General features: G+C 43.4%; 9 protein-coding genes, 3 long non-coding RNA genes, 1 other non-coding gene and 2 pseudogenes across 29 annotated transcripts; 7 read left to right on the top strand and 8 right to left on the bottom strand.

The window, feature by feature from the left end:
• Window positions 1-42,048: 42,048 nt before the first annotated feature.
• Window positions 42,049-75,837, top strand: FBXO32 (F-box protein 32). 2 transcript variants are annotated; one of them, XM_010972612.3, is made up of 9 exons: window positions 42,049-42,702; window positions 48,505-48,617; window positions 49,480-49,529; window positions 50,631-50,723; window positions 62,220-62,313; window positions 63,154-63,338; window positions 68,616-68,798; window positions 69,944-70,087; window positions 70,478-75,837. In XM_010972612.3, exons 1-9 carry the CDS (start codon window positions 42,587-42,589, stop codon window positions 70,565-70,567), a joined length of 1,068 nt encoding a protein of 355 aa, XP_010970914.1. In that variant the 5' UTR covers window positions 42,049-42,586; the 3' UTR covers window positions 70,568-75,837. The 2 variants fall into 2 exon arrangements, with proteins under 2 accessions (XP_010970914.1, XP_074209121.1); XM_074353020.1 differs by lacking the exons at window positions 42,049-42,702; window positions 48,505-48,617 and adding an exon at window positions 48,651-48,799.
• Window positions 75,838-115,861: 40,024 nt separating this feature from the next.
• Window positions 115,862-130,996, bottom strand: NTAQ1 (N-terminal glutamine amidase 1). The gene is made up of 6 exons (XM_010972611.3): window positions 130,633-130,996; window positions 127,960-128,059; window positions 126,992-127,042; window positions 123,767-123,915; window positions 123,018-123,142; window positions 115,862-116,714 (listed from the first exon to the last, which is right to left on the bottom strand). Exons 1-6 carry the CDS (start codon window positions 130,722-130,724, stop codon window positions 116,605-116,607), a joined length of 627 nt encoding a protein of 208 aa, XP_010970913.1. The 5' UTR covers window positions 130,725-130,996; the 3' UTR covers window positions 115,862-116,604.
• A 5,466-nt stretch (window positions 130,997-136,462) lies between these two features.
• LOC141575028 (uncharacterized) lies at window positions 136,463-139,327 on the bottom strand. The gene is made up of 2 exons (XR_012502248.1): window positions 139,154-139,327; window positions 136,463-138,106 (listed from the first exon to the last, which is right to left on the bottom strand). It is a non-coding gene; the product is annotated as an uncharacterized LOC141575028 (long non-coding RNA).
• Window positions 139,328-139,360: 33 nt separating this feature from the next.
• ATAD2 (ATPase family AAA domain containing 2) lies at window positions 139,361-197,994 on the top strand. The gene is made up of 28 exons (XM_010972610.3): window positions 139,361-139,850; window positions 148,579-148,727; window positions 153,559-153,608; window positions 154,956-155,121; window positions 155,423-155,525; window positions 155,775-155,862; window positions 156,640-156,828; window positions 157,446-157,563; window positions 164,063-164,170; window positions 167,404-167,512; window positions 167,816-167,931; window positions 171,783-171,957; window positions 172,834-172,922; window positions 176,516-176,675; window positions 177,703-177,793; window positions 178,487-178,801; window positions 179,161-179,293; window positions 179,655-179,841; window positions 180,517-180,702; window positions 186,736-186,871; window positions 187,881-188,077; window positions 188,622-188,781; window positions 190,752-190,874; window positions 191,003-191,146; window positions 192,810-193,202; window positions 194,738-194,871; window positions 195,755-195,883; window positions 196,639-197,994. Exons 1-28 carry the CDS (start codon window positions 139,683-139,685, stop codon window positions 196,681-196,683), a joined length of 4,161 nt encoding a protein of 1,386 aa, XP_010970912.2. The 5' UTR covers window positions 139,361-139,682; the 3' UTR covers window positions 196,684-197,994.
• Window positions 161,853-164,038, bottom strand: LOC123613565 (histone H3.3C-like; annotated as a pseudogene).
• A 13,001-nt stretch (window positions 197,995-210,995) lies between the features above and the next one.
• ZHX1 (zinc fingers and homeoboxes 1) lies at window positions 210,996-233,272 on the top strand. Of its 4 annotated transcripts, none has more exons than XM_074353017.1 (4): window positions 210,996-211,229; window positions 217,777-217,890; window positions 226,008-228,854; window positions 231,373-233,272. In XM_074353017.1, the coding sequence occupies exon 3, from the start codon at window positions 226,233-226,235 to the stop codon at window positions 228,849-228,851; it is 2,619 nt and encodes an 872-aa protein (XP_074209118.1). In that variant the 5' UTR covers window positions 210,996-211,229; window positions 217,777-217,890; window positions 226,008-226,232; the 3' UTR covers window positions 228,852-228,854; window positions 231,373-233,272. The 4 variants fall into 4 exon arrangements, with proteins under 4 accessions (XP_074209118.1, XP_074209117.1, XP_074209120.1 ...); XM_074353016.1 differs by having other exon boundaries at window positions 211,221-211,358; XM_074353018.1 differs by lacking the exon at window positions 210,996-211,229 and adding an exon at window positions 211,314-211,461.
• An 8,095-nt stretch (window positions 233,273-241,367) lies between these two features.
• Window positions 241,368-290,803, top strand: C25H8orf76 (chromosome 25 C8orf76 homolog). 7 transcript variants are annotated; one of them, XM_045508479.2, is made up of 8 exons: window positions 241,368-241,527; window positions 244,121-244,216; window positions 245,283-245,426; window positions 249,021-249,478; window positions 253,070-253,202; window positions 283,783-283,843; window positions 288,873-288,991; window positions 289,161-290,791. In XM_045508479.2, the coding sequence occupies exons 1-8, from the start codon at window positions 241,411-241,413 to the stop codon at window positions 289,272-289,274; spliced, it is 1,242 nt and encodes a 413-aa protein (XP_045364435.2). In that variant the 5' UTR covers window positions 241,368-241,410; the 3' UTR covers window positions 289,275-290,791. The 7 variants fall into 7 exon arrangements, with proteins under 7 accessions (XP_045364435.2, XP_045364434.2, XP_045364433.2 ...); XM_045508478.2 differs by having other exon boundaries at window positions 249,072-249,478; window positions 288,873-290,803; XM_045508477.2 differs by having other exon boundaries at window positions 288,876-290,793.
• On the bottom strand, window positions 267,631-281,810 carry FAM83A (family with sequence similarity 83 member A). The gene is made up of 4 exons (XM_010972607.3): window positions 280,266-281,810; window positions 274,255-274,422; window positions 272,756-272,880; window positions 267,631-268,301 (listed from the first exon to the last, which is right to left on the bottom strand). The coding sequence occupies exons 1-4, from the start codon at window positions 280,743-280,745 to the stop codon at window positions 267,767-267,769; spliced, it is 1,308 nt and encodes a 435-aa protein (XP_010970909.2). The 5' UTR covers window positions 280,746-281,810; the 3' UTR covers window positions 267,631-267,766.
• A 5,037-nt stretch (window positions 290,804-295,840) lies between the features above and the next one.
• On the top strand, window positions 295,841-295,913 carry TRNAM-CAU (transfer RNA methionine (anticodon CAU)). Its single transcript has one exon. It is a non-coding gene; the product is annotated as a tRNA-Met (tRNA).
• A 5,673-nt stretch (window positions 295,914-301,586) lies between these two features.
• On the bottom strand, window positions 301,587-361,032 carry TBC1D31 (TBC1 domain family member 31). Of its 4 annotated transcripts, none has more exons than XM_074353011.1 (22): window positions 360,735-361,030; window positions 356,707-356,853; window positions 352,892-353,007; window positions 348,685-348,863; window positions 343,530-343,681; window positions 340,958-341,117; window positions 338,622-338,822; window positions 334,237-334,413; window positions 329,926-330,005; window positions 329,702-329,848; window positions 329,230-329,363; window positions 326,459-326,592; window positions 325,962-326,141; window positions 324,588-324,820; window positions 324,188-324,340; window positions 323,019-323,154; window positions 319,254-319,346; window positions 313,694-313,834; window positions 312,421-312,615; window positions 310,262-310,400; window positions 303,663-303,758; window positions 301,587-301,940 (listed from the first exon to the last, which is right to left on the bottom strand). In XM_074353011.1, exons 1-22 carry the CDS (start codon window positions 360,809-360,811, stop codon window positions 301,807-301,809), a joined length of 3,204 nt encoding a protein of 1,067 aa, XP_074209112.1. In that variant the 5' UTR covers window positions 360,812-361,030; the 3' UTR covers window positions 301,587-301,806. The 4 variants fall into 4 exon arrangements, with proteins under 4 accessions (XP_074209112.1, XP_045364389.2, XP_074209113.1 ...); XM_045508433.2 differs by lacking the exon at window positions 360,735-361,030 and adding an exon at window positions 354,576-354,637 and having other exon boundaries at window positions 356,707-356,836; XM_074353012.1 differs by lacking the exon at window positions 303,663-303,758 and having other exon boundaries at window positions 360,735-361,032.
• Window positions 307,648-310,255, bottom strand: LOC123613532 (dnaJ homolog subfamily C member 2 pseudogene; annotated as a pseudogene).
• A 5,221-nt stretch (window positions 361,033-366,253) lies between the features above and the next one.
• Window positions 366,254-367,466, bottom strand: LOC141575027 (uncharacterized). Its single transcript, XR_012502246.1, has 2 exons — window positions 367,327-367,466; window positions 366,254-366,376 (listed from the first exon to the last, which is right to left on the bottom strand). It is a non-coding gene; the product is annotated as an uncharacterized LOC141575027 (long non-coding RNA).
• DERL1 (derlin 1) lies at window positions 367,322-392,011 on the top strand. 2 transcript variants are annotated; one of them, XM_010972604.3, is made up of 8 exons: window positions 367,322-367,709; window positions 376,960-377,071; window positions 381,384-381,448; window positions 382,507-382,533; window positions 383,084-383,179; window positions 384,681-384,733; window positions 386,189-386,299; window positions 389,766-392,011. In XM_010972604.3, exons 1-8 carry the CDS (start codon window positions 367,557-367,559, stop codon window positions 389,902-389,904), a joined length of 756 nt encoding a protein of 251 aa, XP_010970906.1. In that variant the 5' UTR covers window positions 367,322-367,556; the 3' UTR covers window positions 389,905-392,011. The 2 variants fall into 2 exon arrangements, with proteins under 2 accessions (XP_010970906.1, XP_045364374.1); XM_045508418.2 differs by lacking the exons at window positions 367,322-367,709; window positions 376,960-377,071 and adding an exon at window positions 380,458-380,620.
• Window positions 392,012-418,888: 26,877 nt separating this feature from the next.
• ZHX2 (zinc fingers and homeoboxes 2) lies at window positions 418,889-561,485 on the bottom strand. Its single transcript, XM_074353010.1, has 4 exons — window positions 560,626-561,485; window positions 504,287-504,357; window positions 432,997-435,743; window positions 418,889-420,169 (listed from the first exon to the last, which is right to left on the bottom strand). Exon 3 carries the CDS (start codon window positions 435,515-435,517, stop codon window positions 433,001-433,003), a length of 2,517 nt encoding a protein of 838 aa, XP_074209111.1. The 5' UTR covers window positions 435,518-435,743; window positions 504,287-504,357; window positions 560,626-561,485; the 3' UTR covers window positions 418,889-420,169; window positions 432,997-433,000.
• LOC105082906 (uncharacterized) lies at window positions 457,823-461,651 on the top strand. Of its 3 annotated transcripts, none has more exons than XR_012502245.1 (4): window positions 457,823-458,099; window positions 458,238-460,583; window positions 460,953-461,026; window positions 461,155-461,651. It is a non-coding gene; the product is annotated as an uncharacterized LOC105082906 (long non-coding RNA). The 3 variants fall into 3 exon arrangements; XR_006720880.2 differs by having other exon boundaries at window positions 457,832-458,099; window positions 459,840-460,583; XR_012502244.1 differs by having other exon boundaries at window positions 457,834-460,583.
• Window positions 561,486-576,716: the final 15,231 nt, after the last annotated feature.

Below are 576,716 nucleotides of genomic sequence, written 5' to 3'. Positions count from 1 at the left end.
TACACAGAGAAGAGGCAGGGAGAGATCAGAGGCACAGTTCTGGGAAATCGTGTTCCATGTTAAGCAAAGTAAGCCGAGCACCAATTAAGTGGCACACCAGAGCGGAAAAGTAACCCAGCCCACTTCAGTTCAGAAGGTGCAATTAGGCAAAGAAAGGTCACACCAACACAAGGCCAGAAATGCATCAGGATTAAGGGTGTCTGTTTTGGAGACAGGCAACTTGGGTTTGAACCCCATTGTATTCACTGCAAATTTCTTAGCCTCTCTGCTTCAATTTTCTCATATGTGAAACGGTGATAATAGCACTGGTTCATTCAGCAAATGTTTATGAATGCCTGGTGTACATAAGCCAGGCACTCTTCTAGATGCTGGAGGTGGAGGAGGGGCAGTGCTGGGCAAAACGTTCACGGTCACTGCTCATGGAGAGTTTATATCCTAGGGAGGATCGACGAGCAATAAAGAAAAGCCCAGGATGATTTCCATAGCAGATGCGATAGAGAAAACAGTTGGTGTGACAGAAAGTGGTGGGAGAAAGGGGACAGTGAAACATTAGAAGAAACAACTGAGCTGATAGGTGAACAATGGAAACAAGCCAGCCACGTTAAAGACTCAGGTGGAACCCAGTTCGGAGGGTATTTCATAAGGACTCGATGAAATCAAGCACAGAAAATTCAGTGCAGCACCAGACACAACAAAGGGAAGTTACTCAGCAAATGGAGGCGGGCATTATGATTCAGAGGGCTTGGGAAAGTTCCCGGGGTCAGGTCATGAGGAAACTGGGCGAGGGGATGACAAGGACATCAGGGAGGAAACTGAAGCTGAAGAGTAAATGTATAGCCTCCACCACGAGGCCAGATGGAACAAAGGAGCCGTGGGAGGACTGTGAAGGAGGCCATGAGGACCTGGAGCGCGCAAGCCCCCTCTGGAAGGAGCAGCTGGAACCAAGTCCACTTCCCTCAATTACCCTGACCCCCTTGACTTGAGTTTGTCATCCTGGTCTGCACACAGCATTTCTCTCAGCTCACTCCACCCATGTACCTCCCCTCCCTATACCTGGGCTGCTTCTGCCCAGCCTGGCCTGGACTCTTGGGCAGGAGGTGGGCCAGCAAGGCAATCAGCATCTCTCTAATCTCCTTGTTTTATAGATAAGGAAACTGGGCCCCGAGAGGTGATGAGATTCTAGCAGGGAACACAACTACTCTCTCAATCTTGACTGATGATCGAGCCTCCCCTCATCAAGAAGGTTGCCTTCTTCCACCTGGGCTCCCCCACTGCCTGTCCTGCAGCTCCAGAAGTGGCCAATGCACAGAGCAGTAGGAGAGACACCTACCCAGCCAACCAACCCGGGGGATCCATGGGGGCCCTGATGCCACAGTGGAATATCCCCCCACCCCCCAGAGAAATGAAACTCCAGTGCACCTAGTTTTCACTGTAAGGAGTGTTTTCTGGCAGGTCACAGGGATAGAGAGGAGGTCATGGTATTACCGCCATCGCGGGTGCTGACTGAGGGGCCGCATACCCAGCAAGGCAGGACACTGGAGAACAACCCTAGACAACCGATCTGGTCAAATGAACACTTCAGTCATCCAAAGAGCATGTACAACCTCAAACACAGAACTGCAGAGGGACCCAAGGGACGTAGTGACGTCCCCTTCCATTCGAAAACTGCTTTCGCATTCTTTGTCCCAGACAGTTTACAAAGGGGAAAACCACAGGCCAAAGAGGTTAACTGAGATGTTGTGACTCCCTGGTGCTCTGCCCTCTTGGAAGTCAAAGCCCATGATATGTGAGTATGCCTTGCATGTGTGGGGAACATGAGGTTCCCATCCACGAAACAGTAAGAGAATAATCCCACGTGCACAGTGCTGCCCCAGGAGGACCTGCTGGTCAGTGCTCCAGACCACTGAACCACTTATCATTTCTGGATGACACCATGCTCTTTTCATCTGTAGGCTTTGTAAATACTATTTTCTTTGCCTGAAATCCTATTCCTCACGTCTTTCCCCACTATGAGCCTCATTTGCCTGGCTAAATCCTATTTACTTTGTCACAACTTAGCTATCACCTTCTCCGGGAAGACTTCTCTGACACCCAGGAGTTGGTGCCTCATCCATGTGCTTCCATGGCACCTGCTGCCTCTTAGAGCACTTACCAAGCACTGTCCTACAACAACCTGATTGTGTTCCTGTTGTACTATGTTACCCTGCATTCCAGGATGACACAGAGGCTATGTTGTATTTGCTGTTCTATCCCTTGGCCTCACAAGCACTCAATAAGTTGTCATTTACAGAATCATAAACAGGACCAGAGTCCCGCCCTCCCACAGCTCACAGTGTGGCAAGGAAGCTCACAGCCCAAGATGTTTACTCCACAGCAGACTCGCCCTGAGAGCCCCAGGCCTCTTATGGCTCTCTCTCTCCCTCTTTTGGGAATTTCTCCCCTGCCTCATTGTCAACAACTCCATGTTAGTCGGGAGAGATCTGGATAATGCCAACCCACTCTGGAGCCAGCCAGCTCCTCTCTGCAGACTGGGCACCAGTCCATCTGATTTTCTCCCTTCCACTGGCATGAGAGGTCTAAAGGCAGCCAGGAAATCAGTCTTGGGAATGTTTGGCCTTTCCAGGCCCTTGGGATTAGAGTATAAAAATGTGACCCAGGGAGACGCATTAACAGCCCTTTCCCTTATTGATTGGAGAGAACTCCTTGCGTTCACTTAGCTGCCTGGGCCCACCTGTCTCTCTCTCATTCGCGCAGTCCTTTATCACCATTTGTCAGTTAATTTTTACTTTTGATGGTGACTCTGTGTAGGCTATGATGAACACTAAACTGTCTGCCCAGTTTACATGACTCCTTCAGCATACCACTTACCACCATATTTCATACCTTGCCCCTCCCAGTGCTGACTGGACCAGGATTGGAAACCAGTTGGAACCAATCACATTCTCTCACTGAGGACCTGGGTCTAAGAGAGTCTAGTTCACTCTGAGTTGGTCTCTTAAATGGAGGTGATGTAAACTAAAGACCTGCATGGTGACCTACTAAGTAGACTGACGAGCACAGAAGGCTGGTCTGCAGAGCAAGAAGGAATCAGAGACACTGCACTAAGACATCTGGATTGGTTTTTTAAATTCCTGGTTGCAGCCCCTTTCTGAGGCCCAGTTTCATTCCTCCCCATAGGTACCTCTTCAACATTCAACAATTATCCATCGAGCACCTTCTGTGTGTGGAGCATGAGGGTCTAAGCATTTGGTCGAAGTAGTGGGAAAAAACAGACAAAATCGTTGTCCTCACAGAGTATACAATCTAATTAGCCAAATAATAAAAAACTAAATATATAGTCACAAACTAATTTAACTGCTATGAAAGAAAAGTACAGCGTTGTTAAAAATACACATATCTAGTCTGGAGAATCAAGGAAGGCTTGATTTCTCAGAAAAATGACACTTGGATGAATTCATGAAACAGAGAAGCACCCACAGGATGGTAAGATACTTCCTAAACAAAACCACTGTAGTGGAAGCAGGGTTTCAGGAACAGAAGTGAGCATGAGAATATAAAATTAACAGTCAACAGGGAGGATCCTACATGTTCCACAGACTGAGGAAGGGGAATTCAAGTCCGTCTTATCTAGATCTTAAGATCCCTGGGGTCCATCTGATTTAATTGGTCGGATTGTACTTCAGCACTGAGAGCTTTTAAACTTCTCAGGTTATTCTAATATGCAGCTACAATGGTGAACCACTGACTTTCAGACCACACTGAGAGTCAGGCTAACAGCAAAGCTGTGACTTTGGAGCAATCTCAGTCCTCGTAGTCACACAACGTCTCTTGCATCATCGACTGCCCTGCTGCAGTGCACACTCTGTGCCATAACTGATGAGGCCCCTGCCACGGGCATGCTGGGAACTTAGACCAAAAAAAGAAAAAAACAAGGTGGAGGGAGTGACCCTGACACAGTCTGAAGCACGACGACCTAGGCTCACTGACAAGGAAAGAGCTCAGATTCCAGGGAAAATAAAAGAGGTAAGGCCAAGAAAGAGAAGGGACTGGGGTAGAACTTAGAGAACTGAGAACAGTTCTCCTTAGCCACCTAGACACAGAATACCAGGAACCTGGGAGGTAGAAAGCCAAGCAGGAGCACCCCCGAGGTCTTGCGGGAGAGCCAGAGAAGGATGCGTGCCAGTGGCTGCAGCACAGCGTGCTGGCCAAGGCTTAACAACTGCTCTCAGGGGAAAGCCCTGGTTAGTAGCATTTGCCCATTTCATTGGTGTAAATACTCCCACCATGGCCGATTGCAGGTTACCAGCACGACATTCTTGAAAGCAGAGCTGGGAAGAAACACTCAGGTAGCACTCTTGAACCGGCTCCGGCACACCACTGGCCGAGCAGGTAACCTGGGTCATCCAGGAGTTCTGGGCACCTGGCATTCACATTTAATTTTTCACATATATAACAAACGGCACTCTCTGTTCATTGACATTCTACACGTGAGATGGGAAAAGGTCATTTGTACTCGACTCTGGCTGCCACCCAAGGAGCATGCGTCCCAAAGAGGATATGTCTGGATCGCTGCAGAAGCCACTAAAAGTTGTGGGAGACTATCTGGGCAAGGAGGAGAGATGAGGTTGCTAGTGTTGAGAGAGGAACTTGGGGGAAAGAACAGAGATGCTTAAAAACAGATTTTTTTTTTAAAGTTTTGCTTTATAATAAGCAATATTATCCTCCAGACTTCCCTAAGAAATCTTGAGTAAAGTCTACATTTTTTTCACCAAAACTTTTGGAGTTCAATTTGATCTGAGGAGGAATCCAGTAAGGTGCTGAGTATGGTCTCAAGGTGGGTACAGAGTGAGAGAAGGGGCTGCCTAAAGGTACACAGTCACATCCAGGTCAGATGGAAAATAATAATAACACAGCAACAACGATAACAACCCCACTGGCTGAGCATCAGCCACATGCCTGGCTCTGCTCCACTCACTTATCAACATTAACCCATTTAATCTAACAGCGTCCGTGCGGTAGGAACTATACAGATTGGCAACTGACTTGAACCCGGCCAGGCTGGTTCCAGAGCCCCGGCTTGACTGATTATGACACTATATGACTTCTCAGTGTAGTGTACAGAATAGGGAGTACCTTTAATTTTTCACTAGTTCTATTTTTTATTGAAGCATAGTTGATTTACAATATTATATTAGTTTCAGGTGTACCACACAGTGATTCAGTATTTGTATAGATTATACTCCATTCCAAGTTATTGTAAAGTATTGGTGATAGGCCATACAGTGTATCTTCTTAGATACATGGGGTACATTTCAATACAGAACATCTTAAAGCTTTGTGGTTAGGATGCTCGATCAGACATTCCCAGGAGAGCAGGAAGCCTGACGGCCCTTTTGGTAAGCATTGTTTTCAAGTGAAATGAAAACCTTACATGAATGATTCACGCACCCTTTGAGGGTTACACCGATGAGGATGACAGTCTCTAGTGCGTCTCACCCAGCTAGAAGGATGGGGCAGGGAGTAAAGTGGAAAAGCAAATACACCCTTAACTCTGAGATGAGGCGAGTGAAGTGGGTGCACAGGGAGCAAATGTCAGTGCAGCTCAGGACATGGCACAGGCATCATGAGAAACTTCATGGGTGGATAAAGTCGGGGCTCAGCTTTAAGGGGCTCCAGGAGGCACAGGTGGAGGGAGAGTGAGGGTGCTCTGGGGAGAGGGAAGAGCCCAAGCAAAAGTGCAGAGGGAGCACAGACCAGGACCGTGAGCACGAGGAGAAAGCCTCAGGCACAGAAATCAGGCTGTATTCTCAGGAGCTCACAGTCTTCTCCACATTGTTTTATAATAATGAAGCTATGAGATGAAGATACTGAAGTTATTATGAAAATCTAAAAAGTCAATGGGACTATTTTGAGAAATAAAGAGCACCTTAAAATGTAAGTAAACATAACCGTATTTCCACTAACCCTAATTCATAATAATTAATTAATAATGAACCGATTAGCTGAGCCTTAAAATGTCAAAGGCAGGGCAGAGTCACTCTGTGCAGATCTGTGATACAATAGGTTTCTTTTATGAGTAATCCCACCTCTTTCTCCTGTTTCCCCATCTCAATTTCCCCATCCTTCCCCAGTTCAGAAGCACTCAGCTAGTGTGGACTCCCTTCCATCTGGTCCTTTCAAGGCTGGACTTTCCTGATTGTGTCTTTTCTATCAAAAGAGCACGTCTTCTCTATCTTCTGTGTTCCAGGCCCTTGGAGTCTGAGAGCCCGAAGTGGAGCTCAGGTGATAGTCATTAATTACAGTCTTCAATGGGAATATACTGGCTTCAAAACCAAAAGTACAGGACATGGGAGAATTTCCAGCCAATAGGAGAGATCCGGGCAGGGTCTTCCAGTTCCCCTCAAATCACAGCCAGTAGGAGACTCCTTTTTCCACCGACAGGGCTGGCATTGGTTGGGGAAATTTCTTTAGGAAACCATAGGCCAGATTTCAGAAAGGAAAAGGCAGAACACGGCTAGAGTATCCTCTGTGCTCTCTTGTGCCCTGCTCCCTGTTTTCCTGCCTCCCGCCCAAGGAAGTGCAGAGATGTTTTGGAATGTAATTCTAGATAACTCAGTCTATCAAATTACATTTCATCTGGCGATCCAGACAGGCTGGATGAGCCAGCACAAAGAGAGACTGGAGGTGGGGGAAGGAGTAAAAAGTCACGGGGGAGAGCAGGGTAAGAGAGAAGGTGATGACAAGTGGCACTTATGGAGGCAAAGATCTGGAAATCTGGACCCAGCAGGTTCAGCTTCTGAGCCCAGTGTCCATCTGAAGGCCAAGGACACTGCCAACAGCCCTATGGGAATCTCCAGCATTTCCTAATTGCCTTGGCCAGAGTCCACCGCAACACACAGCTCTAGACATTTCACTGTTTACAGAGCCCTTCCCAGACAGAATGCCTCACAATGGCAGCCCTGGGACAAGGACAACTGCTATTAATATCCCCATTGTACAGATGAATAAACTGAGGCTAAGCAACCCAGTGATTCACCCAAGGTTGTTCAGTGAGCAAGGAAGGAAACTGAGACTTTACTCCAGGTTCAGTCGTTCAAAAGCCAGTCCTCTCCCACCTGCTTGTCCTTCTTTTCCCTCATTACCATGGTCAAATGGCTATCCAGAATTCTTTTTGTTGGTTTGTTGTGGGGGAGAGGTAATTAGGTTTGCTTGTTTGTTAGTTTATTTATTTATTTTTAAATGGAGGTACTGGGGATTGAACCCAGGACCTTGTGCAAGATAAGCATGCTCTTCACCACTGAGCTATACCCTCCCCACCAGAATTCTTTTTGATTCCATTTAGCCAATATCCTCAAATCTACTATGAACAAGTATCTGATACTAACCTTTGTCATAGGAAATAAGGAAATGGGGGGAAAATGTCCTCTTCTCTCAAGTTACTCAAAAGCTTGAGAGATTTTAAAACAATGATACAGAGCCTTCTGCCAATGTGCTTTCAAACACAACCATGAACTCCCCTCTTCTTCAGAACCTCCCCTCTGCAGTCATTCATTCAATAAATGTTGATTGAGTGCCTGCTCTGTGCCAAGCCCTGTCCTAGGTGCTGAGGTTGCAATGGGGGCGGGAGAGTTAAGGCTCTTGCTCTCAAGAAGCTTAGATTCTAATGGCAGGAGACAAGTAAGAAACCAGGAAAACAAATAAACAAGTATGTGTTGAAATGACACAGATGTAAATGGAGCTTCTCTGGGGCAAAAGCAAGCTCAGACTATATGAATGTCTGGCTGAGTGTCACAAATCAGCCTCCAATCTTCTAAATTAACACCAAGTTGGTTCTCTCTGTACTAGATCATATAAAAACAAGGCCCCTTATTACAAAACCACAGAAGACACAGCGTGAGAGCCTAGTCAAAAGTCAAGCTGGGAAGGATGACTGCAAGACCTAAGGAAAGATGTTACTGCTCAAAAAACCACAGCCCCATCTTCAAGGCGGTAATGGGCGCAGAGCCTGAGAAAAGGGCAGATTCATTCACGGTGGACTGATCTGGAAAGATGACATTATCATGATGACTTCAGGGTCGAATTGGAGACTCTTGTAATTCAAAATTAAATTATGCTTTCAGCATCAAACACAAGGATTTCAGCTTCCAGGATGTCAATCTGTGTTTGTTCACATGTGGCTTTTATATTTCAAAAGACAAAACCATCTGAAACTAGCCCAGCCCACCACACAGAGAGTGTTCTCTCTTTGCACCTGAGGCATTTGACATCCACGCTGCTTGTCTGGCAATTAACCACACACCATCGGTGAACTCAATTAACCACAGACTATCAGTGAACTCAAATTACTGTCTTGCATCGTTCCTTATCTCTTCCAGTGTTGAACTTCTCATGCAGTGATGATTCATCTAGCAACTGGTTTACAGGGATCACCTCTCACCCTTGTGCTCTTTTAACCTTGCACTATAATACAGACTTCGTTTAGTCTACAATGGGTTGAATTCTTACTATGTGCTAGGTACTGCATTAGACATCAGGGAGGAAAGACTTCTTGGAGATTTTGCTCGGTCACCAGGGAGAGACAGACATTAGCCATCACTGAAATGAGTCTATGCTTAGATATTACAGATTGAGACAAGCAAAATGAAGGAAAAGAATTCAATTCAATGAGAATAGATCACACTTAGGAAACCTGATCTAGACTGGAGAGAAGGAAGGGATTCCCTAGGAAAGTGGCACTGGAGCTGAGATGGGGAGCAGAGGAAGAAGAATGTGCACAGGCACGGGGTGGGAGGAGCAGTGGGTCAACAGGTGCACTGTGCAAAAGTTTGCACTGTTGACTGGCACTGGGGCCAGAGCAGAGAGGGCAAAGGGGGCTGGAAGGGAGTGAGGCAGGAAACTTAGGTGGATCCTCACAGAACTTTCTTTAAAAGCAATGAGAAGCCCTTGAGGGATACACAGCATAATCAGCTTTGCACATCAGAAAGGTCTCCTGCCAGCTTCCCTGCTGTGTGGAGCTTTCTGTAAACAATGGATCACACATCCTTAAGAAAAAAAGGTTTTATGTAAATTTATGTATTGTATATTTGTGTATTCATATATTCTGTACAGTTCACATACAACACATACAAACATAGAAAAAAATTTTAAAGGGAGCTAACAATAAAAGAAATCATTTTTAAAGTCTTATCTTGGCAAAATGCTGATAATGGTTGAAGCTGAGAAATAGGTTTCATGGTTATATTTTCTATTTTGTGTGTCTTTGAAAATGACCACAAAGATTTTCTTTCAATCTTGAAAATTATGATGATGACTATATATTATCATTAGTTAATATCTCAACACAAAATGTACACTTAGGGTGAGGTTTGTTACCAACAATAGTAGATGTCTGTCCATATTTCATGTGATATTTTTGATCACTCTGAATTTTGGGACCATCTTAGTGTCCAACTTGATTAGGTCATCATTTCTTTCCTCATTCTATTAGGTGTAATGACACCAACAGGTGTTGGTGAGAATGTAGAAAAAAGGAACCATGTACACCGTCTGTGGGAATGTAAACTGGTGCAGTCACTAGGAAAGGTGGAGGTTCCTCAAAAAAATTAAAAACAGAACTACCGTATGATCCAGGAATTCCACTTCTGGGTATATATCCAAATGAGATGAATTCAGAATCTCAAAGAGGTATCTGCGCTCCCATGTTCACTGCCAAAATTATTCCCAATAACCAAGATATGGAAACAACTTAAATGTCCACTGATGGATGAATAAAGAAAATGTGGTACCTATATATACAATGGAATATTATTCAGCCTTTAAAAATACTGAAATCCTGCCATTTGCAATGACATGAATGGACCTGGAGGACATTATGCTAAGTCAAATAAGCCAGATGCAGAAAGACAAACACTTCATGATCTCATTTATGTGTGAAATCTAAAACAGTCAAACTCACAGAAGCAGAGAACAGAATGGTGGTTATCAAGGGCGAGAGGATGAGGGAAATGGGGAGATGTGCATCAAGGGGTACAAAGTTTTGGTTATGCAAGTTGAATAAGTTTTAGAGATCTAATGTACAACAATGTAACTATAGTTAATATTGTATTGTATACCTGAAATTTTCTAAGAGGGTGAATTTTAAGAGTTCTCACCACTAAAAAAAAAAAAACACCCCAAATGAAGTGATGGATATGTTAATTAGCTTGACTGTTGTGAATACATCACAATATATATGTATATCAAATCATCAAATTGTGCACCTTAAATATATATAATTTGTAGTCATCAATAAAGCTGAGGGAAAAAAAACCCAAAAAGCAGAAACCATGAGGGCACACCCTGAACCCTGCCATGTTCTGGAGCTTCCAGGATACTTCTTGAACCAAACATGATATGTGACTGTCTGGCATGAGGATTGGGTGAGGAGCCAGCCAAAACCAATCCATTTGTTAAACATCACTAAAGCTTTATTTCTAAGTTTATTAAAAAATAAGTAAAAGTCAAAATTCTAAAGTATTTTGCCTCCACCCCAATGCATCATACTGTGTGCAAGGTTTTAGAGACACTGCAATAAAGACTAGACAGGAGGGACCCAGTAAGGACATCCAGGAGGCCACTCCAGTACAGAATGGAGTGATGATGGGGTGACAGTAGCCATGATGAAGGGATGTAGATGGATTCGAGAGCTATTTAGAAGTACATCGATGCCAGGTTGAATACAAAGGACAGGAGAACTCCTGAGCTTCTGTCTTGCACAGAGTTGTGCCTTATACATAAAAAAAAAAGTGTGTGTGTTCAAATGTTAAGTTGAATTAGCACAATATCATAAAACTGAAATCTGCTTGTGCTGTTTAAATGGATTGTTCATACTAACCGTGCTGATGGTGACACTTTCTCTGTTTTGGTTTCTTAATAGTTCTGCTTTAAAGAGCGTGCACCAGGATTTTTGCTGAGCTAATTTCCCTTGTGAGAAGCTTCTGATTTTGAGCCCTCAGCCCAGACAGGGAGTAGGAGGTAACAGTAACCAAGCTGCATGTTCTAGCCTCTGCAATGCATCCCACATCCCAGGCCCTTCGACTCTGGTGAGAGGTCAGTCCTCCCACTCCCACCACCAAGAACCAGCTTCCCCAACAGAGCTCGACCTGCAGACATATCCTAATTAGGATGATGGGGAGAGGGTGGTGAGCTGAGCCCTGGATATGGGCCAAGCAGATGGCCACCTCCTCTAGTTTGATTGTAGGGGCTCCAGCAAGACCAAGCCCCAACGCCAACTTCTCTCACCTATCCACCTGGCACCATTACCCGAGATTCCCCTTTGGAAATAAACCACTTTGCATTAAGTATCATCTCCCAGGCATTCTGAGAGGAGTAAAATATTACCATTGTCACCCTAATATGACTGTGTTTATCTGATCACTTTTCTCAGTGGCAGGAAAAAGCCCAAAGTTTCACAACATTATATGCCTGGCAAAGCCTGGAAATTAACATGCAGGAAACCCCCAAATACAAACATCCTTGCCACGTTCTCAGGCTGCAAGGGGCAGGCAGACAGAAGTAACCCTCCCCCAACCAGCGAGATTATGCTATTCTAGAATATAGGATGATGATGATAGCATTGCCTGATTTAAAATTTTTTAAACTCTAATTTACTAAGCAATTAGGTATGCCAGCCTCTAGGGAAAGCACTCTACAGGTAAAATCCCATTAATTCTCTACCGTAGCTCCATGAGGTAGGTAACTAGGACGGCCTGTACTTTACAGATGAGAAAAGATCAGAGAGGTTAAATACTTGCGTCATGACGAAGCATGAATGATGAAGCCAAGATTGTATCCAAGATAGAAGGGTGTTGTAGGTTATAGAAAACTGCACCAAGGATCAAGAGATTTGACTTGAGTTGAAACCCAGCTTTACCAGTCAAGAGCTCCATGACCTTACATGACCTCAGAACCTCAGTTTCCTCCTCTGTAAGATGAGGAACCACATGATCACCAGGGCCCCTCCCAGCTCTGACATCCCATGAATCTACTGAGACACAACCTGCCATCCATCAGCCCTCCCAGCCAACCACACACTTTCTCTTGAATGCAGTTTAATTAGCCACTCTCTGCCCTAGCTCAAAGGAACAGACACTGTTTTCAGAGAGCAACCAGGTGTTACAATGGTTATCTTTCTTTAATTTTTAAATTAAACTGAAAAAAAGTTACTCCCATGCTAATAGGATCAATGCCTGGGCATTCAAAGGATTAATGCCCAGTATGTTCAAAAGGGTTGGGTGGAAAAAGAAATATCAGCCTGCTGAGTGGACAGGCCCATCTGAGGCAGGCTGGCGTGTTATGTGTCCTGTGTTCCTGTAACCAGGGCTGGGGAGCCTTAGAGCTTCAGCTGTTCCATCAGCTGCAAACTGTTCACGTTCCTCAATTCTCAGAGTTGCTCTGCCTTAGGCAGAATTGCTTTCCACAAAGACATAAGACAGGTGGCCTGGGGTCCCTACCTGGTATCTAGGAAAGCCGCAGTGACCAGGCTTTGCTGCAGACAACTTTTCAGGAGAGGAAGTGCCTTCCTCTATAGCCCGGAGCAGCCTTCATTCCAGGCCTGCCTCTTGTTGATTCATCTCAAGTTGGCCTTGCTCGCCCCACATGAGCGCCATGAATAAACCACACCTGGCACTGGTCAGGGGGTCATAAATCTTGACTTTGCCATTTACTAAGAACACCTGGGCTGAAATCTCAGCTCTGCCACTTATTAAAAACATCACCTCGGTGAAGTCACCTAACACCTCCAAGCATCAGCCTCCCCACCTGAAAAATGGAGATTACAGTACTTTACAGGGTCGTTGAAAATATTAAATAAGAGCTTATTTATATGGGAATATGTCTAGCATGGGGTTCACATACATTAAGCACTCAATAAGTATTTGTTCAATCTAAATCGTAAGCTGTAAGGCTCAGAGCCATTGTAAGGGGAAAGTTAGAGATTTTATGTCACTCAGATAAAAATGATTTTGGAATTCTGAACCCCCTCCAAAAGTAATTGGAAATGGATTCCATTTGTTCTGCAAATCTTGATTGAGTGCCTACTGTATACCAGGCACTGTTCTAGGCACCAAGGATAGAGAAACAAACAAGACACAGGAGAACTTGCTCCCCTGGGATTCATTTAGTGTAAGCTATTTGAAATTTTCAAAAGTTTAAATCCATTTGAGGGCAACAGTATCATATTAAGCTATTAGGCCATTAAGGAAAACCTGGTGTCCAGCCTCTCATCTTGGCCTCACCAGAGGGCAGCCACATGCTCTTGCAACACTTTTCTTGGTGACCCCATCAGAGAGCACATTCCTGGGCTAGGAGATCTGTGACTCTGACCCAGTGTGACATTTCTAATGTCCTCGGGTGTCCTTTCTGGCCTAAGTGGACAGGCCATATAGTGTAACACAGCCTCTTTCCCCCAGTATGTTCCTCAAGGCATGACTAGAGGATCAATGAGAAAAGAGTTCCTTGTCCCCACGAGTTCAATAAAAAATGCCTTGAACTAAGTTCAACAGGTTTCTTTGCTGCAGGCCTTCTCAGAGCCTTTAGTAAGCTAAGGTATCTGTGAGTCTAAAAGAGGAATAAAGCCTACATAGAGCCTTTGACCAAAGTGCTGTTTCAACCATGGAACACTTCTTTATTCCAGAGTATATGGTAAATCTGGCCTTTCCCAGTACATAGTCTGGCCTTTCCCAGGATACATTTTCAGACATGTTGGATTCTTGGAAAGAAGTCAGGAGCCCTGAGTTCTGGTCCCTGTGTGCCACTGACTCACACTGTGATCTCAAGGCAGGTGAAGTCACCTCCCCAGGTCTTAGTTTCCTTATCCGGGAAACGTGTTTGTGTGGCCCAGGTGGGGCAGGAAGGTGACGAAGAGGAGGGAGAAGGCTGGACCACATGACCTCAGAGATCTGTTTCAGGAGAACCAGTTTATCATCTGGAAGGTCACCAAGCTCCCTGATGTACATGCAACCTCAGGACTCTGTGTGCTGGCTCATGTGTTCCAGGGGCCCCTCAACACTCAACACCCCTGGATCTGACTGTGACTCATTCTCCCTCATCCCAAAGATCATTCCTCCCTTCCCTTCAGTTCTGTTAACAGCCTCTCCATTCTCTGGTCCACTAGTTCTGGAAAGAATTGCTCAGTAGCTTGTGTTAAGCAGTCAGGTGAGGCCTTCAAGATGCCCCAAGATAAGCAAGAGTCAGCCCAATTCCATCTGAACCATTTCTAGAGGACCAGGTGAAAATTATGCAAATAGTATGAGCTAATATTTTTAACATGATCAACCATGTACAAATCAGCATCTCTCTCTTTGTCTCCCTGCCTCTCTATGTATGTGTATGTATTGAGATAGATTAGATATAGACATAGATATAGACATAGATATAGATATAGATATTTACACATACACACAGAGAGACAGAGATGGGGAGGCGGAAACATTTGTACATATTAATTTATCTCTCATCCATCAAGAAGCAGAGAGAGAGAGCCAGGAAAAAAATCCAATAAAATATTAGCAGTAGTTTTCTCTGGGTCATGGATAATGGGTGACTACTATTTTCTTATTTAAACTTTTCTATATTTTCCAAATGTTTATTAACAAGCATGTATTCATTTTAGTATATTATACAATAAAACTAACTTCTCCCCCATTTTTAAAGAGTGTCATCCAACGCAGGTCTGGGTGTGAAAGAAACCATCCAGCAGATTTTGTCCGATTGCCGCAGCAAAAGTTCCTGTCTCCTATTACCTTGGCTTGGTTCCTTGATTCCTAATCTTCCACACCAACTCCCAGCACAGTTTTTAATAGCTCCCCAGCTGAGCTCCTAGCATTTCCATGTGACCTCTGGCTCACAGCTTATGCCGGCCCCAAGGCCTCAGAGGAGCCACATATATTTGTGCAGGTTATCCACTGCACAACTCCAGGGGGTCCAGTTAACAGAGATGACAACATGAATGGCATCGCCTGAGTTGTGCAGTGCACAGTCCACGAAACCTTACATGGCATCCCTGCCTGATGCCCTGAGCCATTACTCAAATCATCCAAACATTTTGCAGAATATGGCAGTAGCTGGGTGTGGGAGGCAATATGCCTAACGCATCACAGCACGGGCTCTGAAATCCATCTGCCTTCTTTATATACTAGCACTGCCCTTTAGCAGTTGAGTGACCACAGAAAAATTATTTAACCTCTCTGGTAATACAGCTTGAGTTTCTTTACCTTTAAAGTGAGATAACACTAGTACCTACCCCGTCATGTTGTTCTGAGGATTAAATGCACATAATCAATTTTCTGTCCCACGGTAAGTGCTCAATAAATGTTAACTATTGTAACTATGATTTGCTCTAAAGTCACACATAGACACCTAGAGACAAGCTCTTCAGTGCTAACTAAAACATGCATTTTTGGGTGGGATGTTGAGGGAAGACAGCCAGGGTGGGGACGAGTTCCATGGAGCCAGATCTGAATCATGGGTGCTCACCAAGGCAGCACAAGGTTCAGAGAGCCAGAGAGTCAAGCTGAATCATGGTTGGTGAGGGTTGCTGCCTAAGAATAGACACAAGCAGCAGAAGAAAGAGACAGGATGGAGATGAGGGCTGCAAAGCCAAGACTGCAGCATCTGATGGAAAAGATGCTGGGTGGGGAGAGTCGGGGATCAGGGAAGAAGATTCTGAGTCATCGCTGAAACACCCTTGGGATGCTCCCACCTTGTAGAGCCTGGGTCTGCTGGACCTCCTGAAAGGTCAGTGCTAATGCCTCTTCTTTCTACATTCATTAGGCTTGTCTCCAGCTGTGAGTTTTGAAAACACCCCTAATAACAGTGGCTTGAACAAGTTGGAAATTTCTCTCTTACTCAAGTCAAAGTGTGGAGGTAGAAATTCAAAGGCTGGGCTGTGGCTCTGTTCCTTCCAGCTCATTCACCCCACCCCTTCTATGGGGTCTGGCCTCATCGTCGTGGTCCAGGTGGCATCCATGTCTAGGCAGCTGGATGGAAGAGAGATCAAGAAGATGAAGGGGAGGGGTGCTGCCTGCCACCCAGGATTCCCAGGGGCTGCCACCCAACAGCCCCACCTACACCCAGAACTCAGTCACAGCCGCTTGGAAACAAGGAAGGCAGAGCAATGTCCCTTCTATTCCAGGCAACGTATCAGTTTCCTATTGCTGCTGTAACAAATTACTACAAACTTAATGGTTTAAAACAACACAAATTTGTTTATCTTGTGGAGGTCTGAAATGGTTTTCATTGAGCTAAAATTGAGGTGTTGGCAGGACTGGGTTTCCTTCTGGAGGCTCTATGGAAGAATTCATGTCCTGCCTTTTCCAAGTTTTAGAGGCAACTTCATTCCTTAGGTCATGACCCTCTTCCATCTTCAAAGACAGGACTGGCCAAGCGAGTCCTTCTCCCAATACCGTCTCTCCAGTTCTGATTCTTCTGCCACCTTCTTCCCCATGTAAGGACTCTTGCAATTACATTGGGCCCACCTGGATAATCCAGGATAATCAATTTTAAAGCCATCTGATTTGCAGCCTTAATTTAATCTGTAATCTTAATTCCCCCTTTCCATATAACATAACATATTCATAAATTCTACGGATTAGGAGGTGGACATCTTTGAGGACAAAAATCCTATCGCTATGTAAGTAGGGTGCAAGGACATGCCACACTCCCCAAGAAGGCTATGATCTCAGACAGTGGGTGTCACAAAGCACCCCCTCCCCAAAGTTCCACCATGCTGAAGGCATGGGAGGTGCCCACTGAGGAATAGGTAAGTCTTCTTGTCACCCAACATCTCTGAGGGATCCCCTCCCCTATGTGCAGTCCAGGTGGCTCAGGTGGGAAAGCCCCCACCCCCTCAGCTTCAGACAGTGACAATCAGAATGCTCCTGGGTGGAACACTGCTTCAGGAGACAGGCATGTGACCCAAGCTGGGTCAGTCATGCCGTTCCTGGTACCTGGACTGGAATTTGGGGAATGACGTGCTCCCGTTTTTCTAAGAACATCAGCTCGGAGGACAATGGAGGCTGGGAGGGGCCACTGGCCATCTCTGTCACCAGGAGAAAAGCCTGCCTGGTATTGAAGTCAGCACAGAAGTGAGCAAGGGCATGTAATGAGGAGAAAGAGACAGGAGCAGAGAGGACATCCAGCCGTGCAAACAGCCCCGAAAGCCACCCCTGGGCTTTTCATGCTCCTGGGCTAATAAATTCCCTTTGCTCTTTTCTTTTTCCTTAAACTAATCTGAGTTCCTTTCACCTGCAGCCAAGTGCCCTAGCTAATATGCTCAAGATATACCTATTGGGGCAAGTCACAACTTCCCAGAGCCTCAGAGTGTCTCCTAAATCCCAGCTCCTAAATGCTCTGACTCTAAGCCGATGATCAGGACCCATGAGACCCCTCCAGCTTCTACGTGCCCTCACAGATGTTCAAACACCTGGCCTCCCTTGGCCTAGCTCAGCCCAAAGGCACATAGACTTTCACAAGTCATTTACTCTGCATGCAGAATGCCCGGGTGACCAGGAGCCCTTCCTGGCCAGTCCACCCCTCCCTTCCTTCTGCATCTGCTGGGAATACACACACAAATAGTCCAGAGGCACCTGGAGACCTGTATGGCTATCGTGGGACATCCATAGGGAAAGCCGTGCATGCAGAAGGAAGAGAGAAAGAACAGCTTTCTTTCTCTGGGCGGCAGCTGCAAGAGCCCCTTCCCAAGCACAGCTTTTCCTGGCCTGGGTGCCTCCCCGCCTTCCAGCTCTTGGCTCAGTTCCAGGGAATCCAGCCATTAAGGAAAAAAGCTGAGAAATAGCCATTCGCCAGCAATCCACTGTCCAGGCTGAGGGCTCAGAGCCATTTTGAGTGGCCAGAAGGTGCAATGGAACTGAAGAAATTTATACAGCACCTGAGGAGCGGCTTTGCTAATGTAAGTGTCTCATTTCAAAATTCCCTGCTGGTAGTACCCCTGGCCAGCTCATGGGAGCAGCTGTGTGCACCCCTCCCAGACTTAAACGTCTACCAGTCCCTTTTACCTTTTCCCAGGTGGATGGGGCAGGACTGCCTCTGAGACCCACCTGGAGTCTGGTGTCTTTAAAGAAACCAACACCCTCTTAGGTCATTTACTAAATGAGAAATTAATCCTCATCATCTTAGTATTCTGACTAAAATCAAGTGTGAAATCATAGCAATCACTGCCATTTTATGGAGTGCCTCACCTGTCCCAGACACTCCACTGTTACCTCCTCTAAACCTAACTACAACCTACCAGGAGGTTTATGATCCCCAACTTACTAGTTAGTTGCCCAAGGACTTGCTTACAACAAGAAGGTATGTGCTCAAAAATAACTTGATCCCACTGAATTAATTAACAGTAAAATTCACCTAGCGGTTAACTCAAAATGAACAGCCATCAGCTTGCAATCGGAGTGCACATCCCTGCTTCCCACGGGACAGCACACCTTTATTTATCTTCCATGTGACTTGGTTCTGGGAAAAGTCCCATGATGACATGTAGTTTGAAGGCCACTGGAGTTGGAGAAAGAGACCAGATCTTGGAGAGAGAAAAGGTCTGGGATTCAGTTCTGGCTCTGCCACTAACTAGCTATGTGACTTTGGATAAGTGAAGTCAACCACAGCAAGCTTCAGTTTTCTCGTTTGAAAAATGGAACTTGGAATACCCATCTCTCTGGGGCTTGGTAAGGATTTTAGATAATATTTGTAAAGCACCTAGCAGTGAGTACACAGTGCTCAGTGCATAGTTTTTTGAGTAGTGAGGTACTGTGGTTGGTTGATCAGGGACACAGTGATAGGTTGAGGAATGGGAGGAGGGTGAGGGAAAGAACCCACTGAAAGGCCCAGGAGAGGGGGCTGAGAGGGGACTGGATGGCAGAGGTCACCAATCAGCAAGGTACAGAGTGGACCAGGAACTGTGAGGAGAAGTGAGGGTCACGGAAGACAAGTGGTTCCAGCACCAATGTGCCAAGGACTCCATGGCCTGGACCCCAAGAGCTGGCTGAAGCCAGAACACCCATAAGACCTCTCTTCTAGAAGGACCACTTGTTCAGATGCTGAGGAACACCAAGACCCTTGAACTGACTTCATGTGTGAAGGGGCTGAGACTTGGGAAGTTTCACTTGCTCACTTGCTCACTTGCTCTTCCACCACCTGATAAACAGCACCCCCCGCCTCCCCCCTCCCCTCCCCACATCGCTTTCCAGGAGGCCGAGTGGAAACACTCCCCAGAGCCTCCTCTCCTTGCAAAGCCATGGGAAGGAGGCTCTTAAAAAGCAAATATTCAGCTTCATAAACATGTCATAAATCTATAACCAGTTCCCCACGTTCTTTGTGTTTTTATGTGATGCGTCTAATACCGTTTTATCCTTGACTTTGAACCACATTTTGGGGTCCAGGTTACTAAGAAATGGCTGTTCACAGGAGATTTTATTACTATTTATTACTTTTGTGGAGAAGGGGCAGTTGCTTCTTTTTTATTTATCTCCAAGAAAAATATATTCCCTGAAGTACCCAGACAAAATGTAATGTTAGATACAATTTTTCTTTTTCTGAAGAAGTTGCTTCTACTTCTGGTAGGATATTGTCTAACCTGGGTCTCCCAGGGGCCGCTTGCCTGAATGGCTTCCGCATGGTGGCCACTGTGAGGGAACCTACACCTATTTCCTTCCTTAAGAGTGAATGTGCTCAAGACAAGTGCCATCTGATGCCCAGCAGGCTCCTTGCAAATTCTATTCATAAATATACATAAACCACAAAACGGGAGGGGAGCCAACTCTTGATTAACCAATATTCAAACAACCAGAACTCTCAGTTAACCAAAACTTGTTACTTGCTTCAAAGGAAAAGACGAAGAAGATGCAGGAAAGAAGCTAACCCTGCAGGGTCAGCTTTAGAAGCAAATCCCTTCCAGTCGCTGCTACTGTGGCCAGTACTTACCAAGAGCTCACAGGGTGCCAGACACTAGGCTAAGCAGTGTACACACACTATATAATTCAATCCTCCAAGCAACCCTTGAAGGAAGTACTCTTATTGTCCCTATTTTACAGATCAGAAAACCTGAGGCTCAGCGCTTAAGTAACTTGCCCAGTCACACAAGACTGCCCTCTAACCCAGGACAATGACTCAAAGATCCATACACTTAATTGTTCCAGGAAATCAGTAAATTCCATTCCAATGTCTATATCTTCCACAGTGATATCAAAAACTAAGAAGAGCCTATTAAACCCACTCTTTTTGCAATCAAGGAAATGGATGCCCAAAAAAAGGAAGGGGTCAGCCTGTGGGCACCCAGCCCAGCAACTGACATAGCCAGGATTTAAAACAAGTTCATCCCTCAGGACAGTACCCAGAGGCTGCACTTTCAGAAAAATGACACAGCCAAGTTCCTCCATTTCCATGACAGCTCTCTCTACTCCTCCTGGGGCTCGCAGGACAGTAAGACCTTAGTTTTCAGATAGGTTTCCAACAACAATTTGAAGGGGAGTAGATTAGCCACTTAATTAACTGTTCAATTTATCAGTCGAGTAGCAGGACCTAATTGAAGGTTCCTTCGGGTATTAGATTTAATAAACCAACAGAATAGCCAACATTCACTGAGAATACGCAACCTGTAAATTCTATTCTGAGTAATTTACACGTTTAACTTGTAAATCTTCACACAAGCTGGGATGCGGGACTGGTGATGTTATCCCCATCTCACAGGTGATGAGACTGAAGCACAGAGAGATGGAGCTTTTGCTCACGGTCTGCTAAACTTACCTTTGTATAAAACTGTGTCCACATATATTTTCTTATTGGCTGTCATAGCAAGCTTGTGACTCATGAACGAATGTTTTATTATCTTTATCTCCTCATTTTAGAGGTGAAGTTCGCCTTGGCCCCACCACTTCTGAGCTATGCAAGCTCAAGTGAGCACTTTGCTACCTCTTCAAGCTCCAATTTCTGTAAAATAGTCACAGTGGAAGTGGATTCTCTCTAAGATCCCCTCCAGCTGGAATACTCCAGATAACAAAGAGAGATGGCCTTGTTCTCTGGAATGTCCTTCCCCTAAGTCTGGCAAACCTGAGGTTTCTTGGCTTAAATACAGGGATGCTGGCAACGTCTTAGTGGTTATAACTATGAGGCTTATTATCTATGCGCCCAAGGGCAGGGGAGAGGGGGGTGCATTTTTACGCCGATCTAATCAAAGACTGCGTCATTCAGGATGATGCCTCTCAGCTCGTACAACGCTCTGTTTCCAAGAGTACCTGATGGATGGTCTGGGGCCAGCTTCCCTTGAGGTGATGTTGAAGAAATGACATGGGGAGTTCACTCATGAAAAGTCCTAGGGACATCAACCAAGGAAAAAGCCACATGGAAGATGGACGCGGCCATCAGGCCATGCCTCTCAGGGTCTAAAGCAGCAGGGAAACTCCCCAATTACATGTGCATGGCAAGATCAGAGGCTGAAGCCCTAGGGGTTTTCTGGGTTGTTTTTTTTTTTTTTTTTTAAGGCACTCAATTCTGTTTACATTTAAAAGGGCACTGTGTTCTGGCAGGATTTGCTTTTAAAATAAAAGGTAGGGAATAGATAAGAAATTAACAGGGCTCATGAGTACATGATGACCTGTCATAGCTTTGACATCTGAAATTTGGAGAGTGGGGAGTAGGTGAAAAATACTGCAGTAAGGTTTCACTCACTCAAAATGTTCAGAGAATGGGGCATTGTGTCAGAAGCTATCAAACAACTATAATGTATTCAATTTGGAGAGACCTGGCTTTCCACCTATTACTAGAGTAAAAAGACAATTTTTTTTGTTTCTACCCAATACTAAATCTTCCTGTTCTAGAGAACCCCCATTGAGAGTGCTGGGGGAAGGCAGAGCCCACCCCTACTATAGAAACCTAAAAGGCCAGGTACTCACTTTCCCAGCTTCCCTTGCAGCTAAGTCACAGCCAATCAGCTGGACCCATGAACTTTCAATTAGAAGCTGGTGATGCAAAGAAGTAGGGCTAATGGAAAGGCATTCTGGTGAGGCCAGCAGCATAGCAGTAATGTCTGGTACCCAGGGACAGTGGTGGTGGCCATGGTCCACAGACAATGTCCCCTGCTCAGGGATTACATCAGCAGTGTCCTCACTAGGCTGCTCCTCAGGCACGATTTTGGCCTTAGTCTTGGCTGCCTTGTTGCCTGTCTTGTTTCGGCTCGTTTTCTAAGCCTGGGTCTTCCTGGTGATTCTGTGAGCTTCCCAACAGCCTTTCAATAAACTATTTTTCTTCTTAAATCAGAAGTCAGAGTTTGTTTCTGTTGTTTATAATTGGGAACACTGATGGATATACTTAGTCATGTGACTTGGGCAAGTTACTTAATCTCCTTGATCCTCCGCTTTCCTATCTGTAAAATAGGGATCACATTCCTGTGTCTTTCATTTATTCACTCAGCATATATGCAATTGCTAAACACCTGCTAGGTGCCAGGCACTGTCTAAGCTCTCTTACACTCCTAGATCTATAGTCTGATGGGAAAGATAAACATTAACAACTTATAACAGAAATAATTTATTACAGTTGTGTAAGAGTCAATGAAAAATTCATAGCAGCATAACTCATAATAGCCCCAAACAAGCCAAATGTCTATCAACTGATGAAAGGAGAAACAAAATGTGGTATATCCATGCAACAGAATATTATTCAGCCATGAAAAGAAATTAAGCACCGATATACACTGCAATATGGATAAACCTTGAAAATATTACCCTCAATGAAAGAAGGCAAGCACAAAAGGCCCCATATGGTATGATTCCATTTATATGAAATGTCCAGAATAGGCAAAACTATAGAGACAGAAAGTAGATTATTGGTTGCCAGGGGCTGAGAGGCAGGGGGGATTGGGAGTGATTGTAAAAGGTAAGTTTTGTTTTGGGGTGATGAAAGTGTTCTGGAATTGTACAGTAAATAGTGGTGATGGTTACCTAAATCTGTGACTATATTAAAAACCACTGAATTGTGCCCTTTAAAAGGGTAAGTTTTACAGGATGTGAATTATATCTGTAGAGAGGGCACTCACTCTTATTCCATTCCTCATCACTGCTTCCCTTTATGCCCTATTCTCTTTCTCTCCTAATACAGATCATTTTTCTCAATGCTGCTAAGAATGATAGCCTCTGGTACCCCTTGAGGCACATGCTTCAAGCTTAGCAGCTCCATTAGAAAGAAAGACTCTCCCTCTCTCCAGGTCTCTCTAAATCAATGCCAGAGGAGACCCTGATTGGCCCTGCTGAGATCACACACCCATCCGTAGGCTAATCACTGTGTGTGTATGGTGGGGGCATGGTCAGTAAGGACTATGGTTGGCTCAGCCTAATTAGCTGGCAACCCCTGTGGGGTGGGAGGTGGCCACTGTGATTAACAGCCCCGCCAGAACCACATGTAAAGGGGGAAATTTTTCCCCAAAGGAAAGGAGGGGCTGTTACCAAAACAGATGTGGAGGAGATGGTGTGTATGACAACCGACATCTCTCCTCTTCACGGTGGTCACTACAGAAACCGAGTCTGTTCTAGCGGGCTAGAAAAACCTCCCTAACCACAGTTAAGACTTAGAGAACAAATTAAAATGGTCATACTGCCCAAGGCAATCTATAGATTTAATGCAATCCCTATCAAATTATCCAGGACATATTTCACAGAACTAGAACAAATCATAATAAAATTTATATGAAACCACAAAAGACCTAGAATTTCCAAAACATTACTGAAGAAAAAGAAAGAGGCTGGAGGAATAACTCTCCCAGACTTCAGATAATACTATAGAGCTACAGTAATCAAGACAGCATGGTATTGGTACAAAAACAGACATATGGACCAATGGAACAGAATAGAGAGCCCAGAAATGAACCCACAAACTTTTGATCAACTAATCTTCAACAAAGGAGGCAAGAATATACAACAGAATAAAGACAGTCTCTTCAGCAAATGGTGTTGGGAAAACTGGACAGCAGCATGTAAATCAATGAAGCTAGAACACTCCCTTACACCACACACAAAAAGAAAGTCAAAATGGATCAAAGACTTAAACATAAGACAAGATACAATAAACCTCCTAGAAGAAAATATAGGCAAAATATTATCTCACATACATCTCAAAAATGTTCTCCTAGGGCAGTCTACCCAAGCAATAGAAATAAAAGCAAGAATAAACAAATGGGACTTAATTAAATTTACACGCTTCTGCACAGCAAAGGAAACCATAAGTAAAACAAAAAGACAACCTACAGAATGGGAAAAAATTTTTGCAAATGAAACCGACAAAGGCTTGATCTCCAGAATATATAAGCAACTCATACGACTTAAATAGAAAAAAACAAACAACCGAATCCAAAAACGGGCAGAAGACCTAAACAAGCAATTCTCCAAGGAAGAAATACAAATGATCAACAGGCATATCAAAAAATGCTCAATATCACTAATTATCAGAGAAATGCAAATCAAAACTACAATGAGGTTTCACCTCACACCAGTCAGAATGGCCATCATTCAAAAGTCCACAAATGACAAATGCTGGAGAGGCTATGGAGTAAAGGGAACCCTCCTACACTGCTGGTGGGAATGCAATTTGGTGCAGCCACTGTGGAAAACAGCATGGAGATTCCTCAAAAGATTAAGAATAGACTTACCATATGATCCAGGAATCCCACTCCTGGGCATATATCCAGAAGGAACCCTACTTCAAAAAGACACCTGCACCCCAATGTTCATAGCAACACTATTTACAATAGCCAAGACATGGAAACAGCCTAAATGTCCATCAACAGATGACTGGATAAAGAAGAGGTGGTATATTTATACAATGGAATACTATTCAGCCACAAAAATGACAACATAACACCATTTGCAGCAACATGGATGTCCCTGGAGAATGTCATTCTAAGTGAAGTAAGCCAGAAAGAGAAAGAAAAATACCATGTGAGATCGCTCATATGTGGAATCTAAAAAAAAGAAAAAAAGCCAAATACAAAACAGAAACAGACTCATAGACATAGAATATAAACTTGTGTTTGCCAAAGGGGAGGAGGGTGGGAAGGGATAGACTGGGAGTTCAAAATTTGTAGATACTGACAGGCATATGTAGAATAGATAAACAAGATTATACTGTATAGCACAGGGAAATATATACAAGATCTTGTGGTAGCTCACAGCGAAAATAATGTGACAATGAATATATGTATGCTCATGCATAATTGAAAAATTGTGCTCTACACTGGAATTTGACACAACATTGTAAAATGACTATAACTCAATAAAACAATGTTTAAAAAAAAAGAATTAGAGAACAAATAGAAACCAGTGAAATAAAGTCTGTACCTGAGGAAGAATGCTACAGGTGGAGTAACAACTCACAGGAGATAACACAGTTGACCCTTGAACAGCACAGGTTTGAAGTGGGCGGGCAGAACTGAGGGTAGGAAGATCAACTGAAAGTTACACTCAGATTTTCCATTGCGCAGAGTGCCAGCGCACGAACCCCCTCCTCATTCAAGGGTCAATTGCACAAGTTAAAACACATCAGCTCTAAACTGTTAAGTAATTATGTCATCACTCTAGGACCCGGGAATCCTGACTCCCAGACTGGGTCCCTTTCTACTCCGGAGAGCTGTGACTTTGAACACAGCCTGCCTTGGGGAAGCTGAGGAAGCTCCACCCTGAGATCCAGCAGTACCGGGGAGCAACAAACCTGATTCTAGAAGTATCTCTGGCTGTGTGGTGTCATAAGGAAAATAAACACCATTTCATGCCTAGTGTTCCAGCCCTCTCCCCACATAAAAGTTGCAAGCAGATGTTTTCAGAGTGCTCAGTGCCATCTTTGTAAAACTGTGCTAAGGGTCAAAAACATCAGCTCAAGCACATTGCTTGCATCCTGGAACTCTGCACAGCAGCGTTTATGTTGTTGTTTCTTTTGGGGTTTTTTTTTAATGTTAAAAAGAGAAGGGGGCTGCAAGACTGAACAGATATGACACACAGACTTTATGGGGCTGGGAGAGAACATAAAAGTCATCCACTCGCTCATCTTAAAGACAAGAAAGTCAAGGCATACTGCAGTGACTTGGTCAAAGCTGCACAGATGCTCATGTCCCCTAAACTGTCCATTTCTGTCTCAGTCAGGACCCATTTGGTTGCAAAGGACAGAAGCCAGTGAAAAGACTACAGGCAGGGCTGGAGATGAGGTATCACATGATGTCATCAGAACACACCCTACTCTGCTTGAGGTAGAGACCATCCTGGTCTGCCCAGGACTCAGGGGGTTCCCAGGATGTGGGACTTGACGTTTTAAACTCAAGTCAGTCTGGGCCGAGTTGGTCACTCTAGTCTGTATCTTCAGCTGTGCTGTCCTCTCCATCTCCTCTCTCAGAGGCAATGGCTGCACCTCTCAGCACCTCCTTGCCAGGACCAGCAGCAGGAGTCCTGCAGTTCACTCTGATTGGCCTGATGCGGGTCGCATCCCAGGATGCCTCACTGTATCCAAGAGGATGATTGGCCGGGCTTGTGCTCAGCCTCTCCTAGGCCTTTTAGAGAAGCGACTACACAAACCACACAGTGGTCATCACATCACTGCTGAAATCTGATGCCAAGGTGGGATGCCTGGAACCGTACAACAAAGTACACAGTTTATATAAGTATCTATAAGGTGTATATAAGATAAATAGATGGGTGATTGATAGATACATAGATGATAGACAGATAACTGTATAGCAAGATGTATAACCCAGCAAATGTATAACAAGATGGTGCTGGTGGCCCTGTAAGAAACGGTTCCCAGGACCTAGATGTCAGATCCAGGTGACATACCCTGACAAAGGCACTTTTTGCAATCATGTGACATGACACTCAAGGAGTCTCCACAGGATCTTACACTGGACGGCAGAATCTCACCACCACCAACCCAAATATATCTCTCCGGAGGAAATGGGCTGACCTGAAGCAGTGGTCCTCCCAGCACATCCTCCAGCCTGAAATGCCCTGGGCCACTTTGCTGAGTGTACCCTTAGTGCTTGTCACAGGAAACTGCAACATCTGTAAGATTCAGGGTTGGTTTCAGCAAGTGCCCACCCTGTCCTGTGGAGAAATGCTTCGCCTGGGCCGTGTGCCACCCTGTCACCTGTAGGTGGGGCCGCCCCACCAATGCACGTGACTTAAGCATCAAGGAGGGGTGCTGTTGCCAAAAGAAGGGGGCCAACGGATGTCAGAGTACCCAAAACAACGCACGTCACCCCACCATCTCACTCTCTTAATCCTGTCGACTTTCCATGTTACAGTAGTCCTCCCTTGTCCAGTTTCACTTTCTTCAGCTTCAGTTACCCAAGGCCAACTTCTGCCTGAAAATATTAAATGGAAAATTCCAGAAATAAACAATTAATGAGCATGGTACACTCTACGTGCTCAATAAATGTTATTTTCTGTATTGTCGATCTGCTGACCTTTCTTCCTTCCCTTTGGTTCTAGAATATGGATAAGAGTAATAAGGTAGTACTGGACATTCCTCCCCTGATGTCTACCAATCTCAGAAGCCTACAGGGCTGGCCCTTCATGTTGTAGCTTATATTTTTGCTAGGTTGCAAAAGGAAATTTATTTTGTCACACACAATCCACGCACTTTTTCTCAAAAGAACCCCGCCAAGGAGGGGTGCCATCTAAACATGGTGGGCCTGAACCAGTATTTGCAGACTTCCTACTTTGAAACAGCACTCTGGATCCATCGGTTTCCCCTTGCTTTGGGGCTCCTAATGCTGCTTCGGTCTTTAAAACTATTTAAAGCACAATAAGACAGGGTGCCCTGCCCACGAGGATGGACACATACTGGTTTCAACATGTCTCCATTGCTCCAGGGTCGAACACTATAGAAGATGCTCACCTCACCTCCAAAGGGCTCTCTGCCCTTCATACGGCAGAGGAGGGGCCTCACAACTTGCTTTCCAGCCTCATTTCCTGTCTCCTTCCACATAACCTCTGCTCCAGCAAAACTGAATGCAATGCCTTTTCCCAAACAACAAGGGCACTCTCACTCCCCCATGGCTTTGCCTTCTGCCCGAATGGTGTCCTCCCTTGTCCTTTGTCCAGTGAAGTGAGGTTGGTCCTTCAAATGTCACCTCTTTTATGGAACCCTCCATGATTTGCCCATAACAGAACACATTCCTTCCCCCATGTAGTCCTATTTTGCACACATATACCATACATGACATTTTATGGCAATGAGTCTGTCTCCCCAGTAGATGACATTATCTCACATTTACTAAGCAGCTACTATGTGCCTGCTACACCATAAACATCTCATTTAGTTCTCACAACAGCTCGGCAGTGGCTCCCTAGACTGTAAGTGTCACAGCTGCAGAGACCATCTGAATATATGTTTTGGGGTGTCTCAGTGTTTGGGGCCTTTTTTTGTTTGCTTTGGGGGGATTTTTTGTTTCACTTTGTTTTTGCTTTTGTTTTGTATGTGTTTTGGAGCGTTTTTTGTTTGTTTTCTTTTTATGCATTTTCTCCATCTTATTCTTCCTAGTACTGGCACATAGCGATAAGTAGTATTTAAACAAATAAAAGTTAGTATACTTTTACCTATAACAACACTCAAAAGCAAAGACTTGAATGAACGTACCCGCGGCTCTCTCACTGTGCTCAGCTGTGCCTGTGGGCGAGGATTACCCCTCATTCATCTTTGTTTCACCGATGGCAGGACTTTGTGTGGCACTAAGTAAGTACCCAATAAAAGCTTAGAGAAGGAATAAATGAATGTTTGGTTACTACATATCCCAGTAGATTATAACTTGATGACAGCCAATCGAAAAAAGTAGAGAAACAGCTAAATTCTACCATATGTCTGTAGAAATCAACTTTCTCATCTATGACATAGCAATTATGTAACTTATAAGTAATACTGGGAGGAAAACATGTTTGCCTAACTTTCTTAGGTAAAGGTGACTTTTAAAATAGCCCCCTTCCTCTTGTTTTGTATTATCCCTGGCATGTAAATCAAACATTTGTAGATCAAGTTGATTTCAATATCATAGAAACTTTCTTTTCAAGAAACACTACTATATATCCTTTGGGAAAATGAAGACTGCTTCAATAAAATGAATAAAATGGAAATGTTATGCTTCGATAAAATGAAATCAACTCCCAGTTTGTATCACACAGGGGCCCAGCGGGTTACAAAACTCCGCTCAAATGGTTTAACCTAAGAGATTTTCATGAAGGGATCAGTTATGGAGGTGTGATCAGAGCTAAGGGAGCCTCCAAGGGAAGAAGGCGGCAGGAAGCTGTTGCTACCGCTGGGTCTTGAAGGGCAAGGGGCGAAAAGCAATTCTGCAGAAACCAGCGAGAACTGAAGTCAGTGCAGAAGAGCTGCCTGGCAGGAACTGAAGTCATGGAAGGGTCAGGTCAACGGTGCTGAAGCGAAGAGAGAGTGAGGAAGAAATACTCTGACTTCTCTCTTCCAACCCTCTAATATTTTTGCCTGTGACTTCCATTGACCAAACCCAAGTGGAAACCAGAAGGCAAGGGATCCCAGGTGCGGTGGTCTACAGGGCTCAGCCCTAGGTCTAGAGAAGGACAGCAAATAGGTTGGAGGGAAGGGAAGCGGAGGGATGCGAGAACCCGCACGATCCACCCTTTTGCATCCACTCAGCCTCCACCTTGCCCCCCACTCAGATGAAGAAACTCTCATTCCCAGCATAACTAAGACACCACGTCCCATCAACTGCTATGTCATGGTAAGGAGATGTCAATGCAGTCACACTCTCTCTTGGGACTGAAATTGTAACACACCCTTCACGTGAGGTGGCAGAAAGGTAAGCAGAGAAGCTGTAATTGATTAGATAAGACATGCTCTCGTCTACACCTCGCTGTTGGTCAAGGGATTGAAATCCACAACCAAAGCTTCCTTCTTCCACCACTCATTCCACCTTCTCCCTAATCTCAGCCCTTCAGATGACTGGAGTTTTGTTTACCCAAATAGGATGAGTCAACATTTTATTGCCGTTGGATCAGAGCCCTTAGTGACCAGCTATTTACTGAGTTGTCATGGTTTTTCTCTAACCGTTATTACTGTATGCAAGAGTGCTAAGAAGTGACCCCGTGAGACTTCTGGACTCTGGATATGGTATTTTCTTGCCTTTGTTAGGTAGCAGTAACCTCATTTCCCTAGATAATGAGGATCATCCACTCCAGTCAACACAGTAAACTTCTGTCTGCTTGTAGGTCCAGTGGCATGAGGAGCCTCAAAAGGCCAGGGACACTTTCAGCTTCAGCTCTAATGGAACTATGTCTGTGGTCCCTGGTGGAAACCAGGACCTCCAAACCTACCAACCCAAGATTCAGGGATGGGAGGCCTAAGTGAGCTGTTAGGTGTAATAGTCTAAAAATGAGATGTGGCTACTCTCACCTCCCCCTTGGTTCCTAGACCATGTATTCTGGATATGGGGGAAACATTGCATTTACTGTATTCCATAGGACAGGACCCCAAACTTTTAGGACGTCATTTCCTGGTAGTCTTTAGAAGGTCATTCTACAGTTAAGTCAAACTTCTGAGTAATGGATTACACGGTACTGTCAGCTAATTTTGTCAGCAAGGGTCCAGCACTGTACTTATTTGCCATAATGTGAATTCCTCAGTTATTTAGAGATGAAATGGTGTGGGATACCAAGTCAGTTGAGGTCCCTCCAGAGTCCACGTGGCAGCTATGTTAAAACCAGCAATCTATGTCTCTGGTCCTGATTCTCCTTTACAAAGAAGAATTTTCTTCCTAAGGTCTAGCAGCCCACTCTCTGTTTTATTCTCCCTGTTGGCTTCATGTAAACTTCAGGGGGTAGAATGGTATCAGAGGAAGAGCTTGAGCTTTGGAGTCTAAAGTCCCCGGTTCAAATCCCAGCTCTGTAGCTTATGATCTGTGTGATTCTAACTATGCTTCTGCCTTGTAAATAAAGTAAGGTCACTGTAGCTACCTTGCAGGTTTGGAGGGGTAAACAAAATAAACCAATGTAGATAAAAAGTCAGGCATGCAACAGGCTTCAATACATGTTACTCCCTCCCTCCTGCCTTCAAGCTAAATTCCACACCTGAAGCATTGATTTTAGAAACTGTTTACAACAAAATGTGTACTAAAAGGAAATCTGTAAAAATCACTGGTTGAATTTTCTCTGGGTGCAGCCTTGTCGCCTCAATGATGCTCATGTTATGGATTCATAAGAAAAATTGACAACTCTCAGCTTTTCAATTCTTCATCTTTTACTTTCACATGTGGCCAGCTCAGTATTATTCTCTGTCTCAGTGTTTCTAAATCTGCCAGTTTTATGCAAGCCAAAATCCCCTTTCTGGGCTTCAGTCCAGTTTTCTCAGCAGATGATTTCTTTTGGTAAGCCCTAATACTTACAAATCATCCTCTGGTCTAATTCAACCCTTGGCCCAAATATACACGTAAGCACATGAGATTGCAGGGGCTTAGAGGCGTGAAGGGTGGAGGAGGGTAGTGTTGTTTGCATGTGACCCAGTCTTTGAATACCTCTCCTCCATGGGCATTCCATACTGTCAGGATTGTTGTTTGCAAGCAACAGAAATCAACATTGGCTCTCTAAAGCACAAAGATTTTACTGCAAGACTATCAGGGTCCACAGCGTCGGGAAGAGGCTGAAGAAACAGGTGAGGAAAATTGGAGGGAACTGAGAGAGCCCAAGAGGACAAGACAGCAAGGACTATGGCAAAGCTGCTTCAGCAAGGACCATCCGAGGTCAGCATCCTCTTTAATGATGCTGGCCAGGAATGCCTTCCAACAAGGAATTGCCAACTCCCATCACTGCCCCAGCTGTGTGTGTGATCAGTCAAGTCTAAATCACATGCCAGTCCCTGGCTTTACCACGGCAGGGAGTGAGAAGATCTGACCCCTTTAGGTCCTTTGGAAGTAAGCACTACCTTCCACCCAGAGAGTGAGGCACCCCCTCCCCCAAATCAGGGGGCTATCAGGAAGGTGGTACTGACTGGATGGTAAGATAGATAGATAGATAGATAGATAGATAGATAGATAGATAGATAGATAGATAACAAATTTTCAACACATATTCACTCATTTGATTTTAGGCAATTTAATTCTTGGCTTACTCATTTAAAAGGAAGTTTGTTATAACTTATTTATAGTGAAAAAATAGCACTGCATAGATTTGTAACATTTTTTAAGGCCTGTGAAAATGGAACATTTCATTTCATGGTACAGGGCTGTGTGCTATAACCACTGGCAGAGAAAAACCATCTTAAGAGGGATCAGATACGGGAGGGCGCAAAGAGAAGATCCCTTCTGAATGCTGTTCCAGAGTTCCTGCTCTCTCTGGGCAGGCCTGGGCAGTGAGGAAGAAGTTCTTCCAGCAACACAGGCAACCTCCCTCAAGGCAGAGGAAATACAGTTTGTTCTGTTCTTGGCCCTAAAACCAGTAAAAGTGAGGCCTCACTCAAACAATGAGACTCTAGTCCTCAGCCTTCCATCCAACCATTCATGTCTCCTTTCACCTAAAAGAATCTTGAAAGCCCTCCTTGGCGCTCCCCTTCTTCATCAATCACCAAGTCCTGCAGTCTTTGCCTCCTACACTCGTCTCCAATCCATCCCCCCCTCCTCGCCGCCCCAACACCACTTTCCTGGTTCTGATGCTTATCAGCTGCTGCCTGGAAACAGCAACATCCTCTTAATTTGTCTCCTACTTCCTGTCTATGTGTTTCTTCCATTCATCCCTCTGACACCCAAGAGGTAAGTGCCTACAGCACAATGGACCCATGTGATTCCCCTGCTGACAGCTCTTCTGGGGCTCCCACCACTTCAGCCCAAGCCCAGGCTTTCCAGCAATCCTCACGCAGCCCTCTGCCACCTGCCCCCTAACCCTCTTCCTCCCCAGCTCTCCTCACTCCCTGGCTCACATTCTGACCTTCACTGCAACCAATGCCATTCCCCTCCTTTCATCATTGGTCCATCTGTCTCCTCCACCTGGAAGCCCAGCCTTCTCCCATCTTTTTCTCCATGTGCTTCATTGATTCTTACTCATTCTTTCAGACTCAACTCAAGAACGACTCAGGAAGCCTTGCCTGACTGTTCCAGGTTGGCTTGGATGGTTTATCCTTGTGGGTGTCCCAACGACCCCGGTGCAAATCTCTATCACTGCACATGTCACATAGTCTTAGGAATACATATTTAAGTGTCTCTCTCTCCCTATGGCCTACACACTCCCTGAGGATAAATGTTCACCTCTGTGATCCCTAAGCTGCTTTAGATGGAAGGGTACCAGGCACATAGCAAGGCTGTGATGTATCCCTGCCGAGACAATGAGTGAATGACATTCTACAATAAAACTTAGCCTGTAAAATGTCCAAAAACAGAATGCATGATAACCACTCCTTTTGCTTTCTTGACAGAAGAGAGAAAAATCTACTTTATTTGCCATCTCTTCAATAAACACACAATTTGAAGACGTTTAGCAAAAGCTTTTATGGAATACCATTTTTAGCAAAGCAGATGTTTAAAACACTAAATTGTTTCTTAAATTACTATCAGCAGTAAATCCTGGTTGAAAATATTATGTCCCTTAAGGGACTGAATTTTCTCAGGCAGTGGTCAGAGTGGGGAAGATGAACATTCTGTACTTCTTTTTAAATTACTTTCTTCTTCCTGAACTGAATGTGCTGTTGTTTAAAAGAAATCATGGGTTTGTTTCATTTTAGTTTTTGTCGAATCATCTGAGACAAACAGTAAAATGGTTTTCAGTTCATGGACCACAGTCTCTAGGCTACAACTTAGAAATTCAGTTCCACATACACCGAGACGTCATATGTGCCAGGCATCAGGCATATATCAATGAACAGACTCCCCTTATGGGCTTCAGCTTTCTGGGGGAAATGATAGGTAAGACAGGCAGAGATATATAATTCACTCAAGAAAAAGGACAGTAGAAAATTGTTTTTCTATTTCCCAATGAAAATTTGTAATCATTGTTACTGATCACCCTTCAACCAGTGACATCATAGAATCATACAGCCCTCTCTGTAACACACATGTGTATGTAAATGTGAAACTGAACACAGAACTGGTTCAGTGACTTCTCCAGAACTTGACAAATCAGTAGCTGACTCATACGAGGAAATATATGTCACATGACTCACAAACCTCTCCTCCAATCACTAGGGTTGACAAGTCCAAACATGCAGTGATTATAATTTATCAAAATACAACGAGCTGCAGCCCTGCATTCAATCTGATGGTCAGGTAAGGACGGACAAGGCACTTGGCTTTTCAAATCTGCTATTTCTCTCAGATCCTGGTTGACTTTAAAAAATAGTTTCTTGAAGGGCTCAAATACCTGTGACTGTTTTTCCTGTACTCTTTGGACCAAACTCATTGATGAGACGTCCTGATAAAATCCAATCACTGGAATGTGTGAATCAGAGGCTTTGAATTTTACTTCGAAATTTACTTTTCTTATGGACACTGGACAGCAGAGAAAGGTTAATGGAATATTCTAACCCTATTGGTTTGGTCTCATGGTGCCCAGTTCCCAGGACTGCTACTAACTAGCTCTGTGTTCCTGAGTGAGTTTCTCTTCTCTGGGCCCTAGCCTTTTCATGGGTAAAAAGGAGGGAATTGGACTAGGTAACCTCTAAAAGTCCGTTTTGATATTTAAGCAGACTTTTGAGTAAGTGGCTAACATACCTAAGCCTCAGTCTCTCCATCTATAAAATGGGAATAAAACACCCAATTTGCAAAATTATGTAAACATTAGTGATAATAAGTAAACCACCAGGCACAATGTCTAGGTAAGTTTCAGTCCAAGCTCTCTGCATATGAGAAATCTCAGAACTAAAATCTGCTACTCAACCAGTCAAGATACCGTTTGAAGGATTATAGACAGATTCAGGCACTAATATTGCACTTAAAGCTTTACATGCATAATGAATTTACATACAAATTTAACATTCACATTTTAAAATCTGTGTTTAAAAAAAAGACACTAGAAGTCTGTGCTATTGGTGTAAATGTTGTGGTTTCATTCATTTCCCTATATTATACAAAAGTTAGTAGCTTTATCTCCATATCCTTTTTGCTATTTATTAAAAGAAAAAAAAATAATTTTCATTAAAATTAAGCAACTGAGCTATAAAAGAAGGAGGATTATAGCCAAATGTCCTTGACTCTCAGAAACAGAACAAGGCCCCCATTTGAGGAATAGCAAATGATTCTCATTAAAGTAATGAGAATATTTTCAGTGACATGTGTCTGACCGACTTTAATTCAATTGGCAGGACTCACAGCAGCCAGAGACCCAGAAATAACACACAGCTGGCAGTTCCTGCTCAAATACACCTAACAGACGTATTTCACACTGTGGCAAGGATGCCCTGCCCTAGACAGACAGGGCGCAAGGTCATACGCAAATTGCTACAGCATTAAACATACATTCCTTGTGGCAACACTGGCAGGTTGAATTTAATATACTAGCTCCTCCCTTATAAAACGTACTCTAACTTGACCGGGTGAGCCAACAGATTTGGTTGATTCCAGCCCCTGCCCAACCCAATAAGCTAAAGTTATTTTTAACTCACAACTACTTCTGATAAGTATTTTTCACCCACACAAAAATACCCTTTTAGAAACAGAAACTATGAAAAAACAAAATATCATTATAGTTCAGTGAGAAGTAGTCAGTCCCTCAGCCAAAGCCATAAACGAATGTCATTTGGAGTTAGAAGCATATTTATCATATTTATTATGTTTATCAAGTTTTTCACAGTCTTTCTACAATTTCTCTAAACAGCCTTATGAGGTAGGAGCCAGGCTAAAACTGTACCAGGTTTACCTTTGAAAATGTAGTCTGTGGAACAGAATAATGCCCACTCCCATAGTTCAAGTGCAATAATAATAATTAATAATATGTAAACTATCATTTCATTGTACAGTTTGCTCCAACAGACACATTTTCCCATATCTGGAAATAAGCTAAGTGAGCTGTGCTCCGTGACCTGAAAACTTAAAATTTGGTGGAGAAGACATATATGGACTGAAGCAAGTTTTGCATAAAGATAATAATAACAACTATCACTGGTGTTGGCACTATTATAGGTACTTTATAAGTGTTACCTCAGTAAATCCTCACAATACCCTCAGAAGTAGGTGCTACTATCATTCCCGTTTCACAAATGAGGGAAGTGTGGCACAGAGAGGTTAAGTAACTTGTCCAAGGCCACACAGCTATTTAAGTGGGGAACTATGATTTCAACCCAGTCAATCTGGCTCCAGTTGGGGTTGAAGATAGACCTGGGTACCAGCCTGAGGTCCACTACACACTAGCTGGGTGATCCTGGGCAGTCTATTTAGCTTTTCTGAGCCTCAGTTCCCTCGTCTATAAAATGGGAATAGCTAGCTCACAGGTTTTTGTGAGGAGTGTTAAACAGGATTATGTTTGCAGAGTACTGGCACACTGTCTTCAGCATTGCTAGCACCTGCCATCAAGGTAACAAGCACATTAAAACATCTTTTTCTAGGATGCCACCTTTTGGCTACCTTCATCTCTATTTGCCTCACCAAATAGTAAGGTACCACTGTTAGAGAATTCAGATGTGTAGGTCGGGATTGGGGGCTGCCAACCCTCCCACCTCCCTACTCTGCTATGTCCTTAGAAGTAGTAAGATGTCAACAGGTGAAGACATGGAGCTAACAGCATCCCACAGTATTTCAACATTTATTGAGTTACTTATCTTTATCTGTCAAAAACCAAGCACAATGTAGGGTACCGTGGTGATTAAACCACTAAGACACAGCCCTACCAACAAGGAGCTCACAGCCCCACAGGGGAAAAGCACATGTAAGTAATCAAATACTCAGCATGTGATCTGGTCAATCTGTTGCACAAGGCTGTTCAGGAGAGGCAGAGGCTCAGTACCCATGCAGTGGAACTCACAGCCATGGGACCCACATTGTGTGCACTGCTCAAACCACCAGGCCATGATGGTCCTCCGCAGTCTGTGCCTTCTGAAATTCTCCAAGTATCCTTCTGCCTCTACATCTTCAGTCCAAAGCCATTCCACTGATAACTTGCCTTTGTGGTCCTCAAATGCTCAGCCATGATAAGAATTCCAGTCACAGAGCCTTTGCAAAGTCAAGCCAACATCTGATGTGAAGGTAACTGGTCTAGTTGTGGCTTTGCACATTCTTTATCTTGAAAGGCTCAGTGTTACAAGGCTTCCTAGTTAGAAACCATGTGTTGGAAGAAGTGTCAAGTTAGCTTTTTAATGGTGTGGGAAATCTAAAGCAGCCACTCACACTTCAGTAAAGGCTGAGCTAAGATACGATAGTCGCAATTTTTTTTTTTTTTTTTTTTTTTTTGAGAAGGAGGAGAAAGCCAAAGGAAGAGAAATAAACACCAGGGCTACCTGAGATTATTTCTTAGCCAAAAAGACAACCAAAAAATTGTGATTTCCTACTTGTGCTTGAATTCTTGAAGTTAAAACTTTCACAAAACTTTCATCCAGCTGTGTCTCTCTCTCCCCCTCCTCTTTGGAGACAGCCCATACTCTGTCTATGGAGTATGTACCTACTTCTACTCTAATCTGAGTGCCCAACCCCTACACCTCGTGGCCTTTCTCTTGCCTTTTGATGTACCTCTCTAAATAAATCTACTCAAGTGTGGCTCACCCTTGAATTCTTTCCTGTGTGAAGCCAAGGACCCACACTTGATGGGGCATGTCCCAAGGGCTCAACCGAGGCCTAGGACACAGCCCTCCTCATGCCACACATCCGTTTTTCCTGCATCATCTCTCTGGCGCCCCACATGGGGCATTTACATAAAGAAATGGGGCTCAAAGGGCATGATCTTGATCTGCCTATTGGGCTATGGCTCCACTCTTTTTGGAGGGTGGGAGGGGGTTTCTCCCACGCCGTGCAGATTCAAGTAGCCTTTAGGAGGCGGCTGATGCTGCCTGCAGGATCTGGCAGATACCAGCTCTCTAGCCATGAAGGAGCCCACCGAGCCCAAGGCTTTTCTCCCTTTGATCTTTTCTTATTCTCTCCTCTATCACTGTATCTCTTTGGGCTCAAGAAGATCCAGCAAGGCAACCACCTGGACATCCAAACTAAGATCACATGGCAAGTAACTGACAACCTGAATGGGTAAGATTCCCCTCCATGGTTCCTTGAGCCCAATTTAAAAAAAAAAAAAAAAAAACAAAAAACTTTATCCACTCAACCCTTTGTAGTAGTCAGCTATTGACATAATAATGCTGTGTAATAAAAGACTACAATAATCTCAGTTGTATTCAACAATAAACATTTATTTCTTGATAACATATCTGTGGGACAACTGGGGTGTCCAGGTCACATGTCATATCCTAGGACCAAGGCTTGAGGAGCAATGGCTACCTAGACTATGCTTTTGCCATGGCATTGGCAGAAGCACAAGAGGACAAGCCCAATCAGACAAGCACACACATCGTATCCTCTGCTCACATCACATCCACTAGCATCCTATTAGCCAAAGCACATTACGTGGCCAAGGCCAATGTCAAGATTCAGGGAAGTACTGAATTTAGACTAAACTACAGAGCCACAGTAATCAAAATAGCATGGTACTGGCATAAAAAGAGACACACAGATCAATGGAACAGAATAGAGAGCTCAGAAATAAGCCCATACACCTATGGTCAATTAATCTACAGCAAAGGAGGCAAGAATATACAATGGAGAAAAGATAGTCTCTTCAATAATAAGTGATGCTGGGAAAACTGGAAAGCCACATGTAAAAGAATGAAATTAGAACATTTCCTCACACCACATAAAAAAGTAAACTCACAATTAAAGACCTAAATCTAAGACCTGAAATCATAAAATTCCTAGAAGAGAATATAGGCAGAGCACTCTTTGACATAAACCATAGTAATTTTTTTGGATCTGTCTCCTAAGGCAAAAGAAATAAAAGCAAAAACAAACAAATGGGACCTAATTAAACTTTAAAGCTTTTGCATAGCAAAGGCAACCATCAACAAAAGCAAAAGACAATGTACTGAATGAGAGAGAATATTTGCAAATGATATAATCAACAAGGAGTTAATATCCAAAATATATAATCAGCTTATACAATTCAATATCCAAAAGAAACCAACCTGATTAAAAGATGGGCAGAGGACTTGAGTAGACATTTTTCTAAAGAAGACACACAGGAATATGAGATGTTCAGTATCACTAATTATTAGAGAAATGCAAATCAAAATATATGTATCATTCACACCAGTCAGAACAGCTATCATAAAAAGTCTACAAATAACAAATGTTGGTGAGGACATAGAGAGATGGGAACCCTTGTACAATGTTGGTGAGAATGTAAATTGGTGCAGCTGCTGTGGAAAACAGTATGGAGGTTCCTCAAAAAACTAAAATAGAACTACCATATTAGCAATTCCACTCCTGGCAATATATCAAAAAAAAAAAAAAAAAAGAAAACACTAATTTGAAAAGTGCATGCACCCCAATGTTCATAGCAGCACCATTTACAATAACCAAAATATGGAAGCAACCCAAGTGTCCATTAACAGAAGAATGAATAAAGAGGATATGGTAAGTATATATATATGCACGCACACATGTGCACACACAATGGAATATTATTCTGCCATAAAAAAGAATGAAGTTCTGCCATTTGCAACAATGTGGATGGACCTAGACAGTAGAATGTTTAGTGAAATAAGTCAGACAGATATTTTATGTTATTACTTACATGAGGAATCTAAAAAATAAAAACAAATGTATATAGCACAACAGAGATAGATTCACAGAAAGAACAAACCAGTGGATACTAATGGGAAGAGGGCAAGATATGGGTAGTGAATTAAGAGATACAAACTACTATGTATAAAATAGATATGCAACAAGGATATATTGTGCAGCACAGGGAACTACAGCCTCCATTTTGCAATTACTTTAAATGGAGTATAATCTATAAAACTACTGAATCATTATGCTGTACACCTGAAACTAACATAATATAATAAATCAACTATACTTCAATTAAAAAAATAAAAAGAATCAGGGGAGTACATGTTACTAAGAGGCCATGGGCCATGTGGGTTCATAAACCTGCCAAAGAGTAGGAAAGCACTGGTACCAATAATCCCATTTAACATGCTTTCTAGACAATCCTGAAAGGTAGGCATTTATGGGCTCTATTCTTTCTTAACAGCTGAGGAAACTGAGCCTCCAGAATCGGTCATTCATCCAGGTCAGACAGACAGTATGTTGCTCTAGCAGAATTAGAATTCAAATCTTCTGCGTTCTCTAGTTTCTACAGAGATGTAGCTTACTGACATGAAACTAGCATGCGTCTTTAATAATCATGTGCCTTAATCATGCTCCCTTGTATATATCAGTTCTCTCCAACAAAGACCAGACCCAACATTGTCTCATCTGTTAGCATGATCATACTGTTTATCATCTGTTTGGGACCTTCTGCAGTGTTTTTACAAGCCATTTTTACTATTACTACACTAATAAATTATTTATGGTGAGAAAACTGAATCGGAAAACTGAATCAGAAAACTGGCTACTTGAAAACAGACTTTATTAAAAACATCTCCTTCCCCCTCCAACATGTATCCTCTCAAGGCACACACAATTTCTTTGTCTACTCTGAGCCTTCAACATTGCACTGAATCGGTGGACCAACATTGATGGCTGCGGAGGAAGGAGTATGGAAGAATCAAGTTAGAAGCTGATTCCTAAACATGGAGATTATACCCTGCTGTGACCCATTGCTCGCCAAAGGGATCAGACTGTAAAGCATTATAATTATAAGTCAGAAAGAGCAAGAAGATACCCTGATGCCAGCAGTCTCCCCCATGCATTCACCTACTCATATGGACAAATCGTTACTGAAGGCCACCTCTGGGCCTGGCAAGCTGCTGGAGCTGGGATGCCACTGAAAAAGACAGTCAGGTTCCCCGTGGAGTTTTACATTCTGCAGAGAGGGGTAGATTGTTACCAAAAAGCAAACAGGGTATTTTCAGATTGTGCTGTGGGTTGTGAAGAAATCAGCCTTGTGATCCTGGGTAAGTCCCTGGCTTAGCCCTTCTCAGGGGTCCTCAGTACCCTCATCTGGAAAACCGGACAGCTGCCACACTGGTTCCCTGCTCGTGGATAAGAGGATTCGAGGATTCGGTCAATAAACTAAGGTCTGTGAAGGCTTGGCTCCTGGGGCATCGTATCCACACTGGGTACTTTTACTGAACTTTCTTTAGTCCCGGTCAGTCGAACAGAGGGGCATTCTGGGCCCCTCTCCCTTAATGCTCACTAAAATGAAAACAAAACTCTTGACTGATATTTCCCGAGGACTCAATAGCTCAGAGGATGCCAAACTGCGCGGGAAGTGGAAAAGGGTACAGAGGTTCTTGTAACAAAAGCCCAGCACCCAGCGCCCTAGAGCGAGGTTCCGGCCGTGAAGGGTGAGGCCACCCCTAACCTGATCCCTTGCTAGCTATGCCCGGCCAGGCGCCGCGGACGCCCGCGCTGCCGGCTCAGCGTGCCCAGAGTCGGGTAGGGGATTGTCTCTGCTCTCCACCCGCCGCGCGGGGACCACATGCCGCCCGACCTCCTCCTCCTCCTCTTTCTTTTGCCATCCGCAGGGCAGGCTTGACAGCAGACTCATTAACAGTTCCGGGGCAGGGTGGAGTGGGGGTCTGTCCCTCATCCCCACCCCTGCCTCCCGGTGGGTTCCCTCCTTCGCCCAAGATCGGAGTCTAAGTAGTGAGAGAAGCCAGGAGTCTGCGCCCCCCAACCAGGGTCCGGGCCGCGCCATGCCGGTCCCCAGCTCCCGCAGGGTTCCACTGGACTGCGGAGCTCGGTTGTGACAGCTCTGGGTTGGGATGGGGGCTGTTCCTTTCTCCCACCCACGCCTCGCAGAGATCCAGACGCTGCTCGGGCCTCTTCCTCCTAGCACCAGCCCAGGCAAGAGCCACAGGAGGACGGGCGCTCGGGAAACCGAGCGCCCGGCCTCGCTCCCCGGGCCGCGGCAGCTGCGCCCTGGGGGCAGGGAGGGAGCGCAGAGAGGCCAGGGCCAGAGGGGCAGTGGGAGCCCCGGCCTCGCTGCAAGGCTTCAAGTTTCGAGCGGCGAGCGGTTGTGCAACAGCCAGAGGAGCAGGAGCCCCGGTTGCCTCGGAAAACAAGCTGAGCCCATAAACAAAGCCACGTGGCCTCCGGGTTTGGGGGGCTGGGCTAAAAGCAGGAGGCTCTTCCGGCAACAAAGAGCCGCGGCCAGCGGCCCGAGATAAATACGGCGGCCGGGACAGCAGCGCAGCACTCCAGCGAGTCCTGCGCTCCCTGCGATCCTCCCCAGCGCCCTCCGCGAGCCCAGGACCCCACTCCGCACCCCCGACCCCGCAGCCCTCCACGCCGGGTCTCTGCAGCCGGGCCCTAGCCGGCCCCAGCACCCCGAGCACCCGCCCAGGGCGGCGCGTCCCAGAGGCTGCTGGGCCGGTCCCGTCCATCAGTCCGTCGCATCCATCGGTTTGCGGTGCCATGCCATTCCTCGGGCAGGACTGGCGGTCCCCCGGGCAGAGCTGGGTGAAGACAGCCGACGGCTGGAAGCGCTTCCTGGATGAGAAGAGCGGCAGCTTCGTGAGCGATCTCAGCAGGTGAGGGGATCGCCACGGACTTCAGCTGCGCAAAACAGACCTGGGCTGGTCTTCGGGAGTGGAGCGGGGGAATGGGACGCAGGCAGGGCCGCAGGAGGGTGAGGAGGGAGCCCCTGACCAGAGGGATGGAAGTGAATTGCGCAGGTTTCTGCAGAGGTCGCCAGAGCACGGGTTTCAGGGTATTTCTCTTATCGTTCAAGGTCAGCGTCTCCAGCGTCACGACTCCTTACAGAACCCTGGGGACAAACGCGGTCTTGTCCGCAAAGGCTCAAACTTACACAATTTCAGGGGTCCCCTGCCTTAACGACACCGGAGTCGCGCTGTTTGCCTGGGGGGGGGGGGGCAGGCGAGTGGGCTGCGCGCCTTTCACTGCAGGGGTGGCGGGGCTCTGAGCACAAGTCGGGAGACAGGATTGGACACGGGTCCCGCCCGGAGCACCTCAAGGCTCTTCCCACGCACAGGCGACCACAGAGTGGGCAGGGAGTATGAGTAACCAGGAAGGGGCGGCCAGATGGTCCCTGAGCAACCAGCGCTTGCGGGCGGACTTGCGGAGCGATGGTAAAGACTCGAGACTGCGGAGGAGGGAAGGGAGGCGGGGATGAAACCCACAAGCCTTCTGCTTCTGGGAGGACCGAGTTTTTGCACCTGTTTCCCCGGTGGCCCTTCCAGTCAGTGTTCTTTGTATAGTGAATGCAGCCCATTTCAAGTGATGCCTGTCACCTGCATAAAGCCAGCCTGGCTTGGGTGAGCCTCTGGACTCAAGTCCCACCTGAGCCCCGTCAGTCTGGTGGAAAATCCGAGGTCCGCCCAGCCTGATGCTCTGCTTCCTTGATAACACAGAAGTGCCGATTAACCAGTTAGATGGTCTGGAATCTGTCAGTCCCAGATCTCCACTGTTGGCTTCCAGACGGCTGCGGTTTGGCCCATTGAGGAGAGCACTGGAAGTGGGTTCAGAGGAGATCTGTGCAGCCTGGTCATCCTTGGGTGCCTTTACCTGTGGCCTTTGGTTTAAACCACTGCCCTTCATCCCCAGCCCTTAAATTGACTTCAATAGACAGCTCTGTAACTGGGCCATCTTCCCTCTCACTGAGATTTACCAGTGGTTATTTGGCTGAGCCCTGGGTACTCAATTTTAGGAAAACTATCAAGAAAATATAGTTATTTTGACGTCCTGACCTCCAGAGCCCCCCATCTGCTTGTGATTTGTAAAGCATCACCTTTTGTCTTCCAATGAAAATTTTTAAAGCATTTAATCTCTGGCGTCTGTCAGGAGAGACAAGAGCACATTGATCTTTATGTTAAAGACACTTTGAGGAAGTCCCTGGGGAGTTTGGGGAGCACTATAAGGAAATCTTATTTATGGAAAATCAGATAATTTACATAAAAATGAAAAGACCAACTGCTGTCACTAGCCTTTTTTAGGGACTCTAGTTACCAATTATGCCTAAGTTTTTCTCCTTGGACTAAAAGCTTTTATTTTAGTAGAGTAGACGCTTCCTTCCTTCCTCCTCATTCCTAAGAAACGAGGGTCTAATATTTTGGTGCTTTATTTTTGTGTAACAGTTTGGACTTCTAAGGAGGTGCAGCCACGATATGCTGTGTGGCAGTGGCTCACCCAGATGTAACTGTAGGGTACGCCTCAGTGGGAAGCAGATCATGGGGTTCAGCAGGAGAGGTTCAGAAGGCAGAGCGTCTGGTTCATATAAACACTCATACTGTGTCTGCTCCAGGAGATAAGCTGGTGTGACTCCTATTTAGAAGAAAATAGTGGTGCCTCTCTCTCCACAGTAGGGGAGACCTGAAGGTGGTTTTACTTTACCACAAAAGTTTAACCTAGGCTGGGATCGGGTAGCTTCCCACCCCTCTCTCCCCTTCTTGAACCTCCTTTCTTTCCTCCCCTTTCATGCCTTCAGAGCTAGAGCTGTCGCACCACCATCATTGTCACAAATGGTGATCGAGATAGTGACCACCTGTGACTCTTTGATGAGTCATTTGAGGAATCTTTTGGTAGCTCCTAGCAAAGCAGCTGGCTGTTTGTTTGCAGAGTATTTTTTCTCCCGCAATTGTAAACAATCCCTCCCTTACTTAGCATGAGAAGTCTGCCAACTTCTTAAAAGCATTGGCCTTCTGAGACCTGGGTTTGTCATCTCAAATATCCCTACTGTTTTCAGCCTGGGTGATGTTTCTCTGTGATGTCAGGTTTGGGCTGAGTGCCGGCCTACACAGGTGAAGCTGAATGCCTCTCCTGTTAGGAGAAAACAAAAGGCAGGCCCTTGGAGAGGGAGAGAGGGGGAGGATGTAAAGCAGAGGCCTGCAGAGGCCTAGTGCACTCTAACTGTACCTGCCTTTCTGTGAGGGGCCTCAACAAGAGTGGGGGGTGAGGGTGCATTTGGTGTGTTCCAGCCTGGGGACACTGTTTCGGGTTTTCTGTAGCTTGTCTGCCCAGAACACCCTCTCTGGACTCTGCTGGCCATTCCCTCTGTGGTCCGGGGCCCTGACTTCCTCCAGCAGCACAATGTTAACCAACCCCATCCCAGCTAAGTGCCCTGAACTGAGATCATTAGAGGATTTCCAATAAGCTTAAAGCAGGACCCCTGGTTAAAAAGTTGAAACTACATCAGACAGAGGAGAAATGGCAAGTGTGAAATTTGGGCAGATGAAAAATTCAAAGAAAGAGTTTGGCATGAATTCGGTGATCCAAGAATGCTTCAAGGAAGTGGTGGCTGAGCCACCTCGCACACAGCCCTCCTCACACCCCACCCCGGGGATGAGTAATCCTAGCTACCTGAGCCTGGGCCACTTTGCTGCAAGCCTGCAGTCCTGCAGTTGAAAACTCCAACATTGCTTTCCAGTACTGCTAAGGCTGAACCAGGAAGCAGGAAGTTTGCCTCGGTGCCCTGGATGAGTTAGTGCATAGGCAAATAAAAATAATAGTTACGATTTTTATGAGTGCTTACTCTGTGCACTGCACTGTTCTCAGAGCTTCATACACTAGGCTGTTTGTTTCACCAGAACAATCCGGGTACTAGCCATGTGCGTCTGACAATTTAGGTTTGTATTGGAGCAAATTAGCATAGAAACCTCATTGGCCTTAATCTATAACTAAGCCCTTTGGGGCAGGCCACAGCTTTCTTAAACGGTCTGTTACTGCAAATGAAATGAGAAATAGAGCTTTTTTTTTCCCCCTTCCCTCCCTTTATCTCTGCTGCCAAATGCGCTTATTTTGAAATCTTTCCACTTTTTCTAAAGTTGTCTTTAATATCGTGGTATGTGTGTGATGACAGTATAGGGCTGGAAGAGGTCTTTTTTTCTTATTCAAGGCCTGTGCCTATAAAAATCAAGATTAGTGAGAACTGACCATAAAATAGCAACTTACTGGTTATTATTGAATTTAATGAAAAAAGCAGCCTCTTTAAATGGTTTTGCTTATTTAAAAAAAAAATTAAATGTTGTGGTTCCTAAATGGTGGTGGCTTTTCTCGTTAAAAATTTAAGTTGTAATTTTCCATTGGTTTTGCATTTCCTTGAAATGGACATAATTGAACTCTCAAAATAGCCTCTAACTGAATATATTACTGCTTAAAAGAAAACATATAAGCAGGCAACACAAATAAACCCCACGGCCCTTCCTTCCAGGCCCTACCTCTAAAGTCCAAAACCTAATAACTAAGCAAAAAGGGCCAGGTTTCTCTTTGGTTAAAGCTTTTCTACATTATAAGTGGGAGAGCATCAATTATGTCCAATTCTTCTTAAACTAGCTTTGGGAATGAGTCACTTGGGCTTAAAGCAGGTTATTGTTGTTTCTGTGAGGAAAGCGAGTGCTCCAATTCCTTTGAGGAGTGTTTTCAATTAGAAAAGAATAAGATGAAATATAAATAACATTTCTAAGGAATGGTCACCATCTATGGCCCAGACTCTGAAAATGTTCTACTAACCCTTAAATGTGTGACTGAGAATCAGCTGCATTTTCAGGTTCTCTATAGGTGGAATGCAGGCTGTAGGTTTTTGTTCATAGTGCGTGCGTGTGTTTTCTTTAAAAATAAGCCTTCGGGTGGTATTTTTACACAAAATGGCCTCACTTTGCTTTCTAAAGCTGTTCTCAGCTTTGGTACATCATGGACCAGTCAAGTGACTTTCCATCTTTCTCTCTTCTCCTCAGCTTTGACTGAACTTTCTTAAATTAGCTCTAAGGACTGGGAGTTCTGCTCTCCCTTTGTTCTGTCCCTTCTTTCCAGCTGACCTTGCAGCAGGTCAACCGGCTGTTTGGTGGTTTTGTGCCCCTATAGTTATGCAAGTAGACAAACACACACTCATCTGCAACAGAAAGCCGGGCCCGCAACATACAGCCTTAGCTCCCTCCAGAAAGTGCCTCTAGGAGTGGGCATTTCTGCAGTGATATCTCTGAAACCTAAAAATATCCTGTTCCCCTGCATGAACAGCAGAAGGCTAATGATATTAGGAAACTCAATAAATGGTATGAAGCCTGGCCTTCTGAGGGAAGATTAACAAATGACTGATGATCCATCAAGCCTATCCCTACGGGTCCAGAAACACTGGGTGTATTATTGATGTCACGTGGAAGCAAGTTAGCAAGATACTATTGTACTTATTGGAGTGCTCCTGGAGAGACCACTGTAGCAACAGGATACTGGCAACTGTTCCAACCCCTCTTTTCTCTTGTACCATTTACATAATATCCATGTGATGGAGAAATGCAGGTGTACCTCCTCTTATCCAACAGATGTTATGTCCAAAAAAGAAATCAAATCACATTTTAAATTCAGCCAAGGAACCCAGAAGATGAAAGGACTCTGGTAATATGGGTGATGTAAGAAAAAAACCCAAATTTATGTTTCAGCGGTTGGCATTATAAATCCTGCCTTGCGCATGCCCACCGCATGGGAGTTGGGGAGATTAGGGAACCTATCTTCCATTATACCTCAATATTTCTCCTGCATCCCTTCTGTGGAAACTCTTCAGAGACGTACTCTGAAGTTGCGTGACATAACAAAAGAACTCAGTCAGTCCCCCAAACGACAGCTCAGCCTACTGAAAGAAATATGCCCCTGACCCAAGTTGAACCCGCATATCCTTCAGTGACCTATGAATGTGGCCATCTGTGTTTCCAGCCCTTAGAAATGTATGAGTTGTACATTCAGCTAGATTCATTTAGGACCCGAGGTCTTCACCTCACTGCATGATGCCTGGTGTTAGTCAAGAAATTATATGAAACCCAAACAACTACTACTATAACAGTAAACATCTAGAAATGCAGGCTGTAAGTCACACTTCTGTAAATGTTTTAAACACGTAAAGGGAGCATGCTAGTTAAAAGCAGCTTAGGTACACTTTAAATAGGTGGATTGTACGATATGTGAATTGTATCTCCACAAAGTTGTTTTTTAAAAAGCAGTTTGGGGTGGATGCTTTTGCAAAATGAAGGCACTGTGTATTACAGTGATACCAGTATCATTCCTCGCCCTCTCTCATCCCCCTCCATTCATCATTTTTGCTTAAAATAATGTTGGAGTCCTCTGCATGGCTGCGTGTCAAATACAATGGCAAACACTTAGGAATTCAAAAGCAGCAGAAGCCCCCATCCCTGCCTTTTCCAGAGAAGTGACAGTATTTCCTCCCAAGAGGAACTCTGTGCCAGTAGAGGCTTCTTCTGAGTGGTTATTTTATTATTTTGCTTGAAGAGCACGTATGTTTGTGTTTTATAACTCAGTAAGCTATTTATAGAAACAGCTCATGTTAAAGTATAGCTGCAACAGCTCATCCCCTATTGTCTGGTTATTCCTAGTTACTGCAACAAGGAAGTATACAATAAGGAGAATCTTTTCAACAGCCTGAACTATGATGTTGCAGCCAAGAAGAGAAAGAAGGACATGCTGAATAGCAAAACCAAAACTCAGTGTAAGCCGTTTGTTTTGCACTTAAGAGGAAAGCTGTTTGAAGAGCATGACGATTGGTTTTTTGATGGGGGGAAGAGGGGGGATCACACCTCACGTGTTCAGCTTCTGCTTTGATGTTGACTGTGTCATTGACAGAGGTTACTGGGAACTTTGCACTCAGAAACCTGGCTGTGCATTTTATGGGTGAGATTAATGTGTTCTTTATAGTCTTGTTTATAAGTCAGTTGCAAGTTGAGGTGTTTTTTCCCTGCTTGTCACTTCTCTTTGACGTAGTTAATTTAGTTATTATACAGGCATACGGTTGGCTGAACCAGTTCCAGCAAGTGCTTTTATCTGGAACTGTGTTTTGAGGCTTTGAAAGTCATTTGTTTCTCCTTCCTTCCTTGTGTAAATACTAGTAACATTTCTAAATGCTATATGTAAATACGAACAGAGTATAAAGTTCCAATAATAAACAGGAATTACAGATCTTTAGTTTATTCCAGCTGTACTGCATGGTTTCTTCATGTTATCTGTTTTATTTTTACTTTTTATGGCCTTGTGTAAGTTGTAGGCTTGGCATTAAAAACAAATTCATACTTGGGTGTTAGATTTTTTTTTTTTAATTTGGAGCTTTGGTGTACTAAATCCGGGTATTAAAGACTTGAAGAGCTTCTAACAAAGTAAATTATAACTCCGGTATTTATATATTGCTAAAATTAGGCATTTGCATCCCCTTAAATTGTCAGTAGAGTCTTTGTATTTTGGTTCAAAACTTTTTATACTTTGGACTAAATGAAAAAGAAACAAGTTTAAAAAATCGTGGACATGTTATAAATTTTAAAGCTGTGGGGGTTTTGGGGTTTTTTTTTCTGTCTTTGTAGATTTCCACCAAGAAAAATGGATCTATGTTCACAAAGGAAGTACTAAAGAGGTGAGCACCCCTCTATTTATTAAGGAGTATGTGTAGCTTTATGCCTCCCCTGACAGGGTAGGGGTGAGACTGGGAAACATTACCTTAAATCATGCCTGTCTTCTTGGGGTGTGGGTGGTGCAGTGAGCAGCTGACTACCTAGCCAACCATCAGAGTCTGGGGCTACAGAGAGAGACGCCACAGTCGTCGGGTGGACTCCCCAGTGACTGAGCGAGATAATCCATGTAGAAGTCTGCTAGAAAGACTAATACACCCATCCCAGATGTACGATGATAAAGCTCTAGCCTTTCCCTGGGGACAGAGCCTCCCTTCTGTTCTAAGATCTCTTTTAGACTTCAACTCAGTTCAGTTTTAGCCCCGGAAGGGTTAATCGCGAAGCAGAGCATTAGTTTTAGTGCCTGCCCAGTGGAGGCAGCACACAGCTAGATGCAGAAGGGAACAAGATGCTGTAATGACTACATTTGCTCAGATAACAAGGATACAGGCAGGATGATAGAATTTCTATTGCTATCAGACACCCTGGAAAACATTTAGTTCCCTCTGTGATCGGAGACCCCAAGAGGGTCAGTGACATACGCGAGACCACCTGGGTACTGGGAGCAGAGCTGCGGCTGTGAGTCAGGGCTCTCTATGCCCAGTGCCTTGTGAATTCATAGAGAAAAGCCTGAAACGTCTTTGGCTTCTTCATGAAGCCTTAAAAACACTTGTGATGATCACGATGAGAAAAGCACTCGAGATGTGAGGCAAGGGGCAGACAGAGTTGACATAAGTGGGGCTAGTTCTCCTCCCAGGAGTATGTGACTGTGACCAGCCATCAGCATCTCACACATCATACATCCAGCTCCCAACCTCTCCTTGATAAGCAAGTACAAGTGCGTGCAGGGTACAAGTCATGACTTTAGTCACTGATGAAAGCAGCTGCTGGCTGCAGGGCCCATCTCTGTGATCATAGGGGGTGGGGGTGGTCCCAGAAAGAGCTGATCATGGCACAGGAAAGGAGCAGATGGCCACAGGTTACCTAAGACGGGCCCCAAGCCTGTCAACAGAGTCCGGGCAGATGGCTCTGGAGAATGACCCTTGCACCCCTGTCTTCACATTCAGCGCCATGGATACTGCACTCTGGGGGAAGCTTTCAACAGGCTCGACTTCTCAACTGCCATTCTGGATTCCAGAAGATTTAACTATGTCGTACGGGTAAGTCTCTGTCAATTACCCAGCCTCTCAAAGTGAACTGTCCTTTCTGGTTGTCCTGAAGTAGTTTCCCCACGTAAAAAACTTTTTAGGGCGCTGGGGATTTTGAGAAAAGCAGAAAGTGGACTCTTCGTCTCCCTCCCTTCCCCAACGCCCTTAAGGTTCTTCTGTGGATCCTGCTAGGATGTCCCTGAGATCGGCCCCGACACACAGGGACTGGCCACGACACCTCACGTGAGCCACGGTGCAGGCAGCGTTAGCAAGAGGGAATTCAGCAGTAAGCCAGCTTTAAAGCACCTTGGCTTGTTTTAAAAACTCTGCGCACCTCTGATTGTCCTCACTCTCCTCCGTCTTGTCCTGCTTTAGCTCTAGGTGACCCCAAGGCATTCTTGGATTAAGCCTCAAAACTGGATGAGTTCAAAGCACACCCAGTGACTTTCCCCCGACTCCCTTTCCCCACCACATGTGATAACAATATTCAGTCCCAGGTTCACTTCAAGCTTGAAACTACCTGTTTGGATCAGCTGCTTCCTGTCTGAAACCCAATGTTGGAAAAGATAATAATTTTTAATGAGCTTTAGCCAAATATTAATGATGAAGAAAGTAAGTCTAACCACGACCTTCAAGCCACTGATTCTTTTTAATTGGTTGATTGTTGATTTCCCTCCTTGGCTCCCTTGAGTGTATTTTGTCAGTGGTTCAACCAAGGAGGTAGCAGCTGTTTGGGTTTTAGGATCAGATGTAGGAGGGAACTTACCCCCTGTGGGTGTTAGTTGGTTGGGTTTTTATTTCTTTTTCCTGCGTTTTGTTTCTCAGTGCCGGGTCATTGAGTCAGATGATTGCAAAAGCTCAGCCAGAGCGATGACATTCAAGCCCCCTTGAGGCCTGGATGGTTCACCTGTCATCTGCGCAGATGCAGGCCGGGCAGTCCCAACTGACCCGATTAAAAAAACCCAGGCGGCTTGTAGGTTAGAAGCTCTGAGCTGAGCCCGGGGCCACATGGAGCAGATCTGTCCACTCTTCAGCTGAGCCCTTATCCCAACCCAAAAGGGATGAAAATCAGAGACCTCCCTGACGAAATGTTCGTGTCATTCAGTGTGACTCTGCTGCTTCAGGGAGGTCACTGAGGCCTGCAACCCAGTCCAGGCGGCTTGGAGGCAGGCCCAGGAAGATCTGGAAACTTGTTGCTAAGACTATGAATAGTTTCCATCCTAGGTGTTAGAGGAAGACGCCCAGATCTAATGTCCTGATTCTGAACTGATCAGCATGGGGTCAGTTTTTAGATGGTTCTCCTTCCTACCTGCTTTTCCTTTCATGAGAAATGAAATAAAGCAAGGAGACAAGGATCCTAATGGTAAAGATCTATGTCCCGCAGTTATCAGCACTATCACTTTTTATCCTTTCTTCAACTCTGTAAAGAGTAGGTATTTTTATTATCTGTTTATACAAAGAGAGGTACAGCAAGAGAAAATGACTTGTCCAACATCACAAAATGAAGAAATCCAAAACTGAAACCTGGGCAGCCTAAAGTTTACACCCTTTAGCTGCTAAAATAAGTTCTATGTAAGCAGAGGATCAAAAGTAAAACCTCATGAGAGCAGATCCCAGGTCCACTGCTTTCAGGCTGTTTCAGCCTCTCCAACACTCAGTTTCCCCCAGTGTAAGAAGGGCTTAGGGTAACCTTACCTCACCTTCTCTGTGAAACTCAGCAACATACATGAAAATACCCTGCAGACCAGAATCTCTTATTCACAGTCAGCTACTAATATTTATTATTACCCACTTACCCAAATTACTATTTATTCTCCCTGAAATGCCCTCTCAGTTTAGTTGACAAAGTGTTTTTCTACTTAAAAAAAAAAAGTACCTGAGGAATCATGCCCTTAATTAAGACTCAGCACAGAGACCTTGTGCTGATAGTATCTAATTATAAAGAATGAGCACGTTCTCTTAATCTTTGAAGAAACTACTGAATGCTTTCAGTTATTAGGCTCAGAAGTAGAGAAAAAAATATTTCTATTTTGGAAAGAATCTTTTTTTTCCCCTTCAGTGTTGAGAGTCCTCTGTAATTTGAGAAACGTTATTTTTATAAAGAGCTTAAAACAGTTTAATGATAGGCACCGTGTTTTGAGGGTTTTCTTCTAAGGAACTCAGGACACTTCTCATATTTTCTTATCCTTAAACCAACTTTGTGGCCTAATGGTTTCTTAATACTACAGTTCCTCAGTTCCAGTAAGAAACTGAATTAACTTTGAATCCATAAAATTTGTTTAATCTCTTTAAAGACAAAGTACATTTTTCAAAAATGCGTCATGTTCCTGCTGATTGTCAGTTTCAATAAGAGAGATGTGTAGAGGGAATTAGATGGCCAGCCCTCCTATCTCAAAATGTTAGATTTTTATCAGTTAGCACAAACATTCCGTAGAACTTTTGGAATCAAAGATTCTGAATACAAATTGGAGAGGTTCTTATACAGCATTTGTACCTTTTTTTAATTAGCTTCAGGCTACACTCATTGCCCCTACCCCCATCTCTACACCCCTCCCATGGCTTAAACACAATTTTAACTGTGGGTTTTAAAGATGATTTAAAATCTTTCAAAGCATTCAATTAAAAAAATAATCTTTCAAAGCAGCAACTTACCCACTTACGAAAGTCTATTTTTAAAAATGGGCTCATACCATGCCTCAAGACCTACACATTTTGGAAATTCCTCTGGGGAGCTGGTGAGGCTTCCAGGGGCCAGGTCAGTGGTGTAGAACTTGGTATAACCACGAGAAAGCAAGTGCTGACTAACCCAGGGCATAGTGAGGCCAGTGGAGAGAGTGGGTCTCCAGTTAACACATTAGAATCACCTGCGAAGCTTGTTCCTCTGAAGAAGCCTACCTCGAGAGCGTCCGCTTTAATTGGTTGAAGGTGGTGCCCAGGCATGGCTATTTAAATTTATCTACCAGGTGATCCCAATGGGTTCAAATTTGCAAGCCAGCTCAGAAACTACTTGGGAGCCCAAATGTTGAATTTTGCATAATGAGTTTTTAAATAAGACACGTGGAGATACAAATGCAGGAGAGAGCTTTCATGTTTTAATGCCAGAATGATCTCTGACCTGGTCCTCCAAGCTCTCTCTATGGGATGAGAATGTGGCCCAGTACATGGTAACTACAGATGCCATCTTCAGACCAGGAAGGTCCTAGAGAACCTTGAATACTGGTTTCCTGACCTGAATGAACTGATCCCTGTGTGCCATCAGATCAGGAAGGACACACAAAATAACCCCACTCTCTCTGTCCCTCTGCAGCAAAGAACATCACAACCTAAACCAATGCACATTTTAATTTTTTTCTGCATCACCACCCTAAGTCCATTTGAATGTTTCCAGCAAGTTACTGCATTCCTACCACCCCTAAAAATCTTTTCCAAAAACATGTTTTAGTTTAAGTTGACTGGTGGTTTGGCAAACAAAAGGCTGAAATATGGCACTATGACTCAAATTTAAACCCAATGCCTTAAATTAAGGGCGCACTGTTGCCAAACCCCTGGTGGGTTGTGATGTGCATGGGCAGCCCGGCCCCTTCTCCAGGTCCCTCTGCCGCAGTGACCTTGGATTAATTTGCCCCACAGCCTTCCTCTGATGGAATGCGGCCCCTGCCACCAGGGTCTTAAAACTGGTGGTATCCTTTCCCATTGGGACTGAGGAGCTGGGAAGGAGGCCAGCCATCCCAATGCAACAAAATCAAAAGTACAGAGCTGTGAGCCCACTTGAAAGTGACTGGCAGAAGTGGCTGGAAATTGCAAAAATCCACTGCAGGGTATTAAGAGTGAGAGCCCAGAGCCGGTCCTAAAGTGAATGCTAATTAGGTTACTAGTGATTTTACCAAGAAATGCTGCATCTCTTGGAATTCCTTGCCTTCTCATTCATACTAAGCACTTAAGCAAGCAGAGCCTGCAATTTCTGGGTGCCCAGGGAAGCGGGGGACACTCATAGACCTTGAGGGTATGACCACAGAATGGGGGGAGTACCTGCAGAAGTAGGGGGCTACTTGAAGAGGTGGGGGTGTCTACACAATGACAGAAGTGATGGAGGGCTTACAGAAGCTGGGAATACCCACAGAAGTGGGGGCACCCAAAGAAATGGAGGATGGCTGAGAGACCAGGATAGTGGTGTTTTTGACTGTGGACTCCTGACAGTACATAATTTAAGTATGTACTCTCAGTTCACGTATATACAGAAATTCATTTGTAAATCACATACCTATAAAAGGTGCTAATAATGGTGTCTACCCCATCATGCTGCTGTAGCAGTAAACTGAATTTAAACACTTGAAGTGCTTTTGAACAGTGCCTGGTCCACAGTGAGTACTCAGTGAGCATCAGTTTTTGCTGTTACTGTTACCATCCTTAGCATCCTAATACAGGCATTAGAAAACACACGAAAATAAAAATCATAGATGAAATAAAATATAGAGATTGATTTTCTAATGATTTTGCTACCTGATTTTTTTTCCCATCCCACTTCAGAGACCATAGGCTCAAAAGTGTGTCCATTTAGTATATATGTTTTTCTTGAGGACTCAGAATCTAAACATACCCCACAACAATCCCAGAAATATATTTTATACTAAAACTCTATCTAGTTTCCAGACTAAGTCAGGTGCTCTTCATACGGGGGGATATACTAAATTGAACAGGTGAGCTGAGTTTTAAGTGCCAACTCAGCAGATTTTTCCCCATCTGAGGAAGGATGTTTCTGAGAGCAAGTGACATTGCTCTAAGTTGCTCTGGTTGAGGTTTAAGTGTCCGTGAGCCTGTAGCTGAAGGCCTCTCAAGTCTACTAAAAGAGGGCTTTCCATTGGCAAGGAGTTGACAGCATCCTCTACTTGGTCCCCATACATCAATATCGCTTCAGGTGAGTGTTTTCAAATCCCTAAACAGGCATTTCTGTGTTACATCCATAGCATATACCTAGTGTTGCCATAGCCACATGAGAATCAACTAAGACCTGGCTCCTACTGGTCAGGGGCTTCTGGGCTACTTTAGTGGACAAGGTGCAAGTACTGAATTCGCAAATTGAGTTTGGTCTTATCTAGGGAAATGGAAGAAGGAGCACTGGAGACAGCTTCTTGGAAGAGGTAGATTCTCCTTCCTTGAAGGATGGCCAGGTGGAGAGGCAGGTAGAAGAATTGTAGGGACAAATGGCATAAGCAGAAACCTGGAGATGGGAATGAACAGAAGTGGAGGGGGGTGATGGTGGGCTAGGGGCCAAGGGCAATGTGACATCCAACCTTGGAGAATCATAGGGTGGAGGTAAGGAGGCTGCAGTAGACGGGGAGCCCAATTTAAGCAGGCTCATTGAGGCAAACAGAGCTGCTCAGATTGACGCAATTAGGGAATAGGGCATTATTCTGAGTTCAAAAATTTCTGGGGAGGATGGAAGACAGAGAGGCAAGTCCCTCTCGGTTGAGAATACAATTAATTTGTGTAAACTTGGCCCTCAGTTAGAGAGATGTTTCACTTGCAAATAATATTTACCCAGTCTTGACATGCCTGAAGATTATTAATGTAGCAGAAATGTTCCCTCTTCCAACCTGTCAGTGTTCAAGCTCAAAGTCAGGACAAAACTTTCCAGGTTTTAATCTGTGTTATCCATTGAATAAATAAGGGTCTTGGATGTATGCAGCACTCAGTGCAGACAGAGGCACTGCCTGATGTAACCAAAGGTTTATTGCAAAAGCCATAATCTTCCTATGTGCACCCACCCAGCTTGGGTACTGAGCATGTGAGAAATGGCAGGGGCTTCCTGAAGCCTCTTGAAGCTTTTTCCTCCCTTTGATAATCCTCTGGCATGCTTTCTAATCAGATGTGTACTTTGAATGACAGGGCCCACTGTCATAGGAGATGGAGAATTTAGGGATCAACTACGTTCTTAACAATATTCTATGCAAAATAGGGTATGCTTGGGCAGCAGCTACATGGCTGCCCGTGCTATGGTTTTGTCTCAAAGTAACAGAGTAGCTGCTGCTTCTGTTGGTACTTCTGAAGGCCCAGTTGTTTACTGTCCCTTTAAATCTCAGTTGCTTGCCTTCCTGAAAAGTGTGACATGTTTGCATTATAAGTAACTTACTCCTGTCTGGGACCAGACCCCATATGAATGCCAGCCTGATAGTCCAGGCCATCTACCATTGACCTTGATCTTGTCACTTGACCATCTTGAGCCTCCTCCTCTATAGCAGGAGGGAATTTGCATAAACTCTTTCCCAGGACTCTTGGAACTATACCATTCCTTGATTCTAAAAGACAAATGTATTTGAAAAACAAGTATTTGTTCAGTGCCTACCATGGGCCAGGTTGGGGTAGAGTGGTAAACAAAACAACCCCTTCTGCCTGGAGGTTTATATCCCCATTAGACAGTCAGCAAGCAAGGAAACATTTCAGACCTGTATACATGAACGATGAAGAAAAGTGACACCATAGTAAGACAGAGGATGGTCCAGGAAAGGTCCCTCTGAGCTGTGAGCAGGCGACATTTGAACAGAGACCTGAAGGATGGGATGGAGCCAGCATGTGAGGACGCGGCGAGTACAAAGGCTGGTAGGTGGGCGTAAGCTGAGCCTGATCAGGGAACCAAAGGCGGGCTATGTGGCCAGAGCCCATGAGCTGGGGAAGCACTGGGCAAGATGCAGCTGGACAAGGAGCAGAGACCAGATAAGGGAAGACCCCCACCAGTCATGGTAAGGAGTTTGGATTTTTTTTACGGAAGGGCAAAGGAAAGCCGTGGGAGGGTTTCCGGCAGACAAAAGACGCGAGTTGATTGACTTTTAAAAGTACGGCATCTACGATGAACCGAAGAGAAGAGACGAAACCCGCTTTTTCTGTGGGCAGAGTGAGATAAGAAGGCAATCTCTCCGCCCATTCATCTTACACACACCACTTCAAACTGTGGTTGATATCTGCCCCGAGATTTGCTGTGGGATATTGCTTGCAACTAGATTTTTCTTCGACCCAGTGTGCCCATGACCAGCATGAGCCAAAGCTGCAGGCAGGATGTGGTTTCAGCATGCGGTGACCACCATCCCTTCCTCCGGTAGCCCAGAACCGTTCCTGTTACTGCACAACTAGTCACTGCAGATCATGCCGGATACCCAGGCAGCCCCCCTCCCCGCGGTAATGATACCCTGGAATTCAGGAGGAGCCGAGAACCCTCTTCTTCCCTTTCTTACCTCCACCCCCAACCACCCCCTCCTTAAACACAGCCACAAATTACTGGCACCTGGGCTAAAATTTGCCCAGCGGAAAACAAACAGCAATTTTCAAGCAAGACATTTTCCTCTGCTTTTTCTCTTGTGGCTAGGGGCAGAGAATCCAATTGGCTAAGTCATCTTGGTAAATAAATTGCTAGATACAGCCCTGCTCCCCTAGGCACACAGCTCTCTTGACACAGAAATAAAATTAATAAATTCAGTCCTCTTTACCACTAGTTCCACTCAATGCTGGAGAGTTATGCTGATGTGGAAAGTAGACCTCAATGATTTACCCAAAGCAACTGCATCATCCAAAAATCCCAAGCGTGTTATTAACCCTTTCTGGGTATTATTTCTCCCTTAATATTAAAAGCCGATTACCCGGCACAGTGTAATATTGATACATTTCCAGACTCTGTTTCCTAGAACATCACAATACATGGTATTGCCGCTATTTTTAAAGTCTGGCCCTAGATGCAAATTTGATTAGCCTCAACAAACAGAAGTCCTTAAGCTATCAAAACAGATGTTCTCTGTTAGACATATCTGGGCTCAAGTCCTGGCTCCATCACTTGCTACTGCTGGTATGTCTTTAAGTGAGTTGCTTAACTTCTCTGAGCCACAGAATCCTCTTCTGTCTAATGGAGACCCCACTTCACTGGGTTGCTGTTGAAGACTAAACAAGATCACACATGTAAAGTGCTCAGCACAATCACTGGCCTGTAGTAAACACCCATTATTGTAGGCAAAACAAGGCTTCATGTTAGATGCAATTATGTAAGTCATAGAACCAACATTAACTTATTAACAGATAGGGAGCTATTAAATGTATCAGAAACAATAAAAATGATAGGAGTATAACCATTTGAAAGCATCTAAGCATGTGGTTGAAAAGACATAAAATTGAAATACAGGGATTCCAAAGGTCTTTAAACCGGCTGTACTTTACCCTACTAATTCACTATGCCTTCCCTGGCAATAATTTTACCTAGTAATATTCTCTGTATTATGATAAAAATGAATGATAATTTATTGAGTATATTCTTAGCATCAGGCACTGTTATAAGTGCTTTATGAACACATTTAATCTTCAGAGCAACTCTAAAGTAGGTACTATTATGTATATTTTACAGATGGGGAAACTGAGGCAGGCAGTTTGGCTCTGGAGCCCTCAGTCTTGAACTCTATGATATATACTGTATCAGAAGTTGACAAACTACGGCCTAAGGGCCAAATCTGTCCCCCTGCCTGTTTTTGTAAATAAAGTTTTATTGGAAAACAGCCATACCTCCTCACTGATACTGTCCCAGGCTGCTTTTGTGCTACAACTGCTGAGTTAAGTAGTTGCAACACAGACCTTATGTCTCACAAAGGCTAAAATATTCACCATCTGGTCCTTTCCAGAAAAAGCCTTACAGAAAAGTTAACCCTTGATAGCAACCTGAAACTTCACTAAGAGATGAGGGTTTCAAAGGGGAAATAACACTTTACGATAATCATGCCTTGTGTCTGGTACGTGCAGTGGGTTTTTACATATTTATCTCATTTATTCTCCTAACAACCCTGTGAGGTGGGCAGTCTTTTTTAAAATGTCCAATCTAGAAATGAAGAGACTGGGGTGCCGGGAGGTTAAAAGACTTACACCATAGACTAGACGGTCAGCTCCATGAGGCTAAGGATCATGTGTCTCTGTCTGCGTCACCTACCACAACACTAGGACAGAACGGGCAGGCAGAAGATACTTGCTAAATGAATGACAGCTGTAAAGGTCACCCAGCTGGAGCACCCAGGTCTCCTCCTGTTCCAGGTTCTCTCTCCTGACCCCAAGGCTGCCTGGCAGTGAAAAGAAGGACTTTGTCTCAACACAGGATGAAACAGAGGGTGGATGACATGTCATTCTACTGCCAGATGACCGACTGTTGCAGCTGAATCTTTCTCTTCCTTTGTCAAAGATCATCTTAGTCAGACCAAAAGGCTTTTTTGTTTCCCCTCAAATGCATAGTCATAGCCTTGAGAATTCTCTTGGCCTTGTGATTGGTGCCTTTTTAGACAAGACTGTAACTGATGCCCTCGTGAGATGGTAGTCACATGGAATCTGGGTTTTGGATGGATTTCAGGCAGAGCTCCGCCCACTCCCCTCCCATCCCACTGACCCACCTCCCACCTCACGATGAGTCATAGCACACAGCAGATAGCCCTTCCCAGAGCAGACTCAAGACTTGTTTTCTTTCATCTTGCTTTGTGCCGGTCATGTGAAGCTCAGGGTATTAATAGACCATTGGCTTGGCCTTCTGAATCTTGTTGTTGGTCAGGGAGATAAATGAAAGGCTTGGCCAGTCCCTTTGTGCCATTTTTCACTCCTCTCTTGACTGTCACGTGCTGGTTGGTGACAGAGCTGAGCCAGACAGGCAGAGGACATCCAGTGTGGTCACCACCATGGACGTGGCCTCTACTGATGTTCTGACTTCTTGCCTCTTTATGGGCGCTTGGTCAGCATCTCCCATCCAAACTTGGATCACCAGGACTAACCTTTGCAAACCAGCCTCAGCCTCTCCTTGCCGCCTTCCCCCAGCCTGGTGAAGGCACCTCTCCCTGCATATGTGAGAGATACATAAGCCAAGAAGGAAAAGATCTGGGCTCTTTTTTTTTTAACTTAAAGTAAAATTCTGCTCAGGAAATTAAAAGTCCATATGGTTTGACAGGCTCCTCAGGGGCTCCGTGGGGACATATTTTTCAACAAATGCCTTGGAGGCAGAGGTTCTTTGAATTGTCTGGGGCTTTGATCCAAAAGTTTCCATTCTTCTCCGCAGCCCAGTTTTTAAAATGTCACTTTGCTAGTTCCCTCAGCCTTGATTCCAGCACCCAGCACAGTATCTCACTTGGTGTTTACTGACCTGAAGTGAGGTTGAGCTGGGGCCTGGCCAGGAGATGAAACTTTTGGAAAGTTTCCTAGGAGCAGAGAGGCAAGCTTTAACATAAAGGGAGGTCATGGTTCTTGAAGTCCAGTTTACTAGCTCAAAGGCTAGTTAGTTTTACTTGGGCGCCTGGTGGGTTCTGGTACAGTTAATTCTTTTCACTTTACATCGACCTCTGTTGTTCGGTTACTCTGTGAAAGCATGTAGTGTGTTAAGAAGGATTCTGCTGACCCCTTTCACTCCTTGTAGCTTAGTTGGTCAAGTTTAGTCTCTTAAGTCTCACTGTGCTCATCTGCTAACTGGGTTGAACTCCAGGAGCTCTGACTTCCATTCCAGTCTAAAGTTTCATTTTTTCAACAATAGAATCTTTGATTTTTTTTTTAAGTCTTGCCTCATCTATAAAGAATTTTGCTTTTGAAGGGAAGAAGGATTAAACTAAGGGTGCACCAACTTAAATTATTTATTTCTTTTTGTTTGAGGATACCGTGGATGGTGGGGATGGGACATACTCCTTCGTAAACAAACCAACCTTTATTCTCTACCTAATTGCTGCCAGGCTGTGCCAAGGGCTTTGTGTACACTCCCTCGTTTAAAGGTCTCACCCGTCTTGGAGGCTCTAAGTAGTACAAGTACAGATAAAGAAAGTGGGGCACCAAGAAACTCAGGAGTTTGCCCAGAGTCACAGAACTAAGTCATCAAATAAGACTTGTACGTAAGGCTAAGAGCTACGAGGCTAGAAATACGAGTATACGCTATCCATCCCTTCATTTCTCCCTCTTCCTGTTATTGGCCTCTTTCTACAGAAGGTTACGGGCAAGGAAAGATTCTAATTAATAGACATTTTTATTAACGCTGCAAAGCAGGGGATATCTGGATGATTGCCACTTCCTTGAAAAGTGCGCACTGTTGCTGAACATGAGCGTTTCGGAGCTTTGAGAGCAGTCATAGCCAGTGGGGAGAAGTTCAAGTGGGGATAGAACTTCCACTGGGACTGGTTTCGTAGACCTCAAACCTTTGCAGGTCACAGGAGGTTTTGTTCCCTTCAGAGAACCTCAGCTTCCCTTGCTGGAGCAGGACAAGTAGAATGAATTAGCCCTGGCTGAAGCCAAACTCTTTATATTTAAAAGGGAAAAAAGCAATCAACTATTCAGCCTGATTCCTAGGCTTTGAATTACCCCCATTTGTCTTTCGCTCGGAGCATCTGCTTTTTATTGCATTGTGGCCCTGCCTGCCATTTCTCTCTCCTCGTCAGTCTGTATCTACATGTCATGTGACTCAAAAGTGAAGATTAGAGGAGAAAAATATCTATGTATTCTAAGCCTGGCGACTTCTATTTTTATCCACAGCTGTTGGAACTGATAGCAAAGTCACAGCTCACTTCCCTGAGTGGCATTGCCCAAAAGAACTTCATGAACATTTTGGAAAAAGTGGTACTGAAAGGTGAGCTCTCTCTCACTCTCTCACCCCTTTTTATAGGCCTGGGGCTGGGCAGATGGATTTTCCAATGGAGTGGACGTGTCACTAGACTTAAGCGAATGTGAGTGGATGGAAATGAATGACTCTGGACGCATTTCGGGGATGCCAGATTCCGGTTTAGAAAGGAGTGCCACTCATGCTGACGACAGAGGGTGAGACCACCACCCTCCTGTCCTTGTGCTGGGATCATCCACTTGCCCTGCTGTAAGCCTCTCAAGCTTCTCAGTGTAGGCACATGTCCCAGCCTTGGCTACCGAACCTCTGAATTTCAAATTCTTAAAAATTGAGCTGCGTACAAGGCAGAATAGATTCATAGACTCATTGAGCTAAAAGGAACTTTACATCTCTGGCTCAACTGACTCATTGTATACACGGGAAAAAGAGTGAGTTATCTGTAATCACACAGAGTCAGCCAGACTGGACTAGAATCCAAGCTCCTGACCCCCCAAACCTGTGCTGTTACCACTGATCACCTAAAAGAGACATCACAGCTGGGCAAAAAGAAACTGCTTTCAGATCAGGTGAGCCATTGGGGCTGGTGGGACAATGGAGAGAGAAAGAGTCTTTGCAGAAAACAGAGGAGAGAACAAAGAGGGACCTAGGTCATGGAAATTCTACCCAATAACCTCGAGTGCAGAAGCTTGGCCAAATGTGGAATAAACACCAGTGAGAAAGACAACCACGTCCCCAGGGGGCGTGCCCTGGTAACACAAGCAGAATAGAGAAGAAGAAAGAACCACTTGTAAAATACGGAGTGTTCTGGTATCGTAACTGTTGCTACTTTTTTTTTCTTCCCTACTCAAGTCCTTGAAGACCAGCAAAACATTAGACTAATACGGGAACTACTCCAGACCCTCTACACGTCCTTGTGTACGCTGGTCCAAAGAGTGGGCAAGTCTGTGCTGGTCGGGAACATTAACATGTGGGTGTATCGAATGGAGACGATTCTACACTGGCAGCAGCAGCTGAACAACATCCAAATTACCAGGGTAAGCAGAGCACCCACCCCAGCTTCCTCCCAGCAGGAACAGCTTCCGTCGATTCCTCTGCTGAGATGCTGGGTGGCCTCACCAGGACTTTTTTTTGTTGTTGTTAATTTTCTTCTTTTTGGTTAATGGAAGTACTGAAGGTTGAACCCAGGACCTCATGCATGCTAAACACACACTCTACCATTAAGCTATACCCCCACCCAGCGCCCCGCCAGGACTTCAAAACCATTCTGGTGATAGAAGAGTCTGGACTATTCTGATCTGATACTTTAAACTGGTGCTGAGGATGGGCTGGGGGACTTTCTAATAAAGGGAAGGTGGGAAGAAGAACTTGGCAGAGCAGGATCTGAGTATATGGAAAGATGGCAGCCAACTGAAACATGGTGGGAAAATGAGAAATTTGACCTTTGGGGCTTGACCCTGAAACCTTTAGTAGCATCTGGAGATCGTTCCCCTTTGCCCTTTTCTTCTTAAAGTACGTATTGTTTATAGCTTTAGGATGCTGCCTTGAATACAACAGCGCTATGATGGCAGTGGCTTGGAGAACTGGTATCAACCTCTTAGAACTCTAGTTCCAATTATTTATGGCTATGACAAAGGAAGCCTTTGAGTAAAGACTGTAAACATACATGTAGGAAAAGAAAAATTCTCACTTAAAGCAAACCAACCAACCACCCCCCCACCATATTACCAGCTAAACTACTATCAGTAGCTTCTTTTGGCTTTTAAAGTGTAAGTTGGCCCTCAGCTTTTGTTGTCTTAATAGTGAGCAGGAGGACTAAGGCCCCACACACACACACATACGCATACACACACACACATACACGCCAATGTGGGAAAGATGCTGGTGTAATCTCTTAAGGCTCCCTAATGGACAGATGCACTTAGGCAGCTCACATAGCACTTGGCTGACTTAATCTAATCACTGACCACGGCTGTTTTAAGTGGTTCCGGGACCCAGGCTGATAAAGTTTGGATCTGCCCCATCTCTCGAGAAAGTAACATGAAAAAATTTCTTTGACCGCTTTTAAATAATCGTTTCACTGTATGAAGCTTGCAAAGTGCAGGGTCCTTGACTTCACTGTTAATAACCTTTCTGAGCCTTAGTTTTTTGTAAACTCTGAAACCGAGGGAAAAATTAGAAGCCTCAGAGTTATGTGACTTCCTTAGAATCACTTATGCTACAGTACGTACGCATACACATACAGACACATACACACACGTACACCAGTGATAGTCAGCCAGTGATATAAATGAGCAAGTCCCACTTGTCCCAAGGGCACCTTCCCTCCAGCAACTTGGAACACCCATTTGGGTGGTCACGTGACCAGAACCTGCCTCTGTTCTCTCTGTCCACCTCACAGGAGCCCCTCTTGGCCACATCTGCCCACGTATCTTGCATTTCCACGGGCTTATTTCCCCAAAGCTCTCCTTCGTTGATCTACAAACTCTCCTAGGAGGTACCCATTGCAGTTGCCATTACCCTTCATGGGGGTGAGGGTAGAATGGGGATCAGAGAAGTTGAGTGACTTTCCCCGAGTAACACAGCAATCAGAGCTAGAGCTGAGACCAGAACCCTGGACTCCTTATTCCTAAAATGGCAAAACTTTAAACATCAGTGGTTTCCAAACTTTTTTTTTTTCAAACCAGCTCTCTTCCAACTATTTATTCAATGACCCAGCTTTTTGCAAGCCTTTTAAATCCAATGAAATCCCATGCAGGACAGATTAAATACTGAAGTTCACCTCAGATGAGTATGAAAATTTACCAACCGCAGGATCTGGGGCTATTCACCTTCTCTGTACCTCACTTTCCTGACTTGGAGAATAGAGGCAGTCATGCCTAGCACACAGCCCTGGTGTGAGATTTAATAATTTAACATAGAGAGAGAACAGTGCCTGACATGTAGTAAGTATTATAAATGCGTCAGCTGTTCTTATTTTTCAGAGCTCACTCGGTGGCAGACACTCTGCTAAGTCCTTTACTGTATGAGTTAACTCATCTAGTGAATAATTCTAAGTAGGAGTCATTATAATAGCTAATATTTACTGGGCATTATGCTCAGTACTTCTATGCACTGTCTCATCCATTCCACCAGCAACACTGTAAGATATGCTTCTCTTCATCTTATAAATGAGAAAGATCAGACCGAGTAGTTAAGAATAATCTGGCCGGGGCCTCCACACCAGTAAGAAGGGGGCTGAACCCAGGCCTGTCCTTAGAGGCTGTGCTTTAACCCAGCACACTCTCCTCCCTCATGCCCTCCTTCCCAACCCTCCTTGGCTCTGAGCTACATTATTTTGAGAGCAGTGCTGGGAACCCACAGAGACCTGAAGAGCTTTTTACACAAATTCCCAACTCTCCAGAGGAAAGAAAGATCAGAGAGAGAGAGAGAGAGAGAGACTTAATTACTTCAGTCTGGACTATATTTTAAAATATACTTACTTTTTAACAGTTTGGACCAAAGAGAAGTTAAGTTATTACATGAAAATGTTAAGGTGACATTTACATTAATTGCTTTCTATTTGCCAAAGTTCTATCAGTATCTTCCCAGCACATAATCTTGTTTGCCTTCAAAATTTCCTATCTAATTCTATGGAGCCAATTTTTACTGGCAAAATAATTAATATAATAAAGAATGAAGGGAGTTAAAAAAAAAAAAAAAACTAAGAAAGCTGGCTTAGGGGGAAAAATCGAATAGAATCACAGTGTGCCGTGAGCAAGGAAGGGTTTGGAAGCACAGGCAGTAGGGGAGGTGGGGAGTGGGGAGGCAGGCAGAGTGAATACAAAAGGATTTTAGCCAAACACTTGATAGAGGGGAGCAAGAGTGACTTCTTTTTCTTTTACATGTTTATATTCAAAGAGAAAAAAAGCACCCTAGCAGTTAACCATTTATCAGGAGGAAAGGCTCAGCATGGGGTCTGGGCAAGGATTTTGGAAAAGTTCAGGTCTGAAAACTTGAGAGTGAATTCTGCCAAGTGGACTTTATTAGGAGTTCATGTAATAATTGGCCTGGGAGTTTTAACCAAAAAAGTAGATGCTTTGAAGTGCTGGAAACAAAAAGAAAATCTCATGGCAGTTTTATTGGCTCATATGATCAGCAGCAGATGATAAATGACAAATAGGTCTAGGGCCTTCTGCAAAGTCCGGCAAAGTCCTGAGTTTTGCAAACAATTGAAAGTTCAGCCCAGCAGCCTGAACAACATAAATTGTCAAATCGTAGACGCTTCTGACGAGTCTGGAGGCTGAAGCTACTCCAAGTCTGAGATTGTTGGAGGTAGAAGGGATCTCCAGAGTCTTCGAAACCAGTTCATTCTGGACACAGGGAAATTGAGACCCAGGTTTTCCCAAGGACACCTGGGATTAAAATCTGCTGCTTGTCCACCCCGTGTCCTGCCTGTCCTGCCTCCCATCCTTCTCCATGTTCCACCTGCCCACGGCGCCTGCCACCACCCTCCTTCCCTCTGCACACCTGTCCTGCTTTGCGGGGACGCAGGAGGGGTGCTGAGACCGCGTGTCTCCTGTATTCCTGTGTGTTCTGGCTCTGCTGTGCTTCGTACAGAGTTTATTTTCCCCCGAGCTAAGGGAGGGTTTCTTCATCCTGTATTTTTTGTGTGTGTGTGACCTCCAGAGGTGATAGAACACTGAGCCAAAAATGTCAGTAGTTCAAATTCAAGAGCTCACCCAGGACTAGCATGGGAAGGACAAAGAACCAGTCTCGAGCGATTTGTGCTGACTTCTTATCCAGATGGCAGCATCCAGTTGCTGTTCAAGAAATAGCAACAAATCCTAAGGAGGACCTTCTGCACGGACTGTTCCCAGAGTTCTTTGTGCTTATCTTCTTGATGGCATTTAACCTTTGTTCTATAATTATTTGTTTACATTTCTGGGTCTCTCGCCCCTTGCAGGCCTAGGAGGCACTCAGAAGAGGGTTTTTGTGCTGGGCTTGTTGGCAAGGGATCCAAGCTGAGACCTTGCCTTCAAGGATCCTGGTCTGGGTGGGATCCCCTGAGCTCATCAAAATTTAAACAATAAAGGGCTCAAATATAAATTCAAGGATATAGTAGAAGAAGCTTCTGGAGAATCTCATCATTAATTGCCAATGTGTTCTCCATAGACCAATAGTTTTCAAAATGTTCCATGGAGCCCTTGGTTTGAACAGAGATGCCTCAATGGATAATGAAGTTTAGGCTGAAAGGTTCTTAACCAGCCATTCCCAATGCAGGCACATATGCGTGTGTACACACACACACACACACACACCCCAGTAGAGTCTTTCTGTTGTTGCTGTTTTTACCTGTTTAATTATTTGAGTTGCATCATTCCACAAGTATTTATTGAGTGCCTACTATACGTCAACATGCTTCTAGACTATTTTAGACATAGCAATGAAAAAAAACACAACATTTTCTGCCTCCATGAGCTTAAATTCTAGTAGGAATTCAAGCTTTCCTGTTCATTCAAGCTTTCTTTTGGAGATGGGTTGCATTTCATAACATAAAGGAAGTTGTTGCATCTGAGGAAGAATCACATTTGGATGGGCAGAGACGACTGACTGCAGAGAGTGAGGGCCTTGTGGGCAGTGTGTTTGGGGGCCAGGGAGAAAACCTGCTTGAAGGGATCAGTGGTCACAAGGGGGCAGGCACTGAGACTGAGGCTAGGGGTGCTCTCTCCAGGGCAAGGAGTCCTTCACAAAGGCAGCAAATATCGTAACCGACTGAAGCACAAGAATCCAGTATGTGCTATTAGGAGAATCTTTAAAGTGTAAATAGGTGAAGGGCATTAAGAGGTACACACCTCCAGTTATAAAATAAATGAGCTATGGGGATGTAATACACAGCGTAAGGGATAACAATAACAAAGTCAATAACACTGATAACTTTATATGGGGACACATGGGTACTAGAATATTGTTGATCATCTCATAATGTATGCAAATGTCACATCACTAGGTAGTACACCTGAAACATAGGATTGTAAGTCAATTATGTTTCAGTTTTTTTAAAAAGTGTACAGTTTTGTGCAATTTAGGAATATCCTTCGGGCACCATCAGCTGGAGCCACTCCAGGTTGTTCTTTGTGGGTCTCAGCCATGGGTCCTGTTTCTGCACTTAGGGCAGGGAGATTTGATGCTTTTGATCTCTGATCAATAAACCAGCTCGAGCTGTGCTCAGGACCGCACAGCTGGAGGATGAGGGAACAGCTGTCCCCTTGGAGGGTGTGAGGGTGTCGCCTGGAGAACTGCTCCTCTCTTAACTGAATCCCTCTCCCCCTCAGCCTGCCTTCAAAGGCCTCACCTTCACCGATCTGCCCCTGTGCTTACAACTAAACATCATGCAAAGGCTGAGCGATGGCCGCGACCTGGTCAGTCTGGGCCAGGTGGCCCCCGACCTGCACGTGCTCAGTGAGGACCGGCTGTTATGGAAGAAACTCTGCCAGTACCACTTCTCCGAGCGGCAGGTGGGTGGCACCCAGCAGCCATTCCTTCCTTCTCTCCCTCTCTGCCCCTACCTCAAGCTTCCTTGGCATCCTTCTCAAGCTTGAAGTAGAGGAGCCCACCATCCAGGGCTTCCTGCTTTAACTGAAAAACAATAGTCCAAGGAGTTTCTAAAGAAAACGTGTGAGATTTTTCTTGTGTTTCAATACGTGGAAAAAACGTATTCTTAACATATTCCATTTTACAGCTTGCTCTTAAAAAAAAAAATCCTAAATTAGCACCAGTCCTTCTTTTCTATAACAAAGTAACTTACACTTTTATGACATATTATAGCTAAACTACTTTTACTGATATTATTTCATATAATGACCCAGGGAAGGTTAGATATCATTGTGCTCACTTTAAGCAGATGAAAGGACTAAGGCCACAAGTGGCTAAGTGATAAATCCCAATTAGTGGAGTGCTCTCTAAGCGAGGAAACTGGCCTTGGATTTCAGTTTGGGCCTTCTGACCCCAGCTCTAGGCCTCTCTCCCCTCCTCATGCTGCCTCAGATTTTTTTTTTCCCAACTTCTTTATCCAGAAGTGTAAGTTCAACAAGTTCTGTTCAGGAAGCCACTAATATTTAGATATAAAATAGAGCCACTGTGCCAAGCAGTCACTGCCTCTCCCTGGAAATAATCACTCAAGTCTATAGCAAAGAGAAGATTGAAGCTGTTTACTGAGATCGCCTAAACCTTCCAGGGCCATCCAAATGCAATTAAGTAAAGGTTGCCCGTGAGATGTCACCAGCCACCTGTTTCTTTTAAGAGTGCTTAAAAGCTACTGTTTCCTGGGTAGAACTCAGAAGCTACTTCTTTATATCTTTGCTATTTTTCCCTGAGCTATTGCCAGGGTATAGATGAAAAAGGGGGAAGGGGAGCAGGAGCAGAACTTTTCAGAACTACTTTCCTTTGACGTTTAAAAAAATTTTTTTAATTTCTTAAAATTAAAAAAATTAATTAAAAATTTTTTAAATTTTTTGGCAGAGGTAAGGTAATTAGGTTTATTTATGTGGTTATTTTAATTTTTTTAATGGAGGTAGTAGGGATTGAACCCAGGACCTCACATATGCTAAGCACATACTCTACCACTGAGCTATACCCTCCGTCTTCTTTCTCTGATATTCAGATCCGCAAGCGATTAATTTTGTCAGACAAAGGACAACTGGATTGGAAGAAGATGTATTTTAAACTTGTGCGATGTTACCCACGCAAGGAGCAGTACGGAGACACCCTTCAGCTTTGCAGACACTGCCACATTCTCTCCTGGAAGGTACGTGTATCAGAGGTGTCTGTCACACACCCCCAGCCCAGCCCCTACGAGCCGATAGCGCCAGCATGATGTTCCTGCTCTCCACTACTGTAGCCCCCAGCTGAAGGTGAAGATAAAACTGATTCAGTTCCTAGAGAGAGGAACTTTTAAAGATCTTCATTTCCTTCACCCCCTTGTGTTTATTTTTTTCTGCAACCCACTCACCCCCAAACTCCCCCATCTCTCTGTGCACAGGTGCACATACACGCACGCACAGCCCTTCAATTTTTCCATAGTGCATGGCATTCATGACAGAGGAATGTTGTTTTGAGGTTGGACAGTGCCTTACGGTGCTACAAGCCAGTGAGACGCCGCCGAGAACTCCCACCTAACCGTGATGTTCCTTTCCAGGGCACCGATCACCCGTGCACAGCCAATAACCCCGAGAGCTGCTCCATTTCACTTTCACCCCAGGACTTTATCAACTTGTTCAAGTTCTGAATACCAACACACGACAGCACCCCAGAAGGGGTTCCCCTGCTGATTGGATGGTTGTGAATACAGAGTTTGGACACTTCGTTTGTAAATAGTGTACATTTTAAACACTGGCTCAAAACTTCTAAGATAAGTCATTGACAGGACATTGGAGGGGAGAGATGCAGTTGCTGGCTGGGAATTTCAGCATATGGACTTCTCATTAGAATTGGTATAAAAAAGCAGAAATCCTGTAAATAAACTTTTTCCCCTAATGATTTGCCAGCAAGACTATAAGGGCAGGAATTCTATTTCATCGGTGAAAATGGAATTCTCTTGCTGTTCACTGAAACTCCTTTATAGTTCCCTAGAGATGTGGAAGAAAGGGGGGCAAAACTCGAATGCAAGATAGAAGGCTCTTTGTTTACAATGTGAAAACGTGTCGGAAAGAAGAAGAACTACTATGAGAAATCCCTGGGCTTTTGGTTTTGATTTGGGGTTTGTTTTGAAAAGACAAAGGAAGTACCACTCATCTTAAACCCGCATGGGTACAGGGCCTTATCTTCTGAAGATATCACACAATAGTCTACCTCGGAAAGCTACAATGCTCGCTCTGACAAAGTGCATTGTCCAGTAGGCAGTATCTGTTTTTCTTGTTTCTTCATCATATAAAAAGTGATTCAAAGCAGGAAGAGATACCGGAGGCAATCCTCATCATATGTCAGACTTCCTTTTTAGACAAATGGGGCACTCTGGGGTTGCCTCTTTTTCTAGAACGACCCCAAAGCACACACGCCTTTTTCCTTTTCATGTTGTAGCTCATTCAGGGCAACATAAGGCCAATCAATTAAAAACAGTCCCAGAGGAAATCCTGCCACAGAAAAGATGGGATTAGTCACCCAATAGCTGTGAAGACTTTCTGATTCCTGTTTCACTTCTGGCCTTGTCTGGGTTCCTGGGGTATCTTCACGGATAAGCCTATCTCTGGGGGCTGTTTGGAGCCAGCGTGCTGATAAAGGCTTGTAAAACAGGTTTTACGTATCAGCTGCTGTTCCTCTTGCTGGGTGATGAGTTGAGGAGTTTTCTTTACACCTAACTTCAAAATTCAGTCAACCCGAGCTAGGGCTTCTTGCAAGGATGATAAAGTAAAGCCTGGAGTTCCAGCCAGATAGGGAGCAGAGGTGCCGTGAGTTCATCCTGAATTTGCTCCACGCCCCAGGGCAGCCTGCTCGGCAGACACCTGCAGGTAACTATGTGGAAGATGGAAATCTCAGGACTTAAGGAGTCAATATTCCTGGGAGGGAATGGGGGATGTTCTTGTTTTTTACTTTTTTATAGAACTCTGCTTTTCTACCACAATGTACATATTTTTTGCAGTTGTAACTGCTTTCCTTTTTTTTTTTTTCTTGTAAATATAGTGGCCACCCTGTGTGACCTTGGCAAGTAAGTGAAGCAGAAATAGGAAATTAGTTCACATGTACGTTGAAGAACAGTGTATTCTTAGGGGTTGAACTTGTGGGGTGACCTGGATCAGGAAAGATGATTAAGAACGTACAAAAACAAGCCAAGGGACCAGCTAGTGATGTAGGAGCCCCTCATGCCCTTCCCTCAAAGCACAACCCAAGTACCAGCGTTCGGAAGAAAACGCGACTGCTGGTTACTATTCCTCACGCTTTGCAAGGTCTGTGCCTCCTCCAGGGTTCCTCGGTCTTGTTTTTCATTATCACCTCCCCCCACCCCAAGAAGAAAAAAGTAAATTGAACTTCAGTTCTGAAAAAAAAAAAAAAGTAAATATTAAAGAATAAGATCTCGTTGGGTAAGGTTGAGTTTGGAGGGCCACGAACCCCTGTAACATGTAACGGGGATTTTTTTTGCCCCCTTTTCTCCCTGCACCCCATCCCCTCCCTGAGACAAGGTCATGTTGAGAATGCAGAGTCCAGACTGTGGACTAAAAAGCTCATTCTTCCATAATTCAGGCATGTTCTCTCAAAGGTCTCAACTTCTTGTAAGATGTAGGGGGAGCCGGCTTTGTCGTTGCTGTGAGAGCTCTGGTGCCTTTGACTCTAGCATTTTTAGGCCTTCATGGCCCTCCACGTCTTGCCCCCAACTCATCTGGCTCTTCGTGCTGATCAAGCCAGGGGAGTCTCCTCAGCACCTTCAGGTTTGCAGCCCCAGAAAAGTTGCCTGCTTTGACAGTCAGCATGAAACGAGCGAACCAGTGTCACACGGACTGCCCGCGGTGCTCAGGACTGCACAACCCGCCCCAGGCAGCGGGAGCATCTGTGCACCACGACCCCACCGCAACGGACAGGCTGGCGGTTTTCTGAAACGCTTACCCAGATGGTGCCTCCGGACTCTCCCCATCTCCTTTGGTGTAATTGGAGGTAGTGTGTGACAAGAGTCAAGGAGAATGTTTAAGGAAAAGAAAAGAAGAAACCATCATTTGTGGTTCCCTCTCATTAGAAGAGGAGGATAAGGAAGGAACTGGCAGGTGGAGAGGGAGCGGGGAAGGAGTAGAAGGGGCGTGTCTTTGATGCTATGGTTTGTGTGAGGTCGGTGGGTATGAGCATCTGAGTTGGTGCCATGGGGGTAGCTGTGAAGTATGGCCAAAGCCTTACATATAAGTAAAGTTAAAAAGAAAACGCTTATTTCCTGGGCACTAATGTCTATAGAATGTCTAGTGGCAAACCCTTCCAGGACAACCTGACCTAAAAACCAAAAACAAAGAATCCCTGTCTCAGAGCTGCTGGCCTAAAAGCCAGAAGGGACAGGACGCTCTGTTCTCTTTGCTGTACCTACCTACCCCCACCCCAACCCTATAAAGCAGAATTCAAAATTGATGTCAAATATGAACGTAACCTGGACTTCCAGGGAAGCAAAGAGCTTTGTCCAGGGAGCAGATCCACTGGGGTGTCATGACTTGGTTCAACTCAGAGGTTTCTGAGCAGTGATCCCACAGTTTCTTGAGAATCAGGCACAGCATTTGAGGAAAGGAGACTTTGCGAAAGCCCAGGAGGGCAGACTTTATAGCAGGATCCAGACATTTTAAACTAGATCGCGTTATTGTTACTCAGTGCAGACAGATCAGTCATGTGGGAGGATGGTGGCACAAACGACAAGGTAAAGGCATCCCTCATTTCAAAAAGGTCAGTTGGGAGAGGACCTTTGTTTAGTGATGATCAATTTTCTACTGAGGTGGCTCAGAGGAGATATTTTGGATGGGCTGGGTTGACACTGCAAAACTGTTAAAGCAAGAACCGGGCGTTCCTTGGCAATGATGAAGGAAGGTAAGGAGTGTGTGTTGCGTTATCGCCACAGTTCTCTATTTAAAAACTATTTTTCAAGAGGAGCTTGCAATTAACAGAGGCTCCTTGTTTTCCGTTGTCTCTATGTGGGAGAAGAGAAAAAGCTTGGAATTTCATTTGTCTAAGCAAGTGGTGTGATTTACAAGAAGTTCAGTCATTTCAACAGTATATCATGCTTAGCGTTCAATACAATGTTTATCATAAAATATGCACCTGAGTTTATATTTTTCTGCCAGGCTGTACGGCCATAATGTCTTGCTATGCAAACACTCTATTTTATGTGTGAATTTTTTTAACTGTAATTTAATGTGTGAATTTTTTTTAAACTAAACTCTATCATCATTTTCTATGTTGACATCTGCTGTTTTTTGTTATTGTTGTTTTTAATCTGTTTCCAATTCTCTAAGTCTGTGAACCATCCCTCTGACTGGATGCTGGCCTAAAACCTTATTAGTGTTTAAACAGACCTCAGAAACACCCTGAACCTCTAGGCAAACGCAGAGATGGGGCTTTTTGATATATCTTGGGCCCCTGAGGTCTTCAACAAACAAAATCATAATTCCTTTACACTCAGCGTTTTCTGTGGATGCTTTCTTTTGTGTTTTATTAAGAAGAGTCAACCCTCCGTGGTTTTCCAAAGGAAGGAAGCTTCTCCCCCAGACTTTAGTGCTGGAAGGGAGGCTAGAGATGCTGGAGTCTGGCACTCCTCTGCCTTTCAAGATGAGGTAGTGGGTCCAGAATATTTAGGGGACGTGCTTCAGCCCACTTGGTACTCAGCAATGGACCTAAGCGTAAACCTGGAACTTTCTGAGGCTTGACTTTGTGCCCCCTGCCCCAGCACCTTTTGTTGTGGCTGGACACCCAGGACACCTGACCTGATTCTTCTCAAGACCTTCACTGTGGGACAGCAAGTTTGTATCCACTGTTAGGTGTCTGGCCATTAACTTTTCCAAACATTTAAGTCCCTGATTCTTCCGGGAGAAGTTAAGGAGCCACTTAATGATTTTACAGAACTTTTGTGAGTACAGCATACTAGTGAGTACAATCTGCTTGCTCTAAAGTAAGCAACATATTTTGATAAATTCATTTTCCCCTGGGTACTTAGATTTTAATTATAAAGGTGGCCCCTGAGACAGGTAACGGCTGAGCAGCTGGCTTGCTTTCTAGAAACTGAGGTTCTGATGGTAACCAAGTAGGTATTTCCTCTCCTCTTAGACTAAGAGGTACATTTAATCCACCCCTCTCATCTACTGGTCCTCTGGTACCTGCAGTGAGCTCCAGTGAGCTTCCAGAAGATCACTTTCTGCTAAACCTCACCTTCACCAAGCAAAGGGGGATAATTCCACATGGCGGCAAGGAGCAAGGGACCATGATATTCATGACTTTGTCTGCTAGGCATTTTTCAAAGTGTCCTTGAACTCAGCAAACAAAGCTTCCTGAGAGATCTCTCAAAACTTAGGCCCTGCTCCATTTGGCCAAATATGGGTGGCTGCTTCAAAACTCGAAACTTCTTGAAACTCCATCTGCTACAACTTTACTTCTGGAGGTTGAACATGACTTTTTCTGTCTTTGAGTATAGAAATGTTTGTTTTGTTAACGATACACAAGTCTGTTAAACAGAAAGCTCTAAGCAGCGCTCTACACTTGAGAACTCTTGGCGCCATCTTTATTCTACCAAGTGCCAATCACCCTGGCTAAAGGGGGTGTATATTAAAGTCCAAATCCTAAGCTTAGAAGCTTTAATGTACTTTTTTTTTAAATGAAAAATACTATAGGTGGTTGGATATTGTAACTAAAAGTATAAGGTTAGACCAAGTACATGCAAAGATGTTTATTTAATATTGTGTGGGCTGAGTCCTTCTGTATAAATTATTTGCACCCTCTTCTTGCATGATGAACTGATTTTTTTATAGTTGTTTGTACCAGACAGTGGCATATTTTTGTAAAAATTTTTTTGACACTGAATTGCAATAAAATGTTTTTCCAACAACACACACTGGTGCATTTTTTGGTGTGCGTCAGTTCAAGTTGGCTTCTTATCAAACTGAGTATGTTTATCTTTTGCTGAGTGAGACTTACATTTCTTCTCCCAGAAACTTATCGTTGTTGTAAAATTTCTAGGAATACACAGAAAAATAAGCTTGCTGCTGAGTACCAACCTGAGTCAGAAATACAGCATTACGCATCCATAAATGGGATAGATATTTCCACTTACTGTTCATAAAGTAGAATGATTAGGGAATAATGAACTTTAAAGCCAATACCAATGTCCTCATCAACAGATGTTTACTGAACAGCTATTTTACACTAGACTGTGCAAGGCTCTGGGCACGGGATGGTGAACGAGACAGATGAGGTCCCTGCCTTAATGGAATCTAGATTTCTTGTGGGAAAGAAAACAAAGTAGGGGACAAGGTTAATTTGTCATAAACTCTATGAAGGGAATAAACAAGGGGCTGAGATGCAGAGCAGCAAGGCGGGGGCAGGGGACAGGGGCTCTCTGAGGAAGGGATGTTGAAGCTGAGACCTGAAGGGTGAAAAGGAGCCGCCCTTGGAAGATGAGATCATGTGCATTCCAGAAAGAGGAAACGGCTTGTGCAAGGTTCACATCACGGTCCTGCCACTTACCAGCCGTGTGACTTTTGTCACCTTACTTAACCTCTCTCTGTCTCAATGTCCTCAACTCCAAAATGTTGATAGTAAACCTATCTCTTATGGCTGTGAGGGATAAGTGAACTAGTTCAGGTGAGGTGTTTGGAGCCAGACACATCATAAGAACTCAACAAACATTAACAATTACAGTTCCTTGAGCAACAAGAGCCCAAGAATCGGGTTAGGAATTGCGCCGCGTTCCCAGTTGGGTGTGATCTGCTCGGGTGACTACCTTGTGGGTGACTGACTGACTCAACACATGCACTCTGGAACACGCCCTGGTCCTGCCACTAAGTCTCCACCAGAATGTGACATACAAGGCACCTGAGAATAATTAGAGATTTTTTTTAATTCCCAACAAGATCACAAAATCTCACCATTCCCTAAGTATCCCATGCATTCTTTGCTCAGGCTGTTCCACCCACCTAGAACGCTCTTCCCCTGCCCCTCTGCCTGGTAAGCATCTTTTGCTCCTTAGAACCACCTCCTGGCTGAAGTATCCTCCAACTGAGTAAATCTCATCTTCTGTAACACTTTTTTTGCACATGGACTTTGTTACACTGTAATCTTATTTGTACCTAGCACAGTGCCAGGGCTGAATGAATTAATAAACCCACACATATATTCATAAAATATTTTTGAAAGGCTCACTTATAACCACAGACTTACCCTGGACTAGAATAAGAATCATGTGCATAGAACTATTTATAGCTTCTTGGTTAAAAATTAATGGTAGTTGAAAAAGTAACCAATGTGGATACCTAGTGTTCATTAAAGTTTCTTTTAAGTTCAACCGAATCTTAGTAAGTCTAGTAAATATTCATACAATATAAGAGAGTCTTTTATTACTGTTTGATAAACTCAAATTGAACAGACTAAACAAGTCCCTTTCACAAACAATAAAATTCCTTTAAACATTTTAAAGCTGCAGTTATAACTCTAATGCATTTGCTTTTTTATAAGCAGTCCAAATACCTGTTCAGAGAAGCATCAACTCTAATAAGCAAAACATTCCTTAGTAAATTAATAACTTACAAATTTAGTAAATTAAACATAAATATATCTCAAAATCCCCTTTTTAAAAAAACCTCTAACATTGTTAAAGGTAGTGAAATTATTATACCTTTTCATTAAAAAGCATATCTTACACTAATAGCTTATTTTAAATGGAAATCATAAAGCTACTATGGTGGGCAGAGTAATAGTTCCCCCAAAAAACAAGGAATGAAAGCAATGACTATGTTCTGGGAAAGGCAAGGAAACAATCCTCCCTAAAGCCTGTACAAAGAAACAGCCCTGTTGATACCTTCACCTTGGCCCAGTGAGACCTCTGTCAGACTTCTGAACTTCTGATGAATCTGGGTTGTTTTAAGCCACTAAATTTGTGGTAATTTGTGACAGTCATACAGGAAACTAAGACAGTGAATCTGACAGATACTCTACCTCTGCCCCATCAGACAAATTCCCACTGACCCTTCTGGTGCATGTCCCCCATCCCACCCCGAGTGAGGGTCTGTCTGCAAATGCCTAATTCAGAAGAGTGAGTTATTCTGCTGCCCAGATATGTGGCTCTGCAGAGCCTGCCCGGGGTAGGTGTAAACTTGTCTCCCTCCCATTCTACAGAGGCTTCATTGAGGCTGACACCAATCACATCTCTGCCCAAGAAGCATCACAAAAAAATCAGCATTTCCAGTTCTCGCCAATGAGCCATGTTTATGAAGTGGCAGTGTCCTGGCCACTGGAGCAGCCATTCAGAAGTGTGAGCTCAGCCCTCGCTCTCAGAGAACTTTACCAACCTGGTCCCTAGGTGGGCACAAGAATGGATATCAACTACAACACATGATCCAAAGTTCTAAGTGCTCTAGTGAGGGACAAAGTATCAGGGGAGTTCAGAGGGGAAGAACTGAGTTTGTGCTTCTGAGAAGGAGAACAGTGTAGGATAAGACACAAGCCTACCATGTACTCTTCCTGGATCAGTATGGACAGGAGCTCCTCCTTTGAAATTGGGAAGCCAGGCACCATGGCTTAAGAGCCACAGATCAAGACTTACCACCAAGCCCATTTGGTGGTGTCAAAGGTTTCTTGAAAGTAAGAAACAAACAAAAAACCACTGAAGTTTGGGCAGATTTTCCTTTTGGAGGGAACTAAAGCTCTCTGTGTTCCCTGGGGTCCCAGTGCCTAAACCTCACTGCCAGTCTTCTAGAAAACTAACAGAAGCCCAAATGAACCCCAGATCCCTCCAAGGAGCCCTGCAGGAGTCATTTTATGTGTCAGCCTGGCAAGGCCATGGTACTCATCAGTTTGGTCAAATGTCAAACTAGATACTGCTGTGGAGGTTATTTTTTAGATGTGATTAACATTATATCAGTAACCTTAAGTAAAAAAAATGACCCTCCATGATGTGGATGGGCCTCGTCCAATCAGTTGAAGGCCTTGAGAGAAAAAGACTGAGTTCCCCCTTCCCCAAAGGAAGGAATTCTGCCTCTAGACTCAAAACTGCAGCAGTGATTCTTCTCCAGTCTCCAGTCTCCAGTCTGCTGGCCTGCCCTGAAGATTTTGGACTTGCCAGCCCCACAATTGCATAAGCCAGTTCCTTAAAACAAATAAATCTTTACAGATAGGTTTTAAAAAACAAAATGTTTTATTTTACAGAATAAAATCTATATATATATATATATATATATATATATATATCTGGGGGTTACTATATATATCTATATAGAGATGGAGAGAGAGAGAAATACATCCTATTGGTTCTGTTCCTCTGGCAAATTCTAACACATACAAGCTCCTAGAAAGAGAACAAAGGCAAGGAAAGTCTAGAGGGAGGCCTCAGAGGGCAAGTGAGAAAGGGAGAGAGCAGAATCTAGTGGCTATAAGAGGCAGTTAGCCAGCTACCACATCCTGAGAAATCATACTTGGCAGATGCCACAGAGCGCAAGGGTACAGTCACTCTTAACACACATAAGAGTATTTGAGTGGCTCCCCCTTCTTTGTACTTTTTAAACTTGCATTCAATGGTTTTAATTTGACTTCACTATTTTGTTTTGCTCTTAATTTCAAAATTATTCCAAGGAGCCCCTACTTCCTCCAGAGAGGCAGCAAGACACAGAGATCAAGAGCAAAGAATCTGCAGCCAACCTGCCCGGGTTCGAGCTGCCTCTTCCTGGGTGTACTGGGCACTGTGCCAAACCCTGACCGCCTCAGCACCCCCAATCTGTAAAATAGGGATGATGACAGCACCTGCAGCATGGAACTGCTGTGCAGAGTAACTGAGTTGGTACATTTCACATGACTGATATGTTCTGTGTACATTTCACATGACTAATACGTTCCGTGTCTGCGTCATTAGCACAGTGCTTAACACAGAATAAGCTTTAGATAAACGTTTGTTATTATTACTCACAAGCCCACTTTCCTTTTGTTTTGTTTTTTTTTCTTTGCATTATGTGCTCCAGGCAGGAAAACCATGTAGCCTTACTACCTCTAAAGAGAAACATAATGACTAAATCAATGACCCCCACAATTCAGGCCTTTGCTTATTGTTTAAGCCGGTGGTCTCCAACCATCCCATCAGTAAACATTTTTTAAGCATAAACCCAATATATGTGTATTTATTTATGATGTACTGCCAGGCAGTACTATCATTAACTAATATTTCAAAGCATAACATTTATGAGGAGAGTCATCGTTAGTAATAATGGGCGTAAATCCATATTGCAAACAGTTGTGACCATTATGAACTTCTTGGCCAATTTTTGGTCAGATCTTGTTAGCTTATCATTTAGTCTAAAGCAGCCAGTGAAGAGTGTCTCCTAAGAGCCATGTTAGTCCTGAATTTTCCTGTTCCTTTGTGTCTGCAATCATAGTATCTTCACTCTGCTGTTTCTTCACAAGAACCTAAGAAACTTCTTTTAATAAAGCATTTGTCCATTTTGTGAGACTTTGTTTTACTTAAAACCAGTTACACTGTAATCCATAAATCCATTTAGCCAGGCATACAGAAGTTACAATATGTCACAACACACTGAAAACAAATGATCGACTTTGGGTGCTGCTGGCCTCCACTCCCCATTGGGGCCAAGGTGCCTTGGGTACTGACTGACGTCTGATGGATGGATGGAAAGGACCACTGTCAATCCAGACATTAAACGTTTGCAAAGCTTTTGTGCTGATTGTTTTGTTTGTCCCCAAAGATCCATCCTCCTCATCTCTGCCCTGCTCTGTGCCCTGAGGGCTGACCACAAAGGGCTGCATCTCCCAGCTCTCTTGTCAGTTGGCATCTGGTTGGGTTTTCCCAGTGGGAGGTGCTGGCAGAAACCAGAGCCGAGAGAGAAAGAGTTCAGGGTCTTTCTTGCGTGCTCACTCCTGGCTGGCCCCTGGCCTCTGGCAAAAGCCACGTCCCTCCTCCACATAAACCCTCCTTATGGCTCCAGCCATCACAAGGCTCCTCTCCAAACCAGGAAAAAGTCATTCTCATTGTTGCTCACCTCTGAGGGCCTCGGCAGCTTTTGTGTTCCCTTAACCCTGCCCACACCTGTCCAAGTAGTCCCTGCCAAGGAACGAACAAGATTATTTCCTGCCAGAAGCCTCATTGATAATTATTTTACTTCCTACTCTTTAGCAGAGAAATCAATGGAAGTTTTCATTTTTTTCCTTCCAGCACCTCACTTTGGAGCTATTCTGATGATCAAGCCAAATCACTTTCCTGATCAGTGTGAATGGAAGCCTTAAGAATCCCATCACCTCTGCTCAAGTCAACACCCCGGTGGAAAAGAGATGGGTGCCAGAATGAACTCTGGGTAGCCAGTCAGCAGACCTGGCTTCCACACAGGGCTCTGTCACCACCGGGATGAACCCGAGGGAAGCCACTTACTCTCTGACTCAGTTTCCTCATCTGTAACAGGAAGGCAGGTTGGATTAGCTAGCCTCTAGGTCCCTTTTAGCTCAAATAGCCTTTTGTGATTTTAGGAAATCATACATTAGTTCAGATGAAACCATGTTATTTTTGTATTTTTGTTTTATTTCTTGTTTTTCTACTTCAACACTCTCCCCACCAGCTCCCCACACCCACGACAAGCATGTACACACCCTCCACCAGTTAGAAGTTTCCTTGGGTGAAAATCCTTTAAGTTCTATGAACTCCTAGGTAATAAGAAATGAGGAAGCCCAGAGGCAACATCAATAATACATTGAATCCAACTCTTTGCCAAACGTATTCAAGAACATTATTCTTTTTAACTGTCATTGCAACCCTGTAAGGTAGACACCAGTATTACCCTCACTTCACAAATGTGGAAACTGGCGAGGCTCAGAGAACTCAGGGTGCTCGGCTGTAGCCGGCTCACGGGAGCTGAGCTGAATGGGTTCATCTCTTCCCAACCTGACATTCAGTGACATTTTGGTAACTTAAAATCAGCCATAGTGGGAATATTTACACCCAGAAATCAGCAAAAGCAACAAATCAGAGCTTTTTTAGTTTTTTTCTGAGAGCTGATTTTTAAACATTTACTATCACACACTCTGGTCACACAGTTACCAAACCACAGAGGTAGGTTTTAAGCTCAAATCTGACTGGCCCTAACCCTGGTGTCCTTTTATGGCTCTGCACTGTCTTTCCCACACAGCACCTCATACAATACCTCGTGAAGAGTCCTTATGAAATACGTATTTCCTACACCAGATGCCCCAGAGCCTCTGGGACCACCCTTCATTAGCCTTGCCACCCAAACGGTCTTTCTTTTAGAGGAAGACTTGCCAACAAGCCGCTGAAAGAATTCTTGGCTTGTGCGCACAGCCCTGCCACTGGGAGGCGGGAACAGATTATACACAGCACTGCCCTGTGTCCATTCCCCTCCGTATATGAACACAACCTCCTCCCTTCTCCCAGTTAGTCTGCCCCTCTTTCTAGGCTGGGCATTTCATCACTCTGGAGTGCTTCAGCACGAGTGTGATTTTAACCTGAAACAAAACAAAGGACAGAGGGGAGAAACCTTGAATTCAGGCAACCCTAAAACCATGAACTTCATAGATTCAAAGAAATTAAACCTGACAGAGACCTCAAGAGGTGATCTGGCCCCACTTCTACCACATTCCTAATAGACCTCATTCCCTCCCCCATCTACAGATGAGACAACTAAGGATTAGAAATGGTAATGATCTGCCAAAACACTTCATAGAGGATCCTACTCTGTAATTTGCTAATAACTGTAATAGGATGTTGAGTGGGTTTTTCTTATCCCAGAACTTTGGTGTTTTTTTTTTTTCCCATTATGTCATTATGTGTTCATTTTAACTAGTTCAACTATCACAGGTCATCTCACTTCCTAGTTCTGGAAAAGTTCTTTTTCAAGGCCTTCTAACATGGGCCACATTCCTTAACTCAAAGAGTAGTTGCCTAACCTATAATGAAAAAGAATATGGAAAGGAATATATATATGTGTGTGTATATATATAACACACATATATATAACTGAAACACTATGCTCTACACCACAAAGTACATATCATTATAAACCAGCTATACCTCAATTCAAAATTTTTTTATTAAAAAATAATTTTAAAAATAATAAAAAGAATTTTAAAAGAGTAGTTGCCTAGGCATATAACTGAGAAAAAACCTCCAGTCACTTTAATTTCTCAGGATATACAGTTCACAGAGTCATGGCTACAGGTGTGAAGGGACACACATTAAAGATATACATTAAACTTTGTGGTCTGTTTCATAGAATTGCTTGTGAAATAAAGTGTGTGTCTCCTATATTATCCCTGGAAGATTTTTTTTTTTTTTAAGTTTGGAAATGCCTCTAGTTTTGTTCTGGAGTTTTTTTCCCACCTTTTTTGAGTCACAATTAATATAACATAGTGTAAGGTTAAGGTATTCAATGTGATGATTTGGTACACATGTATATTGCTAAATGATACCACAATTAGGGTAGTTAACACCTTTGTCACCTCACATAATTACCATTTTTTGGTGTATGTAGTGAAAACATTTAGAATCTACTATTAGATAATACCTTGTTAACTACGGTCACCATGCTGTACATTAGATTCCCAGAGCTTATTCTTTCTTGTAACTAGAAGTTTGTACCATTTGACCAACAGCTCGCCATTTCCTCCACCTCCTAGCCCCTGCCTGTTTCCACAAGTTCAGCATTTTTAGATTCCACATATAAGGAGATCATATAGCATTTGTCTTTCTCTGTCTACTTATTTTACTTAGCATAATGCCCTCAAGGTCCATCCATGTTGTCACCAACGGGAAGATTTCCTTCTTTTTCACGGCTGAATAATACTCCATCACACACACACACACACACACACACACACACACACACACACACACACACATCACATCACATCACATCACATCTTCTTTATCCATTCATCTGTCAACGAACACTTAGTTTCCTTCCATGTCTTGGCTATTGTGAACAACGCTGCAGTGAAGTCCCAGAACTTAGGCTAAAGCTCAGTGCAGAGGACAAATGGCACTAAGTATCCAAACATTCTAAATTCAACAGTTAGAGCCAGCCACCTCCTTAAAGGGCTTATGGAGAAGCCAGAATCAACTCCATTCCCTCCGTCCTCTGAAACGGTGAAATAGGATGAGTGAAGAGAGGGCAGGACAGTGTTCATGAAAAGAGCCTATTCCCTCCCCTAAGTCACAGCAGGGTGTCCAGGAGAATTATTCTGAAAGCCCAGGAGTTCCAGTGATTTGGAAGACGGGCATTTCATTCCCCTATGGATGGCTGTCAACTGTTAACTGGGGCAGAGGAAGAGAGACTTGGAGAGGACACTGGCCTGCAAGACGGAGGGGTAGCAAGGTACCCTGCACTGTCCCCAGTGGCATACAAGGGTGTGCAAGTTTTCCTTGGGTGGAGTGGACACCAAGAAAGTAGCTGGGCTTTAGCCACCTCTGCATCTCATTAAGAGGGTGTCCCCTAGGTCAGTGGCCCCAGCAGCCACTGAAGGCATGGGGACTGACACGGGGTCAGAGGAAGAGGTTGTATTGGGGCCAGCCCTCCACAGATAAGGCTGTAGGGAAGACTCCCAAAGGGGCCTCCAAAGGACTGGCTCACACAAAGGAGAACCAGCTTTGGGCACCTGCCCCAGAGAGAACCGGCCGCAAATTAGCTGGAGATGCAGCAACAACCAAGTAAGATCAAACCTCTGCGCACCCCTCATCCCCACCCTCCTACCCCTCACCCTCCATCTAAGCTCCAGGAGGAGAAACGGCCATGGGGAAACCAGCGGCCACAGCTGCGGGGAGGAGAGGAGAGCGGAGGAAGGAAGCGGAGAGAGATGTTATACAATGAACCGGGCTGAGGCTCAGACTGTAATGAGACTGCTAAGAACCAGCAGGAACTGAAAAGCTGCAGAATTTGGCCTGAAGGTCATAGGAAGCTGTTCCCTCCCTCGAAGCCTCAGTATAAGTCCCATATGGTTGGGAGCCAATACTGAAAAAAATTTTTTTTTTCATATTGATTCCCCGAGCTGCTACTTCCCATTAATCTAGTTCCAATTTATTCAACATTATTTACCTACTATGTGCCTGGTACTACTGAGTCAAAAAAGACAGCTAGAATCATTATATTTGAGGAGCCCACCTATTTATGGGGAAGAGCCACATAAATAAACCAACAATTTAAATATTCTACAACCAGGTATACGTGAGGTTCCGCAGAGACACAATAATATTTATCTCGAATAGACTCTTCTGTGTTTCAATTTCCTCATCTACAAAGCAATAATAATAGCACCTAGTTCACAGAACAGTTGGTTGGATTAAATAAGCTATCTTATGTAGAAAAGTGCTTGGCACAGAGTAAATTGGATACGTTTCAGTGTTCATTATTGTATATTATCATTTTTATGCTGAATAGCTAGGTACTGTTTTAAGCATGCTAAATGGTTGATTACCTCAATGATCCTATGAAATAGGTACTATTCATTATTCCCATTTTACAGACGGTAGAACTGAGGCACAGGAAGGATAAGCAGCTTGCCCAGGGACACCCAGTTGAACTGGGATTCAAAAGTAGGCTGTCTAAATCCAGAGCCTGCACTCACTGAGGAGTATAGGGGGTTAAGAGTGGCCAATTTTGCCGGGCACTTCCGGGAATGCAGAGGCGAAAGCACTTTTTCCAAAACAGCAACCGATAAAATGTAGTCCTAAAATAACTTGCAACCAAAAAGTCTGGCTCTGGACTTTTTAAAAACATTCGCATGAATTCTTCAATCCAATTTTAAATTCAAAAATTCATCATGGGGTCCTGGACAAGGAGACATGAGTTTGCTGGTTGATGTGACTGGGGCAAACTGATCCTTGAACCCTGCCTCTGGCTCTTCCTGCAGAAGGCTGTGTCCTGCCCCTCAGCCAGGTGCCCAGTGTGATTTGGGTGCCATGCCCTCCAAAGGGGAATGTAAGTCCTTCAAGTGTAGCCTGGACAAGCTACGCTTGCTCTCAGTGTTTATGTAACCATCCCAGCTCCAAAACAAGAGCTCCTGGTACTCTGTAATCACAGGCTTGCAGGCCTGTCACGGGGGAGAGAAATCATGGGTAACAGCTCCATCTGCCTGTGGAATCCAAGTTCTTTCTGGAAGCCCAAGAAAGCTCCAGGAAAAAGAATCAACAGGCCAAATCCCCTAGCACCACCATTCAAAACATCCTTTTTTATTAAATAAACCAAATTTGGCTGCCCCCAAACTGAGCATGACTGTGGCCTTGTAAATGATATCATCTCATCTGGGTAGCATTTTGTTAAATTGAGAGGCTCCTATAAAGTTCCCAGCCACATAGCCTCCGCCCCCTGCCCCCTGCAAACCTGTTCTTTAATCAGAAACAGCAAGAGAAGAGTTCAACCTGAGAAATATAAAAGACATGTTCATTAATCCATACTGTACATTAGGACTCCAGATATCAAAATCTTCCTTCTTTTTTACACACTAAATTGTGAGCTCAAGTCCAGTATTCCCATGGAGGGCTGGTGGTCCCAGCTTTCAATTCTATTGCATTCCATCAATCCTAAGATTAACATTGTTTCATTTTTTGTATATTTGAATTCAGGCTACATCTTACAGTCCATGGTGTCTTAGACTCAATGAAACACAGACTCACAACTGAAACATGTAGCCCATCAATTTTACTTTTACATCTCTCCCTGGTCAGCCCCTCCTCTCCTTCTCCACTGCCTCTCCCTGACTAGAGTCCTCAGCATCGCTTGCCTGGTAATTTACAAGAGGTGCTTAACCTGTCTCCCCATCTCCAGCCTGAACCCCTCCAACACTTCCACTCTGCTGCCCAAGAGGTCTTTCTAGAACACACTATCTAATCATATCACTTCACTGTTTATAATCATTCAATAGATAATTGTCAAATCTGGGTAACAGATAAATGAAGATTCTTTTTGCTATTTTTTTTTCTAATTTGGAGTGTTTTAGTCTCAGACTGCCACAACAAAATAACACAGATGGGGCCGAAAATAACATAATTTTCTTTTTTAACAGTTCCAGTGGATGGAAAGTCTAAGATCAAGGTCTGGCAGGGTCCAGTTTCTGGTGAAGGCTCTCTTCCAGACTTGCAAACACCTATCTTCTCTCTGTGGCCACACATGATGGATACCTGTCCTCATTTAATCTTAATTTACTCCTAAAGACCCCATCTCCAAAAACAGTCACATTAAGGGGGTTAGGGCTTCAACATGTGAATTTCACGGAGACACAATTCAGTCCACAGCAGTAGGTTTGAAAACTTACATAATAAGATTTGCGAGGATCAGTGAGGATACCCTAGACTATTAACAATGGCGGCCTCAGGGTGGAGAGGGCTGCAATTTGGATGGAACCAGAAGAGAGCAGTGAAAGGGGGTTTTCACTCTTTAACCATAAAGTTATTCTGGGTTGTTCAAAAGTTTGGCAAGAGTTACTTTTGTCATTTTTATAATAATTTTTCAAATTACTTCGAGGTTTCCCATTAACACTAATCTAACACTTAAGCTCAGTGTCATGGCAGCAAGGTTGGTGATTAAGTGAAGTCCCTGCATCCGCAAAGCCTCACCAAGAGCTATACACACCTTTCTCTCTAGCTCCTCCAAACCACGTGCAGTTCCCTGAACTAACCAGCTCATTTGTGCTCCTGTGGCACGTGCTGTTCCCACTGTCTGGAATGCCCTTCCCTGTTCTGTAAACTCCTACTGTCCCTACAAAGCTCAGCTCAAATGTTTCATCATCTGTAAAGACTTCTTCGAGCATCACCCTCCCGGCAATTCCTGAGGCACTATGTCCATGGTCTCATCGTAGCCCTGACCTCGCCATATTATAATTACTTATTTGCAGAGCTGCCCCTCCCAATAAACTAAATCTTTGAAAATCTGTATTATAATTCGTTCATTTTTGTACCTACAGTGCCTAGGTCAAGGGCTGCCACATCACAGTAGTTCATTACATACACACACTGTAACTAGTACTAAAGAAATGCATTTTCTGTTCATACCCAACTGTGTTAGGTGAATTTAATTCCAATCACAATCTAGCTGACCGGAAGTAAAACTGGGTAGCTTTTGGAGAAGGTAGCTTTAAGACTAATAAAAAGTCTGCTTTTACATAGTATATAACTTGTGAATCTACAGTCAGTTTGCCCTAAAAAAAAAAAAAAGTCTAGATCTAAGGTACCTGTGGTTCATTATAATCTCCAGGGGAACATTTTTTAAAAGAAAACAAATTTGCAGTCCTCACCCTGGCTTATTAAATGAGAATCCCCAAGGATAAAATCCCCAAATCTGTAAAATCTTAAAACATCCCTGGGAATGCGGATGTAGCTAGTCCAAGCATAGGTGTTTTGGGACCTCTATTTGGGGGGAAAATAGGAAAAACAAAAAGTTTGAGTAAATTCATTTATGATACTGCGATGTCAACCTACTTTTTGTTCTTATAGTAATTGATGGACTCACTTTAATTCACATCATTTGCTTTGGAAACATGCTGCACTGAGGAGTGAATTAAGTATTAGAAACAGGTGCATTGACATCATTTATCTGCACTAGCAAAATACGAGGCATAAACCAAAGAAGTTTGAAGGCTATGCTAGAGGGAATTCACAAAAGAGACAGCAGAGGCAGGCAAGGGGCACCACTCCAAACGTCCTACTTTACTATAAACTCCAGATTAGGAGCAAACCATTCAGCCTGCCAACCTGCACTGGGCTGGATATTTTCTACTTGCTGATCTAGATCCACTCTCCACTCTTCTCCATCCTCTTTGTCACCCGAAAGGGTGACCCATGTGAACTGCATCTGTGGATCCCTTGCCTGTGGCTTCCAGTTAGAACCAGCCAATGGAAGGAAGACAAAGAGATCTGGAGGGCGACACAGGGTGGAGGCAGATTATTTATTCGTACCTACATCTCCCTGCTATAATTAATGCCCACAAACCAAGAGGCTTAAAGCAACACAGATTTATTATTTTATAGGTCTGTAGGTCAGAAGTCTAGAATGGGAGGAATCAAGGGAGAATCCACTCCTTTGCCTTTTTCAGTTTCTAGATGCTGCCTACTTTCCTTGGCTCTTGGCCCCACATCACTCTGACCTCTGCTTCCACCATCACATCTTCTTTTCTGTCTCTGACCATCCAGCCCCCTCTTTTAAGGACTGCTTCGTCCCAGCCACCACCATTTTTTGTACAGGTAACCCCAACAGCACTCTCACCCTGTCCAGTTCATTCTCCATACAGCAGCAGATCAGATCATGTCACTCATCTATTTAGGACACTTTGGTGGGTTTCCATTTCACTTAGAATAAAACCCAATTTCTTACCTAGGGCTGGTAAGACCCTCTATGGTCTGCACCACCTATCTCTCCAGTCTCAACTCATCCCAGTCTCCTTGTTATTCTCCAGTCACACCTCATCCTCTTTCAGGCCCTTGAACTTGTCAAGTTCTTTCCCCACCTCAAAGTCTCTGTATTGATCTCTCTTCCTAGGTTCTTTCTTTTTTTACTTTTTTAAAATTAAAAAAAAAATTTTTTATTTGAAGTAGTCAGTTACAATGTGTCAATTTCTGGTGTACAGCACAATGTCCCAGTCATGCATAGACATACATATATTCTTTCTCATTAAAGGTTATTACAAGATATTGAACATAGCTCCCTGTGCTATACTAGGCTCTTTCTTAACATTAGGGCTTAAACTCCACCTACTCAAGAAAGCCTTCCTTTAACTTCCTCATGCAAAGCAGGATCTGACCTTCCCTCATCCCAGCTCCATTACTCTATATTTCAAACCTTCGATTACTTCCTTGGTGGCACCTATTACAATTTATAATGATTTTATTTGCTTGAATTTTTTTAATGTATTCTCTACTAGATTGTAAATCCATGAGCACAAGGATTATGTCTTACCTAATACTGTATACCTACTGCCTCTGAGTCCAACCAAGCAGACCCTTAATGTAATATTTGTTGTGTGTGCTACATGGCCATTTCATAGACTCTAAGGAGAAATGGTTAATAAAGCCAAAATTGCAGACTTAGTTGCTGTCTAGGCCAGTTTCCTTTACTTGTTTGCAAACTCTCTAAAGGGACCAGCTGTTGCCATCACTGTATCTCCAGCCCCATTTAATGCTGCAGGGAATGAACACATTAAATACAAATCCTCACCAGTACCATTCAATTCAATTCGGTAGCTACCTAGGAGCTGTGTATCTCACAAGGAGTGGGGTGGGGTGAGTATCATCCTCTACTTAGTAACAGAGAACAGCATTATTTCACTTATGAACATGTAAATAATAGCAGGAGTTAACTGCGATGCTTATTACTGTTGCCAGGGATTAGGTTCTTGTCTTGTCGCAGAAAGAACTCAGAGACGAGATGTAGAGGTTAAGAAAGTAAAGCGGGGATTTATTAAGGGATAGATAGTGCACTCTCACGGGGAGAGTGGGGAGGCTCAGGTGAGCGGCTGCCGTGAGCATCTTTTACAAGCTGATTACATAGAGTGTAAAAATTAATGGACAAAATATTCATTGGGGAGGGAAGGGTTTGGGGTCGTATTTCCTGATTTTCATCCCAACTCCACCTTCCCAAAGGGAGGAGGAATGCTTGTCCTTGTTTAGTCTGGATGGAAAGTTGTCATAGTGTCAGAGCATGATGGGTACTTCTAATCTGCAAGGCTAATTTTACTGAAATGAGGGCATAATGGGCAAAAGGTTACATTTGGACACTGGAGATTCCTGCCTTTTCCCACCTTTCTTTGTCAGCCTCCAGGGCACTTGTCCCCCCAAAATGTGTGCTTTCTTATCAGCCCAGAGGTTCCTGCTTTTCTTAGTCTGCCCAGGGACCCCAGGAGTTTACATGATGTATGGTTTCCTGCATTTGGCCCGTTTGCCTCCTTTTTTGCCAATTCCTGCATTTGGCTCGTTTCCCCCTTTCTCTGCTCATATCTAGCTATCTGCCTGCTCTAAAACTATGGGCCAGAAGCCATGATAAATTTGGTATATACATCATCTTACCTAATCTTCACAACAGCCCTACAACAGTATAGCATATCAAGTAAGAACATAGGGTCTAGAATCACATTGATTTGGAGTCAAATGCCGGTTCTGCTACCCTTGCAAAGTTCCTTAACATCTCTGTGCTTCCATTTCTTCATGGGTAAAATGAGGGTAACACAACTTAGGAGGGTGGTTGAGCGGATTAAATGAGATCATGTATGTGATGTGCTTAGCTCAGTGCCAGGCACACAGAAAGTATTCCATAAATGCCAGCTGTTTCTTCTTTACTTGTTCTTCTGGGCAGGGTGTGTCACTGTATGTCCTACAGCATCAAACGATGTTTCCAGCACAGAGGGAGAATGAGTTAGTCAGGCTGAGTTCCTGTCCTCTAGAAGTACACCGTCAGAGCCAGCTGCGAGCACATGCTCAGAATTCAGAAGAAGAAAGCAAACATGTTCCTCCAAATGGCTGCGTTCGTTTTATGGGCTGAGCTCAGTAAACTCATGTTCTCATTTCCTTTTCCACCAAAATAGCTATCTCTGCTCCCTGAAGAGGCCCTGGATTATTATAGTTCCTTAAATGCCCTAAAATTCTCAGGAGAGAAGGAATGTTTTTTTTTCTTTTTTTTTTAAAGCAGGCACAGCTTGGAGCTAGAAGACAAAAGGTTAAATTCTCCTAAGCTACAACAATGTAACTCATTTCCTGTTTTTCTCAACTGTCTAGACACAGATCTCATAAGCATTAGCCATGAATCCCACCATCAGGTTAAAAATAGAAGGTTTAAATATGAAATGCCCTGGTGGAGGAAAGATTGCAGGTTTCTACCTTCTTCCACAAAATGACTACTTTGAAACTGGATATTTTGTCTTTGTTGCTAGCTTTTCCGTAAGTTCTGCTGAGCTGTACTTCATTGGCCAGAGTACAGACACCTTTTTTCTAAAGAATATATTTGCCCCTCGATGAAGTAAATGTAATTTTACACCTAGGTTTTAAAAGGCATTTGAAGGCATGCCTTAGAGCAGCCCCTCTTAATAAGGAATGTGATCATAACCTACTTTTAAAATTTCAGACCAATGTAAATGTTGGTCTGAAAATTTTAAATTTTGTTCAGACCAACATTTAGACCCAAATAAATTTATACAATATAAATTGCATATGAATTTGACATGTTTACTTTTTCTTCTTCTTTTACATCTTCTGCTCCCATAAAATTGTCTGAAAAATATTTTGTTTATAATGTATAATTTTTCAGGGAAATACTTATTTTTTTAAGCTGCTTTAATAATCCCTGGACAGTATTACACAAGTGTGAAGGATCTACCATGACAAGTTTCCCGAATTTTTTGGACCATAGAGCCCTTTTATCATGATAAGCCTATTACAACCTCCCAAAACAGTATTCCATGGAAAACCAGTTTAGGAAACATGAATTGGATATTCTGATTTCAGAATTATATGAGGTCACGTCTCTTCTCTAAAACCTCAGCTATCTGAATCATAACATAAAATCGAACATAAACAAGTACTTTGACTCTGCAATATTGTAATGGACCTGTTCTCTTTATCTGGGGGAGACAAATAGAAGCCTGCCTTGCACATACATTTCCTTTAAAATGAATGTATTCACTATGGCTTTTAATATTTATACAGACTCATATTAAAATAAACATAGATGTGTGTATTAGTACACATACACATACTTTTTAGTTCTTTCCATGGAGAGGACACCCCAGTAGCAATGAGCACACCTACCACCAAGATCATGGTTTCTAAATACATTCTCCAATAAATGGAATTAGCGCTTTTTAGGGGAAAAAAAGTTTGATTCCAGGCTTCGGGGCAAGGAAAATGCAAGATACTCCTAAAAAAAGAAGGAAGTACCATAAGGTAAGAAGGCACTAAAAAATGATGGAGCATGTTGAGAGGATACAGAAGCCAACCTGATTAAGCTCCCAGTGGCCAAAGCTGGAACAACTTGAACAACAAAATAAATAATGACAGCATTAGATTATAACCCACAAAATAAAATAAATATGTATAAGCTCATTATAATATAAATAAATGGGAGAGAAGGAACAACTCTTCTTTATAGAATTCTAATTAATAAATGTAGGCATGAAGGAAATAGAAAGTCCTCAATAAGCAAACATCACATTAATCATTGTTGCTGGCAAGAATCATCCACAGATGCTAAAAACAGTATGCAAAAGTACAAGAAACTGAATATTTTCATAGTCTCAAAGTATCTCCCCAAGATATTTGTTAGCTACAAAAGGAAAAACAGTAATTACGATGGAGAAACCTGAAAGACACCATTTTAACCAAGAAGTCAAGGTTAGCAACACCAGTTACAAAGTATGTTGACATTGTGTACCTCCTGATATGGTATATGGAGAAAGATACAACACTGCTTCTCAGGTATCCTTGTCGAAATTGCATTACCTCAATTTCATCAAAGAAAACACAGACAAACCCAAATTCAAAGGACATTCCACAAAGTAACTGATGAGTTCTCTTCAAAAGTGTCAGGATCATAAAACAAAATTATAAAACTAAGTTAGAGAAGACTAAGTTAGTCTCCTTCTCATAACAAGTTCACTAGATTGCACTAGGATATTGGAAAGTTAATACGAAAACAAACAATTTCACATTAAGATCTGTAGTTTATTTAATAGTATTGTGCCAGTGTTCACTTCCTGTTTTTGATCATCATACTGTGGTTAAGATGTTAACGTTAGGGGAAGCTAGTAAAACATATATGGGAATTCTCTGTAGTATTTTTGTAACTTTAAGTCTAAAATTATTTCAAAATTTTTTAAAAGCTAAAGAGTGTTAATTGACCAAGCATTTATAATTCGGTGCCTGTGTACACCAATGACATTAATAATATTAATAGTAATAATAACATGATAAATTTTGTAAAAAGACATTCACTTCCTGACCACCTTTAATGTTACCAGGAGCTGTAGTAGGAGTTTATGTGTACTTTCCTTTGTGTGTGTGTGTGTGTGTGTGTGTATTTTCTTTCCTTTCATCTTCACAACCTAAGATCATGAGGTTAAGTAACATGACCAAGGTAATACTGCTGGTAAGGAGTAAGAGCTATGACATCTACTTTTGCTGTAACTTAGCAGTGAGGATGAAAGTAAATTACTTACTGCTTGAAAAAGGCTAAACAGTCAACTAAAATTATGGGCAATGCTGTGTATCTGTGCTGACAGTACTTCTGTTTCTTGTTCACATGTCTAAGACTTGAAGACATGTCACTAATGCAGAAATTCAAGAATATAAATTAATTAATACCCTAGATGAGTAATGTCCCCTTTACACTCTGAAAATTTATCTATAAAAATTCCTCAGGATCGCATGCATGCCTTGGAAGATTTTACCAAGCATTTTCGCACACATTGATTTATTGAGTACTCACAACCACCAAATAAGATAGGCTGCATTTTCGCCATTTTACAGACAAAAAGAATACTAAATCTGAAAGAGACTGAGAGATTTTTCCCTACGTATCTTCCCATCCCTCCACCCAACAGCTAACAATCCCAGTCATTTTTGTCCATTGAAATTAAGATCAACTAACCTCCAAGGTGTCCTTGAAGGAGAATAGAAGTAATGAAAGCACAGGGGTGGTAGCTGGCAAGGGGGCAGACAAATGGAAAGAAGGAAGATGTTCTGGCTAATTAATGGTTAAGAATATGCTTCTATACTCAGCTCGACCACTTTCTAGCTGTGATCCAGGCAAACTACTCTTTCTGCCTCTTTCTTCTTAACTGAAAAAAGAGATTTTAGTAAGTGGAGCAGGTTGACTAATCTTCCCCCCCAAATTCATGTCCACCCACAACTTCAGAGTGTCACCTCTGTTGGAAAGAGGGTCTTTGCAGATGTAAACAAGTTATGATAAGGTCACATACTATATAAGGACGGGCCCTAAATCCGATGACTGGTGTCCTTAGAAGAAGAAAAGACATAGGGAGAAACAGAGAGGCCATGTGAAAATGGAGACAGAAATTGTAGACACCCAACTGTAAGCCAAGGAACACCAAGGCTCTCCACCAGAAGCTGGAGGAGGTAGGGAAGGATTCTCCCCTTTAGCCTTCAGAGGGAGTGTGGCCTGCTGATGCCTTAATGTCAGACTTCTAGACTCTGGAGCTATGAGAGAATAAATTTCTGTTGTTTTAAGCCACCTAGTTTGTGATCCTTTGTTTTGGCAGCCCTGGGAAACTAACGGCATAAGCAATGCAGGAGGCAATATATGGAAAGTGACCAGCAGAGGGCAATTAATCATCTTTTCGTCATCTCACTGCCCTGCCAGGGGAGGGCAGGGTTGATTACACTGTTTCTTAGCTTTGGATATTTTTTAGCACATTCCCTGCCTCTCCCGCCACCCCCTTGCCTGCCCACAAATTCTCTGAGTCACTGTCCAGTTACCAGGAATTCTAAAATTCTAGAAAACAGCCTGTGCTATCCATTCAGGGATGGGAGTGGGATAAGACCCCAATCAAACAATAACACAGTAAATACAGATTTGACATGATCCTTCTATTCCATCAGCTAACAAAACTGTTCTCTAGGCATGATGGTTATGGAATTGTGGTCCCAAAAAAGATATGCTGGGTCCTAACCTCCAGTACCTTAGTACCTATTTATTAGGAAATAGAGTCACTGAAGATGCAAATAGTTAATTTAAGATGAGGTCAAAAAGACACATGTACCCCAGTGTTCACAGCAGCACTATTTACAATAGCCAAGACATGGAAACAATTTAAATGTCCATCAACAGATGACTGGATAAAGAAGATACACACACACACATACACACACACAATGGAATATTACTCAGCCATAAAAAAGAATGAAATAATGCCACTTGCAGCAACACGAATGGACTTAGAGATTATCATATTGAGTAAAGTCAGTCAGACAAAAGGCAAATATCATATGATATCAATTATATGTGGAATCTTAAAAAAAAAAAAGATACAAATTCTATTTACAAGTCAAAAACAGACTCACAGACATAGAAAAAAAACTATGGTTACCAAAGGGGAAAGGGCAGGGAGGAATAAATTAGGGGTTGGGAATTAACAGACACGTATTACTATATATAAAATAAGCAACCAGGACCTACTGTACAGCACAGGGAACTGTATTCAGTTTCCTGTAATAACATAAGACGAAAAAGAGTCTGAAAAGAAAAAATACATTATGTATGTTTATGAATAACTGAATCACTTTACACCTGAAACTAATATTGTAAGTCAACTACACTTCAATAATAAATTTAAAAAAACAAAGATGAGGTCATACTGCAGTAGGATGGGCCCTTAACCCAATGTGACTAGTGTCCTGATAAGAAGAGGAAGCAGAAGTACACAGGGAGAGGACAACAATGTGACTCTAGAGACAGTCATCTGTAAAACAGGAAGAGAGTCCTCAATAAGGCCCCAGAACTGTGAGAAATAAGTATCTGTACTTTCTTTTTAACATTTATTTTTTAGTTTTTTTACTTATTATTGTATTATTTAATTATCTTATTTGTGTGGGAGATGATTAGCTTTATTTATTTTTAGAGGAGATACTGGGAATTGAACCCAGGCCCTCATGCATGCTAAGCATGCGCTCCACCACTTGAGCTATACCCTTCCCGTAGTATCTGTTCTTTAAGCCACCCCGTCTGTGGTATTTTTTACAGAAGCTCAAGCCAAGACACTGCCCTACCTGGGTAAATAGTCCCTTCATGAAAAACTCTTCAAAATCCCACCTTAGATTTTCCTTCCAAGACCCTGACTAACAGAATGGCCAGGCTGTAAAACCAAACATATAAAACTGGTCAAGGCTGGACTCTGTCAGGGTGATTCACACCTGCAGCTGCCCCTTCTGGACGCTGGAATTTTAAAATTACTATATGAGCTGCAAGGGTGCATTCGGGTCCACCCAACCCAGAAAACTAACTTTAATAATAACTGGAGAATTGCTTTTTAACTCTGGGCTCTAGGAAGACCACAGAATAATGCATTCTAAGTGACTGGACCCAATACTCTACAAAATACATGCCCAATTCTCCTCCACACTGTCAAGGTCATGAAAAGCAAAGAAAGACTGAGAAACTCTCATAGACCAGAGGAGACTTAAGAGACCTGGCGACTAAATGCAAAGTGGTGGTATCCTAAACTGAATTATAGAACAGAAAAGGGACATTACTGGAAAAAACTAGTGAAATCCAAATAAAGTCTGAAGTTCAGTTAATGGTAACATACCAGTGTTGGTTTCTCGGTTGTGACAAAAATATCAAGATAATGTGCTAATATCAGAGGAAATTGGAACTGGGTAAAGGACATATGGGAACTCCACAACTTTTCTGTAAGTCCAAGGTATTTCAAAGTAAAATGTTTATTTTAAAAAAAAGTGATTGGACCTGCATTATGGAGTGAGAACGATATACAGGTTAAGGCACTGTTAACTTAAGCATAAATAATTTGTTTACAACAGCGACTATTACAAACTGAGTTCCTTAGATAAATTTGATACTCCTCTCTAATGATACTGAAAACCCTTCATCATACAGAGCTGAGAGAAGCTGTACCCAGAGAACAGTCAATGCAAAAGAGACTCCATTTCACACATGTGTACCCACTCCTTTTGGAAGAAATAAAACACCTGGCCAAATAACTGCAAAACACAGCTTTATGTTAACTGGTACAAAATTGCCATTGTTCATCCCCAATGAGGGCGCTATTGAATGTCTGTCTGTTAGCCTGTGGCTTGCAAAATCAGTATCTCTTTTACCCTATTTTCTGTGTTTCTTGAATGGAGGACTTAAGTAATTGAAACAACAGAACTTTTGGTTTCAACCAGAGTGGGACATGTCTGGGGAGACCCTGAGAAATAGCCCTATGCAGAGCAGCTTCAGATGGAATACAGACTCCTTCAGACATCTGGCCCTCATCCCTTTCATTCTCCAAGCTACAAGAGTCCATCACACCAGGTACCAACCCTTAGCAAAGAGCAGTGGGCATGAAGGGGATCTGGGGTCATGGTAAGAATAAGCTCACATGGTTCCCTGAGAGCATGGACGGTATCTGACAGTCTCATGCTTCTCCAAATTCCTAGCAGAGGGTGGGCAAGCACACACATTTTTATTGATGCTGCTAACAGAGAATGAGACGCCACACAGAAGCACACAGCAGGGACTTGTCTCTTACACACACCTGTATTCCCTTGGCCTGGTTCGTGCCATATAGGAGGCACTCAATAATCACTTATTTGGTAAATTAATTAGTTTGTCAATGAACTGTTGCCCCTTGGCATTGACATCTTAAGAAAACATGTTACTAGGCCCCCATCCAATGGTCTCAAAGTTTTATTCACATTTTTGTATTTTTTATTTAGAGCTCTCCACCTCATTCAAAAAGTCATTACGCATGTGCTGTAATTGTGCTGTACACATTGGACATTGGGCTGTACACCAGAAATTGAGACATTGTAACTGACTGTACTTTAACTTAAAAAAAAAAAGTCATTATATGCTCCCAAATCTGCTTTACAAAATAATTCTGTGCCCTTGTTACTACTTTTCCATCAATTTAAAAATAATAACGTGATGATTTTGACAAGGTTGCTAACATTAAAGGAGAAAGAATAGTCTCTTCAACAAATGGTGTTGAGAAAACTAGATATCCGCAGGGGAAAAAAAGAACTTAGACCTTTATCTTACACCATGCACAAAAATTAACTCAAAATGGATTAAAGACCTAAATATAAGATCTAAAACTATAAAACTCCTAGAAGAAAACAGGGGGAAAGCTTTACAACGTTGGACCTGGTAATGATTTCTTGGAAATGACACCAAAAGCACAGGCAATAAAAGCAAAAGTATTTGTCTACTATATCAAACTTTAAAAATTTTGTGCATGAAAAGATACAATCAACAGAGTGAAAAGGCAACCTATGGAATGAGAGAAAATGTTTGCAAATCATGTATCTGATAAGGAGTTAATATCCAGAATATATAAAGAACTCATACAACTCAACAACAAAAAATCAAATAACCTGATTTTAAAATGAACAAAGGACTTAAATAGACGTTTCTCCAAAGATGATATACAAGCAGCTGATACATGTACAAAAAGATGCTTAACATCACTAATCTTCAGGGAAATCCAAGTCAAAACCACGCTGAGATGTCATCTCACATTCATTAGAATAAAAAAAAAAAAACCAGAAAATAACAAGTGTTGGTGAGAACGTGGAGAAACTGGAACACTTGTGTGCTGTTGGTGGGATTGTAAAATTGTGCAACCACCATAGAAAACAGTATGGAGGGTTCTCAAAAAATTAAAAATAGAACTACTGTGTCATCCAACAACCCTTTTTTAGTAATTAACTTACTAAATCAGATACTTAGCAATATTCTATATTCAAGATATTAATGTCAAGTTTAAAGAGACTAATAAAACACCTAATGCAAAAACTTGTCCTGTTATAAAAGCACTTTAAAAATTATTCCAAGCATGAAATAGCATTTAAACTCCATTATATTAACAATCTTATGATGACTTTCCAGTACTGTACAAATGTTCATACAACATGTGGTGGGAGTGTAAATTGGTACAAACCTTTAAAAAAGCAAGTTGGCAATATGTTTTGAGAATCATAAAAATATCCACGCCCTTTGACCTATTAACCCCATTTCTAGGACTTGGCTCCAAGGAAATTACACTACAAAAGAAAAAAAAAGGTTTATGTATAGAAGATGTTTATTTCCAAGTTATTTATCCTGGTGGATATAATCAAAACACACTGTTTTTCTCCCACCATCCCTTTAAATGAATTCTTTCTTGGTAGGGAGTGGGAGGAGCAGGGAAGGGAACAGGAGGGGGAGGGAAAGGAGCTTGTCCCTCAGGGCCCTGCCTGCTCTGGTCACTTCCAAGTAATGGCAGTCTCATGGTCACATCGATTCACAAACATGGTCTTAATAGAGTAATCCACTGCATTAGTTCATTATATTAATCAACAATTCAGTTTTCATTCCACAGCTTTCCTCCCCTTCTCAGCTAGAGCCAGCAGTTCAGTGAGAGGTGGGGGGAAAAAAATCTCTCTTTCACTACCCTCTCCCATTTCCTCCCCGACTCACTAGCTGCTGTTTTGGGTTCTGTGTCAAAATGGACAGAAGGCGTAGAGGTAAATGGGTATGTCTGGAAATACTTTAATTGGCTTGTGACTGGCACTGTCGTAAGCTGACTTTGTGCTCACTGGGCTTTGAAGCTATTAAAAACTGCCTCTTGCTTATGTACTTTTCATGGGATCTCTAGACGTCCCCATCTCTGGGGACCTCTCCAGTTTTAATTCTCATCAGGGCAAGGAAGAAGCATTCCATCCCAGCTTCCCCCTCGGCCCCTGGTTCCCTTGGCAATCTTCTTTATTCAGACTTCATCATTTGATTTCCTCTCACCCTCCTAGGAAGTCCTCTGTGCAGGCCTTAAGTGACTCCCACCAGGAATGGATAAACTGTGTGTAGGTATATGATTGAATACTACTAAGATATTTTTTAAAAATGAACTACTGATACACAGAACAACATGGCTGGAACTCAAGGATATTATTTCTGCTGAGTAAAAAAAAAAACCAATCTCAAAAGCTTACATCCCGCATGATTCCACTATATAGCACCCGAAATGATGAAATTATAGAAATGGAGACTAGATCACTGCTTGCCAGGGAAGGGGTTTGCTAGCCAGTCTGACTGCAAAGGTACATGCAGCGTGAGGCAGTTTCTTGTAGTAATGGAGCAACTAAGTATCCTGATAGTGGCCCCTGCCACAAATCCACAAATCTACACATGCGATAAAATTTCATAGTAACACACACACAAGTACATGTAAAAACTGATGAAAATCAAGAGAAGTCTATAGTTCCACCCATAGCATTTTACCAACATCAATGTCAATTCCCTAGTTTTGAAAATACACTATGATTATATGAGATATTACCATTGGGAAAAGCTGGGTAAAGAGCACGTGGAACTCTGTTTTATTTTTGCAACTACTTGTGAGCCTTAAACGATTTCCAAAAAAAAGAAAGTTTTTTTTTAAAATAGCTCTAGCCTAGTTCTCCCTCTCCCAAGTGACTCACATTTGAGCCCCAGGAAACATTCTCTCATCTTTTGCCCCAACAAACCCTGGGAGGGCAGAATCAAACCCCACCCTGTGTCCCGCTGCCACAGGCTGCTCTAGTCAGTTCTCTCTGCCCCCGACTGTAGAAAATATATTTCAAGCTCAATATGTGGCCCTGCGGAAGCCCCCATCATACACTTTCAGAGAAGAAGGTAGCGTCCCGGCCTTTCCCCTGAGGAGGGAGGGAGGAGTCCCAGCATGCAATGCTCTCTCCAGTAGCATCTCTTCACACTCCTCTACTCTCCACAATGCCCACTTGGGTGTTCAGTTGGGCTGTGGAGGTCCAAGACTTGGACAACAGGTTCATGAGAATTCCCCTGGTGTAGCAGATGCCATGGTCTCTGCCCAGATCTCCCCACAGAACTGAGGCCCTCATTGCTACCCTGAGTCTCTCTGAAAATTGCTCTAAGCTAGCTACCTCACCCAAGGTCATATTTTCTTCTTAGGGGCAATCTGCATCCAATGACTGGTCCATGTAGAGGTAAAAAGCCCTAGTCTCCTTGCCCCAGTAGGGGATAACTCTGCACGACCATCTCAGCTCCAGGGCTAGTGAAGGGTCAGCTGAAGTCTTTATAGCCGCTGCATCGAAGTTCAACTACTCCCTCTGCCCAGTCCTACTGCTTTTATTCCTCCTCGGGTGTTGATAGCCAAACTCTCTCCAATAAACCTCTCGTACAAAAATCTTCACCAGAATCTTTGCCAGGGAAGCTGATCTGTGACACTGGGTGAATTGCATATATGACTGTCCCGTCTCACTCTCACTTTGGAATCTTGTATCTATTGAATTGGCGCCTGAGCCAAAATTGAGAAAGGAAAAAGTCCCACGTAACACCATGTTATTCTTATAACAGGAATAACCGAAGAGAAATTTATTAATAAATCACAGCAAAACAGCTTCATGAAATAGTATGAAGCCAATAAAAATTATGAACATTTTGCACCAAAATATTTCAGAAAATGACCATTATCTAACATTAGGAGAATACAAAATTGATTTGGATCAAAAAAAAAAGAGAGAGAGAAAAGAAAGAAAAAGAAAGGACTTCTTGGGAATATTTGGAGAAATCTGAATATAGACAATGTATTAGGTAATATGGTGTCATCAATATTAATTTCTTGGGCACAATAATACTAATATTGTGATTAAGCAGAAAAATGTCTTTGTTCTTAGGAAATCCTATTGAGAGAGAGAAACATTTTCCTGCAAAGAGCAAGCACTCACTCCCTGTAGTAATCTTATTCCCATTTCTGTGCTAAATGCTCCCCCTTGTGTACCAAGAGAGCAGAACGCATTTATCAAAATGCATTTTAAAACTCCCCTGCACAGTGGGAAAGCAAAAGTCCAAGACTTCTAGAGAAGGCGATCAAAGTGTGGCACATTGTTACGCACCCTCTCCCAACTCCCAACAAACCGTGTAGTTCCCGTCCCCCAGTTCACTCTCTATGATGTCAAAAGCTGAGTTTCAGTTCTGGTGGAGGGAGAGGATGGTTGGCTAAGGGATGGGAAGGAAGTTACCTACAGCCTTGCCTACAAAGGTCATGGGCTCCAGAGTCAAACAGCCCAGGGTCTAAACCCCACTTGTGCTACTTACTAGCTCAGTGACCTCTTTGAACATCAGCTTCCTCATCTGTGAGGTGGGGATGACAATAGTATTTATCAAATGGTAACTGGGAGGACGCAGATGATGCAGACCAAGACATAGCCTAGGGCTTGGCCCATGGTCTAATTAAAGTTCAGTAAGTATTAACCAATTATTATGATCTGTTAACCTCTCCTTGAAGAGGCTTCTAAGAGTTCCTTAGAAGTCCTACTGCCTTGCAGAGCATAGTTTGAAACATACTGCCCTGGAGTATCTGATTTGCAAAGAATTTAATCTTAGTTAAGAATCCAACCAATGTTTTTTCTACAAAGCTAAGATAACTAATCTCATATTAAAAACTAAAAACAAATAAGAAAAAACAAACTTCCCTTACACACACTGAAAAAGACTATTTCATTATGTTTATCTTTCCTCGTAAGTGATTTCGCAGTAGATGGACTTTTGAGTTCTCCACCAATTCTTCGGCTCACCATTGTGCCTCCCCTGGGTCTTCTGCTTTTGACACTCTAATCACGGTCTCCTTCAAAGCAGGTCACTCTCAGGCCCCAAGTCAAGATGCCTGAGAATCTCTCATCCATGCTCCAATATCATACCCCCAACTGCCTGCCCCTCCCCGTTCCACCTGCATCCTCCTGCTCTCTTTTTTCCTTTCAACACATCCTCACTGAGCATCCATCTCTGAAAGACAGTTCTTGTTGGTCTTGGGTACCAAATTACCAAGACCATAATTCCTGCCTTTTGAGTTTATATTAGAGTCTAATAGGCCAGACTCTGGTAGGAAAGCCAGGCATGTAAAAAGACCCAGGGAGTAGTTAGAGTAGATACAAAACATGGTCAAGGAGAGAATAACATGAGGAGAACACTGGATTTCGGAGACTTGGATTAACATCCTGGATTCACTACAGCTTGGATCTGTGAGCTCGAACAAGTGGAATAACCTCTCTGACAGTGTCTGCTGTCAGCTGCCTTATGTTGGGTTCCCCCAAAGCAGACCTGGAGATAGGGGCTGGGGTACAAATGTTTATCTGAGAAGGGCTCCTAGAAAGCACGAGCAAGGAGAGGGGGAGTGAGTTAGGAGAGGCAAGGAAGCAGGTTACTGAGAAGGTGGTAAGCAGGTATGCCGTTGCAGGCATCTGGGGCTTGACCCTGCTGGGGATTCCTGGGAGATGGGGCAGCACCTCACTCAGAGTTGCACCCTTCGAGGAGAAAGAAAGCAGAAGCATTTATCCACCAGTTCCTGCACATTCATGGCTGAAGGCTGCTGCAGGGCATGTTAACTTCTCCACTGGCCTGCCTGGGCCAGGGCCAAGTGTGTTAGGTCCAAGGAAAGCGCTTTGTGGGTGCACAAGGGCTCCACTTAGGTGAGGAAGAGTAAGGAGAGCCGAGCACTACTGGGGAGGGAGGGACTGACAACATCTGCTACACCTTCTAGAAGACCTGTTTTGGTGGACAAATGAGAGGCTCTGGAAGCCCTGAGCAGAGGACATGGCAGAAGCATTAAAGGTTCCTAAGTGGAAACATAGGATGAAGCGGTGCCTTCACCCACCCCCGGACGACAGAGCACCTTCAACACGTTCTCATCTCCTTGCTTCCTTTTCGACCTTCAGCTGGGATGGGCCCTACAAAATCCTCAAAACCAGATCTCCCAGACCCTTCCTCCCATTTCCATAGCATCCTCCCTAGTCGTGACCCCCACCTGTTCGCCTGCAGAGGCCTCTTCCCTCTGGTCTCTCCTCCACCAGCCCCAACCTGCCAATCACAGCCCAAGGACACACAACAAAATGCTAGTCTTCCCACATCCTTCCCCTCTTTAAGGCTTGCCATAATAACTCCTTTTTTCCTACAAGATTAAACCCTCAATCTCAATCTCATCTTGTGATTCAAGGCCACCCCCGTACTCCTCTAGGTTGTTACTTCGATAATCCACTCTGCTTCTCAGTCCTGAGACCAGCATGAGAAGCAATGCCTTAATGTTGCCTGTGGACTTATCCCAGTGTGACTGGATCTTCATTTTATGAAGTAGGAATTCTGGAGTCAGATCCAGGTTTAGATCATGTTCATCTGCGTGTCAACTGTGATCCTTGGGGAACACTGCCAACATCTGTTTCCTCACATGAAAAACAGGGACAATGATCATCCTGCCTTCGGAGGGTTGTTGTAAGGATTAATCTTATTCACAATCAGTAGCTTTGACCAGTGCCTGGTACAAAATGAGTGCCTGATAAATGTTAGCTATCAGTACCAGCTCCCACAAGATGTTATTTTAAGATTCTTAAAAGAAATCAAGAGATGTCTACTAGAAGGTTTTCTCTCTCTGCATGAGCTCATGAGCATCCTGAGCCTTTCTGCACCCTGACTGCAGCTCAAAGCCATATAAGGCACCCAAACACACCTCCGAGCAACGCACAAACAGCTCGTCAGCTGTTTAAAGGTCTCACCGTTACTCACAGCAGCCAAATCAAAGGTTAGAACTGCTGAGTGAAAGGTTAAGAGCAGTATAACCGAAAAACAACTGGGGGCGTTTTCCCTCGTTCCTCAGTCTCTCGTCACGTGAACAATACCTACAAGTTCGCTATGTGTACGTCACTCATCCTGGCTTTCTCTGCTTTTGGTCAGTGCAGCTTTCACTGCAGAGGGCGTCTGAGACTGCAGCTGTTAAAAGCTATGTTTGCTTAAACTTATGGTTACCCAAGGGGAAAGGGGGGTGGTGGACAGATACACACTACTACATATAAAACAGATAAGCAACAAGGGTTTACTGTACAACAACAGGGGATGATACTCAATATCTTATAATAACCTATAATGGACAATTAACTGAAAAAATTATATATATATATACATATATATAAAACTGAATCACTTTGCTGAGTACCTGAAACTAACACAATATTGTGAATCAACTATACTTCAACTAAAAAAAAAGCTATGTTTAAAAAAAAAGTCATGCAGGTAAATATATAAGTGAGGGAAGGTGTGGTTTATTTCATTTTTTTAATGTTTAATTTTATCTTTAATAAGTAATAGATCCACAGGGGTCACAACTCTTAAAAACATGAAAGGATATACAATGAAAGTCTCCCTGCCTCTTCTGACCCCAGCCACTCAGTTCTCTCTGGAGGCCACTAATATTATCAGTTTCTTCTAGATATTGAATATTCTTCTAGAGAGTCTGTACAAATACAAGCAAATAAATAATTTTTTCTCTTTTAACACACACTTTTTCACTAGCTTTTTAAGCTTTATTTTGCTAAATATTTAATACCTGCAAAAGAATATAACATAAGCCTAAGATAAAAGAATAAAAATACCACCACTCAGTGTAAGAAACATTACCTTCCTCATTTTCATAGCTACATAATATTTTCTTCTACATCTATATTATAATTAATTTCATCAGCCCCCAGTGGATGAGTCTGTAGGTGGTTTCCAATGTTTTGTTGTTACACTGAATAACCTTGTTTCTCCAACATCTTACATATGGGCAGTGTATCTGTAAGATACATTCCTGGATGGGGAATTACTAAGCCAAAGGTATGTTCATAGGTCATTTTCACAGATAAATATCTGGAATGCCTTCCACAGAGTCTAAAACAAACTGAATTTTTTATTTTTCAAAGTTTCCAAGATGCCTACAAGTTTAATAGGTGGCAGCGTCATTTCAGTGACAGAGCAAAGAGGATGGCAAAGTGAAAGGATCACTTAAAAAGGACATTTTCTAAAAAAAGACAGACTAAGTATCTTTTTTGTTTTACCCTCATATAAAACAACTCCTGGCTTCTCCTTCAATACTTGGTAAAGAGTTCAAGTACATACTTTACTCTGGTTTAATTCCTGTGAGGATTGATATCATTTAGAACTGACCAAAATAATTATTTCCTGTAATGAGGTAATTATATAATCAAGTTGAACAACACTTCTCTGTAATTTTGTTTCCTTAAAAATGCCTCCTGCCTTAGGTATTTAAGATGTGCATGTTGGGTTCCAAGTTTTGAAATAAAAATCTCCGCAATAGTTAAGTTCTCTCGACACTCAACAGCAACAGGAACAAGCAGGGTGACTATTAACTAAAGTGTTTACCTGGAAACATAACCCCTATCAGATTACGGGAAACTATGAAATGGAACGTCACTGCCTCTGGAACTTGGCATTGGAGGTTCACGTAAGTACACTGAGTTAAAGTGACTTACTCAAAGCCAACATTACTTCCGATCACAAATCTGCTTGCAGCAAAAGAAGTACATCAATGAACTGGTGCCCCCAGGATCCTCTGGTTTTACCATGCTCCCCATAACTCAGAAGGAGCTGCTCTACTGGGTAGTAGAATTCAGATGGTCTATTGACCGCTGAGGCACAGAACCAGCTGGGAAACGCCACCTGGCGACACAGTGAGCCAGGACAGTGCTGCCAGAATTCACAGGTCCAGGCACCAAGGGATGGAAGCAAAGCACCTCTGGCTGCTACACCCAATGACCGCCTCTCCAAACACCTGCTTCCCTTCTCTGTGACTCTGAATCAAATTCTTTTCCGCTTCAAGTAGCAAGAGTGACTTCTGTTATCTGCAGCTGAAGGCTGACTGGTACGCTTCCTAATCTGTGTCTCTGAGGGAGGAGTCTGAGCACGTTGCTGCTGTTGTTCTTTTTAACAAACTCTCCAATAAATCTTAAGCTCAAAAAGTTTGAAATTAGCTGATAAACGTTCTTTGCAGTAACTACAAGATAGGTTAATCTGGGTGGAGAGCTGTGAAAGACACCTCGTCCAGGCCATGGGGAAGCCCCTCTTCCCTTCCCTCCCCTCCCCCGACTCCCCCCCATCCCCAGCAACTCCTGCCCACAACAGAAAACACTTCTCGAGTGACTAGAATTTGCTTACGAGATGCGGGGGTGAACTGGCAACTGGGTAAAGTGGACAGCAGCCTGGCCCTAGAGTGGGATTATCTGAATTCAAATCTTGTCTCTGCCACTCACTAGCTACATGGCTTTGGGTAAACTACTTTATTCCCCATTTGTAACACAGGGTGAATAACAGAATCTACCTTACATTGTTGTTTAGAGGATTAAATGGGTTAATACACATACAGGGTTTAGAAGGGCTATCTAGCACATATGAGGCACAGAGTTAGCTATTCAAAACACTTTTACCTTTCAGAGTATGAAAAAGTCCCCCCCCACACACACACACACAATCTCATGTGAGCCTCAAGATAACTTTCTTAAGTGAAACAACAAAGGCCCAGAGAGGTTAAGTGACTTCCCCAAGGTCACACAGCAAGTGACTAACAAAAGCACAGCTGTAATGGAAACTAAGGACTCAAACCTGATTCTTCCTGTATTGAGTGCAGGGACTAGGTCTCCTCTGCACCTGGCCCCAAGGAGGTCACACACAGCTCTGCACCCTGTGGGCCTTCAGTGGTAAGTGACTTATCCAAATCCCATGGTTCTAGAAATGGGGTGTGCCAGAACAGTGTGACTGTATTAACATGCTGCCCCTCAATTTCTTTCCAATGTTCTTCCCAGAAATTGCTCTAAAACTCCAGGTCCCCATGGCAACCTCAGGAAAGACTGCCTATTGACTGCAAGTGAAATTCTGCTACGACTGCTCCCTTGATAACAAACAGATGGTATTAAAAGCCTGGCCCAAAGAGACACCTGCTGTAGCTCATGGCCAAAGCCACATTCTCCTTAAACTGAGAGGGTGAAAGAGATGGTTAATTCTCTGATGCCAGCCAATGTGGTCAGCTTGGAGGAAAGAAGGAAAATGTAATGTGATCGCCACCCACGTCACAATCAGACACACAGGACAAGGTGCTTTCAATATATGTTTACGACAGGAAATTAGAGTGAGGTGCCCACCAAGAGTGAGTGTGACACCAGTTAAATTAACTGGTGATAATCTGCTGTCTATGGAAGTCACTTGTAACGTGCCTTCTAGACCCAACGGTGAAATAACAAGGCCGGGAGTGGAGGCTTGAGAGGTTGCAAAAGAAAAAGGACAGTACAATCTAAACAAGAATCATATACCTTTCTAAACAGTACTGTCTGCAAAAGGACAGAATAAACTAAAAAAGGAACAGAATCCAGTGAACAGGAAGAATCCAAAGAGCCAGAATTGAGCAGCATTTTTCCAGCATTATCCAGACATCCAGTGGAGAGGGGGACCTGATCTTCCAGACCCCTACGGTGACAGGACTTGTTCCTTCATTAAATATTTGAGGAATATTTGCTGAGTGCCTCCACTGTCAGACACTGTACTGGGCAAGGCAGAGAGAGTTCACAGTCTAGGGAAGGGTGATAGAAAACAGACTTCTAGACGAGTAACTGCACATGATGATAATTTCAGTTAGTGACAACTGCTATGAAGGGAAAAGAGTGGTGAAGTAGCCTGACGCTGACTGGGGCAGTCAGCTTCCAAGGAGCAATCAGGGAAGGATTTGGTGACCTGTCAGGGTGCTGACAGCCAAGAGAAGATGGACAAAATGTGGGGGAGAGGGTCAAATCGGGGCAACTGGAATGTGGGGTCTGTCTGTGCAGGGACAGAAACTTCACAGGGGAGGCAGGACAGAGCACGGATGGTGGAGCTGGCATCACAGAGGCAGCCGACCCAGACCATACAGGGCCTCGTGGGCCAAAGTGAGAACGAGGCATTTTATCTTAAGTGCACATTGAAGCCAGTGTGTAGTGGTGCTGGTGGTGGTTGTGGTTCTAAAGCAGGAAAGTGAGATGATCTGGTTTCTGTCTTTAAAAGATTACTCTGGCTGCTCTGTGGAGAAGACACTGAAAGGTGGGAAGCGGACAAGAAAATAAGCAGAGAGTCTATTAGGGGTGGTTCCTAAGGCTTCTCCGTGACCTGGATGCAATAGACAGCCCTCTATCCATAGGTTCTGCATCTGTGGATTTCAATCTGGAGTTTTCCATCCACGATTGGTTGAGTCTGCTGATGTGGAACCCTCAGATACTGAGGGCTGATTACATTTTGCCATTTTATGTAAGGGAACTTGAGCATCCATGGAGTCTGGTGTCCACAAGGGGTCCTGGAACCAATCCCCCACGGGTACTGGGGGATGACTATCCCTCTGGGGTATACAGCTTTCTTCCCTCCATGTGGATGCTGAGGAAGGCTGTATGAACCAAGGGATGGATCTAGTCAAGAACAAGGCAGTGTTTGCTATGCGTGAGGCCAGCGGGCCTGGAGGACAGATCTTTGATGTCCCTAGAGGGCTCTTTGGAAGTCTAGAAATGGTCAACCTGCTCATCATAAAGGAAGAGCTGGATGACGGCCAAGCTCAGAGCAGTCTCCCTTGACCCACATCCCCCCTCCACCAAGCTGTCTCACTTCTCTGCTCCCTGAACCACACCACTCTGCCTCTTCCTCCTTTTCTATCCTGAACCCATTTCAAACAGGCTTTCATCCCCCTCCACTGAAATTGCCCTGAAGACCTCTGAAGACATCGCCAAAGCCAATGGTCATCTCAGTCCTCAGCTTACTCAACTGAGGAGTGACACCTGACGTGTCGGATCCCTCCCTCCCTCTTGAATCACTTCCATCCCTGAGCTTTCCTTGTTTTTCCCTCCACCCTCGCTGAGCAACCCCCTGCCCCACTTCTGGGGCCTCTTCACCTCCTGACGTCTAAACCTAAAAGCTCCCAGGGCTCGGTCTCCAATCTCTTCCCTATCTACATTCTCTCAATGATCTCACTGAGTCCTGTGCCTTTAGATACCACCTATTAACGGACATCTCCCCACCTTCTATTCCCAGCATGAACATCTCCCCTGACTCCCAGTCTCCTTTATCCAATTCCTACTTGACATCGCCTCTTAGACATCTAACTGGCATCTGAAACTTAACATATCCAAAATAAAACTCCTGATCTTTCTTCCCAAAGCTGCTCCACCTGCAATCCTTCTCAACTCAGTAAATAGCAACCATTCTTCCACACGTAGCATGTGTCCATTGTCTGCCTTCTCCACCAGGATGTGAGCTCTGTAAGTGCAGGGGCTTGTTTTCTTCATTGCTACACCACCAGGGCAGGAACAGTGCTTGGCACACAGTACAAGCTATGTGTTGAATGGATGAAACACTTCCTAAAGGAAACCTCCCAACCTCCTTTCACCAGCTAATTCCCCCATCATGTGTTCTCACAGAGCTGTCACCTCTCCTTGATAACTCTCCCAGTAACAAGTGCACAGTCACTTGTGTGATTCTGTCATGGATGTTAGTCTCCACCATCAGCCTATGAGCTATGAGGGCAGAAACTATTCTGGTGTAGGTTACCAGCATCTAACCTGGAAGCTGGCATCGAGAAGGCCCTCAACAGGCAAAAACAATAATAACATCAATAAATCTTGTTACAGGAATAAACAGGTAATACAAGCTATGGGTCCTCTCTCCAGAAAAAGGGACTTATGTACACATTCAGTGGGTGTTAACGACCTCAGGTTAGGAACTCTTTCTTAGTCTGTTCAGATGGCTATGATAAAACACCAGAGACTGGGTGGCTTATAAGCAACAGAAATGCATTGCTCACATGTCTGGAGGCGGCAAGTCCAATAAAGGTGCCGGCATGGTCAGATGAGGCTGCAGGTCAAAGGCTTCTCACTGTATCCTCACAGAAGGGGCCAGGGAGCTTTACAGGATCTCTTTTATAAAACCACCAATCCCATTTATGAGAGCTCCACCCTCATAATCCAATCATCTCCCAAAGCCCCCACTCCAACACCATCACCTTTGGAGGTTAGGATTATACCATGTGAATCTTGGGGATGGGTGAGGGGTGGGTGGATATAAATATTCAGACTTTAGCACCCTTGCTCTATGACCACGGGCTAAATTTCCTCCAGGGTTCACCAGGGAGAAATACGCTGTTCCTTCCTTCTGTGCTCCTCAGCCACACACGGGGAAGGAGATACCCTGATAAGATGTACCTGTTAGTTGGGGTACTTCTGAATACTCTTCTCAGAAACGGCATAGTACAGTAACATCTAAGGAGGGTTGGGAGGGAGCACATTGGAACGAAAAGCAAAAGAAGAGGCCAAGAGAGAAGCCCTCCCACAGAGCATTCCTGTCATTTCTCTACCAAGAGAAAAAAACGGCGATCACAGTTGTTTGTCTCACAGCCGAGTTCAACCTAACCTCCTGGCTGCGGCTGTTTTATGTGCACAATCACACACCATCTCACTGACTTCATAACTGACAGCGCTAATGGAAACACACTTAGAGAACCTCATAAATTTAGATTCATTCATTCAGCAAACGTTTACTGGGCATCTACCGTGTGTTGTCCATGGAGAGAGAATGCAGTGCCTCTGGCCCACTCCGAGCATCAGAAGCTGGCCTGTGATAGTTAGAGCACTCGGCCAGGACACCTCACGGCAGTCATTACTAGAGAGCTTCATCCACTCAGTGTTCTAGGATGGCGACAAAGGATCTTGTTTGGAGAAACTGTCACTAGCCTCCAGAGTGAGTCTAAGACTTGACTACACACTGTCCACCCACTGCCGCCACCATGCAGAAGAGGCAGCGGTGCTCACAGGAGTGTCCAGCTCCTGCTCCTGGAAGAGCCGGGGGTAACCGCTGTGCAGGGGAACTCAGAGAGTAATTCTGGGTCAGGCTGGACTTTCCGGCCCTGGGGATCCTCAAGTATTTCCACATTTTCTGGTTCTTTATCTTCTGTACGGGAGAGAACAATCACTTCTTCCCTGGAGGCCCTTCTATGTGATAACAGAGAAGTTCTTCATTTTTGCTTACGTATTTGAAGTGTAATCTTTAAGTGCCAAGTCTTTAGTAAAGATTTTTATACAACAGGCTCCTCGAAGGCTGGCCCTCTGCTTTACATGCTAATGAGAGTAATTAATGAGATAATAAAAGACACATCAATAAAGGACAGAAGTTCTGCCCCTTGAACCTGAGCACTCTGTGTATTCTTGTCTTAGGACAGTTCTGTCTTACTCATCGGGGCCTAACTCTGCAAATGTTAGGCACCTCCATTCCAAGAGGACAGGGCTTTCAAGAGAGTGAGAGAGAACGAATACATGTATGTATATGCATGACCAGGACATGGTGCTGTACACCAGAAATTGACACATCGTAACTGTCTGTACTTCAATTAAAAAAAAAGAGAGAGCGCCACCGTGAGCCCTCTAATTGCCAGGCCCCGTTGCCCCCTGGTCTGGTCCACTAGCCAGATGTCTCCTTCACTCAAGTGTTTTCTCTCAGGAACCTGTTTCCCTCCTCTAGCTCAGGCTGCTCTGAAGACCCAGGTCCATGAGACAGGCCTGCACACGTCTGAACCGTAAATGGGGACAGGGTTCATTGGTTTTCTTTCCCACAAGGCTCCTGAACCTCATGCAGAACAAGAGTTTTATGGATGGACATCTGTCTTCAGCATTCCTGAACATCCTGGGACGGGCGACAATTCCACAAACACTGTAGGACACTTAAGGGGCTGCCTGCGCAAACACACAGAGGCTCCAGTTCCACGTGGAACAGCACAAAGTCTTATTTCCAACTCAGTGGAAATACGCTATGACAAGTGCTTGAAAGGGCACTGCTTTACTCAGGGAGGGGTAAACTGCAGAATCAAGACTCACCAATAACTGTGACTTAAAAAAACACACACGCGTGTCTCTAACAGAACAGTTCCACAACACACTTTTCAGGCGGGCCTGCAGGCCTGGAAATGACACACACCCTTCCCCTTATATGCCGATGATGAGAACCTGGTCACGTGGCCACACCTGGCTCCAAAGGGCACTGGGAAATGCAGTCCCGGCCAGAGCAGCCACAGGCCGGCTTCAACTCTATGATTCTAGAACCAGCAACGACAGACTATAGACCAAGGGTGAAATCCTCGAGCCTCCAGATTTTATAAACAAAGTTTTTCTGGAGCACAGCCACCCACCTGTTCATTTACATACTGTCTATGGTTGCTTTCCTGCTACAAGGGCCGAGTTAAGACGTTTCAGCAGAGACCTTCTGGGCTGCAAAGCCTAAAATATTTACTATTTGGCCCTTTAGAGAGAACATTTGTAACCCCTTCTCTAGAAGGATGGATTCAGTCTACATTTTCAAAATTTACCCCAGAAATTATTATAAAGACACATGGCCAAAAATATTCCTTGAATCAACTTTTTTTTTTTTTTTTGTCATACTCAGACTAAAACAACTTTGGGAGTACAAAATTATGGACCGTGCATACCATAGAATACAATGTAATCTTTAAAAAGAATGAGGAAGTTTGACTCGTACTGACTGGAAAATATCCAAATACGCTAACTTTAAAAAGCAAAATGCAGAACAATAATTTCAGAATGTTACCACTTGTGGGAAGAAAAAAATAGAATTTAATACATAATATCTATATGCTTGCATGGACATAAAAAAATTGTTTCTGGGTAGGAAAATCAGAAAATTGAAGGACAGAGTGGGGGTAAGATTACTTTTCACCATATACCCTTTTATAGCTTTTGAATTTGTACAAAGTGAAGGTAGCATCTATTATTTATTTAATTAAAAATTAAATGAGAAAAACCACATATACAAAAAGGTTTGTCTTTACTTCCACTGTTAACAAACCTTTCTTTTCAAAGACACAATAGTTCATCAAAGCCACAGTAATACCTTCAATAAGGTCCAGTGAGTTCTCCCGACCTGAGGAGCCATCTTATGTCACTGTACCTGCTTCCCCATCAGATTCTCAAAAATATGCTCCTTCTCTTATTTTCAGTACAAATTCTATTTTAGTCCCCTGCTTTTCTTGAAAGTTCCTCTTTCCAGGCAGCATTTATCAGTATTTACTCAGTTCTCTCACACATGTGAGAAGCAAATCTGACCTCAAAGATAAATTAAGCACAGAGACAAAAGTAACAGTTCCTGACAAACAATTTCGAAGAAAAATCTTGCAAGGGAACCTACCTTTCAGTTAAAAGTGACAGCATTCCAACTCACACAAGCTGAGGAGATAAAGAAATCCACTGGGTTGTAGCACTGGGAAGTTGGAAAGGCGGGGCTGGCTTGAAGCACAGAAAGATCCAGGCACCCAGAGACGCCCTTGGGGCTCTGGCTCTGCTCTCAGCCATGCTAGGCTGCACTCTGCAGTCAGGCTCTTCTGTGTCAGTCAAGGAGCTCACCGGCAGCCCCGAACTCCCAGGCCCCTAGCTCAGCAGTCCTGATGGAGAGAAAATTTTTCTCCCTGAATGTCATATGGAAATTCTAGAGAACACTAGGACAGGTCATTCTTAGACTTGTCCAGGGGTGGGATCCAAGCCTGGCACAGCTTAGGCTACATGCCTCTACCTCTGGGCCACCAGAACTATATGAAATATGCAAAGAAGAGTTCCCCAAAGGGCACTGTAGGAGTCGTAGGCAGAGAAAAACAAACGTCCTCTATTGCTTCTAACAGTCATGACAACGGCCACTGGGTATTTTAACAGGCTTAAAACTATGAACCTTGCTCACCACGCTGGTTAGAAGTAGGGTGTTTTCAATTTCAAGGCAACGTGACTGGTAAGTTCCAAGTTAGACACACACATTGTCTGACTGGTCTGCACTACACGTAATTTTGAATACCAGATTGGAAACAAGATTGCAAAAAATAACCAAAAAACAAAAAAACCTCCAAAGATGCAATTTGTAAATCAGATCACAATCCTTTGGTCCCTCTGAAATTTTTTACTCAGGACAAAGTATTTCCATGGTACAACCTGCCAAAATTTATCTCCTTCATTGTAGTCACAAACTTTTTGAATGACCATCTGAAACTCAACCAAGTTATCTAAGTACAGGGTCTATACTTGACTCTAAATTATAAAATAACTTGGGTTGCATTTGTATTCCTCTTACCAAAGCTGATTCACTTTCTCCAAGAATCTTCCAGGTCAGCTGAACCAAATGGACACGTGGCATTTCCTGAGATTGACTGATCCTTGAGGAAATCACTGCAGTCGCCCCTTCAGAGCACAAGGCAGAGGATTTGAATGGAAGTTTCTTAACAAGCAGAAAGCTCATCTAAGATCAAAAGCTTGGACAGCCCTGTTACAAGAAATTTGCTCATTTTTACAACAGAGCCTCGAAGACACGAATGAGAACTCATGCAATACTCATTTAATGCCAAACATCTTTTATTTGGAATTATATGATGAAAGCCAAATTTCCGAAACACCTACAAGAAGGAAGATTGATCAGTGTATTTTAAAGCAATGGTTTCCATCTACAATTGAGACATTCTTGGGTATCCCAGAACATCAAGAGGGACACATAATCTTCAAAACAAAATTACTTTTACGTCAACTTTACTTAAAAACATATATAAATAGGCCAAATAACACTTAAGCCTGAGAGGACTGCAATCTTTTCTAAGAACATAATGGTCCCAAAAGACTAATACTTATTGCTGATTCAGCTCACAACGTCAGCCCTCTTTAAGCAGAAGCACAAATACTGGCAAACATTTTATGGGCACCTTTTATGGGCATTAAAGATTCACAGAGTAATGGGCCAAAGCCCTGTCCTCAAGGAGCTTACAGTATAGCTGGACATCCAAAACAGACACAAAGTCCACATGTCTATCATAACACAAGCAATTACTGGCATAAGTCTTCACGTGTTTTAACAAATGAGCTGTAGGAATATCTGAGCAAACATACACTACATCAAATTTCAACCTGACATATCCAAAAAAAAAACTGTCTCTATTTATTTCTTTGTTCACTTGTTTCAACTCAATTGAATTTAAAAAAAGAACATAATTCTAAGCCAAATGTACCATAACATTTGCTGTCCCAGATGAAGAGGTGGACTGTTCATGTCCTAGAACTCTCCCTGTGTCTCCATCCAGACGTAAGGTTCAGTAGTTCTGACTGCCAAACCGATGTACAAATTCAGACAGCGAGTAGACAGCTCCCCAGCCTACCTCAGGATCCATACTGATAAAATCATTCAGGTTCATTTTGGAATCTAAAAAAAATACACGAAAGAAATGTCCACTGAGAAGCACAATTCTGGTTTAACAGCAGTAAAACAGCCCAGAAGACCAAAAGTAGGGAAAAGTATTCAAATGTTTTATAAGGGGTCAGTACCACTCCTGTGGGATCCTTATCTCAAACGCACAGCCTCAACCTAATCATGACAAAACACCACACAAAACCAAACTGAGGGACACTCTACAAAGTCACAGACTAGTGACCTTCGAAAGTGTTAAAGTTGTAAAAGAAAAAAAAAAAAAGTAAGTGTCACAGGTTGAAGGAGAATAAAGAAACATGAACTAAATGTAGTATCCTGGGTTAGATTCTGGACCAGAAAAAAAGAAATTAGTAAGAAAAGTTACAAAATTTAAATAAGGTCTGTAAGTTAACAGTACTGTGCCAGTATTATTGTATCCGTTGCGTTATTTTCTTGGTTTGGATAATTATACTACAATTTTCTCAGATTCCCCAGAGATCTGAGTAAAAGGTATACAGGAACTCTGTACCAATTCTCTAGCAGTTTAAAGTTAAAGGTAAATGAAAAAAATGCATAAATAAGCAATCTACTTTTCTGGATTTAACTGCCAATTTACAGGAAATTCAGAGGAAGCAAAAGAGATACAATCAGCAAAATCTAGACCATTTCTCCCAGACTCAAGTTTCTTCAACAAATAAATGACAATGAAAAAAAAAAAGTTGGACTAGGATCTCTATATATTAAAAAAGACTCTAAAGAGACATACCAGCCAAGCATAATGTGGGGATTTTATTTGGAACTTGATTCAAATAAACAACATTTTAAAAAATCATGACTTTATGAGATAACTAAATCTGAACACTGACTAGAGAGATAGATGATGATTTTAAAGAATTATTGTTAATTTTTTTAGATGGAATAATGGTATTGTGGTCACATTTTTTAAAAGTAAATCCTATACTTCATAGAGACTCATACTGAAATATTTAGAGTTGAAAGGACATAACGTCTGGGATTTTTTTCAACATAAGAAGACGGAAAGTGGACGAGATATAAATGAATGAGTTAGCTGTGAGCTAGTAACAGTTGAAAGTCTGACATACTATTCCATTTAGTTCTGTATATGATTTAAAGTATCCACACTACAAGTTTTTTTCCAGTGTGTACAGATTTCTGCTTCTGTCCATCAAAGAACTGTTACAGAAACTGCGCTTCTACCATAACTCTCAGAAAAATGCACAAAATATATTTAGCAACTGTTTTTGGACACCAGACAATGAGCAGCCCAGGACTGGCTCCTGAGAAGGCAGAAACAAGCAAGGGAGCTGTAGAACTAGTTTCCAGGCCACAGCACAGAGAGAGGAACACAGAGAGCATCAGAGTTTCCCTGAGGTGGGAAGACCTGCATTCGGAGCGCCCAGGCAGCCAGATCTGGAGAGCAGAGTGTGGGAGAGGAAGGAACTCTGCAGAGAGTTCCAGAGATCTGCTGAGGGGACTCACTCCTCTACTTTCAAGTCTTTGGCTGAGGAATGAGCTCAGGAGGCTAGGAAAGAAGCACCAGAGAACAGTCAGTCCAACCATTCCCAGAATATCCACCGTCCCCCACCAGCCAGGGTGGAGAGAACTCGTAACATACAGACATCTGCTGGAATCTTCAGAAGGGTCACACCAGAGTAGTGGGGCTAAATTGGCACTGGGTGAAAGGCTGCTCCAAACCTGCACTAAAAAAGCCTACGAGCAAGCCTTAAAAAAACCCAGCTGACCCTCAGTGATGTAACTGCATGCCGGCATCAAATCCAACACTGAGGTTAAAAAAGTACCTCAAAGATCTAGCAATTGACAATGTGAAATTCACAGTCCGACACCCCACCAAATAATATGAATCACACAAAGAAACAGGAAAATATAACCCAAGATCAGGAGAAAAAAATCAATCAACACAAATAGACTGAAATGACAGAGATAATGGAATTTGCAGATAAGGACCAGCTATTATAAATATGTTCCCTATATTCAAAAGGCAGAGTAAAACATGAGCATGAAGAGAGAAATGGGAGATACTAAATCAGGCCCAAATGGGATTTCTAAAGATGACAAAATAAAATATGTGAAATGAAAAGAAATGCAATGTTGGGGATTAACAAACAAAGTCGCTAACGCAGAAGAAAAGATCAATGAATTTACAGACAAAAGATTTGAAAATGAAGCACATACGGGAAAAGTCTGGAAACAGTGAACTGGACATCACTGACCTGAGAGAATAATAACCAGCCATCTAACATACATGTAGCTGAAGGACAAGAATTAAAAAGGTGGGGAAGGGAGGTCAGAAAAAATATTTGAAGAAATAATGGCCAAATGTTTCCAAATTTGATGAAAACTATAAATCCACCAATCTAAGAATCTTAATAAACCTCAAGTGGAGGAATAAGCCTAAAGAAAACTACATTACAGTCCATCATAATCAAATTGCTGAAAACAAGTAATAAAGAGAAAAACCTTAAAAAGCAGCCAGAGGGGAGAAAAAAAGGTGCACTACATTCAGAGACAAATACAAGAGCAATGGCATGCTCCTTGATCAGAAACTAAGCAAGCAGAAAATCAAAGAGAGACATCTTCAAAAAACTGAAAGAAAAAAATGTAAAACTAGCATACATTGCCCAACAAATGTATCTTTCAAAAATGAAAGTGAGCACTTAAGACACAGAAAACTAAAAATAGAGTCGCTCCTATCTTTAAAATAAATAAGCTAATCAGCAAAACCAAGACTTTTGCTGAAGTCATCAAGAGAGCTACGGATGCAGGATGACTGAGTACCCGAAAAAAAGGAAGGACAGGCACCTCCCAGGAGAGACGGGGTGGAAGTTCTTGCTCACGTAGAGTGGATGCCAGACTCCATCTAAGTCAGCTGAAATTTTTAATAAATTGCTAAAGGAAACCTCAACTTCTGAAATACAATGGTATTCATTTTCTAGGACTTCTAATGTAACTAAAAACAATTACTGTCTGCAGGCATTCATTACTTGTCAATGTACAAAAAGAAAATAAAATTTTTTTTCATTTTAAAGATCAATGTATAGCAAATCAGCATTTGTCTATAATCTCTCCAACAGGTACTATAACATTTCTATTTACATAGCTGGTCTTCCATCTTGGCTCAAATTAGCCAGTGTCACCATAACACATCTGAGAGCAAGAAGATGAGATGTATATGCAGACAAGAGGCAGCAAAGGGCTCAGAAAGAGGAGGAAACATTTGGTGTGCTCTATAATTCAGCCCAAGACTTGGGAAAGGTCCTTAAAAACTGAGCCATTGGTGGCTGGGGCTGGAACTGAGCCTGCAGGGCAAGGCTGTTAAGACTGTGAATCTCCTAATTACCAGAGAAAAGAAAATCAAAACTACAATGAGGTATCATCTCACACCAGTCAGAATGGATATCATTAAAAAGTCCACAAACAATAAATGCTGGAGAGGGTACAGAGGAAAGGGAACCCTCCTACGCTGTTGGTGGGAATGTAGTTTGGTGCAGCCACTATGGAAAACAGTATGGAGATTCCTAAAAAAACTAAAAATAGACTAACCATATGATCCAGCAATCCCACCCCTGGGCATATATCTAGAAGGAACTCTAATTTGAAAAGATACATGCACCCCAAGGTTCATAGCAGCACTATTTACAATAGCCAAGACATGGAAGCAACCAAAATGTCCATCGACTGATGACTGGATAAAGAAATTGTGGTATATTTACACAATGGAATACTACTCAGCCATAAAAAATAATAAAATAATGCCACTTGGCGCAACAGGAATGGACTTAGAGATCATCATACTAAGTGAAGTAAGCCAGAAAGAGAAAGAAAAATACCATATGATACCACTTTTATGTGGAATCTAAAAAAAAAGACACAAATGAACTTACAAAACAGAAACATACTCACAGACATTAGAAAACAAACACAGTTACCAGGTGGAAAGAGGGTAGGAAGGGATAAACTGGGAGTTCGAGATTTGCAGATACTAACTACTATGTACAAAATAGATGAACAACAAGTTTATACTGTAAAGCACAGGGAACAATATTCAAAATCTTGTAGTAACCTATAATGAAAAAGAATACTAAAAGGAATAAATGTATGTACATGTATGCCTGAAACATTACGCTGTACACCAGAAATTCACACATTGTAAACACACTATACTTCAAGTTAAAAATTAATTAATTAATTAATTAATTAATTTTTTTAAAGACGACTCTCAGTTTCCTTTTTAATGCGGTAGTGGGGAGGGAGTTCCTTTATTTAAAATACCGTAAATGCTGACTCGAAAATAGTGGGCCTGCAGTCACATGGCCACCGAAATTATTCAAGGTAAAAGCTTAATCATAATGTGTAACATATCAAATGTATTAAATTTTAAGTTCTATGAGTCAATTCAATAACTAAATGCAGGAGACTGAGTATAGCTGCTATGAAAGTATCTAAAACATGAGTTAATTTAAAGCTTGACATTTTCTTGAACCATTATTTTGCTTTTTCAACTTTTTTTTTTAATAAAACACTACTAATTAGCTAAAAGTAATTCCCCCTCATCCTAACTTCAAATGCATTCCTTTGATAAATACAGGGCTTGAATTTACCATAGGAGAGAACATGTGGTTAAATTACTACATGAAAAACCAGTATGTTTACCCCACAGCTCAGTGCAAATTCCTTTGAGTTTCAAGCTCCAATTCAGGAGGGCCCTGATAAGCCAGCTACACAGGAGGCAAAAAAAGACACCACTGTCCCTGCTCCCCAGGCACAGGGTGCTAAGGGACCCTGCCACCTTCCAGTGTGCGCCTGCAGCAGAGGGCTTAACTGCGTGTACTTCAGTCCACGTGTCTACCAAGTGAGGAAAACAAAGCTTGCCTCGTTGTGGTGAAGGTTACATTAAAATGAGATATGAACAGAAAAACTACAAGGTCCTACCGTATAGCACACAGAACTATACTTAGTACCTTGTAACAGTCTATAATGAAAAGGAATATGAAAAGGAATATGTATATATATATATATATAACTGAATTACTATGCTGTACACCAGAAAATAACACATTGTAAACCGACCATACGTCAATAAAAAATAAATTAAAAGTTTAAAAATAGAAAAATAAAATGAGATGTGAAGGTGTCTGGCACAAAGCCTGGCACAAAACGGCACCTACTGTGTAGCTGTCATCAAAACCCAAAGGAGTGATTCAGGGAGGGCCAGGGCTGACAAGGTGGTGTTCACTGAATGCCTACCACGTGTCAAGCTCTGTGTTAGTGCCCATGTGTGAAAAAAAAAAAAAAAGAGAGAAACAAGCTGCAGCAGCACTGTCCATACCACACACCATGCAGCAGGGTGTATGGACTGAAAACAAGACCCATGAAGCCTCTCCTCACCTGAGCTACCCAATTCTAATGCTGAGGCTCAGAACCAGGTTGGTGGATCAAAAGCAACTCCAAGATAAATCTTGAAAATCGTGAGACGTTTTCATAGTCTCAAAAATCAGGGTTTGAATCTTCTTTCAGTGTTCACTCCCTTCAAATACACCAAACACGTTTGACTTTCTTCCCTGCTGAACTCCGAACACTGCTGTCCTATTTTTCTGGCATCCTGCACGGCTTTCAGAGCACTGTGATTCAGACAGTGTCACCCACGTGAGGAGATGATTTCACCAGTAAACAGCAACGTTGTGAATTACTTCCCATCATAAATAATGTTTCCAACTCAGGTGAATGCCAAGCAATAGTAATAGGGTGAAGAACCCTTAATCTACTTAAATCTCAAGAAATTATTAATTGGACTGACTCCTGAAAGTACATAAATGAGATGAGTGGGACAATAAAATCTGTTAGCTCTTAAGGCAGATTTTATTACAGAGCCAGTGAAATGACATTTCACCCACTGCATGGATGCACCAGGGAATGCCTTTACCATAACATGAAAGCCTACCATGGCAAGGTGCTGGCAGTTCCACTGTTAAATGACACAAACATGCTGATCTGCCGCAGTCCAGTGCGCCAGCAGCAGGTATAGCCAATACTCCAGCAAGTGTCGTGATTTGACTCCCTGACACCTTTCCTCTCCTGTAAGTTCCTGTGCCCTCCAGTCCTGCTCTCTGTGCCTCAATTTCTGAATCTGATCAATACACAGAACTAAACTCCCTCTTAACCTCCTTACCACCCTGGGAGTCTTACCCAAAGAAGAACGTGCTTCTTGTCCTTGGTTAAGGGAAAATGCACATCTAAAGAGTGATGGGAAACTCCTCTGGGAGGGCGTCCTTGGCTTACCTCCAGTCTCAATGCAGGGATATGACGGAGGAGGTTCTCTCCAGTTCCCACTGGAATCTTTCATGTGAGATCGGTCTGAAGCAAAGTTCTTCAAATAGGAGTCTGCACGGATCACTCTAAACTTCCTGCACATAAATCCACATTCATTTATGTCACAGTTGAAATTTTAACTCAATTCTCACAGACTCATGTTCTACGACACGCACAAAACTATGCAGGCATTTTTGTACTATGAGTGATACACAAATATATATGCAGCTACATGCAGTCTTACTACCTATTAGAGACACCATGAGAAATGATCAGCTGAAATCCCAAACTGTAAAGGCATGGAAATATATCCAGCTGCCTTTACTTATTCAATTGTATATTAGGGGCAAAGGGCATAGTTTTTAGGTAATGCCATCACAGCCCTCTCAATTTTGGCATCATAAGGCACCCAGCTCCCCCTCCCCACCCCACCCAAAACCAAAAGTATGAAAGGAATCCCCAAAATGACTTTTAGAAAATGTTTTTGGATCTCATCACACAGATCTATAAAAGACTGCCAACCTTTTATACAGTGGACAGCCTTTAAAACTTTAAAACATCTCGAATCTTCTGAGCAGCACATCACTCTCAAATACCAAGTCAATGGTGAAGCCAAGACAAGGGATCTTCGCAAAAACAAATGTACAAACAAAATAGCTCTGTACAGCTGTCAAGGTCTAACTTCAGAAAGTAGGTAAATCCATCTTGAATTTCCTCACCTTCTGAACTGTGGATGGATGTCCTCGTCAGACTTAAAGGCATCCTCCACGTAAGTATCAAAGGGGCAGGGAAATGGCAGGACAGTGTCGAGATCATAGATGAAGCTCTGTCCTCCACTTGAAACATGAAGCAAGACAACATGGTAATCCTAGAAGTAAAAGTTGCTGAAGTTAACCAGGTTACTTTACGATGGTATGTTCCAAGGTTATAGTAATAATACAGATACATCAACAAAAATGGATACAAGACTATTACAGCCCTCCTCATAACAGCAAAACAAAGCAAACACAAAACCCTGAAAACAGCCCAAATGTCCAGTGACAGGGAACAGTTATCTTAAATAAGTACTGGAAATGTTCCTGTACATTGAACATATACCCTTGGAAATAACAAGTTCATATGGTATAGCACAGGACACTATATTCAATATCCTGCAGTAACTTATGGTGAAAAAGGATATGAAAACGAATATATGTATGTTCATGTATGACTGAAGCATTGTGCTGTACACCAGAAACTGACACAACATTGTAAACTGACTATGCTTCAATAAAAAAAATACATATATAAATGTATACCCTCTGACTCAGCAATTTTACCCCTAGGAATCCATTCTGTAGAAAAACGGCTATCTGCATGTAAATGTATATATACAAAGAAAAATCTCTGCAGCACTGTTTATAACAGTGAAAACTCAAAAACAACTGAAAGTCCACAAAGAGGAGAATGATGAACAAACCACAATACAGCCATAGATGGGGTACTACACAGCTGCAAAAAAAAAATCAAGTAAATGTCTGTGGAAATTGGATTAAGTCCATGTAATACAGTTGGACAGAAAAAACAAACTGCAGAATATGCATTATATATTATTTTTGAAGCCATTTGTGTATAAAGACAGACGTGTGCATTCAGAAGGACACATGCATGCTCATGAGCAGAGAGGGAGACGTCAGCAAGGATCTCTTCCACACCATTAACAAAGGGGATGGCCTGAGGTGAGCCTGGAGAGGAGAAGGACTTCACTGTTTCTCAGTCAGCCGAGCCCTAATCTGCAGCCATTAAGGGAAGATACAGAGAGCTTCTCCCACACAGCTGGGTCCCTGTGTGCAGGTGAATTCTCAAGCTCACTCCCAGGTGCCGGGCACTGCGCAAGCCAGCCAAGGGCTGGAAGGGATGTCAGGGAGGTTATCAAGGGCGGTCTGGTGTTCATCATTCCTCCGGAGAAAAACGCTCTCACAAAGAACAGCATTGCAAGATAAAAAGTTCATCACATTAGCAATACCATCTTACGTTTCTAGTACTTCAGAGCTTACAAAGCAGTTCCTCATTGTTTCATTTGCCCCTGTGAGGCGGGGAAGGTGATTAATTGAGACTAGAGATATGGTACCAACAGAGCCTAAAGTGCTTCCTTTGGCTCAAATTCTGTCTTAGTAAAGCAGAAATGGCATCAGGAATGAATGCTTACTCGCTGTAGTCCCCTTAGTGCACCCGCCCCTTCAGATAAATGAACTAAGAGCTGCTCCCCTGCACCGGAGCAAGATTTCCTTCCCCCAGGGTTGTTCACGTTATTCCGCTCCACCTGCACAACCTCCTCCGCCGCTCTGCCGTCTCCCTCACTCAAGCTCCAGCTCAAATGCTTCTTCCCCAGTGAGCCCTTTTTTTTTCTCCCACTCCGGCCAAAAGAAGCCTCTGCCTTACCCAAGATCTGTTTCTCTCCTGACATCTTCTACCTTGTGTTATAGTTTTTTTAAAGTACATACTCCCTATTGTTTGTGAGAAACTGTGCTGCTGAAATACAAATACCAAGATGAGAAAGACAAGTCCTTACCCTCCAGGGGTTCCTGGAGAAGGGAGCGGGGAAGGCAAGTCCACTGTTGCAGAAGTGAGATGATGAGGTAAGATAGGTGCGGGGGGGGGGGGGGGGAATGCAGGGAAGGGCGCCTGAAGTCAGATCACCGGGTTCAACCTCAGCCCCTCCACTAACTAGCCTGTTTCCTCTTCTATAAAATAGAGATAACTGTCGTGTTTACCTCATGGTATGACTGAGCGAATTAATGAGATTATGCATGTAAATACTCGGCCTTTTTCAAAGCCAACCAGCAAGGGGGTGGGGGAAAAGGGGCCCAAGTGCCAAGTAGAGTTTCACTGAGGAAGGGCTGCCATCACGGCATCCTGCCTGAAGGGGCGGGCTCTCCAGAAACAAGACACCTTGTGGAAAGGCATAAACAAGGAATATCTTCTGGTTAGCTCAGGTCCAGATGCCTACGCACCATGTGATTGACGCGCTCTAGGGGAAGCAGTCCTCAACCCGGAATCACCCTCATGGCAGAGATGGGGAGCCAAGGACTCCCCTCCAATGGGAGGACGGGAGCCTAACCCAGGTCTGCCTGACTCCGAGCCTGCACTCCTGACCCAGCACTGCAAGATGCTGGCTTTCATGTTAGAGCAGCGGATCCCCTGCTGGCGAAGGAAGCAAGAGCATCTGCTCCGTGAGACCAGGGATTATAGTCTACTGCGCACTCAATAAATACACGTTAAATAAATGAATGAAGCCAATTCAAATGATATCTTATCTTAAATAAGTATCAGAAACTTGAGGTTTACTACATTATCACAAATAGAGTTTTTCTTTTACCTTATCTTCATGTTTATTAGCATAAGCAATTCCATTCTTCAAGGGGTCAGGTTAGGGTGACGTACAGATGTGAGCTGGAAAGGACCCAGTCCTGCCACTAACCAGCTAGATGACCCTGAGACTCACTTTGCCTTTCTGGGCTTATTTCTTTGCCTGAAAAATGAACACGTTGCAGCAGATCCATGTTTTTCACATGCCAGTCATGTTCACTCCGGAGTTTGCCAAGAACACTAATTCCTGAACCGAATCTAATTTCTGATCAACTAGATAAGAAACCTATACTTTTAACACAATCTCTGGATAATTCTGCTGTGCAGCTGGACTAGACACTGCTAAAGTCCCTTCCGGTGCTAAACAGACAAGAGTCTAGATCAGAAATATATCAGCCACATCAGCCATTTTAAATTATTCCTACAATAACTTCAAAATTAAAAGAAAACGTGCCCGTAAGTACTTCTACCTTAGGCCAAATAACATCTATTCTCAAAAGATCAAATTATTAGTAATTATCATAATCGTTCTCTTCTGCCCAATCTCTTTGGTAAAACAGAGATGCATTAGGAGCTGTCCGTGCTGACCATCTTACCCAGATCACAGGTCCATCTCCAGGTCTTGCCTGTTGTTTCCAGATAGGTATCTACAAAATACAATAAATTTCGTAAGCCACAACTTCAGTTACACCACTACTAAATTCTTCAACGCAATGAAATGACAAGAAAAAATAAAATATTTCTAAGCAACCAACAGTCAAGGTGAAAGAATGAATGGATAAGAAGAAATCCAAATCCTTCCAAGTGTCCTTAACAATGAAGGAGCAATAATTAATTATACGATGTTCTCTGGAGAGTAGCAAGAGGCCTGAACTAGGAATCAGGAGGTTCCAGTCTTGCTTTCCCATTTAATTATTCATGGGTTCTCCCTGAGTCTCTATTTCCTCATCTATAAAATGGAGACAGCTCTCTGAATTTTGTCTACTTCACAGGGTTTCCACTGGGATCAAACAAGATGATGCCTCCAAAGGTCCTTTACAAAATACAAAGAAGGACTTACTTTTAATACTTCATATAAGTTTCCTGTAGTTCCATTAAAACTCCAGAAACAAATCTTTACTTCAAACCTGAGACTATGTGCCTCTAATCTAAGCAATTTAAAAAGCTCTAATCTAATACCTAATAATAAAGAAAGGGGATTTAATTTTCATAAACATACCATCACATATTTCCTTACCTACAAGTAAGGGACTAAACTACTAACTCAACCATGTCCTGGTAAGAAAAAAATCTCATCCAAAAACAAACTTTAGTGGGAGGGTACAGCTCAGTGGTAGAGTGCATGCTTAGCATGCATGAGGTCCTGGGTTCAATCTCTAGTACCTTTTTTAAAAAAATAAAAAGTTAAAATTAAAAAGTAAAAATTTTTAAAAAGCTTTAAAATGTTGCTGCATTTTACAAAGCACACTTTAGAACAGTGCTAAACCCAAAACTCACTCTCTATTTAGCTTCTAATGTCATCCTAAATTTCTTGTTTTCTTTCTGCAATCACTCACCAACTTACCATCTTCCTCTCATTAGATATGAAAACAGCATAACACTCTTCTAAAGGATACTGGTCATGGTTTTTGATGTATTCACAGAGCTTCCAAATATTTTCTTCACTGAAATAAAATAATTGTTTAATCAATATAATTAAGCAAGAACAAACACTGTGTCTTTCAAATTTGAACAAAAGATTGACAATGACAGAAAAAGGTTGGAAGAGACCTTAAACACCATCTCATCCAACAACTAACAGCAGAATGTCCTCTAAAACATCCCCAGCAAGCTGTTACCAACCTATACTGTGTGTTTGGACCCCTCTGTAGACATACAGCTCATTACCTCCCTCAAGAGTGCTGGCACGTGGAGGCATTTTATAACTGATCAAATGAATCAATATTCTACAAGTTTTGTATAGCACAGGGAAATATATACAAGATCTTGTGGTAGCTCACAGCGAAAAAAATGTGACAATGAATATATGTATGTTCATGTATAACTGAAAAAATGTGCTCTACACTGGAATTTGACACAACATTGTAAAATGACTATAACTCAATAAAAAAAAGTTATAAAAAAAAACTAAAATGCAAAAGAAAAATTGTATAAGCTTTGAGTCCAGGGACTTGATACAGCTGGAATTCCAACTCAGCCATTTACAAAGTAAGACGTTTTAGACTCTTGACTTCTCTGTGTATCTGCTTTTGTCCTCTGTAAAATAGGCATATTCTTAGCACAAACACTGAATAAATCTTAGTTAACATTGGTTTCCTGCCTCCCTTAGGAACCAGGCAGGATGGGTGTCTGGGGTAGGAGGGCTCCTGCCTGGAAAGGATTGTGACAGTGACATGATATGTCCAGGAATTCTTTTGGACAGAGCCCCTTATGAGTGGGATTCCCTGAGCCCCTCTGGTATGAAGGGGGTCCTGACTTTTAGAAAGCTCTTTCTCAAGTGGAACTGAAATCTATCTTCCTTATAGCCCCACCCCTCTCTTCCATAGAGAGACCTTAGCTATTTGAAGCAGTGGTCAGAACTGCCCAAGTTAAAGCAATGCCCAGTGCATCAAACCAAGCCACGCTGGTAGCCACAGTCACACTCCAGCACAGGCAAGCAATCACCCCTGTAGTATTCACAGCTCACCTCTGGGTTCCTGTCTGTTTTCTAACCAGCCACACAGCACCTTTGCTCAAAATAAGCTACACCAACACTCTGATCCCACAAGTAACTCTATTTGTCAAAACGTAATTTCCAGCCATTTACAACATGCTACCTGAAAATGAGACAAGGCACAAACGTCACCAAGGGCTACCACCGTTTTGTGGAAAGACACTTTCAATTCTGTCTCGCTTTGGTCTCAACGCTGCGCACAACTAGGTTTAAAGTACCAAAGTTGAGCATCTGTATTCTTCTCCTGTGATTCTGTTTTTCCCTAAAATATCTAAGAAACCTTATGGAAGAAAATGGTAGAGGTAACAACAGGAGATTGCTACTAATTCCACAGGATGTGTAGCATGGAGGAACAAAATTATACTGCTTCAATATGACATGTAACAGGTAGTAGCTAAAATTTTTCTACTCTAGATGTTCTAAGACCAAGTTTTGAGAAGACATTTTGTCTGTCCAGCCTGTAGACGTTTTGGAGAGTTGACCATAAACAAGAGCCTATGATGTATAAAGCACTGTGCTAAGTACTTGGAGGACATCATGATAAATCACAGCTCACAGATGGTGAGAGGAGCCATACAGATCCATAAATAAGTGAGCATCATAGAAAGCCATAAAAGATGCACAGAGAAAGCACAGCCGAGGGAGTCATTAATTTTGAGGGATACAGGAAGATGGAGGAGGTATAGGTCAGTGGGTGCTCTTTATCTGTTCCCCTTCCCCCATCCCAAGGGTGGGCATAGAATTAATGTTAAAAGTTTGTGAATCCCTATGTACCACAAGAACTACTGGTAGGCTGAATACACATGTGGTTTGGACATACTTTGCCTATTATTTTTCCAATACTGTGAATGTTACACAGAGGAAAAAGCTATGTGGCCTCAGGCAAATTGCACCCTGTGTTTCAATGTGCTCACCTTTAAAATGGGGATAACAACAGTACCGCCCTCCTAGTGTAATTGTGGGGCTCAAATGAATTCGTTTACATAAACGTCTCAGAAAAATGCTTGGCATATAACAAGTGATATGTGTAAATGTTAACTGCTATTACAGTGACTACAAGGTGGTTAAGATCCTGGTTTCTGGTACAACAGGGCCTGAATTAGACTCCAGGCTACTATTAGCTGGATGACCTTGGGAATGTTACTGCAAAATCTCTGTTCCTCCCTTCTCCGCCAAAATTAAAATGACCTTCATATCAGTGTGAAACCACACAGGATGCAACAGAATAATTTCCAAAGGGTCTCTGCGCTCCAACTCCCTTTTCTGGCCCTCCAGCACTGAGATCTGCTGAGATATGTCCAGGCGAAAAGCGTCACGCATAAGTAATGCACCACTGACCCTACCACTCCTGACGAATTCTTCCTTCAACCCGTAGCCAAATGCCCACCTCAAGAAATGAGGGCTGCCGTTCCCGTTCCCTCCTCCCCCCACAGCGGAAAACCCGCCAGTCGAGGCCCAGAGCTCTCCCCGGGAGGGGCCGGGAAGAGGCGGGGAGATGCCGGGGGCTGCCCCGCGCCCCCTCACCAGTAGCAGCTGTTGTAGACACAGGCGTCCCGCGGGGGGCTGGCCGGCTGGTAGTGGGCGGTTGCGGCGGCGGCAGGGACATCCCCTTCCATGGCGGGCCTGGTCACGGGCCTGATGCCGAGAGACTGGACCTGCCCAGCGGGCGGGCGGGCTCCGGGGGAGGGGCCGGCACACCACGAGAGGCTCGGGTTCTAGAGTCGCAGCCCTAGGTGGCCGCAGGCGTTCCCAGGTGATGGGCCCTGGGACGCGGTAGGCGGAGCCTGAGCAAGCGAGCGGCGCGGCAACGCTGAGAGCGGAACTTGAGGCGCCCGTGGCCGAAGCTGGGAGGGTGGAGCCAGGGGTTCAGCGGGCTGGCGCGGACGGCTCTGGGTTGGTCGTGCACGTTCTGGTGGGCGGAGCCTGGGCGAGGCGAGCGGCGCGACGTCCCTGCGTGCAAAGCGTGGGGCGGGGTGGGCGGAGCTCGAGGCTCGCGGTGCGGGTGCCGAGAAGGTGGAGCCAGGGCTACATGGGCGGAGCCAGCTTTGTAAGAGCGGCGTGTTCACAGTGGGCGGAGCCCGGGGAGAGGAGGACTGCGTGGTTCCTGCTGGGCGGAGCCTGGGCAGGTGGGTGGGACCAGGCGGGCGGTGCAGGATGCTCGCGTTCCTAGTTGCGGGGCGGAGCCGGGCGTGCTGGAGGCTTCGCTAACAGCGGGGTTCCCGTCAGCTTGGGAAGGAAAGAGGTCAGCGGAGGGCCGCTCCGGAGAGGAGTTGGGGAAGGGTTGGAGTTGGTAAACAGTGCTTCGTGAGTCTCTCAAAGGAGTCTGAGACCCTGTAACCAATTGTGGCAAATGAGACTCGGAGGACTCCACGTGTGCAAGTAAAATAAGAAGGCCTTGTGTGTGAAAAACAAGGGTTTAGCACTTTGAGCCTGGAGGGCAGGGGAGGGGCGGAGGGCGGATGTGCCCAGAGAAGATGGTGGATGGTGGGGTGATTTTTTTCACTTTTTAGTCATGCCTTTAATACTATTATCATGTTAAGTAACTCAGCCTGTCTCTACCTCTGTCACGAGCAGCTCCGTGACATAGATCTTGTCTTGAGAGGTAGGACAAATTAATAATAGTCAAACTCTGGCTCAAATCTTCTCTCAGCTACTTACTATCCTGTACGACCTTGGACAAGTCACCAACTTTTTTGTGTGTCAATTTCTTTGTAAAATGAGAATAATGAAAGTAGAGCATGTACGTAATGGTGCTGTAGCAAGCACCAAATAAACTAATCTCTGCAGAACACTTAGCATAGTGCCTGGCGCCATAGAAGTACCCTATGTAGTAAACAACTACAGAATTTTGCAGTTATGATTATTATCCTTGTATACCTCTGTAAACAGTATAAGCACTGTGACTGGCATAAATCTTTGTTGAATTAATGGCTTTGTTTTATTAGAACACAGGTGAGTTTACTATCACACACACACACACAAAACCCGAAATGTAGTGGCTTAAATAAGATACAAAAACATTTTTTATTTAACAGCCTGAAGGTTGACATTCCAGAGCTGATAACACTGTCTCCACAGTGTCTGTTACCCAGGCTCCTAAGATTTTGCTGGAGGGCCATATCTAGAGTGTTGCTCTGGCCCACATAGTTGAAGAATGCTCACCACCATATCTACTGTGATTGCATTCTGGCCAGCAAAATCAGGGAAAAGGAGTAGTAGTGGAAGTAGTGGAAGGTTTAAGAATAAAACCCACAAGTTGTACACATCACTTCTGCTCACATTCCACTGACAAAGATAATCACAAGGTCGCACCCAGGAGTAAGGGAGATTAGGAAATGTAGGGTTTATTCTGGGCAGCCCAGCTAACCTTCGAGTGTCTCAAGCAGGAGAGAATGAATATTAAGAGAGCCAGCAGTCTCTGCCATAATGTGCTTTCTTTATGCTTCTAAACTTTGTCTTATAAGCAGAAATTATTTTTAAATAGATCATATTTTAAAAATACATAGGATTGCACGGTAAAGATTAAAAAAGGATATGGTTTCAGAGGAGTAGGAAGTACATAGAATCAGATTCTGGCATACAAACGCCAGTGATCTGGATGTGGAAGAAATAAGGAAAACACTCAGAGAAGCCAATACCCAATGAAATCAGGATGTTAAAGGGCAGGGGGTTTGGAGGAGGAACACATAACAAAGGAAAATATAAAAAAGGGCCACAGACGTGAAAGGGGAGATTCAGGAAGTCTACGGCACATGATACACTAAGGTTTAATAACAAAAGGGGCTTTTGTTTTGGGGGGGAGGGGGCATTTTAATGCGCGATATTAAGAGCTAGAAGAAAAAGCATGAGATAATCCCTTGAGACCACATGATATGATGGGATCAGACAACTGAAAGAAAACAGAAATACCTAATGTCTATTCTCTATCAAAGAAAATGATCTTCAAGCTGTAAAGAATAAAGAAAATAGCAGTAAGAGGAAATTAAAGCCAAGATAGGTGCAGTGGGAAAAAGCACCCAGTTGCCTTAAATGGGTTAAAAATCTTTAGATTACAGATGAATTATATTCCAGCATACTGAAAGAGCTTTACATTGTGACCCCAGGGGAGGGTATAGCTCAGCGGTAGAGCACGTGCTTAGCATGACGAGGTTCTGGGTTCAGTCCCCAATGTCTCCATTAAAAACAACATGGTGACCCCAAAGCCTTTCTTATGGATCTTTTAGAAAATATGTTGAGGGAGATGACATAAGACTAAATATGAATAGTTGCTGTTTTTGGTTTCATAAAAAGAAAAAAAAAAGATACATATATATTCCAGACACTATACCCTGGTGAACTTGATGTCTATTCCTAGTATGACTTGTGACCATGAAAAAAAGGTGATTATTTGGAGGCCCTTCCTGGTTTGCCAAGCCTACTTCATGCCAAGTGGACCTCATTTCATATTATTGGAAGAATTAATTGATTGTTAAAATACGGTTATAGCACAAACAATATAATTTGCTTCTAACGAAGCATGTGGTAGTCATGACTTGCTAAGTTAAAAGTCAAGGCAGAAAGGCTGTTTATGAGCCTGTCGAACAGGAAGGACACTGAAAAGGCTATCACAGTCAAAGGATGAGCTGCAGAAACCAGGGTCTCAAGGGACCAGAAGCAGAATTCACTTCCCCAGGCTTTCTTGCTCACTATCTCTGCCTGCTTCTCAGTGCTTGGCTTCATTCTGAGGTGACTTCACTTCTTGCTGTGAGAGGATGGCCACTGGCAGCCCCATATTCATATTTTCTAGGCTTGGCAACCCTAGTGGAAAGAAAACTTCTTTTTCCTCATAGCACTCACACAGAGTGACTTGTACCTTTATTTTTTACATTTCTGTACTGCTTGAATTTTTCACATGTGTTATTTTCTAAGAACAAATCTTTTCATAAAAAATTTCTAAAAAAATCAAATTAATCAACATTAATATAAAAAGCTACATGGACAGACTATTGCTCACTTAACTTTTCCCTTACTGTTGTACATTTAGTTTGTTTTTAGATCCTACTATTATAAATAAAGCTGCAATCAATATCTTTGTCCATATATCTTCATCCATACCTCTGATTATTTATGTTTGGAGGGAGTCCTAGAAGTGGAATTCCCTGGCCAAAGGTTTTAAATATTTTCCAGGTCTCTTGATACACGTTGCAATATTGCTTTTAAGAAATGGGCTGATACCTCAATATCACATTGAGTATCATTATTAAAAAACAAAAATATGCAAAAAAAAAAAAAACCTGGCATTCCTGTTGTTACTTTATTTTGCATTTATCTGATTACTACTTTTCTATGTTGAAGGGTTAATTTCAACATAAAGCAGTAAATGCTAAGGCAGCAATGTGCTATGTATGAGCTCTGGAGGGGAGCACCTCATCACTGAGGATGGGGAGTTGGGCTGGGGTGCAGTATAGTATTATTATTACTAATCTTTCTTAGAATGACGTGGGAGGGAGGCAGTAGTCCCAGGGCCCTCTGCATGGGCCAGCCCATGCCTGTGGAATTAGACTCAAGGCTGTGGACCAAACCTTACATGGGAAAATGAGAAGCTGAAGTATATTCAGGGGTGGCCGACAAAGAGGGAAAGGCTGAAAACCACATCATAAAATTATGACATGTATTCCTGGCTCACTTCCTATGCCCACATCATACCCTCTCTCCCAGCCCTCAATCATCCGAATCTGATAAGGGAGTCTGTCTCACAGTGTCCACTCTAGGAAACCACTTGTAAAATTCCTCTTTCTGACCTGAAGCCTCTACGCCAGGCAGAGTCCTTGACTGCAAACTACAGAAACCATCTCTGGCTAACTTAAACAGGAAGTCAAATTTACAGAAAGAATGGGGAGGAGAGAGGGTGGGGTGGGGACTTGGAGGGGAGGAAGCCCAGCCAGGTCATGCTGATATAATGCTCCAAGAATCCCAGAATCAGCAGGTTAGGAGGCCACCATGAAATGTCCCTGCCTCTGGAACCACTGCTGCTGCCACCATGAATAATCTCTAACTCTGCATCTTTGGGTCACTTCTTCAAGATATAATGCATTTTAGGTGGGAGCAGCCTGCTGACTGAGGTGAGGTCATGTGCCTGAGCCCTAGTTGCCAGGTTAACAGGGAAATGAAGTATCTGTCCCCATAGGATTTCCACTGAAGGTGGTGGGCCCTGCCTAACCCAAACCCACTCAAAGAGGAAATCTCTGATAGAGGTGTCTGTTTAAATTCAGAGTAGCTAAAAAATGGTAAATGTCAACAATGAACCCCCACCCCCAACCTCCATGTGATTAATGGTTTTCTCCTCTTTTGGACAAAGTCAATGAGATTAACTACCAAATTTAAGTAAGGTCAGATTTACAACATTCTTGAAAGACATCCCTGTCCTAAGTGATGTTCACTTTCTAATTTTGTTACCAAAGAACAGAAAGGGGCCCACCTATGACCTCATCTCAAATGAGGTAATGGAAGTATGATTAGCTCTTACCTCAGCCCTCTTTTTTGTCACACTTGACCCTCTTTAAGAAGTCAGGGAGTGTGGGAAAGAACCTCCATTTCTACTGCCCCTCTTTTCCTAAATCAAGTCATTCCTATCAACAATAGCTAAGACTTCGGCAAAAGAAAGAAGTATGACTTGCCAAAGACCCATTCCAGACCAACTCTAAGTTTCCTAACCCTGCTGTAACAAATTACTACAAACTAGGCGGCTTTAAACCTAGAACTGTATTTTCTCATGGTTCGGGAGGCCAGAAATGTGAAACCAAGGTGTCAGCAGGGTTGTTTCCTTCTGGAGGCTCTGAGGGGGCATTTTCCGTACTTCTCTCCCAGCTTCTGGTGTTGCTGACAATCCTTGGTGTTCCTTGGCTTGTCAGTGCCTCACTCCAATCTCTGCCTCTATCCTCACATCTCATTCTTTTCTGTGTGTCTCTGTGTGTTGAATCTTCCTCTCCTTTCTCTTATGACACCAGTCATTGGATTTAGGGGCCACCATAAATCCAGGATGATCTCATTTCAAGATCCTTAATTACATCTGCAAAGATGCTTTTTCCAAATAAGATCACATTTACAGGTGCCAGAATTTAGGACTTCGATGTATCCTTTTGGGTCACATAAATCAACCCACTACATCAAATAAAGGCTAAAGCAAGTGTGGTAATTCTTAATATTGTTGGACAGAGAATAAAGGAACAGAGAAAACTGTTTGGCTCTGCCTCTTGATGTTCTAAAATTTCTATTTCTTTGCTTATTAAAAAAAATCTAAAAACTAAAATGATAGCTATAACTTCTGTAGAGGTCAATTTGGTAATATCTAACAAAAATCACAAATGCATATGACTTTGGGGTGGCAGTTCTCTTTATAAATGTTTATTGAGGTATAAAATGCATAAAGAAAAGTGAAAATATCATAAGAGTAGATTGTTAGTTTAAATATTGTTCTTTCCACTTTCATTTATATTGGGTAAACAATCATCCTAAAGCTTTTCTTTTTCTCTATTATTAAATAATACATATTTATTTATTGAAAAAAAAACAGAAAAGTTGAGAAAAGTACAACAAAACTACACAACAACATAATATTACCATCCACAAATTAACCATTAACATTTTGTTGTAGTTTCTTTGGGACTTTTTCCAATGCATGTATATACTTTTTTTAAAAAACAAAGATGGAACTGTTTGATACTTCCTTGTACTTTCTCAACAAGTTACAATGCATTGTGCACAACTTTTCATATAATTAAATTAACACAGAATTGCATCATAATTTTTAATGACTGTGTAACCCAGTATTGTCATCACTGGTGTCCATCTGATATCTGTAATAGTGTTGGTAACTGCTTAACTGTATAATGGTTTAAAGGGTTTTTCTCATGCTCTTGCTGGCCAGGGTTGGGCTGGAGAGGAGGGACGCTTGGATGATCTGCCCAAATTCTTCGTGGTGCTGTGTGCAGGGATTATGCTCAGTGCCCTGCTGTTGTCCCCAGTGCCCTTCTCTTGACCCCTTGTGGTTTCCTTGTATCCTGTTGTTTGAGCTGCAGTCTTCAGCCTGCAGCAGGAGATCCCAGGTCTAAGTCTGCTTAAAAGGTTAAAAGCATTTATCAACCTGACCTTAAACTGCACAGGTTTTTCTCTTTTCCACAGAGCCTCTTCCTATGCATCCTTTGTTCTAGGTACAAGAATATTAGAAGAGACCCAAAGCTGGAAGTGAACTTCATACACAGCAAAGGGAAGGGACTGCACATCTACAAAAACAAGAACAACTTTGCAACAATTTGTTACCCTGAATGTAGTCTCTATGGAAACTAGCCCTGCCCCTTGAACTCTTAAACTTTTACTATAAACCTCCCTGCCTTCTCTCCCCAGCAGGCTCACGGTCTCAAAGGTATTAACCCACTGTGACCCCCTTTGCTCGGCAAAGAAATAAGGTTGCCTTTTCTACTTCATCCAAAACTCTTTCTTTGAGTCTCAATTTGGTAAGCAGGGTACAGAGGCCATGTTTTGGCAGCAGTTGTATAGCATTCTTCTTAAGGTCCCACTGAGGGACATTCAAGTTGTTTTCAGCTTTTTGACATCATAAGTAATGCTGTGGTAAATATCATGGTGCATACATTTTTCAGAACTTCTAAAAGGCCAAATTTTAAGTGTTGAATAAACAATAACTTCTGTATCTTAAATGTGCATGGAAAGGGATTCCTGATATTCCATCCAAACTTGCTTTAGCCAGAGCCTTCTCCATCTAAAGCACAACTTCATCTTGCCATTAGCTCAAGAAAAAACCAAACAAACAAACAAACAAAAAATTGGAGTTATCCTTGACTCCTCTCTTTCTCTCATGACTTAATCCAATTAATTAGCAAATTCAGGTGGCTCTTTCTTCCATATATTCCCAGAATTTAACAATTTCTCCTTACCTCTACTGCTCTCATGCTGGTCTACGTCACCGTCATCTCTTGCCTGGATAATTGTGGTGGCCTCCTAACTAGGATTGCCAGTTAGCAAATAAAAATGTAGGACACCCAGTTAAAACTGAATCTCAGACTAACAACAAATATTTTCAGCATAAATATGTCCCCAATATTGCATTCTCCATGCAGCAGTCAGAGGGATTCTTTCAAAAAGTCAGAATAAGTCATTCCTCTGTTCAATATCCTGTGATGTCTTTTCATCCCACTTATAATAAAAAGGAAAAAACAAAAACAAAAAAAACCCTTAAAGCTGAGGCCTTGGAGGGTCTGCTCCAGGCAGCTTTGTTCCTCTTTGATGTCACTGGCCTGGTGTCCTCCCCTTCCCTCTGCCTGCATGTCTCTTCTCCCAGATATACCTAACCTCCTTTAGGTCTTTGCTTATACTTCGGGAGACATTCCCTAATGATTCTGTTTAAAGTTGCAGGTTTCCCTTCACCTTCCCTACTTTACATATCTCTGTAACACTAAACTACCTTTTAACAAACGTATTTATTTAATTATTTTTCTCCTTTTACAGAACTTAAGTTCATGAGGGCATTTTTGCTTTTTGTTCACAGTGCTTAGAATACTATCTGACACTTAATAGATGCTCAGTAAACATTTAACAAATGTCGAATTAAGGAAATGTAGTTATACAAATCAACAAGTAGCTTTCGTTTTTCTTTTACTAGGATTCCTCTCACATTCTGATCATTCAGCATGTTGTTATCTATTTCAAAGGAGTCAAGTAACTGCTTTAATTTTGGAGAAGCCATTTTCTGTATTTCTGTAATAGTAGCAAATATTTATATGTGCAGACACGGTTTTAGGTATAATAATATCTTAGAACCTTAGGTATTATAATTAATTTACAGGTTAGGAAATTAAGGCCCAGAAAGGTGAATCATTTGCTCAAGATCACATATGTGGGATCGACAGCACTTGGTACGTAACTGCGTCCTTAACTGCAATACTCTGCCAGCTAGCTTTTAGTTCCCTTTCCGTTAACTTGTTCTGGTTAAACTATCAGTAAAAAGTTTTTGAGAATCAAAGTCAACATCTGTCAAAAGCCAAGTGCTTACCCGCCTGCAGTCAAGGACTGGGCATTTTGCATTTGAATCCAGCGTGGCGGGAAGCGGAGGGCAGGTGTCGGAAGGGGCGGGGAGGAGCCCCAGGCCCCACCAGCCAATCAGAGCGGGCGGGAGCCTCCCTTCCCCCGCCGGCGTCCACGCGCCAAAATTCCAAAAGGGATCTCGCGCCACTACTCACCGTCTCCCTCCGCCGAGCTCAGCGAGCCGGAACTATCTAAGTAAAAGGAGTCAGTAGTCTCCCGTCGCTTTCCGCTCGGGCCCTCGACACTGTCCGTGCGGGCTCTCCTCAAATTCGGCCCTAAGACCTTCGCTGTATAGATGGGAGGAAAGTTTCCAGCCCGCTGTCTTAGGGTGGTGGCGTGGGCGGGACTGGCGGCGGAGGGATTCCAGACGCGCGCTCTGCGGCCGTCGGCGCGGAGCTTGTGGCGCCAGAATTCGGAGCGCGGAAGAGCCTGAGCGGCTGTTGCCTGGCCTCGGGTGCGTCTCCCGCCGCGGCCGCCGGGGCGAGGAGGCAGAGAAGATGGTGGTCCTTCGCAGCAGCCTGGAGCTGCACAGCCACCCCGCCGCCTCGGCCACGGACTCCCTGGACCTGTCCAACGAGTTCCTCAGCCTGGAGCAGATCGGCCGGAGGCGGCTCCGCTCGGCCGGCGCCGCTGAGCAGTCCGCCGTCACCGCGGCCGCCGCAGGCGTGAGTACCGGCCTGGGGCGGACCCCTCGGGCCGGGCCTGGGGGACTGTCCGCGGCCCGTTGCCCGAGTGGGGCCTCGGGGGATGGGCGGGCGGTCCGGGTGACAGTTGGCGCTGAGGAGGGGGCGGGTTGGCCGGAGTGTGGTGGAGGACAAGTAAAATGGAAGGCTTCTCGAGATCGGAGCCCGAAGTGGGGTGTGGGTCGGGTGCGAGATGGGGCTGACTGGAGGAGGGCTGAGCAGTGCGTTACTGCCTACTTTTACGCGAGAGGAAACCGAAGCCCTACGCAGACGAAGTGCAGTTGGAGGCCGAACCTTGGCTTGGGGGCTGCCCCATCCCCCATCTCACACCCTTCCCTAACCAGTCGCCCAGGCTCCCGCCCTAGGTTCGCAGCGATCGAGAGCCAGAGGCATTTACTGACCGCTTACTGTGTGCGTAATAAGTGTTTTAGGGGCCGCGGGGGATAGAAAGATTTTAACAGGTTCCCTGACCTTCATTTACGATCCAGAGAGGTTCGGTAATCAGCGCAGTGACTACTACCAGGTTGCGTAATGTGAAGGGATGGAGAGCAACGTTTCACGTACATCCTCTTCACTTGGGCATCATAACGGCTCCATGGGAATGGAGAGTTATGATATTTATCTTACAGATGAAAAGCGGACTCAAGAAGGTAATCAGTAAGTGGTGGATCTAAAATTAAATTGAAACTTGGATTCTCTGCCTCCACCACCTTTCCCTTCCTTTTACGTCATGCTTCAGTTATGAAGAAGGTCTGTAGGTTTCCAAGCTGGTGGAGCAGTATAGTCTTCTTAAAAGAAGTGCTTCTCCTTCTGGGTCTGAAGTACCGTTAGGATGTTTGGCGGACTTAACGCCGAGGGAGAGTCCCTCCACCTCCCCACCCCAGCTGCTAAAAGAGAGGTGGAGGAGACAGCGTTAACAAAAGGCTGGAGAAATTGAGGAAGCAACGCTAGTGAAAGTTAAGGCAGCAGGAAGGAGCCTAGTTCTGTTGTAGGCGTGGGGGTGGGAAAATAAGACCAGAGAGAGGTTTAGGAACTGGAAGGTCACAGTGAGAGGCCAAGGAGAGGTATGTGTGGTGGGAGAGAGTGACAAAATGTAGATAGGGGAGTGGTCACTATATGAAATGAGTTGTCAGTGCTAAGGGGAATGAGAGAGCCTAGTCTCTGAAATTGTGATTCAGAATTGTAAAACAAATAATTTCCTGCCTTTCAGGATCTGTTTCTCAATCATAGGCAGAAGTTGTTAGAGCTCTGGGGAGGCTGGACACTTCTCCAGTGAACTCAGTCCCTTGAATTATTAACCTATGTTCAGAAAAGCTAATTATTTCAGTAAATATTGTTTATTATCTTCAGAATAATGTTAGATCCTGTGACTGTAATGTTGTATTGAATACTGGTTAAGTACCATAAAGAACTGTTAGCTTTGAACCTTAGGGTTCCAATAATATGCAGTTTTCTATACTTGTTGAAAGGGGTGATAACCCACCATGTGGGTAGTGAGGACTAAATGTCATCATGCATGTAAGGAGATTACCTGATCACTTGGCTTATGATTAGGACTCAGTCATTGTCAGCTATTAAGACCACAGTCAATTTTAATGGCCACTCCATTTTTTCCGTTCCTCAGGTTAAAAATGTTACAGTCACTCATGACTCCTCTCATTTCATATTAGCAAATTCTGTTGGCTTTGCTTTCAAAGCCATTATCTCTTGCCTGGATTATGAAAATAGATTCTTGACTGGCCTCCCTATTTCCCACCCTCTAATGCCCTCCTCCCCCAGAAATCAGTTCTCAGTATAGCTTAAAGAGTGATCTTTTAAAGTCGAAACAGTTGGTGACTCCTCTGCTCAAAAATCCCTAAGAGTAAAATTTAAAATTTGAGGAGCAGTCCTACATTTCCTTGCCCCCTTCCCTCATGACGACATCCTCTTCCATTCTCCCTTTTGCAAAACCCAGTCTACTTTAGCCACTCTGGCCTAGCTGCTCCTTGAATCCCAAGACGTTTGCACTTACTCTACCTTCTGTTGGGAACACTCTCCCTAAATATCTGCATGAGCCATTCCTTTACCTTTTACCTTTTTTTAAATTAAAAAAAAAAAAAAAAAACCTCAGAACTCATAGTGCTTAATGTGTTCCAAGAATTTTACAAATACTAACTCAACCCTGATAACCTTATAAGATATATGATTATCTTTGCAGGTGAGAGGACTGAGCCACAGAGACTTAAAGCTTGCTCAAATTCACCTTTATAATAATTGATAGAGCTGTGAGTCCTACCTGGGAGAACCTAGGAATCAGTCTCTTTCAAGTCTTTCCTAAAGTTCTACCTTTTTGATGATGCCTACCCTAACCACCCTATTTAAAATTACAGACCACTCATTGACAGGCCCCTTTACTCTGTTTTTTGTTCCCCAGCACTTACCTCCTTCTCAATATTCTGTAATTTCCTACTTTTTAAATGTTTTTTTTTATCTCTCCCCAAATCAGATTGTAACTCTATAGAGATTTGGATTTTGACCTTTTGTTTAGCTGTGAATTCTTGGCACCTCGAAGAGAACCTAGAGTATAGTAAGTGCGTAATGAATATTTTGTTGATTGTCTTGCCACATCAGTGGTATGTGGTGGTTGAGCAGGTGGCACTTAGCTCATTGTTGTATGGTGAAAAGGCTTTTTTCCAGGCTGGGATGTCCAGTGGGAATTACACCTTTTTGAGACATGGTACTCCTCTCTTCTATGTCTCCTCTGTAGAGGATTTTGACATGTGGCATTAAATGTTGATCCCTAGAGTTGAGTAACATGGCTTCCCTGCATTTGAGAGTACTTGTTTTGCAGTAATAATAAATAGTCTATTTTTGTTGGTTTGTATTAGGCTGGCCTTTGATTTTAGGCTTAGAATTTGCAACTTTTAGAACAAGGATCTGATAAGCTGGTGTTTAGAAGGGATTATAGTCAACAAATCAGGAGTTTGGAAGACCAGTTAAAAGATGTTAATACTAATAGCGACCATTTGTATAACACTTGTTAGGTGCCAGGCAAGGTACCTAATATTCACACATGCACTTTCTCCATAAAGTAACTATTACTATTATCATCCTTATTACAGATATGGAAACTAAAGTCTCTACCTTAAGTAACTTGAACAGTATTATACAGCTCCAAGTGACATGCCAAGAATCAATCCTAGGCAGTCTATCTTTAAGAGTTTGAGTTCTTACTGAGAACACTATTATCGCAATAGACCAAAGCAGAAAAAACTAGAGCGTAAGTTAAGGTGGTACTAAGAGGGACCGAGAAAAAGTCCAAAAGTACTGCAAGGGGTCTGAGAGTTGTTCAGATACAGGGAGGGAAGGCAGTGTTTCCTGCTAAAGAGGTAAGCTGTATACCATTGGGAATATGATGCCAGAGTTTGGTGAGAAGTTAGGACTATTTTTCTTTGGGAATCACCTATATAGACTTGATAGTTGAATTCTTGAAGGTGAATGAAAACAGGAAAACACAAAAATATTTAAGATCTGGAGAATTGGCTTTATTTTAAGGGGGAGAAGAGGATGAATTAGGTTTAAAAAGAGTATCATGTAAACAAAAGATCAAAGCAAAGAAAGGAGTGACCAACTTCATCGCAGTCAGTGAGGTAGAATTGGCGATTGGACTTAACTATTAGGAGATAGTTTTAGATCCACTGAAAGAGCTATAGAGTTAGAAACCAAATTACTGGAACTTGTGGTAGTTAATTGACCACACCAGTGCTTAAAGCTGAAGCTAAGGAGAGATATCACAGCCATTCTGTGTATAACATGTATACCATTGTGCATTAGAGTATACTGCTGTTCAAGCTTTCAAGAAGCCCTAAGTCTGGATGAATATATTTTATGTCAATATTATAACTATGGTTTTAAAAATCCTATTTAACCTCATTTGTTGAATTGATACTTGAATTGACTCAACCAGCTGACTCCCATTTATATTTTTTTGTTATGAATTTAAAGCTTGCCTGCTCTTTTGTGGAAAATTAACAGCGTTTCTATTATGCAGTTGTGTCTGCTTTGGGGAAGACCTTTTGTTACTGTTGCATGCTCCCTATACTAACTTACTGATTCTGCAAGATTATAACAGACTTTAAATTTAATGAAATGAATTTTTTCCTTTTTTAAAACCCTCACTTTTAAAGAACTATCAGTGCTCTCAATATTGAAGTATATTTTAGCCAAAGGATAAATGAGGACACTATATCTCTAGGTTTAGTTTTCAGATTAAGTATGTTTTCTTTGTTTTTCACCTGCTAGGAAAATGTTTTCTAGTAATACATGTTGCAAAAATATGAAAAATTGATAGTAGTGAAAGTCTCCATTTCAGTCATCCAGTGTTAATTACTGTTAATTGTTGGTGTTTAACTTACCTCTTGAGAATTATTTTGATTAGCTATGTTAAGATGGGACTTTTTTAATAGCTGCTGGTTCCTGCAGGAAATCAGATGTACACAAGATAGTTCATCTAGAGGTATTTATAATACATACAAAAAATGGCAGATAACCTAAATGTAATGTATTAAGCAGTTTGTTAAATAGATTCATGTAATGGCTGGAATACTGCTCATTTATTTTAAAAGATATTTGGAATAATATTTCATGACATGGGGAAATGGTTGTATTACTGGTAAAAAATTACAGAGCATAAATAGCATTATCCCAGTTTTAAAATTGTGTGAATATGTTTGCATAAGAATGGTTTATGCACCAAAATGTTAATAGTGGTTATCTGTGGGTAGCTGGAATTAAGGGTGACAGTTTCATCTCTGCATTTCTTCATTATGTGATTATAATGTACACATATTGGTTTAATTTTTGTTGCTTTTATATGAAACATTTTTGGAAGTTATTGATACTTTTAAATTCCCAAGTGTGTACTTCTATATAGGTGATTCCCCAAAAACCTGTTTTTTGTTTTTTTCTCCATGCTTTAAGAAGAGCCTTTTTAAAAACTTTTTTTTAATTAATTTTTTTTAATTGATGTATAGTCAGTTTACAATATTGTGTTAATTTCTGGTGTACAGCATAGTGATTCAGTTATACATATGTATATTCCTTTTCATATTTTTCATTATAGGCCATTCCATGGTATTGAATACAGTTCCCTATACTGTACAGTAGGACCTTATTTTTATAAGGAGAGCTTTTCTTGATGCCTAGTGCTTATTTAGGGAGAATGAACTAAGCCACTCACTATGCAAATCAAAGATATACTTATACCACTTATAAGATTAAATCTTCCAAGTTTCTCAGAGAATCTTTTTTTCCCCAGTATTTAGCACCCCCCTCTTTTCTTTTTTCCTATGGAAACAAACCTTTTTTAATTATTCCCAGGAATGTGGTGACATTTGCTTTTTTTTTAATTGTAATAAAATATAGATAACAAAGTTTATCATTTTAACCATTTTAAGTGTACAGTTTTATAACGTTAAGTACATTCACACTCTTCTATAGCTATCACCACCCTCCATCTCCAGAAATTTTCATCTTCCTAAACTGAAACTCTGTACCTATTAAACACTAACTCCCCATTTTCCCTCCATTCAACCCCTGGCAACCATCATTCTACTTCCTATATCTCTTTGAATTTGACTATTCTTGAAGCCTCATAAGAAGAAACAATTTTTGTTCTCATGTGACAGACTTACTTCACTTAGCATAATATATTCAAGGTTCATCCATGTTACTTCAATGTGTTAAAATTTCCTTTATTTTTAAGACTGGATAGTATTCTGTTGTATGTACTATGTATATGTGTGTGTGTGTATATGTGTGCATTTTATACATTCATTTGTTGATGAACAGTAAGATCGCTTCCACGTTTTGGCTGTTGTGAATAATGCTTCTGTGAATATGGGCATTCAGATATCTGTTAAGTCCCTGCTTTCACTTCTTTTGAGTATATCCCCAAAAGTAGCATTGCTGGATCCTACAGTAATTCTGTCTTTATTTTTTGAGGAATTGCCATATCATTTTCCACAGTGGCTGTACCATTTTACACACAAGGGTTCCAGTTTCTCCACATCCTTGCCATCACTTATTCTCTCTCTCTCTTTTTTTTTTTTTTTTTTTTGATAGTGGCCATCCTAATGAGTGTGAAGTGGTATCTCATTGTAGGTTTGGTTTGTATTTCCTTATGACTAGTTATGTTAAACTTCTTTTCACATATGTATTGGCCATTTGTGTGTATTCGTTGGAGAAATTTCTACTCAAAATTCTTTGCCCATTTAAAAATTTTTGTTGTTGTTGTTGTTAGAACATAGGAGTTCTTTGTATATCATAGATAGCAATTTTTGGTCACAAATATGGTTTGCAAACATGTTCTCCTATTCCCGGGTTTCTATTTCACTCTGTTGATAACGTCCTTTTGCGTAAAAGTTTAAATTTTGATGAAGTCCAGCTTACCTATTTTTCCTTTTGATATCTGTGCTTTTGGTGTCATATCTAAGAAATCATTGCCAAATCCAATGTCATGAAGGTTTTCCCCTGTTTTCTTCTGAGTTTCTAAAAATTTTTTTAGCTCTGTAATCTTTTACATTTTTAAGCTGCCATCTAAGCTCCCTCTGCCCCCATCGGTTTAAATAGTTACAAAGAAAATCATTTCTGTCATCTTTTAATGTTGACTTTTTTTTAAGTATTACATCAGACTTTAAATATCCACTGGAGTCTAGAAACCATACTTATTTGATACATGTCTTGAAACAAACAAAAAAATACATGAACAAGCTCTTTTAGCAGTCAGAAATTTTACCTTATTTCTATTTTTCCCTCTTTTAATTTGTATTTCCAGTTCACTTAACATAGCATTTTATCTTGATATGTTTTTATGCTGAAAAGTCATTTAATTATCCTTTCATACTTGTAAAACAAAATTTGAAATTTTTCCGCTTTTCTGTGATGACAACGCTCCAAGAAATCAAAATTTTCCATATTGAATTACAATTATTAATATTCAATTGAGCAAAACAAAAAAAACCTACTTTGATTTAAAATGATTAAACATAGGAAGTAATACTTTGTTAGAATTTCCTGTGGTTGAAGACCCCCATCCACACCAGTTAGTTTATGTATCTGTGGATGAATCTTACTTATTGCTGAAGACAGTGTTTTGGCATCCATTTCATTGTTTTAATAAATGTAAGCACTGAGAAACATTGTTCACATAAATAAGTAGATAGTAATGAAAGGAGTTTTGTTGCAGTGCACTCAGTTTTTCTGGCTTATATTTGGAAAATCACTTGACAAACATTTTTAATGGTCTCTTAGCTTGATTAGGTCTCCTTTCAATTTTGTTGAAAGCAAAGAATTGGAAACCACCTAACAAAGGAAAGGATTTGTTGCCTAGCTTAGCCATTCAATTTCTTAACACCTACACTAATGTTTTTCTTTGTTTGGCTTTACGAAGGTTTCTCATGACTTGAAGCAGTCCACAATAGTAAGATTCAGAATGAGTGAGAGGCTCTACTTTCTTTTCTAAAATGGGAGGTAAATGAAAGAGGATGCCTTGTATTAAGGTGCTTTCTCAGACAGATCAGTTTTAAGAAAAAGTACATATGGAAGTTGAGAAACTGAAAATAGATCCCCTTACAGTTTTCCTTGGAAAGTCTTAAGTTACACTACACCCATCTAAGATGTAGATATTCATTTTAAAAAGAATACACCTACCTAAATGTGTAGTACACTGATAAAAGTGGGAACAAATCATACATATCACTTAATATCTTATGAAGTACCTGTCTAATTCTTACACGGATCCTCGTTGTATAAATATCCTTACTTGTGGATTAATCAAATATTGTGCATGAAACAAAATTAAACAACACAATGTCCTAATAAAACTAAATGAATGACCAGATAAAGCCAGCCTAAGGGGCATAGGGGCGCACTAATATTTCATTTAAAAAAAAACAAAACAAGAACACTGCTTGCTTTTCTGAAACTGTCCATTTTTAGAGTAGTAAGGCATAGGATTATAGACTTTTCAGGCACTTGTGCTTTCTTTTTTAATGTAAAAGTATGCTCTATATGATTTCAGAGAGGCATATATGAAATTTTGAATACTTTATGACAGAACTTCTGTAGCTCATAAAAGCAACCCACTAACTTAGAGAGCCTCTAGTCTATTGAGCAAAAATAAAGTTAAATGGAGCTCTATGGTTTTTACAACAGATCAACATACCTAAACAGTTCTTAAATTCAGTTGTTGCATTATCTTGGAGAAACTGAGATAGTAGTAACTCATTTTTGTCATCCAAGCCAAAAATTACAGTTCTGATTGTTCACTCATTTTAAGGTTGCTGCCAGTGGTTGCATGACAGACAACGGTGTATCTGTGTATCTGTCTAATTTCTGTAGCTGTAAAATAAAAGAGTACTTAACTGTTATGAACTACTACAACTTTTTATCAGTGATCCAAAATTTCACTCTCCAGACTACTTTTACGAAATTGAACTATAAACCATCAATAAATCTTATACTAGCCACTTCCTAGACTTCGCTGATAATTGTTTATCATAAAATGATCATTCTAGATATTAACTATTATAGTTTCCTGAGGAGATTCAAAATGGTGTTGCACCAAAAGCAGTTGTTACAAACTTGTAATAACAGAGAAATCTTAGGAGGAGTTTAACTTGGGGATTTGACTGAAGAAAAATTTAATGGCTTTCTTAATTTTTTTTTAAAGGATGGGTCTTCAGTAAAGGAAGTTGAAACCTACCACCGGACACGTGCTTTAAGATCTTTGAGAAAAAATGCACAGAATTCTTCAGATTCTAGTTTCGACAAGAATATGGAAATAACAGAGAAACATGCTAATGGCAGGCATTTTACAAGGTAATACAGGATGGTTGAATGCTTATTCAGAATCATTTAAAGTAGTAATTTAGGATTTACATTTAATTTTTAAGTATATTCTTAACCAGTTATAAAGAGTACAGGTTGTAAAATGTAATTTATTTGAAATGAAATTGTAACAAATGAGTATTAATTTAATTAAAAATGTAATATGTATATAATCAGGTTTGTTTTTATTTTCTTGTTCAAAGATGATTCTGTGATATGTGTGAGGGCAGCTAACAAGATTGGTTGATACAGGATCAGTTCTAAGTACTTGAGTAATATAGAGACTTTGTGACTGTAACTTGCTTATGATATGTGGTATTGCTTCATAGTCTGTAAAAAGCCTTTCTAACTACTACTATTCAAAATAGTTATATATCTAATTGCTTGCTATCATCAGTTCTAAGTAATTTATGAATATCTGTGTTGGTATACTTCTAAAACTAGTCTTCACATAGGTGGAACATGATTTTTTTTTTTTTTTTTTACTTCTTTAATGGAACTAGATGCTTTATACATATTTAAATTTCTTTTCTCAAGAACCCAGAGATAGGTGGTATGAATCCCATTTTAATACTCAAGGAGTTAGTTTCAATGAATTAGTTGGTTATGTCGTTTGTGGGACTTGAGTTTGTTTGATCCAGGGTAAATTTAACTCCAGCTTTAATTACCTCAAAACATTCACTTTTTTCCCCATTTTGATGAGCTTAACATAAAGAGAGGGGAGTGCCAATTAGAATAAAATTTGTTTGATGAGATAATTGTTTTTACATTAATTCTTCTCATAAAGAATTTACTCATAATGGCTTAGAAAACTAGAATCCTCCTACTCAAATAAAATTTTGATTCTTATTTTGTGTAGCATATTTTCCAAATAAGTGAGGTGGTGCCCTTTTAAGTTTACTTTTTGGTCACTTTTTTAAAAAATTACTGAATTGGTCTCATTTATATTTAAACCTGCATTTTACTTCAGCCACTATTTATGGCATGCCTACTGCTGTATTTCATGGAATCCAAGGTAGCAACAATTGAAACACACAACATTATTTTATGAGACAGTGAAAAAGAAAAATAAACACTAAGTCAATTGTAAGATATCCCAATTTGAAAGATGTTAAAATAGGGGAGAATGTACAATTTTTAGAGTTGATGAAATATGATTTAAGCTACCCCATTATTTCTGAAAATTGAACTCTTCTTGTGTGGGGTGTGTGGGGTCCATGAGTTCTCTGAGAATGAAAAAATGTGTTTCATGATCTGAAGGAAAATAAACATTCTGAATGATCTAAATTGCTACTTTATAAAAAACTAGTCATAAAATTTCAGTTATGTTTACAGTTGGCACCAAGTAGTAGTACTTTAGTTATCTCAGGTTCATTAGATAAGATCTAGTCTAACCTTAACACATAACGATGCATCTGCTTCTAAGAGAAAGCTTGGTGGTGTGATGTCATGGCATGCTGTTCAAATGAAGGTTTGGAGCACTTCATATAAAAAGAAGTGGATGAATTGTCATCATGATACATAACAAAAATGATATATATCATGCCAAATTCAAGGGAAGCTGATAGCAATCTGAACCACATTCACACAGCAAATGGCTATTTTGTTTCAGCAAAACCTGCAATGTATTCTGTTAATACTTTTGTTGGTGGTTGGTTTTATGGTTTTATTTGTATAAAACTTAAATGAATTTATATCTAGTGTGGCTTGTACATAGTCATAAAAAAATTAATGTTGAAAGTCCTCAAAGTCTGTCTTTAGAAGGCTCTGTATGTTATTCATGTTTGTAAAACATTGACTAGACTTTATGCTCAAAAGATAGTAAAGAGCTGTATTAAAGTAAGTGCTTTTTAAATCCTGATTTAAGGATGAGTGACTTGGTAAATTAGATTCCTTCTAAAATATATTGATTTCCTGTCTTTTTATTAATTATTTAAAAATCATGACTTACTGAAATCTAATTCACATACCATAAAATTCACGATTTTAAAGTGTGTAATTCAGTGGTTTTAGAATATTCACAATATTGTGCAATCATCCCTGCTATCTAATTTCAGAACATTTTCATCACCCCAACAAGAAACCCCACGCCTGTTATTCCCCCACCCCTGGCCCCTTGGGAACCATGATCTACTTTCTATCTCTGTGGATTTGCCTATTCTGGACATTTCATATAGGTGGAATCATACACTATATGGCCTTTTGTGTCTGGCTTCTTTTACTTGGTATAATGTTTTGAAGGTTTATCTATAGTGTAGTATTTATCAACACTTCATTCTTTTTATTGCCAAATAAGATTCCATTATGTGAATATATCACATTTTGTTTATTGACTCATTTGAATTGTTTACGCTTTTGGGTTGATATGAATAATGCTGTGAACAGTGGTGTACAGATTTTTGTGTGGACATAAGCTTTAGATTCTTCTGGGTAGAAATGAATTTCTGGGCTAAATGATAACTCTGTTTTAATGTTGAGGAACTGCCAAACTTGTCCAAAGCCACTATACCATTTTACATTCCCACCAGCAGTGTATGAGGGTTCCAGTTTCTCTATATAGCTTCACCAACACTTGTCGTAGTCTGTCTTCAGTTTTAGCCATTTTAGTGGGTATGAAGTATCTCATTGTGGTTCTTATTTGCATTTCTTTGATAGCTAATAATGTTAAATATCTTTTTATGTACTTATTGGTCAGCCATTTGTATTTCTTCTATGGAGAAGAATTCCTATCTTTAAAAAAAACTCCCTGTATCCCCATTATCACAAAGACTATAATTTTATAAAGTGACAGCATCAGGACCTGTTTGTATAAGACTTACATAAAGTGGCCTGTCATATTTTTAAATTCTGCTTTATGTAGTTTTTCTTATCAGGCTGACCTTTTTTGCTTTTGCCAGTTTGCCTGACTATAGTCATCTCTTTGCTTGCTTCCTTTCTGTGTTTTTTCACTCCACCACCTCCCCCTTGTTTTCAATCTGTTTGGAGCTCAAAGACCAGGGGACCAAGACTGGTAGAATAATATAGAAAGATTTGAGTAACTATGCCTTGAGGGCAGGATATGTATTTCTTTGGCCCTAGAATTCTTAAGTAGGGTCTAGTAATCATGGTTTTCAGGGGGCACATGAAACTTCTGAAATAAAGTTTAAACTTGTATGTGTATGTGCAGTTTTCTCGGGAGAAAAGATTTGCAGGAGTTGACAAAAGTCCAGACACCTGTTTTTGTAAATAGTTTCATTGGAACATAGCCGTGCCCATTCATTCTGTCTATGGCTGTTTTCCCGCTTCAATGTTAGAGTTGTAGGAGTAGTTATGACAGACTATATGGCTAACAAGCCTAAATTTTTTATTATCTAGCTGTTTAAGAAAAGGTTTAACAAACCCTGCAAAGGGAAAAGTGCTTCCCCTGCAGGCAAAAAAAAAGGAGGGGGAACACTGCTTTAATCTTTGTGTTTTTAGCATCTAATAGGGGGCCTAGTTAATAAAAGTATAGACCTGCATGGTATGGGAGGAGGGGCTTCTCTGTGAGAAATGTCTGTGAGCCTGGGAACAAACTAGGCCTTGACCTGTAGATAGATTACTGAAAGGTTTTTTATTTTCTTCTTGGTTCTTACCTGTGTTCCAAAAGAGGTAGGGAACTAATGATGACTTACATTGTTATGAGGATGAGTTGACTTCTGGATAAGATGATTTTGTTTTATTTTAGGGTGTCACATTTGAAATTCCATGGGTACAGCCAGCCCACTTGCAAATATCTTGATACATAGGTTGATTAATAGATAGAGCCTATCCAAGTATGGAAAATTGAGTTCCTAAAAATAAGTTAATGAGACATATTGCTTTGCTTGCTCAGTGGATTTTGGGGAAAGGATGAGAGAAGGTTAGTTTTTTTAAGTGTTGGAAGATGTTCTTTCCAATTCAGCAGATTCTGTATGTCAGTTTGTAGGTGGGATATCTGATTCACAAATGTGACTGTTGCTACATGTGAATAATAATACATGTCATGTAAAGACTGTAGCCAGCAAACGTTCCTAGAAGGAAATTAACATATCACTAAATTCTTTGAGATGTTCATAGTTCTGTGTATAGTTATAAACTCCTCAAGGATATGGGGCCACTATACCCCTGTGGTATAAAACACATTGTCTCGTTTTTACTCAGTGCTTACTAGTTCAATTGTACCTAAATACTTGGGTTAAGGATTTCATTTCTTATTTTAAGTAAGATACTTTGATTTGATTAATTCTGTTTAGCTAAGAGTTAATGCATATGGTTAGCCCTCTGTATCTGTGGGTTTTGTATCCACAGATTCAACCAACCATGGATCAAAAATACCCCACCAAAAAAAATTCCAGAAAGTTCCAAAAAGCAAAACTTGAATTTACCACTAGCTGACAACTATTTATATAGCATTTACATTGCATTAGGTATTAAAAGTAACCTAGAGAGAATTTATAAGTATACCAAGGATGGGCATAGGTTATATGCAAATAAGACACCCTTTTATATGAGACTTGAGCACCTTCAGATTTTGGTATTCATGGAGTGGGGGTTCCAGGGATTCTGGAACCAGTCTCCTACTGATACTGAGGGATGACCATATATCGTTAAATTTCACAGCAGAGTTCTCAGCCTTTGTTTAGCCATCATTTATATAAGCATAGATATTCTCAAGCTAATTTTTTTCCTTTTAGGTTTTTTGGTATCTATAGGTATTTACCCTCCAAGCTCATTTAGCTTTTGTCCTAGTTTGTAGTGCTATGAGATATAGGATTTAAAATTATGTCAACTATTTTGAATTATTTAATGTATTTTTTTCATATAGGCAGTTGGCCAGACAGCAGGCTGATAAAAAAAAAGACGAGTGCAAAGAAGGTAAGTAATGTTAAGGCATTTAAACATGTAATTAATTTTTTTTACAGGTATATTGAGGTACATGTAATAAACTCTCCATATTTAAAGTGTATAGTTTGTTTGGTTTTGACATAAGTGTGTGCCGTGAAACCACAATAAGATAATGAAGATAACTGTCACCTCTCAGATTTCCTCAGGCCCCTTTATAATCCCTCCTGGCTCCCCTGGCTCCTCTCCATACTCTCCATGCCCCAAGATTCCTGAGCAGCCATCAGCAATCTACTTTTTGTCACTATAGATTAGTTTGTATTTTCTAGAATTTTGTATCAGTGGAATTACATAGTTTGCATTCTTTTTTGTCTGAGTTCTTTTACTCTACATAATTACTTTGAGTATTATCCACGTTGTTGGTTTTTATTGCTGAGTAGTAGTCCGTTATATGGATATAGGACAATTCATCTTTTTCTTCCCTCAGTCTTATTGTGATATAATTAACATGTAATATTGTGTTAATTTAAGGGGTACAACAAATGTTGATTTGATACTTATATATATGTATATATTGCAGAATGATTACTACCATAGCTTTAGCTAACACCTGCATCCTGTCACATAATTACCATTTCTTTTTTGTGCTGAGAACATTTAAGAAATCGCTTTCTTAGCAACTTTCAAGTATACAATACAGTATTATCAACTATAATTGTTACGCTGCATATTAGAGCTTTATGACTTGCTTATCATATGGCTGGAAATTTGTACTTTTTGACCAACAATCTGCCCTTTTCTCTCACCCCACCACCCAGTCTTTTGTAACCATCATTCTAGTCTCAGAATGAGTTCAATTTTGCTAGATTCCACATATAGGTAATATCGTTCAGTATTTGTCTTTCTCTGACTTGTATTTCACTTAGCATAATGCCCTCAATTTCCAGTCATCATATTGGAAATGGTAGGATGTCCTTTCTTATGGCTGAATAATATTCTATTGTGTGTATATTCCACGTTGTCTTTACCCATCATCTATTGACAGATCCTTAGGTTGTTTCCCACAATTTGTTTATTCATCTTTTGATGGACTTTTGGGTTGTTTCCATTTTGAGGCTGTCACCAACTACTTTGAACATTTGTGCGCAAGTCTTTGTATTATATATATCTTTCCTTTTCTCTTGAGAATGATATGGCTGGATTGTATGGTAGGTATATGTTGTAACTTTTTTTCCTCCCTAATATTTTTAAGGATTAAGTTTAAGATACTATAATTTTGTTATATGAAAGTGTAGCTGTTCAGTTGTTCATTTTAGAATACATTTATAAGTTCTGTTATTTCAAATCTTTCCATTTGCTTTTATATATACATCTATGAAGACAAAGTGATTCCAGTTACTCGGTCATTGAGGACTAGAAACATTGTTCAAAATACAGAACACTTGCATGAAGAGAATGGTGATGTTGAAGTTCGCCGAAGTTGTAGGATTAGAAGTCGTTATGGTAGTGTGAACCAGTCTGTGCTATTTGACAAACTTATAACAAAGTAAGTAAAAATTATTTAGATCAAGATGACTGACCTGGCAAAATTTTGTTGGGGACTAGATTTTGACTAGCATAAATATCTAACGCATTCAGCTTATGTAAATTGTAAAGGAGAGTTATCATTATGAGTATTTAAATTCTTGAAAAGAATATTTTAAAATATTTTTATAAAAGTGAAAGTACTTTTTGTAGCGATATTTAAAATCCCAGCACTCGAAGAATGCAGTGGAAGAAAAATTAAGTTTTTTAAAATGTACTACTCTTTTACAATTTTAGCTTATATTCATATCAATTTTTTTAAGCACTGCTGAAGCTGTACTTCAAAAAATGGATGATATGAAGAAAATGCGTAGACAACGAATGAGAGAACTTGAAGACTTGGGAGTGTTTAATCAAACAAAAGAAGTAAATATATTCTTCCATTAAGGGGATAATTTAATAATCTCCAGTTTACCCTTTTTTCTATAGTACCTATCCATTTTTTGGTTAAATTATTTATCATTTTCTTCAGCATTTGTTTGATCAGTCACTAGTTATTGCTGGAGTTGTAAGAGTTTATAGCTGAAACTATATTTTAAGCAAGATTGGAAGATTCGACTGGATTTTTTTAAAAAATATACTAAATGTTAATGGATTTTACTTAAACATTTTTAGGGGAATCTTAACATGTACACAAGAGGAAAACAAAAAGGTATTCAAAGAACTGATGAAGAGACAACTGACAATCAAGAAGGCAGTGTGGGTTAGTCTTTTCTTTTGTTCTGTGTTCTGGGTTTGAATTTCAGTACTTTTTATTTAGTAGATTGTAGCCTTTTTATTTAGAAGCTGTGACATTTATAGTAATTGGATAAATCAAAGGGTTGGTTATAGTTTAAGAGAAAAATGGGGCAGGTGAGATAAAAGGATAATATGTTTTGTTGGGAAAGTATTTGAAATCAACAGTTCTAAAGCAAATGAAACTGGTTTGCTTGTTTAATACACCTACAGACAACATATCTCTATTTTAGTTAAAAGGTGATTAAAGTTAAGTTTTATTATTCTGTTTAGGAATTACTGCTGTGATTTATTATATTATCATAAGTAGATTATTTGAGTTATGCTGTATGTAACTCAGTGACAGCCAGAGGGCTGGATGGAATGTCAAACTTAAGTTTAAAAGGCAAAAACTAAGTGAGGAGATACTTGGATTTCTCAACATATTACATTAATGTGGAAGCTTAAGTATATAGTCCACTATATTCATGAAGTTAGCAGAAATACCATAAACTTTAGTTTGGTACTTACTGACAGAAGCCTTTTAAAAACTTTCTTTTTTCTTTCTTCTTGTCATTTTTAATTATACAGTTTTTTACTTCATTTTTAAACATCTTCATTTAATATTGCAAAAGAATTACAGATTCTTTCTGTGAACAATCTAGAAGTAAATACATTTTAAAAGGAGGATCTCTTTCTATCCCCCATGTTAAAAATTATTAACATTTTGGGGAGTATCCTGAAAGTAAATCTTTCTTAATGGTAGAATCATCTGAAGAGGGTGAAGACCAAGAAGATGAAGATGATGGTGAAGATGAAGATGATGATGATGATGAAGATGATGACGATGAAGATGATGACGATGAAGATGAAGAGGACGGAGAAGAAGATAATCAGAAACGATATTATCTTAGACAGAGAAAAGCTACTGTTTACTACCAGGCTCCATTGGAAAGTAAGTGCTATATATTTTTTTCCCAGGGGAAGATGTAATTATATTACCTTTATCTTTATTGCCCTTCCTCTGTTATCCTTATTTTTCATGTTTTCATTGTGCAGAGTACTCATGGCTATTGTCTTTCTTAACTTATCTAAAGTGTGCAGGAAGTTATTTCTTCTAAAGAAAGTTAAATGTTAACCTTGACCAAAGCAAATAATTGGACTGTTTTTGAAATTTCATGTCTGTCTTTAGATTTCACACAGCTTTGTACTTTATTTTGTAAAATTTGTATAAATAGGACTGCTTTTGATTGCTTGAGTAAAGTCATACCTTAATACTTATGATCATGTATATGCAAGGCTGATAATCAGCTGTTATGCATCAATACAATCATAATGGTTGTTTATGGCCAGTGTATGTTTTGGTTGGTTGGTGTCTGTGCTATACATATATATTTAACAGCAACCCTGCAGACATAAATGATTTAAAACATGAACAGTAAAATATTCTGTAGTGGATATGTACTAGTATTTTCATGGAAGACAGCACCTTTGTAAGTATTTAGATGAAGAGCAGAATTATCTCTATATATATTTATATGTCATATACATGTAATTTTTTTTTTCTTTAAGAACCTCGTCATCAGAGAAAGCCCAACATATTTTATAGTGGTCCGGCTTCTCCAGCAAGACCAAGATATCGGTTATCTTCTACGGGACCAAGAAGTCCTTACTGTAAACGAATGAACAGGTTTGGTCCTGAAAGAGTGATTGATTTGTGACAACTTAATTGTGGCTATGTTAGGGTAGGATTCTAGAGTTTTAGGATTGGGTGTATAAGGATAGAATTCTAGAATTGCATATATTTGGGAGAGTTAGTGCTATGCCTTTAATCCCCACTACCACTGACAAGCTTTTGTTTTCGCTAATAGGAATTATTAGTAACTACCACGGTAAGGTAGTTTATTCCATTGTTCCACACTTTATTAATAGAGAGCTACCTTTGTTTCATTGTTGACTGTATTCCTGTCTTGGTGTTAAGCATTTTACGTACACTGTTTCATTTAATCTTCACATTAAGTTAGAGTATAGATTAATCTTGTCCTCACATACTCTCACAAACATATTTTCTTACCAAGACAAACATTCTGAGTTATGTGACTTCTAGACTTCTCATGATTCTGACCATCCTTTTTTAGATTTATTTTTCAAATTTGTTTCTCTTTTATAGTAGGAAACATTAATTTTCTTTGTTCAAATTATTTGTGGGTTTCTTTTCCTTCTGTAATTTGACACTTACTGCTTTTCGGTCATAGTTAAGTCCAAAGAGGTAATTCTTGTTTCTTCATTCTGGCTTCATTCTCTTGAGTAATAAAAGATTTTGGATGCATTAGAACTTTCTGGGTAGTAGTGGCATTATAGTAGTTCATGAATGAGGAAGCTTGTAGGGTGAAGACTAAAAAGGCAGAAAAAAAGACATCGGTTTGGGAAATGGTACTTTTTTCCTAATATTATTAATCTGCTCAGAAGTAAGACTGAAGTCCTATGAGATTTCAACTAGTCAGACAGTTCTTAGAAGCCTCCTTTTAGAAACAGATTGATATGTTTTAGCTGTGGAAGGTAACAGTTCTGTAGGTGCTGACAAATTCCTCTTTTCTTCCTAGAATATGAAATACTACCTGTGTCCCTTGGTCTCTCAATTTCATTTTCAGAGTATCAAAGTCAAGATATGTACATTGTAGATTTCTTGTTTCATCGTCCATTTTCATATGAGAGCCCAGAAGGATAGCGATCACAAAGGCAACCTGTCAGGGCTGGCCAGGATACACTGCATGTGGAAAGAGGCCATACTGTCTGTGCTTTTCACTGACCCCTTAGGATGTTGTTAGAGACCCCTATTTTGTTAGTGAAATTTAACGATCTTCAGAAAAGGAGAGTGAGGTGTCGTGCTCCCCGGAGTCCCCGTCAAACATAAGTCTAGGGCAGCTGTCTTGGTTGCCTAACTCACAAGACAGGCCTCTCTGATCTAGCAGAAGTGGGAGACTGACAGTTGCTTTGAAATTTAATTCCTTCTCTCATATATAATGTGTTTATATTTCTGGAAGTAACATGCTTGTTGATTTACTGCCTCTGTAGTCACCACCAACAAGGTATCCTGCAGCAGGTAGGATTTCTTTTTTGCCACTTTGATGCTTGAGTTCCCATATTTAGTTCACAGGATCGACCCTTTCTCTATGAATAGTGTCTCACGATACTGCATAGCTCCTAGGGTACAGGATTTTTTTCCCCTCCAATTGTTTGACAAATGTTTGAGTACGACCATGTGCCAAGCACTATAAATATAAAAATGACTAGGACATGGTGCAGGGAGGGGTGGGGGGATAAATTAGGAGTATGGGATTAACAGTTACATACTATTATATATAAAATAGATAAGCAACAGGGATTTGCTGTATAGCATGGGGAGCTATAATATTTTGTAATAATCTGTAATGGAAAATAATCTGAAAAAAAATGAATCAGTTTGCTGTATACCTGAAACTAACACAATACTGTAAATCAACTGTACTTCAATAAAAAAATAAATAAATAATGACTAAGCCAGAATTCCTGCCCTTGGATCTCATAGACAGCAGAGGATTCTGATACACTTAACATATGAACCAAGAGATTTAAGCTGTATGCTGAGTCACATTATTTGACTTAATAACCTTGGTATTGGTTTTGATAACTCCCTTTAAACTTTTCTTTTGATAAACAATTTTATTGTGTTATAATTCACATACCCTATAGTTCACCCATTTAAAGTGTACAGTTGGTGGCTTTTTATTATATTCACTGAGTGGTACAGCTATCACCTCAGTCAATTTTAGAACACTTTTCTTGCCTCCAAAAGAAACCCTGTACTCTTTAGTTATCACTCTCCAATCCCTCCAGCCTTAAGCTACTACTGATCTGCTTTATGTCTCTATGGATTTTGTTGGATATTTCATATAAGTGGAATTTTTTGTGCCTGGCTTCTTTCACTGGGTATAACATTTTCAAGGTTCATCCACATTGTAGGATGTATCAGTACTTCATTCCTTTTTATTGCCAAATAAGATTCCATTGTATAAATACACTGTATTTGTTTATCCCTCTTTTGTTTATCCCTTTATCAGTTGATGGCATTTGGGTTGCTTCTACTTTTTTGCTGTTGTGCATGCTATTTTGAACATTTGTATACAGCTTTCTGTGTGGTCAGATGTTTTCATTTCTCTTAGGTATAGACCTAGAAGTGAAATTGCTGAATCAGTTACTAACTATATTTCATGTTTTGGGGAGATGCCAGAATGTTTTCCAAAATGGCTGCTCCATTTTACATTCCCACAAGCAATGTACTAGAATCCCATTTCTTTACATTTTTACTAACACTTGTTATTACCTGACCTTTTGAATGTAGCCTTTAAAACTTTTTTTTTCTTAAGTTTTCTTGCCAAGTTGATGTGAACATCTCATTCCTTCTAAAAACTTTAATGGTAGTCATTTAGCATGGCCTTTTTAACTTTTCTTGAAGAAACCAGCTTCTGTGTATAGTTCATATTCTACTTAGGCATGGAAACAAAGCGTACATCCAAAGAATTGTCTGAACATTGTTCTTAGTGAATTTTCAGCCACAGTGCAGGATCTTCCAAGGGTCTTTTGGCATACATACATAGCAGAGCTTCAGGAATGCTGCCTTTAAGCAGGATTTTCTTTCTTCCTTATTATTTTTTTTAATTGAGGTACTGAGGATTGAACCCCAGGACCTTGTGCATGCTAAGAATGTGTTCTACCACTGAGCTTTACCCCTTTCTTCCTTACGATTGCTAACCTCTAGTCATCTAAGCTTTTTTTTTAGCTTCAGTCTGCAGTTTCTGGCATCAGCCTAGCCCCCTTTGAGCAAGCAGGTAACATAAATGGCACAGTTGCTTCACTAATATCCCAAGTACATCTTACGAGTTTTCAATTAACTAGAACTGGCAACTCTAGACACTCTGGTTAGGTCCACAGTGCTGGTCCAGTGCTTTTCCGTGCTACATTTTTTTAAAAGCTCTCGGTGAAATGAAAGAAAAGATCAGTGAGTGTGGGTATATGTGTCTAGAATCTTTTTTAAAGTGAAACACTGGCTTTTCTACAGAGTAACTGTGAAGAACTAGGACTGCCTAGGTTGTGAGCTCAGCTCAGCTACTTACTAGTGACCTTTTTGCAAGTTACTTAACCTCTCTATGCTTCAGTTTTTTGATCTGTGTAATGGAGACAATAGCACGTATCTCAAAGTACTGTGAGAATTAGATGAGTTAATACATGTTAAATATTTAAAATAGTACCTGGCACATTTTAAGTGCTATGTGTTTGATACAGTAACTATATTTTAATGTTTAAAAATAATCCCTACTTGCAGATTAAACTTGGGAAACTTTATGTCAGTCAGCAAGGTTTTATTGTTTACTTATAACTTTATTGGTTTATAAAATAAACAACTGGAAATCATCTGTATGGTAGTGTACTGAATGTGGATTTTTTTTGTTTTTTGTTTTGAAATAGACAAGAGGTTTTAATTCTGACACTATCATTGACTAATTCTGAAACTTTGAGCAAGTTATTTAAATAGTGAGCCACAGTGGCCCTGACTGTGAAATGAACCTACTAGTATGTACTTATCCAAAGTTTTAATTAAATTAAATTAAATAATATGTCTACCACCTGGTACAAGAAACATTTATTGTTAGTCCTTTTTATTGTTGAGTTGGTCTTAATTATGTGAGTATATACTGAAGTCACATACAGTTATGTATAATAAGTAACTATAGTCTCTTTGTAATATTAATGATAATACTAAATAAGTTTTTCATATAAAATTAGAGACTTGTACTAGATTTTAGTTTCAGGCTGATCACAAAAACGGTCTTGGGTGTGTCTGAGTGGGTGGATGGTGGATTATTTTCTCACTTATGTCTGTCTTTCCACAATCCCTTATCCAAAACCCTTGGGGCCATTTATGTTTCAGATTTCAGATTTTCGAGTGAGGGGTACTTATGAAGGTAACATACAACATATGCAATGTGCAACATTAACATTTGTAGGCGTGTTTGAGCCAGCACTGCATAGTCAAATGTATTAATTTTCTAGCAAAACGTATGAGTAGTCAGAGTTAAGTGTGACAAATAAAGATTATGAATTACCTTTATGACATTTCAAATCATGTTTTACTGCTAAGTGAATAATGGAAACATTTGTTTTCAGAATTTTTTAGGTATAAGATTCTAGACCTAAATTATGCAGATAATAGATTGTGGATATATTATATTTTTGGAAATATCTACTTAACCATGATTATACTCTGACTTAGGAAATGCTCTAGACCCTGAGCCAATAGAATGATTAAAGGTTTTCCCAGCCAGATTCTTTGTTTTTATCCTATGTGTCTTTTGCAATTCTGCAAAGGTGGAAGTGATTTAAAATTTTTGTGAATATCTGCAGCACTCAGCATCTTTTTTAATACTGTCAATAAGCCTAAGATTTTTTTTTTTAGTTTAATGTGTTTTAGTAGCAAACTTACAGGAGCAGCACAGAAGACAGACAACATTAAAAACATGTACCTGCATGTAGGACAACTCAGTTAGAAAAGTATAGTGAATGGATGGAATCTACTGTATGATAAAAATGCTACAAACACCATTTAGTTGCCATCAATAAGAAATTTACTGGTTTTCAAAAAATCCAAATGCTGTCATTGTCCAGAAAAATTTAACAGGTTTATTTGTTATTAAGTTGAACTGCTGAAACCTGTTCACTGAAACATTTTGACTTGCATTAATGCTTTATGTCCCCGCATTTATATTAAAAATTCACGTGCAAATTAAAATGGAAAAACTGCCAATACCCGATTTCTGTCCCCTATTTTGCCACTTGTAATCATATATTTAGGTACCTTCTGGCACCATGGGAAAAAAATATCTAACGTTCAGAACTACCAATAACAGGAAGAAGAGTTTTTGTTTTTGTTTTTGTTTTTAAGAATGAAATGTTTCCTATCATAGTGGATTCTTAAGCACGTTCTCCGCGTATGCAGCGTGCTAGCTGAATGTCTTTTTGCAAAATTGTTACACGTTTGGAATGGATAGCACACAGGTTGGTGTCTTCAAAAAGTCCAACCAGACAGGCCTCACTTGCTTCCTGCAAAGCACCGATAGCTCCACTCTGGAAGCGCAGATCTGTTTTGAAGTCCTGAGTAATTTCCCGCACCAGACGCTGGTAGGGAAGTTTGCGAATCAGAAGTTCAGTGGACTAATGACGTTTAATTTCACGGAGTACCACGGTACCAGGCCTGTAATGATGAAGTTTCTTCACCCCTCCAGTAGAGGGCGCACTCTTTGCATGTAGCTTTTGTAGCCAGTTGCTTCCTAGGTGCTTTATCACCAGTCGATTTGTGGGCAGTCGGCTTTGTATGAGCAATGGTATAGAGACCTCCTTACTTACACCCTCTTTTCCTTAGGCTGGAACTCGACAAGCTAGAGGCGGCCCTGACGTTGGAGAGGGGCGGTAGCGCAGCAGTGGCTGCGAACACAATTTGATTTTTTTTATCTTTTTATTTTTTGTGTGAGAGAAAAATTGAGACTTTATATGGATTAGGAAACTTACCCACACTTACACAACTGTCAAATAATGGTTGTGAATTTAGAGTTGAGGATATAATATAGATAAAAGGTCATCTTATTTCTCACTATTTCTTAGCATTTTTTTTTAACCCTTCTTGGTTCCCTTTGGTTTACATAAAAATTGTCCTCCTTTTAAGGCTTTTTGACATTTCAGAATAGGTGATTCCCTTCTAAATGTGAAATTATATGTAGTATAATATTGAAAATGCTTTCTAAAATTACAGTCCCAAAGATTCTAATATCTAATACCCTTTTCATCCCACCTTTCTCTTTGAGTATAACTGATTTATATTAAGAGACTTTATACTAAGTCACTCTGCCTGGTTTTGTCTTAATGAACATTTGATGGTGAGCTCAACCACAGCCGCCTATCTTTTTTTCCTTTCCTCTTAGTTATCCAAGTCTTTTATTCCCTTCAAAAGATTGAACCAACAAAGCTTACTTTATTGATTCAGCAAATATATTAATTTTATAATAAACCTTTTTGGATCATGAGGTATTTCTGATGTTTATATCTTACGCCTTTTTTCTCCTGCCTTCCTCCATCATGATTTCAGTTTTCCTCTTTAGGCGAAGGCATGCAATCCACAGTAGTGACTCAACATCATCTTCCTCTTCTGAAGATGAACAACACTTTGAGAGGCGTAGAAAAAGGAGCCGTAATAGAGCTATCAACAGGCAAGTGCATATTGATTACTTTTAAACTGTCAACTCTTTTTTTAAGTGGAAAGAAGGATGAATAATTTGGGAATAGATAAAGCTTGACTAAATTAAAAAATTACTCAACAGGTTAATATATAAACCAGAATACCATCTTGTGTGAAATATTTACAGTTCAGACTAATAACAAGTTATCATATATATGTTCTTGTAAAACCAAAATTGCTGCCTGGTAAACACTAACTTAAGGAAATGACTATTTTTATTTCAAATTAATTTTTTTCTGTTTATAATAATACACTCTTATTGTAGAGCTCTTAAGGAAAATTGAAAGTTAACTCATTTCATAACTCCTTATAGTATCAATTCACGTATACTGAATCTGCTGTTTTGATTTTCATGATAATTATGTAAAGCAGACAGGGCAAGGGTTAGTCCCATTTTACAGATGTGGGTGGGTAGATGAATAATGAAGTGCTTGGTATAAATCTATGAAGTTAGAACACTCCCTCAAACACTCCCTCATACCATACACAAAAAATAAACTCAAAATGGCTTAAAAACTTAAATATAAGACATGACATCATAAAACTCCTAGAAGAGAACATAGGCAAAACATTCTCTGGCATAAATCGTAGCATGTTTTCTTAAGTCAGTCTCCCAAGACAAAAGAAATAAAAGGAAAAATAAACAAACGGGACCTAATCAAACTTACAAGCTTTTGCACAACAAAGGAAACCATAAAACTGAAAAGACAGCCTACAGAATGGGAGAAAATACTGGCAAATGATGTAACTGACAGAGGCTTAATTTCCAAAATAGACAAACAGCTTATACAACTCAATGTCAGAAAGCAAACAACTGAATCAAAAAATAGGTAGAAGATTTGAATAGACATTTCTCCAAAGAAGACATACAGATGACCAGCAGGCACATAAAAAGATGCTCAACATTGCTAATTATTAGAGAAATGCAAATCAAAACTAGAATTAGTTACCATCTCACACCAGTCAGAATGGCCAACATCAAAAAGCCTACAAATAATAAATGCTAAAGAGGGTGTGGAAAAAAGGGTACCCTCCTACACTGTTGGTGGGGATGTAAATTGGTGCAGCCACTTTGGAGAACAGTATGGAGGCTCCTTAGAAAGCTAAAAATAGAGCTACCATATGATCCAGCAATCCCACTTCTGGGCACGTATCTGGAAAAGACAAAATCTCTAATTTGGAAAGATACATGTACCCCAGTGTTCATAGCAGTACTATTTACAACAGCTAAGACATCGAAGCAAACCTAAGTATCCATCGACAGATGAATGGATTAAGAACATGTGATATATGTATATACACAGTGGACCATTAGCCATAAAAAAGGATGAAATAATGCCATTTGCAGCAGCACGAGTGGACCTAGAGATTATCATATTAAGTGAAAGACATATCATACTTAGTGAAAGACAAATATCACATGATATCACTTACATATGGAATCTGAAAAAATGATTTAAGTGAACTTATTTACAAAGCAGAAACATATTCACAAGACATAGAAAACAAGGTTAATAAAGGGGAAAGCAAGGGGAGAGATAAATTAGGAGTCAGAGATTAATAGATACACACTACTATATATAAAACAAACAAAAACCTTCTGTAGGGCACTGGGAACTACATCTCAATATCTTGTAATAATCTATAATGGAAACAAATCTGAAAAAATATATGTGTATAAATGTATAACTGAATCACTTTGCTTTATACCTAAAACTAGCACAACATTGTAAATCAGCCATACTTCAATTTTTTAAAAAAATACAGTGCTTGGATTGTAATAATATATTCTTAGGGTAGAAAACAATGCTTGATGAAGCCATTGGAAACTAATAATTGAAGGGACATGCAAACCAATCATTCTTTGTATCCTAAGCTCTAGGCTTTTACCATGTTAGCTCTGCCCCATTCATTATGGTGGCCATTAGTCTCCTGTGGCTGTTGACACTTGAAATGTAGCTAGTATGAGTTGAGATTCACTGTCAGTTTTTGTAAAAAATACACCCTTGGATTTCAAAAACTTAGTACAAAAAAGATAATGTAAAATACCTCAATTTTTAAAACACTGATTTTGCATATTGAAATAGTATTTGGATAAATTGGGATATGTAAAATATATTAAAATTAATTTTTCTTTGTTTAGTGTGGCTAATAGAAAAATTTAAATTACATTTTGGCTTGCATTTCATTTCTATTGGACAGCAATGAGTTAGATCATTCAAAAGCTGTGTACTTAGATGACTTGGATTTTTCTTTGCCTTCATTTCATATAAATGTTCATCTAATTCTGTAGATTGTATATTATGCAGTTATTTTTCTATTAAGACTTAGTGAAGAAATACCTTTTTAAAAGCTACAATTAAAAACTTTTCTGTCTTGGATTTCGCAGTATAAATTCCTTGTGGAGTTTGAGACTAGTGAATATTGTCACTTGGGGTGAGAATGGTGCTCTTTTACTTGTGTTCAGTTGCAGCAGGCATCCTTTGCTTAGACATTCTGGAACAAGTATCTTAACCTTTAACATAGGCATTTTCATTCTTCTGTCTATAAAACAAGCAGGTTTTTGAAAGTAATTAAGAAAGTAGTGAATCATTCTTGCATGAGAGGATTGACATGGATCCAAATGCTGGTGGACTATGGATATTTTGCCAAGAGGTAGATTAGCAGAGTTGTTGCAGGTCTAAAGACATGCTGTGCTTGGGGTTGATTCCTAGATCTGCTACTTATTAGTTGTGTGACCTTGGGCATTTGAGTTAACCTTTCTGTGCCTCAATTTTCTTTTAAAATAGGGGAAATAATATCTACTTCATAAGAATATTGTGAGGATTTAATGAATTTATACATGCAAAGCACCTAAACTAAAACAGTGTTCAGCAAATGGTAAACACTCTAAGTTAGACGTGATCATTATAATATATATTGATACTGTCTGAATTCTCAACTATTTGAGTTACTTTATGGTGCTGTGGTATCTTGAAAACTGGTATTTTCATTTGATTGTATATCTTTAACAGTAAAGCTTCAAATATAAATATTCCTAATATTTAAATTCTCAACTTCTAAAGAAAATGAGGAATTTAAAATACATAATCTCATGATTGCTCCAATTGGAATTTTTTTATTCTAAAATACTTATATTCTAACATGGAATTTGGGGAAGGAAAGTGAGTTGATGAGTGTTTTTTTTTTAACCTTCTAAAATAGGTGCCTCCCACTGAATTTTCGGAAAGATGAATTAAAAGGAATTTATAAAGATCGAATAAAAATTGGAGCAAGCCTTGCTGATGTTGATCCAATGCAACTAGATTCTTCAGTGGGTACCGTCTTGGGATGTATTCTTGAACTGTAATATTGTTTTTTGTTTTAGTGAAAAATTTTAAAAGAAACCAATTTTTTAAAATCAATCTTTATCGACTTTTAAAAAAAATTATTTATTTATTTATTTTGTGTGTGTAGGGGGTGGGAGGTAATTCTTTCTTTTTTTTAATCTTCGAACTACAATTAAGATACTGTTACTCAGTTGACTGTGTGTGGCTTGGGTATATTTTGGGAATGGAGTGAGATTTTAATTTTGACTCCAAATCTAAAAATGTCAATGTTTCCCTTCCATTACCAGGTACGATTTGATAGTGTTGGTGGCTTGTCTAATCATATTGCAGCTCTAAAAGAGATGGTGGTGTTTCCATTACTTTATCCAGAAGTCTTTGAAAAATTCAAAATTCAGCCTCCTAGGTAATTTAATTATACATTTAATTTTAGCCAAAATCTGTGCTGTGCTGTGTCTAGAAAGATCATGATTCTCTGTTGAAATTTTTCAGTTCTACAGTAATTTGTTATACTTGTTATACTTGCAAGGTCCTGGATGCTTTGAATATTTTTACTTTCTTAATGTTTAATATTTTTAAAAAGGTTTCAAAATAGATTCTCCATGAAAAAAAATCATTCTCCATGGCTCTTCCTACATTTAGTAAAATTCCTCCCATACATACACCTTACTTTTTTTCTTTCCTTTTTGTAATTTAGTTTTAAGTTTGTGTCAAAGTAATATATGTTCATAATTTCAAATGTCAAATAATACTGTAAGTTTTACATAAAAAAATAGTAGTGGTCTGTTCTCTATCCTCCTCCATTTCAATTCTCATTTCCCAGAGTCAATTACTTTCAACTCCTATAGCTGCTATTTACCTGTACATGTCTCAATAATAAGTTTATACTATAATTTTTAATTTTTCTATTTTAGACATAATCTGTAGACTTAACTATGAACAGTGACTCTTTGGCTTTTTCCTCCATGTACATACATTTTTCCCCTCTTCCTCAATACTTCTAGTAGTTTATTATACATATATAAAAATTTTGGATCAATTTTCAATGTTTGCTTTATGACTATATAAATGTTTCTTACAGTTGAGCCATGTATAATATATTATGCCTACATTTCCTCTTTTATATCCCTCCTCTCCCCACCAACTTTAATATTTGCTTGGGTTTTTTGTTTGTTTGTTTTGCTTTTTGTTTGTTTTATAATTAGTTTTATATGTACTTATCACTTCATCCACAAAGTTTTTACTAGAGCTGTAAAATTCTTGGCAGTACAGTTAAACATATCAAATAATCTACTGGCTCCTCCTTACTTCTCTAGCCACATCTTCCTGGAGCCTCCTTTCTCTTGCTTCCATCTGGACTGGTTGCTTTAGTCTTGTAGCACAGCTAAGTCTTGGGACTTCCCACTACCTTCATCATGGGATTTCCTTTGTGTTTCTCTCAGTGCTGGGTTCCCAGCTCCCTAGATTCAACTAGGACATTTTTGGTTTATAGCTGTGTTTTAATAGAGTATATTGTAGGAATATCCTGAGAAAAAGGCCGCATGGGAGATTATTTTATTTATTTTGTTTTTGAGAATGTCATGTAACCAAACGCTATTGTGTCTTTTTCCCCTTCCTCCTTCATTGCACTATACCTTCCTGACCTGGAAACATGGCTCTGATTTCTAGGAAGGTTTTTTAATATTACTTCTTTTGTAGTATTTTCACTCTTCTTTTTGTCCCTCAATGCATGTCAGTTTAATATTGGACCTTCCGGATTAATCTGCCTTTCTTACCTTTTTTCTCTGATTTTGTTTGGTCTTCTTAATATGAGAGGGTTTTCTTAAGTCTCTAGTAATCTTTAGCTCTCTGTTAATATTTAAAAGTGAAGCATATTTTTTAAAGCTCACTAGTAGGGACTAACTTCTAGGCCTCACCTTAGGGTGATTGATGGGGCTGATTCTTTTACCAGAAGTTCTCAAAGTCTATATTTAAGAGTGTTTTTTCCCCAGAGATGAGTCCTCCAGTCTTCTGTATGAGCCTGGCTGCTAGCGTTTCAGCAGTGGACCTGAGCAAGGATTAGGAGTTTCCACCATTTAGTATGGAGTTTTAAACTTAATTCCTGCACCAGCTCATTTTGTCCTCTACCAGGAAGTAAACCAGCCAAGCAGGCTGCCTGCACAGGGCAGGGAGAGGGGATCAGGATGGTCTCATTGTTCTTTAATAATGTTTTACTCTGTCCTGTCTTCACCCACACCCTTCACTTCTGCCTTGAGATGAATTGCCTCTAAATTGTGAGAGAGGTTTTGCAAATTAGCTTACTTATTAGGTGCTTCTTTAGTTGAGGCTTTTAGCTTTCTCAGGTCTCTGGTGTCATCTGCATTCTAACTTGGAAAATTTTGTTGGGATATCTCAAGTATTGTCATCTTTTTGTTGTTTGCTTTATTTGCTTTGTGCACTTTAGCAGAATTAATGAGGAATGCACAGATAAAACCATGTGTTCAGTCTGTCTCATTTAACTGGAAGCCTACTCTTGAACTTTTTATATCACCGTACTTCTTTATCCTCTTCCTTTTTCTTCTAGTTTTTATACCTTATTTATCAACCCATTTTTAAACCCTAGTTCCTAATTCCCTTTTCCTTATACAGTTTTTTTTTCCCTAAATCACCCTCTTTGGAAACACTGATTTAAGTAAACTTTATAAAATTAGTAGGCTTTTTCCCCTTTTCCATTATAAAAGTTACATATCATGAATCAATTATAAACATCAGTGAATTCAAAAAAATTTTTTTAATCAAAAAGACATTAACTCTCCAGTACCTCCTTTAAAAAAAAAAATAAACCTAAGTATCCTCCCCCTAAAAGATAGTAACTAAATCACTTTGCTGTACAGCTGAAACTAACATTGTAAGCCAGCTACACTTCAATAAAAAACAAAAATTTTTAAAACATTAAGAAGACTGCTGGAAAAGATATTAATATTAAATAATAGCATTTACTGGTTACATGAAATGTTGAAAGTATCTCGTTAAAGTAATTTAGTGAATTTTAAAAGAAACAACAAACCTCCCAATTTTTCTCTTTATTTTTTCTTTCTTACATTTCTCCTTTTGCACATTTTCCCTCAAAAAAAAATTAAATGATTGTGTTAAATTGTTATTTTCCTATGGTATGTTCTCTTTCCATTTTAATGGCTGGATAATATTCCATTTCATAGATATCTCACATTTTACTTAATTGACTGCTACTGCTGGCTATTTTGTTGTCTCCTGCTTTAATTATCACAGATGTCAGTGTCATGAATATCACATCACTTCCTCTTTATGGGAGTCCTTAATTCCTCCTCTAAGATATAGTCTCATGAATAAGATTATTGGCTCAGTAAATATATTTTAAAAATCTGTTCCTGTCTTGGCTTTTGTACATTGAAATCACTATGGTTTATTTCATTTATTTGTCTGATTGTTTTCTTAACAGTTACTTCATTTTTTCTTGCTGCTTGATTATGTCTTATTATTCTTCTTTTATGGTTTAATTTTGGCTTTGAACAGATTTTATTCACCACTTGTGTTTTTGGTTTTTTTTTGGCTGTTCATATTTTGTCATTTCTGTTTTTCTGGTATCTTAAATGTTTCTTTTCAAGAGCAGTTATTTGATGATTATTTCTGCTAAGATTATGAGTATAACCTATTTTCTCAGAATTCTATCCTGAGACAGTGAATAACTGCAAATATATGGAAAAGCTGTACATTATTCCATGACAGTGTAGTGATTTCACCAAAAATTATTTTAAATTTTTACATTGTCCTTATCCCTGTCACCCAACTACCATTTTGAGTTCTCTCTTCTTTTCATCTTACATTCTCTCCTGTTCATTCCTAGCATATTTTCTTGCAAGACTTTTGGTATTGTGTTACTGACGCTAGGACCAAAGATTATAGATAAAATTAGCTATTCTTTTCCCTGATACGTTATAAGAATAAACTGTCAAAGTTTTTTTAATCATGACTTTTATGCAAGATAAGGGAATATGATGAGCATGATGAATGAATAAAAGAAAATGTGTTTCAAATAAAGGGTTTTATTTAGTTTTAATATTAATTTTGTCATATCAGTGTTAATTCCCAGCGTTTAAGTGGTGCTTTGTGGATTGAAATGATATTTCAGTTGTTTTACTTACTTTCACTAATTGAGTGCGTTCATGATATTGGTTTCTACTTTTGTTTAAATAGTCTACTTTTTAAAGTAGTACTAAAATAATACTTATTCTTTTACAGAGGTTGTTTGTTTTATGGTCCACCTGGAACTGGAAAAACTCTAGTTGCTAGAGCACTTGCCAATGAGTGCAGTCAAGGGGATAAAAGAGTAGCATTTTTCATGAGGAAAGGTGCTGATTGTCTGAGTAAATGGGTAGGAGAATCTGAACGACAGCTGCGATTGCTATTTGATCAGGTACGATATGAAAATTTACCTATATAGAGTAGAATTAGTGTAGATGTAAGAGTGTGAGAATTAGATAAAAATTGCATTTAATCACCTTTCACAGGCATAAACTCAGAAGAATTAGACCAAATATATAATCTTTCTAGATTATTTCCCTTCATATGCCATGATAATACCCACTTATGATGAACAGTTTTATAGTAAGAGAAAGAAATAATTGAATCTAAGTTCTTCGGCATCTTAGGTCTCATGTCAAGAGAGAGAGAGTGGTAGCCTAATATTTAAAGAAACAGAATAGTGAGTTATGTTTCAGTATGTGAGCTGAAGATGAGCTCTGCCCTGGAGCGGCATTCAGTTTCATATCCCAGATTGTATTGACAGCACATTGTGAGATAATACATTCTGATCTACTGAGGCATATTGCTGCAAATGCTTTTATGTCTCTGTAGAACTCAGTGAGTTTTTTTTATTTTAACTTTACTGAAATAGATTTTTTTTTTAAACTACGGCATCTTGTTAAATGTTTTCCCATCCTGACATAGACGAAGGCTATGTCACTGTCTTCTATTCTTTGTCTTGTTTTGACAGTTGGTCTTATATATTTCTTATTTCCCAATAATTACAGCTATATGAAATCTAAGGTATATAATCAGTGGAGTGTGTATTTTGAATATTTCTGGTTGAAGATGCAAATAAATTTAAACTGTATGCTGTTACAATTTAGTCTGAATCCTTAGAACATAGTTCCTAAATTTACATTTAGATTTAAAAAGTATAAATTTCTATAAGCAAGTTGGAATGAAAATGGATTAAAATGGTTTATATTCAGTCTGCATAGTTGAAGTTTTTCATAGTAACATTCAGTCACTGGACTTGCTTTTCTAGGCCTATCAGATGCGCCCATCAATTATTTTTTTTGATGAAATCGATGGTCTGGCTCCAGTACGCTCAAGCAGGCAAGATCAAATTCACAGGTAAAACTTACTTAATGGAACTTCTGCTTTTCTTCCTATATTCTGAGCCATATTGATACTGCATGAGGGATAGAATGTTAAGTGGTGAAAAAACTTTACAAACCTGTTGTTTGGTAATAGAAACCAGTGTATAGTACAAAAGGAAAAAGTGAACATGTTCTGGATGGCAGAGTGTTCTCAAGCACAGTATTGGTTACAGATTTAACTTGTGATATAAACTTAAATACCCACTGGTCAGCGAGGTAAGGCAAATAAGTGAGACACGCCAGTGATAAGAGTAGGGCTGGGAAGTGTGGCTAAGTGTCTAATCATAAGAGCATAGCCCTTTTTTTTTTTTTTAAGCTGTAGCCTGTTATTGAAGCGCAAAAGCTGACTCATACTTGGAAAATAAAATTTCTGTTTCTTTTATATTCAAATTTTTGTGTTAAAAATGTATTAAACGTTGCCAACTAATTCAGATGCTTTTAAGATGCTGCCTAGGCCAAACAAAACGTGTCTTAGGGTTTGACTACTAGTTTAAGTTTCTAATACTAGCCCAGTTTCCTCATTTTCAGAATGGAAAAGTTGCATCTCCTCTGTGATAACTGTTTACCCAAAGGAGCACTTTTTATTAGTGCCACTACCTCGGCTTGAATCTAAATTACTTTTAACCCTAGTTCATCTTCAGTTTTCAGAGCTTCTTTTCAGATGGTCTCATGAATTATCTGTAATTACTTACTTAATTTGGGATACCTGAAAGCAAATGTTTGCATGTATTCATTATGCCAGTATTGTTTTTTATTGCAGGTAACATGAAAGAGGAACAAGATATAGTATGAGTGATAGATAGGCTTTGATTTTTCTAACACCTATTTACTATATTTTGATACCCTTTTTGACTTGATGCTATCAAATTTCATTTGTTGCCCTGAGGACATTAAAATGTTAACTACTGTTATGGTTAAAATAGTTGTGTCTGCACTTACCCTACCAGTAATCATACATACTTTTTATATAGTACATATTTTATCATCAGCCATACTATATTCATTGTGTTATTAGAAAAATATTTAACAATACTACTATCACTTGGCAATCAAGTTATTGAATACTTACTGTATTTTGGAACAGTTCTAAAAAGGATTGGTGAAATTTTAGTAACAAAAATTATAGGATAATTTTAGCAAGCACATGCTATATATATATTTATGAGAAACATAGTGTACAAGTCTTGTTTTTTAGAAGTTAGCACATTGAACATGATTAAGCTGTATTTATTTTTATTGAAGTGTAGTTGATATACAATGTTAGTTTCAGGTGTACATAAGCTGTATTCTTTATCTTATTGTTAGTAATAATAATGTAGGATAATGTAAATAAGTGATTATGTTAATGCATTAGAAAATAAAATTTTTAACTGAAGAGAAAGAGGATACAAATATAAAATAAGTTAAAACTGTCAAATCTTTACTCTGAATTGGAAATAACAGTATGAACTCATGATGAATTTTATTTTAAAATAAAAAGTAATCCCTGTCTTTGGGCACTAAAGAGGCCTAGGACCCATCACAGTCCAGTGGTAATTCATACAGCACTCAGAATGTGATCTCTAAAGACTAGGATTCTTCAGGAGAGATGCTGGATATCAGAACTTAGGCAGAAAATAGCAAGACAACCCTGGAATATCTTGTAATTCCTAGAAGTGAATGACTGATGGCCTCATATCAGAATGACAGCCAATTCTGAAGGGGTTTACATTGGCTGAAGATGGGACAATCTGAACATCAAAAGTAATAATGACCCAACAGATTAAAGTGCATCAAATATGGAAAAATCATCAGTTTTTAATTGTCTCTTTAAATAACTTAATCAGTCACTTCAGAAGTTGCAGAGACAGTGACTCATTACTCTGAAAATTGATAGAGAATGAATCAAGCATTTTTTTTCCTTTCCTGTACCCATGATTCAGAGTAATTTAATAATATTGATGAAATAGCATTGTTCTCTATAGAAAAGTCACAGTAAATACAAAGGAGATTATTGAATTATAAAAATAACCCTCTTGCAACCCCTTATAAAATAGTGTATTGGGACCTTTGATTTTTAATTGGGAGTGATTTTGCCCCCCAGGGGACACATGTCTCGGTCTGTTTTTGATTGTCACCACTGGAAGGGGATGCTCTACTGGCATCTCGTGGGTGACGACCCTGGACGCTGTTAAATATTCTGTAACGCACAGAACAGCTCTCCACAACAAAGAATTATCTGGCTCAATATGTCAGTTGTGCCAAGACTGAGAAACCCTGATCTAAGCGATAATTGTTAGTGGCTGCTAAAAACAGTAAGAAAGGTGGAAAAGTTGATGGTAAGGTTTATAATCTGTGGATTAAGCTGATAGCATCTCAGCTAAACCCAATCCACTGATCTTAAATGAAAAATTGGTATTATGTGCCTCCTGAGGTATACAATAGGAAGTACATGGTATCTTCCTGTGAAGTATGCTTTCCCAATTAGTTTAATCTGCATCTATTAATAGGAAAGCTAGAGGGCAAGTTAAATGACCCTATCAGGAAGCATTGAGCCTAATGCAGAATGTGGGAAGGAAATTCTACAAGACAAATGAACCAGTTTCTTCAACAAATAATTGGTATGGGAGGAAGGAAAAAAAAAAGTGAAGGAAGTACAATGGGAACTGTTATGGATTTGAGGGATGTTTGACCAAGTGCAGTGTGTGTATCTTGGCTTGAACAAATCAAATGTAAAACGATACTATGAGACAGGGACATCAGACATAGGGTAGTATCAAGGAATTCTTGTCGTTTATGTTGGTGTCGTAGTATTGTGGAAATTTTTAAAGTCCTTATCTCAGAAATACATACATGAAGTACTTAACATGAAATATTTATGGATTGAATGATATATCTGAGATTTTTTGTTTGGTTGATTGGGGAGGGGTTAATTCACTTAAAGCTATTAAGTGAATATGTACCTGGCAGGGGAGATACTATGATCACGAAGGTGGTATTCCTAGGGTGAGGCTTATCCATTGCGCTCCAAATGTGCTGACCCCTGCACTTTCCCCTGAAAAAAAATTGAAAAATAAAGCTACTGAGTGAAGACATAAAAAAGGAATACTGATAATTGTTGAAATGGGGTGATGAAGATGTGGAGATTGTTTTACTATTCTCTCTCCAAAATAAAACATAATTAAAATTCTATATCTCTATGCTTATGTATATTCTGTTTTATTTTGGGGGTTTTTGATAATGTGTACATGGTGAAACATGTTATGATTTTTAGGTAATGTTTGTCTCCTTGATACATATTATTAGTACTTTTTTATGTTGTTTCCTTGTTTGAGAACTTATTAAAGTTCCTATGTGAAATTATACACCCATTTGTGGCTTTCTTAAGACTATGTTTTCCATTGATTTTAATGTCTACGTGCCATTTAGTATGTTATTTTAGATTTTTTTTAATCCATTGAAAGCAGTGGGATGCTTTGAGAAAATTCATTCACATGTGTAGTGCATTAAATCTTATCTTAGGAAAAAAAGAAATGATGTATTCCCCCTCCATACAATTAATCTCTTCTCTCTTATTTTTAAATTTAGTTCTATTGTTTCTACCCTGCTAGCTCTTATGGATGGATTGGACAGCAGAGGAGAAATTGTGGTCATTGGTGCTACCAACAGACTGGATTCTATTGATCCTGCTTTACGAAGGCCTGGTCGCTTTGACAGAGAATTCCTTTTTAGCCTACCTGATAAAGAGGTAAGAACTTAACATCACTCAAGTTGGTCACTTTCATCATGAACAAATCTTGGTATAGTGAAAATTTGAAGATTGAGTTTTGTATGTTCTAAAGCAATGTTGTATGATTAACATTTAAATATATGTATATATTTTTAAGGGGTCATTTAAAAAAAAGAACTCATAATTCTTTATTCTTTTATAAAAATAAAATAGTGTGTCCCTAAAAAGACTCTTAAAATTCTTTGAATTGAGCACACCCTTTGCATGTTAATCATACAACTTTATTTTGATTCAGAACATGTGACCTAAAGAACAGTCAGTCCTTAGCCAATTCATTAGCCTTGGCTTTTTCATGGATACAGCTGTTTCCTACCCAGTTTATTTTATTTTATTTTATTTTATTTTATTTTATTTTATTTTATTTATTTTATTTTATTTTATTTTATTTTATTGAGTAAAAGTAGATTTATTCAGAGACTACATACTCCATACACAGAGCGTAGGCTGTCTCAGAAGGCAACGGAGCCAGAGGCCTAACCAGTTATTTTAAAGCTGCTTAATCTTTTGAGAACAAAGTAAGAAAATATGGGTAGAAAAAATAATAAAAATTTTTTAACGTTAAAAGTAAAAAAGATGGGAGGGTATAGCTCAGTGGCAGAGCACATGATTAACATGCACAAGGTCCTGGGTTCAATCCCCAGTACTACCATTAAAAAAGGAAAAACAAAATATGGGTAGATGTGTCAGTAGTCTTAAAAACAGTTCTTAGTATGTACCAGAATAAGCAATAGTCCAGTAGTTACTTAATTTCTCTCATTCACATTTATGATGAATAGAACTTGAGCACTATAAATGCAGATCTGTTTAATATAAATTCTTTAAGCTCTTACAAATTCATCTTTTATTTTTACTGTTTCATATTTCTGCTTATATTAGGTATTGATATCTTTAAAATTTTAGATAATCAAATTATTTTAAATAGAAATTATTCTCATCTGAATAGCATTTTATTATTATAGAAAAATTAAATTTTTTTTATTTGTAGGCTCGAAAAGAAATTCTAAAGATTCACACAAAGGATTGGAATCCTAAACCACTGGACATATTTCTAGAAGAACTAGCAGAAAACTGTGTTGGTAAACATTGCCTTAAGCATTAAAGAAATTTTATATGCATTTCAAAGATGGAACAAATTGTAGTTTTGCCAAGGTTATGTTTAAAGAAATACAGGGTTATATTTCTCATCTATTACTTGTGGCATGTTTTCTTCTTACAAAGTCTTAAATATTAAATAGAGATAATTGGCATTTTGGCTGTCAGAGAATTTGAGAACAAAGTTAGACAATAATAGTAATAATAGCTATCTTTTTTTTTTTTTTTTTTTTTTGCTAACTTTATATTTTCCTAGTATCCTTTTAAGCAGTCTACATATACTATTTCAGGTAATCCACATCGTGTCCTGTGAAGTAGGTTGTGTTGTCTCCACTTTAAACATGTAGAAATGGCTGAGAGAACATAAATGACTTTGAAAGATCGTACATCTAGTAGATGACATCTGGAATTTGAACCTAGCCTGTCTGATTTCAAAACTCCTGCTCTTGACTCCTGTGCTATACCTACTGCTTGCATATTTCACTCACAAAAGTTGATTGATTTGTTAAGTATTATTACTGCCATATATACCCCAGTTCACTTGGGGAATAAGAGATATTTTAGCCTTATTACTCCTAAATATTTTTCTACTAAATTGCTAGGCTGATGTTTAATTAGCATGGTCATGCTAATAGGGTGGTAATTTACTTAAAATTTTTTTTGGTTGCCTTGGATAGGATACTGTGGTGCAGATATTAAGTCAGTATGCTCTGAGGCTGCTTTATGTGCTCTGCGTCGCCGCTACCCGCAGATCTATACCACTAGTGAGAAGCTACAGTTGGATCTCTCTTCAATTAATATCTCAGCTAAGGATTTTGAGGTAGCTATGCAAAAGATGATACCAGCCTCCCAGAGAGCTGTGACATCACCTGGGCAGGCACTGTCCACCATTGTGAAACCACTCCTGCAAAGCACCGTTCACAAGATCTTAGAAGCCCTGCAGAGAGTATTTCCACACGCAGAAATCAGAACAAATAAGGCGTTAGATTCAGGTATGAAATTTGATTGACCATTTAGTTTTCATAATCAGTAAAGCTAAATGTTTTGTACATCCCAGAAATGTGTCTTTTTATAAAAGAGCCTCTTGAGAGGAATTTGGTCATGCTTTGCCCAGATGTTTGAAGATTTACTTCGCAGATTGCCCTAGACTTAATGTACAGTAAGTTTGGAATGTATTTTTAAATTTATTTGCTATTCATATCTGCACAAATACGTATCTATACAAATATTTTTGATTCTTAAGAAGATTTCATTGAAGTTCCATTGGTTTGCTAATTGAAGCATTACATAAAAATTTGCTTTGTAATCCAGAAAAGTTACTAAATATGCACACTTTTTGTTTGTCTTATAGATATTTCTTGTCCTCTGTTAGAAAGTGACTTGGCTTACAGTGATGATGATGTTCCATCAGTATATGGAAATGGACTTTCTCAAAAATCCTTCAATAAGCTAAAAGAAAATTTTAATTTTCTTCATTTGAATAGGTATATTTCTCTTGAAAATTTATATGTACACACACACTTTTTTTTCCTGGTATGTAAATTCCCTTAAACTAAATGAAATGGTGTTTAAAAAGATAAAAGATGCCAACTAACCTCCTTTTTTAAAGTTAAAATAGAAAAATTTTTGTTGTTACATTTGTCATGATTGTAGGAACTACAACGTATAAAGTATTCTAAAAATCCATAGAGGTTGATTGTTTCTAAAAACCATGAGAACCATGATGTTATGATTGGCCAGCCATGTAGTCAAAATTTTTGACTTACGCAATTTTGTAATTGGTAATTTGGGAGGAAAATTTAAACTTTTTTCCCTAAAATATAGGTTATTACTCATTTCTTTCAGAAATGCTTGTTATCAACCTATGTCCTTTCGACCGAGGATATTGATAGTGGGAGAACCAGGATTTGGGCAAGGTTCTCATCTGGCACCAGCTGTCATCCATGCTTTGGAAAAATTTGCAGTGTACACATTAGACATTCCTGTTCTTTTTGGAGTCAGTGCTACATCTCCTGAAGAAACATGTGCCCAGGTAATTTATTTGTGCCTAGACAAATAAGCTTTAAGACAAAGCAGTCTTCCAAAGATAAAATCTGAAATTGCCTCATTGTTTTTGTGCAGTGTTTTTATGCCTTTCTGATTTCTAACTTCAGGTTTACGGAATAGAACTAGGCATAATTGCTTGCTTATTAAAGAGTATGGGTTTAAATCCCATTTCTACTACTTAATATCTATGTGTCCTTAGGAGGGTTATTAGATCTCTGCCTCATTTCACCTGTTTACATAGTGGAGATAATAATAGTACTTACCTTGTATGGCTGTTGTGAGAATTAAATGAGTGAAATATTTAAAACAGTGCTACTATGTAGAAAGTACTCAGATATTCTGCTGCTTCTGTTTTTGCTATATTGAAATTTAAATGTTTTAAATATAAAAGTGTTTTATATTTATATTTTTATATTTAATCTTGGTTACCATAACAGAAAAGTCTTCTAGATTTCTTGAGCAGTTTTCTGACTACTTGAAGCAATTACGTTTTCCTAAAAATGAGATTTTATAAAACATTTAAAAACAAGATTGTGGGATTAGGGGAAGCATTTTAAAAACTTGAAGGTTTTATGAGAAGTTAAACATTGTTCCAGATTAATAAAGCACTTTGCTAATGTGCTGACTCTAACTGAATGTAATTTTTTTCTCTCTCTACTAGATGATTCGTGAAGCTAAGAGAACAGCACCAAGTATAGTCTATGTTCCTCATATTCACTTATGGTGGGACATAGTTGGACCAACACTCAAAGCCACATTTACCACATTATTACAGAATATTCCCTCATTTGCTCCAGTTTTATTACTTGCAACTTCTGACAAACCTCATTCCGCTCTGCCAGAAGAGGTAAGTTGTTGGGGGAATCATTATACTTTAAAAAGAGATATTTATACCAAAGTAGTAAGAATTTATTGTAAAAATTCCAGGTGTTACAGAGGTGAATAAAATGATAAGGAAGTTTTCTTATTATAAGGTACTATCGTTAACTATTTGATACATGTGCTTGTTGGGCAGGATGGTGTGTGTATATGTGTATGAGTATAGTAAAGCCACATTATAAATTTTTTTCTCTAAATGGAATTATATGATGCATACTATTCTATAACTTGCTTTATATATCTTACATATTTTTAAATACATAAATCTTAAAATTCCTTTTAAGAGCAGCATGGCTTTTTGCGTTGTCCTGATGTACTATAATTATTTACCCAAATCCTTATTAATACATATTTCCAGTTGTTTTCCAGTTTTTCTCTTGAACTGCTGCAGTGAACATTCTTGGGTTTTAAGTTGTGTGAGCATCACTATCTGGATTTTTCTAACATTAACTTCAATTCCTAAAAGTGGAATAACTATCTTAGTCAAAGAGTATGCACATTTGACACTTTTGATAGTGGCTAATTTACTGTCTTTCAAATTTGTGCCAATTTAGACAACTACCAGTGACAAACAAAAGTTCATGCTGTTTTTGCGTTGAATACTCTTCTAGCTATTTGCCTGGTGTAATCCTTTATTTTTCTCAAGTGTCTGCCTAGATATCACCTCAGAGAGGTTTTCCCTGATCAGTTTCTCAGTGATAGCAATATAGCTCCTCTGCCCATCACTCTCTTCCCTTACTCTGCTTTGTTTTTTATCGCTGTCTGACATTAAATATTAATTTATTTGACTCTGTCTCTCGTAGCAGAATATAAAGTACAAGAAGTCAGGGACTTTTTTTCCACTTCTGTATCCCCAGAGTACATTAATAAGCATATTGTAGGCTTCTGTGTGTGTATGTGTGTGTTTTAATGAATGAATGAAGTTTTTCCATAGGTTTGACAGAATTGGTATATAGCTTTTAGAACATCAGTAGGAAGATAAATTCCAACACTTTATCAAAGAAACATTTATTATGTGGGTGTTCTGTGCCAGGCATGGTTCTAGATGCTAGAAATGTAGCATCAAACAATACAAATAAAAATTTGTATCCTCCTAGGGCTTACATTCTAGTTGAGGGAGAGACAAACAAAAATAAGTAGACTATATAATACTAACCTATTGCTATAGAGGAAAATTTAGCCAAGCAGGGCCAAAAGAGTGTTCTAGGGTCATAGTGTTAAATCTGCTAGGTTAGTCTCACTAAGAAGATGACATTTGAGCAAAGACCCAGAAAAGGTAAGGTAGTGACCCATTTGCGTATCTGAGGGACAAAGGTTCCTGGCAGAGGAAAGCAAGTGCTAAAGCTTTGAAGCAAAAGTGTGTTGGGAAAATATCAAATAGAGCCGAGTGAGTGTATGGCAGAGTAGAAGGAAATGAAGTCAAGGAATTTTCAAAGGACCAAATTATGTCCCTGATGGCAGTTTTAGTAGTTGTGAATTATTCAGCTAAAAATTAAATAAACTGGGAAATGAACATTAAGTTAATTACAGATTCTCGGGGTGGGAAGAGTCCTTAATGGTTTCTAGTTTAGTTTATCATCTAGTTTTTGACTCTCCTTTATAGTCTTTCTTTTGTAGAGAACACTTTTTTCACTGTTCATTTTGTTAGCTCTGACTCTTGAAAAATCAGCTTATTTTGAGAGGCATCCATCTTTTAATCTCCATTTTTTTCCCCCAGGTGTTACAGAGAACCTGTCTAATCTGTCTTCATCTTGATAACTCTTTGTATACTTGAATATGTTTTTGTGTTCATTTCTGTCTCCCCACTCTGATCCAGGTTTCTTTACACCAAATATTTCTTCTTGTATGATATGGTGTATTCCTTAGGGTTATTAAATACAATAGAAATTTATTCTTTGCTCTTAACAATACCAGGCAGATGACTAGATTGGCAGGTCTACCCTCCCCTATGTAGTCATTCCAGAAACTTGGGCTGAGAGAGCTTTCTCATTTTTATTGCATGGCTTTTCAGTTTACGTTTATTCCACCCAGCTGAAAGGGTTGGCCTATTCTTGTGCATGATCTGAGTGTGACACATATCATTTCCTTTCACATTCCATTGGCTAAAACTCATAGCAGTACCTAACTGCAAGGGAGACTAGGAAACATGATATAGTAGTTTGCCCCCAAAAAAGAAAACATGGACTGTGATGGGAGCAGGCTCTGCTACACATCACACGTATTTTTAGTTTTCAAAATTCTAGTCACTCTCCTAAATGTCTTTGTCTTTATATTCGTTCTGAAAGGCAGTACCCAGAATAAATTAAGTACTCTAACAGTGTTCTGATTAACAGAGTAATGAAGAATTGCTATTTGGTAGCCACATTATACCATTGGTTTATTGTCCTCACTGTCAATTAAAACTTTGTTAATTATTTTGAAGTTTGAAACAAAGATAAACTTATATTCTTGGTAATAAGTAAGGCAAATGAGCTGAACTTTATATGGATATAGGGAGGTTAATAAACTGTAATCAGTTTAATCTGGGGTAGCTTTATCAAGAATGTGGGAATTCTGCCCTTAAAGATCTTTTTTTTAATATAGCTTCTTTGTTTTCTTACGGTAATATTGCCTAAGTATGTAATCATATAATTGTAACCTGGCTAAAGTATCTCAGTATCACTCTGTAGAGTAGAGTGGAATGGGCATTGGACCAGAAATTGGTTGTTTTATAAAATGAATAATCTATATGGATGCAAATAAGCAAGTCCACCTTGAGCCTCATCTAGTCTATACAATCCTTAGAGATTCTGTGATACTGTCTATACAGCATTGGACTATAATACATAAGAAGTGCTGCATATACCGTTACTAGGTACATGAAAGTTTTTCCATGTCAAAACTGCGGTCAGAGTGCCTGTGTGCATGAGCACCAGTGGGCCCTAGCAACCAGCAGTACGGAAAAATGAGAAAGTCATCAGTGAATTAGAAACTTTGATGAATCCATGAAAGACAAAGCAGTGGGAATTAGATTAGATTGGTGTAGGTAACTGCATTTCAAAGCATGTGCATAAAAGGACTGCTTTGAAAGTTGAGAGTGGTTTCTAACTGCGTCAGTGCTAGGTGGGAATTGAAACAGACCTTGGACAACTTTGGGGTAGTTGGCTTTCTGTACTACAGGCCATGCCAGGCAGCAGTGAGCAGAGTTTGTCCTCAGCTAGAGCAGTAAAGGTGGGCCCAACGTCTAGTGTGGTAGAGTGGTGACTTTATCTGTAGGTAGTGATATGAGGAATGGGAAGACCCTTTGCCCAGAAGGCAAATTACAGGCACATTCTGTTCCCAGTGTAGGCTAGCTTCTTCCATAATCACTGAAAGTAGAAGCTAGAATAAGCAGAAAAAGCCTCGGACGATCAGAGATCTCAGAGGCAAAGATGAGTTTATAAATAAGCATTTGAGGAAGGACAGCTCCATGGATAATCATGGTTTACCAACAGACACTAGTGCATCACCAGCAGACATCAGTTGAAGACATTATAAAAGAAATAACCCCTCCCCAAATGAAAACCCCCACAGTACTGAAAAGGAGCAGACACAGATGAAAAATGAATTAGCTAGTTGGAAGATCATGAGATCAGGAATTCTATAGTACAAAAAGGCAGAGATTTGACAAGTGAGGAAAAAGTTAAAGAGCGTGGAAGAGATAGATTCACGTCTAACATCTATTTAATGGGATTTATAGGAGGTGAAAAGAAATGTAGAAGAGCAATATAGTAGAACATTTCATGGAATTAAAAACAAAAGTCTTCAGATTTAAAAGGTCCCCTGTATTCTAACTGATGGATGTAAAAAGGCCCACATCTAGATAAAAATTCGAAACAACAGAAGTACAAAGAAAAATCTAAAAATCTTCCAAGAGAAAAAACAGTACTAGAAAGGACTGAAAATCAAATTGCTTCTAGTTCTCATTCTATTACCCACTACTAATAAGGAGGCAACTGAATAGTATTTTTCAAAGTTTGAAGGAAAAGAATTTTGAACCTGTAATTTTCTCCCCAGTCTATTTAGCATTTGAGTGACAGAGCAAAATAAAGATGTTTTTGAATATACAATGCCTAAGAAATTATTACCTATAAACAACGACTGAAAGAATTATTAAAGGATTATTTCTCCTTGGGTTTTTTTATTTTGCAGAAGTGGCACGTTAGAAGCAGTGAGTGAAGAAAACAGTCAAACTTGTCACAGAATTGTGCTAGAAACTTTTTTTTTTTAAGAACGTGATACTAAATCTAAGTCCATCTTGGTCTGAACTCAAAATGGCAGGAAGGACAATAGTGAAGAAAAATGAGGAAGTAAAAAGCACATTCAGATTTGTATCTGATATGTAGACATTGATTAACCTTAAGTTTGGTTGAAAAAGAAGCTCAAGAGATAAGTCTATTAAAACTTGTAACAATAGAAGAATAGAAGAAATACAGCATACAACTTCCAACCACCAGAAGGGAGGAAAAGGTCAACAAAATAAATGGATTCTAAAATGTAATGGAGAAGAAAAAAGTGCTTGAGTTTCCAAGAAAATTTTGAAAAGGCAATGAGGGGGTTCTTGGCCCACCAAATATGGTAAAGCACACTACATAGTTAGTAATTAAAACTATGAATTTGGGCCAGAATGAACAAATCAATGAAGTACAGTTCATTAAGAGACTCTTGAATGCATGGTAAATCAATACATGAATTAGCTAAAGTAGAGACTTATTTAATAAAAAATGCTGGGACAAAAGGAGGAAAATGTTCATAATTTTTATAAGCTTGGAGCATGGAAGACCCTATAAAGCAGAAAATGCAAAACTATGAATGTAAGTTTCTCTCCATCAGAGGTACCCTAAACAGAGTACACAAGCATCATACAAGGAATGAACATTATTATCCTCTAATAATAATACTTGGAAAGGTGTAGAAGTTTGTTTGGGAATATCATTTTGGGATCTGTTTTGTCTTTATTCTTTTTTTGGCAGTAAACTATACATAACATAGAATTTACCATTTTAACCGTTTTTAATTCAGTGGCATCAAGTACATTACATTGTGTTCACAGGTTTGTGTAGCCATCACCATTATCCATTTCCAGAACTTTTTCATCATCCCAAACAGAAACTCTGTACCCATTAGACAATTACTTCCCATCCCCTCCTTTCCCAACCGTTGGAAATCTCTAATAACCTCCGTCTCTTTGAATTTACCTATTCTAGGTATTGTCATATAGGTAGAACATAAAGTATTTGTCCTTTTGTGACTGGCTTATTTCACTTAGCTTAAAGTTTGCAGTGTTCATCTATATTGTAGCATGTGTTAGAATTTCATTCCTTTTTAAGTTGAATATTCCATTGTATGCACATAAAACGTTTTTTTATCTGTTTATCTGGTGATGAACATTTGGATTATCTCTACCTCCTTGTACTATGAATAATCCTGCTATGATTATTGGTATACAAGTAACTATTGAGTTTTTTTTTCTTCTAGTATTTTTGCATATATACACTGGGTTATGTGATAATTCTGTGTTCAACTTTTTGAGGAGCCACCATACTGTTTTCCACAAAAACTGCACCATTTTACATTCTTACCAGCACAAGTGGTGTGATTTCTCCACATCCTTACCAGCACTTGTAATTTTTCAGACTTTATTCTTATTATTCCTAATGAACCATTGATTCTCATATTTCACTTTGGGTTGTGAAAGTGAATTAATTGATCTCAATGAAACCCTTTAAGTAAAATATCACTATATTAGTTACCATATGAATTATAGTCTGGAGTCTTGAGTTTTAAAGATCTCATGTTTTTTAGTTCCTAATGTATTGCATACATGGTTTATACATAAATCCAGCATATGTAAAATATTTAAGAGATCATTTCTTTATTATATAATTTAGATAGTTATTAAAAATACTGTTGTCTTGAATGATACATAGTATGTGTGTGTATGCATATAAAAATATATAATGCATTTGTTTTCTTTTTTAAGGTGCAAGAATTATTTATCCATGATTATGGAGAAATTTTTAATGTCCAGTTACCTAGTAGAGAAGAACGGACACAATTTTTTGAAGATTTAATTCTAAAGCAAGCGGCTAAGCCTCCTATATCAAAAAAGAAAGCAGGTTAGTTCCTGTATCAAAGTTAATATGTAATAATTTTGAGAAAGTGGGAATAAAATATCAGTTAATGGCATTGCCATCTTCCAATACCACAAGGTCAAAACCTTATTCCTGAGGTTGACACCTCTTACTGCTTAAAAATCCCTGGGCTTCCCATTAAAATAGACTAAAGTTGTTAAAGCATGCAAGGCTTTTCAGAGTGTGGCCCTAATCTATGTGGAATTTTAGCTAGAATTCATAGCATAGCCCCAGTCTGTCTTTCCAAGCCCATTTTTAGAACTTTCCTCTCCCACATCTTCTCCTTACAAAGCACTCTATCTTTAAACCATACACAACATATCCTGTCTTTCCGTAATTTTGTTCATGCTTGTTCCATGTCAGTAATGCTTCTATTCCCAACCTGTCTCTGTCTAAGGAACTGCTTGTCTTAGTGTAACTCATTTTTTCTCCCCTAACATCTGGACAAAATTAATTTACTACCTTAATGACACTCTGTACTTTTTTTATACTACTAATATGACATTAGGGTGATGTTATAATTATGTGTCTTACTTAATAGATTGCAACTTACTGGGGCAGCACTCTCATATTCACTTTTTTATCCTAAGTACTTATTAGTGCATATCTGATTAAATAAAATTAAGCCTTTGTTATATTTGAAACATACCACAATTTTTTAGTAGTTCAGAAATTAACTAATAATGAAGACTTTTTAAAATAATTAGAATATTCTTGTCCTGGAAATATGCAGTTTCAAATTTTTAATAGCCTCTTAAATGATCTTAAAATGGTGATGACTTAGAAATTAGCATTCCAAATTACACATTACCAGTTATTGCTGGAGAGGATGAAGGGGTTGGGATTACGGTAGCACTTCAGTATTTCAGATCTTCTGATTCCTGGCAGATATAAGGAGGATAACCCCTGAAAGTGTGGCTACTATGTGCATTGAATCATTTGTCACTCTTGATATGATGGGAGAGGGTAACTAAAATCTTCCATTCATGTAAAGTTCTGCAGGCTTTGGAGGTACTTCCCGTAGCACCACCACCTGAGCCAAGACCATTGACATCAGAAGAAGTAAAACGACTAGAAGAACAAGAAGAAGATACGTTTAGAGAACTGAGGATTTTCTTAAGAAATGTTACTCACCGGCTCGCCATTGACAAGCGATTCAGAATATTTACTAAACCTGTTGACCCTGATGAGGTATTAATTAACATTTGCATCAGATGTGTTCTGAGCTATAATGCTTCAAAATTAAAGAACATTTGAATAGTTTATGTGGTTCCCTCTGTACACTCTTGTTTTTTTCTATTTAGAAACATGCCAGGTAGTGTCCTAAGCACAGGGAGGCTTCAAGAACTATGTAATGCATTTTCCCTTCCTGTAGAGCATAGACAATTAACTTTGCCCAACTCAAACCTTCTAGAGGTAATTTGAGAATGTCTTAATGCTACATAATATTATTGAGAGTCACACATTTAAGAGTGAGGTCCTAAGTTGACATTGAAGGATAGGTGGCATTTGGATGAGAAAAGAGGTATAGGATGTTACTAGAGGTACAGGAGCCCAAGAATAGGAATGAGTACAAAATAAAACCAGGGTTAAATAGTCAGTTTCAAATTAATCACTTTAATATACTGTCTCTTAAGTATTTATTCTCTCTCCCCTATATTGCCTGAAAATTTTGACTCAGATTTTTTTGTGTTCAGAGTTAATTTAGTGAATTGATTATTTGCTTGAATTTCAGGTTCCTGATTATGTCACTGTAATAAAGCAACCAATGGACCTTTCATCTGTAATCAGTAAAATTGATCTCCACAAGTATCTGACTGTGAAAGACTATTTGAGTGATATTGATCTAATTTGTAGTAATGCTTTAGAATACAATCCAGATAGAGATCCTGGAGGTGAGCATTAGTGTTTTTCGGTTTTTTTCCCTAGTGGGTGGAATGGGGGTTGCTAACACTTAGTGAAGGGTGATTTGCTACTAGATGCTATATTACCAACATTTTACATTCACAATGCCATTCAGTCCTCACAGCAATACCCTCATTTGAGAGTTGAGGAAAATGGAAGTTTAGAGAGGTTAAAAAACTTATTCAAGGTCATACTACCAGGAAATGGCAGAGGCAGAACTCGAGTGCAGGTTTCTTTCACTCCAAAACAATTGCATGATACAGCCTCTAATGAACCACAGAAGTGCATAACAACTTAGCTTGTTTACTTTGTTTATCAATACTCTTTCTCAAAGTAGAAAAATTAAAACTCTCTGTAATAAGTTTGAAAGGATTTTCTTAGTTAAGGCCATTATAATTTTTATTTACAAAATTAATATGGTATAATGCTTACTAATAATAATGTTTTAAAAATTAAATTCCCCATTTCCTTTCTCCAAAGGTGGACACTGTTAAGTTTGGGGATATCTTTCCAGACCTTTTCTATGCATATACACATTCTACCTCACCTACTGAGTCTATTAATAAAATTTATAAAGTAAGGGATTTTTTAAGTGACATATTTGTTCATATATATAATGATATATTCAAATATCTACATATTTGATATAAACTTGTTCATTTCCAAAACAGTATTCTCTCAGGTACTTCTTTTTCCTAGCATCCTATTCTTGTTTTATGGATGCGTTGTTTTTAACTGTCTTGGTGGATAATTTTTTTCAATAATTCTGTTTGCTGCATTAACTCTCTCCTCCAGTACATTGGCTTTCTGTTTTTAAATTTGTAGTGGTTATAAAATTAGCATTGATTAGCATTAGACCCATTGAGAGTTTCTTCAATGATTGAAAAGCTCACTGTTATTTCCCACCCCCAGTCCTTTACCCCAGCCTTCCCTAGATTTTACCCCATAGGTCAGAGTTCTGGAGGTAAGCAGTGGGGAACATGCTATCAAACTGGCAACAGCCCCCTTAACTGCAGAAAGAAGGAAGCATTTACCCTGGAGGAAGAGAGCTTTTTTTGTCTCATTGCAATCATACTGCTGCTGCTTCTCTTTCTGTCTGTTGTGATAGTCTAAAATTACTTTAGACCCGTGGTGTTCACACTTAAGCAGGCATCAGCATCTCCTAAAGGACTTGTTAAGATGCAGCTTTCTGGGCCCCATGTTGACAATTTCTGATTCTGTAGATGTAAGGTAGAGCCTGAGAATGTGCATTCTGACAGGTTCCTGGGTGGTAGCAGTACTACCACACCTCAGGAACTTTGCCCTGCCTTTCTTCAGGCCATGTTAGAAGCCCCCAGCAACAGTCCTTCTGTTATTGTAGCTTTTGCTGTCAACTATAAACTGGGTGTGAATATTGTATCTTACCACCCTGTGAGAGGGACTGATCAAGCTGTTCAAGCAAATTTACTTAACATTCACTTATTACCTGCCTTCTACCTCAAGGCATATTCCAGTTTATAGTGTTTGGACTCAGTTTAGGATTTTTTTCAGTATTTCCTATGTAAGGTTGCTGTTTCACTGTCCTTGTTTTGTGTCTCTGTCAATGTAGTAACATCCTTTTTATCTCTTTGAAATTCTACTAGTTCACTAGTGACACTAATAACCTTCCTTGCTGTTGTCATTATGTTGTTGTGTAGTCTTGCTATTGATTGATTTCTTGTATTTCTTCTGGTATTTCAAAGGGATCTGGATAGGGCAGGGCAATGAAATTGGGTTTAGTCTGCCGTATTGAATGAGATGTCCAGAACATTAGATTAACAGCAAAGACAGAAATAACACAGTTCCAGTAACTTTTACTATTCATGGTGGAAGTAAAATAGAAATGTAGTAAGGCTATAACTTTAGCCTAACATGTTGACTTAATTTTTGTTAAATTATTAAAAGGAAAAATTTTAAATTATATTCTTTATTCATTCCTTAGACCGTCTTATTAGGCATAGAGCCTGTGCTTTAAGAGATACTGCCTATGCAATAATTAAAGAAGAACTTGATGAAGACTTTGAGCAACTTTGTGAAGAAATTCAGGAATCTAGAAAGAAGAGAGGTAGGAAAATGATTTGGCATCAGAAAAAAGATGCTTTTGATGTAGTGTATTGAGTCCTTTTAATTAATTCTTCATGTAATTTTGAAATCTGGAAATTTGATTTGCTATTCCATATGTCTATTTATAAGGTTGTAGCTCTTCCAAATATGCCCCGTCTTACTACCATGTGATGCCAAAGCAAAATTCCACTCCTGCTGGTGATAAAAGATCAGATCCAGAGCAAAATGAAAAGCTGAAGACACCCAGTGCTCCTGTGGCTTGCAGCACTCCTGGTAAGTACACTTGGGTAATTTTTACTTACGAAATTGTCATGTTTATTCTCTTCTAGCCCCATTTACTTTTTCCCTTGCTTTCCTTTATATTGATGCTATAAATTATGTTGATATTTTTAATATTAAGGCAACTTTGTATTCTTGAAATAAATCCAGGCTTATAATGAGATACAACTTGCAGTCCCAGGTCACCTTCCAGTTCACAGTCTTAATTGTGGATTGACTTGATTTGAAACTGATTTTTACTTCCTATAAATCCTAGTCTATTTCCTGTTCCTCTTTATTCTTAGGATATAACTACTGGGTGCCAACCCAAATCCTTTGGATTTCCTGAGGCTTCTCTTCCTTGGCATGCTCTTAATTCCAATTTTTGCTCTATAAGCCCCATAAATGTAAGACTGTCCTCAGCTTTTTAGCCTCTCAGCTATTCATTTGTTTTCCCAGAATTTTGTGCCGTAATTCCTTAATGCTTTGTTAGGTCTCCAGTGCTTTAAACAGATTTTTAAAAATTTTGAATGTATCTGTTTTGCTAGGGTTGGAACCCTCCCTTATTGTACTGTAGGTTTATCCATCCTGGGATAATTGATTTCAGATAGGTAGGGTAAGCCCTTATTTTGTCATAATGGAAAGAAGCAATTGGAAAAGGGAGAATAAGAAAGATGAACCAGCAAGAAACCTCCATTATCAAAATGCTCTTGGTCAAATCAACTTTAAGCAAGTGTGTGTGTGTATGTGTGTGTGTGTGTATATATATATATATACACACACACACATATATATATGTATGTATGTATGTATATGGAAATTGAGGACATGGAAAAAGACTCCCTGAAAACAGTTCATTCCTAGCCATATACCCAGCAGGACTGCATACGTTATGTTAACCAAATGACAGGTACAAGAATGTTCATAGAACCAGTATTCACAATAGCCCAACAGTGGGAGCAACCCAAATGCCAATCAACAGTAGAATGGAAAAATATGGATTATTATGTAACAATGCTTAAACTTCAAGTACATACAATAGTATGGATGAATCTCCCAAATATAAGGTTGCAGTGTGGTTACAGTGCGGCTAGTCTAGGCAGAATGTTTAACTCTGTATACCTTACTTTCTTCATCTGTAAAATGATGTTGATAACAGTAGCAAACCTGATCGAGCTTAAGTGAAATTTCAGTGAGTGAGTGCATATAAAGGGCTTAGAATTCCTGCTATATGGTAAGTACTCAGTAAGTGTAGGCTATTTTAGTCTTGCCCCTCCTCCAGTTCATTCCTCATACTACTGCCAAAGTGATCTTTGTAATTTATGCACCAAACAATTCATTTAAAATTACTCAATTATTTTCCCTTAAAATTATTCAAGATTTTAAAAAAGAATTCAAGTAAACTAACTATATGCTTCAATAAATATATATAGAAACATAAAACAGAATAATAATTCAAGATAAAATCCAAACTCCTTAGTATGATAGGTCATTGCCCACTTTCTACCTTCTTGTCACAGTACTCTCTACTTTTATTTCTATAGTCTAACCATACAAAACTATGGTGATATATCAGATTCTCCTTTTAATATCTTAGGAGGTATTTTTACCCTCACTTACTTAGACTTTATAAAATTGTTAAATGTTCTCTTGTTCTTTTTCTGTAAATTCTCTGAAGCTCAGTTGAAGAGAAAAATCCGCAAAAAGTCAAAGTGGTACATAGGCACCATAACGAAACGAAGGAGGATTTCTCAGGCAAAAGATGATAGCCAGAATGTTGCAGATGACAAAATTGAGAGTGATACAGAGGAAAATCAAGATACAAGTGTAGACCACAATGAGACCGGAAATACAGGGGAGTCTTCAATGGAAGAAAATGAGAAGCAGCAAAATGCCTCTGAAAGCAAAATAGAATTGGGAAATAATAATTCAAGTGCTTGTATTGAGAATGAACTTGAAGAATCTGAGAAGACTACAGCAAGTATAGAATTGAGAAAAGATAGGATTGCTTGCAATGGAGATGCTTCTATCTCTCAGATAATAGATATTTCTGATGAAAATGAAGCAAAAGGTAAGTCTCAAGCAACTTAATAATTTTAAAAGATGTTTCACTCAAAGTTTTTAAATGATTGATTATTATCTCAGTTTATTCCTTTTTTCCTTGTCTTTCAGAGTGCAAGTGTTTAATAGGGAAATTGGCATTATTCTATTTAATAACTATTAAGCTAGTAAATCACTGATGTTAGAAGCACGCTATGGCATCAGACAGACCTGGATTTGAGCCTCTAGTCCACTACTTAGTAGCCTGCTACCTTGGGCAAGGTTCTTAACCCATCAGCCTCAGTTTTCTCATTTGCAAAATTGGGGTGGATGGTTGCTGGGTAATAGGGTATTCTGAGAATTGAATAAAGTAATCCATCTAAAGCATGTAGTAAAGTGCTTGGCTATACAATTTTTAAAAGCTGGCAGGATAACCCTCTCATTTTTAAGCAAGATAAGCAGTTTCCTGTGATTCTTGCTGAGTGATGTAGAACAACTGTTACTCACCCCCATCATTCTTCTATCCCTGTGGTAGGTTAAGTCTACGATGATTTATATTTGTGCAAAAGATCCTGCTCCCAAAGTTTTTCGTTTAGAATTGTCTTCTATCTGGATCTTCTTGGACCTTTTGCAGTAGCTTTGTTTGGTTTTTGGAAAAGCCATACAATATTTAATCTTACAAAGTGAAAAGAAGGGTAACAGGGTTAAAAATTTATTTTGATCAAAAATAAGTATTGACTAAGTTAATGAAACTAGCTTTCTCTAGTGGCTTATAGGCTGTAGGTAAGTCTTTTTCATGGACTTCTTTGAAATGAGTTCTAGTGTGTTTGAGTAATCGTAGCAGAATGGGCTTAGGATATAGCCTTTCCAGTGTGGATATTTTAAATGTTAATTTTCTGGCTATATAATTTAGTATGTTTTGTTTAGATTCTGAGTTGTTATTTTTCCTTTATTGTTAATTTTTTTTAAAAGGACACTATTTTGTGGAACAGGTACCTGTTTACATGTCAGGAAATTTGGGTTCTTTTCTGGCTCTTAAAACAATTAGGTATGTTGACCTTAGAAAAGTCACCTTTCTTGGCCTCACTTTTCTCGCCTATAAGTGAGTAGATAGTTCTAGATAAGGAATAGTCAAACTTTTTCTGTAAAGGGCCAGATGCTCATAACTCTTCAGCCTTGTTGGAAAGCCACATAGGCACGTGTATGTAAAATGGGTGTGGTTTTATTTATAGCAGTAGACCAGATTTGGCCTATGGGTGCTAGTTTGCAACTCCTAGATTACTAAGGCCCCTTCCAGCTCTTAAATTCTATGAGTTTTATGCATAAGTAGAAGACAGTCTTACCTGTTGAGAATTCCCTGAAATACTCTGAGAAAATACTTATCAAATGTTCTTAATTTTTGAGTGTGTAAATGGCAGCATCTTAATCTTATAGCAGACTCAGTAAACCTGATTAGGGTTTGTGTCTTAGTAAATATGTCCTCCTGTTTAATCTGCCTTAATATTTATTTTAGGCGTTATAAAATGTCTGTGAACCAAATAATAGTTACTTACTTTCTCATTTTAGAAATGTATGTTCTGCGAATGACTCGAGCTAGACGTTCCCAAGTAGAGCAACAGCAGCTCATCAGTGTTGAAAAGGCTTTGGCAATTCTTTCTCAGCCTACGCCCTCACTTGTTGTGGACCATGAGCGATTAAAAGTATGTAAATTGAAATCATAATGCTTTCATTGTGCAGTTTACTAACATAACCCACCAAAAGAGGGATTGTAGTAGTACATAGTATCTATTTGGCTTGCAATAAATAATAATCTTTTATGAAAGGATAGACTTGGTATAGAATAACTTTTCATAAGGGCAGTGATTGGAGATGGCTGGTGTGTTGATATTGCAGGTTTTACAGAGTTGTCTATTCACTGATCCCATACATTGTTTTAGTGACCATAACCTTACAACCATTTTAGCTGGTTTTTATTTTTATTTATTTATTTTTTTAGCTGGTTTTTACTTAACCACATGGCATGTTTTTGTTAACTATGAGGTATAGAATATTATGGTAGAACAAGACTTGAATCACAGAAATTCAGAGAGTCCATTTCAGTCGTGAGAAAAAACACTGAGCAGATAGAAAATCCTTTTAGTAAGAAAAGAACCCTGAAATGGTGAGGTAGTTCATCATTTATGTACTCTCTTTTTGTTTCACATAACAGAATTAATTATAATATGCTTATAGTACCATAAAATACCCTGCAAAAAGTTGCCTTTTTTCCTGCTAATGTAGTTTGAAATTATTTTTTAATTTGTCTGTAGAGATTTATGGCTAGAATTGAAATTGGCAACTTCCTCAGCTATAGGTTTTAGGATGGGAGTTATCCAGGCGAGAGGCCAGGATCATAGAATGTTGATAAAGTTAACTTACAGCTAAATGTCAGAGCCACTGTCAGAGGCTGCAGTGTCTCATCATATGGCTTGGTCTGCCTTCTCTCTGGCTTATATGCTAAAATGTCCCCAGATCTTCAAAATTAAAGTATTCTTATCTTAGGGAATTTCTCTCACATGTGTAAACATTCATGTTTTCTTTTAGAATCTTTTGAAGACTGTTGTTAAAAAAAGTCAAGAATACAATATTTTTCAGCTGGAAAATTTGTATGCTGTCATCAGCCAGTGTATTTATCAGCATCGCAGGGACTATGACAAAACAACACTTATTCAGGTAAACTAATCTATATAAGAAATTAATTGATTATAAAAACTTCTAAAGGCTTTTTTTAAATACATCAGTTATGGATTATTTTTAGGTACAACTGAGTTCTGTACTTTTTTAAATCTAACAAATTAGTTTCTGTTTCTTAAATAAACAGTGGAACGCTGTAGTATCTGTAAACTGTAGAAAATCTATTTTGTGTGTGTATTAATGAAGATACGTAGCCCCTTTTTAAGATAGACTTAAGATAGACTTATTTGACTTTACTTAATCTTGCTTAATAGTGGGCCTTAGAGTACTAAGGTTTAAAAAATAGATATTGGCTGATGTTTATATAGTATAATATATATATTACTGGTATCTACTGTATACCGACTAGTATATAAAATATATAGTATTTAGTATACCTACTAAAGTGTGCCATGACACCTACACAGTATCATATATATATATACTAGTATTTACAAAATAATAAAGTATTAATATATATAAATACACCAGTGCCTTGATTATAACTATTTGAATTTAATGTAAGATGAACACATCTCAGACTCATTTCAAAGGGATTTAAATAATGAAGTCCCATCAGTGAATATTGTCTTGTGAGTGTCATGAATACTGAACAAAATTCTGTTTTCACTATCAGATGGGTGAAATAAGGTTGATTACTGCAAAAAAGAAAAAACAAATCACCAATGGGGTAGTGTTTCTTTAATTTTTTCCATATAGAAACTTATTATTTTTCTCTTCTATCTTTTATCTAGAAAATGGAGCAAGAGGTAGAAAACTTCACTTGTTCCAGATCATGATAATCATGGTATCAAATATTCTTTATATTCAGTTCCTATTTAATTCACCTTTGTCATGTTTGCATAACTGATAAAAGATGAAATCCTGCATCTTTAAGGAAAAGATTAAAATAGTAAATAAAAATATTTAAACTTTCTGGTATTTATGTACATGTGTAAGATAAATTACAGAGATAACTGATAAATATTTGAAGTTTGATTAAACAAGGCACTGTGGTAATAGTATTGCTGTGGGTATCAGTAGTTGATGTGTGGCCAACTCTTAATAAAGTTATTTTGATAACCAATGTTTATGGCACTTAAGAGTACATTGACATTGACGTTTTAAGCACTTTTAATTTTATCCTTCCTAGAAATAGTTTATCAGACTAGAGACTTACTTGACCATCGTGTCTTTGCCATCCTTTTGTTATGTTTGTTTTCTTTAGTGCCCATTTCCCACCTGCCTTTAGCTTCCTCTTGCCTGTTCACTTAAAAGCCAGTGTTCAAGTCATAATTTGCAGGGGGTTCCTTGAATAACTTCTCACTTCTGGCTGCACCACAATTCTGTACTTGAATGTCAAAATTAATGCTTTTTAGATAAACATTTTTATTATTCTAATTTGGGTTAATAAAAATGTAAAATATTTTTGATTTACTTTTATGATTATACTTAACAACCAAAATATTAGTAACTACTTGTTAAACATTTGTAATAGCACAGAGTTTTTATATTTGAAAACTGTTTATATCCTTCTAAATGTGTGTTTAGGTTGTATTCTATAGATGCCTTTTATATACAATTATATAAATATAAATATAAATTTTGTATTGATACCAAAAATACATTTCTTAAAGCAATAAAACCATTCACCACCATGCATATTCTTTCTCCCTCCCTTCCTCGCCTTTTTTTCTTCTTTTTTTAAGGAGATATTCTAGTATGAATTTGTGAAATAGCTTCTGTTGGAAACTTCTTTTGAGGGGAATAGAGGGTAGTGATTTCATATGAGATATTCTGATTCTAATACCATTTCTGAGTTGAACTGTCTTTTATTGTCGATTATCTGCATATTGTATTTAAAGCCTTCTAAAACCCCATAATTCAGATACCTTAATTAGTAGATACTGTCTTATGTAATGCATCACGCAGTGCCAGTAACTGAAAACGTTTAAGTATGTGTATATTCCTGCGTTCCCATGCACACACACACATACTCGTTTTTATTGAAGTTTATTATAACTTATTCTAGTGGCATCTCTTATAACTAGGATTTCATTTTGTATGTATGCCTTCTGTAATAAATTTTAAAGGTGAAAATTGCTTCTCAATTTTGTTTCTATGTCTTCATTTTTTTTAAATGTCCTAAAAATAATGCTATGCAAAACAAGTATAAAAATCTGCTTTATTACTGTGCATAATTTAAAATGCTATTGACCCTGGAATGTTTATATTCATTAGCTACAAAGATTAATGTGCTTCTTTTTCTTTCATTCCCTACTGTCTACAGACATGGGAAATAATTTATCTACATTCCTATGTAGACTTCTAAAACCATGCTGAAATTTGTAAGCCTAGAATGTTTCTTTCTCATTTTTTGCTTAAAAGTACAATCAGGCTAAAGTATTAGGCAAGAAAAAGAAACAGGCATCCAAATTGGAAAGGAAAAAGTAAAACTCTATTCACAGATGATCTTATATGTAGAAAATCCTAAAGAATCCACAAAATATTTGATAGAACTAGTAAATTCCACAAAGCTGTAAGATAAGTCAACATAAAAATCAGTCATATTTCTGTATAATAGCAATGAAAGATCCAAAAAAGGAAACTAAGAAAGCAATTCCATTTACAATAGCATCTAAGACAATAAAACACCTAGGAATGTTTAACCAAGGAGGTGGAAACTTGTACACTGATAACTTCAAAATCTTGCTGAAAAAATTAAATAAGACCTAAATAAACAGAAAGAGATCCTGTGTTCATGTGTTGGAAGATCTTGTCTTCATGTATTAGGAAACAATGTTAAAATGTCAGTATTCCCCAAAGCAGTCAGTAGATTCAGTGCAATACCTATTAAAATCCTAAAGGCCTTTTTTACAGAAATGGGAGCGTTAATCCTAAATTCATAATGGAACTGCAAGGGACCCTGAATAGCCAAAACAATCTTGAAAAAGAAGAGAAAGTTGGAAGACTCACACTTTTTTACTCCAAAATGTACAGAAAGTTACATTAGTAAAACAGTGTGGTACTGGCATAGGGATAGACATATAAACATCAGTGCAACAGAGTTGAGAGTTCAGAAATAAATCCACATTATCTGTGGTCAGTTGACTCTTAACAACCGTGGCTGAGACCATTCAGTGGGGAGAGAATAGTCTCTTCAACAGATGGTGCTTGGAAAGTGACATCCATATGCTAAGGAATGAGGTTGAACTTCTACCTCATACTATATACAAAAATAACAAAATGGAGCAAAGACCTAAATTTAAGAGCTGAAACTATGAAACTTTAGAAGGAAACAAGGGCAAATCTTGATGGCCTTGAATTTGGTGATGATTTCTTAAATATGGCATCAAAAAAAAAAAACCTCCACTAGCAACTAAAGGGAAATTAGATAAATGGTACATCATCAAAATTAAAAACATTTATGCCTCTACAGATAGTATCTGTTCTATAATTTTGTAATTATGTAACTTAATATCATATCTTAAAACTTAACAAGAAAAAAACAGTCCAGTAATGGATATTTCTATTAACAGTTTTGAGGAGTACTGATCAAGTATTTGGGAAGATAACGGAATTTGTTTTTTCTCATGATTGGGGCTATGGGTTTGGGGGAGGAAGATCACAGAAGCAAAGTGATCATATCAAGATTACATGCGATCAGTGTGTTATGACTGTTGATTGACCTTGATCACCTGGCAGAAGTGGTGTTTCTCAAGTTTCTCCACTGTAAAATTACTGTTTTGAGTACTGTGTTCCAGAAGAAGATCACTGTGTACAGCCCATTCTTAAGGAATGAGGAGTTATGCTCCCCCTTTGCCTTTAAAAAAAAAAATGATTCTATCAGGGATCCTTTTAAGTATGCACTGTAGAATCAACTGAAGTTATTTTAGACTCACTTAAGGACTTGGTTAGGACTTGAGTATAAGGTAACTACTTCTTGATGGGAGGTATTGTGGGGGTAAAAACTCACTTTATATTAGGATAGAGGAAAAGATTGCTAGTTTGCCTCCTACTACCCATTCTCTCATTCCTTGTAGCAAAGCCCTGAGCTGGAAAATGATGTTTTCTGGCTTCCATTGCAGCAGTATGTGGCCATGTGACTAAGTTCTAGCCAATGAGATACAAAATGAACCTGCTTCCTTTTACCTGCTGCCTGGGGGGAAAATATGTCAATATTTTTATATATATATATATTTTTTTTATACAAAGAGAGCCAAAAGTGCTCTCACCCCATACCTTCCAAAGACCTTTCCTAGAAATTGTGCCCATGTTCCTTTCTATCTCATTGGCTAGAACTTAGTCACATGGCTGCATTTTGCTGCAATGGAATAGAGAAAGAGAGAGGGAGGGAGGAAATAACTGGAACTCCAGAAGCTATCTTGGACTATAAGGTGACCTTAAAGATGGAAAGATTCAGGGACAGTAGTATTTTTAATGCTTAGGGTCTTATTCAGGACTTGTTGCTTATAGGAAGTAAAAGCTGAAAAAGTAAAAAGAGCCACTGAGTCCTTGAGCACACAAGTGGCATGGCCAAATGGACTTGAAAGCTTTCCTTGGATGGCCTAGAAAAGTGTCAGACTAGAGACAGAAGAGTCAAAAGAAAAACTTCAGAAGCATTTTTGTAAAGGAAAACTTAGTAAGACCTTGCCTAGTAATACAGTGCCTTCTAAAGATAATTCCATAGTTGTCGAAATAAGCCCCTGAGGATTGGTGGAGATATTTAGAGTAATAGAGAAAAAATTGCCAGTTTCAGGGATGAGTTGAATACAGTTGGAAACATTCTGATTTTCAAATAATACTGGGAGGCAGAAGTCTTTATAATCCATAGTTTGACTATAACTTGTGGTAGGCTAAAAAACAGCCACCCAAAAGGTATCTTCATCCTAATCCCTGGGGCCTGTGATTGTTTCCTTCTGTGGCAAAATAGAAAAAGAAAAGTTTCTTTAGATGTAATTAAATTCAGGGTATGCAATGCAGAGATTATTCTGGATTGTGTGGACCCTAAATACAGTTACGTATCCTGATGAAAGGGAGATAGAGTGAGGTTTTAGAAGAAGAGGCAATGTGACCATCAAGTCAGAGATTCAAGTCTTGTGGCCACAAGCAAGGCAATGCTGGCAGCCAGTCCACCAGGAGCTAGATGAAGCAAGGAACCAAGTTCCCCCTCGTTCCTCCAGAGGAGTGCAGCCCTGCCAACACCTTGATTCTGGCCTCTAAAGCTGGAGGAGTTGTGGCTGTCTATAAGTCAATGATGATGAGAAAGAGCAGCCATTTTAAGTCCCTCCCATTGAGGTGAGTCTTCCTCAGGAGGTGAGATGGTCATATGAGAGCAGGATGAGGAAGGAAATGAAAGAGGTTCTGAATCGATTTTATAGGAAGGGGAATTTCTCACCTTGGAGTAGGAGTGCTAAAAGTTTCAAAGCAAAAGGAAGGAGAATGGTTTTTGCTTTTTTTAAACAAATTTTGTTCAGGGTGGAAAGCATGATTGGAATTTCTTCAAACTACACTTAATGAAGGAGACCAACAACTGCCATTTCTCTGAATCAGATGTGCGCTTCTTAGTCTTTTTCATGCTCTGCCACACCAGTACGTATCTAACTCCTACTATCCTTCATTTCTCAGCATAAGTCACAAAATCAAACGTTTTTTTAGGTCAGGAACTATGTGTGTTTCATTTTATGATTATAGATCCAGCACTTATTAATAGGTCTGTATTTGACACTAAATAAATACTGCTTGACTGAATGAGCAGTGGATAAGGAGAGCAGATTAAGGAGCAGAACAGGAAGATACAAAGTTGTTAGAAAACAGGCCCGTGGGGCTGCGGTTCTGAAGGGAGGCCTGCCCTTCAGGAAAGGAGAGTGAGATGGAGCTAATAGCATCTAATTAAAAGTTACAAAGTCATGTCAATTATATTTTTAGAAGTTGCTTCTGTTAGTTTTATTCAATTTCAAGGCTACAAAAGAACAAATTTTCACTTCAGCTTGCTAATAGTTAATTGTTCAAATATTGGACATGTTTGTGAGATTGAAACCCATCTAATTAATGATTGTGTATTCTTAGCCTTGCATATTCAGTAACGTGACTAGAAAGACTGGAAGGTTTGTGGATTTTTTCATTTGGTTTTCTTAGTAGTTCTGGGAACAAACACAAAATACCAAGAAATACATATTTATACATAAATGTATATTTACATATTTAAATTATACAAAATAGGGTATAAAATACATAGTTTATATGTAATTATATAAAACAAGTTGTATATATAAAATAAATTATATTTATACGTAAATAGTGATGAGAGAGCAGCCATCAGACAGTGTTTGGTTAATAACATGGGTTTTATTGGTTAAGATTCTTTTGGTTGCAAGCAATAGAAATTTGCTCTGGCTCATTTTAACCTTTAAGGCATCTTTAGGAAGGATGTAGTTACCTCACAGATGGTCAGAACAACCAAAAGTCAATGGAGAGAACCAGGGCTGCTGCAAGCCCTTAGAGGAATTCTTAAAATAGTTGCTATTAATGTGACAAATGTCCGCGAAGACACTCAGGCTCAGTGCTTCTCCATTCGACATTACAAAATTCCCCCTAACAAAAACTGGATTGGTCTTGATGTCCTGCCTAGCTTTGGCCAGAGGCCAGGGTCACATAATTTAGACATCCCTGTAGAAAACCCCCATGGTAAGCAAATATGAACCAGAAGCCGCCCCAAGAGCTGTCTGTCATAAAGGTTAACAAAGACACAATTTACTGACATAATTTCTAATGTGCACTTAAACCAGTTCTTTGAGCTATAGAACTGGTGATCTCTCAAACTTTGTGTGTGCTTTAAACACCATATTTTATTTAATACTTACGAAGACCCTAGGAGGTGAATTCTCATGCTATTTTCATTTTACAAATAAAGAAATTGAGGCTTACGTTAGGTAATTTACCAATTTCACACATAAGTGGCAGAAGCAGGACTCCACTAGGTCTGTGTGATAGAAATCCATGTTCTTCATCACCGCCCCTGAACAGGCACTGTAGATAGCCTACTTGTAGGCTCTTGGCATTCAGTGTCCTGATGTGTGACACTGTTGGCAATCTGCAAACATCTGTAACTCCACCTGAGACTGTTCTTGTGCTCCGTGCTGGAAGTGACAGGAAGTTAACATCCCTGGGAATAGCTGCCAACCAGACAAAGGTAGGAGCCAGTGAAGAATACCTCAGTTCCCTTGTCCCTTGGGTGGGACAACTCTGAGGAGTGTTCTGTACTTTGTCTTGGTTCACCATTGGAGCTGAGCCCTAGGTCTCAGAGCAATAACCTGCTTGAAACAGACTCCATTAGCTTCCTTCCCTTCCCTTTCTCACTCCCCACTCCCCTGACGGTATTTCTTGGCGCTACCTCCCAAACGACTCACTCTCACATCTTTTTCTCTGGATCTGCTTTACAGAGAACCCAAGACCCTCACTCCCTTTATACAGTAAAAGTAGAAAAATATGAAATGCCCCAACAATAACTGAATTTTTTTGTTTTCTCAACTACTGTTGAACCTCACAAATCAACATTCTTTTCCTCAGTATTTATTGTGATAGCCTAACAATTTTATTTTCAAATTTATCCCCATTTTAAAGATTGTCTTAATTATTTTGTAGCAATGTTAAATTATGTTTTTTATTCTACTTTTAAGAGGAAAAATCTGGAAGCTTCATGTTTAGGCTATGTAATTTTAGTATGCAAAGGTTGGAATTGAAATCACTACATTTGAGCAATCAACCCTGCCAACATCCGAGCTCTGGCTGGGAGTCAGAGAATAGCACTTAACATGCAGTGAGAGGGCTCTTGGAATACTACTACCTTCAGAGCACATGCCAAATCAAAATCATTTAAACGTCCAAAAGATTTGAGACAAAACAGTTAACAAATGAAAAAGTGCCAAACATGGGTATCCTGGACATGCAGACATTGTGAGCTACAAGTATTGGTTTAAAGGACCATTGTGAAACTTCAACTGGCTTAAAGATTGACTTGGAGAGAAAAGAGTGGGGAGGCGCTCATTGCAATAGATAATGTATTCATGAAATAATTTGGAAACTGATTACGTGTGATGAATCCTAATTATAGCTATTTACTGTGGTGAATATTTAGGAAAATCAGGGTCTTAAAAAAAGGCACTAGCGTCTGCTTTAATTATTTAGGAAGAAAAATAAGTTACCCCAATCTTATGTTCTGTAATTATTTTTTACATTCAGTTTACATGTTTTATATTTAGGACCACAGCATATGTCTCTTTTCTGTTTCTTCCTAAAAATTTTCTTAAGACTCCTTTCCCACCCACCAGGGAGAAAATGTAAATTACCACCATCACTCAAATGAATTCCCTGGTTTCTTCTGAACCTTCACCTCACAGCTGTTGCATGAAATATAATCACTAAAGTACTAGCTAAATGAAAATGTCTATCCAAAATGACGGTTTTCTAATATCCTTACACCAAATAACTTTGCAGGAGAAGAAACAGAGATAATTAAACACATTTTTTTTCCATCTAAAAATAGCTAATCTGGAAATACACCAAGAGGCTAATAGTGAGTGGTAAGGAAGGGAGAACCATGAATGAATTCTTATCTCTATTTTTTTTTTAAGTTTCTGTAAAGTGATTATATTCCTTTGGCAACAAAATATTTTATAAAAATGTGAAAGTTGCTTTTTAAGCTGTAATTTGTATTTTAATTGTGAAATCTGAAATATCTAATAGGAGGCAAAAAAAGATCACAAAAAACTTGTTTATCTAAACTGAAACATCATGTATTTTTTATATTTTTATACTCTCCTGCCACTGTCTTTGGGCAACTGTTTCTCAAAACAAGTTGTTCAAAGGCTGTAGATCTTACCTGATGATCAGAAAGGAGGTATTTAACCTTTGGCTACATGCATAATATAAGCATAGCATTATATCACTTTGCGGGCTGCAAACTGCATACCTCTCAGCTAGCTATGAAACAGGAGAGAAAGAAATGTGTAAGAAGAAAGTAAATTACAAAAATACCTGAACTACAAAATAGTTGACCAATTCACAAGAGGTCCAAGCTAATTGGTTTACATTTTCAATATATAATATTCATAATTAAAAAGACAAGACAACACGAAGATATTATTTAGGGTATTTTGATTGTATCCATGAGGTCAGGGACCATGTCTGTTTTGTCCAATTAATAGCTGCTGAATTTATATATTTAGGTGTATATCCCAATGCCTATAAAGCATTAGGAGAGAAAGAAGAATGAGATATGGTCCCTGCCCCCTAAGGAAGGTGTAATACAGTAAAATTACATGTTAATGCACCTAAATTGCCTCATATCTCAGTAAAGAATTCGGGTTTGCTTTTACTTTCTTATCATCCATGGCACAGAAGGACAGACATCATGGTGCTGTGGAGAAGCAGGGCCTGTGGCATCAAACATGGGCTTCAATCTTCTTGATCATGTTCTCCCAAAAAGATGCCTTTTGTTAAGGCAAAATTGCAGAGACGTTTACCGCTCAGCAAAATGTCCTTGTGCTCCTCCACTTGTCCTGTGACTAGGGCCGATCAAACAGCTCTAAGCCAAAGTGCCATGTGTCACTTCTAAACCGAAGCCTTTAATTGCTGGTGGAAAGCTCTCTTCCCTCTGCCTCGGCAACCTAGAAGACGTGTATTCCAAATGATACAGCCAGAAAGAGGAAGCAGCCTGGATCCCCGAGTCTCCAATTAGTAGGAGTTGCCCCTGGGAGTCACTGAGAGCAACAAGAAACCTTGATGAATGAGAAGTAAATCATTATTTGTTATAGCAGCACAGCCTGGTCTGTTCTGACAAATAGAACTAATATAATAACCACCTGATGGTTGTTGAGCCCGTGATGGAAGAATCAGTATGAAGGCAAGACTATGAGATCTGCTTTATAAAAGTAGCCAAAAATTGATGTCTTTCTGTGCTATTCACTTCACAAACAATGGAAAAGACCTGACCAACATCCAGCCCTACCCAAGCCCTTGCTATGCACTCTTTAAACCTGAATAAACCTTTGTTGCCACAACTTGTGGGACTTTTGCAAAGCCATCTTCTTGGGCCTCAGTTTTCCTTGTCTGTAAAATTGGGCATGTAGTCCTAGCACTCAGGATTGTCCTGAAAGTAAATTACATAGCAAAGCACTTAGCTCAGGGCCTGGCAGGTAGAAGTGCTTCACAAGAATTGTTTCCTTCCCTATCTTTTATCTGAGGCCAGAGGTTCTCAACACCGACTGCATTTTAGAATCATTTGGGAAGCTTAAAAAAAAAGAATCAATGCCCGTATCCCATCCTAAACCAAATAATCAGAATCTGGAGATAAGGCTGGGGCATAGATGTTTTTTAAAAGCATCAGGTGATTCTGTTGTCCAGCCAGGGTTGAGAACCATTGCCCTAGGCAATGTGTAAATAAAATATTTGATTACACGTTTATTTCAAATAAAGCCTTCATAACTAAAAAAGAAAAAAAGACATAGGGTGACCACTTTTTCACAGACTTGGAGCTTTAAAAAAAGGCTTATTTATAAATGACAGGCACAAAGAGTCAATAAGCAGTTACTGGATGCTCTCAGTGACTGAAGGGCATTCCGATAAGCCCCGTGATGTTGCAATGAAAAGAACAGGCTCAGGTACCGTTGACGTTGTTTATAGTGATGACTGTTTTGTGTTGTTATGGGCTGAACTGTGTCTCTCTGAATTCAGATGTTGAAGTCCTAACCCCAGTACCTCAGAATTTGTACCTGGAGATAAAGTCTTTGCACAGGGAATTAAATTAAAGTGAGATCATTAGGGTGGACCCTAATCCTATATGATTTGTGTCCTTATAAGAGAGGAGTTTGAACACAAACATGTACAAATGGAAGACGATGTGAAGACACTGGGAGAAGACAGCCATCGATCTACACGTCAAGGAGAGAGACTCAGGGCAAATCCTTCCCTGAGGGGCCTCAGAAGGAGCCAGCCCTGCTGACACCTTGACCTCACACTTAGAGCCTCTGGAACTTTTAGAAAAATAAATTTCTGTTGTTTAAGCGACCCAGTCTGTCATGCTTTATTACAGCAGCCCCAGCAAACGAATATAGCTATCCATGCTGCAGCTAAAGCATGTGCTAGGTTTTTGGTGAGTGGGAGAAATAGCTACCCTGCCTCCGTTTTATTAAGAGATGTTCAGAGAGATGGAGTTTTATGAGGTCCTTGAACTGAGTATTTCAGCTGTTTGATAAAAAGGTAATTTAAAATATTAGAGAAGGCTGCCTGTTTATAAGGTTACTGGGAAACTGACTGGGCAGGTTAACCTCTCCAAACCTTGGCTTCCTCATGGTGTTAACTGCAAACAGCATCAACTACCTCACAGAGACACCAGGAGGGTAAAATGAGATAACACATCTAAAGTATCTGGAGATTAGTGAGCTGTGAGGTTTCCTGAAAGACGGAAGTTTGCAATGGGTCGGAAAGTTCTTGATGACTGAAGTAGAATTTCCCTTGCAGTTTTGATGTTCAACCATCTGACAGTTTTAGGAATGGATATCTCTTCTTAGAGATACTGACTTGAAAAATTTTTTATTGAAGTATAGTTTGCTTTACAATGTTGTGTTAGTTTCAGGCATACAGCAAAGTGAGTCAGTTACACATATATATATTCTTTTTCAGATTCTTTTCCACCACAGGTTATTATAAGATATTGAATATAGTTCCCTGTGCTATAAGGTTGGTCCTCATTTGTTTTATATATAGTAGTATGTATATATTAATCCCAAACTCCTAATTTATCCCTCCTTCCAAGATATTGACTTTTTATATAGCTTGTAGCCCTTGGTACTACAAGAATGTTGTAAGTTTTTCCTCAATTATAAGCATTTTTCTAGATCAGTATTTCTCGAAGTGAAGTCTACAGGTCATTCACATAAGGGTCACAAGCTGCCTGTCAAATGTAGATTCATGACCTCACCCCCCAGATTTACTGAATGGAGACTCTCCCGGGAGCAGAGTCTGAGAATTCACACTTTAAACAAAGTTCCCAGATAATTTTCATGCACATTAAAGTTCCTCTGCTAAGACTTTAAACAAAGGAAAGCCTTACGTTTTCTCACTCTAATACTGCTTTCTAGTTGGCTGTTCTCCTAGGGTTATTTGTGTCCTAAGATTTTAGGTCAAAAAACATACACTGGTACATTTTTTTCAGAAGTAGTGTCAACATAGCCACTAACTTTTTGGTGGAAAAGTACACACCAATGAGTGAACCAACCCAGGTGACACCATGAGTTTTTTAAAGTGCATCAACAACTACTCTTTGAATAAATACTGCGAAATCAGTTTTCCCCCTTTTCTTGTTTTGCATCTATAATCCTATAGTCCTTTATATATGGACTTATGCTAGACACAGAAATTGGGGAGGAGTAGAGTGCGGAGGGCACTTATCAAAATACTAAATTGTTTTTACTGTTGTTATCAATAACATTATTGTTTTCACAAAGCAAGCACTAAGAGGGATAGGAAATGACCCTAAATTGACTTTGAAAATTTGCTCAGTCTGAACTAGCTTTAAGTAGGAACGTTTTTTGTTCACCTTCTGAAGTAGCCATTAGAGAGAATTGTAGGAGTATTTCACTAGGGCTAAATTCGCAAGTTCACCTGGCTCCAGTTAAAACGTTAAAGCATCTTAGTTTGATGTCTTTTTGGCCAATCTGTTTCATGGTATAGTGTTTTTCAGAAGATTCTTTCACCAAAAGTAGAAAAAGGAAAAATAATAACAGAAGGAAACTACTTCAAAAAGTGGTGTTGAAAGTCTGTGCCTCTTCAGATGACACGAGGGCTTAGAACTTCTGATTCAAAGCTCTTCATTTCCCACAAATATATATTTTTTTCACTGTTCCAAAGGTGGAAGAGGCTCTGAATAGCAAAAGTTCTGTGCTTTTTAAAATCTACTGGACAATTTCTCATCTCTAACAGTACTGAAGTTTTGCTATGCCAGACTGTGTATGACAAATCACAAAACATATGCATAAAAAAATCAACTCTTCTAATTGTGCCAATCCATGGGTGAAAACTTACTTCTGGAGCCGCACAGCTGTTGAAATCAGTCATATTTACAATTTTTACAAATGAGTATATTTTAATAAAAACAAGTTACTTTGTAAGTATGATCTCCAAACAGATTTATGTGGGCTGGCACAATCTGCTATGCTAAACATATATTCATATTGCTTAGGTCTGCAACCAGTTTTTTTTTTTTATTTGAGTGGTGATGATAACAGTCTTGCTTTGTACAAGGATACTAAATAATTGGCAGCTATTCAGCTAAGGACACTGTTCTCAGCACTGCTATTAAAATTGTTTTCCTGGACAGAATTGCCCTCTGGGCCTGGCCCTAAATTGGGAGAATTTTGGGCTGCTGGCATTGGGCAGACAGCTTATAGAGAAAAGGAGGTGACTATAAACTGATGCTAAAGAAGGGGAGGAGAAAGAGGAGGATGGGTGGGAGGGAAAAAAGGAAGGAAAAAAGGAAGGGAGGGAGGGAGAAAGGAAGAGAGAGAGAGAGAAGTTAGGTTCATATTCATCAGTCCCTTAGAGGGGTCTCTGTATGTACCTCTCCTTGATCTAACAGCTCCTCTTGCTTGATGTCTTTATGCTCATGCTTTTGCCTGGTTACTAGACTGTAATCTTCTTGAAGACAGAAATACTGCCTGACTCAGCTTTGCATCTCCCACAGTGCCTGGCATATACTAGTGCTCAAAAACCTAGCTGTTAAGTGCATGAACAAAAGAATGAATTTCCGTTTCTGAAGTATTTCCTTTCCTTAGCGATAAATCCTAAGCAGTTCTCAGTGGGCACAGTACTGCCCCCTAGGGGGCATATTGAAATTTTGTGGGGGCAGTTTCTGTTCAGTAGTTCTCATTTTAGTGCCAGTTTTTCCATAATGAAAAACTTTTTCTTATTTTTATTGATATTTGTAAAGTATTTAGAACAAATTACTTTTGCTTGTTTCATCTTTATATTATTAGAATATTACAGTGGTTTCTTGTACATAGTTTACATTATCAATAAATGTAATTCCAGGAGAGTAAACTGGTGTTACTTTTTTTTGTATATTCAGGGTGTTGAGTATGGCAGGATTGAGTACCTACGTTTACAAGATCATAAAGCTTTGCTTGCTTCTGCTTCCACAAGTTCTAGGTTTCTAAGACGAAACATACCCCCCAAAAAGAAGCTGGTGTACACTTTCAACCAGGCTTTCACTTTAAGCAACTGCACAGAGTATCCGACTGAGGGTGGGGAATGAACATCAAGGCACCGGAGAGGTCCCACACGTCCTGGCCCGCGAATTTGTGCAGAGCAGCTTACAGGATGAGCCGTTTCTCTTCGCTTTGATTTGTATTTTTCTCCATTTTAAAAATGGGGCGGGGGAAAGGGAGGAAGGGAAGGAGAGAGGTGGGGAGGGGCGGTGACACCGTCCGGTTTTCCCCAAAGTCTAGGTCCTTAGCTGGCCGCCGCTGCGAAGCCGGTTCACTTTGAAGCAGTCTGGATTTGACCAACACAGCTCGAAAAGAAAGGTCTCCAGAAGAGTGACTCGTGAAGGGGAAAAGGGCTTTTTCAGGGAGCAGAGAGTGGCTCCGTCTCGCATGGCGGTTCTGAACTTTTGGTGTCAGCGGGTGGAGGGACAGCAGTTGACAGGAGGTGGTATTTCGGGCTAGAATCGAGAAGGGTCTCAGGAAGGCGGGGCTTCTATTGACAGTGGGCGGGGATACCGACGAAAGGGGCGGGGCTTGGATAGTACTCCCACCAAATGGGGCTTATGATGACAAGGGGCGTTTCTCACGATCCGGCGGGGCCTTTAGGAAAACGGAGCGCCCAGAGGGCGTGACCACAGCTGACAGAAGGCGGGACTACTTTCTGGATTGACACGAGTGAAGACCAGGCTTCTGCCGATAGCAGGCGGAGCTATCGTCGGCAAGGGGCGGGGCCACTCCAAGACCTGGGGAAGGCGGGGCTTCTATTGACAGTGGGCGGGGCTTAGGGAGATGGGGCGGGGCTTCTGTTGACAGAGGGGCGGGGCGGCTCCCTATCTCGAGTCTTGCGCCAATCCGGCGGGTAGAAGCCCGGGTCGAACCCCAGAGGAGCAGCAGGGTCCGGGAGTGCAGAGCCGGGCGCGGAACGGGGTGGGGGCGCGCGGAGGGCGCGCGGACGGGAGGGCCCCGCCTCGGCCGGCTCTTCCCCTCCCCCCCCGCCCCCAGTCGGCCGCCGGGGCGCGCGCCTCGCCTCGCACCCCCACCCCTGACTCTCCACGCTCCGTCGGGTCCGCGGAGCTGCAGAAGCGGTGAGCCGGTTCGCCGAGCGGTTCCGGGTGTAGGGTTCACAGGTCAGAGTTGACTCCCTGAAAAGTGCAGCCGGTTTGAAATGCAAGATGGCGGCGGCGGGGCGCTGAGAGGCGCGGCGGCCCCTGCAGGTAGCGGCGCGAGCGGGCTCCGTGACGAGCGGCCCGGGGCGTTCGGAGCTGCGGGTGGGAACCGGCAGCGCAGAGCCCGCGGCCGGCGCAGCCGGCCGGGAAGGCGAGTAGCGCGCGGGCCGCATGGAAGAGGGCGGGAGGCCCCGGGGCAGAGACCACGGGGAGCTGAGCTCGCTGGCCGCGGCTGGTGGTCGGGCGGACCGGCGCGGGGCGTCCGAAGGGGAGGGACCGGGCCTGCCTGAGCTTGGATCGCCGCCAGGGGACAGCCCCTGTGCCTCCTTTACGCTCTAGGTGTCTCTGCGACCGTGGAAGGAAACGGGAGGTGGGCTCTGTCAGGGGAAATCTCAGCACCCCCTGCCTACGAGAGGACTGAGCAACTTGGGGTTGTTGAGGGGAGCGAGAACCGGGTCTCTTTGGAAGGAGGTGGCGGACGCTACAGGGATGGAGCACCCCAGCACTGTCGAGGGTCCTAGGAGAGGTCGGGAGCCGTGCCCTGCGGGGGCGTGTGGCCTCGTGGGGACTCCGTCTCCCTGAGAGTCAGGAGAGGTTCTCTTGCCGGAGCTGAGGGCCCTGGCATTGGGGTTGGGACCCCGGGAAACCCTTCGGGGAAAGGCTGGGCACTCCTTTCCGGGCAAGACTCAAGAGTTGAGTCCTTAAGAACTGTATTATGCTTTGGGGAAGCCCTGGGACTTAGGTAGAAGTTGATCAGAGAGAACGGAAATGTGATCCATCCCTTTCAGGAGGGAGACAGGGAGGTTGACCAGGGACTGCTCCAAACCTTAGGGCCTAAAGGGAACAATCTCCTGATCTTCTCGTGGAATGAAGGGTTAGGAAGGAGCTGTGAGAGGAAGGGGGTCTCATGGCAAGAAAGAGAGCTCTGAAGGATGCCCTTTCCCTGTGTATTTCCACCAAAGTTCTAGGTAAAAGGACTTGAAATTCTTTGTTTCAGTATGGTCCCTCTCCCCCACCCCCCAGTAACAGAGAAGGAAAAAGCCAAACTCTGGAGAAGAAAAAGGTTCCGTTTGCTAGCCTTAGGTTAGTGAAGGCTTCAATGAGAGACTCGGGGTAGGAAAATTAGGAAGTGGGAAAGCAGATGGACAGAGGAGGATGAGATTGGGCAGAGTGGGAATTCCACTGTACTTTTCTGTCCTCTCACCCCAGCTCTGAAGAAAGACATGAGAAGAGGATAATCTTTGCGGGGGCGGGATGTCAGGAAAGCTAACTGACGGAGAATTTGTAATGTGATTAGGTTGGGATTCCATGTAACTTGAAAGGAAGAAGCAACTCATTTGGAGAGAGTAAAAGGCTAGCAGAAAAGGGAAAATCACCGGATTGGGAAATAGAGTGGTTCACAGGGAGGAGAAACAACTTTACCCCAGGAATAGCGAATATCTGCTGAGTTGGAGTGTATGTGTGTACATAACCTACATGAGTGCACCTTAAGATTTGTTGGTATTGGTCGTTGTTTCTCAGTCTTTGTCTGAAAGCTTTAACTTGTGTTATATGGTGCTGCAGGAATTATCCTTCTGAAAAATTATCCTGAAAAAGTCCTTTGTTTTTATGCCAATAGTGAGGATGAACGGGATTTGGTTCTAACAGGGATATTGGCCCTAGTCTATCCATAGATTTTTTTTTTTAAATTTCTTAAGTAGCAATTCTGACTCTTGATTTTAAGCAAAAGAAATATGAGTGCTGCCAAAAACAATAATGCTGTAACAGGATGTAAAATAGAAAAGGGCTTTTATGAATATTTTCTCCCCTGAATTTTTCCCTCTTTGCTCTAAGCATTTTGGGGCTAAGCAGACTAATTTTGTGCAAAATAAGATGTAAAACCTCAGGTCCTTTCAATATAGAAATGATAGCATTTCATTTATCAATGACTGTTTTTGTAGAATCTCTTCAGATGCTTTATTTAGTGATCAGGATTAAAATGAGAAAAAAAGAATTAAAATAACACTTGGGTACCTGATGACAGCTATGATTCATACAGATTTCTTGAACCATTCTATTCTTTTTTTAAAAGCACTTTAATGTCTTCAATAGAAATGCTTTAAAAAAACACATTTCAAGTATAAACTAGTTTACAGCTGCACGTTTGGAACATTATTATTCATATGTGCTGTTCTTTGGTTCCCCGAAGTGCACGTAGGTCTAGTTTTATATTCAGTTCTGAACAGATTAGGCTGAGTGAACCAGAATGGCATTGATGCCAGATGGTTTGAAAATACACTAAGGCTGAAAACATAAATGTGCCTGTGCCAGTGAACGCTCATTAGTAGATGTCTTTATAGTGAACTGATTATTTCACTAGATTGGAGGACAGTTTATGAATGATGTAGCAATTACTTCACCTTTAATGATACTTGTATTATAAGAGTTCTTTTCTTCAATAAATGTGAATAAAGTTTTACAATTATTTTATTAATGAACTTGATAGCATAGATGAGGTGGCTTATTTTTGAGATTTTCTCCCTTTTCTTATATTTCACATTGAGACTGAAAGGTGATGTTATGTACTATACATTCCCTTTCTTGTAATGTTAAATGGGCAGAAAAATGTGGTATTTGGGACTTAATTTGCTTTAAATTGTGGCTTTCTATTTACATGGAAGTATTCTTAAAATTATTAAAATGATTACAAGTGTAGTTGAGGAAATAATATTTTATGTACATTGCCACATTGTGGATTTGGGCTCAAAAGACTCTATTTATTTGAATATTAACAGTGTTGAAAGTTCAGTGCCTAAGCTGGTTTTTAATTTAATATCACATTCAATCAATTCAGGGAGGTGTCCAGAAACATCTGTTGCACTTTTTGTGGTAATAGCCAGTATAGCACATTCACTTTTACATCTGAATTTTTTCTAACTTAAAATTCTTTTAAACACCCTGTGTAATTTCAAAAGTAATTTAAATTACATTTCTTTGAAGGGAAAAAAACTATGATACTAGCCTTTGAATAATAGCCAATGTTTTCATAATATTATTGTATCCTTATTGCTTTGATGTATTTGTAGTCATGAGTAACCAGATTTGCATGACTGAAGCTGCTGATTTAGATTACATTTGAGTTTATATTTTGGAGATCTGTATTTTATATAGTTAATTTTTTAAGTAAATGTTTATGTAAATTTTTATGTGATTGCCAGGTTTGGGACTTAAAGAATACTTAATCTTTGCAGTTTATATGATCAATATCCCATAATGTATTTACAAGGTATAAAGATGGTCTTACATACTTTTAGTCTAAACAGATATGATATACTTTGAAAAAGAAGTATATATGACAGTTTAAAAATTACATTTAGGTCGGGGAGTAGCTCAGTGGTAGAGCGCATGCCTAGCGTGCACAGGGTCCTGGGTTCAATCACCAGTATCTCCATTAAAAAAAAAAAAAGACTAAATAAATCTTAAATTATTTTAAAAAAAGAATTACATTTATTCAAGGGAGTCAAATTGAACAAATCATTTTTATGCAGGATTTTTTTTCAGTTTTTAAGATTTAGGTTTTTAAAAAATATTATCAAGCTTATTTTAAAAATTAAAACGTTAAAGTGGTAGATATATCATATACATATTTATCACTTAAAATAAAATGACAACTTTGTCATTAAATTTTAGTGATTTCCTATTTCCCTTAAGATTTCTGGCTCTCTTTTTCCTCTTCCTAAAGGCCTTTTGCTTTTTTTGGTTGTTGTGAGGAATGAATGGAGATAGGAAAATTCTGTTATTTCTAAGCACTTCACTCATAATTATGTTCTTTTTCTTTACTAAGTTTATCCCCTTTTACCTTCCAGTTTCGTAAAAAAGAAGTTTGTTAAAATTTGACTGGGCTTAGACTGTACTTGGGAGTTGGGGAATGGTGAAAAGAGAACAATTTCTCTTCTTTACTATAGTAAGATTATTTATATCAGAAGTTTGTTAGTTCTATGAAACACCTATTGAAATGTGTCATATGTTAACGATTCATCTTGAAGCTAAGGTCAGAGAAAGTATGTGTATGGTTGGGGTGGGTGGCATAAATTATGACTGATTAATGTCTACCTGTTAAAGCCAGCTTGTTCTGGCATTGCTTAAGATGCTCAAAGGTATGAAATGGAAAATAAAATTTATTGTTTTACAGACTTTTAAAATATTTTATAATGCTTCAACACTTAGCAAATTTTATGTGTGTCTGTGCTGAGAACTCTTAGGACTTAGTCTCTTAACAAATTTCATATATAACAGAGATCAGTGTTAATTATATTTATCATGTTGTACATTACATCCCCAGACCTTATTTATCTTAAAACTGCAAGTTTGTACCTTTTAATTACCTTCATCCAATTCCTCCTCCCCCTGGCTGTCTACCCTGCCTCAGTAACCACAATCTGATCTCTTTTTCTGAGTTTATTTGTTTGTTTTTTGAAGTATAACTGACCCACAACACCAAGCTAGTTCTCAACATTTAGCAAATTTTAAAGACTATGTTTGTTGTATAACTTCAAGTCAATACCTTAAATAAGGGTCAGAAAAATCTAATTGTGGACTTACCATGTGCCAGGCAATATTCTAAGTATGTTACATGTGTTATTTCTTTCAATACTCACAGCAACCCTACTAAGTAGGTACTTTCATTAGCCCCATTTTATGGATGAGGGGGTCCTGGCACAGACAGGCTAAGTGGCTTGTCCAAGATCTCACAGCTAGTGAGTAACAGAGCTGGGATTTGAATCCATGCACTCTGGTTCCAAAGCCCAAATTCTTCAGCTTTATTTACAATCCATCCTCTACTGCCAAAATAACTCATCTATTTTATTATGTAATGTATATGGTTCAGATGACTTCTTTAATTTTTGAAGTTCACTCTAGTCCTATATTTTAGATAGATACTTTGAATTACAAGTGTTCTAAGTAATCCCAGTGTCAGGAGCTAAAATACCATCAGGCACGTATGCTTCCCGTCCAGAAATACTAGAGCTCATCTGTTGCTCCTCTAGTTGCCTTGTGCCTTTGTACGTCCTGGCAGCTCTTCTCAAGAGTCTCTCGTTCCGTAAAACATCTTGCAATTACTGTGTGATTTAAAAATGGATTCAAGTAGGTTACCAATTTCCTATAGTATTAATAATTCATTTTGGAAAAAACCTCCTCACTCTGGCAGCTGTTTCCTATCTTCTCTTCCAGTCCACATCCTGTAGATGGATGGCTAAGGAGTGTCTGAACAAGGAGCTACCAGGAAATGAAGTTGTAGCATCCCAGGCTTCAGAGAGAACAGGGTGCTCCACTGGGCCCACTAGGAAAATGCTCTTTTGTTTTTCATGAAAATAGTGCAATAAAGCTTTCAGCCTAAGATTTAATTACCCTCGAAGTATTTTACTAGAAGACTGGTGTATTTACATTATTTCTTGATTTTAGAGGGTTCTACACAAACTTGTATGTAATAATAGCAGGAATCAAAGGATAAGGTATTGAGGGAAATCATCTTTCTTTATTCATTCACTGTGGTTTACAGAGTTTCAGTGCTTAAAGAATAATAACAAAAATGCTTCAACCCTTCCAAAGCATTGCTGTTATTTAATAAGAGAAATAATTATAGTTTTTATTAAAATTTCCTGATTGATTTAACTACTATGAGTAATATTCCACATTTTTAGACACAAATCTGAGTCTCAAGAGAATGATTTTCAATTTTGCTTGATTGTACAATCTAATGCTTAACAATGCACTGATTGGAAAACCATTTGATAGTAGCTTTCTTGCATAAATGAAATAAACATCAATCATTCCATTAGATATACCATATGTTTAGGGGTAGAGTATAACTATTTAAGTAGTATTGGCTTGTCCCCAGCATTAATGATTTACTCTATTCCAATTAATACATAGTAAATTAGGATACAAATATCAGTAGGTTTATACATAAGCAAATAAACATACATCTCCTGGAGGGGAGGGTAATAGCTCAGCGGTAGAGTACATGCTGAGCATGCTTGAGGTCCTGGGTTCAATTCCCAGTACCTCTATTGACAAAAAAATAAAAATTAATAGACAAATAAATGAACATACACTTCCTCCCAACTCTTAGTTTAATAAGTTGTCTTTCATAGCTTTTGTATACTAATTTTTTTACAATTCCCAATGTCTTCATCTCAGCTTTCATATTATAGCCTGCATATGTTTACATTTTGGAAATTTTTATTTAAAATAGTATAATAGTGACTTGGTTATTTTATAAAATATATATATATTAAGTGTAGTTTTCAATTTTGCATTTCTTACTAATATTGAGTTTGGCGTTTAGATGATTCTTTTAAAATTTCTATGAGGAAATTAATTTTTTAATTACATTTACTTTTAAAAAGCCAAGGTATAAACGTAAAATTTCCTAATAAGACTGAGTTATATCCAGAGTGATAAAGCGATATTACTTTTTTTGTAGGAGATGGCAGATAGGTATATTGGACCTCTTGGTAATGATGGCCTGAGCTAAACACCTAATTTGAAGGGACACCCTTCCGTGTCAAAGAACAGAATGCTGAGGAAGCTGTGGCAAGTATGTGTTTCTCTTTTTTAAGAAATGTACTTTCAAACTTAAAAAACATAGGAGTATTGGCTGCTTTAATTTCAAAGGAAACAGCATCACACTTCATAAGAAATCTACGTGGTATATTTAGAATTGATTTTTCAGTAACATTTGCTGAAATCCACTGTATATCAGGCACTGTACCAGGTGCTGTAGCAACTGTGGTAGACAAGGCAAATGAAGGTCATGAGGGTAGAGAACTTTTGTGTGCGGAAACTGATCTAGAAATTTTACTGTACTTTCACTTATATCCAGAAATAAGCTTCAAGACTTACAAGAACAACTCCTGAAAATATATTTTCAATATATGGTCCTCTAATAATAATTACAGTTATAAAATATAAGATATTAATAATTAAATATTTTGATTTAAGTTAAGCATACCAATATTTAAATATTTGAATATGTTTGTGCATAATGACTTTTATATTTTATTTACCTGATGTAATTGGCTTTTATAAGAAGCATTAGATTACTTACTATACTGTTTGAAATATTTATCTTTTAGTCCAATCGTTATTGTAGATGATTCTAGAAAGTACTAGGAAAGATTCCATTACCATTATATGGTGGTTCACTATCATTTTTTTAAAAACTGATAATATTCTTACAAGTTGACATTATCAATACTAAATACTGTTATCCTTCAAAGTATTTTTAAAAATTGAATGATTATATCCTGTGTGAAATAGATAACAGTTACTTTATTTATTTTTTTATTGAAGTATTGTCGGTTTATAATGTTGTGTTAATTTCTTTTTCATTATAGGCTATTAGAAGGCATTGAATATAGTTCCCTGGGCTATACAATAGGAACTTTATTTTATAAATAGGGAAGATAATGGACAGATGAATGATCTTCAATCTTTCAATGATAATCTCACTTGGAATCAAGACTAGCATTCTTGTGCTAGACTGTGAAAGACTTAACACACTTCCTTGAGAAAATTAGAGGAAAAATGTTTCCAGCAGAAAATTACTTTTGGGTCATATTCACAACCTTTAATAATAAGGATAGGCGATTTCATTAGCAGGCTAGCTTACAGTTTACGTGTCACTCTCAACGTGTTATGTATCTACCTACGTGCCAGCAGAAGGTAGGACGCCAGGATGTTGGTGTCCTAGACACCTTTCAAAAAGGCATTTCACTCCTCAAATCTGGGGTCAAAGCTTGTCAGGAGAAATCTGTCCAGCTTAGATTTCTTCTTTAAGTCTTTATCAGTGTTAAGGTCAGCTTTCTCAGGTAGAAAAAAACAGGTAGAGAGGACTGAGTTTCTAAACCATTAGGCCTTAATTAGCATTAGCAAAGGGATCTTCTGAAATTAGATTATCTTTGGTCACAGTTTCTTAGATGCTTTTACTTTGATCATATTCACTTCTGTCTGTATTCATCTTGATACCTGAATTTTGATTATCTTGAGAACATTTTGGCACTTTTCTTGAGATTTCTCTCTTAGGTAATGATTCTAGGTTATAGTAATTTTTAAAAATGTTTGTTGTGGATACAAATTTGCATTGTAAAATTCCTCATTTAATTTTTTTAAAGAACTTGACTGTTGTTTCTAAATATTTTTATATTTTAGCTTTGAAAAATGCCTCAAGTGTGTAAAGACCAAAAAAAAATTTTTGTAATTAAAAAAAGTATCCTCTTGGACACCTTTAAAAAATAAACCATGGTAGATAACCTTTGTTTTCATTTGACCCCATTATTCTTTATTCCTACTGTTATTTCAGGCATTCTGTGATTTTTGGTGGATTCGTAACTTTCAGTTTGAATACAAACATGTAAAAATAAGTATTTTCAGCTGGCTAAACAGAACTCTGACCCAGAGGGAGAAGTGAAACTAAGGAGAATACAGAGTCCTAAGAGTTCTCAGTATATGTATGAATACAGATTTCAAAAGTTTCTCAGTTTGTATATTTTAGCTGGCTAAGAACAGTTTTGTTTAGTTGGTACTAGGTCAAAACTAACACGATACTTAAAAATTACATTATCTTCTCAATGTTCTTACCGACGCAGAATTGGTGTTAAAAAACAAAGTTCGTTTTTAGTCACATAAAATCTTACCAAAATAACATGCTTTTGTGGCTAACTAGACCAATAAACTGTTAATCATTTAATTTGAAGTAGAAGACAGCCAAAAAAATAGAGGCTTGGGAATTCAGTGTAGCTGTGGCCCTGCTTAATTATAAAATATTTTACACTTTTTTTTTTTACTACTAAGCATAGGATTTGAAACAATCCACTTTCTATAGTGTATTACATTGAGAACCTGTTTTTAAATCTCTTTAAAAATATAGAACACCATTAAAATATAGTTTTCTGTTATAGAGAAAAAAATGATTCTAAGTTCAAATTTGCACTTGCTATCTTTACAAGAACTGTGCCCTTTTCTCCTGAATTCCACTGCAGGACTAGTTCTTTGAATTTATCACTCTTGTTTCATTTTTGTGTAGTCTACAAACTCAGATATACACTATTCATATGTAGGACTGATTTGTTACAACAAAACTATAGATGTTGGTAAATATTTGTTGAATATTCTTTGCATATTTTAATAAATAGAATGTTTTATGTTTAGCATGTTTTGATATTCTATTGACTAAGGTAATTTTATCAGTATTTTACCATTGAAAGTGCTATAAAGTGAGCACAGTTGTTCTTTATAGCTCCTCTATAAATGAGTGTTTAATGAAGTAAAATGTATGTTATAACACACAATACAAATACATTTTAAAGCATTTTTCCCCAGCAAATAATTTTGTGGCCTTAATAGGCACTGTGTTGAGCCCTGAGTTTATAGTGGAGAGCTAAACAGACATTCTTTCTGACCATGTAAGAAGAACTATTAAAACTGCCCCCAATTTTTATACTGTGATGAAATAAATTTTGCTTTCATTAAATACTTTTCTGCAGAGAAACCCTAATGTAATTATTTTGACAAGTTAAGAATCATGAATTGATTAAGGAGCATTCTACCCTCAGGAGGAGAGCCAATGTGCGGATAGAACCGTGGAAACTGGTTTGGCCTAGATCTACACCCTGGAGATTATGGGTGCTCTTGAGGGCTCTTAGAACCGGTCTAACTTCTCAAACTGTGGGGCAGCTCCAAAAACTGTCTGGAATACACCTGAATACTACATATACTCAGGGACTCCTGCTCCCCCTGAAAAAACTTTTATGTAGCACATGGGTATTTTTGCCTTAAAAATATAAACTATTTCCAGCTTGAGACAAATGGCCATAGAAGAGTTTAGTCTACATGCAGCTTTAAGGCCTTGAAACTATTATTTGTTGCATTTTATAATAAAGCAATGTTATAACAATATTAAAGAAAACTTATAAATACCATACATAAAAATTTCACTCCCCCCAATTTCACACATGAAAATTTTATTTTTTTATATTCTCATCTAGTTTTGTCCACATGCATACATATTTCCCCATAGTTATTTTGTAATCAATATGCAAATTTTGTTCTGATTTTAAAAAATTTAACAGCAAATGAATAGTTTTCCTTATTTCATAATTACTTTTTGAGTATCATTTTTAATAGCAGTGTAACAATTGACTTGATCAGTTATTTATTTTATCATATTTCTCTCTTTTCAAACCTAATACAGTGCTGGATGCATTTGGAGCATAACTTTTTCTTTTCTTGGCAGACTTCACTTTTATTGTGTTTTAACTGCAAAGCCACCTAGCTACTCAGTTGTGCAACTGAACTCTAACCCTCTTTTACAGGTAAATAGTGCAAGGTTCCCCAAATTGATTTTGAGCTGTTTTGAGCTGACCTTCAAAAAGAGGATGAGATGCCTGTCAGTTTAGAGCGATTCCTGTACGGCAGTTTTCCTGCCCCAGCGCATTGCACTGCAATGATAAAAAGAGATGAATGGAAACCACAGCCTAGAAATTCTTACTCTGTATTTTTTATCCCTTCTGCTTTTTCATTCAACTTGTATGCTTTGTTATCTGATTAAGTTGTTTGAAAGATAGAAAAAGAATAATAGTAAATAAATGACATTTCTTCATTCCCAAAAGAATTTTTCAGGAGCCGGAAGATAGCATTAATTAGGCACCTACTGTGTATCAGAGTGTGTGAAGCATTTTCATTTGATCAGCCTCTGAGGTAGATACCACTCTTCCTGCTTTCTCCAAGGCAGCCTTCTCTGCTTCTTTTCTCAAAGCCTCCTGTAGTGTGCTTATATAATTCCCTATACTTCCTCTTTCATTGCACTGATCATAGTTATTCTAAGTAATTGTTTACAGCCTGTTTTCCTTGCTAGCACCTGGCAGACCAAAGACAGTCTGTCTTGGTCACTGCTGTAATCCTACTGCCCAACACAGTGCCTGGCACATGGTTGACATTCGGCAAATAGTTGTTCAATGAATTTGTTGAACTGAAGAATCTTGGTTTTATAGGTGAGAAAACTGAGGTTGACATTGAGTAACTTTTTCAGTCACCTAATTACTAAGTGCAGAGGAGACTCCAAAAGCTGTGGCTCTACCCTGTACCATGATGCTTCTGTGAATTTACTCCTCTGGGCCTGGGTTTCTTCTTCCATAAAAATTGGGGCAATTGTACTGAGGTCCCTGCTACCCCCCCCCATAAATTATGACTTTATAATAAGGACCATGAGGATGTCTTTCTTTGTGCTTTGATTTACTTTTTGATTATATACGTAATTGTCGAATTGAATCATTGGACCAAATCTTGAGGCTCTTTTAGGAGTTCTCAGTCTCCCTCTGGAAATATGTCAAATAATATACTGACTCTGATTTTGTTAGCAAACATGTGAGCAAAAAGTTTTAGGAGTAAAAAGGAAAGAATATTTCTCAGGTCTATGTAGTTGGGTATAGAAGTAACCCAAGGTTGAGGCAGTCTGTGATACCCAAGATAATCAGATTTTTAGTCTTTTGAATTATTTTCTTTTTAAAAGCCTCTCTTTTAAATAGCTTATTTAAAGTTAATTATAATTTTTAAATTATAAATTTAATTTAAATTTTTTAATTTAAATAAATGTAATTTATAATTTTAAAATCTCAATTCCTTTCAAAGACCAGTGCTTCAAAGACCAGTGCTTTTCAAAGGAAAAAAGCACAATCATGTGTATACATCATTAGACTGTAATATGAATATTTTGTAATTTTCATGACTCTAGCAAAAAATATTTAAGCTTTTAAAATTTGGTTTGTATCTGTTTCAGTCAGTCTGACCATTTCTGGTCATTTCATATCTGACCACTCTGAGCTAGTGAGCTATAAGAAAGAGAAATAAGAGTAATAATTTGGTAGCATATTCCTATTTTTATACTAGATAAGAGAAAAAGTGAGAAGTTTAACCCAAGAGCTAGAGAACCAGAGTAATAAAGGGATCCTATCTCCTCAAATTTCTCTTCTGTACCTTTTATTAGTCCTGCCTACTCTGCCCGTGGTGCCCCAGGCCTGCCTTCTATAGTGAAACAACCTGAAAGGACACACTAAATTCACTCTAGCTTTCAAATTACATGGCTCAGCAGTGGCAGGCTGAGGATTTTTGATGAAAATGATATATTGTCTTGAAAGTATTTACGTTTTTAAGGCAAAAGCTTCAGATAACATCTCGGAACCCATCAGAGGTGGGAGTAGTGGTTGTGGGATCTGTGGGGTGGGGTCTGGAAGTAGTTTAGCTTCTGTACTCCTCCATCCAGATAGCTGTGTTCTTTAATCAGTTTTGTGCCAGGGCTTCTCATAGAATATTGTTTGAAGAAAGGGCTCTCCTGCTTACGATTAAAAGTTTCAGAAAACCACCATTTTAAGGAAACATAGTTTCAAGGAAAACCCCTCTATCTTTGACTTTTAGCTATTAATATACCCCAACTAAATATAATCTAAGATTCTATGACAATAACGGTCGCAAAATAGCTTATTCTCCTACCTTTCAACAATTCTTTTCACTGTCAAAAATGTGGAGGCTGCTCATTTGTTACCCTTCCACTTACTTAAAGCTATTTGAGGAATTCCCTGTTTCTAATGACAAAAAAAATGACGAAAAATAATGATGTTCACTATTTTGTTAATTGTAGTATTGTCGGTTTTCAATTTTGTGTTAATTTCTGGTGTGTAAGCATAGTGGTTCAGTTATACATATATATATATATATTCCTTTTTATATTCTTTTTCATTATAGGCTATTATGTGTGTTCCCTATTGAACTGAATAGGAGACATGACATTATCTTGGTATATAAAACTTAGTTAAGAAATCATTTTAAATTTCAGTGATTTCTTTATATTCCCTTAGAAATCAAAGGATTTTTATTGAAAGAAAAGAATGACACTTTTGAGAGTAGGGATTTGGACTGTTGATACTACTATTACTACTAAGCTGATGCTCTTTAGTTTATAATATGGGAAATTAGAGAACAAGGGACATTTAGTCCAACTATCCATCTGCTGCTTGGATCCATTAAATGGATATGTAGTATATATTTGAATAATCCCAGTGAGGAGGATCTTAACCACCTTCAAAGGCAGGACATTTTCTCTTCGGGCAGCTCAGCTCTATTTCCTAAAAATGTTCCTCCCTTTACTGAGTCATGGAGATCTGGTTTTGCTTTATAATCTTTGAAATAAACTTTTCAGTTCAGCTAAGACAAGGATTATGCTAGCAAATGAAAAGAGTTTCAATTTGTAGTAGAGAGTAAGTGATACCACTTGTTTTATTCATTTTCATTTGATTTAGAATTCAGAAGCACATCAACTTTAACTGATTCAGCATCAAAATTTTACTTTGGGTCAAATTATTAAAATGTATTTGTATGAAATAATTCACTTTTTCTTGATGATTCAAGGTCATTCTTGTGAATTTCAGCTACTATTCTCTATGGTGATGCCCTTTGGGCATTTTGAGTTTTATAGGACTGATTTCCTATTCATTCTAGTTTAGGTTAATAAACATTTAGTGGGTCCCTACTGCCAGGTTACTTGTATGCAAAAGGGGATACAGAAATGAATGAGAAATCAGCCAAGATAGCTCAGCTGGGAGAGCTTAGATAGATTGAAGATATAAAGGAACTTGGCTTCATCCATAGTTTCAAGAGCTTTGTTGTATCTCAGTAAAGCTATTACTTTAAAAAAGAAGAATAAAAAGAATGAGATTGGGGGTTGAGGGATAGAAATGTAACATTCCTCTGCTACAATACAGTAAGTGCTAGACTAGAAAATAAACTAGGGAGGAGGTCCGGCCAAGCTTAAGGGAGGAGGTGATCTATAGGACAGATCTATAGAGAGACCATCACACCCAGTGCACAAACAAGTGTCCTGGCACAAGGAAGGGCTTACACTGAGCCTCCCTGGAACAGCAATCATTTCTGTTCTGTGCCTAAAACATAAGGAAACAGGAGTCAGGAGAGAGATGGTAGGAAATTAACGTCACGGGCCAGATTGTGAAGGGAACACATGGCTTAAGGAGTTTGAACTTTATTCTCTCAGCACTGGGGACCCATCATAAGCTTTAAGTCAGGAGACTCATATGATTAGATATGTTGTACAAATTTTGGTAGCGTTGTGGAAAATGCTTAAGAATAATGTTTCTGAAACTTGGATCATTCATATTCCACCTTTGCTGCTTTTGCCATACTTGGGCATGCTTTTGGGATGATAAGACAGACCAAGAGGAAGAAGAGGGTTTAACTGATGGATTAAACTTCTTATATATTTAATGGTCATAGTCTTGAGTATCTGTGACTGCTTTTTATAGTTTTAAAGTTCCTCCCCTGTTAACAGGTGAGCAATTCACATTGATCATAGTGTACTTGCCAGGGCAGACTCTTTCTGTCCCTTCCCTTTCAGTATATAGCTGGCTGGCTGAAAAATCCAAATAAACAAGCCTGAGGGCTGACCCATGAGTACAGTACATGATTCAGTGAGTTGGCTTGGAGACATCTGTTTTGATCCTTAGAGGACTTTTTTCCTGGTTCTGGTCTTACTGTAGATCTTTATAACTGAACTCTCCAACAAGTTCACATAAGTGAAATATAACTGTAATTCATTGAAAAGATCATAATCACTCATTTAAAAATATTTTTTAATTTATCTTAATGTAGGTGATTGGAGTTGTGCTTCAAAAATTTCAGCAGTTCAACAGTATTTTATTTGCCAACCATAAGCTCTTTACTTGATTGCACCATGAAAAAGCTGCTAATGAGACTTGTTGAGCACAAAAATGGACTTGAAGAACCAAAAGCCATTGTTTTCAAATGAAGAATACTGAACAGTTTTAAGCCTCGATGCTTTTTAATCACCACTGAGATTTTCCCCGTAACACCAGAATGGCAAGCAGGCGAAAATCCACAACACCCTGCATGGTCCTTGCCAGTGAACAGGATCCAGACCTCGAGTTGATATCGGATTTGGATGAAGGTCCTCCTGTACTTACACCTGTAGAAAACACCAGAGCAGAGAGCATCTCAAGTGATGAAGAAGTTCTTGAATCCGTGGATTCTGACAATCAGCAAAATAAAAAAGTTGAAGGTGGCTATGAATGTAAATATTGTACTTTCCAAACTCCAGATCTAAATATGTTTACTTTTCATGTGGATTCAGAACATCCCAATGTAGTGCTAAATTCATCCTATGTTTGTGTTGAATGCAATTTTCTCACCAAAAGGTATGATGCACTTTCTGAGCATAATCTGAAATATCACCCAGGAGAGGAGAATTTTAAGTTGACTATGGTGAAACGTAATAACCAGACAATCTTTGAGCAAACAATAAATGATCTGACTTTTGATGGCAGTTTTGTTAAAGAGGAGAATTCAGAGCAAGCCGAATCTACAGAAGTTTCTTCTTCAGGAATACCTATCAGTAAAACTCCTATCATGAAAATGATGAAAAATAAAGTGGAGAACAAACGAATTACAGTTCATCATAACTCAGTTGAGGGCATTCCGGAAGAGAAAGAGAATGAAATCAAACCAGACCGTGAAGAAACTGTGGAAAATCCAAGCTCTTCAGCTTCTGAATCGAATACAAGTACTTCCATTGTAAACGGAATACATGCAAATACTGCCAGCACGGTGGTGACCCCAGCAGCCGTTCTTCCTGGGTTAGCACAGGTGATAACCGCTGTATCAGCTCAGCAGAATTCCAGTTTGATTTCCAAAGTCTTAATCCCTGTTAATAGCATTCCTACCTACAATGCTGCATTGGATAACAACCCCCTTTTGCTTAACACCTACAACAAATTCCCCTATCCAACAATGTCAGAAATTACTGTTCTTTCTGCTCAAGCAAAATATACAGAGGAACAGATCAAGATATGGTTTTCAGCCCAACGTCTAAAACATGGTGTTAGCTGGACTCCCGAGGAAGTAGAGGAGGCACGAAGAAAACAATTCAATGGAACAGTCCACACTGTACCTCAGACCATAACTGTTATTCCTACACACATTTCCACAGGGAGTAATGGTTTACCATCCATTTTACAGACATGCCAAATAGTTGGTCAGCCAGGTCTGGTCCTTACACAAGTAGCTGGAACAAATACCTTGCCAGTAACAGCACCTATAGCCTTGACAGTGGCAGGGGTTCCAAATCAAACAACTGTACAGAAAAGTCAGGTACCCGCTGCTCAGCCTGTTGCAGAAACCAAGCCAGCAACAGCAGCAGTTCCATCTCAGCTTGTCAAACACGAAACCACATTGGCAAACCCTGATTCATTCGGCATTCGGGCAAAAAAGACTAAAGAGCAACTGGCAGAATTAAAAGTTAGCTACCTGAAAAATCAGTTTCCCCATGATTCCGAAATTATCAGACTTATGAAAATCACAGGCCTGACAAAAGGAGAGATTAAAAAGTGGTTTAGTGACACAAGGTACAACCAGAGAAATTCAAAGAGTAATCAGTGCTTACATCTCAACAATGATTCGTCCGCCACTATCATTATAGACTCAAGTGATGAAACCACGGAATCCCCAACTGTTGTCACTTCACAGCATAAACAATCCTGGAATCCTTTTCCTGACTTCACTCCCCAAAAGTTTAAAGAGAAGACTGCAGAGCAGCTTCGTGCCCTTCAGGCAAGTTTTCTCAACAGCTCTGTACTTACAGATGAAGAATTAAATAGGCTAAGAGCGCAAACCAAACTTACCAGAAGGGAAATTGATGCTTGGTTTACAGAGAAAAAGAAATCAAAAGCTTTAAAGGAAGAGAAAGTGGAAATAGAGGAAAGTAATGCAGGTAATTCCAAAGAAGAAGCCGGAGAAACTTCTCCCGGAGATGAGTCTAGTGCACCCAAGTCAGGGAGTACCGGCAAGATATGTAAAAAAACACCTGAGCAGCTGCACATGCTTAAAAGTGCGTTTGTCCGAACACAGTGGCCGTCACCAGAAGAGTACGACAAGTTGGCCGAAGAAAGTGGGCTTGCTAGAACAGACATAGTTAGCTGGTTTGGGGACACCCGTTACGCTTGGAAAAATGGAAACTTAAAATGGTACTACTACTATCAAAGCGCCAATTCGAGTAGTATGAATGGTCTGTCTTCCCTTAGGAAAAGGGGGAGAGGGAGACCCAAAGGAAGGGGACGAGGAAGACCCCGTGGGCGGCCCAGAGGAAGCAAGAGAATGAACAACTGGGACAGGGGGCCGTCACTCATCAAATTCAAAACTGGAACTGCAATACTTAAGGATTATTACCTGAAGCACAAATTTCTTAATGAGCAAGACCTTGATGAACTTGTTAACAAATCACATATGGGCTACGAGCAGGTCAGAGAATGGTTTGCCGAACGACAGAGAAGATCAGAGTTAGGTATAGAATTATTTGAGGAAAATGAGGAGGAAGATGAAGTTATTGATGATCAAGAAGAGGATGAAGAAGAAACAGATGACAGTGACACTTGGGAACCCCCACGACATGTGAAGCGGAAGCTTTCTAAATCAGATGACTGAAATGTAAGTTTTTAACCTGAGTATATGTTCACCAACCCTGTACATTCACAGCAGTCACCTTGTATCTGTCATCTTCACTTTTGACAGTTTTTTTCCTAATAAATAGTTTCTCTTATACCTAATAAGAAGAGGACTAGGTGCCATGAGTGTAGCCAAGAGAAATATGATTATCATGTGTAGTCTGATTTTTACGATTATTATATTTACTGTGTAGAGTTTAATGGGACCTTAATTTATTTTTTATGTGAAATGCTTTTTACTTTGTTTTAAGGGAAAGTTACCCATTCTCTAAGAAAAAAGACTGGTGGGCGGGTTGGGGATTTTCAAATACTAAAGATAACTAAGATGTATTTCTTGCAACCCTCCTTCACTAAAGCTTCATCTTTTTGCCTATTTAAGGAAAGAATTATTCAAAAACAAAAACTAAAAAGAAGGGAGAAAGACTTAACACCAGAGTGAGAGTTGCTCAGTTTTAGGATACTAGGTGAAAATGGGTATCTTTTTTTATTCATTATATTCCCCCCATACTATTAGATTTTTAACTAGAGTTTAAAATGCTTTATGTATTAAAATTATTCAGCATTGTAAAATAAAAGCCAAAGGTCTGTTTTTAAGTTATATGTAAATTCTTGTTTGCTTAGGTGGCATCTGTTTTTGAAAACTGTGATATAAATTATTTTCTGTTTTAGAGATCAATGGTAAATAACAGATTTGATATTAAATTAACTCAGTTTCCTAAAATATCTTCTCATTATTTGATATAAAACAAACCTGCCACCAGCAGAAACACAGTATTAAGTTAAAAATATCTCTCTGTAGGCATAAAAGTACAAGCAAATATGCTTTAAATTTGAAAGGTTTGGCTTGTTCCTTAAATCTTAATTCTTTTATAAATTAGATTAATTAAAATTTTACTGTAGTTGTAAATCAGATACCAATTTGGAGTTAGAACTTTAATTCTTAATACTTTAGGAATTCAATAGCATAGTTCTCTTCTTTTCTACTCTCTGTTTTGGTGTGTTCCCAGATAAGACTACACTTTTTAAAAACCAGTGCAGTTGTCATGAAATGTTTATATCTGTCAGCAGTCCAACAGCGTCTTATTGTCAGAAATCACCACAGTGTTCTCGAACAACAGGGGAGGAAAAGAGGCCTAGGCCTTCATCATATGAGCATATTTACTTATTTCCATAGTTTTTTGCACCCCTACCCAGTCCTCTACTTTTATGCTCTCTTATTCTGCTCAGAATTTCCTTAATTTCCCCCTACACCTTTCTCCCTCATTTTATTTCTTTTGTTTTAACAAATTATTGATAGAGAGCTTAATATGTTCCAGGCATTATTCTTATTGCTTAGCAGTCTTTTTCCAGATTTTTTTTTTCATTAACAGTTTTTTTCAGCCAGAAAAACAGGTGAAACTAAAAATGCACCTATTTTAGACTGAATCTCACTCCAGGTTACAGAGCATAATGTATCCTTGGGAGTCACAAGAAGTTAAACAGTCTTGTACAACTTCATCCTGAAACGCAGCCCTCCATTTCATTATGTCAGAAATCTTCAGAATAGGCTTTCTTCTGACCCACATGCAGAAAATATTTTTAACAGGCGCTTTTTTTTTTTTTTTGCTAAACACAAGAATGTGCGCTCAGCCAAGATTAAATCAACAAATTTGTTGCTGCAGTGAATTGCTATTGTTGTAGTAACCTCTGCAGTGATTTTGGAGGGAGCTGCAACCTTATTCTAAAAATAATGTGAACTTTTCTGCACAGGTTAGTTTGACCTTACTTTAAGTTTGTGTGGATAATTCTTAAGCTATATATTAATATGCTAATGGACATTATGGTCAGAAAATTTACACAAAGCCATGCTTTTCAAAAAATTGTATCATATATGTTACATATTTTTGTGGTACATATACAGGCATGCCCTGCTTTTAAAATATGCAGAAGTCTAAAATTATAAAACCTATTAATTGGCAAATTATCTTTGGCTTAACAAAATAATTTTTCATCTGATAAAAAGGATTCACCATTAATTTCCTCAAAATAGTTACGTCTTCATTTAAACATAGTTTAATTTACAAAAAAAAAGTAACCAAAACCTTTCCAAAATAGTTATTGCAAAAAGTCATATACATATATATATCTTTTGCATAAAGCTAGCCCTGTATATAAATAGGAAGAAATACAGGAGTCTTTAGATTTCATAATCTGTTTACTACAAATACTGACAATGAAAATATATACTTCCTACTAATAATTTTTTAAATAAATTTTTACATGTAGATGAAAAATGTCTATAAGCAAATCTGGTATATACAGAACATATACGTTGGAGTTGCACACGAAATCTAGTGCATTCTATAAAACATATGTGGCAGGTGACCTCAGGATTAATAGGCAAATACAGAGGATATATTTTCATGGCTAACTTATATCAGTTTTGTTTCTAAAAGTGATAAATGTTAAAATATGGTTATCTTTAAAATTTTAGTTTTTTATTATGTTTTTTCTTTTTATAGCTGCCTAAAATATTGGAGGAGAGTCAATTCTTCAGCTCCAGATGTCTGATTTACTGTGAATGGGCCCAGTCTTTGATGACACTGAAAGCGTTTTGGGGCATACACAGTCTCAAAAAGTAGGACCCAGTACCCAAAAGAAATGGAACTCAATGTTGTGCCAAAGTTAAACTACTGCAGATGGCAGAAGTCCTGCAATGTACATAGAACACTAATTAAAAAACAACCTGTAAAAATTCAAATTTTAATACAGTACATTTTTATTCTGATATAATGGAGACATTCTGATTCTTAGACTTTCTGAGGGGGTTTAATGACCACTAGAGCTTGTCTTCATATTTTGTTCAGCTTAATACTGTATATCTCGTAAGATGGGCCTTATTGCCTGGATTCTTTGATATGTGATTAAGCTTATAGCTTTGAGTGACCAAACATTTTACAGAGTAAAAATTGTTAGAAACAGGAAAAAGAAAAATCTGATTTATTTCTATGTCTCATTTGTCAGGCCCTGCACTAAGATTAAAAGTTGTGCATGGGTTTATATAATTTCAGTGTAAATGAAAAAACAGCCCATTGACTCATGTTGGAACAGGAAGATTTTGTGGTATCGTTGGTGCTTAATGATTGGATCTTTCATTGAGCACATTCATGGATACCACTATTACGACTTGTAATACTGTTACTTTTTTTCACTAGAAACTGAATTAGCATTTTATTAAACTGAACATAATCAGTACTGAAGAAGGAAAAGAAAATGGCATAAGAATTTGGATAGGGTGAAACTCTGAAATAAATATTGCACCAAAAATGTGAAAAAGAATGACGTAGTAAATATATACTTTGTCTTTTCTTACAGTCATATGGAAATCAGAAATGTTTGTACAGGTGTCAGATAAGAATTTTCAAGAATTATCTTTCAGTGAAATTCTACTTTGTGTAACAATTTCAATGAATAGAGAAAAAAATTCTGAACTGATCATAATGAGTTGAAACTTAGCTTTTCACTTATGAATCGTGGGGATGTTAACTGTTAACTCTTGCCATATCAGGAAACTGAAAGTTCCTACTAACTCATACACTTTGTAAAGACCGGTGCTGTTCATTCATGTTGAGAAGGACCCTTTCTTTTGTGACTATAGGACCATTTTCAAAATTTCATAGAAGAAATGTTCAGTTTCATTAGCTTTGGATTTTAAAATTTTTTCTGAATGACCAGATATAGTGGGCTTGGCCAGTTTATTTTATCTAATTTAATGAATAATAAATATTAAGCTCTTGTTTTTTTACCTATATGTTTGTTGGCTAATGAAGATGTTATGATAAAGCCTTGACTATGCATGCTGCTTTCATTTTTATAAACTTTTTATTTTTTAACTATAGCTTTATTAGTAATTCCAAAATGCTGCAATTTAGCTGATTTCTTCACTCAGACAGCTGGCTTTGTGGGTGGCTTTTTCATACTACTGTTAACTTTTTTTAAGAGAAGCAATGTAAAGACTGTAACAATTTAATGCACTAAACTGTTCTTTCTTTTACACGTTTAAAAACTTCTTAAAGCACTCTGTATTATAATGATTAAATTGCTCCCTTTTTTAAAACCATCGCTAATGTGGTCTGACTTTTGTTTGACAACAATTTTAGTGTTTTCAAAAATTGAAATGTCAAGTATTGGAAGTGAAGCCTTTGAATGTATTTATATTATGTTTCTCTTACAATATGTTAACTTTGTATAGCTGTAAATAACTATTAGTAATTTTCCCCCTATCTCTTTTATAGACTTGGCACTTACTTCTACTCTGATGTTTGCTGGCTTTTAAATATATTTATTTGATAGAGCAAAGAACCCTCCTCTCCTGGTTGACTGTGTCCTTGAATACAAAATAAAAGTTAGCAGTGATTAGTAGTTTTCAGTGAATTTTTTTTTCCATTTTACTAACTGAGTTTTTTGAAAAATTGTGGTAAAATGTAATAACATAATTTGCCATTATATCTGTTTTTAAGTGTACAGTTCAATGGCATTAATTATATTCAGAATGTTGAGCAACCATTACCACTATTTCCAAAACTTTTCATCATCCCAAACAGAACTCTGTAAACCATTAAGCAATAATTCTCCATTGTCCCCCTCCCCCATCCCCTGTAACTTTTAATCTACTTTCTGTTTCTATGAATTTGCCTATTACTGCTATTTCAAATAAGCAGAATCATATAATCCTTGTCCTTTTGTGTCTGGTTTATTTCATGTAGCATAATGTTTTCAAAGTTCATTCATGTTACAGCATGTATCAGAATTTCATTAATTCATTCAGAATGTATAATTCATGCCTGAATAATATTCCTGTGTGTGTGTGTGTATGTATAACACATTTTGTTTATCTATTCATTTGTTGATGGATGGACGGTTGGGTTGTTTCTAGCTTTTGGCTAGAAAAATACTACAGTGAACATCAACATACAACTCACAGTGTGAGTCCCTGTTTCCAGTTCTTTGTTTGGGATATATATCTAGGAGTAGAATTGCTGAGTCTTATGGTAATTCTATGTTTTACTTTTTGAGGAACCATCAAACTGTTTTCCATAGTTGTCTGTAATCATTTTACATTCCTCCAGCAAGGTACAAGGGTTCTAATTTCCCTGCATCCTCACCAACATCTTTTATTTTCAGTTTTTTTAAATTATTGTTATCACCATCCTAGTAGGTGTGAAGTGATACCTCACTGTAATTTTAATTTGCAATTTTAATGACTAATGATGTTGAGCATCTTTTATGTGATTATTGACCATTTGTATATCTTCTTTGGAGAAATGTCTATTTGAGTCCTTTGCTAAGTTTTTAATTGAGTTGCTGTTTTGTTGATGAGTTTTAGTTCTTCATATACTCTGGATGTTACACTCTTATTAGATAGATGATTTGTAAATACAGTCAATTTTCAGTCACAGATCTGTAGGTGCAAGTTTGACTACTCATTAAAATTTATTTGTAAGCCCAATCGATATTCATGGTACTTTTGTGCTCATTCATGCACATGCGCATAGTGGCAAAAAAATTTTGAGTTGCCCAAAGTGCACATTCCCAGCTGAGGTCAAAAAAGGTGATGCTTTGCCTCTTGCTTCTGCTCTCAGACTGTAAAGGAGCATCCTTTTTGTAGTCTGTTTAGTGCCACTTTAAAAATTTTGTTGTGTCTTTTGCTGCTGATTTACCCCCAAGTGTACTCTCAAAATGTTGTCTAGCATTCCTAAATGCAAGAAGGCTGTGGGGTGCCCAATGGAGAAAATGTGTGTTAGATGAGCTTCATTCAGGCATGAGGTATAGTGCTATTGGCTGTGAGTTCAATGTTAATGAGTAAACAGTATATATTAAATAAGGTGTCTTTTAGCAGAAAAACACATAAAACAAGGTTAAGTATTGATTGATTAATGAAACCGTTAGGACCAGAAGCGCCCAGGATCTTAATCCTAGGAGCATTTGTTCAGTATTCACTCAGTATTCATGGTGACTTTGAGTATTCATGGTGACTTTATAGCACCTAACTACTATGAGTAATGAGAACTGATTTTATCTCCTTTTGTGGGTTGTCTTTTCACTTTCTTGATAATACACACAAAAAATTTGATGCACAAAAAATTTTAATTTTGATCAAGTCCAGTTTATCTATTTTTCCTTTTGTTGCTCATGCTTTTGATGCCATAGCTAACGATCATAGCTAAATCCAAGGTCATGAAGATTAATCACTACATCTTCTACAAGTTTATGGTTGTAGTTCTTATATTTAGATTGTTAATCCATTTTGAGTAAATTTTTGTATATGTTGTAAGGTAGGGGTCCAACTTCATTCTTTTACATGTGGCAATCCAGTTACCCCAGCACCATCTGTTGAAGCAATTATCCTTCCCCCATTGAGTGGACCTGGCACCTTTGTCAAAAACCAGTTGGCCATATATGTGAAAGTTTATTTCTGGGCTCTCAATTCTATTCCATTGGTCTACATGTCTATCCTTATGCCAGTACCACACAGTTTTAACTATTACAGGCTTGTAGTATGTTTTCAAATCAGGAGTACAAGTCCTTCAACTTTCTTGTTTTTCAAGATTACTTTGTCTGTTTGGAATCCCTAGCAATTCCATAAGAATTTTTTTTCCATATGAATATAAGAATTGCCTTTTTCATTTATTCAAAAAAAGTTATTGGGAGTTTGAATTATGAATTACGGAAGGAATTATATTCAATCTTTCTTTATTGCTTTAGATAGTATTGACATCATAACAATATTAAGTATTCCTATACATGAACACAAAATGTCTTTGTATTTATTTAGGTCTTATTTAATTTCTTTTAGCAATGTTTTGTATTTTTCAGTAGACAAGTGTTTCACCTCCTTGGTTTCATTTATTCATAGGTTTCAGATGCTTTATTATTATTATTGGGATTGCTTTCTTAATTTCCTTTTCAGATTGTTCACTGCTGGTGTATAGAAACACAACAAATTTTTGTTGATCTTGTAACCTGCAACTCTGCTGCATTTATTTATTAGCTCTAGTAGCTTTCTTGTGGATTCTTTAGGATTCTCTCTATATAGGATCATGTCATCCATAAGTAGATGTAGTTTTACTCCTTTCCAGTTTGGATGCCTATTATTCTTTTTCTTGTCTGACTGCTCTGGCTAGAACTTCTAGCACTGTGTTCAATAGCAATGGTGAAAGAGGGCATCCTTGTCTTGTTCTTGATCATAAGAGAAAGCTTCCAGTCTCACCATCAAATATGATGTTATCTGTGGATTTTTACTAAATGCCTTTTATCATGTTGAGGAAGTTCTATCCTAGTTTATAAGAAATATTATCATGAAAGGGTTTTGGCATTTGTCAAATATCTTTTCTGCATCAGTTGAGATGATAATGTTCCCTTCATTCTATTAACAAGATGTATATTGATTAATTTTGAACCACTTATGTTGAACCACTCTTATATTCCTAGAATAAATCCCACGTGGTTAGGTGTGTCATAATTTAATATGCTGTTGTATTCAGTTTGCTATTATTTTGTTGAGGATTTTTGCACCTATATTCATAAAGGATATTGGTCTATATGTATCTCTCATGGTATCTTTATGTCATATGGTAAAGGTATGTTTAATTTTGTAAGAGACTATTAAACTATTTTCCAAAGTGGCTGTACCATTTTTTATTCCCACAAGCAACAAATGAGAGTTCCTGTTGCTCCACAGTCTAACTAGCATTTGGTATTGTCTATATTCTTGATTTGGGCCATTCTAATAGATGTGTAGTTTGTTTTAATGTACATTTCCTTGATGACATATGGTGTTGAGCATTTTTTCATTGCTTATTTGCCATCTGTACATCTTCTTTAGTGGAATTTCTGTTAAGGTCTTTGGCCTATTTTTTAAATCAGGTTGTTTTCTCACTGAGCTTTAAGAGTTTTGGATAACAGTCCTTTATCGTATTTGCCTTTTGCAAATATTTTCACCCAGGCTATGGCCTGTCTTCTCATCCTTTTGAAATTGTCTTTTGCAGAGCAGAAGTTTTTAATTTTAAAGAAGTTCAGCTTATCAATTATTTCTTTCATGAATTGTGCCTTTGGTGTTGTACATAAAAAGTCACTGCCATACGAAATACCATCTCGGCTTTCCGCATGTTATTTTCTAGGAGTTTTGTCGTTTTGCACTTTACATTTATGTCTATGATCCATTTTGAGTTTATTTTTGTGAAGGGTGTAAAGTCTGTATCTAGGTTCATTTTTTTTTTCTTTGCATGTGGCTATCCAGTTGTTCCAGCACCATTTGCTGAAAATACTACCTTTTTTTTTTAAGACTATCTTTAAATACAAAGTAACTTAGTGGAATTAAGCTCTCTTTCTCTAAACTTCCTTTGCACTTTCTCTTTCTCTAAAGCAGTTTATTGCTTTCTATCTTGCATTATATTCAGTTCTTTGTTCATTAACTGTATATTTTACAAAGTAGGTTCACAGTAGGTACACAGTTGCTTTGACTGAAATAATACATGAATGTTACTCCTTCTGTCTGGCTTGTCCTTCTTCTGACATCACCACCACCATTGTTGCCTCCCCTTGAGGCCTCCCTCATTCCCTTTCTGGTGTTGTCAGAACTAACTGTTCCTCCGTGTCTACCCAACAGGTCTTGATTGGCTCTGTACGTACATCTATTTCACTAGCTTACAGCACTTTGAAGTAGAAACCAAATTAAAGGTAGAAAGGTAGAAACCAAATTAAAAAAAAATTTTTTTAAGCTAACATTTGTTGAGTACTATGTGTCAAGCACTGGATTCAGAGAGTTACGTGATTTATCTCAAACGCCATGAGGTGGATGCTATTATCACCCCCGTTGATGGATAAGGAAAGTGAGCGTCACAGAGGTTCAAAGTCACACGCCTGATAAGTGTTGGTGGTGCCAAACCTGGCGAGCCTCCAGAGCTCTCACTGTTAACCATTGCCTCTAGTGCCTAGCCAGTGTCTTCAAAAATATCTTTACTCAATAAACGTTAATCATATTGTGAGTTTGGGAGCCAGGAGAGAAAAAAGTAATGCTGGCTGGTTGTGCACATAGCTGGTGTTGGCAGGCAGTGTTTGTCTTTGGGACAGCAGCCTGTGACACTGGAATGAAGTGATCTCAGCAAGAAGCAGTGCACTCCACGAGCCCTGAGAAAATTTCGTTTGGCTCAAGACTTGCTGACCTGAATAAGAGGGCATTAAATTGAGTTTTGTGTCAGGAAAGAGGAGAAAGGCCAAAACTCAGCTACACAGTCAGATCATATGACAACCAAGGGAGTGACGGGAAAATCACGCGACATCGTGGGCACTGGGTGCAGTAAACACAAGAAAATACAGCCAAGAAGCTAGAAACTTGAAGTCTGGATCATTAGATCATTCGTTCATTCACTTGATGTGTTGAGCACGTGATGTGCTCCCTGCCTGGCTCCCCGCCCTGCGGTCTCAGGCCACACAGCTAGCTCTCCCTCGCTCTCTTGGCCTCAGCACCACGCCTGCTTCCTGCTCCTCATTCTTTCCTTGCAGCTTTTCAGATGCTCCTGGTTCTGCCTGCAGTGCTACCTCCAGGTGTCCTCCTGGCCAGCTCCTCTCTTCACTCCAGGCTCAGTTCAAAGGTCACCTCTTCAGAACCACCCTCCCTGAAAGAGTCTCTTTCTCATACCTAACCCCTCAGATTTTCTCTGTAGCACAACCTCGGTCTAAAACTACCTTGTTCATTTATTTCCTTGTTTATTATTTATCCACTGGAACTTAAGTTCCATGAGAGCAAGGATCTTGTGTGTCTTATTTGTCATTGTATCTCCCACTCTTAAAACAGTCCTTGGCTTATAGAACGTACTCAATACATTTTAGTTGAATCAATGAATATACCAACTCTAAAAATTTACAAAATATGGGAAATAAATGAGTGAGCTTAGTGTGTTATTATAAATTAATAAATAATTGAGAATTAGTGGGTTGGAACTCATGACAGTAATGGAAAGGTATGCTTTGCTCAAATGAAACCAAAAAATATGAAAAAGGAGAAAAAGCAATGTTTACAAACATCCATGGAAGCTGAGAAAGGGAGCTCAGAAGTAAACAGGGTAAGAAAAGGAGAGGAAACTGATTTCATCATAGAAGATGTTTTACACCTGCTGAGACTTGTTACTCCCTATCGCAGCATTTTGCCACAGTCTGTAATTAATCTGCTTGCGTACATGTTTATCACCTGTCACTCACTTTAATTTAGGCTCCTTGAGAGTAGGGACCACAAGTGATATATCCTCAGCCCTTGGCACAGAGTGGTACACTGAGTCATGCACAGAATGAGGAAGTGAATACTGTGGACCAAGTGTTGCCCTGGAGGAGGGTACAACGTGCAGCCTAATGATGAATCCGTTCAACAAGCATGGACTGAGGGCCTGCTGGGTGCCAGACCCTGCCCAGTGCTACACAGGAATGACCCAGTCCCTGCAGAGAATGAGCTCACAGTCTCCTGGGGATGATGGGCAAGTGAGCATGGGCAAAAACTGTGCGTGTACAAGAGCTATACGGGATGAGAAGGGCCCTGTTAGAGAGAAGCACGTGGTGCTACATAAACCCAGACAAGGGCCAGAAGCCCAGACTGGGATCAGGAAAGGCTTTCGGGGAGTCAGCCAGACGGAGGGCACTGGGAGGGGCTTTCCTTACAAAGGAAACGGCGAGCTGGGACCTGGTAAGCAGGGAAGGTTGCAGGACGAGAGAAAGACCAGGGGGAGAATGTGGGAAGCTGATTCCGGAAAGGGCCAGCCTGGCTGGAGAGCATGGATTTAGTTAAGGGGATGGGGAAGTAGGGGGTGGGGATAAAACTTCCAGGGGTGATGCACCTGTTCATCATCTTGACAGGGAAGGGGGAAGGTTTCATAGGTGTGCACTTATGTAAAAACTCACCACTTTCAATGTGTGAAGTTAATTGTTCATCAATTATACCCCAATCAAGTTGTAAAACAAACACTAAAAAAGTAATAATAAAACAGTATGTGTTAGGTTGGCAACAGGTTGTAGATGACTTTGATGCCTAGCTAAGGAGTGGGTAGTTAGAAAAGTGTCAAGCTTTTTCAAAGCCCCTCAACATCTCCCTTGGACCAGGAAGGAAATTGGTAACCTCCAGACACCCATCCTTGAGGGCTGGATAAGAAGGTCCTGTGGCTTCCTCTTGCTCACAGAAGGTCTGTATTTCTAAGCAATTTCAGAAACTCTTTGAAGAGAAACTTTCTTCCCACTTTTGATTAAAGCCTATGGTCAAAGAAGATATATTGGTGTTCTGGGAGGGAATGCCTTTAAGAGGTAGAGGTGGAAATTGAGAGGGACCCAAGACTGGGAGGGGTGTGGAGGACTGCAATTTCTGAATGTAGCAAGAACAGTCCTGTATCCAGGATGTACCCCCAAGAGTGAAGTGCTCAGGGGCTCCCAGCCAAGATCAAGGCAAATATCCCAGTGGATGCAAATCCTGTAGACTACACATACATGTCTACTGGGCTTCCCTGTCACCTCCCAGTCCCACAGCCCCTCCTGACCAACTGGCAGAGCACCAGAGCCTTCAGCTCTTTGAATGGGAATAAGAATGTTTAGTTTAGAGAGAGAGATTGTGAGAATTAACTAAAATAAAATTAATAGGGTGTCCAAAGCACAATCAAGTACATAACTGATGCTCAATAAATGGTGGTTCTCCCTTCCCCCACTCATAGGTAGGGCATGAACATGTGACTTAGAACTGAGAAATGCTCCTGTCTATTACCTGCTGTGTAATATGGCACAGTCATACTGTGCTGTGGCACACTGGCCAGTAGTTTGTCAACAATCTCTACTTTCTAGTCTCAAGGAACATCTTGAAAGTATAAGAATTCTAGTAAATGTTGGTGTTGGAATTCTGGGATTCAGTGTTTTTCCAGACAGAATTAACGCTCCCCGATTGAACCCCCAGAGTAAATCTCCAAGTCCTCTGTTTTACAAACGCATGAATTACTGTACCCTGGTCTTTATTATCGGTGAGTCTCTTACAGAAGACAAGGGGGAATACTGACTCAATTCTTTACTTCCCAGCTCTTAGTCAAGAAATAATTGATCCTGAGCAAGTTACTTAACCTCTCTCAGCCCCAATTTCTCATTTGCAAAATGGGAATCATTGTGCCTTTCATAAGTTGTTAGAAAAGGATAAAGAATACACACACACACAAAGTGCTTAATGTAGTGCCACGAATGTCAACAGTGAAAAACTGGTACCTACCAGTTTTAAACAGCTACCCTGAGGCCAGTGCTTTCTGATGAGTGCATGTAAGGATCGCTCTATCTATCTCCTGAAACGGAGAATCTGATAAAAAAATCTCAGTTCAACGACTCCCAAATCTGCCGTGGGCCAAGTCCCGGGCTGGCCCTGCCTACGGACTACAAGTCCCAGCATGCCGCGCTCTGGGCCTTGGCGGCCCCGCCCCTTCTGCGTCGGCCCGTACGTAGGCGCCGCTCTAGGCGCGCCCTCTCGATGCGTCTGTCCTGGGCGCGCAATGGAGTCTGGCTGCTGGTTGCTGGGTGGCGAGTTCGAGGACTCGGTGTTCGAGGAGAGGCGGGAGCGGCGACTAGAACCGCCCGTGTCCTACTGCGCCAAGCGCTGCGAGCCGCAGGTGAGAGCGCGGGGCTTCTCGGCCTCACCCCAGCCCCGGGGCCTCGCACTCCTGGCCCGACAGCGCTTCAGACGCCCCACGCTCGCGTATTCTCCCCCGACCCCAGACTCTCCCGGCACGAGCCGGGCTCTCCTACACCCACCCGAGCCTCCCTGCCATCCCTTCCCCGCACGAGGAACGGAACGGCGTCTCCCGAGCCCTACCCGGCTGGGCCTGGCCCTCTCTGCCCCTAGGGGCACCTGGCGTTCGGTGGACCTCCTGGTCTCACGCTCCTCCTCTGAAATCTGCAGTAACTCCCGTGGGCCTACCCTGATTCTGCAGCCGGGCAGTCAGGGCCCACAGAAATCCAGCCCCCGCCCACTTTTCAAACCTTAGTGTTGCGTGCTCCCCAGACCGCGACGTCCCACTCCGGGACCCGCTCTTGTTCTGTGAATTCCCTCTGCTCACGTTAACCCCGCTCAGATGGTCAAAATCATTCTATTATATCCATTTCTCAAGGCACATCTTAAATGCCACCTCCTCCAAGAAGTCTTTTCTGATTCCCCCTTCTAACCACATATTTTTATCTTGACTCCTTTCCCCTTTTTTTACGTATTAAAGCACTTGTTAGTATCTGGTAAAGCTCTCAGACCCGGAGTGCTAAGTGATCACAGGAGAGTGGGTGCTTAACTTTATCCTCCGCAGTGCCTAGCAGTTTTTGTTTATAATAGGAACTCCATGAATACTTCGAATTAGTATGAGTATTACCTTGCATTATTTCGTGTGTGTAACTCTCATGTCACCAGTAATAATTCCTGTTTATCAGATAGTGTTCCAGACCCTGAGCGGGTTCCTTTACATGTTATTGTCTCATTTTTCCTTAAAACCCTTGTACTTAAAGGTGTCAGGCGCTCAGTAATTACTCAGTTATATTTTTATTTTATTTCACTTAACGTTTTCTCCTTGCCACATGCAGTCTCTTAAAGTGACCTTTAGTGCTTGATCATATAGACTTAAAGCAGGGAATGGGCTTTGGAAGTCATGTGGTACCGCGGTAAAAAGCCACCGTTGTGAGACAGGACCCTTGAATTCCAGCACTGACTTTACCAGTTGCCTTTCAAGGTGTCAGTTCCTTATTTGTCATTTGGGAAAACTAATATTTGCTGGCTGACAGGGTTATTGTGAGACTGGATGAGAAAATACTTTGCCAGGTGATATGTACTGTATACTTATAAAGTAAAATCCAAAATAGTCACCTGTCCTTAGAATTTGTTTGGTAAATGATATTTGCTCATAAACTCAGGTCTCATTCAAGTCCTCTTGGTTTCCCCCAGTGTAAAACCAGGAGTTTAGGTCAGAAGGTTTATTCTCCCTGTCTGCTCCCAGTGGGACCAGGTGTTTGCCTTATCAGCACTTTACCTTAGACTCACCCTTGTTCACAGCTTTTCCCTGCTTCTTCTCAGAAGGTATTTGAAGCCATCTTCATCTGAACACATGCCAGTTTTGCTTGATCATTTCCCAGTGGGATAATGAAAATTGGATGGAGGTTTGCAGTTATGCAGTTACTGTTCAAGAAGTTGGGATTGGCTGATAACCTAATATATACTGTGTGACTGGAGGGCATAAAGTACAAAGGGAAATTGTGGGTTCGGTATGTAGACTGTTGTTGAGTTACACAGCACTTCAGGGAGAACAGAACAGTGGTTGCTAGCTGTCTCCACTGTGGGTCAGGCTAAGGAGGGAAACTATTACAGTACTAAGATAATGAGGAGGGAGTGATACCCAGGCAATTCCTTAAAAATTAGAACCAAGAAATTTTGACGTGTTGGTGGAACCGTCACAAATGCAGTTACCTTTGAATTAGCAGTAGCACCAGCTGGGAGTAGACTTCACTCAGCCTCAGTGTGTTTTGCTGAGTGAAAGGGAGGATGAGATGGGCTAGAAAAATAACACACGGAGTGCTTTTCGTCATCACCATTTTCTCATCTTAATGCTCTTTACGCAGTAATTAAAAACCCCCTCAGTTTCACTTTTCCTTCTACCCATATGAAAAGCGAATAAAATATTCCAGATACGCCTTTCTTTACACTCTTCTCCTACAGCACTTTGGCTTTTGATTGCATGGAAGCCTCCTTTCAGCCTTAATTTCCGTTTCCTCTTAGCTTAGATTCTACTCTGAGCTTTGACACTTTCATAATAGCACTATGACAGTTCCTTCCTATGTCCTTTCCATAAAGAGTTGTCAATCCCTATTCCATCCACCCTAAAAATTTCTGTGCAAGAAAACATATCTCAGTCTAGAGAACCATTGTGAACTGTGCTAGTGAAGGGTAGGTTTCTAGGCACCACAACCCCAATTGAAAATGCTGTGGATAAAACCATATACTTTTTTCATTTTTTAGTTAAGAGGTGTATAATTGTGATATTTTTGATAAAAACTGGACCACCATTAAAATTGTCATTCTTCTTTGTCAGGTATTTTCCTGAGTCTTATCCTGAAGAAGTATGTCTTTTTTGAGCTTTAATCAATTATGTATGGGAAATTGCTTCTGAAATTTCATAGTTGAAAAGCATAGCTTCATTCTCTGTAATATGCTATTTTCATAATTTCTAGTGGTTTTATGAAGAAACCGGGAGCAGTGACGATGTTGAAGCTCTAACTGTCCAGAAATTCAAAGGGGACCTGGCCTACAGACGGCGAGAGTATCAGGTAGAATTCAACATACAGAAGAGTGGACCACTTGAAATGGGCTCTTGTTCTAACGTGTTACAAGATATTTAAATAGTGCACTAAGTTATGAGTGTGTTTATGAAAATGAGTTTAATCTTTTGTGATATGTGCTTGTAATCTTAGAAGCCCAGGCTTCTGGCCTTATCTGCATGGCTTTATGTAATTTGTCTCCTGTAATTCCAATATAGGGATCTTGTCGGGATCCGTGTAGCTCTGTTTCCCCAGGTTCTACATCTCCTTGTTATGTGGGAGCCTCTAGCACAGACACCTCATGGGGCCACAGGAGCAAAGCATCCCAGAGTGTGTAAGAAATGGGAAGAGGGAGCAACTCGATACCGGCTTGTTTTTTATAGAGACCTGTTGGGCTGCACCCCACAGGCCTACGAGCCTTGTAATTGTCCAGCCTCGAGACTGAAGAAAGAGCCCGGAGACAGCAACAGAGGCAGGGGTGGCTTATTGGACAGCGGATCTTGCACAAAGGCTCCTGGAGCCACACCCCACCATGTACAGCAGACAGACTTGGCAGCAATCTTGGCTACTCGGGGGAGAAGGAAACTACCATTTATACGGGGGAATTGACGTCATGTGGGCTCATCGGTTACCAGGGACCGAAAGGCCCTGTAATTAAGAGGATTGGATGGTCCTGTGAGTGAAGTAGGGCCTGGGTGAACAGGGGATGTACAGAGAGCAAGAGAATGGCTATTTTGAGAGGCCTGAGCGTACAGACCGCAGGTCATCTTCACAAGGGTCCTGTTGTTACTTTGCAGATGAAAAGGTTATACAGCAAGTTAGTGGCAAAACCAGGATCAGGTTCCTGGTCTGTTTGGCTCCAGAAATGCTGTAGTTGTATTCTCCAGCCTTTTAGAAAAATAATACCGACTGACATACTCAAGTCTTCTTTAGTTCACTGTAGTGTCAATTATAACATTACCTTCTGCCTAGGAAAAAAATCACCCCATAACTGAATTCTTTTTCTACTGTGTTTCCCACCTTCTTTTTTTAATCCCTTCTCTTCATTTTCCTTTATTTAACAAATCTCTGCCAGAAAGCACTGCAGGAGTATTCCAGTATCTCAGAAAAACTGCCATCTACAAATTTTGCCATGAAAAGGGATGTCCAGGAAGGCCAGGCTCGGTGTCTTGTCCACCTGGGAAGGCACCAGGAAGCACTAGAGATCGCTACAAACTTGGTGAGTGGTTTCAGTGCTTATTTTCATTTGCTTTCCTAGGATAACTGAATAGTTTATTTTCTAAAAAAAAAAACAAAACAACAACTTGCAGCAAAATCTGTGGGTTTGGAAAAGCAGGAAGAAAATTGTCAGTGGTGGAAGAATTTTATTATGATGTACAGTTTGGAGCTCTAGACATCATTTCCTTGTAATATTTTTTCCTATGTTATGCTCAGAATTCATTGTCTGAAAATCTCACTTGCAAAGTGTTTCACTCTTGTTAGGAGCAAGTACTCAGAGTGGGAGAATTATCAGTGATCTATTTTCTTCTTTAAGTTTTTGTTTCTTTTTAGAGTTTATTTTCCAAAATTTCTACAGTGAGCATATATACTACTTTTGTAAACAGGAAAAAAAGTTTTCTCCAAAATGGCTTAAATATCATACTAAGGCTAGCTTAATCTTTTTTATTCTTAAATGGAATCTGCAGAATTTTTTTAAGAAATGAGAAAAGCAGTTCTTTGTGATTCTAGATTCTGCTTGTTTTTGTTTTCAGATTAAAGCACCTGTGTTTTTTTGTGTAAATTTTATATGCAGATTGGTCTAAGTTGCCCAGTCCTAGTTAATAGATGACCAGTTTTCTTCTTCAGAGAGACTTAATGAGGCACCAAGGTACTGGTCTTGAGCCCTGTGGATCTCCTCGACTGGAGGTCAGCCTGAAGTATGCATCCAGCTGAGCCGTCCTCCACTGTCTCACTAACTAAGAGAAATCCCGAAAGTTGCTTGCCAAGGGGTTGCTTGCATGGGCCCTTAGCCTCTTGCAGTGAGAGGAAAGCTTGGCAGTAATTGTCTTCAGAACATGGAAAATAGCTGTGTTTTGCTCTTTCTCCCCCTTCCCTCTACTAATTGTGGGTGAATTCTTAAGCTGGAGGATGATTACTCTGTGAAGGAAGCACATGGCATGAGCTGTGACCTTGGTGGGATTTAACAGTGTTCATTCTCAGTCTCCTTGGTGTGCAAATTAACAGCAGCTTTTGTTCCTTCCATTGCTTCTTCTAGACGTCGGTCCCTGTCCTTCACTGCTGTTCCGTCCTCTCGTTCCCTCTCTCCCCGCCTCTCCTGCACGTCACTCTTGTGCTTTCTCTTCCCTGCCTAGACCACTGAAGGCAGTGGCAGCTGGATTAGTGTCAGGGGCTGGATTGTCTCTCTGGTTCCTTCTAGCTTAGTGAGTCTGTTTCTGTGGCTCAGAGAAAGATGCGTTGCCAGTCCGAGGACGCCAGGTCTCCAGAGCTGGAGATAGTTACCACGCAGGAGGATGGACAGTCAGACGACCTTCAGCTCCTCTGTCAGGACATGGAAGTGTCCATCGGGCTTCCAGGCAGCCTGTGGGGGAGGACTGTTAGGGAAGGAGGTGGCAGTATAGGCTGGTGGGTCTCACCCCTTTCTTTGGGTCTCTTCACGTGATCTCAGTGGACCCTGCCTATTTGCAAGTTTTTCTCATTTCCTGGTACCCTGTGTTTTGTTTTGTTTTAAAATTTTCTTCCCTACTTGTAGGCCCTCTTCTGTCATTGTTAGCTCCGGCTCATGTCTGTCCAAGTGGTTATTGTCCCCTGACGTTCTGTAGGGGGACAGATCCATACACAGCACTGAAAAAAAAGACAGCTAGCCCTGGAGTGCCTGTCAGGATGTGAACATTTTATGCTCACAACTTCTACTGAAGTTTATTCACCTCTCTTCTGAATGATTTTTATATAAAATTTGTAATAGAACTTATTTCTTAAACAAATAATTTAAACATCTTGCTTAATACGATCCTATGATAAACTGGCAAGGAAATTGCTTTTTGACAGTAAATGAGGAAGGGTATAGCTTAATAGGCAGGGTGCATGCTTAGCATGCATTGAGGTCCTGGGTTCAATTCCCAGTACCTCCGTCAAGTAAATAAGTAAACCTAATTACCTCCTTTAAAAAAAAAAAATAGGGGGAGGGTATGGCTCAGTGGTAGAGCGCATGCTTAGCATGTGTGAGGTCCTGAGTTCAATCCCCAGTACCTCCATTTAAAAAAAAAAATTAATAAATAGACAGTAAATGATTTTTTTTTCATTTATGCAGGCAGCAAACATTTATTTCAGAGCTACCATGTGCCTGGTTCTGGATTCAGGGCTAATGAGATGGATAAACCGTATTTTCACACACGCATTGCTCATCTTGTGTCTAGTGGGAGAATCCTAAGCCAGCTAACGGGCGTCGGCTCTTCTCAAGTACTTTTAATCTGTGACTTCTGGTGCAACTGACTGTAGCTCTGCCACTTGGTAGCTGTGTGACGCCAGGCAAATCATCTGACTTCTCTCTTGTGACTCAGTTGCCTCATCTATAAAATGGGATAGTGATAGAATCTATTTTAAAGGATTGTCATGAGGATTAAATGAGTAAAGCACTAGAATAGTGCCTGGCATGTGGTAAGCGCTCTTATCAGCGTTAACAGTCTCCATCGTCCTCACGTTGCAGAAGGAGTTGCGTGTGATACTCTGGAAAAATCACACAAACTCAATAAAATGGAATTTAGCATTGAACAAAAACCCTTTTGGAATTGAACGTTGTGTGGGGAAGGACAGAATATTGAACAATAGTGGTAATAAAACTAGGTAAGTTCTGTCCCTGGGAAGGTGCAGTGTGACAAATAGGTTACATTGGGCTTTATTTCCTGTCTTTTCACTGTGTACAGAATCCTCCTCAACCTCTCACTCACTGGTCTGCCAGTGTTTTTGGGCTGCCTAACTGGGTAGTTTTACACATATTTCTTGCTTAGTTCCGTGCAGGGGCTTGATCTGGATACTAGTTGGCCAGGTTTTCCTTAGACTTAAAATCAACCAAATCTCTGCAGACTGTAACTTAGAAAAAAGCCGCTTGTCTTCCCTAACCCACAGGGCTTTTGCCATATGGCAATTTAGGCATGAGATGGTGGCTCTGGTTAAGGCAACTTGAAAAGGATTTTCTGATCAGAAGGAAACCAAGCAACCCCCTCTGGCCAAAAATAATTGGCCTTGGTAATAGTCACCAGAGAAGGCATTTGGATTCAATTATGATGCATCGTGAAACACTGAGCGCTTCAGGGCCATCCTGTTTTAAGATGTCTAAGCCAAGTAAAATTTGGAAATAGAGTCCATTTGAATCCTCAAGGAAATTACCGTTTGGACTTTTAGAAAGCCTAGAATATTAAAATGGAACCATTAGCCCAAAGTATAAAAAAGTTGGCTTGGCTCTTTCAGATATGTGGCTGAAGACAATAAAGATTGTAATACGAACTGAACATAAACGGACATAGAGGTTTTTGGTGCTGAACTTTGCCAGACCACTGTCACCTGAATTATGTTGCTGTCGTGACATTAGGGTGTTTGGGAATGACTAGTGATTATTTTGTTAGGTAGTCTACATTTCCCTAGGTTTATGGTTACAAACTAATGTTCTGTTGAAAAATATTTAGTTCACTCTACTTGTGTGGCTGCTAAAAGATACTTCTAATTTACAACATGCACAACTTGGATTTTTAGGCATCTTCATTTTTATATGGGAAACATTCTGTAGTTTAAACTTTTTAACCTTTTTTTTTCCCCTTAGGAAAATAAGGCAACTAACACAGACCATTTAACCACTGTGCTCTACCTCCAGTTTGCTATTTGTTCAAGTTTGCAGAACTTGGAGAAAACAATTTTCTGCCTACAGAAACTGATTTCTTTGCATCCCTTTAATCCTTGGAACTGGGGCAAATTGGCAGAGGCTTACCTGAATCTGGAGCCAGTGCTTTCAGCATCGTTTGCGTCATCTCAGAAACAGAACAATTTCACCTTGAGTGACAAGACAATCAAATCCTCCTTTCCCCACTCAGGAAAAGACTGTCTTTTGTGTTTCTCTGAAACGTCGCCCAAGAGATCTGTGTTTTCTATGGAAGCAAGCAGCAGTAATAACCAGAAGAATGAGAAAGCTCTTAAAAATATTCAGAGCTGTATGGCAGAAGAGAGAGCAGCCGTGTTGCTGGAGACTCAGATGAAGGCCTGTGCCTCTTATGTACGAACCAGGTAAACTGAGAGTGGGTTAAACACACGCGGGGCTAAGCTCAGAGTAAAGGTTTTTCTAATTTTAAGCTTCTAAAAATTCCAGGCTAGATACTTGGTACATGTTTTTGAGATTTTTCCCATGGTCTGGATGAAATCCATTGAATGTGTTCTTTTAGCTTGTAGGAGTTAAAAACAAAACTGTTCAAGAATACAGCTTGTATTATCACTCAAGATAAAATATTAAAATTGGCAGACGTTAAAATTAGAGGAAAAATTAAATGTATAAAATATAAATCATTAACCCAGGGGTGGGGAGTATATAGGTCAGAGTGCATGCTTAGCATGCTCAAGGTCTTGGGTTCAATCCCCACTATCACCATTAAAAAAAAAAATTGACAAAGGGGGAAGAGGTATTTGAAACAAGGAATTTTTCACTCAACATACCACAGAAAGCTACTAAAGAAGAAAATCTGCTCTTGTGTTCAGATCACTATTAATAATGCAAATAAACAATGTTAAATTTATTCTACAGGGAATTCCCATGGTTTAGGGACTCCAGATACTTTGAATCCATAGTATATACGAGTTTAAAGAAAAAGTGAGAATATACTCAACCAATTTGGTAATTTTTGAGAAAAAAAGACTCTCTTGGGTCTCAAATGATGCCAGAAAACACAGAGCTGGGTTTGTTTTTAAACTTTGGAGAGTTCAAGAAATACTGGTTAACAGTGAGGCTTGCTGAAAAGCGGTGTCTGTTTGGTGCATTTCAGACTTTATTCAGAAGGTGTTTATCAGCATCACCTGCTCACTTTAGTTCTGAAGTGCACTGATGGACAGCTGTGAGCCAGGCGTGTGCTGGGATCATAAAGATCGCTGGGGTCCCTTTCCTTACACGACTCCCTGGGCTGTGGCAGCAGAGCTCTGCGGGGGCTGGTGCAAGGGGCAGTGCAGAGTGGCAGGAGGAAGGAGGCCTTCGCGGAGGGAGCGGTGCTCCCGCTGCACGTTCATGGGGGCGTGGTCAGCTGCGTGGATAAGTGTGTCACAGATGCTGTGTATCCACTCTTCCGTTTTAACCCCTGCTACTTGCTGGGGTAGGTGTTGGGATCCCACTATACAGACTGGGAAGCTGATTTGGAATCACACCCAAGGTGGCGCAGCTGTGAAATTCTGTCAGGATTGGACCCTGGTCTCTGACTCGTTTGAGCCGGGATATTTTACTGCCTCTGTGGAGTGTCCCCAGATGAGAAGAGGCACGTGCAGCAACGGGAAGGAAAGCACAAGGGGTGGAAGGGCCGGTGTGGCACGGTGCTGTCACACAGTCTGGTGTGGTGAGAGCAGCCTTGGTGGCAGGGGCCCGAGAGGTGCGCCCTGGACCACGAAGCCAGGATGGCATTGTATGAAGGAGGCAGGACCTCGGAGTCAGATCTCATTTTAAAGAATCTAATAAATTGTTGTTACTGAGAGAATGAGCCTGGACTTCTGCGCTTGCTTGCCCTCTGACCTTGTGCAAATTACAGAAACTCCATCTTCAGTTTCCCCACCTTGACAGGTGGAGAAATGGGGGAAATGCCTACTTTGTAGGGTTGTGAGGAAGTACCTGCAGCACTGATTGTAGTGCACCGCATCCGGTGAGCATTTGGTGAATGTTGTATTTGTGTTGTTTTGTCTTCATTAGCATAAGGCGTTAAATGTCGTCTTAAGGAGTTTGGTCCTTATGCTGAGGCCTGAAGAGAGCTTGAAGGTGTTGAGTGTTGAAGTGGTGTGACAAGAGCTGTGACTGAGAGAGAGAGAGAGTGCGTGGCTGGGAGGATGTATTAGAAGAGGGAGTTTGGATCTAGGGACACCAGCAAAGGAGCTGTGGAATCGTGGCTGGTGCTGAGGACCTGACCAGGGATAGCGTGGTGAAAATAAAAAGAGGGAATGGACGGCACACAGGATGGAACACACAGGATGGAACAGACAGGATGGAACAAGGTGTGTGGGTAGGACGGGTTGAGGGGGAAAGCAGAGGAGTCAGAGACAGCTCTGAGGAGTCCACCTTGGGGGTGGATGGTGGTGCCTCCATTGAGACAGGATGCTAGGGGAGGAGCAGAGTGGATTTAGGGGGGAGATTCAGCTGGAGCTTTCCATTAGGAAGTGGGAGCTGAGCTCAGAAGAAGGGAGTCAGAGATTAGGGAGCTCCAGGAAGGAGATCAGCCATCAGTGAGAAGAGGCTTTGAACGCTCAGAGGTCACTTGTGACCTTAGAGGAGGCAGTTTTGGTAGGGGTGGGGTGACACGGCAGACTGCACAGGACTGAGGCGTGAAAGAACATGAACCAGAGGGAGCGAGGACAAGCTGTATTTTCAAGTAATTTCAGGAGCAAGAGGGGGAGCACGGATGTAAAGGGGTCACACGTGTAAAAGCTTCCCGAGGCCAGGCAGGTGTGTGAACAGGTTAGAGGGAAACAGAGTGAAACCAGTCAGGTCGTGCTCTTCTGCAAAACTCCCCAGTGGTTTCCCACTGCACACACGTGAGCACCACGTTTCCTTCCGTGGCCTGTGCGGTCTTAGGTGAATTCTCCCTGCCTGTCTTTTTCTCCTCTCTTACTGCAGTTTGTTTCTCTGGTCACAGAGATCTTCCTGGTTTTCAGAGCCGTCAAGCTAGTTCTTATGTCATGGCTCCCTTCCCCTTGGCAAGCCCTCTTCCCCCAGCTATTCCTTGGTGTCTCCTCACAGTTTGAATCTTCACTTGAGTGGTGTCTCAGAAAAGCCTTCCGTCACTGCCCCCTCTGCACACACTTCGTCCAGCCTGTCCTGAATTTTTGTTTCAGAGCATTCGCCACTGCCTTAGGTATCTGGTTTACTTGTGACCACTCTCTTTCCATTCCTCGAGGCAGGAACCTGGCTGTTTTGCTCACCGATGTCTCCTAAGACCCAGAGTAGTGTGTGGTGCATTCCTCAAGTCAGGAAATGACTGAGCAGGAGTGCTGAGTGCTTCTGGGAGTAGTAGTAGAGACCAGTGAGGCCTGAGGGAAACTGGGAGAATCTACACATTCAGCATTTTAGAAAACAATGAAGAGAAGGGGCGGTGGGAGGAGAAGAAAGGAGAGCAGGCTGTGATTCTGGTGGGGAAGGGAATGGTGAGCCACTTGCGGAGTGGTCATTAGAGGGTCATCGAAGGTTTGGACCTGCTTTGTGTAATTGAAGCGTGCCTGGGAGTCTCATTAGTCCTTGAGGTCAAGTTGCTGTGGGTTCAGGGAGACGGAAGGGTCATAGAGCACTGGCTTCAAAGGGACGCATCCCAACTCTTCTGGGGAGAAACCTTTGATTAGGGGGCTTATCTTTTCACTCCAAATTTTTTGTGCTTTCAGTCACTTGACTTCTACAGGGAGCCCTTTTGAGATTTTGCTCTCTAAAGATTTCTTTGAGAAGCTTTGGTCTACGAATTTTAGAAAAGATGACTCCCCGGTGTAAAGTTGGGCAATTTATTGAGAGTAAGGAGCTTTAGGGATTCGAATGAGGGTGAGCACCTCCTTTTTAGCCAAGTAGGACTCACATCCAGCCCAGTTCCTGTGCTGTACGTGAAAATGTCCTCACTGCTGCTACACAATTGGGACTTCTCCGTTTTTCAGGCTTTTGCTTCAGTTCGCCCAGACTCAGCAAACATCGTTTGCTTTGGAGAGGAACTTAAGGACTCAGCAGGAAATTGAAGATAAAATGAAAGGGTTCAGCTTCAAGGAAGACACTTTGCTGTTGATAGCAGAGGTGAGTGGTCCCCTAGGGTTTATGTGAAATGAAGCATCATAGGTATTTCTTCCTGGCTCCAAGACCATTTTTTAAAAAACAGGGCCAAATCTTACCTACTAAAGGGCTTCTGTCTCCCTCCTTTACGTGCCTTTTGATCACTTAACCCCTGAAAGTGGCCTCTTCATTGTCTCCATCCTGCAGCGTGCTGGAAGGCAGTGGCTGTGTTGCGTTCACTTGTCGGTGCTTGTTGGTACCTGCCTACTTGAACATCAGAAATGTTCAGTAATTGTGTTCTGAGTGCTGAATAAATGAGTGAATGGATGTTGACATTTGGGCAGGTCTTTGTTTTTCACTCCATTTGTCCTCGTAACAGCCTGTGCAGTGGGGAGAGCTGGGTGTGAGGCTCAGAGAGACTGTGACTTGCCTAAAGTTGGATTGTAAGAGGCAGAACTAGACTGGAACCCATCCAGCTCAAAGTCCTTTTTCTTTCTGCTCCACCCTGTTACTGCTTTGATAGTTGTGGAGAAATTCAAATGTCAACTTTTTAAAAAAGCTTTTATTAGCTTTTTAAAAATATGCTGTTGAAATTTCTTAAGATGGCATTTGGAGATATGTAGATTTTTACATCATTCATACAGTTCCTTTTAGTATATAGTTGAAACTTGACAGCTCAGGTTCTTTTCCCATGAGAATATCTCTATTCATATACATCCTAATGTCTTTCTTTCAAGAAATGCCGATCGCACGTCTCTCCTATCTTCCGTCCCCAGGCTAAGCTTTCATTTGGACTCCTTTTCCCTGTTCTGGGGTCATGCTCTCCTGTCTGTTCTCTTTGAGCTTTTTTCAACCTTCCCCTTCTATGAGCTCTTTCCCTCCAGCCCTCAGACAGCACAGATACCTGTCTTTCCCGAGTTTACCATAACCTTTCCTTTTTGTCTTCCTTCATCTTTCTATAGCATTTGGAGCTATTGACAACTTGCTTTTTGTTCCCTCTTCCCTGTGCTTCTGAGCGGCTACGCTAGTCTGGTTTTTTCCCCTATATTTCTTGATATTCCTCTGCCTCTTGGGACCCCACTGGTTTCTGTTGTGTCTTAAGTAATGACATTCCCCGAGCTTTCGCTTAGGTCCTCTGACTTTCTCCCATGGAAATCGTAACCATGCTCAGTTTCTGTCGTCACCTCTGGGTTGATGACCCTCCGGTCTGTATCTCTGGTTCCCATCTTTGGAACACTTGTCTCCAGCCTCTGGAGTGATTAATCTGAGGTGATTATTGATTATTCTGCTGTCATTTCAAGTACGAATGTAAACTGGGACTCCCCACCAAAACTGTCTTCAGTCAGCCTGGTCAGTGCCCAGTGTGGACTTGGCCACCAGTAAGTACTTGTTGAGAGAAGCAGAGGCGAGTTGGGAACAACCGTGTCTTTGTTCTAGACTTGATTATTTTTCATCACTCCTTCCTGTCATTCTCCTGTTACCCAGACCTGGAACCTCCCAGCCGTGGGCCTCTTCCTCCCCAGTCCCACCTCCACCAGGCGCCGCGCTGCCCTCCCGCAGGGTCCACCACCAGCATCCTTGTCCTGCCCCTCACATTTGACTCTCACCATGACCTCCTGCCTTGTCTCCTTGTCTCCTTGCTTTCTCCCCACAGATCTGTCTTGAACTTAAAACATTGCTTTGACTGTGTTACCTGGTTGCTTAAAAAATAAAATAAAATATGTCACCATTACCTTGGAGGTCAGGTCTAGTTTAGATACCTTGATATGATGTCCAGGGCCTTCCAGGGAGTAACCCCAGACTTAGGACCTTCCTCACGCAGATCGTTTCCTTCTACTGGACTCACCTGCCTGCGTCTGACAGACTCATGGGTTTTCTGATCTCTGCTTACTGTTCCCTCCCTCAGAGACCCAGTCCAAGTCCCACATCCTCCAGGGACCTTTCCTGAGCGTTCTGCTCTGGGCAGTTTCTCCCTCTCTGAGCTCAGAGTGATTGCTGGACCCTAAAAAATATACAGGAATGTCTTTTCAGCTAGATTTAAGTTCATTGTAAGTAAGACATCCTTATAAGGTGTCTTAAACATCTTCATGTCCTTCACCATGCTCAGTACATCTGTGGACTGATTGGAATAGTAGTTCTCCACCTGGACAGTGCATGGGAAATACTTGTGGGGCTTTTTTAAAAAGCTCAAGTGTCTGGGCCCTCATTGGGGTGGTAATGTGCATTTCATTTTGTGCTGTTAATTTTACTTAACACTGTGACATGAACATGACCCTGTATCCTTAAATATTTCTTGATTACATAATTCTTTCCTTTTTATATTTGTTTTCTTTGAATTAGGATCCATATAAGGTCCACATACTGTGTTTGATCTTTTTCTCTTACATCTCTTTAATTCTATAACAGTTCCCCTTCCCCCTCTTTTTTTTTTTTGTGATAAAAAATATATATAACATAAAATTTGCCATCTTAATCATTGTGTAGTATACAATTCAGTGGCATTAATTACATTCAAAGTGTTGCACAACCATCGCTATTTCTAAAATCTTTTCATCACTGCAAACAAACTCTGTAACCATTAGGCAATAATTCCCCTGCCCTCCTTCCCTCAACCCCTGGTAACCTCGAATTTGCTTTTTGTGTCTATGAATTTACCTATTCTAGATATCTCAAATTGTGGAATCATACAATATTTGTCCTTTTATGTCTGGCTCATTTCACTTAGCATAATGTTTTCAAGGTTCATCCATATGCGTCAGAACTTCATTTGTTTTTATGGCTGAATCATATTCCATTGGGTATACATGTATTCACACTGCGTTCTGTTTGTCCATTCGTCTGTTGGTGGACACTTGCATTGTTTCCACCTTTTGGCTGTCGTGAGTAATGCTGCTGTGGACATTGGCATGCAAGTGTCTGTCTGAGTCCCTGATTTCAGTTCTTGTGGGTATCTACTACCTAGAAATGGAATTGCTGAGTAGCTGGTAATTCTGTGTTTATCTTTTTGAGGAACTTCCAAACTGCCTTTTATTTTATGCTCTGATATTTTTACCTACCATTGTAACATGATCGCGATCTGGTATACTTAAATATTATTTGAATACATATTTTTAATGGCTGGAGAGCAGTCCACTTACAGATTTTGATGAGCTGTCACTTATTTACTTAAGTCCTATATTGAACATTTCACAAATACTCAGTACCTATTTTAAAAAGTCTTTGCAAAAAAAAAAAATCAATATATGTGTTTGTTTTAGAATCGATTACTAGAAATACAATTACTGGGTTAAAGTATATGAACATTTCAAAGACTTGAGACACGTTTCCAAATTGTCATTCAGGGAGAGTGGTTCCGTTTACATATCCTCCAGCAGCACATGACAATATTGATTTTCCTTCTTCAGTCCTAGGTGTTAGGTTGAGCCATGTGAGATTGTCGGTAGTCAATCATTTTGACCTATAAAAACAATTTTATATTGATCAACTTAATATTTATTTTTGAAATCTGTAATTTCGTTGGTAAAAATAACACTTTAATGTTACTGCTTATTTGATTACTAATAAGATGGACAATTTTTTCACACATTTGTTGGCCATTTATATTCTGTGAAAACATAGTCATGCTTTTTCTTCATTGTTTGTATGTTTCTGGGTTTTTTTGGGTTTTTTTGTTTTTTTTACTAATTCAAAGAGTGCTCTCTCTATACCAGGCTTACTAACCTTTTATTTGTTGCAGTATTTTCTGAAGTTTATGGTATCTTTTTGGTATATAGAGGCTTAAAATTTTTATTTGGCCAAATTCTTCTGCAGACTTTTTGACATCTGTGAATGATATACTCGCTGAGCCCTCTTTTTGGAATTTTGCATTGTTTGAGTATTACTGTTATTCAGTTCTCTTTTCTTAAGGTAAAAAAAAGAAAGTCGCTTTTGGTATTATAGCCCAGATTTTAAAGTACTGCATTTCACTGAGTCCCGGCAGTCGTCAGCTGTAAGACACCGTCATTGGTTGATGTGCCACTGAGAGAAAAATAAGATGCTCTTCACACTGTGACACATCAGCGGTTGTAAGTCACATCTTGATTTCAGAAGTGTTAAAATACAGAAACAAAAGTTGTCTTTGAATTGATGAAAATATTATGCTTCGGTAAATCCTGACAGTTGCCTGGTTAAGTTTATTTATCCCATTGACTCATGCCTCAAACAGTAAATAGTCTTTGAAGATATAAAGCCAGTGGAACCTGTTGTTTGAGTGGGTCTCTAATCCATTATAATTTGAGTATGCATGAACACGTTGGACCTCAGGGTTTTTAGGAAACTTAGAGATCAAATCCAAGTGACTTAAATTCCCTTTACAACATCCCTGCCAAATGACTCCCTAACTTTTAATACCAGACAGTCGGAAATGTTTTAGGACATAATTTTAGTTCACTGTCCTTACTAAAAGTGGGCTGATCACTTAGTGGGTTCAGGTGTAAGCTTCCTACGAAGTTGACTGTGGGCGTCTTATCAAAGAGAAGCTGGGGCTGGTTCTGACCAGGAGGGGGCAGTGTTGTGCCTTCAGAGAGCAGGCGTGCTCCTTAAGTCCCTGAGGTTGCCGTGTTAATGCTTCTGGAAGGATGGAGTTTCTCTGAATCAGGAGAGGGTGGCCTCAGATACTTGCTACTCAGCTGGTGCCTTTGACTTCTCTGGAGAACTTCTCAGAGAAAGAATCTGTGCTCGCTACATAGCAGCAGTTCTATTCTGCCTAAGGTCTGCTTTTCCGTCATTTTACAAGGAGGGAGAATCACCCACAGTTGCATTCTGTCCAACTGAAGATGTTCCTTGATATAAGAAGGTTGACTCAGTACTCCCTGTGGCCTGAGTGGTACTGCTGCCCAGTGATCTGTTCACTCAGGGAAAGACGAGACGAGAGTCGAAGTAGGGGATATTTTACATATGTGATCACTGCTTCAGAACAGACGTCTCTTCAATATGTTGAATTGTCAGACCTGTGCCCTGGCTGCCAAAGAATTTCTGCTTCTGTACGAAATCCTTCACACTTGATGTATCGCATCGTCTTCCCTTCCATGTCTGCTGCCCGTATTGGGACAGGGTTTTTTTTTTTTTCCCCTCCTACTGCAGGTTATGGGCGAAGATATTGTTCCAGAAAAAATAAGAGACGAGGTTCACGCAGAAGTGAAGTGTGTTGGCCCTGCAGCCCTAACGGCCTTGGTGATCGCATCTTCGAAAGAATTTGAAGACAAGTGGTTCAGAAAGATCAAAGGCCATTTATGTCCCTTTGAAAATCAGTTCCATACAGAGATACAGATTTTGGTTTAGTGGTCCCTTTAAAAACAAAGCAAAACGTCTTGTACTATATTAATTATCCTGGTTTACTTCGGGCAGAATCCACTGCTAATCAAGGAATAAATGAAATTAAAAAACAATTATTTATGTTTTATAAAAATGGCTTCTCTCCCAGATTATTTCTACCGTGCTCAGTTTCTTGGTATTTTTTGTTTCCTTTTTAGATTTTGGCCGTTCACTTAATCTGAGGCCTACTGCCATATTGGAAGATATTTGTTGGGAAAGTGTGTAAAAGAGGCTTTTAGGTTTCATAGTCTTTTAAAAACAGTCACTGTATTGTAATCAGCAGTGTGAGTACCCATGCTGTTAAGGTAGATTCATCAGGAATGACCAAGAATGTTGAAGTGTGATAGTAACCATTTGTAGGAAGGGTATGTCAAGGGCAGTGAAGACTCTGAGGTTTTCCCACACTTGTCAGCCTGAGCATGAGCCTACCAGTTTCACAGATGCTGCAGGAGACTTGATTACTCATGGCCCAGGAAGCAGGATAAGCTTCAGCCTATTTGTATCAGTTCCTCTTGCCTCCAAGTCCCAAGGCGGGTGACACACATGGGCCACACAGCTTTAATTTTATTTTTCTCAGCAGAGGGAAGAGGAATCCAGCTCTGGGCAAAAAGGTGGAGTCATCAGGATTTCCCATCCACTTCCCCGGCTCACTTCTCTCTCTTCCAGGCCCCTTCCCAAAACAGACAAAAATCTGGTTTTGTTTATAGTTGGAGACTCTTTTATTGTGAGTGAGTGAGAGCATGACTAGCAATTGCAGGTTTAGTCATTTATCTCTAATGTGAAAAAAGAGACTTTGTATATTTGACAGACATTTCAATTTTTAGGCACCATAAAAAGCATGGAAACCCCTCTTCTCCCCATTGTCCCTGTCGGTTCATTGAGACATTAACAATCACTTACTGAGGTCTGGTTATGGGACAAGCCTTGTGCGGTCACCTTGGAGTTTGCGGTCTTGCGTGTGGGTGGTCCACAGGGTAGAGCCCAAAGGGAACATGGTGTCCAAGCCCTTCATGACGCAGCCTTTGGCTCTCAAGGGCTTCTCATCTTTCTCCAGACCCCATCTTTGAATGTGCCACATACGTCACCGTCAGGCTTTCATGCAGGCGACTCAGCCTGGAACCTCTCCCCACCCACCCCCTTCACGTGGCTAATTCATATTTGGCTCTCAGGTCTCAACCTGCTTTCAGCTTCCAGAAGTCTTGAGCCCCAGGTGGTGGTACCTTTCATGCTGTGCCCCTCACTGCTCATTCACCCCCATATTGGCCCTTATTATGCTGTCTTGTGATCTCTGTTTTCCACGAGACACTTTAAACATTGTTAAAATCGGGGACTAGGACTGTCTTGTTCATATTTGTATTTCCAGGACAGAACACCTGGTATCTTGCTAAATGTTTGTTGAAGAGTCACTGAATTAATTGGCCATCACCTGACTTTGTTAGCACAAGGGGTTAATGCCCCCAAAGTCTGACAGTGCTGAGGCAATCACTCATTACTCTTTCTGTAGATAAAACTCTTTCCTCCTGTTCATCTAGGTCTCCTACAAGCAAGTGCCCTTTCCTCCCCAGGCTCCTCTAGGCTTCCTCTCTCATCATAGTCCCCTTCTAACTTTGCCCAGGCTTTTAGCTTTCAGCCCTCTGGCTTTCCTCCCAGACCCACTGTCTGCACTGTCCTGAACTGCTGAGTGGTCTTCATGGGTCCACTCCCGCCCCACCTCACTTTCCTGGCAGCAGCATGTCCATACATGTGAGAACCCAGCCTCCTGTACCCTGATGCTCCGGCTGGAACGCAGGTCAGGAAGGGCACCCAGGAAGACTGGGCATCTCTGGGTTTCATCACACAAACGTCATCCTGATCATTTCCAGCACAGATGGTGAAGGTAATTGAGCAATGATTATACTCAAGAGAGAAATCTCAGGCCTGCCTACTAGCCCTGCCTTCTTGTCAACGAGTGAATCACTCAGAAGATGAGCACTGGTGAAGCACAGAAGTGTCTGTCTGCACTCTGGTGGGTGGGGTGGGGCCTAGGGCAGTTCTTGCCTCTTGTGACTCTCAAAAAGCCTGTCTCACTGTTTTCTCCTAAGCGGGGATCTATGTCCAGAAGTTGAGCTGGTGACCGTCCTTTGTCTTTTATACTTTTAATACCCCTGCAATCTTACACTGTAGCCAAAGGGATCTTATAAAAATAAAGCTTGTTCTCAGAGTCCTTCAGTGATTTCCCAAATCCTTCATGAGGCCTGGGAGGCCCTGTGTGGTCTGGCTCTGGCCCACTTCACTCCAGCCCACTCTGGTTTTTTTTCTCATGTCTTTGAACTCTGCAGGCGTCCTCCCACCCCAGCACTATGCCCATCCAGTTACCTCTACTTGGAACAGTCCTCTTTGCAGTCCCCCAACCCTGCCATAAACTTGCAGTTCCTACAGATCCCAGCTCAGAAGTCGCTCTCAGACAAGATTTTTCTGATCCCAGACTTGCTTAGCAACTCCTTTAAATGTCAGAATGCCTACTTTTTTTTCCTCCACCTCCAAGGTGCTTAATGGAATTGGAATTGACTATTCATTGTATGAATCCTTGCTAGATCATAAGCTCCAGGACCACGTCTCTGGTTTGCCCCTTCATGGCGGAGCTCAGCTTCCTGGACACGCTGTGACTTCAGCCCAGGGCTGCCTTCCTGGAGCCTCTCGTGGAGACATCCTGCAGCCAGCAGGCCATCCCTACGGAGCTGCACTGCCCACATCACAGGTGCCCCTGCCTGCCTGTGATGTACTGCACTTCAACAAAGGCATGCTTCCTTTTAGAAAACCTTGGATAGAAATCTCTGTGAAACAAATCCAAGGCCACTATTTACAAAAAAGATTATTTTAAATAGCAGCTTTGTAGTGATTTTGAAATTTCATCTATAAAAAGTAGTTTATACACTGCTTTCCAAGGTCTTAATCATGAAAACAAACAAGCAAACAAAAACCAGAGAGGATTATACAGAAGAACCCGAAGCTTTGCTCTGGAAACAATAGTCCTGATGAGGGGCAGCCCAGGCAGCGCTGACTCCAGCCCCGTCTCCCGAGTGAAGTGTGTCTCCCAGGCGACTTTGCTAAAGAGATCAGGAGAAACAGGACAGGCATTTGTCTACTTGGCGCTCACTGTTCCTTATCCTTTTCCTCCTCCTCCACATAAAGCTGGTCACCTAAAGCTTCAATGTGTCTGCTCAGCCCTTGAGCTGAGGACCACCCTGATCCCGTCTCTGGGAACTGCTCTCTTATTACTCGGGTAGGGACCTGGCAGCCACACTTGTCTCTGTGACCCTCATGATGGGAGAGAGGAAGGAGGGTTTACCTAACCTAAACTGGACCAATCAGAGTCTCCCCTAGAGATTTAGAAATGAGGCTTCTCATGTGTCTGAAACTAACCAGGCTGAAACCCAGGGGCGTTTATGTTCCACCAAGTGGACTGGAGACCAAACAGAGCAGGTCTGCAGAGAGAAAAAAAGTGAAGGAGTTGCCTGGAAAGGGGCAGAGGGACAGTCTCTGCTGTGCTTCCTCCTGATCCCAGACCCTCCCTGTTCTCTAGGCCCAGCTTCAGGCTTGGCTGAGGCCTCTGCGAAACACATGGAGTAGGGGAAGATGTCCTGTTCCCCAAAGATGTTTTAACCTGTGAATCTGTTAGGCTACAGTGCGAAGGGCAATTAAGGTTTCTCATCCGCTGACCTTAACATAGGGAAAGTATTATCCAGGTGAGCCCAGTGTAGCCACTGAGACCTTTACAGATGGAAGATGGAGTATGTGAGGGCTCTCCTGAGAATCAGAACCAATAGGATAGATATGATATATATGAGGAGATTTATTATAATAAGTCCCACCAGCTGTCTTCTGCAGGCTGGAGCACCAGGTAAGCCAGTGATCTCATTCAGTCCAAGTCTGAAGGCCTGAAAACTGGGGAGCTGATGGTGTAAGTCCTGATCTGAGTCCAAAAGCTGGAGAATCAGGAGTGCTGGTGTCCAAGGGCAGAAGAAAGATGTCCCAGCTCAAGCAGAGAGAGCAAATTCATCCTTCTGCCTTTTTGTTCCTTTCTGGCCCTGGACAAATGAACGATGCTCACTTACACTGGGGAGAGCAACTTTCTTTACTTAGTCCACCAGTTCAAACGTTAATCTCTTCCAGAAGCCACACCTAAAATAATGTTTTACCAGCTATCTGGGCATCCCTTAGCCCGTCAAGTTGACACATAAAATTAACCATCACACGGAGGGAGAAGGAGTGGGTCAGGGCCAGAGAGATGTGCTGTAAAGATGGATGAAGGGGCCATGAGCCAAGGAATGCAGGCAGCCTGTAGAAGTTATAAAAGGCAAGGAAACAGGTTCTCTTCTCGGGTGTCCAGGGTGGAACACAGCCTTGCTGACACCTTGATTTTAGCCCAGTGAAACCCGTGTGGGAGTTCTGAATTAGGGAACTGTAAGGTAATAAATTTGTGTTGTTTTATGTCATGATGTTTGTGGTCACTTGTTATAGCAACAGTAGGAAACAAATACACAAAGTAACCTACCCATAAGCTGAGGTTGCTTGACTTAGTTTCAGTTTCTGTTACTTGGAACGAAAGAATCCTGGTATGGACCACTTGAGTCCTTTCAGTCTTGGTTTTAGAGTCAGACTTTGTATCTCCAAGGCTATTTCTTTTATAAATGACATTCCTTTATAAAACCTTGATAGAACATCATTGTAGGAGATATCAAAGATAAGATGCAACACCTACTTTCTAGTAGAGATAATAGGACATTCACATCAGTAGCAAATAAGGGGCAGGAGGGAGGACTGGGCAGTGCCGCAGTGCAGAGGATGGGGGGTTTTGAAGTTTCATGAAGGCGGTAACATTTGAACTGGACCTTGGGAGGTGGTGGTGGAGCAAAGGGGGATTGTAGCAGACTCGGCCAAGAAGGAAAGGCAGGCCTGCAGGGTTTCTCAGTTGCAGGATGAGAGGAGTCAAGTTCTGGAGGATATGAAGGCTGGTCATCCAGGTTAGTGAGCGTGGAGGGACATGGTGAGTCATGAGGCTAGGCTGGTAAACAGGCATGAAATTATAGAGTCTTTGGTGCTTAGTAGGGAGTTTGACTTGACTCGGGGCAAATAGCAAGCTGTGGAAAGTCTCTGAGCAGGTGAATGGCTGGCTTAGGGCTGTGCTTTAAACTGATAAATCTGGTTTTACTTTCCACATGTTAAACAATCTTTGAGCTTCATGCAATTTGTGTTTTCTGGGTCTACGAGATATGAGCGCTAACAAAGGTGGAGGGGGACTCAAGACACTGAGGTGTTCCAGGCACTTAGAGAATTCACACTGTTGTGTTTGTTATCATAAAGGGCTTCCCATTACACCCAGAAAAGTCTAGACTGTAGCAAGATGTTGCCCGATGTCCAGGGCTGCTCATCCTTCGGTACAGTGGACTCCTCTTCACTTTCTGGTCTCAGCTCCATCTCTCCTCACCAGGCCTTCTCCATCATTCTTTCCTGGACCTAACAAACCACTGATCAGGGAAACACAAACACCGGATGCAGGGAAGCTCTTTGCGTTGGTCATATTAGCTCTCTAAGAGCTGAGACGTAGCTGTTTCCACCTTCATGGGCTGTCCAGCCCCTGGCACACTGGGGGACCCAGGCGGCAAGTGGTGGGCAAGTTTGTGATTAAGTACATGAACTCAGGCCCTTTGGGAGTGGAAGCCACGGCTGGCCTCCCAGGACTGGGGGTAGAGTAACTCAGCAAGAAAACGTGCACTGAGTGCTGCTTCATACGTGCTCACAGGGAAGGCGGGGAGGGTGGGAAGGCGGGGAGGGCTCCCAGGGCAGCAGAGCCCCGTGCGCCTCTCACAGCAGGCTGCCCTGGGAGGGGAGCACACGTGTGGCCGTTTGGGAGAAGTCAGGAAGCCGGCCTCGGGGCCCTTCCACTTTAGGGCCGCAGTTCTTGAAGAGCAGCCAGCAGAAGCAAGCACTGAATCTGCTGGTGGAGAACCCGGTTTGTGCAGAGAAACGTCATTTCTGGAGGCCTGGCCGCCGCCTGTCCACCCAGCCTGGCGTGTCACTGTGTGGTCACTGCGGAGGAGAGGGGTAGCGCATCTGGCGCGTCCATCTCAGTGGAGCCACAGTGAGCGACCCGAAAAAGGGGGTCGTGTTTGTACGTGTGCGTGCGTGTCTGCAGTGTTTACATTCTCTGGGATCAGTTTTCCTGAAGTGCAGAGCCTCTTCAGGAGAAGCTGAGAGAGTGAATGATGGTTTCTCTGTGTCCAACAGCTTCCTGGACCAAGTCCAGAAAATGAAGCATTTGAAGATGCGGCTCTGGCACTCCTAGGCCAGGCCAGCATTGCCAGCACAGTGGCGGCAGGGAGCCCGGGTCAAGGTGATGGGGTAAAGGTCATCCTGGGGTGTCTGGATGTCGGCCCCCCGTGGGCGTAAAGCTCCTTGACCCATCAGTTAGCACTCGTTGTGTCCGCGGACATCCAGGGTGGTGGTGGTAGGGTCCCAGCGGGCCTGCAAAGGTGCCCTTGGCCTCTTACAGTGCAGACGGGGTCAGGAAAGGTCAGTATCTGGTGAGGACCAAGTGAATGCCACAGATCATTTCCAGGAGAGGGAGGCCTGGGGGCTTCTCTGGAGGGCAGGGTCGATCATTGCAATCCAAACTCCAGTCAGTCCTGGCTGATGACCCTGCAGTGGGTCACATGATCCCTGATCCCTGGTTTGGGGAATGCGTTTCCACCGTGCCCCCCACCCGAACACGACTATCATACGATTTCCTTCGTTCTCTCGCATTCTTCATGGTGGTGGTTCACGTGGTTGCCGCCGCCAGCTGACTGGTGTTCTGCAGGACAGATGTGAGTCTGGGTCTCTGCCTGCCGCTGGAAGGTCTGTGGCACATGGTGGCTTTCCACTGCTGTGGTCGAGCTTCACACTGTAGGAGAGACTCCACAGGTCTCAGGATGGCCCCCAGCAAGCAGGGCTGCCAGGGCAGTTGCAGGTGTTATTCCCGCCCAGAGCAGAATTAAAGCTGGGGCAAGACTAGGTTTATGAGGATTGAAAACTTGGTTAAGGACTTGCCTTGGCTTTCAGCCACTCCCTTGCCAGGTGTAAAACCCGCCTTGTCACCTGGTGGAAATGATGTCTTGAAACGAGAACCTGAGGCTCGGGGACCTGGGAAGTCTGGTCCTACAAAGGAATGGCCCAGCCTCACATTAGTGGGTCCTGAGATGTATCAGTCAGGCTAGGCTGGATCATGGTACAGTAAGAAACAGCCCCAAATCTCAGTGGCTTAAACAACAAAGGTTTATTTCTTTCTCTTACTGCTTATCCATTGTAGGTCAGCGAGGTAGGCATGTCCTGCTCATCACAGTCACTTAGGAAACTGGGCGGGCGGAGGGGGCTCCATCTTGAGGGAAAGTGATCTGCACCCAGGTGCTTGCACTAGAAGTTGACATATTGTAAACTGACTATACTTCAAAAAAAAAAAAAAAAGTTTAAAAAAAACCTGAAAGTAACCCTCAACACTTCTGCTCACATCCCACTGGCCAAAGCAAACGACACCTAACTTCCCAGCAGGCGGGGATCATGACTACATGACAAGGTGCCCAGAGTAGGAAAAACAATACTCGTGAATTGTAAGACGACTGCGGAGGGGAAACTGACTGGTGGAGAGGATGTGGGAGGAGGAGGGTTTATTCTGGCTGCAGGGTCCCCTCTCTACCCAGACGGAGCCAGATGTAGGGGTAGAGCTTGCCTCTGGAGTTCTTGGCACCCCAGCAAGCTTCACCTTCCCGAAGCTTTCTAATCAGGCTGCGAAATCCACAGCTCTGGTCGTCCTAACCTCAGCGCGGCGGGCAGCAGGAAGCCAGCAGCATCAGGACTGGGTTTAAAAAACCTCAGTAACCAAAGGGCTTTTGTTGCTGTTGTTGGACTTTCGGGGATTAAGGAGGACAAGGGTGAAGTGAGGGCAGAAACACAATTTGGAAGAAAATGGAAGCAAAGACACCTCTTCCTCTGTCCAAAGTGTTGGACAAATACAAACAGGGCGGGGCTGCAGGGAGATGCCATCTGCAGAGCATGACTTGGGAAGCCATGTGCGTCAGAATTCAGAGGCCACCAGGAGGAGGGACTGTCCTCCCAGCCTCCGCATCATAGGCAAAGCTTCTGAGCCGGAAAAGGGCAACCGACCTCCCCAAGCCAGGCTGGCTGATCCTCCTCTGTGCTCCCTGAGCATCCACTGTTTTTCTTATACCCAAGCTAGACTAGTTTCACCCCAGGAACAAACCGGATGTGCTGACCCTGAGAATGAAAGGATGATGGGGCTTCTGAGGGCGCAGCGGACGTGCTTCAGGATGTCAACAAGCCAGATAGAGGAGCCTAGATCTGGAGACGGCTGACTGCTGCTGGAGGCTACAAGGTCAATGTGGGACCCTCCCTGGTTCTTCCAGGCTGCCCAAGGTCCTGCTGTAGGGTCATTCCCAGATCTGACAACTCAAGCCCCTGGGACTCAGCCCAGACTCCAGGGACCTCCAGGCCAGCCCAAGGCTCTTTGAAGCAAACACCTGAGCTGTTAAACTGCCTTGTCCAACTCCATCGCCCAGATGCCTCGGCTTGCCCCACCCCTGGTGGCCACAATTCCAACCAGCCCCGCACAACTTACAGTGGCAGGTTCTGGGGCCTCATCCCTGATTCATCGGCTCCAGGGATACCCTAGTAGTATGTGGGGAGGAGGCGTTTTCCCCACTCCCAGCAACATCCAGAATGTCCCCACGCTCTCTCCTGAGTCTCTGCAGAGTGGACCATTTCTGGGCGCTGGGAAGAAGGAGTACCTTGATCATACCCACCCTCTGCCTCTCGGAGCCTCAGTTTCTCCACATGTAAAACGTGGGCTGCATCAACCCATTCTCACGTTACAGAGCTTTGGGAAATGTCACTACCAAAGCACTGGCTGCTCTTTGGGAGAAAGGGGCTCTATTTTCAAGATTTTGTCCTCTAGCTTCCTGCCCCCCCATCTCCCTGGAACCTTCTGGAATATGCTGCATAGGCCATACCAGAGAGGGGAGGCCAGGGAAGGGTAGGGATTGGCAAGTGAATGGTCTCAGGCCTGGGATTGTTGAAACAGAGGCAATGATTTCATTCAAGAGTCTTTAGTTTCAAGGGCAGCAGGTTCACAGATGCTAGTTGTTGAAGTGGGGTCCTTAGGCCAGAAAATCTGAGAATACAGGCCCACTGGAGGGAGGGACCCCTCAGAAATGAGGGGATGCCTGTAGAAAGGGCCTCCAGGTGTGGGCCACCCTGGGCACCAGGCCAAGCTGCTCGAGCTGCAGCCGCGTGGGCCTGTAGGCGTTGAGGTTGCTGTAGAGAGCGGGCAGGCCGTCGTGGGGCCTTGGGGAGAAGTGGGCCTGTGGGATCAGGGGCCCCCAAGGGCCGTGATGGGGCTGAAACCTGGGGGCAGGAGGTGGGTTGGGGGTCAGGGGGCTGCCGGGCCCTGAGGATGTGGACAGGCTCTGGTTCTGGGGGTTGCTGCCAGCTGACAGGCTGCTGAAGGGGTCAGAGGTCGTGCGGTCACTGGCGGAGCAGCTACTGCCACTGAGGCGGCCGGGCAGGGGGCTGGGGCCAGCGCTGGGCTGGAGGGGTGCAGACAGCCTGGGCGACTTGAGGCCCATCACGGGTTTGGAGGAGGCGTAGAGGTGGCGGAACTCCTCGTCAAACAGCTCCACCGCCTGGCCTGTGAACTTGGAGAGGATGTTCCGGTGCACGTGTCCGCAGAGCCAGGTAAAGCTGGAGGCAAGAGGGGAGAGAGCGAGGGGTGGGGATGTGAGGCCTCAGCCAGCCTTTTCTGGGGGTGGTGGGGGCTCCTGGCAAGCCTAGTAGGAAGGGGATTAACACACTGCCCACCGCTCCTCCATCCAGCTCCTTCAATCCTGGCCGAACCCCTGGGAGGGAGACATGGTTCTCCGCCTCTCCCAGATGGCAAAACTGAATCTCAGAGACCAGCAAATGTTTGCAGGTGAATAATTAAGATGCAGAGTGAATCTGGGCCTCAGGTCAGGATTCCCTCCTGGAGCTCAGATTTTGGCCCCGGAGAAGATCCGTGCAGAGGCACAAAGGGGCTCGGTGCCATCTGAATGCCAGTGTCCTCGACTCTGTGCTGACATGAGTCAGCCAGCCACTGGGGCCTTGGCAGCTTCACCTGTGACCTGCGGGACACCTGCTTCTTCTAACCAAATAGAGCGTGGGGCTGCCTCTTGTGAGGCAGGAGCTGTATTCTCATGAAAATCTAAAGGGTGTAGCCCAGTCTTCAGGCACTTGGACCCCGAAGGGGCAGGAGAGGGAGGGAGAATCCTCTGCTCTTTGGGGATGGAAAGGAGAACACAGGGCGAGCCCACAGAACTGGAAGGATGCTGCATCAGTGGGTTTGCCCGGACATCCAAGGGAGGTCGCCCTCCATGTACACATCGTAAGTGGAAACAACGTGCTCGAGGTATTTGCATATTATCTTTTATGATTCCCTGATTTAAACAAATTCCTTTCTTTAAAAAAATTTTTTTAATGGAGGTACAGGACCTTGGGCTTGCTAAGCAAGTGCTCTACCACTGAGCTATTACCTTCCCCCCAAACAAATTCCTTTTATCTCTGATGAAAAACTCCCCTCATCACCCCACTCCCCCCAAAAGGCCCTTGAAAAAGCCTGGTGACGGCACAGAAGACCCACCAAAAGCATCAGGTTAGAGATTCCTGGGTCCCTAATAATGAGAACACAGGTGTGGGGAGCGATGGGGACAGGATGGCCAGAGAGGGGGCAGGGTGACAGTGGGGTACAGAAACGACTGTATCACGGGTCTCAGCCTTCAGCCTCCTGCCTTGCCACCAAAAGGTGGGCCCAGCCTCCGGAGTCCCTGTTCTGTGAGGCAGGGCGGGGCGCACAAAAGGCTGGGGCAATGCTGGGAAGAACAACGAAGCTTTGTTTAAACCTCCCTCCCCGCCCAGGGGCCACCCGCGCACTCCAGAGATGTCAGCAGCTGATGCTGAGCGTCTGGCCAGCCAGCTGACAGGGAAGGCAAGAACAGGGACAGCAGGACTCTTGGCAACAGTAAGCAGTCATTCACCCTCTGTTGTTTGGAATCGGGGTATATTAGACTAAGCAAATGCATGCTTCCTCAACGAAGCAGGGCCAAAAGTGCCTGGCAACTTCTCAGGCCCCCAGGCACCCCTGCGCTCCCCGCACCCCCACCTTCAGTGCCGATGAGTCCCTGGTGCGTCTCTGCAGCTCACCGGGTCGGGGGTGGGTCGGGGTGCCTTGCCCTCACGCCCTATGTGTTTATTCACCCTGTGCTGTAGCTTTCACACTTTTATCGCCTCCTATGGTAAGAAATGCATTTTATTTTAATTCTATTTTGGCCCCTAAGTACGTAGAATTGACTTAGTCAAAATCTTTGGCTCAAGACCCACTCTCATCATTGATCTGTGTATTCACGGCCATTTACGCCTATGTAGCTGTCTACTTCATTATTTATCTTCTGATAAGCACCTATGAACCCACCACCTAGGGCGAAAAACTAGCATCTTGACAATAACCAGCATCTAACCACATAGTTCCTCCTAGGAACTCATTTTCCAGTTTCCCCCCAAAAGAGGAGATCACCACCCGAAATCCTGTGCCATGGTTCTCATTCTTTCCTTTTTCTGTAATAATAATAGAAAGTTCTGGAAAGTACTGTCAGCCCTCCATGTACTCATGTTCTGCATCCGAGGATTCAACCAAACATGGGTGGAAAACTTTCAGAAAAAAATTTTCCCAGAAAGTTCCAAAAAACCAAACTAGAATTTGCTGCATGCTGGCAACTATTTACATAGCATTTATATTAGGTATGATAAGTGATCTAGAGATGATTTAAAGTTTACTGGAGGATGTGCATAGGTTATATGCAAATATTACACCATTTTATATAAGGCACTTGAGCATCCTTGGATTTGGGTATTTGTGGGGGATCCTGGAACCAATCTCCCACAGATGCTGAGGAACAATTGTAAATATTTCTATTTTAGTTGCTTATAACATATATATAATCTTTGGGGATTTTTTTTCACTGACATATTGCTGAGTTTATCCATGTTATCTCGTGTTGCTGTACTTCATTCGTTTTTGACTGCTGTATGATGTTCCCCTGGGGGCTATCTCATGGCTCACTTATCCGTTCTCTCATTGGTGGGCCCTGGGATTGCTTCTGTGGTTTTTCTGGGGTGACCAGTGCTTCTATGAACAGTCTTATACCTGCCTTCTACTGTACTGCGGACCAGTTTCTCTTGGAAATATACCTAGGCGTGGAATTGCTGGGCATAGCTAGGTGAATATTCACCCTCAGAGAAAATGCCAAACTTTCCAGAGTCACTGTACCGATTTGCAATCCCATCAGCTACGTAGAAATTTTTAAATCCACTATTTGTATCGTCAGTCTCCTTTATTCTTCTTTTCTGAAAAGGTATAAAATGGTAACTCATGCTAGCCCTGATTCGCGTTTTCCTGATCACTGAGGATGCTGAACGTCTTTTCATGTGTTTCCTCCTGGGTGAAGCGCCTGCTCTCACTTCTCGCCCACGCTTCCGCTATGCTGTTTTGCTGCTGTGAATGGTGGGAGTTCATTGTGATTTTTGACACTAATCTTGTCAGGGCATATGAAAACCTGTTCCGCCAGTTTATAATTTGACTTTTCACTTTCTTTAAGCTGTCTTTCAATGAACCAAAGTTCTTAATTGTAATATAGTCCGATTTAGCAATCTTTTAGTCAGTGCTTTTTTGTGTTCTGTTTAACACAGAGGGGTGTCTGTATTAAAGCACCCCAACACCCCTTAAAGCTTGTTTTTGACGTTTAAGTTCTTTTAATCTATTGAGAGGTGATTTTGTGTGTGTGTGTGTGTGTGTGTGTGTGTGTGTATGTGTATGAATTAGAATCCAATTTTTCATATGGAGAATTTTTTTTCCAGTTTCCTCTTTCTCCCACTGCTCTGACATGCCCTGTCAAGTGTGGCTTTGGTTTTGAGCTTTCTGTTCTGTTCCGTATGCCGGTTTGTCTGTCCCTCCCCCAGTGCCACATTGTCTGGAAACTGCAGTTCCACAGCAAGTCCTGATCTCTGGAGGGGTCAGTCCTCCCTGCCTATTGTTCTTCAGACTTATCTTGGCTGTTCTTGGAGAAATACATTTTACATCGTGACCTACTCACATTCACAAATACATACAGAACCCCACAACAAATTCCAGGACACCCCTTACCTCAGTGTGCTCTGATTGTTTATATTCTATACTACTTCATTTTTAAGAATTCTGGGCATCACCCACTAAATCAATTTCATGGACAGCAATGCACAGTTTGAAAAATTTTGTTCCTCTAGCCATACTGGATGCCAGAATGGTACAGAAAGCCGAGGGGTGGCAGTGGGGGCCAGGGCAGGAGTGGAGTCAGGGTCTAGTTAGAAGGCTAGGTTGATCTCATGCTGTTCCTCATGCTGTTCCAGCTGCCTGATTTTGCACCCCTGCCCCACCCCAACACCAATGTGGCGGCGCCCAGGCCTGCTCTGCTCAGCAGCCCCTCAGGACCAACCCTTCCAAATCTGGCCTCTCCCGTGGCCCTTCCCTCGGGGCTTTGCCAGGGCTAATAGCAACCCTTACTGAACACCTACTGTGTGCTAGGAGCTGCGCCACATGTTTTGTTGCAAATTTAATCTCATTGAACCATAAAGTGACCTGCAAGGGAAGGGACTGTTATCCCCATTTTACGGATGAGAAAACTGATGCTAACAAGAATTGAATTGCACAGTTTAAATGGGTGGACTACTTGGCATGTGAATTATATCTCAGTACATTTGTTATATTAGAATAACTAAATATTTTGAAAATAAAATGGAGCACACACACAACAAAACCAATTGCCTGGGTTTATAATCACACTGAGAGGTCTGACGAGGGAAACGGGCTTTTCTGTCCTATCACAATCTGAAGGGAAACCGAGGCACCTGGAACTCTCTCTCTGTCCAGGAAGGGCCCACATTTCCCCCTATTGCCCAGAATGGTCCTGCCTCCAGCCTCCTGCATGTGATGAAGCCCTAGCTCTGGGAACAGCAGGAGCCCCTGGGGAGCTGCTGGTGGGCACGTGGGCCTGAGCAGCTGGGGCTGGTCGGCACCCCGCTCAGCCTTGGCCTCCACAGAGCCTGGACAGAAGGGGAGGCCCAGCGCTTACCTGTACGATCCACACAGGACGTATCTCCAGTCCGAGATGATGAACTTCTCCTGGATTTGGCCGGCGAACTTCCTGCCTGACTTGGCACAGTACACCTCTCCTTCTACGCTCCGGATGGAAATGTTCTGTTGGAAGGGAGGGAAGGTATCCCTCACTAATTCTGTATTTATAGATACATGGTAGACTTTAAACAAAGCAGAACACAAAAGAAAGGCAAGGGCCTGGTGCTTACAGAGCCCTTGGTCTGGGCTTGCCTGGGCCACAGAGGTCTGGCAAGCACAGCCTTGCCCTGTAAGTGGCTTTAGTGACATGAGTCCCTGACTCCAAGCCCGTCAGAGGGAAGGTCCAGGGCAGCCAGAAGGGGAGACTTTGTGGATACCTCAGTGGATCCTAGACTGTCCTAAGAAAAGGTGTGACCACAACCCAAATCATGGCCTGTTTGTCCTTTTCCTCCCCAGAAGCACCCGCTGCCCAGCCCTCAAGCCGAAACACTCAGAAGGCTGGAGAACAGAAAGGGCAGGTGGAACACTGCTGGGGTCCTGTGGATGCCCGCTGGCGGCTGGGCAGGCTCGGGGGAGGGGATATCCAGGCCTCCAGCAGCTCCTCCCAGCCTCTCCATAAGCTCCATCAGATGGTGGGAGGAGGGCCACATCCCCCTGTCCCTGGGTGTGACGGGTGTGGGCCACGAAGGCAAGGCCTGCACTGTGGACCTGTTTTGATGGCCTCCTGCTGAGGACTTGTGGTCCAGGTAACATCAAGCAGGCCCCAGGGTCAGAGGACCTGAGTCCTCTGGCACCAGGAGGTGCCTAGGGCCAGCTGCATCTTGTCTGCTCAGAGCGGAAGGGAAGGAGGGGAGAGGAGAGCAGGGTCTCCCAGGGGCTGACCTGCCTGAGCTAGAGGTGGGTCACCAGGGAACCACCCATCAGCTGTGCAGCTGTGTCTGCTCCAGGAAGCTGCCCTTGAATTAGCTGCCCCAAATTTGCCGTGACTAAATGAACCCTCATCTCTGGGTATCTCTTCTCCTTGCCAGAAGGCAGTGAGGAGTTTGGTGAAGTGAGAGGATCAGCCTCCTGTTGGGGTCGTGGGGCCCTAAACACGTACCACACAGGTCCTGGGTGTTGCTCTGCCCTGGAAGTGCGTCCTCTGGGTCTCCTCAGCTGAGAGGAGAAAAGGCAGAGGTTGGGCCCCTTTATGCTTCCCAGCCCCCAATCAATCTATGTGAGATCAGAGGGCTGGGAGTGGGGGCCATGAAAGTCCGATCCTAAAACATCCTGCAGAATCCTCGCACCCTCTCTCCCTGTCACTGCATCTTGGAGGCTGTGTCTTCCTAATGGTGCAGCTACAGGTTGAGGGAGGGCCGTCTGACCTGCACTGGACATTGTTTGAGCAAGAAATCATCATTTGTGATGTGAAGCCATTGGGATGGGGCACCTGTTACCACAGCAGAACCTGTTCTCTCCCAACATAGAGGACCTCTTGGACTATCGTAGGGCCCCTACCTTGAGGTGACTGTCAGAGATCTGGGCTTTGTCACACATCTCCTGGAAGAGTGTCACACCTCCCTGGTCCAGGAGCACACAGACGAACACCCCGCGCTTGTTAGCTGCCTCTAGAATGTCACAGAAGATCTCCACATCTGTGAACACATCCATCAGGATGGCCAGGACCTGGGCCAGAGCAGAGTCAGACACCAGAAGAGTCAGGGCCAGGTGTTAGCTGGTTTCAGCCAAAGTTCCTAAGTCCCAGTGGGCCTGGGAGGGCTGTTCCCATGTGGCCGTGCTGGGGAGGGGGACGGTCTCGCAGGGCACGACTCAGGAAAGGGCCAAGAGCTGCTAGGGCCCCTGCCTCCATCCTGAACCCACATCTCCAGCCCACGACACACCCTCTGGCCTCTCCGCCCACTGTTGGAGTGGAGAGTGCGGAGGAGAAAGGAGAGAAAAGCAGAAAGAGGAGGCAGAGAAGAGCAGAGGAGACCAAGGGGAGGTGGCCGGGCAGATTCTGGTGGCACATTATCCAGAGAAGAGGTGGTTTTCTGGGAATAGTGAAGTTTGGCTCCAGCTGTGGTGCTGCTGAGACTAGCTGAGTGCCTTCGGACACGTCACTTATGCTCTCTGGTCTCAGTTTCTTTCCCTATAACACTGCGCAATTAAAGGGCATTAGGTGTCATGCAAGGTGGGTCTGTGAGCCCAGACAATATAAATGAAACACGTGTGAAAGTAAAGTACATAGTTAAAATACGACTATGACCATATGCATGTCCATGAGCAAGTGTGAATAATGTTAGAACAACACTGTGCAGAAATGTTGTTTTAACCCAGGTTATGGATGAGGATTAAAATTAGTGCCCACACCACTCTAGGCATAAAGAAGAAACAGCAGGGTCCTTGTTAGGGCCAGTCAGACGGACCAGCACAGCAGAATGAGGTTGGCTGAGAAGAAGGAGGCACTTGCCGTGACACTTAGCTGAAGAAGGAAGTTGGCTTGGAGGCACCGCCTGGCAGCCTGGCCCTGGGAACCTGGGGCTTCAGTGTGAGAGAGGGGCCCAGCGAGGGGCTCCTGGCCTGTGGCGCCAACCCACAGGCAGGGGTCATCCTATGGGGACCTCAGATCCCGGCTGAGACTCCCTCATGACCTGCCAGGCAGATGTAAGCTCCTCATGGGCTGGACATCCTCCTGCCTTAGGAAGGGCAGTGGGTGGGAGGGGAGAAGGGACTCGGGCCCTGGTGAGGCCGCCAACCCTGTTGGGCTAGTTTGGGGGGCACTTAGCACCCCCTGCCCCACTTTGTGCTTCACTGCTACTCCCTCTTCCTCTCCTCTGTGCTGTTGCTCCTTTTCTTGAACTTGCATTTGGTGGATGAGTAATAACAGTGGCAACTATTTCTTGAACGTTTAATCTCAGCCATGTTTTGTCTCCTGTAACCTTCACAACACTGTTACCCTGGCTTCCCAGGTGAGGAGCAAAGGGGACAGAGGTCTTAAGTAACTTTCCTAACACTACATGGCTAGAATGTAGGGGAGATGCTCCAGACCCGAGCCTGGAGCCACGCTCCCACTCAGTCTACAGCAGGCCCAAGAGAGGGACTCTGCTGTCTGTATACAGTGGACACAGCCTGTCCCTCCTCTGCTGGTGGGTTAGGGATGGGCCAGGGAAGGACAGTCAAGCCCTGGGGGGTTGGGAGACCCCAGAGCAGAGCTCAAAGAGAATGTGGACAGAGAAAGAGAATGGGGCCCAGGTGGACCCTCCACCATCACCTGTCTGCTGACCACAGGGCAATGGGGCCAACCGCCCTTGAAGAGGCAGCTGTGGGAGGACCACTCCCCTCCCAGCCACATGCCCACACCTGTTTGTGTCGCCTCTGTCCTCACCTGATGCTCCCCTTCCCAATGGCCCGATCTGGAGTGGTGACATTTGCCAGACCCGAGCCCTGGGTATCCAGAGGCAGAGAGGGACCTACTCTAAGGAGCTCCTCGGGAGGGGAAGCAGGCCTGTCACAGATCCCAGGAGGATAGTGGGGGGCATGGAGCTTGTCCTTTGTTCAGCTGCTGCCAGGGCAGGGGCTCAGCCTGAAAAGGTGGTCCCTGACACCTAGGGGTGGGGGTATGGAGCTTCTTTGGACCCTTCTCACAGCTCCCCACCACCTCCTCAGCATGCCCCCCCCATCTTCCCCACCAGCCTCCCAGGGAGTGGATTAGAGTTTTCTTCTCTGCAGTGAATCTGCAGTGTGCTGTTTGTTGAAAGAAAGGGAGACGGTGCGGGGACCGAGCAGGGACAAGGGCCTTGCCTGCTAAAATTCTCCGACTTCTTGGTCTCAGGACCCCTTTACACTCTTAAAAAGTTACTGAGGCTTCCAGAGGGCTTTGGTTTGTGTGGATTAGAACTACTAGTACTCGTCGTATTAGAAACTTAAACTGAGAAAAATTTTAAATGTCTATTAGTTATTTAAGAATAACTAGTTTTTGTTACTTAAAAATATTAAATCCATCACATGTTAACATAAATAACAATTTTAAAGCAAAAAAAAAAAGATACTTTCCAAAACAACAACAAAATGTAGTGAGCAGCATGCCATTGTTTTACAGTTTTGCAAATCCCTGTGGTGTCTGGCTTAACAGGAGACAGCTGGTTCTCGCACCTGCTCCCGCAGCAATCTGTTGTGATGCGCTGTTTGGGAGGAAGTCTAGGAAGGTAATCTAGCTTCACACAGATAAGTGATCAGAAAGGGCAGGACATCACAGCCCCACTGGAAGGTCTCGGGACCCTCAGGGGCCCTCGACCATACTTGGAGGGTAGATGAATCCCGTTTCGTTTTCTGTATTTTATGATGCCCTGACATCCCAGGGCCAGGTGATTCCTACAGGTAACTAACTCCTGGTCTAGGAGCAGCTCTCAAACGCAAAGCAGGCAACCCAGAGCCTGTGTCCTAACTGCCTCCTTTATCTAAGGCTCCTGCCTCAAGACAGTACTCCCCCTGCATGCCCTAAATCACTCCAGTGCCAGGTACCACCTGTGGCCCAGAGCCTGCTGGAATTGTTCAAACCAGCCCATCCTAAACTGTTAACCTGGCCCTGCCTTACTTTTCCTGCAAAACCACAATAAAGCCTTTTGCTCATGTATCCCCGACTCCTCCTGCCTCCTGATGGCCCCTGGTGCTCCCTGTGTGGCCCTGTATGGTGTGCAGTGCCTCCTGCTTCTAGGGCACTGGGAGTAAAACCCCTTCCTTCAAGACAAGTCACCTCCACATCTGTCTGCACGTCTCCCTAGTCTCCCTGCCTCTGGGGCATCCAGCCCTCTCACACCTCTTGACCTTTGCATTTGATACTCCCTAGGCCTGGAATTCCTTTCCCTCCCCTCTCTGCCCGGCAAACTCTTACTCAGCCTTTGAGACTCAGAAGCCACCTCTTCTGTGAAGCCTGCTTTAGTCACCTTCCAGGCACCAGGGGTTGCTCAAGCCCAGGGCCGCCACCCACCAGTGTCATCTCCTCTCCCCGCCTCTCCCCTCAGGGCAGGCAGCCTGAGGGAGGGAGGGACGGCTCTTGTTTGCTCCACCATCCTGGGTGCAGGGCCTGGCCAGTGAATTAGGCTTTGTGGAGTAAAGGAATGAGCAGGAAGGGAAAGAGGGAGCACTCCTGCTCCTTAGGGAGTGGAAACGGCTCTGGGAAACACTTAGCAGGCTGGCTCTGTCTGTTCCCCTCTCTTCTCTCCGGGTAGGGGCGGCGGGCATTGAAGCCATTGGAGAGGGAGACACAAACCCTTTTCCCCTTCTCAACACCTCTCTGTGGACACAGCCTACTTCCATGGACAGTCTGTGGCTGGGGGTCCAGCCCCCTGGCATCTCCATGAGAACAGGTCACTGATCACTTCTGTGTGTGTGTTGTGTGTGTTGTGTGTGTTGTGTGTGTGTGTATGTGTGTGTGTTTCGTATGGAGTGATATCACAAACTGCTTGCAGGGGACTGACGGGTAACAAAATGGGTGAAACTCATCTGGGCCTGGGACAAGAGGACTGCGGCAAAGGGACCCACCCAAAGAAGTGGAAACAGCTCAGTGCCGACAGAGCCAGCTCTTCCTACCTGCTAAGAGGAGCTGGAAATTCTTACTTGTAGGTAAAATCTTCTGATTTTCAAGTGTCATCCTAAAATCATATTGTGTTGATAAGAGAGAGACAGGAGCAGGCCTCAGGGCCACCGAGGGGAAGAGAGGGAAGCAAGCCTTGCTGGTGGCAGTGGGGCAGGAGAGGGACTCAGCCAGGGGACGGTGGTTTACAAGCCCTAACCTGGCTTCCCTCCAGGGAGTCCCACTCACCCTTCGGGCTGCAGCTGCAGTTGAGAATTTCCCCATCACCACTGGTGCCCGCCCCGCAGGAGGGCACGGACCTCAGCAGAGAGAGACCAGAGGTAGCGTGTTTAGGAACAGACCCTTGGAACTGGAAGGGTCCTTAGTCCTGCGTGGAATCTGGGGCCCGGGGAGGTCAAGGGACTTGCCCTGGGTCATGCAGCCCACCCCAGGTGCCCCAGGTAGGGTGGGAACTCCTGGCCACCTGCCTGGGCCCGTCTGTCAACTCCTAACCCCTCCCTGTCAGGGAAACGTGAAACACTGCTCTGAAGCAGCCCAGCGACATGAAAAGCCCATGCTCCACCCCTTGTTACCTTCTATTTTATTTTCCAGAACTCTGCTCCCTCCCACCTGCTCCGAGCACAGCCTCCCCACCTGTGGCGGCTTCTTCAGGAGCCATAAGATTTCACACAGTACTGGACTTGAGAGGGGATTCCGTCATGAGAGTGGGATCTTAGCAGAAAATAAGCTTAAATATCGGTTTGTTCTTTTTTGAGCTCTTTTAAATGTAACAAAATAGATAATTTTAGTGATGAGAGAGACTCTTTAGATGGCAAATTTCTTTCCTAACCCCCGCCCTGCTGCAGCTTTGGGACTGGGGAGGGACACCCATATCCCTGAGCCGAATAGTCATTTTGTGCATCTGGGGTGGAGCGATCTGGGGTCCCTGCTCCACTCCCCAGGTGATGGCAGGCAGCACTTACGACCTTGCAATTCCAGGAGCATCCGGAGGACTCCTGACCAAGTACCAGTCTTGTGCTGGATACTCCTGACCAAGTACCAGTCTTGTGCTGGAAACTTCTGACCAAGTACTAGTCTTGTGCTGGAAACTCTGCTCTGGACCTGAAGGATTGTTCTTCTTCTAAAGTCACTTATTACAATGTAAACACTCTGGGGAGGGCTCCTCTGCTTCTGCCTGATCATGGCTGGATTCTGGTGCAGAACAGTCATTTGTAGGCCAATAGGTCTAAGCCCAGTCTGGGAGGAAAAGGGACAAGTTTACGTCCAGGAGGAGTAGCCCCTACATTTAGAAGCATCAAAGTGAGGTGCTTCGCCTAGCCTCGGGAACCCAAGAAAGGCTTCCTGAGAATGGGACATCGGTGCTGGGTTCTGACAAGGAGTAGGTAATAGGGGAAAAGCAATGGGGGTGATGGGGTCCCAGGCAAAGGGTACAGCATGTGCAAAGGCCTCAAGACAGAGCCTGGTGGGTTTAAGAATATGTAGGTCCCCCAGGATTGAGTGGCAGGAGGTGGGAGAGGAGCTGGAGAGGTTGTGAGCCCTCCTACAGAATCTTCTCTTCCCACTGGAGGCAAGTGGGAGCCACTGAAGGCTCTAAGCAGGGAAGGAACCAAGTTAGATTTGAAGTATAGAAAAGGCGTCTATAGCAGCTTGGAGACTAGGGGGTTGGGGATCCAGATGGAAGAGGAGGGTCAGACGGGAAGCTATTGCAGGAGTTCCAGTGGTGGGTGGCGGTGACCTGGACCCAGATTGTGACAAGTGGGATCAGGAAGTCAGTGATCTAGGGCAAGACAGAGGGTAACACCCCTGGTTCCATCCTAATCTCAGTCCCCTGGACTCCGTCCCTTAGAGCAGGACGCAGCCCTCTCTCCTCTCCTCCACCAGCCCCGTTCCTGCCCACCTGCCTGTGGCCGGGAGACCCAGGCTCCACCCTCGCTACCTGGCTGGTCCGGGTGATGCAGCGGCGGATGAGGTCTCTGATGTTGTTGTGCTTGTCTGTCTGGAAGTACACGGTGGCGCTGGACTTTTCCTTCAGGTAGGGCTTCTCAGCTGAGGCCCAGGTGTGCAGCAGGGTCTGCTCGCTGCCCTCCGAGGCCACGGGGAAATAGGTACCTGACTGCAGGGAGCAGGAGTCTAGTCCCTTGGAGCCTGCCTCGGCCCCTCCCAGGGGCTCCGGGGCACAGGGGGGCTCCTTAGTCTGGGCCTGGATGTACTGGGCCTCCACCGAGGACAAGAAGTCCACCTCCCCTTCCTGGCTGAGCGCCTGCCAGTAGGCCTCGGGACCCCCATCCAAGAGGGCATCTGTGGCCAGCCGGGCACTCTCATTGTCGTTGAAGTCAGCCCTGGCCGGCTGGACCCACTGGCTCTTGACATCTTCCAGGCGTTTCCGGATCTTGCCCAGGTGCCTTGCCTGGCTCATGCTGCGCCGTCCCTGAGTCGTGGGGGAGTGGCGGGTACCTGAGCTCTTCCCGATGTCAGGGGCAAGCAGGCCACACCGCACAGGAGGAGCAGGGCTCCTGGCACTTCTGGAAAGCACTCGCTCTTAGAACCAGTGTGCAGCCAGCGGCCAGGAGTGCCTGCTCAGAGGAAGTGACTTACCACTGTCCCGAGCAATGCTTCACAGGGATCCACAGCCAGGGGTTGGCTTATCTCTGAGCGACACCCGCCCTGCCCGCAGGCCAGGAGGGCTGGCTCAGTCACGCCTGGGCACACTCAGCCCTGAGAGATTTCCTCTCCTCCCAGCAGCCGGGGAAGCCCAGGTGAGCTGGCTTTCCAGCCTGAGGTGCAATTCTCCCGAGACCCTCAGCCTTATTTACAAGGCAGGTGGGCTCTCCCAGCACCATCCCCTGTGTGCTCCTCAGTTCAGAGGCTGATTGGTTCAAAGACAAGCATTTCCCTGTCGGGCCCCTGAGATAGGCCATCCATCCTGTCCCTGTGTGAGGAGAGAGAGCTGGATTTCTGCCAGGCAGAACTGTTGATCAGGTGTTCCCTCTTCTCTTGGTAACACCTCCAGTTCCCAGCCTTCCCTGTCCTCTGGAAAAGCCTTCTGTCCCACCTCTCTCCTGTCTTGTGCTTGTCACGGTCATGCTTGAACAGAGCCCCCACGGAGGTTCCAGTGCAGGGGCCAGCACTGATCTGTTGGAAGCAGCTGCTTTGGAATACTGTCTTGAGAAGAATCTGCGATATGTCAGGGCCCGTGGATAGATGGATGGGATCAGTCTGTCTCGGTGTTGGAGGGGCAGGTGGCCGCAGGCATGTTTGAAGTATGCAAACTGCCAGAACAGAGCAGGGGGCCGTTCCATGTCAATGAAATGCAATCTAGAGTCCAGACTGTCTTTATTTGGGCTCTTCCAGAAACAGACTGCGAGACTAGGATTTGAGTACACGTGGCTAATTGGGAGGTGACCCCAAGAAGCACTGGAAGGGGAGCAGAGGAGTGAGACAGGAACGGAGGGAGCCTCGTAGGGTGTGTTAAGGAGCAGGTCACCTTTGTGGACATCCAGGGCTTATGGACATCAGTGGGGACATCTGGGGTCCAGTCCTACTGGACCTCTAGGAGCTGGTACAGAATACATCTCAGTTTTCCTACCCAAAGAATGAGAGAGCTGCGGAATTTATCTACCAGCCTCATTGATCTTTGGTGCAGGGCTGCCCCGTTAAATCCCCAGCCCTGCCGGCCTGCCCTGTGGGCTCACCAAGCACTGCCCTGAAACCTCAGAAAGCCCTCCGGCTGAACATCACAGGCACGCCCAGGAGGAGACTGTTGGAGCAGTGGGTGTGCATAAGGTAAAAGAAGGGCCCCGACAATCTGCGATGAGAGCGATGCCAGGACACCAGGATTGTGTGGTCTTTGAACAGCTGGCACGTGGTAAGAGCCAAGTGTCTCTCTGGGCCATATCTTTCTACTCTTTGGAGGAAAATACTATAAGCATCAGTAACCGCACTGAAATGTGGCTCAGAAGGCTCTGTCCAGGAGTGGAGCTGTGTTTTTAAAAGCACAGTCCAAGGAAGAGAAAAGGGATTTAAAAGGAATTTCTTCTCTTTTGTAGGATATTGAAGGAATCTGATTCATGACCTTGCGCTGCTGTCGCCTTATTCCATTTCATCACCTCCTCACAGTCCCAGGAACCTTGTTGAGGAAAAACCTAATACACTCTCCTTCCCTGGTGCCCCTGGCTCCATGCCCTCTCCCTTCTGCCAGCTGCTTCTTATGCAGATTGACTTAACCTCTTTCCCACACTCTCCACCCTTCCCTCCTCGCCATCTCCTCTGTGTCCTCCTCAACGCCTTCTCCAATCTGTGTCGCCGAATCCAGTCTCCTGTCTGAGGAGGAGGTAATAATCCAGGCGATTTGTTCTGGTTCACTCCAGGGCTCAAAAGCTGTCGGTGGCTCTCAGTTGCCTGTCACGTTAAGTACCAAGTCCTGAGCCCCTGCCCGTTTGTGATGGGTGTGAACGTTGCAGCCTGACCCTCCTACACTTGGCCAGCACTGCGTGCTCCCTGCATGCTGGCTAGCTGTGCTAAGGGACACAAGGATGACTAGACCTTGTGTCACAGATGAGGAAAGCAAGCTTCAGAGAAGCTGAGTAACCTGCCCGAGATGACACAGCTAGTAAGTGGCAGAGCCCCGCACGGTCACACCAAAGCCCAAAGCCCATGCGCTTTCCACTGAGCCGAGCTTCACTCTCCCTCCCCTGCCCCTGTGCCTTTCCACTCTCTGAACAATCCAAGCAGGTGGGATGGTTCCAGAATGTGTGTAAGGGAGAAGGAAAGTGGGTGGGTGTTCTGGGGCTCTCCCTTCACCTGGGCCTAATTCTCTTTGTTAGGTGAATAAATGATGGTGGGTCCCCCTGAGACAGAGTCAGGCCTCCATGGCCTGTGGGGACCGTGTTCACCTGTCCATTGCACAGGCAGCTCTCATTTTTTAGCTATAGATCAGTGACAGAGTATGTACCTAGCATGCACAAGGTTCCGGGTTCAATTCCCAGTACCTCCATTAAAAAAAAATTAATTAATTAAAATACCAAATTACCTCCCCCCAAAAGACAAAAATTAAACAAAAAATCTTTGAGTGGAATTTTCCCCTCTAAAGCTGCTGTAGGAAAAAGAGCCCTTCTTCTCCTGTCCCCAGCTCCCTGCCCTCACACAGACCCCAGAGATTCTATCAATCCTTTAGAACAGCCTGCAAATACACTCTATGTGTGTCGTCACATCTCCTGTTAGCAGATGAGTGGTGACGGAGTTTCCTGAGAATCCCATTTATCTAGGGCAATGGTTCTCCACTCTGGAGATATTTTTGGTTGTCACAACTCAGAAGAATAGGGTGGTATGTGTGATGCACGAGATCCTAGGTTCAATCCCCAGTACCTCCTCTAAAAATAAAATAAATTAACAAACCTAATTAATCAAAGACATATAACCTGAATTTTGACTGTTTTTTAAAAATTGTTTTTTAGGTGATCCCACACAGAGGAAGCCATCAGGCAAATCCAGACTATGAGACATTCCATGAGACAGGTAAGGGAGACGGAGGGAGAGGATGTCCCCAGGGGGCCCGGGAGGGAGGGGACAATCCCATTATAAATGCCCTGCAGCAGGTCACAGCCCTGCCACGTTTCTGTAAAGGCACAGAGAGGTTACGTAAATCCTTCAAGGGCCCAGTGGCTGAGCCTGGATTGAGTTTGTCTCCAAAGACCTTACTCCTATCTGCACCCATGTTCTGTACTTGCTGGTTTAAGTGAAAAATCTCCTCCTTCAGACTGTGAGCAATTTGGGGTGGGGGCTAGGGGACAGGCAAGGCCGACTAGCTTCCTGGCCCCCCCAGCACCTATCCCACCTTGGGGCTGCCACATAGCAGCCATTCAGTCGATGTTTGTTAGGTGAAGAAATGGCTCAGAGCTCCTGGGGCAGAGGCCAGCTTGCACCGGCAGAAGGTCCCCAGGTAGGATTCCAGAGCTCGTCTGTGGGGTGACCAGGGGCTGAGAGCCTGGGCTGTGGGCCCTGGAGAAACAGGGTACCTGTTTGACCTCAAGGAGCAGCTGTCACCCCGTCCCTGCCACATCCCCATCAAGGCCTGCAGCAGCATGAAAATTGTACAGTCTCATTACCCAGTGACCCAAGAAGTGCAATTAAGTTGAAAACTAGTTGGCATAATTAATTAGACGGGTAAATAGCTCCCTGTCAACACCAATCAATCCATTCTGCATGTAATCAGCTCAGCGCAGGCAGGCAAGGGGCTGGCACCGCTGCTGCCTCTGCTGGTCAGTGAGGGCGGAGGGTGGGAGCAGAAATGGGCCAGGTGTCCAGCCAGGCACCCTGAACCCCACCCACCCACCCCAGGTCCTTCCACAACTGCTTTTCAGGGGAAAAGCCCCGCTGGGCCCGTTCTCAGTCAGTCCACCCTCAGCACCCAGCAAAGCCACAGCTGAATTCTCTGGGGCTCAAGGCTGCAAAGTCCCTTTGCTCTCTCCAGTTTCCTACTTTTGAGTTCCCAGTCCTCTGCTCAAGATTTGGGATATGCATAAAAAACATGGCAGTTCCCTTTTTCTGGCTGGTAAATTTGTGGAAGTGTTTAAAAAAATTAAGGTATAACTTAGATGTAGTAATTTACCCTTGTTACTGTACAGCTGTATGAGTTTTGAGGAATGTATGAAATTGTGTAACTGCAACCAAGCAGGGCCCTATGGGGCCTTCCTACGACAGACCCCCACCCCATGTCTTCTGCCTGCCTCTTACTTGTAAAAAAATCTAAGCTTCCTAGGCCTTCCTCGAGTTCCAAAGAATAAATTTAATCAGGGAAGTGAGAAAACACAGAAGCAAAGGAAAACAACCAAGCAAGACAAAAGAGTAACTGTTTAGCCATTAAAAAAAGTCAAGGACCTTTAGCTCCTCCTCAAGGGCTACAGATAATATTCTGAGCCATGTCCTTTTATAAGAAACTGCCAAACAATTTCCTAAAGTCCGGTACCATCTTGTGTGCCAATCAGACATGTAGGCGACTTCCGGTAGCTCTGCATCTTAGTCAGTGCATAGACTTCACAAAATGACAGATCCACTGCTGGTGGCAGCGGGGCCAGCCACAGAATTTGTGGGGCCCAATGCAAAATGAAAAACTGAGGCCCCTTGTTTAAAACAAAAGGAAAAAGTGTGATGAATGGTACAAAAACAGAAAACTTTTTCCTTTCTTCTGTAGTCTTTCTCTCATCTTCTCATGGTGTTTTTTTAATTTGCTATTTAATGTTTTTAAGTTAAAAAAATCAAAATGTAATATTATTAACATGACCTTTATCATTCATCTTTATTATTGTACAATGCCATTTTAAATGCAAATAGGAGAGATTTAATTTGTGTGCAAAATAATTGAAATTACACAGTCTCTATTTCATTTGTACACATGTGTGTGTTTTGTTCTTACCAGAAAGTGGAAGAGCTTCAGGTTGCCAAGTGGTCAAAACCTGGCCAAGGGGGCCGTTGTGCTGGCGGGGGGAATCAGAAGGACCCTCCCTCCAGGCTGGGCTGGGAAACTCTTCTGTCTCTTTTCTTTTGAAAATAACTCTTTGGGCTTTGCCTTTTGTTTTGTAATATTAAACATTCATTATAAAAATTTGGGGAAAACAAACAAAAATTTAAAAACGGAGTTAAAATGAAAGAAAAAAAATCAAACATCTTCCACAGCCACACCACTAGACAGCAGAACATTTAATTTTAATTGGCAGCTGCGCAGATTAGATCCCTCAGAACCCTCTGTAACCTCCCTCTTGCATGCTTTCCCATGGCATCTGGGAAGCTCAGAACTCCTTTTCCCAGGCCTCTGCATGGGACCCAGGCTCTGACAGGCAGGAGCATCCCCACAAGACTTGGAAGGCACTGTGAGCACCCTGGGCAGGCCCCCCTCAGGGAGCTGGTTCTTCTGCAGCAGCAGTGCGGGCCAACATGAACGCTGAACCACGGAATCGGTGGTGGAGAGCCGCGGCAGCAGGAAGGCTTCCGCTGGAACACACGGGCATCTTCCTGGCTGGTTGTTCGTGCCTCTGTGGCATCCAAGTGTGGTTCCCTGAACCTCCTGGAAATTGTAGTAATTGAATACTCTGCAACAAGTTGAACTGAATACTCTGCATCAAATCCCTTTCCACATAAACAGCTAGAGTGGATTCTGCCGTCTGCAATGAACAACTCGACCTCTGGGTCTCAGCTTAACTCTCATTGCCTCCTTCATAGTACTGAGCTCAGTGTGGAATTGCCTTGTTCATGTGTCTGTTTCCCTACTTAGAGTCTCTTAATGAGGAGGAACCAATTCTGCCTTGTTCACTACCTTGATCCCAGTGGCTATCCCACGGTAGCACTTGGTAGATACCTGTTGTGTGAAATAAATGGTCACCTCCAGCACCCCCTACCCCAGGGGAGAGCAGAGACACCAGCCTCAGCTGCTTCTGTGGCCCAGGCGGGTTGTATTGCCTCTACCTGGACACCTGCACCCTCCACCCCCACCCCCACTGGCTGATTGCCTCTTTTTGCAGAGAAACGCATTGTTCTCGAAGATTCCCCCTTGCACACCTCTTTGGCTCTAGTGACTTAAAAAGATTGTAAGGATTAATCAGCTCACTGGCCAACTCCCTGCTTCCCTTCAATGAGCAAAGACTTGCTTTGTGGGGTGTGTGTCTGTGTGTGATAGTTGGGGACAGATTTCTGAATAGAATAAGACCCAAAGACTCAGGAGAGCAAATATTATAGCATGTGCAACGTGCTGAAGGTGGCCTGGACCTACCAGTAAATGCCTCTTTGGAATCAGACTTTCTCCCTTTGGCCATCAGACTGTCATCAACTAAATTAGCTGAAATCTCTAAGCTTTAAATTATGGGCCAGATAATGCAACTTTGCCACAATGTAGTTGTGCAATTTCAGACACAAACACTATGTTTGAAATACAGGTGCGGGAAGAGATTTTAGTGATATGATTTGAAAGGATTCCTGTGTAAGCCGCCTAGCCCCTGAATGCTTGGCTGCTTCTCGTAGGAACCATGACGCCCATCAGCTCTGTGATGAAGGGGACCTCATGGCTCCACGCCCCAGCACTGCCCGGGACACCAGGACACACACTGTGACCTCTGCCATTGCCATTACACCTGTTGGAACTGCGGGCAAAAATCACTGCCGTGTTCCAGGTCTGAACCTGGGCAGGCTGCCCCAGGGCTGCCAGGACCACACCTACCATCTCCTGTCTCACCTGTCAGGAGGGGGTGGAGTGGGAGGGTCTTGAGAGGTGAGTGTGGTAACCCTTTCCTCTCCTCTGGTGAGGGGACCTCACTGTCCTCCCACCCCATAAGTGGAGCAAGTGCCAGGAGCCTGAATGTGTTTCTGGCCAGTTCGTGGAAAGGCTCACTTGGTTACTGAAATCAGAGCCTGCACATCTTTGGAACTAGGAACTAGGTCTCCAATCAGACTGCGATTTGGGGATCTAGAAATGAACCAAATGCAGTGCCTGCCCTCAAGGAAAGACTAGCATGTACAGGAGAAGGTGAGAAGCCTCTTCTGTCATCATTAAATGCTCATGGGTCCACCGTGGGCTCTGCACAGCCTGTGGCATGACCCCTGCTGTGGTGGGGCCCAGAGTCCAGTGGGAAAGATGGCACATGAGGAGCCATGATGTTGAACTGGGATGAGTGTTCGGGTCAGGGGAGCAAGAGCCATGGGAATACAGAGCGTGGAGGCTGACCTGGCCCGGGCATCAGGCCTCTCTGTGGTCACAACAGGTGGGAGGAATTAGCCGGGGCAGGCGGCAGGAGGAAGGGGGTCCCCAGGAGTGTAGAGGTTGAGTTATGTGCTAGGGGTGGTGGTGAGGAGTGGGGAGAGTTAGGGTGGGGGTGGGAGGGCGCAGGAGCACTTTGGCCTTTGTCTCATGGACGGTGGGAGCTACAGAAGCTGTTGAGCAGGACACAGATGAGGCCAGACAAGTGTTTGTAAGGGCTGCCTCTGGCCCAGTGTGGAGAAGAGCACAGCCCTCCAGGCACATCCGGGCTGGCAGGGGCGAGGCCTCCCTCCTTCTGGGTGCTCTGTCAGCACGGCTCAGAGCTATGACTCTTGGACGCTTCCAGCAACATGCTGACTCACACAGTGCTGTCCGCTCGTCCAGTCAAAGGTGGAGCTGGGAGGACCATGGCCTTGCGCTGCCCCAGACACGTGACACAGATGTGCTGGCTGGTCTCCGCAGGGCACATCCGAGGAAAACCTCCTCCTCCCACCTTACGCTTGGCCTCCCTTGGCCTCCCTGGACTTGCCCAGCTGCTGTGCCCTGGCTTCTGGCTTGTCACAGCCAGAATAATGAGATGAGACACATGGGGCCACAGCCAAGTCCTACCGTGTTACCAAGTCCTGGTTGGGAAAGGTCCAGGTCTGGGAAACCTCCACCTCCTCTCAAAGCATCATGGGAGAATCCGCACCCCAAATGCAACCCTTCTCTGCAGCCTCCTTCCTTCCCCAGTAAACTTACCCTCACCCAGCCTCATGATTCCCTCTATATTCTTCATTTTTATTTATTTACTTTTTTAAGCAGAGAGAACTGGAAAGGAGGTGAGAGTCACAGTGAGCATGGATTCTGGAACCCACTCACCCCGACTTCCCTTCCACTGGACCAGTGACGGCAGAGGAATGTACAAAGACCGTGGTCAGGTCAGATGCTGCCCGCAGTCTGGTTGTGATCCCTGCCAGACAGTTGGAGACCATGACCTATGGGTGGGATGGAAGGGCAGGGAGCGGTCAGGTGTAAAAAGAAAAGCTATTAACAGCTGGAACTGCCCCAGCACTGGCAAACCCCGGAGTTTCTGGTCTTCACCCTCAGGTACATGGAAAATTCCTCATGTGCTTCCAAAGAGGTGAAACAGCAAACCCACCTGAATCCAGGACAGAACGTGATTTTTGGCTGCCCATAAGCTCCTCAGACTTCCGTTGTTAAGCCTGTACAAGAATGTTCGCTACAGTATTTGTTACTAATTGAGAAGAATTAGATGTTATAGAATTCGAAGTCCTCGTCTCAGCTCAGGCTGCCAGAACAAAGTACCACAAGTGAGGGGCTTAAACCACAGAAATTTGTTCAGGGTTCTGGAGATGGGAAGTCTGAGATTAAGGCGTTGGAAGGGTTGGTTTCTTCCAGTGCCCCTCTCCTTGGCTTGCAGTTGGCTGTCTTCCTTCCACATCTTTACATGGTCTTCCCTCTGGGCATGCCTGCACCTTAAAATAATCTGCTGTTCTCAGAGATAGTCCACTGCAGTTACAGAGAACAAGGAAGATCTCTAAGTACTGGCAGGGAAAGAGTTCCTGGTTTATTGTTAAGTGGAAAAAAGAAAGTCACAGGACAGTATGATACTGATATTAGTTGTATTGTGATATCATAGGATTGGGGCAAAGGTAAGATGAAGAGGACTTACGTATGTAAGTCTCTATGTGCAGCAGATTAGATTATTCTCAATTCTTCTAATTATTCTTTTCTTTAACTTATATTTTTCTATTTTGTGGGGGCAGGTATTTAGGGTTACTTATTTGTTTTTTAATGGAGGTACTAGGGATTGAACCCAGGACCTCATGCATACTAGATATGCACTCTACCACTGAGCTATGCACTCTACCGCTGAACTATACCCTCCCCACCTATTGTTCTTATTTCTTCATTCCCTCCCCTGCCCTGGTTTTGTAGCTTCTCCCCTGTGGGCTGAGGATATATCCCTGGCCCATGGATATTGATTTTGGCCAGGTGACTTGGTCTGGCCAATGGAATTTGGATGCATGTACCCAGAGCAGAGGCCTTAAATGTGCTTGCTTGGCATAGCTTGGTCTCTCAGGCTTCTGTGACCCTCAATGAGAAGAAGGCACCCTGGAAAATGGCTGGTCCAGGAGACCATGACGATGTGACAAGCAGACCTGAACCCAGCCATAGCCTGGAGCTAGCCCAGCTCACCCTCATACCTGTGAGCAAGAAAAATACATGCTTACCTGGAAAACATTATGTTGAGTGAAGTAAGCCAGACCCAAAAGGACAAATGTTATATGATTCCACATATATGAAATACCTAGAATAGGCAAATTCATGGAGAGAAAGTAGATTAGGAGCTACCAGGGGAGCAGAATGAAAGGAGAGAGGGGAATGAGTGGTTATTACTTAATGAATATAGAATTTCTGCTTGAAGGGGATGAAAAGGTTTTGAAAACAGATAGTTATGATAGATGCACAACATCAGTGAATGTACTTAATATCACTAAATTGGACACTTAAAATGATAAATTTTGTGCCATATGTATATATATCTTACCACAATTTTTAAAAACAATAATGTAATATACCAAAAACCATTGAATTGTACATTTTAAACAGGTAAATTGTGTGGTGGGTTAAGTACATTTCAATAAATCTATTAAAAAAAAAACACATGTTGTTTAAGCCATTAAGTTTTGGGTAATTTGTTAAGCAGCAATGACTGACTGATACAGTATGTATACATGTATTTTATAATGAGCACATATTATTTGGGTAATAAAAATGTGCAAAAACAGAATTTATTTGGTTTCCCTTAAACAGGCCCTTTTTCTTGTTTTCCTGCCTGGTCCCACAGCAGCAGGACATTTCTGGACATTGCTCATCTGAATTTGGAGTGATACTTCACTTCTCTCTTTATCCTTAGAAGTAAATCAGGCTCAAGTTCTGGCTGTTCCTGTAGAAAGTGCTCCATTCGGCTCCTTCTCTGTAGTCTCTGCAGCATCTTTGGGAACATGTTTTCATCTCCCTGGGCCTGGATTCTTTCCTGGCTTCCCAGGTGGTCTCCCTGCCTGGGTCTCTCCAAGCCATGGAGGAAGAATAATTTGCAACATGCTTCCAGTAAATTACTCTGCTCATCCAGCCCTGAGCCCGCCTCTCACACACACACACACACACACACACTTTTCATCTGTAAAATAGGCTTACAACGGCCGCTACTGACTGTCAGACCAAATCTAAGCCCCATCAAATGTCATCTGGACATGAACCCCAGAGGTACAATGTGATGATGTCCTAAAATTGATCAGCTGGAGGAAGAGCTGCTCTGGGCAGTCAAGTCACTGCCCCCTTCCCATCTCCCCTTTATCTCTGCTCTTTCTCCCCCTTTTGGTGAGAAAACCTCCAGTGCTGCAAATAAAGGGAATGTTTGATTCAAAACATTGGTTTAGAAGTTGAGAGCATGAGAGACTCTAATGACTAATTACTGTGGCTTCAAATTCAAAACTGAAAGAGGACCAAACCAAGCTGATGGATGGATGGGAGGTGACTGTTGAGGATATAACATGAAATTGTTTAAGGAATTGAGTTTTAGTGCTGAAACAAAACTCTTTCCACCCTTTTTTACTTCTTCGTGTGAGCAGTTTCTCAACACTTAACATCTGTAAATATGAAAAACAGAAACAGAATTAATGCTGAATCCCACTTCATTCTAGCAAAAAGGGAACAGCCAGCCTACGCAGACATAAATTAAGTGGGATTAAAAAGTCGCATCCATCTCATACATATTTGTTTCAGATTTTCCACTTTTCCATTTAATAATTATTCTTCAAATCCATAAATATATTTATGATTTTTGATTCACTGTGTACTAACAAAAATAATATGTCAATTTAGAAGAAAAATATGACAGAGCCTTATGGTCACAGGAAACAAAATATTTTCAATTTGTGCACATATTCTTGCTGCTGAGAGGCATGCTAGGGTGATCAACAGCAGACATAAAACATAAACTCTGTAGTATATGAAGATACAATTCTCTGTGGGGGGTGGCGAGTAGAGTGGAAATATGACTTCAGGGGCGAAAATAAATGTAAACTTAAATGCTAAGAGTTTATTCATGTCTATTTAAAGTAGATTATGGTTTGTATGAAATCCGTAAGATATTTCGATTTCATTGGATGCCTGTTTAAAAAGTCATACACGCAATTTTATTTTTAGAAAATCAGCATATACAATTTACTGGAAATTACACCCTTTGTAACTGAATTGACAATGAGAAAGCTGAGACATCCATTTAATGTTAATCAAAGAGGTTCAAAATTACTTTAGGAGTTGCACGTGAGGAAACAGTTCTGGAAACTGCTTCTGGGGGCGGGGCAAGTGCTGGTGAGAGGCCCCGCGATGTTGCTCCACTCGGGATGGAATCCTGCCTCCCTGGGCTGCAAGCGGTTGGAACTTGGGCAGGTGGCCTTAGCTCTTCGGATTCGAGTTTGAGCTTCTGTACGTGCAGGGCAATAGTAATAATGACCCCTTCAGGTTGTTCTGGGAGTAAATGAGCCGCCCCTGGGATAGCGTGTAGCCGGGAGGAAGGAGCCTCCATTTACCGAAGTGAGTGGGGCAGGTGTGGAAGCGAGAAGCAATCCTTGGAAGGCAATGGGTATCAGGTTTCTTCGATTAAGTGACCTTTGACCTGGCTGAAGAAGGGCGCGGAGGAGATCCCGGCACAGAGAAGGGGTCTGGCGGTGGGAAAGCCACTTCAGGCGGAGGGAACAGCGCGTGCTAAGGCCTGAAGTAGGTAAGTTCCACGCAACCTTCGAGGTCTGGGGTCCAGGGAAACTTCCCAATCCTCAGCTCCTCCTAAGGAGACAGGGGACTCTAGGGAGCCCACCCCTCGTCTCGGGAGGTAGCCTCACCTGCCCGGGAGCTCTCAGTCCTTCCCCGGCTGGGCGAAGCTGTCCTCCTCCCCGCGCCCCCTTCCCCCGGGGTCCCCCCTCCCCAGGGTTCTCTCCCCCTCCTCCCAGGAATTCTGGTGCCTGCTCTTAAGATAGTATTTTTCCTACTTCCTTACACTCATGTTGCCACTTTCCCCCTTAACATCCCCCAATTCTGGGTGATTTAAAAAATTCTCCTCCAACACTTTATAATGAGAACATTTCAGATAAACTAGAAACGTTGAAAGAATTGTACAGTGAATATTGGTGTCCCCATCACCTAGATCCACATTAACGCCATAGTGTACTCGCAGTCTCCCAGAAACTCTCCACTTCTCGTCCTTAGTTTGTTCGTTGGTCCATCAAACCCGCTTATCTTTTGAAACGCTTCAAGCTTGCAATCGTCAGTACACTCCTCCAAAGCCCTTCCACTTGCTTGTTGGTGGCTGGAGTTAATGGGTTTATGGGTTGTTTTTTTTTAATTAAAAATTTTTTTAATTGGAGTTATAATCGATTTACAGTGTTAGTTTCTGATGAACAGCATAGTGATTCAGTTACATACATATATATTCCTTTTCATGTTCTTTTTCATTATAGGTTATTATAAGATATTGAATATAGTTCCCTGTGATATACAGTAGGACCTTGTTGTTTACTTGTTTTATATATATTAGTTAGTATCTGCAAATCTCAAACTCCCAGTTCATCCCTTCCCACCCTCTTTCCCAACTGGTAACCGTAAGTTTGTTTTCTGTCTGTGAGTCTGCTTCTGTTTTGTGAATAAGTTCATTTGTGTCATTTAATAAAGATTCCACATGTAAGTGATACCGTATGGTATTTTTCTTTCTCTTTCTGGTTTACTTAGCAGTATATAGTCTCTAGATCCATCCATGTTGCTGCAAGTGGCCTTATTTCATTTTTATTTATGGCTGAGTAGTATTCCATTGTGTTTATATATCACAGCTTCCTTATCAGTCACCTGTTGGTGGACATTTAGGTTGCTTCCATGTCTTGGTTGTTATAAATAGTGCTGCTATGAACATTGGGGTGCATGTATCTTTTTGAATTAGAGTTTCCTCCGGATATATTCCCAGGAGGGGGATTGCTGGATCCTATGGTAAGTCTATTTTTAGTTTTTTTGAGGAATCTCCATATTGTTTTCCATAGTGGCTGTACCAAGCTACATTCCCACCAGCAGTGTAGGAGGGTTCCGTTTATCCACACTCTCTCCAGCATTTATCATTTGTGGACTTTTTAATGATGGCCACTCTGAATGGTGTGAAGTGATACCTCACTGTAGTTTTGATTTGCATGTCTCTGATTATTAGTGATTTTGAGAATTTTTTCATGTGCCTATTTGCCATCTGTATGTCTTAATTGGAGAAATGTTTGTTTCGGTCTTTTGCCAATTTTTTTAATTGGGTTGCTTGTTTTTGTTTGTTATTGAGTTGTATACGCTGTTTGTATATTCTGGAAATTAAGCCTTTGTCGGTTGTGTCAATTAAAAATATTTCTCCCATTCTATAGGTTGTCTTTTTGTTTATAGTTTGCTTTACTATGCAAAAGCTTTTAAGTTTAATTAGGTCCCATTTGTTTATTTTTCTTTTATTCTGTTGCCTTGGTAGACTGACCTAGGAGAACATTGCTATGATATATATATATCAGAGAATGTTTTGCCTATGTTCTCTTCTAGGAGGTTTATGGTGTCTTATTTTATAAGCCATTTTGAGTTTATTTTTGTGCATGGTGTGAAGGAGTGTTCTAATTACATTGATTTACATACACCTATCCAGCTTCGTCAGTACCACTTCGTCAGAGACTGTTTTTTTTTTTTCCATTGTGTATTCTTGCCTCCTTTGTTGAGGATTAATTGCCCATAGGTTTGTGGATTTATTTCTGGGCTCTCTGTTCTGTTCCATTGATCCATACGTCTGTTAGTTTATGGGTTTTTAAAGGTAAAATTTACATAAGCAAAAGATACAAATATTAAGTGTGCCTTTTAATTGTAAGTGTGCCTTACTCTGGTTGATTTTAGATGGTACGTGGAAGAATGGTTTTTATTTTAATATTTATTTTAACGTGTGTTCGGAGGAAAAAAACACCCATTATCCATTTGTGATAGTGACCAAGTTTCCTTTAACAACGAATGTATTTAAATTAACTGGTGTGAAGGGCTGGGGTTAAGGGAGGGGAGAGGGCTTCTAAAATGCGGAGGGTGCTGCTGCTCTAGGTGTTCTTTGCAGAGCTGCGGACACTTCTAAGAAGAGTAGTCTCAGCCGGGGAGCTCCGGGGAGCGGTGGAAACTTGGGGCGTCAGAAGGGGCTGGGCACCGGGCTGGATCGGGGTCTGAGGTGGGGCCCGAATAGTGTGCATGGGTGCGTGCGTGTGTTTTTTCAAATTATTATGCATGTGTGCCCCCCCTCCAACTCTTGGAGGCTGGGAGTGTCTCTGTAAATGAGCACCCAGCCAACACACGGCCGGGGTCACGGTAGGTGCCCAAGAAGTGTTTCACGAGATCAGCAGTGTGCAAACGCTTTGTAAGCACTCTACAAAAATAAAAGTTTATAACAGCAGGAAGAATCCCAAGGCCACGAGTCCCCCCTATTCAGCGCAGTGTGTTGAAGCAAGTCTCAGTGTTTGCTGATTAATATACAGTCCTGCAGGCGGAGAACTACAGGAGCCTCGTGGGCAGTTCGGCCCCGGCGGGTGCTGGGGCTGGGAACGTTAGTGTTCCGGGTTAGGGGCCTATCAGAGAAAGAAATGAAACCACAGCTTTGTGGCCATGCGCACTCGGCCGCTGAGCTAGCCTCATTATCCTATGCGCGTAGGCTGTTTGTAGGTGCCTCGTTAGCGCAGTAGGTAGCGCGTCAGTCTCATAATCTGAAGGTCGTGAGTTCGATCCTCACACGGGGCACAATACTTTTGTTCGATCTAAGCGTTTAATCCAACTAGAAAAATGGATTTTATTTGCTTGTCTGTTGATTGGGAGGGTGATGGCGCTTTTCCGCCCTTGAGTCACCAGCATATAAGCCTCGGCTACCTGAAGTACCTGAAGTACCGACGTGGGGCACTTCGCTGGTTGAAAATCTTTCTCAGCCCCGCCTCCCTGCCGGCTCCCAGAATTCTGGGCCGAGGTTGGAGGAGTGGAAGGGAGGCCGGAGCGTGATGATAAGAGGGGGGCCCGTGCAGAAGACTAGTGCGTGGTGGGCTGGGACCTGCATGAGCCCCTCGGGCAGAACCCCCCTCTCACCGGCAGCGCCGCGGCGGGGGTGTCCCGAAGGAGCACTCACCCTACCATTCCACCCTCCACCAGGGGGCCTGCCCTAACCCTTGAGCTCTGCTCCTGGTGGGGACGTGCACAGCGCTGGGTGAAGGGAGCCGCCGGGCGCTTGTGGTCCAGGAGGGCACTGGGAGCGCCGCTGGGTGCAAAGCCCTCTCTCTAATGGAGGCCTCAGAGGAGTGACTGGGACTCAAGGCCCCCCCCCCCCCCCGGAGAGTCCCAATTATTGACACCCCACCCCAGGGTAGGCTGGCTCTGGGCGGCGCTGTGATGAGAGGCCAGACAGTGCAGGGCTCTGAGCCCCGTGGCGACGAGTTTGGGCTGCAGAGCTTGGAAGCTGGCTGGACACGATCAGGAAGGTCATGGAGGCAGCTGCCGGGGCTTTACGTGACAGAGGCTTTGTGACGCTCCATCTGAAACAGTTGCTGCAGTCGCAGTCATCGTCGATTAAAATTCTGGTAATTCAGTCATTCTGCACATGTCAAGTAGCAAATTGAATTGACACGTGATAGCTGTAACCACCTCTTCACTTTTCAAGTTTTTGATGACGCGCTAACCTCTGCAGTTCTCCCATTGGTGCTGTGATAATACTTCTGGGTTACTGTACTGGTAGGCGGGAGTTTCTGAGGCTTTCGCTTGGCTCTTTCTACATAAGGACACCTACTCAGTGGGTCATCGTGCCAGTGTAGATATTCTGCCTTTGTCAAATTTGTTTATTCCAATTATTCATTCAGGTACTCAGAGAATCAGCACAGTTGGTTTCATGGCATTACTGCTACCTCTGTAATTCAGACTGGTTCAGGCTCCTTTATCACTTGACCTTCGTTAGCCCTGGCTTTGGTAGCCACAGTAATTACTGTCATTTTACAGCCAGTATCTATTTCCAAGTCCAAACTCGTTCTGCTCACTGCATGACAGGCCAATAAATTGAGAGAGGAGATGTTGGGGCAAGGAATAACGACTTTATTCGGAAAGCCTGACAGACTAATGTCCTGGAGAACCATCTTACCTGGGTCAGAATTCAGGCTCCTGTTACACTGAAAAGGGGACGGGTGTGCTTGGCTGTTGCAAACTTCTTGGTGCAGGAATTCTTTGTTGTTGGGATCCTTTGTTGTAGTAGCCATCCACGTGGGTCAGATCACCGTGTTCCTGTAAACCTCCAACAAAACAAACGGGTGTTTTCTATTCTGCAGCTTATCTTTATATGAATGGTAAAGTGTTAATCTCCTTAAAGGTTAGAGCCTTGAGAATAGGCTCTCCTGTCTATTTCAGGCCCTAGGCAACATTCTTTTACAGAAGGTGCAGAACCAGCAAGACTAAGCCTAGGAAACAGAGCACTGGGTTAAAGCCAAAGGAACTGATCTAATATGGAGTCAGATTTGTTCTATTACATGTCTAGTAACCACTGAAAGGGCTGGGTGTTTTTTTCCCCTACTCCCCAGTCTTTCAAGTAAGTACCAACAAGCCCCTTTGGAAAGGCTTGGGGGATTATTTATAGCATTTATATGTGGCACTCACAGCTGCAGGATACTTCACCAAGGGGAACTTGTCTTCCCTTCAATCAAGAGGCTTTGACTCTGGGAATGAGTTTAGGTCTGGAAAATGGGTGACAGGCATGGCTCTCCATTGTGGTGATGTAACTGAGCAGGACCCTACCGCCGGGCCTTCCTGGGACAGACACCTCCCTCCCGTGTCCTCCACCTGCCTCTTGTTTATCGAAAAATTTTAGCCTCCTAGGCCTTCCCTGAGTTCCAGAGGATGTTTAATCAGAGAAGTGAGAAAATGCAGAAGCAAAGGAAAACAGTCAAGCAAGACAAATAATAATAGTTTAGCTATTAAACAAAGTCAAGGACCTTTAGCTCCTCCTCAGGGGCTCTAGAAACTATTCTGAACCATGTCCTTTGAGCTGTTTTCAGATACTGAAACCCCTATCAGGTGGAAGAAGTTAAGTGTATGCTGCCCACAAGCACGTAGACCTCAGATGTGTGGGAACTAGAAGGTTGAGCATGTTGACTCCTGATTACATCATCATCAACCAATCAGAAGAAAGTCCACGAGCTGAGCATGGTCCTGCAACCCTCTCTCCCATGCTGTCTTTAAAAACCCTTTCCCTGAAAGCCATTGGGAAGTTCAGACCTTTAGAGCACTAGCTGCCTGGACTGCTTGCTTGGTGTCCTGCAGTAAACGCTGCACTTCCCTTCACCACAACCCGGGGGCAGTAGATCGGCTTCACTGTGCACAGGTGAGTGGACCCAAGTTTGGTTCAGTAACAGTAACTCAAGTCATGTTTTGGGCCCACAGATCTTAAGATTTTCTGTTACATACGTCAAGCAATATTTTAGTAGGCTGCCTATCTATTTCATTGTTAAGGACAACATAATCAATTACCGATAGCCAAATAACCCTTAATAATACTTCTCTGCTGCCTGCAGCTGTAAATGGCTGTCTTTGGTAGTTAAACCGCTACCACTTGGCCTCTGCTATGTGAAATCCCACCATCCCACTGAAATCAGGAAGGACATCAATGGGCATCTCTCACCACAGAGTTTTTCAAGTGTGCACTTAATGCCTTAAGAAGGGAGCATCTTTGGGGCTGAGCATGTAGCTGGGACGAGAGTGAGAAGTCCGTACGTGATGAATCCACTCCTACAGTCCTACTTTCCTTAGCCTTCGGTTACCTTCGTCTATATCATGCCAGGGAAATTCTGGCATCTCAGTGTGATTAAAAAGAGGCCAGTACTGACTCTACATTTCTGTCAGCCAGCAAAGTAAACTTCCTGTTGCATGAGAGTGCCCATGATCAATTTACGGCCCTGAGCTCCAAATTTTCTCTTCAGGGCCCGCTCTGCAAGAATGGCCGGGACTCTTCAAGTGCTTTCTCCTCACCGCGTGCGCGGTGCGAGGCTGTCAGTAGAGGGCGCTGGGAGAGATTGCAGGAGGGATGGGGCTTCTCTTTCTAGCTCAGATGTGTTTTCTTTATTCTTGTTCCTGCTTCATGGTCCATCAGTGGCTAGTGTGTGGGGACACCCAGTGTTCTGTCCCAGCTGTGTGCCCAGAGTGCACAGTCTCTTAGTGATGTCACAGCCCAGCCTGGTGACCACTTTGCTGCCATCCTCCCAACACAGCTGAGGCTTGTTCCAGGTCTGGTGCCAGCCGCAGCGCCCTGATGTGCTCTGAGCACCTGTCTTCCAGCCTTGGTTTGCCTGTGCCCCAGAGGGTGGTTCCTTGAGAACTTCCCCCTCCCAGCATGGCCAGTGTACACACCACCGTGACACACTTGGGGTCCTGACTTCCTATGACCTTGCAGTCAGCAGCCCTGGACTAGCTGCACCCCAGAGACTTCCTTCCTGCTGCCTGGGCAGCCCAGGAACCCCTGCACTGTCCAGGGGTCCACAGCCACACCTCCAGTGCGGTCTGAGCCTGAGCCGTGGGGAGGGAGGGAATTCCTTCTGAGTTTGTCCTCCCTTGGGTACTCTCAGTCCTCCTAGGCACCCTTTAGCATTCTCTTTATAGTTACTCCCCTGTCATAGTTAAATAATTCTTTATATTAAACTTATCCTGTTCAAATTATGTGGTTTATCTCCTGACTGGACATAGACTGACATGAGGTTAAACACTGAGGATCTGTGTTCCCATGTACCCACGTTAATAAATTAGGCCTCTGGCAGGGCTTACTGCTGAAATGGCCAGCGTGGAGTCACTGTGGAAGAGCCTTTAGCAAATGATCAAATTTCACTCAACAATAGAGATTTTGTACCAGAGAGAAACCACATGAGTGTATAAATGTGAAAAGGCCTCTACCTGAGTTAGTAACTTACTCAGCACCATTGAATTCATACTGAAGACTCTTTTAAGTGGGAGTCGATGTGGAGAGGGATTTAGCCGAAGCCCCAAATTTATCCAATGTTGTATAATTCACTCCAGAAAGAAACCTTATGAAGGTAATAAATATGAAAAAGCCTTCAGGAACTGCTCTTCAGCTGACTCAAGGGAGTCCTGGAGAAAAGCTTTGTGACTGTAGCCAGTGTGGGAAGAATTTTAGCCAAGCTCAATCTTCACTCAGTTCCCAGAGAACTTACATTTACATGACCAAGAAATCGGGGTCAGGTTGAGGCTATACTACCAAGAAGCATGAAGAGCTAATCACACATGTATTTCCTATATTTCATTACATGTCCTCCTAACCCTTGAAATGCCAGCCAGGCCCACGTGACTGAAGAGATCCAGCCAAGTACCTGGAATCTGCTAAGGCAGTGACTTTGTCAAGATCATCATCGGGAGCACCATGGGTTTGGAGAAAACTGGGAGGGAGAATGTGGTGAAAAGAACTTCATTTGGTTGAAAGTGTGCATAATTCACTTTCACTGGGTGAATAGAAACTTCAAAAAAATGAAATACTGTAATGCTATAAATGTGTGTGTGTGTGTAGTTTGCAAAACCAACCTGAATAGGTGTAAATTCTAGTCAAGGAGGACGTGAAGTAGAGGTCAAAAGCTGGCAACATACAGCTGACTCTGGCTGGCAGAATCACCGTATTTTAGAATTCGGATGCTTTCAGGTGAGCAATTTCTAGCTCACCAAAGTTCCCATCACACCCCGAGTATTTTATATCCTGTGACTTTCTGTGGCCAAACACCCACCAGCCTGGTCCATGAAGGTGTTTGTAACTACCTGAAAACAGGCAGAAAGAAAATGAGGCTGATGAAAGTGCCCTTGAGAAACTGATGCCAGGTGGAGTACCAGGGTCGTATTTTGGGAATTTGGACAAAAGCAAGCACTCTGCTGACTGAAAGCACCGGATTTACCGTAAGGTTATGCTTTGTGACTCCGGGAAAAACAAAACAAACCTTTTCTGCACTGTGCACTAGCTAGATGTTAAGCACCGTACCAGGAACTTTATATACACTATCGTGTTTAGTCTTCACGTCAAGTGCATGTGGTACTTCTGCTCTCCTTTTAGAAATGGGTTCGGGGGAGTAATCTGCCCAAGAGGATGCAGCCAGGAGCTGCTCTGCTGTGGAGCTAAGGGCCGGTGCTGTCAGGAGAAGCAGGCAGAGGGCAGGAAGTGGAGGAGCAGAGACAGTGGCCCGGGTGTGGCGAGTGCGGAGGGGTCTGGTCGCGGGCAAAGGGGCGTCCTGCTGCGGGGGGTAGGGGCAGCGGGGTGCGCAGGTGGCCTCTGGAGCTGCCGCTGACTTCTCCCTCAGTCCTGATGGTACTTGGTTGAGATGCTTTAAAATAAAACCTCATCAACTGAAGTTCCTGAAGATAGTGCTGGTCCTTGCAACCTGAAAGGGCCTAATGCAAAGCTTTAAAAAGCTTCAATTTTTGTTTTTATTGTGAAAAGTACAATAAGCCATTAACAAGCCCCAAAGCACAGAATTAAATAGAACACATCATTTTTATACACGCATTTTTCATACAAAAGGTTAATCTTTATAAGAATTTAAAAATAAATAATCTGAAAATCAGTGTCACTGATTGCAAAATAGGTATCTCGCTCTCTGACTATCTCAAGGTGACCAGCCTCCTATGTGGCCAAAACAGGAGGCGTCTGGCATCTGTTACGAGCCTGGGCAGTGAGTCTCTGGCGAAGATTTCTCACTCTCTCCATTAGATCCCGTTCCATGGTGTCCCAATGTGTTCTTCTTTGGTTTAATGAAACTTGAAAACAAAATTTTAAATTAACAACAGTTAATTTTAGCAGTGGTACAGCACTTATTTTAAAGGCAAGTATGTTTCAAAAATCAATAATGAAATGAATATTTTAAAAACCAAATTTCTTAAGCAAAAAGTCTAATATATTACCTGGCCCCCTGTGGTTCTATTTACAAGCCAAATATTTATTTCTTGAAATGAATGAATGCTATCAGAGAACTTACCTGCTTTTTGGTTATTTAGCATGTTTTTGATTTGGGGATACAGGTGAATTTTAACTTAGGAAGAAAGCCTGTATAAGAGAGAATTTGAGTTCTTTATAATAGTTTCTTCACTATGATGCTTATTATAATGAGAAAATTCCAAGTTGCCAAAATTAATATAGTGAAATGTACCCCATAACTACTTCCTAATGATTAAATAAAAATTAACAAACAAAATGCTTTTTAGTAGCCAACAGAGGGAGTCCAGAATCAAGATTAAAACATTACAATATGTCCAAGTATAACAGCCATTTCCCATTGATTCCGAGGGGCTACTGAACACTGGAACTCAAAAAAGAAGCATCTTAAAAATACACTTCTCTGAAACTTAGTCACATATTCAAACAGCTTCCATTTCTGAGAACTATTTTTCCCCCAATGAACAAAACTTTTATGCTTTCTTGCTTTGCTGCCAAATAACAAACTTGCCAAATGTCCTTAACTTGATTTTCAAATTTAGAATATTATCTAGTTAGAAAGTTCTGACTTGTCGGAACAGAGAACAGTTGAGAATCTCCTGTACTTTCATTCGACTCACGTGACTTCTGGTTGAATTCACATCCTGACTCAGACTTTAGGAGATGCGCATGTGTGTGAGTTGGCGAGGATACTTGATCCACACCGGAATCTCGTGACTTGTTATTAGGTCTAATTCTTACCAAGTTGGTCTTTAGGGGACATTATATCAAAATCTGTTCTTCTAAAAAAACTCAAAAGACCTTGTTAAATTCTGTTTCATTTATGTGACGGTTTTATTGAAAAAGTCAGTTGAAAGAAAGCCTGACAGTTTCCTGTCCTCTCCCCTCCTTTTAAAAACTAGTAACTGGGGAAACTGTTAGTTCCTTTATGGGCTGATGCTGTGATGGCATTTTGGTAAGATGTTTCCACCTCATCCCTTCCCAAAACAAAAACCTCCAGTGAATCAAGTCAAGGGATCAAAAGTCACCTAATCAGCACGGAGCCTCTGTGCCCTTCGTGGTTGTGAGAGGGTCCCCGGCAGTGGTCCCACCTCCGTGCCCAGAGCAGACACGCTTCCAGTGGTTGCCGGACGGAGCCCAGCCCAGAGGAGGGGTCAAGAAAATTCTAATATGTCACAGTGCTGAAAACTAAAGCTGAGACTTTCTTCTCACAAGGATGTAGAGATTCGTTATGAATATCATGAGTTTAGTCAGTGCCAGACTTCTGATGGAGCCTCCAACTATGTTTTTGAGCAGTGGTGCCGGCACTGAAGAAACAGAGTTGCACTGACGAGATCTGGCAGACGTTCCTTACTTGGGTTTCCGTCTGACCCAGTTTTTCCCCAGCTGGAAACCTGAGGATCTTGCAGCCTCCACTTTGGATTTCCATTATCAATGCCTTGGGAAAATGGTCTCAAAGTACTGTAAACATAATTTCAGCCACAGTCTTGCTTGCATACTGCTAAATCTAACATGAAAGAAGAAACCTTTCTTGTTCATCAACTTACTCTGTGTCAGGGACTCCACTGAAGAAATGTCATTTGATTGTGAGGTTCTAGACAAACAGCTTGAGGCGACCTGTTCATTCTGGCCCTTGGGCATTACTGTTACAAAAGTGAAAAAAATAAGAGGATGTTTGGGAGTGGATAGAAAGCCGCTCTTAATTCCACATGGTCCCTCGTAAATTAACATTGCCAAGGATAAAAAGCCCCTTACTTTTCTATTCTGGGAAGAATGCCGTCACCATTCAAAAGTCATGGAAAGTGCAGTCAGTGAGAATTAAGAGCCTAGCTGAAATTCTGGTAAAGCACTTAAAAAAAAAAAACACCTTTAGCTAAAACAAAATAGCAACCAACAACTGAAAAATACATATGTTAGGACAGAGATCCCCAACATTTGCTGGGAGGAACAATGAAATGTGAATTAGGTCCCTCCTTGAGAACTTCGGTGAGCCAATCACAACACACGGCTCACCAGGAGCAGCGGTGGACGAGTCGTACCTGAAGCTCTCAGGGTTGAAAGCACAGCGGTGGTTCCACACCTCGCTGGTGCCTCCTCCTATTTTTTTTAATTATCACTTTCCTCTCCTCACCCTTCAGCTGTGTTTTTACTGTTTCCTAAGTCCTACAGCTTTATATCCAATAAGACACCAATGTCTTTTGATTTTCCATCCTGACGTCACACCTAACTGTCCCTTCCTTTCTACTCCATCACTAGGGTCCAAGCCTTGGTGCGTCGGCCCAGGATGCCCGGGTCACACTGACTCGTGGAGACCACGCCTGCCTCTCACCTGGGCTCCAGAGCATCAGCTGATGGTTTTCACTCATAGTTTTAGCTCAGTGAGTCACTAAGACAATCTAATTAATTGCCAAATGATTAATTTGAACTGGCATGGGGGAATGGAATTTAAGAATCATCTGCAAATATCTGAAGGGCTATCCTGTGGCAGAGGGAGTAAATGTCATCTGCATTGCTCTGGAGAAGTTTTTAATGAGGATTTACAAAGAGAAAAGAAAAGTGTAAGGAAGGAACAACTTCTAAATAAAATACTGGCAGAAGGTGGAAGAAGGGAGTGAGCTTGTCAGCTCAGTGTCCCGAAACAGGCTGGAGAACCCCTGTCAGAGCATGCAGGGCTGACCCCATGGTCAGGTCCTTCCAACCCTGCAGTCTCACAGTTCTTGTCTCTCATCTGTTGTCTCCTAAATCCATCCTGCCCACGGCTTTATATTCATCCTCCCAAAGGGCGTGTTGTAAACATTACCTCTGTTCAAGCAACTGATGGTTCCCCACTTTGCTTACAGCAACGTTTCAAACACTGCTGAGCAAATTCACCTGTAAAGCTTTAAAACAAAAATCTAGCTTTCTAGCTTCTATCCTAGATCTATACAGCTAAATAACCCTTGGTCCTGAATGTGTGTATTTTTAAAAACAATCTGTAAGGAAAAAAAAAAAACCCAAATAGTAGCCAGTCACTGGCTAAATTGTAACAAGTCTGAATATATAAATAATGAAGTAAAAAGGGAAAAGTTCTTTTTTCTATACTTTTTATGCTGCAACTTGCTTTCTAAAAACATTTAATGTATAAATTTTAAAGCCCCAAAGGTGATTCTTATTTAAAATTAGTATTTTTTTTTATTTTTAAACTTCTTTCTAATCAGCATATGAGACCAAATTTTACTAATCTAAGTTGTTTTAAAATTAATATTTCTTTGCTGAATTGGTAGGTGTACTACTTTACAAACTAAATCTCCTTCCTTTCCCTAGCCATGCTCCTGACCCAAGTCCTGCTCTTGTGTTTTCTACAGGTCACTCTGCTGTGCGGCCAGCCTGGCACTGAAGGTCCCCTCACCCGCCTTCGTCAGTGATACCTTTAAGCATCTGTGCACAATCTCTCTGCTCCAGTTGGCCTAACCTGTATCACCAGGACAGGTAATCCTCTGCCACTGATTAATTACTAACAAGTTCTATCACGTACAAGTGGAATTCATGGAGGCTTTTAGTTGGTGAATCCACAAAAGCAATAAGGGAGAACTGTGTGTGTGTGTGTGTGTGTGTACATGTACACGCCTATTTCTGGGGGAGATTCTCAGAGAGGCTCACAAACCGTAAGTGGTTAGAAAATGGTATAATATAATGTTAGAATGGTTACAAAATTAAGGATAACCTAGTCTATAATCTCCTTTTACAACTGAGGAAACTGACGACCAGTGAACACTTCTGAATGCAAACGAATGAATGCAAGCGAGTAGTCAAACTAAGCAGGGGTGCACGGCTGAGTGGCTCCAGCTAAGTTTGTTCAGTCTGCTTGTTTACTGTGAAGCTGGGACGAGGGCTGTGCTCCCATCACGCACCCTGGGCTCCTGTGCCCCCCGCCACAATCCTCCCTCTGCAATGTCCTCCCAGTGCTCTAAGCCCTACCCTTTCTTCATGGCTTGGTAATTTTAAAATCTGGTCCAATGGCCCTACCTGGCAACCCGCATTAACTAATGTCATTAAAAAAATTATTAAAAAAAAGAAAAATATATCATTGAGATAATTCACACACCATAAAATTCACCCTTTTAAAGGGTACAATTCTGTGATTTTAGGATACTGAGTGCTGTGTAACCATCACCTCTAGAACATTTTCATCATCCCCCCAAAAAACCCCATACCCACTAGTAACCACCCTCCCACCCTCTCCCCAAACCACTAGCCTCCTTCTGCCTCTAGATTTGCCTGTGTGGGCATTTCATGAATAGAGTCATACAATACACGGCCTTTTTGTCTGGCTGCTTTACCTCAGCATATGGTTTTCAAGCTTCGGCCACTTTGTAGCGTGAATCAGTAGTTAATTCCTTTTCATCGCTAAGTAAGATTCCACCGCATGGATATACGACATTTTGTTTATCCATTCCTCACTTGATGGGTACCTGGGCAGTTTCTCCTTTTTGGCTGTTATGAATAATGATGCTGTGAACAGTGAGTGTACAAGTGTTTGCAGGGATATGCTTTCGATTCTCTTGGCTATATGCCTAGGAGTGGAGCTGCTGGCTCATACAGTCACTCCACATCTAGCCTTTTGAGGGACTGCCAGGCTGTTTCCCGAAGTGGCTGCACCATGTTACATTCCCCTCAGCAGCGTTCCAGTTCCTCTGATCCTCGCCCGCACATGTTAGTGGATTATACATGCTACTGAATGTAAAGTTGTATCTCCTTGTATATATTTTTCTTTAATTTTAATTTTTTCCCATGTAGTTTGGTTTCTATTTCCCTAATAAATAATTAGGTTGAAGATCTTTTTGTATGTGTATTAGCCACTTATATATCTTCTTTGGAGAACTGTCTGTTCAAATCCCTTTGTCCATTAAAAATCTGGACCAGTATTATTTTATAAGACATAGCTATTTTGTTTCAATTTAAGTTTATGGGCCTGGGATTTTAGGGGCAGCAGGGGCCATTCACATTGTCCAGAAGGTTCTGTTTTCTGGAAAACAAGAATTTCCTCGCCATTGCTAGTAAAGATTTGAAACTAGGCAAAAACTGAAATAAGCGCTCTGTCGCTGGTGCACTCTCATTCATGTTTCCTGCTTCCTGGGGCCTCCCTTTAAGACAAACCAGCGCTGAGTACCTCCAGTCAAAATGCTGTTGCCCTAATTATAGCTGATTATCCCCCAGTTTCAGGATTAAATGACACTGATAATTTATACACCCTGATTAAGGCAATGATCAAATCCTTAACACATCTGCCTTTGAAAAATGGATGATTATTAACCAAATTATCTCTCACTGGTGAAATTTAGGAATGTTGAAAAAATGTTGGCAGGAAGACTTGGAGGTGGAGGGGCCAGCACGTAAGAGGACTAATGTGGGAGGCTTTTTGCAGTTTCTTTCCTTTTTCTACTTCTAAATCTACAGGTTCTCCAAAAGCCTCATTTTTTCTTTCTAACGTAGGGTAAGTGTGACAGGGTTAGGGACAAGTGGCAGCTCCAGTGGTTAGTGTCTTCTGTGAGCAGATTTTATTTTTTTACTTTAAAAAAAAAATTAAGTTTGGTCGATTTACAATGTTGTGTTAGTTTCTGGTGTACCGCATAGTGATTCAATTATACATATATATATTCCTTTTCTTATTCTTTTTTATAGGTTATTACAAGGTACTGAATATAGTTCCCTGTGCTGTACAGTAGTACCCTACTGTTTATCTATTTTATATATAGTAATTTGTTTCTGCAAATCTCAAACCCCTGATTTATCCCTCTACCCATCCCTTTCCCTCTGGTAACCATAAGCTTGTTTTCTGTCTGTGAGTCTGTTTCTGTTCTGTAGATGAGTTCGTTAGTGTCTTTTTCTTTTTTTTTAGATTCCACATATGAGTGATAGCACACGGTATTTTTCTTTCTCTTTCTAGCTTACTTCACTTAGAATGACGATCTCCAGGTCCATCCATTTTGCTGCAAATGGCATTATTTTATTCTATTTTATGGCTTGAGTATTAGTCCATTGTATAAATATATTATAGCTTTTTTATCCAGTCATCTGTTGATGGACATTTAGGTTGTTTCCATGTCTGGACCACTGTACACACTGCTGCTGTGAACACTGGGGTGCATGTATCTTTTTGAATTTGAGGTGCCTCGGATATATATCCAGGAGTGGGATTGCTGGATCACATGGTAAGTCTAGTTTCAGTCTTTTGAGGAATCTCCATACTGTCTTCTATAACAGCTGCACCAAACTGCATTCCTACCAACCGTGTAGGAGGGCTCCCTTTTCCCCACACCCTCTCCAGCACATCGTTTGTGGGCTGCTGAATGATGGCCTCTGCCTCATGGTCAGAAAAGTGATTCCAGGTCTTGCATGAGTGTTGAAATTTTTCCTTTCCTTCTTAATGGCTTTTTTTCTGGATATCTTTCTCCTTCTTTGCCAGTAAAGCTTGTTGTCTCACTTCCTCCTCTTCTTTCTCTTTTGCTAACTGAGCAGCTTCTAATTCAGCTTGTCTTTGTTTTTCTTTAGCTTCTTCCTCCTTCTGTTTTGCGTCTGCCTTTGCTTTCTTTTCTGCTTCTTTCTTAGCTTTTTTTTCTTCCTTAAACTTTATCCTAGGATCACAGCTATATGCATTATCAACTCATGTCTTTATTCTGTTCAGTCCTTCTTTTCTTTTGTGCCCTCGTTGGCCTGTTTTGCTTTTCAATCTACCTCCTTTCGTCACGACATTCTGCTTTTTCTTTTTCTTCATCTAAGAAAATTCTAACAGTCAAAATTATACCAGAAAGAATAAAATGCATCTACATCTTCAAATGATGAATTCATATCACCAAGCTTGCAGAACTTTTTTTTTATTTGACCAGCTGGAATTCCTTTCAAACACTGTGGAAAACACTTCGAAGAAATTGTCCTTTGCTTCACTTTTAAAGGAACTGAGTTATCAAAAGTAGGAGCTACACTGTTAAGTGCTTGTCTTTTCACTGGATAAGATAACACTTCATAAGCTTTGGTTATGCGAGTGGAGTAGTCATTATCTCCTTCTTTTATTGGTTCACCAGCTGCTTTCTGTTTGTCTGGGTGATGTTGAAAACCATTGCTTTATGGCCTGCTTTACTCTGTCTCTGTGTAGCTTTGTATCTTCCATGGCCGAGACCAAGTACTGCATAATGATCTCGGTTCTTCCAGTCTTGGGATCACGTGCTTCTAGCACGGGAAACTCTTCTAGCTGCAATTCTTCATCATCTGATTCCTGTGATAACTCCTTCCTATCCTCCAGTTCCAGAGGGCAGAGCGTGGGTGATGGCAGTGCCCTGGCCATCCGCAGCGCTTGGCAGGAGCAGCATGATGGCGCTGGGGCCAGCCCTGCGGGTGCAGTGGTTCTCGTCCCAGATGCAGGGCACTCAGAGTCCCTTCCAGCTCTACCTCCCCGTCCGAGCCTCGCGCCTTGGCTCTAGGATGCCCAGGAACCAGCACACAGAGATGACCAATAACTACTTCCGGGATGAACTGTGTACTTCTAATGGGTGAATGGTATGGCGTGTGAATTATGTATCAGTAAGGCTGTCATTTTAAAAAATAATACATATACATTCTATAAAAGACTGAAACAATGTAGTATAGTAAAAGTTCTCCATATCTGTACTCTTAAAATTTTAGATTATAATTTTGATTTTTCATTTGATGCCACTGTAAGCCTTGCACCAAAACCTAATGTTTGATTAGATCCTATGATATTTTTCCTTGTGCTTCTTTAATATACTATTGTTCTGAGGACCAGCTATTGGCAAAGCACACATTTTTACTAAAATTAACTAGAAATAGTAGGTTGGGAACAAATCATATCTAGTGCATTAAAGGGATGCCAAGGACCATGGAACCGTGGAAGAAAACAGAATTCTATAGGATGGCTGAGAAATTTTTCTAGATTGGAGCTTTTTTTTCCCCTAAAACAGGCCCCATCTCCTCAGCCCATTCTTCCTGACCAAAAAAATGGTAACTAGTGATCACCTTTTAGTTGAGCAATAATTCGACTGTCAGTACTGAAATACACCTCAAGGATGTACCATGATCTGAGACCACATGAAGTGAACGAGTGTGGGAGAGCAGGAAGGGAGAGAGCAGGGGCAGCACTCACGACGCTTACCTCTGCCACACAGGTGTTGGGCGTGTTCTGCAGCATCATTTATCTCCTTCTCTAGAAACCACTTTCTGGATGCATCTGAAAGAGCAGCAGCTTTCTTTTCTGATTTCAAATGAAAGTCTTTTTCTTCAGCTTCCTCCCACTAAGTACAAATAAATGAAAAAAAAATCACATAAGAGCTGTGGTAATGCAGGCTCCTAGAGCAGAATAAGCCCCCTCTGCTTCTTCCACTCCACTTCCCTTATCTTCCCAGGGCACGGAGGATGTATGTGGTATTCAGCTAATTTGGGTGCCTGTCTTGGCTCAAGGCTGTTGAAGAACCTTGAGAGCAGAGGCCCCTCTGAGGTACCGCTCAGTGACCCTGAGCGCCACGTGCACCCATACAGGTCCCAATAGCCACTGAAATAACAATTCATTTCAATACATTTCTGATCTCAAATCATACGGGATTGAGTTTTTTACATTCATGGCAATTGTTTGCTTTAATTTGAAAGCTATGCTTTTATAATAAAGTCTACAAAATTCAGAGAATAAACTCTTTGCCCAGTTCTGGTACAAAGGATGACTACAGGGAAATCAAGTAATGTGTATTAGCCCCTTCTTCCTAAAGAGAGAAAACAGTAATTTTAAAACTGGCTTAAAGGGTAACTAAAGTAATAGATTTAAATTACTAGATAGCTTCTAAACTTTGCCATTGTTCTAGAGATGCTACAGCTTTTATATGCAAACACACACATATAATTTTTATGTTACAGAAACGCCAATGCATTAAATGTGTATTAAGTAACAAAAACTTTAAAGAGCCATTAGGACCAGGAGGGACCACACAGGAAAGTTCTATTCCTTTCATGTTATTTGATGAGGAGACTGACCTTCCAAGGCCACAGTAGTCAAGCAAGAGTTAGAAACCAGGACACTGGACACAAAGAGGGCTTTCTGTGTGACGTGAACAGCCTCACAGTGATTCTTGGTCTACTCTCAAATACACCACTTCACCCAGCACCTAGTGACAGGGTCGCTCTAGTGCTGGCAACCCTTACCTCGGAGATGTGGGCTTCCACCATCGTTTCCCTGAGGAGAGCAGCCTCAGTGATCTGGGCATCACTCCCACCCCTCCTTGTCCTTGAACGAAAGGGTTACAAGTTGGGTAGGAGGGACATGAATCTGGAAAAGTGACTTGCAGGAAAAATATTATGAGAAGCTTTCAGAAAATGCATTATGATAGAGCAGCAGAAAGAGGAGTGAACAAAAGCCAGTTACGTAGCGCCTGCTCTCTCCCAGCTCGGCAGGGCGCTGAGGGATGTCCACCGTGCCCGCAATCGGAGGGGCCACCAAGAGATGTGGCACACACTCTTCAGTTGCCTGCTCTGCTGCTTCTTTAGGAATAGAATTAGAATTTTATTTGGGATGGTAATGCTCCCTGCTAAAAATATCACCCTTCCCAACACCTTTTGCAGCCAAATGTTGCTAGAAATGTGATGGGGGGGACTTCGGGAGAGGGGTTCAAAGAAAATGTGTCAGCTGGGAGGTGGAGCCTTCTGCACGTCCATCCCCCTTCCTCCTGCTGAATGGAATTAACTGCAATGGCTGGAACTCTGGTCATCTTGGATGGAAAGGTATCCTTGAGAATGAAAGACATATACCAGGAGTGGTGCAGACAGGTTGAGGGAGGAGTTTATTGATGACCTTGGAGCCAGGATACCAACCCTGGACTGCCTGCCTTCAGACTTCCGTCATGTGAGAAAGAAAAACACTTTTCTATCCTGCTTATAGTCACCGTTATTTTGGTTTTTGTTATCAGTAGCTACATGTAATTCCTAACTGTTCAAAATCTTTCATGTTGTAAGTATAAAGAATTAAGTAAATTAAAGTAGTAATATTACACAGTCAGCCAGAACAAATCCAGGGAGCTGGGAAGTTGAGACACTAACGTAAATGAGAAAGACACTTGGTCATTCTTAGGGGGCATCCACATTGGACGACTTCTCTGAGCAATACCTGTTAAAGTTAGATCATCTTTAAGATCTTTTCACAAACAAAAACTATTTGGTTTGATGCTTTTGCCATCTGATTATGTATTATTTCAAGATGTGAATGATTAATAGCAAAAGGTTTATAACCTTTTATTCTTATATTCTTACATTATAACCTTATAGTCTTACTTTTTTAGTTTCCGCCTCCATCATTGCATCTAACACTTCTATTTCTTTCCTTCTGTTTTTCCGAAGGAGTTTGGCCATTTCCTGGTAACATTCACTTCGGTGTAGGTCGTTGCATCTTTGTTTATGTAAAGCTTGAATTCGCCAGTCAGTATTTAGACACACTTGCTCAGCTTTTGCCAAATTTTCTTCAATCAACTAAGAAAAAATTGTAAATTTCAGAAACAAGATCAGACTATGTAAAATACGGTCTGTCCACTCAGTGTATCCAGATGTCCAGGACAGATGTTCATAATCCTGGCTGCATATCAGAATCACCTCAGTGTTTAAAACAAAACGATATTCAGGCTCCACCACAAACCAACTAAATCAATCCTGGGAGTGGCTGGATATTGGTACTTCTAGGAAGCACATTCAGGTGATTCTATGTATAACCAAGATTGAGAACTTCTTGGCCAAGGGACGGGTAGAATTAAATAATTTCCATGTTTCAGTCCTTTGAAGGGAAGTCAGAAAAGCCTGTTCTTACAGACGGGACAAAAGCCTATAGGGAAACAAAGGGATATTCTGAGGGGGACAGCCAAAGGACTGTTATAGAACAGAAATAGGGAAATCTTACACTATTCCCAGCTTTTGGAACAGGGCCAGACTCTGCCATGAACCCATTTAACATTTTGTTAAAGGGATAATAGACAGAGTTCTTTTTTGAGGGTCTCAAATTGTATTTCAGTTCATTTAAGCCAGCATTTCTGAAAGGATACTCCACAAAAAATTCTATAAAGTAAGTTTGAGAAATTTACTTAAGGATTCACAATGTACCATATCCTCAAATTTGACATGAAAAAAACCTAACTTCATGATAGCATTTCCCATACTTGTCACCCCCATCTTACTGAATATTAGTTACTGATATTCTACAGAACACACTTTGGAAATGCTGGCTTTCATACACCAGGCAGAGACCTGATGTTTTGCAACTAATCTACTCAGCAATAACTTCTGATGCTTAACAGTGTAGGACACTATAATTTATAAAGTTATTATTTCATTTGTATTTTCTTCTAAGTCTTAAAATTCTCAAAAGAGTACAAAAGACATGTATAAGGCTGTCAGTGAAGTAATCTGTAAAAAATGTGAGTTTCTAGGAACAGTGATAACAAAGCAAAGAAATGAATTAACTCAACATTACAGAGTTCAATATTGAATTCCTTCTTTTAAAAGAATGGCAGATGGAAATGTTCCCTCTATAGATACACTAAATTTACCCTGTTTTTACCTTCTGAGTTTTCTCATTCTGAGTTTGGTCTGTTCCTATCAGTCTATGAAACATGTTTTCTTCAAGATCCACTTTTCGTCTATAGGCATCTGCATTTTCTCGCATTTCTTTTGCAACAGCTTCTTGATTTCTAGCGAGATTCTGTTAAAAAAGTTTTTTTTGTAAAAAAAAAATCACCCATCTATATAATGCTAGAACATAAAAATGATTTTTCTTTTTCATAACACCAATATGCACCCAAATAAAAACTATAATCACCTAATTTTCAAAGTAAAAACAAAACAGTGGTGACATCAGCGAAAATAAGAGTAAGGACTTCTGAAAACTGTCTCACCTATAAAAGCACTGAGATCCCTGGCAAAACAAACTTTTCAGAACTCTGGAAATTAACTGAAGGCTTGTAGCAACCTAGGGAGCATTTACTCATAAAAATGGCTGAATCTTAGTAAGAAAGACAAACTTTATGATATTTTAAATGATTTCAATTATTCCTACTCTATACCACTCCTAAGCTCTGCAATTAGCCTGGAAAACCACCAGCCTGGCAGCTAATGGAGGGGGCAAGATAGAGTTGGAATGTCTTCAAACTCCCATTCCCAGAGAACTGTCATCATTTGACTTGGAAGACCCCACTCCCAAGGCTGTCTTTATTTGGTCTGACTCAGAACTCACCTACAGCCCGGGGACGTCTGCTGAAAACAATCAGGGGAAACTGCTGAACACCTTGACCCCCTAAGGTAGTGGATCACAGAGCCAATGACAGGCTAATCAAAGAGCTTTGTAAGAAAAGCTGGGGAATTAGATGTCTAAAGGGGGCTTTGAAATGCTCCAGTGAAGATTTCTGGGACTTCAGAAGGCCACACGCATGTGTAAAAATGTGCACGTGCCAATGGCTGTGTGACTGCTCAGACCTGAGACAGCCTGATGCTCTCAACTCTGGGGAACTGAGGTTCTGCGTAACCAGGAAGTGAAATCTAAGAGGGCTGTAACCAGGCAGCCGAGTGCTGAATGAAGGTGAGCCCCAGCGTGATGCGCACAGAGCTCCCTGGCAAAGACTAGAGGCTCACAGGTTCAGGGATCCAAGGAAATCTCTGTCCAGTCACTGAGCTACCAGGGTAGACGTCAGTGGCTACTCATAACAAAGAATAGACACTTTATAGGATTAACTCAGAAAAGTCACTAAGCAAAGAAACAGGAAACCCTGGCGAGAGAACAGAATCTGATTTCCAGAACTGCCATCTTATATTACTTAAAGTATTTAATATTCAGCAAAAAATTACAACACATATTAAAACCCAAGAAAGTATGGCCCTGCATGCTTTGGATAGACATTAACCACATGATCTCCAAAGAAGATATAAAAATGGACAATGAACATGTGGAAAGATGCCTGATATCACTAGTCATCAGGGAAATGCAAGTCAAAACCACGTAAGGAACCACGTCACCCGCACTAATATGGCTGTAATCTAAAGGACAGACAGTAACAGTTGTCCACAAGAATGTACAGAAATTGGAACTCAGCCCTCCTAGTTACGTATCTAAGAGAACTGAAAAAGTATGTCCAAACAAAAAGCTGGGTGTGAATGCTCATGGCGGCACTACACATCATGGCCCCCAAACGGAAACGGTCCACCAACTGAAAAATGGATGAACAAAATGTGGTCTGTCCCTAAAATGGAATATAATTCAGCCACAAAAAGGAATGAAATACTGACTCATGCTACAACATGGATAAGCCTGGAAAATATGCTACGTGAAAGAAGCCAGTCATAAAAGGCTACATATTGTACAATTTCATTTACCTGAAATGTCCAGAATAAGCAAATCCACAGACAGAAAGTAAATGAGTGTTTGCCAGGGGCGGAGGAACGGGGAGTGAGTGCTACTGGGAACAGCGGTTGGTGGGAGGACAGCAAAGAGTATCCCATGAAGGTTTCAGTTAAAAAAGCAAAATACTAATTCTATGTACCAAATAATTTCGCTTTTCCTTATTGATGATGCTAGCAGCTATTTCCTACTAATTTGAGATTGAGGAATTTTTTCTACTTTTCTAATTATCTATTGGCAGCATAATTGCTTCTATAATTCATTAAAAATAAATACATTTTTGAATTATACGCACAGAAGATACATGTGTGAAAGAGTATTGCCCATTGGCAACAATTCACTTAAACCTGCAACAATAGAAGAAAAGTTTATGTAAGTTACGGTTCATTAATAGCTGCTACAGATGACAACTATGGAGATATGTTGCCATTTAGAAAAAAGAAGAAAAAAGGGATAAGAAAAGCAGAATACAGAATTCTAGCTACTTCATAAAGAGATAAAATGATGTCTGTACAGAGATTAAGGATCAGGAGGAAAACAGTGGAAATCCAAAAACAGTGAGGACGGAATGAAGATGGGGGGGTGGTTCAAAGAAGCAGACGGGGGATGGAAGTCGTCAATTCATTCTGTAAAATGATCGAGCGTGTTCGACCAAGGGGGAAGCCTGTGCCAGATGCCAGACGCTGTGAGTAAAGGGCTGACTCCGTACCAGCAGCAGGAGTAATCCTGCACGTTCCAAAGAAAAGGTTAGCCCGTGACCAGTTCTAAGCCCTTGGAGTACCTTGCCTGGTAGGAGTGTCAGTATACCTGAGGCGTTGGGCCACGCCAGAGAGTTTATGCTAACACCGTGATTTGCGGTGGGAGCCCTGGGCCACACTATCGCCGTCTGACCTCTGCCCAGTAAGTAACCAAGGCCAGCCACGTGCACACTCCATGCCTACATGACTGACCCCCGAGTAAAACCTGGACACCAAAGCTCAGGTGAGCCTGCCTGGCTGGCCACTCCATGTGTGTTGTCACCCATCTTTGCTGGCAAAATGCCATACTCTCTGTATGACTCCACCGGGGGCGGACAACTAGATGCTTGTGTCTGGTCGCTCCTGGACTCCACCCCCCGTGCCTTTCACCTTTGCTGAGTTTAACCTGAGGGTAGTCCTGGGAACTCCAGACAAAGACATGTATGTGTTAACTCACTTAATGCTCACAGCAATCTCGGCAAGGCTGGTACTATGCCGAGAGGAAGGCCACCCACGTGCACGAGCGACGAGACAGTGTGAGAAACAGACTCGATGAAACAAGGTTCTAGAACATGAAGGAGATGGGCTCTGGATCCTAGGTCAGTGTCTACTTGTCTGTGCTTAGTTTTGCTCTTTGTTAAAAAAAGATTTTATTCAAATTAGATGGAATGTTGGGCTCACACTTCCAACAGAGGTAATCACAATACTATTTCTGGAACATAATTTGTTTGGAATTAGACACACTTCATCAACCTAGTGTAAGAGGCAAGTTTGGCAGATAGCGTTAATCACTAAAGACAATTTGAAAAAGGCAGCAGTAGCATGTTTATATTTAACTGACCAGATGAAGTTCATGATTTTTACAAATTAGTTTTGTTAGAAGGTGAAGTCTTCTCCATTAGTTTGCTTACATAAATGCTTCCTTTACAAATGAGCTGTGGGTTCTGGGATGACGGGTGGCTCAGGCTGCATGGCCGCCTGGCCTCCGATGGCTGGGGCGATGGGCAGGGGTGTGCGGCTGCCCAGAGTCTAGAGGTGCTGGCCATGGCAACGCTGGGTCCGAGGGTCCTGGGCCCGGAATGCGTGGAGGGCAATGGCCTGGTCTGGCCTGTACCACACTGTCTGTGGGACCTCAGGTGGCCCCCAGTCTGTGTTCCCACGCCAGGAGATGGGGCAGTGGGGTTGAGGGCATTTGAGTTTATTGGTCATCGACTGTATGTCACGGAATTTTTGAAAGAAGCGGGGATTTCTTGCTTGTGAAAGAGAAAGCTCTCTCCCCGTAACGGCACATGTCAGTGTGACATCTGGTCAACACAGGAAAGTGTAGACCTTGATGACTATCTCAAGGTGCAGAACCTGGCAGCAACTGAATGAGTATCACCAACTCTGCAAGTGAAAAATGGATGCTTGAAGCAGACCGCTGCTAGCGGAATACTTAACTACCCGGGAGCACAGAGACGACCTAAGGATGTTCTTGGGGAGGAATCTGAAAACTTCATCTTCAGGAGCTGCTTAGATTATTTAAAATTTCTAGGAGTGCTAAAATTACTGTTTTGGACAGTCCATGAAGGTACATATAAAACAGTAGGGCTAGAAATAAAGAAATTTAGTGTGCAAAAAAAAAATAATGATATGATACATGGAAAGCATCACTTGGCATTCCTGATTCCTGCCAAAAGTACCTGAGTTGAATCTTATCATGAGGAAACAACAAATGCTAATTGAGGAACATTCTACAATATATCTGGCCTATGTGCTTCAAAAATATAAATGTCATAAAATACAAAGACAAGACTCAGGAATGGTTCCAATTTACAGGAGAATAAAGAGATGTGACAACTGAAAAAATGGATTATCTTAGATTTCCTTTCACTCTAAAGGACATTTTTAGGACAAGTGATAAAATGTGAATAAGGTTTATACAACAGATAATAATGTGTTAACTTCCTGATTTTGACCATTGTAGTATGATTATGTAATAAAGATTCCCTGCTGTTATAAAATATGCAATGAAGGGGTGAAAAAGCATTGTATCTGCAACTTAAACAGCTAAGGAAAAAATGTGTGTGTGTTTATAGATTGAAAGAGAAGGATAATGAAAATTTAGCAAAATGTTAATATTTGAGAATATGAGAGAAAAATATTTGGAAATTCTTAACATGTTTCTTGCAAATTTTCTCTTAATTCTGAAATCATGCCTCCTGGTGCCATCACCCTTCCTAGCCAGTAAAAATAACTTAAGCTTAGTCCAAATGAATTAATTCTAATTCAAAATCATAGGAGGCTTAGTGGAAGTGTAAACCTCCGGGGCTCCGAGTTAGCAAAAGTTCAGTGTAGAAACTTAAAGAGTGTTGTAGTTACGAATGGACTCTCTGTTCTAAATCATATTTAATGTGAGCAACAATCAATCATATACACGTTACCTGTTATGTAGTTGTTATCACTAATTTCAAACCCATGGTCTGACTTTAAGAGGGCTGAAGGAAGTAAAAACTTATGGTTTCAAAATAAATGAATAACATGCTTTTCCCTACTAATAATATTTATAGTAACAAAGTTCCCTTCTTCAGCGTCTTGGAAATTGAATTATATGTACTAAGGTCGGTCCTTGCTGACTTGATTCCAGCAGATTCAACTTTAAAGTGCTTCACAGCGCTTGTCTGATTTACCTTCTGAAGTCCTGGGTTAATTCTGTAGTTACTATTACACAGACATAAGGAAACTTGGTAAGTTAGTAAAAGATCCTGAGGCAAAATCTGGGACTTAACATCTGGTTCTTCAGACACAAGACTAAGTTGCTAAGAGAAACATGAATTTGAGTATCACAACAAACTGTGCATCCAGACACCCTGGCTACCTTACAGTCCTGGGTGACACTAGACTCTACCTGGAAAAACAAATACAATGAACATTTAAAAACCTTGAATAAATACAGTCTAGAAAGAGTTTGTATAAGCTCTGCTCTTCTTATATTGGAAATAGTTGATTTATACCTTCTCATAAAGTCTCTTCTGTGATTCAAGTTCCAGATGTCTCATTTCTAGGTCTTTGGCTGTGGCAGCAATTTCTCGATCTCTCATATGTACCTATGGCCAAATAACAAACTGAATTCACAAAAATAATTTTTAACAGAGTTTGTAATCTCATAATCTGAACAACCCACTAAAAGCACTTAAAATGATAGGTATTGGGTTTTTGAAACCAGAGTAATTGACAATATATTAACACTCACTGTGGAATCTAGGAATAATGTCTGAGTTAAAGTTAAGCTTAAGTTTCTAAAAAAGAAAGCACAATTACCACACGCTCATCTACCCAGACTGGGAGAACAGATGGCCGTTCTTTCCACATTACCTTAGCCACATTATGAGTTAGAAAAACTTGAGCAATTGAAGTTTGCAGTGGATAAAAATGTAAAATGTTTGATCTTATTCCATGTAACATTTATTTAACATTCTTTTTGATTACATTTCTAATATTTTATAAATTTGGTTTGGCAACTAGTAATTCCAAATTAAAATTTACTGTAGACTATTCCAACTTGTATGTGCCCTGCTTGGATTTAGCTAATTTAGAGTTCACCTTTCTCCAAAAGTTGATGACTTGGAAGCTTCTCAGTCCCATACACTAGAGGGCTTGGATAAGGCACTGTTTAGGTAGAGAATCTTAGGAACTGTCTTAAATACTTGGCTGCCTAAATAGTCCTCATTTTTTAGGAGTGAGAATAACATGATATGTGTTTCAGTACAAAACAAAACAAACTAACCCATTAGGCATCTAACGTAATCATTTCACCTAACCAGTCAACATTTAATGACCGCACTACTTGCATGCATAAGGCAAAGCGTTATATACAGTAGACTCGCTATCAAATACATGTAATTGAAGACACAAAACAGTAAAAATGAGAACATCGTGGGATGTGCAAGGACATGCATCCAAGGGGTGAAAAAACCATGGACTGAAAACCAGTTCAACTTAAAGAGGTTATTGAGAAAGCAGGTAGCTCAAAGGTGGGGATACCTGAGTTTATGAAGCAAGGATAGTTATAATGCTAAGAAGCAGAGGAGACGTTTGGCATAGCAAAGAATGCTTTTTAGGAATTTCAATTACAGGAGCTCTTTTGCTTATGAATTTTCAGAGGTGCAAAGAACTATGTACCAGAGCAAAACAGATCAATGTTGCTGGCTGATAACAGATGTGTGTGTCAGTTGTAAGTGTCACTTTGGACCCAAGCAGTCTTTTCCTGCTGGTGCCTGAGTCATGAGTAGAGAAGTTTCTGCAGTTCAGCAGGGTCAGAGGTCACTATGAGAAGAGGGAGATGGTAGGACAGGAGGCGGGAAGGGGAGGCAGAGGTCAGAATTAGTTTATAAATTCCATGCAATCCTAATAAAAATTCCAATAAGATGGGAGAAGGCAGGGATACAGAGAGACAGAAAAAATTTTCAATATCTATTTAAAATGGTAAACATTTGAGAATACTGAAGACAACTGAAAAGGCAGACCAATAGTGGGAATTGGGCCTACTAGTCAGTAAGATGCTCCAAAGGTGTTATTCAAACAGTGTGGTACTGGCTTAGGAATAGACAGCAACGGACGAGATCAAGTATCTAAGGGAGTAAACATTTAATAACCATCACCTGGCAAATGACTTTACTAACATTCAACAAATGGCATTGGGAAAACTGACTGGCCTTTGGAAAGAAGCAAGCTTGGTCCCTAACTCACTCCTTACATTCAATTTTCAGACACATCAGGGGTTGGCAAACTTATTCTATAAAGGGCCAGAGGGTAAATATTTCAGGCTTTGTGGGACATACTCTGTGTCACAGCTGTTCACCACCGCTGTTGGTAGTGCAAAAGCAGCCAAAGAAATTTGTAAACGAGTAAGTGTGACCGTGTTCCAATAAAACTATATTTATGGTCGTCGAAACTGAATTTCATGTTTAAAAAAATTTAATATAGTTTTCATATCATGAAATATTATTCTTTGAGTTTTCTTTTTTTTAGCCATTGAAAATGTTAAAACTATTCTAACCCATGAACATTACAAAGCAGGAGGTGGGTCAGATTTGCTGGTGCACGATAGTTTGTTGCCCTTGAGATAATCAAAGATTAAAACAACAGAAAAATGTTGAACTAAAAGAAAATATGCATAAGTGGTAATAAAACCTATAATGGGAAGGTCTTTCTAAACATGACACACATCCTAAAAGTCATAAAAAACTAATGAAGTTGGTTATCCAAAAGTTAAATATTTTACGTGATTAAAAAAAAAAGACACTATAAACATTGTTAGAGACAAGTAACATAGACCAGAAGAAAACACTCAAGACAGACAAAGGGATTAAGCTCAACTCTGTGCTCTGCGGCAGCCCCCAGCCCGATGAGGATGCTGAGCATTTAAATTGTGACTCGTCCCAACTGAGATATGCCGGGAGTATAAACTGACTACTAGACTTCTCAGATTTAGCACAAACAAATGATAATTTCAAATATACTGAGTTAAATAAAATGCTATTAAAATTAATTTCACCTGTTTCTTCTTACTTTTTAAATGTGCCCATCAGAAAACTTGTAATTGCCCATGTGGCTCACATCCTATTTCTACTGGACACGAAATGACAAAAGAGCCCAAGTAAATTGATAAGAAAAGAGTAACTTGGTAGAATACTGGATGAATGATTTAGATATGCAATTTACAGTTCTACAATGGAAGATAAGTGAATGAAGAGATAGTTAACATCACTAGCAAGAAAAACAAAACAAAACAAAACCATTTTTCACCTATCACCTATCAGATTGGAAAATATTAAGACTGATGCACTCCAAATTGACCAGGGTATATGTACTTTTACATTTCAAACAGCTTAAGTGGGTTCATTTTTGGAGGATAATATGGCATATCTTAGCATTTACTCAACAAAAAGCACATGTACAAATACTCAAAGATTTGTGCTGAGAATGCACAATCTAGCACTGTTTTGTGTAGCAAAATTCTGCAAACAACATAAATGTCCAACAGCAAAGGATTAGTTAAATAAACTATGACATATTCATATGATGGAATACTATGCAACCATAAAAAGAGAAAGATATGTAACAGTTTTTTAACAATTTATATTTGGGGATGAAATGAGAAAAGAGTGGACAAAGTCCATTTTTAACTCCATATATTTTGTAACAGAAATTTTTTATGCTGCCTATGTGCTAATTTTTATATTAAAAGAGAGTACTTCTTGGGGGAGGGTATAGCTCAGTGGTGGAATGCACACTTAGCATGCATAAGGTCCTGGGTTCAATCCCCAGTACCTTTGTTAAATAAACAAACAAACCTGATTACCTCCCCCCTCAAAAATACAAATAAAAAATTAAAAAAAAAGAATAGTTCCCCTACTTTTACAATTAGCTTCATGGTTAATTGATATTTCTATATTAAATAGTCACCAAGGACACTAGTTAACCTACCTAATTTCCCTGGCATTTCTGAACTACTTAACAATTAACACTTGATAGCTACATCGCCCAAATCTGGGTGACAGTTGTGTTTCCTCAGGGGCACCCAATCCACAGTGGGTGATCAACGTGTTGGTAAAATTCAGCAGACAAGAACAGCTGGGGAAACGTTACATAAAACTAGAGGGGCTGTTTAGCATGCACTGTGGACTCTAGGAATAATATTAAACTTGAAGGTGTCTGCTACATTTAAATGAGGGTCAGTAGGACCGTGCATGAGTACAAAGGCAAGAATAACAAACCTTTCTCTCCATCTCATCATCCAGTCTTCTCAGCTCCATTTCCTGTTGATCTTGCTGAAGCTTCAGAAGACGCCTTCTGGCAGCATCTTGGAGGTGCATTTCCTTTACTTTCAGCTCTCTCTTGACAGCAGCTAGTCTTACATACAAAAAACATCAAGAGGAACAAATAAAAACATTTCAGAACATAGACTGCAATGGAAAAATACTACGTTTCACAACAATGAAAGGCCTGCCGCCTATCTTGGTCCACTTTCCCAGTTTAATTGGTGCCTTCATAACATGGCTGTTTTTACAACAGATAAATGAAAGATGCCCAATTACAAAACAAGTCTGCATTCATGAAAATGACAAGTCCATATGCAATTGGCTGTTCTTTCCATATTCAAAAGATCTCTAACAGGTGTACTTCTCAGATCATCTCAATACAATCGATATCCTTTCTCTGAGGAAAGAATGCCAAAAAAATGCTCCAGTGTTACCGAAGATTATGTATGCTATTCTCTTAGAATTTTAGAAGGCTAATAGCTCAGTTCAGCAATTCTTTTTAACCCACACTAGAAATTTGTTTCATAAAGTCCCATCCAAGAATAAGAATCAATAAACATTTATAGAAGTCATTTTCCCAACAATTAGGCTTAGTCTCAGCGCTCATCTCATTATCTTAACTAATTCAAACATTTTGCCTTATTAACACACTTTTGAGTAAGCATTTAATACTTCTTCCCCTGTCCTCCAAAATACGACATGCACAATGAGACAATCATTTTATGTTTCAATTTTCAGGTCACACAGATATGTTTAAAATACAGTTTAAAAAATAGTGCTCCACTGAAGGTGACTGGTCCAGCATGGCATCACACACCAAGGCATTTCTGCCCACTGCAGAATAATGTTTCTAATAATATCCTCCAAGGCACCCTGGATCTTGTACTACCTCTGAATAATCAGTGCAAGTTATATCATATTCAGTATAGCTTAGAAATTCTATTTTACCACTGTCATTTTTGGGGGAAAAGTGGTATTTACAGATTTTTTAATTAACTTAAATATTTGCTTAATGGAATACCACAGCTGGGTAATGCTATAAATAGTGCTGTTCCTATAATGAAAAATGAAAGGAAATAAAAATCATTCAGATACCCAGATGTTTTTCAAAGTGCTAAATATACCTCTGTCTTTGTTGTATTATCTTCTCCTCTTCTTGTAAGAGCATTTCTCTCCTTGTTTCTTCAGCTTTACGAAGCAGTTCCTGTTTGTGGTACCAAGCTTCATCTTCAACTCTTTGCTGGTCTACCTCAGCTTGCATGTCTTCAACTGTCTGCCTTGAGTAGAGAATATTTATTATTATAACTAAATGCAAACAAGAAAACTGAGTAATTGAAGCCCAAGAAAACCAAAACACAAATGTATACTTGACTGACTATGCAAGGATATCTTTAAAGATATTTCTATCCTTCAAACACTGATTTTACATTACTACTTAATAATTTACATATATTTTTCATAAAAACTTTCTTTACATTTGTAACAGATTTTGTTTTTATCAAAGAACAACTGTTCCATGATTACCTCTCTCTTAAGTAATCCAATTCGTCATTCCTTATTCTCTCTCGTTCCTGTGTCTGATAGTCCACAATGAACTTTGGGTATTGATTGAATACTGGGTATTGCCCCTTTGTCAGCGCCACAAAAGCGTTAAGCATGTTGTCTGGATGAATGTCAGTGGGCGTGGTGTCCATGAGATGATAAACTTCTCTAATTACAGCACTTATATCCAGGTTATTCCGATGGTGGAAAAAATACTGCAAGGAAACTTTGTGTTTAAATTGAGATTCACCTAACAAAGGAGTTATAGGTAGAACTAAAACAGATTTTAAAATGTAAACGTGAATTCATCTTTAAGATGATTTGTTGTTTTGCAAATTCACTGAAGCTTTTCTTAACCCAAGTTTTAAAGATCCAGTTTCATATTCTCAAACTGTAGTAAAATTTTACAATCATGTTATGAAATTGTGAAATAACACATTTAAAATTTTAACTCAAAATGTAGGCTTTCTTGGTAACAGAAGAATGCTTCAACAAAAAAAATTCTTCCACTTGGATTTTTTTTCTTCAAAATCCAAAATAAGTTCCAAAATAAATTAGCCTTTGAAAATTGCTTGATTTTTAAAAAATATCTGATATGTTTCCACATTATCTTGTTCTGCTGACAGATCCAAGTTCTAATATATATACACATACATACATACATACATACATGTATGTATCTTGCGATCATGAAGTAAAAATAAAGTTTGACAGGAACCACAAAATAAGTAACAAATAACAAACAAAACCAACTGAATCCATCCTGTCTACCAAAAGAACCACCCCTTTTAAAAACCAGCTCTAATTCTTTCTTTTGGGGTTTTTTTTTGGGGGGGGGTAGTTAGGTTTATTTATTTATTTTAATGGAGGTACTGGGGATTGAACCTAGGACCTCGTGCATGCTCAGCAGGCACTCTAAGCACTGAGCTATATCCCCCCCACTTCTCTAATGCTTTCTTTCAGTCACCATCTGCCACGCCTCAAAGTTCTCATAGTTACTGTTCTGCACGTGCAGTAAGCATGCAGATTATCACAGAGCAGCTGGCCAGAGAAAAGTTCATGCACAGAATAAGCAACTATTCAGTTGTTACTTTAAATAGGTAAAAAGCACAAAGCTCCAGTGCTATCATGATTCTTTCCTGCAGCTATGATTTTAGGACTAGTAGGCAGCCGCTACCATCTGCTGAACTGTCTACAACCAAGAAAAGGCAAGGATGTGGTGGGGTAACTTGTTCACTAGATTCTTACCACCGAGCACCAGTACCTGACATACAATAGGTACTCAATAAGTACATGGATTTTTCAACTGAAATAAATGAAATTTGAGAACTGCTACTTAAGAACAAGGACATGTACCTCAAAATCATCTTTCAGATTACAATGGAGCAAAGGAGCTCTAGAACATATGTTGTAGGCCACGACGGTCATCAGGAGGAATGAAGGATGGTTGGAAAAGACATTATCAAATAATTTGAGCCACTCCTCTCTTGTCAGTACTTCTGAGAACACAGTTTCAAGAAGAGGCCATGCATACAGCTAAAATAGACAAGAAAAAAGTGTATTAGTTCCCCAGGGAAAAGTCCTACTAGAGTTACTGCTAACGCTCTCATGTTTGGTTTAGCTACAAAAGTCATTATATTAAAAACATAATTATGAAAAGAACTACCCTAATTTGGGCCCTTCTTCAGACTGTCAGGTAAGAAGTTTAATGAAGAAAAAGGATGGAATACTGTTAAAAATACATCAGTAGTATGTTGATTATTATACTTTCAAGAAATTACTGTTTTATTTCTATTAGAACCCATGTTAGCTTCCAAAATAAGTTGTTATTCTAAAAACCTTACACTTCTTACCTGGGAAGTTACATCATGATCTATGAAGTGTTGCAGGAGTTCCTTGTCATGAAATGCCAAAACATTTTCTATCATACCAAGAATATTGATAGGAGGATTAGGAAAATATTCAAACCAGTGTTGACACCAATTGACTATGAAGAAAAAAATTGAAAATTTATCTTTACCTCTCTGTATTATTAAAGGGCTTTGCAGTTCTTAAATGTATCCACTTTTTGTCTTCAATATGCCCATTAATAAAGATCCCCTTTCTTGTTCTAAAATACAATTTGTCATTTTAACCATTTTAAATGTACAATTCAGTGACATTAATTATACTCACAATGTTGTGCAACCATCACTATTTCTAAAATCCTTTCCCAAACAGAAACTTTGTCCTTATTCAGCATTAACTCCATTTCCACTTGCCCGGCCCTTGAACCTCTAATCCATTTCCTGTGCCTGTGAATTTGTGAAATTTCATAAAAATCTGTCCTTTTGTGCCTAGCTTGCTTCACTAACCATGTTTTCAAGGTTCATCCATGTTGTAGCATGTGTCAGACCATCACTGTTTTTTACGGCTGAATATTTCATTGTATAAGACTGGGAGTTCAAAATTTGTAGGTACTGACAGGCATATACAGAATAGATAAACAAAATTATACTGTATAGCTCAGGGAAATATATACAAGATCTTGCGGTAGCTCACAGCGAAAAAGAATGTGGCAATGAATATATGTATATTCATGTATAACTGAAAAATTGTACTCTACACTGGAATTTGACACAACATTGTAAAATGATTATAACTCAATAAAAAAATGTAAAAAAAAATTTCATTGTATATATACACATATTGTTTGTCCATTTATCTGTTAACTGATACTTGGGTTGCTTCCACCTTTTGGCTACTGGGAATAATGCTGCTACAAACATCTGTGTATGAGTCTGTTTTCAATTCTTTTGGGGACATCCTTAGCACAACTGTGGGATTATACAGTAATTCTATGTTTTAAGTTTCTGAGGAACTGCCAAACTGTTTTCGACAGTGACTGTACCATTCTACATTTCTATCAGCAATGTATGAAAGTTTCAATTTTTTCACATCCTTGCCAGCACTTGTTACTTTCTTTTTTAAATTATAGCCATCCTAGTAGGTAAGAAGTAGTTCTCACTGTAGTTTTGATTTGCATTTCCCTAATGACTGATGATACTGCGCATCTTTTCATAGGCCATTAGCTATTTGTACATTTTCTACAGAGTAATGTCCATTCAAGTCCTTTGCCCATTTTTAAACTGGATTGTTTGTTTTGTTTTTTTTTCCTCTTACAACTCTTAGTGTTATTGGCAGGGTAAACTAGTACAACTCTTTGCAGAATCAATTAGAATGTTCATATTTTATGACCTAATAAAACCAATTCTGGGAATCTACCCAAAATTTATGAATGTGAAGACAGTCATGATATTGTTACTTTTAATACATAAAAATTAGAAACCTAAATGTCCAACAATAAAAGATGAAATCAGAGCATGAATATTTATCAAATATTATAATAAACAAAATGTTCACAAAGTTTATACAAATAAAAGTACACAACATATTAAACAAAAGTAGTTTAATTATAAAAATAAAAAACTGCCTAAAGTGTGGAAAAATTAGAAAAAAACAAAACAAAATCCTAAAAGTCTAATAGCTGGAGGATAAATTATGGTGCACCTATAAAATGAAATATCCTGTGGGCAATAAATTATGTTTTGGACGATATTTAATGATTTGGAGGAAATGCTCTTTTGAGAAATTCACTAATATATTATCAAGATTATCTTTGAGAAAGAGGAATATAAGTGAATTTTCTTTTATTTTGTATACTTGCCTATATTTTCTCCAGTTATGAGTAAAAATTTATTAAAGCAAATGCAATGTAATAAAATGAATGAAAATATGTAAAGAAAAACATATTTAAATATTCACAATATGCATGCTTGGGTCTTTTTATTTCCACTTTTCAGAATTTTATTGTTAGTTAAGTGCTTCTCTACTTTGTACGAGAACGATACATATAAAATTGGTTATTTTTGTTAAATCAGTCTTGGTTTAATGTGGATCCAGTTTATTAACTATTTACCTGAGCTGATTTTACTAATATGAAAAAAATGACTCACTTTTTAGTGTAGGTGGTAATGATCAAGCAGTAAACACAATGGTTGGGAGTACAAGCTACAGATTCTGACTGCCTGAGTTCAAATCTTTATTCTGCCATGAACCTAACAATGGTAACTTAAGCGCTCTGTGCCTCAGTTTCCTCATCTATAAAAAGGGGATAACAATAAATAACACCTACCTCATGGTCAGCTGTAAGGATTAAATGAGTTGATAAAGGCAAAACATTGAGAATGGTACCTGGCACACAGAAAGTTCTGGATAAATGTTAGCTCTGGATGATGAGACTGAGGATAACAGCCAACACCTGCCACATTAGGTTCTGGGTGCTAAATGCTCTATGTACTTCCTGCAACCTATGAATAACAACTGACTTTCAGTAAGTGGAGCATCTGCTTCCTCCTTACTAACAAAACTCAACCTGTAACAACAGTATCTTCTGAAATGCAATCATCCAAATGTTATTGTAAGTAAAAAGGTTTATTTATGTATAAATGTCCAAACTGTCCATTTTATGCTCTATGTCTGACTGTCTCACACTAGAATTGTTAAACGTTGCAAAGGTGCAAAGACATCAGGAAAATGTACAAGAATCTACTCTTGGTGTCATTATTTATACTTATTTACTTACTTATAAGAGTAGCAACAACTTCAAAACAGACGAGCTGGTTGTTCTGGAATAATTTTACAAATGGAAATGCCAAGAGTGGAAGATACGGTGTGTCACTAAAGATGGTGGACCAGTGAGCTAATGCAGACAGGGTTCTGTGAATAAAATAAGGAAATGAAGACCAGAGAAGTTGGTTTAAATTTATTTGAATAAACAATACATTCACATGACAAAAAAATTCAATACAAAAGGTAAATTTGGTGAAATTTGGGTTTGTCTATTTTCCATGATTAGACTGAGGTCATAAATTTTTGGCAAGAATACCACAAAAGTGACATGCAACGTACTGATATGTTTTATTACTGGTGATTTTAAATCTGATTACTTGGCTAAGGTGGTGTCTGCTGAATTTCTCTACTATAAAATCACTACTTTCCCATTTGTAATTAATATCTTGGGGGAGATACACAATGCTGCAATATACTGAACATACCTCTGTAATACTCTGAGTAGTTTCCTGCTTTTGATAGGATAGTTCTTCTGAAGGTTGAGAAATGCCACATGAATACCTTTATCTATAAGGTTGCTGAACGCAGTGTGATTTTCAGGCAGTTGTAGCAGAGAACGCCAAATGAACATTCTGAAATTAAAACATAATTTTAACCAAGAACAATTCGGGAGTAAGACTGACTTAACGTGCAAGAAATTAAATTTTACCTGTATTTCGTTGGATATTCACCATAGCTTTTTAGTAAGATTTGTAAACGCTTTTTATTTAATCCATCTGACAATTCATTCTATAAAAAGAAAAAAAACTGTATCAATCAGTGACATAATCTTAAAACTGAAAAGGTCATCTAGACCACGGTAAAAAATATTTTATATCATGAGACTCTTCTACACACACACACACACACGTCCCTTGCTCTCTCCTGAGTCTGCATATACACAGCAGATAAAGTTTGTGACAAATTATTTACCCTATAATAGGGTTTGGTAAACTTCTTCTGGAAAGGGTCAGAGAGTAAATGCTTTAGGCTTTGTGGGCCAACAGGCAAAATCAACGACATTATGCAGATACTTAATATAACCATTTAAAAATGTAAAAATCATCCTTAGCTTGAGTAGACAGAGTGGGCCCGGGGCTGTCCTCTGTAACCCCTGTAGCAAGAGTGATGCATCCTGATGTTTCCTTCCCTCTCCTGCTCCCTCTTTTTCTTTTAAGTCAATTTTTATCTTAATGGAAAAATATTTTATAAATTTTAAGATCATAAAGCCATATTCCTAGATTATCTCATGGAAGCCTAACAACTAAGTGAAGCAGATGAGATGTTCTATCGTTTCTTTGAGAAAATGAGAAGGTCAGAGAAGTTCGGTGACTTGCTCAAGGGCACGCACCTGTTAAGTCTTGGCTGAAGATCCAAAGCCAGATTTTCTTAGTTCAGTGCTCTTTTTTACTATAAGAAACAGTGAACCCAAAAATGTAGGAGGGAGGTGAGGGGAAAGCCCAAAATGACAGTGAATGAAGATTCCCCATTTGAGAGCCACACACTGGACATTGAAGGCAACTAGTCCAGACCAGAGCAATACAGTCCGTGAGAGAGAGACACGTTCACTGAGGTCATCACCAAGACACCTGCTGCCACTGAAGCCTCTTTAACAAAGGACAGAGAGCTCAGGTGAATTGGCCGGAGTTTTACCTGTTTTCTTGTCTAGACCCTGAGCTGATGAAGTTCCTACTTCACGATTAGCTGAGGACATGCATTGTTCATAGAAGTGTTCTCCTTTGACCTACTGCTTAGAGCTGGATATAGGTTTTTTGTTTTTTTGTTTTTTAAGCCATTCCTGGTTATTTTTGTCCAGGGACTCCCTGACATAGCCCGCTTTGATCCACACTGGACTGCTGCCAGATGCCCTGACCACAGTGTCCCTTTATTTCCCAGAAATCAATCATGACCACATCCACTCGCTGTCCCAGAAAAGGCTCCAGTACACTCTCAGGAAATCTGAAGCCAGACCATGTCTCAGAAATACCACTCAGCTCATTTCCTCATTAGAGCATTCAACCAACAGGGCCAATTCCGCCCAGTCTTCACACAGCTAGGTTTGTGCCTGTTTCTTACTTTTTTAAAACTAAACAATATTTTGTTTAGGGTTACATTGTATTGGTGATATAATTACACAGAAAACCAAGGACACGATTAACACAGAAGTGAGGACAATGGCAACCTCTATGGGACGGGGAAGAGAAATGTGACTGGGGATAAGCACTCAGGGGACTGACTGCACAGCTACTGGCAACACTCTATTTCGTCATGTGGATCTGAGCAGGCCCAGAAAAGAGTTAACACAGCAGGTCTGAGACTGCCATCCTTAGAAAGGCCTGCTTGAAAGCTGGCTCTTGTCTAGTGTCTAGACACCTGGCTTTCGAGGAAGTTCCCAGAACCAGTGAGAGTGGCTCACTGCGCCTAAACTGCACGCTGCGGTTCCCGCTGAACGCCTGCTTTCCTCGTGGAGTCTGGAATTTCGAAATGCACTACCTGGAAGGTGCCTATACAACCAGCCTCCAGGAAAAATCCTGGGTATTGAATTCCTAATGAATTTCCCTGATAGACAACACTTTACACATTCTTCTTTTGACGCAAGTTTCACATTTTAAAAATGCTTATAGAAGAAAAGAGGCTGTTGAAATTAATGTGAAAATTACCAAGAGTCAGTGAGAATATGGAGCAACTAGAACTCTGAAACACCTCTTGGTGGGAATATAGATTGTTTTAATCAACCACCTGGGAAACTATCTGACAGTATTCACTAAAGCTGAGCATATGCACAGCCCATAAGCCAGTAATTCCATTCCTAGGTTTATACCCAACAGAACATGTCCTTATGTTCACCAGAGATGAACTAGAATGTTCACAGCAGCACTGTTTCTAATGGCAAGAAAAGCAGGCAACTACCCAAATGCCTATCAACAGCAGAATGGACAGAGTTTGGTTTATTCACACGATGGAATAAACCTGTGAGTGAACGGTTTACAGCTACACAGATTTCTCAAACATATTGTTAACTGAAAGAGGCCAGACACACAAGAGTACCAACTGAATGTACATAAGTACAAAAAAGGCAGAACTAATCCATGACGTTAAAATGCAGAGAGCAGTTATCCTTGGGGATGGACAAAAGTGCCTGGAAGGAGCAGTCAGGGGCTTCTGGGGTGCTGGGAATAGCCCAGTTTTTGATCTGAGTGCTGGTAATACAGATGTAGTCAATCTAAAAATGTACTGAGCTGCGCATTTATTGATTTAATATCAACAAAAAGTTGTAAAAGTCCCTGAAAATGTTAGCAGCTTCTCTATTAATGTTGTTATTGTCTTTCAATTCCAAAGCAATATATGCCTTTCACAGAATAGTAGGAAACTACAAAAAATATGTCTAAGGAGGAAAATAAAACCGACTGAAACAGACGGGCAATTCTATTAGTATTTTGATCTTTTTTATGGAGTTTCAGAAATAATACATAAGTACTCGTATCTTTTTTAAATTAACTGATGCCCAAGCATATAGTTGTAGTTAATTTTTTATATTTAACATAATATAATTATTTCCCTTTCCTCTTAAATAGTCCTAGCGTATGGCTCTACAATAATTTATATGATTAGTTACTTACTGTTAGACATTTTGGCTGTTTCTAAGTTTTTCTTGAATAAATCCCTCTCTCTCACACACACAGTAACAGATCATCTCAAACAAGGCAAAAAGGGAAATCAGAACATTCTTTCTGAAGATCAGTTTGGCTACTACTATCAGAATTTTTATGCACACACTCTGACTTAAAAATTCTACTTCTAAAGATACATTTGTGCAAATGTTCAAAGATAACAGTACAAGAATATCCACTGCATCACAGGCTGTGTTATCAGAGGACTGATGATAGAACCCGATGCCAGTCAGCAGAGTCCCGGTGAGATAAATTAAGGTATACCCACAAATGCAATGCCACGCAAGTGTTTTTAAAACATTGTAGCACTGCATGCAGTAATATAAATAGATATTCAACCTGGTAAGTGGCAAGAGCAAGTTATAAACGCACTATAGTATGATTCCATCTATATAAAAATATAAAAATAAAAAAGTAACAGACACAGATATACATATGCTTATACAGAGAAAATTTCTGAAAGGATGTCAACAACTATTAACAATGGTCACCTCTGGGGAGTGCAATGAAGAGTGGGCTAGGGAACGGGGAGGAAGAAAAGTATGTCTTTATTTTTCCCCTTTACAACCTTCTAAACCAGCATTGTCTAACAGGTAATGAAAGAGACAACTGTAATTTTTTAAATTACATTTAAATTTTCTTAAGAAAATTTCTTAAGGAAATTTTAAGTTTTCTAGAAACCATGTTAAAAAAATAAAAAGCAGGTAAAATCAACTTTAATGCATTTATTTAATCTAGTGTAATAAAAATATTACCATTTCAACATATAATCAGCATAAAATTATTACTTAATAAGATATTTTACATTCTTTAGGGGTAAGGGATTAAGAGGTACCAACTACAACATATAAGTAAGCTACAAGGATATATTGGAATATAACCAATATTTTTAAATAACTTTAAATGGAGTATAATCTATAAAAATATTGAATCACTATGTTATACTACTGTAATACTATAAATCAACTATACTTCAATTAGAAAAATATTTTACATTCTTTTGTTCATAATATAATTTCAATATCTGATGTGCATTTCACACATAGACCACATCTTAATTCAGACCAAGCCACATGTGACTCGTGGCCAGCCTACTGGACAGTGCAATTCTATACTGTTTGACTTTTTTAAAAAACCATAAACATGCATTAATTTTATACTAAAAAGTTTTATAAGCATATTATATTTCAGTTACAACTGTCTTCATATAACTTTCCTTCAATTCCTAAGAGAGGGAAGAGTGATGACAGCCTAGAAGTCAGGAGACTCGTCTACAGCAAAGTTATGACACAGGTTTCAGATATTCTTACCTCTTTATTTTCAAAATTGCCAGCCAGGTCTTGTTTCAATATCCTGGTTTGTGCTTTGCTTTCTCTTGATTTTGCCGGCCGCTGTATTCTTCCTGACTTCACCTTCACCTTAAGATCACCAGAATTCACTTTCTTCTTAGGCAAATCTTCAATCATTTTCACTAAAGGAGGAGGTGGCTAAAAGAGGGCGAAAAAATCCAGTGGCTATCCTTGCAAAATAGACCTGTTAACATATGACTTACAAAATTCGTTTTGGTCAATCTAGTAATGTGCCTTAATATATATAATTATCCTTTGGACAAAAAGTGTAAATAAAATATCCAAGAATGTTCCTTGTCGACTCGAAGCAATTGAGAATCAAAGCAATTTTCTGTCAAATTCCTTTGAAGAATGTCATAAAGATTCATGATTAACAACGATAAACAGAATTTAATTATTCCTTGAAAGCTGGCCTTAAATTATTTGTATCAATCTATTTTTTACACTTGCATGATAAAGTGAGTGGTAAGGTGATAACTTGCAGAGAAGGCAGTTACACACGTGGCTCGCTCCAGAATGCTGAGAGAAGCACCCTAAATAGTCTTTGGGTTCAAGTGAAGTCCCTTAGAGGGAAACAGTCAGATGCCTCTTCTCTGAAAGCATGGGACTCAGTCTCTCTGTCCTTGGTCACAGTTTTTAATCTACATGGAGATGGACGTTAGTCCTCACTACATCAACCACCTAATAGGCAGTTCAGATAGCAAGACTTAGATACCAAACCCTCACTTTTAGGGGGCCTATCCAACAGGAAAATAAGCCCCAACAACTTCAATTTACTTAAGGTAAAATGATTCACTGAGACATTTTCTCTATGAATAACACTCTTTTTGAAATAAAAAGATCTTCCTTGTTCAAAGGAAATGAGCAGATAAGGTAACTCAGGCTTCCTGAGTTCTAAACATGGTTAAAGTACAATGACTTTCACAAGGTATTTAAATGCTTGAGACCATTATTGCTGAATGTTTCCTCAGTAATTAGCCCAGACCCAGATCAAAGACAGGGCGGATCTGTGATTTTTTAAGATTTTCTTGAAACCAAAGTGCCAATTTCTTTCATATGAGAACAAGAACACAAGGAATACCCCAAATGTCCAAATGAACATATCGGATTTCAGAAACACACACATTACACACATCACCTTGAATTCAAACTGTCATGAAAGTCAGAACAGTGTGCTTCCACAATGACGAACAATGAACATGAATCGCCACCTCTGAGCAAGCTCTTTGAAGCAGAAATCAAACTTTTTTGACCTCCTCCCCTCAACTTGCCCCCAAAAGAAATAAATAGAACAAAGCAAACATTTTGACTCTTTAAATAGCAGACTATTAAAAGACTACTTTGAGGTTTCCAACAAAGATTTTTCTCATGTTGCCGTCAAAAGTTGAGGATTTCTGCTTTTGAAACCTGCAGCCTATTATAGGAGACCAAGAAAGTATTCCTTATTGTCAACTTTTAGCACATATGATACACAACACTGTAAAATTATATATAGAATAGGTAATATAAATACACATGGCACTGATACTATACTTTTGTTTTAAAATTATTATGAAAAGTATTTAACGTTTTAACTGCACCTACAAAGTTTTTTTAATAGTGTTTTTCTAGGATACACTGTTATTCACATCTAGAAAGATTACAAGGGTAATGTGAAATATAACAATAGCTCTGACCAAAAGAAGTACAATGACCACTTACTCTATGATTTAATTCTTTATGAAATGTAATTAATAGTAGTCTGACTTCTGAATATTGCCCATCTTTATATCCTTGAACTATCTTCTCTCTAACCTCAATCCGTTTTTCTAAATCTTTATTAAAAGATCTGTTCTAGTGCCATTTTTCATGGCTCTTCCATGAAGGAATCTCCCCAAAGCTGGATCCTGAGATACGACCCCAACTGCCATACCTTAGCAGTGTTAAAACCTCAACGTGTAAGTAAGGATGTGCTTACTTACTGTGAGCTCATCAATACCAGAAATTCTCCAATGGCAAGAAAGTGGGACTTGAAGGAATGCGGCATGGGTAGTAAGTTTTGTATACACCTGGGCATTTTTATAGTCCTGGAACAGCCAAAAAGACACTGGTGGTGCTTGTCAGGTGTCCAAAAAAAATCATCCTACTTCTGCAATAAGCTAGCTTTTCTGATCTCAATCTGCTTAACAAATACCAGAAAGGAAGCCAATGACTCACACTTACCTTGCTTTTTCTCAGATCGCTCTCTATGAATAACATTCACCTAGCTCTTGAGACATTCACTAGGCTAAAAACTCATTAAGAGCAAATAACATGTTATTAAAAATTTTTAAGTTTATGAGAACAGTAGAGTATAATTCCATACATTTAAAGAAAATACGCGCGTGCACACACACAGCAGAGTCTCATTGTTTGTGGCAGTTGTGTTCCACAGAGTCACCACAAACACCAAGGTAGTGAATATGGAATCACTGCTCCAGGAGAAACACGGAGTTAGGTCCCTCTGAGCCTCTAGCCACGTTCTTGTCAACTATTCAACATGTAATTTTGTTTTGTGTGTTTCTGTTTAAAGACACTAATTTACTACAGAGTATTGACTCATTAACATTGAACTCACGCCAAAAGCCCTGGAAGCTGGGCCTGGAAGCTTCTCTAACATCGTTATGTTCTCCCCAGGACACCTCACAGGCCTTGTGTGATTAGGACACTAGACCGCACCCCTGCACTGCGCTTGGGGGCCATTTTAAAGAGCAAAATCACCAACAAAAAGCAGAAAAAATGTGAAGAATGTGGCACTCAGTAGAGAAAGAAAAGGACACTTGTCCCCAGTATGAGTGCTGGAATGGGAAGGCAGAGGCTGCCTTGTTTGACCTAAGCTGGGAACCGGATGATAGGCAGCTCAGACTTTCTCCTGCTCTGCACGGCACGCATGCCTGTGAATATGCAGTGAGGGCTGATTTTAGAGTCACAGGTAAGGGGGAAGGGGATAGCTCAAGTGGTAGAGCGCATGCTTAGTAGGCATGAGGTCTGGGGTTCAATCCCCAGGACCTCCATTTAAATCAATCAACCTAATTACTTCCCACCTCAACAACAAAAAAAGAGTCACAGATAAATTTTCACCAGTAGGCAAATTCATAAATACAGAATCCATGAAGAATAAGGATTGGCTGTATATAATTATACACATGGAAAAAAAGGTATACGTTTCAAAATTATCTGAGAACGGTGAGACTTATTTATCTGCTTGCTTATCTGTATCTTTTTATTTTGTATATAGTAAGAACTTACTACCAGTCTAACTGAAAAAATAAATAAATAAAAAGGAGCAGGGACATAACAAAGAGATTGTCATATCAAGACCAGAACTCCTGGGCCTGCTAATGACTGGCTGTGTTATCAGGCTGGGGAGTGAACTGCCCCTCCTGTAAAATGAAATGGTTAGACTGGTGGTCACCAGAGTCCCGTGATGCAAATGATACAAGCCCAGACTTGGAAAGGCTCCCAAAGAACCACTGGACTTGACACCAGCTGGGGAAATTTCAGATAACCGTAAGACAGGAGGGAAGTATATTTTAGACACAATGAATAATGTAGTAACAGATGTAGAAATGACAATGGTATCTATGGGGGACAATGAGGGAAGTTGAAAGTATGGGGAAATACGTTACGTAGAGAAGACAAAGATGAGCGAGGACCTGGAGAGCCAGGCAGAAGAGTTTGGACTTAATGCAATAGGAAAGGGAAGGCACTAAAGTAGCATTATTTTAGAATTGGTGATGAAAGTACTATTTTTGAGAAATGTTATATAAAAAGATGGACTGACGGGCAGGGCAGACACTGAGGGCTCTGAGTTTTGGTATATTTATTTAAATGACTATAATTTGAGAGCTATTAATGAGCACCAGTACGTGGATGGCCAACAGGGACACGGAGAACAGGCAGCACATTTTAGACACTTCACATTTAAGGACTACATGACTTGGCGTCGACCAGATCTGGGAAATAACAGTCATAGAGATCTGGGAACAGAAACAGTCATAGAGGCCCAAGGTGTCTAGCCTATAAGAGGGGAAGAAAGACAGAAATGAAGAGACTGGATTGAAGACCCCTTGTGAGAAGCAGATCAGAGGCGCACCTTGAACGGGACAGGGACACCAAACAGATACCTTCTACAAAGATGTGAATTTAAGAATGGAGCACAGGTGGGAAAAGCTGGAGCTGTGGCTCTGGGAGTAAGAACAACAACAACAAAATTCAGAAAAATGGATAGGGTGCAAGGAAGTTAGAATACTGTAGCATTAAGTTTTTATTTTTGATGAAACAACATTTAACTCTTAAAAAAAGACATTGCTTACTTGATAACATACCTTATTTATTTCTTTTGTTAAAGCCTGAACTGAGTATATGTTCAGACTTCCATTTTCCATAATAGATGCAATGTACCGTCCATGTGGGCTAATTACTGAAGAACTAATTCCTTCATCAAGGCTCCCAATTTCAAAGAGAAGTTTACAAGTCTGTGTATTAACAAACCTCATAATACCATCCTGACTTAGCACTCCAAGAACCTAAGAGTAGAGAGAAACAACATAAACACATTTCAAAGTCTCAGATGTTGCCTAGACTTACTTCGATCATTTCACTATGTAGACAAGTACTGAATCACCATGTTGCACCCCTGAAACTAATACAATGTTGTATGTCAATTACACCTCAGCGAAAAAAAGGGTCAAATGTCTGAAAGTCAAACTACACAGGCACGCACGTGTGTTTTTTTATGTGTGTGTGTGTGTGTGTATTTTTTTGAGGGGAGGACAGTCAGAGATTATACTCACAGAGAGCCATCATATATTTTAAAATCCCTAATTCTGGCTCATGTAGATTCGCACTGGTCAGGTCCAGAGAAGCCTGGCTCTAACCAGAGCCAGTAAGGAGCCCGTCCTGGGTGACTACAGAAAGGTCACCTAAGAATCCTCCCTTCCCACAGGCAGGCTTATCTCCACGCTCCCTCCAGAGGGAACACAGGTGATCACAGTCCTTCACTTTGACTCCACACTGGCCATCAGGAGCAAGGAGGGTGCAGTGTCTGTTCCCCTTCCCCATCCCCAGCCTGAGCAGAGCTAACATCTGTCCTGCTGCTGCCACACAAATCTGGGACTGAAATGAGCCCCTGGCGGGTGGAGAGAGGATGTCTGTGAGCTGCAAAGACAGTGTAGGGGTAAGAGAGAAGCTAGTCTTTTAAGGAGGGAAAAGTTAGTTTTAACTCATACAATTTGAAAAATTTTAAATGTACTGAAAAAGCTTAAACATATACAAAAAATAAGCTCCTCTACTGCCCTGTCCACATGCAGGTTCCTTTCCCAGGGCCAGTGGCTGGTAAGCAGTGCCACCTCGTAATTTTGTGAAATGCTAATGTCCCTTGTTATATGAAAGACTACGGTTTGGAGGTAGTTAGAGGCAATTTGAAGGTGACAATCTAAACAGAGCATCCTTCTGTTGGTCAGATGGTAGGAAACCCCCTCCTTCACAGTAGAAGCAATCTCTCTGGAAGGTAGTTTGGCAGGATCTATCAAAACTACAGATGCACATAACTCTTGTACCACTATTTTAACTCTGGGATTTTATCCTACAGACAGGATGTACGAAATAACATGTGCAAAAGGTATTCAGTGCAGCATCATTTGTAATAGAAAAGGACTAAAAATAGGTTAAATGCCTAATAATAAAGGATGCGTTAAAAAAACATATGCAGCTGTGAAAAAAAAAAGAATGAAGTTCTGTGCTGATATAGAACAATCTTCAAGGTAAATTAAGTGAAGGAAAAACAAGGTGCAAAGCTGTGTAAAAAACTGGGAAAAACAAGATTATATAACAACGGTGGTTACGGAGAGTGAGTAACTGGGCAAGCGGGAGAGAGGAGTAAGATTTCACTTTATGCCTTTTTTTTTTAATGTTTTTAACCATGTTTAAGCATCATCAACTCAAAAAACTTAACACAGACATGATAAATATACACACATATTATACATATATACATAAAACACATATGTATAATTTATATATACATGTGTGTGTATATATATGTATATATAATTTGTTCATGTGCAAGACCCAAGATAGTCAATTTAAAATAAGAAAGTTAAGGTTCAATTACTCAACTATTAAAAAGAAAAAAGGTGCGTGGCGGGGGGAGCACTGTGTAAACTAAGGCAGGACAGAAAGCAAACAGGTTTCTTAGGATTGAGGCAACCAGGTATGGCAGATAAAACACAGTGCAGCAAAGTGAGAGAATTTCAGTTCTAGTCCTACCTTTAATCCTTAAAATGAACAGGAGTGCTGACAAGTCACTTAATGTTTCTAAGCTTCAGTGTCACAACTTGCACAATGGTGAGAATGCCCTCCCTGCCTATGTTCAAATAATTCTTTAAGGATCAAATAAAAAATAACATGTTCAATCACCCTTTAAACCACAAAGCATGACACAATATAAAGTATACTGATTTTAGAGAAAAAGTAAATTATCAGTAATATACAGAACCAGATTTTTACTTTTGTTTTCAATCTACAGACTCTTTACAAAGATATGAGCAATTTCAAATCCTTGTAACAGGCAGGGTACAAGTTAAATAAGAGAACTAATAAAGGTCAGAAATTAATATGAGCTTCCTAAAAAAGTACAGCGTTACTAATTATTGTTACTAACCTGATTGGAACCAGCATCAAAACTATCAGGAAGAAATTCTAGATGGCGAATGGCTCGAACTTTAGTGGGCATCTGTATAATTCTAAATAGGTGTTTAGCTTCCAGGCACCACAGATGAAGATGATTTGATTTGCCCCCAGCAGCCAGGATTCGACCATCTCTACGTGACAAGAAGATGAAAAAGACTAGATGAGTTACCTACAGCAGCACTGTCCAATATGATCCAGTATGATGGCAATGTTCCACGTCTATGTCGTCCAACACAGTCACTACTAGCCACATGTGATCATTTAGAACTAAAATGTGGCTTGTGCTTCCGAGGACATTAATTCTTTGTTTAATTTTTATTGATTTGAAAAGTCCCAGGCACCCAGTGGCTACCACATAGGAAAACTCAGGTTTATAGTGTGTGTATATATATATAAATATATGTATTTATAGTGTGTGTATATATATATATATGTATTTTTACCTCTTGTGCTAAGATATTGGCTTAACAATTGCTTGTTTGATGACTTGACTGGGGGTTTCTGAATAACATTTATGTTTTATAGCACAATCTCAAAGTCACTTACCACTATCCAACTTTCTGTATTTCGCACATAACTATACTGAATTGATAACAACATTGCGATATGAGAAACCAAAAAGCCCAGACTTTCTTTCCTTGAAGAAAGCTACTTTATGTTTAGAAGGTACAGAAAGAATAAGCTGCACTGATCTGCAAGGCTGCTGCTCATTCATTCACCATGGCCTGTAAAGCGCCCACTATAAGCCAGGTTTCACTCCAGGTGGCAGGGACCCAGTGGTGAACAAGACAACAGTTAAGACCCCTGTTCTTACGGGATTTTCAGTCTAGAGGAAGGTAAATGAACTGGACTGTATTCTGAGAGCAGTGGGAAAGCCTTTCAGGGACTTCAATAGGGAAATGACATGGCCTGACTCAATGATTTAAGAAGACTACCCTATCTGCTTTGTAGAGACTGACTTTAGGAAATAAGATTGAAAGCAGGGAGACCAATTAAGGAGGCTATTACAGTAGCCTGAAAAAGACTAGGGAACCTTGGACTAGGGTAAAGCTGGAGCAATGGACAAAAGAAAGCAGACTAATTCAAGATACAGTCTGATAGAGTTGATGGGATTTACTGATAACTAAGAAGGTGAGAGAAAGAGAGGAAATAAGGTCCATTGCCTAGCTCTTTCCATTGAAGACGGCTGGAAACAATGACCAAGCTAGTCACAGTGAGAACTGAGCACCCAGGTCAGGTGTCAATATATCATTTCCCACTAAAATGAACCCATGCTCCTTAGAGAAATGGCTGATTCCAGGTTTGGGACAGGAAATACACAAGACTGGAACATCTCACCAAACTAGAAAGAATGAGAGCTATCACATAAGCCTGGGGTTGTATCAAACAGGTTCAAAGCCGACCTGAAGAGGATGCCACTGGTCAGAGATGAGAGAACTGGAGCATCACTAAGGATAGTAACTATAATGGAGTAAATCATGTCAACTATGTTTACAAAGATTAAAGACAAAAAACTCACTGGCCACCATTGAAGATGCCAATAAACTAATCTATTATTTTGAAAAAAAAAATTTTTAATAGAGGAAGAAATCAAGCATTTGTCCTGCCTTTCCTTTACAAACCATACAACAAAGTAATCAAAGAGTTGATGAGAGGAAATTTCTTTCTACAGGAAGTTTCAGTTTATAAGGGAGAAGGAAAGACAGAATTAGAATTGCACCATCTTGCTAAACTCCAGTGCAACACAGGATCTAGGTAATGATCATCAATAGCCACTAACATCATAAGAGAGGTCTGTGTTCCTCCTGATGGAAGCACACAAACCACCTATAACGTCTTCTTGCCCCCAAATCCAACCAGATCAGATCAAGCCCCTAACTTCTGGGAAATATAGGTGTAACCAGTTTATACTAAATACTGATCAGAGAGGGTCATACTAAACAGCACCACAGGGATGCAAATTGCAAAATCCAGAATATAGAAAACTACAGGACAAATGACCAATTTTTTAACAAATAAACTGCAAGGAAAATATAAAAAGAGAGATATTTCAACCAAGGCAATGTAGGAACCTTATTTTGTTCCTGATTTGGACAAACCAATCATAAAAAGCAATTATTAGACAAATCAGGGAAATCCAAATAATAACTAGATATGATAAAATTAAATTATGCATTTTCAAAAGGATGATGATAGTACCAGGGTTCTGTTTCAAAAAGGGTCCTGATCCTTTAGAGATACACATTGAGATATTTGTGCGCGAAATGATACACTGGGCTTTGCTTTGTAACACAGTAGAGAAGTATTAAGTAGAGTTATAGATAAAACAGAGGGGCTATTGACGCTTATGATAGGGTTTCAAATACTTTTCTATTTCTGCATATATTTTCCACAACAAGTAAAAAAACGTATCATATCTTAGACCACATTTAAATTTAAAGAAAATTTTTTCTCATGACAATAAAATACTGAATGAGAATTTGTAAAATTTCACTGGAAGTTAAATTTCTTAAAAATCATCAGTGTTTTAAAATGGACGTTACCTGGTCACAGCGAACACTTTGTAGAGTATATTAGAGCTTTCAGGTGGAGCTGGCAGTTGGTATTTGCAAATAAGAGTATCGCATTCCCAGGCGAAGATGGAGTTATCTTTAAAACAGCTGAGGATGGTGTTACTTAACGGTAGGAAAAAAACCTAAAGAAGGGCAAAAAAAGTGATTATTCATATAAGAATCATACAGCTCTCTTTAAGTTTAAAATTTACAAAGCTAATTTTTCTTTTTTAAAATTATTTTTTCTCGGTCGGGGAGGGTATAGCTCAGTGGTAAAGCGCGTGCTTAGCACGCATGAGGTCCTGGGTTCAATCGCCAGTACCATTAAAATAAATAAATCACATAAAAAACGAATTACCTCCACTGCCCCCCCCCCAAATTATTCTTTCTCAAACTGGAGAAGAACACATTTACAGTATATGACAGGGGATAAAACTGGTATGTTATAGACTATTATAAATTAAAAAGAAAAGGTAAACCCCTTTAAATAAAAACTGGGTGACTATCAATGACTAAGCAATTCATAAAATACTACATAACAATTGTAAAGTATTTAATGTTATAGAAGATTCAAATGAAAATAAGATACCATTTTATGTGTATCAAATTTATTTTGAAAATAATGCATACACATATACACATACTAACATATGTATTATATTTATAAGCTATATACTAATATAAATGCTATAAATATTAACTACTGATATTGTTTAAAATATTAAATGATAAATTATAAATCACTGAATGATAAAATATTAAATGATACTGATAAATGTTAAAAATACTAAATGTTGGTGAAAGTATAGGAAAAGGGCACTGTTGTATACTGTTGCTGGTAGTAAAAACTAGTTAAAGATATTGTATATCTCAACAGCTTTAAAAATACATCTCTTCTGAACTAGTCAATCTGTTTCTAAGAGTTGACCCCTTGGAAAAAAAATTAGCAAAATGCTAAAAATAAATGTATATAGATATTTGTTAAGCGTTATTTGTAAAAGTAAAAAGTTGAAAACAAATACATAATCATATTTTACTAGAGATTCAATTTATTTAATGGACAATTGAGACTAAATTGATAACAAAGTTGAAAGTGTAATTCTATTCTCCTAATTTCTATTTTTCTATTACATAAGCACTAAACAATGCTTACTTTTGATAAAATTTTAATTGACCAATATTTTCTCATATGAGTTCCAATGGCCTCAGGTACAATTTTGTGTGTCATCTGTGTAAAGCACAGAAAGGGAGATAGGGAAGGAAGCAAAGTCAAGGAAAGAAAATGAAAAACACCAATGCCCTCAGGACAAAATATTCCTATTCATCCTCTTAGAATTAATCCCCACAAATAGCTTGAGACATTTCACATGGTTTGACCATTAGTTACATCTCTATTCTTTTTTTCTCTCCCTCAACATAGCTTTGGTCTTTTATTTTACTCCTCTTATGAACCACAGAATAATTATAACTCCTTTATACACACATCTGCCCACAGGAAATCTACCTGAAGACTCCATGCATGGGACCCCCAAATATTGTGGACAAAACTGAGCCAGAGATGTGCCATCCTTCAGGTGCCCTGGGACGAACACCCTTGGTTGGTTTCTGAGGGCAGAGGTCTTGTCTACCTTCTTTGTTCTTGTACAATCAGTGCCGAGCACGATGACTAGAACTTAGTAAAGGTGCTCAATAGGTACTCGCTGAATGAATGAACGAACCTTTTTCTTACTGCGTTTTTATAGTATCTGTATGTTCATCTTCAACAGGTAATGCTAAATTCTAGGTATTCACTCTATGATTCCCATCTAGAACAGCTTTCTTAACCGCATTATAGCTTATTGTAACACTTTATATTTGAACATATCTTGTCGCTGTTTCTACTGGTGTGTCTTTACAAATTTTATTATAATAAAATTATGTGACTAATCTGTGCTGCAAAGAGAGGGGGCAGGGACTCACAGAGGAGGCAGAACACCTTAAGGATTTGTGACCTCCCATTCTGTGATGTGTCACACACCTTCACAACTTTGCTGGTGTCAGAAGTGCTACATTCTTTGGGGGTAAAATGCTCAGTGTCTTTAACACTGGATTGAAGTGCCTCTTGAGTATTCAGAATCTGGATATAGTCATCACTACGGTCATGAGAGAGAGCTGTTCAGGGGAAAAGGAGGACCATCACCACACCCACCACGGCCTTCCCCAGTGTTACACAAGTAACAGGGCAGCCTTGTGACTAATTTGTGTTATTGTCACCCAGCCTATTATATACATATAGTTAGAAAATGGTTCTGACAGTTAATGATATTACTATAAAAATTTCAGGGGATTGTAAGTCATAATTTTCTAACAATAGTTGCAGACTGTTTTCCTAAACTTTCTCTCATACACATATATAACAGTATCTCTTTTTTTTATAATGGTGCTTAAAAAACATACATACACAGATACATAATACAGTATGGAACATACTGGTTAATTAAAACAATTTACTAAGGATTAAAGCTAAAAAGACACAATAATAAGATGCTAACTCAACTACATCAGATACTGATGCCCCCTGCCTGATTCACCAGCTCCTCCTCCCTTGTGTCCTTGGCTCACTTTGTCAAGGACAATCTGGTAGATCTTTTGCCAACAGTTTCATTATGTTAGAAAGGTTTGTAATATGATGGTCTTACAGAAAGAATTTGCAATGAATGCATTATAATCTATAATGAATACATAAAAACACTATTTCAAATCTTATGCCAAAAAAGGGACTTGCAATTTTTATTATAATTGGCAATATTTTTCTAGAAAAGTAATAAAGTTTATTCCTACTGGGAGAAGCAAAAGCTTAAAAGTTAATGAGCATCAACTGCTATTTTGGGGGAAGAGTTGTGATAGATCATTGCCTACATGATTATTCATTACTGGATTTGCGATTTTAATTGCCAGATTTTAACGATTATAAAATTGTTCCTAATGAATCATGTCATTATTTAGATAGTGTCATCTCCTGACAAACATAAAATGTTTAGAAAAAACTTCAAAAGCACTAACAAAATAATACTTTTTGGAGGGTTGGCTGCAGTTTTTCCTTATAAAATATGAAAATCCTAGGCTTTCCAATTCACTTTGAGTGGCATGTAAGCTCTTTTCAAAGTTTCAAGAGTTCAGGATAGTAATAAGAGCAAGTTAAGGTCAAACATACAATTTAGCAAAACTGTAGTGAATGCCCACTGTATACAGAGGCTGAAGCAAGTTTGGTAACACTACTGTTTTCTGATACTCAGCACAAAACCTTTTCTAATACATCCTGAACCACAGTAATCAGAAATCTCAGAATTTGTTCCAAAATTTCTAACTAAATGGCTAAATATCCGACCTCCAGGTATCAACAAGAGAACCAAAATTTACTTATCTGAAAAGATGCATCTGGTTTACCTGAGAGGCAGAATGGTGTAATGGAGTGACTTCAGAGCAAAGCAAGCTTAGATTCAAAACTGCGACTCTTTTATAAGCTACGTGACGGTGGGCAGTCACTTAATGTTTCCCAGGTTGTTTCCCCAATTGTAAAATGAGGATAATGGTATCTACTTTTTAGAATTACTTAAACTTAAAAATAACTAAACAAAGTGTTCAGTACACAGAAAGTACTCAACAACTGGTATCTTACAGACTATGATGTTCGATTATTTTAGAACAATGCAGTTATAAACCTACTACACACTGTATATACACTTACTACATCTAATTTTATTCTCCTGTCACTAATATTTGGAGTCCTAGTTTTTAAACGAATATGTCTAAATTACCACGCAAGGTTAAAATTGGCAACTATTCACTGTATACTCATTCTAATTTCATGGTAAAAAGAACAGATGGTTTTTGTGTCATTGTTTCATAGCTCTGTTCCCACTGTGGATTCAACTCTCATTGCTCCTAGAATTTAAAATTCAATTTAAGTATTAAAGTAATTAATACTTTAGAAGAAAGAAGAAAAGACCTACTAAGACATTTGGCCTAAATACCTGCTGAACAAGCTGGTATCACTTTTATCTTTTTAAAATTATTAAGAACTCTGGGATTTCTGTGGAGACTACAAAATACATTTTTGGCTGACATGCACTGCTAGCTGTTCAAGTTAACAACCAAAAAATTAAAAGCAATACTGCGTGTATAATATAACCTGAAGCAAAGTAATTAATTACACAAGAGATTCAGATAATTCTGAAAATAGCATGTAGCTAATCAAATAGAAAAAAAAAAACCTTAAAAGCAAAAGAAGCAGATTTTTTTAGACTGATACATGTGCACAGTGGAATACTGGTCACCAACAAAGGAACAAACTACTGATACATACAACAGCAAGGATGAATCTCAAAAACATTATTAAGCTGAATGAAAAAGCTTTTTTACATGTATCATTACTGACTAACTCTACTTAAGTGACATTTTAGAACAGATAAATCTATGGTGGAAAAACATCAGAGCAGTGCTTATCTGGGAAGGGATATAATGGAGCTTTCTGGGATAATGGTGATGACAGGTCTGCACATGTTATAAAAGTGTATGTATTTGTCAGAACTTAACAAATGAATACTTAAGATCTCTACATTATATACAAATTTTACATCAGTAAATGCTGAGTCCAATTAAATGCAGTTAATTAAATGCAGGCATAAGTATTTATGGATAAGTATACTGATATCTGCAATTTATTTTAACAAATAAATTGGATAAGTATACTGATATCTGCAATTTATTTTAACAAAAAATAAAAAGACGAATGAACAGAGGGACAAAAAGACAGACAGATCCATAACACAGTACAGTAACAGGTTAACAGGTAAGTGCAGTAGTATCGAGATTGTGGGTGTACATGTGTTCACTGTGAAATTCTTACAAATCTGCTATATGTTTGAAATTTTTCATAACAAAATGTTGGGTTAAGAAAAAAAATCACCTAACTAAAGTTGAAGTTAGGTGATTGTTTTACACTATACACTATAAGAATAATTAAAAACAAACAGCTTTGCTTGTTGCTGAGTTATGAGAACATAGCTAAGTGGGACAGAGTGAATCATCGCTCATATCATCTACATCCTGATCAAGAAACTAGCCTGAGAAGCACAACAGACTCAGATGTCCCCCCTTCACTGACCTTCTGTATCCCCACAGACTGGAGGATATTCAGCTTTCTTTTTCTCTGGAAGGTGTCCAAGTCCCACAGCTGTGCTGTGTCAGAAGAAGTAGTGATGGCATATTTCCCAGATGCATGCACGGAGATTGAAAATACCGACGATTCGTGCCCCCTCATCCAGCTAACCAGCTCCTTGGTGACTGTGGAAAGACGTGAAATAGTAACAAAGCTAAAACACCACATTTCAGCTGAGAACTGATTCAATTGATGGCCTGGTATCATACTAAGGACCCCCATCTCCAGTAACATCTGAAAAATAGGAAGCCTGGGGCTAGTTGATAAAACACATCATAGGACGTGCTACTAATGTGTATCATGGAGGTATGAGATGAGGCTGAAAGACGGTTTAAGAACAACCTTAAATGTGACGCTGTGGAACTTGGGCTTTCCCTTGTAACAGATTGATGTGGAAGAGTAACATATGTGGTCTGTTTCAGAAAGAGCACTTTGAAGATATGGTGGATATACCAGAAAGGAGGAGGAGATTACAAGACGACTAGTTTATCTGGTGCCATAATAATCCAGGCAGGAGGTAAGGAGGGTCTATCCTCAGAATGTAGCAATGGAGAAAGGAACACATTCGAGAGCTGCAAGGGAGAAATCAAAGGACTCAGAGATCAAATAGGTGTGCTGAGACAAAGGAGGAGCTGAGACCCCAGCGGCCCCAGTCCACGGACACGAGCAGGAGCTGGTTCTGCTACAGACTTCGCAGCGTAAGAAGAAGAGATGACAAGTTTGATTATTAAAATGGACTCTGAGAGAGAGAGTGTGTGTGTGTGTGTGTGTGTGTGTGTGTGTGTGTGTGTGAGATACAAACGGAGAAAACAGTCTGGTAAAGAAAATATCAAAAACTCTTCATGATAATTACTAATGGCTAGTAAAATTATATTTGTTTTTATTTTCTCTTTACACTTTTCTGTGTTTTCAGGTTTTCTACGATAGGCATATTTTACTTTTATGATCAGATTTTTTTTCCTCCAGAAGGTGGAACTGAGAACAGTCAGAAAGCAAGATGTAAACCTGGAAACGTTAAGATACAAAGTAGGTCAAAACTGAAGACAGAGGAACAGATAAACCCTTAGGAAGGGAGGAGTGGTTTCCAAACATTAGTCTGAAGTCTGGCATTACTTAATCATCAATTTTTCATTGTCCTTCAGTGAAACGAGAAGAATAAGGATAATGTAATGAGTTCTTCATAAAGCTAAATTTAAAGTACTATCTTTTAACGTATTATAGACTTCTTGGTTTATGTTTTTAAAAAATTCCTTATTTTATGAAATTAAGTTATATTGTTTTTTTCTGATGTCAATTAACAAAATTAAAAGTTGACATCCTAGGTAGGTTCCTCTACTTTTTCTTTTTAGTTGGGTCAAATATTCAAAAGTCTAGGGACCACCAAAAGAAGCCAGAAAAGAGACAACTAAGAAGCAGTCACAACAGCAGAACCCAGAGAGAACAGTAGAAAACTAAGACTCTGAAATAATCCAAAGCGTTAAAAGCTACAGAGAAAGAAAATGAAAAGCGTAAAGAGGATTTACACAATCAGAAGTTACTAAAGACCTTGGAGCTGGAAGTCTTGGGAGCATGGAGTCAGGGGAGCAAGAATCAGAATCCATCGAAGGGTGCCGTGAAGAAGCAGGATTTGGCAGTGAAGAAAGAGGGAGGTCTCTGGGGAGGTGGAGACAACACCTAAGGAAGGGGCTTCACTAACAGGGGTTTCCATAAGACAGAGGAGACTATAAAAAAGAGGGAAGTAAGACAAGAGAAGAGAATGGCTGGAATCCAAGGAGAGCAATCAGAGGTAAGTTTAAAGGCTTTGCTTTTCAGAATTTCTGTGATAGCAGTGTTTGTAATACCAAAAATTAGAAACAGTTTAAAGGCCATCAATACAGGGGAGGCATATAGCTCAGTGGTAGAGCACATGCTTCGCATGTACAAGGTCCTAGGTTCAATTCCCAGTACTGCCAGTATTTATATAATAAATTATAAAATTTTAAGAAATAATAAAGTCCATCAATAGGTAATAGGTTAAATAATTTTGGTACTTAGCAGCACAATTTGCAATAGTCAAGACATGCAAACAACTTAAATGGCCATCAACAGATGACTGGATAAAGAAGCTGTGGGATATTTATACAATGGAATGCTACTCAGCCATAAAAAAGAATACAATAATGACATTTGCAACAACATGGATGGACCTGGAAATTGTCATTCTAAGTGAAGTAAGCCAGAAAGAGAAAGAAAAACACCATATGATATCACTTATATGTGGAATCTAAAAAAAATGACACAAATGAACTTATTTACAAAACAGAAACAGACTCACAGACCTAGAAAACAAACATATGGTTACCAAAGGGGAAAGGGGTGGGAAAGGATAAATTGGGAGTTGGAGATTTGCAGATACTAACTACTATGTATAAAATACATAAGCAACAAATTTCTGCTATATACCACAGGGAACTATATTCAGTATCTTGTAACTGCCTACAATGAAAAAGCATATGAAAAGGAATATCTGTATGTCTAAGTATGACTGAAACATTATGCTGTACACCAGAAATTGATACATTGTAAACTGTGCTTCAATAAAAATAATAATAATAATGGTACTAAAAAACCTATAGAGTAGAATTATTAGGTACTGATTTTAAATATATGAATGTTAATGAGGTAAGAAAATGATTCCACTAAACAATATAGATAGGACAATCATAGATTTTTTTTAGGATATAAAAATTTATACACATAGAGAATAGACTGGGAAGATTGGTCCCTGTTATAAAAACACCATGTCCCTGCACATTACTGGAGGATGACTGCATTTTGTTCCTGCATGAGAGGGTAGAGGTATTTAAGAGTGGGGACCCTGCAGCTAGACCACCAGGTTAGGGGTCCTGGCTCCACTGCTTACCAAGCTGGGGGGCCTTGGTCAAGTTACTTCTGTGCCTCAGTTTCCTCATCTGCAAAGGGGCATAATAACAGTATCCATCTCTGAGAGTTATTATGATTAAAATTAATTAATATGTATAAAGTCATAGAACAGTACCTGGTAAGGAGTAAACAATATGTAAGTGTTAACTATCACTATATTACTAGTCTTATCTTTCTAAGTACAACGTATTAGTTACATAAATAACAAGAAAAAACAATGCAGTTGAGTTTTTTTCCTGAATAAGAAGTTCAGTTTACAGAACTCTTAAGTTCTCTTTTAAAAAATATGATGTGCTATAAAATTCATGGGTTACATTTAAAATGGGTTTGTTCTTGTACCCGTGGAGTAAGGTATTTGGCCTTCAAAGAGAGGTATGGCCTTTTCCCAGGCTCCAAGGAGGCAACCTCTAAACCCTTGGAACCTCCCCAGCATAGGAGTGTCTCTGTTACTCATGGTGGGTCCCTGGACAACAGCAGATGGTTTATGCTAAGGAGAAAACCTCAGAGTGGAAACTGGCCCCACCAGAAAGACTAACTATGTGAGTGATTAAAAGACTGGGGCTTTGGGCCATATGGTATCAGCCCAACCTCCAGAAAGGAGGAGGGTTGGAAACTGAGTTCAACCAAGTGGGCAATAATCCAATCACGCCAATGTCATGGAGCCTCAATAAGAACTCTGGATGTCCAAGCTTAGGTGAATTTCCTTATTTGGCAATACTCAGTGCAGTCGGGCACACACTGATGCTGGGAGGGTAACGTGTCTCCCAGAGGACAATAGAAGCTTCTCTTTTGGGAGCCTTCCTCTGCGTCTCTTCCTTTAGTTAGTTTTAATTCGTATCCTTTCACTACATTAAAACTACAGTCATGGGGAGGTGGATATAGCTCAGTGTTAGAGCACGTGCTTAGCATGCATGAGGTCCTGGGTTCAATTCCCAGTATCTCCATTAAAAATAAACAAACAAAAACTATAATCATAACCACAGTGCATCCCTGTATCCTGTGAGTCATTCTAGTGAATTATCAAGCCTGAAGGTAGTTGTGGGGAACCCTGAATTTGTAGCCAGCTGATCTGACGTCACGATGGCCCTGGAACCCCCAAACTTGTGGTTGGTGTCTGAAGTGAGGATTGCCTCGTCGGGTCTGCTCCCTCAGATTGTACAGATTAGCCAACTCCCTGCAGGGCACCAGTCTACATTTCACTCTGCTTCAGAAAACAAACAGGACTTCTTACCTGTATCGAAACATTTAATAGAATAATCAGCTAATGCCACAAGGAATTCAGACTTCCTACGGAGATTAAAGGCCAGAGCTGTGCAAGCTTGCGCTGTTCGCTGAACAAGGTTAAACCTAGGAAGAGATGACTGCATTAGTATCAGAAATTCTCCCAATAATCATAAATTTCATGTTGGAGGAGTCCTTAGACGTGACGAATATGAGACCCACAAAAATGAGATTTCATTCTGGCAGGACAAAAGCAGATTACAAAGAGTGCTACATGCCATTAAAGGAGTTTGGATTTTACTTACACAGATCGGGAACCCAACAAGAATTTTTTGAGCACAGCAGAATCATGATCAGGTATGTCTTTTAGGAAGATGATTCTGGCAGCAACAGCAAATGGATAGAGGGACAAGGAGGAAGAGATGAGGAAGAAAGGTACTACAGAAAATCTCAACCTGCGTTATGGATATGAGTGGACAGAACAAACAGGAGCAGTGTCAGACGTCAAGTGGAGAAAGGCTCGGTGATGCATCGAACATGGGGCGATGAGGGAGGAATCAAGAATTCCTCACCTGCGAAATGAAGGTAAGAAAGATGTCCCATAAGGCTGTCATGATGCTTAAGCAAAATAATACATGATGATTAAATAAAATATTGTGTGTTTAGTGCTTAGCAGAGTACTTGGCACATAGTTAGAGTTTAATTTACAAAAAATTAAGTTTTCAAGCTTAATCAAACGAGGAACCAGTGTAGGGGTAGGAGATAATAATTCCGGTTTTAAACATGCAGAGTTTAAGGCACCTGAAAAGCATTTGGAGCCATGCTGTCTAAAAGATGTGTCATGCACGGCACATGTGTAATTTACAATTTTCTATAAGCCACATTAAAAAAGGAAAAAATAGATAAAATTAATCTTAACATATTTAACTTAATTCATTGTGTATCTAAAATATTATCATTTCAACATTTAATCAATATATTAAAGGTATTTTATTCTTTTTTTTTTTTCAGAGTAAGTCTTCAAAACCCAGTGTGTATTGTACCCTAACCACACATCTCAATTTGGACTAACCGCCGGCTCCTCAAGGGCCTAAGAGCTGCATGCAGCTGGTTGGTGGTACCGCATCAGACAGCCACTCTCGAAGCTACCCATGGGTGGCAGGAACAGATCTGAGTGAACAGTGTTACGCAGCAGCTGGAGCCTTGGGCTTGGTGGTGATGAGATTACTCATGAGAACACCTGGCACATTGGAGGAGCAGGCCGGGGACAGATGCCTGAGGAACACATCAATGAAGGGGAGACATGCAAGAAGAGTCAGCAAAGAAGGAAAAAATGATCAGAGAGATGGAAAATCAGGAAAGAGCTGTACTTCAAAGCAAAAGCAAAACAAACAAACAAACAAACAAAACTCAGAAAGGAGGGAAGACATGAGTATTTTAGTAAAATGAGAACTGAAAAGAAACCACGGGATTAGGCAATTAGGGAGATTTTGCGAGAACGCTCTGTAGGGGCTTCAGAATCTGACAGGCCTGTTTCAAGTCACAGCTCTGACACTCACTCCCCTGCTCTGATGTGACTGTTTGTAGACAGAAAAGGGACAGTGGACAGAATAAAAGAGAGGGACACTCACAGTGGAAAGTCCCAAGGGCGGCTCCAGAAGACAGGGATTAGCACTGGCAGAAATTAGGCTCACCTATTTTTCTGAATAAAGTGGCGAAGAGTCACGGCTGGGTGAAGTTACAGGTGTATCTGAGGCTGTGGTGGGGGAAAAGGAAGAGAAGCTTGAGGGTGTCTGTTTTCTCATGAATTAGGAGGCCAGGCAGTCAGAATAAGGAGTCAAGGAAACTGGTAAAGGTTGGGATTACTCAGAGAAGGGCAAAAGTAAATGACAGCAGATGAGCGAATGAAGTCCTAGCACCACTGACGCTGAAGCCCACTGCTCTGTAACAGAGACAATCAACAATAATTTTAATTTTGTTTAGCAGTGGGAGCAAAGAAGAGACAGACGTACTGATGTAAGATTAGGAACTGCCTGGGTAGGTTAGGCAAGAGCAAAGGGTGGGAGAATTATGACCATATTATTTTTTTGGTAAAGAGTAGAAACAATAATGAACAGATTTTTACCTAATAAACGAATTGTGTATGACCTCGATTTTTCCTAAACTATTTGAGAATAAGTTACCGAGGTCACTTTTCCTATATAATCAGAATACAACCATCAAAATCAGAAAATTACATTTATATATTACCACCATCTAATCCTCAGACCCCGGTTTTGCCCAGTGTCCTAATAATGTCCTTTACAGCAAAGGGATCAGTCCAGATCCAAGCCTGGACTTGTCCTGTGTCTAGGCTCCCTCCGTCTGCAATAGTTCTTCAGCCTTTTCACAACTTTCATGACCTTGACCCTCGTGACGGTTACAGGCCAGTCTCGTTATACAACACCTTTAATTGAGCTTTGCCTGCTCACTCTGCCCATTAGACTCCGGGGACGTCTTGGGCAGGAATATCACAGCAGTGATGCTGCGTTCTTAACATCACACCCCCATCAGGTGGCACACACATTTTTATTTGTCCCACAACTAGTAAATTTAACTTTAATCATTCCACACGGTAGTGTCTGCCAGGCTTTGTCACTGTAAAATTACTCTTTTATTCCTCTCTAATGATTGAGTCTTTTGTGGAGAGGTACTTTGTGACTATGCAAATATCCATTCTCATTGAACTGTTTGTTGATTGTAGCATGAGTTCATGAATTTCTATTTTATTCAGTGGGTTATGATCCATCGCTATCATTATTTATTTTGAAACTCAGATTGTCTCCAATCTGCCCAGAGAGAGCCCCTTCAAGCTGACATTTATGTCCTCGTAACACAGCCCCACCGTTCTTTGAACAATTCCTTCTTTCTGGCCACAGAATGTTCCAAGTTCATCTCGTACTTTCTCTGAATCCCTCCTGAAACTGGCTGTTTCTGCAAGGATCCCTGATTCCTCTTAGCAGAGTAATATTTAGACAAGAACTGGGCCCTGGGGATATTCATTGTTACTGGGGTGTTACTGCTCCTGGGTCCTATGAGTCAACAAAGTTAGGAAATACATGTACATAAAATTCCTGCACTCCCTCATGGGGAGCTTACTTCTGTGTCTGTCTACCCATGTTCAAAACCAGGAGTTCACACTGATATAACCAATTCCAATTCCAATCCATTACCATGGGATTCGGTCTAGTTTTCTTTCTTTCCATATTTATAACTCCCCTTTCCAATAGTTAAGAACCTGACCCCCATTTTCCTCAATATATTTACTCATTTGATCAAAGCCCCCTGTTTTTCCCATGATGGCCCCACCCCCACACAGACACCTTCTGACACTCTGGTAGGACCGACAGTTTTCCCTCCCACCTACCCCCTCCGCACAGATGCCCACCTTGATCAACGCACCTAACTGCTTTTGCGCTAAAGTGTTCAGCAAAGGAAGAGGGAGAAGAAGGTCAATTCTTTAAAACTCCTCGATCTGGTACGCTCTGACAGTAGGGTACCAAGAAAGCTGTGTTCTTTCCAAACAAGTACCAGACATTAACTGATAAATTAGCAATAATGAATTTTTACATTTAAGAAAAAACAAATTACTAGAGATGCTGTTAAAGCCAGAACTTTAATTCTCTTAAAAAAACCCAACCATACTATCTTTCTGTCCTTTCCCACTTTCTTCCATCAGCACTTATGACAAATAGTAAGAACTTAATAAGTCTTTCTGAATGAATAGCAAGTACTAAAATAGCCAGGGAGTTAATCACTTGGTAAATATCAAAAGCATCTGCTCACCTGTTTCCAGACAAGTCAAAAACATAGATATTTCCTTGATGGTCCCCGGCGATTAAACAGTCACCCGTGCTATCAAAAGCCACATTCAAAAATCGCAAAACTTTGGGAAGGTAATCAGAAGTGTTGTGAACGATATTCACTATAATTCTGTCAAGAAAAACAAAAAACATTCAACTGCATGTCAAGCATTACTTGTTATTATGAAAAATAGGGCTTTTATATTTTATAGTACATCTCACTAATTTTGAAGTTTTTTCCCTACCCATTTCTCCCTCTCCTACTGCTGCTGCTCCTTCTCTCCTAGAAGCAATCCTGTAATGATTTTTTTAAAATAGACTTTATTCTTTTAGAGCAGTTTCAGGTTAACAACATAATTGAGCAGAAAATACAGAGTTCGCATGTAGCCCTCACCACCCACACATATATACTCCCCTACCCTCAATATCCTTCATCAGTGTGGCATATTTGGTACAATCGATGAACCAACATGGGCACATTATTATCAACCACAGTGCATAGTTTACATTACCCCTACAATGATTTCTGAAAACAGTCCAGGAAGTTATTATCAAAGTAGCTACTGTTCATTTATTCATCAAAAACCTGACAACTCACTACGCATCAGACACTGAACAAGCCAGGAACCAAGAGCAGTTGACAGACAGGGGCCCTGCCCTCACGAAGCTTTCAGTTTAATAATAAAGACAGACACTAAAAAAAATAAACACACACATGAACAGATTTATAAACTGTGATTAAGTATAGACAACAACCGGATATGAAAAGGAAATGTATTTCTGATTTAGTTGAATTGTTACACTATGTAACAGACACGTGATAAAAATAAAGAATTAGTGAAAAGTAGTGAGTTTCACATACATCACAAACTACCCTACATTAGAAAAACTTCAATTCAATATCCAATTTTAAGATATCCTAAAGAGATTCTGCTTTTGTGATTGTAGAGTATTCCAAGTATACATGAGTTTTATTTTCAGGTATATTTGTCTAAAGGTATTATTTTTTGAGAGGAAGATCATGTACTATATATTTGCTGAAGAGGAAACTTACAAAACTTGCAGCACAAATTAACTAACTCTTTAAAATAATGTATGTGTGTATATTTGGGTCATGAAGGCCAGAATAATCCCATTCTCTACTGCAGCAAATTTTCAAATCATGAAATTTTTTATCTTAATTGACTTTATGAAGTTGAATTTTAACATTAGAAACATCTTCCTCGTTATCACTTCATTTAAAAAATACTGAACTGAATTAAGTATATCAAACATTTTTTTTCCAGTTTAATCTAAAAATAAGGCTTTTCAGACTCATTGGGTCAAAGAGCAAAATTATTTTTATCTAGTCCTTGACAAAGATTCTTGGCTTCATCAAACTTTAGTCAGGCTCCCACACCTTCTCCTAGGCCCATCTGTGCACTTCCTTGTAAAATGTAAAATCTAATTTTAACAAGAATGCTGCTCAGTCAGTTTAATCAGAACCCCCTACCCTCAGTACCATCATCCCTGACCTCTAATTAGGTTCCTCGTCCTCCACCATCTCCCAAGTGATGTCCGATCACCCTGGCCTGTCTTCAGCAAGAATCCTGTGAGGCTGATTTAGCCAGAACTTCCTTGTCCCAGATATTTTCTCTTACCAATTTTCCATCCACTGACCCCCACTCCACCTGCTCCTTGGCTATAACTTCCCACTTGCCAAGGCTGTGTTCTGAATTGAGCCCAGTTCCACACTGTCTCTTTTCCTCTATTGCAATAGTTTTAAATAGTCTGTTTTCACAACTTTAACCACTGTCCAGCTCTAGTTTTTCTTTCACATCCCCAAAGGGGAAAGAGGGAAAATAAATGTATTGAATCTGATAATAATATCAAAATGTTCCCTGGCAATTAAACTCAGACCAAGCATACGACTTTTCCCTCCAGTCTTTTTTGAATAACATTAATTGTATGTGGTTTACAAAATTACATGATCATTGTTCAAAATATGGGAAATATAGAAAAACACTAACAAATCAATCTGATTATAACTCTACCATCTTGATATAAAAAATCTGTCTTTCTGATTTCTCATATAAATCACATGTACAATTACTTATTTTAGAACTGCCTGTAATTGCTCAGTTTGCCTGAGTTCCTTAGTCCTTAAACATAGTAAAAACATCAAATATTTACTGAACACCAAGATGCATGAGACTTTTAAAGTCTTCATAATTCCCTAAGATAACCTTGTCTGTTAGGTATATCATTACCTTCATTTACAGCCTAAGAGATTTGACATGCCCAAGGTCACTGAGCTAGTAAATGAACATTTACTTCAACTGACGTCCACTTGACTCCACAAGCAATGCTCCTTGCCTTTCTCAACACCATAACGGTGGATTTCAGTGAACAAAAAGAAAGCTATGCTTTAGTGGAAGAAACAAAGATATTTGCAGACAAACTCTTTTCTTTCATTTTTTGAACCTTGCATGTGTATCTAGATATTTTATAACAGCAAGAAAGAATTACTGTGGGTTGGCATAACTTTTAGAATATTTAGAGAACATCAGAAGTAGGGGTGGTATTTACACAAACTCCAAATTTGGAAATGAACATCTCTACCCTAGATAAAACTGTTATTCACTGGAGCTGATGGGAGAGAATAGTTAAGGGACTGCTGGCAATCAGAAACAAAAGAGGTGATAGTACATTGTGCAGCACCGTGCTTTGGGCACGTGCAGTTGGCACCCAAAGTCTATTGATTTATTGAGAAGCAACCAAAGGATCAACAGAAAAATTACTAGAACAAGCAGCACATTGCAATATGAACTCAAGTGATGCAGCAAAGTCCATGAAATCCTAAGGAATTAGAGGCAATAAGATTAATCTGTGTGCAGCAACTGGCACCAAGATGGTACCACTAGGGGACAAAGGCATCCACTAAAGTCACACAGGAGCCTCAAACAGCACAGATGGGAACAGAAGGAAAAGAAGAGCTGGGGAGGGAGAGGTGAAGAGGCAGAGCACAAACAATTTTTAGGGCAGTGAAAATACTTTGTATGGGACTTAAAAGTGTATATATGTCAGTATATGTTTGTCCAAACCTACAGAAGGTAGAACACCAAGAGTGAATCCTAAAGTGAACTGTGGACTTCGGGTGATAAGTATGTGTCAATGTAGGTTCATCAATTGCAACAATGGGGGTGGGGGTAGGGGGTATACGGGAAATCTCTGTACCATTCTATCAATTCTTCAGTGAACCTAAAAGTGTCCTAAGTAAATAAAGTCTATTAAAAAAAAAAAAAAGCAGCAGCATTGCCGGCCTTACTAGGAGGCCGCCCTACGTTGTAAAATGTAACCCTTTCCCCCACCACTATCACCATCACATACATTAATACATAAACTCCAGAACCAGAATCAGAACCAGAAGCTTATTTTGTTCCACAGTTGTCCGCCAGCGCTTAGAAGCATGGCACACAGTAGGTGCTCATCAAATAGCCAATGAATGCTTGCCTGAATACAAGCAGTGATTCAAGGATGGATAAACTACGGCTTCTGGAAGGGGGGAAGTGCACTGTTCTCCCCCTCCCGCTCCGCATCGGTTCCTCCGCTAGAGTTCTTTCCCAGCTGGAATAATTAACAAACAACAAGCTTCTCCTGCGTGCCAGGAATACTACAGGGATACCGTGATAATTAAGGCAGGCAGTCCTGGCACTCAGCAAAAGCGCAAATTCCCTGGCATAAATCAAGATCTCCCGCTCCATGCTGATCCTAACAAGGATCTGCCCCCAGAACTGGGAAGGGGGTCTCAGGATCCTGCCATCGGGCATACGGAGACTCAGGTTCCCTAAGTTTCCGGAGGTCACCCAACCCAGGGAGCCGGGGTAGGATCAGAGCCAGAGCCTGAATCTCCATCCAACCCACCGCACCCCTTCCCGGGACCCTCCCCGATAGCCCCCCAAACGCGTCTCCAAAGACGCGGACCCGCCCCTCGCCGGCGTCCACCCCTTCTCCTCCCGCCGCGGCCTTTACCCGTCCCGAGCGGCCGGGGAGGGCTTGCGGTGCCATATCTTGCCGCTCTCCTTGTTGCCCAGGTCTGTGCTCTGCATATCGCAGCCCGTGGGCCGCCGCCACCGGCTTGGCGGACAACGGTCCCGGCGTCCTCCCGGCAGGCCCCGCGCTCCGGGCCCGGGAAACTTGAGAGCCCACAGCGGCGGCCCGGGTCCCCGCCGACCGTACCAACCGCGCGCAGGACGCCGACCGCTAATCGGAAGGTGGTGTCCCTCCCAAACTCCGCCCAGGCGACCCCTCTCGCTCTGGACAATGGAATCGACCAACAACCCTCTCTCTCTCTCTCTCTCTCTCTCTCTCTCTCTCTCTGAGACCCCGCCCCTTTTCGAGGTCCGGTCCTCCTCCAAGACCCAAAGCCTTCTGGGAGTCGTAGTTTTTGCGAGTGGAACGTGGGCGCAAGGGATCTGCTTGGGAATTCGGCTTCCAGCGGGCCTCGGCGGGCTTTAGGCTCCCTGCGCAGCTATAAAAGTGAGTTCCCCCTGTGGTCTCTGCTTCCGATCAACACTGCATTTAGGGATTAAGGGGTTATGCATTCAACTTAATAGAGAAGCAAGGACGCAAATGCATTGAGAATTAAAGGGTTCCTTTTATAAAAAACATTTGGGTGCAAAAAGAACTTTTATAGAGTCCTCTCTTCTTGACCTTTTCACCATCGTCGTGAAAATTGTTTCAGTTTCGTAGTCTAACTTCAAGAGGCTCCAGTATTATGGTGTCCAATCTACCAGTTATACACCAGTAAAGGAACGTCGTCAGCAGCCAGTTGCTTTGATGCCAGATAAATTCTTTTTTATAAAAACTCACCTAGAACGTCTACAGTCCTTACTAGGTATCAGGCAGTCTTCTTACTTCTGCTTCTTACTAGGTAGCAAGCAGCCTTCATCAGCTCAGCTTGTATAGGTTGTCACAGTCCACATGACCATCGTATTCAGTTTCGGATGTGTGATCAAGAGGTTTCCATATTACAGGTCTTTGAACACGTACACTGCGTTTATCTTTGGATTTAGTTGGACCGAGTCTGAAGGTCAGGCTGGCAACATGTGCCATGACTACTAACCTCCCACACATTATAATTTCCCAATGTTAATACCCCAAGTTGGTGGACCATTTGCTGGTTCCTTCTTGAATCATTGCCTAGTCAATAATGATGTATCCCATTCATATATATTTTTTCAGCTTTATTGAGGTATAACTGACATTCAGTAAACTCTCCACATTTGAAGTATATAATTTTGTAAGTTTTGACATAAATATACTCCTGGGAAACCATCACCATAATCAAAATAATGAACATTACTCCCAAAAGTTTCCTCCTACCTCTTTGCAATTTCTTTTTATCCCCACCCCACCTTGTTCACAGGCAACCACTGATCTGTTTTCTGTCTCTTAGATTAGTTAATATTTTCTAGAAAATCATATAAATGGGTCTTAGATACTCTCTCTTTTTTGGTTTGGCTTCTTTCATTCAGCATAATTATTCTGAGAGTCAACCGTGTTACTGGGTGTATCAGCGGTTCATATGTTTATACTGCTGAGTAATATCCCATGGTATTGCTATACCACAGTTACTGGTATAATTCACCTGTTGATGAACATTGGGATTGTTTCCAATTTGAGGCTATTGCAAAGAAAGCTGTTAAGAACATTCCTGTACAAGTCTTTGTATGAACATATGTTTTCATTTCTGGTGGGTAAATTCCTAGATGTGGAATGGCTGGGCCATATGGTAGGTATAGGTTTAGCTTTTTAAGAAAGTGTTAAATGTTTTCCAAATGGTTGTCATTTTACCTCCCCACCAATACTGGGTAGTGTAGGATACTTTCAGGTGCTCCACATCTGTGATAAGTCTCTGTCATTGTAGTCATTCCAGGAGTATTGTGGTACCTCATGGTGATTTTAATTTCCATTTCTAGAATGACAAATGATGTTCAGCATCTCTTCATGAGATTGTCATCTGCATATGTCTGCCCAAATCTTTTGCCCAAGTTTTAATTGGGCTGTTTGTTTTATTATTATTGAGTTTTGAGAGTTCTTATATGTTCTGGATATAGGTCTTTTTTTTGGGGGGGGGCACTGGTTTTCTGTTGACAGCATCATAGTCAAACTCTGACCCCATTTGTCCTTTTTTTATTTGAGGGGGGAGGTAATTAGGTTTATTTATTTATTTTTCTAATGGAGGTACTGGGGATTGAACCCAGGGCCTCATGCGTGCTAAGCACACACTCTACCACTGATCTCTACCCTCCCCCAGGCCTTTTTTTGTATTTATGTTTTGCAAATATTTTCTCCCAGTCTGTGTCTTGTTTTCCATTCTCTTCACAGTGTCTTTGAATGAGTAGAAAATATTAATGTGGATGGAGGGTCGACCAAGTCAGTCACCGTGGAAGGAATCCAAGCAGATAACAGTTAGATGACAAGGATGGGTTGATATATCATGTGGGAGAGCTGACGCTGTGCAGGAAAGAGTTCCATTTCATCAGTAAAACAGAAATGTGTGTCATGCTGCTAACTGACACACACCCAGGCAATGTTTTCCATTTCCTAGATGACTCTTTGGCCTCGTAAGGAAGGGGGTTAGGAAGGAAAGGCTGTTACAGGTGAGCTATGACATAGTGAACCTCCCCCTCTCCTTTTAACATGAGTCAGAACAGTAAAGGAAAATCAAAGGGATGTGCTCCAAGTTGCCTCAATAAATATTCATGCCTGGGGTTCTCATAAAACATACATGAAAGCAACCAAGGGCAGCATTTCATGTGGAATCAAAAGGATTTGGCACCTACAGCTGAAAAGGCACGGTATCAAAGCAGAGGGAGAAATGCGGTGTTGATCTTGACAGGCAGCAAGATCATTCCTACATACAGTGAGAAACTGCTCACATAGACTAGGGGTTCGGAAAGGCCTCCTCCAGACTACAGGAAGGAGGGGACCAGAGGGTGAAGCTCTGATTCCATGGCAGAATGAGCAGTGGCTGCAATTTTCCCATCTTTACGGCCTTCCCACATGGCCGGGAGAGGAGGAGAGTGTAGGACTCTTGGCCTCTATCACGGCCAGAACTGTCCCAAGAAGTGAAGACAGCCTAGAACCACCTCTGTACCAACCCCATGGAGTTGTGAAGAGTTTAGAACAGCAGTTGGCATGTAAACATCCTTAATGAATCCTGGCTATTATAAGTGCCTTTATTTAAGTCCTTCTATGGAGAGTACCAGTGACATATGGATACATTTAACAACTGGCTCTCTGGACAAAAAAGTCCTGGTTTGTAGCATTTGGCAATTTCTGTGGTGTAAATACTCCTGCTACCACCAATTTCAAGCTACCAATGTGATGTCATCAAATGCAGAGTTGGAGAGAGGTGAGCAATAGTATACCATTACATAGTATGTTTACCACATAGATACAATAGACACAAATAGCCTCAAGAGTGTAGATAATGCTAAAATATAGCATAATAATTAAGAAATGATTTTGAGTATTTATTACCTTTTAAAAATATAATTTATTTAAACCTAAGCTAATATAAGTTACTATTTAATAATTGACTCAGAAAATTTCTGAAAATTTAAGTTTGCTCTTGTGAGCTAATGAGTCCACTCCAACTCTGCAAAATTTCTTACTGTCAACTTAGACATTTGTTAATGTTTCAGTTGTCTATTGCTGCATAACACACTACTTCAAAACTTACTGGCTTAAAAAAAAAGATTTCCTGTTTTTCACAATCCTGTAAGTTGACTGGGCTCAGCTGAACAGTTCTTCTGCTCCACCTGGTATAGCCAAGGTCACTCATGGTTGCGTTGAGCTGAAGATCACCTGAACATCCAAGATGGCTTCTCAACTACCAGTGCCTCTCTCCACTTGGCCTCTGGGCATTCAGTAGTCTAGCCTGGGCTTTACACGACACTGGCTGCTAAGAAAGTACTGTTCCAATAGGACAAGCCCGAATGTGTTAGTGTTTAACAAGCCTCTGCTTGTATCACTGTGCCTGCTAATGTCCCATTGGCTAAAGGAGGTCACATGGTCAAGTCTAGACTCAGTGTAGGCAGAAACAACACTCTTGCAGCAATCCGGAAAGATGTGCTTTGTTAGAGGCTACTAATGTAATGGTTGATCACTGATGACATCAGGAAATCCCAGGGCCCATTCGGAGGGAGTACACAAAGGAATAAATCTTCCCTTGGGGGTGGTGTATAGCTCAGCAGTAGAATGCATGCTTAGCATGCACGAGGTTCTGGGTTTAATCTCCAGTACCTCTGTTAAAAAAAATACAGTATTAAAAAAGATTCTTCCTTTGAGGGGGGTTAAGAGGGTTATCCTACTGTGTATGTTTGTGTGTGTGTGAGAGAGAGAGTATGTGTGTGTGTGTGTGTCTTGGAGATGTATGGGGAGTGGCAAATGGAGGAGGGGTAGTGGACTAGCACCACGGATAACTCAGTGGCTGTCAACCAGGGATGAGTTTGCCCCCAGAACCCCAGAGGACATTTGGCTGTGTCAGCAGACAGTTTTGGTTGTCATAACTGGTGAGGCTGTCATTTCCAGCTAACCATCCTTTGCACAGGGGAGCCCCTTGCTGACAAATAACTGTCTAACCCATAATGTCAGCGGTTCCGAGCTAGAGAAACCCTGCGTGTAACCTAACAGCACGAATTTGGCTGTTTAGTATGTGCTCTCTATTCCCAACACATTTTCCCCTACTGCCTCTGACAGCGCGAACAAGACATAAAATTCTCTCAGCGCCTCCAAATGCATATTTGGACTACTTGGAGTGGCTTCAAACAGAGGTGACAGATGTACCCTTTTTGGCTCCAGTGTCTTGCCAGGCAAGCATATGCATGTTTGCACATCACATCTGCAATGTCGGCAGTAACATTCTGTGACTAAAAGAGGTCACACATCCGACTTCCAGTAAAATCCCTCAAATGACTTTTCCTCCAAGCCTTCCAGCTCTCAGAAGCTCTTGATATCTTACTTTGCCCTCTTCTCCAGGTCAGCAATTCTGTCCCATTCCTCATTATGCTGAGGTTCCATTTGCCCTCTCTCTGCAGTGGAATCCTGACATTAGTTCAGCAAATGTCAATGGAGCTCCTACTGTTGGCCAGGGGTGTCCTGGGTGCAGGGGTGCAGCAGGGAGCAGATAGCGAGACAACATTGCCTTTGTGTGGAGCTTACATTCCATTTGGGGAGAGAGACAATAGCCAAGGCAATAGACAAATGACAACATGTTAGGTGATGAAAGGTAAAGAAAAATTTAAGCAGGTAAAGGGATGAGAACAATGGGGCGGGGTGATACTTGGATTAAGGGGTTCAGGGAAGGCCCTGCTGAGAGGTGCTTTAATAGATTCTTTTAAAAACAAAATGGATTTTCATCTACTTGTAATTTAAGTCTGACCTGATAAATTAGATTAATAGTCAAGATCATTTCTGCTTCCAGTTCCTCCAAAATTCCAAGCCAGTTGGAGTTGTTGACTGAGGGAAAATGCACAACCTAAAACTTTCCAGCTATGTTTTATTTGGGGAACTTACTGAGGACTATAGCCGTGGAGACAGCCTCTCAGCTCTGATGAATTGTTCTGAAGAGGTAAGGGAGGAGCCAGGACATATAGGAGTGTTTACTGGAACAACAAACAAACAAACAAACAAACAAAAACCTCCATGTAGTCGTATGTCAAAAGATTACTGCTAATCACAAATGCCAGACATCTCCTTAGTGATTCTACTGCTTTTCTTTGCATGGGAAGATGCAAGAATGTGGCTCGTTGAAATTATTCCTTAGATGTGCATCTTAACTACCTAGGGCTAATATCCAGCTTTTTTGTTTTTTTTTTTTTTCATCCTGAATTCTCAGGGCACACCATCCAGGTGGCTACCGTGGCTGATGGCTGGCAATTCATTGTTTACTGGAATGGAAGGCACTATTCTTTTGTGCACGGAGTGGCCGTTTTCTCTGCATGGAAAACTCCCTAGATCTTTGCCCTGGGTGGAGTGGTGTGTGTGTGTATGATGGGAAGCTCAGCTCAAAGTTCACCTCCTCTGAGTTCTCCCTGACCATTCTCATTTAGCGTAGCCATCTCTCCCAACTCTTCCGCACTCCCACGAAACTCTACCCCCATCATCTTAATTTCTTCATTACTTTTCTTATCACTCTCTGAAATTATCTTATTCAATTACTTGTTCATTACCTGTCCATCTTTGTTAGTATATAAACTCCAGGAGAAAAGGTACCACAACAGTTTTTACAGCCTCAGCACCGGCGGTGTCACCCGATTTGCACTTGATAAGCCCTCAATAAACATCTATGCCGTAAACGAACAAAAGAGTAAATACCACCTACTTTATTTCTCTCCCTTCTCTTTAAATCCCCTCCTAGCGCACCCACCTGGATTATAAATCCGGCTGGACCTAGGTATAGGGCGTTTAGCCTCGCCATTGGCTGGAGTATTCATCGTTGCTCCTGGCAACCACTGTTGCCCACCAGTCGTGTCTTCGCCCCGCCAGGCCCCGCCCCCCACCACCCCGCCCCCGAACCAACCAGCTTCCGCCCAGTGGTAAAAACGGTGCTCACCCTTTAAGCGGCGGGACTTCTGGTGAACGTCGTCTGCCGCCGCCGGAAGGGGAAGTTTCGCCTTCGAACGCTCCCTCGCTCGTCCGAATTCGGTGGCGCCACGTCCGTCGGTCTCCGCCTTTTGCACCCCGACTGGGGCGGCTTCCAACCCGACACCTTCCCCTCGCCGAGAGGGAGCCGGGACGGGGCGTCGAGAGGCTGTGCAGATCCCGGCGACCGAAGAGAGGAAGATGTCGGACATCGGGGACTGGTTCAGGAGCATCCCGGCCATCACGCGCTATTGGTTCGCCGCCACCGTCGCGGTGCCCTTGGTCGGCAAACTCAGCCTTATCAGCCCGGCCTATTTCTTCCTCTGGCCCGAAGCCTTCCTCTATCGCTTCCAGGTACTAGTCGCCGACGGGGGAATGGGGACTACAGGCCCCAGGTAGCCCCGCAGCGGCGGAACGCTGACCCGCAGGTTACGGACGCGCGGTGCTTGGTGGGATTTGTAGTGCGGCGGCTCCAGCGGTTCGGGGCGGGGTCCTGGTGGTCTCGGGGATGGGCACCGGCTTCGGTAGCAGGAGACGTGGAGGGGGACACTAGGGTTTGGCCCGGTGGGAAGGGAGTGATTTCGCCCCTCTATTAAGATTGTGCTCCCCGCCCTCTTTACTCAGAGAAGGCGGCAGTGGGAAAGTAAGTCTAACAGTTGTCAGTCTGTTGGACGCCAGTGATTTAGCAACCTGTGGCCGTCTGGAGCAGTTGCCCTCTGACCTCCCTCTGCCACCCACGTGGATGACATGTGGACGTCGACTTGCTCAACATCCAGCTGAGTTCTGTTTATGTTAATAAGGTTTCTTCCCAGCAGGAGTGATTTGAAATCAAGGGTGCAATGAGTGAGTTTATTTGTGTGGCCCCCAGGCCATGATCTAGTATCTGAATTTATGAAGTGAGTAGAGAGTAAATTGCTCCAGAAATGGAAGGCCTTGTTATTTTTTTAAACATGAAGAAAGCAGTTCAGAGTAACGTTCCTTGCAAGAGAACATTTATTTCCTGGAAGTTATCTTTATTCACTGGATTCTGTGATTCAAATCATTAATTAGTGGCAGGTCAGATACTAAGATCTGACACTAATTTCAACACATTATTTGAACTGTGGTTAACATTCTTGTCTTCCCTCTCTTTACTGACTATATCTTCGCCTCCTTTGCTGGTTCCTCATATTCCTGACCTTTAAATATTGTGATGTGCCCTAGGACCTCTTCTTCATATTCTCCCCAGCTGTAGCTTCATGGCTTTAAACACTTTGTATAAACTGAAGATTCACAAATACAAATACACAAATTTTCAGTCCAGACCTGTTTCACTTCCAGACTTGTACATCCAACTGTCTACTTGAAATTACCACTTAGATGACTAATAGACATCTCAGACTTAATGTGTCCAAAACAATACCCTTTTCCCTAGAAGTAAATAGCAACTCCATTATTACAGGAGCTCAAGCTAAGAGTCATGGAGTCATCTTTGACTTCTCACATTCTACAGGCTGTTACCAGATTCTGCTTTATTTAGATATATATCTAGAATACAGTTTCTTTTCATTCTCCATTGCAAGCCATGATCTTACTGGCCTTGTTCCTTTCAATCTTTTCTCTAGACAGCTAGAGTGATTCTTTTAAAACATAAATCATGTTGTTGTCAGTCCTCTGTCCAGAACCTTTTAATGTCTTCTCAACTCGGTGAATAAAGCCCAAGTCCTTTCAGTGGTCTGCAAGGCCCTCTACTGCCTCTCTGACCTCCTCTCAATTACTGTTCTCCACTCTCCAGTATATTAGGCTGCACATTGGCATCCTTGCTGTTTCTTTAGCATCTAACTTCATCCCTCCTCAGGGCCTTTGCACATGTTGTTTCTCTGCTTGAGGAAGATAACCATGGTTTACCTCCTTATCTCCTTCAAGTCGGCCCAAATGCCACCCTGCTGGCAAGACCTTATCTGACTTCCCTACATAAAGTAGTTCCCCTTCTTCACTCTGTCTCCCTTACCCTTAACTTTTCTTGCTACATATCACCCCTTGATGTTTGTTAGTCAGTTTCCCTTTAGAGAATAAGACTCCATGAGAGACCCTCGTCTTGTGTACTGCTGTTTCTGTTACCTAGAGCAGTGCCTGGCACACAGCAGGTGCTTATTTATTGATTGAGTACATGGAAGTAATTTGGTACTTGCCAGTGGTGAGCATTCAGGGTACAGTAGTGAATAAGGACAGAAAAAATCCCAGCTCCCACGAGGAAAACAAGAGCGAGGCATGTGATGGAGAGTGACTTTGCCAGAATGTTCCAGAAAGGCCTCAGAGAAGATATTTGGACTGAAATCTGAATGATGAGGAGCCAGCTATGGGAGGATCGGGCTGTGGGGACAGTCTTCCAGGACAAAAGAATAGTAAGTGAAAGGCTTACAGGCAGGAATCAGGAACAGAAGGTGGACTACATGGTTAGGACAGAGTCAGCTGTAGGGACGAGGATTGGTAGATGAGGACAGAGAACGAGCCGGGGTGAGGCAGTAAAGTGAAGATGGAATGGTAGGCTGGGGCTAGATCGTATAGGGCTTTGTGGTTTGAACTTTATTTTGAAGGCCTTAGAAAGGCTTCAGAACCTTTTGAACAGAGGACTGAAAGATTGCCTTCACTACTCTGGAATGGACTTGTATGTGAATGGAGGAAAGGGAAGGCTTGGTGATGCAATCAGAGAGTTGGTGCTTTGGACCAGGGTGGCTGTGAAGAAAGAAGTGGATAGATTTGGGGATCGGAGTAGACAGGGTTGCAGCTGAATGGGTATGAAGGGTGAATGGGTGAAAGATGCAGGACTCAAAGATGTCACTCTTTTCACAGGAGCAAAACTGAGTGGCTGGTGGAGGCTTTTTCTGAGACTGGGAATGTTTAGGGAGGCTTAGGTTTGGGGATGGGGGAGGGTATCCATCAAGAGTTGTATTTTGGCCATGTTAAGTCTCGAGATGCTTTTTAGGCATCTAAGTGGAGAAGTTAAGTAGGCAGTTGGATATTAGAATATGATCTGGGTATGCAGCCAGAATTGTGTACTTTTCTGTTTGCTTTGGTGACATACTTGTTGAGGGAGTGAATGTTGTGCACTTTGTGCCTGGTGGCATGTTAGGTATTGCGCATGCATAAGGAGCAATGGTTGTAAATGATGGTCAAAACTGGCTCTTTGGCCCTCCTTGCAAATCTTGCTCACTTCTGTAGTTAGCTTAATAAAATAGTCTTTCTAATAGACTCCAGGTGTATAATGGTAAAAGTGATGAACTGATTAGAAAGGTCATCATTCATGTCACACCTTCTATAATTTTCCCATCTTCCTTGCATTGTTTCTTGGACTTGTTATTCTGACACTGGGGAGAAGCTGCTTTTGTCTTCCACAGCTGCTTGCCTGGGTACATTTCACTGGGCAAAATAACAGCACCCTCTGCACCTGTGTTGGCTTTTCTGTCTGTTAACTCATTCAGCTCCCACAATCATATGGAGATTAAATGTTACCTCAGTTGATAGACAACTGCCGTTTCAGTTTCTGTTTTGGTGAGTTCAAGACTGTTCTGAGCTCTCTTGTTTAACTCTTTTTGCATAATATCTACCAAAACACATAGTTTAGTGTTTAACAAAACTTTTTTTTACTTAAAATTTGTTTTTAAAGAATGAAAGTATAGAGATTTACAATCTTGTGTTAGTTTCTGGTATATAGCATAGTGATTCAGTTTTATATATATATTTATATATATATTCCTTTTCATATACTTTTTCGTTATAGGTTATTACAAGATACTGACTATACAATAGAACCTTGTTGTTAATCTATTTTATATATAGTAATTAGTATCTGCAAATCTCAAACTCCCATTTTATCCCTCCCCACCCCCTTTCCCCCCGGTAGCCGTAAGTTTGTTTTCTATGTCTGTGAGTCTGTTTCTCTTTTAATAAAATGTTGAACAAAACATTTTTGATTGCTTTCAAACCAGCCATAGCGAATTTTCCTTTTCTGTTCCAGTAGGAAGACCATGGGATTTCAAGTAGTTGAGTCATGGTCTCCAGGCCTGGCTCAGCCCCCAGACAAGCTATTTTTCCTTTCTGAGCCTCAGTTTCTTCACCTAAAAATACTGGTAATATAATAACATATTAACTCTGTTCTAAGAGTTAACTTTATTCCAACTCCATTGATTATAAGGTGCTCCATCAATTTAATACAGTTTTTTGGAAGAGGAAGAAAGTTATATATTATGTTAAATGAATACGTTGAGACACATCCTAATTTCAGAAATACAAAAACAAATATCTTCAAATGGAGAAAGAATGTTATCTACTTCACACCTCTACCTTATAAAACACATAGAAAAATGTTTGTAAAGTGCCCAGTAAATAATCTATTAAAAATAGTGCCGATTTTTATTTATTAGCTGATAATAATTCCTGCCATTGCTGTCTTCTCTCCTTGGATGGTAATATTCTAATTTTAATTTGTAATTGAAGTTGAAAGGTAATGGCTTTATCCTACTTTTTGTCCTGTTAAAGGCATCCGGATTTGAAATGGGGAGATAAGAACTCTCAATTTCTCTGATTTGTTTCCAAGAATAATAAGAATTGGCACTGACCAGGACTGTGATTGGGCCCAGGGCTTGTATTTGCCAAGCCTCAGCTCGTGGTATCACATTTAGCCTGGTGACAGCAACCGTAGCAGATTGATTTGAGTGTGTTGGGGAGGAGAGACATGTAGACACATAACAGTCAGGGGGATGAACTTGGTCTGTGGGCTGAGCATAGAAGTAGCTTCAGGGTTTGGATTTAGAACTTTGCCAAGTTTTGGTGTGTACAGCTTTAGAATCCTTCCCATGCAGTCCTGTCCACACTAGATAGTTCTGCCGTGGTCTGTAGATAAGGTTGCCCATGAGCTCAGAGCTTTATTTTTAACTTTCTGTTGAGTTACAGTATACAAGCAGGAAAGTATATATATTATATATTTATAGCTTGTTGAATTTTCCAAAGCTGAATGCCAGTATGTAACAAGCACCCAGATCAAGACACAGAACATTGCCAGCACCCTCAAAACCTTCCTACTGCTCCCTTCTGGTCACTGTCCCCTGCAAAGGTATCTGCTATCTTGACTTTTAATACCATAGATTTTTGCCAATTTTTTTAACTTTCTGTAGTTGAAGTTAAACGGTATATATTCTTTTGTGTCGAGCCTCTTTTCAACAGTACGTTTGAGAGTCACCCACATTGTTGCATGTGGTTAGAGACGGCTCATCGTATATGTTGTTCCCTTGTGTGAGCAGACCACCACTTACCTGTTCTACTGGCAACGAGCCTTGTGGGTAGTTCTGGCTTTGACTGCTATGAATAGTGCTGCTGTGAACGTTCTGAAACGTGTCTTGGTGAACATAGGTGTGCATTTCTGTTGTGTGTATACCTAGGTGTGGAACTGATGGCTCCTAATAGCTCGTTTAAAGTCCTCAAATGAGACTGAGGACTCTCTAGTGTGTCCCCTCCCCAACCCCCAGGAGAACAGCCAGAGTTTGCTCACACCAGCATTTGGCACATGGTGCCCTTCCTTCTCACCAGCTTGATGACCCATGCAGACTTCCTTTAACTCCATATCAACCAATGCTTATGGTTTCAGAAAAATCTTTGTTTTTGATAGTCAGAAAAACCCTGCTCTAGGCTCTGGGTGCCATTTGCAATGATTTCAATAGCACATTGTTTGGGAGATTCTAGTGCAGGTGTGGTTGAACTAAACACTCAACAGAAGTTGTTGGACTAGCAGCTCACGAACCCTGTCTGATGCTTGTTTGAAGGCTTCCGTGCCAGGGAGCTCATGGGCTTCTTGCCCTTGTTAAGTGAGGAACTCCAGGCGGGTTACTTAAACTAATGAGGGCTTAGCTTTCCTCGTGAAAAAGCTGGGGTGATTATGGTTCCAGCCTTAGTATGCCGTGGGGTTAGAATGAGATGCTTTGCCTGCAAGTCCTAGGCTCTCTGCCCTGCCCCTGAATGCCTGTTAGGGATCAGTACAGGCTTTCTAGGGTCAAAAATGTTTCTTCATCACTCCCAGCCTGCAAATAAAGCCATTTCCTTATTGTGACTTCCTGTATCAGCTAGAGAGGAGGAAATTCAGTTGGGTACCTTCAATGGGGATTTCAGAAATATCTTACCCTGAATTCTTCTGAAGAGATGAGCTATCTTCTGGTGTTTTCACATTATAGTTTTAAAGTAATACGAAAATAATATGAAGTCCCTTAGATCAGTGAAAGCAAGTGTAATTCAAGGGTAAGCTTAATGAACTGGGAAAAAAAGTGAGGTATTTTGACAGACACTGATTTCCAAATCACAGGTGCACACAGTGGCTAAAAATAGTTTCGTGTCATCAGTGTTAGTGAAAAATGTAGTCAGAAAAAAGCCGAGGTTTCTTTTCCAAAATCAGGCCTGGAGTAACTTAGAGGAATATAGGAGTAGTTTAAAATGTGAATTTATAAAAATCAGGTCAGCATATGACTCCTAAGAGAGTGTAATAATGGTACACCCATACAGTTTTTTTTTTTTAACAAAGCACCTTTTTAATATCTACATTCTTAACTCCAACCTTTTACACAGTCTGCAAGCGAAGGAAAAGGGGGGTCAAAGGACAAAGAGTTACTGCGTGAATGAAGACACAGGCTGAAAGATCCAGACTTTTCAAAGGCCCTAAGCTTCTTAAGAGCCAAGAAGGGCTTGCATGCTTCTGGTCTTTACCCCCAGTACCTTTCATAAGCAGGGAGAGTGAATTTGTGGGCGTACTCTCAGTTAATTTTAGGATTATACCGAATACAGTAGTACTGAAAACTTGTACTAATTTTATACTTCATAATGATGACATCACCTGTGAGAGGCATTGTAAAAATAGGGGCTTGATATTATAAACCCTGGAGTCAGGCTGTCTGGGACAGAACTCTAGCTCTACCACTTACTGGCTATTACTTAACCTTTCTCAACCTGTTTCCTCATCTATAAAATCTACCTCCTGAGTTAGGGCATGTCAGTGAGCATAATAGCACCCTATTTAATTCTTTTAAACATCAATTGGAATAGAGCAGGTACTATCTATCACTCCTCTTTTTCAGACGGAAACTGAAGCTCAGGAGTGATAACTTATGAGCTCCGACTTAAAATCTATGTTTTCTCAAATTATTTCCAATGATCTAATCATACTTATACTATTTCTGTGATAAAATTGTGAATAAACGAAAATGAATTTTAACCTATTTTGTCTTACTGGTTTAATACAGGGTTGTTGGAAAGTAACTTTTTGGGTATGTAAAGTGCATTTTCCTCCACAGGGACTTAAGCTCTGAGGGTTCCAGTCCTGTACTTGGAGAATGTGACTTGCCAGCTGTGTCTGGCCAAACCCCACAATCCAGGCCCTCAGTTCCAGCCACACCCAAGTTGTTAGCAATACCCATTCATTTATTGTGCTTTAGAGTTTTGGGGGACTTTGTACTCATTTTCCCAAGACCAAACATCCCCTTCCTTGTGCCCACGCTTGCTTCTTTGAACAGACTCCCCATTATTGAGAACTCCTTGAGGTAGGGACCACATCTTTCATCCTCGTGCAGTAAGACACACAGCTCTCAAGCCACAAGCTAGCGTTACATTGGCATTTCCAGAAGTCTGGGGAGCCCGTCTCCTTCAACCACTGTTACTTAACATGCTGCTGGTGCTGTTAGCCAGTGAATTAGACAAGACTAAGTTACACTATTTTATTTACAGATAGAGTTATATACTTGAAAAGTGCAAGAGGCTCAGTTTTTAAATATTATAAACGACTAGATAATTCAGCTTTGGTGGTTGGGTGTAAAAAAAGAGATAGAAAGCAAAAGCTCTATAGAGAACTATATATAAAAGCTATGAAAGACCTGTCTAGCTGGAAATTATGTCATTATCACATTGAAACGATGAAGATGTTGGTTCTAATTCATTTAGAAATACGATACTGAGACTAGCCAAGAAAATTGTGACGAATGTGGAAGAAAAACAGGAAGGGGATTATTTGACTTTACCAGATAAGAAAACACATTGTAAAACTACAGATTAGAATAGCTTGGTATTGGTATCAGAATTCAGTTTCAAACAGAATAGTCTAAAAGTAGACTTTAATATAAAAGGGAATAAGTATATAATAAACATAGCTTTTCAGATCAATGGAGAAAAGAGGAGTCACTTTGTAAATAGGATTGGGAAAACTAGTGGCCATCTAGAAAAATAAGTTGAATCTCTTTCTCACTCTTCAGATGAACCCTGAGCCTGTTATGGTACAACTGTGAGCACTTTGATATTCTTGGAGTGGAGAAGTACTTGTCAATGTGATACGTGATGGATATATTTGCCTATATAAAATTAAATTTCTATATGCCAGAGTATGGCCAAAATACCACAAAAGCATAAGTCTAATAACAGAGCAGAAAATAATTGCAGCAATGAGAAAGGGCAGTTTCCATATTCTGTAAAGAAATGCAAGCCTAGCGGAAAAATGAAGGAAAATGCTAAAATTTTAAAAACATGATTGGTGAATGTGAAATATACTAAATTGTGAGGGTGTGGAAAGAAGACAGGCATTCATCTCCATTTTAGGAGGAAGTGTAAGTTAGTTAAACATTTTTGTAGGCATTGGGTAATATTTGCCAAAATTAAATGCAAATATTTGATCTAACACATTGAGTCACAGGAATTTATCCTATGTGTAAGTACATAAAGAGGATACTCAAGAATATTCATTCATCTTTTGTAACCATTTAAATGAACTTTGGACATCCACGTGAAAGGAATATTACGAAGCCGATGAGAAATGTTGTCAGAGGAATGAAACAAGGTATAGAACAGTGCAATGTAAGGCAGGATGAAAAGGGAAGACTTGATAGTAACACATACTATTATTTCTCAGAAAATACAGGAAGTGGATCCATTCTTGCTAGAAAGGGAGCTGGGAGACTAAGGGTCAGGACGGAGGCCTCCTTCTCATTGTAGACCTTTCTGTAATTTTTGGGCAGGGAAGGGAATATTACTTACTTTTAAGTTGTGGATCCACATTGCCTAAATTGGTTTGAGTTGAATAAAAAGTTCCTATTTTACTTCTGCCTTTTGAATATGACAGTTTTTGACAAGGTTTGTCATCCCACTGTATTCTTTTCCTACATAGATTACTCTACTGTTGGAAATTGACTTTGTAATTCATTTTCTTGTTTTTATTGAAGTATAGTTGATTTACAGTGTTTCCGGTGTACAGCAAAGTGGTTCAGTTGTACTATAATTCATTTTTGATAAGTGTAACTGTAAACCTGATCCCAGTAAAGATTAACCATATACTTTAGTATTGATTTTTTTTCCACTTGTTTTGAAATATTTATTGCTTATTTTATGATGCCATCTTATTTCTTTGCCTTGCAGACTGATGTGATTGTAACCGATAGGAACTTATCTTCCATTGTTTTTTTGAATTATATTGGTGGTGTCCCTTTGGTAGCTCTTATCACTGAGAAGAATGTTTTGCAAGGGTTAATTTCATTTAGTTAAAAGAAAAAAGAAAAACCCAGCTTAAAGAAACTAACAGCTGTGTTTATTTTGATCTGGACAGATCTGGAGGCCAATCACTGCCACCTTTTATTTCCCTGTGGGTCCAGGAACTGGATTTCTTTATTTGGTCAATTTATATTTCTTATATCAGTACTCTACACGACTCGAAACAGGTACGTTGTTTTAAGTATTGTTTCTGTGTATCTACTAATCTGTATATTTACTTACTGGAGGAATTTAGAGGGCAGTTAGTGTATATAAATAAATGGCATAAGGATGTAAATGCTCAGGAATTAAAAACTGTGCCAGAACTCTGCTAGGCACTTACCTGGCTTTTAATCCTCATAATATCATTGTGAGGTTAAGGAGCAGGGTCACCATTTTATTGGTGAGACTCTTGCCCATATCCTGTGTGGCTGGGCTGTGTGCCTCTCAGTTTTCCCTCTCTCTATTTCAGACACACAACAGTCACTGTTTTTTAAAGCACAATTAGTCTGAAGTGTATATAGCTCCTAAATTAGGGTTGAGAACCACTCCTTTATGCAATTAGAAGCCTAGATTTAGTCTCTGTAATGGAAACACTCAACTTTATAGCTGGGATTTAAGAATACGGCAGTGTATCAGCTATGAATACCTATATGATGTCATGGATAAGCTATAAAATTCTTCCCTTAAAACTTTCTTATTGAATTGCTACTTATTTCCTATAGTACCTTATATGCTCTTCTGAATTACTTATACTGAGAAGCTAGAAATCGATATACTGCTATATCAAAGTGTGAATATAATTTGGTTAAGCCTGAATGATTTTGAAAAGGTTGGCTGACTCCAGGGACTGTAAACTTGATGGCTCGTAGCTCAGGATAGAAAATTCTGAACTACCCTTAAATCTTAAGTCAGTGCTCATACGTTTGAGAATTGTGAATCATCTCACAACTACAGGGCTATAGAAGGGTGGGCATTTGGTGCCGAATACCATTTTTCCTTAAATTGGCATTTGCTATTAAGATACTTCTCAAAAAACAGAGATCACTGTGTTAATACAGAGTGTTGGTTGATAGACTATTACTTCTGGAAGGGACCTAGCCCATGCCCTTTGTTTTCTAGAGGAAGAACAGGAGATTCAAGGAAGTCGAGTGACTTGGCTGAGGTGAAACTGATAGCCAGGACTCTGACCTCCGTGTCAGGGGCTGGATCTTCAAATCTACCAGAGTATATGATTTTCATTCTCCTTTGCTGACTTGCTTAACATTCTCCTCCTCTGATGTGATTGAATTGAGGGTTAAGTTGTTGGAGAAACTTTTTTTATATGTATTAGTAGCAAACTCTAGATTACGTGTGGGAGATCATGACCAGGTAAACATTTTATTATGGGAAATTTTCAAACAAATACAAAAGTAGAGAGAAATATTAATGAACCTCTTTTTTCCTTTTCCTTTTTAATTGAGATAAAACTCACCTAACATAAAATTTATCATTTTAACCCTTGTTAATTCAGTGTAAGTTGTATAATTCAGTGGTCTTCAGTATATTCACAGTGTTATACAACCATCACCGCTGTCTTTAATTCCAGACATTTTCATCATCCACAAAAACCCAAAGCAACAGCCTCCAACCCGCCTCCCCCTCCTCCCAGTCCCTGGCAACCACTCGTCTACTTTCTGTGTGTATGGGACATTTTATATGTCCTTTTGTGACTGGCCTCTTTTACTTAGCATAATGTTTTCAAGGTTCATTGGTGTTGTAGCATGTGACAGTCTGCACTCCTTTTAATCATCATTCACCTTTAACGGTTATCTATTTGATAGCCAGTCTTTTTTGGGGGGGAGGGAAGTTACTTTGTTTTGTTTATTTATCTATTTATTTATTTTTAGAGGAGGTACCGGGGATTGAACCCAGGACCTCGTACATACTAAGCATGTGCTCTTCCACTTGAGCTCTACCCTCCCCCTATAGCCAGTCTTATTTGATCTGTGTCTATGGCTGTCTCCCCTACTCCTGATTATTTGAAGCCACATGACAGATAGGATACATTTCATCATCCATAAATACTTCATTATTTACCTCTGAAATATAAGGACAAAAAAAATCATATTACTGCCTAAAGCACAATAATTTCATGACTACTTTTTACTTGTAAAATTGTCTTCTCCTTGTTACTGAAGTTCCTTGAACCCATTTACCCATCTCTACGACCTAGTCAGGCACTACAGCTAATGGGTAACATTATTCTACCTGAGTAACAATGAAGGTGAATCTGTGGGATTGTTCTGTCTCTCATTTTCTTTAATTCTTAGGAGTTGCCCCCTATTTACTATTTTATAGTCACAGAATATTTTGAAATGCTGGAGCTGAGAGACATTTTTAAAACAGCTTTATTGATATGTAATTTATATTCTGTACAGTTCCACCCATTTAAAGTTTACAGTTCAATGGATATTCACAGAGTTGTGCAATCATGACTATAATCAATTTGGAACATTTCATCACTGTAGCCATTCCCCAGTTCTGTTCAATCCCAACCTCCTGCCACCCCCGTCTGTGTTCTGCCTCTTTAGATTAGATTTACCTATTCTGGACATTTCTTATACATGGAATCATACACTATGTGGTCTTTTGTGTGTGGCTTCTTTCACTTAGCATATTGTTTTCAAAGTTCTTCCATGTGGTGTGTATGTAGTACAACTTCGTTCCTTTTTATTGCCAAATAAGATTCCATTGTATGGATTTACCACATTTTGTTGATCATCAGTTGGACGTTTGACCTGTTTTCTTTTTTTTGCTGAATGAATAGTGCTACTATGAACATTCATGTAGAGAGGGACTTTTGAGATCTTTCCATGTAACCCTCTTATTTCACAGACAACAGTGGTCTGGAGGGGTGGCGACATGCCCCAGAGGTCACAAAGCCATTTGAGAAACCCAGCTAGGACTGGAGCCCAGTTTACTGACGCCCCAGTCTGCTCTCCACCATAGAGCCTCAGGATAACATTTCAACCAAATACTCACCACCTGCATATTTTCCCACTTGGCTATTTTAAGTCTGTAGCAGTGTTGGCTTATTTATAAGGATTCTGATGTGAACTGGAAGACTGCAATTTGAGACCAGTTAATTTGTAAATTCCCGGTTGCAAGCTTGCCAAATAATATAGTACTGTAGTTTACATAATTACAGTATTTTAAGGACTCAATCTAAAGAGTCCTTAGAAATCACAAAGCCAAAGCCACATCATAAGAAGCACAAGTATTATTGAAATTCAGATATTTTGTTAGAATCTCAGCTCCGATACATCATAGTGATCCCCTTCCATTCAGTATCCTTAGTACTGTGGCTAAAGTGTGCCTTTGAGGGTCTTGGGGCAGAGAGAGGGGAGGAGGAATAAGGAAAGGAGGAGAGACTTTTGCTGGAAACCTGTTTTCTTTTAGATAGATTTTCTTTTCTGCCTTTCTGATACTTACTAGGATTATTTTTAAAAAATGAACTATACGCCCTGTGTTTGTGATGGGGTTTGGAGGGGAGGGAAAGTAACTGAGACAGGGGGACCATACATCATTTGTATCTTTTCTCTGCCCCTCTTCTAGTCTTCCTGCTGGAGGCTTGGGGTCATCCTTAGAAGGAAGAGCTGGGCTGATAATTAATTATCTGCCCTCGAATAAGACGGAGTCCAGCATATGGTGTAGCGACAAGAACACTGAACTAGTAATGAGACTTCCCTCTGCTTGTAAGCAGCCATGTGACTTTGGTCCTATAGCTTTGTTTCCTCATCTGTCAAAAGGGGGTGTAGGTCTTTCCATTGTCCCTCACAGGTGTAGTAGGAGTCAGAGTCAAGGCTATGGAAAGATTTGGCTGTTCCCTCCATCACTGTTTTCCTTTGTGAGAATGTGAGCTTCAGGAAGATGGAGATGGAATCTTCTCTATAAGTCCAGCGGCAGACAAATGGTTGTGTGTGTGTGTGCGTGCACTCGCGTGTGTGCGTGTCTCCAATAATAACAATAGTAAGCATCTCCCAGCAGAGCCATGTGGAGCAGACACAAAGGTAGACAAAACACACGTGACTGGTCCCCTGACAGGGTTCATGGTCCAGTGCAGGGAGTAGGGATGCCCAGGTAATCCCAGATGAGCCACCAGCTCCTCTCGTGGTGAGCGCCGTGAAGGAGAGGCCAGTGGGCTGTGAGGGGCTCCAGGGGTTGGGGTCTCAGTAGCTGTGGACCTGACTGTCCTCCCTTTGGGGTCTCTGAGCTCGTGGTGGTCAAGCATTTTACATACTGGAATTCAGATTAGCCATGAGACTCAGGTGACTTTAGTTCAGGGCTTTATTGCGGACATGGTTTTAGATATTTTTCCCTTTTCTCTTACCTCAGAGGAGTGGTTTTAAGATATTCTTATTTTTGCTTTCTCTCTAATTTTTTGAAGTATTTCTCAACACAGCAGTTCCTTTGTTCTGAAATTCTGAACTGTGACATTTGGCTTATTTTTGTTTCCAGGAGCTTTCGATGGGAGGCCGGCAGACTATTTATTCATGCTCCTCTTTAACTGGATCTGCATCGTGGTATCCTTCAGTCTGTTATTTTGGGTCAGAAATAACCAGTTGTTTTTTTTTTCCTCAGATTTGGGGAAATAGACAGTAATCTGTAACATTTTCATATGATAGTGTTTGCATCTTTGTTTACTGTAGTTAATAATTAAGAATTGTTAAAACTTCTTTTCAAAAGTGGTAATAAATCACAGGGCCCCTGCGTAACGCATTCTCTTCCCATTGCCTTTGTGGGATTTTTCCACATTTGGTTGAATTTTATTACTGTTCCTCATCTTGTTCCCAGTTCTCTGTGTTCTCGTATGTGACAGCTTGTTAAGCACAGCACAGAGAGATTCCGTGCCATGAGACAGCTTTTGAAAGCCTCGGTCCTTATCAGAAAATTAATTTAAAGCCAGCAGCCTTTTCTGACTTTATTGCTGTCTTTGTCTCAAGGTCCTAAACCGTAATTCAGTCCCTCTGGAAGTACCCGGCTCAGGGGGAAGGGCAGAGCATGTCTCTCTGCTTGCTGTGCATCGACCGCAGTTGCCAGCAGGCTTCCGGCTGTGGACCTCTGCAGAGCAGCAGAAGGGGCTTGGTGGCTCACGCCCTGTGCACAGTGGGTGAGCTCAAAATTGTTTGGGACTTAGCTTCCATTCAAACTTGGCCGAGAGCCAGAAAAATGTGACAGTTCGAATGCCCTTTCCCCTCCTTTAGGAAAGAAAATAAATTGTTTTGGACTTCACCCATACTGTGGACCCCTGAATGTGAGGAGAAGCATTATTTGTTTCAGAGGGCACAGGCACCTCCTCCATCTTGCCATTGAAAGAGAAATGCTCAGATGCAGTGGCAAGGTACCGAGGGCACGGGCGACCGGATGGTTAATAAAGCAGTTAATTCCTACCGTTTCCTTGTCATCAAGTAGTCTCCTGGCATCTTCATAATGAAGAATATTAGACACCCTTGTGTTCTGGGATGTTTTAAGCAACCTGAACTGTAGAAAAATGTTTTCCTTCAAAAAACTGGAATGAAACAAACTTTTACTAGGGGCAGAATGCTTTATTCGTATCTGATCTTTAACTTTACAAACCAAGATAACTGGCTTAGCGATGGATATGCAGGTAAGTGTCCCTTGAAACCATTTGCCCTATTATATGTTTCATATTGACTATTAATGGCCTTTGACAGATGTTAAAATTGCAGTAACTACGTGGCTAGTTCGTACGGCATTTTGACGATCTTACGTGAGTTATGTGAATCATTACTTTTCTTGCTCATTTCTGGCTTCTTTATTATGTTTGAATGTTGAGAATGATGGTTATCCAGTATTTTCTATGCAGGTATGTAGATATGTATTTTTTAAAATCGAGAGTATACATTGAGTTTTATTGCCTGCTTTTTTTTAAGTAATGGAGAATACCCTGGTATTTCTGAATCCACTCAAAATACTGTGTTGTCTTTTATTAGAGGATTTTAAAGTGTGCATGGCAGAATTAATTAAGTAAAAGGACCAATTTTTAATTCTGATGAGTTGAATTTTTTTCTGCTTTTTGAGTAACTATGTGAGAATTTATTTGGAGGAGAGAGGTTAAAAAAAAAAGTAAATTCACGCTAAGCCTCTGTTTCAAATGCCTCTTGAGCCTCATCTTTACGTGTTGACTTCTTTTGCAGTTGCTGATGATCCCTTTGATCATGTCAGTACTTTATGTCTGGGCCCAGCTGAACAGAGACATGATTGTATCATTTTGGTTTGGAACACGATTTAAGGTACTTTAACCTAGTTGGCAAAATTTCCTTTTCATTTGTCTTTGCACGAGTCCCTCCCTTCAGCCCAGAGATGTACTTTCTGACATGTCCAGAAGAGGTCACTGCAGAGCAGTATACCATAGGCCAGCCCCTTGTCTGTCCTCTGTCACCCTGTCTTTCTTTAGTCAACCCAGAATCCTTTGCTGACCATTACTTCTCACCCCCTCTGGACCTCAGGCCCCTCAGGCCTGTGTCCCTGAGTGATCTCATGTATGTGTGTGTGGTAGAGGGAGGGAGGGAAGGATACTCATGTAGAACCCTCTCTTTTCAAATCTGTTCTTATCTCTCCCTGTTGTGTATTTTACACTTTAGCGAACAGCAGGTTGTTTTTCGCCCCCATACACTTCCCTTTGTGCCTTCTCTCACAGTTTCCCACCTGTAGCATCTTTTGATTTTCTTCCTTACGTAAATTCTACTCGTTCTTAATTTGAGTTGGAACTGAACATAGTTCCTGCCTCTCCTGCCTGGAATGAGTCCAGCTTCTGCAATACTTTGTGTTCCTCTTTATAGTACTTACCACGTTCTGCCTTCAAGTCTCTGACGTATAACCCTTTCTTTACTGGTTTGTGATGTTTTTGCAACTCCCTTAGTTCTTAGTATGGTATCTTGAATCTGATAAGGGGGGTTGACCTGAACTAAATAGGCTGCCAGATATTTCTCCAGCAAAGACAGGTTTATTTGGGATCTGTGGAATATTACATTTTGGGGTCTGCAACCCTGGCGAGCCACATGCGGGTCCCCACATGCCCAGGGAAGGAGAGCGCTTTTCTAGAGAAAGGAAAAGGAAGTTAGGAGGGCGATGGTAAACAAAGCTTTTCATTGGCTCAGTCCTTGCAAGGAAAGAAGTTTGTCTTCCTGTCGGGCTCTGTGGTTGGAATGGGGCGTACGAGCTCCCCCTTCTGGTCTCCTAGTGCTCCTTAACTGAGGTCCCTGTTGATTAATTTTTCACAGGGGCTCAAATGTTGAATTCATCTGGAGAGCTGTCTTATTTGGGGAGTATTAGTTCAAGATATCGATGTGTAATGTGACCAAAATTCACAGTAATTTTGTGAGATATGTAAAAGGAGAACCTAACAGAAAGGGGCATTTTGTAGTTTATTGGTAGCAATTTGCTGGCTGGAGTCTTAGTAAATCTATTATGGACTGTTTTTATTAGTGTTCATAGGATGCTCATTGACTTTCTAAAGCTGTTAATATTAATTCAGCAGGGCATGTATTGCATCTGAAACCTATGGGCAAGGTCCTCTTGTCTCCAGTTACTAATATAGGGATAAGTACAATTTTAGGTGGGAAGTTTCAAGTGCAACAGGAATGACGCTAGATTGATCTAAGGAATTTTTGCAGTGACTTTCCGAAGGGTTTATAAAAGCCCTTGTCAGTATGTCCTTACCCATCCTAGCCCCCAGCAGCTGTATCCTCTTTAGGCGTAGTTTTTCACGTGTGTGTGTATATTCTTTTCTAGGCCTGTTATTTACCTTGGGTTATTCTTGGATTCAACTATATCATCGGAGGCTCGTAAGTCATATTAGATTTATTTAATTGCAAACTAATCCTTGGAAGACATCTATTATTCTTCATCTTCCTTCGTCTAATCTTTATAAAATGTGGAAGAATCTCAGTGTTGATGTTTGCAGCCTTATACTTTTGAATTAATTTCATTTTGATGTAATTGATTAAAATTGCAAGGCTTTAAGCACATTAGCACTGAATGTTGTTGTTAGTTTACTGTTATAGTATGCTTCCATATAAGTGTTTTTGAATACTGATTTCTGGATTCACCATCCAGATTGAGCAAGGAAACCTAATTTGTGTCTGAGTCGACTGCTCTGTGCATAAAATTACGATTTTATTCTTAAAGGCTTTTTTAGAATGCCTTGGAAACTGCTCACCAGTCACAGAAATGCACACATTCTCAACTGGGAAGTAGTTTTGTCAGTGGTTCGATAGTACAGAAGTTTTGGCCAAATGGGATCAAATATCTAGTCTGGAATTAGACTCGAGACTCTGGAAAACCTTGAGTGCCTCTGTTCAAGAAGGAGGATTTTCAAGATGCAACTGTTCTCAGAACTCCTTGTTTCTTACACTGCAAAATACTTTTAATGTTTTTAAATAGATTTTAATAGTCCTAGTTCTTACTATGCCTGTGACGTCTTTGCTCTGTGTGGCCCTGACTTCTCCTGCACGTCTGTAGAAGAAGGACGTTACTCGAGCAGACAGACTCTGCTTAGAGCAGAGCAGCTTCTGGGCTTGGTGCAACTGCCCACCGCCCAGAAGGGCAGTGTGCGGGAGTCACTGGAGATGTTGGATTGTCCTAACAGGAATCAGGCTGCAGGCAAAGACAGAGAAGTTTAGGTCGCAGTAAGAGTGGGTCTGTAAAACCTCCAGGTGGCCTGTATGTCAGCCGTGGGAAAACTGAAGAAGGGCGGGGCTTCCTTTAGGACTGCAAGGTGAAGGTCAGCTTTCCGAAGTGATCGCGGGGCTGTCTTATAGTCGGGCACACGAGGTGAAGGAGAAGTGATCAGGGCTCCAGGAACGGGGGCAGACATGTAGCGTCCCTGCTTTCCTTGCTGCCGTGTTTCTGTCTTGCTTGCTTTCCAGTTTGCCAGGTTTTATGGTATTCATGACTGAAAGCATTCAGAAGCTTGCTCGGCGACTTCCCCTAACTCTTGAGACAGGAAGTAGCAGAAACAGTATTTCGAGGATGGGCGGGGGCTTGAAAGAGATGTCAGCGGAGCAGCTGACCTTGAAGAGCACAGACCCGCTGGTCCAGCCGGACCGATTTCCCTTCTCACTCAGAATGCATTTGCCACTCAGACGATACAGGGGCTCATTGTCGAGCTGTCACAGACGCCCAGGGACCAGAAACAGGCTGCCACCACGGCTTCTTCCCTGTGCTGGTAGTGAAAACTCACTGAGCCTCACTTTGCTGCTTGAATGTTTTTAGACTCATTTGGCTCTCTGTTTTTGCAGGGTCATCAATGAGCTAATTGGAAATCTTGTTGGACATCTTTATTTCTTCCTCATGTTCAGATACCCGATGGACTTGGGAGGAAGGAATTTTCTATCCACACCTCAGTTTTTGTAAGTGTTTCTTCCCCATCTCATTTGATAATCATTTTACTGCCCGTGTCCCTCTGCATCCTGGTGAAAACTCCTGGAGGGGTGGGATTTCCCTCTCTGTCTGATGGAGAAATGTGACTCAACAAGTGGCTTGCCCTGGTCGCAGTCACAGGAAGCCAGGTCTCCTGCGGCCCTCATAGTTGGGGGCCCCTGAGCCTGGATTCAGTGGGCGGGGCACCTGTGTGTGGCCCCTGTGTGTGCAGCTGGGGCCAGGGTAACAGAATTAGCAGTTTTCCCAAGATTTTGGCAGAGGAAGGGGATAAGGGGGTAGGCAGGCTCATTGGTTAGCAATTTAAACTTTTTTATATTCAGTATCATAGGCTAGAATAGTTAAAGGGCTTCTCAGTGTTAACATGGGAGACTGGGGTTTGTACAGTCCTGCCCCAGGAGGGTGTGCTTGGTGGATTTACTACAGTGAGGGGGCCAAGGGCACAGCTTAGGTTTTGAGGCTGATTTTGAGGTTGACTTGACTTGGAACCCCATTCTCTGCATTTACCAGTTTTGATATTGGGAAAGTGACCTGATAAAACGTCCAGGCTTCAGTCTGCGGGTCTGTGATGTGGAGGAGGCCCTGTCTCACTCACTGGCCTGCGGGGCTAGGCCGGCACCACAGTGTTGGGCTCTCAGCAGAGACATGCTCTTGGCCTTGCTCCTGCAGTGTGTGTGTGTGTGGGGGGGGGGGGGTTTGCCAAGCCTGAAGAGATGCTGACACACTGAAGCATGTAACTGTGTGACCATTCTGTCAGAGAAGCAAAAGGCTGTTGAAGGAGGACCAGTGAAATCACCATCTGGGTGTCACAGCCGGGCTGACAATCACGCCTAATCTCCAGTGGAGCATATGCAATAATGGCTTGTGTTTCAAAGCTTGGAAAAAAAAAAAAAAAGCAAAAAAACAATTTTCACATCTTGCTCGATTTTAATGGTTTGCAGTTTATCACTCTTCCAAGGGGTCAGTGAGGGAAGTACAACCTGAGTAGGCACCCCTCTCCCCCTACACCCCACTTTTATAGGTTAGAGGAAGGTTTTGGAAAGACTTTTATTATGAAATGTACAAACAGAAGTACAGCATTTTTTTTTCCCATTAAGAGCATAAAAAGAAACTTGTTTCTCTTCTGAGCCTTGAATTGCCTTCAGGCTAGAAAAAAACAAATGACCAATCTGCTTTCTAATTATCAGAGGATACAGTAACAGCAGGTTTGGATTTTTGATCTAGGTTTATCAAGTTGAATGGCAGATGCATCAATTAAAAAAAATACTTGTTGCTTCGGGGGGCAGCCAACAGTTATTTTACCTTAAATGGCCATATTCTGACTTTAATGGCTTGGAGAGATTGCTCAATTGTGGGCAACAAAGTGCGTGAGGTTCTAGTGCAAAGTCCACAGCACAGGAGCCCGCCTTCCACTTAAGCTTTCTCTGTTGGTAGAAGCCCTTCTGTGAAATTTTGCATAAAGATCAGATGACAAAGTGTAGCTCCTTGCAAAAACAGTAACTGCTCTGAAATTACCATAAATCTTTGTTGATTATGTATAATTGGGTATCTTTTTATACTAATTACTTGCATTTAATTTCACTATCTGTTTAAGCCGTGGAGATGGCTTCCATATTGTCTCATAGTCAGAAGCAAAGCGTGACAGCCCTGGTGTTGCCTTTTTTAAGTCTTCTGATTTATTATATACTTCGGAGGAATGTTATTGTGCCAGAACGTCATGAATGTTGAGAAATCAGCGCTTGGAAATACATGTTGGTTTAATGATAAAACTGTATTTGTTTGAAAGGGAAGATGTGAGTTACAGAATTGTAAGCTCTATCACTATTCTGCATTCTGTTTAGAAGAGTAGACAAATCCTCTTCTCTTCTGTGCTCAGTGATTTTTCTGTTTAAAAGGTGTTTATTGTCTTTTTGGGGAGGGAGTGTGCAGCTCACAGGGGTGACGTAGACACACGAGGACTCCAGTCACTGACTGCTGTCACCTGAGTCTTGCTCTTTGTGTCCCTGCGGAAGTATGAGGTGCAGGAAGTGGTGCAGGGTACAGGCCCCAGAGCCCGGCTGCTTGGGTTTGAATCCTGCCCGTCTCTTTAGAAGAGCTTGACTCAATTTTGCCTCAGTTTTCCTGTTTATAAAATGGGGTAATGGTCGTGCCTCCCTCATCGGGCTGTTGTGCAGACGAGACGCATTTGTAAACATGCAGCGCCTGGTGTAAGGGAAACCCTTTGTGATACAGTTGAGCTCTGCAGGCTTTTTGCTGCAGGCCAGTCACCCGTCGTGGTTTGCTCTTAGTATGAGGGGTTTAAACAGGGGTATCAGATTGTGATCTCTGCATTCAAGCAAAATCTTAAACATCAGGATCTGATAAATAGAATAGGTTAAAATACATTCTCAATTTACTGATAGTCAGGGAAGGGAAATAGTTGGAGAAACTCTTGAGAACTTAGAGATCTGGGTTTAGGTATTCTTAGCTGTTCTGTGACTTTTTTTTTTAATCATTTTTTTTGTTTTTTTCGGGGAGGGGAGGTAATTAGTTTTTTTAAAAATTTATTTGTAGTGGAAGTACTAGGGAATGAACCCAGGAAGGACCTTGTGCATGCTAGGCTCACACTGTACCACTGACCTATATACCCTCTCCTCTGTTCTGTGACTCTTAATTTATTCATTTGTAAGATGAGAAGTCAGCTCACCTTTTGGGGCCTCAGCTTTCCCACCGTCTATGAGATGGAACGAATGCAGTTGGAGGGCAGACTATGAATAAGCTTTAAAACATGCCCAAACTCCAAGACATAAAGTCACCATTTCTAGTGTCCCTTGATGGGCACTGAAGAACCCAGTTGCATCGCGGAGGGCGGTGCTCAAACACTCTGGCTGTGTATTTGTCCTTTGGAACTGAATTTATTTTGCATCCTTTAAGCCAATTCAGTCCATATTTACATAAACAAAAATGCTATATAGATGCTTTTTGTTGTTGTTGTTGGGCTTGTGGGTGTAATATTTCTCTTTCCAAACTGTTCTGCATGAATTGCTTTTATAATAAAAAAAAAGAGTGTGAAGTTAGCTTGAAAGCTTAATAAATGGAAAAAAACATAAAAAGTGAGTCCCCTCTGTGGTCAAGCACTGAGCTAAGTGCTGGAAAGGCAGAATTGGGGGGGGGGGTAGAGCTCAGTGGTGGAGCGCATGCTGAGCACACACGCGGTCCTGGGCTCAATCCCCAGTACCGCCCTTAAAAATAAATAAATTGCAGTGCAAAATTATTAGAAAGGAAAAAAAAAGGCAGAGTTAAATAAGACATCATCCTCAGCCTTTCCATGGCCACGGACTAATATAATTGGGAGGTGACATGCCGGGTTAGCACCAGGAAAGGGAGAAGGGATGGATAACTGCGTGGAAGTGACTCTGTGGTCTTCTCTCCCTTTGTTCCTTCCCGTCTCTGCTCCAGGTACCGCTGGCTGCCCAGCAGGAGAGGAGGGGTGTCAGGGTTCGGCGTGCCCCCTGCTAGCATGAGGCGAGCCGCCGATCAGAACGGTGGAGGCGGGAGACACAACTGGGGACAGGGCTTTCGACTTGGGGACCAGTGAAGGAGTGGCCTCTGGCCTGCCCACCAGCCTCTCCACTCAGATGAAGTTTCCTCCCAGTGCTGGGTGACCCTATCACCGAGTTCAGCTAACGCTGTTGGACCTGACCCACACTGAATGTAGTCTTTCAGTACAAGACAACAATTTTTTTAAAACCTGAAGAAAAAAAAATATAAGTGTTCCTCAAGTTTCATGATTCTCATTCAAGTCCTTACTGCTAAGAAGAACAAATATCAACTGTGTAAACTGCAGAACTGACCGTCTTCTCTGGTGTCTTCTCTTCCTTTTCCAGCTGAGTAATGGGCTTCGGCAGGTGCCGCTCTGCTGGCACCAAGCTGGGCATCTGGGGTTGGGTCACCAAACCCTTGTCAAAGGGACTCTGACCTCTTTCTTGTGCACACACCTCCCTCCTACTTTTCCCCACCCCCACATTCTCAGCCAGAGGGATTGCCCATAAAACAATTCTGCCTTTGACAAGCTCTTTTTATTTATTGACTTTTGCCAAGGCTTGGCCACGAAGAACCCGCTCACACCATCTTCCAGCGGCAGAACGGTAACCATAGGGGAGAAGGCGGAGCGCAGAGGAAGAGCCTTCTCAGCTTTTGGAGTTGCTGTGACCTGATAGCACTTGCCACCATTTGCCACCTCTTCAGCTGTTTAGATAGGAAGGGAAAAAAAAGCACTGCTGAGGCAGTGAGGACCAGATTGATATTATGAAGCCTGAGGATTGTTGCTGGGCATGTTTTTGTCTTAGTGATCAAAAATGTAGTGGAGCTGCATCTTACACAGGGGCTGGGCTTAAACCATGGTGGGTCTGATCCCTTAGTGTCTCGTGTCAGGCATACTGGCTCTGTGTGTACCCAGAGTAGTAGATTTGTATTGTGCTAGTAAGTTCCAAATCACATTGGCCCCAGGGAGAGGCTCTCTTTGAGAGGCACCTGGGCGTTGATTCTACTTCATGCTCATTCTGGATATATGTTTACTACGTGGAGTGGAGGGGAGAACCTTAAACCCTATTTAAGTTGTCATTTTATTGCAAACCGAGTGCCCCCAGCAGTGTCTATGTGCTTGAGTTAGTTGTGGGGAAGGTGCAGCTCCTCTGTATGTAGATTTAATTTTAGGAGCTATTATAAGCACATTTAAGTGAATTTGAGGTTGCAATGGCTTTAGAAGCATCTTGTGTTTGAGGGTCTTTTTTATTTTGAGTCATCAAGGTACATCAGACCAGCCTCAGTACGCGCAACTCTTTTTTTATAGGTGGACTTCTTCCATCAGAGCTAGGCTTGTCACCAAATAGTTTTTTGAAGGCTGCAATGCTTCCCACGGTTTCTGATTCTATGTTTATATTCTGACAGCAGACTGCTAGGAGCAGCGTTGAGTGGCCACCACGTTAGTCAACTAGAAAAGGCTTTGAACATTTTGACCAGGAGTTCTGTGCAGGAAGCACTGTGCGCTAACAGTGTGACTCTGCCCCACGCCGAAGCAGGGTTGTGTGTGATACTAGGAAGTAGGGATTTGAAAAGAGCTCCTCACATCTGAAGTGTGTGTGTGTGTGTGTGTGCTTGTTCATATTTAATTTATATGATAAAATAGGAGGTGTGGAGAATCTGAACGCTCACTGTCACATGTTCTGCTGTTGACCTGTGGCCCCAATAAAATTCACTTGTAAAATTTTAGAAGCCCTTCTTCCTGTTACGTCGCAGTTGCAGGCACCGTGCTGGAGAGGAGGCGCATGTCTGTAAGAAGATTCTCATGGTAAGTGAGCTCGGCGTTCTTAGACGCCCCCTTAGCAACTCAACTGCCTGAGAGCAGTCATCGTTCTAAAGGTTACAAGTGTTCTGTAGAATGCTTCAGTTCCAGGCGAGATGTTCATTAAATTCTTAAACACATTTAGGAAGCTGATAATTTTATTAATTTTGTCTGGATTACCTACCTTTTGGGAATAATTTTAGCTAAGCAAGCTATTTGAGATTTGATTTGGCAAGGCGAGATGTGACAGCAAGTTCTCTCTATGAATGCAAAAAAATTCCTTATTTTGTATAGAGAAATCCCCTTTTTGTAATTAATCCTTTTTATTGGTAAAAATTGTAAATTAAAATGTACAACTTGATGGTTGTCTGTCTTAAGTGTCCGTATCCCTACTCCGCTGCCTTTTTTAGCTATGATGTCATTTCTGTAGCCAGTTGTCTCTTGGGCACTGAGGGAGTGTCCAGTGTGTGTTACTATTAGAGTGAGACAGCAGCGAACATTTTTGTACCTACTTCTGTTCACGTGTTGGAAAATATCTGTAGGATTCATTTGTGGAAGCGGGGTTTCTGGGTTTTCATTACAGTGAAGCAAGATGCTTCAGCACATTGGGTTAAGGGTTATATCTGATTGTAATATGCTTTATAGCATTTCCGTGGCCTCCATCCATGGCTCTGAGTCCTGGCACCCTCCAGAATTAGGAGGAAATCATCCCCTTTCTGTAAAAGAACCCACCGACCATGGAAGGCAGATGCCATGACATTCCTCCACCATCCAAGTCTACCCCAGGCCTGAGGCAGGTCCTCATCCTTCACCACAAGATGGGCGATGTGAAGGAGCAGGGCTGTGCACTCCTCCTCTGGTACTGAGGGAAATCCCGAAAAAGTAGGACCAACCCTGCTGCTTTGGGAGGACAGCACGTTGCCAATAGCCTTGTGTTCTAAGCTACCTTTTGAGTAACACTGATGTAAGAAGTGATGTGGCAGCTGCCAGCTGCTTCATTTGTGGCCAACTCTTTCTGACGTCCTATTAGATTCAAACCTTTAGGTTCAAACTATTTAGGTTTGAAGCTTAACCTTTGGAAAAATTTATTCCTGTTACTGTCTTGAAAAGCTGGGCTGAGAGAACATGCGCCTCCTGGCAGTTTTGTGTGTGGTCCAGAGCTGCTCTGGTGATGCAGATGGGGCGGGGAGCATCACGTCATGTAAGCCCTTCCGTGGATGGTTTACGCCCAGAATGTTTTGCCATACGCTCCCCTCGTCTTCTAACCTCCGTTCCTTAGGGTAGAACCCCATTTTCTACAGCACAACTGGGTGTTGAGCATTGATGTACTTCATGAATAATTTACGTCTCCAATCTCTGGTTTCCAGTCTGGCTATACATGAGAATCACTTGGAAGTTTTGAAAAATGTGTTTCTTGCTTTGTCCTCATTCTGCATCTTTTTAAAGTTCCCAGTGATTCTGCTATTCAGCTGGGTTTGGGAATCAGCGTTGAAGCCCACTTGTGAAGTATTATCCATTTCCCAAGTAAGGAAACTTCAGGAAAATGAGGTCACTTCAAGCAGGTGGAAGTTACCAAAGATAAGATATGAACTCAACTCTGAGTTAAGTTAAGACCTTGCTGCTGCTTTGCAATTGGGAGAGCCAATGTTCAGAATCTAGCCATTAAGTGGCAAAAAAAGACTTTTTTTTCTTGCCAGGCTGAAGATAGGCCAAAACATTTAGGAACATTAGTTGAAGGTATAAATTAGCTATCATCCCTAGTCTAACCCTAATTGCTTTGTAGCCTAAGAAGGAAAAAAAAGATAAAATAATGTAGTGTAATAATATAATGTCTATTGAGTAGTGACAGGGTGGATGCAAGTAGGAGCAGATTTCTGTCTTCACAGTGTGTTCTCTCCACTGAGGCAGACAGCCTGGCACATGGTGGGTACTCACGTATTTGTTGAGTAGATGGACACAAATTGTAATCAACTTGAAAAGCTACTAGAATAGAAATAAGTAAAAAATTGTATTGGGCAGAGGGCTAGGTCTTAAAAGACTGGTGGGAAATTCCAGACTAAGATGGAGAACAAATGGACAATGGAAACCGTTAAAAGATTTTCACATTTGTTCCTTAAAAAGGAACTGGCTGAAGCTTCAGGAGTTGGGGAGAGCTGGAGAGAGGAGCAATTGAAGATAAGATGACTGGGTTTTTTGCTTCTTCAACTGAAGTATAGTCAGTCTAAAATGTGTCAATTTCTAGTGTACAACGTAATGTTTCAGTTATACATGTACATACACATTTTGTTTTCATACTCTTTCATTATAGGTTACTACAAGATACAGAATGTAGTTCCCTATGCTATACAGGAGAAACTTGTTTACCTATTTTATATATAGTAGTTAGTATTTGCAAATCTTGAACTCTCAATTTATCCCTTCCCACTCCCTTTACCCCCAGTAACCATAAGTTTGTTTACCATGTGAGTCTATTTCTGTTTTGTGGATAAATTCATTCATGTCTTGTCTTTTTTTAGATTCCATGTATGAGTGATATCATCTGGTATTTCTCTTTCTGGCTTACTCAGAATGACGATCTCCAGGTCTATCCATGTTGCTGCAATTGGCATTATTTTACTCTTTTTATGGCTGAGTAGTACTCCATTGTATAAATATAGCACAACTTCTTTATTTAGCAGATAACTGAGTTTTGAGTTGGTTGCTGTGGTGCTAATACCAGGTTATGGGTAGATATGAGATTGGCCTGACCCAAGGCAGTGGGATTGCGACCTGGGGGCTGGATTGGAGAGACCTCCTTGAGGAAACTGCTGGGGTTTAGTGAGGGAGAGGAGGGCTTCTGAGTACGGTTTCCAATGGACATCACGACTCGACATAAGTTTCCCATAGAAACAAGCCTGGTTAAAATGCTGTATGTGGTGCAGCACATGACAAGGTAACTGGATGCTGGTGGACCGGCCTGGAAACCTAGCCACATTTGTAAGTGTATTTCTGTGGAAAAATAAATTATGAGCTCTAAACCTATGAACCTGAACACAAACTTTTAGAACATCATCTATTCCTGAATTGGGGACAGCTTTGCAGAAGGCCCCAGTGAAAGAGAAACAGTTCTCTTGATTCCAGTTGCCTGCTCTGTCACCTTGCTCCAGGTCCCCCAGCGTCAGCATCATTTCATCAAGGAGAGGCCTATCTTGATTTGTAGGTGAGGTAGAAGGTCTCCCTGTATGGTCTGCTGGTACCCTGATCTCTGAAGAGGCTCATCCACCTATAATCGCTTGCTAAGCATCTGTCTCCTGTGGTCTCTCAGCATCCTGGGGACCGTGACTGCATTCTTGTTCAAGGCCGTATTCCCAGTACATAGCACAGTGCCTGCCACATACGGGTGCTCGTGTGTTGGAGGCACTGAACTGAAATTTGGACTGAATACTACACTGGGGAGGGATTTTGCCTATTTAGGGAGAGAGCTAATGGCCTGGTCTCTTAGGAGCCTTAAAAGATTCTTTTTGGGTGGGGGGTGGTTCACATAGGGGAATCAGCCCTTTGGAAGAGTATTAGAGGAGGTTGGAGATATTGGGGAAAAAGGATTGAAAATTGAGATACTTTTTTTTTTTTAAAGGCAGCTGATAGCTTCTATTTATAATTGTCTGATTGTCTGCTATTGGGTATGTGCATTTGGGGTGATTCGGGCAAAAGGAGGCTCAGTATAGATTGAAGGCAAGCAAGAAGACTTGGGAAGATTAATTGAAGGTATAAATTTAGCTTTCTGTCCCTTGAGGAATCCCCCTGTGGCCTGTGCAAATGCATCTGCGTTTAGGGAAAAGAAGAAACCCCTGCTGTGGCATCGGGGCCAGAGAGACCCACGGGGAGTGAGGAATTGCATTTAGGCGCAAAGCTTAAGGATCACTTCGGAAATGTTTACAAAGCACGATTTGTTGTTTGAAGCCTTAACCTGACCCAGATGAACTCGATCCCTCTCTCTCTCCTGTCAGTGGATAGGCCTTTTCCTGAGAGCTGGCGCTGATTCCCTGAGTGTCCTTGTTAATTAAGGGCAGTCACTGTTAGCTTAAGGGGGCTTTGGATTTTGATTGAAACTGTCTTGATGTAGAAGTAGTAAGCCTGGCACTTAGGAGGTCAGATGCATCTGTCCCCACAGCCAGGCCTGCGTCCCCGGGAGGTGCCCTCTTGCTGGGGAGGAGGGACTGGGACTTTTCATGATCCTTTCCAGCAGTTAGGGTTCTTTGATTTCAGGTACCCAAAAAAGGACTCTGGTTAACTTAAGCAAAAGAATTTATTGGAAGGGTGTAGACTATCTCACAGATACCAAGGGTCTGCTGAGAAACCGGATGTGGAGAGGGTATCAGGGATCCAGGGGGCAGGAACTGATCTTCACACGTCTGTGGAGCTGAATCAGCGCCACTATTTCTTCTGTGCTAGCATCTCTCCCTTCATGATTGAACTTCTGAGTCTCATTGGCCTAGCTTGGACCTTGTGCCTCTCCTGTTGCCAGGAATTCAGGGAAAAACATTTGACTGGCAGCCCAATTAAGACTCCCTGTAACAGGGAAGAGGTAATTTTCCGAAAGCAAATCAAAGTGCTGTCACTTCCTAAGAAGGGGGAAGGAGATTGGATGCCTGGGAAGGCCCGGCTGGCCCCCTGGAGCATGTGCACCGCATATGGGACCTGCTGGAGGGGCCTCTGGCTTTGCCTCATTCCAACCAGGGACCAGACAGTATCTCCTGCCATCTCCTCCCTCAAGCTCATCTACAGAGCGTCAGCAAGCAGTGTAGATTTCGCTGAAGATTTTTGGGGGGAGAGGGTTGGCACTGAACATCTAAGCAAACTGACTCCCCACACTTCTTGAAAGCAGGACTGTGTGTCTCTGTTCACCGTCACACCCCCAGTACCTTGTGCAAAGCTTGGCATGCGTAGGCTTCTTGAGGTAAATATTTGTTGAAGGACTGACTCCATTTCATAACCTAAATTCCCTGCAGCTGTCCCCTGGCTCCCTGCCTGTCTCTTCATCTTTCCCCATGTGGCTTTTCCAGTCCCTTCTAATGTCTTGGTCAATTTAGCTCTGGCTCCCAAACCCTTTCCCCAGCAAAAATAAAAGCCTTGCAGTTAATCAGACCTACTCACCTTAGAGAGGCTTATTAAAGCTGTTCAACAGATACAAAGACTCGTGGTCAGTGAAGCAGGGGAGTTCTGCTGCTAAAAATTGAAGATCGTTTCATTATCTATGTTCTCCCCAAGATTCTGATGTGATCCCTGTAGTGCATTGAATGGTGGTCCTAAAAAGATATGTCCATGGACTAATTCCCAGGCTCTATGAATGTGACCTTATTTGGAAAAAGGGTCTTTGCAAACGTAATTAAGTTAAGGATCTTGAGATGAGGCAATCATCCTGGATTATCTGGATGGGCCCTGAATCCCATGCCAAGCAGCCCGTAAGAGACACACAGGGGATATTTAACATACAGAAGAGAAGATGACAGAAACACACAGAGGAGGTGGTGATATGAGGACAGAGGCAGAAATTGGCGTAATGCGGCCACAAGCCAAGGAGCACCTGAAGCTACCAGAAGCTGGAAGAGGCAAGGAACAGAATCTCCTAGAGCTTTTGGAGTAAGAGTAGTCCTGCTGACACCTTGATTTTGGACTTCTGGCCTCCTGAACTGTGAGAAAGCAAATTTCTGTTGTTTGACACTATCAAGTTTGTGGTGCTTTGCTACAGCAGCTCTAGGAAACTAATGCACCCCCTTCAAGTGCTGTAGTCATCTGCCCGCTCTCCTCTCCATCCCTTAAGTGCAGTTTGCCTCTTTTTGCCTTTCACACCCGGGACACTCTTGACAGTCTCTGACCTATCAAGGGGTTTTGGAAATTATATTTCACCCCTGCAAGTGAGCCAGTCAAACTCTGCCCAAGACAGAAAGGTTGACCACCAATGTCCCACCAGCTAAGGTCACCTGGATGCATCTCTTTACTTCCTGAGAGAGCTTTAACTTGTCTAGAAGCCAACTTCAAGGTTTCTCTCTGCATCCCAGTGTCTATTTTTGTTGTAGGCCACAATCATTGGCAAGACATTACAAAAATGCAATTTTTGGATTTTTTTACATAAGCTCAAAGATCCTTTAGGCTAGGGGGTCCCTAAAAGATGATCTAAATCAGAAATCTTTTTTCCAATGATGTCTAAGCATGGACTCTGCTTTAATGAAATCTCAAATCTTGATATGTAAAAGACAAAAGTGAAGCTGATCTAAACTGGGAAGGAAGAGAAGGGTTCACAGCTAGTGCTGTCTCAAGTTTGCCCCCTATTTCAGTCCCTTTTTGCTCTTATTAAAAAACAAAATCCCTTGAAATTTTGCTGACTTCTTTTGTTAAAAATTGTTTTTCTAAGTTGGTCTGATTTTTGGACCATGGCTACAGAGAACAGCTCCTTTCCTAGTCTTCGTTATTATTTTTTTAGGAACCAATAAACCACTCTCCCCATTTTCTTTCTCAGTTTGGAATGACAGAGATAGTCACAGTTACTAGAGATGAAAATGTTAGTTTCATTATTGAGAAAAGCTGGACTGGAAGATATGGCTTTAGGGATGTCCTAAAACAGAACTCTAGAATTTGAGAGTCCCCTGGTCCCTGGCAGAGCTAGGCAGGGACAGGACAGCCCAGGGCTGCAAGCTGACCAAGGGGACGAGCAGAGAAGGTGGCCTCCCAAGGCCTGATTGGCTTTACAAGGGCTGAGCTCAGTTCCTTCATATGCTCACCAATTATATAAGTCGTCATCTTGGGAGAAAAATGAAAAGAGTTTCTTGTTTACTTTTCCCTTCTGGGAAATTCTCCTCTAGGGAGATGCCAGGAGGAGGAATAAGTATTTCCCCCGAAGAATGTTCACTTCCATTCCCATTGCCAAGACAAGAGAAGGTTCCACTTGGTAACCCAGGACCCAAATGTTATCTTTTAGGAAGACAAATTGTGTATCTGTTTAGGCTAACAACTGTAACAAACAGTCCCCGAATCTCCCTTGCATGTCACAACAGAGATATATTTCTTGTTCAGATCACAGTCCAATGCGGGTAGGGAAGTAGGATGGTGGGAATGAGGAGGGGGCTCTGTTCTAGGCAGTTCAGGGTCTCGGTCTCCTGTTTAGGACAGAGATTTTAGACTTTTTGTGTGTGCAGGAGATCTTAGGGGCCAGGAAGGGAAGTTGGATTCACCATTTCTGCCCACGTTCTGTTGGCTGGCACTCAGTCACGTGGTCCCAACTAACCACAAGGGAAGCTCAGAAACATCCATCTTCCTGATGGCACAGAAGGAACATCCAAGAAGTCGAGAGAACACAAAGCATTGGCTCAGCACAGTATCACACTCACATAAACACAACCCAGCCACCAAAGCAATTTCACAGTACTTCAAATCTCGGTGAAGTCCAAAGAACAGACCCACTCCAATGCTGCTGCTTTTTTACTGTATATGGTACATTTAGAAAACCACACACGTCCTAAGTACAGGGCTTGATGAGTTTTTACATAGTGAACATACCTGTCTAACCAGCTCCCAGATCAGAATATGACACCCCCCCCACCCGCGCAGAAGCCCTCTTGAACCCTCTGCTCATCACCAAGACCCCCAGGTGAGCCACTGTCTTGACTTGTAACCACATAGATTAATTTTTGCCTGGTTTTGAATATTCTATAAATGGAATCATACTGTATGTATTCTTTTGTGTCTGCTGTCTTTTATTTACCATTACACTTGTGGGAGTCATCCATGTTGTTGCGGATAATTGTCACACCTTCATTCTTGTTGCTGTAGGGTATTCTGTATAAATACACCATGATTTATTTATTCACGCTCCTCTTGATGGGCATTTGGGTAATTTCAAGATAAAACGAGCAATGCTGCTGTGAGCATTCCAGGGCACGTATCTGGTGAACATATAGACATCACTGCCGGGTAGGCGCCTTCTCTGTCTCATTTCTAGAAGTGAGAGTTGCTGGACCACAGTGTGTACATGCTCAGCTGCAGGAGGAACAACCAGTTTCCAGAAAGGACTGTACCCATTTCCGTCCCTCCACGCCCCCGGGGTGTGGCGTCCGAGGGGGCCAACGTTTGGTTGTCTTTCCTTCCCCAGAGTTTCTTAACATCCTCCCTCTGCTCTGCTCCCTTTTGACCCTCATCACACCTGAGGCTGTACCAGAACCCCTAACTCCGCACCTCTGAGAAAAGTGTTGCCCAAACCGGAATTTCTGAGTTCAGCTTTTCTCCTCTCCCTCCCTTCACCTCCTCGCTTCTCGTTTGGTGCCTCTCAGCCTACTCTCCCGGTTTTCTGTCCCCAAGCGTGGGAAGAGGCCTGGCGGAAAGGAAGCGAGGGCGATGGTGGGAGCACGTCTGGGGAGGAGCTGACTATGCAAGGATTACGTTTCCTTTCGAGATGGAGGAGGTGGAGGCGGGCCTGGGAACACGCACTCATTAATAATTTTTATATCTGTCACACAGAGAAAGAGGATTAAAGAAAACCCTTAAAAATCATTCAGCTGAACTATCTGGAGGAGTGCGGGCTCTTATTACTATTCACATCCGCATGGCGTGTGATGGGAGCGCAGAGTCGGGCACTGAAGTGGGGAGAACTCCCCTCCACGCCCCCAGCCCCTGAGGGAAGCGGGTGGCAGGGTGAGCCCGGGGACACAGGCCAGCAGGGCCCGCTGAAGACGCCAGGGAGCAAAGGCCACTGGAACCTGAGTGGCCGTGTGCTGGGTGCGGGAGCGCGTGCCGAAAGGTCCCGGCCCTGGCTTCTCCTCGGCCCTGATTAATGTGCGCCTCGGGCGGGCGGGCACTGAGGCATGAGCCGAGCCGAGCGGTGCCCCCTCTCTTGAGAAATGCATAATCATTAATCAACATTACGGGCCCCACTCAGACTAAGTGGCCTCTTGTGATTAGGAATGGGCCCTTGAAGAAGAAAAAACGCCGTCTTTTAGCATTTCAAGTGTGTGCCTTTGACAATGGCTTTCTTAATAGCGGTGGGGGGTTGGGAGGGGAGATGGAAGGGCAGGGCGTGTGTGTGTGTGTGTGTGTGTGTGTGTGTGTGTGTGTGTGTGTGTGTGTGTGTGTGTGTGTCTGTGTGTGTGTGTATGTGTCTGTGTGTATGTGTCTGTGTCTGTGTGTGTGTGTGTGTGACCTCGCTTTGGCCTGAGGAACAAAGGAGTTGTGGGCCAGGCCTTTGGGGCAGGAGATGAGACCCTGTCCAGCCCACAGGTTCAGTTCTGATGGGGCACCTTCTCTGGGTAAGGACCGGAACTTCCAGGAATGGTGAGGGCAGCTGGAGGCTGGCCTCCCTCTGGGACTCCTGAGTCCACACAGTCCGACACCCCCCACCCCGGGGTGCCCGAGCTAGAAGGAAACAATCCGGCTCCCGCCTTGGAAGGCTGTGGTAAGAATCAAATCAGGTCTTGTGTGTAAATCCCTAACTTGCCTCAGAAATGGTGGTTCCCCTTCCCTCCCCAGCCGTGAGCTCCTGTAAACCTGTCACCCTCTGAGGATGTTACAGTCCCCATGCTAGCAGTGGCTCCCTCTGGCTGTCCCTGACTTGTGGAGAGGATGCCCATGCCCAGCTGCAGGGAGACTGGCGCAGTGAGATCGTAGCTCCTTTGCTGAGGTAGAAGGCAGGAACTCGGCAGATGCAAGAAGACTCCCAACCCGTGCTGTGCGGACACAGCAAGCAAGTGTCCGTTGTGCTCATGGCCCGAACTGGGGCTTCTTGGGGTCAGCACCTTAGTCCCTAGCGGCCCTCCTGGTGTATAAACACTGTCTCTTGGTGTTCAGCTCAATACTTGCCCTTTGATACCTTTTTCCCGTACTAACAAGGCTGAAGAACTGCATTTTCTAGACTCCCTTGCCAGCTGGGTTCCAGTTAATTTTTGCAATGAAAGGCACGTGTCTGAGATCAGAAGCCAGCAGTCATTCTTGCTTTCGCAGCAGCGTCGCGGTGCCTGGGCTCCGGGTAATCCCACTTTCCTCTGTTTGTGTCTTTAGCCCTCCCAGCGCTTGCCACGATTTCTGGAGTCACACCTCCAGCCCTGTGTTCCTGGTGGACATGGACCTGTACCCACCGGCATCCTCAGAGCCGTGAGGTTGGAGTTTAGACAGGAGTGTGAGGCCCGGGGGAAATCCAGTCTTTCCTTCCACCCTAAGGGTCCCTCGTGGAGGGTTAACATGTCACTGGAGGGGCCCCAGCAGTGGCTGCTCAGCCGGATCTCAGGCTGGCAGACTCCACCAGGTGATGTCAGAGCCCAGGAGAGCGAAGGAGCTGGTGGACAGCGCTAAGCCCGAGTCAGACGGACCCGGGGCGTGTCCGCTCGCTGCCACTGCCCAGGGTGCCTCAGCCGCGCTTGGCCTCAGGTTCCCCATCTGCAAGGTGGGTAAACTAATACCTACCCCTGAGGGCAGTGGAGACGTTGTGCAGACAAGTGCACGTGCAAGCCCTTGGCTGATAGAAGGAAGGGAGTTGTTTTTCATGCATAGGAGCAGTCTGAGGCCCCACAGAAGGGCCCTTCGGCTGAGGAGCTACCTAGACCCGCTTGTCCTCCTGATGGGAGTCAGCCCCTTGTGGCTCCCATAGGAGGGCGAATGTTCCCGTGCTCATCCGGCCTGGGATGGGCCAGGGTGCCAGGCTGTGCTGGGGACACTGCGATGGAAAAGGCTTGGTCTCTGCCCTGAAGGAGCCCTAGGGGGAGGGAGAAAGGGGCATGCAATCTAGCAGTTACAATCCGGTGTGAGAGCTGCGTTGAAGGGGTGAGTAGAGGATACACTGGTAAATCGAAGCAGAGGCAGCTTCCCTGAACCTGGGGGTTCGATCACAGGAAACTTCTAGAAGCAGGGGTTTCTCAGCTGAGACCTGCAAGAGGAGAAGGGGGTCAATCAGCTACAGGAGCCCCAGGGCTAGGGAGAGGGTCTCAGGCAGAGGGGACAGTGTGTGCAAAGGTCTGAAGGCAAGAGGGATGGAGGGCTAGGGAGCTAGAGGTCAGTGCAGGCAAAGGGTTAGGCCTGGGGAGCCGCAGGGCTGAGGGTGTGAGGCCGGCGGTGTCCTGCTAAGGGGTTTGGAGTTACTGGGCACATTGTCTGCCTCAGGAGAGACACAGCTGGCTCTGGGCCCAGCTCTAGGCTGATTTATATGCTGCAAGTGCCAAGAGTGGGCACATCACCTGTTCTGAAATCTGAGTCACGTAAGGCTCCGGTTTGAAGGCTCTCTGTGCCTTTGTCCAGTGTTAACCTGAGCCGAGAGAGAGGCTGCCTCTGGGGCCCTGTGGACTCTGGCCCTGGCTCTGAGCAGGAGGAAAGTTCCAGGAATGGAAGCGTCTCCTGCCAGGAACTTCTCTCCCCTCTTCTCACCTCTTGTCCCTGCTCTTTGTCAGGATCTGGGACCCTCTGTCCTCTCGGGTCATCAAGCCAGGCAGGAATGACCACTGTGATGCCCCACCCTCCCTCCAGACAGGTGATTCTCATGAGCAGACCAGAGCGGGCTCACACTGGTGTTTCTATGGAACAACAGAAGGTTGTTTTCCTGTTGGAGGGCGAAAACCCCGTCAGCTGTGCAAGGGGAGGCAGCTAGTAGTTAAGGAGGAGAGAAAGCAAGGAGAGAAAAGCTTGTTACCAGCGTGTTTCTGCCAAGCCCTGTCTTCTTTTTGTGGTTTATTCTTCTTTGTCTCAGAACTCAGCTTAGGTGGCACCTCCTCCAGGAAGCCGACCATGCCTCTGTTTTGAATTGATGCCTCTCCTCTGTTTTTCCAGTTCTCTCTGGATGTGCCCAGTTGTAGTTGGCATTGACTGGTCTTCCGCCCTCATTAGACTGAGTCCTCTAGTGCAACAGAAGTGCTATTGACACCTCCTGTGTCGGACTCTGCTAGGTCCTGTGTGGTGAAGGATGAACTTGAACTCCAGGACTGGACAAGGTCCTGGAGTGGCCTGTGATCCAGTGAAGGCACAGACTAGTGGGGTTGATTTAGGGTAGGGGCCAGCATTTATTCAGCTTTGTTTCCCCAGCAATTACAGTGCTTAACACACACAGTAAACTCTCAATAAGTAAATATTGAACGAATGGTTTTGGCGCTGTGGATGTATTTATCAAATTTCTAAGAAAAGGAATACAAGAGCACTTTGGAAAGTAACTCATCAGTGAAGCTTTCACCTACAGCCTTTCTCCTAGGTGCCCTTCCCCAGTCACCTCCCTGCTTTCCCTCCTAACAGTGGGCTCAGGCCCCCGGGGCATTCGCCTGCACGTGGCCCGTATGCACAGGTGCTGTAGGATGTGGTGTGGAACTGCACCTGGCTGGGAGGAAGATGAGCGAGTGGCTTGCAGCCGCTGGAACACCACTAGTCTGGGAACCTAAGAATGCTGAGACCAGAGGATTGGGGGCCAGGATTGCAAAGCTTAACGGGAGAAACATTATATTTCCACCTTATGGACAATTGCCAGATGACAGCTACTTATATTATCAGTCATCATAACCAGCATTGCTGACTGTGACAAAGCACTATCATTTATATTCATACATTATGTCGTATAATAACCACTAGATTTGTATGGCGGGTATCACTGTCCCTTTAGACTGAATAGAAGGTGGCCCAGAGAAGTTAGGGGTTTATTCCAGTCATACACAGCTACTAAGTGGCATAATTAGGAGTAGAACCTGGGCCTGTTGACTCCAAGGTTTTTTTCCACATTACACTATGCAACTATTATTATAATCTCTTTTTCAGTATGGTATTATCTTAGGAGATAATCAGGGTAGGCATTATTGTCCTAAAGCTACAAGGAAGATAATTATCTTTTAAATTATTTAGCCACCCATTCATCCACCAACTACTCATCCATCTACCCATCTAACCAACCATCCATCATCTACCCATCCATTGACCTCTTCATCCATCCATCCACTGTATCCAACCATCCATCCACCCAAACATCTGTCTATCCACTTATCTACCCACCCATTTACTCACCCATCAACCTATATATTCATAATTCATTCAACCATAAATTTATCCATCCACCATTCCATTAATCAGTAAACACGTATTGAGCACCTACTATATACTAGGAGTACATAGAGGACATAGTGCACTAGAAAACTGAGCTACAGGGGATTGGACTCTTGCCCTTGAGGAACTCTGATGGTGGAGACAGGGTGCTAAATGCTACAACAGAGGTCTATATAAAGGGCCATGGGAAATCAGAGGAAGGGGTAGTCATCTCCTTGCCATGGCAGGACAAAGAAACGCAGATTTATCTCTGCAGGAGATAATTCTACAGGTACTTGATGTGATGTAAACTCATGCCAGAGGCCATATTCTGGGACTGAGGAATGCCTTTGTCATCCATAGAAAGATGTGTGTGTGAGTGTATGTGTGTGTGGGTGGGTGGGTGTGTGTACGTGTGTTGGGAGAGGGAGAGTAAAGAAATAGGCAGATAAATACTCTAAGGACAAGAATATTGTCTAATTTATCTTGATATTCCCAGCGTATAGTACAGGACTGAATATATAGTAGGTATTCAGTAAACATGAAGAAACCTTGCTATAGTCTGCAGTGAGGGAAATGAAATGTGTGGACCAGTAATGACATCAATAGCCACTCACTCCCACCTCCAAGGATGCTCCACTTCATTTCTCCCTCACCAAGCATCACTTTGAATGTGGACTGTTTTGAATTTGAATTTGGAGGAAGCTTTGTCCTTCGTGATTCCTTGAGATCTGAAGACTGTTTGTACTTCCTACTTGCTCGAGCCTATAAAAGAGGTTACTCTGGTTTCTCAGAGCTTGTGTTGGGCCAGGTTTACAAGAGACAATGAACCTTTTATGACTCAGATAGTTTAGGAATAAGTGCATTGATGGCTCTACTGGAGACAACTTTGGTGCATGGTTGCAATAATAATGTTTATAGTAAAGAAGACAAAAGCTGGTTCTGGAGTATCATATTTCAGTTCTAGTCCTGGATGTGCAACTAACTAGGAGATGACCTTAGGCAGATTACTGCTCTTTTTCTTCTTCTTTTTTAAATCTTTATGTTGGACCGCTCTTTTCCCATCTCTAAATAAGGAGGGCTGGGTTAGGTGAATCCCACCACCTTACATCTTGGCGTCTCTGAATGGATGGCATGTTTACCTGGATTCCTGGCCAGAATCCAGTGGAGTCCATGAGATTTTGTCTCCCTCAGGTTGAACCTCCTCTGGGTCTACATTACCCGGAGTCCGTTGTCACTGGCTCTGGTTGAGCTTGGCCCTGGGAGGCAATGTTAGGAGAGTGGCATGTTGGAGAGAGGGAACCTGGCATTTCTGCTTCATTTTTCTTTTCCTCTCTCTTTGGTGTTGTGTCACCAGCGGTAGCTACAACCAGGACTCCCGCTAAGCGGCCCCCTCTCCGTGGCACTAGCGATCACTGGTTTCTGGTAACACTCTTCTCTTAGTGGTTCTTTCAGCTCTACAGGTGGGAGTGCTTTTCTGCTGTTGCTAGTCTCTGGGTGCCTTGCTTGTTCCCTTAGCCCAGCCCACACCTGTCTGAACAGTCCCTGCAATGAGGTCTGTTTGGTTGAACCATCTGTGCTGGGTAACGTTCCCTCTCGGGCTTCTGACCGTCCAGCCCTGCCCAGGGCTTCACATTTGTTATCTAATCAGTCCTCACAAACCTCCTCAGTGCAGCCACTATCTTCCCATCTTCCATCCAAGAAAACCAAGGCTCAGAGAAGTCCAGTGACCTGCCCCAAAAGACAGGATTTGGATGGCCTGCCTGCAAGGTCTGTCTTCTTCCTCCCACGTTGTGCAAATCCTCTTCTCCCCTGTTTCCAGGCAGAGTGGCTTCTCAACCTTTCCATTCTTCATATTTTTCCTTTCTGGCATCTTGGGGTGGGATATTAATCTATCTAGGTGCTAACTTTTATGTCTAGAAAATGTCAATGTGCCCACCTGGAGTCTTAACTCATCTGCGTTGGCAATAACTGGTGTGAGCTGTTAGTTGAAACCCAGCTTTTGCTCTCGGTCCACAGTCAGCTCAGGCAGGCAGGCGGGCAGCCTCCTAGGGAGCTTTCTCCTTTGCGGGGATAGGGCCTGGGTGAGGGGAGACAATGGGCAGCCTCACACTGCTCTCTCCAATGCAAGCCTTGAACCCTTCAGGTTTGGCTTTGATCTTGGGAACCGAAAGCCTCTCCTTCATTTATCCTAAGGAAATAGTCAGAGACATGGGCAAAGAAGGATGAACACAGTTTGCAGTAGCAAAAAAGTTGGAAAACAGCCTGCCTGCCTATCAGCAAGAAGTTGGGTAAATAAATCATGGTCTGACACGGGAAATGACTCATTTCAAAATCCACTGTGTTGACATAGAAACTATGCCCAGCGCAAGTTGTGAAATGAAAGGAGTTGGGTTATAAAACAGTGCACGTGGTAGGATGCCATTTTTATAAAGAATAATCTTGATCTGTTTTGCTGTATCTCCATGTCCAAATTGGCAGTCCTACAACCTCCATACATTAGGCCCGTAGGCTTCTCACTGATTCCAAACACACCTGCAAGGCCCATTTCCCCATCCCTATTGGGCAACTTCTATTCTTCCTTCAAGACAGTTCCAAGGGAACTCTCCATCCCTTCTTCCCGAACTCTTTCCTGGAGCACTTTGCTCACCGCTGTGACAGCGCCCATTGGGTTGGGGTGAATTTCTCTCCTAGCCTCCTATTGTCCTCACTAGTGAGGACACGGATTCAATTTGGGGGCTCCAGAGCTCAGCCCCTAGTGCACACTTCACGTCTTTGTGGAATAAATGAATGAGTGAATGAACCAAGATGGGATGCTGGAGGAAAGGGTAAAATGATTTAGTTCAGTTTTTTTTTTTTCACATTTATGCTTTGGCCTGGGTCCTGCTGATGCTACACAGAATGTTAGAGGCAGAAGAATTTGGCACCAAGACTTAAAAATGCTAAAATGTAGAACACATCTTTCTATCCTCCCATGGAAATGTTTATATTTAAAAAAACATGTTTTTGAGTCTATACTAATATTAGCAAATAAACAAATACTATGGGGAGAAGGGGAATCTCTTCTTCTCAGTAGAATGCCAGCTAATAAACAGAGGGAAAGACGGAGCTACAAAAATCACTATTTTGCAGCCATCAAAGTATTCATTGATTCAAGCGAGAATCAGCAGATGCCAAAACCATTGGGTAAAATGTTTGAGAACAGGGTATTTATCTGGTCTCAAAGTATCTACCACAGATTACCAATTATTTATAAGGGAAAAAATGGTAACATTACGGTGGAGAAACCTGGCAGACACCACCTTCACCAAATGATCAACATCGCCAACAAGAGGACAGACTGACATCTGGTACCTCCCGTATCACACTGAGGAGGCCACAACATCTTATGTGGTATTCCTGCCAGAGTCCTGTAGAACTTGAGAATCAGATCATGAGGACATAATCAGACACATGCAACAAAACAGTGAGCCTTACTTTAAAAAAATTTTTATATTGATTTATAGTTGATTTACAATGTTTCAGGTGTATAGTAAAGTGATTCATATATATATATATATATATATTTCAGATTATTTTCCATTATAGATTATTACAAGATATTGAATGTAATTCCTGGTGCTATACAGTAGGTCCTTTTGTTTGTCTATTTTATATATAGTAGTGTGTATCTGTTAATCCCAAATTCCTAATTTCCCCCACTCCCTTTCCCCCTTGGCTAACCATAAGTTTATTTGCTATGTCTGTGAGTGTACTTCCGATTTATAAGTAAGTTCATTTGTATCATATTTTTCAGATTTCACATACAATTGATATCATGTAATATTTGTCTTTCTCTGTCTGATTTACTTCACTTAGTGTGATAATCTATCTCTAGGTCCATTAATATATGTTGCTGCAAATAGCATTACTTCATTCTTTCTTATGACTCTTGTATTCCATTGTATGTGTGTGTGTATATATGTGTGTGTGTGTGTGTGTGTGTATCTCACATCTTTATTCATTCATCTTTCAGTGGGCATTTAGATTGCTTCCATGTCTTGGCTATTATAAACAGTGCTGCTATGAACATTGGGGTGAATGTACCTTTTTGAATTAGAATTTTCATTTTTTCTGGATATATGCCCAGGAGTGGGATTGCTAGATCATATGGTAAGTCTATTTTTAGTTTTTTAAGGAACTTCCATACTGTCCTCCACAGTGGCTGCACCAATTTACATTCCCACCAACAGTGTAGGAGGGTTCCCTCTTCTCCACACCCTCTCCAGCATTTATTAATTGTAGACTTTTTGATGATGGCCATTCTCACCAGTGTGAGGCGATACCTCCTTGCGATTGTGATTTGCGTTTCTCTAATAATGAGCGATATTGAGGAATCTTACTCTTTAAGGATGTCAATGTCTTTAAATGCAGAAGACATCAAAGAAAGGCTGAGAAACTGTTCCAAACTGAAAGAGAGCAAAGAGGCATGACAAGTAAATGTGATTCAGGACTGAATTCTGGAAACAAAAGTACAAAAAGTCAGTATTGGACAATTGCCAAAATTAGACTGGGTTCTATGTAAGGTTGTAGTAGTGATAACTTCCTGAATTTGGTGATGGCACCGTGGTTATGCTAGAAACCTGCTTTGTAGGAATTTTGGATTATGAAAAATTTTGAATGTACAGAAAAGTGGAGAGAATAGTCTTATATTCATGTATAAGAGAAATGTCTATATACTCATTACTTCGTTTTAACCATGAGTTGGCCATCCTTTGTTTTCTGAAATATTTTAAATATTTAGAAGTAAATTATATATATCTCATGACATTTCACCTCTTCACGATGCATCTTGAAAAAGTCAGGACATAATCCCAATACCATTAACATACAAATGATGAATGATTTTTTCCTAATATCCTCTGCTATCCATCCACATTCACAGTTTCCCATTTGCCTCTCAGTATCTCTTACAGTTCGTCTGTTCAAACCAGGATCTGATCAAGACCGTGTGTCAGTCTTGGTTGTTACATAAGAAGAGCCTGCACATGATGTCCTAGATCCTTGCTTTCTTTACCTTCTTCTAGTCTCTCCTTCCTTCCTTCTTTCCTGCCACATTGATGGAGAGCCTTATGTTATGTTAGGCACTGGGGATATACTGAATAAGACAAGGTCTTTGCCTCAGGGATCTCACAGCCTAATGAAGAAGGAGCAGTCACAGGAGTAGGTAATTATAAAGCAGTACCTGAGAGCTCTGTCAGAGGTCGTCGCTGGGTATCCCACCACTGCAACTTCCGTCAAATGACGGAAGACGAAAAAGAAAGAAAACATGGTTCAGGGAAAACAACTAAATAGAATTTTATAGGTCATGACATGGATGTCAAATTCCCTTAGTGTCCTGGTCCTTCATTCTTATGAGTAAACAAGAGTTGATACCCAAGTTGTTCAAAGTCTGTTTTTGTTTCTCTACAAAGCTCCTTGAAAGACACCCCCAACCCACACCTCCCATTCCAGCCGACCTTTCATGACCACAAACATGAAAGCCAGGCCCCCGACAAGAACGACTGTCCCCTCCCGTGGCCTGGGAGAGGATGGAGGAGTCCTCAGGGGCTGTGACCCTTGGTGCGTATATCCCACGTACCAGCCCATTTTGAATGTGCATGTGCCCACATGCTGTTTCCAGTGCTGTAATGGGTCCTGAGCCAAGACAAGCACTTGATGGGGGACTGGAGCCTTGTGGTCAAAAGCACGGGCTTCCACCTCAGAGATCTGGGTTCCAATCCTAGCTCTGACGCTTGCTAGTTTCTGTGGCTTTGGGCAGAGTCCCAAATCTGACCTTGAAGAAAGCTTTCTGAAGTCTAGCCTTTACTCCTCTGATGTGGAAAAGTATGCAATTTTTCGATGCAGGGGATCAACATTTTCATGTGCCATGGAAGTCCTTCCTCCTTGGAGCCATTCTTACACAATATGCTGGTGCCCTGACACACCAGGGGGTCAGAAGCACCATGTAAAACTTCTGGGACACCCATGGATTTAAAAATCCCTGATAGAGAAATTCATCCTGCTAAGTAAGACCAGCCCATTCCCAGCCTGCTTCCCATGTTGGCGCCTGGATGGGTTACTCACTTCTGCAGGGTGGAGACTGCCCGGGAGACGGTGTCCAGGCATAGAGCAAGGGCAGCTGTCTCTCCAGGGCAGCTGGTTAAGTGCCCCAAACAAAAGTTCTCTGTTTCTCTAACAAATGCCATTGTCAGTGTAGTTTGGTGAGGAGAAATGTAGAGGGATATGTTCTGGGTTTGGAGAAATATTCCTGAATAGCCTACTTTTTGGTTTTCCATGCTGCTCTTTGATTAAACACTGTTGGTGGGCACACATGCTTCAGAGTGCCCCCAGGGAGGTGCCGACAAATCTTGCTCAAAAGCTTTAGAGCTGTTGCCCTAAAGCTTTCTTTAGCTCACTGCTATCCAAGTGAGCTGGAGCCTGGAGACTTTTAAGAGGGGGTTGGCCCAGCCTCCTGTAATCGGAGAATCTCAGAGTTGGAATGAATAGTTGATGGCCGTCTGATTTAAACCCCCTCATTTTTCAAATGAGGAAACTGAGGCTTACAGAGGGGAAGTGACTTGCCCAGGGTCATGGTAAAGCAGGGGCTGGAATTCAGGGCCCCTGAATTCTGGGGTGGCGTTGTCTTCTGCTGCTTAACTGTGTTTCTATTCTCGGTCTCACAAGAATTCCTACCAGACAGAGAACTATAATGAACAGATGTGAAGGTGAGTGTGGTCCATGGAAATGGGTAATGAGACTCAGCCTATTCATAGCAGGATATATTTTCAGTTGGTTTTCCAGTTTCATTTTGCAGTTATTGAAACAACTTCTCTTGTAACCCTACTGAAGCTGTGACCCACACGGTCCAGTCCTAGAATTACTTACAGAAGCATTGTCCAAAGAAACCAAAACACGGTGAAAAGGGAGTTTAATATTTTCCTCATCTTTCTGAAAGCACGTGCAGCAGATTTCCATGTACACCCCGTGGCAGTGTGTCTCACAGTTCTCTGGACTCTTGCCCAGTTTTCTTGTAGCCCACACTCTGAAGCTGCTCCCTAACCAGAACTTCGAAGATTTTTTTCCCTTTTCCACCTGCCCCGGTGGCTTCTACTTACTGAGCTTACTTTTTTTTCTCTCTGCATTCTTTAGTGTGCAGATTGATTTGGCCTCTTTCCTTAAGTCCTTCCACGTCTCTTTCAACCCCTCTGCTGCTGTCCTTCTTTGTTGACTCCAGACTCTGCACCAGGAATGTCTAGGAGTTGATCTCTTGGGAGATGGGGAAGGAAGGAGAATGAGGCTGTCCTTAGAGGTTCTCTTGGGCAGGTTGGGTGAAGGGAAGAAGTTGGTGAATATTATTTTATCCCATCATGAGTATTTTCCCACAAATGAGTTTTTTAAAAGTATCCTACTACTGAGGGGAAGGTATAGCTCAGTGGTAGAGCACATGCTTAGCGTGTATGAGGTCCTGGGTTCAATCCCCAGTACCTCCTCTAAAAATAAATAAATAAATAGATAAATAAATACCTAATTACCCTACCCCCCAAATCACACTATCATCCCTATGCTAATGAAATTTCTGATATTGCTGGAGCAGATTTAGTCATACAACACACAACTGAATGCACACAGACCTTGTCCTGAGCCTGCGTTAGCATATAAAGATTAAGAGGACCCAAGTCAAATCATTATGTTGTTATACACTTTAAATGTATACAGTGCTGCATGTCAATTATATCTCAAGAAAACTGGAAGAAAAAAAACTTAAAAAGAAGACCCAGATTTTTTTCTGCACAGAGATCACAGGTTTATATGGCAGAGAAAGACAGAGACAATTATAATACGTGTGTTTAGAATTTTAATGGAGATATACAGAAGGGGTTTTAGGAGCACAGAGGAAGAAGCACCTGACTTGGCTGGAAGGGGTCAGGAGAGGATTCTAGGAGGAGCAATATTCATCGGGTCCAGGCAAGAGAGAACCTGGAGCAGCTGGAGGACACAGTGGTTGAGGACGGGCCTGAATAGTGTGCATGTACGTGTGGAGGTGGGGGAAAGGAGAGAGAAGCGGGGGAGAGCGAGAGAGATGGGATAGGGGATATAGTGGACTGGGGGTTGGGAGGCACAGGCAGTGGGAGCCACTGACAGTCCAATGAGAGGCATGGTTGAACTTACGTTGTAGGAAAGATTATTCTAGCTGCAGTCTGGAACACAGATGGGATGGTGGGGAGAGACTGGGGCCGGGAGACAAGTTAGGAGGCTGGGCAGGGAAACAGAGGGCGGGTGCTCTGACTGATGACAGTAGCTATGGGGGTGGTTTGGAGAGAAATTTGGGAGATAGAAGTGAGAGAACTTGGTGTTTGGTTAAAACCCAGGGACGTAAAAAGTGCCCCCCTGCACCTTCCTCCTCCTCAATTTCTGGCTTGGGCAACTGGATGCTGCCGCCACTGTCCACCAAGACAGGAAATGTGAGGGCAGTTTCTCGGGGAAAAGATAACATTAATTTGGGGATATGTGTGTATTCCTTAAATCAGCTTGCCCTGTAACCTAAGAATAATTAACTTTATTCAGTTTCTAGTTTCTATTATCACACTATCTATACGTATATATAAAATTATATCAAAAGTAAAATATATATAATCATAATAATTATATATTATATATAAAAATATAAATGTATTTTAATATATATGTAAAATTGAGATATAATTTACATACCTTACAATTCACCCATTTGAAGTGTACAATTCAATGGCTTTTAGTATATTCAGAGAGTTGTATTCACTCTGTGAATACTTTATTCACCACAATATCAATCTTGTAACATTTTCATTACCCCAGAAAGAAATCTCACATCTCTTAGCCCTCACCCCAAATCCTTTCTCTACTCCAACCCCCTCCGCCCCCAACCACTTTCTGTCTCTATAGATTTGCCTATTTTGGACATTTCATAAAAATGGAATCATAGCCAATATATTTTTAAAGTCTAAGTTAATCTGCCCTTGCATTTTTCATTGTTACCAGTTCTTCAGACATGTGCTGAGCAGTGGGATAAGAGTATGAGTTTTAGTCATAACTCTCTCATTTCCAAATGACAATAATGCAACTCAACCTAATTTTTAAGCAAAAGGGATTTATTGGCTCACATAACTGGGAAAGATGGGGTGGACCTAACTTAAAGCCTGACTAGATCTGAATGCTCAGATGATGTCATTTCTCTCTCTCTTTGCTTCTGTCTCTTTTATTTTTATTTTTTGGGGGGAGGGGAGGTAGTTTGGTTTACTTATTTCTTTATTTTTAGAGGAGGTGCTGGGGATTAAACCTAGGACCTTGTGCATGCTAAGCATGAGCTCTGCCACTTGAGCTATACCCTCCCCCCTACTTGTCTCTTTTTGTATGTCTTTTCTCCTTCCTCTCCTTTCTCTGCTTCAATTTCCATAAACCTCAGGATAGACTCTGACTGGCCCAGCTTGGGTTATGTGTGTATATCTTGGACCACTCACTGAGGTCAGAGATGAGTGCTATGATTGGCTAGGCCTGAGTCACATGACTACCCATGGCCAGAGGGTCCTGTTCTGTGCTGATGCCACCGCAACTTCTTATAGTTGGCACAGGGGAAGAGCAGGTCTGTAGAAGACTTTCCCACCGGGAAGGGATGTGAGAGTTGCTGAAGGAGCGGTGGAAGGAGTGCTGGGTAGATGTTCAGCACACGTCCTGACCAGGAGGAGCATCGCACAAAGTGAAGACGGAATAACTGACTCACGCGTGGTTAGAACGAGATACCTCCCGCTGATGGTAAGAGCTGGAGTTCGTAGCAGCAGGGCTTCCTGAGAGCCAGCTGGGATATGTGTCTCCCTTAAATCCAGCCTCTCTGTCACCCAAGGTTTACCTTTATGTGGTCTGGTGGAACTTCAAGAGAGACTGGCAGAAGTGGGCAGGGGGCGCATTCTAAGAGGGGAAACTGCGTGGACCTAGGAAGTGCTCACCGATCAGTGTGGCCAGAGGAAGAGACCGAGTGAGGAGTTGGGGGGTAATTTGGAGAGACGGACCTGATCCCAAGGTTTGCGACCCAAATTCAGCTATGGGAAAGCAAGCCTGAGGTAAAAGACTTCAAATAGCAATTGTTTCACTTTACATCTGTTTTGTATTTCACTTGTTTTGGTAGATCCAAAAAAAAATTTCCCATCATACAAACAAATAGCACAATTCTTTGGCTGTTTTTCAGGCTCTTTCCAAGTGGATAAATCACTTCTGTTTTTTTCAGGGCTGGGTTTGAATTGGGGTGACTTGCTTGTTTTTCAAAATCTGTTGTTCAAAGCTGATGGTTTCTTCTTTTGGTGCATATTGTCGACTGGTCATTGGATTTCTACTAATCCACACCCAGGCATTGTAAACACCCTTTCACTTCTGCTTCTAGGGCCTTCCTCTGATTTACCTACTTGGCAAACTCCTGCTCATCCTGCAAAATATAGATCAAGTTTCCTTGAGGAGGGAGCAGACTATGCCTAACTTCTCTCGCACCTGGAAGTCGGCACAGGGATAAGTGAACTCATGCAGGTGTGAGAGGATTCACGTCTATCCAGCCTAAGGATGGCACGGAGGTTTAGTATCAATTATGAGTGCATTTGAATGCAAGTATCAGACAGATATCCAATGAGTGGTGAGTTAAACAAATAGACATTTACTTTTCTCACATATCAAGAAGGCTGAAAACTTTCAGCTGTGGCACTGGTTCAGGGGTTTAAAGAAGCTGTTGAGGACGTAGTCTTAAGATCAGCTGTGCACACCAGGTACAAAGGAAGGAGGAACGAGACGCATACATCTCATCAGCCACTCCTGGCTGCAAGGGGCATTGAGTTTCTTACCTGGGACTGGGGCAGGTTAGTGCCTGGGCAATTTCATGGTTCTGTTAAAGAGGAAGAATGAGGGGATGGCTACTAGCTAGGCAACCAGTGGCACCCACCACATATGTCATCTTATATTCCAAGGTTAATAGGTTCAAGGTGAGGCTCTGTTTGGTATTGTGAAGGCTGTCCAAGCTCAGCAAAGGCACTTCGACTGATTATTAAGGGCAGTCATGAGTGTGGCATGGAGCATACAGCTTCCTTAACATGTATTTGCCGTCTCTGGTACAGCCCATAGATTGATCTGCATGCTGGATCATCTGTTTTCCCCCTCTATCCTCACCTCACCTGCTCTGTGTGCCAGAAGGCAGACCCCAATGGACTGGACAAACAAATCCCCTTGCCCTGTGACTTCTGCTCGGGTCTGGCCATTGGGAGGCAGTGGGAGGAGGAAGAGGACGGGAGGAGAATGATGTCGGGACATTTGTTCCCCCGATTCTCTCCCTGCTGGATTGCCACATCTCCTTTCAGGCAGCCCACTCTGTACCTCTGTCCTTTACAGACTCCAGTAACTGCCCCATTCCTTACCCCATCAGGCCAAGCTCCCTACATGCTCCCTTGTTGGCTTCCCAAGCCCTGCCCACACCTTTGTAAACATCCTTTTAACACATTGCCCTTAAATTACCTAGTTAAAGTGTTCTGTCTCTTTTTTCAAGGATCCAGACTGAGGCAGTCTGTAATGCTTTGGGGGGTTGTTTTGGGGAGAGTTACTGATGGAGATCTTTGTCGTCTCCCTTTCTCAAAGTCCAAGGCAGTGTGCTGCCTACACTCCACAGGACATCAGCTTGCATGGGATGTGCTTGGATGTCTTTTTTCTTAATTCATTTTTTTAATTGATCAGCCCCCAGGGGTAATGATGGTGCCGCTACACTGTAAGTACATCCAGCTGTGAGGTGCTCCAGGCGAGAGCTTTCAGGAATCAGTAGGAGGGAACTGACGCCTCTCCTGGCTCTCTCCAGATTGCACTGTGGCAGGCCAGTGAGGGCTGTCATTTCTGCGCGACGTTGGTTAGAAGTGGCTGTGCACCAGGTGGTCTGGAAGGACCAGTGCACCACAACTCAGGGACCATGTGACCACCATCCTGTTGCTGCCTCTGTCTTCGTGCTCCTCAAGCGCTTGGAGTCTACACTCTGAAAACAGGCTCGGGGTGGGTCAGATCCCACTCCCCACCCCCCGCCCCCCAGTGTGCCAGAGGAGGCTGGGGAAGAGCCCTTCAAAGCATTCAGAGCAGCGTTTAGTAAACTTGAATGGAACAGGTGAGTCACCTGAGGATGGTGTTAAAGTGCAGATTCTGATTCAAGGGGTCTGGGGTAGGGGCTAGAGATTCTGCATTCCTAGTGAGCACCCTGGGGATGCTGCTGTTACTGATCTAGGGAACACACTTGAGTAGCGAGGACTTAGAAATGAGCATCCTGTGTGGTAGCCCCTAGCCACATGGGGCTAGTTGCATTTATTGTCTTTCCTTTGGTTTTCATCTCATAATCTTATCAACCCATCAGAATGCTGAATCTCTAGCGACAGAAACCCAACTCAAAAGGTTTTTTGCTTAAGTCAAAAAGAGAAATATGTTGGTTTTGATGAAATTGGAAAGATATGGAGCTGGCCTTAGGAGTGGCAGGATCCAAGGATTCAAACGATGTCACCATTGTCGTCACCACCACCACCACCACCATCTCTTTCTCCTTTCATTGCTCCTCTGCCTCTTTTCTTTTCTTGATTTTTTTGGCCTCATTCCTTCTACCTACAGACTGGCTTCCTCTCTCCAGCAGCAGATCTGGATGCTGGCGGCTCCAAGCTAATATCACACTTGTCATCTCAATGGAAAAAAGGAGACTTCTCCCAGCATCGGAGTGCTCCTGCATCACACTGCATGTGGCTCTGTGATTAGGGGGCTGGAGTGCCTTGGCCAGCCTGTGTGCCGGGGGGGACGGGTCACAGTGATGGGCAGCCTCCCCAGAATCAGGTGAACAGAAGGGGAGACAAGTGAACCCTAAAGGAAGAGATGGTAGGGCAACGAGGTACGGGGCAGACACCACCAGCAGATGTTCACGCCACTCCACAGCTCTTCCATCTCACTAAGAATCTGGCCCAGCTATTTCCTTTAAGCAGCTCTCTCTGAGTTTTTGCCCCACTTTAATCATTAACACTGGAGAAGATACAGCTTGACATATTTTGCGGGGTGCTTTAAAGACCACTACCGTCTTCCCTGTGTATTTCCATTTCAAACAATTAGCCAGGCTTCCTTTCTGGGGCAGAGATTAAAATAAAAAGACGAAAGTTCCGGCTAGGTTTTTCCTTTAGTTTCTTCAGGCATTTGATAGCATCTCATGCTGCTTTGCTGGGAGAATTTACATAAATTGCTTGAGAGTGGCAAGCGGAAAGGGCAAGGGTGGGAATTAACAGGAGAAGGCAGGTGTCTGCCAAGAGGCCGGGATGGTCTGAAGCCCATTACTGGGCTGGAAGGACAGGACAGCACGGGGAGATGAGGTCTGTGGATGGTCCAGTGCTTGGAGTGCAGACAGGAAAGGCAGTGCAGGCAGGGATCAGGAAATGAGCCAGCTACTGCCATTTGTCACTTTTTTGAGGAATAAGAAAAGTGTAGGTTGAATTTCTGGTGTTTTCGAGGGGAGGTGGTAGGGGAGGGTTTGGAGCTCAAGAAATGGATAAACTGGCCGAAAGTCTATCAGTCCCTGTGAAAAATGAAACACCGAGACCAGAGATTCCCAAGCTGGATTCCCAAACCAGCAGCATCAGCCTCACCTGGGAGCAATGTACATTCTCTGCTCCACCCAGAGTTACTCAGTCAGAAACTTTAACCAGCCTTCCCGGTGATTCTGCTGTCTGCTCAAGTTTGAAAGGTGCCGGTCTAGACGAATCACCTTGAGCAGTGAGAGGCTCTTTAAACCTCTTCTGGGCAGAGACACAAAAGCCAGCCTTCTGGGAGAAACGGCAGAGTCCCAGTCCCCAGCAGCCCAGGAGGCAAGTGACTTACCTGAGGACACCTGAGAGCCAGCGGAGGTGCTGGGCGTGGCCTGCAGGTCTTACCCCCACACCCGCGCTCGTGCTCTTTGCAGTATTTTATGAATCTGTTTGCGAATGGCGGGTCTGTCCCTTACTGCTCGGTGTCAGAGATGTGACGGAGATTCCCACATCAACATTCCCTACCTGTTTTTACCTGTGCTGTCGGGCCTCACCAGGATGGAAAATGAGAAATGTGATCATAAAGCATTTGCAACAGGGGTGAGTGAGTTGGAACCCCCCCTGCTATGCCCTTGGGAGCGAGGTAGCAATGAAGAACCAGAAGCAGAGGAAAAGGTTATAAAAATGTTTAGTCTTTGCTTTATTGAGTTACAACAAGTGAGCAACAAGTTAGAAAAATTGGTTTATTTTTCAAACTCCCTATCATTTTATTTGTGCAGTGTACTCAAATGGGGGGTGGTAGGTGGTGGTGGAGGGGGAAGGGACTGCAAACACAATTCATACTGCAACATTTACACCAGATACGTCTCTTGGTTTTTCTTCTTTAGAAGTTAGGACTAACTGAGGAAAAAAAAAAGTGCACTCAGGAATCTAAAATTGGCCCAAAACAAACACACACACAAACAAACAAAAAAAAAATCAATTCATGGTGAAGCTTCAAGCTGAACTCTTATCAAATACCACACTGAGAAAAGGCAGGAACAGAAATGAAAACCAAAGCTGTTCATCTTTGTACCATCTGGATAGGACGATCTCTTTGTTTTAATTTCACAAAAGTAATGATAATGCTAACACATTTGGGAGCCCCCCTTTTCTGCTGGTCACTGCAAAGGTGCTTAGAGGTCGCTGCCTGCCACCCAGCTCTCCCGGGGCCAGCATGGCCCAAGGTCTGACCTCAGGGGCCAGGCCAGTGGAAAAACCAGAGTGGCCTGGTGGCAGTTCAGAAAGCCCTGTGCGTAGCTAAACAGGGACCCCAAAGGCACCTTGGGGAGAACTGGAAATGGATTTGATTTGGAAGCTCTGCCCTCTGTAAACCCCTCTCTGAGTTAAGACAGATGCCTGAATCCCAGCCCTTAATCCTGAAGAAATCTCCCAAATTTCAAACTACCTTTAAAAATGAACTCTCCCTACCTAAAATCCAGTAGATATCATGGCACTAAGCTAACATCACCCTCTCCCCCCAAATTAATAAAAATAAAAAAGAGGGGCGGAAAAAAAAAAGCACATGTGATCAGCCCTCCCTCCTGGAAAAAACCTTACAATGGTAGTGCTGGAAAAGGAAGTTGCCCTCGATTAAAAAGGTAACAAAATCCCCACATTGTACAAATCGGTTCCAGTACAGCAAGAGGTGGGGGCCTGGGCAGAGGCGCAAACTATTTACAAGGACCCTTGGAAAACGCAGTAGTAGGACTTTGGCACTATGAACAATTCCCACCGGGCCTCGGGGAGGTGCGTGCGTGTGCAGGCAGCTGGGGTTCCCGTCACTGCAGGCGCACGTGGGCTAAGTCCGCTTGGAGTCTCTGGCCAGGGTGGCCCACAGCCGGGGAGGGAAGTTCTCTTTCTTCAAAGACAGAGCGTCCCTTTCATCAGCACAGCAGTTCTGATGGGCTTCCCTAGAAGGACAACACAAAACCAGAGACAAGATGTCAGGGAGCTGACCGTCATTCCCTGGGTGGAAGGCATCCGGGGTTGCCGCTTGCTGGCTCTCCCGGGGGCTTGGAGGAGAGACGAACGCCCTGCAAGTGTGGGGCCTGTTTTAAAGAAACGAATGTATTTCTGGAGTGCAGTCTGACAATATGAGAAGCACCTAAACCAGGACAACTTTCTGGGCAAGTGGAGGAGGGGATTTGTCATTACAAGACACTTGTTTTATTCCTGGACAGGCAGCCAGTCACAGTGGTTCCTAAGAGTCCCTGAAATCAGACAAACCTGGATTCGAGTCCTGACTTCACTATTTACTGGCCATGGCGTCATACACACATCACTTAATCTCACTAAGGCTTAGTTTTCACTTCTGTAAAACAGATGGTAACAGCATCCACCTGGTGAAGTAGCCGATCTATGAATCAGCATTTAAAATAGTGCCCGGCATGTGGTAAGTACTATACGTGCTTTTGTTGTATTTATCAGATGGAGCCTTTTCCAAACATGATAGGATATATGATGGTAATCATAATAAGATGAGAAGTTTTAAGTGTATTTTTAATGTTTCTGTCCTCAGAGGTGTAGATACAATTGTTCCCATTTTACAGGTGAAGAAACTGAGCACAGAGAGGTCAAAAAACTTGCCCAAGATCACACAGCTACAAAGTGGCAGAGCCAAAATTCCAACCCAGTCAACTTCTAGAGTCTGTGCTCTTAACAGTGTTTCTTAAGAGTCAGCGTGGAGAAGTGTTTAATTTTTATGTGCTTTGAAGTAGTGAAAATGATCCAAAGACCTTGTTATGGGTTGAAATGTGTCTTCCCCAGCCCCAAAAGATATGTTGAAGCTCTCAGAATGTAACCCTATTTGGAATTCCTTTACAGAGATTATCAAGTTCAAATGAGGTCATTAGGGTGGGACCTAATCCCATATGACTGGTGTCCTTATAAACAGGGGAAATTTGGACACAGAGACAGACACATGCAGGGAGAACACCATGGGAAGAAGGCAGAAACTGAGGCGATGGATCTAAGAGCCAGGGAACACTGAGAGTTGTCAGCAAACCACCAGAAGCTAGGAGAGAGGCAAGGAACGGACCCCCCCTCACCCCAAACCCTCAGAAGGAACCCACCCTGCCAACACCAGACTTCCAGCCTCCAGACAGCGAGAGAATAAATTCCTGCTGTGTAAGCCACCCAGTTTGTGGTACTCTGTGGCAGCCTTAGGAAACTGACAGACCTCCGTTTCCTTTGTGGGCTCCCGGGATCCAAGGATCCTGAGCAAGGAATCCAGGGGGAGGGCTCAGGGCTGTAAAGGACGCAGCTAATATTCCATGACAGGCTGGAAGTTTATCAGATCTGTAGATTCCTGAAGCCACTGGCTTTTTCTTTGCCTCCGTGCTGGAAAGGTTGTGTTACTGCTTGGCCACTTCTCTGGCCGAGAAAACAGCTAAAGGAGGCCCTGAGCAGATTTTTTTAGTTTCTGTTTTTGTGTGTGTGTGTGTGTGCAGGGAACCAAGAGCAAGAAGACTAAACTTCTCAGCCAAAGGCATCATCAGATCATCTATACTGTCATTCACTCCCAAAGTCTGAGTGTTAAATGTACCCACGTTCCCTGGATGCTCCCGACAATAAGGCTGAATACTGGATGTAAGAAACCAACTTGTAGAAGAAATCTCTGTGGGTGAAATCTGATTCCAGGGGTGTCCTTGGGATCTGGTACCACCCAAAAGTCATCCAGCCAAAGTCACTGAACTGTTAAGAGCTACAGCATCCTTACAGGTGATGCTGCCAACATCACTCATTTCTTAAGGGAAAATAAAGCAGCTCAGGGAGGAAAAGTGATTTCCTCAAGTCACATGACTGCTCAGAGGCAGAGTCAAAAACAATAATAATCCTGGTTGTGACAACAGTGAGAGGAGCTGAAATGTATCTCATGCTTCTTATGAGCCGGGCCCAGGGCTAAGTGCTAACGTGGACCACCTCATTTACTCCTTACGGTGACCTGCGAGGCAGGCAACTGTCAGGCCCACTCTGCAGTGAAGAGACGGGGCACAGTGAGATGAAATGACGTCAGCCAAGTCGTAAGTGGTAGAACCTGGAATCAGCTGCGGCCGATCCAACTTTAATTGCTCTTCCCCACGCCTGCCCCAAATATAGTCTCCTTGCCCAGCATGCACAGCTCGCCTTGCACAGAGCCGCCTGGGGACAGGAGGGAGCAGGTCTGCTTCAAAGACAGGGGCTGGCGGTCCCAGGCACTTGGAGAGGGCCACGTGCCTCATCGCCGATCCCCTGTGGACCCATATGCATCCCAGGATGGGCACACGTACCACAGCCAGCCTCCTGCTGTGCTCCCCGAAGAGCACGGTTTCCCCCAGCAAACCGGGTCTTTCAACGCCTTTGGAAAGGAGGCTGCCTCTGGTTGGATGTCCATCCGAAAAATTCTCAAGGCTCCAGGAAACACAGCCCAAGGTGGGTAAAGAGTGGCTGTTTCTTCCTCCCAACCAGACTGAAGAATGCCAGGTCAGCACAGGACTGTGGGTCCTGGCCGTGGAGCAGAGTGGAAAGAGGTGTGGCGTCAGAGAAAGCTGGGTCCAGGGTCAGCTGCTTCTGAGCTGTTGTGCTGAGGTCAGTTCCTTAACCTCCCCAAGCCTCACTTTGATAATTCATAACCACCGGGCTGCTGGGAGGGTAAAAGAGTTGGTGTGTAAAGCATACAGCTGCTACAGAAGTCCTGCTTCATTTTCTCTGGAGGAAAGCGGGATGCAAAATTAGGACCTTAGGTGTAAGTGAGCTCACCTGCATGTGTGAGTATTTACGTATTCTCTCTTATATTATATGCAAAACTGAACCTTCTTTCTTTAAGAGATTGGCAAAAACTCGCTTTTTAAGATAAGCCTCAATATTAAGGTGGTTTTCCATCTGGCAGTGTTTTTTTTTTTTTTTTTATTGACGTATAGTTGATTTGTAATATGTTAGTTTCAGGTGTACAGCAAAATGATTTAGTTATAATTTTTTCACATTATTTTCCATTATAGGTTATTACAATATATTGAATATAGTTTCCTGTGCTATACAGTAAATCCTTGTTATTTACCTATTTTACAAATGGTAGTTTGTATCTGTTAATCCCACACTCCTAACTTATCCCTCCCCACTCCCTTTCCCCTCTGGTAATCATAAGTTTTTCTATGTCAGTGAATCTGTTTCTGCTTTGTATTTATTTGTATGATTTTTTTGACTCCACATATAAGTGATACCCTGTAATATTTATCTTTCTCTGACTTACTTCACTAAATATGATCATCTCTAGGTCCATCCATGTTGCTGCAAATGGTAATAGCTCATTCTTTTAACTGCTGAGTAATATTCCACTATATATGTGTGTGTGTGTGTATATATATATACATATATATAGTGGTGAGTAATATACATATGCCACATTTTCTTAAGCCCATCATCTGTTGATGGGCAGGTGGGTTATTTCCATGTCTTGGCTATTGTAAATAATGCTGCTATGACCATTGAGGTGCATGTATCTTTCTGAATTACACTTTTCATCTTTTCTAGATATATGCCCAGGAGTAGAATTGCTGGATCATATGGTAGCTCTAGTTTTACTTTTTTAGGGAACCTCCATACTGCTTTCCATAGTGGCTGCACCAATTTACATCCCCACCAACAGCGAAGGAGGGTTCCCTTTTCTTCACACCTTCTCCAGCATTTATTATTTGTAGACTTCTTGATGATGGCCATTCTGACGGGTGTGAGGTGATACCTCATTGTGGTTTGATTTGCATTTCGTTAATAATTAGTGATGTTAAGCATCTTTTCATGTGTCTGTTGGCCATCTTTTTTTTAGAAATGTCTATTTAGGTCTTCTGCCCATGTTTTGATTGGGTTGTTTGTTTTCTTGATATTGAGTTGTATGATTTTAGGTATTAACCCCTTGTTGGTTGCATCACTTGAAAATATTTTTTCCCAATCAGGAGGAAGTCTTTTCATTTTGTTGATGGTTTCTTTTGCTTTGCAAGAGCTTTTAAGTTTGACTAGGTCCCATTTGTTTATTTTTGCTTTTATTTCTTTTGCCTTGGGAGACTGACCTAAGAAAATACTGCTATGACTTATGTCTGAGAATGTTTTGCCTATGTTCTCTTCTAGGAGTTTTATGGTGTCATGTCTTACATTTAGATTTTTAAACAATTTTGAGTTTATTTTGCAGATGGTGTGAGGGAGTGTTCTAATTTCATTGATTTACATGAGGCTGTCTAGCTTTCCCAATACAACTTGCTGAAGAGACTGTCTTTTTCCCATTGCATATTCTTGCCTCCTTTGTCATAGATTAATTGGCTGTAGGTGTGTGGGTTTATTTCTGGGCTCTCTATTCTGTTCCATTGATCTGTGAGTGTTTTTGTGCCAATACCATGCTATTTTGATTACTGTAGCTTTGTAGTGTAGTCTGAAGTCTGGAAGGGTTATGCTTTCACCTTTGTTCTTTTTCCTCAGGGTTGCTTTGGAAATTCTGAGTCTTTTGTGGTTCCATATAAATTTTAGGATTATTTGTTCGAGTTCTGGGTATTTTGACACAGACCACATTAAATCTGTAGATTGCTTTGGGTGGTATGGCCATTTTAACAATATTAATTCTTCCAATTCAAGAGCATGGGCTATCTTTCCATTTCTTTGAATCATCTTCAATTTCCTTTATGGCAACATGTTTTTCCCTGTCTTATGGGCATGAGCATGTATAATCCTCCAACCATATGTATTAGTAAAGAAAACAAAATGCTGAACCAGGCCCTTTAAAAAACAACAACAACAAAAAGAAACCAGACTGCAAGGCCAAAGGGTGACCTGGAGAAGGGGAGACAGAGCCACTTGTTTTTGGCTTCTGCAATGATCCCAGATGTCTGTGGATGGCTCTGGGCCCTGGAAGCGCCCTGGGAACTGCTGGACTTCAGTTCTCCTTCGACCTCTCCCAGGCTGCTTAGCTGTGGGTAGGGCTTGCTGCAGGGGCTGGCAGCACTCTTGGAGTGAGGCTGGGAAGATGCTGGACACAGAGGGCAGGGGTGGTTTCTCCATCTTGGACACAGCTCGGCCCCATGGCCTTCCCTTTGGGTAGCACTTCCTGGCTGTTGGCCACTTCCCTGGAAGACCTTGCTCCCAGACGCCCTTAGTTCACCGTTAAATGTCCCTGAGCTGGGGCTTCTGCAGCAGAGCTGTTATCATGATGTCTTCAAATTGCATGAGTAATTGTACGTCCTGCGAGGCCCACAAGGACGTGAGCCCATGGTGTTCATGGCTGACCCCGCCGTGCCCTCTCCCAGCACTATGCCTGGCTCACCGAGGACACCCAGATGTTTGTTAATGCATAAAAATGGGAAGAGAGCTTGGTGCTCTTAGAGGTGGCTGGTTATGCAAGACTGGTGGCAGAGTTCACATTTCAGGTTTGTTTTTTTTTCTTCTAAGGGTTTTACAGTGATTTTGACTATGTGGCCTCTTGCTAATCCCCTGGGCTTCTATCCTGAATCTTACCACTTGGTCAGGGCATTCCCCACTGCAGAGAACCGACAGCTAGCGGGGTTACTTAATACCAGAGCACCAGATCTCAGCTTTGGGGAAAGCTAACTGCAAGATCACTGGGCCCCTTTCCTTACGGCCACTATTCGAACATTTCCACCAAGTGGATGTGCAGTCTCTCCCTGAACACTGCCCACGACAGGGGGCCCCCTGCCTCCCGCTGCCTCCTTTTCTATCTTTGGGACAACTTGGAGTGCTGTGAAGTACCATCTAGTTCTTTAGCAAACTCTGCTTCCCTATTACTTTACCTTCAGGGAAGCGTGAGACAATTAGAGTTCTCTTCCCAGCTGATAGCTTTCTGTTCCTATTTCTCTTCTGTTTGCCCTGTAGGGGTTTCCCTTAGGCCCTGTGGACTCGAGAGAGAATAACACTGTAGTCCATGAGATAGAAAACCAAGCACTGTGATGGTGATTTGTTATCTCAATAATATTTCTGAGTCAAACTTTCTTTTATTGGGAGGGGGCACGGTCCAGTTTGAGTTAGAATTAAGAAAAGGAAAACATGGTGACACAGAGAAAGACTCAGTAATTTCCCAGGGGACAGGGGAAACTTCATACCATCCCAGATTGTCCCCACGTTAGGCCTTGGGCATCTCTGAACATCTGGCTGAAGCTCTTTCCCGGCAGCGGTTTGGGGAGCCTCTGGGGTTGGGGAAGTCGCCGAGACTTGTAAGCCAGGTAAATCTCCCTGCTCGCAGAGAGGTTCAGAGGCAGAAGGAATCAGAGGGGCCACTGGCTCTTCCTGTCCCTTCTCCATCAGTGGATATTATCCCGTGGAGTTCAAAGAATTTGAGCAAATGGAATCATATTTTAAACTCACTAGGCAGGCTCCTGATGTGTTTTTGCATGTTGTCAGGACTACATGAGATAAATGAAAGCTCCAAAATAGGGGCCTGGTGTTAGCACCAGCATCTGCTCAACGGACACCAACGAGAAGCTGCACATTCTCCATACGGAGAACTTGGCCATCTTGCCTTTCCAAGTTGACTGTTTCGGTTGGGGCCCCGCTGGCACCAGCTCATGCTTTGGGGTGTTAATTGCATCTGCATCTCAGGGCAGGGGTAGCGGGCCTGGGGCTATGACAAGGGGTAACATTTATGAAGCACCTGTGTCCACCCCGCTCGGGTGCTTTCCATGTGTTAACAACTCTCCAAAGACGTTCTTTTCTTCATTTTATAGCTGAAGAGAATGAGGCACAGAAAGGTAACTGGTTCAAGGTCACTGAGCTGGAAAGAGGTGGAGCTGGGATTCAAACCCAAACCCACATGCAAAACCACATCAGGAGCCTGCCTAGTGAGTTTAAAATATGATTCCATTTGCTCAAATTCTTTGAACTCCACGGGATAATATCCACTGATGGAGAAGGGACAGGAAGAGCCAGTGGCCCCTCTGATTCCTTCTGCCTCTGAACCTCTCTGCGAGCAGGGAGATTTACCTGGCTTACAAGTCTCGGCGACTTCCCCAACCCCAGAGGCTCCCCAAACCGCTGCCGGGAAAGAGCTTCAGCCAGATGTTCAGAGATGCCCAAGGCCTAACGTGGGGACAATCTGGGATGGTATGAAGTTTCCCCTGTCCCCTGGGAAATTACTGAGTCTTTCTCTGTGTCACCATGTTTTCCTTTTCTTAATTCTAACTCAAACTGGACCGTGCCCCCTCCCAATAAAAGAAAGTTTGACTCAGAAACATTATTGAGATAACAAATCACCATCACAGTGCTTGGTTTTCTATCTCATGGACTACATTGTTATTCTCTCTCGAGTCCCCGGTCTGTGGTATGCTGTTATGGCAGCCCTAGCTGACTAATACAGTAAGTATTAAGGTCGTAGAAGTTTAATCATTAAAAAGAATAAAGTAAAATGTGTAGGCATGTGGGTGCTCTAGAATTTCCTACCACTCATCTTCCATTTACCACTAGGACAGCAAAGTCTGAACACCCAGACGTCTGAAGATTACTTTCCTTTTGTTCCTTCTTTGAGTCCCTCAGAGGCTCTCCAACTTTCTCTGTAGGGTCATGCACACAAAATCACGTACAGTCTTTATTGGTGAGTTAGAGGAGTTTCAAGGGAGAATTTGGTGACATGTGAGTCCCCTTAGCACTCTGGCTTTTAACTCCTGCACTTCTATGAAGTGTGAACTCAGCCACGTCATAGCCATAACGACCACCTTTCAGGCTCCCCGACGCACCAAGCTCCCTCCTGTCTCCGGGTCTTTGTTGTTCTTTCTGCCTGGAGTGCCTCTTCTCTCCTGTCCATCTAGCCAACTCCTTCTTACCTTCTGGATTTCAATTCATCCACCCCCTGTTCAGAGAAGCCTTACCCAACCCCTTAAATCAGGTCAAATTCCCCTACTCTATATTCTCACAGTTCCAGGCACTGGTCCTTCAAAAAATCTTGTCACCTGGCAACTTTTCCTTTTTGTTTGATGAAAGACTATTTGATCAATACTTCATTCCCCACTAGACTACGGGCTTCATGAGGACAGGGACATGCTGGGCACTGTTGCCTCCCAGAGCCTGGCACACTGCTGTCATTCCACAAATACTGATGGGTGCGTGAGCCAAGGCACCTACTATGAATGTCTCTGGACTAGTTACTTCCTCTCCTTGGGGCTGGCATCCTTCCTCAGAAAAGTGAAGGGCTTTGATTTCATTAAGTTCCTAAGTTGCTACAAGCTGCCCAGAGCAAAATGAGAATTCCTACTTGAGAAGCTCCAGAATTAGGCAACAGGAAGGGATAGCAGTTAACTCCCCACGAGGTACCAGGGTAGTGAGGCTAATGGACAGTCTCTGAGGAGCATCACCCAGGAAATAGCTGGTGGTCGATTCTCCAACAGACCTTTCCCTTCAGCTATTCACACATGTAAAGCAAACTGTCCACAAATCCTCCCCGCCAATGGTTGTCATCTAATGGGACTAATGAGTGACAGAAAAAAAGTGAGGAGGAGAAAAGGACTGAAATACTAGATCCTGGATAACTAGGCACCAGCTATCTTTGTTAATTTGTTATCTCAGGTTGGTTCCAGAAACTGTTACTGAGCATCTGCTCTGGATGAAGCTGTAGGGCTTTCAGAGATGAGTGGGACACAGTGCCTGCCTTCAAGGGTCTGGTAGAGGAGAGATGGGGAAATAGTTGATTACATGTTCACCTATCCATCCATTCACACACCTGTATTTGGACAGCTAATATGAACAGATTATGGGGGTACACCTATCCTGGATCCTAAATTGTAGCCAGGATCCAACACTTGGCAGCTTTGAATATTTTAAGCAACCTGAACTATGGAAAGTATTTTTTCTGACATTTCACAGAATTTGCCTCTTCCCCAAAGCTGCCCCTAATTATCAGGAGTCGGAAATTGTCAGAAATCAGGAGGCAGCAAAGTGGCGAACGAACAGTTGTGTATTAGTTTCTACTTCCATGTAGAATTAAGAAATGACCACAGCCTTCTGGTTCGGCTTGGGCGGTGATGGTGGTGCCTCTGTTGGTGAGGTGGTGGCCATGGTGGCTGGGTCAGGCACTGACCTGATAGATGAGAGGGCGTCTCCAGGCTCCACCAGCTGCTAGCTGAGGAACCCAGGGCAAGCATCTCTGAGCCTCCATTTTGCCCTCTGTAAGATGGGGAAAGAGCCAAACCTCTCTCTTAGGGTTGCTGTGAAGTTTAAATGATAAATGTGCTTGGAAGAATGCTGAGCACATGGCATATTGAAGTAAGTAGAAATTCCTCATGGTAGTAGAGCTGGGGTATTCTGTCTGGCCAAATATCTAGGCATATATCTGACAGTCTCCGGCTAAAGTATTTTGACTCATTTTTAGGAAAGGAAGAGTTTATTTTTCAGCCTATTACCCGGTTAAGTTTCTCACTGGATGGCTCGATAATTGGACGCAGAGAGAATCAAGATGACCCAATTCAAGGCTTGGAAGGGATTCCTTATCTTTGTGTCTAACTTCAGGCACAGGGTGAGTCTGGAACACAGTCATCCACTGTCCTAAGCCTTGCAAAGCTTCAGCCAGAGGAACTGGTGGGGGCAGAGCCGGGGGAGGGGCACTGCTTCAGTCCCACAGAGGAAACCCCATCCTCCAGGCGGCTCTCAGCTGCTCACCCAAGTTCTCTCCCTCCCCTCCCCACCTCTCGTGCATCACATCATGCCTTTTATGAAATCAAAACCATGCATTATTTCCAGGATTATTATATGTTTGGCAACTGAGCTCAACTGTAGTTTCCTAAATAAATGTGTTGAAATAAAGAAATAGAATATTTATGAATTTCAAGAGACCCATGTGTTGGTTCATAAAAGCTGTGAAGTAATTTGGAGAGGTTTTTTTCCCCCTTCTAGGTCAAAAGCTTCCTTAAAGGGGTGCATCTGCCAGGACTTGGGGGCACTTTCGGATGTGGCCAGATTGCAGACTGCAGTCCCTTCCTCAATGCAACGGTGCCTGGAACATATCAGGAGGCCAGTTAGGGATATTGGATGTTGCCAGGTGTTCAGCAGATCTCAGCATCTTGTTTAGGAATATTTTCTAGCACACATTTGTGGCATTTATCCTAAACATAAAAGGAGTTCCTGGGTCTTCCTGGTTTTGGGGGGGAGATGGCTAGTTTCTACATCTCTGAATTATCTGATGTTAATTCAAAAGTCAACTCTAAAAACTCTACATATCTCCTGCCATGGAGGTGGGCAGGGTGGGTGGTGTGTGTCAACCAGAAATGGGGAATTTCAGAAATAAAGAGGCAGAGAAAGAATAAGGGCTCTGGAGTGAAACCGAGGTGCTGGCTGGGAGAATGTGAACGAGTTCCTTGGTTTCTGAGTCTCGGCATCTGGGTTTATAGAAATGTAGAGACGCTTACCTCTCAGGGTCGCTAGGAGAACTGGGCTGGATCCCCTGTGGCCAGAGCAGCTAGCTCACCTCTGCTGCTCAGAGGCACTGATCCTTCATCCTTCCTCCCTTCCTCCCCAAAGCTTCTCTCTATGGTGTTAGCATTGTTCCCTACTTCTCTTTCTCTTGGGCCTCACCTGGGGGTCAAGCACAGTGGCAGCTGACCCAGAAGGGTGCTGTCAACTACTGGTGTTGGGATGGTTTGGGAGGGAAGAGATGGGGACAGGTGGCCTCAGGAGCCTCTGGGGAGCGGCCACCCCTAGAAAGCTCCCACTCAGTGAGGTGCATCCAGAGCTCACTCTGGGGACAGGAACACTGAGCATCCTTACAGCCAAACTCTTCAGAAACAACCGGTTCAGAACAGCTTTTGCCTGCTGTGGAAACCATCAGGTTTTCTTTTTGGAGTTTGCTTCTTCTCATGTTTGCTGAGCCCCAGACTCAACTTTCTGGCTACACCAAACCTCTTTTGGTTCCTTAGCTGCACCATTCCTTTTCTTGTCTCTTGACTTTTGCTTGTGTTCCTTCTACCTGAAACACTCTCTTCCTTGTCTGTGCACTGGGCTGACTCCTTCCCATCAGCTAGCCCCTGAGTCAGCTGTCCCTTCCTCCAGGAAGCCTTCCCTGACCCCTCAGCCTGGGTGCCCCACCTCGTGCTCCTCTCCAGCACGCCACGGATCACCCTGGCCAATAGAGGGAAGAGCAGTGTCCACTCCCGTTGGTCCCACTGAGCTGCATGTGAATGAAGACTCTGTCGTCATCTTCATCCTGTTACCTCTGGGGCCGGGCACACTTACCAGCACATAGTAGGTGCTCAGAACGTATGTGCTGAATTGAACCCAATTGTCTGCAGTGTGGTAGGAGGAAAAAGCAATCACATAGACTTATGTTTATGCATCAGAAAACGTCTAGGACAGAAGACAGGGCAAACAAGGAGCTTTCAGGTAGAATCTGGACCAAAAAAAATTTGCTCCCTCATTTCAACAAGGGAGATATGGGCTGGGCTGGACTGGCAGGTAGGGTCTTGTAGGAAGCAGGAAAGCGGCCAGAGGGAGGATGAAACAGGCAGCGAGCCGGAGGCAGGCAGCTGGTGCTCTTGGTGATCCGGACAGTCTCTGCCCCTCCCCTCGGGGCTACATCCTCACCCCCAGCCCATTACTACTTCCTCCTGAAACGTGGTCTGAGGAGAAAGAGCTGCTGGCGTTCTGTGATTGGCTGCTCATTAAATTGCTCTGTTAACAGCTGACGTAAACAGGCTAAAACAGTTTCTAGAGGACTTTCTTTATTTGCCAGGTGCCTCATTTTATTACTGAATAAGTAATGAGCAACGTGGCCAGCCAGAGTTGTTGGAGTTCATAAATAAAGAGGTATGGTAATTTCCAGGGCTCCCTTGGGGACCTTATCAATCATCCTGGAGGCTCTTACCTTTCATTATTTTTAAAGATGACATGCGGGGGGCGGGGGTGGTGTTTCATTGTCTTTTAAGTGACCTCTGGAGAAGCCAACCCAGGCAGACTGTAAATTACGCACCTCCCTCCTGGTTCTAAGCTGCCCTTGGAATACTTTGGCTTTGGCCAAGGTGGACCCTTCGCTCCTGTATCCCTCTCTCTACTATCCCCCCGAGCTTTCTAAACTGACTGTCAAGAAAGCTGCTGTGCTTCAGGCCTGGATTTGCACAGACCTCTTGTGAAGCACAAACACCAAGGGCTTGGGTGGCATGTCCCATTATGTGGATGACATGGCCATTAGTAACCATGGTAACCTCCCTTCCCAGGCTTTTGTGGCTCCACAGACCTAATTTACACCAGTCTCTTCCAGATTTGAAGGGGGTTCTGGGGAGCCCATCGGCAAAGCCACCAGCGGGGTTACTTAACGAGACACAAGGGCATGCCTTCCTTTAGCCACAAGGCCAATGCCGGATACTTTCAAACCTTTCAGGTTAAAGGAAAGAATCCCAGATTTCTATTCAGTAAACTTGGACACTCAGTCTTAAAAACAAAACAAACAAACAAAAAAACTGAAAAGAAAAAAAAATAGAAAAAGGAAGACATATCCTTCCACGTTTGTTTCTAACAGCAGTGAACACAAAACAGGTGTTGTGTTATAGCACTACTAGATTTTAGGATGGACAGACCTCGAAAGGCCACAGGTAGTGATGCTGTGGGTACCACCTTGCAAATAAGGACATAAAATCTACCAGCCCCTATTTTTCTTCCTTTACTTTAAAAGAACTTTTAAGAAGAACCCATCATCTGTGTCAGTATCTCTGTACCCTACAATCGACTCTGGCAACAAAAAGGAAGAAACCCAGCACCCTCCACTGGTTCCCTGGGGAACAGGTGGGATTACCTGTCTAGGCCTGGCCCGCCTCGGCAGGGACGCTGTCGGAATCCGAGTCGGCCACTTCCGCCGCGCCGTCTGCCGCGGTCTGACTCCAGCTGTCCGACCTGTCTGAGCTGGCGTCCTCCTCTCCGACCGTCACCTCCACCCAGTCCACGACGCCTGACTCCTCCTGCTTGTCGCAGCCCCGGCCATCCCGGCTGTTGCCCTCCAACCTGTCTGAGGCGGCCTCCAAGGGCTTTGCCAGCAAACTGTCTTTTGCTGGCTCACCGCCCGCTTTCACCCTGGGTACCAGCTTCTCCAAGCCCTCCTCGCAGAACTTTTTGGGGTCCTTGTAATACTGCTGACCCACCTCACTCCCGTTCTTTGGGCTCTCGACGATGACAGTTTTGGCCGCCTTCCTCGACAGGGCGTCGTAGCCGTGATCATCCGCCATGTGAGGCTGCTGGTACTGCTCCATCCACTTTAAGGTTCCAGTTTTTAGCAAACATCTGTTCTCCTTGAACCAACGCACGATTTCAGTTCGGACCAGGCCGGTCTTGGCAGCGAGCTGGTCATACTCCTGGGGGGTCGGCCACTGGGTTCTGGCAAACGTGCTTCTCAGGAGATGAACCTGTTCTTGACTCTGTGTAATTGCTGGTGATGGGCTGGGCAGAGAACTGGCTAACTGGGCCCCGGAGAGCTGGTCAAGTCGAGACAGAGCACCATTGGGGGCTGCCGCATCTTGGCCTTTCTTGCCGGACCCCATGGAATCCAGGACAGCCTGTTCCATGCTGTCCCGAAGCTTCCGCCTCTCCGAGAACCAGGAGTCAATCTCTCTCCTGCTCAGCTTGGTCTCCACCCTTAGCCTGTCCAGTTCTGCTTGGGTCGGGAAAGAGCTTTTCAGAAAGCTGTCTTCCAGGATTTTCACCTGACCCTGTGTTTTCTCTTTGAACTTCTGGGGGGCAAAGTCTGGGTATGCGTGGTATGTGCGACCATGTCGGGAGGCCGCAATGGCCATCTGGTCTTTGGCAAGGGATTCGCTGGTGATGTGGACGATGCCCCTTTGACACCGATACCGGTGGTCGCTGAACCACTTCTTGATCTCGCTCCTGGCAAGGCCGGTCACTTCGATGAGTCGGTAGACCTCGGCGTCATCAGGGAATTGGCTCTGGAGGAAGCTCGCCTTGAGATGTGCAATCTGCTCCTTCGTCTTCTTGCGGTCGCTGGCGGGGGTCAGCGAAGGATTGGCCACCTTGGGTGGGGGCTCTGGCACTTGAGCGACGTGTTGACGCTTGGGCTCGGGGGCAGCTTGGGGAGTCACTAACGGTCTTTTCTGGCCATGGTTGGTCACTCCAGCCACGGCGAGCGTGATGGGGGAGCAAGAGACGGTTGTTGGCCCGCTGGTCACCTGAGTCAGCACGAGGCTGGTCTGGCCAAGGATCTGGCACGGAAGAGCTGTCTGGAGGATGGGCTGTGACATCTTTGTGGGGGCCAGCTGGGCGGGCAGCACGGTGATCGTCGGGGGCACTGACTGGATGGTGCCGTTAAACATCTTCTTCCGGGCCTCTTCCACCTCCTCCGGGGACCAGCTGATGCCGTGCTTCAGGCGCTGGGTGGCAAACCAGATTCTGATGTGCTCTTCTGGGTGTTTGGAAGCAGCGGTCAGCCAGGACAGCTCAGCCTGGGTGGGGTAAGGGAATTTGTTGAAGGAGTTGATCATGGTGGCGTTGGTGTCCAGGGCAGAGTTGTATTTGGTAGTGTTCAGCGGGACAGGGACCTTGGGGACAAGGTTGATATTTGGTGGGAGCTGGACAGAGGGCATGACATGTCCCAACGTGTCCTGGAGGAGCTCCACGCTCCCGAGTCTCGAGAGGATCTCAGCCGCATCTGTCACCAGGCGGGCGGTCCCTTCCACGTGGTTCTCGGGGGCGGCCTCCTCCGGCTTCTTGGGCACCTTCTTGGCATCAGCTTTCGGTTTCCCTGGCTTCATGATGGGAGTTTTACTCACCGAGATCCCAGGATCGCTGTCCCCGCCTCCGGGGCCGCTGGTGGTGATGGGCACGATGTGGTTGGTGGCGTCGATGGACTGCTCTAAGACGGTCTGATTGTTGCGCTTGATCAGCTTCAGCTTGAAGTTGGTCTCCCCGGGATGGTACTTGGAGTTGTGGTCCGACAAAGAGTCGTACTTTTTGGTTGTGAAGTTACATTCGGCACACACGTAGAGGGGGTTGAGAATCACGTTGGGGTGCTGCGTGTCGACGTGCTCCGTGAACTCGTTCAGGTTCTGCGTGGAGTAGGGGCAGTATTTGCATTCGTAACCACCTTGGAGCTTTTTGGACTGTGCTTCCCCCGTGGACTTCACCTCTATCACTTCACTTTCTTTGGAAGAGTTTTCCGGCTCCCCTGCCCAAGTGTCCTTGGCCATTTCAGGCTGGGGCGTGCCGACCCCCTTCTCTTTGGCCCTGTCTCCTTCCTCGGGCACATCCTGCTCTAGTACTTGTGATGTCCGGACCATGCATGGGGTTGTGGATTTCCGTTTGCTCGCCATGCTGCCTGTCTGTGTGCAATGGCTTATTTTGGGGGTGGGGGATGGGCAGGAAAGGGGCAGTGAAATTTTTGGAACTCCTAAGATAAAAGGCTTTTGGCTTTGTGCCCCCTCCAATGGCTTTGGCTTCCCTTGAATGCTGAAGTCTACTGTTGGGGTTTCCAGAATGATTTCAGCACAGAAAATTGTAACTGTTCCCAACAGCTAAACACAAGAGGCAGCGTCATATCTGTGGGACAAGAACAAAGAGAGTGTCAGTGTTTCCCCATGAGGCCAAAGAAACTAGCATTTCTTTCTGAGTTGCTCCCATGACCCATTCCCAACCGGCACCCAAAGCAAATACCCAGGTAAGCATAGATGGCGTGATTGCAGGTGCACGTAAAATGAAAGATCACACTCTTCTTCTCTCCCGTTCTCTGGGAAGGGCAGTGGGAACTGGCCCAGAGCAGGCAAACGAGGATGCAGGTTACTCATTCATGTTTTGGAGACCAAGGGATGCAGAGAAGCAGCAAGGGTACTGAGATCTTATGATGTGGTGGGTAGAGTGGTGGAAGGAACCCCGCAGGTGAAATGTTGGCTGGGTTCTTGAGCTGCTTTTACGGATGGCACCTCAGAAGCAAGATGCTTACCTGGGGTCGCCAAGTGGAATTGATATGGGCATTATTAGAAAATGGAGATGAATATTTTGTTTCTAATCATAAAAGTGAAATCAATATAGAAAAATCCAGAAAATGCATCAAAGTATAAAGGTGAAAAACACCACCCCAAATATTGTACTTCCTTCATTTCACTTGAACAGTTCCCATTTTCATGACCATTGAGCAAAAGAATGATTAAAAAATGGCTGCAGGATATTACACTGTAGGGGTATACCAAACACAATGTATTTAGCCATTAGACTTTCGTTGGACATTTATTTCTAATTTTTGGCTCTTCCCGTCAAAATTGCAGTCAATGCCCCTAGTCCTTACTTCTGATAACTAGCTTTGGATGAATGCTTAGAAATAAAAGCAGTGGGTCAAAGAATGTCAACATTTTAAATTCTCTTGACTTACATGGCCAAGTTCTTTGCATCATTTGGCCTTTCCCCTGGCAGTGCATGAGGGTGCCAGACTCCCCACTTAGTTTACATGAAATATTACCATTAAAAAGCCTTGCCAGTTAGACATGGGAACACTGTTTCAATATGCTTTGGTGCTTCTCTTGATTGCCAATAAGGGTGAACAGTTTCCAAAGATTCACTTGCTATTTGTATTTTTTTTGTGAATTGTGGGTTTATGCCTTTTTTAATAGTGTGATGCTCGGCTGTATTATTAATTGACAAGTGTTCTCTCTATGTTAAAATTATCAGTACTTCACTGTATTTGTTGCAAAGTTTTCCCCAGTCTGTCGTTTACCTTTCAGCTTTTCCTATGGTGTTTTTGCATGTTTTCCAGGTAGAAATGTTTAATTTTTAGGTGGCAAATGTATCAATCTTTTTTGCTTGTGGCTTCTCTCATGGTGATTTTCTGTTTAGAAAGTAATTCCCTGTTTTGGTATCAAAGACATATTATTCTATGGTTTCTTAGAGTGTTTTGGCTTTATTTTTTTTTTTACATTTAATTCATCTGGACTTGAACTGACCTTGGCTTAAACTGCAAGATACAATTCTAACCATTTTTCTTGAAAGATATCAGTGATCTCGGTAGCATGTGTTGTGTATCTCTTCTCACAAATTTGAAACCACCTTTGTCACATATTACATTTTTATGCATTTTTATATGTACTAGGGTGTTTCTGGGTTACCTGTTCTGTTCCTCTCAGGCTAACTACTGAGCCTTACCATTATGCCTCACTTAACTTTTTTTGTTGTTGTTGATTAAAGCATGTTTTAAAATCTGATGAGTGAGTTTCTCTGTATCACTCTTCCTTTGCCAAACACCTCTAGGTTATTCTGATCACCTATTAACATAAATCAACTCTCACAAATGAGAACCATCTGCAAAATAAAATCCTGTTAGAAAGCTGACTGGAATTGCATTAAACAAATACTAATTTAGGAGTATGGGGGCAATTGCTTACTAGGAGGTAGGGTATGTTAACAGAACTCAAACAGGGAAGTGATGGCCTGGACCATGACGAGTGTCTAAACGCAGGGGCTGACGGACAGGAGGGCATTTCTGTGTGGCTGGAGAAGGAAGTGTTTTGAAACAAGAGCCGACATCCAGGGAGAAAGGGGATGAAGGGGATGGCTTATCCCCTCCTGCCCCTCCCGCTGGCCTGAGTTTGAGTCCCACTGAGGAGAGGGCTCAAGGCAGAATTAATGGACTTACCTTCAAGGGCAAAGCTGTGGGGTGTGGGGCCCCACTTAACTGCTCAGGGGCTCTGGTGACAAACCTGAGCAGGACTCAGGAGGGGGCATCCCCTCCCTTGTGAACCCAGAACCCGGCCACTCTAAGGCACTGCTACGCTCGGCAGTTCCATCAGCAGCAGGTAAAGGTCCCTCAGAGCACTGATGAGGACAGGCCCTGGGCACAGCAGAGGAGGGGAACTGTGTCTTTCTGCCGACCACACCCAAACCAATGTGTTCAGCTGAATACCAGATTCTTGATTTCGCCCTCAAACATAGGTCTCCCCTCCAGAATTTTTCATCTCCACCAATGGCTCCACCATGGTACACTCGGGCCAAAAGCCTCTTTGCGTCACCCCCAAATTAATCTGCTTGCTGACTCTGTCTTCAAAATGAACCCCGTGTCAGACCATCTCCACCTCTCTCTGCCTTGTCTAAGCCATGACTGTCTCCCGCCTGGAAGCCTCCTGCTGGCCCCCTGCTTCCTTTCTCTCCAGAGCAGCAGGGGATTTTTTTTCCAGCTTCTCGATGGGCTTTATTTATGGCTTGAAATTTACTTTAATACTGAAAAGGGCTTAAATGTTATTTTTTGTAGTCTCTAATTTTTTAATTGAAGTACAGTTAATATATAATATGTAAATTACAGGTGTGCAAATTTGCAAAAATTGCAAAATACCCAATTTTGGAAGGTTATGCTCCATTTGTAGTTATTATAAAATATTGGCCATGTTCCTTGTGTTGTACAGTGTATCTCTGTAGCTTGTTTTATGCCTAATGTTTGTACTTCTTAGTCCCCTACATTGCCCCTCCCTCTTTCCCTCTCCTCACTGGTAACCACTAGTTTGTTTTCTCTATCTGTGAGTCTGCTTCTTTTTTGGTTGTATTCACTAGTATGTTGTATTTTTTAGATTCCACATTTAAGTGATAGCATACAGTATTTGTCTTTCTCTGTTTGACTTGTTTCACTTAGCATAGTGCTCTCCAAGTCCATCCATGTGGCTGCAAATGGCAAAACTTCATTCTTTTTTATGGCTGAGTAGTATTCCATTTTATATTTATACCACTTCTTTTCTTATGAGAAATGTCCTTTATTTCTTTTTATCTGAATGTCTCAATATGTTGAACACTGATTTTATCCTCCCCCCATTTTTAATTGAATTATAGTCAGTTTACAATGTTGTATCAATTTCTGGTATACAGAATAATGTTTCAGTCATATATATATACACACACACACACACACACACACATATACATTACTTTTCATTATAGGTTACTACAAGATATTAAATATAGTTCCCTGTGCTATACAGTATAAATGTGTTGTTAAGCTATTTTATATATATTAGTTAGTATCTTCAAGTCCTGAACTCCCAATTTATCCTTTTCCACCCCTTTTCCCCTGGTACCCATAAGTTTGTGAGTCTGTTTCTGTTTTGTAAACAAGTTCATTTGTGTACCACCTCTTCTATTTATCTATTCCTCTTAGGTTGCTTCCATATCTTGGCAATAATGTGCTATGAACACGGGGGTGCACGTATCTCTTTGAATTAGTGTTTTCGTTTTTCTAGGATATATACCCAGGAGTGGAATAGCTGGGTCCTACGGTAGTTCTATTTTTAGTTTTTGAGGAACCTCCATACTATTTGCCACAGTGGCTGCACCAATTTGCATTCCCACCAAAAGTGTAGGAGGGTTCCCTTTTCTTCACATCCTCACCAACATTTGTTGTTTGTGTTCTTTTTGATGGTAGCCATGCAGAGGGAGATTTCTAAATTAGGAATCAGTTCATATCACCTTTTTGCATGAAGCCCTCCCTCGGTTTCCCATCAGAGTGAACTCCAACCCTGGACCATTCTGGTCCATGCTTCCCTCCCCCCATGCTCATCTCACTCCGGCTGCTGGAACAGGTGTATCCTTTGCATCACAGGGCCTCTGCCAGACCGGCCACCCCCATAGCTCCTTGGGCTTCCATGGCTCCATGGAAAAGTCACCCTCCCACAGAAAGGCCTTTCCTGACCACCTTTCCATGTAAAATAATGCCTCCGCCACTCACTCTCTATTTCCTCAGCCTGCTTTGCTTTCATCATAGCACTTTATACATATGTATTTTTAAAACTGAAGTGCAGTTGAGTTACAATGTTGTGTTAGTTTCGAGTGTACAGCAAAGTGATTGAGTACTACATCTCTATTTTCTCTTTTAGATTCTCTTCCGTATAAATTATTATAAAATATTGAATATAGTTCCCTGCATAGCACTTTGAATATTCAAAATTTATCTATCTTGTGGTTAAAGGAGGAGGCAGGAGAGAGTATCTACCTACTTGTTGGTTATTTGTCTCTCCCTCTGGAATGGTGCTTCTAACACAGCAGCCACTAGCCACATGCGGCTCTTCACATTTAATTAAAATTAAATAAAATGTAAAATACAGTTTTCAGGTGCGCTAGCCACACTTCAAGTGCTCAGTAACCACACGTGGCTGGTGGCTATTGTTTACAGTGCAGGATATCATTCTCATTGAGGGACATTCTACCAGACAGCGCTATTCTAGAATATGAACTCCACAAAGGCAGGAACTCTTCACTGTGGTTTCCCCAGAGCCTAGAGCAGGGCTGGGTCCACAGTATGCTTTCTGTGAAGACTGGCTGAATGCTAAACTAGCTGCAGGGGAGCTACCCTGGGGGAACTGCAGCTGATGCAGACTGATGAGGTACGGGAAAATCTCATGGATGCTCAGCAATGTGGGTGTGTGCATGTGTGTGGCGTGTGCATGTATGTTGTGCATGCACATGTCTGTGCAAGCATGAATGTCTGCACTTGCATGTGTGTATCTGTGTGTGTGAGCACGCATGCTAGGGCTTATATGAGTGGAGGAACTTGATCAGAGTAAGGAGGCCCTACGGTTCTGTAGGGGGTACTACTGACATAGCAAAATGTGGCTAAGTTTGTGCCCACTAGCCAAGAGGCTTGGGCATTTGAATGACAATTTTAAAAAAGAGGGAACAAAGGAGACTTTTCTCTTGCAGAACAAATAAATCAGGCAGGAAGAGGTGCAGGGGAGAAGAGATTTTTTTTTTAACAGAAACTCCTGTATCTAGAATTATTTAAATCTGTTGACAAGTGAGGCCAAGAAATGAGCCAAATCATGGTGAAACATCCTGAAAGATTTTCAATGTTCCAGAAATTTTGGTTCAGAATAGATGGTAGTATTTGACCAGTAGGAATCCAAGCCACCGCAGAATAAAAAGAAAAAAAGATGAAGGAAGGAAAGAGAAAGGGGAAGGGGGCTCAGAAAACATTGAGCCTTTGAAGAATTCATCTCCCAGGGTCCCGCTGGAGGAGCTACAGGAACCCCTGCCCTTGGAAGAATAATCCTGGCACAACAAGGCAGGGGGTGTCTGCAGAGCAGCAGTGAGCTGGCACCTGTCTTTCTGAAAGTCTGTGAGCCACCACTGAGGTTAGGACCAGTGCCACGTGGCCTGCTATGTGCCGGCATGAAGGCTACGTATTTCTGGCAAAGTCTTCAGGTTCGGGTGTGCACTGGCCAAAGTTAGCAAAAATGAAAAATGAACGAATGCATGAGTAAAATGCATGTTAAAACTCCAACATGGTCCCTTCCATGTTGGATGGTGAGTATCCCAGCAGACTAGTTCCATGTCATGGGTCCCGCCCTGGGCCAGCTTCCCTGTGGGTCTGAACAGGGCAAAGGCACATTCTATCTCAACCTAGAAAACATTCCACTTCAGGGCAGCACCCACGCACCCCCGGGCTGCTCCAGCCACTGTGCTGAGGGCCCAGCGGAGGGGTTGGTGGTTGGGGACCCTCAGAAGCAAACCCTGTCCTTTGGGAGGGTGGCCCAAACAGGTTAGAACTAAACACCTTTGTGTTCAAGAGCCTGGTGCCCATATACTGAGAGCAGATTAGTTTGAAAAGATACATGCACCCCAATGTTCGTGGCAGCACTATTTACAATAGCCAAGACACAGAAGCAAACTAAGTGTCCATTGACAGATGAGTGGATAAAGAAGAGGTGGTATGTATACACAATGGAATATTACTCAGCCATAAAAAGCATAAAATAATGCCATTTGCAGCAACATGGATGGACCTAGAGATTTATCATACTAAGTGAAGTATGTCAGACGAGAAAGACAAATATATGTTATCACTTATATATGGAATCTAAAATATGATACAAAGGAACTTATTTACAAAACAGAGAGACTCACAGACATAGAAAACAAACTTGTGGTTGCCAGAAGGGAAAGGGGGGGATAAATTAGGAGTTTGGGATTAGCAGATACAAACTACTATATATAAAATAGATAAATAACAAGGTCCTACTGTATAGCACAGGGAACTATATTCAATATCTTGTAATAACCAATAGTGGAAAAGAATGTGGAAAAGTATATACATATATATAAAAGATATATATAGAAAAGAATATATATATATATATATAACCGAACTGCTATGCTGTACATCAGAAACTAAAACATTATAAATCAACTATACTTCAATAAATAATAATAAAAAGTCCTGTTGCCCAGAAGGAGAGGAGAGGGAAGACATTTCCCTCATCTGAGATTCTTCTCCATCAAGCCTCTTTCAGTCCTGAGTCCCGCCCCTCACAGGACCACTAGGACAGAGCGTCACATGCACGTTACATGCAAAGGGAGCCCAGACCCCAAGCACACACTCTTGCCTCCTTTCCGTTTTTGCCAGTGACTGGATTTCCTTTTACCCATCATGGCATTTTTCACGCACCACAAAGAAACCCCAACAAAGAAAGAGAAACAGTGCCACCTTGGAATAGGTAATACACAAGGGAAATGGCCAACCTGTGTAGACAGTTACGAACAACTCACTTCTGAATGTCTGTGCAGGGCTCCCCCTTTCGCCACTGGGGGCTGCTTCACCCTCCCTGTTGTGGGCAGAGTGCAATTTGATTAGAACTCTGTTTACCGTGTATGGCTTTGGGCCAGAACTCTGTGGATACGGGGCATACAAAGATGAAGAAACCAGGGTTCTTGTCCTCAAGGAATTCACAGCTGGTGTAGTAGTCAGCTTGGGCTGCCACTACAAAGTGCACAGACTGGCACAAAAACTTATTTCTCATGGTTCTGGAGACTAGAATTCTGGGACCAGGGTGTCTGCAGGGTTCTTCTGAAGCCTCTCCCCTGGGCTTGCAGGTGGCCCCCTGGCCCCCGTGTCCTCACATGGTCTCTCTTCTACCCCTGCTATCTCCTAATCTCTTCCTCTTGTGAAGACACCAGTCAGATTGGACTAGGGCCCATGCCAAGGGCTTCACTTAACCCTAATCACCTCTCTAAAGCCCTAACTCCAAATACAGTCACATTCTGAGGGTTAGGACTCCAATATGTGAATTTTGGGGTGGGACACAATTCACCCTTCACAGCCAGGCAGGGCTGGGCCACCTGAACACCCCTCGATGGTACACAATGATTTGTCAACAAATCCTGCCCGAGAGCCTCTGAGTGCAAGGACCCAGGAGTGAGCAGGCGTGTATTCTTTCCCATATGCTTTTCCATTATAGGTTATTACAAGACATTGAGTATAGTGAGCTCACACTCACGAGAATAAACAAGCAGAAGCCGACACTAACAAGCATGATGGAGAAAAGCCAAGGAGCGAAGAGGATGGGGTGAGGAGTGGGGCACCCGGGGTGGGGGGGAACCAGGGAGGAAAGGGACTCTGTCCGTGAGAAGGCATCACTGCAGCATTCGGACGTCACAAAGTCAAGAAGGAGAGTTTATGAAACACAGAGGAGGCTGGACTTAATTTTGAAGGACAGGTGGGAAAAGGATGCTAAAGGTTTCCCAGGGGAGGCAACTTTCTTCTTAAAAGAAGCCGGCCGTGACTGTGATGAACTGAAATTCTCCATACTTTGTTGACGAATCCTCATAACAACCCTGCAAAGCAGGTGTTATTAGCCTCAGTTTATGGAAGAAAGAACCCAGGCCAGGGAGGCCACGTGCCTTGCCCAGGTCACATGACTGGCATGTGGCAGAGCAGGGGTTTGAACAAAGTCCGTCCAAGCTGAAGCCGTGCTCTCGGCGCACCTCACAGCCTCCCGGGGTAAGTGGGGCGCCGAAGGCGGAGTTGGATCCTGCCAGGCAGAGAGAAAGGGGGACCAGAGGAGCAGAGTATCCCGGGCAGAGGAGACAGCAAGAGCAAGGAGACCTCAGAGGGATGACAAGGACGGAGTTTCAAGGGCAGGGCGTGAGGGCAGCCTGGAGGCGGCTGACAAATCAGTTTGGGCCAGACTGTGAAGGGCCTTGAGTGCCGTGCTAAGGAGGTGGGATGTCATTCTGCCGGCGCAGGAGGGTCGAAGCCTTTTAGGCAGGATCATGGGAACCGCAGGGTCTAGGAGATAAGGCTGGGGGGCGGGAATGGCAGGAAGAGAAGACGCATCAATGAAGGTAAGAACCCTCAAACCAAGCAGATGATTAACAGTCTTAACCCCAAATCAAACAGCCAGCGCCCAGGCTGCTAAGAGACACCGAGACTTTAAGTTTATTCCTTAAGTGAATGTTGAGGGCTCTTCACTTTCTATGTGGAACTTTCTTCCATTCAATTTGGGCTTCCTTCTCCATCAAGGAGTGGTTGGATGGTCTGGGTTTAAATGTGGCAAAATGGATTCTCCCTCAATCATTTTACCAATAACAATGATGACAAACATTCACTGAAGGCTTAGTATATGCCTGGTGCTAAGTGTTTTACTTCTCCAAAAGCCTGTGTAGACACTGATGCTCAGAGAGGTTAAGGAGCTTGGCCACAGTCACACAGCCTGGAGCAGTAGAGCTGGGCCACAAGCTTTACGTGTAGACAAATCACCTGTGATCTTGTGAAAAGACAGATTTTTTTTTATTGTATAGTACTTTATAACTATTATGACAAAAATACTTTGGTTTTTATTGACAATATTTTCATATTATGAAAAGGTTCATATGCATTATAATTTAGAAAACATGGTAAGTTACAAAGAAGAAAGTTATTATGACCCATAACTTCAACGTTCAGAGACAACTACACTTTTTAACATTTTGATATACAGGTTCCCTGAAGCTATTTGAAAATAAGAGTGTTCCTACGAAAAAAAACAGATTCTGATTCAGTAAGTCTAGGGTGGGACTGAGATTCTGCATTTCTAACAGGCTCCCAGGTAAGGATGACACTGCACAGGTGGACACTTCAAGCAGAAGGCTCTGTGAGCCTCTCCAAGTAAACACTTTCTCACTGTCATCCCCTTAGTCTCTCTTCTCTCCCGGCTCATTTCCAGATGCAGGGTGATGGCATTTCCTGACCTTTTCTGACAAGTGACCTGCGGCCCTCAGGGGAAGGAAAAATGGGTCAAACTGTCAGATCAGCCCCTGGAAGCTTCTCAAGGTGGCTGACATGCAGCCCGGCTGTCAGATGAGGGAAATGTCCAGGCTCTTGACCTCCCAGGGGAGGCTCCAGGGAAGGCACGTGGAGGCCGGGGGGGGGTGGTGGTCAGAGGTCAGGGCTAGTGGAGGAACCTGGACCCCTTGGGGACAGCACAAGTGCTCTCAAAGAATCGCACCTTTGGGCCCTGGCGGGACGCCACTTCTGATTCTGGAGCCTTTCACGGGGGCTGTCAGAGGAAATAACGCGACTGTCTCTGAGCTTTCAAAGGAAGCATCTTGTCAAGACATCAAAGCCCAGAAGGATGCTTTCAGCTTTGCTGGGTCTTCTGGCAGAGCTGTTAACAGATTCCGCTGCGGTTCATCAAGGGTAGATCTTTTGTGTGTGTGTGTGTGTGTGTGTGTGTGTGTGTGTGTGTGACTGTTCTTTTGTGTCTTAAAGTCACAACACTGTTCCCCTACGCCTTCCCCCCAACTGCCGTGCCACCAATTGCGCCCCAGAAGAAGGAATTCTGATGGGAGGTATGTTGTGGTGGTGATGGTTGGGGGTGGGTGGAGAAAGGAAGGGATGCAGGGATCCTGGGCTTTGCTCTAAGCGCCCAGCGCTCTCCTCATTCCTCTCCATCCTTGCCTCCATTTATCTTGTGAGTTAACTGGGAGAGGCTTTTGAAGTGTCACTGGTGACCCTCAGTTAATTCCTGAGTTTTGCCAATTTCTGCCCCGGCTACTTTAAATCTACACTTGACTTTTGGGGGTGTGGCCCCCAAACCATCAGACATCACCTGGGGTGCTTTGTAAAAATACCCATTCCTGAGCCCCAGTCCGGACTTATTAAACCTGAACAGCCAGGAGCAGGCCCAGGAATCTGTATTTCTAACAAGCAGCCACTGTGATTGACGGGCAGGCAGGTGCAGTGGCCTCGTCAAGAAGCCATCACATGGCCTCTCCTGATTCGGAAGCGGTTGGGCCTGAGGCCAACCCTGTGCTGTAGATGGGAGGTGTTCCTTGCTGCGTTCTGTGCTGGACTACGGTGAATTAGTGTGGTCCCTGGGGAGTGATGATTCGGAGGACGATGCAGAAATAGGGAAAGAACTGTACAAAGTCATGATGCTGGAAGAGTAAAGACCATGGAGAGTGGGGCTCGATCAGAGTGTAAGACATCTTTAGAAAAACAGGTTCCATAGCAGTGGAGCCGGTGGCTGAGGAGGTGAGCTCTCAAAAGCTATTTCCCATTACCTGTGTTTGTGCTTAACTTTTTTTTCTTTAATTTTTTATTGATGTGTAGCTGATTTACAATGTCAGTTGCAGGTGTACAGCAAAGTTATATATGTACATACATGTGTATTTTTTTAGATTCTTTCCCATTATATGTTATTACAAGAAATTGAATATATAGTTCCCTGTACTATACAGTAGGTCCTTGTTGTGTATCTATTTTATATATAGTAATGTGTGTCTATTAATCCCCACTCCCTAATTTATCCCTCCCCACCCTTCCCCCTTTGGAGCCATAGTTTGTTTTCTATGTCCGCACGTGCTTAACTTATATGGCTCAGTTTCTCAGACAATTTTTTTTACAGCAAAGAGGGGTCTGCTAGTCTGGTTAAGCGGAGGAGCATAATGCAGTAACAGGATGCCATCTGCACGCCTGGTCTCCAGCATCCCCACCACACCGACGACAGATGCTGATGTTCTCCATTTCACAGATGAGGAAACTGAGGCTCAGAGAGCTTAACGGGCTGCCTGAGGAAGGTGGAGCCCAGAGAATCCTGACCCCACACCCACTGCTGGATCCCCGTAACACACCGTTGCTAATTGTTAACAATTCCATTTCCTGACACTGAGTCTCTAAATTAGATTTCTCACAAATTCCGAGTGGCTCTTCCCCACTGGGAGTGTTCAAAGGACTAAGATTTTAATTGAATTGTAATGTTTTTCTCAACTTGCTACTCCGAGATGCTCTCTTATTAGGTAGAAGAAAGCCCCTACATGGTCTCCTCCAGCCAAAATTTTCAGTGGATGAAATGCAGTTCATGAAATGGAAAGGTGACGTTAGCATCACCATGCATTTGGGTGACACAGGGCTCTGCGAGGAGGCTGGTGTCCTGCTGGCTGTGGGTGGGAGTGCTGACTTGAGACGGGTGGTGAGAACTGGAGGGCAAGGAGAGCCAGCTCCTCCTGAGAAGGCAGAACCATCTGGGTCCTTGTGTGCCTGGGGCCCAGGATTTATTCTTCCTGAAAGCAGTCAGTTCCAAAGCTCAGGCTCTTTGGGCTCTTCACCAGGTGAAGACTTGGCCTCTGGCTGCCTTGCTCCCCCTCAGTCCTTGCCATTAGTGCCCACCTGGTCAGGGGAAGGGGCACAGGCTGGAGCCAGGCCTCCGGTTGGAATCCCAGCTCTGCCACTTACTAATAGGAACCCACTCTTCTCCAGCCCCAGCCGGGATGCCCACCACCTAGACCCCAAACCCACACACAACCTGGAGAACCCCAACCATGCTCACTCATTCCCCATTGCCAGCATAAGTCCCCGAGACTGTGAAATGGGTGACTCCACCTGCAGGACTGGACTGAATGAGACCCTTTAAGGCTGGCATGATCTGGTTCCCTAAAAGGGTGACTTGAGTGAGTGAGCCAGCGATAGTGATGCGGGGCTCGGCAAAGCGAGGTTCACGGGTTCTGTTCTGCCCTCCTCCTCCTCAGTCTCCCCTCGGAGCATCCCGACCTCTCCCCCAGCAGCCCTTCTCAGCTGCCAACCCCCGCGCCTTGGTGCTGCGCATTGATACCAGCTCATCCCACCTGAGTCACGTGCTCCGACATCTTTCTACCCATCCTTTGTTCATGCCCATAGACATTTCTATGGCAACTGTGCCAATATTTTTAAAGTCTGCCAACTCTGTTGCCTCTTTGTTTTAGAAGAAGATTTTGCTTTCTATCTTGCTGAGATCAGAGTCACAAGACAAAGGTCACCTTCTTACTCATCTCCACACTCATTTCTCTCTACCTCGGAGGAGGAAGTGGGTCTCCCCACTGTAAGGCTAACCCTCTGCCTGGCCTCCAGGCTGCCCTCTGGTCCTCAGGGACCCCAGCCCAGCACTCAGCAGCTCCCTCAGCACTGAATCCCTTCCCTTTCAGTTATAAACACCTGAGATCGCCATTTCCTTAAAACACTAAACACAGCAAAACCAACATGAAAAGCAGCATTCAGTTTCCCAAAGCTGCTCAATTCTGCCACAGTCTACAGGCCATCATGCCAACTCCTGCTCTCCAGGGCAGAGGCTCCCGAGGAAAGAGGCTGGCCTTCTGGGTCTGGTGGTACCACTCATGGGAGTGTGAGCCTGGACTAGTCACATCCACCCTCCTAAGCCGCAGCATTTGTGATTTGGGGATGAAAATGGTACCCGTGTCAAATGGGTCAAATGAGCATCCAGTGACCTCTCCGCACACAGCGTTTGGCCTTGGGCCCCACACACGATGAGTTCTGACATTGAGACACAGGGAGGGTAACCTGTTGTTAAAAACCATGTAACCATCAAATGTCTCACAGGAAGTGTGAGAAGACTGCTGCTCTCCCTGCTCCGTTACTGCACTGCTCACCCCTCCCTCTGCGGATTCCAGCCTCCTTGTTCTGCTGACACTTTTCTCTTAAACTGCCAAATATATCCCACATCACCGCCTCCGTGGGGCAACCTGGCCTCATCAGACCACCTCCCCTGGGCTCTCCTGGGTTGCACTCCCGGTTTCCTCCTGGCAGCTCCTGCTGTGCGCCCGCATCCATTCTCCACTCTCAGAGGTGCACCTCCATGCCCTTGGCCCCTTCCCTCTCCTCTCCATCCTCCTTGGTGACCTCATCCGCCCCAAAAGCTCTAAGCTCACCCCTGCAGAGAGATTATCTACCCAACCAGCCTTTCTAGCCGTGGTTCTTCTCTGCAGCGCCCCAGACCTTCCTTTCTGGCTGCTGGCTGCCAGTGAGGATGGACTGCAAAGACTTACAAGTAGACGAAGGCTGGAGTGACCACTCTCCACTGAAACCTGACTTTTTTTTTTTTTTTTTATAAACAAGGCCCAGATGATTCAAGAAAATAATGTATGAATTAAAAAGCATGGACGATCCAATGCCCACTCAGTTGGAGAAGCCTCTACTCAGGCACCCCCACCTGGAAGGTTATCCGAAGGGGAACTTGGCAGAGGCTGGACTGGACGGCCTGGGAGTCTCTTCCAAGTGTGGATTCTGTGCACCTGTGATCATCACCGGGAGCCTCACGGGCACCTCAAATCTAACACATCTAGAACCAAGCTCAGCGCCTGTCTCCCAAACCTGATCTTTCTCTAGTGCTCCTTATTCCAATAAAAGCAGCACAATCTTCTCAGCCATTCAAGTTGGAAACCTAGATTCCTCTTGCCCCTCCCCTGCGTCCCCAGCCTGAAGTTTACTGTGCACCAGGTCCCCCGTCTCTGCTTCTATAATGTCTCCCGATCCTTCATTCCTCCGCTGTGGGTGGAGTCCTCCTCGTGGCCTCTCGGTGAACAGCATCTGCAAGAACTGCCGGCGTCTCAGCCTGGCCTCTGGGCTTCACCCATCTGTGGCCGGCATCACCTGTCCGGCATCCTTTCCGTTTTCCTCTGGCAGTGGCAGTCCAGTTCTTTTTAGAGAAAGGCCTGTTACCTTCTCTTGGCCCCTGTGGGTCCTCCAGCACTGGGCGCGGGACGTGGTTCTGACCACTCAGTACATCGCGCTCTCCAGCAACCGTGATTGATTCAGGAATGGGCTCGTGACCCCAGTGGAGCAGTCGGAACCAGTGGGGTTCTATTCTGGGGCTTTTGCGGGAAGCCCTGGGGGTAGGATGTGCTCCTTTTCTGGTGGAGTTGCTGAAGGGACTGGATGGAAGCGCAGAAGTGCTAGTGGTCATCTCGCCACATGACGGGCGGCTGAAAGCTGAGCTGAGAGGTGCGGAGAGGCCCTGCTCACACCCCACTGAATGCCCCCAGGCCTGAATCCGACACACCAGGGGGTGTTCCCATACGTCAGTTTGCTTAAGCCAGTGTGATGGGGCTTTCTGTCACTTATAACTGAAAACGTCCCGACACGTGTGGTTTCAGGCCAACCTCCTCACTGCCACCATTTCGTTCTCAACAATCTTTAGCCTTTTCCTGCCAGAGGAGACATGCAAGGTGACCTGCCCGTCTGCAACATTCTCTCATTCTTGATGTGTTGGGTACTAGGCCACACTGTTCTCTTTCCCGCAAGTAAGAATCTCAGGGTGTTAGTGGGAGAGACATTCACAGAGGGCTAACCTTGAGTCCTTGCTAATCAAGAAAAGTACATCATTCACAAACTTCAATACTTTTAGAAACAGATTCCATGCATACCTCATGACATGCCATGACCGAACATCGTGTTTCTAAACATGAACCTGACCGTGTCATCCTCACCATCCAGACCTCCCTAGGAGCACTGGGAGCTGGCTGAGAGGCGCTTTCCACCACCCAAGGCCATCTCGGTGCTCCATTCCTGACCTACAACATTCCAGGGATTTTATTTTGTTTTGTTCTTTTTCAGAATAAATGCTTTATTTACATCAACTTTCTTGTTGCTGCTAGGTACAGAAACGCAGTTTAATACATGATCATGTTATAGGAATGAACCTTTGTGCGTATTTCTTTTTTTTTTAAATTGAAGTATAGTCGATTTACAATGTTGTGTTAATTTCTGGTGTACATCATAATGATTAAGTTCTATATATATATTTTTTATATATATATATATTCCTTTTCATATTTTTCAAAGGTATTGAATATAGTTCCATATGCTATATAGTAGGACCTTGTTTACCTATTTTATATATAGTAGTTAGTATCTGCAAATCCTGAACTCCCAATTTATCCCTCCACCCCCTCCTTTCCCCCTAGCAACAATAAGTTTGTTTTCTATGTCTGTGAGTCTGTTTCTGTTTTGTAAATAAGTTCATTTGTGTCATTGTTTCAGATTCCACATGTAAGTGATAGCACATGGTATTTTTCTTTCTCTTTCTGGCTTCCTTCACTTAGTATGACGATCTCCAGGTCCATCCATGTTGCTGTAAATCATTCCTGGTGTTGTAAAGGGAAATACAGCAGAAGACCTATTTTTTTGGAAACAAACATGGACCTTGGAAAAGAGAACACAGCTCAGACATTCATTCACTTACTCATACACTCATTCCTTCATTCCTTCTCGAGTGCCTGCTCTCTACCAGACACTGCTTTAGATACTCAGGAAATCAGGCATAAGATCCCTGCTTTCAAGGTGCCCATGATCCAGGAGGGAAAGACAGAACATACACAGAAAACAAAGAACTTACAGACAGTGGTAAGTACTCTGCAGAGAGTTCTTAGAAATAATGTGATGGTGACGTAAGAGCTACTTTCAATGAGATAATCAAGAAAGTCTCTTTGAGGAGAGGATATCTAAGCTGAGATCTTCACATCAAGAAATAGCAATGGTAATGAGTATCAATGAAAACAGAAGTGGAGGCTCACTGACTACCTGTGACATTCTATGTTCACTGCAAAGTAATTTTTAAATTACTCAGTTATCATTTAAAAATTATATTCTCCCTCAAAATACTCTTTTTTGAAAGATCTTAAAATTCATTGAAAAGTACAACATTTCACTTACCAACATGAAAACAAAACTCTTTGATGGTTTTATAATTTTTTTTTAATGGAGGTACTGGGGATTGAATGATGGTTTTATAATGGAAAAAAGTTCTTCTCCCTACTTGGGACGATTCAGGGGTAGATGAACATGAGTTGAGAACTCCAAACATCTCCAAAAAAGAGGGAGGAAAAGTTACCTGTGAATCTAGATCAAATAGTAAAAGAAATTTCAATCCCAAGGAATACTTTTTATAAAGTGGAATAAAGAACAAAACTGTAGCAATGCAGTTTTTTGAAGTAAAGATGAAGCAATGTTGTGATAGCTTATGGATAAATGCCAAATGCCATTCTCTGCCTTTAACGAGAGAATCCAAAGGAGGAAAAACAGAATGAAGGAGGTTCACAGGGCATTGTTTGGAGTTGGAAGGCTCGTAGAGGTGCCCTGAGCCTGTCCGTTAGGTAAGGCCAACCCTGAGACCTGGGAAGGAACAGTATGCAAGTACGGCCAAGAAGACTGAGAATCTGGTCCTTCACCGGCATTATCAGACACTAATGGCCCATCTGCCTGGGCAGGTGGGTGAAGTTTCTCCTGAGGTGGTTGTGTTGGGGTGATAGGTTCTGCTAGGTCGCTGTCCAACCTTAATGTCATGGTGAGAATCAAGGTGTTTTGAGCTGAACTGTTCCTTCAGGAGCTGATCAAACAGAGTGGGTAAGTCTCCTAGCTTTGGAGTTAGAACAGACTTGGGTTTGAATTGAGGCTCCATTCCAACACTAACTAACCAGTCATGACATTGGCAAGAAACTTCCCTTCTCCTAGATATGCAGAAATCTGGAGCTCATGCCCACTTCGTGGGATTGTTAGGGTGCCATAAGAGGGCTAATGCTGGCAAAGATCCTAAGACCAGGTACCTGCAAATACTGGTAAATCATAGCAAGGCTGATGATGGAGCAAGAGCAGCTCCACTGCGATGGATTATAAAGCAGAAGTTAGTGCCCCAGAAAGAGTATGACAAAGGCAAGATGAATTTGATGCCCTGGAGGGGCTCAAAGTAGCTCACAACTATAGACACAGGCCAGGGCAATCAGGAAATTGTGTGTGTGTCTGCCTGGGTTTCACATCACAGATCTATCGCATTGTAACATCTTTACTCCCTCTCTTTCTCTGAACAATAGTCTTGTTAAAAAAAAAAAAAAAGCAACACGATAAAGACATATTTTGCAAAGTGGCTTCATTATTTTTGCAGTTAATTACTGGTGCTATCATCTTCTTCAAGGCAAACTATCCTTTTTCTGCGTAGAATGAAGCATAACAGCCCCCACCACATACAGGCAGGCCCCACCACACACACACCCACAAACACAGAAAACCAGGGCTGGGGGAAGTGATGTGTTTCTGAAAGCAGAAAAAAAAATCTTCCTGAGACAGAAAGAAAAAGGAATCAATTTTAGCTCTACATGTCACATACATACATAAATAAGGCGCTATCAAATGTTTAAGACGGGTCTACTCTGATTTACAATCCATCAAATTCTGCTATCAAAACATTTAGAGACGCTGTGAGACTACGGGGATGTATTGTATCGACAATTCCTGGTGTAACCTTTTCATTCCGCTCCTGTGGGTGATTTTGCGCACACTTCATCTTCTTGGAGACGAGAGAGAAGCGAGATCTTTCTGTTCCCCAGGCACGGATCAGGGCGAGACAGGGCTTTTCAGCAGATCCTTAGATTCTGTCTGTCAGATCCCCCTCCATTCTAGCCCCCACCCCGCCCTCCAGCCCACCCTTTGCATCCCCCAGCCCACAGCTTTCGCTTGAACCCCTTTCATCTCTACCTCGAAGAGACTTCCCTTCATCTCAAAGCCTGGGATAAAGGCTGAAGGTTTCCTCGTATTCTCTGATAGAATGTCCTCCACAAAGCCATTCATCCAAGCCAGTTAAATCCCAGACAGAAATGACACAGATTTAAGGTACATCCAGGGGCTGTATTTCTGCATCTCTCTGCACTGGACCCAGAGTATCACGGGCTGAATAACAGCCCCAAGGGCATCCAGGTCCTAATCCCTGGAACCTCCGAATGTGACCTTATATGGCAAGAGGGACTGCGATGTGATTAATTTAAGGCTAGCAAGATGGAGAGATTGTGCAAGTGAGCCCTAAATCTAATCACAGGTGCCCTTATAGAGGGAGGTCTGACTACAGATGAGGAGAGGCGATATGATGATGGAACAGAGCCTGGAGTGAGATGCTCTGAAGACAGAAGAGGGGAGCCACAAGCCAAGGCCTGCAGGCAGCCACCAGAAGCTGCAAAAGACAAGGAGGCTACAGAAGAATCCGGCCCTGCCAGGGCCTTGACTTTAGCCTTAAGGATCTGATCATCGGCTTCTGACCTCTAGAACGTTAGAGAATAAACCTGTGTTGTTTTGAGCCAACCCCTTTGTGGTGACCTGTTGCCACAGACAGAGGCTAGCACTCCGGGGACGAGCTGAGCTGGGTGTGCCACGTGAGGCTTTCCTGTCACCCCACGCCCCCTCCTAGGTCAGCTGCTCCCTGCTTCTCCTGGGAATGAGTAATGCTTCTCCTGGACTCTGATCCACAAGGCCAGGATCCACTGCCTTCAGTTTCCATAAAATCGCCACCGTTAGTGTGATTACCTCTGCTCGCGATGACCATGTTCTAAATGACAGTCTTTAGAGAGGCACACGGGAGCTTGCAAAGATGCATGCAGCACGGCCTGCTGCTCTCCCTCCAGCTCAGGTTCACGGTCCCCCTCCTCATCTTCCACGGCTACCACCCTGACCCAGGTCAGCACCGTCTCTCACCTGGGCCCCTGCAGGTGCCTCCTGCCTGGTCTCCCAGCTTCCCCTTCGTGCCCACCTTCCTCAACTCACTAATCCCCCAGAAAGATCTTCTAAATCATAAACCGCATCTGCTGACATAATCTGATGCTCAGACTCCATGCCAGGCCAACTGCATGAGAACCTTGGGGCGGGGACCCAGCTGTGGTGGCTTTCCAAGCTCCCCAGGTGATGCCGATGGAACCGCCTGGAGTGGGTGATGACTGGGTGCATCTCTGACCCACACCCTCAGCTGTGCCCCCATGTTTAGAACACCTGCTCTTGGAGGTGGAGGGCCTTACCCTGAGTGTGTTAAAGCTGAGCTGTCTACAGGGTGGCCTAACATGTCCCCCTCACGTCCCAGGCTGTGGTAAGGCTCACATGAGATGGCGATTACAAAGGGACCAAACTGCCTTCTCCCCTCCCTTCCCCCTTTCTCTCTGATCCCCTTCCTTTCCCCCTCCCTCATCTTTCCATCCCTCTTTTAAAGGTCTCATAAGGGATGAATGTCCGGTGGTAGCTCACTAAACGGCTGCAGGTTCCTCCCTGGGCCCAAGACATGAACTTCAGTTCAGCCCCTCCCATACAGCCAGGAGTGCACAACTCTTGTAGAAACGCCCCTGGCTCCCGGGGGTCCAGGCACAGAGAGCCTTGCATGGCTGCACCCCAACACAAGTAAACAGCTTCCTTTAGTCAGGCAGGGCGAGAGTATTCCTGGCCAACCGTGGGCCACAGACCGCAAACCTGCATCTGGGCTTGTCCAGCCCCACTCATTTTACAAGTAGGAAACTGAGGCTTAGAGACGTATCAATGCCCATGGAGAGCACCAGGGGGCTCTTGACAAGTGGCCTCCGGTAGCCACTGGCAAGGCCTGCCCCATCTGGGCCTGGAAAGCTCTCAGACCAGGGAGGGTCCCCTGATAACACCGAGGACCAGCTTTGGGCTGAAAGGGTGAGGATTCTGGTTGGCCTCGCCGATGTGATGTCTTGGTGGACAGACCAAGGACTAGGCGGGACTCCCCCCCCTCCCGCCACTTTTGCTCTCAGCACACAAACCTGGCAACGCCCTGAGTCTCCGCACCCCCAACACATCTGGGAGGTGGAGGGAAAGCGGGACGGGACGGCGTGTTTTGGGATCACCTTCACCACGGGGGGCAAGATTCTTACCAAGTCAGTCCCCGTGTGCAAGGGCTCTAGAAAAGTATGATTTTTTTTTTTTTAACAATTTAAGCTTGAGAAAGAATCCGGAGGGGGTCCCTGTGCTTCCAGAATTCCTCTTTCATATTTTCTGAGCTACTTTGCAAACTGCCGCTCTTTGGCAGAGAATTACCAGTCTGCTCGCTTTTTTTTTGCCAATAGCCCTCTCCATCTCCTCCACACCAATAATGACCGTCAGGATGCTGCTGGAGATGAGCCTCCCCCAGGTCCGGAATGTGCCTTATGGTACACAGAACATTTTTACGCACATCGTCGAGTGGGAGCTCTTCATCCTGGGGAGGCAGAGTGGGAAACGCTATAGCCTCCATTTCCCCATGAGGCCACTGGGGCCGAGAAGAGGTTTGTTTGGTGATCTGCCTCAGAACCTTCCTTACACCAGCTCCCTGCTGTTACCTTCCTGTTGTACAAACAGGAGACAGGGCATCGAGCTGGCTTGCTGAACTGAAGTAGGAGCCCAAGCCTGACCCTTCTTTTGCCTTTGTGGTTTCCCTTTTTGGGAGGAATACAACCTTAGTTAATTATAACCAACCACACCGCATCCCTAGTTTCCTACAGAGTTTGCTCTATTTTGGCAATTGCCGTTCTCTGTGCATCCATGTGAGAAAGAGTATGAGTTACCGGTATATGAAGACAGGAAACAAAATAATACTGAGTGGATTTTTAAATTTTTCAGACACTAGGGGCCTGTCTTTGTGATTCTTTGTCCTCTTCCAGAGGAATTTCCAGATGCCAGTCTTAATCCTCCAACGTGCTGTGACCCTGGGTACGGGAGCTTGGTCAAAATATTAAAAATATGTGCCAGGGAATATCAAGAAGCAAAACTCTATATACAAGTGAGAAATGGGGTTACTTCTTGGCTGACTGAATGGGTCAGAATGGTCACCGAGCACTGGCTGATGAAGTATCAGTAGCTTATGGGGGAAGAAATTTTAAAAAATCAATTATGTTCCATGTCACATGAGTGGTATTAGAAAGAAGAATGTTATAACAGTATCTTGTTGACATAGAGGCTAGCAGAAGCCAGGAGACAGGTCTGTGCCTTCAGAGAGAGCATGGCCTTGCCAATACCTGCATTTAGACTTCTGGCCTCCACAACTGGGAGACAACAAGTTTCTGTTGTTTTGAGCCACCCACTTTGGTAATGGCAGCCCAAGGCAACTCGTACACCACCCAAAGCAGAGAAAGAGAGACACTCAGCCAGTCCCCAGCTGTTCCAGCCCCATCATTTCAAGTCATCTGGGCTGTGGCTCCCAGACGGCATGGAACAGAGACAAGCCCAAAATGTTACACTCTGTTTGAACTTCTCACTCACAGAATTGTGAGATATAACAGATTTCTATTGGAAATCCCTGGGTTTTGGTGCAGTTTTTAGGCAGCAATAGTTCACCAGCACAGAGGCAGACCCAAGATTACAACCAAGAGTGTGAGAAGATGCCTACACCTGGACCTGAAGCCTGACAAGTCACAGTAAGCCTGAACGAAGGACACTGAGGAAGGCCTGAGGTTGAGGGGGCTCCACGCCTGATGGGCCGCCTGGCTGGCTCTGCCAGCAGGATGAGAGACACACCCCGCCCCCTCGGCAGCCCCCAACAGCCCCCGGGTCAGGTGGCAGAGTGACTTGAAGGCAAGAGAAGCTCTTTCTGCTACACAGCACTGCTACTGAGAGCTCTGTGCTGGCCGCTGTGCTTGGAGCTTCACTGTTATTGCTAAACTTACAAAATCTTGAAAGTAGGTGTTTTACGAATATGGAAAGTGCAGCTCAGACGCTCAGAGAGAGCTCAGGATAACATGCTCAAGGACCAGAGCTAGTCCAAGGCAGAGGTGGGGGTCAAACCGAGCTCCAAGGCTTGGGTTTTTGAAGGAACCCAAGGGAGTCCAAGCTGGGGTGACGTGACACTGGAAGAGGGAGGGGAGAGGGAACAGGAGGCGGGCCTTTAAAACAAATAAACAAAACAGAGTCCAGTTATTCAAAGGTGCCCCTTGAAACGACTGCCACGTCGTCCATTTGGCCAACACGGAAGGTGCAGCCACCATCCTAGAAATCTCAAGCAGCCTCTCCGAGTTCCGTGGGACCGATGGCTGTGAAAACGGTCTGCAAAGAGTTTTCTGCAGGACTGAGAGACTGAGGCTGTGTAAGCCCTAACATCTGCTGATTGGGTAAGCGGATATATTTAGTGGTGGAACAGTTTTTCTTCCAGTTTCGTAACACTTGAAAAAAAAACCCTGCTTGTCCTATTTTTTTTTTCCCTTTTCTTTTCTCTCTCTCTCTCTCTCTCTTTTTTTTTCTTTCTCAAGAGCTCGCAAGGGATGTTGCCATTCTTTCCATAGCAACATGCTAGGATACTGACTGCTTTGCTGGGAGGTCTAAGCAGGATCCAGGAGGCAGGAGAAGAAGTTGCCAGGTTGGGACAGGGAAGAAACTGCTGAAACTCTAACACCCAAAAGGAAGGCAGGAAAGGCCTTGAGCCACTCAGGTTCTCAGAGCTACAAGTGTCACCCCAGCCCTGCTCCTCTCCCGCACTGAGGGGCGTCTCCTGCATGTTCGGGGCGGGTTCTGCAGGCCCTTGTTTGTTTGCTTCCCAGTGCATCCGGATTCTGACGGTTGTTTGTTCTTTAGGAAGTGCTCCCTTTCTTCAATTCTTTCTCCATCCTTCTGATGACGGTAGGGAGGCAGCTTCAACAAGGTGACAGCCTGTCTTCAACACTTCTTGCTAACATTAACTCAGCTCTCCTTTGAGGGAAGGTGGATCCAGACATCAGGGGAGGGGCAGAGGAGGTTGTGGGGAAAGCAGCCTGCACTGGAGGGCACAGTGTCCCCACTTACACACACACAGGCCACGACGGCCCAGTGCGGGGCACATTCTTATCTCCACTTCGCTCAGGGAACTCTGGATCTGAAGCCAAGAACTGAAGGTGCCAGGCCTAAACTCTAAAGGCAGAGCTGGATGCAAACTTGGTGTCATATACCATGTTCGGTATTGTCCGGGGAGCCTGCGTGGAGCTCGGCCACCTCGGCCCATAGGCAGAGAAGCCGGCGCCTCCTATCAAGGGCGACAAGTGTTAAGCAGACCCAGCCTGCCCTTGTTCTTTCCAACACGGCCTTCTGCCTCTCATTTCTATTCTCTGAGGGGCTGCTGTGGTGCTGAAGAGTGCGTAGGAGGGGGAGTGCCTGGGAGTCATTAAACAATAATACTTTTGAAGAATATATAAGGACGTGGGAACATACTCATAAAATGTTAAGTAAAAATGAAGCTACAACGTACTGTAGGATGCCATTTATGTGATGTCTGGAACAGGCAAAATTAGAGAAAAACCAGTGGTTTGCAGGGGCTGGAGAGGGGGGGTTGACCCACAAGGAGCACAAGGGAATTTTGGGGGGGTGGGTGATAGAATTGTTCTGTATCTTGATTTTGGTGATGGTTACTCAACTACATAGGTTTATGAAAACTCACAGAACTGTTCACTAAAAGGCATGAATATCACTGTATGCTAAGTACCTTAATTTTTAAAATAAAAGCCAAAAAATCCGCAGCTACCTGTCAGTATATACGATAGAACACCAATTTCGTGTAAAACACACAAACATTTGTAAAAAATGCAGATGATGTTAACGCTGGCTACGTCTGGGCTTTGGAATTATTCATGATTTTTATTTTCTGCTTTATATATTTTCAACAACTTTTTTTCTGGTTTCCAGTCTTTATTCTCTGTATTTCAAACTGCTCCAGTTCTCAGTATCATTTCTTTTCCTTTTCGCAGCCTGTTTTATTTTTTAATTTATTTTTGTTTTGAAGTACAGTCAGTCTACAATGTGGTGTCAATTTCTGGTGTACAGCATAATGCTTCAGTCATTCATATACATACATATGTTCCTTTTCATATTCCTTTTCATTATAGGTTACTACAAGATTTTGGATATAGTTCCCTGTGCCGTACAGAAGAAATTTGTTGTATACCTAATTTACATATAGTAGTTAGTATTTATTTTCAAGAATTTCTATAATAACCCATATTGTTATCTTTAGAACCAGAGGGGTGGCTTTATTTTAGCCATGGTTGAAAGAGTTTTGGAGTCAAGCTCCAGTTCTTAGAAGCTGTGTGACTTGGAGCGAGTGGGGCCATAAACCTCTGAGCCCAGTCTTCTCATCTGTAAAATGGGATAACACCATTTACCTCTGAGGGTTGTTACTATGACTAAATGGGATAACAGGTGTAGAAGTGCCTTAAAAACTGGAAGATGCAGATCAACTAGTAATTACTGCCATCCTCTCATCTCTGAGAATTTCTTTCAGTTCTTCACCCAGTGGTTTCCAAGCAAGACATCATCACACATTCATGCTAGTAAGAGCCTGAAGCTAGCACATGACTTATTAAAAAGAAAAAGGAGTGCCTCGTATGTAGTGAGTACTCAACAAATACATGCAGAATGAGTAAGTGCCGAGCTGTCCTCCGTGCGATGTACCAGGAGAAACAGACAGAGGGCCAGTAGCTTGCTCACAAGCTGCAGTCCCGCAAATCTTTGAAACTGTTGATCGTACGCTGTGCGCTGATTATGAACCCAGCAGACTCCTCCATCTAATGGCAGAATTGAGGACATTTGAGGTGTACATCCCCAGAAGCTAACCACCTAAGTAGGGAGAGGTAAGTTATAGATGCAAAGGTGTCACAGATGATACGGAAAAGAACTTGGTGAAGGGGAGATTAGCATACAGGGGTGTGGTGGCGGGGAGGGGGGCTTTCCTGGCTATGTGGGACTACAGCTGAACCTTGAAAAAAAGGGAAGCATGGATGCTACAAAACGAGGCAGAAGGATGTTCCAGATGGGAGGACAGTTTGGGCCAGGGGTTGGCAAGCTATGCTCTACCTCTTGCTTTTACAAATAAAGCTTTACTGGGACACAGACAGCCAGGCCCATGTTTGCTTTTATGCTTCCACGGCGGAGTTGAGTAGTTGCAACAGAGAGCTTTTGGTCTGCACAGCCTAAAACACTGACTACCTGCCCCTCTACAGAAAAGGCTGGCTGACCCCTGGTCTGGGCTGAGACACAGAGGCCTGAACACACCGTAGCGTCTGCTGAGGATCAGGTGAGAAGGGATCTGGGTGTAACAGAGGAGGTGAGGCGGGAGGCAAGGAGAGACGGGACAGGTAAGAGGCTGGGGGCGGTGGAGGTGGTGAGGAGGCAGATGGCAGGACTGATGTTCTTGTTTCCAAGGTAGCAAAACAGCATTGCTGAATTTGCCAGGGACGTTCTGGGGTCTGGACCATATGACAGCCAGTCCTGGAGGGGCCTGGTGATGACCCTGCGGCCAGGACTGCAACAGAGAGAGTGGGCAGCAGTGGCTCTGACATCCCGTGAGGGGCGGGAGAGGCCTAGAGGGCTGTGAAGACGAGCCGCACCCTCCGCTGGCACCCACCCACACCCCAGGTAGCTTCGGCTCTTTCACACATTTGGATGCCATCCACTGAGCTTGCGGGTGCTGGAGCAGGAAGAACTGGCTTCTACAAGAACAGCAAGGGCTGTCAGGGAATAAAAGACATTAGTCAGCCTTCAGCTTTGTTCTTTCCTCTCTCGTTCATTCATTTTAAACGCCTTGAATGAACTTACTCCCTCAGTCTCCAATTCAGCTCCCATGTTCCTGAATTTAGCTCCTGGCCTCCTATCTCTCTGTGAGAACTGTGCTCAAAATAAACAATTTCTTAATCACGTTAGGTTCTGCTTTTGTCCTTGGGGCCTATGTCAGTGCCTGGTATGCAGGGGTGCCTAATAAAAATGTTGGTTGAAACACTGAAATGACAAAGGTGGGCAGGACACAGTTTCTGACTTGGGAACTGTGTCATTCCTGTGTCTCAGTTGCCTCATCTGCAAAATGGGGAGGGTGGTGGCACTTACTTCATACGAGTGTGAGGATTAAATGAGTTGAAGAAGAGTCGTTTAGAACAGTGCCTGAGTCAAGGCAAGAGCTCAGTAGATTACTGTAAAGCTACAGTAATCAAAACAGTATGGTACTGGCACAAAAAGAGACACGTAGATCAATGGAACAGGATAGAAAGCCCAGAAATAAACTGACACACTTATGGTCAATTAATCTATGACAAAGGAGGCAAGAACATACAATGGGGAAAAGACAGTCTCTTCAATAAGTGGTGCTGGGAAAACTGGGCAGCTACCTGTAAAAGAATGAAGTTAGAACATTCTCTAACACTATATACAAAAATAAAATCAAAATAGATGTAATGCTTAAATGTAAGATTGGAAACCATAAAACTCCTAGAAGAAAATATAGGCAGACAACCCTCTGACATAAACCGAGTAATATTCTTTTGGATCTGTCTCCTAAAGCAAAGGAAACAAAAGGGAAAATAAACAAATGGGACCTAATTAAGCTTAAAAGTTTTTGCACAGTAAAGGAAACCACTGGTGAAACAAAAAGACAACCTACTAGATAGGAGAAAACATTTGCAAATGATATGGCCAATAAGGGATTAATATCCAAAGTATATAAACAGCTTAGACAACTCAACACACACACACACAAAACCCCCCAAACAACCCAATTAAAAAGTGGGCAGAAAACCTGAATACACTTTTTTCCAAAGAAGACATACAGATGGCCAACAGGTACATGAAAAGATGCTCAACATCATTAATCATCAGAGAAATGCAAATTAAAAGCACAGTGAGACATCAACTCACACCTGACAGAATGGCTATGCTCAAAAAGAACAAATAACTAATGTTGGCGAGGTTGTGGGGAAAAGGGAACCCTCATTCATTGCTGGTGGGAATATAAATGGGGGCAGCCACTGTGGAAAACAGTACGGAGGTTTCTCATAAAACTAAAAATAGGTAATGGATTAAGAGTACAAACTATTAGGTATAAAATAAGTTACAACGACATATTGTACAACCTGGGGGATACAGCCAAAGTTTTATAATAACTATAAATCAAGCATAACCTTTAAAAATTGTGAGTCACTATACTGTACACTTGTTAACATATACTATTGTACAGCAATCTCAATAGAAGAAAAAACAACAACAAAAAAACAGAACTACCACATGACCCAGCAATTCCACCCCTGGGTCTATATCTGAGAAAAACAAAAACACTTATTCAAAAAGATACAGGTACCCCAATGTTCACAGCAGCATTATTTACAATAGCCAAGACATGGAAGCAACCTAAATGTCCATCAACAGATGACTGGATAAAGAAGATGTGGTATATTTGTATATTTGTGTGAATATATATATTTATACACACACAATGGAATACTACTCAGCTGTAAAAAATAATGACATTTTGCTATTTGCAACAACATGGATAGATGTTGGAAGTATTATGCTTAGTGAAGTAAGTCAAACAGAGGAAGACCAGCACTGTGTAATATCACTTATATGTGAAATCTAAAAAATACAACAAACTAGTGAATATAACAAAACAAAAGCAGGCTCACAGATGTAGAGGACAAGCTAGTGGTTACCAGTGGGGAGAGGGGAGGGGGGAGGAGCAAGATGGGGGTAGGGGATTGAGAGGTACAAACTACCAAGTATTAAATAAATAAGCTACAAGGACATACTGCACCACACAGGGACATAGCCAATATTTAAAAATTGTGAATCACCATGCTGTACACTTGAGATTTACATAATATTGTACATCAACTCAGTTCAAAAAAAAAAGAGAGCTTAGTAGACGTTAGCCATCACTTTTATTATTACAGCCTGAATGGGCTCAGGCAAGGGCAGCACAATCCTGAGGGTTGTGCAAGACTAAAGAGAAGAAGAGGTGGGATTGTTTCCATTGAGAGGATCCAGAAAGCCTTCAGAGGGGAGGTCTGTTTGCAGTGCCTTTAGAGTCACGTATTTGGGAAGAATCCTAATGGCTTCACGAGGCAAAAACTGAACTGTAACTGATTACTGATGTCTGCTCTGGGCAAGGAAAGTACAATAGTGGTATGCGTGCCTCCTCCACCTGTGTTCTTTATTTTAGGATTCAAACATGTCAGGACACATTTGGAATTCTGGCAGGACAGGCCTGCCAATAAATTTTTGAATTCTAAGCCTTAAGGGTTGTTTGGGAAGTAATGTGTCCTTAGGGAAGGTGCATACCCTGACTTGAGAACGTTGCCTTAGTCATCAGAAGGAAATGCAATTTTGACTGCGGCCTGGTGCCTGATCTTCATCAGATCATCCTCTGGCCCAGAGCCCAAGGATCCATGCCTAATTCTGAGAGGAGGGAACAAGTTAAAACTGACAGCGTTGTCTCAAGAAAAACCTCTGCGTGAAGCAGCCCTGCCAGGGTCTCGTGATGGAATGGAACACGACGGGGTGGGGGCTGTAGCCTTCTGGTCACGGCAGAGTCCACTGCAGGCGTGGGCACAGTGGGGGTGGGGGCGCTGGTGGTTTGGGTGCTCTGTCAGACTCTGCGAGGCCTCTCAAGAGCAAGAACAGGAGGAGGGTTCGTGGCGGCTCCTCAGAGTGAAGCATACCCGCAACGTTCCCTGAGGACTCCCAGGAGTAGTTAGGGGACGGGAGGTGATCAGGGCCTGGAGGCCCCACCACACTGGGTGGGGACAAAGCCTCATGTGTAGTGACCCCAACGCGAGCCCAAGGCTGGGAGCCCTGAGAAACAGGTCACAGAGTGGTGCGTGGGATGAGTGCTCTGAGTGCACAGAGGAGGGAGGTGCTGGGATGGGGGCAGAGGTGCTGGAAGGCTTCACGGAGATAAGGGCTGAGCCAGGTGAAACTGTAGATGGGGATCTGGAAAAGGAAGGGCCCCCGGAACCAGGGGAGACGTGGGAGCAAAAGCACCGAGGCACGAAAGGCAGGCTGGATCAGGGAATGGCATGGATTTGGGTGGCGGGAGGTCAGGGGACCTGTGGTGGGAAATGAGGCTGGAGGGGAGCAGGGAGTGGAGGGGGCAGATCAGAAGGAGCGCAAACATTAAAAGCAAGGACTTCGCTTTGTTCTTTGCTGCTTTCCCAGTTCCTAGGGACAGCAGCCAGCACAGAGGGAAAGCTCCGTAAGGAATAGTTAAATGAGAGGACGGATGGACGGAAGGAAGAAATCAGGGTTGAGGGGAGGGCAGAAGCTCCCCTTCCTTTTATTGAGAGCAGTACGGGAAGGAAACCCTGGTTGGGCTTTTAAGGGAAAGGAAACCTGACGAGCAAGATTATGAGCAAATACAGCAAAGAAGAAGGGTGTGTGTGTGCAGGCATGCACATAAAGCAAAAGTGTAAGAGACGGGTTGTGTTCTCAGCCCCGAGCCTCAAAAAAAGTACCTCTAGGTTTAAAAGAGAAAGAGAAAGAAAAGCACTGGAGCCCCTCTCCACTGCATTGAAGTGAACAGCACAAAGCAAAGTGATGATTAGAGCCTTCCCAGGATGCAATGCAACTTCCTCCAGGCGCCAAGGGAGAAGGACCCCTCTTAACCTGGTCCCTGGGGCTCCCTGCTCAGCCTCCGTGGCTCAAAGGGACGTGGCTGGAGGATGCGCAAGCCAGGTCGCCCGGCCCAGCAGGGACGCGGCCCAGAATGAGCCTCCTCTCCTTGTTCTAGCCTCGATGCCTGTCTTTGGAGCCTTGCTGAGAAGGAGGAAAACGGGGCCAAAGCTGAGATGAAAGCGCCTGTAATCTCATAAAAGAGCCAGGCGGAGGCTCTGAAAGACACAGAGGAGCCAACACCTGCCATTTGCACTTCAAGGCAGGTGGTTTGAAACCCACCAAGGCAAGAGGCCTGTCTGTCCTTCCCCGCCAGTGCCTGGGCTCAGGGGAGCGATGGCCCTGGGGACCAGAGTGTGCTGGCCGGTCAGTTGTATCTCCCGTAGGCTGCAGGAGGACGAGGAGGAGAGGCTGGTGAACCACCGGAGCTCCCTGCTTGAAATCTGCATTTAGGAGAGCTGGCGACTTAAAAATCCACCACCTCCTTTCCTTGTCTGACACAAGGTTTATTTATCACTTTCTTTGGTTTTCAGACCACCGTACAATGGGGAAACACACCCGCTACCACTATCAAACCTTTTCCCAAAGCCAAAATGTGACTCTGCTAGGAGTCTGCTTTAGATGGGACATGAAAGGAGCCTTTTTTGCCTTTATTTGCGCTTCTGAGAAAGTCTGCAACCCTGCTGGAACCCAAGGCCTGGACCAGGTCCTATTAATCACCCATAACTGGGACAGGGAATGTTTCCCCGCAGCAGAAAGCCAAGAAAGCAAAAGCAGAAAGAGATACACAATTTTCCAAACGAAATCCCCAAATGATCCATACAGGACCTCTGACAAATTTCTTACAAAGTTATTTTCTATTTTCCACAAAGGCTCTAGGGGGAGTACTCGGGGAAATCTCCAAGTTTGAAGAGAACAAGTTGTCCTTTCAGAATGTGAATCACCACGACGGTGGGGGAAGCCGTGGAGGGCACAGGAAGCAGTGAAGTGGGGAGAAGGCTAAGTTCCCGGGCACAAACCCTCACGGCATCACTCAGCCACATTCACAGGATGGCGGGCTCTGTGCTGTCCGCTGTAACTGGTGAGGCATCCACGTGGAGAGAGCCCCTGCAGGGGAATCGGGGGACCTGAGTGCTATTCCTGGTCTCATTCCTAAAGGTGTCACTGCATTATCTATAAAGCATGGAGATTGGATGGGGGTAGCTCTCAGGGTTCAGCTCCAGGGCTCTGAGATGCTAACAGCTGTTCTGAGAAAGGTGAAGAAACAGCATCACGGAGAAGTGGGGTGGGGCTGGGGCCCAGAAGATGCGCGGTCACGGCTGCAGGGAACCAGACACGGCAGACCCAGCCTGGAAGTCAAAGAAGAAAGCAAGAGGCTCCCCTTGGGAATAACGTTAAAATATTTATGGCAGCTGGAATCATAGTAAAGACAGAGATATGCCTCCCCAAAGCAGTTTCTCTGGGAATAACTGAATTGCAGACTCTGAACATCAGAAAAATCCAAGAGAGATGAAAAAGCTTGGGTAACAAAGCAATAGGGAGAAAACCACTTCTCCAGGAGCCAGCTGAAGTATCCGAATTAACCTGTAAGATTGATTAGTGACTTGAGGTCTGCTGTTGTATGAAAGGAAATCGGCTGCAAGTTAATGAGTTGGGGTTTTGATAAGCGGTAGGTAAAATGCCAAGTGATGGGCCTGAAAGGGCAGGTCTCAGGACCCAGGGACAGGGTGGGCATTCTGCTCTGGCAGCAGCATGTAATGGGCTTGAAACTAGGCCAGGGCTGAACCGGGGCCTGAGGCATGGCTGAGAAATAACCAGTAGGGCCCTTGTGCCTGTCAGTTGTAGGCAAGTGCCATCTGCTCGGGTGGCTGCCCGCTCTGCCCCACTCTCTGTCCACTTTACCATGTGTGGTTATGATGACCATGGCTAGTGGGATGCAAGTGCCCTTAGTGCCCTTCTGTTCCTCTGGTTTAATACATGCTGCCGTCTTGGCCCTGGGCAGCCTGGCGGAGAGCTGGCTGCCGGGATCAGATGGCAGGATGAGGGCAGCTGATCCCCAGTGCTGTTTGCTGGCTTGCCTTCCTCCTTCCACAGTCTTCCCTGCATACGTCCAAGGCATCAAGGATTGAGCTAGGTGTTGAGACTATGCCAATGAGCAATCTTTTCTCCCTGGGTTCAAGGAGGAGGCAGATAAGACAATATGCAGAGATGAGACAATGGATTAAGTTCTGTGAATGAAGGAAAAAGAAAGTACTATAGAGGTTAGAGTGGGTAGGGTCTGTGGGGTGGAGATCAGGAAAGGCTTGCCCCAGGAGCCAGCTGAGCTCATTAACGCCATCATTATAGGACAGATTCACCCACAGACTTGGTGGAGCTTGCTGGGTTCTATGCATCCATCCCTCCTTTCTATCAATAATATATCTGAAATAAAGCAGTCACAAAAGAGCACATAGTGTATGACTCCATTTGTATGAAATGCCCAGAACAGGCAAATCTATAGAGACAGAAAGCAGATTAGTGGTTGCCTAGAGCCTGGGGGAAGGGAGGCATGGGGGCATGGCATTTCTCTTCAGGCTGATGGAAAATGTTCTAAAATTGTGCTGAGGGTTGCATGATGCTGGAATATAATATAACTGCAGAATGGTACACTTCAATAGGTGAATTATACAGCATGTGAATTATATCTCAAAAAAGCTGGTATATTTGCACCTCTTCTTGGCTCCCACTAGACTAAGGTTCACAAGGGGCAAAGGCCCCTTTCTTTCTTCTGCCACTGTCTTCTAAGGACCTGGCACAAAGTAGGTGCTTTCATATTTGGTAATGAATGAATATGCGACCTTGGGCAAACCCCTTAGGCTTTTTAAGCCTCAGTTTCTGCATCCGCAAAATGGACATAAGAACGCCTCTGCAAAGGGCTTGATTAGGAGACAAGGCACTGGAGGCTGCTGGCAGTCTGTAGCACACAGCGGGGCTGATTAAAGGGTAGTTCCTGGATTTGTGGTTCAGCGCCATTGACTTGGCTCCATGGAGGATCCCCACCACTGGGAATGCTGTTTTTTAGCCACCCACCCACCTCCCATCACACATCCATTCTTAGAGCCCAGTGGCCACGCTGTCACACAGAGCAGCCCGCGTGGAGCCAGGAGTCAGGCGGTTAGAGGCTGCCCCGTGCGAGAGCCCAGCCAGCAGGGGGCTGGTGAACACATCAGACTGCATTCGCTGTCTCTGGAGATGTCTCTGACAGCCTCTCCCAGACTGTCTGTCACTGCTGGTCAGGGTGACGCCAGCTCTGAGGCCACGCTGCATGCTAGTGGGACAGGCTGAAAAGGCACAGTATTTTCAAAACAGTCGGCTGCGTGAGGGTCAAGGCATGACCACTGGAAGCCAGGCCACCATCCTCATGAAGCCATTTTGCAAAAAACATGAAAAGGAACTTTCAGGCCCCCAGATACCTAGAGCTCTGAGCCCAACCCCACCTCTTATTGACACTGGGGCCCAAAGCCCCAGCCAGGGGTCCTGGTGCACAGTTCCTCATGTGCAGCTGTCTTTCCAGCCCCTGGAGCCCTCAGTGGAGCTGCTCCCTCCTCCTGGAAGGTGGCTCACTCCCACCCTCCAGCCACCCTAAAACTTCCTCAGTAATTCCTCCATCTTTCAGGAATCAGTGAGAATGTACCTTCTCCAGGGAAGCCCACCTGATCTGTTTTAAGATGAGGTTAGGTCTCCATCATCTGGGTTTAGAGTTCCATCTTTTCCTTCCGTTTGCAATGTTACATTTATGATTATCCATCTGGTCAGTCCCCTCACCAGTCCCTGTGCTCCAGGAGGAGGAATCTGCATCTGTCTTAATTCCTGCAGTGTTCCCAGGGCTGAGAACACAGAAGACCTTTAGTAAGTATTTGCTCAGTAAAACAGTCCTGCTTATAGTCTCCTTTCTCTCCACTGCTTGCCTCTCTGCTGGATGGTGGCCTGTTCCTGTCCTGGCCCCCCCTGGACCCCATGAGGCCAGAAGGAGGAGGAGTGGAGGTAACACTTCAGGCTCTTCATGGAGAAGCCCCTGCTGTGGGAAGAGCAGGGGGACAGAAGAGGGAGGAGGAGGGGTGGGTGTGTGTGTGACTGCACGAGACAGGGAGGGGTTGAGGAGGTGGTGAGGCTGGCCTGCTGGCCCCCTCCAACTCCATCCACCCCCACCCCACCCCTCACCTTGGCAAAGCCCCTCCATCCTCGGGCATCACCGGAGAAGGGGGACAATTTAAAAGTGGCAGAGATCCCACCAAGCAACGCTACAGTTGACTACAAGGGGCTAACACACTGGTTTGGGGGCGATTTGACCCAGAGTCACCATAAGAAATACATTTTACGTGGCAATCCTGTGTGTGTGTACACCTACATACAAAAACAAAGCGGACAAATGTAGGAGAAGGGGATTAAGAGGCACAAACTATTAGGTACACAATAAGCTACAAGGATATACTGTATAATATGGGAATATAGCCAGCATTTTATAATAACTATAAATGGAGCATAACCTTTAAAAATTGTGAATCACTTTTCTGCACACCTGTAACTTACATAATTAAAACAAAAAACAAAAACCCCCACAAAGTGGACAAAATACTACTCACCCTCCCTATGTTGGGTGTATTCTAGTACCTTCTATTGTTTTCTATTTCATTTCAAAAAAACTTCTCATCATGACTTACTAACAGGGACAGGCAGCCAGTTCAATGGTCGGGGCCTGAGCTCAGTGGGCGGGGCCTGAGCTCAGAAGAGGGTCCTGTGCTTGGGCTTTAACGCTCTGCAGTCACCGTCTTGAAAGTCTTAATACTTTTCCTTTGAACTTGTGTTTTGTAAGGAAGTCCGAAGGGACACATGGTCCTGCTTCCTGGGTTCTGGGCTACCATTCCCTGCCCCACCCGGCAGCCCTGTGAGGGTCTGCGCTCTCAGCAGTATCCCTGTGCCCGAGGGAGCGTGACATAAAATGTCCAAAAAAAAAAAAAAAAAAAAAAAAAACCCACGACAGGTTGAGAGACTGCAGAAGGAAGGAAAAAGTTCGTTCCTTTTTGAACAAAGGGCCTTGCATTTTCATCTTACCCTGGGCCCCACAAATTACGTAGCCAGCCCTGCCTACTAGACCAATTTCACAACTCCTCGGTGAATTATGACTGGCAGCTTGAAAAACACTGCCGTGCCCAGCAGAATGTGACAGCTGACCAAAACACAGGCTTTCCTCGGACAGACTGACGTTTAGATCCCAGTTCTACGGTTGGCCATGGGCTTTGGGCCAACATCTGTGTCCTCCTCTACAAAACCAGGATGATGATAGGACTTACCCTTAGAGTTGGGGTGAGGACCGACTAAATAAAGAAATGTGCAAGGGCAGTGCCCTGAATTTAAGAAAGCTAGCAGTTATCATTATTTTTGGATCCCTCCAGTCTTTGGCCTGGCTCTGATTTTTTGCCACTTTGTTAATTCTCTGAGGAGGGAATTTCTGAGCTGGGTTTTGAGGAGTAAGTAGGAGTTTACCAGGCAAACAAGAAAGGGAAGGAGAACATTGGGCAGATAGGCTGCAGAGCAGAGCCTCAGAGGCGCGGTCTGTTCAAGGGAAGTGGGAGCAGACCAGTTTGAGAATGTGTACTTTGGGAGTGGGGATGTGAGCTACTGGGTGGAGAGGTTGGGGAGGTGCTGAGGTTGGATGGGGAGGGGCCTGCCATGGGGTGGAGGCTCCTGGCAACCTGGACTCACCTGATAGCCAATGAAGGCAGGGAGGATTTTAAGCAGGCAAGAAGCATGATCAGACCTGTGCTTTCAAAAGATCACCCTGGCCGTGGGGTAGAAGATGGGTGGAAGAGGGTAAAATCGAAGGCTTCTGGAAGAGGCCAGGTATGAGATGCGAGGCCCTGCATGAGAGAGTGAGAGTGGGGACGGGTCATGTAGGAGGTCAGTGTGAGTGTGGGAGGTGATGTGAGCGGAGGAAACAAGAGGAAGGCCAGGTCTGGGGAGCAGGAGGAGGGTTCCTGGCCTGTGCCTGGGAGGCGACTGAATAAGGATGAGTATTTAGTCTATTCTCAGAAACCTCCAGGGATGCAAAGTCTATACATTATCCTCAGAGCAATGAGTATTCACAAAGTTGTCCTATTTTTAACTAAATCTAACCCCTTTGGGCTACCGAGCCCGAATCAGATAAACTGCATTTAAACCACAACGCAGGTAAGGTCTAACTGCCACTGGCTCTGAGACACTGATTTCTGGAACTAGGTGGAAGACATCTTAAATTAAGGAACAAGTTAGAACTAATGATATCTCTGGAAGGGAGGAAATCACAAAGGGAACCTGAAAAGGTGATGAATCCAGTGGCCCCTTGAGCGAGGCAAGCTTCCAGCTACCGCTGGAGTTCAGGTCGGCCTGGGAAGTGTGCTCAGATCACATCAGAACAGACCAGGAGCCAAACATGTCCTTTTGAAAGCAAGAACCGCCTCCTTTTTTGGGAAGGTGCAGTTTCTCCCTCTGCTTTCTCACTTTGTAGTTATTACCCTAGCTGCAGCCATCACTGGCAAGCGGCATTTAAAGACCCCGAAAAGTTAATTTGGAGCTGAAGTCTCTGATGCTTGAGCGCTGGTGAGGTGTGGGAGACGTACTTCTTACAGTTTTAGGTCAAACAAAAGGGAGGCCGGTTGTAAGGATTTTCCATGCGGACAGGGCTTGGAAGTTTACACAACGCTCCCACAACTCCCCGTCTCACTTGTGTTCACAGCAGCGCTGCAGGGTAGTCGGGGTAAGGACTGCCATCCCAGTTTTACCCACAGAGAACCCGAACCATCAGTGAAGGGGGCTGTGGGGTCACAGGGCAGGTCTTCTGTGTCTTGCCACCTGCCCTCCCATCTTACTGTGTTACTCGGCATGACCCCTTAACTGTCTGGAGATCACATATTTGGGAAATGCAGCAACAGTCACTAGAATTAGTTTGGTTTGGATTAAAAAACCACACTGCACTTTGGTGGTGCTTGTCACGTGCCCTTCACTGGGCTCGAGGCTGGGGCGGGGGGCGTGTAAAGGGTACAAACACAGCTACCTCTTCTGAGTACTCAAGGTCCAGGCACTTTATAAATCTCTGATTTCATTTAATCGTCCCGAGACCCTTATAACATGGGCGTCATTGAGAGGAAATGTCCTCTGACCTGACTTGGGGGCTCTGGGCAACTAAACAAAGAAGCCGGGGCAGCACTGACTTCCTGCTCATTGGGCACTTTCATGTAGCTTCACATGTTTGATTTCTCCAACACTCCTGGGAGGTTTCCCATTTTGAGGAAACTGAGGTCCAGAGGGGTTTAAATAAGTTGATGATAGACCACTGGGATGGGGGAAGCCTTCATGATCTGCCTCCTCTAGTTAGAACCAGTTTAATTTTTCACTTTCACAAGCAACGTTATGATTGTTCTGAAAATCTGAATGACACAGGTGTGTTTAGAGGAAAATGATCTCTTACCTCTGCTTCTCTGTTTCCCACCCCGCCCCGCAGAAGTAACTGCTTTTGAGGGTTTGATGTCTATCCTTTTCCTATGCACAAACACACCCACGCAGAAGATTGTTTTTCACAAAAGGAATTGTACTAGATGCATTATTCAGCAACTTGGGTTATTCACTCAACCACGGATCACAGTTATCACTCCCCATCCACACGTAAAGAGTAATCCTTATCCTCTTGGACAGATTTCATTGAATGTAGCACAAACCACTCCCCTACCGACAGACTCTTAGGTTGTCTTCAATTACTCATAAATTCTGCACCAAACATAATTGCAAATGTAACAGATCCCCGAGCTGTAAGCTCTCAGTAAACATTAGCTAGATTTTTAGCTTCCTTATCTAGCTTTATTTAACGGATGGCCTCCATTCAATTCCTATTGCAACTGCTCATTTCCAAGAGTTGGAGTTAACTATGTCTCAGTTTCCTAACCACTATGAAAACTGGTGCTGCTCACGGCCCTCGTGTTACGGGTACCTAATCCAATATTGAAACTGGGTTTAGATAGATAATTTTTGAACACATACTACTTTCCCAAAATTTTGGGGCTCATTCTCTAACTTCAGCTCAGTTTTTGCAGGAAACAAGATGCTGGTAGAAAGGCTTAGGTTTCTAAGAGAAGCTATGAAATTCCAGCCTAGCATAAAGAAAGGAGGAAGTTGCACAGCCTAACATTTCTGCTCTAAGTCAAATCACGTGATTCTCCTAATTCAAACAACAAGAAATTGAGAATGTCAGATTGTGTCCCTTCCCTCATCAGGTCCCCAGACCACTTCTCTGCCCTGAGCAGAAACCAAGTCATCCCTCTCTTTCATTTCATTAGTATCCCCGAGATTCATGCTGGGTTTCTTTATCAAAATTCCCAGGCTCTGCTCTGCTTTTTTGTGATCCTTTTCCTTCAAGAATGGGCAGCAGAGCAGACAAGAGTCTTGTGTTCTTTCTTCCTTCCTGATGTTCCAAGATTCCTTCTTTTATCATTTTCTTTCTGCCTAAAGAACTTCCTTTGGCCATTCTTTTAGGGTAGGTCTTTTGGCAACAAATTCTCTTAGTTTTCCTTCCTCGGGGAATGTCTTGATTTCCCTCTCATTCCTGAAGGGTATTTTCCCTGGATATAGGATTCTGGGTTGACAGTTCTTTTAAAAACATTGTGCCACTTCCTTCTGGCCACCATAGCGTCTCAGGAGAGATTCACTGCTGTTCAAATTGTTCTCCCCTGTAAATAAAGGGTCATCTTTCACTCTATGATTTCAAGAGTTTGTTTTTAGTATTCAGATGTCTCCATATGTTGTATCTTGGTGTGGATTCTTTAAGATTTATACTATTTGGGATTCACTCAGCTTCTTAAATCTGTAGGTTTATGTCTTTTACCAAAACCGGGAAGGTTCCAGCCATATTTATTTAGTAGTTTTTCAGCCCCACTGTCTTTCTCTTCTCTGTCCAGGACTCTGATGACATGACTATTAAATCTTTTGTTATAGTCCCACTGATCCCTGAGATTCTGTTCATTTCCCCCCACCCCGTCTATTTTCTCTTTATTGTTCAGACTGGGTAATTTCTATTGTTCTATTTTCAAACTCACAGATTCTTTCCTCTGTTCCCTCCCTTCGGTTATGGAGCTCATCCAATGAGTTTTTAATTTCAGTTACTGTATTTTTCAGTCCTAAAATTTCCATGTGGTTCTTTTTGTCTTCTATTTCTTTGTTGAGACTTCCAATTGTTTTCATTTGTTTCTTGTTCATAATTGCTTATTGAAACATTTTTATGATGACTGCTTTAAATCTTTGTTAGATTCATTATAAGGTTTGTGTCATCTTGCTGTTGACATTTTTAGATTGTCTTTTTTCATTTAGTTGGAGATTTTCTTGGTATGAGTGACTTTTTCAAAAATTGAAATGTGGATGTTTGGGGATTATGCTATAAGAGTTTGCATCTCTCATGAAACCTTCTGTTTTAGCTGGGTTAGGGGAAAGGAGTACCACCTCATTAATGCCAGGTGGAAGTCCAGGCTCCCTACTTGGTCTTCATTAACACGTGAGCAAGGAATTTCCTCATTACTGCGCAGGGATGGGAGTTCCAGCTCTCCGCAAGGTTTCCACTGATGTCCCTAGCTGGGAAGAGCTAGGAGTGCCTGCTTACTGCTCCCAGGTGGCCTCCACTGACATCAAGGAGGTGGGTGTGGCCACATTAGTGCTGAATGGCGGTGGTAAAAGTCTCCTCTCACTACTCAGCCTGCTCTGACACCACCCTGGGCAGAGATGGGGTGGGAAGGGTGGGAGGGAGGTTGGGGTGCCCTGTTATAACCTGGCAGGATGGAAGTTGAGGCTCTTCATTCAGCCTTGGCTGGTGGGATGGGACCTGGGCCATAGTTTTTCTGTGGTGTTTGGCTCAAGTAGTGTGATTATTGTCTAAAGCTTTTCAGCTTCCTAGGCTGCCCCTTTCCTCATCCTTTGGCTGGAGAGAGAGAGCAAGCTTTATTGGCGGCTTTTTTTTTGGGGGAGGGGTCTGTGCCCAATGGCATTTCTGAGTTGATGGCTTCTTCAGCTCCAAGTCTGACATGTATGAGGCAAAACAAACAAAACAAAAACAAAATTTAAAAAAACCCCAGGGAACTCACCACCATGTCAGTCCTTAGGTTATAAGATCCCTAGATGGTCTGTCTTCTTCTTTGCGCCTTTCAGAGTCTTCTTGTGCATATTGTATATATAACACCCAGAGTTTTTAGCTGCACTTAGTAGGAGGAACAGAGGAAGTGTGTCTACGCCATCTTCCCAGAAGTAGAAGTCCATCAACATTAGCAACTCTCACTCCCTGCTCTTCCCAGGCCCATCCTACTTACCATATTTACCCACTCCTGTCACTCTCCAGCCTTAGACACTTCTGTCCACCCAACATACAACTTCATCTTTGCAGCTTTCACAAAGATGATGAGGATGAGGAGGAGAGGGAGGGAAGCTAACCTAAGGAGACACCAGAGCAACATGCCGTTTCCCTCTCCAGAGTCTTTTCTACATCTCCGCCGTCTACAGACCAGAGTCCAAACTCCTTGGTCTGACAATGGACACTCTTCACAGTCCTGGCCTCTGTCTTCCTTTTCACCCAGAGTCCCCTTCATTTGTGTCAGAAGCTTATGTTCTGCCTGGCATGTCTGCCCTTCTCCCTCCATCCTTGCACACAGGACCCATTTCTCAACATCCATTTTCTTCTGTAAGACCTTCCAGCTGAAACTGAAGCCCATCCCAGGCCTTGGCATTTATATTAGGCATTGATCATTATGGAAGGTGTGCCATTTCCGTCACCAGTTGGATTTTATATTCATTAAAGAGCTGGGTCATGCTTGATCTTTCTTTGTCTCATGGCCAAGCATAAGTATCTGATAAATACATTTTTTTGGGAAATAGAAACCAAAGGCTCTTGCCTGTCAGTGTGAATCTAATGGCAGAACTCTGAGAATTAAATAAGAATCCAGCATCAAGTAGATAAGATTAGCCATGGGCAAAGTTATCTTAAGTGCAGATAAGACAGAAGCTGGAGACTAGGAAGAATCTGGAGTGTCTGTACTAATCATGGAAGTTATAAATACATCTAAATAAAGTTAAGTTTAGAAGAGAGCTCGGAGAAGCAGGCACCCAACTAGGAGAGTCCTGGCCCAGGGAAAACCGGGGGGCCTGGAGGCAGGGGCAGCCCTGCTGTGGGACAGATGCTCAGTCTGAGGCCGTGCATTTGTGAATCCCAGAACCACCTTCCCCGAGTGGATTCTGCGCTCACCCAGGCGGCCCTGGGAATCCAACTTCCCATTTTCCCTGCTGTACAAAGCTAGGGAAGTGACCCAAAGACGCAGTTGTCTGGGCCCTTGGCAGTCTTATTTTTCACTTATTAGTCTCTGGTTTCCTCTGAGTTTGGTTGGCAAAAATCCATTTTTAATATCAATACTTAAAAAAAATTAGTTAGTGCCTCCTATGTGCCAGACTGGACGGGCAGTACGTGGATCACCTCATTTCATCATTACCATCATCCTGGGGGCAAGTACTGTGACTGTCCCATCTCATGGATGGAGGAATTGAGGTTCAAAGAGATTGCTTTACGTGCTCAAGCTCAGAAGAGTCAGAGCTGGGATTTCAGTCCATGTCTCCTGACTGCAAGTTCCACCCTTCACCACTGGGCTCTCTAACGTAGCCCCTTATACGTGCCAGGCACTGTTCTAAGAGCCTCGCGTATATGAATGCCTATAACCCTCCAAAAAACCCCTTGAGGTAGGTACTGCTTCTACCACTAATTTACAACTGAAGAAACAGGGGCACAGAGAGTTCATGTAACTTGCCCAGAGTCACACAGCTAGTGTGAAGGGAGCAGGATCTGAAGTCAGGCAGTGTGGGAGACGACCATTACGTCATGCTGCCTCTTTGGAGGCATCATGCTTGCCTGATTCCTAACAGACCTAAACCGCTTGAGGGAAAGAAGTCCATCTTACTCATTTTTGTATCCTTACCAGCTACTGTAGTGCCGGCGCACAGCAAGCCTGTGATTCATGTTGGGTCATTTCCATCTCCCTGAAGGGCAGCCCACGAGCCCCCTGCCCTGGCCCAGCCGCATTCTGATTCCACGAAGCCCCTTGAATTTGTAGCTGATCGAAAGTAGGTTTATGCCAGGCTGTATGTAGGCTTCTCACTTTGTTTCACGCACAGAATACAAATTCAAGGGCCATAGAGATATGAATAATTTCTACTGGAGCCCATTTTTCACATCTGGGGACCAGAGTCTTCAAGCAACTCAGTCCTAGTAGTGGGAAGCTAGCAGATCTCTTCTGACCACCATCTTCTGAGTCCAGTTGTGACTTGAAAGGTTTATCAACGTGGAATAAAGGTACCAATTTAGCCCACTGGTTCTCAACGGTGGGTGATTTTGTCCTCCCGGAGGACATCTGGCAACATCTGAAGACGTTTTTGGTTGTCACAGTGGGGATGTGGTGGGGGTGGGCGCTACTAGTATCTAGTGGGTAGAGAGACCAGGGGTACTGCTAACACACCCACCGTGCCCGGGAGATCCATCACAACAAAGACCACGCCCGCCCCCAATGTCAGCGGTGCTGAGGCTGAGAAATCCTGATTCACCAAGCAGCCCCCAAATCTGCATGTACAAGTGGTTTTAAAAGAGGAAGCACTGTTCAACAATTAAATTAGGTTTTATGAGACTTTATTCCCAGAAAGCAGGCATCCATCACTGGGGGAGGGGGATAGAAGTGAGCATTCTATGCCAACGCAAAACCATTTTTGTTCGGGGAGGTGGCGGAGGCCGGGGAGGTGGTGGAGGCAGGGGCGGCGCACATTCTGAGGCCTTGTTTTGAGAAGTGAGGTCTTAAGGACCTCCTGCCACAAACCTACCTGGGAAGCTTATTAAAATGCAAATTCCAGGGTCTCCCTCAAACCCATGGAATTAAGCTCCCTCTGGGAGAGTGTGAGGGATCTACATTTTCAAGACACCCCCAAGTGATTTGGATGCAGGCTGACATTTTTCTTCCATGCTTCCAGAAGTAGGGGAGATAAATTGGGGGGTGGGGGCGGAGTGCGGTAGACTGACCATATGCATGGTGGTTTTCAAAAAGTTAACTAAAAACGCTCACGTTCTGGTGTGGATCCTCCAACTGCAATCTTTTGCACCACACCATGGTAAGTGATAAGTTATGCCCTAGACAAACACCACCTGTACTCTTTTCTTAATAATTGAAACAATTGTTTCATAAATTCTAGCATCATTCTTTAAAAAAATTTTTTTCTTGTTTTTTTTGGGGGGGGGGAGTAATTAGGTTTATTTATTTATTTAATTAATTTTTTTTTAATGGAGGTACTGGGGATTGAACCCAGGACCTTGTGCATGCTAAGCATGTGCTCTACCACAGAGCTATACCCTCCCCCCAATTCTAACATAATTCTAAGCAGTAATATTCATCATAGGTTTGATCAGCTAGTTATCTTTCTTCCTAATACTCCTGAGAATACACACATAACCATAAAAAGGACCAATATTTGTCCATGCCACGTAAAATTGGCATGAGGCCCATGTAGGAAGCAGTGTCTCATGGCAAAGTGATTGCAGTCCACCTGGGGAATGCTGATAACAGTGCCTGCGTGCTTGGAAAGGCAGACACGCATGGCTCTTCCTTTGAAGACTCTGAGCCTCCCTTTCAGGGATGGATGACAATCCCTGCTGCTTCCTGGCGGAAGAAGAATAGAGTAGGCAATGGCTTATGCACCTGACCACGGCGCTGTGGCCTCGTCGACAGCAACCAGCTCCCCATCTACGAGCCTTTGGAAAACAACCATCTTAAACCTGCACTGAAAAATGAAAGACCAGCACATTTTGAGTCTCAGAAATCGGAATCCACATGTGTGATGAACAGAAGACACTCCAACCATAAACTGGTACCCAGTGATCATCCTCCTGTTCCCGGAGCCCCCCTCCCTCTTTTTAGGTGGGCGGAGCCGGGGAGAAGGAAAAGCCTGGTACTGAAGGCTACAAAACAATTCACGTCTCCTCTAAAAATCAGAACAAATAGCTGCCATTTGTCTTTCCATTTACATCCTTTCCCCAAGAGCCTGAACTTGACATAGTGTTAGTTTCAACTGGGCTCTGCACCCGGCCCACCTTGCTGCAAGTGCAGCGAACCCGTCCCTGCGGCAGGGGACGGCGAGTGTGCCTGCACTAGCTAACACCACTTTATTTTTGACTTTCCCTCCAATTTGTGTAAAGCTGCCTGCAAAATTTCCACCTCAGGCAAAACTTCTCTTGTTTCCTACTTGAAATACAATGATTTTTCCATGTAAGTCAGGAGATTGGGAAGTGGGATGGGAGGTGTGACTGTGGAACTAGGTTAAGAGGAGGTTAAGACATAACATTCTCAACTCATGTAAGACAGACGCAGAGGAAAAAAGGGGGGAAAAAAAAAGAAAGAAAGAGAAAAGAAAAGCAGCCTGTGACAGCATTGCTCCCTGGGGACTCCAGGAGGGGTGTTCCTGAGCGAGGCCATAAACGGACACCCAGTTGCTCTAGGCTCACGGGGCTTGTTATTAAGCAGCTTCTCTCTTTGTGCCATTGTGACCATGCCTGTTTGGCTCTGACCAGAAAGACAAGGCAGGGCATGAACATCAATGGTTAATAAGCAGGTTCCATGTATTGAGGACAATCTCCTACTCCCATTGAGCAGCAGTGGGGATGAAAAGCAGTTAAAATGTATGTCAGGGAGAGGAAATGCTCTCAGCGCTATGGAGAGAGCTGGGGTGGTGGTGGTGAGAGGGTCTATGTTGGAGACACAGGGGGCTGTAGCTTTAGGGAGGGAGAGAAAAAAATCCAAGATGCACCCCAGCCCTCAGGGAGCTTGGAATTCCACGACAGCATGGACGAGGACCTGTGCTCACAGCACCCGGTTTGGTGCTTTGGGCCCAGGAGGAATTTGGCACAGGGCTGTTGGGCGGGTGGATGCTCCGTGGCTGCTGTCCCTACCCTCCGGACACCCAGGACTTCTGTAAAATTGTGGGAAGATCCAGAGAGCGAGGATTGGACAAGTCTGCAAAACCACCGCCCCACTGGAAGAATAGGGCTGGGAGCAGGCTCTGCTGCGCTGGGGCAGGAGTCCAAGGGCGGGGAGGGCAGAGCAGACTCAGGACCGCCTGTCTGCGCGGGCATCCTGGCCCCTCTGCGCTCCAGGGGCGTCACCTCCGCCCGTGACTTGGCTCCCCTACACCTCAGTTTTCTTACCTGTGTAATGATTACAATAATGGTACCTGTCTCACAGGATTCTTGTGAGTCAAGGAGTTGCTATAGGGAAGTGCCCAGCACAGTGCTCAGCAAAGTAAGTATTAGCTGCTCTTGTTTTTCTGTGGGAGTGACAGATTGGGATGGCTTAGTCTTATTTGGACTGGAAACAAAAAAACATCCTACCAGTGAAGCTTGCGATGCACGGGAATAGGTAGGAAAAACACCCAGAAGCAGGTTGATGGGGCTCAGTTCTGCCTTTGACATTGGGAATTCATGCTGACAAACTTCATTCTTTTTCGTTTTTTTTAAAAACAGAGCTGACTATGTATCTGTTAATCAGTTTTTAGATCCTTTTCTGAAAGTGAAGAGTTAATAACATCACTACTACCATGAGGAACAGCAATAATTTTCCATTGATGGTTGACACCACCTCCACCGCCACCTCCGCCTCCACCACCAACTGTCCCCGTGGCTTTTTCTACTGTTTTCTCATCCCCCATTAAAAAAATTTTTTTTTTCAGTTGTTTGCCAGAATGAAAAGAGCTTTGGAATAAAAAAGACCTTACTTGATAGTGTCACAGCTGTATAACCTCGGGCGAGTCACTCCACCTCCCCGAGTTTCAGTTTCCTCATCTGCGAGATGGGTTTCTAATTAAAACTGGCGATGGCTACACAAAGTGCCCAGGAAAGGTCTGCCATCTGTGTGGAGATGGTGGCTTGTCTTCACAGTGGACAAAACAGTGAGTGCCCTTTCCTGACATCCCTTTGAAGATCCCGAAAGATGCTGTTCACTTGAAGAGGATGGACGGCCATGACTTCTCCTCATGAATTTAGCTTTCCAGGTTGAGCAATATGGCCTGAAGCCTCAAAGAAGTGCAAAGGTGGCCTTGCAGTTATCTGGGCCACCACACCTGGCAGGAGAGACGGAGCTGTCCTCTGTACACAAGACGGGACTCGTCCCCGCATCCACACGGTCACCTCCTGACTCACGCTTCCAGCCGCTTGGTTATACAGAATTGCCCTGGGTTTGAGAGGTGGGGTTTCATCACTGACCAGCTTGAAGGAAAAACAAAGTTTCAGTCCTTTGTCGGGACAACGCGAAAATCACTCCACGCATGAGGCGGTCTCTGGGGCTTCAGTTTTCCTGGTCCTTTAACAATGTACTTCGGTCAATGGAAACGAAACTGCTCCATTACATATCTAAACACCACATTACAAAAAAAGCAAACAAAACGAACAGACAAACCAAAAAAACTCCCAGTCTGAAGGATATGAATCCAAAACCAAACAGTGGGACACAATGTTTTCCGGAAACAATCAGACCAAGAAATGTAACCATCAGTGATGTCTTAGAATCTCAGGGTTTTGTCGAGCCCGTGGAGAAAAGAACAAAGCCGTGGGGCTGGAAAGCACTGAGGAACGGTGATTACTGTTGGAATAAGATCACTGAATTCTCATAACGACTACTGTTATTATTCCCATTTAATAGGAGACAAAACTGAGGCACAGTGAGGTTAGTAACTTGCTGAGGGTAACAGAGCTGGTAGGTAGGGAACTGGGGTTTTACCATGGTCAGAACCACTAGGCTGTACTGCCCAGAAGAGACTGCAGCACTCTGTACCAGGAAGAACCCAGGCTTGTACTCAGCAGGCTCCCAAGACCATCGAGGCCTTTGGAATAACTCCTAGTGTCAAGGAATAAGTCACACCAGCTCAGGGCATCACAGTTTTTGAAGCATGTTCCCACATCCTGATTGTTTGGAAGCCCATCCAACCTTGCTATCGTCATCCCCATTCCACAGCCACGGAGACGGGCTCAGAGGGTTAAACAGCTTCTCTGAGGTCACACCCATTATCTCCTAATTCCCAGGCACTGTAGTCTCTCTGACGACACGTGATCAAGTCTAAATAGAACCAGGTGAAGGTGGAGGGAGGCCTCAGACATCGGCAAATCTCTGAGCGCTGTGCTCAGACCTGGGGAGGAGCGAGGACAGCAGAGCAGGGATGGGCTTTGGAGCCAGCCAAGTGGCTGTGTGACCTTGGCCAAATGACTTAATGTCTCTGGGTCTTGGTGTCTCGGCCTACAGCATGGTGTAACAGCTGCTACTAGAACGTAAATTCTTTGTCAGTGGGGGACGTGCCTGTGCAAGGCTGGGTCCCTAGCCTGTTGCATAAAATTTGGAAAGAGCAGATCCCCGAGTGCTTTTTTTTTTTTTAACATGAATAGATGAAGGAACCAAAACCCCCCACTTCATAGTGTTTCTGTATAGATTAAATGAGACACTGTATGCACAGAGCATAAAACACAGCACTGGTGCTCAAAATATGCCAATCACCTCCATCACCGTGTCACAGGCCTTCATATTCATTATCTTCTTGTATTCTCCTAAGAATCCCACGAAATAGGTCTGGCTGTGCCCATTATGTCCAAACGGAAACCAGAGAAGAGGGTGGGGAATAAAATAATTCTTAGAGGAGAGCTCACTCCTTTGAATGAAAACTGTACCTTAAAAAAAAAAAAAAAAAAAACGGGTCGTAGCAAGGAGCTATAGGAAGGTTCAAGAGTCAGTCCCTGAGTCCTCCTCCTGCGAGGGGCATCCCTGGACCCAGATGGACGCCACCCCACCCCCTGCTGTCGCCCCTCCTGTCTGCAGAGAGCTCTGGCCGAGACACTGAGTGCCCAGCTGTGCTCTTGCCGATGATAACAGTCATCCTAATGAATTGCAGGCTGATGACTCACTGATTGCAGGAGAGAAAAAAATTAAGAGTGAGCTGATTGAAATGCTCAGTAAAGTTATTCTTTGGGGAGAGGCTGGCTTGGCAGGTGGGAGGACTGAGGCACTTTCTGGGATCTGATGGGAGATTTTTGAAAGACGGTTCTGATGGTCAAATTGCAGAATCCTCTTTTCTATGCTTACATTGGCCAGAGCATTTCCCACACAACATCAAAGCTGCCGGTTCCTAGACTGTGGGCACCTAAGGGGCACCCATCCCGTTCCCCTGTAGCTCAACATCTAGCATCCTAAACATAGCAGGTGTGAAAATATCTGGTCCATATCGGAGATGTAAGGAGTCTAGGTATTAGTGAGATGAACAATGAAACAACAGAAAGGAGCAGGAAAAATAATGCCACAGGGTGAGAACACAGAGATCTGTTTATGAATTCCAACTGTAAAAGGGCTTACAGAAATTGACTGCTAAAACTCGAGCCATGCAAAGCCAATTATGCTGGAAACAATCCCCAAGGCCACACACCCCCCTCCCGTGCTATGCAGCAGTCTATCCTGCGAGGCACCTCTGAAGAGAAGCCAGCTCCCCTGCAGAAGCATCACCCCCAGGTGTCCCTTCCTCGGAAAGCGCATTTCTCCGCCTAATTTAATTGCAAATGCCCTCGCCAGCACTCACACCTCCCTGAAGATGCGATTACCATTGGCTCTTCAATATGCCCCCACCTGTGCACCCCCTCTAACGTGAGTGGGCGAGCAGCAGGGAGAGGCATGTCAACATGAACTGTCATTTAATACAGTTCCTTGGGGAGGACCCTGGGGAGAGGGACGAGGCAAATCAATTCCGGTGACTGAAAAACAATATGAGAATTAAGAGGCCATCCCGAAGCCTTCTGGCACAGACAGAAAAATGCCTTTCTTGAATTTTTTGTCTGTGGTCCACGGAGACTGTTTCGCATTCAAAGCAGTACCACTCAAGCATTTCTTGAGGGTACAGGCTCTGTGTCAGGCACTGTACCAGATACAGTGGGGACCAGAAATGACCAGGACAAAAATCCAGGTCCTCCTGTGGGGTTTCTTTGTGAGTGGGTGGAGCATGGGGGTCAAGATAACTAAGATGGATTTAAAAAAAAAGGTAACAAGGCAGATTCTAGACAGTGACTTGAGAGAGAAGAGAGTTCCCTTCCCTCCCATGCACATCACCTTATGAAGGACAGGAAAACGCCAGGCGGGGCAGCTGCATCTTGGATTTATGGTTCAGTCCAGAGTGACCTGATAGGGACTTCTCAGGATAACTGGGGGCACAGGTGCTTCATTCTAGCACCTTCTGAAGGAGGCAATGGTTGTTTCTGTGTTTCCGGACTCTGAACGCAGCAGGGCTAGAGGCGGCTCTTTGGAATTACGGGTTGCTCCTCCCCATTTAAAAATGCCTGGGCTAAGGATGGGATGCTACTGTCCGGTCCTCATGTTCCCTTTTGAACAGAGAAGGCCTCGGAGGAGGGGGCGGGGCTCCTGCTGCTGGCTTGGAACCCGTCATGCCACCCTGGGCTAGAGAAGCAATCCAGGACCACCAGGACCACCCGGCTTCAGATGCAGCTCTCAGGCTGGCCAGGGCCCGAGGGAAACACTGGTCAGCCTGCATCACTGATGCAGAAAAAAATGTGCAGAAAGTAGAGTCTCTGTACTCCCCTGCCTCTCTTCCCCTAGTTTCCCCCATTATTAACACCCTGCACTGATGCGGTTCATTTACTACAACTGATGAACCAATATCGGTCCAACCAAACTGATTATTAACCAAAGCCCACAGTTTACATCAGGGTTCACGCTTTGTGTCGTTGAGCAAGTGGGTTTTGATAAATCTATGATGACACGTATCCACTGTGACAGCCTCATGCAGAAGAGTCGCTGCTGAAAAAAACCCCTGCGCTCCACCTAGTCATCCCCCCGCCCCCAGCCCCTGACCCTCTCACTGTCTCTGCAGTCGTGCCTTTAGCAGAACGGGACAGAGCTGGCCTCCTACGGGGTATAACCGCTCTGCACTGGCTTCTTTCCCTAACTAACACGCATTTAAGTTTCCTCCACGTCTTTTCTTGGCCTGATAGCTCATTTCTTTTTGTGGCTGAGCAACGCTCTACTGTGTGGATGTACCATGGATTGTTTATCCAGTCACCTACTGAAGGGCATCTTGGTTGCTTCCAATTTTTGGCACATATTGCTTAACTTTTCATGGCATTTTTGTGCATTTTAATTAAATGAAAAAAATTTTTTTTCCCAATTGGCAGACTTTCAGAAACACTGATCTAAATATATGTGGACTCAACGCTTCATCAATGCCTCCTGAATACTGAGCAAGAAACCCCTGTATCTGGTGGGGACAGCAGTGGGGCCCACCAGCCACGTGGCCAGTGCTCCATACCACTGGACTCTGAGGCAGGCCTGAGAAAGGTTATTTAACCATCTCCCCCAGCGTGGGATGTTTATATTTAAAATCAGGGTCTCTCAACGTTGGCACAATTGACATTTTGTGCCAGCTAACTCTGTTGAGTGGGGCCACTGTGTTCTCTGCAGGGTATTTAGTGGCAAGCTAGAATCCTTCACCTGCTAGGTGCCAGGAGCAACCCTGCTCAGATCGTGGTAACCAAAAATGCCTCCAGACACTGCCAATGTCCCCTAGAGGGACACTGCTGCCCAGACCCTCCCACTGCTGAGAACCATTGTTTTAAATATTTTGTTATAGTCAGTGCTGTTATGATGAAAACTTTCAATGGCACTCCAAAACTCCCATGCAAAACCCCAGCCCCTAGAAGGGGCCTTCCCTTTACTAGGCAGTAAGGAGGTACCCCCATCTCCCAATGTCTCCTTGTATTTCACTCTCATTGGGTGTGTTTGTGTGAATCACAGCCAAATGCTGTCACTTACGCAGACTGGCCTCTGGTTGGTTCCTCTAGAGATGTCAAATTCAACATCTCGATGATTTGAAGCTTTCACTGACTCGCCAAGCACCATATGGCTAATGGATCAGGCCTGTCTCCTGACTGCACTCTGGTGACTCTTCCGTGAGCTAGAAAGGCCTCGACAGTAGAGTCACAGCGGGAAACAACCCACACCCTTCTGCTCACTCCGGTTTATTCATCAGCAGCTCCTGTTGTCTCTTCTTCCAAAATATACCCCGAAGCTGACCACCTCCTACCACCTTGGTCCATCAGCTACCCTGGTCCAAGCTGCCATCACCTCTCGCCTGCTCCCCTGCTTTGGCATCTGTTCCCCAACAATCCTGATTCTACACTGCTTCAGGGCAATACTGAAGAATCTCAATCAGATCACAGCACTCCCGGCTCCAGTGGCTTCCCATTTTGGTTCTGAGTTTTGCAGTTTTGTTACCGCTCTGACTGTGGTCCCTGCCTCTGCCCCTGAAGAGGTGTCTTTAAGTGGAAATCAGAAGAACCAGGAGGTGGGAAGGAGCTGACAAAGAAACTCCTCGCTCTTTCTACCCCTGGTGGGACCATCTGAGACACAGCACTATAAGGTCTGCTATAATGCCTGATGTGAAAATGCAAATTTGCTGCAACATGAGCCATACATCAGAGACCAGGTGGAGTATACCTTGCTGCTGGCACACCATACAGATTTTGCACTTGCTTAGGTCCAGTTTCATCCATGAAGAACAGTAAGTGAATACAGACAACTTCATCCAGCTGATGGAGAGGGTGTGGAGAAAAAGGAACCCTCCTACACTATTAATGGGAATGTAAATTGGTGCAGCCACTATGGAGGACAGCATGGAGGTTCCTTTAAAAACCAAAAAAACAGACTTAGCACATGATCCAGCAATCCTACTCCTGGGTGTATATCTGGAGAAAACTCTAATTCAAAAAGACACATGCACCCCAATGTTCATAGCAGCACTATTTTCAATATCCAAGACATAGAAACAACCTAAATGTCCATCAACAGATGATTGGATAAAGAAGATGTGGTATATATATACAATGGAATACTACTCAGCCATAAAAAAGAATGAAATAATGCCATTTATAGCAACATGGGTGAACCTAGAGATTATCATATTGAGTGAAGTCAAGTCAGACAAAGACAAATATCATATGATATCATTTATATGTGAAATCTAAAAAAAGAGACACAAATTCTACTTACAAACCAAAAACAGATTCATGGACATAGAAAACAAACTATGGTTACCAAAGGGGAAAGGGCGGGGAGGCATAAATTAGGGGTTGGGGATTAACAGATACACATTACTATATAGAAAATAGATAAACAACAAGGACCTACTGTATAGCACGGGGAATTATATTCTATTTCTTTTATAACATATAATGGAAAAGAATCCAAAAAGAAAAAAATATATGTATGTGTTTGTATAACTGAATCATTTTGCTATACACCTGAAACTAACATTGTAAATCAACTACACTTCAATAAAAAGAAAAAAAAAAAAGAAAAAAAAATCTCAATTCTGGGAAGAAAAGAGCCCCAGTTTATCCAGCTGAACCGATCCATACAGAAATACACAAAATGCACACATGCACACACCTTTGATGACCGCCGGCCACCTCAGCTGACCTGTGTATTGGGAGCCGTCCCTGTCCACAGTTGGTGTTAACAACTTTTGTCCAATTTCACCCTCTTTCCACCGCTTCACAGTAACCCACAAGCTGCCACCCTTCTGCCACCCAGTCCCTCAAGCAAACAGGTCTTTTCACAAAGAAAAGTGCCAGGTTTACTGTAGTATTTGTGTATTTCTAAACCACGTTTAATATGCGTAAAACCGTGTAAACCTGTGCTACTGCTTTCATTAGGCTGTCTTTCTTTTTTCATGTGTCACAACAAAGTTTTTGAGTGTTGTGTCCCTAACCTCGTTTTCCCCATAAGCCCTGTGATTTTTCTGGGGCACTCCTGCCTAGTGTGCTGGATTCTGGGAACACAAATGTTGCAAATCTTATAACTGACTGTACTCCATGCTGCCTGTCTGAAAACATCCCATGTATCAGAGCACCTGGCTCGAGTTCCTCATGAAGCGATTGGTCAGCAGAATGATAAATTTATAGCATCATTGTCTCTTTCTTGCTTCCCTTTCCCGATGCTCTGGCTGCTGCTTGTGATTGCACATCTGGCCCCGTCCCCACCCTGTCCCTTCTTAAAGCCTTAGGAGCTTCACCTCGGCCTCTGTTTTCTGGGAACCCCAGCTGAGACAGAACATTCCACATGGAAGGAGCAGCACATGCAAGAAGTAGAAGCCAGCCTGGTGACTCTGAGGATCAGGAAGAAAGCCAGCGTGTTGAGGCTCAGTGGAGGACAGAGGGTGTGGTGGGAAACAGGCTGGAGAGGCAGAGAAGGGTGAGGTCCTTTAGGGTTTGGGAAGCCAGGGAAAGGAGTTTGGACATCAGTTCAAGTGCAATGAGAAGCCACTAGGTGCTTATAATCCGTGGGAGTGATGTGGTGATTTGAGGCATGAAGGGTGGATGGCAAGGAGCAGGACTGTGCTTGGGGAGACCACTCAGGTCCAGGAGAAGGATGATGGGGTCTAGACCAGGGTGGCAGAAGTATGCTGCAGGAAGAGGCGGGCTGTGATGCTGTCCCTGTGGCCCTGGGAGGGAAGGGAGAAATTCTAGGGGACCTAAGGTCCAGTTTTGTGTATTTCAGTATTTCACAACTTGGGGTGGATCACTATTCTTCCGAAAAAGGAAGAAAGAACACTTGAAAAATTAATGAAGACTCTTGAGGGTGGAGGCAAAGGACCTCAGTCACAGTGGTTGCAAAAAAAAAAAAAAAAAAAAAAGCGCAAATCTCGTCCATTGGCTTTGGAATTAAAAAGAGGGGTGTGTAGGTGCTTGAAGAATTATGCAAGGAGAGTTACTATTTCCACTCCCTCCTTTCAGGGAACAATAACCACAACATGATAAGCCTCAGTGCAATGCTTGTCTGTGTCTGAAACGTGGCCAAAGAAAGGAAAGATTAATCATACAGGAAAGGCTGATATCTCAGGGGCAGATTAAGCAATTTTTTTTGTAGTTAAACACTGTGCTTTATTAACTGAAGTATAGTCTGTTTACAACGTTGTGTTAATTTCTGCTGTACAGCATGGTGATTCAGTTATTACATACACATCCATACATATGTACACATATATATTCCTTTTCATATTCTTTTTCATTATAGGACAAGTCAGCAATTTTCTGTCTCTCTGGCTCTATGGATTTAGGAGGATCAGTTATCTACTGTGGTCTTGAAGGGCTGCTTTTTGTTTGTTTTTATTTAAAGTGGGAGCGTTCCCGTGTAGACCGTGTGCATCTGATAGTTTTGTTGCAATGGCCGTCCTCAGCATGGGTGGTTCCCATGTCTTCCTTCCGTGAGTGTTGGCTGTTACCCTTATGACTGGGGGTGTGGTTGGTGTCATGGAGATCAGAGTCTGCCCTGACTGCTGTGGTTGAGCAGGGCCTCCTTTCTCATTCTGTGGTTGTCACAGCACTGACAGGCGCCTGGTCGACCTGCTCCCCTGTTGCTGGCATAGAGGCTTCTAGACCTGTTTCTGAGCTGTGGTGTGTAGTAGACAGGGCTGGAGCAGATTTTGTGAGGATCCTCCTGTATTTCGAAATGAGAGACACTCTGCCAGAGTTTAGTAGGTGTTCTGTGCGATCCGATGGGTTTGTATATGTAATTCTTGGCGTATTTGTGGGAGAGGGCGAGCTGTGACAGCACTCTGTTTTGAGTGGGGCATGGGAGCAGGGAGGGAGATTGATTTTATTAAACCTAGTGTTTCATTAAGTGTTCTCGGATCTCCTTTTTGCATGGTTAACACAAACCTAGGTTCACAGCACCCTGAAATTTGCTGGCTGGAAGGTTTAAGGAGATGAGGAGGTTTCCACTGAAAGTATGAATGCTGGCACTTTACTGATGGTGAGTTATGGAGTGGTAGAGGGGGTGACTTAGGGATGGGACAGAAGCGCCTTCTCAGGAACTATGGAAAAGCAGAAAGGGTCCTGACCTGGGGGTCAGGGAGGCTGGCTTCTACTTTCCATGTGGCCTTTCCCTGGCAGGATGACCTTGGGCAAGTCACCTGTCCCAGTGGAATCCTCAATGTGTTCATCATGTGGGATGCCTCACATGATTCCACTTCCATGTCCCATAAGGATTTTGTCTCCAAACTATGTTCATCAAGCTCGACTTCATTTCCATTTATGATTAATTAAAATGCACATAGTAATGGCAACGGGTAATATTTATCACAGGCTTCCTAAGTTTGTCTCAGGGACTGTTGTTCTAAGCACATAACACAGATTAACTATTTAATTCTCGTAACAACTCTAAGAGGTAAACACTACTATCCCCATTTTACAGAGGAGGAAACGGAGACACAGAGAAGGAAAGTAACTTCCCCAAAGTCACACAGAGAGTAAATGGTGGGACAGAAGTCTGGACCCAAGATTCTGATGGAACGCAAAGAAACAGCTTTAGTCAATATGAACCTTGACCTTTTTTTTTTTTTTTTTTGCCAAAATTTAACTGCTCCAGCCTCAGTTTTCTTATCTGTAAAACACAGACACTCATCCCTGCTCTAACCTCCCTGTAGGAGTTAAAAGGCTCTGCTGTCAAGGTGCTTAGAAAGCTTTAGAGATACGGGAGGTGTTAGGATGAGGGTGGAGGGGCTTGCGTGCCCAGCACAGATCCTTTTAGCAATGCTCACGTGCCCAGCAAATGAACTGGCAGCGACTCTGCAACTGAATCAGAGGAATTTGGTCATGTAAGTAATTCGGTGTTAGATGATGCTACTGCCTTCTGAGTCACTGGGTTCAGTGAATTCAAACTTTTTTTTCTTTTTGGTTGTTTCTTGGGGCATGAACTCCAGGGTTCTCTAAAGTGACATTCCTATTGTCTGAAGGGACCTGATGCTTGGGTAGCACCTGTTTCAGATGCTGTTTAGGGTGGTGGCAGGGCTTTACCTTTGATTCTGTTGTACCATGTCTTCCCCTAGGCACCACTCCATCTCAAGGTTCCCAAGGGACAATGACGGCATCTTTGCTGAACCTTTACATGGGAAGTGGAGAGGCGCAGGCTCCTGAGGCACACAGCCTGCCTCCAAGTCCCAGCTCCCCCCTAGTGCGACCTCCGGCTGGTCACTCAGAGTCTCTGAACCTCAGCTCCTCCTCCGTAAAGATGGAATAATAACAGTACGACTTCTCAGTGTGGTTCTGAGGATGAAATGAGGGCACTAGGAACATTTCTGACTGCTGAGCAGCACTCAAGGATCTGAGTTGTTCATTTTAAACTCATTTACTTCTCACAACAACCCTTTCAGGGAGCTAATTCTCTCCAGAGGCTTGGAGTGGGGTACATGACCTATCCAAGGACACATATCTGCAAGAGGCAGAATCAGGATTTGAACAGTCCCTGGGGCTGAACTGGAGATCAATGAGGGGAGAAAGAGAGACGAGGTTGGGTTGAATACCTGACTTTGCCACTCTGAGGAAGTCACTTAAGCTCTCTGGGCCTCAGTTTCCTCAACTGTGAAATGGAATGATGCCAGTCCTTAGTGCTATGGGGTTATCAAGTACAAAATAAATTCAAGGTATTAGGCTACTATGAAAAAAGTGATGTGGAATTAAAAAAAAATCCTTAGACAGGCCTTTCTTTCATTTGACCTCTATTTCTAGGCATACTGCCTTTAGGGCAAACCTTGGGTACAAAGTTTTGCAGGGAGGCACATGGCTAACCCCGAGTTCTCAGGCTGTGCTGTCCCTGCTCTGCAAGGAAACAGCTTAGGGCAAGAATGCATTGAAATCCAGTGCCATCCAGAGGAAACCCATCCCCATTCCTCCAGCCAGAGGTTCTGCTTCTCACTACAGACATCTGGAGTTAGGCATCAGGTATGACATTGAAGACAGAGATGCTGACTTCAAACCGTGCATTGAGGACTCACTTTAAGATCGAGTTCAGCTTGTGGCTCCTGAGCCAGAAGAAATTATATGTGACACTTCCAAGTTTGTCACTGAGGACTCTGCCTCCCGGACGGCTTGATGGTTCCGTCAGATGAATTTTGGGAAACATGTTACTGATTGTAGTAACAGTCCTGACTCTGTAGCCCTCCTAGGATCCATACTGTTTGGCATATAACCTTGTTGAGCCCTCCCACTGTGACTCTGACTACGTGACTTGCTTTGGCCCATGGGATGTTTGTTAGCAGATGGGGTGTGAGCCACGGCTTGGAAAGGCACTGGTACCATTCCGCTTGCACCCTTGCTAGTCTCCCATGTGAACGTGCCTGGGCAAGACTGCTGTACAGTGACAAGGTGTGGAGTTTTGTCAACGCACCCCTGTCACCCCAGCAGAAGTCATCTTAGACCAGCCAGCCCCAAAGATAACGGTAAGCCCAAAGATCAAGACCAGCAGAGCCTCTTAACTTACCCTTACCTGACCTCAGGTTCGTGAGCGAACCCAAGACAGACAGGCTGAACCCTGTAGATTGTGAGCTAAATAAATACTTCTTGTCATTCAGGGAGGTAGGTGATTATTTGTTATGAAGCACTGCTGTGGCAGTAAATAGCTGATACACACACACATATATACTAAAAAATACAGTACACGATAGCTTTGATTACAATTTGCTACACAACCTAAACCATCATTTCTTTGCCTCTTTCTTTGCTTTTGGAGGTGCTGGCCCCAAACATTTTTATCTTCCACAGACATACACACTAGATGCACACACTCACATTACTCCCATTAAATCCTGATACGAGGAAATGGAAAACTTTAAAAGGCTGGGCTCTCTCTCTCTTATGTCTCATGCTTCCTCTTCCAATCCATTTATCTTAAATAAAAATCAAATGTATTTTTTAATTAAATGGGTTATATTTGTTTAAGGTAAGCTTCCACTCAATGCCAAGACTCTGCCTTTTGAATAGTCAACCAGACTGTGGGTTTCCTCCATGTGTAGCTTGTCCAAGCTCCTCAGAGTCCTCTTAGAACAGAACTGCTCCTCCACCTTCCAATCCCATCCTCTATCCACGAAGACCCACGAGCCTTCAGGGCATCTACGGCCACTTCCTCCTGACAGCTGTCCCCAGAGCCATCCAGGGAGCCACCTGTGCTCCCAGCACCACCAGTATGCTCCTTGTGGTGTTGGTGTTGTGCTTTGCATTTTGTTAGGTGGCAAAAGCAGGCAAACTGGATTTGAATTCCCTCTACTGGCCTCGCAACTAGTTCCCCAACCCCTCTGAGCCTGTCTCCTCACCTGCCAGGTAAGGACAGTCATAATGAAAGTCTCTCACAGCGTTGACTATGAAGATTAAATGAGATAGTGTGACTCCACCACTGCATAGTGTCCGAAGGACAGTAAGCCCTTAATAGACGTCAACTGTTATGATAATTGTATGCATGGTACCATGGGAACCTGAGATCCCAGCTAGCAGTTTTTTAATACTCACCATGTGCCCACTGTTTTGAGTATTTTAAGAACTATTGAGTGCTTTTTATGTGTTTATTTCATTTTTTAAAACCTCATGACAACAGTTAGGTTGTCATCTAGGTAGCATTATTATCTCCAATTTATGGATGAGAAAACATCCATAAATTGGCACAGAGAGGTTAAGTAATTTACCCAAGGGCACACAGCTAATAGATCACCACGATAGCACTCTCCCCACTTTATTACAGTTATTCACCCTTCCTTCCCATTGGGGATCTGCAGTCTCCCCAGTGCCCAGCGTATAGCTGGGCCATCCTAGTGGTGGAGGCTTCCACAGCGTGTTTTGTGTCCCCCAGTCTTTCCTCTCTTGCATTGACCCCTTTGAGGGCAGAAGACTGGGTGCCGGATCCCTGCACCTGCTTGTTACTGAATTGACCGAGTGGGACCAGATGGTGTCTTGAAGAGGAAAGGAGCTCCTTCTCACCCCCGTACACACAGGGGTATGGGCTCTCCGTGCCCCGTCTCACAACCCAGCTCCATCCAAGACACAGAAAACAAACCAGGCTCACGGCTGCCTCGGGCGAGCGGTGCTGCAATGAGTAGACCGGTGTACAAAGGAGCATTTAATAATGCTATCACGCTACCCCGTCCTCGCGGAGCCGCTGTGACATTCTGCATGAAAGAAGTGACAACCCTCAACTGCTGCGTGGAACGGAGGCCTGGCGACACGCCGGCTCCCAGCCCCCAGAACGCTCGCGTTTTCTGGCAGCGGTTGGCACGCGGGGATCAGGGGAACGGATGGCTTCGTGTAAAAACGTCCTCGCGGACCCCTTTAAGTGCTTCGTAGTGTGGTTGCTCTTCCGACTGCCTGTCAGGAGCATAATTTTCATTAAATATTAAGAAGCTGTTTGTTAAAATAATGTTGTCATGGTAACCGGGTGGGGGGAGGGGTGCTGAAATAGGCTGGTGCCGCCCGAATTGCTGCTGTGTGTTCAAGTGCTGGGCGCTGCTTAATGAGCTTCTCTGCGCACCTCCCCACAACAGTGAATGTGGAGGGCCCAGGGGCTTGGGGTGTGCCCCAGATGTCACTGTCAAAGATGTGGGCGTTTATGAGTCCGGGTCCTGTGCTGTGTTTGCTACGGATGGATGACGGACAGACGGATGGATGGATGGATGGATGCCGGAGACGAAATTTCAGACGTTCGAGTCAAGAGCTGTTTCTGCCAGCTCTTCCGTTTTTCAGTTTCTCTTTTACAGCGGAAAGGAATTTTGCCGGAGACTTGGGGGAAAGAGGTGAGGAAAGTGAATGGGGAAAGGCACGCGGCCCAAGACGGCTTTGCCTGCAAGGAGAGCTGATGGCAACAACAGGGCGGCAGAGCAGAAGCGCGCAGACTCGGACCGCCTGGGTTCAAATCCCGCTCCATCTCCTCCCCGTGTCGTCACGGGTCGGTGACCTGCTCCCCTCAAGCGGCTTCTGTTTCCCCACATGTCACAGGCGTTCCTGAGCGTGCCTCAGAGGGCTGCTGAGGGGGTTCAAGGCGATGGAGCTCTTAACAGTGTCTGCCCAGTGCAGACGCTCAGTAAGTCCTGCCTACCACCTCCGCTACTCCTCCCGCGCTGCCGCCGCAATGATGGTCACGGCTGCCTGCCCCTCCCCCACCCCACCCGAGGGAAGGCCCCACGGTGGGTGCTCCTTGGTCCAAAGGTCTAATGGGGCCCTCACTAGCCAGTGCAGGACCCAAACCCAGGTCTGGTAGACTCCATTGCCCATGCTCTTTCTGAGGTCGACAAACTTTCTAGAAAGGGCCAGACAGTAAATATTTTAAGCTTGGCAGGTCACATGCAATCTCTCATATATTGTGTTTTTTTTTTTTTTTAACAATCCTTTAAAAATATAAAGCTGTTCTTAGCTCACAGGCTGCTCAGAGACAGGCATTGTTGGCTGGTCCCTGCCAGGCTGCCTTACGAGGAAATAGAGGGAAAAACGAAAGCAAAGTGAAAGGAGATGTAGATATGTTTTTTTACCCCCTCGCTAAAAGTAGGTTGAAGCTACACATAGAAAAGAAAGATTGGGGTCTAGGAATTTGTTTTACTTTAAAACTCAAAATAAAACCAGCCATGGTGATTCACTGTAGCCTTGTCATGCTCATTCATTGTCCAGGAAAGGGAGGCACAGGGAAGTCGGGTGACCTGGCCAAGGTCACGCCACTAGTAAGGAACAGAGCTGGGACATAAACCTAGGTGGTCGGGTACCAGACAACCTCCCCACCACCCATCTACCTCGACCACTGTTGGAGAATCTCTATTTTCTGTTATTGGAGACCCCTGACATCCTCCATCAGCAGACCTTCTGATAAAGAGCCACACTTTGGGGTCTGGCAGGTCTGCAGTCCAGCCCCAACTTGACTATCACCGTGTCTATGACCTTGGAAATGATTCACTTTTCGGCACTTCAGTTTCCTCACTGGTAAAATGGAGATATTTGTTGTCCCCCACCTGTAGATGGTTATGGGGATAAAATGAGTTAAAGGCATGTAGGGATTTAGCAAGTGGCTTGCACATGGTAAGTGTTGGATCAAAGTTAGAACTGATGATTGGAACCATCACTGCAGCAGGCAGAATAACAGCCCCCAAAGAGTCCCTTGCCCTGAACCTGTGAATATATTACTTTAAATGGCAAAGAGGAGATAAGGTAGCAGATGGAATTAAGATTGCTAATCAGTTGACCTTAAAATAGATGATCCTGAATTATCTGGGTAGGCTCAATGTAATCACAAGAGTCAAGTTAGAGATGGAAGAGAGAGGCAGAAGAATCAGCAGCAGAGCGATGCAGCCTGAGAAAAACTAACTGGCTTTGCAGGTGGAAGGAATTCAGGAAGCTTCTAGAAGCTGGAAATTTAAGAAACCGGATTTTCCCTTATGAGTCTCTAGATAGGAATGCATCTTATTGGCACCTTGATTTTAGCTCAGTGAGACGCATTTCAGACTTCTGATCTCCAGAACTATACGATAATAAATGCATGTGGTTTAAGCCACTGAGGAATGTGTTACAGCAGCCGACAGGAATAGGAAATTACTACAGCATTTGCCCTACACGCCAGAGGCCCCCGGGCATCCCCACAGCCTGGAGGAGGAGGGGGCTTTCTCTGCAGGTTCCCTCTGCTGCTGCCCAAGCAGCAATCCTCGGCTTAGGGGCGGACTCACGGCCTGAACCTCTCAATTCCAGGGCATCTACTAGGGCGACCACAGAAGCAAGGCCCTCTTTCTGCGGGGGCTGCCGAGGGAAGGCGCTGGGTCGGTGGGGGAGATGTGCCTTGGGGATGCCCACTCAGAAGAAAGCTGAGTCAGGAGATGGAGAGAGACCACACCCGCTGACGGTGTTTAGATCCAGCTGGGCTCCAAGCCAGACCAGCTCAGGCTTTTCAATTACACGGGCTGCTTTTTTGTTTGACACTTACATCAATATGAATTAGACCTCTATTTTGTAACTGAAAGTCTGACTAATATAATCGAATGTCCACTTAAGCACTGTTACCTACTAGTTTGCAGTGTTATCCTTTCCTTGGCCAATATACTTTGGGCTCTGAAGGAACATGAAGTGGGGCTTAGGCACAGTGGGGTTCGGGGGGTGGTGCGCCATTTCTCACTCCTCTCTTCATTTCTCCTGTTTAGCTCAGATACGCTGAGTCTACGGCTACTAGAGGAGGGAGTGAAGAACCCCTCATGTGCTACTGAATGGGGTGTGGTTTGAACGTGGACCTGGACCTGTGGGAGAACCAAATGCCTATAATGGGGTCTTCACATCTGGTCTATTAGGGTTGAGTGAATTTCATGCTACCGGCACATGGGATGGTTGTGACTTAGTTTCCTGATTGAGCTGTTTCCTCTGGTCTTGCCTCTTAAATGTTGGTGTCCCAGGGTTCCGTCCTCTGGCTCTGAGCTGTCCCGGAGAGAGTGCAATCCCCCCACGGGCTCGCCTGTCTCCTCACCAGCTGCTTGTCCATGGCTATCCTTTCCCAGTAGGCCTGAGGGATGTGGCATGTGACCTTGATAATGGCGATGCCTGCCTGCATTGATGTTTCATAGGGCAGCAAGGGTGGGGTGGGGGCCAGACCACAGTTGGGGAGGGTGACACAATCTGAAAAGAACACAGGTCATGCTCACCTTTCCCTCCCTCAAGAACACACTCATCAGGTTGATAGATAATCACCGCCCTACATACAGATGAATCCCGAGTTAATCCATCCCCTTTGGAGCTTGCTTCTGTGTTCCAGGCCCACACTGGGCATTTCCACTAGGATGACGATACAAACACTAATCCTAGAACAAATGTAATTCCAGGTCACATGACTGAGGATGCCCTCTGTGCCAGGCATCCTTCTTAACACCTCACACATACTGATTGGAACAGCCCTCTCAGGCGGGTAATAACTGCATAATCCCCATTCTATAGATGAAGAAACTGAGGCTCAGGCAAGTTAAATGACCCCTCCAAAGTCACGCAGGTTGTAACTGGCTGAGCCAGGATTTGAATTTAAGTCATTTGGACTCCCAAAATCACCTATTCAACCACAGCTCTACACTGCCTCCCAGCCACTAGGTGTCCCACAGGTGTGTCCAGTCCTACATTGCCAGCACCTTCTGCGACATCCGTTACTTTTTCTCTATCTGTTTGCTACCTGGTTAACAGGATCACTCTCTTGGATTCCCAAGACAGGATCCTGGGGCTCACTCTTGACCCCTCTGCCCTCACTTTCCATGTTCAAGTCCAGTCAATGCTTTCTCTGAATCCGTAATCTGGAGCAGCCCCCTCGCTCCACCCCTGCTGTGACCACTGCAGTTTAGGTGACCGTGCCCTGTCTCCAGGGTCGTCTCTCTGCAGCTGCCTTGTCTTTGATCTCTCTTTCCTGCAGCCCACCCTCTGCACTGTGACCACGCCCAGTTTCTATACCCAAGGTTGCACTCACTTGGTTGAAAACCTCTGAAAACTCCTTATTGCTTCCTGCAAACAGTTCCACCCTGAGCATGGCATTCGTGGACATCTGTGCTTTAATTCAACCCAGCTTGCCCATCTCAACTGCCACGTGCTCCCCCACTAGGCTCTACTGGCTCCAGCAACACCAGACACCAAACCTCCCGGCTGCCTCCAAACGTCTTCCTGTCCCTCTGCACCTCCGCCCCGGCTGCGCCTTCCTCCCTGTCTGCAGGAATCCTTCCGCTCCTCCAGGGTCTGGTTGAAAGCCTCCCTGAACCCGCAGGCAGAATGAAGGGCTTCGTTTCTGTGGGTCCGTCTTGGTGTCAATCGGGCAATCCCATGACACTGACTTCTGCATTTATTTAACTACCACATTTGTTTTACTAATACTTTTACTCAGTGCCAGGCATTGTTCTAAGCATGTTTCATAAACTCAGTCATCATAACTACCCGACCTGGTGGCCTGTTCTACAGAAGAGGAGACGGAGGCTCAGAGAAGTTACGTAACTTGGGCAAGCTCACAGGGCTAGGTGTACAGCTGGGATTCTAACCGAGCCCGTCTGGCACCAGAGCGCATGGTCTTAACCGCTCTTCAATGCTGCCTCAAGCTGGGTGGTGTAGACAGTACCCTCTGCGGAAGCCCAGAGAGGGGACAAGGGCCTGGGGGGAAACTATAGCACCTGCTGAGTTTGAAGCGATGGGCCACCCCTGCCCAGGCCTCCGTGGGACAGCTCCCCAGGCGAGCCTATGTGGGCTGTGCCCTCTAACTTCAAGGCCTCCCCCTTGTTCACACGCCCTCAGCTCCATCTTCAGGACCTAAGAGTCTGAGGCCAGACAAGGCTGAAGGGTCACCGCACCAGGGAGTGGAAGCTCAGAGGGAAGAATGGGCAGGCAGGCCGGGTCCCACTCCTCTTCACCCTGCCTGTGTTGACTCCTACACAAGCCTTCCCGGGGAGGGGGCGGCTGCTCAGGCAGGGGAGCAGGGCTCTTCTGTTCTAGGCCTTGGAGAGGGGACAGAAAAGAAGCGTGAGGTTGCCTGGCCCAGCTCACCAGGCCAGGACAGGAGAGGACCAGGAGCAGGTGCTCAGGGTTGGTCAGAATAACCAGCGGCACATGCCTGTTGCCCTCTTAGAACCCAGCTCTGGGCCGACAACCCAGGAGTCCTGAAGAGCTCACCTGGGCTTCCAGGCGCTCCCCCTGCCTTGACTTCTGCGACCAGAGGCACTGCTCCTCCAGCTGGCGTGGGTTCCAATCCTCCTTCACATTGATTTAACTGGTTTTTATTTTTTAAGTGTAAACTGAATCTTTCCCCTGAAGATTCTCAGGGACTAAGGCTGAAAGAGGAGTTACAGTTCAAACTTCTTCCCCATTTTCAACAAGTAAAGCCCACCCTTTAGACACAGTCCCACTCAAATTCAGTTTGTGTCAACCTGGCATTCAGCCATCTTGGCTGTCTAGACTCTCCCTACAGTGGGAGTGCATGCGGGTGTTGACACTTGCTGACCTGAAGGGTCTAGTCACCGTGGGGTTAAGTCCTCTCTAGAGACACCGCTAAAGCATTTATGCACATGCTCCTCAGGACCCTTGGAGCATCTGTTACTCCCTGCAGAAGACTGAGAGCAGAGGAACTCAAGTTGAAGGTTTAAGCACACCTTTCCTACTGAACAATCACCAGTAATGAAAAAAGAGCCTCTGAGAAACTAACAGGAGTCATTTGAAAAACTATGATACCATTAAAACAATCTGTAACATCATTTTCTCAAACATATTGCAAGAAGCGAGCTCTGCTTTCAGGGTGAATGTGGATGGGCAGTGGGAGAGAAAACAGCATCCCTGGGCCATATTTTGTGAGCGAGATCTTCTGCGAGGTCTCTTCCACGTTTTACCTCATTTACTCTCCTGAAGAGCCCTGCAAGGTTTATTATTTCCCCATTTTACAGATTGAGGAACTCAGGGGAAACCTAGTTCTGAGCTATTTTGTCCCATCTGCTGGATATAATTCTGGAAAAATAGCTTATTCCCAGCTAGCGCAGTGAAGTCTCTCTTGGCAATTCAGATCCCCTGGCAATTTGAAATAGAAGCAAAGCTGCCCATGGAATGATTTTCTACTTTAAAAAAAGTATCTGCTTTTGTTAAAGTTTCATTGGTATCTATCCTAAGCTCATAAAGAGAGTAAGTGCCCTAGAAGCACAGGTCAGGCCTGCAAGCACAGACCATAGCACCAGCACCTGTTAGCTAGCTGGGCTGAGCTGACTCCGGGTATTGAAGGATAATAAAACTCACCTGCTTGCAGCAGACACCCTCAGACTAACTTTCCACTCACTCGGGTGGGTCCTAAAGTGGTCCAGATTAATGAGGTTTTGGTGTGCTTTGCCTCTCTTGATGTAAAACAAAGTTGCTAAGTTAATACCACAAAGGGAGAGAGCAGGCAGGGGCCTTGGAAATCGCTGTTTCAGATGCCAAAAGGTTGCACGTGTGCTGAGTCCTCCTTACTGTTCCCCAGCAGGCATCACTAATCCATTGCAGCACACTCTTTCCTGGGTGTGCCTCAGAATCCTCCGCCCAGTGCTCCTGGCAGCCATGACCAGTTGATCAGCGTTGGCAGATGAAATCTATTTGCCAGCCCTGGCCTAGCCCGGTGACCTCATCTGAACAGAGGTGGAACAGAAGCTGTGAGAGGCCAAATGACTGACGGAGCCAGGGATTAGGACTTCTTCCCTCTCACCACTTTGCCTTTGAAGCTGCCCTGGGAAACGCTGCCTCATCCCTGTCCCCTTCCCACTGAAGGTAGAAGTGAAGTTGGGGTCATTTGGTAGATGTTAGGGCTACGCTGGGAGAAGGAGACTGGTGTACGATGAGAGTTCTTAGGACCCCATGTACACAGGGGCTGTGCTTATGCCACAAACAATACTGGTTTAAACTACGATCCTATAATCCAGCTAGGATCACAGGGTGATGGGACAGGAGAGGCAAAAGGCAGGCCCCCAATAGTCCCAGGTCCACCACTAATGCAAGAATTGTGACCCTGGCAAATGTTTCAGGCAAATGCCATTTTTACTTGAAATATGCTTCCCCGGGGTGGTGGATGGTGTCTTCTGCAAAGTGAAGCACTGTTTTGTTTTGAGAATCTGTCTTCCAGCTGAGGAGACAGCCAGACCTCACTGGAGAAGGGATGGGGAACCGACACTGACACAGGCTACAGACTACACCACCCAAGCTCAAGTCTTAAGTGATTTTCCATCTGTACCAACAGAATCTCTCCCTTGTGCCCATGATTTTCAGTTTTCAAGACCACTTCCATGAGGAAAGGAAGCCCGCACTGGTTTCTCGTTCACTGGGAGAAGGAGAGGTCCTGAGAAGTCAAACCACTCTCCATGAGGCCCCCCAGCTAGTAATAAATAGCTGAGCCGCCCTTGCCTTTGGACCAGTGCCGGGACCACCAGAGGGAGAGCAGGACAAATGGAGCTGCCCTTGACTGCCTTCTCTCAGCATCTCCGTTTTAGAGAGTGAGCTTAAGGGGAGTGACTGCTTTCCCCATCCCCTCCCTGCAGCTAAGCCAGGGTTTCTGATTCCCAGCCCAGTGTTCTGTCCCCTCACCCATGCTGCTATTTCCTGTCCCTGAACCTTAACCTTAACCTGGGGTCATGCGGCCCACAACTAGAACGAGAATAAGGGCTCATATTTCTTGGGCACTTACTATGTACTGGCACAGGGCCAAGCAGCTTTGCATGAATTAGTTCACTGACTCTTGACAGCCCCCTTCACCAGTAGGTACTAGCATATGCCCATTTCACAGATGGGGAGACTGAGGCATAGAGAGGTTGGCAACCTGCCTGAGGCCCCACAGCTAGTGGAAGAGGCAGGATTTGAACTGGGAAGTCTGCCTCCAGGGGCCCTGCTCTTAACCACAGACATCACCTCCTGAACTGCCTCCCTACCACTTTCCCTTTGAGTCACTCAACAGTCACTTCCTTCACACCTACTATACGCCAGGTCTTGTGAATCAAGGACACAGCCTCCATCCTCAAAGCCCAACTCATGTCTGAAGACTTGCCAAGGAAGCATGACGGTCACTGTTCAAACTCACTGTTCAGCCCCGCCCCCTTCCCCTCCTGCCTATGCACAGCACTCAGGACTGAACGTACAGCCTCCACATGACGACGGTCAAATTCGATTCTCATCCAGGCTGTCAGTTTCTTAAAGAAAAACACCATGTCTGGCCTCCCACAGCGCCCTGCCCTTGGTAAACATTTACTGCTGCAGCTGCCCCAGGCCAGGGGAAGAAAACCCGGCTACAAAGCACAGAGGGAGCCCCCGTGCTCATTATTCAGACCTTCAGAGCCTCACATTTGCAACAGGTGTCTCTCCGGGTGACTTCCCCATCCAGGTCTAGGGTGCGACTCTTCTCACCCACAGCAGGCCAGGTTTTGGTCACTCGAGGACATGATCCTGCCAAAGGACCTTGGTTCTCTTGGGGAAGCCACGCTTACTGTCCTCCCACAGCCTGGGGTTGGGGGACGCTGCCACAGTTCCCCCCCACCACTCCCCATGCCTTTCCTTCTGGTCCGTGTGGTCTGGATCCTGGGCAAGTCTCTTGGTGGCATAACTCACTGGCAACACTGTGGTGGTCCTGCTATGGGAAGCCTCTGATCAGAGCCCCCATCAGGTTTGGAGAGTTGTCAGGTGTTTGGGGTCACACCTGTGATGTGTGGCTGTCTGGCATAAGCTCAGGTGTAGCGGCCAGTGGACAACAGGTCTGAGGAGAGACCATCTCATCCAGAAGCTTCCAAACTGCTTCAAGCGGGACCCTCCCACATAAAACAGGCAGCTCTGAGACAGGGCGTGTGTGTGTTCACAAACTCTTCTCACTCACTCTCCCTAAACTCTCTTGGTATCTCCTGCTCCTCTGGGATTCTCTGTCATCATGAAACAGTCTGTAAAACACTAATCCGTCAAAAACACTTTCTACTTCAACATTTCCCATCCGTGTTTCTCCAGCCTGTGCTTGAATTCTGCCAGTGACAGGGAACTCACTACTTAAAATGGACATCGGTTTTACCGTTGCCCACCTCTCATTAGGAATTTCTCCTTAGGTTGAATCAATAGCTGCCCACCTTCCTCTCGCCAGTGACAGCCGTTTAAAGGCACAAAGGTGACTTCCTCACCTCCATTTACTCATGTCTCCCCAGGGCTATGGTTTACAATCGGGTGTGAGCCAGGTACTTCCGTCTCTATTCCAAGAATCCCTGAAAACAATTCCCAGCATGTGCCCTCTGGATGGTGAGCAGACAGAGGATGGCACAGCCACCTCCAGGCTGGCAGGGACCCAGTGACTTCCAAGGGACTCACCCCTGGATTCTCTGACCTGTGCTGTGTCCACTGCACCTGGAGGGCAACAGTTTCAGAGCTGCAAAACTCAGCTGCCCCTGCCCCACCCTCTCATCTCCTTTCCCTTCTTGAAATCCAACTGAGACCCCGACCTCCACCAAACACACGGTCACTCACCAGTCCTGTATTGCTTACATCCTGGGAATCTTTTTACACTTTGACTCCGAGAGCAGTCAGCGCGTTGAGACCTACAAGGAAGAGACACTCAGTGTTAAAAGCACAGCAAGGCAATTGGAGGTTCAACTGTCAATTCTAGAAGGTCTGCGGCACTGGGACCCTGGGATGGAGATGGGGAGGACAAAGGAAAAAGGAAATGGTCAGGACCAGCCTGATCATTAAACTGACCTCAAGAATCTCAGGGCTTTGTGATGGTTCTGAGGAAAAAAAAAAGACCCTCACTTTGGGTGAGTCAGCAGCTTTTTGAGAAGCAGGCCTTTTAGAAGAGCAAAACTAAAAGCAAGATCTGCTGGGTGGGGGTGGGGAGGCGTCTCTTGAACTCCACTCTGAGTTTCCTTGAGTCTTTGGTGTCTGTTCCTAGCGTCCGCGGGGGGTTCAGGATTCCATGTTGGTGACGGTGGAGCGGGGAAGCTCTGCACGCAGGCCTCAGGTCCAAAAGATGCCGCGGTCCTGGAAACAAAAGCCCTTAACGCGCCATTTCTATCCTGGGAGACTCCTGCCAGGCGAACCCCGTGTGCTTTGAAAATTCCTCAGGAGAGCTGTAGCCGGAGGAACAGGCGGGCGCCCGGCTCAGAGGATGCGTTCCCTGAGTGGCAAGTTGAGGCCTGAGCTCTAGAGGTTTCTGCAGCCCAGGAGGCCCACCTGCCGCACGCACGGAGCAGCCTGCCGTGAGCTGCAGCTGGGCCACGCGGCCCCTCGCTCCCCACCCCAGCCCGCCTTTCAAACAAAACTTGTTTTTTCTTGTTGCCCTAAGAATTCTGAGGGGAGCAGAGGTTTTCTCTATTCATCTACCCCTGTTCTCAAAGGAGCACCCTTTGGGGAAAAAAACATCTTCATGGCAATAGTTTCTGTTGACTGGGTCCTTGCGATGGACCAGGTGTTATACACAGCGGCTCTACATTCCAAAGTGGAACTGCATCCCCTGGGAGCTTGTTGGAAAGGCAGATTCCCGGGCTCCACCCAGCCCGACAGAATCAGAACCTGTGTTTTAACAAGCTCCTTGGGTGATTCCTGGGCACATTAAAGTCTGAAAAGTGTGCACTTATAATCCTCTTAATCACAGAAGGAAGGAAGGAAGGAAGGAAGGAAGGAAGGAAGGAAGGAAGGAAGGAAGGAAGGAAGGAAGGAAGGAAGTCAGGAAGTCGCAGCCTATTGCCGAGGTGAAGAAATAGGTTCAACAAACCACAACCTGGCTATTATGATTTTAGAGCTGCTGTGTGGTAGGGCTGATCCAAACCTGTGTTTGTGTGATTCTGAAATCGGTGTTCCTTTCCTCTGCTACTTTGGGGAAGTGAAATGGGAAGGTGATGGGATGGGCAGGCCTGGCTTAGTGGGCGTGGCCAGGGGAAGAGCAATGGGTCAGGGGTGGGCTGAGGACTTTAGGCCCTGGAGAGAGGGGAGGGGGCTGCCGGGTGAACGCTCAGAGAGGGAGGCAGGAGATACTGGAGGCTGGGGTCCCCTCCTCCTCACTGTTGTCAAAGGCCAGCAAAATTTCCCAAAGTTCATTCACACTTCTGCACTGAATCCCAGTAATTAATTTATTTTGATTCCATGGAGTTTATCTATATTTGCCCTCTGCCCTAAGAACTAACCATCCAGCAGGAGAAGGTACCACGGGAGGCAAGCTAACTTCTGTGTCCCAGCACTGATTTGCAGGGAGGACAATACTCTGTAAAGCCTTTTTCAGTTTAGAAAGAACTTTTCATCCACTAGCTAATCTGCCCCTTAAAAGAACTTGGGGAGTGTCACTAGAGCTATTTTGCAGTTGAGAAAACTGAGGCACAGAGAGGTTCAGTGGTTTTCCTGAGGTCACACAGCACTCGGGCAGGCTGGGGTTGAGGTCCTCTGACTCCAAGTCCAGAGGTGTGAGCTCAGCTGTTTCTGATGGGGAAAGCAATCACATCACAGGTTTATGACGCCCTTGCTAGTGTCACTGGACTCCATATAGTCTGGGTTTACCCTCTGCTCACAGAATGGGTTTATTGAAAGGCTAGTGGACCAAGGGGAAAACAGTCCACAACCCACACAGGGTGTGCGATCTAAACTGGCCAGGGGGCACTCTTGGTTTATCAGTTAGTCATGTATTCCATTATGTAATGTTCTACTGCCCTTGCTTCCGTAAGATTAGCACATATAAAGTATAATGGGGACGGTGTCAATAAAATGTGGAGGTCACCTCGCTTCATAGGGTTCCCAGCACATTAATATTTTGCATCAGCAAGTGAGGGCGGCTGGATGCAGGGTACACACAGCTGAGCAGAGTAAGCCACGGGGGACCCCTCCATCCCTCCCAGCTCTTCCTCTGGACTCTGAGTGGCCGCGTGCTCTGTCTTAGAGGCTCCTCTTGCTCATTTCTCCCTGGTCTTTGTGCAAAGGCTGTGGGCTAGAGAGACCATCTGTCCCTGCTACACTCTGGCAGAGCCTGACGCCGCTCTTGCACCTGGAGCTTCCGATAAAGATGATCCGTCCCCGTCTACCTCTGAACTCATCACCCTCAGCCCTTCTCCAGCCCCTTCCATCAAGTTCCCCTCTTTTAAAATAATAAATATATTGTCCTCTAGTTACTCAGGTCTTAAAGTTATTGTTGTATTTTTTTTTTAAATTCAAAATTGATTGCACCCTTCGAGCTAGGCTGGTGTCATCGCTTGGACTGTGCGTCCTTCCAGTCACATGGATTGTGAATATGGCCCAGTGGCTGCAGCCCAATTGTCCCCAAAGCGCTGTGATTTTCAAATTTTTCAGAATGCAGAGTTTTATGGGAATGCATATATCATTTTATAGCAGAAATGCCTGCATAATGGAAGTTATATTATAGGTACTAATATCTACACATAACAAATCTAGAATATACATAGTTATCAAATACTAAAACATGTTCCTATTATTAAACATTGAATATATTAAATATCTGATGAACAACCATTTACTGTGTACTCATATATATCGGCTTCTGTGCTAAGCACCAGAGAGATATAAATAAATAAGACCCAGTCCCTACCCTTAGGAAACTCACAGTATAAAAAAGGAGAAAGATACGTAATAGACAACGTGAGAAAGGACAACGTATACAGACGTGGTACAGGTGGGAGCAGTTAGTAGACGCCTCATTTGTCTCAGGATAATGACCACGGTCCTCACCCCAGAGCCTCCGCGCCTGCGAGGTCTGGCCCCTGCTCATCGTCCCCACCTCACCTTGCCCTGCTGTGTTCTGGGCTTGCAGATGGATAACCTTTTTGAAGCCACTGTGCTCCCTGCAGCCACATGGCTGCCTTGGTCCCTCCCTCTTCAATGCTCTGTCCTCCCTCTTCCCTGAATCAAGCCCTGAGTTACCCCATAGGACTGAGGGAGGCAACACATAGGAAGTGCTTAGAATCGTGGGAGCAGGTATGTTAGCTACTATTATTCTTGGTGATACTTCTTATTACCCTCAGTTGACTGGGTGCTTCTTCTCAAGCACGGAGGCGTGGAGTGACGGGGCTGGGGCTGCCCAGTGAATTATTCTTGGAGCTGGGGAGTCTCAGTGAATCGGTTATCCTTTCCCTGTTTATCCTTGAACTCAGCACTGCAGCATCACCCAGCAGACACGTGAGCCTTCCTAACCAGACTGGGGGACAAGCACTGGTCTCGGAGACAGGACACCCGAGTCTGCTCCTGGTTCTCTCACACGCTTATTCTGTGCCCTCATGCCAAGCACTTCTCTTCCAGGGGACCTGGGTTTCCTCCTCAGCCAAGTGGAGTTTAAATAGAACCTGCCTCCCGGGGCTGCGTGGGGGATCTGATGCTATGGTCCCTCTTGCACATGGAAAATGGCAGTTCTCAGTCTGAGCGCTATGAACAGATGACGCACAGGGCTTCCTGTCGTCCTTTAGGCTCTCGGTGTGCACACGCTTCCAGTCTTCCTGGCTCACAACTCCTTTTCACCAGAAAGTGCTCACATGGAGCAAAATCCCAACGAGGGAAAATCTGCCTGTAGGATTTTCCCTACTGGTCCCTCATATTCCTTTTTGGCCTAGTTTAAACCTACCGTATTGCTAGACAGCGACTGGGGGAAAAGAGGAACGGTATTTTAAACGCTGGTAGAAGAAAAACACCCTCCCCTAGGGTCACTCCTTCTCTCGTAGTTTATTCCAGTCCATTTTTTCACTCTGCAATCATTTAGCAGATGAGTTAGAAACTCCGGGACTAATAAACAGGTCATGGTGTCCCGAGGCGCCGGCCTCCTACCCCGGATAGGGTGAGGAACCCGTGGAGGACAGGGCTGGGGAGCCATGGGCCAGGGCAGCCTGGACACAAGGGAGGAAGGTCAAGTTCGAAGAAGGTGGAAAGCTACAAGCCACTTCTGTGCAGCCATCGCTCTGCAAGTCAGATGTACTGTCCTAAGTGCCTGCCTTTGCTCTGGAAGATGTTTTACTTTGGACACCGACGACAGCCTTTAATTCATAAGAGCCACCAGTGAATGACTAGCACAATGGCCACTACTCCCTGAAGGCCTGCTCTGTGCCAGGCGCCAAGCTGGGCCCTCCCCAGGTCTTACTGTTCTTTCCCACAGCAACTCTGAGGGCGCACCTCAATCTTAGAGTGATCGAATTCATTGCCCCGAGTCACAGGAGTAGAATGTCCAGCACTGGCGTTTGCACTCAGGCCCGACTGAACATAGTCTTTCCATTTCCCCATCACGTGGCCTCTTAAACTTAGACGCCATGACAAGAGCTGCTGGCAAACTGGGCCATCTCTTTCACCAACCCCGACCCACGCTTCCACGAAGAAACCCCAGGAGTACAGAGGAGGCTGAGTTTATAACCTCCCCGAGGTGTGTGGGTGCAGCTCGACGCTTGAACATTCATGAGGATGCTGAATTCTACTTTAGAATTGATCTCTATTTGTTTCCAAATATTTTCCCCTTGAAATTGTGAGGACCAATTGACATGCCAAGAAGATGTGCCCAGCACTGGGCAGGACAGGGTCTATTTAGCTCATTGCTGTCTCTTCATTCCCCCAACAGCTCTTTATGGGGCACTGACTACAGGCCAGCGCTGGGAAGATAAGGTGAGCCCCGCCCTTGCAGTTGGGTTGGAGGGGAAGACGCCAATGGTATGACGGTGCTCACTGAAGCGCCTGCAATGGTGGCAGGATGGCCAGGAGGGGCACGTGAGGATACAGCAGATGGGGGTCTGGGGGCTGCACAGCTGGATCTGAAAGGCAAGCAGCAGCGAACCAGGTGAAGAGGGAAAGGAAGAGTGGAGAAAGTGAGAGAGCGTGTGTATGGGGCCATGGTGAGAGGAGGCGTGGCAGATACCGGGTAATGGAGGCTGGCTGGAGTGGCCGCAGCCGAGCAGGCCAGACAAAGCCCAAGCACCAGTTCTTCCAGGTACTTGCTGGCCTTTAAGAAGTTGGGTCTTTATACCTGTGAATGATGGGAAGTCACCAAAAGGGCTGGATTCTCAGGGTCTGCAGTTCTCGGCACACGGTGGCCCTCAATAGCGTTTGCTATGCTGGAATCCTGTTTACCCTCTGGCCCCATCAGGTCCCCCGCAGAAGCACCTCCTGGGACCCTGCCATCTTTAGAAAGGGCAACCCCAGGGCAATCTGATTTGTGTAGGGAAAAATTCTCCCTGGGCACCTGGCCTGAGCCTCCTTCTGTCAGGCCTTGGGGAACCGTGGCTCCGGCCTGGCTGCTGGCAGATGTGCGGGGATGAATACACCTTTGATTACAGCTCATGTTTCCGAGGGAAAGACACAGCTCCCTGGAGACTGGGAATCTAGGAAAATGAGCCCTTGCAAAAGAGACGTAAGTGAGCTGGAAACACAAGCCCTCTGGGCGGGCAGTGGTTTCTTTCTTTAAAATAAACAACAGCAGAGCGGAACAGCCTGGACGGGAAGCAGGTTTTCCATAATCCCTACCGGGTAGGACTCAAAGGCAAGCGGTAGAAGGTGGTTAGAGACTGGTCTGTGAGAGAGTGGTACCTGCTTAGGATATGCAGATGTGATCCCTGAGAACAGATGCGCCTGCCTCCCTCCTTGGTGGGGAAACTCAGCTCCTGGGGACATTAATTTAACCCTAATTTCTTTACCATAGGGAGACTCATGGACCCAGTTTAGAATCTGGTTTCTATCATCTGAGAGCTTTGTGTCCATTGATAAATTATTTTATCTTCCCTGAGCCTTAGTTTTGTTATCCATAGAATGGGATAAGATAGGCTTAGATAATATTATGAAAGTAGGCCGCTGAGGTTTGAACTGAGCGTGTCTGGATATAGTTGTTCCATTTCCCCCCACACTGCCTCTTGAACTTGGGACATGCACCCCCACCCCAACATCGATTATCTGGCACATAATAGATGCTTAATAAATGCTAGTTCTGCCTCCCTTCTTTCACCTGTCTATTCCCTTCTGTGCTTGGGATAAATCCAGGTATCCAGGAGGCTCTCTCTAAACCCATGTAAATTGGGTCCTTCTCTGTGCAGCGCAGTGACTGAGGATGCAGAAGGAAGAGGCAGCGAGCTGCGTTTTCTCTCCACTGCATCCTGTTTTGAACCCTTTATTAAATGTCTTAAGTATTACTTGCCTTCGGGTCAAAATGCAGTTTCCAGAGATTTCCACTTTGCACTCATAAATGATTCTCGCTAAACTCTCTTCTAAAAAAAAATTTAATGTGTGTGTGTGTGAGAGAGCAGAAATGTACTGACTCATCGCTGGAAAAACTCTCTCTCCCCAACACATTCCAAATCTGTCGAGTCACATGAATTGAGTAAGAGCGCTTAATGTGGCTGCGAGCCCCAAGCTGGCGAGCGGTTACGCCAGCGAGGGCTCCGTCTCTCCCTTCCCTGCTCCCTGCTCCCAGCCAGTGTAGCAGGGGAGGCTCTGCAGATGGCAGTGAATACCCGATGCAGGTTCAACGAATGCAAGGACTGGAAAGGACCTGGCAACTCCCTAAAGCCCAACTAGAATTCTGCGAGGAGATGTCATATGTTTTTCCAAAAAAAAAAAAAAAAAAAAAAAAAAATCAAATACAAATTTGCATATAGGATTGCCAAGATCTAACAACCTCACTTATTGAATCATCTCTGCTGGGCACGACATCAAGCAGTTGACATGCACGACTCGTTGAATCTTCACAGCCACCCCTTAGGGAGATTAGGGTTATCCTCATTTTACGAGTGAGGAGACGGAGGCACAAGGGTGATTAACTTGTCCAGGGTCCCACAGCGGGCGGGTGGTGGAGCTGAGACTCAGCCCCGTGTACAGACGCTCTTACACAGCCTACGATTCATTCTGAAAGGAAAGACTCCTTTTGCATAGAAGAGAGGAAACTCCACTTATTCTGCAAATATCTATCCAACACTTAGAACACAAACACGGCATCAGATATCAAAGGGGAGACAGGTGACAGGTGTGGGCAAAATGGGGGCAATTTGGTTACTGTGTTCCACGAGTTTGGACTTGTATAGGGGAGCTATGATGTATGCACAAATAATTACAAGTAAGTAAAAATGGTGCTGGCAGGATTATAACATGGCATGCATGGGGAGGGCTGGGGAAGGTGATGGCCCTGGCTGGGGTGATCTGGAAGGGCTTCCTGGCAGAGTTGCCATTTCAGCTGAAGGGAAGGACAGGAGGTGGAGGAAGGAGGTCCTGCCTGCCGAGTCTCAGTGAGTATACATGAATGGCTGATGGCCCCAGGGGTTCTCATCTTGGTTCTGGCCCGGGACCCAGCCGCCCTAGGGGTGGCCGTACTTTCGTGTCTGGCAGCTGAGGAGCACAGGCAGAGGGGAAGGAGGGGAAGAGGTGTACAGGAACCAGAAGACTGGGGAGAGGAGGCAGGACACTGGAGCCAGGGGAGGGGTGCAGATCTGGCCAGAGCAGAAGCTCCAGTCCCACCTCCAACCGGGTTGGCTCAGAGTGGGGCCCTGGCTCTTGGGCCTCAGTTTCTCCCATCTAGAGGGAGAATCATGAAGGAATTGCTGGAATGTTCCAGCTGGGCAGAACACTGGAGACCAATGACCCCAATTCATCCCATCCATCTGTAGATGAGAGACCCAAGATCTGGGAAAGCTGGGTGAGTGGAATCCTTGGATTTGAACCCAAGTTTGTGGGATGAGGACACAGGGGCCTCACCTCCCCATCTACCTGCTCTTTGCACATCCACACGTCAAGGGACATGCCATCCTCCATCAGAAGGCAGGAAACTCCAGGCATATTGTTGGAGGGGAGATAGGACCCCCAAACGTGCCTCAGCTAGTCCAGCGGCATCTGGCTCTGACTCCCCCAGTGGCCCCGAAAAGCTGGGCCACAGACCCGCCGCGTGGTCCCCTCTCCCAGCCCTGGCCAGCCTATCCTCAGAGCACCCCTCCCCCTGACTCAGGAAGTTTCCAGGAAACCGTGACCTGTTCTCCGCGGCCATGGTTCTCCCTGACATAAAGTCCATCTGGTTGTGACTCACAAGGCTGGATTTTCCCCTGGGGCCCTGCATCTGGAGTAGGGAGCACATTCTCTCAAACTAACAACCTATCCACCCGCCGTGACAGTGGGGGCTGCTGCTCCTGTCAGCTCAGGCCGAGGTCATCCAAGTGGCGCCTCAGGCCTCCTGGCCTGGCATTACTCTCAGAATCAGCCTGGGCCTGGGCACTCTTTGAGGCTCCCTCAGAACCAGGCTCTTCTACCAAATTCCCCTCTTCCCCCGGGGCTGCTCATCTCCCCTCGCCCCTCACCCCCCCATCCTCCTCCTTCCCTGTCCCTGCTCAGAGAAGAGCAGCTCCCCAAGGGCTGGAGTGATGGGGAGGGCGGGTTGGAGCAGGGAGGGGCTCCAGACAATTGGTGTAAACACATGTGAATGCCAGGTCCACCACTTCCTAGCTGTGTGACTATATGCACGTGTCACCTTGGGGCTGTGTAGCCTCAGGCACTCCATCTGTAAAATGGGCTTCTTAATGCTCTCTATCAAAGGGGCATTGTGGGGATTAAAAGGAAATAAAACGTGAAAAGCTCCTAGCACGGTTTGGGGCACATTGAAGGCACTCAGCAAGGATGCTGCCGTTCTGATGGGTATCGTTCACCCCTTGCCTCTGGTGAGGAAACGGAGACCAGAGCCGCAAGGCCACACCAAGGAACAGAGCCGGTGAGCGGCAACACCAGGCCCCCTCGGGCCTCCAGTAGGGAGGCCAGATGCCTTCCCCCTTTTGGCCCCCACCTCTCCACTCTGACACACCCAGAGAGGCCTTTGTGCAGACAGTCTAATGCTTCTTGGCAGCTGCCACATGGATCGCGGGCTTCGCTGGGAATCCCATCCAACCTGGTGATTTCAGTTTACAGCTGCCGGGTCCACATACCAGTGGCCACAGAGAGACCCCGGTGGAGTGGTGGCCTCAGTACACAGATTTCAGTGGCACTAAGATTCCTAACAGTGACTCAAGAACGGCGCGTGATCTGGATTTCAAAACCACCTCCCCTTTCCGTGATATCCACATTGAAGGTTTCTTGGCTCCTACCCCGCCGGGGACACGGGGACTGAGAAGGGAGGGGTGCTGGGGCCGGGCCCACTAGCTGCTTCTGAACCTCTGCCGGGGGCTAAAATCGGTCTCTGAAGAAAGAGAGATTGTCCATTTCCTTTTCCTCTGATGCCTGGGAAGATATTTTACCAGACGAAACTAAGTATGGGGAGTCCGGGGACAACATCCTCGCCCAAGTCCTCCCCACCAGAGGTGGGCAGCGGGGCCCGCAAGCAGACAGGGCCCGCGCAGAGGGCCCAGGCCGCTCCCACACAGAACTGTGCTCTTCAAGCGCGTAATGAGGAGAGAAGACAGTTAGTTTTGGGGGTGGGGTGGGAATCGGGGGCAGGGGGAGGTGTTCTATTTATGAAGAATGAAATAATTACATTCAGGTCAGTGGTCAGGGGAGGGAGCCACTGGGCTGAAACAAATTTAGGGGCTGGTGCAGGGTGAGGGGAGGCGAGTGGTGAAGGGATGGGTGTTGGGGATGCTTCAAAGCGGGGACTGTGTCCCCGGGGCCGGCTGGCCTCTGGGGCCAGGGGCTGGCTCGGCAGCTCTCTCCTAAGGCACACACATGCACACACACACCACAAGTTGTCCCTCGGAAACACTCGGGGGCTACGAGGCAGTGAGGCCATCCCCATACTCACTCGTTTATTCCTCTCTGAAGACAAATTTTAAACACACTCACTGAACTGACCCAGCTCAAAGCGAACCCTTGTTTCAATGAGGCCCCCCTCCCTCCCGGCAGATCCTTCTCATTTCTCTCATAGATGCGGGCCTGGCCCAAGATGTATGTGGAAGCCCTCTTTTGGCTCTGTCTTCAGAGTCAGGTTATGAGGCAAAGTGTAAAAGTGGGCACGTTATTGGATAATTGCCCCTGATTCTGACCACCTCTCCTCCCACAACTGTATTTCTGAGGGACGTCACAGTCCTGGTTCCACAGATGTGAGTGGTGGAGCTGCCCGCAAAGGGCAGAGATTTGCCAGCACCGAGAGTAAGAGTGTGGTGGTGGTGGGGATGTTCTCGGATGTTCCAAGCCAGGGCACCACCTTTGGAATAAGGGCTAAACTGCCCAAAGGGACGACTTGGATGAACACCCAACTCCTTTGCATAGGCAGGTCCTGCGGCCGGGCATACCAGGGGATGATTATTTCTATTATTTTTCTAGAAGTCAGTTGTACAATGTCGTGGCACCTGCTCTGGACATGGCCCTGGGCCAGGCAGATTTGAGCTGGAGAGTCACAAGATGCAAGGAAAGGCCTCTGTTCTCCATTCACCCGACGGGGGAGCCAAGACTCACACCTGAGGAGTCACCTGGGATGGATGAGGTGGGGCCCAGGGTGGCTCCCCTCCAGAATCTACTGTAGAAGGGTGCCATGAGGGTGGGGGTCAGGACAGGAGGTGGCGGAGGTGGGGTCTGAACCCTACTTCAGTGAATGGGGAGCATGGGAAGGTGACTGGCAGAGGGCAGGGGGCACCCAGGGCAGGAGGCAGGGAGGAGAGGACAGGCTCTGCGTCAGCATGGCCCTGGATGGGATGTTCAGGTACACTTGAACGTCAGGAGGAAGGCAGACGAGCAAGGGAGAGGTGGGGCGATTGCTGATGCGGGTGGGGCGGCGGGCTGGGGGGGGGTGTGTTGAGGGGTGAGGGGTGGGGAAAGGAGAATTTCAAAGGGCCCCAGCCCTGCAGCAGCCTTCCTGCCTAATGAGTATCACTGGGGAACATGGATTCCTCTAGAGCGTGGCATCCGGGAACCCCACAAATCCTACACAACTTGGAATTGGTTCCAGGGCTGAGTGTGGACAATGCAGTTACATTGTGCCTCAGTTTCTCTGTCTAGAAGCTAATCCTGAAGCCAACAACTGCTAATGTTCGAGAGGCAGCCCCTGTCCCACGCACCCTAGCTCTTTTCACTCGGCGATGCTATTGCTACCGCTTTCACACGCTCTTGGCTGTGGTGGTCCTCGGCCTCCCACACTTAACATGCCACGCATCTGACCTCAGACAGTTTCTCGAGACTAAAATCAAACCAGACATATAAAAGAGGTCTGTTAATTAGATGACACTCTTCAAACGCCCGTTCCTGTGGCTGATGGGATTTGTCGCTTTACTAGGCTTCATCTACTCAGATTCCACCACGGGGCAAAGGTTACTTAAGGCCTGAGTACAACATGAAAAGAAAAGAAAAACAAAAGAATCACTTTCAAACATTCGCAGAGGAAAGATCACGTGGATACTGGCACAAGAAAAAGCTACCCGAAGCCTGAAACGTTAGAAGGCAGGACATCGGGGCAGGGGCGGGGGGGGGGAGGTTTGTTTCTTGTCTTGAGCCCAGTGCCCTGAGAAGGGGTCATTAATGGCTCCCTGGCTCCTTAGTGGCAGAAGGAACACAGCGCCTTGCCAGTGGCATTCTTCACAGACAGGCTGCCTGGGGATGGACTTGAGTGCCCCCAGCTCACAGAAAGCATTTATTCAATGCCCAGGAGCAAGTGAATACGACCTGCTCTCTGCCATCAGAAGGCCAGGTGTTTGGAAAAATACACAATGCTTCCAAAAATGAAGCCCAGTAGATCTCCTGATCTGCCCCTCCCCTACCCCTGAAACCCACTCCTCCGCAGATGTCCCCACCATCCACCACCCACCAACCCACCCGGAAGTTGGGAGCCATCCCTGGTTCTCCCTCTCCATCCACATCCACAGCTAACCCATCCTCGGGCCATCCTGGGGATGCCCACATCGCCAAATCCACCCTCTTCTCCATCTCTGTCAGCGCTGTATCATTTCTTGCCTGAACTTCCAAAGCCACCTCCCAAGTGGGCTCCTTGGTTCCACTTTTGCTCCGTGCCCCTCTACCCAGAGACCTTCTGCAAATGTAGATAAGATTGCATTATTTTCCTGCTTAAACCTTCGAAGGCTTTCCACTGAACTCAGAAAGATCCAAATCTCTTTGCCAAGTCTGACGAGGCCCAAGGTTGTGGCTCCTGCCTCTTTCCCACCCAGCACCAGCCTGAAACTCTGTTTCCCCCGCTGTGGAATGGGTAGAGTAATACCTACCTTCCAGGCTGGTTGGGAGGGCCGGGGTGGGGAATACATAAAAGCGCTTTGTTGACTAGGAAGTGCAGCCCAGTGTAAACTCTATTCCCATTATAATTGGGCTTTTGTGTTTTTGCTCTTGTTTTCATGGTTTCCAGTTCACTGATACCTTTTATTATTTGCAATTTTAGATCCTTCAAGATGTAGGGATATTTATACACACAAGGTAGTACTGAAAACTACCATGTTCGCATCTCAGTATTCCAGAGATAACCAACCACCCAGCTATGGTGTGCTTAAAACCTGGACAGTGTTTTTTCTTTCCTGGGTAGAAAACCAGAATTTTGACTATGTAGTCAGACTACTAGAGGCCTGGAGAGATCTCATTTAAATCATAAACCAGCTCATTATGAAAATGATAAAAGAATGTGATTGTCAATGTCTCTCCAACTTTCTCAGTAGCATCAGGTAACGTTTATGAAGCCCCTACTTTGTGCCAACCCCGGTATTAAGCCCTTTTTATACTTTACTTTTGTTAATCCTTACAATAACATTAAGAAGTGTTGTAATTGTCTAGGTGAGGAAGCTGAACCTCAGAGAGGTCAAGTAACTTACCCTAGGTCACACTGCTAGGGAGACAGAGAGTTCCAATCCTTCGTCTGTTTTAATAGCCCATGTTCTTTTGTTCTACCCTATGTGTGTTGGGAGCTGGAGAACCAGGAATGTGTGTATCTGTGAAAGGGAAACAGGGATAACGGGGGATGGGGGTTTAGGGAAGTACAGGGCCACCAAGCCCCAGGGAGGCAAGGGAGTTTGGGCAGGAGGTTAACTTTAAGCTTCACGCCTTCATGTCTTACGCTCTACCTTGCAAAGGGAGCTAATGCTCAATGCGTTTCCCCATAATTAGTGAAAAAGGGTGCAGTTCTCTCCCGTAAAGGGCAGTCATTGCCTTTTTGCTATTTACATCAAGAAGTGTGTGTGTGTGTGCATGTGTGTGTGAGAGACAGAGAGAGACACAGAGACACAGAGAGAAACTGAGTATCTGGTCTTGAAGTGTTCAGTTTTAGCAGCTGAGGAAGGTACTCTGGCCAGAGAGACTCTCAGAGAAGTTTTCCCTCCACTCCCTTCATCATTTCCCTTGCAAAACAGTCACACAGAAGGAAGTAGGAACAAGACCCCAGGACAGCATGGAAAGAACCTTCGCCTGAGTCATCTTACTTGACCTGCTCAGAAGCTTTGTGATGTCAGACTTTAATCCCCATTTTACAGATGTGGTAACTGAGGCCTGGGGAGGGTGACTTGGTATCCACCCTACCCGTCCTGCCCCCAAGCACAGGGGCTAGAGAAAAAAGAAGGACTCATTACGATCTCTTGCCTAGAAGCACCGAGAGTCTAGCTGGGGGAGAAGAGACGCAATGAAAGCAACTGGAGGAGGCGTTCAGCTCTGCACGGAGTGCAAGGTCACACCTCAGTGCCTTTGCTCAGGCTGCCCTCTGCCTGGAACGTGGCCCCCCAATACCCTGTAGGTGCAAGAGTTCCCCTGAAGTTTGGTTCACATTCTGTGCCTGACTGTCCCCATCTGTGAGCTCCAAGAAGGCAGGAAGTGAAGCTCGTTCACTTTCGTGGCCCCAGAATGTCTTGGTCTCAAAGGTGTGCTCAGGAAGTGGCTGATGCAGGTAGGGAGGTTTCTGGGCAGAGAGGCCTTTATAAACCTAGAAGGGTCTTTTCAGGGAGCATGTGCCTCTGAGAACTCCTGTAATGACCCATCAGGGTGAGCACAGCGGGGACAAGGGCTTCAAACCAGCCAGAAGCCACCAGCCGACTCCTTGCCCTTTTACAGGCCCCTAGTGCCTCCATCATCAGGCTCTCAGGTGGGGCTGGCGCTTCCTTTGCAGTCAGAAGCGGAGGAAAGTGAAACAGGAAGCATCAGTGCTCCACCCGCAGCGGCACCTAAATGTAGTGAGTGAAGGCAAGCGGCAGGCGTGCAGTAAAGGTTCACGATCCTAATGAGGGTTTCCATGGATCTGGTTATTTGTTCCTATTGTTTCTCTCCAGTCCTGGTCTGGAGGATCCAAGCCCAAGATGGTGTCCAGAAGGAACAGGGCACTGCTGAGTGCAGAGCTCTAGAGAGTTGGATGGGAGATTAAGGCTTTTTCTCCCATTGTCATGACCAGCTGTGTGACCTTGAGTGAGTCCCGTCAGTTCTCAGGGCCTTTAAAATTCACTGGGTGATTAAGGAGCTAGTGGATTGTTTTCCCTTGAAGGGTAAAGTAAATCACACAGCCAGTGGGGTAACTGTCCTCGGGCCAGCAAAGCAAAATAGGTTCAAAGTTGGCTCTAGGTCCTGGCTATGGTTCTTCCATGGAAATCTGACAATAATGACGATGGTGCTGGTGGTGACAAGTCATCTTTTTAAAAAAATGTTTTATTTATTATTGTATTTTTTTTTAATTTGGGGGGGGAGGAGGTAGTTAGGTTTATTTATTTTTTTAGAGGAGGTGCTAGGGATTGAACCCAGGGCCTTGCGCATGCTAAGCATGTGCTCTACCACTTGAGCTATACCCTCCCCGACAATTCATCTTTATTGAGTATGTACCAGGCACCAGGCAAGCACTTTTCATTCAATATACTGTTCAGTTCTCACAATGACCCTCTAAGGCGGATACTATCATCACTCCCATTTTACAGATGGGAAGACTGATGCTCAAAGAAGTTAACACCTGGGATCATGGTCTGGTGAGTGGGGGAGGCAGGATTTGAACCCAGGCTGTTAGATTCCAGAGCCCACCTACTTCCCTATCTTCTGAACCTGGAAGCTTGTATTTCCACAGTTGGGAAAGATGGAAGGATCTAGAAATGCAATTACAAAAATAATTTTCTACATCTAGGGTTCAGTCTGGAAAGAAAGATCTCAGTTGGAGCAGGCAAAAATTCATAGTCTGCTATATTATTCCCAGTATAGGAAACACATTTTAGGGACTTGGTTTAAATAGGCAGGTTGGGTGCCCTGGAGGTGGCCCGAGCCTTAGAGGTGGACTCCCTGGATTCTAGTCCAGTCCCTCCCCGCCCTGACCCATGCACCAGCCTAATTAGCGGGGGTCAGGCAGCTGCCCTCAAGTCCATTTTCTCATCTGTCAGGTGTGCGGGAATATTCCTGCCTTTGCCACCCCGCAGCTGGGCCCAGAGAGCTGAGTCCCATCAGTGTCCACCTTTCCACACCCCCTGTTTTAAAAGGTTTTGTCTCTCATACATTAATGAGTTTCTCCATTAACAAAATAGTGAAGCATTTGTGTAACTGCTGGCGTTTCTGATCAAAACAAGGTAACCTCTGTTACCAATTCTAGCCCAGAGCAAAAACAAAACCCCCCTTCACCCTATAATATTTTTAAAGAGCCAGTGCCACCCTATCCTGGGCACTGTACCACTTCCACTGGTTTCTAGAATACTGACTCCCATTATGCGGACTTCTAGGGAAACACTGGCCAATTTCTGAGATCTCTTCCAACACCAGGTTCAACAAATCAGCCGATGACGTCTGATAAGTGTGCTTTGCTAATCGCGATGCGTAATCGCTGCTCTTATTTTGTTTGCTCAGTCCTAGAGATGCAAAAGCTGGGAGGACCCCTTGGAGCCTGACGGAGGTCATCTGAGGATACCCGTCGGGCAGGCCTCTGTCACTTCACACCGAGGGTGGAAAATACATGGAACTCCTTGGGCCCGAGAGACTGCACCAGCTAAAAATATAAACAAGTTCAAGCAGGGTTTAGATGGACTCACGGAGGAGTGAACGATGCGTGAGGGGGACTAGGAACATCAGGTTTCATTCTACGCCCCTGCGGATTTCTGTTTCCTGCTAGCAGCAGGATGTTTGGTGGGCAGAACACGGGTGGTTCCGCGGACAGCATCACTGATGTTCTCATGGGAGGAGGTTAAAAAAGGAAGAAAACAAAGAAAGAAGAAAAGAAACGAGGGTACATGATAGTTTCCTGCTTTGACATTTAACTTCTATGATCAGAAAAAAAAAAGCCCATCGTAGGAAATTTAGAAATAAAAGAGGAAAAATAATCTCTGATTCCACGTCTAAAGATTAACTGTATTAACAGTTTGCTGCATTTCCATCTGTGGGCGTGTTTTTTTAAAAAATAAAAACTACATGTACCTATGACATATTACCATATGATCCAGCAATCCCACTTCTAGGCATAGATCCAGAGGGAACTCTAACTCGAAAACGCACCCCAATGTTTATAGCAGCACTATATACAATAGCCAAAACATGGAAACAACCCCTAAATGTCCATCGCCAGATGACTGGATAAAGAAGCTGTGGCATAGTTATCCAATGGAATACTACTCAGCCATAAAAAAGAATAAAATAATGCCATTTGCAGCAACATGGATGGACTTGGAGATGGTCATTCTAAGTGAAGTAAGCCAGAAAGAGGAAGAAAAATACCATACAAGATTGCTCATATATGGAATCTAAAAGAAGAAAAGACTCTAATGTATTCATCTACAAAACAGAAACAAACTCACAAACATAGTAAACAATCTTATGGTTACTGGAGGAAAGGGGGTGGGAAGAGATAAATTTGGGAGTTTGAGATTTGCAAATATTAACTATTATATATAAAAATAGATAAAAAACAAATTTCTTCTGTATAGCACAGGGAACTACATTCAATCTCTTGTAATAGCCTTTAATGAAAAAGTGTATGAAAACGAACATATGTATATATATATATGACTGAGACATTATGCTGTACACCAGAAACTGACACAGTGTAACAGACTATACTGTAGATAGCCTGCATTTTTCATTTAACATTTAACACTTTAAAAATCACTTTACTTAATAGACTTGCTGTATGATTTATGGGTTTCTACTACTTATTTATTTAATGATTAATTTATTTAATCTGAGAATTATTTTATCATTCACTTTTTGTTGGATATTGTTTTTCTTTTCTAGATTTTCTACTATATAAATAATGCTGGGATAGACATGCCTGGTGACTTTTTTCAGAGAAATAACAATAAATCTCACAATCTCAGTAAGTTTCTCTTACATAGAAAATGGGCATGTGAGGGGCAGGCTGGGGAGGGAGGAATCTTCGCCAGGGAGCTCTGCGTCCTGCTGGAACACCATTTGAAAGGCTCCGGCCAGGAGGTGCCTCTGGTACCCTCTCCGCCATCCTGTGCTTCCCCCTTCTCCCCTAGAGCTATTTACTCATGCTCGCCTTGGTCCCTGCAAACTGAGCACTTGGAGAGCTAAAGAGACTTGCAGCCACTGGGCTGCAGCTCACCAGAAAGTCCCCTGGCCCTTATTAGAAATGCAAATCTCTCAGTTGACAAATCCCAAACACCCAGCTCATCAGCCCCCCCACCCCCAACCCAGTCGGGTGGCCTCCATCTCCCATTTCACCTGAATGAGCTGAAACGGTGCTGGCTGGGCTGTGGATGAGTCATCTGAGAAGAAAACGGTCTGCCTGAAATGGAACTGTTTCCTTGGTGTTTCAATTTTACCCAATAAGAGGAGGTCAGTTCCTTTCTACTCAGCCTCAACTCTACTAAAAGCCATTAAGCCCTGCCAGGGACAGGAGACACTTATCTGTTGGCGAGTGTGAATGCTGCGTTTGGTACCTCCAGCAAGGATGGAAATTCAGCTGTTTACTTGGTGGTTACCCCACGGGACCAAAATGAAGCTCTAATGTGACGGCATTTCTGAAATGCAATTTTTAAATCTGCAAATTCTTGGCCTCCATTCTAGCCTGTAAAACCACCAGGAATCGGCAAAATTAATTTAGCTGAATCACACTCTGATCAACACTGACCACCAAATGCAAATGGGGTGACCAGTAGGCGACCTCCCTAAACTGGTTCTTGTTTTGGAAAGGAAGGTGGGCATCTGAAGGGTGCTGGGGTTGCAGTCCGGCTGGCTTATTCAGTAACTAAAATCACAGAGAGGTCTGGGACCAGCTGCCCAGGTGGGTTTCCTTTGGATGTTCAGTCATACTCAAAACTTTACACGATAAAGTCATTTTATGCTGGGCAGGCTGCCCCTAAATATATCTCAATGGCATAGTGATTATTTTGAATTAAAGTTACTTGAGAAACAGCCAGTGGCATAAAAATTGACATTAACCCCCCCCCCCACTCTGACCCCCATCTTTCCCCGGCAAAGTGGGAAATAAATTTCCCCTGTGAAGGTAACCTCTCTATACCAGGAGGATGGAATGCAGCATTATCATTGGAGTTAGAGAATTCAAGGCTAAGAAAGCTATAGAAACAAATGTTACTTCATTAGTCTGCTACCCCAAGCACAAGACCCCTTGTTTTGTTCTGTCTTCGCAAAAAATTGTTTCTTTGTCGAAAAATGATACATAAACAGTCTGCTTTGGTCACTTGCTAGGGTTGGGGGAGGGCGGTACATTTCTCTGGGAACTCCTTGTACATGAATTAAATTTTGTTTTCTCCTGTTAATGCCATGTGTCAATTTAATGATGAGACTGGAGAAAAGAACTCATGAAGGTGGTCGTGGTGGTGGGGGGGGGGGGAGATTTCACGTGCAGACTTTTCTCTGCTGACAGCAACGAGCCCACCTCCTCAGCACCAATACAGCTCCCTTCACAATCTGTTCATGCCATTCCTTCTGCCAGTCCGGGGCCACTGCTGCTTCAGGATGCCACTCCGAACTGATTGCTCATATGCAGAAAACCTGTCCAGACGAATCCCTTCTATTTAGTATTCTTCTGACTCTCTTAACATGCAGAGCCCCCAACTCCCGGAGCTCCTGCTGAGCAACTGTTGTCACGTGACTTTGCTTGTGTATTTGGTCTCACCCCTAAGTCCCTCAGCACTTGAAGGTGGAACCCGTCTATCATGTTTGGTCCCTGCTCTGCTGAACGTTTGTGCCCCAACCCCAACTGTCTGTGTAACATCCTGATGCCCAAGGTGAAGGTACTAGGGGGTGGGGCCTCAGGGAGGTGACTAGGTCATGAGGGTGGAGTCCTCGGAAATGCGATGAGTGCCTTTACCAAAGAGACCCCAGGGCACTCCCTTGCCCCTTCCTCCATGTGAGGACACAGTGGGAAGACAGCCGTCTATGAACCAGGATGTGGGCCCTCACCAGACACGGAGTCTGCCGGCACCTTGGTTTTGGACTTTAAGCCTCCAGAACTGTGAGAAATAAGCTTCTGTTGTTAGGAGCTTCCCAGTCTACGGTGTTTTGTGATAGCAGCCCAAAGCAACGGAGACCCCCAACAGTGCTTGTGTGGAGAGACCCTTGCGCAGCTCCTGGAATGAGGTGGGAGAGTTTGCATATTGCTCTTATTCTTATTTTCTAATTTACATGGATGTATATACGTGCATATCCTTCTAGAGGGGATGAGAGCATTAAATAAATTTTGAAAAGCACAACTCTAACCCTTCCAACCACGGTTGTAAGTTCTTGATGTTCTTTAACGAGAGTAAAAAGTAACAGGATTTGTTTACATGCAAATTTGGCAGAGTCAAAATTATTTTAAATTTCCATATCTGGAGCTAAAAATGTATCATAAGATGCCCTTGATGGTGGAGTGTAGTTGTGATTAAGAGGATGCACTCTGTCTAGGTTGAATCCTGCCTCAGCCACTTACCAGCTGTGAGACTTTGGGCAAGTTACTTAACCTCTCCGACTTTGGGCATATCCAGAGTCTTTAAAAAGTGTTCTACCACACACACACTTTATATATTCCTTGTTTTACCTAATGTCCCATGCAAGTATCTATCTTTATTATTATGCAGTCATCATAACCACCATTAAAATAGTTGTGTAATATTCTATTCAACCACTGGCTCAGAGTTAAGTAAATGTTTTCTAAACTTTTCCTGAAATGCAGTGTTTTAACGACTGTTAAAAGATCAATATCCTCAATCTGTAGGATAAATGAATTAGTATCTGCCATCTTCCAGTTATTTTGCGTAAAATAAAAGCCAGCCCCCAATCCCCTGGCAGACCCCAGGCCCACTGTGCTTTGTTCATATTCCCAATGAGAACAGCCTGGAATTAGTCATCCAGGAGCCCATTCACATACACGATCCACCAGCCCTAGGAAGGGGTGGGGAAGGAATCTGAGATGAAAGGGACCATGCGGCTCTTCTGGGCAGCTCCCCTTCTCTGAGCCTGTGGTCCCCCTCGGCCCCACGTGCACCGCGGCTGCCTCCACGCGTCATCGACCGTCCACACCCCACGCAGGTATCTCACTGGAGCACGAGTGGCTCTCTGTCGAGAACGGTGGAGGGATGGCGTCTCCTGAGATTCAGGTGACGGTCCCTGGCGGAAACGTGCCTCGGTCTCAGCTCTCCCTGTCTTCCCAGTTTTGGTTTCTCTTCTGATCAGGCCTCTCATTCTTTTCCCACATAATGACCCAGGCTGAGCTGGTTTGAGGACACACTGCCTTACAGTCACTCCTGAGGGGGGGTGTGTCCTCCCCCTCCCCAACGCACACACATACGCACACTATACAGGCAGTCTCTCTCCCTCTCTCTCTGCCCCCCTCTTCAGTTCCTGAAAAAACAGGAATTTGTGCTTCATTCCTCTCCTGAGCCCCAGGTCTGTGTTTCTGCCCTGAGGTCAAAGCTGCTCTCCGCTCAGACATTGGGTCCAGTTCACAGAGGTCCCTTTGTTCCCCGCAAGCCGCACCTCACTCTGCCCTCTGGACCAGAACCTTCTAGCTGCACCCAGTGCTCTCCTGTGTTCCAGCTCTTTTCTCCCTCTCTGCTCCTGATACTTTCCAGGGGGCTGACACTACCATTTCTTGATCATTTACTTTTGGAGTCTCTCCTTTTTCCCTAAAGATTCTGAGTCTGGAGTCAGAGCTGGGTAACCTTGGGCCTCGGTGTTCTCACCTGTAAAACAGGGATGTGTTAGCGCTGACCTGCTTCACAGAGCCGTTGTGAGGATGAAAGATACGGGTAACAGAGGTACAGTGCCTGGCAGAGCACTTGGCACCGAGACAGTGTGCAAATGTCAGCGAGTACGACCATCAACGTTACCAGCATTCATCGTCAAAATGAGTAACAACCCTCTGTTAGTCTAAACAGCCAGAGGTTCTCCCACCCTCGCCATTCCTAAACCCCTCCACCTCAGAATTCCTAACCTCCCCATAGGAACCCTACCCAACCCCACGCCCCGCTATCCTGGTTAATTTTCCTTTTCTCTGGGCTTGTAAAAATAACAAGTCTGGATTAAGAGTCAGGGGATCTGAGTTCTATTCTCATGAAAGAGTAAAAATGGCTTGTCTCCCTGGGCAAGCAATAGTCTTTCTGGGCTCCATCTCCTTCCCCTAAAAAATGAAGAGGCTGGACCAGAATAGCCTTCCCAAAGCATATTCTGGAAGCTTCCATCACATTCGCACCCCCCCTTACACAAAGCCCCCTTGGCCAGAGAAGTACCATCAGTGACCAGTCTAGCACCCAGCTCCATCCACCTCACTTAGCTCATCATCAGATCTGGATACTGTCTACACCGCCTGGCGCCTCAGCAGCCGGTTATGGGGCTGACCCAGCCCCTCTCATAAAGAGGCTTTGAATTGGTGTAAATCTCAGCTCTGCACGAAGGAAAATGAACTGCCAGCTCCTCTGAAAAACTAGGACAAGGTTCTCTTCTGCAAGTCTCCAGGTACTGTTCAGAAAATCACTGGCTATCACGAGCTTTAAAATATGCCCCCGCCTGGTACAATGTCTCCTGATTAAGCTGGCTGCCAGGCCCTGGGTATTTTAGGCAGGAATGGTGAATGTTAAAACCACACAATTACTAGTAGTTTGGGAAAAAAACCTTTTGAAACACAGTGCCAATCATTTAATTCATTTTCCAAGACCCCTTTTTAATGCAAAACATGCTAATATGTTGTCGGAGTGTCCAGCAGAGAAACCTGCTAGAAACCGGGGCCTCTCTTGCTTGGAGGTTAAGGGGAGGGCTGGTGGGAATGGGGCAGGGCGGGAAGAATGGCCCATTTTTCTCCAGGGAAGAAAAGCAGCCGATGCCGCTGGGCTCAAGCGTTCCTTTGTGCTCCCTTCAGCCGCGAAAGGTGTGCTCGTGCTCACAGCCGCAGATCTGGGGGCATAATGGGCTTCTTTTGTCCCCAAAGCCCAAATCCTGCGCCTGGTAAGTAAGACATGTCCTTGAGTTGTCTGCTAGCTCCTCCTGGTGAGCAGGGGACAAGGAAGGAGGGAATAAAGAGAGGGTGAGAGAGAAATTTATGGCTTGAAGGAATGAATTAATTTAGACCCGGAGGGGCTGCTGCAGCGTGTCCTTTGAAAAAAATGACATAATCCAGCAAGACTCCACTTCTCTAACCTACATAAGGGAGGAGGATAAATTACAGATCTCTCTTAGTGGTTTTAGGTGAATCAGCCTCTTCACCAAATATTACACCTATTTTGCCAAAATCCATGGGCTTCTTGTACCTACTTTTTAACTGATTCCAAAATATCATTAAAAGTTGCTGTTGCTGCTTAGTTAGTGCTACTCTGTATACCCAGCACTGTGCTGGTCTTGGTGGGGGCCGGGGGAGGGGCACAGGATTACAGCATGTGGATGAAGCCCCTTATAGCCATCGTTAACTGAGCCCCTGCTGTCTTCCAGGGATAGCAAATGCTGTGGTTGCAGTGGGAGAAACACACATCCAGGCCCAAAGGAAGCGAGGCAGGTGTGACAGTGTCCCCACCTATCCGAGTGGGAAAGCCAGAATGGAACGTACTGAGGCTCTGGCCCAGGGCTTGCAAACAAGTGGGCTGGCGCTGGATTTGGCCCTTAGATTTGTTTTCTTTGACCTATACAATACTTGAAACATTTGGAAATTTCTCATAAAGGTCAAAATTCCTAACTTTCTTGAAAAATTAAAAAGGTCTCTCTGGTCTCACTGAATCTGTACCCCTGCGTGGGAATAATCAGTGGGAGCTCAGTGGCCAGTGTCCCTTTTAGACTGAGCATGGATGCTCTAATTTGCCAAAGTCACCACCACTCCTTATCACTTGCCCTGGCTAGCCTCCCTCATTCTGTTCCCCTGCCTGACTTCTGTATGCATTTGGGTTTGCAAGCCTGACTCAGGCCAGGCCCTTAATTTACAAATGAGGAATCTGAAGCCCCAAGAGGTTAAGACATAGCAGACATGAGATAGGTCTCTGCTGGACACCGGAGTCTGTCCTGTTTTTACTGTCACCCTGTGTGTCATCAAGGGCAACCTGGGGGTACACCGTGCATTAAATAAACAAGGACCATCACAACTACTTGATGGACAGATGAGCAACCGAATGATGCTATAGGGCTTGCAGAACAGGCCCAAAAGAGCTCAGGAAAGGAGCAAAGGGTTCTTGACTGACTTGAGGACCTGAAACCCTATTTATTCAGTTTTATTTATTTGTGACTTTTAAAATGTATCTTTATTATAAAATAGAACATAGAAACAGAAAAGCATGTAACACATAAACATACAAATTGTTAACAACTGTTTATGATTTTTTTTTTTGGTCCTGTTTTCTTTCTACAAGCCATGAAAGCTGCTACAAAATCAGGGCTTTCTACACTTTTTCAATCTGTACCTACTGCAGAGTAAGACATCAATCTACCTCTTCCAGCCTGATATGGTGTAGCGGAAATATCCTGATGAGCAGTTAGGAGACGGGGGGTTCAATCCTAACTTTGATGCCTAGAGAAGGCAGTTTACCCTCTCTGACCTCAGAGGGGGAGACAGGACCAGATCTCTCTGAGGTGCCAATGCTCCAATGCTCCAGGATTCTGTGAGGCCAGGAATGCTGGGGGAGAGCAGCAGGAACCTGCTAGAATACTGAGAAAGGGAGGTCAGAGATGCAGTCACTTACTGGCTCAGGCCAGAAGCAGAACTGTCAACATGGCTGCATTAGAACCAGAAACCAGGCACCAAAATCTGGCATAGATCCCTCCAGGTAACAGGATGTTGGTGAAAAGGGCACTTAGAGGTCATGGGCGCCAAGCCAGCTGAGTACGAGTAGTTTGGATGAGGGATGTGACCTGCCCAAAGTCTGATCCTGAGTGTTAAGCCACATCCTAGAGGCTTTCCCTTCAGCCTTTCTTGCAAGTACTGCCTCTTGCAAGGCCCAGAGGCCTGGGGACATGACTAGGAAGGCTTCTCAGGCCAGGCCTCCCATTCATGTAAGGGGAGTAAATTTAAACTTTTGACAGTTCATGCAAGACACAGCTGTATGCAGGATTCTGAATTTGGGACTAGAATACCCATAGAATGCCTCAAATTATTGCATTTTAAATATAAACCTTCAGTAAGCTTGCAACATGATTTTATAGCATAGTTACTTTGGATGTCAAAAGAGTTAACTTGTTGGTTTAAATATTTTAAACAATTTCTATCATCAGTTTTAATATTTTTTTCATATTTTCATACTCTAGGAGACTAAAAATATAGATGTGGCCTGGGTCTTTCTTGATCTTGGAAGGACCCATCCCATCCCATGGCAGAACTTGAAACCCAGAACCTGGGGGATGGCCCCTTCAGTTCCCTGAATGGAAGCAGGGGTGGGGAGGATGCAGCAAAATGGAGATGGACCACTTCTGTCTCAGCCAAGGCAACCGGTACCTCCCGTGTGCTTACTCAGGGCTAGGGATGCGCTCACAGCAGGGCAGAGAGATGTCAGGCCCTGCCTGTGAGACTGTCATGGCCAAGCCAGCCAGCTGGACACTGAATAAGCCACAAAGCAATGTGGCAAGGACTACGAGTGAGAGGTGCAGAAAGCACTGGGGCACGTGGGAGGCAAACGTGCATTTGCCTGAGGGGGGACTGACAGGCAGAAGATGAGCTGGGAGGTGGCAGAGAGAGCAACGCCCCCTCCAGACATGCCAGGCCCTAATCCCCAGTACCTGTGACTAGGTTTCCTTATGTGGCAGGAGAGACTTTGCAGATGTGGTTAAGTTAAGGATGTTGAGATGGGGAGACCATCCTGGCTGATCTGGATGCCCCACCCCACCATGTCATCACAAAGGTCCTTAGAGGTGAAAGAGGGAGGTGGGAGGGTCAGAGTCAGAGCGACACAGCTTGATGAAGACTCAGTGGGCCATTGCTGGCTCTAAAGATGGAGGAAGGGGCCACGAGCCAAGAGATGGATACACGCAGCTCTAGAATCTGGAAAAGACAAGGAAACGGATTCTCCCCTTGAGCCTCCAGCAGGAACAGGCCTGCCAACACCTTGATTTTAACCCAGTGAGATCCATTTCAGACTTCTGACCTCCTGAACTGTCAGATAACAAATGTGTGTTGTTTTAAGCCACCAGGTTTGTGGGAATTTGTTACAATAGCCCCTTTCTAACCAACACAAGTGGATAATCCAAGTAAGAGACAGGAGTCTTGGGGGACCAGTCCTGAATTGGTACCAACTGTCCTCTCGAAGCCTCTGTTTCTCCCTTCAAAAATCAAGAGCACTGGGTAGACGGTCTCTAGTGTCCCTTCTATTTCTAACACCCGGCCGTTTTATGGATGAGGGGAGCAGCCACTTCACCACATGGCTGGCAACTGGTTGTGAGGGTTGACGGAAAACAGCACATCCCAGAGCGTGTTTGGTGGAATTTGAGGTACATGGGCTGCTGATGAGGGTTAGTCAGAAAAGAGGGCTATTCTTGCAGCAAATCATTACCGAGAGTTCCCCCGGCACTGTTCTAGGCACAGGTGAGTTGGTGGTGAACCAGGACAGATAAGGTCCCTGCCCTCAGAGCTCAGACAGAGAAGGGAGTGAATTATGAACGAGCCAATTTCCACTGGTCATTGGACCAAGAAGGAAATGAAACCTGGTGATGAGATAGAGTGGGATGGGGAGGCTGGCTACTCCCAGCAGGGCGGTCAGAGCTGGCCTCCCACATTCGAATCTGATCTGGTCCTACCTGACGAGATGAGCTGGGCATTTAAAGAAAAGAGGAAAGAAGTATGAAAAAATACCAAGCTAAACCGTATTAAACAGAATTATATACGAAGGAGTCCTGAGGATTTGAATATATTCATTGGTCCACGTGTTCATTTGACACATTCGTTTATTGAACCAGGCGGTGTTCTAGGCACAAGGGATACAGTCCTGAACAAAACAAGCAAGTGACAGCAAACGTCATTAGTGAGGGGGAGACAGACTGCATGGAGGTAAACACACACGTAAAACTGGGATGTGAAAGGAGTCTGAGAAGCAGAGCAGATAAGGGGACAGAGGTCCAGGAAGATCTCTCAGAGGTGATGCTATCTGAGCAGGGTCCTAACACGCAGGAGGAATCAGTGTGAAGCATTTCCCAGAGCAACACGACAATGGCACCCCATTGTCACAGAGCGTCTTGCAGGACTCAAACATGCACACTTTGAGAAACGCTGCGTGGGGACAGCTGCAGCATGAAGCTGGCATCTGAACACTCTCACAGGACTGCGGGGAGCCTGTCAGGATTGAGGCTGTGCATCTCATGAAAGCAAAGTAAGACCTTTCACGTAGAAGTCCCCCTTCCAAATGCATATTGGAAAATGGGAGTGACTGGGAGGTCTCTGCTTGATGTCTGGATCTGAAAATCCCTGCACGCTCTCCCTGGCTGCCCTGGATTCCTTCTCTGTTCTGCTGGATTCTCGAAGCTGGAGAGGACGCTGAGGCCAGGATTAGATGAAGTGGCCTCCACAGGCATGAGCAGGTGCTGTTTTTCGCGTGACCCCAAGAGCCGAGTAGAAGAACAGGAATCCTTTTCCCAGGATGTTGTTTCGTCAAGAACATGCATTTATTTTTAAAGTGTATCTGGGAGATGATGATCAATGTTCACATTTCCAGGGATCTTTACCCAAGTCCTCCTTCAGTGCTGCTAAAGGGATACACTCTACACCCCAGGACCAGAAACAAGAGCTGGGGCCCAAACCAGGGCGCACCCTATACTCATGGCAAGTCCACACCCAGAGAGAGTCGTATTCTCTCCAAGGAGCCAGAGGGAGTTTCGCTGAGAACAAGCCCCGCTGTCCCTGCAATGTCCTTTCCTGTCTAGAGAAGGCCGTCTGGACTTTCTCACAGCTCCAATCAGATGAGGCACATTAGGTATTCAAGTCCTGTGGCAGGAAACCTTCTAGCAGCTGGCCACCCCGCCTGGGCTCCAGCAGAAACGCCTCTCCTGGGAGCAGGCTCTGTTGCTGATCAGCGGGGCTCCAGGTCTGCCAGAGGGTGGTTCCGAGAGGCCACAGGATGGGGCCTAACCTGGCAGGTGGTGATGCTTCTCGCCTTCCGCATTCCCTAGGTGAGAGGTCAACGCAGAGATAGCTGGGAACAGCCTTCCCACGAGAGCTGCCTCCCAGGAGAGGAGAGGTGGGCACAGGACCAGCCAACCTGTGGTTCCTTGGCTTGGATGCTCTCTCTGCCCCTTGCCACCTTGTCACTTATCCTCCTTTTCATCGCAGCATCACTTCCTCTTGGAAGCTGTCCTGATCAGATTAAATGCCATCACTTGGGGTTCTTACAGTACATCGTGCCTCTTTTGTGAGCACCCAAGGTGGCGTCAAATCCCAGGTCTGCCATTGGTTGTCCCTCGAACAAATCCCACCACCTCCTGGGGCCTCAGTTACTGAAGGAAGGGGGTTAATAAGATGCTCTCCATGGTCCCTCCCAGTCCCAACACCCTGAGATTTCCCTTCCCAAAACAAGAGCTGTGATCGCAGTATTTACCCAAGCAGAGGTCTTGACCTTGGGGCATGACCTTGGGAAAATCCCCTTCCCTCTCTGCCATTTACTTAGCATTAAAACAACAGAGTGAGCTACAGTGCTGATTTCCCAACTTTTTAAGGCATGCAATCCATTTAAAAAAAATGCAATCTGATACCTAAACAGGTAAAAGTGGAGCTGCTTTGTTTGAAATTGGAGCATGGGTCTGGAAGGCCCTTCCCTGCAGTGGGGCTCCTGAAGCCCAGTTTCAAAACCGCCCTCTTAGGTGGTCATTCCAAATCCAGCACCGAGTCAATTTCTAAATGTCCACCCACTCACTCACACCTCCTGTCCGCTCGGTGCCTGCATTCTGTGGGGTCCGGAGATGATGTTTTGAGGAGCGTCCAAAAGATACAGAAGTTTGCCTGCTCCTCCTTAATTTTTTGTTTTGTTTTTTACAGGCTTCATTTCAAACGTGGCCCCATAGCACACAAGAAATGAGAATTCTCAAGGTAGGAGAGAAGAAACCCATCAGTTAACCCATTTCCAAATCGTGGCCATGGACGCAAAAGCCGCAAGTGCTGAAACAAGACACGAGTGACCGTGGTCAGCCCTGCCTGCTCACAGAGGAAGCACCGGTGCTCACGGAGGGGGTGCCAGCCCCCGACACGCTCCTGGCAAGTGTGCCCCATCACGGCACCCAGCAGGGTTCCTGTAGGTCCTGCCACGGAGTCCCTGCCAGGGAGGGAGGGGCAGCCCATCCCTAAGAGCTTCCAGCAGAGCCAAAGACACAAAGAAGAACCCTGCAGGGCCAGCCCGCCCCTCCTCCAGAACTCAGAATTTATTGAAACACCTCCCACTCACCACTATTACCCAGGTGTGGATGGCTGGGTGGATTTTTTGCACGCCCCTTTACTTCATTTTCCAACGCCTCCTAAATTCATCACCCTCTGCATGATGAGCAAAACGTGCTGAGGTTTGCAGAGAAAGAGTGAAGGCCCCTGCTCCCTCGTTGCCAGAGACATCAAAACCCACTGAGAAATCCTCTGGGAGGATGCATGAGGGATGGGCCTTTGTGGGCACCTGGCTGTAGGTTCTGACTTGGAGGCCAGAACAGCTGACCTTTCAGAACCAGAGAGAAACCTTTTATATATTGAAGCAGCTAATTATCATTATTATTATTTTAGAGGCTCTAAAACCTCTCGAAAACTATCTCCTGGAGTTGGCGCTTCCCTCAGTTTTCCCCGCCGTGCTCACTCAGCTCATGAAAATGCACTAAATCGGTCGCCATTCTGCTGCCCCAAACGTGCCCACTCTCAGCCCCATCGTCTGGATAGTGATGACTCTTTCTCAGTCCCAAGACAGCAGCTGACCTCCCGCACACTCTGGCATCTCCCCCTCCACCCCACTCCCCGCCCCCTTGTCCTGTTCGGTCCTCTTGGATTTAAACTGTCAGCCCGGCAGTGACAGACATGGCGAGTTGGAAGGGGAGGGAGGTGGTGCTATTTATAATCCAGTGGAGTTCACCCTCAGAACACGGCCATTTTTTTCCAGGCCACCTGCCAGAGCCCACATTCCCCAGGCCCCAAATATGGGCCTCCTCACAGGCCCCTGTGGCCACAGCCTCACTTCAGAGGGGACCAAGGCAGCCAGGCGAGTCAGGAAGGTAAGGCTGGATCTGCTACTCCAGGATCTGCGAGGAGGCCAAAGCGAGCCCAGCAGCCTGGCCTCCCCACTGCCAGGTGATCTGAGACAGAGGAGGAAAGAGTCAGGAACCCTTGGGTACCAGCCTGACAGAGCTTGGAGAGCAGCGGGCTTTACCCCAGAGCTTGAATAAGAATGGGAAAAAAATGTATTCTTGCTATAAAACATTAGGTCACCCCATCGTTTTTGCCAAGTGGTTTTCAATTGTTTCCACTGCGATGGGACTGAGGTCCATGGCGGCCTTGCCAGCCCCTGAGGGCTCTGAAAGCTGGATTTATGGACAACCCTGGGATAGGCAGATGGGAGGGGAAGCCCAGGGAGGGTGGGCGGGCCAAGACAAGGGAGCAGGGCTTTGCCACACAGACCTTTTCTGCAGGCTCTCAGCTTTGATGAGCATATAGTAAGGACATAGAAAGAGAAAGGTGTCTGGCTTTTCGTGGGCATTTAGACACCAACACCCAACTGCATTCTGGAAGCCAAGCATGGAGGCAAGAGGGAGGGCCTGGTCAGTTGTATTGTCACTCCTGGCTCTTCTGTCCTTTCTGTGCTGATGCCCGTGGGACCAGGCTGGGGCTACAAATGCGTGGCAGAGAGGGGCCCTACGGAGCAGAAATCCTGGAAACCCTCCTCCGAGTTCAGGTGGGCAATTTTACTTCGAGGTCTTGGAAAGTGTCTCCGAACCTACTAGAATGGTCAGCAGTGGACACAGCCGTGTTGAATCAAGTTCAAGTCCTTCCTCTAAATGGCCTTCTGTGGCCATCTGGCTATCTCTTCCTTAGGATAGGCAGCATCTGGTACTATGATGGATTGCTATTATTCATATTAATACCAGTTTGACTTTATGGAATGCTTCCTTGATGCCAACTACATTTAACATATATCTCATTTAATCCTCATAAGGATCCTCAGTGATGGGTGTTATTTTGTCAGTGAGGAAACTGGGGAGCAGAGGTTAAGCAGCATGTCCACGCCAACTCTGTCTACTGTAGACACTGGTTCCCATCACTCGTGCCTGCCCATTTTCTTTGTTGCATTTTACCCTTGCAGGGAGAGGCCACATCTTAAACATCTCTTCTTCCTTGAGCATCCAGAATAAATTAGATTCTCAGAATATCTTCACTCACGTGGCAGTCCTTTGGCCAAGGCACCTGTTACCTACGAGTTCTTTCCAGCCGGGGAAGGATTCCAGATTCTCTTTGGACTCTGCAGCCTCTGTAACCCGCCCCGAGGGGCTGTGATCAATCCTGTGTCTGTGGCGGTCCCAGCCGTCCCTACCACTGCTCCTTTGCTTGTGACAACTACGGGGCTGGCCCTGCAGCGAGGGGAAAAGCAGCAGCAGGAGTTGATCAATTCCTAAGCAACGAAGATCCTGTTTTCATGCAAACGTCTTCGGCGTTAAAACAAAAACAAATTCTTCCCAGGGCGCGTCCTGGATGCCAAGTCTTGCAAGACACATTTTAAAGCAAGGTTTTGCGCCTGCGTGGGAGACTAAAAGGGGCTGGGAGGAGAGCTGAGTGCCAAGTGCCGTCTTGATATGCTCTTGTTTAAAACTCACAGGAAACAGGCAGAGAGAACTGACAGGATGTGTCCGGTGCCAATCAACTGGCGAATGGCGGCCAGGGGATGCGAGCAGGTCTGACCGAAGCTGTATTGTTTTGGACACAGACGCAGGCATCCACCGCGACTATATTCACCTTACAGAGACGAGGGGGGTGAACACAAACGTTTCAAACAACTGTAGGTGAAACCTTTTTCTTTCCCTTAGCATACTTTTCCCATCACATAAATGAAAAGTGTACTTTCCTCCTCATATAAAAAGAAAGAAGGATGGTGCCTGGGTACCACTTCTCTTCTTACGATAGACAAGTCCTGGGTGTGAATCTGGATGAAATGTTAGAAGACACTAAATGCTGTTGAGTCCGTGATGCCTACAAAGTGCTCAGCAGCGTCCCTGATGACTTAGCTCTGGTCACGGTCTGGGTTCCTTGCCTCCAAGGCCAACAGCAGATAAAGAGAGGGTGACCCAACCGTAAGAGATGTCACAAAGCAATGCAGGGCCTTTAGGTGGAATGGCAACAAGCGCCCTTGAGTTCTGAAGACGTGGGGATCACTGAGGGCTTCCTGGAGGAGGGATTTATTCCATTTCAACTCTGATGTCTTATAACAGACATCTGTGGCCGATTTTACAGAAGCTGGGTGCCCACCAACTACCACTACTGGAACTGGACTTGCCCAATGGTTACAGACAGTGTCCAGGGCGTCTAGCCTCCAGCTTTGTCCTTTAGGGCCATGGGGGTTCAAAGACAACACACTGTGATGGGTTAGGGGCCGACCACGTGATTCACTTTTGGCAAATGACCAGGAGTCCCAGGACTGCAGCACTGTAGTGCCGCTAGATCTTCTGGTACCTCCCCTAGACCCAAGGCTCGTGGTCCAGCCAAGACTCCAGCTCAAACCTCTTTCCTCCTGCCTTGAGACCCTCTGCCTAGCCCCCTTTCTCACATGGAGGAGGTGTTTCCTCATCTGTAAAAGGAGCACTAAAAAAAAAAAGTCTGCCTGAGAATGACTAGGCTAACATTTGTCAAGTCCCTGCAACCAAGGCTGTATCATGACTTTTGTGAGCCCTAGGCATTTTTGCCTTTGTGAGTCCCTTCCCGCGTTAAAAAACAGACAAAACAAAAACAAAAACAAAAACAAGAAAACCTCAAAACAAAAACATTAAGAAAATTAGGTTTTAGAATTACATTAGTACAAAAACAAATATATTCTGGGCTGAATTACTCGTTACCCTTATTATTAGTTATTATCTTAATATTCTATTTTATATTCAGTAATATTATATTCATTTGTTTTCTTCTAATTTTAAAAGAAATTAAAATCAAACATTTTCTGGGGCCCTAAAGGCACCGTGGGCTCCGGGCACCACGCCTACTGGACTTAATGAAGAAACCCACCCTTCTTACCACCGTGCCTGGCCCACGGTGCATGCAATACATGGTAACTGCTACACGTATTTAAAAAGTAATGGTGGGAAGATGGAGACATGAAACAGCCACAAATGGTTATGAAGCTCCTTTCATACACCTCATTTCCTCCAAGTCCCACATCCATTGTATGAGATGGTGTCATCTATATTTTCCAACGGAGAAAAGCGGGGCTCAGGAGATTTAAGTGTCGCGCTCAAGAGGGGTAAGAACGTCTCCCACTCAGCGCTTTCTGCCGGGCGCCTTACGCCAGGCACAATGCTGGACACCTGTCTTGCTCTGTCACTTTTAATTCTCACAACTCTGTGAGGAGACAGGGCTTCTCTTTGATCCCCATTTTACAACTGAAGAAAGAAATCGATGCTGAGGACAAGTGGCTGAGCTGAGAACTGAAACCACTTCTGGTGCCAGATCTAATGCTCACTCTACCACCCCGCCTCTCCATCTCTCAAGAGCTGTGTCAGGAGAATTGACAGACGGCAATGTCGGCGGAGGGTGTCAGACACCCCAGCGCCTGCTTTCACTGGGCAGAGAAGGACCCGCTCAGGGCGGACACCCACACCCGTCACGCCAAGTTACACTTGGGCTTTCTCATTCTCTACCCAAATGTACTCCTTCGAAGGGCTAATTATAGTGACTTCTATTTTCTTGTAAATAATCACATCTGTCATAACTGATTTCACTGATCCAAGGCTCGAGTTGGCAGAGCCAAGGTGTCAATTATGCCACGTGGGCTGTAAAGCAAAAGTTGCATGAAATGGAAGAGAAACAAAAAAAAAGAAGAGTCGCAGGCATATAGACAGTGGGGACCAACATGTGCTTTTCCACAACAGCAATATCAACACAAACTCCTAAATGTGGCCGGCGGTGTCAATCGCTGGACAACCTAACTTAGTAAAGCAGACACAGCCAGCCAGATCCCAGGGAAGGAAAGCAATCTTTTTCATGGAAACTTGATCCTAGAAACTGGTTTCTCTAATCTCTTTGGAGTCTAACGTGACGTCCCCAAGAATTTGCCACAGCTCTGTATGCTTGTTTTCAGGAAGAAAGACGGCAGGCGGGGATCCCTCCCGAGAAGGCTTCCCGTCATCGGAAGGGCTGTGTTTTGAGTGCAGCTGGTCAGCCCTCATAGACTTGTAGCTGGAACTTTGTCTCTGGACTTGGGTACGAGTCTCTCTCCACCTACCTTCTTGGTACTGTGACTAAGCCAATCATTTCACCCTCCCCAAGCATCTCAGCTTCCTCATCTCTAAAACGGTGACAGCCTACAACTCTTGTGGGTCTGAATGACATCATGACTGTGTGTGACAGCCGGTTGGAAAGTGTAAGCCTGGCCTAAGTGCTAATTATTGTCACCATGATTCACAGATCAGCACATCTTGGGCCCTGTTTGCAATCCCTGGGGATGGCTTCTTTCTCTCCTCAAGTAACTCTAAGCAGAAACAGTCACGCTTGAAGTCAGGGGACGGAAGATGGGGTCCACCTGGGACTTCTTTTGTAGGGAGGTGTTTGAAGGTCATCTTGCCAAATACGCTCTGAAAGTCCCCGTGTCTGATGGGAAGCTTCGAGAAAGGAGTGTCTCCCCGGCAAGAATGTGGGGGAATAAAAGGCATCTTCCGTCCACTCCCAGCTGCTCACAGGAATGCTTCTGGTGACCCAGATCCTGCGGCTGGCGTGACCTCCTTTGGGTCCAGCCCATCTGTGTGAGCAGAGGGGTTAAGAGCCCAGACTCTGCGGCCAGGCTGCCTGAGCTCTGAGTCCAGCTCAATTCTTCTCTCACGGTGGGACGGTGGGCAAGTTAGCTCCTCTTCCTGTGCTTCAATTTCCTCAGCTATAAAATGAGGATAATGACAGGACCTATCCCCGAGGGTGGCCGTAAGGAATAAAGGAATGAACCTAGGTCAATAGCTTATAACAGGACGAGGCACCCAGGAAGCCATCTGCACCTGCCGGTGGTCACATTACAGTCAATGGCCTTCTGCCCCTCATCCAGCATTTATTAACATGTGTTTTTAACATGTTAGCCATCTTCAGATTTTCCACCTCGAACCCCTTACTAAGAAGGAAACTCTGAATACAGTCTATAAAAATAATGAATCACCATGTTGTACACCCCAAACTAATATAATATTGTAAATCAACTGTACTTCAATGAAAAAAAAAAAAAACAAAAGGAAATTCTGTAGTCCACATAGAAAATCTGGCAGCAACACATAGTGTTGAGAGCTCCAGGAGCTAGAACTGAATCTTCAAGAGAGGCCCAGTGTCACCTCCTTCAAAGGAACTCCTTTCTGGGGCAGAGGTGTGGGAGAAAGAGTTCTGGACTGAGAATCGGGGGACCCAAGTGCTAGCCCAATGCCGTTTTCCCATTCTGTGGCCTTGGGCAAGTCACTCCTGCTCTTTGCATGTAAATTTTTTCAGTTGTAAAATAAAGAGGGCTTTGGTTACGAACCTCAGTTTATTCTTCTGTAAAAAGGGATAAAAGGAAGAACTAGCATACAAATGCTGTGAGACGTGATCCAAATAACACATCACATATGAAAATGGATGAGGGCCTGACCGTGGCCCGAGCGGCTCTAGGCCCCCTGGTTCCTGTCTCTCCCTCCCACCCGCTCTGCTGCACACATTGCTCTCCTCGTTCTGCTTTCACTGCCTTCCCTCCCCCACCCCCACTCCTGCTGAGGGGCTTTGCTCCAGCTCTGTCCCTCCGCCTTGAATGCTCTTTCCCCAGATTGCCCCGTGGCTCACTCCCCTACTGCCTTCGAGTCTTGAATTATTATTTTTTCCCATAGCAACTCTCACTTTCTAGCATAGTACATGATTTCCTTACTTATTACTATTACTGCTTTTTGTCTCTCACCAGACCAAGAGGACCGCATTTTACAGAAGATGAGTAAGTAAACAAACAAACAAACAAGGAAAGCGACCTGCCCAAGGGGACAGGAGGGCTCAGAGTCAGGAGCAGGCATGAAGAGCCACTTGAACTGTCTTGCCAACAAGGCTGGGTGCCTTTGGGCAAATTACTGTACCTCTCTGAGCCTTATTTGTGAAATAAGAGGGCTGAAGCGGGGCCTTAGGTCTGTGGTTCTTTGACAGAGGGGCTATAAGTTCTGCCGCTGAAAGAATGTCTCCCAAGTCAGACTCTGGACTTGAATTTGGGGGCTTCCACTCACCACCTGGGAGGCCTTGGGCAAATTGCTTAATCTCCCCGTGCCTCGGTTTCCTCATATGCAAAACGGGGCTACTAACAGAACCCAGCCTAGAAGGCAGTTACGGGGACTGAATGAGTAAAGCTGTGTAACATCTCAGGACAAGGCCTGGCCCACGGGAGCACACAGCGAACGTCAGCTGTTATTGCTGAGCCTCGGGTGGCCCGCCCGGCCTCCGACACCCTGTCAGCCCGACGCGCTGAGTGTCAGCACCACGACCTCGCTCCCGACCACGGCCTGGGGAAGCCCCAGCTTAGCTCCCCTCACAACCCCATTACCTGCTGGGACCCTAACTCAGACACCTGTACATACTGTGTTCCAGGCAGTTTTCAAGAATTTTCTCTAATGCTTATACCCTCACCGCCCCCAGGATGGGAAGCAGTATTGGGCCCATTTCTAAAGACAGGAAAACTGAGGTTTAAAGTCCAACCCCAGTCCCACAATTAGGAAGTAGTTAAGCTGAGGCCCAGCGTTCATGCCCAGTGAAAATGACACAGCATCCCTGACTTCCCCAAGGCACACAGACAGGAGGGGATGATGATCCTGTGAGACAACTACTCCGACAGGAGTAAGAACAGTGAAGTGACCAAAGCCAAGGGCACCTGGGATTGGAGTGTCAGTCAGAGCTGGCTTCCCAGAGGAGGTATTGACCTGACTCATAAAAGAGGGGGAGTTATTCTGGAGGAAGAGGGACCAGAATGCATAAAGGTCCAGGGGGAGGAGAGTGAGAGAGAAGGAGCCTTATCAGGAGCTCTAAGCAGTTCACAACTCCCGGAGCAGAGAACTCGAGGGGAATGATGGGAGGGCAGGTCCTGATGAGGAAAAGCCAAGAACGCTGGGCTGAGGAGTTGGGACTCAGACATTTTGGTGCCGATGCTCATACGAGGGGTGCTCTGGTCGTCTGTCCATGACTGCCAGCTCTGTCAGGACACGTCTTTCTATTTCAAACCTTGAAACCTAGCATGCAGCTCTGTATACAAAAGGTGCTCAATTAATGAGACTGAAAACTGAAAAAAGGGAGTGATAGTGGAGAGGTGTTCCTCTGAGTCTAAGCAGATGCTGCCCGGGCCCCGCCCACGTCCCCCGGCCCTTCCCGCTTGAGTGCACAGTGGCCTCACTTCCAACGGCCGACATCTGTGTTTCCTTGCTTGGGGGGCTCTGTCTGGTTTCAGGCCCACTTTGCTTCCTGAAGCAGGAGAATCAGGCCCCTCAGGGAGCAGCCCACAGCTGTGGCCGATGGGAGCTGGCGAGTAAGCACCATACCTGTCTCAGCCAGTCCCCGAGGGGGACGTAACGCCCCAGTTGCCCACGGTGTCCACTTCCTTGTGCCTGCTCCGTGCCCTGCTGCCTTCTCACCCTAGTCTCACTTCCTGGCTCCCCACCAGAGCTTCCTTCGCTTCTCAAATAAACTACATGCCCCTGGATCTTTGTCTTGGGGTCTGCTTCTCAGGAACCCAGACTAAGACAGCCAGATCCTCAGGCTCATAGAATGAAAGAGCACAGAATGAAGAGACCTCAGGAGTAACCTTTCAAGGGCAGAAAACAGCCAGAGTCTGTAGCTGGTTAATGGCCGAAGTGGGATTTATCTTACGTGCAAGTTGAGTGCACAAGAGAAGGCAGGGTCCTATGTTCTGGTCTCAGCTCTGGCTGCGACATCATATGCTGCAAAGAACGTGGGCTTTCAGGAGAGGCAGACCTGGGGCTGAATCCAGGCCAGGCCACATGTGGGCAGCTGACCCCTATGGAAAGTTACACGGCACGTCAGTTTGTTCAGCTGGGAAACGGGAGCCACGTCTACTGTGCAGGGCTGTGATGACGGTTCAAGTGTGAAATGCAAGTAAAACACCTCACGGAGAGAAACGAGGTTCTTTTTCAGTGTCTTTTGAGGAACTGCTTATTCGATGTTCTAACTGCTGTCTGCATACCCCGAGTCTAGCAAAGATCTCGTCATTTCATGGGCAACCCTATGTCTCTGCAACTTTGCCTCCCAGGGGACTGAAGGTGCCTACAAGATGGGGGTCACGTGTTATTCAACTCTGCACCCCCAGCATTTAGCACACCTGGCACAGAGCAAGCACTTAATGAATGTCTGTTGAATGAATGATAAAAACAGACCAATCTCTACAAAACATATCTACCAGTGATGATGGGTTTTCTGAGCATCTATTCATTCACGAAATCTCAGTACGGAGTCCTACTATGTGCCAGGCGCTATTCTACGTGCTAACAACACAACCGTGGCCCCAGCAGCCACGTTCCTCCCTCAGGTCGGGGCTCACCCTCCAGCGGGGAGAGAGCGGTGATCCTCAAGTCAGATCGCCTGGCAATCAAACCGAGTATGCACCCAGCTCCTGAGATTCTGATTGAACTATTCTGGGGTGGGGCTGGGCACTGGGGCAATGTGCGCGTGGCTGAACACTAGTGAGATCAAGTGAAAAAAAAAAAAGTAAGATCATTTCAGAGAGTGAAAGGGGCCATGAAGAAAATACAACAGAGAATGTGATTTAGCTTGTGATTCTCAATGAAGGAGCAGGGAGGGATGGGACAATTTTGCCCCCCAGGGGACATAAGGTGATACCTGGAGATATTTTTGTTGTCCCAGCTGGAGGGAGACACTACTGGCACCTGGTGGGTCGAGGCCAGGGAAGCTGCTAAGCATCCTATGATGCACAGGACGGCCCCCGCACAGTGAAAGAGTTATCCATGCCTAAAGGTGTCAGCAGTGGCGAGATAGAGAAATCACCATCGGGAGGGACAGGGAGCAGGGACCACACCAGGGAAGGCCTCCCTGTGGAGGTGACAGCAGGGCTGAGACGTGAATTCCAGCACAAGTCCCTTGGAGGAAGCAACACAGGGCGCTGAGTGTGAGGTGGCCCAGAGCCACTGTCCCAGCCTTGCACAGAAAGACGCCAGATGGTTAAACCGCCGGGTCTGGCTCACACCACCTACCAACCTAAGAGCACTCACACCTCTGCTCCTCTGTCATCTTGGAGTTGTTTGCTGGGCTGGGTGGGGGAAGGGAGAGGGAAATCCGGTGGCTTTTTGCTTGGAGACTTTCACTTTTAAAGTCCCCACAGCCCAGAGTCCCCTCCCCCCTCCCAGGCTCAGAACCGGAAAGGGGGACTGAGAGGGTGTTAATCTGGGCTGCCTATTCGAAATTCTCACACCACCTGTGCGCTCACGGCCTTCTCTTCTCCCAAAGCATCTCCCACCCCCTGGTCCCCAAAGCTCTAATTGGGGGGCAGGGAGATTTCTTTGGAGACATCCTGCCAGCCTCCCGCAGCCCTGTGAGAAGTGATTTCCCAAGAGGAACAGGGATCCACAGAGCCGTAAATAAACAGGGCATTCCAGAGGCGGCGGGCTGGGAGGGCAGCCCGGCCCCCTTCGCACCCCCCACCCCTCACCGAGATGGCCCATTAACTTTTCCAGCAGGCGCTGGGCCCTGAGAACCTGCCAGACCCCCTCCACCCACCACTGGCAGCCCCTTCTCTTTCCCTTTCTTGCTTCTTCCCTGTAAATCAGTCCCAGGCCCACCGCCCTGGGAGCTGCACAGAGCAGCCTGTTTGCTCAACACCACGTGGGCTTTCCAAGGAAACGTCATACCAGTTCCGTGGGCAATTTTGCTGGAGAGTCTAGTTCCTTTGTACAAGGCTTCCAGAAAGATCTGAGTCAACAGGTTCCTCCGAGGCAGCCAGGGTGGCAGCAGGCCTCTGACAGGCGGCCGGCCCTGCAGAGGCCCTGCCAGCCCGAAGTGGCCGGAGCAAACCCAACACACAGGCCCCAGGAGGAAAAGTGACTCGGAGGCTGAGGCCACCTCCACTTTCCAAGCGGGGACACTGAGGACAGAGAGGGGGCGAATGACCCCCACAAAGTCAGCAGGCAGTGAGTATCTGAGCTGGGGGACCCCAGGCCTCCTGACCCCTGCCTGTGTGTGGAATTTCTTGCAGGCCACATACTCATTCCACAAGAGCGGAAAAGATCCACGTCGACTCATCCAAACAGAAAGAGATTGTCCAGAACTGGCAGCCATCGTCCTGCAAATGTGCATCCGGGGTAGGGGGGGGGCTAGGCAGACGCCGCGGAACATCTCTGCTCTCTTAGTCTCCAGATTTCTCATCTCAACTGACAGCATTCCCCTGTGTCCCCCGAATCCCCAGATATCAGCCCCGTGTCAAAATCCTGTTCCCAAGGAAACTTGTCAGACCCAACGTACAACACTCCACTTCACAAAAAGAGGCATTGTCGGGAGTTTGCAGGAAGAAGTTTCACTTAAGTAATTATTTTACTAAAAACGATAATTTGCCCAGTATGCCCTGAGAGTTTTATTACAGATACCCAGAATGAAGTGGGTGATTTGTAATAAAGAAACACTCTCTGCAAACCCAGGAGTAGGAATTTTCCCCTGGGTTGTTATTTTAAACAAACACCACACAAACATATTGTCTTTTCATTCACCGAGAGCCTTGATTTACAGAGTTGGAGATCTACAACCTGGAGCTTGCAAAACAAACCCTCAGCCTTCATGTCTATTTTCTGCTGTTGAAGTTCTACACAAACACCCAGGCAGCGGCAAACAAAAGACTCAAAAATATTAAACTCCTCAGCTGTGCTGTTTTAGTTCTGTTTGTGTGTGCGCGCACCTGTCTACACATGCTATAACTTCCAGTTGTAGGTTTTTGTTTTGTTTTTGTAAGTCTTTCAGGCAAGCCTCCCACATGGTTTTGAAAGGAGAGGAAGAAAACATGGTCTTTGTTCTTTAGCTCCTGGAGTTTAATTCGATTCTCATCTCCCTGCCCTCCTGGGAAAAGACTATCTCTTAGGTGCCCACGAGCTATTCTCACAATGAAATCGAGCGTTCACCGTTAACCTGCATTTAGGGTTCCCGATAGCTCATGGTGCAAAGATATTTCATCAGTTGCCAGAACAAATGATCGAGTGCCAAGTCTCCAACAGCTTGCGTCCTGGATAAGGGTCACTGTGGGTCCATTGGTGCTGCCGGCCTCAGGAATTCCACAAATATTTACTGATCACAAGGGGCGGCCACTACAGCTCAAGGGGGCTCCCTCCCTCCGCAGCGACATCCAGGACACCAGGACTCCCCTTCCTCCCTCCCACTGCTTTTGTAGAAGCCAAGGGTTGCAGGCCCAGCACCAGCTTCCTCTGGGGCACCTGGCAGAGCAGAAAAGCTCGGGGCCACCATCACCCTGGCTACCACCACAATGTGAACCCAGGACAGAGGAAGAGGGCAGGATGGGATGGGCCTGGGATGAAAGGGACATAATGGTGACTGGCGTCTTCTGTCATCAAGGTCACCTGAACTGCAAGACAGACGGATTCCAGCTGTATCATACCAGCTGGGAAAAACCAAAAGCACTTTCCTTCCCTCAAAAGTAAATCCGAATGCTGTTATTCCTGCAAAGCAAGGAGGAGGGCTGGGAGGAGGCAAGTGGAGAAGACTCTTCCAAAATCTCAGAAAGGAGAAGTTGCCTACATTTCAGGTTCCAGCCAGGTCACCCAGACCGAGAGCTTCTCACAATCAGAAAGACTAGGCACCGGCCGGCCCCCTCCTCAAATGACCAGCATCACTACAAACAAGTCCTCTACCCCGTGGACATAATCAAGTCACACCAGGATTTTCTGGGCACCAAACCCTACGAGGTAATCCACAGCTAAAAGATGTGAAGTTCACCACAATGACATTTAATAGGCTTCCCTGGACTTATATCTCCCCCACCTGCACCCCAAAAGTCTGAAATGATTAGCTTGGTCATAGAACTTGGCATGAAATTCTAATACCGAAAAGCAAACCAGAAAACAGTGAAGCACAAGCAGAAAGCATAGGATTCATAGTAACCATGTGGCGTGTGTCCTTTACCTTCTGTGATGGAGGGAAGGGGGCTGTGGCCTTCACCCGCTCAAAGCCGGGAGCTGGGCGGGGAGACGGGCGTGGCAGCTCTCCTGCCCACGGCACGCTAGGCTGGTGGGAAAGCATATGGCCAAAGACGTTAGGAGCTCAGAGACGTGAAACGCCGTATCCTTAACATTCCCGAAGGTAAGTGTAGAGGAGGGAGGACTTTCTGCATCACTGATGCAGCCAAATCCTTTTAAAGCAGCAGAGGGGCCTTGGGCATCTCACAACCTAGAGAGAGCTTGGGTTTCCCTCCTGTAAAATCTCAGAGGACTGGACCAGGTGATCTCAGAGGTTAACACTGGTTGCCCGACTGTTCTAGACAGGAACTGTGGAAAGTGGATAACCAACAAACCCCTTGCAGGTTAGTTACGGGATCCAGTGACTGAAGAGAGTTATTATTTTTCCGAGCAGAGCCCAAGGGCCACAGGCAGTGTTTCCAGAGTCAAGATTTAAACACACGACCATTCCTGGGAAGGATGCTGGGATCAAGGTTCTTCAGTTACTTTTCAAGGACATTTGAAAACATCTAAAAAGTGTCGTAGAGAAATAAACAAACCTAGATTGAAGCAGCTCTTATTCACCACTGTAGCATTCCTAGTATTTAGCATGGTGCTCAACACACAGTGGGAGTTGGACCATTTCTTATATGAATAAACAGAGTGTCCAACACCCAGAACACTTCTGATGCGCCCTGGAATGTACAGGTATAGCTGAATCCACAGAACGCTTTCAACTACTCGCCTGAATAGCACTGGTATTTAATCCCCGGACTTTTCTGCATTCCCCCACAGCCTCCCAAACTCACAAACCGAGTGTTGGGTTTAGAATTGGCCAGACCTGCCAGGGTAAACCGAGCTCCACTCCTTCCGAGCTGTGTCCCTTCACTCCTCTGAGCCTCAGTTTCCTCATCTATTATATGCAGATAATCAGGCTTTCCTCAGGACGAAAGGAACAGTCTGAGGGGAGGTGTGTGAAGTAAATAAATTAATCCAGTGCTGAGAATCCACCTGGCACAGGCACGCTCGCTCATGGTGAATACCAGCCATCAGAGTTACTCCTTTGCTCAGTATCATTCGTGTTTGGCAGTAATTAGGGGCTCATTAAATTATTTTAATTTCCTTTATGTCAGACTGGTTGCTCAAGGCAGAACCAAATTGTAATGGGACTCAACAAAATGCAAGGAAGGTAAGTATGCTGCAAAAAAACGAACTTTAATATTTGGTGGTCTTTTAGCTCATCAGGACCACTCCCCCCCATACCAGTGGGTGGGACAATTGAACACTGTCCCTAGTGCTAGAAGTGGCACTGAACAATGTGGCAGGAGGCACTGGGCTCAGTGGTAAGAAGCCCTGTTCAGCTCTTGGCTTGGCCATTGGTCCTCTTCACTCCCTGAGACTCAGCAAGGCTGAGAAGCAGCACCGCCAGCCAGTCCAGGACTTCACTGGAGAGAGAGACAGCCTACTCGCCAAACAGCCACGTGCTCCCCTGTGTTTTTCCAGGCTCCTTGCAATTAGGCAGGGTCGTGTGAGCAGAAGTGACATGTTTAAGGAAAGTATATATGACTCTTTAATTTTTTTCCCCTCTCTAGCAGCCTGAAAGCCAACTGTTTGAAATGATGTGACTGAAAAACTTAAGTCTGCCTGGATCCCTGTGTCACAGCTACCTTAAAGAGCTCTTGTCCCTCAGTGCACTTCATGAGAGTAAAAAACAAGCCTTGCTTGGTTAAGCCACTAGGATTTCAGGGTTTATTTGTCACTGCATCATAGCTTAGCCTAACCTGACTACTCACACATCTTATTCAGTGCCTCCAGAGGGTTCATGCATGTTTGTCACAGAATGGCCAGTTATTACCTATTACTTAAAACATGCACACATACACACATGATTGAAACATCAATGACTATTTATTGTGCAATGATCCAATAAGATTAAGATTTAGTAAATTGGCCATCTCTCTTGTGACAAGTTTTTTTTCCCCTTCCTTCCCCAGAGGGAAACAACTTGGTGACAAAACTGTAAGAGGACAAATATCTTGAGAATGAGAAGCTGTATTAGTGCCAGGAAGCGCCTTCTAAGGGAAGGAGAAAAGATGCTCCTGTCACTCATTCGAGCCGCACAGCTTTTTATAAGCAAAATAGTAAACTCTGGAAGGAAACGCAGGGCCAACGTCTCTGCGTCCCACTCACTAAGGCACTTAACATAGAGTCTTAATAATTTTTAACTGTGGTGTGGCAAGTAGCTAGGTTCTGATGTCACTCAGGCTTGGCTTTAAATCAAGTTAATTTCATAAAGCCTCAATTTCCTCGTATGTAGAATGAAAATTTCTACCAAGCGGGGCTATTGGGAGAATGAAATAAAATAAGGTGGCATATACAACACGCTTGGTTCAATGGCTGGCATACAGCAGGCATTCAATCAATTTGTGTCTTCCTTTCCTTCCACATTTAGAGTTTGGTCTCCAGTCCAGACTCAGTCAAAAAACAATTTTACTATGGGAAGTGGCAGAAAGAGCCTACAGGGCTGCCTGTGCACCCGAAGGTGGACGGAGGATACCAACAAGGAAACACAGGCTGCAGCCAAGTCAGAGGGAGGAAGTGGACCCAGGCTGCACACACAGGCCAGCTGTCCAGATGAGGTGGCGGGGCTGAGTCAGGGAGGCAGGCGGATCGGCTGAATTTGGCCAAGAGGCCCCAAACCTGGGACAAAGGCAGTGTGGGACGGAAGCCTCCAGGACGGCTTCCTGTGACGAAATGGTCCAGTGACTGTCCTTCCAGGCAGTGGCAAGGACCAGCCACCAGGGGCAGCATCGGGCAGCAACCCCTATTTTACTACCTCGTGCTGACTCAGAACACAGGCTCCCAAACAGGCTCTCAGGAAAGAATCATTTACTCATTTATAGAGCCATCCAGTCCACTTGAGAGCTGTTCATTTGGAACCTGCTCAGGTGAGCCAGCCCTGGGCTGGTGCTGGGGCCACAGAGACAAAGAGGAAACTCTCCCTTGGGGTGGAGGGGTGGTTCATAGTTTTTCAGGGAGACAGAGGTGCAGACAGATCAAAATGCACGTGCTAAGATTTCTGAGGGGTTACTTCCATACTAGCCTGCAGGTGGAGAAAACAAGTAGCTCCCTAGCAGGAGTGAGTAGATTTTGCTAAGTTTAGGGGGGTGAGTCTTTCCAGGGAGAAGGACCTACATGTGGAAAAGGAAAGAACAGGGAGGGAGGATGACACCTTTGGGGTTTCAGGGTCAGTCTTGAGTGGGTCACCTGGCAGAGAGGGAAATGCTTACGGCAAAATATGCCTGGTAGGCAGAGGTCGGCTCTCAAAGAGCCACCATGCCAAGGTCAGGGATTTGGACTTGATCCTATAGGTTAGAAGTTACAAAGCAGCAATCCTTGGAACAGACAGGAAAGCCCACTGAAAATTTTTTATTTTGAGTGTCCTTGGACTGAACACTTTCTCCTCTGACCCACTCCTCACCACTTCCTTCCATCCTACACTTGACCCCTTTACTTGTTTCTGCCACCTGCAAAGCCCCTAAAAACATTTGGGTTTTTGACTCCTGGGCAACTCGGACCAGGGGAGGTTTTGGGGAGATTAGTGAAACAGGATCAGATTTTGTGTTTCAGAACCAAAACAATGGCGTGGAGGCAGAGAGAGAATGGGGACAGATCCCACGACATGTATTCCTCCCAATAATGCTTCCTCATTTCCTCTTATTGAAAACACCAGATGCAAAAAAATCAATTCGGGAAGAGTTTCTGTTCACTTTTGGGTCGTCAGGCCCAGCAGGATGCCCCCTTCCTATTTCAACACACACAGATTCTCTGATTTGATTCTATTTATCAATGAAACACTATTTATTGAGCAAACTCTCAGCCAGAGCTAGGAGTTCAGGTGGCAGGGGCTGGAGAGGGTGGGGAACATGTAAAGCCCCCGTGTGGGACCACTGGTGGACAGTACAAGAAAGCAGGATTCCGAGACACGTGGCGACCCTACAGCACGGACTGCCCATACTCGGCGTGCCAGCAGGTGTGTGCCAGGCATGGCGTGTGCACAGGGCTGGGGAGGGCACCAGCCAGGCGGTTTGAATGCCTTTGGTCCTGTGGTTCTTCTGGCAAGTGCCTTTCCCGAGGCAGGGCCACTGAGCTTCAGTTATTAAGAAAGATGAGTCCATGTAAGCCATGTGCAGAATCTACATGGCCTCTGACCAACCCGAGCAAGAAGGCTGCATAGGGATAAATTGGGAGTTCGAGATTTGCAGACTACTATATATAAAATAGATAAACAAGGTCCTACTATATAGCACAGGGAACTGTATTCAATAGCTTGTAATAACCTATAATGAAAGAGAATATAAAAAATAATATACACATATGTGTGTATATAACTGAATCACCATGCTGTACACCAGAGACTAACACAACGCTGTGAACTGAATATACTTTGGTGAAAAAAAAAGAAAGAGAAGGCTCCTATCAACTCTATCATTTTTGTAACTGAAACATCTTTTATATCTAGAAATCTTGGAGTGATTTCCCAAATCTCCTACCAGGATCAATGAGTGCACCCCTCCCAACTCTGAAAGACCAGGAAGCTGATATGATTACAACCCCGGCCACCAACAGGGCCCCTTCACACCGCTGGGGAAAACCAGAGGATTGCCAGTTCAGTGGGAGGGCCTCAAGGCCATCCCTTCCCTGGCTCGCCCTGGCCCTATCCACCAGGCATTTTCTCGGTCGGAGCACAGGAAGTGCATGCTGGCTTGGAGGTGACGGAGCCAGACCCGGAGTGCCCACAGCCCTGCCAAGGAAACCGTGAGCTAAAGTGGAGCCAGTGCTGGGCTCTGTGAACGGACCCACCACTCCCAGGACAGGCTCAGCAGGCCTGAGCAGGGTGTGGATGGCCAGTTTCCTTCATCCCAGGATACTTCTGGTCGCTGGGTGATGGCTCTTCGTGGGGTGGGGATGAGGCTCCCAGTCACAGGTCCAGAGCCTCAGGACATCCCTCAAACTGCAGTGACTCCGAGACAGCCTCACCACACACAGGTCAGAGATGTGTTCATACCACACAGTGGTGCCGGGGAGCACGTCCAGGGCATTGCCTGAGTGCCAGGCCCTGTGCTCAGTTTCCTCATCTGTAAAATGGGGCTTATGACAACACTAAGGGTTGGTAACGATATGCAGAAACCAGAATCCTCATCCGCTATGGGAAAGAAGCACACGAAAGATCACATGTGATTCCTTCTCTAGGAAATGTCCAGAAAAGGCAAATCTATAAAGACAGAAAGTAGATCAGTGGTTGCCTAGGGCTGGGGGGAGAGTGATGGGTAACAGGCACGGGGTCTCTTCTCCAGGTGACGGAAATGTTGTGAACTTGGACTGCAGTGATGAACGCACACCTCTGTACATACGCTAAAAAAATCAATTAATTGTACACTTTCAATGGGTGAATTTTAAAGTGTACATGACTTCTCAAGATATGTTTTTAAATGGGACTAAAGCTAATATCGATGCCACAGAGACACACAGGGCCTGGCACAGAGCGCCTAGGACTTCTTATTGTGCTCAACTAACTATCTATTGCTCAAGTGAAAGTTGCCTAAAGTGCGTCAAAGTTCCTTTATTTTTATGGAGACCTTTGGGAAACTACACTGGGCCACCACCGGAGCTTCTGTGTCCCTTAGTGACCTACCCCGGCCCACACAGGACTCCCAGTTAGCGACTTCTGGCCCCAGCATGGCTGCCTGATGCGGGTAAAACTACTCCAGTCTTGGGTGGCACAGACCTGCGCTGGAGTTATGGCTCTGCCCTTCCCACTAATGCTCAGCAGGGTTGCCGTACAAATGCCCTGGGCTATGGGTGCGTGGAGCCTACACTCAGTTGACATTCAATACATTGGGGGGAAGAAGCCCTCATGCATGAGAAGACCCTGTGTTGAGACCCGAATGCACGCCCATCCTTGCGTTATCCTCAGCGCAGGCTGGTAGCTCGGCCCCTGGCTCTGATCAGTGGTGGTCGGGCCCCCGCCCCATCTCTGGAGCTGCAGGTGGACCGAGGGCAGGAGAGGCTGCACGTGCCTGGGCCTTAGGAGCACCAGGTGTGTTGTAGGACTGCCTGCCTGGCTTCCAGAACCCTTAGCCCAAGGACTTCCCTGCTCCGTGCTTTTTCAGCTGTTAAATGGGGACTAACAGAGTCCTCGAATCTTCTATGAGTGACCTGAGCTAACCCCCAAAAAGCACTCCGCCGTGTGCCTGGGACGTCAGGAAGCAGTTGCTGCTAAGTGGCAAGTGACCGTGAACTTCCTGAGGGCAGGGCAGTTGTTTTCTTCCTCGGGCAGGTGCCCGGGGAGTGTCTGCTGATTGGACAGAGGAAAAGAACGGGGGAGGGGAGGAACTGTGATGGAGCTGGCTGGTCCGGGGAGTCCTAAGGAAACAGGGCCTTAAGTCAGACAATATAGAAGAGGAGAACTCACACGCTGCTATGACTGTGTAACCTTGAGCAAATTCCCTTATTTCTCTGAGCCTCAGTTTCCCTAAGCTGGAGTAGGTGATCCTTAAAAGTTCCTTCCAGCTAGAACACATCCTTGGTCCCACTAATGCACCATGTTGCTATTACTCTCATCCTCCAACGTCCCCCTTCGGGGGTACCAGAGGGCCTCAGACGTTCTACCCGGACACCCACAAATCCCACTTCTAAAAGTGCCAAAACCAGGCCATGTCCGACTTCACAGTGTCAACTCCAGCCCTCCATCTTTGGCAGGTCTCAGCCACCAGTGATCCAAACCGTTTCTACGCTGGGGCTCTGTGCACCCATGAGCCTTTGCTCTTGGCATGTGAAGTCTTCCAGCTCTTCTGAGCTGCGTGGCTCTGGCAGAATTCACCGCATGCTCAGAATCAATTCGGTAAAGTTCCAGACCATTCTACAGGATAACGAAACCACGGCGCTCTCTGTTAGGGCAGGTTAGATGCGGGCCTGTACACTTCTCTGCTCCTGCCTGAAGCCACCATCTCCCTTTCCCTAAATTTCTTGGCCAGAGAGAAATTTTTTTCCAGCTTCTAACTGTCAGTCCATATCTCCCCTCCTTTAGCCCCTGTTATCCTGGCCTCTCCCTACCCACTCTGGGCCGCCACCCACCTCAAACAACTTGGCCGTGACATCCAGCTCTGACCTGGTTGCGTGCAAATATTTTAAAGGTGCTGTTTCCAAAAAGACAAGGGTGCAAAGGAAAATAATTTCTAAAAGTCCTCCTGCACAGGCCGGGGAGATCCCATGGGGGCTCCGAGTGTACACGGGGGCTGGGGGAGCCTGAAATGGCTTTTTCGTTAGAGCAATTTAGCCCAGTCTTGTATTTTAAGAACAGCGGGAAAGTAATGTCAGCTGAAAGGAGTTTTCTGTGTGCTATTTAACTAAATGGTCCTGCAGCTGGAGAGAACCATAGGCAGACGTGTTATGATTCATGGGCTCCCAATTACAATGATCCTCTTTTATTGTATAAAAACAGCAACCCAGCCATTCTCCACCCTCCCAACGCCTGCTCCCTCCAGCTCCCTCCAGCTCCTGCCCCCATTGGCTGGCAAGGCTGCTCAGCATCCTGAAAGTAGCACCCAGATTCTCCTCCGTCTCCAACTTGCAGCTTGCAGCCCACTGGGATTCCTTTTCTCACCAGAGCCAGGGAGGAGAGGGTGGAGGGGGTGCCGTGCCCCCTGGAGAATGTTCTGTTAGAGACACTGGTAGACTGTGGAATTGGCTTGGGGGTGTGGTTTGGGGAGCTAAGGATGACAGGCGCAGACTCGGAATTCTCTTCTGTTTTGACTAAACTCACATATACATACACTCATGCGTGTACTCCGCTAGCAGAAAGGCCATCAGAGTGTCCAGAAGAGCGTCCTAAAACTGCCCCTTGCCCCCCATCTCATTCCAGGCTGTGGTGGAGCTGGCTTCCAGAAGACTTCAGAAAGACCTGGGGATGACTACAAGTATCAGCTGTAGACTCAGTGCGACCCGAATTCGGAGCTTGGCCACCTTCTCTCTGTGACCATGAGCTAGCACCTAACCGCTCTGAGCTTTGGTTTCCTGTCTTTAAAATGGGGCTGTGTCACCACTCTCAATGCACCCTTGAGGGTCACACTGAGTGACACAGGGAAGAGAAAGTGTGGAGCAGAGTGATGGGCACATAGTAGGTGCTCAGTTTGCAGGGAGTTGGTGACGCAGTGTGTCTGTGGTATGTCTGGGTGTGCAGGGAGCTTCGCATTCATTCAGTCTCACCAGCCAGGGTGGACAAAGTCAGGGTGGCTGAGGCAGGGGATGGCTGTGGGGGGCACAAATGTCAGCCCCGCTGGGAAGTGTTTTTCTAGTCTTTCTGCAACACTGATTTCAACTGTCCCGTTGGCACAGCCCCCGCCTACATGCATGCAGCCTCCTCAATGTAGATTCTGGTCCTTCCTTGGTTTTCTGCAGATGTTTTGGAGTCCAGAAGCCGCAGCTGCAGGCATCCAACCAGCCCAGAAAATCTCATTCATCTTTTCTCTCTACCCTTCTTGACAGCAGGCTCCTTCTCTCCCCCACAGAGGCTGCCCTGCGCCCCTGACTGGGAGGATTCCCTCCTAAAGAAAAAGCTAATTCCATTTGGCCACCCTCTGAGGCCCCAGGGATACAGGAATCCACTTCCTGCACTGAGCCTGACTGCAGATGGTTCCCAGGGTTTTGCTGGTTTCCCCCTGCCAGGTGAACCCAGCGTGGATTTAAACCCAGGAAAGCAAACCAGCGTGTGCTTCCCCCTTTCCATGCCAAACGAAGCCTCTGCACCCCTGAAGTACAGCCCAGACCTCTCACACCAAAGTGAGTGAACGCCTGGGTCACACTCCTTATTATCGATCCCCCGTGAATCAACATCGCAAGCACTTATTCACTGCAGATTTCATGTGGTAAATACTGTTGCAGTGAAACACTGCATAATTAGATTTAATCTCCACTAAGTGTTTCTAGTACTAGGGGACCACAGTGGAGCAGAAAGAGGAAGAAAGTGTGTGAACTGTGGCTTTTAACAGGTAAACTGTTCATCAGGGGGTAAAGAGAGGTGTCAGCAAGAAGAGTGATTCTGGCTCTGGTTCCTTTTGATTCCATTTTAAAGTCTGATGGAAAGTGATGGACCGTTGTCAAGACTGCTTTTCTCCTTGGGTGTGTGCTATACACACACGTACACACACACACAAACACACACACACCATTGCCAATCAACCCCTCTTAAGTGCATGACTTTAAGCATAGGAACAGGAAATAGATTGTGGGTACATGTTCTTAAAATCACAACCTGTTCGATGTAGGTGGGGGCCTTAGAGAACGGTGGGGGAGGGGAATCGGGAGGACTTTTTTTTTCGTTACAGACGAAACTACCTTGTCAATACTAAAAACAATGTCAACTTTACCATCTATCACAGGGGTATGTGAATAGCTGAGCATCCTTGGAGAACTGCGCTATCCGGACTTGACCATGACACAGCACGTTACAGTACCTGAACACTGCGCCAGGGTACCACTGAGACATTTTGGAAGAGCCTTCCATGCCAGTAGTTGCTTAGACTTGCCACAGACGAGTGTGTATGAGAGGAGGGAGGAGAATTGCAGTGAGATGGGGCCAGTGGGGTTCTTGAAATCTTTGACAGTAATCCATGCATGTTAATTATGGGGCACCTCAAGGATACAATAAAGTCACCTCCTAGAGGTCTTGGCAGTGATAATGATGGTGGAGGTGATGATGGTGATAACAGGTAACGTTTACTGAGCACAGTCCACGTGTTAGGTGCTGTGTTAAGCCCTTTTATACATTTCTTCTTAAGCTTTACAACAACCCATACAGCAGCTACTGGAATAATCTCCATTTTAGAGATGAGGAGACTGAGGTTTAAAGTTGTAAAGCTATTAATTGAGCAGAGAATCAGGGATGCCAGTCCTTGCTAGAGGGATCCAGTGTGGGGAACCTGACAGGAGGCCCTCTGAGAGCATCTCCTCCATGAAAAGCACAGGTGAAGGGTCATGACCAAAGTTATTCTGCTGATGAGTGGTGAGGTTGCAGGTGGGACCTGGGGAGCCCGAGAGTCAGGAGAAAGGCAAGTGTAGTGTTTGTGGAGTAAACTGGTACCCCTTCTAGTGTTTTCAGTCCCACTCACGGAATTATTGCAAAAGGAGAGCTAGTTACTTCCTGGAAGCGGCTGACTAACATCAGGTTAATTTTGGATTCCTACTTGCAGGACCCAGAAGAAAATCTCCCCACATCCCTCACTTTCTTAGTGTGCTACCTTCTTTTTGCCCTAAGGCAAAACCGGTCCCCTGCTCTGAAACTTTCCAGAACTCATTTTAGTTCAAATAAGAGCCAAGCTGATTTGTCTCCATAAGGCAGAATGCTGTCAGTCTTAACCTTCCTAAAACACCTGACATTCCCTCCTCAGAAGCCTGCCGTGTCTCCCCAGTACCTACAGATCAAAAGCCAACCTCCTCCACGTCCAGCCCCAGGTCTGACGTTATCCCTGGGCCCAACCTTCCCTGCATCCTCCTCTCCGCCTCCCCAGAAGACATGTGGCTCCCAGGACTCAGTTTTAAATTCATCAGGAAAACCTTCTTCTTCTCATCTTAGGCCACAAATACTATCAGCCAACTCAACAACCGTACGTCCATTCACCCCTTCTGCCTTACCAGTTGAACCCCAATTTGTTGATGGTAGCAATGTGCCTAACTAAAAACACGTGATTGCCCCTCTGTGGTAGGTTTGGGGGGCCACTTGGTTCTGGTCAAACTAAGGACAGAAGTCCCTGAGAGGGGTGTTCCTTTCCAAATGTAACAATAAAGCCACAATAGGGAAATGCTCTTTGTTCCTCATTCATCCTACTTTCCCTTTCCTGGAATGTAGATTTGAGGCCTGGAGATACAGCAGCCACCTTCCCACCATGAGACGATAGACGTGGGTCCAAAGGCCTACACTCAAAGGGTGGCAGAGTAGAAAGACAGAGCCTGGGTCCCCAGTGGTACAGCTGAGGCATCATCCCACCCACTTTCTTGTTGTCTGACACAAATAAGCCCCCATCTGGCTAAGTCAGCAGTGGGCAAGATATCCAACACATCTCTAGACATTGTTCCTCCTCATTTATGGTCAGTTATGATACTAGTCCCTCTAGGAAATCCTCCACGGGTCCCTCAGAGCAAAAGAACTATGCCCTTTGTTGTGTTTTCATAGCAGTTACTTCTCTCAGTTATGCATCTATTTAATCCTGCTTGATTTGGCCTGCTGGTCTGCTCAAATTCCTAGTCCCGCTAACAGCTCCATAGTGCCTGGAGCAGTGCTTTGCATCAAGGTTAGATAGACGCTCTATCTCACCAGCATCCCCCTAATTTCTGGAGCCATGCACTGGCATGTGGAGTGTGTATGTTCTGAGGTCTGGCACTCTGCTTGCTAGCTGTTCGGTCCTGGGCAAGTTAGAGAACCTCTCTGTGCCTCTAAAAGTGCTTATGACTGCAGGCTTTTATTAGCATAATGACTATTATAGTTGTGGAATGAACAAGTGCATCAAAACGTAGTTGCTAAATGAACGAAGGGATGAAACCCAGAAAAATTCCTATGAGTTCAAGCCACTGGACAGTGGTCACTGTTCCCTCTTCTGCTTGCACCTGACCTTTAGTTTCATTCTAACTACAACTTCCCGTACCCAGGGAGCTGCTATACTGGGGTGTTTAAGGCTATGATGTAAAGGCTTGGCTTCAAACAGAGAGTTTAATTTTTACTGTAACGCTTTGGGCCAGTTTTTTCACCTCTCTGAGCCTCAGTTTCTTCCACTGTAAACTTGGGATAATCACATTATTTATCTCATAGGGTTATGCAAGAATTAAAGCATTAAAGCGTGATAAAGCATGTAAACTATACAGCATTATGCCTGGCCTACAGAAACAGTAAGTATTTGCGACTGTTATCAAACATTGCCATTATTTTTTTTGTCAAATGCACGGCATCCCACTGAATCACGTGGTCCTGATGTGGATGGGACATTTGGGGTGGGGATGCCTTTCGGCATGTTAAGATACACTGTGTTTACATTGGGAGAATACTTCTCTTGAGTGCCAACAAACATTTGTGTCATTTTGACTTTTTCCTTTAAATGGGGATTAGTTAATATAGCCGATTTAGCCAAAAACCTTGGCCTCTAAATTTTTTTTTCCCTTAAAAGCTGTTAACTTCCAGTGGATTGTTTGGATCCTTAGTTGACACTAAACCTGGACAGAAGGTATGCATGCACACGAGGACAATCACAGAGCAGAGGGTTTAACAGCAGCTCTGTTCACACAGATCCTTGGTCCACTTATTGTCAGTGACACGTTTCAATCTTACTTCTAGATTTTCCCCCTTTGGCCTTAAAAGAAGATGTTTATGCAGCTTTATATAACTTTCCCTTTAAACTGAAATCAAACCTTTATGTTAGTCCCATTCAAGCACTTGATTGCTCCATTAATTTATTTGTACTATTAAACATGCCATTTTACAAGATATTCATTCCACTTGGTTGTCATCCAAATGCTTTTTGACATTACTGCCCTGGGACTGAACTGCCTTAACTCTGTCCTCATACAGAGAAAATCACCTTTTGACTGAAATCATGAAGAGCTCTCAGAATCTCACCCCATCACTTCAACAAGCATTAATTTCTGCTTTACATTAAGGAGTGAGAGTGTTATGTGTGAGTGTGTGTGCACATGTGTGCTTTAAGAGGGTAATGGTGGGAGGTCTGAGCGACCGAAGGGATGAAGGGGAGAGATACCTGCCCCCCTTCCTGCCGGATGGGGCCTGCCTCAGACTTAGGGAGCTGCAAACTTGGAGACAGAAGGCGATCATCAGAGCGCAGGTAGGGCAGCTAAAGGGCCTGAAAGGATTTGGTGATCCCTAGGGCTCAAGCTGCGCAGCGACACTTTCAAAGGGAGGGGTCCGGGGAAAGTCATTATTCCCCCACTTTCCTCCTCCCCACCTCCCAAACAAAAGGCCATCGCGGAAATAGCTGAAGGCGGAGACCCCACTGGCTTTGAAGCCGATCAATCAGGTGGAAGCCTGAGCAAATCACAACTTGGCCTCCCTGTCAAGTTTTCTCCCCAGCCTAACACACCACCCTTCTCCGCCGCCGCCGCCGCCGCCTCCAGAGCTCCGCACAGAGACGAGGCCAAAGGGACCGTCCTGGGATGCTCACTGGTTTCCAACTTTCCGCTCATCCCCGTCTCCGCAGCCTCCTGCAAAGTGGCTAGGAAAAGGGCAAGTTTGCAAAAGCAATGATACCAGGTCCTGGGGAAGCCACAAAGAAGCCGCAACACCAACAAAGATGAACCTCTCGTGGGGCAGACGAAAAGGGCCAGCTGCTGTTCCGGGGCGCGATCGTGGGCTTGGGCGAGCAGAGGCGGGCTGCGGGCGTGGGCCCGCGGGCGGCGCACAGCGGGGCCCGGGGGCCTCCACCGTCCCCCCACCGCCCCTCTCCACGCGGGCTCCCCGACACCTGAGCGGGGCGTGGGGACAGCGCCGCGCTCCGGCCCGGCCCGCGGCAGGTAGCTCGGGCGGCTGCCTGCCCGCGCCGCGCGCCCGCTGCCTGCAGCCACCGGGAGCGCCGAGAGGAGAGGCAGCCTCAACCCACGGCGTCATGCTTCCTGCCACCACATTACGGCGAATCGTCACCAGGAGAGGGGAGAAGAGGGGAGAGCGGGGGAGGGAGGGGAGCACACACACGCAGCCCCCCGCCTGCCAAAACCCGCGGCGCCGGGGCCACGTCCCGGGAGAGTCCCCGCGGGACCGGCCCAGTTCGCACAAAGCGCCGCAGTTTGGCCAAGAAGGGAGGGAGCCGGCCACGAAATAAATAAATAAAAACAGAGTCGGGTCTACGTAACGCCCTGTCGAAAGCGGACGCCATATTTTTTTGTGGCTTATGTCGACATAGGGAAACGTAGACATGTTTTTCCTCCTCCTCCTCTTCCTCGGTCTGCCTCCCATTTATCCAAACTTATAATCAAAACTCTTAAAAAAAACCTCCCCCCCTCTGGATCCTCCGATTTCCTCCCACCCACAAAAAGAGCCCGCACCCCCCCCTTCCGCACCCCCCTTCCAATCACAAACCCGGCCAAGTCCCATTAACAACACATTTTTGGGAGCCGTGGCGGCGGCGGTGGGAAAGTTAGGCTGGAGTGGCCGGTGCCCGATGTGCGGGGCTCGGGGCGGGCGGCGCCGGGCTGGGGGTGCTCCGCGCCGGGGCGAAGTTTCTTACCTGCGCCGGGGCTGGGAACGCGGGGGCCCGGGCTGGGAACGCGGAGACGCGGCACGGGCGTTCCAAAATGGAACTCTGCTGGCTCCCCCCACCCACTCCCCACTCCCCACCGGGCGCCCGGCTCGGGCTCCGTGGGAAAAAGGGGGAAAGCCAGCCTGCCAGACAGACAGACAGAAGAAGCCCCCGTACGGAGAACAGTGGCCAAAATTTTTAAAAGAAAAAAAAAAAAAAAGGAAAAAAAAAGGGGAAAAAAATGTCTCGATCAGTGGGGAATCTACGCCAAAACCCACATGATCTGTAACGTCAGCATGCGTATTTGCATACGATACCACCACCCGAGCTGCCACCCGGGCTCGGGTTCCGCAGAAAGTTACAAAGTGAAATTCAGCCCCCTCCGGAGACGCCGGCGAAATGTCATTTTCAGGCGGGAGCTAGGGGGGAGGCTAGCCCTAAAGGCTCTGGTTACTAGCCAAGGTGGGGGGGAGGGGGCAGTAAATTAACTTAAAAGTCTGAGCCCAGTAACGGACTCAGTGGAATTTCTGCGAGGGGAGGAGGGGGAGGCGCGAGCGAGATCATTGAATATTAAGCACGACCCGGCGCGGCAGCCGCGGCCGAACCCTGTCGGTGCAATACCCATTTTCTTTATGAAAAGTTCAAGGTGTCACTGATGAGCTCGACAAACTGTTGATCCTGACCACGTGGAGTGGCTGACGGAGGGACAGCGGGACGCGGCTGATCGCTGTGAGCCGGCGGCACCCAGGACCCGGCGTCCCCTCCGCAGCGCGAGGGGCAGCGCGCGGGTGGGGCCGCCGCGCGCCCAGGGCGCTGCCTGCGCTTTCTCCCGCCTTCGGACTCAGAGAAATAATAACAACTAAAAAAAAAAAAAAAAAAAAGAATTTTTAAGCGAGGCACATTTAACTCCTGGAATAGTAATGAGAGGGCTTGGGGTAGGGAGGGTAAGAAAGAGCCCCTACTTATATAACGACTCAAAATTTGATGACTTTTGCTGGAAGAGATTCTGAGATTTCCGCTTGCGCCAGGTCTGAGGTTGGCGAAACAGCCTCAAACTTTTTTTCCTAAGAGCCAATAAACAAACAGACGCCCCGGGAGCTGACTTCAACTCTTGCCGGGCCGGCGTTCGCTGGGAATCTCAGACTTGGAGAAATGCACACTCCTGCGGCGCTCGCAGGGAAGTCCCTCGGAAGCGAGGCGGGTCGCTTTCGGAATTGGGACTCAGCTGTTCCTGGCGGGAGGGAACCCCTAACCGCCGCCACCCCCTTGATCCCCTCGGGCTCCTTAGAGCAAAGGCGGGTCAGGATCTCGCTGCCCTCGGTCTGCGGCCTCGGGAAACGTGAACTTGCGTATTGGGCGCGGCGCTCCTGCAACAGTGCACAGCTAAGGAATACTCATGGATTTGGGATCCAGAGGACACTTTAGACTCTCACGGAGAGCAACCTGTCTGCGCCGCCCGTTCCTGCCAGATGGACCAGTTTCCCCTCCGTGGGCATCTCGGCGAGTCAGCATCTCCCAGGTGTGAGCTGAGCGCAAGCGCGCACGAGCAGAGCGCGGGTGAGGGGATGCTGTCTGGGGTCTACTTTTGACTTTCTAAGCGCAGAGAGAAGACAAAGGGAGCCTGGGAGGCTCTGCGGGGTCCCTGTTCGCCCTGAGGATTAGCGGGCACGGAGCGCTGGGGTTTCCCGGCCCGCCTTTGCTCCGGGGAATTAGAACGAACTCTAGCGGCGGCTTGCGACTCGGCTCTGGGCGCGAGGGCAGCAACAGGTGGCCATGCGCGGCAGAGTGGCTGGAGGCGAGGACCAAGACGGGGGTTTTGAAAGACTGGCCCTGGGGCTGCGTGGCCAACGCACTGGGTGATCTTTTGGCATTTTCGTTTCCTAGGCTGAGAAGAAATTAACCGCAAGGTTTTTCCTAGGGTCTCCCCTAGGGCTCCAATTTCTATTCTTTGGGTCCCCTGAATTTTTTACAATAAAAATAAAAATAGCTCAAATGCACACTTTTTTTTACTGACTTGCTCCTGTTTGTTCCGTTATTACGGATGTAGGATTTGTTTGTTTGTTTGTTTACAGTGCATAAAACTAGGTCCTGGCCTGGGAGGGAGGGTCTCTTGCATGGTGCTCTGAGAGGCATACTGTCCCGGCTCTTAAAGGATTCTATTAAGAACTTCCTGGATGACTCTTACCAGATCATAGTGAGATCCCCTCGTGTCTTTCTCAGACTCATTTGATAACTTCTGTCTAAGATCCTAATATACTTGCTATCAGTATCAGAATTTAGGAATACTATTTTTTTCTTCCCTCAAGGATGTACCAGAAGAGTAAAAGAAAAAGAAGAAAACCCATCAAATTTAATATTTTTATATTGCTTACTCTTGATTCTTCCAGGTCATTACATTGATTCCCCACCCTCACCACCCCACCCTGAAAATAACTATAATTCTCAGTTTGTTTCCATAGAAATTACTGAAACCTTAAGGAAGCTATTCCCATTTTGAGGCTGCACCTCCTTCTGCTGGCCAATCACTCAGGAGGTGTTTTTATAAGCTGTGTTTCCTCTGCCTCCACCACACTGGCATCTTCTTCTGGGAAAGGTTAAGTAGGGTAAATCCTGTGGACTGTCCACTAAGTTCCCATGCCTTCAGGACACTTGGATCTCATGGACACAGTGGGGGCCTCTGATGTGCTGCAGTGTCTTTAAATTGTTCAAAGTTTAGCAGGGGCTGAACCTTCACTATTAATAGCAAGGGATAAAACAAGGGTGACTTTTGCATTAAGTGCTATGATTTCAGATTGCTTTATGCCTAGATGGAGTAGACAGACCCTTATCTGATATGATTCAGGAGCTCTGGAACCAATAATTATCAGGTTAATGTTTATTGAGTCCTTTGTAGGCATATGCCAGTTGCTACTTAATCTTTACAACAACCCAATCAGGCAGCGATTCTCAAAATGTTTTGTCTCAGGTCCCCTTTAAACTTTTAAAATTATGGTGGACCCTAAATAGCTTTTGTATATGTGAGTTATCTACATCTTGATATTTACCATATTAGAAATTAAACTGAAGAAAATCAAAGCATGGGGATTTTTAAACACACTTTCCATTAGCCATCAGAGCAAGGACACGATTAGTTGTCATATAGCCTCTGGAAAACTACTGTATACTTGAGAAAGAATAGGAGTCAAAAGAGCAAGTAATCTTTTAGACCTATTACCAAAAGAGATTTGACCTTGAGGACCCCCTGGAAGGGTCGTGGGGACCTCCAGGATCCCTGGATAACATTGTGAGAAACACTGTTGAGGTAAGATATATTATTATGCCCATTTTACAGATGAGGAAGCCAAGGCTCTTAGAAATGTAGTAAATGGAGGGAGCCAGGATTTAAACTGGGTTCTTTAGAGGCCAGAGCCAGAGTTTTTATGATTGTACAATTCTGCCTTTTGTGAACAACCTGAGCTCTGCCCTCAGCCTAGAAGAGCTTCCAGTGCTTCCCAAAACTACTTTTATTAACAGCAATTACCTTTTGAGGCTCTATTATATACCAGTCTTTCCTAGTATTTTCTTGTCAGATCCTTACAACCACCTTCCCTGCGGGTATTGTTTCTCCCATTTTACAGATGACCAAACCGCCGTTCAGAGAGGTTAAGAAGCTTCTTCAAAGTCACTCAGCCAATATGTAGAAGAATCAGGACTCAAATCTTTGTCTTGTGGCTTCAAAACCAAGGAAAGACAAGAATCTATCATAGTGTTTTAATAGAGGCCTCGTGCAGAGAAAGCAGCTTCTCTCCATAATTTGGTGAGAACTAGGTCTGGCTGGGAAGTCTTGAAAATTTACAAATGGCAGGAGGAGAAGAAATGAAAGCCACAGCATTACCCTTATGGGGCCCCTAATCGAATGACAAAAAATCCACACTGGCTCATAAACCCAAAAGAGACGTGGTGGGTGGGGAGCAGCAAAGATTTGGAGCTGAGCTGGGAATTGTGGGGCTACCCCTTCAGGACGCCTGGTCCCTGCATGCACATGCTAGATAACTTTTTTTTTAATGAATGAAAAAAGAAAACCCGAAACACAGAGAAGAAAAAAAAAAAAAAAAAAAAAAAAAAGAAGAAGAAGAAGAAAAACATCAGCAGTCCAACCAGGTACAGGTTATAATTTTGGTATGTATCCTTCCATATGCTACATTTATTAATTTTTTCCATTATAAGACTCTTAAGAGAAATGAAAACTATTAAATATCAATTTGCCAACTGTAGCATGGAATGGTCACTACTGACATGACTTACAACAAAGCAAGACAGAGGGTGACCTTTTGGAACATTCAGATTGTTTTGCCGAATACCTGCAGGTGAGAGGAAGAAAGGAAGTATGCTAGACAGAGGCTGTTTCCTTCCATGTCTGCCTCTCCCCACCACATGGCTTGGTATAAAACGTCTCATGCCTTGAGATCAATCCCATGGCATCAGTAGCATCAGAGCTGGGACTGGATGCTTTCAAGTTTACAGCAGGAGATTGACTTGGCAGTGGCTTGATCCTGTTTGGAGTGTAGAGCTAAAAGCTTACCAAACGGGGAAAATTGAGAGCTTATTATTTATTTGATTTGACAGCCTGGTTTGATTCTTGCATCGTCTCTGTGAGGAAAGCAGAACTGGTCCTATTCTCCCCATTTTGCAGAGAAGGTTACTGAGGCTTATAAAGGTTACAATCATTAGTTCAAGTTCACAATCTAAATTTAGAACCACGGTTTAAATCCAGGTCTTGTAACTGCGAGGACAATGCTATTTTTGTGTCCCTTCTTCATCATTTACTATTGCACCAAAAGGGGTCTAAACGTGGCTCCTATCAGATGTTGTCTCTCTTCTTTTTGGAGAACCCTGGAGGAGAATTATCACTCAACAAGGCCTTTTTATCTATACTATTTTAGATATACTTATGCATTTATTTGTCTCCCACGAGAAGGTAAGGTTCTGCAGCCAGGTACTTTGTTTAGTTCATTGCTGCTGTATCCCCATGTTTAAACCTACCTGGTGTATCACAGGCACACAATAAGTGTTGAATGAATGAATAAATGAATGAATGAAATGCCCCTCTTGTCTGGGCTCACCCAGTTATAGAGAGCCAATGCTGTTTGAGAGTATACACAACTTCTGTTTACCTAGAATAATCTCAGCTAAGAGCATCATTTCCCGGGGTCAAGGCTTCTATTTCTATGGCACATAGACTTTGTGTTTGTTGAGACAGTGCACAGAAAGTCAGCCCTCACCTGGGTTCCTAGCATGAAAAATGTTAGGTCTGCATTGGTCCTTAGGCATCTGTTAACTCTAACTGGCTCACTTTACAGGTGGAAAAACAGCGGCTGTCAGTTGGCAGTGCCAAGACTAGAACCAGAATTCTCCCAACTTCTGGCTTACGATAATTCCCCCGCAGATTTGCTTATAAACAACAAAGCCTCAAGCCTGCCAGAGAGAAACAGAGCTATGTTCTCAGTCAATATATCAAGGAGCTCCAGCAGATCTGCACAGCCAAGCACTATGCAGGGAAAGGCTTACGAGGCAGGGAGAGGAAGCATCTAACACAAAGGTGTGTTAGGAGGCTGAGGGCGAGACATGGTCATACGGGCCCGTGACTTTAAAGTTGGACAATAGCGCCTACTGGCTTCCTTCATAAGATTTTTGTGAGCCTCCCATGAGACATCATATGCGAATGTACCTCTTCTCGCTAATGAACTTACACGTGTCTTGTGTGGTACACGTTGATCTAGTTAGTTATTTGGCAGCTCTAGCTCTGGGACTTGAATTCCAGCTCCAGCACTCACTTAAACTTCTCTAGACTTCGGCATCCTTATCTATGAATACTAAATGGGGATAATGATAGCACTTGTCTCCCAGGGATGTTGAGATAATTCACATGAAGTATTGAGTGCTCGGTAAACGTTACCCACTATTATCATTTCTCGTATAAAAATAATACATCTTTGTCGTGGAAAATTTTAGAAAACTCACAGAAATAAAAACTATCTCTTGAAAGAATGCATAAGCAAAAATAAATGTATTAGGTAAATGGATATATATCACTCAGTTTTACCACTCAGAAGAAAGCATGATGAACATTTTGCTATATATGTGTGCCTACATTAAATTGAAAAAAAAATATGTCAACTTATTTTCAAGTCCTAGGGCTTGGCATACAGAGTGTAAACTAGATGTAGATAGTAAGTAACTATGTAATATATCAGGTGGTGCTAAATTCCATGAACATGACTAAAACTTGGTGAAAGGATAGAAAAAAAATGGCTTTTTTGTTGGACTGATATTTGAATGAGTGATGAAGGGGACATGGTAGGAGGTACAAACATATTTTAAGTGGCCCTATGTATAGGGAACCCTCTGTAGTGAAAGTGGCCCTTATATAATGACCACTTTTACTTGTCATTAAGAATTCACTTGTCTTTTTTATATACCACTTTAATGGTGCCATAATAACATTGCTCATTTCAAGGCTGAACAATGACAACAAAAACAGTATTAGTCAGATTAGGCTAATGTATGCTGCAGTAACAAATAACCCCCAGATCTCAATAACTAACTTAAAACCACTTTATTTCTTGCTCTAGCTACATATCGTGAAAGATCAACAAGGAGACTCTGATCAGCATAGTCATGCAGGGACTTGGGCTGACAAAGTAGACACAAATTCATAAGAATTTGCCAATTATTGTGCAAAGGGAAAAGATCTTGTACAGACAATTAAATGGTTGGCCAGGAAGTAATATATGTCACTTTCACTTACAACTCATCAGTCTGAACTAATCACTAGGCCACCTACAAGGCGCCATGGAAGTGTCATGTACCTGGAAATGGAGAGAACTGGAAATATTTGAACTAAAATGCTAACACTAACAACTACCACAAAGAGTACTAGCAGGTCATAATTATTGATCATTCACTATGTGCTGAGCTTTTTCCATGTCCATCATCTCCTTGAATCATCACAACAATTCACAACAATAATGGAATTATCTCCATTTTACAGCTATGGAAACTGAGTCTTAAAGAGCTTAAGTCACTTTCTCAACATTGCCCAACTATTAAGTGGTGAATTTGGGATTTAAACCTAATTCTCTCTGGTTCCAGGGCATGGACTCTCAAAACACTGTCCTCAAACACCATTAAATTTAATTGTTTCTCTACTGTTGAATATTAGGTTTCGATTTTTTTTCCGCCAATGGAAAACCTTGCATCAAATCTTTTGAATCACCCAAGATTACTTCCTTAGGATAGACTCCTTGATAACATTTGCTGGGTTGAAATATACATACAATTCTAGAGTGAAAACTCTTTGGTGCAAGTGGAAGCTTCAGGAGGTGTGGTACACGGTCTCCCAAGATGGCTTCTGTCAATCCTTTCCCTCCCTGTATGAAAAATACTTCGCCATTAAGAGGTGGAGTTTATCTCCTCTCCCCTTGAATCTGGGCTAGTCCTGTGATTGCTTTGATGTTATGGAAGTGATATTATGAGATGTAAGATCCCAGGCAGTAAGAGCCTGGCAGTTTCTGCTCCCTTCCTCTTGAAATCCTGCTGCCATGTGTGCCAAGCTCAGACTTCATGGAGATGCCACATGGAGAAAACCAAGATGCTCAGGACAATAGCCCCGGCTGATTTCTGGCTGACTCTCAGTCAGACTTGAGCCATGTGAGTGAGTCATCTTGGGTGTTCCAGACTAACTGACCTCCCAGTTGACTGCAGCCCCAGTTGACATCACATAGAGCAGAACTACCCAGCTTAATCCAGTCAACCCGCAGAATCATGAGAGATGACAGCAAAATGATAGTTGTTCAACACCACCAAGTTTGGAGGTAGTTTATTACACAGCAATAGATAATTGAAATGGGAGGTATTTTCTATGTGTTTTCATTCGCACACAAATCTGAATATTCCAGACGTACTTCCCACTGATCTCTGTAGGATGTAGCATTCTGAGATCATAGAGAAATTCAGATGAGGGGTTAGAGGGACTGGTCCATGATGGTTGGGCTGGCCACTCCCCTGATATCGGGTGTTTTTCACAAAACAGCGGAATTCAGCCTAACGACCTCCCCCAAACACACACACACACACACACACACACACACACACACACACACACACACACACACACACACATGTCCCATATCCTAAGGAGATGAATGCTCTTAGATAATATTTACCAAGCACAGGTAATCAGTAGGTGCTGGAGTTCAGTTCCTGTCTGGTGTTGCCAAAAACCAAAGTTTCCATTCTTCAGAGATATGCACTGTGATGGGAACTCCAAAAGCCTACCATGCACAAGGCCACCGAGAAGATGCTTCTTACACTTGGTTTCGTTTAATCTTCACAAGCGTCTAAGTAGGTATATTATTTCCTTCATTTGTGAGAAAACTAAGACACACAGAGGAGTGGGACTTGATCCTAAGTTTGACTGACTGCAAATCCTGCCTGCTTCTTCTTACCCCTTTGTGCCCCAAACGAACTCATTTACAAACTACCTTCATAATTTTTGCCCCAGAGGCATATGTATCACCTGTAATATTATTTATTTAACATTTCAATTTATATTGATTCACATTCAAGACTTATATGTACTTATTTAATAAGATTTTTACCACAATGGAAAAAGAAAATTCAATACTGATTGCAACAAATGAAAGGTAACAGTAAAAATAATCCACAGAAAGAAACAGTGCTATTAAGGTAGCTAGATACCATCAGCTGCAGAAGGTAGAGCCTGAGGGTAAAGGTGTTAGAAAGGTCTTAACGACAGGCTACCACCAAACTGATAACTTTTTCTTGAGTTAATTAAAAGGATGGAAAGAGAATTGCAAAGGAATAGCTTTCTTTCCGAGTCAGGGCTAATATTTAATGCTACATCCTTGAGTCATTTAAAACCATCTCTTCTAACCTTGTCCTCTAAGGTTCAGCAGCACTGGATTACTTGTCACTCCCTAAATTTACTGTGGTCTGTTTCATCCTTGTAAATGGTGCACCGTCTACTTGGAATGCCTTCCCTCCTCCTCTGTGCTTCAAGACTCAGATCAAATGTCACTTCCTTTGGGAGGCTTTCCTGCACTCTTCCCAGGAGAGTTAATTTCGCCTCCTCTGAAGTCCTACAGAATATTGCACTTTCTTTGAATTAGCAATGCCTGCCCTGTAGTCCAGTCAATTCTTTCTATTTGCCACACGCACTTGACTGTAAATTCCTTAAGGGCGAATATTTTGCCAGTCATCTCTGTGTCCTCCTTTCTTGCCTAATATGGAGTGTAGGGTCAGTAGAATTCTAAGATGACCCCCAGGATCCCCCTGCTTATTCAATCAAGCACTAACTGGGTACTGCTGTGGAAGGATTTTGCACACATAATAAAGTCTCAAATCAGTTGGCCTTAAAATCTAGAGATTATGAAGATCTCTGGATAGGCTTGATCTAATCACACGAGATCTTTAAAAGCAGAGAGGGTTCTTCGGCTGGTTGAAGAGGAAGTCAGAGGCATTCAAAGTGTGAGGAATTTTACACAAGGATGATTCTCTGCTGCTGAGGTGGAGAGGCCACATGGCAAGGACCTGACAGCCACCTCCAGAAGCTGAGAGCAGTCCCTGGCTGACAGGTAATAAGACAACAGGGACCTCAGTCCGACAACCACAAGGAAATGAACTCTGGCCTTATAAAGTATGCTCCGCTGCTCGTATGAAGAGAACTGGTCACTGTGGGGACATCCTGACTGGAAGACTTGCCTTTGATGTACCCTGGATCTTTAAAGGATCCTGATTCATTTCCCTTTGAGAGAAATAAAGGAAACATTTCCATCTGCCCTCACTGACACAGGGCTTCTGAACTTACCATCCAAGCTTGAACCCCACTTTTTTCATGAAAGTTTGAAACTTCCAGTGTGATAGATGTGAAAATTGCACTGCAGAAGGGGTCAGGAGAAGTGCCCTGTTGTGTGTCCTTGGGCAATTCATTTCAACTTTCCGAGCCCCAGTTTCTCTGTCTCAAACTCAGGAAAGATGGAGATGGACCAGGGCAAGGTTTCCAAACTTCAGCCCTTTACATAGCACCAGCACGACTTGAGGTCGTCGCACAGGGCCACCTGTTTCCTTATACATGGAGTACTTTCCTCCAAAGTAACTCACTTTAAAGGGGAAAGGAACTTCAGGCTGCTATGAGATGTGTGCCCCTCGGCAGGAGGGTCTCAGTGAGACCGTGTAGCTCGGCAAGTCTTCCAGGGCCAGTGTTTAGTTGTGGTCTCAGTCCCCTGAAGGAGACAGTCCCTGGGGTTTGTAAATTCAATGTGCCACCTATAGCCTAACCCACGTTTCTGATGAAATGTGTCCTCCTGGCAGTGGTCCAGTTATGGAGGCTCTCGAAGCACAGCTGCCATGAGCTCTGTGGAGGGTAGTGGCTGTTCACCCTCCCCAGACCCTAGAGGGGAGACCTGCTGTTGGTTGCTTTGAAAATTCCAACCACATCCCTCCTCCCTGTCTCCACTTCCAAGGCATCTAATTTAAACCACCTCTTTTATTCCCAAACACTTTGGAGTAGATATTTGACATCGTGACGCTCTTTCACACTCCCTCTGCTCCTGTTCCCCACGACAGAATGCTGTTTGCCAACATAGTCACTTTTTAAATGAAAGTGGATTAAAACTCATCTCTTTTGGAGCACTTGTGAAGAGAACTTCATGACCCTTTATAATAAATTGGAGAGCCCCCTGGGGATTCAGCAGAACTGGGGATTAGCTACCCGGTGCTAAAAACCAGCCAGTCCTTCTCCGACCCCCTCCCGGGATGCGACTCTGGGAAGTACCTGGCGGGGGGTGGGGGGTGACTGCCTCCTTAGCAGCTCCAGACTTCTCACCAACAGCCAGATGGCTCCCTGGAGGGCCGGGAAGGTACATCCCAGCTGGGGCCGAGTGTAAGACTCTTGTTTCCCCTTCCAGCTCTTCCACTGCCTAAAATGCTCAACTATATTGTTTTCAAACATCCTAACATTTATGAGGCCAGCATCCCTGCCCTTCCCGTTCATTGCCGCATCTTCCAACACTTAGAATTGTGTCCAGTTCTGGCTTAAGGACTCTCAGTGAATATGGGCTGAATGAATAAATTCTGTAGTTGTCTTCATTGAGCTCTAAATTCTATTAGGCAGGGACCATTTCTGTTTTACTGCATCTCCAAGGCTTAACACAGTACTGGGCACATCTCTTCTGAACAGCGCCGCTTCCTTATTAATTCCTCCTCGGGATCACTGGGGCCTTGCGGTAAGGGGCAGGGGTGGTCCTGAGTGTGAATACAGACACAGACCTTTTCTCTCTGAGGATCTGTGGCAAGAATTTCAACTCTCTGACCCTCTGTGAATAACAAAAAGGCCAACCACCCCACCCAGTTTATTCCACCCACAGGTTGTTGAGAGGATTAAATTGAAGGCACATAGCACGTACTAACTGGCAGTTATAATTATTGTTGTTGGCAGTCGGTTTTACTTCTGTTTCTTATGCAGATAGTCATGCCCACACCATTGGGTTGGGTTTTAAGTGGAAATTTGACCTGGTGATATGTTGGGAAGAGCTGGACAGGGCCTGAGCTTAAGCCCATTGGAAATCCTCGTTCACCCTTGATGAGACTGCCTTGTGTGTGTGTGTGTGCGTGCACGTGCGTGTGTTGGGGACAGGGTGGATGGCGGGCTAATGAGCAAGGACTGAGAGCCACACATGACTTCAAGAAAACAATGAATTGGTCATTACACAATAAATGCTGTCTTGTAGACAAAATACTTCAATCCTTGGGAGTTGTGAGGGGAAGTAAGAAAAGGGGCCTAAGTGTGGTCCCTAAATGACCCTTAGTCTTCGCCTCCCCGAGGACAGAGAATCACAGTGGTTAAGTACAGGAGCTCGTGACCTGAGTCTCCTGGAATCCGGACTCCTCCACTTAGGAGCTGTACTGTCTCGGGCAAGTTACCCTTCTGTGTCTCTTTGTCGTCATCTGTAAAATGGGAAAATGGCGGTAGCTACCGTGCAATGCTGATTGTGAGGGTTAAATGAAACAACTCGTATAATAGAGCTTCCAGCAACACCTGGGACCTAGTAGCTGCCTTACACATGTTACCTACCACTGTTGGATAATCTGAGTGCCCAATTGCTTTACCTTTTCACAGGTATTACCCTCCAGCTGACTTTCTGGTCCCCTCTCAAATCTGTCACGTTCTCCTGACTTCAGTTTGTTGTTGGGTACAGGTGTGGTCCTGCCATGTCGGCGTCAGGGGGGATGACCTCACCCAGATAACCGCTGGCTTCTATTTACCCACCCCAGCACTGGGCTTGCTCAGAGGAGGCCCGCATTACACATCTGTGATGTCAGCTTGTCAGTCACCTGGACTCTGAAATCGTCCTCTGCTCTTATCATAAAGCATCCTCAAATTATAGAATGTTGGAGCTGATGTCAAAACCGCAAAAGCCTCTTAAATCTTACAGGTAGAAGTAGTGGTGGCCGTGGCCAATAGAGGAAATACTGGAAAGGCCCATTGTTTGTAAGCCTCTCCTAGTTTTTGAAAACTCTTATGCAGAACCTTTCTTCCAGCCGTCTCCCTGTCTCCCGTTCACTGTTCATCTCTTGCTCAGACTCTACAAGAGACTCCTAACCAGTCTCCCTCCTTGTATCTTTGGGCCTCTCTAATCCAATCTCTAGAGCAGAGGTTGGCCAAATTTTCCTGTAAAGGGCCAGATAGTAAATATCTTAGGCTTTTCAGGTCATAGGTCTCTGTTTCAACATGCTGAATTGTGCTGTTGGCACATGGACACAGCCCTAGATGGTACGTAAATGAATGGGGTTGGCTGTGTCTCAATAAAACTTTATTTACGGCTGCTAAAATGTAAATCTCATAAAATTTTCACATGTCATGAATTATTATTATTCTTTTCTCTTTTTTAAAAACTAATTTTAAAATGTTAAAACCATTCGTAGCCTGTGGACAGTGCAAAAATAGGAGGTAGGCTGGGATTTGGTCCAGGGGCCGTCGTTTGCCTGCCCTCGTCCTAGAATGATTTTTCAGAAACGCACCACAACTACTATTATGGCTGCAGCTGCTGCGAAGCCATCTGCTGAGTGCGGGAGAGGCACCAGGCACCGAGCTAAGAGCTCTTCTGGGGATGCACATAAAACTCACACATGGTACCCGAGGCACTATTTGCCTCCTTATTGAGAGGCAGAGGGCTGCCCCAGGGCACCCAGCCAGGAGGTGGGAGAGCCAGGATTTGAAGCTGGTGGTCTGAGCCTGCGCTCTTATCTGCCACGAAGCACCGCCTCTGCCTGGGGAAGAACCGCCACTGGCTTACCGCTGCCCCTGGGAGGTACCCACCAACCTTCCCACAGTCCCTGGAGGCTCAGGATGTTTTCATCCCCTGATGCCTCCAGCTCTACCCCTAGCTCCCTGCCCCCTAACCATTTCGATTGTCTTTTGGTTCCTTGAACTCTCCGAGTTTATTTCTGGCTTAGGATTCTCACCTGCAATATTCCTCCTTCCTCTCTTGGCCAAGCAAATGCCTGTGGGTCTGAGCGTTAAGTGTCACTGTGTCACAAAGGCTTCCTCTGCCCCCCGCCCCCATATTCTCTCTCATGGAGCTGGCTCTCCCCTGCTGCAGTCTTTCTGACAACAGGCGACTGCTGAGCTACGTATTGATTTCATGCCCCTCTTCCCACAGCCTGTAACCCCAGGATGCACGATGGGAGAGCATATCTCCTGGACACACCTTGTTAATACCTAGTTTTGAGCCCAGACTCCAGGGCCTGGCCCAGAGTAAGTGCTTGACAAATATCTGGAGAATGAATAATCCAACACACTTTGCCTCTTAATCCTCTCAACATCCCTGCGAAGTAATCATCGCTCTCCCCTCCATATAATTTAGGAAACTTGGATTCAGAAACATCAAGTCACTTTCCCAAGGTGTCAGAAACAATCAAATTCAAGGTCTCTGAAGCCATGTCCAGTGACTTTAAAAAAAAGTACCATGAACACTCCCTTATGATTATTCATAAGTGTGTGCACATATTGATATAGATAGATTTATTTCCATATAGGGGCCCACATTCAGAAGATAGATCATGGAACAGAGCAAAAAGTCCCTGTCGTGCTTTTGTCTCCCAGCCACCCAGGTCCCTTTCTGAATGCAATGAATAGCACCCATTTCTTGTGTATCCTGCTGGAGGTCATCTAGGCTTATATGAGAAACACCTGTACTCAATGTCCCCTCTCCCTGTATTTGACATAAGTGGTGGCATAACTTATATGCTGTTCTTATTTTGTTTTACTCAGTAATATGCTGTTGTGATCCATATCCTACATATTCCTACATATCTTCTCCGTATCCCTACGGATAGAGCTTCCTTTGAACATCTTTTTTTTAATGGCCAGAGAGTATTTCACCATCTGCACATCCCACAATTTATTTAACCATTCTCCAGTGATAGACATTTGCATTGCTTCCAGGTTTTTGCTGTTACAAACACTGAGTAACTCTGTAAATATGTCAGTTCACTCATGTGCAAGTGTATCTGAAGGATACAATTCTAGAAGCAGAACTGCTGGGATAAAGGGGATGCTGCAGCTTAAAAAAAAAATAAAGTTTGCCTTTTCAGGAAGCGTGTTTTGGAGAGCATGACACATCATTTCCAAGATTCACCGTGACCATAACTGTTCGCCCAAGGAAATGTCAGGTCAATGTCTGGAAGGGGAAGCTGGTGGTGGAGAGCTCCCTTTTAGGGGGAACTGAGAATCCTCCTCCAACATTTACCCTCCATTCTGGCTCTTCATTACTCTCCTTCCTGTGGACTAAGTCTTTGAAGGACAGGCAGCATCATATGGTAGAATCAGCCTGGGCTCCATGATTCAACATACCTCAAACCAGGTACCAGCTCTGCAATTATAAGCTGTGTGACTCAGGTAAAATCACTTTAACCTTTCTGAGCCTCAGTAGCCTCACCTGTAAAATGGGGCTAATAATTCCACCCAACTCAGGGTGGTTGTGAGGATTAAGTAAACCAATCCATAGATCATAGTGAGTACACAATACATGTAAGTTATTGTTGTTGTTGTTGTTATGATTAATTATTATTATTATTAAATTTGGAGTCACAAAACCCCAAGTGGTGAATGTTGACCGGACATGGAAGGGTAAAACCAATGAGTCTGGGAAGGGGAAGGAGACGGGGCAGGGCAATTGTGGTCCTAGCAGACTAGGGGTCAGCTTAAGGCCAGATAGTGCCAGGACTGGGGGTGAGAAGGTGACACAGTAACTCCACAGATAACCTTTGTCTCTTTCCCAGCTTAGCCAGAGCCAGCTTGGTTAATGGTTAAGTGAGTGGCACTTACAATGTGGTGAGTGTGGAAAGCCTTCCTGTGTACCTGGGACCAGGTGTAGCCAATTAAAAATAGCCTCTCCAAGTGAAGGCTCTAAGGTTGTATCTACTGGAAGAGTTGCCTGGAGTGTGGTCAGGAGCTGACTCACCTGTATTGAGAACCTCTTTGACATCTACTGGCAACCCTATCTTTGCCATTGTCACTCCTGTTGCCACTACTGCACTTCTCCATAGTAACCCCTGTGTATCAAGTGCCAGGTACTGTGCTAAAAAATAGACATGGACTTTTCTTAACACCACCATAAGGGGGCTATTGTTCCCATTTCACAGATGAGGAAACTGAGGCTCAGAGACTCTTGCCTGAGAAAAATGCAATGAGTAAGCAGTAGAGCTGGAATTTGAACCTAGGTCTCTGTGTAACTCCATATCTCAATCTTTACCCACCACACTATAATGCATATTACGGTAACACCAACATCTCCATCACCATCACCTCCATAACCACTGCTACCAGCATCACTAGCCCCATGATCATCACCATTATTATCATTGTCTTCTTTACCATCAGTTTCACAAGCCAGTTTCACATGTATCATCTCCTTTAGTATTCATAACGTGATAAATATCATGAATTCATTATCTCCATTTAGTAGATGGGTTAAATGAGTTACCACATGCAAGTGTTCAGAGCAGTAACTGGCACA

The sequence above is a fragment of the Camelus bactrianus genome, chromosome 25, assembly GCF_048773025.1.
Source record: "Camelus bactrianus isolate YW-2024 breed Bactrian camel chromosome 25, ASM4877302v1, whole genome shotgun sequence".
Lineage (NCBI taxonomy): Eukaryota > Metazoa > Chordata > Mammalia > Artiodactyla > Camelidae > Camelus > Camelus bactrianus.
The sequence above is the reverse complement of the archived record's forward strand: the minus strand, read 5'-3'. Positions and strand labels throughout refer to the sequence as shown.

Coding starts and splice junctions, on each gene's coding strand:
- FBXO32 (XM_010972612.3), top strand. CDS start 42,587: ATGCCATTCCTCGGGCAGGACTGGCGGTCCCCCGGGCAGAGCTGGGTG. Junction 50,724..62,219: donor GATTTAACTATGTCGTACGG/GTAAGTCTCTGT, acceptor TTTTATCCACAG/CTGTTGGAACTGATAGCAAA. Junction 63,339..68,615: donor ACAACATCCAAATTACCAGG/GTAAGCAGAGCA, acceptor TCTCCCCCTCAG/CCTGCCTTCAAAGGCCTCAC.
- NTAQ1 (XM_010972611.3), bottom strand. CDS start 130,724: ATGGAAGGGGATGTCCCTGCCGCCGCCGCAACCGCCCACTACCAGCCG. Junction 123,143..123,766: donor ATCCATCCACAGTTCAGAAG/GTGAGGAAATTC, acceptor ATTTATGTGCAG/GAAGTTTAGAGTGATCCGTG. Junction 116,715..123,017: donor TCCCTGCATTGAGACTGGAG/GTAAGCCAAGGA, acceptor TATTTTTTTTAG/ATTCCAAAATGAACCTGAAT.
- ATAD2 (XM_010972610.3), top strand. CDS start 139,683: ATGGTGGTCCTTCGCAGCAGCCTGGAGCTGCACAGCCACCCCGCCGCC. Junction 153,609..154,955: donor AAAAGACGAGTGCAAAGAAG/GTAAGTAATGTT, acceptor ACATCTATGAAG/ACAAAGTGATTCCAGTTACT. Junction 167,932..171,782: donor TTCAAAATTCAGCCTCCTAG/GTAATTTAATTA, acceptor ATTCTTTTACAG/AGGTTGTTTGTTTTATGGTC.
- ZHX1 (XM_074353017.1), top strand. CDS start 226,233: ATGGCAAGCAGGCGAAAATCCACAACACCCTGCATGGTCCTTGCCAGT.
- C25H8orf76 (XM_045508476.2), top strand. CDS start 241,411: ATGGAGTCTGGCTGCTGGTTGCTGGGTGGCGAGTTCGAGGACTCGGTG. Junction 249,479..253,069: donor GCCTCTTATGTACGAACCAG/GTAAACTGAGAG, acceptor TCCGTTTTTCAG/GCTTTTGCTTCAGTTCGCCC. Junction 283,844..288,872: donor TGAGACATTCCATGAGACAG/GTAAGGGAGACG, acceptor TACTTTTTTAAG/CAGAGAGAACTGGAAAGGAG.
- FAM83A (XM_010972607.3), bottom strand. CDS start 280,745: ATGAGCCAGGCAAGGCACCTGGGCAAGATCCGGAAACGCCTGGAAGAT. Junction 274,423..280,265: donor GCATCACCCGGACCAGCCAG/GTAGCGAGGGTG, acceptor GCTCTGGCCCAG/GTCCTGGCCATCCTGATGGA. Junction 272,881..274,254: donor TCTCTGACAGTCACCTCAAG/GTAGGGGCCCTA, acceptor CCCTTCCAACAG/AACATTTCCATCCGGAGCGT.
- TBC1D31 (XM_074353011.1), bottom strand. CDS start 360,811: ATGCAGAGCACAGACCTGGGCAACAAGGAGAGCGGCAAGATATGGCAC. Junction 324,341..324,587: donor TTGGATTACTTAAGAGAGAG/GTAATCATGGAA, acceptor TCTCTACTCAAG/GCAGACAGTTGAAGACATGC. Junction 323,155..324,187: donor ATAATACAACAAAGACAGAG/GTATATTTAGCA, acceptor TTTGTATGTAAG/ACTAGCTGCTGTCAAGAGAG.
- DERL1 (XM_010972604.3), top strand. CDS start 367,557: ATGTCGGACATCGGGGACTGGTTCAGGAGCATCCCGGCCATCACGCGC. Junction 367,710..376,959: donor CCTTCCTCTATCGCTTCCAG/GTACTAGTCGCC, acceptor TGATCTGGACAG/ATCTGGAGGCCAATCACTGC. Junction 386,300..389,765: donor CTATCCACACCTCAGTTTTT/GTAAGTGTTTCT, acceptor TCTCTGCTCCAG/GTACCGCTGGCTGCCCAGCA.
- ZHX2 (XM_074353010.1), bottom strand. CDS start 435,517: ATGGCGAGCAAACGGAAATCCACAACCCCATGCATGGTCCGGACATCA.